Source organism: Neomonachus schauinslandi, chromosome 9 (assembly GCF_002201575.2).
Source record: "Neomonachus schauinslandi chromosome 9, ASM220157v2, whole genome shotgun sequence".
NCBI lineage: Eukaryota > Metazoa > Chordata > Mammalia > Carnivora > Phocidae > Neomonachus > Neomonachus schauinslandi.
The window spans coordinates 58384887-58849729 of NC_058411.1; the positions used below are offsets into that span (position 1 = coordinate 58384887).

General features: G+C 36.3%; 3 protein-coding genes and 1 non-coding gene across 4 annotated transcripts in view; 1 reads left to right on the forward strand and 3 right to left on the reverse strand.

Moving 5' to 3' along the window:
* The window catches only part of TTC6 (tetratricopeptide repeat domain 6), a 188555-nt gene extending 64188 nt beyond the window's left edge, over positions 1–124367 (reverse strand). Inside the window, 11 exon segments of the mRNA XM_044918209.1 lie at positions 2859–3229; positions 11013–11095; positions 13191–13278; positions 24311–24415; positions 37253–37319; positions 37321–37395; positions 51469–51663; positions 56622–56755; positions 64263–64472; positions 72506–72598; positions 123408–124367. Coding sequence (XP_044774144.1) covers positions 2859–3229; positions 11013–11095; positions 13191–13278; positions 24311–24415; positions 37253–37319; positions 37321–37395; positions 51469–51663; positions 56622–56755; positions 64263–64472; positions 72506–72598; positions 123408–124367 — 2381 coding nt within the window.
* A 24906-nt stretch (positions 124368–149273) lies between these two features.
* On the forward strand, positions 149274–154342 carry FOXA1 (forkhead box A1). Its single transcript, XM_021701459.2, has 2 exons — positions 149274–149414; positions 151746–154342. Exons 1-2 carry the CDS (start codon positions 149343–149345, stop codon positions 153087–153089), a joined length of 1416 nt encoding a protein of 471 aa, XP_021557134.1. The 5' UTR covers positions 149274–149342; the 3' UTR covers positions 153090–154342.
* Positions 154343–197270: 42928 nt separating this feature from the next.
* Positions 197271–433845, reverse strand: MIPOL1 (mirror-image polydactyly 1). Its single transcript, XM_021701365.1, has 11 exons — positions 433842–433845; positions 433124–433343; positions 431357–431492; positions 429456–429561; positions 411433–411562; positions 400348–400381; positions 399918–400088; positions 359075–359182; positions 290509–290603; positions 241899–242129; positions 197271–197723 (listed from the first exon to the last, which is right to left on the reverse strand). Exons 1-11 carry the CDS (start codon positions 433843–433845, stop codon positions 197657–197659), a joined length of 1302 nt encoding a protein of 433 aa, XP_021557040.1. The 3' UTR covers positions 197271–197656.
* Positions 433846–444885: 11040 nt separating this feature from the next.
* LOC123325813 lies at positions 444886–445043 on the reverse strand. The gene has a single exon (XR_006540659.1). It is a non-coding gene; the product is annotated as a small nucleolar RNA SNORA62/SNORA6 family (small nucleolar RNA).
* Between the last annotated feature and the right edge of the window lie 19800 nt (positions 445044–464843).

Genomic DNA, 464843 nt, shown 5'->3' on the forward strand with positions numbered 1-464843 from the left:
CAACTTCATAACTGCATAAACTATATACTGAAGAAGATAATAGTAGTAAGGATCAAGTGGAAATCTCTATAACTGCCCCATTCCATCCTATACCACCATCCACCAAGATAGTATATCAAAAGCAATACCAGACCATCAGGGAAATTACGGATTAACAGCACAAGGAAAATATGTCATCTCCTGCTTGTGGGGGAAATAAATTCTGCCTCTCTTGGGGGTGTAGCAGTGGCAAGATGGGCCAAGAAAATCAGAACTGAGACTACAGATTCACTTTCAGGAGCTAGTCAAGTTTGGAAGCTTTGATAGTGGAAGTCAGGACCATGGCCTGACTTATTCTAGAAAGGGAAGAAGGCAATGCATTCACAGAAATAGGAGAGCCAATAGCAAAAGGGCTGGCCTGGATCTCAGATCAAGTATGTTACTCAATCCTGGAAGGCAGAACATTTGCAGAGATCCGAGAGGCTAACAATTCATAGAAGTCCAGGTCAGAGAGAAGGCAATGAGTACAAGGGAGTCAAGGTGGGCCAGGAGCCATCAACAAACACAGCTTCCTGCCACATCAGTGAGCTGCTGAAGAAGGTCTCTGCTAGTCACTGACTGGCTGCTCCACCAATACTGGGATCAGAGACCAAAGCAGAGAGAAACTTCCAGAGAAATGGTGAAGCAACAAAGTTACTGCAGACACATGGCATCCTGCCATGACCTAGATGAGGGGCCAGGCAACAGGGATAACCTATAGTAAGGGGACTGACAGAAAATGCATGGGTCTGGGTTTAGCTCAAATAGACTTTGGCAGGAGTTACTTTCCACAGTCAAGCTTTGACTTGATATATGAGTACATACACAGTCTGTTTTTAACCATTTAAGGGAGCCAGCAAGAATGAGGATGATTAAACAAGCTTAAAGGTCAGATATAAAACGGTAAGAGGATAATTCTGTTTTAACCACAATAAGATTAGTGAAAAAAGATCTCAAACTATAGGAATAAAATTATTTCTTAAAGTTTCTCCATAAACTTGTTTTAAAAATAACAGTTTTTTCATAGCTACACTTTTACGCTAAATTAGATTAAGATTTTTTTAAAAAGAAGTTAGGGAAGCTGTACTAATATATTATCCTAGACAAATACTCCCGTGATTTGTTTTACTGCCTCCACCAAAAGGTGCATCCTATTACACCTGTTGGCAATATATACAAATATCAAATTCAGTTGTTAAAAGGCAAATAAATCTCTTTATAATCAAAGTGATAAAGAATCAAAATGAAGTAAAATACCACACAAAAATAGTGCTTCACCTGCTTATATCCTTTAGAGAGACAGAGTCACTTAGGTCATGGCCAAAATGGTGCAGTGTTTTATCCTCTCTAGGACAGTAAAGATTCATATGCCTTGAAATCAGCAAATATATCAAAAATGTATAAGCAAATTTCTGGTTCTTATCAAAAACATTTGCCAACTTAAGAAAAACCTATCTGAAGTCTTCTAAAGATGAGCTAACAAAAACAGCTCCACACTTTTGTTGCAGGGAAAACTCAAGCATAAGTAGCGTGTAGGGTACTCAGGACTTGAATGGCATCCTCCCCTAGGGTCGGTCTCTGTTCCATCATGCTTACATAGGTTGTTCCCAAGTCTTTTCAGGGACAATAAGTCACCACATACCAAAACATCATTAATTTAACCATTTTTCAGAACCAGCAAGTCTTTATAATAATGAAGTAAACAAAAACACTTACGACTCTCTTATCAACAGGAAAGTCTTTACTTTTCAAAAAGGCATAAATTTAATGAATTCTTTGTCATCTGAGGATATGTAGAGAAATAAAGCCCAGAGCTTTTTGCAAACTATTTTGCACAACCCTTCAGTTATAAGAAAGTTATACCCTGAACACTTAAATATGAGCATACCTGGAACTTCAGTTGCTGTCATCTTAGGTCCTTGCACGTTTTTTTAAGATTTATTTATTTACTTTAGAGAGATCAAGAAAACAGGGCAAGGGGCAAAGGGTGAGAGAGACTCTTAAGAGACTCTTAAGCTGGGGCGCCTGGGTGGCTCAGTCATTAAGCGTCTGCCTTCGGCTCAGGTCATGATCCCAGGGTTCTGGGATCAAGTCCCACATCGGGCTCCCTGCTCTGCGGGAAGCCTGCTTCTCCCTCTCCCACTCCCCCTGCTTGTGTTCCCTCTCTCGCTGTCTCTCTCTGTCAAATAAATAAACAAAATCTTAAAAAAAAAAAAAAAAAGAGAGAGACTCTTAAGCTAAGTGGTGAGCCCATCACTGGGCTCCATCTCACGCCCCTGAAATCATGACCTGAGCAGAAATCAAGAGCTGGACGCTCAAAAAACTGAGCCACTCAGGTGCCCCATGTCCTTACACATTTTTAAACATGCTAGATACTATTACTTCTAAGTAAGGAGAAAAATTATTTCTATATGTTGATCCCTGAATAAGGGCTCACACAACATAAAAAAACAGTTTGTCTATCTAGATTACTCAATTCATTAAGTCCAAATTTAAAAACAGTTAAATCTCAGCAATCTATTTCAACTTCTGAATGGGTGATATTTGCTTGGAGCAGAGGTTGTTTTTTTGTATTGAAAGATTTCATTTAACTATCAAATTGACTTAGTTTTACTTCATGTCCTTAAGTCAGCCCCAACTTTAAAATATAGTTTAAACCAGTCATATATTTATACTATTGAATACCCATATATTAAAAAGGAAGGGATTCTCCTTTAGCTAAGACTTTAACATATTTTCAATGCTGAATAAAATAATAACTTCAGTTAGTGAAATTATAAGATTAAGACCAAAACCACAATACATTTCGTGAACTATAACAATTATTGATTAAACAAGACCTTTTAAGAACTTTTGGAGACTTGGCTAATTCATCATACACGGCTGTAAGTTTATTGCGCTTCAATCTTTTCTTCAGTCTTATCTTCTTTTTCTTGGGATAAACAATATAACTAATGCCGGCTTTTTTAGATGCTTCAATGAGAGAGAGAGACAGATCTCTCAAACTCCTTTTCTCCTTCATGTTATCTAAGATGGTATCTATATTTTCTTTCTCAGAGGGTTCCTCAGTTTCATTTTGCTGAGTCATCCAATGCTCCAACTGCTTTGCTTTCTGAAATATCATGTCTTTTATATTGCTTTGCATGTCATCCTTAATCTTTATTGGAGCTGTGGCCTCCTCTTTCTTCAATTCAACTGCAGATTTTACTCTCTTATTAGCAAGGAAACAAAGATAGAAAAACTTAAAATCAAGCTAGTTGCTATATGTTTTAAACTAATTCAGTTATAATTATTATTAATGTAGTTTGAAAATTTTAAATTGTATTCTTAATGTTTTTCAAAGTCAGCTTATAAAGTTAATAGTAAGGTGGTTAAAGCAAAGTACAATAATTTGGTTATGTGACATCTTGTTAGCTACATAAAAATAACACTATAAGGTAGATATGCATTAACTGTGATTTTATATATTCTTAATTAAAAGACAATGCTTTTTACATATGCAAATAAAGTACATACTCTACTTCTATTCTTAATGAAAAAGAAATTGGTAGAATGGGTAAAAACTATTAAAATGCCTTATCCTATAAAACCAATTTGTGAGTCTATTTTCAAAAGCACTTTAACAACACTGAATTTCTATACAGTAGTATTCAAGTATCCTCTACAATAATTTAATTCAATATTTATAAGCTTAAGAACAGAATTCCAGCCTAATATTTTTATCTAATCATCAGAGAATCAACTTAACTTTTAATAATATAATATAATCAATATCATAATGTACTAATAATTATAAATAATTTGCAGTAACTATGCATTAGTACTTGAAATTCTAACAACTCATTATTAATAAAAGAGATTAGTTCCAATCCTTTGATATAACATTTCCAGCTTATTGAGCCATTGTCAATAAATTAAGTGCATTTAAGTTTGCTAATAAATAATCATTTGTTATACAAATGTTTTTCTTTATAGTGAAGTTAGGCTCAAATTCCAAACATAACAATTTCACACAAGCTAGTTGTATTCTTTAAGATGTACTAAAGTACAATAGAGATATTGACCCTCATAACTTATCATACTTCCCCCATCTCAAGAAACTATATGTAACTCATTATATAATTAAAAGAGAATAGGGTAATACATAGACTATAGAATATATGTATGTATAATATAGGTATATATCAAGAAATATAGGCACAGGGGCGCCTGGGTGGCTCAGGCGTTAAGCTTCTGCCTTCGGCTCAGGTCATGATCCCAGGGTCCTGGGATCCAGCCCCACATCGGGCTCCCTGCTCAGTGGGAGGCCTGCTTCTCCCTCTCCCACTCCCACTGCTTGTGTTCCCCCTCTCGCTGTGTTTCTCTCTGTCAAATAAATAAATAAAATCTTAAAAAAGAAGAAATATAGGCACATATGTATGTAGGTGTGAGATATATATATATAGAGAGAGAGAGTGCGCACTGAGGAAAACACGTGCCTGAAAAAAAAAGGCGTGATATATATATCTCAGGAAAACATGTGCCTGAAAAAAAAAGTAGAACATAAGATACTCATACTCCCCACTTGCTGACTAGATATGAATTACACAAAGAGGCCATATGCAGCTCTGTCGAACACTTGGGAAGGAATCACTGACAGAATCTATAATTACAAAGCAGAGCTGCCAGAACAGGCTTGGGGTTCTTTCCCACTTTTACTGCAATATTATTGACACATAACATATGTAAGTTTAAGGTATACGGTGTGATGATATGATACATGTATATATTGTGAAATGATTACTACAATAAGGTTAGTTAACACTTCCACCCCCTCACATAATTACCATTGTTTTTGTGTGGTGATAGCATTTAAGATCTATTCTCTTAAAACTTTCAAGTATATAGAGTATTGTTAGTTATAGTCACCATGCTGTACATTAGAACCCTAGAATTTATGTATCCTATAACTGGAAGTTTGTACCCTCTGACCAACATCTCAATCCTCTCCTCTCCATTGTAGCCCCACTGTCTACTCTATGTTTCTGTAAGTTCTGCTTTTTTAGATTCCTCATATAAATGAGAACAGACAGTATTTCTCTTTCTCTGTCATGTTGCATAATGTCCCAAAAGGAGTTACTTACAAAAGGTAAAATTTCCTTCTTTTTTATAGTTAATATTCCATTATTTATATATGTGTATATATGTATGTATATGTGTACACACACACACTGCAAGAAAAGAAAACTGCAGCCCAACATCCCTGATTAATACAAATGGAAAATACTCAAAAAAATACTAGCAAACTGAATTCAACAGCACATGAAAAGATCATACAACATGATCATGTGGGATTTATCCCTCAGATGCAAAGATGATTCAACATACACAAATCAATAAATGTGACATACCATATTAACAGAATGAAAGATAAAGACCATGTATGATTGTTTCAATAGACATAGATAAAGCATTTGACAAAATTCAACATTCTCTCATGATAAAAACTCTCAATAGATTTGGTATAGAAGGAACATACCTCAACATAATAAAGTCCATGTATGATAAACCCACAGCTAATATCATGATCAACAGTAAAAGACTGAAAACTTTCCTGCTAAGATCAGGAACAAGACAAGAATACTCACTCTTGCTCTTAGTACTGGAAGTCTTAGCCAAAACAATCTGGAAAACAGGCATCCAAATTAGAAAGAAAGTAGTAAAATTGTCTCTGACTATTTTATTTGCAGATGACATAATCTTATATAGACAAAACTCCAAAGGCTCCAGCGAAAAACTGTTAGAACTAATTAATGAATTCAGTAAACTTGTAGGTTACAAAATCAACATACAAAAGTCAATTGCATTTCTGTACACTAACAATGAATTATCTGAAAAAGAAATAAAGTAATTCCATTTATAATAGCATCAAAAATAATAAAATTAGTTAGGAATAAATTTATTCAAAGAGGTGAAGCATTTGTATACTGAAAATTAAAATACAATGATGAAAGAAACTGAAGAAGACACAAGTAAATGAAAGATATTTCATGCTCATAAATCAGAAAAATTAGTATTTTAAAATGTCCACATTACCAAAGCCATTAATAGATTCAATACAATCCCTACCAAAATTCCAATGTCACTTTTCACAGAAATAGCAAAAATAATCCTAAAATTCATATGGAACCACGAAAGACCCTAAATAATCAAAGCACTCCTGAGAAAGAAGAACAAAGATGGAGGCTTCACAATTCCAGAATTTGAACTTTATTACAAAACTACAGTAGTCAAAACTGTATGGTACTGGCATAAAAACAAACACATAGACAAATGGAACAGAATCAACAGTCCAGAAATATCCCATGCATATATGGTCAACTAATATTTGACAAAGAAGCCAAAATATTCAATGATGAAATGACCATCTCCAATAAATTATGTTGAGAAAACTAGATATTCATATGCAAAAGAATGAAATTTCCTATCTTACACTACTCACAAAAATTAAAGATTTAAATTTTAATTCTTAAAAAATAAAACTACTAGAAGTAAACATAAGGGGAAAAAAAGAAAACATAAGGAAAAGCTATTTCATATTGGCCTTAGTAATAACTTTTTTGGCTATGACACTTAAAGGACAAAAAATAAAAGCAAAAATAAACAAGTGGGACTACATCAAACTAAAAAGCTTCTGCACAGCAAAATAAACAATGAGCAAAATGAAAAAGCAACCTATAAAATGGGAAAAATATTTGCAAACCATCTATCTGATAAGGGGTTAATATCCAAGATATATAAGGAATTCTTATAACTCAATAGGAAAAAAAACCAAAAAATCCAATTAAAAAATGACCAGAGCAACTGAATAGGGATTTTTTTCCAAAGACATACAAATGGTCAATGGGTTCATAAAAAGATGCACCGGCTCTGCTCTCTGCTCTTGCTCTCCCTTGCTATCTCTTGCTATCTCTGTCTGTCTCTCTCTCAAATAAATAAAATTAAAAAAAAAAAAAAAACCCACGCAATGAGATATCACCTTAAACCTGTTAGGATGGCTATTATAGGGAGGGTTTCCCATCCAAGATGACAACATAGCAAGACCCTGAACTCACTTCCTCCACAGAACACACCAAATTATACCTCTTTTTTTTTTTTAAGATTTTATTTATTTACTTGACAGAGAGAGACACAGTGAGAGAGGGAACACAAGCAGAGGGAGTGGGAGAGGGAGACACAGGCTTCCCGCTCAGCAGGGAGCCTGATAATGGAGCTTAATCCCAGGACCCTGGGATCATGACCTGAGCTGAAGGCAGACGCTTAACAACTGAGCCACTCAGGTGCCCCCCCCAAATTATACCTTTTTACAGAACAATTTCTCCTGAAGAACTGAGGGCCATCTGAACAGCTTCTGAACAATCAAAGATAGAATGACAAAAAAAGAACAGCAAGAGAGATGGAGACATGGTAACAGAGGGAACCTCCACCCCTGGTCCTGCAAACAGCAGTGGGGAGGGATAGTACTGAGGAATTGGAAACAGATTCATCTATCCTTGGACACAGAAAAAAAGCCATGGTTTAAAAGAACCACTAGCATATAAAAGAGACAACACTGGAACTCTGCCAAATGGAGGAGGAGCGTTGGGAAGCTCTCCAGTCAGAGGAACTAGAGAACAACACAGTTTACATCCATCCTCCATCTTAAAAGCCTAGACAGGAGCAGGGTCTGGATACCATAACTGGTGGGTCCAGTCATCACAGTGAGCTTATTACCTCATAAGCCCAGAGTCCACAAGTCCACACCAGCCCCTGTGGTGCTGGGGCACAGAAAATAAACCAAGATTCTTGTTTGTTTCTTTTAGTTTTTTTTTTAATTTTTCATTAATTTTTTTAGTACTTTTTATTTGTCTTGTTTTGCTTTTATTTTTGTCCTTTTGGGGTTTTTTTCTTTTTTCTTCTTTTTTCCTTCTTTTCTCTTTTTCCTTTTTTCTTTTGTTATTTTATTATTATTTTCTTCTTTCTGTAAAAAGCGATGGTTTAAAAGAGCAACTGACATGTACAGCCACGGATCCAGCCAGCCAGCAAAAGCCACCAAGCACACACAGTCAACACAGGGGACACTGTACACAAGACCATTCCCTCAAATTTAGGAGAAGTAGCTGTTCCATCTAGTCCATAGAAACAAAGGCAGAAAGTCAAGCAATATGGGGAGACAGAGGAATATGCTCCAAAAGAAAGAACAAGAAAAAAACCTCAGAAAAAAATAAATAAATGAAACAGAGATAAGCAATATGCCTGATAAAGAATTTAAAGTAATGATCCTTAAGTATTCACTGGGCTGGACAAAAGAGTGGAAGAACTCAATGAAATATTCAATAAAGAGATAGAAAATATAAAAAAAGAACCAATTAGAGTTGAAGAATACAATAATGGAAATAAAAAACATCATAGAGGGAATCAACAGTAGATTAGAGGATGCAGAAGAATGTATCAGTGATCTGGAAGACAGGGTAATGGAAAGCATTCAAGATGAAAAGCAAAAAGAGAAAAGAATTTTCAAAAATGAGGATAGATTAAGAGATCTCTTGGACAACCTCAAGCAAACAAACATTCACATGATAGGGGTCCCAGAAGAAGAAGAAGAGAGAGAAAGGTGTAGAAAACTTATTTGAAGAAATAATAACTGAAAACTCCTCTAACCTAGGGAGGGAAATAGACATCCAAGTCCAAGAGGCACAGAGAGTTCCAAACAAGATGAACCCAAGGAAGTCCACACCACAGCACATAATAATTAAAATGTCAAAGATTAAAGATAAAAAGAGAATCTTAAAAGCAGCAAGACAGAAACAAAAAGTTACCAACAGGAGAAAACCTATATGGCTATCACCTGATTTTTCAGCAGAAACTTTGCAGGCCTGAAGAAAGTGGCATAATACATTCAAAGTGCTGAAAGGAAAAAACCTATAACCAAGAATACTCTACCCCCACAAAGTTATCATTCAGATTTAAAGGAAAGATAAAGAGTTTCCTAGACAAACGAAAGATAAAGGACTTTATCACCACTAAACCATCCTTGTGAGAAATGCTAAAGGGACTTCTTTAAATGGAACAGAAATGGCCAGAATTAGACATAGGAAAATTATGAATAAAAAGATGTAAAATATGGCAACGTATGCATAAAATGTGGAGGTGGGAGTAAAAAGGGAAAAGAAAGAAGTTATTTTTCTTTTTCTGTTTTTTGTTTGTTTTTCAGAATGTCCTTGAACTTAAAAGGCCATCAAATTTGTATAGACTGCTATTTACTTTGGGTGTTATATATGAACCTATAGGTAACCACAAACCCAAAACCTATGACAGATACACAAAAAATAAAGAGGTAGAATGGCTATTATAAAAAAGACAAGAGATATCCAGTGTTGGCAAAGCTATGGGGAAAAGGGAACCTTGTGCACTATTGATGGAAATGTAAATTGGTGCAGCCACTACAGAAAATAGTATGGAGTTTCAAAGAATTAAAAATAGAACTACCCTAGATCGAATCCCACTTCTGGGAATATACCCAAAGGAAATGAAATCAGGATTTTGAAGAGATATCTTCACTCCCTTATTCCTTACAGCATTAGTCACAATAGCTATAAGGCATAGAAACAACCTAAGTGCTCATCAATGGATGAATGGATAAAGAAAATGTCATATATATACATATATATATATACGTATATATATATGTATATATACATATGTATATACGTATATATATATGCACAATGGAATATTATTCAGCCATTTAAAAAAAAAGGAAATTCTGCCATTTGCAATAACATGGATGGACCCTGAGGACATCATGCTAAGTAAAATAAATAAGTTAAATAAGTCAGACAGTGAAAGACAATTACTACATGATCTCACTTATATGTGGCATTTTAACAACAACAACAACAACAATGCATAGATACAGAAAATAGATTGGTGGTTGCCAGAGGCAAGGAGTGGGTGATGGATGAAATGGGTAATAATAGTCAAAAGGTACAAAACTCAATTATAAAATAAGTAAGTCCTGGGGATATAATACACCATAGTGACTATACTTAAAATACTGTATTGTGTATTTGAAACTTGCCAAGAGAGTAGATCTTAAATATTCTCATCACAAGAAAAAAAAAATGTATAATTGTGTGTGGTGATGGATGTTAACTAGACTTATTGTGGTGATCATATTGCAATACGTACAAATACTGAATCATGTTTTACACTTGAAACTAATATAATGCTACATGTCACTTATAGGCCAATAAAGAATCTTAAGGATAGTGTGATTGTATAGGGATATAAAACAGAGGAATCAAAAGGCCGGTAAGAAAAGAGAATCTCAGAAATGACATAGGAAACAGGCTAACGTGAAGCAGGTTAAAAGCAAGTTACAAGCAAGTAACAAAGAATCAGGAAAGATTTGTAAGATTTCAGGGAGAAAACAAAAGCTGGAAGCTAGATGTCAATGCCATGGAGGTAAGAACCAGCTGTTCCAAAAAGCCTATGGATTATTGGTGCAGAGGAAAGTACATTGCATTTAGTAAGAGGGGGTGTGGGTCGAAGGTCTAGCTCTGCCATTTATTACTTTCTGACCTTTGCTTTTTCACACATGAAACAAAGATAATATCTGCTCGCCTTCCTTCTCTCGGAATGTTGTGAAGCTCAAGACCAGACTGGAATAGTGTCCATGAAAATGCTTTGAAATGTAGGTCAATATTATAATGACTTGACTTATAATATACCAGGTAAAGTCAAACTATGAACATGAGATACTCCCAAGAGCTGTTGAAAATCTTAAATTGGCACGACCAACCAATTTTACAGTAGCTACCAAATACACACTTGAATCCAAACTTTTAATCAGTTCTGAGTGAATCAACTGACTACATTATTTCAGGAAAGCAAACAAAATAAGCATCAATAGTGATTATTACTAAAAATAGAAACATTTCCTTTGAATAATAAAAACTAAAAAATTATCATACCTTTAATTGTGGAGATGATGTGCTGAAACATTTTTGGATATTTTCAAATGATGCAGATTTTCTTAGGAAAAAAAAACTGAAATAAATGATAAATATGCATTGACTATAGATACTATTTGGTAAAGTAAAATATCATATGACAATTGACTGATAGCTGCTTAGGTAAATTAATGAAATGCTTAGGTAAATTTAATGAAATGCTAATTAAAATACACATTCTTATTGGATGGATTTACTGAAAATCCATCAATTAATTTAGAAAACTGTATAATAATAGAAACTATCTTAAATTTTAAAATTCAACTTGATACAACAAACACTTAGCAAAGTGTTCTGGTTGGTGCAAGTGGCACATATGTATAAATGTGCCATAAATATCCCGACCCATGAGTCCCCTTAGCACAGAGGCTGCACAAGTGGGACCTGAAGCAGCTACTGTCCTCTGAACAGTCACCTCTAATTATAAGCAACCTCAACATTTTACTCCACCAGACCATACAAATACCATCACTTACGATGTGAGCTATTATACTGAAAGAGCAGGGAAATACTACTATACTAAATAGTGTAGAAAGTACAGAAAAAATTGATATGTTCCATATCCTCAACCAATATAATGGTGGAAACAGAAAGAAAAGAAGTAACTATAATCCAAAGCAGCTGTGGCACTGACTAAAGAGGGCACAAATGGACACAGTGTGAAGAGAACATAGGGTAGGGAGAGGTCAGTTCTCAATGGGATGGCACCTGGATAGACTGGTTGGAAGAGGTGACACAGGGCGGGCCTGTGAAAGGTAGCAACATTTCCGTAGACTGAGATAGAGCTGAGAGTATTCCAGGCCAATGGAACAGCCTAAACAAGCCCAGAGAAACGTCAAAATGCAGGGGGTTTTAGTCCCCAAGGACTTGGGTGCAGGTGGAGTACAGGGTATGTGGGGGCGACACAAAAGCAGAAGTATAATGGGAGATAAGATAGAAAGTATAGTTGAGGCCAGGTTATGAAGCTCAATGAAGCACTTTGACTTTATTTGGTAGGTGGAGTTACAGTTTGAGAAATGAGTGACATAAGTATGCCTGTGTTTTAAGAATACAGCAGGAGGCAGTAGGAGGATGGGTTGGAAGAAGCAGCTACTAAAAATGGGAATATGTGACAGGTAGGTGTAAGTAGTGCTACTACAATAGTCCAGAAAGTGTACATGGCATTCCAAACTAGAAAGGGACATTCATTGGTCCAGCTATTTTTTATGTGATGGCTACTACTCTAGGTGATATGGATAAAACAGTGATGAAGAATGCTGTGACCCCAGTCTGGTGAGGCATAAAAAGATCAAACACATATAAGGACAAATATTTAGTAAGTGCTATAAAGAAAAGAGAAAAAAAAGTGATCTGTATTAATTAGAAACATTATCCCCTCCAAAAAAAAAAAAGGTATTAAATTGTATGGGGGATAAAGGAGGAGGCATAGACATATCTTTAACTTAGTTAACTAACTAGAATAGGATTTAATTTGTCCCACTGCCCTAAGACTTTGTACTATGTGCCATTCAGCATCCCAAGATACCATCAAGGGGAGCAGAGGCCTGAAGGCACTAATGGGAGAAAAATAAAACTGTTTTTTATTTGTTCAGGACATCTATCAAACCAGTTATGTATACTTCCAACTTTTCTTCTTCCCTCAACTTCTCTCAATCACTATCTCTTTTCTCTCCAATTATGTTTATTATTTAATTAGCTTACTTGGATACACTACAATGATAACAAAGTCATGAGCCTGAGTCTAATCACTGTTTAGAGAATTTAGTTTTACTGTTTCATGGCCATAACCAATCCCCCCATTTGGCCCAAACATTCACAAACATGTTTCTTTAATCATTTAAGACCTAGGCAAGAAGTGATAAATGAGTGCAAGACCAGAAATTTTCAAAATTTTAGGAAAATCAGATATTCTGCTATTAATTAGTAAGTAACATCTTCTAAGTGTCACAAAGGCAACATATTTGAAAAAGAGGAAATGTGTCCTCAGCAAAGACACCAAAAGTGAATGTTCTGAGGCATTTCCCTGACTGAGGAAGCACCAAGAAATAATTTCCAGAACTACTAGAAATAATATATCTGAGCTATAGGCAGATAAAGCAACCAACCCACAATTTAGAATAAAAATTGTACATACCCTAGTACTTCTGCTATGCTGATTTAAAATAATGACACTTTCCTTGCTTTCAGCTGAAAATCTCTCAGTTAAAATTTTGCTTGCTTGAATACTCTGTAATAAAAAGATAACAGTTTTAAATTATACTTTAAAAAGCTTATGATCACTGTTAGTTCATAGTACACATTATTACCAAAAGAAAAATGTATAGAAAAGGTAGAAGTATAGACAACATTTACCAGACACATCAAAAGCCCAGCTATAGCCTTAGTATTTGACCCAAACCCACAATTTGGCTTCCGTGTTGACCGTTAGCCAAAGATACTTCTACCTTATTTCTGGCATCAGTAATCTTACAAGCAATCAATGATACTGTGATCTCATAGTTAGCATCGAATCGATTTAGTATACAAATATCAGAATTATGTATAAGACTTATTTGGATTTATTGTCAATATAGGACTATTCACTGTCAAATACAGGTAAGCATTCTAAATTTTTATTGGACTGAAATTCTCTTTAAATGCCTTATAATTCAAACTCCATCAATTAAGTTATATATGTGTATTTATTGTTGTAAGGATGAACTGCTGCAATCATTACAATTATTATTAAATGTGTTATTCTTCTATCTTATAATCAGTGATTTGGATATAGAAAAACAACTAGAAGATCTAAGTTTGACATCTTGGTGTATTTATGATGAATTAAATCATGCTGCTACTTTGCTTAAATGTTTAGGTCTCAAACAACTAAAATTTCAAATTCAAAAAATATTTATTCAATAGAAAATTAGCTTTTTTTAAAAGATTTTATTTATTTATTTGAGAGAGAGAGAATGAGAGACAGAGAGCATGAGAGGGAGGAGGGTCAGAGGGAGAAGCAGACTCCCCACTGAGCAGGGAGCCCGATGCGGGACTTGATCCCGGGACTCTAGGATCATGACCTGAGCCGAAGGCAGTCACTTAACCAACTGAGCCACCCAGGCGCCCTAGAAAATTAGCTTTTAAAAATACCATGAAATTATCACTGAGAATGGAACAGATATGGAAAAGGCTATGGGTAATTTAGGAATCACCAGCATTGATTTTTATTCATCTTCTATTGTATTTTTATAATGCAGCTATAGCATAGTGTAAGGTAAGAGAATTACTAAACATAGCAGAAGGATAATTGGTCACTGTTGCTCTTCAGAGATAAACTACGTGATACACAAGAGACTATGGAACTATTTTGTCATATGTTTACACAAAATATTCAAATATGACGGAATAGCAGCTATTGTATATTTAAGGAAATGCTTTTAACAATAACAAGGACAAAAGCCTTAATACTGTATTTTACAGATATCAAAACAGCAAAACTTGCTAGTTATCAATGGTTGCTTTTTTTTTTCTTTTCTTTTCTTTTTCCTTTTTTTTAGAGAGAGAGAGAGAGAGATGGGGAGGGGCAGAGAGAGAGGGAGAGAGAATCTCAAGCAGGCTTCATGCCCAGGGCAGAGCCCAACATGGGTCTCAATCTCACAACCCTGAGATCATGACCTGAGCTGAAATCAAGAGTCAAATGCTTAACCAACTGAGCCACCCAGGTGCCCCAATGGTTGCTTTTTAAAAAGAGAACATGGTTCATATGGAACCTTATATTGGAACCTGCCAAGATAGTGACCAAACTAATGTGTCTTGAGAGAACAACCATTGCTTATATGATATCTGATGTAAAAATCCTCCTGCTCTACTCCAGAGATATTGCTAAAACTGGTATGCACCCAATAAAAGCTGGGATGCAGATAGAAATGGAACCAGTTTTGCTACTTTAAAAGTCAATTATGACTCTGCTTCTAATTATGGCAGGCTAGGTAATTCTACTAAGGAAAACTAAGAAAGCTACTTATAATACAAAAACTGCAATCTTCAAAGCATCAAAAAGCCAACATGATGATGAAGAGATACTGAGCCAAAATCTAAGAAAAGGCAAGAACCTGGAAAAGTAAGCCCAGTATTCAAGATGCTTTTGTTCTCATGATGTTTGCCAAAGCAGCTGCAAGTCTGAGCTGCAGACTGACAACTTCTTGGGGCAACGGTGATAGAAATTGAAGCCCAAAACTTACCCGTGGCATGGAGACTGATTTATTTATATATATTTACATATATGTAATATACTGTATAGTATTATACATATACAAAATATGCAAGTATCCAAGGCTACAGGATGCTACACCATCAGATTAAGATGAATAGATGTAGGGGTGCCTGGCTGGCTTAGTCAGTAGACCATGTGACTCTTGATCTCAAGAGATCAAGTCCTGAGTTCAAGTCCCATGTTGGGTGTGGAGCCTGCTTTAAAAAAAAATTTTTTTTAAAACCTCTTAAAAAAAGAAAAAAAGAGTGAGGGGAAGTAAATCAGCCTTTGTGTAGACTTTCAGCCTCGGTTCCATCACAAGGGTGGTCAAAGAAACTCAAGCCTCAACCTTAGACTAAGACTGTTTCTGAGTACTAAAAAATTTGACAAAAAATTTCTCTGGAGAAAGAAACTGTCATTCTTGGTCTCAAAGGTTTCCTAAAAATAATGTTTTAAATACAATAATAAACATTTAAAGACAGACACATAAAGAAATAAAACACCAAAACAAAATAGATTTGGAGAAAAAAAAATAAATATTCTAAAAAGAAAAACACAAAAGCAAATTTAAAAATACAATAAACAAGTTTAACAGTATCTTAGACACAACTGAAGAAAGAATTTATAAACTTGAACTATAAGACAGATCAGAAGGGAAATTATCCAGAATCCATCATCAAGAGGAAAAAGGTAGCTAATACCTATGATTAAAATCCCAGAAAATGAAAGAGAATGAACAGAGGCAACATTTGAAAAGATAAAGATTAAAAATTCTCCATAGTTGATGAAAGACATCAAGTCACATATTCAAAAATCCCAATAATTCCAAAGCATCAATTTTAAAGAAATCTGCAGCTAGCCACATCATAATGAAAATAGGGAAGAAAAGAGAAAAACTTAAAAGTAGCCAGTTTGGGAGGAAGCAAGGAATCTGTTATCCTCAAAAAAATTCACATTTAAGACTTACTTCCCGGGCGCCTGGGTGGCTCAGTTGGTTAAGCGACTGCCTTCGGCTCAGGTCATGATCCTGGAGTCCCGGGATCGAGTCCCGCATCGGGCTCCCTGCTCAGCGGGGGGTCTGCTTCTCCCTCTGACCCTCCTCCCTCTCATGCTCTCTGTATCTCATTCTCTCTGTCTCAAATAAATAAATAAAAAAAAAAAAGACTTACTTCCCAATAGCAACAGTGGATGCTGGAGAATATTAGAACACCATTAGTGTGGGCTAAAAGAAAATATCTGCAATATACATCATACCCAGGTATAATCTCTCTCAAGAATGAGCTAATATAAAGACATTCAAAACAGAAAAACCAATATTTTCATTAATTGCAGACTTCCTACTTCCCTTAAAGCAAATTCTAAAGATATATTTCAGGCAAAGGGTAAAATGATTCCAGAGAAAGTTCTGAGATGCTAGGGGAAAAGAAAAAAAGAGAGGGATAAATATATGGGTAAAATATAAGAAATATTGTATAAAATGATAATGTTTTGAGGGTTTTAAAAGATAAAGATCTAAGAATATAACAAAGTAAAAACATATTAAGGCAAAAGGGGTAAATGGAATTGAAAGGTTTTAAAGTCATTGTATTTTCCTGGAAGAGTATAAAGATACTGATTAACACAAGATTTTGATAAGTTAAAGATGTCTATCCAGGGAAACCACCATAAGAATAAGAAATAGTATATAATCCAAAATAGGGTTAATAAAACACAATTTATCAAAATAGTTGAAAAAGTAAAAATAAAACCTCAATATATATCTAGACTACTGAATTTTTTTAAAAAAAGGAACAACAAAAAAGATAAATTTAAGAAAAGGAATAAAAGAAGAAAATGAAACAAAGGCAGAGTCAATAAAAAACAAATTATATGTCAGGATAAAACAAAAAATATCAGTTATCACAATATATATAAACATTTTAAATTTACCTTTAAAACACAGGGCATACAGACCTTTGTATCTACATACTATTTCCCATTCAAAGGAACCTTTGAACAAAGGATTCTTTGAACAAAGGTCTGATTCCAGTTAGGATGCATGAAAAGTGTCCTGGGCCATCTCTTTATGCCAGAAGTCCTTTTGGATCCTTTTTCTTCTAGTCATTGGGTATGAACAACCACCAGCACTGACTGACTTTTGGACCATCTTTCTAATGGGTTACTCTGTCATTACCAGTTGTAACCAGTCCTGGTTACAAACCAATCTGAGTCTTGCTACAGTTCTTACTTCTGTTCAGAAACTTCTTTCTACTTTCAATTCCCTATACTCACATTTTCTAAATACGAAGAGAGAAAAATACATGCCCCTACTTATAAACATAGAATTTGGAAAATATTGTACTCGCTACAGTATATTGAATAATATTACATATTACTCATATTACCCCCCAGCTGGGTCAATTCAGTTAGAAGCAGACGCTACCAGTGGAGGCGACAAAGAGAGGGAGCAGTAGGAAACCTTCAGACCATGATGCAGCTGACACCTGTGAAAGGCGAAGAGAGGAAGGAGCGAGCAGGAAGAGCTTCAGATCACAGAGCAGTTCTGAGATTCAGCCAGGCAGATGGAAAGTTCCTGAGCCAAAACTGCCTGTTGAAACAATCCCACATCAAGCAGGTATGGGTCACCTCTAGCAAACCTGTTGTGTTCAGTCACTGGCTAGAAGCAGCCCAGAGGAAAAATGGCCTTAGAGCAAATGCCATGATAGATCTACAGGACAACAGCTGGAGGCTGGCAGTCAAGCTTATGTCAACAGATTCTCTTGAAGGAGATATGAGCATCACATTTTCATGGATGCCATGCCTACTTATGCAAATTAATATTCACCAATCTTACACTAAGGCAATCTTTAATATACTTTATGTTATGAACCTTTTTTCTTTTAGCTCGTTACATATTTCCCCCCCCAAAAAAATATTATCTTCTTAAATAAATGAAAAGTTTAGATTACACTTAAGAAAAGGAAATGCAAATATACACAACAATCTTTCAAGATTTAAATTACACATATACTTTCATCAGAAATTCCAAATAGAAAAATACACATCTGTATACAAAGATATATGTGCAAGTGTGGTTTGTGGGAAGGTTTGTCTTTGTTTTGTTTTTTGTTTTTTATGATGCAGCCTCAGCTGAGATCCTAACTAAAACTACATGAGAGATCTTGAGCCAGAACTTCCTAGTTAGGCCAGAAACTGTGGATTCCAGATCCTCAGAAACTGTGTGAGATAATAATAGTTTGTTTTAAACTGCTAAATTTGGGGATAATTTGATCTGCAGCAATAAATATAATATACCCTTCTAAACTGGGTTAGTGACTTTTAGCACCAGGAAGAGGTAAGGAAAAGGGTAACAGAACAAATGGGGAGAAGGGGACTTCTTTTGATTGGGGACATAATTAGTACCTCTCTGAGTTCATAGGAGGGTCAAATGAAATAATACAAGTGAAGTGCCTGGCACAGTGTCTGGCTCATAGTAAATATGCAATAAATGAGAATCAACAGAAGTATGTTTTAAGCAAAAAACTCAAGATGCAGAATAATATAGATTACATGATTCCACACATGTAAAAATATTAATTTGCATATACTTGCATTACATAAATGAAAAAAATGTCCGAAAGGATACATACAATACATTTAATATTAGTAAACTTCAGAGAGAAGAGAACTGGGAAAGGATAGCATTCAAGGTGGGTAGTGCTCTTTATGCCATACACGGCTGTATCATTTGAATTTTTTCTACACTAAAGTATTCATATACTACTCATGCAAGTTCTTAAGTAATTTATTAGGCCTTGTTACTCAGAACAGCAAAAACAATAATATTGCTAAAGAAAATAATGGTGGTTTAACAAAAGACAGAATAGAAAGAAAATTTTTAAAAGATAGCACAAAATAATAATAATAATAATACCAATAAATGATATGCTACTTATATGGTTCATCTGAAACGAAACAAAAACAAAGAAAAACAACAAAGGATTAAAATGAAAATATTCCTGAACACAGACAGAAAAGAACAGAGGGCTAGCCATATTACAGTAGAATTCCAGCATTAAAAAAGCCAAAGTAGGTCACTTAAAATTGATAAGAAAAAGAATTCATAATAAAGGTAAAACATTGCTAAATTCATAATAAAGATAAAACAGCTTCTAATCACCTAAAGTAAAAACTACTGGTACCACGTGGAGAAATAAGTAAAACACAACCGCTGAAAAATCCCCAACAGTGTTTTTTATTTTTTATTCTTGTTTTTTTAAGTTTATTTATTTATATATTTATTTTAATAATCTCTACATCCAACATGGAGCTTGAACCCACAACCCGGAGATCAAGAGTCACATGCTCTTCCAACTGAGCCAGCCAGGCATCTCCCCCCAACACACATACACAGTGTTTTATAGATCAAATGAAAGAAATATGCCAGAAGAAGAATGGAATTATATGACAATATAACAGCTATATCTACTCTTAATTGAGCACTTATTATTCATTAGGCAATACGCTAGTCTCTCACTAAATTCTCAGAACACCTATTTTACATAAAAAACAAAACAATACAAAACTGAGGCTTCAAGAAACTAAGATACTAGTAAAGATTATCCAGAAAGTAAGTGGGATTCAAATCCAAGATGGATTGGAAAGCCTATGCTCTTGCTTAGTGCTGCCACAATGTAAAAATGGTTACAACTTATAATACCATTGAATTAATAGACAATATTGGAACATATAGAAAACCGGAAAGCAAATACCAATAGTACTTCCCAATAGGATGGGAAACTGGTATTCTAAAGAATATATTTTCTTATGTTAATAAGGATAAAGAATAAAATTAAAACAAAATAATGCCAAGTCAAAACAGTGTTTAAAAACACTTTCCCGGGCGCCTGGGTGGCTCAGATGGTTAAGCGTCTGCCTTCAGCTCAGGTCGTGATCCCAGCGTCCTGGGATCGAGTTCCGCATCGGGCTCCCTACTCCTTGGGAGCCTGCTTCTCCCTCTGCCTCTCTCTCTCTCTCTGTCTCTCATGAATAAATAAATAAATAAATAAATAAATAAATAAAAACACTTTCCCACACAAATCATGTCTCATAAAGATAATGAAAATGAATAATTAATAGAAATTATTTAGAAAATAAATGAACACACTATAAATAAAAATTTATGAAATAAGATCAAACTCTTACATAGAAGAAAATTCATGAAGTACTTATATTACTTAAAAATAAGAAAAATAAAGAAATACATTAAATTGTAAATCAATGCAAGAAACTAGAAAAATGCCCAATAGAAATGTCAACCTTCTATAGAAAGCAGGAAGCCAACAACCAAAAAATTTACAAAAAGAGAAGTAACAAAAATTCAGAGGGGCAAAAATTGAATTAATCCAGAAGTTTTTTTTGGTCAAAGATGGTAGGTTGAACTTACTTGTTTTTCTGGCTGACAGGCCATGATTTCTAATAGCTAGGGGATCCTACATTATAAACCTTGCTAAAAATAATTAAATATGGTTTTATACTGGGGTGAGCATAGTAATTTGACAATTAGAGACTAAAGCACTTGTAACTGAAAACAAGAGAAGACAAAAAATTTAACTTATTTCTAAAAATTATTTTGGGGGAAGAAAAAATTCTCAAAAATATGATTAGAAATAGGAAAGAAAATGATGCAACATTAGAAATGGAGATGAAGACTAGAGAGACTACAAACACCACATAAAATTTATACATTTCAATCAAATAGGTGGCTTTCTATAAGAATACACATTAACCATTGACTCAAGAAAAAATACTTAACATTGAACAACCCAAGTAAAAGGAACCCTCGTGCACTGTTAGTGGGAATGCCAACTGATGCAGCCACTATGGAAAACAAGTGTGGACAAAAAAATTAAAAATAGAGGGGTGCCTCACTGGTTCAGTCAGTATAGCAAGTAATTCTTGATCTGAGGGTGATGAGTTTGAGGCCCACAGTAGGCATAGGGATTATTTTTTTAAAAATTAAAAATAGAATTACCATATGATCCAGTAATTCCACTACTGGGTATTTACTCAAAGAATGTGAAACACTAATTCAAAAAGATATATGCTCTTCTATGTTTATTGCAGCATTATCCACAATAGCCAGTTTACAGAAACAGCCCAAGTGTCCATCGATAGATGAATGGATAAAGAAGAGGTGAGATGTATACATACACACACACACACACACACCACACACACACAATGGAATATTACTCAGCCATGAAAAAGAATGAAAGCTTGGCCATTTGCAACAATGTGGCTGGAGCTAGAGAGTATTATGCTAAGTGACATAAGTCAGTCAGAGAAAAACAAATACAATATGATTTCACTCATATGTGGAATTTAAGAAACAAAATGAACAAAGGAAAAAAAGAGAGCGACAAACCAAGAAACAGACTCTTAACTATAGAGAACAAACTGATGGTTACTGGGGACAGGGCGGGGGGCGGGGGGATGTGTGAAACAGGTGATGGGGATTAAAGAGTATACTTATCATGATGAGCACTGAGTAATTTATAGAATTGTTAAATCACTCTATGGTACGCTTGAAACCAATATGACACTGTATGTTAACTATACTGGAATTAAAATAAAAAATAAATGAAAACAAATAAAAAACACTGAAAGCCAATCTTTTTTTTTTCAATGAGTTAAGCATAAATTTATTCCAATATTCTTCTGAACATATGTTTGCAAACATTTACATCTTAATGAAGGAAGATATACTTGAAAGCATATTATACTCAGTGTAGTTTCAAAGAGCTAAGCACAGGACTCTTTTTTTTTTAAGTTTTTGTTTAAATTCCAGTTAGTTAACATACAGTGTAATATTATAGAAAAGAAAAAATTCTAATTGTCAAACAATTACCTTCCCAAAAAGTTCAAATGTTTCCACTGAGTTCTTCCGCATTTTCTAGATTATTTTTATGTTATATTAATTTCAGGGTATTTAAAAAAAATGAAATGCTACCCAATTAACTTTATGAAGCAAGAATAAACCTAATAGGAGAGTCCAACAAAAGAAAAAAAAAGATACTACATACATATTTCACCATGAATATATATTAAAAATAAAATATTGCCTAATATTTAAGCATAATACACCATGACCAAGTAATCTGAAAAACGTAAAGATGTTTCAACATTAACATTCAGAATCGGTCAAATATTAATGTGATTCCATCCCTGCCTTGGTTGCAAAGAAGCTAAGAGGTAAATTGATTATTCCACTTCAAGCAACAGCATATATGGACAGAAATTTTTAATTTAATTTTACCTCTGACTCGATTACACTATTACCCTTCTTATGTTCTCCCTATGATTTCTTCAACGTTTTGTTTTATTGCTTTCTTTTTTTTTTTTTTAAGATTTTATTTATTTATTTGACAGATAAAAACACAGCGAGAGAGGGAACACAAGCAGGGGGAGTGGGAGAGAGAGAGAAGCAGGCTTCCTGCCGAGCAGGGAGCCCGATGCAGGGCTGGATCCCAGGACCCCGGGATCACGACCTGAGCCGAAGGCAGACGCCTAACAACTGAGCCACCCAGGTGCTTCTGTTTTATTGTTCTCTGATAGGAGTTTTAGTAAGCTGCCTAAAATCCCATGCAAATAAAATAATCCTAAGTACCATTAAAAAATTATGCACAATAAAAAAAATTATGCATAATAATGTTCATCACAGAATTGTTTTAAGAGGAAAAAAACTAGGGCGCCTGGTGGCTCAGTTGGTTAAGAGACTGCCTTCGGCTCAGGTCATGATCCTGGAGTCCCTGGATCGAGTCCCGCATCGGGCTCCCTGCTCGGCAGGCAGTCTGCTTCTCCCTCTGACCCTCCCCCCTCTCATGTGCTCTCTCTCTCTCATTCTGTCTCAAATAAATAAATAAAGTCTTAAAAAAAAAAAAGAGGAAAAAAATTAAAAGGAAGAAGAAAGGGGAGGAAAGAGAAAAGGAGGAGGAAGAAAAAAAATTTTTTTTATTATGTTATATTAATCACCATACAACACATCATGAGTTTTTGATGTAGTGTTCCATGATTCATTGTTTGCGTATAACACCCAGTGCTCCATGCAGAACGTGCCCTCCTCAATACCCATCACCAGGCTAACCCATCCTCCCACCCCCCTCCCCTCTAGAACCCTCAGTTTGTTTTTCAGAGTCCATAGTCTCTCATGGTTCGTCTCCCCCTCCAATTTCCCCCCCTTCATTCTTCCCTTCCTGCTATCTTCTTCTTCTTTTTTTTTTTAACATGTAATGTATTATTTGTTTCAGAGATACAGATCTGTGATTCAACAGTCTTGCACACTTCACAGCGCTCACCATAGCACATACCCTCCCCAATGTCTATCACGCAGCTACCCCATCCCTCCCACCCCCCACCACTCCAGCAACCCTCAGTTTGTTTCCTGAGATTAAGAAAGGAAGAAAAATTTTTAACAATGAAAGAAAATGGACCAAAAAAGCGGACAGTAATTGTCTGCAGAAGAATAGTAAGTGAACTTGGTTTTCTTCTCTTGACTTTTCTAAGCTTTAAAATAATCAATATAACATAAAATGAGAGCAAACAGTCTTTAAGGGAAGAAGAAAAAAGAGCAATAACCGTATTGGGTGATGTTAAGCTTTTTTTAACATTAAATTAACTAAGAGTTCACTTTATTTTTTTAAAAAAAATAAGGCGGGCGCTTAACAACTAAGCCACCCAGGCTCCCCTAAAAGTTCACTTTAAAAGCAAATGAAAATGACATGAAGATCTTCTAAGCAACCTTAGTAGTTCTATACCTTGGAACCTCAGTCAAATAAAGTATTTTTTCAAAAAGAAAACAGAATAATCTTCTTGACTGGCTAAAGTAATATGGATAAGTGCAATGCTATAGTATCATCCAGTCATTCTCAGTTATGGCAATAGTTGTCTGGCAATTTACACAGCAACTGTCCAGTACAATTTAATGTCATTATCAATTATACAATTTAATTATTAAACAACAACAGAGAAAAGTCATTCTGTGTGTTACCTCATATTTTGGATATAGAGTTTCCTTCATAACAGATACTGGAACAGAGAATTTGGGTGGAGTTAGATTCCAAAACAGCTTTGTACATCCTGGATAAGCAGACACCTTTGAAAATAAAATAAAAAGCTATTAGAAACTAACAAATGATCTCTAGTGTAAAAACCCCAACTCCCATCAAAAGTGTTTCTAGTGGCCTAGATAGTGAGTTGATTGGTACCACAGCCCCTGAAAGTCTGGGAAAGACAAATTTTCATACCCATCAGATTAGCAGAAATGTAAAGTTGGCAATTCTAACTGATGCTGAGAATGTGGGGAAACTACTAGAACCACACTGGAGGCAAACTGGCCGTTTCTAGGAAAAGAAAAAATGTACATGCCTTATGACCCAGTAATTTCAATTCCAGCTATATATTTTAAGAAAATTCTTATACATTTCATGAAGAGATATGTACAAGGATGTTCATACAGCATATGAAATAGCAAAAAACAAAGCCCAATCCAAATGTCCATTAATAGAAAAACAGATGAATAAAATATGGCATAGTCATATAACTAATAGTATAAGGTTATTCAAGCCCAAAAATTATAAACCACAGATGGATCTTAGAAGCATACTATTGACAGTATAATAAGCAAATTTTAGAAAGATGCATACAAAATAGTGTCCCATATATAAATGTCTCTAGAACATGCAGAACTATAGTATTTATTGTTTAGTGTCACAAATACATCTATTAAAGTATAAAATCATGGACTAGAAAGACTGCAACTGTAACAGTAACTGCCCTTGAATGAGAAAGAAGAGAAATGGAATTAGAAAAAAGTACAAAAGGACTTCTTATTTTTTAAATTTCTTTTATTTTAAAAAATCTGAAACAAGTATGACAAAAAATTAGCATCAATTCTTGATAAAGTGTCCGCAGGTGTATGTTAGTTTGGTTTCTATAATTGTTTTTTCAAAATAAAACTTAATCAGGCATAGGTGACTTTTTAGGGAGGTGAAATTATTCTATATGATACTGGAATTGTGGCTCTATAACATTATGCGTTTGTCAAAACCTACTGAACTTTAGAGCACAAAGAGTGAATTTTTGTGTATGTAAATTTTAAAAAATCATTTAGGAAATCAAGAGGAATCCCAGGATGGAATGCAGAATATAACAAAACAATCTAACTGTATTATAAAAGTATGAAACCACCTCACTGAAGGGGGTTGGGGGAAGTTGCTGACCTTAGTAGCTTTGGAAATGAATATAGTCTACAGAAGTAAAGGCAAAAGAAATGGTACATAACACTGTACTTTAGTTGCTGAAGTTGTATACCACAGAAATATGGGTTAATAATTCTGATACTTCTACACTGGAATTGAACAGTTAAGTAAATGGATGGAAGATGGTAGAAGCCAGGGTTATCGCTGTTTGGGAGTTTAAAAGAAAAGCAAGAGAGGAGGTTAGAATGATCATGTGGTAATGGATTAGAGTTGAAGACATCATTATGAACTCATGTTTAGCTTAATTTAGACATAGATGATTACATATGGAAATATTTACAGGAGTTAGTATACCATACATATTTCCTTGCTGTGTCACCTGAGAAGGCCTGGAAGCAACAATGCCCTGGTACCAACAAGTACACTGAATGCCTAGATCTTGGTTTCTAATCACATTCTCCAATAAAGGCAACTAGGGTTTCTTATATAAATGGCTGATTCTATGGACTGGGGCAAGAAATATACAAGATGAGCCTGTTTTTAAAAAAAGATCCCACAGTAATGGGATATGTAGAAGGGACATAGGAGACAACCAAAGGAACTCTTAATAACCAAAGCTCAAAATATATTAACAAAATAATAATAATAATGAAGTATTATTGGAGTATAACTCAAAGTACAACATAAATATCCATGAGTCATACTGCTATAAATAATTGAATGAATAAATAAATAAGAAAAGACAAATTTGCACAAATACAGATTAATTTTTTTGTTATACTCTGCCCTCAAGAAGGTAGAGCACAACTCCACATTCCAAAGACTACAGGATGGAAACAGGGAAAAAGGGAAACTACACAATGAAGAAACTTGGCAAACACTACCTTAGATGATTAAGGTTAACATCAACAGTGATAACAATGTTGATAATATGTACCTTTGATATGATGTGATTAAAATGGCACTTTACCTTGGTTGTCTTAATTCCAAAATCACATCAGGCAAATCCCAATTGGAGGACATTCTACAAAATATCTGACCACTACCCCCTCAAAGTCTCAGAAACTGTCACAGCCAGGAGAAACCTAAGGCAACTAAATATGACAACTAAATATAATGTGGTATCCTGGATGGGATCCTGTAACAGAAAATGGACATTATACAAAAACTAAAGAAATCTGAATGAAGTATGGACCTTAGTTAATGATACTGTATAAATATTGGGTCATGGTACTGAAGGCTGTATTAATCTCCTAAGGCTGCCATAACAAATTACCACTGGGTGGTTTAAACTAACAAAAATGTATTCTCTCACTGCTCTGGAGACTAAAAGTCCAAAATCAAGTTGTAGGAAGGTCCATGCTCCTTTGAAGTTTCTGGGAAGAATCCTTCCTTGCTTCTTTCTAGCTTCAAGTGGTTGTCATCAGTCCTTGGCATTCCTTAGCTTGCAGCTGCATCATTCCAATCTCTGCCTCTGCTGTCACATGGTCTTCCTCCCTGTCTGTTTGAGTGGCATTTTCCTCTTATAAGGACCCTGTCCTATTGGATTTAGGGCCCACTCTAAATCCAGGATTCATCCCAAGACCCTGAATTATATCTGCAAAGACCCTATTTCCAAAAAAGGTAACATTCACAGGTACTGTGGGTTAGGACTTGAACATATCTCTTTGGGGCCACTATTCAATCCAATATTATCATATTAATAACAGAGGAAACAGGATATGTAATATATGGGAAACCTCTATACTACCTTTGTAACTTTTCTGTACTCTAAAACAATTCTACAAAATAAAGTTCAATAACAATAAATAATAATAAAGCAAACAATAAAAGACAAAATTATTTTTAAAAATAGTCAGAGGCATTCGGGTGCCTGGATGGCTCAGTCGGTTGAGTGTCCAACTCTTGATTTTGGCTCAGGTGGTGATCTCAGGGTCTTGGGATTGAGACCCATGTTGGGCTGTGCACTCAGTGGGGATTCTCCTGGAGATTCTCTCCCCCTACCCACTCCCCTTCCCCTGAACATGCATGCATGCGCTCTCTTTCTCTCTCAAATGAATGGATAAATCTTTTAAAAAAATAGTTGGAGACATAAAAATTAATCAGGCATTCATGACAAAATCTTCAAGAAAATGTGGTAAGATTTTAAAAATAATGGCTGCTTGAATGCATGGTATTATTGGTAATTATATTTCCATTGACTTTTAATAACACTTAATTGCACTATTCATTTTCCCCAAAAAGATTTTTCACTAGAAAAATGACCTCAAATAATTTTAAAGCATTAATTTGCAAGCATTACTATAGCATTAACTATGAAACCTTAAGAGTGACATCTCCTGGAGTATGGATGTTACAGACTTTTTAGAGTAATATACAAAGACCTAAACACAGTAAATAAAGATCCACAATTACAAGGTGACATTGAGTCTTGACCACTTTTATTTCTAGTCAGGTATACTTAAACCATTCCATACACTTGATCACATTTCCCAAGTACCAACAGAGTATTTAGCAAAAAGCAGATTTTGCAGTTGCCAGGTTAATTTGTCCACCATATGAATTCAAAATTAAGTTTCCATCTCACTTGTCCTCTGTTTTGCTGGGCACACTGTATCACTTTATGCTGTATAGACCTAGAGCCAGGAAGTCATTGCTAAAAGATGAATAAAATCTTCCAAAATCAGCTGACAACTCTTCTTCCAAAGATGACCTAGAAATTAAGAAAATCTCAGGCATTCAAATGATATGACACATACAATACAGTAATTCCTTCCATGTAGTAGATAGATGTCCAGCAGCGTAAGCCTCCAGAATAAAATGATTTCCCTAGAAGTAAGCAAGATACAACCCTCCAAGTGGGAAGAGAGGAAAATGTATCACTAAGCAAGCAGAAACTTTGCTATTAAGGAAAAGCACAGGTGCACCTTCAGGAGAGAATTTATCAAATTAAACTAGTGAAGAAACACTCATTGTGGTAAATTGACTTCCCCTGCAATTCTCAGAACTTTCTAAGAACTAGGAAAAATGGTTAGAAATTACAGGGTTGGTAGCTGCTAGTACTTAACAGGAAGATCGAGATTGCACATCAAATTGAATTACTATTAAGCAACAAGCTTGACTTAGTGTAATAACACCTGCACAACCCCTATGGTTACTATGTATATTACAAGCCAATACAATAACTCATGTTCACATTGAAGAGCCAAAATCAGAATATTCTGTTCACTAAGGGAGAGAGACATGCAAATTAGTTCCTAGGGGTAAATTAAGCTTCATATAAGTGAAACATAAGGATGAATGAGACTTTTCAAAATGTGGTCTGAGACTCTAAATAGCTCAAGACCTTTATAAGGGGCTTTTCAAGACCTTTTCAATACCTTTCCACAATTGAAAACTATTCACTCAATAATAGTTAGAGGCTATTTGCCTTTCCTCTGTGTTGAAATTTGCACTGATGGTAAAAAAAAAAAAAAAAAAAAAAAATTGAACAAAACTGATGGCACCTTAGCATGAATCAAGGCAGCCGCTCCTTAAAAGTGCCCACCAGAAAGCAGGAAAGATTGTTAATTTTATTACATCTCAACTTTTAAGCACACATCTTTTTTTAAGTACGCATCAATGCGACTAAATGAGAAGTACACATAAAGTGTTCCTGTGGCCACAGTGAAGTAGGATGGTGGTTTTGAGGAAAAACCCATGTGCTACTGTTAGAGTTGTGAACTGAACTAGCGACCATTTTCATTTGAGAGGACAAACATCAAACTGTTCATTCAGATAAATGAATATATGGCAAGCATTATCTTGAAAATGAATGAAGCAATCCTGTCATTTCAAATAAAACCTGGGAGTATTTGTGCCAATGAAAAAATTTAAGCTGTTAGCAAAAATGAGAAATTTGGAAAATGTGTGTCTCTCACCATGAGTCTGTCAGGTTCCCAGTGTGTAGGAGTGTTGACAACACCGACTCCATGTTTGGCTCTCCATCTTGTTCATGCCCACGCAAGGACCTCCCTCAGTACCACATGTTCCAGGTCCCATGGAGGCTAATGTATACTCTGACGGGAATATGGGAAGGCTTACTCTGATCTTCCCTAAAGCAGTGCACAAAAGGCTCCACTTCAGGTAACTAGTAGAGATGACTGGTGCACAGATGGCGTCACTTTAGAGAACTACTCTTTGACCTTCCCACCATGCCCCTCACTCTGTAAAAGTTAAGGATTAAGGTCCAGATTGGACAGAGAGTAGCTGCATAGTACCTGAGTCATTTGTGTGCCCAATCCCTCCTGTCAGCAAGTTATCCTGAATAAAACTGTGTGACTAGTATGGAGTTGTTTGCTTCGTTTTTCAGTCTCAAAGTGCCTTCTCAGTCTGGAGGATACTTTACTGTCCCTCCTCCACCTTCTAACACAATGCTAAAACCTTTTTCTGATAATATTAAAAATAAGATATTTTGATATTATATATATAGTAAAATGTTGATACATTTGAAGAGTTACATAACTCGATGAACAAATAACCGATGTACAATGTTACAAATCATAAATGGGTAAAAAATCCACTCAAAGTACAAAACAACAATAGATTTTTTTTGTTTTTTTAATTTAATTTAATTTTATTTTATTATGTTATGTTAGTCACCATACAATACATCATTAGTTCTTTTTTTTTTTAAAGATTTTATTTTATTTATTTGACAGAGAGAGAGAGACACAGACAGCTAGAGAGGGAACACAAGCAGGGGGAGTGGGAGAGGGAGAAGCAGGCTCCCGGCCGAGCAGAGAGCCTGATGTGGGGCTCAATCCCAGGACCCTGGGATCATGACCTGAGCCGAAGGCAGTCGCTTAACGACTGAGCCACCCAGGCGCCCCAATACATCATTAGTTCTTGATGTAGTGTTCCATGCTTCATTGTTTTCGTATAACACCCAGTGCTCCATGCAGTACGTGCCCTCCACCGGGCTAACCCAACCCCATCACTGTGCTAACCCATCCCCCCACTCCCTCCCCTCTAAAACCCTCAGTTTGTTTCTCAGAGTCCACAGTCTCTCATGGTTCATCTCCCTCTCCGATTTCTCTCTCTTCATTTTTCCCTTCCTTCTCCTAATGTCCTCCATGCCTTTCCTTATGTTCCACAAGTAAATGAAACCATATGATAATTGACTTTCTCTGCTTGACTTATTTCACTTAGCATAATCTCCTCCAGTCCCACCCATGTTGATGTAAGAGTTGGGTATTCATCCTTTCTGATGGCTGAGTAATATTCCATTATATATTTGGGACCACATCTTCTTTATCCATTCATCTGTTGAAGGGCTTCTCAGCTCTTTCCACAGTTTGGCTATTGCAGACATTGCTGCTATGAACATTGGGGTGCATATGGCCCTTCTTTTCACTACATTGGTGTCTTTGGGGTAAATACCCAGGAGTGCAATTGCTGGGTCATAGGGTAGCTCTATTTTTAATTTTTTGAGGCACCTCCACACTGTTTTCCAAAGTGGCTGTACCAATTTGCATTCCCATCAACAGTGTAAGAGGGTTCCCCTTTCTCCACAACCTCTCCAACATTATAATAGATTTTAATGTATCAAGGCATGAAAGTCATTGATGTGGCTTTAGCTGTGGGAATTATCACTTAATACATTCTCTTTTAGCTATACAAATTATCACTCAAGATTACCTTTATAACTAAGTTTAGTTGCTCTTTTTTTTTTGCTCTAATGATCACAATTTTTTATTAAACTTTTTTTATTTTGAGATAATTATAGATTCACATGCAGTTTTAAGAAATAGTAAGAGAGATCCCATCTATCCTCTACCCAGTTTCCCTCAAAGGTAACATCTTGCAAAACTATAGTACAATAACACAGTCAAAATACAAAACATTTTCATCACAAGGATCCCTCATGTTGTCCTTTTATAGACACACTCATCTGACCCCCCCCATCCTGAAACCCTAGAAACCACTAATCTGTCTTCCATTTCTATAATTTTGTTATTTCAAGAATGTTATATAAGGAAACCATAGAGTATGCAATCTTTTAAAATTGGCTTTTTCAGTGTAATTTTCTGAGGATTCATCCTTATAGTTGCACATATTAAGAGTTCCTTCCTTTTTATTGCTGAGTGGTAGGTGCATGTTCAGTTTTTTAAAAAGGTGGGGGGAGCACCTGGGTGGCTCAGTTGGTTAAGTGTCTGATTTTGGCTCAGGTCCTGGTCTCAGGGTCCTGGGATCGAGCCCTGTGTCCATTGGGCTCCACACTCAGTGGGGAGTATGCTTGTCCCTCCCCCCTGCTCGTGCTTGCTCTCTATCAAATAAATAAAATCTTAAAATATATATATATATATATTTAATCTCTTGAGACTTTCTTGTTAATGCACAGTTACTTTTAACTTTATTGTTTAGCTTCCAAATATTTGGAGATTTTTTGGTTATCTTTGTTACTGTTCTCTAATTTGATTCCATTATGGATTTGCTCTATCTTGGTATATATCTTATGGGAACTTGAAAAGAATGTGTGATCCTGCTTTCATTGGGTATAATGTTCTATAATTTCAACTAGATTCTATTGGTTAATGGAGTTTTTGAGATCTCCTATATCTCTTCTGATTTTCTAAGTGTTTTCATCAATTATCTGGAGAGGTGGTGACATCTCTAACTGTAATTGTGGAATTGCCTATTTCTCATTCCAGTTTTTGCTTCATATGGTTTGCAGGTCTGTTCTTTGGTGCACACACTTCTTAAGACTGCTATGTCTTCCTGGTAGATTGACACTTTTATGATAATATAATGCCCCTCTGATAATTTTCTTTGCTTGAAAGTCTGCTTTACCTGATATTAATGATATTAATATTAACTAATAATCTGCTTTTCTTTATGTTTGCATGATATACCTTTTTTTACCCCTTTGTTTTCAACCTCCTATATCATTATATTTGAAGTCAGTTACTTGGGTTATGTTTTTCAGTCTACTCTGCAATCTCCATCACTTAATTGATGTATCTAGACAATTTACATTTAACTTGGGGATTTAGTCTGCCATTTCATTTTTTGTTTTGTTTGTTCTCTCTGGTATCTTTTGTTTCTCTGTTTTCTTTTTCCTGCCTTCCTGTTACCTGGATATATTTTTAAATTCCACTTTTATTTATCTATGGTGTTTTTGAGTGTATCTCTTTATATAGCTTTTTAGTTTTTCTCTAGGAATTACATTATATAAACATAATTTATCAAAATCTACAAATGTCATCATTTTACCAGTTCAAGTGATATGAAACCTTACCTCCCTTTATATCCTTCCCCATTTATAATTATTTTAAACATTTCCTCTATTCTATATACAGTTAACAACATAATAATTTTTTACTTCAACTGACAAACATAATTTAGAATACTCAAAAGGTGAAGGAAACTAATGCTTTAATCATATTTTTGCTTTACACTTTTTTGTTCCTTCTAGATACTCCAAGATTTCTTCTTTTTATCATTTTCCGCCTATTTAGAGAACTTCCTCTAGTCATTCTTTTAGGTCAAATCTGCCAGCAACAAATTCTCTTTCCTTTTATCTGAAAACGTCTTGATTCCCCTTCATTCCCAAAGGATATTTTCTCTGGATATAGGACTGATTTCTGGCCTCCCTAGTTTCTGATGAGAAATCCACTGCCATTCAAATTGTTTTTCTCCTATAGATAACATGTTGTTTCTCTCTTGGTGCTTTCAAGGTTTTTTCTATGTCATTACTTCTCAGAAGTTTGACTATTATGTGGCTTAGTACAAATTCCTTAGATTTTTCCTGCTTGGGGTTTGCTCAGCTTCCTAAGTATGTTTGTCTTTTTCTAAATTTGGAAAGTTTTCAGCCATTATTTCTTCCTACACATTTTCAGCCACCACCACCTCTTCTTTTTCTTCTCCTTACAGGACTGCAATAACACAAATGCTAGATCTTTTTTTATATGCCCACAGGTCCCTAAGGACTTGTTCCCACAAGTCTGTAAAATTTTTTTAAATCTATTTCTCTTTGTTGTTCAGACTGGATAAATTCTATTCTTCTATCATCAAGTTCACTGATTCCTATCTCCTCCACTCTACTTTTGAGCCCGTCTACTAAGCTTTTTATTTCAGTTATTATATTTTTAATTCTAAATGTTTGTGTTTCTTCCTGATGTTTTCAATTTCTTTCCTAAGACTTTCTATTTCTTTTCTGTTTATTTTTGTTATTGAAGTAAAATTGACAATTAACATTATATTGGTTTCAAGTGTACAATATAATGATTTGATATTTGTATATGTTGCAAAATGATCACCACAATAAGTCTAGTCAATATTCATCACCATATATAGTTACAGAACTTCTTTTCTTCTGAAAAGAAACTTTTAAGACCTACTGTCTAAGCAACTTTCAAATATGCAATGCAATATTGTTAACTATAGTCTCCATGTTGTACATCTCCATGACCTTTTTATTTTATAACTAGAAGCTTGTACATTTTGACTCCCTTCACCCATATCTCCCACCTCCCCACCCCTCATCTCTGTCAACCACCACTCTGTTCTCATATCTATGACCTTGTTTTAGGGGTGGTGGGTTGTTTTTAGATTCTGCATATAAGTGAGATCATTTGCCTTTCTCTGTATGACTTACTTCACTTAGCATAATGCCTTCAAAGCCCATCCAAGTTGTCACAAATGGCAAGATTTCATTTTTATGGCTGGATAATATTGCTCCGTGCATGTGTGCATGCATACATGTATGTGTGTGTGTGTGTGTGTGCTGTCACATTTTCTTTATCCATTCATCCATCAATGGACATTTAAGATGTTTCCATATCTTGGCTATTACAAATAATGTTGCAATGAACATGACGGGGTTGCATGTATCTTTTCAAGTTAGTGTTTTCATTTTCTTTGGGCAAATATCCAGAAGTAGGATTGTTGAATCATGTGGTAATTCTATTTTTAATTTTTTAAGGAAACTGTTTTCCATAGTGGCTGTACCAATTTACATTCCCACCAACAGAGGACAAGGATTCCCTATTCTCCACATCCTCATCAACACTTGTTATTTCTTGTCTTTTTGATGATAGCCATTCTAACAGGTGTGAGGTGATATTTCATTGTGGTTTCATCTTGCATTTCCCTGATGATTAGTGATGTTGAGCATCCTTTCATGTAGCTGTTGGCCATCTGTATCTTTTCTGGGAAAATTCTACTTAGATCCTCCCATTTTTTAATTGGATTGTTTTTGGGGTTTTTGTTTTTGTTTCTGTTTTTTGCTATTGAGTTGTATAAGTTCTTTATATATTTTGGATATTAACGCCTTATCAGATAAATGATTTATAAATATTTTCTCCCATTTAGTAGGTTGCCTTTTCATTTTTTTTTAAGATTTCATTTATTCATTTGAGAGAGAGAAAGAAAGAAAGAGAGATAGCATGAGCAGGACCCTCGGATCGTGACCTGAGCCAAAGGCCCAGATGCTTAACTGACTGAGACACCCAGATGCCCCAGTTGCCTTTTCATTTTATTGATAGTTTCCTTTGCTGTGCAGAAGCTTTTTAGTTTGACATAATCCTACTTGTTCACTTTTGTTTCTGTTGCCCTTGCTTTTGGTGTTAAATCCAAGAAATCATTGTTGAGACCAATGTCAAGGAGTTTACCATCTGTTTTCTTCTAGGGGTTTTATGGTTTCAGGTTTTACACTCAGGTCTTTAATTCATTTTGAGTTAATTTTTATGTATGGTGTAAGATAGTGGTACAATTTCATTCTTGTCCATGTCACTGTCCAGTTTTCTTAACACCATTTATTGAAGAGACTGTCCTTTCCCAACTGTATATTCTTGGCTCCTTTGCCATCAGTTAATTGGCCATGTATGCATGGGTTTATTTCTAGGCTCTCTATTCTGCTCCATGGATCTATGTCTGTTTTTATGGTGATACCACACTGTTTTGATTACTAGAACTTTATAATATAGTTTGAAATCAGGGAGCATGATATCTCTAGCTTTGTTCTTTCTCAAGACTGCTTTGGCTATTCAGTATCTTTTGTGGCTCCACACATATTTCAGGATTGTTTGTTCTATTTATGTGAAAAATGCCATTGACTCTTGATCTTATTTAATGCTTCTGTTTTAGCTGACACCCCACTAGGCTTCCTCTGATACCATCGCAGTAGGGAAGGGGAGATGTGGTCATTACTACTACTTGAGGATAGAATTCCAAGATCCCCATGTGGTTGCAAATGACAATATGGAGGAGGAATCTCATTAACACTCTGTTAAGATGAAAGTCCCAGCTCCACATTCAGCCTTCTTTGATTCCACCCTGGCAGGGTGTAAGAGTGCCTCATTATTTTCTGGCAAGAGTAAAGTTTCAATTTCCCACTAAGCTTTTGATGGTGGGGGTGGGGCCACTTTTTTCTGTGGTATTTAGCTGGAATGGAGCAGTTACTGTCTAAAAATTTTTCTGTCTTGCTTGGCTGTCCCTTTCCTGGTTTTTTGGCTAAAGAGAGTAGGTTTTTGTTGCAGCTTTTTTTCCTTTGCCAATTTTTTGTTTCTAGGTTAACAGATTTCTCAGCACCAAGTCTAGTATATGTAGCAAAAAAGAAAACCCAAGGAACTAACTCACTGCCATGTCATTTCTTGGGTGCCAAAGTTTCTAGTTAATGTGCTTTGTTCTCCACTTTTCAAGAGTCTTTTATGTTTGTAAATCCAGCATTTTTAGTTGTACTTAGCAGGAAGAACAGGGAGGAGTAAAAGTACATTTTCTCCATCTTCCCCAGAAGTACAAGGCTTGCAACAACTTTCAAGAAACTACTACTTGTTAAGTTTTGGCATATTATCAAAAGAAAATACCATAATTACATTAAAAATATATTAAAATAATATTTTCCAACTACACAGCTGTGTGAGACCAGAATTTTCCTCACATATTTCAACCAAAACAACCTACCACAAAATTGAATCCAGAAGCAGACAGCTGTCTTCCAGTAAGCCACACATTAAAGTGATTGCAAAACATGTGAAACAACCCTAGTTTTCTCCTTAAATTTTTTGTTTTCAAAAATATAATTATTTTTCATAAAAACACATTTTATGTTAACATATTATTTTGTTACTGTTATTTTTAGTAAATAAACACTTAGCATTTTCTCAGTTTTAATTCCCAATATTTGTAAATGTCAATAGATATAACCGACACAGGGGCACCTGGGTGGCTCAGTTGGTTAAGTGTCTGCCTTCGGCTTGGGTCACGATCCCAGGGTCCTGGGATCGAGCTCCATGTCCAGCTCCCTGCTCAGCGGGGAGCCTGCTTCTCCCTCTCCCTCTACCCCTATCCCCCACTCATGCACGTGCTCTCTCTGTCTCTCGTTCTCTCTCAAATAAACAAATAAAATCTTTTTAAAAAAGATATAACCCACATAAATATATTTTTTAAAGATTTTATTTATTTATTTATTTGAGAGAGAGAGAGTGAGAGAGAGAGCGCAAGAGAGGGTAGGGTTAGAGGGAGAAGCAGACTCCCCGCCGAGCAGGGAGCCCGACGTGGGACTCGATCCCGGGACTCCGGGATCATGACCTGAGCCGAAGGCAGTCGCTTAACCAACTGAGCCACCCAGGCGCCCCACATAAATAATTATTGAGGTCCTCAGTGACTCCTAAGATTATAAAAAGGGTCCTGAAACCAAAAAGTTTGAGAACTGTAAGATAGAGAAAAGTAATATTTAAAGAAGTTCTTACTTCCTCTCCCAAGAGTTGTAGGTATGGTTTGTGAGCAAGCTGTCTAGGTCTTTGTGTCAAGTGAGGTAGTACCACCGGTGGTGGGGGGGAGGATGGGAACACATTCTTGATTGTGATCCACAACAGGAATTCCTTGCAGTATTCTATAGTATGATAAAAACAATACATTGGTTTTTCAGGTCACTGATGAGTCTCATTTCATATCTCTGCTGAAATAAACACGTTAACATTTGATATCTGTACTAGGCAGAAATTGTGCAGAAGTCAGATAATCAGAAATGGGAAATAATTCAAAATAATTTCTCTTTGGTTCTGTATACATTTTAGTAGTAACCTTTATGATGATTTTATTATATTGAAATAAGAAATTCACACTGTGAGGGGCGCCTGGGTGGCTCAGTCGTTAGGTGTCTGCCTTCAGCTCAGGTCATGGTCCCAGGGTCCTGGGATCGAGCCCCGCATGGGGCTCCCTGCTCAGCGGGAAGCCTGCTTCTCCCTCTCCCACTCTCCCTGCTTGTGTTCCCTCTCTCGCTGTGTCTCTCTCTGTCAAATAAATAAAATCTTTTAAAAAAAAAAAAAAGAAAAAGAAAAATTCACACTGTGGAAGCTTAATTACAAAAGAAGTAAAAAGGTCTCTACTTTCTGATCGCTGACCTGTTCCCCACTCCAAGCCCACAGGAAATGGTCTCATCTCTTAGAGTGAGATAAAGTGTCAGCCCAAGCAGAACTGCCTTCTCACAGTGAAGTTTTCTCTTCTTGAATCATATCTTGCCAGGATGAACCAAAAAACTATGGCATTAAGTCTTCCCCTCTAGGCTACACACTATATATATGTTAGGATATACATGAGATACAAAACTTATAAACAAAGGCCTTAATTAAGCCAAAGAGATGAGTTAAATGAAAATTTGAAGGCAAAATGTGTTATTTATGATTGACTTACAAACTGCTTTAAAATAACATTAATTGTGTATTAAATTGTGTATTAATTTTTACCAATTTTTGCACTTGCTATAAAAGAACTATAAAATGAGTACAAAATGGGCCTGCACCGACTATGGCTGTATCAATTTCCCGTGGAAGTATTTAGAGCCAATGGTCCCTCTTTTTGATATACCATTATATGAACAATCACTTTCTGAGCCATGAAATGTGAAGACTAAGAGTACACAAAGCACCCAACTGACCTTAGTTACTTAATAAGATGCTGAAACCCTCAGATCCTACCAGATCCTATCATACCTGCTCTTAAAGAAACAGGCCCACCCAAAGCTAGGCTTGTGGAGATAGGGCTTGCCAAAGTAGAGTCACGGAGAAAAGCCTCCTAGCTCAACTAGTCAAATATTTTAATTCAAAGAGAAGATAAAGTTCAACTGCCATTATGGTGAATATAGTAGACTGCCCCTCAACTCCCAAATTATCCTCCTTCTAATGTGCTTTCCTGAACTACTGAGGTAAAACTCTCCTGCAGCCAGTGTCCTAGATGTGATTTAGGATCCTCTAATCAGTTGCACTCACTTACAATTTGGAAGGCAGAAGGTTCCCATGTTTTTGTTGGCAAACAGTTACGGCAACATTGAGTTCTACTGTAGCAGTGTTTCAGTTAATAGTACTTTGTTTGTAGGTTGCCTTTCCTTTCTTGGTGGGCGGCGGCGGGGGGAGGGGGGAGGGGGGCGGCGGCAGTGAGCATATCAAACAGAAATACTGTGGTTCCAGAGTCAAAAGCTGGGACAGTAGAGGCCACTGGATCCCTGAATCACAATTAAGATGTTATGTTGCCAGTACTGGCTGGAAGATTTACCACCTTCCTGACTATACTAGAAGGAACAGCTCCCTTGGCAGCCAGTTAAGCGTGTTTTGTGAGTAATCTCTGGAAGCCCTTCCTGCTTAGAGCCCATTTTCCCAATCTTTCCATTGATTTTATAAGCATCAAATTCTCATTACTAACTCCCTTTTTGCTTAAAATAACTAAAAATATTTCTGTTTTCTTCAACTGAATCCTGACTGATACATATAGAAAAAACAAAGAACAGGGCAAAGTCTGTTGGTTGCAATAGTGAGCCAAGAGAGCACATACATCAAGATCAGTAAAGTATTTCTAAGATCAGGAAGGAGAGGTGTGAACTTAAGAAGCCATCTTGAGATACTGCTGTAATTTTATCTAGCTCTATACCAAAAACAAGGCAGTAAGAGTCATTCCCATCTTATTGTCTTTTTACATTCCAAATGTGCACTAAAGAAACAGACATTCTGGTTGACAGGAAGAGAAGTGAAAGAAGTCATTGGACATTTTAGAGTGCATAGCTGTGTTCTGGTAGACATGTACGGAGGACCTTAGTGAAAGACTATGCAAGATTAGCAACTGTTCTATATGACAAAGATGAATCATTTACTTTGACAATTTTCTCCAGACTTTCCCTACTTCCTTCTTTATTTCCAGAGAGAAGAACTTAATCCTTTCTAGAGTTCTCCCCCTTTGGAAAACACCATTTCAGATTGAAAATCTCTTCATAACCAACCCCTCCTTCACTCCCAGCAGTAATCACCGGTTCTGCTCCTTCTCCTTCCATGGTGTCTGTCCTGTCCATTGCATTTTCTCTCATCTGAGTCCTATGATATCATCTTTACTAGCCCCTTACCTTAGACTCTCCCTCCTCCAATCCATGCCATTTATCCTGCCAGAGGTGTCATCAGTCACCCCTTTTCCAAATACTTCAATGACTACACACACTGTATAAACTCAAGTTCCTGAGCCTCGCATGCAGGGTCCTCCACAGTCTGGGTACCACCTACTTGCCAATCCCACTTCCCTTCCCTAACTCCTGGCCGAACCTACATTCACTATGCAAAAGGTGCCTAAGGGGCCGAGATTACTAAGGGGCAGTAGGGAAGACAGGCAAACCAAATGACAATACAGTGTGGCTATAAAAAATGATGAAAAGAAGGCTTTCAGATCGCAACTCCCTCATGACACCTTTATAAATCCCCCTCTACCCCGTCAAAATTCATCTTTCTTTCCCTAGTTTTCCTGTTGCATTTGATCTGATCTTTCATTGTAGAATATACTACTTCTAATTCTGTGTATCTTTTTCACAGTAGACATAGACTGGTCTGAAGAAAAAGGGATTCTTACTCATTTTCTTTCTTCTGTGGAGGCAAATGTAGTAGGTACTGAATAAGTATTGTTGTATATGGCTCAGCAAGAAAAGTCTCACAGCCAAAGCCAGTCCCACACTCTGTCCTGGGGCACTGAGAATCACAGGTACTGTGGTGGCTCTCAAAGGGTGTTCCCTAACCAGCATCATTAACATCACATAGGAACATGCTAGGAAATGCAAATTCTTGGACCCCCATTATACTTAATGAATCAGAGTCTCAGGGTGGACCCGGTCATCTGTGTTTTAACCAGTCCTGCAGACGATTCTGATGTACACTTAAGTTTGAAAACCACTGATGTACTGCAATCTTTCCTAAAACAGCCTGATCATAAGAATATTCTGGGAGCTTGTCAAATCTATGGCTTCCCAGATTCCTCCTCTAGAGATTCTAATTCAGTGGGTTAGGGATAGAGCCTAGGAATTTATACACTTTATCATAGGCTCCAAGTGATCCTTATCGGGCGGCGGGGAGCCTAAAATTCACTGATACAGTGAGAAGAGCTAGCTTTTGGAATGAGGTTAAAAACCAGGATTTTCGCCCCACTTTGGCCACTCGGTGTTCTATGTGGGGTAGGTCACTTTTCCTTCCTAGGTCTGTTTCTTCCTCTATCTATAGCAACAGTGATCAGGTCTTTCAGTGTCTAATGCTTAGAAATAACATATGTGAGAGTTTGCACATAGTGCATGCTCAGTAAGTGGTTGATATTACAATTTTATTGCTATTATTGAGGGTATTGAATGAAGGAAACATGCCCACCTCTCTCAGAGTGAGTTAAACCTCTTTCCTTGTCTCCTATGGACTAGAGATATAAAATGTATTTCTTATTGTAGATTGCTATCAAAGAAGCTTGGAAAACATTTGCTCTAAGCTGTGAGTACTCTTTTAAAATCTCTGCATACTGGGGCACCTGGGTGGTTCAGTGGTTAAGTGTCTGCCTTCGGCTCAGGTCATGATCCCAGGGTCCTGGGATCGAGCCCCGCATCAAGCCCCACATCGAGCTCTGCATCGGGCTCCCTGCTCAGCGGGAAGCCTGCTTCTTCCTCTCCCACTCCCCTTGCTTGTGTTCTCTCTCTCTCTCTCTCTCTGTCAAATAAATAAAATCTTTAAAAAATAAAAATAAAAAAGTAAAATCTCTGCATACATACTCTATGAGCTACATAAAAGTGAACATGAGCTCCATCCTATGAAGCATAGAGAAAGGTTCTCCCTCCAGCACCCTTCTACCCTCCTTGGTACTCTAACAGAGAAGTCCCCCCACAGCATCTTTACTATCCCTTCCTTAGTGAATTTATCTTGCTCCTTGGGGTACAAAACCTGGAAGAGGCTTCACAGGATGGAGCTCACAGTTGCTTCTATACAACTCAAAGATGATGTGTACAGGGATATTTTAAGAATGCTCATGCACAAAGTTTTGCCAAAATAATACTTACATGCAATAGAATATTCTATTTGACACAATAGTTTTTTCAAGTGCTTGCAGCAAGCCACAAAGTTGATTTCACAGCCCCTTATTGGGTCACAATCTACAATTTAGTTAATAGTAACTTACAAAGAATGTTGTTTGCAAAGCAAACTCCTAGATCTAGAAAAAACTTTTAGAGTTTGTCTTCTTGAAGATTACAAATAATTTTCTTTAGTATAGTCTTCAAAATTTGTAGCAGAAGTAATGAACACTTGGAATACTTTTTAAAAATTCAGGGACTGTAGGCTTAATAAAATAATAAATCTAAAGAAGAATAAGAATAAAACTATATAGATTTTCTTTTATTACAAAATATGATTAAGGAAGTGGGGGATTTTATTTTTAATCATTGTAACTTCATTGTTACATGCAAACAGTGACATCTGGTGGAATGACATTGCTTTGCTTTAAAAAAATTTCAGCTTTCACATATTGAGTTATGAAATCAGATAAATGTCCAAATAATTCCTTTTTTTATACTTCCATATAAAATCAAAAATACACTAATCTAGTATCTCATGAAACATGATTTTTTATTTTTTATTATGATAGTGCATAATAAAATGACTTCTGTAATCCCAATCTGTATGTTTTAAAATATGCTTAAGGCTTACCTAGGTATAGGGTTATTTATTAAAAAATGGATATAATAGAAGTCTAATTGAGGTTACTATTGATTCTACTTCTAACTCTGCCACCAACTGTGATTTGGAGTGTGGAATTTACCTCATCCATAAATATGAGAAGGTTAGGCTAGGAGAAGGCTAAGATCCTTGTGCTTCTGTGACATACCCCCAGCTAGACCTCAGACAGGAATTAAGTCTTATGTGCTTTGTGTATCTTGGGTCATTCCCTGGATTATGTAGCAAGGAACAAGGCCAACTAAGGGATGGGGGTGGGGCCAGGATTAGACCTAACCATTGAGGAATGGAAGACAATGCAGGAAATGGGGCATAGTGGGGGAAAGTCAGTTCCAGATACCCACGTTGGAAGGAAACATAGAGCAGAAGATAGAACACAATATTCCAAACATAGTAGGACAGACCACAGGTGGTAGTGCACTAGAAGTGGCATCAGAAAGTTCTGGCTTCAGGGGCGCCTGGGTGGCTCAGTCGTTAAGCGTCTGCCTTCGGCTCGGGTCATGGTCCCAGGGTCCTGGGATCGAGCCCCGCATCGGGCTCCCTGCTCCGCGGGAAGCCTGCTTCTCCCTCTCCCACTCCCCCTGCTTGTGCTCCCTCTCTCGCTGTGTCTCTCTCTGTCAAATAAATAAATAAAATTTTTTAAAAAGTAGGGATTGAGTGTGACACTTTCTTATCATTGGAACAAGTTGTGGGGAATTTATGTGATCTTTTAATATATATAATTTAATATATATCATTCTCTCACTTGCTCAAGGACATTGCTCTAGGAAGTCTCCCCTCTCCTATACCAGCTTTTCCCTCTCTATTGGATTATTACCTACAAAAACATGCTTTTATTTCTCCCATCTAAAAAATAAATTCTGGGGTGCCTGGGTGGCTCAGTCGTTAAGCATCTGCCTTTGGCTCGGGTCATGATCCCAGGGTCCTGGGATGGAGCCCCGCATCCGGCTCCCTGCTCAGCGGGGAGTCTGCTGCTCCTTCTCCCTCTCCCCCTGCTTGTGTTCCCTCTCTCGCTGTGTCTCTCTCTGTCAAATAAATAAACTCTTTAAAAAAAAAAAAAAAGAAAGAAAGAAAGTTCTGGCTTCAGATAATGACATATTCTAGTGGGGAGCAACCAGTAATGGGGAAAACAAAACCAGGCAGTATTCAGTGGAATACTGCAATTTCAGTAATTAGGCAATTAATATCAGAGAGGTCTACCACAGTTAGCAAGGCCCCAGCCTTGGCCCAGTACTCAGAAATAAGATTTCAGTTGGCAAGAGGGAACAAGCAATGTAAGAACCTCCACCCTAATATAAGCAGAAGCCCTGCTTCCAATGCTGGGTCACAATGGATCAAATATAAAACAGCAGGGTTAAATAAAATAAGAATATCTCAAATTACTCAACTAGAGCTTCTCAGATTCTTTCTGGCTTATATCAAGACTGGTTCTGAAAACAAGATAAGAACAAGTATTCAAAATGAAGCATGAAAAGAAAAAGTGAGAGGGTCTTCACAAGTTCACAAAACAGTGGGATATAATGGAAACCACATTTAGAATCAGAGAATCTAGGTCTGAATCTTAGCTTACCAGCCCTATATACATGGACTAGTCACTGAATCTCTGAACTACATTTTCTTCATTTGGGAAATGGAATGGTTTTATCTGTTTATATAGAGTTGTTGTTAATACAAATAATAAAGGGGCGCCTGGGTGGCACAGTTGGTTAAGTAACCACCTCTTGATTTCGGCTCAGGTCATGATCTCAGGGTCCTGGGATGGAGCCCCATGTCAAGCTCCAAGCTAAGAGGGGAATCTGCTTGGGGACTCTCTCTCCCTCTCCCTCTGCCACTCCCTCCATTCACGTTCTCTCTCGCTCTCTCTCAAATAAATAAATCTTTTTAAAAATACCAAATTATACAATAAATGCATCTCAACACATTTTCTATTAGATAATTTTCTGTTTTCATATTCAAATATCACTACAACATTTAGAAGATTCAGATAAAATCTTTGAAATGCAAGCACACTTTATATAGTTCATTTGTAAACTATAAGTAGTAGAGATAGTAATCAAAATAATTACTCATGTGTCTGTATTTCAGTTTTAAAATAAAAATCGTCAAAGGAATATAAACTGCAAAAACAACATCTTTAATATCATTTTTGTAAGATGTATGTATATATATTATATGTGCATGCACAGAAAAAAAAAAAAGCCTAGAATTATCTTTATCATATAGAAAAACCAGTGGAAAAGGCTGGCCTCTAGTATAATAGTTAACAATCACAGAAAAAATATGTAGAGGCAAAATTCTCAGAACCTGGTGTAGCCCACCCCCCAACACCTTTCAGGATTCTGAATGACTAAATTAGTAATATAAAACTGCATCTTCTGGTACTCCTACTTAAGATCTAAACATAGTATTCTAATGCCTCCAAGATGAGCAGTCAAGAAATGCCAGGTAAATCTATCTGATGTTAACTTTGGGCAACCAGAAATGACCTATCTTCATTGAAAGTGAGTACACAGAAAAATCAAATATAAATTCTATGAAGAGAGTCTGAAATGTATAAGAAAGAAATATAGCATCCAAAAGTTATATGAAGAACATCCTTTTGAAAAAAATTTATTATAGACCTCAAAAAGTATTTTTTAAGATTTATTATTTGAGAGAGAGAAAGCATGTGAGCAGGGGGAGAGGCAGAGGGAGAGGGAGAGAAACAGACACCCCACTGAGGGGGGAGCCCAACTCAGGGCTCGATCCCACCACACAGAGATCATGACCTGAGCCAAACTCAAGAGTCACTGCTCAACCAACTGAGCCACTCGCTATCTCTCTTTCTCTCAGATAAATAGATAAAATCTTTAAATAAATAAATAAAATGGTAGTTAGAAGAAATTTTTAAAATTTATACCACAGAAAATGAAACAATTGATTTGGAACAAAGGTTTGAGAGATGAATGTAAGCAAAGTGATGATAAATGTAAAGGACAGATAATAAAGATCCAACATATGGCTAATTGATATCTCTGAAGAAAGTCATTAGATAAATAGAATGGAAATACTACTTAAAATAAAATAGAAAAGGTCCTAAACTGAAGAAGTGTATTTGCGTATTAAAAGGGCTTTTTGTGTATCAGGAAAAATTAATTAAAAAGCAATCCACTCCCAAACATGTGTTAGTGACATTATTTAAGGCAAAATTTAAAGTCCTAGAAGCATCTAGGAGGAGTAGAGAGGAAACAGATTACTTGCAAATAAAATAAAAACAGGCTGGCTTCAGATTTCTATCTCATAATGTTAGATATCAGATAATGATACAAACAAAAAAAACACATGGATAAATATTGGCTAATATGATAGATTATAGGAAAGAGAAAGAGAAAGAGAATATAAAGTAAGATGACAAGAATAATATCAAGTATATCTGATATAATAATAAATGAATAAGGAGTGATCCAACCTATTATAAGAAAAATTTTGATTGGCTTAAGAACTATTCTAGTCTATGCAATCTACAAGGGACACAACTAAAAAAGATTAAAAATAAAAGGGAAACATATACCATATAAAGCACACAAAAAATAGGACAGAGTTTCATTTTTTATGGAATTAGTATACAATCTATAATGAAAACAAAAGGACCACAGTTAACAGTTTCTTCCTTCCACACACACGCACAAATTTGTATATAATCATATATCTGTTTATATATTTAGTTCTACCTCCTTTCAGCACACAGAGCACTACCTTATTCTTAATCGAGGTTGCAGTGCATCTCATCATTGGATGTGCCATAAAAAAATCTTCCATTGATAAACACCCAAGTTGTTTCCAGTTTTTAACTATTATAAGGACAATGAACATCCTTCTGCATGTATCTTAGTAAATGATAGCATCAGCATATAGACAGTATTTAAAGCCATGGTCTTGGATAAGATCACCTTGGTAAGTAGGGGAGAAAAGAGGTCCCAGTATAAGTTTGGGCACTCCAATATTTTGAAGTCAAGAGATGAGGAGACACCAGCAAGGGAGACTTGAGAAGACATAGTCAGGGAGGCAGAAAGAGAACCATAAAACAGTATAGTCCCAAAGGTCAAGAGATTAAAGTGTTTTAAGGAAGAGTTAATGCAACTGTGCAAAATGCTACTAAAAAGTCAAGTTGAGGACTGTGTATCTTACAGCAAATCTGATCATGTCATTCTTCCTCAAAAAACTCTATCAATGGCTTCCCAATACACTGTGATTAAGAATCTCTCCCCCAAGGCTCCATATACATGCCCTCACACACACATATAGGGCATCTATGAAATCCTATTCGTGCCTCCACTCAGCCTCCATTGCACCACTGCTCCTCCTGTTCTCCAATGCTAGACTTCTTTCCAATTCTTAGATGAGCTCCAACTGTCCACAGCAGGGACTCTCAAACTTCAACAAGCATTCAAATCATCTGCATTTCTAAGAAGTTGCCAAGTGATGTTGATTCACTCTTCAGGTTGCAATGTAAGTTATCATTTCCTCAAACCTCCAAGATAATCAGGAAATCTCCCAAGTTTCCACAGCACCCTGCACATCTGCATATTAATTGTTACATTCCTGATAAGTAATTTACCACTGTTCTTTTCTGCTAATCTCTACATTCCCTGAGGGCAGGGATTATGTTAGCACATGCTTCCCTAGTGCCTAACTCTATGCCTGCCACACAGTAGGTACACTAAAAATATTTGCTGATCGATTTAAGTGATTATTCAGATCTGTTTTCCTTGACATGAAAAGATAATTACAACACAGTTTAAGAAATCAGGTTACAAAACATTAGGTACACAGCATTATCCCAGTTTTGTTCTATGCTATTTATTTGCATACAGAAAAGTCTGGAATCCGAACCATGAGAGACTATGGACTCTGAGAAACAAACTGAGGGTTCTAGAGGGCAGGGGGGTGGGGGGGATGGGTTAGCCTGGTGATGGGTATTAAAGAGGGCACGTACTGCATGGAGCACTGGGTGTTATTCGAAAACAATGAATCATGGAACACTACATCAAAAACTAATGATGTACTGTATGGGGACTAACATAACATAATAAAATTAAATTAAATTTGAAAAAGTCTGGAATCATATATTTAAGAATGTAAACAGTACTATCTCTGGATGGCAAGATTTTGAATAATTGAAGGGTTTTTTGCATTTTCTTGCATATTTGCTAAAGTACTGTTTTTATTATTATTTTGTAACAAAATAATAAATGAAATTAAACATTAAATTCTGACAATTAACTTTGGTTTTCCAACTGTTGCAGTTGCCACTGTTTTAATGTATAGAACTAACAGTCTGTCCACATTTTTTCAAAATGTGACTAAGATTTTCTCTTGTAATTTGAAGCCAAGTGGAGGGTTAGGTCTGGGATCTATAGCCTAAGTGCTGCTTACCATGAGGAAGCTGGCTATAAGGTGAACCTGACTTGAGAAGGTCAGCCAATGTTTGTAGGACAGCATTTTTAGCCAGCTCTCTCTTTATTGATGGTGGATCAACAAAATACACAAGCAATTTTACATAGACAAGTCAGTGAAATAGAACGTAAGTCCATAAATAGACTCAGTAACACACTGGAATTTAAGGTATGAGAAGTTGGCATTTCAAATTAGTAAGGAAAGAGGATTTATTGAATAAATGATATGAAATTGACTAGTCATTTGGGAAAAAATAATGCTTATTCTATCAAATTAATTACAGATGGATCAAGGAAAGCTATGATATTACTAGAAGAAAATATGAGAAAATACATTTAAATTTAAGTGTAGAAAAGCCCTTTCTAAGAATTATACCAAGACTAGGGCACACGGAAAATAATTGCTATAGTTTTGACTACATAAAAATTGAGACTTCTGGATAGCAAAAAATACCATAAACAAAACTAGAAAGCAAACAACAAATTAAAAGAAAATGTCTAATATCTACGACAAATAATTTAAATCTTTAATATAAAAAGATCATTTATAAATCAATAAGGAAGAAATGAATGATGACTCAACAGAATATAAATTGATAGTTCTCAAAAGGAGAAAAATAGCCAAAAGACATCTAAAAATGTGTTCACCTTCACTAGAAATGAATAAAAATATGATAATAAAAAGATATGTTTCTTCATCAGATTAGAAAAAAAATCAAGATTGACAATTAGCTGTCTGATAAGGGTGAAAGGAAATGAACAGCATCATAAATTGTTGAAAGCAGTATAAGTCCATATAATTTTTCTGGAGAGAAGTCTGGCAATATGCATCAAAAAGTTTAATAAATTTTTCCACGTTTGGAGTCTTCTTACATTGCAGCTTGGTTAAGTTAGTGAATAATATGAAAATATTTAAATGTTTACACATAACCTTGGGTGAAAAATCAAGTCTATAGAATGCAATACATGGTTTAAACACATGCACATACAAGAGATGTTAGAAGACTATTCACCCAACTGTTAACTTAATCTAAGGGTTTAAACACCTTTAATGATTTACCTTATTTTAAAACCCCAAATCTAAAATTCCATGCTAATTCTAACTAAGCAACTATAAACTTCTCTTTAGAATATAGAAACTTTAAAAGCAAAATTATAATCAATATGAAACATTTTTATAGTTCTCATCAAAACTGCTATCTAGCAAGATAAATGTAAGTTTGAACAATATATTGCTATTTTAAATAAACTTAAGTGTGTACCTATGCTCGTCCATTAAAATATCCCTGGTGTTTGCCACAAATAACAATTACTATATGCAGAATTAGGAAAGCATTAAAACTATATTACCACAAATATTGTTATGCTTTGTAGTTAACTGTTCATCTCACAGAAAAACCAAAAACCACCAAATGAAAGGGTATTCATTTTGTGTTTACAATTACCTTTCTTGAGAACACTTATTAGTGCAGAAAAAATCATACATTTCTCCAAACTTGTAGGCTCAGCAGACAGATATATTTTGAAAAGGTTAAGCTATGTTTAGAAAGGTAATCCTCAAGAGATGGATGCCAGAGAATTAAATATTCAGTACTTAAATTAACTTCTTATTTGGTACTTAGGAACAAATTGCCAAGAATTATCATCATCAAATAGAACATTTATTGACTCTGTTGGAAAAAGAACGATCTACTTGAAGAAAAAAAAAATTTAGAATTGGAAAGAAACCAGTATTTTTAACACTTTGCATGACTAATAGAAGCTATAACACCTCAAAATGTTGCTTAGCTTACAGTGCTAATGGAAATTACTCAAAATAGTAGTTTCATGATTACTAGATTATGTTTATGTCTTTATTTTCCACTCTCAGCTTTAACTTTTAAAAGATATTCCAAAGAATGTCATACAGAACTGTTACTTTCTACCAGAGAAGCAGGAAGTTTTGAAATTTCCAAAATTCTTCACATACAATTTGTTTCAAAAATTTCAAAACACGTGCTTGCTAAGTCAAAACTAAAAGACTTAGATGTATAAGCTTATGAATAGCAAATAAACCCTTGAAACATATCTTTGCCTAAATAGAAAATAAACATGAGAATGACCCTCTTATAGGAATTCAAATTGAATTTCATTGTGATTACTGAACTCAGGAAACTGGATGATTTTAAATCATGAAAGAATGCAGTAAAGTGTTACAATTTTTACTAAAAGTCAAGTTTGAGGAAATGAGCTCGGAATATACCATGAAAAGAGTGGGTAAGTTACCAATAATTCTGTGATAGTTCATGTAATTAAAAGTGGTCTTTTAAAATATTCTCATATTTTAATGAAATACTTAAAATACTTAAAATATTTCTATTTATATTTAATGTTTTCAATATTCTCAAATGTGTCATAGATGATTTTTCAGGATTCCTATGAGCTCTTCTGAAAGGCAAGAGACTTATGAATATGCATTTTCAATGGGCAGGTGATATTACCCCCAAAGGAGTGAAAGTTGGTGCCTGGGGAGGGGGATGATGAAAACTTACTCTTTCTATGTATATGGCATATATATCCACACACATATATATGTATACATATACATATATACATATACATATATACATATACATATATATGTATACATATATATGTGTGTGTAAATAGATATAGTACTATAAAGAGATGCAACGTATATCCAGGATATTAAAATTTAACGGGGAAAGGCAATTAGGAGGAAAAGTCTAAAAGCCTTCCTTAAAGGGATGGTAGTGAAGAAGAGTTTGAGAAAAACTATGTTAGACACATCTGGATTTTTATCATTATCCAAAGATGAGAACTTGAGCAAGCAACCTGATATTATGGAGTGTACGCTTCTTAAGGAATAAAATGGAAATTATGACTTCTTACAGTTGAAGATTTAAAAAGAAAACATGCAAAGCACACAACACAATGCTAAATAAATATGACCTCCATTCCCTTTTCTCCTCTTTTTTGAGGGTGCCATAAATTACATACTCTCCACAAAAGAATGCTCAGATGCCAAAGGAAAGTGAGACATGAAGAGAAATGGAAGAAACTCCAGAGGCAATGACTTTTGTACATGATCCCTGGACTCAAGTATGCCCAAAGGTGGTGTGAAATCTAAAAGACTGACTTTGAATCTCAAATCTGCAATTTTCTTAATTGTATAAGCCTAGCAACATGGCTTGATTTTTATGAGCCTCAATTTTCACATCTGTACTCCACAGAGTTGTTACAGAGAACAAATGAGCTAATGTATGGGACACCCTTTTGTAACTAGACACCACTAAACTAAAGTTACCTTATGATAGGCCATGGTTCACGCTGTTAATAGCAGGAAATGAAGACGGTGTCCTAGACTGTGTATGTACTGGGAAGGGATGAAAAAGGACAAAAACTGCTCCTCTCTAGTGTCTAAAAACACACTGAGTCTTCAAAATCTAAACCTCAAAGGCAGAATTTCTTTGACAGTTTAAATCTAGTTTAAAAGAAAATTACCAGTGGAACTCTTACCTGTCTCTTCGTTCTTCATCTGTAAAGTGATTATCTAAAAAAGAGGTTCCCAGTATTGCAAGCAAAGTATTATGACCTTTCTTGTCAGCTGTATGGTACACTCGAGAAGCCAAGTGCAAGTTAACAGGCAGCTCCTGGGCTGGGACAGTGGTGCACAGATCATGAAGGGTAGGAGAGGGGTAGTCTTGCAGAATTCTGCAACAGAGAAAAGAAAGTGGGCTTCTTTGATCATTTTCGGTCTTTTCAGTGTAAAATACATTGACATTGACAGTTTAATTTAGGCTCTAAAAGGGGTGTCTAAATGTATAAGATTTAAAACTATAATGCTGGTTTATAACAAATTTAATATCACCATTGACCAGATCTTCAAAGTTATACATCCAACTTTCTGCTGAAGATCTCAATCTATATGACTTACAGATACCTAAGAAACAACAGGTCTAAAAGCAAACTCATTGTCATCTCACCCCACACCTCTTCTCTCCTGATTTCGGTAACTCAGTTGGTGACATCATATCCAGCCATCATGCATTACGTCTTTGCTACTCTGCTCAAATGCTAATGTCCCTGAAGAAGTAGAACGATGTAGTGCATTATCCATTAACCAGCATCAATGGAACCCAGGTCTCTGAAGTTTATGCAGCATCTTCCTTCCCACTATGCTAGAACTTGCCTGTCTCCTGCCTTTCCAAAGTAGAAAAGAAGGCATGAAGAGCTTTCTTTTTTTTTTTTTTAAAGATTTTATTTATTTATTTGACAGAGAGAGAGACAGCGAGAGAGGGAACACAAGCAGGGGGAGTGGGAGAGGGAGAAGCAGGCTTCCCGCCGAGCAGGGAGCCTGATGTGGGGCTCGATCCCAGGACCCTGGGATCATGACCTGAGCTGAAGGCAGACGCTTACCAACTGAGCCACCCAGGTGCCCATGAAGAGCTTTCTTAATTACCATTGTCACTTGCCATCCAATCAACAAATACGTATCAAGCACCTATCATGTACCGCTAATACTATTCTGCGCTAGATGATTTATACACATTCTAACTCCCACAATGAACTTATTATATGGGAGCTATTATTATCCTTATTTTAGAGCAGGCTTATTTTGGAGAGGTCATAAAATTAGTAACTACTAGGATCTAATACAATGCTGCTGACTATAAGCCAATATTTTTTCCTATTACTGACTGTTAATGGCCCCTGAGGTGGAAGTGGCCCCTATCCAGTATGACTCCATCCCTTGGGGCACCTGAGCGGCTCAGTCGGTTAAGCATCTGCCTTTGTCTGCCTTCGGCTCAGGTCATGATCCCAGCGTCCTGGGATCAAGCCCCGCATTGGGTTCCCTGCTCGGCGGGGAACCTGCTTCTCCCTCTCCCTCTGCCTCTGACTGCCAATACCCCTGCTTGTGTGCTTGCTGCTCTCTCACTCTCTCTCTCTCTCTCGGTCATAATAAATAAATAAAATCTTTTTAAAAAATTTAAAAATAAATAAATAAAATTATACTCTTACATTAACCAAATGATGACCTTTTCATCAAATCAAATCAACTGACCTTTAGATCATGTTCTCTAGGACCCCCAAGACACAGCTGACAATATCGATGACCCTTCCTGAAATTGCTCTTTCTTTGTGAGCTTTTTTAAACCTGTGCTGTCCCAGCTCTCCATCTACCTCTCAAATTCATCATGATTTGATTTAGTCACTCGATTTTCTTTCTCCATCTTCCAAACAGGGGATGACTTCCGAGGTTGAACTCCCCTTTGTACATGGGTAAAGTAAGTTTCAGTGTTTCTATTTGCTCTTGTGCTGAGACCTCCCAAATTTCATCTCGGTAGCACTATCTCACCTAGATCTCTGGCCTGAAAGATACAAAACGCTGAGCCATCTTTGACTCCTCTTCCCTTCACTTGCACATCCTAAGAAAAACTGAGCCTCTCCGGTGCCCAGGGCTGCTGCTTCTCCCTCCTCACTTCCAACACACTTCAGTCCAGGTCCTCATCACTTCAGCTTGCATTCACAAGGGTCTGAGAGTTGGACTGAGCACTGCACACTCTGTCTCTTCCTCTCTTCAATTCCTCCTGCAAAATTCTATCGCATTGGTCTTAAAATTCTCCTTTGCCCGGCACAACACTTCTCTGTTGCTTGCTGCATTCATCTAACTTCCTCTCTCTAAGTTTCAAGGCTCTTAATATCTGGCTGTACTTCTAACACAGGGGTTAGGGTCAGACTGTCTCTGTTCAAATCCTGTTTAAAATTATCACTAGGTCATAAGCAAGTCAATTTATTTATACCTTGGCAAATTGGAAATAACAACATTAGCACATCCTGGATAAAGTTACTTTAAGAAAGAAAGGAGTTGAGAACAAACTGATGGTTGCCACAGGGGATGGGGTGGAGGGGTGGGCAAAGTAGGGGAAGGGGAGTGAGATATACAGACTTCCAATTATGGACTGAATAAGTCATGGGAATGAAAGGCACAGGAGAGGGAATATAGTCAGTAGTATTGTAATAGCGTTGTGTGGTGACAGATGGTAGCTACACTTGTGGTGAGCACAGCATAACATATAGAATTGTTGAATCACTAGGTTGTATACCTGAAACTAATGTAACATTGTATGTCACCTATACTTCAGTTCAAAGAAAAGAAAGAAAGGATTGAATGCATTTAAAATAGTGTCTCTCACATGGCAGATATTAGCTATTATTATCTGTCTCCAGGACAATTCATGGGGACAGCAATACCTGTCAGTTCCTTCAGTTATGGATCAAATGCTGCCTATCCTTTTGTCCATGTTTAAACATCCTTCAAACAATACCTCCAAGACAAACTTCTCTGCAAAATTTGCTGGGTTTTTTTTCTTTTTTACAAATATCTCTTTTCATACATCTCCTTCTTCTTGTGCCACCCCTTCTGACCCTTTATCTAATGGGTTAATGCTGATCTGTCCACCAACTGCTCCATGTATTCTAGATAGTAGCATAGTATAAAGAATTAGACTTTAGAGTTGGCTGGGCCTGGATCAGAATCTCAGTTCTAATACTTGCAAGCTGTATCACTGGCTTCTCTGAAGGTCTTCTATAAGATGAAAATAAAAATCCCTAACTATTAAAAAAAATCCCTAACCATTGCCTTTGTAAAATTGATAATAATAAACAGTCCCTGGCCTGTGGAAGTCTCAAGAAATGCTTGTTTTATTTTTATTTCTGTTGTCATTAATTTGTATTGGGCAGCACCTAACCCATCACTACGCACAATATGGACATTATTGAATCACTAATATGAGCAGCATAGGGCTCAACAAGAACAGGACTAAAATCTGTACACGTTTGAGTAGGGTGGGGATTGGGGGGAGGTAAAACCAAAGCATTTGGAAATGCCTGAGACAAAGAAACCTAACTAAAGGAGTGAAAATGGGTGTCCAGAAAGCGAGGGATCCTAAGAAAGTCTTAGGACTGGGGAAAAAAAAAGGGGGGGGGAGAGAAAAAGGTGAGCTCTGAAGTCAAGCTCATCTACATCATCACTGAGTCTAGAACAGTCCTGGCTAGTGGAATGTACTTGAGATTACATTACCAATTTTTTTTCCTTGAAAAAGCACCACAACCAATCTGAATTCCTATGCTCCCATCATACTCTAATAACAGATTTGCAAGTGAATCTCCCTAGGTCATTGAGCTAAATAACATTATATTTCCAAGAGATGGCTGAATTTCCAAGAAAACAATTTAATTTGGGAGCTAGTCACTGGTGAGAAAAGTGAGGTAAAAAAAAAAATTATTTAAAGAAAAAGGAGCAGTGACTAAAAGATTTTCAGAAACATTTTTCCAAAATTCTCTTTCATTATACAAATTTCTTAACTCTCAGGTTTTCATTCCTCTGCATCTTATTCTTACTTCTCTTTAATGGAAATTTCTCATTTCAATTTTAATGAATTAACACAGTACTATATATATCAAAAAGATCTACAAATATTTTTGGCATGCTCGACAAAGGCTGTATGTTTTTATAGCACACTCTCCTTCAACAGGACTATTTGTCATTCTTTGAAACACTAAGACATAAAAAAGAAAAGACTCTGACTCTGTGTGTGGCCACACTACTTTGCTTAATGCACTAAATGCAAGGTTTTTTAGGGAAAAAAAATCAAGAAGTTTCTGCTTCATTGATAATCTGACAGTAACTATTTATTGAAGGTAAAATACTTGTTGTCTGCTGTCACTATTTGTTTTAATACATAATCTTGCTAACTAAATGAGCTTAAAGCAATGCAGATAAGCAATGGCATGTACAGGGTCACTTAAATGCCAGTTCGACTCTTTCATAAACTTTGGAATTCTTTTCCCATGAGTCTATTCTCAGCTACTAAATTGTGAGTAATATCCATTTACAAAGTTTAGGCTGGCCATAAAAAGGTTGTCTTCCATGTCCAGCACACCTTTCAATGCCCTAAGCAACAACAAAAGCTAATAATTAAAGCTTCTTTAAGCCCCAATAAAGAGTCAAATGCAGAAGAATCTAGAATAAACCAACCCATAAAAACCTAGTGGTAAAATAAGGAGAAAACCAGTTTCAACAAGGTGATTGGCAAAAGATAAACCCCTAAATCTAAATTGCATTCACACATATTATTCAAAATTGTGGTTGTATCCCTGCATAAGAATCTCCATTAAAAATTGGGAGGAGGGGAAATAAAACATGAAATGACAGTAGAGAAAAATAAGGTCCCCTAAATTACCAAACTAATTGGCCTATGAACATTTTGTGTTGGGTTGAATTTTATTTTATTTCATCATAACAAAATTAACCAATATAGTAAGCAGTTAATCCAAATTAGTCATTACTGTGACCAAAAATATCAGATCTAACATTTAATTTTCCTTAGTCTCACAAAGAGCTATTTTTAATTCTAGTTATATCATTGTTATATCATTAAACTAAGTACATTGGCCAAAAAGGGTAACAGAAAGAAGTGTGAAGTAGAGAACATATATCCCAACCATAATATCTCACACCAACTCATCCTGTGGGAAAGTTTAACTTAGACCTCATATATATGAATTTCTAAAATATTTAATTTTCCTTTAAAAATGCATTTTCAGGTATCAATGCTATTAAATAACTTCTCTTCAGGCAGTAAAATTTGTAAACTTAAGGAAGTTACTTGTTTTTAGGTAGTTTTTGATCCCACTGGGGTTTTGGACACCTTCCTTGTCTCTGTTGTGGAATTTCTAATTTACTTTTTTGTGTTCGCTTAACTTCTTTTCCTCTGATTTGCAAAAATTCTGATGATTTCACCTTTAAGAAAATATAAAGTAGGCTGTTAATGAAAGTTGTAACATGAGAATTAGATCTTTCTCTCATATTTAATGGTCTATCTTATATTTAAACTCCTAATTTCTATGTATATTTTATAACAGAATATAAATCCTAAAGGTGAGTTGGTATTTTCCTCTAAATCCTTTTCTAAATTTTTACATATACACCTTCATAGCAATAAAAATATTAGTACCATATTTATCTATAATATTTTATTTATTGCCTGGGGCACCTGGGTAGCTCAGCAGTTAAAGCGTCTGCCTTTGGCTCAGATCATCATCTCCAGGTCCTGGGATCGAGCCCCAGAGCCCCATGTCTGGCTTCCTGCTCAGCAGGGAGTCTGCTTCTCCCTTTTCCTCTGCCCCTCCACCCCACACTCTCTCTCTCAAAGAAATAAATAAAATCTTTTAAAAATGTATTTTATTTATTGCCTTAAAACTATTAAAGAAGAAATATAAGATTTTTCCCTCCATAGATCTACTCTTCTTGTTTTTTTCCTAAGCTTTTATTTTTTTAAGCAATCTCTACACCCAAAGTGGGGCTCAAACATAAAACCCAAAGATCAAGAGTCACATGCTCCACCAACTGAGCCAGCCAGGTTCCCTTTGGTTGGTATTTTTAATAGAATTTGCCCTTAGTCTTGAAAGTTTGGCATGACTGGTGGTTGCAAGCACAAGCCAAAATGAATTTTAATGTTTCATATAACTGTTTTGAGGAATGTTTACCAATTTGTACTTCTTAGAGTTGTACTGTTTTCTATTTCTACTGCTTGGGAAAAATCAAATGCATTTCTGTCTCTTAAATAATTGCCTTTTAATCATTATAGGTATTAGGAGTATTGTTTTCCTAGATTTCCTAGAAAATCTGCAGAATTCATGGTAATAGGTCATCAAAATATTTTTTTCTTGGTGGGATGTTCTGCAATTTTTTTTTTTTTTGAGACTAGATTTAAGGAGGAAAGCAGGGAAGCTTTCCTTGGGGAAAGCAGAGAGATATGGTTGAATAAATAAAAGGAGGCCAGATAAAGGGAGGTTCTCGTAAATTAGGTAGAGGGTTTGGGCTGCCAGCAGCAGAAAGGAGAGAGCTATTGTGATTTCTTTGGTAAAGAAGTGATGATGAATAAGGAAAGTTCAGAGTACAGACCATTCTATCTCACCACCCAGTTAATGTTTGAATTTCCCCTACAGTTTCTCCACCAAGTGGTCATCCATCCTGGCTTGAACATGGTGGGGAACAGGGGAGTTGGACACATCCAAAAGCAGTCATTTTCTCTCTGAAACTCTCCCCGTTGTTTTTTGTTATAGAGCCTCACAACTTTCATCCACAAGTCTCAGTTCAAACCATCATACAGGGACAGTCTAGCTCCTTCCATCTGACTGACAATCAAATATTTGAATACAGCTGACTCTCCTGGGCCTGCTTTTCCCCCAGATAAACATCACCAGTCCCTTCAATTCTACCTTATGTGATGCTTCTGAGATACTGTGCTTTGTCATCTTGAATGCTCTCTTCCAAATGGTCTCCAATTTGTCAGTGTCACTCCTAGGATTGGAAACCCAGATCCGAACATGACATGTGAGGTGTATGTGATCAGGTCAACCAGGAGAAAGATTATCCTCTTTTATGGTATTCGTCAATCAGTGCAAACTATGACTGCACTTGTCTTCCTCTCACAAAACTAAATCATGGCCTAAAACTCTGAAGTCTTTCACATTTGCTCTGAGTCATGTCATCCCATATCTATGCACTTAGCTTGTGGATCCAAGGGCAGAATCATACACACATTTATCCCAATTAAATTTTATCTGAGGTCTGACCAACCAAATCTTACCATCACATTTGGATGTTATCTACAAATACAATCAGTAAATCTTCCATATTCTCATCCAAATTATTGGGAAATATGCTGAAATGGACACAGTCTTATCACAGTCCACTAGGGACTTTCATGACTAGCTGTGCATCCTTTACATAACTAATTACAAATCCATCTAGCAGTTCAAATGATTGCAGTCTTGTCTACAAAACTGTCATTGGGAGGCTTGCATAAATGGATTGCTGAAATCCAAAGGCTAATAACAATAACTAATGTTTAATGAGCTTTCTTGTAGGCCAACCTCTTCGCCATGATAGCCTTGCATTGAACTCCAGGTCTGACAGTTTTCTGATGCTCAGTCTAGTAAGTCTAAAAAAGAAATAAGATTGAGGGCGCCTGGGTGGCTCAGTCGTTAAGCGTCTGCCTTCGGCTCAGGTCATGATCCCAGGGTCCTGGGATCGAGCCCCGCATCGGGCTCCCTGCTCGGCGGGAAGCCTGCTTCTCCCTCTCCCACTCCCCCTGCTTGTGCTCTCTCTCTCGCTGTGTCTCTCTCTGTCAAATAAATAAATAAAATCTTTAAAAAAAAAAAAAGAAATAAGATTGGTCTTCTGTGGCTTATCCTTAGGAAACCCATCCTGGCTCCAAGTGATTACTGCTTCCTCTTATAAGCCATATATAAAGGGTTCTTCTAAAGTTCTTACAATTCTTTTAGTGATTCATTTAATCATTCCAGAGTTTTGTCCAAGATCAGTGCATACATTACAGAAACCATCGCCCTTATCCTTAAAAAAATAAATCTCAGATTTGCAGTTGCCCGTGCCCAGGCTTCTAGCTCCCCTCCCATTGTAGCATCTCCTCAAAGCTGCTGCAGGCAGGGGGGCAACAGGCTTCAACCTATCTATCTGAGCTGACAGGCTCAGATACCTAAGTTAACTCTTACCATCTTTTACCAATCTGGGGCCTCAAGTTTCTTTTATCACTTCTTTTTCCCTTCTTTCTAAATGAAAGATTATTCTCCTTGTCAGATTTAAGAGAAGCAAAGTACAAGTTTATCAGCTTCCTTTTCTCTTTGTCATATTTCTGTTTACTTAAAACCTCAATCTTTTTTCAAAATTAAATTAAGGCAACTCTGTCATCTGTTGTCATCACACTATTCATCCATAATGATGGGGTTATCCTTCCTTTTTTTCTCTCTTTGCTCTTAAACTAACATGAAAAAAAAAAACTTTTTTATTCTTAGCATGATTCACAGGTCTCAACCCATTCTGGATCTTAGGCTTTTGGATATAATTATTACAGCCACATGTCACTTTTATGTTTATCTATGGATGTGTATTTCTTCTTTCATCTTTGTATATTTTTAAAACTGTGAATGCAATAGATCACTCATAACTGTTTTTGTGAGAATCTGAGGGGATTAAGGGCATCCCGCATCTCTTAAACTTCCTTCCATTTAGAATCTCAAGACGTGTGGTATCTATATTTTTACAGACTTTTTAACCTTTTCCCTCCTAATATGTTCAACAATCCTCTCACAGGCCCTTGTGTCAGACATTTCTTCACGGTCACCATTACCTCATTTCTCTTTTTCATTTAATTTATCTAAGTCATGTTGGTCATGACTGAGAAGAGAGTCCCAATAACCTTTATTATACTAATGAGCTTCTAAGAAAGAGCCGAGATGCCCTTCAACAGATGAATGGATAAAGAAGATGTGGTCCATATATACAATGGAATATTACTCAGCCATCAGAAATGGTCAAAAAAGACTAATCAAGGGTGCCTGCGTGGCTCAGTTGGTTAAATGGCTGCCTTCAGCTCAGGTCTGATCCCAGGATCCTGGGATCGAGTCCCGTATCAGGCTCCCTGCTCATCGGGGAGCCTGCTTCTCCCTCCAACTGCTGCTCCCCCGCTTGTATTTTCTCTCTCTCTGTCAAATAAAGAAATAAAATCTTTAAAACAAAACAAAAAAAAGACTAATCAAATTCTCTGGTGTCTGCTGAATGAGACCTTCTGGCATATATCTGAGCAGTGGAAGTCCTGCACTACTCCTTTAACACACCCCTGTGCTAGTTCCATTTGCTATGTCAAAAGAGGTCTTCTTCATACAAATGGCTAACAGACACATAAAAAAATGTTCATCATCATTAGCCATCAGGGAAATTCAAATCAAAACCACATTGAGATATCATCTTACACCAGTTAGAATGGCAAAAATTGACAAGGCAAGAAACAACGAATGTTGGAGAGGATGTGGAGAAAGGGGAACCCTCTTACACTGTTGGTAGGAATACAAGTTGGTAAAGCCACTTTGGAAAACAGTGTGGAGATGCCTCAAAAAATTAAAAATAGAGCTACCCCATGACCCAGCAATTGCACTCCTGGGTATTTACCCCAAAGACACAGATGTAGTGAAAAGAAGGGCCATATGCACCCCAATGTTCATAGCAGCAATGTCCACAATAGCCAAACTGTGGAAAGAGACAAGATGCCCTTCAACAGATAAATGGATAAAGAAGATGTGGTCCATATATACAATGGAATATTACTCAGCCATCAGAAAGGATGAATACCCAACTTTTACATCAACATGGATGGGACTGGAGGAGATTATGCTAAGTGAAATAAGTCAAGCAGAGAAAGTCAATTATCATATGTTTCACTTATTTGTGGAATATAAGGAATAGCATGGAGGACATTAGGAGAAGGAAGGGAAAAATGAAGGTGGGGAAATCGGAGGGGGAGACGAACCATGACAGACTATGGACTCTGAGAAACAAACAGGGTTTTAGAGGGGAGTGGGTGGGGGGATGGGTTAGCCCAGTGATGGGTATTAAGGAGGGCACATACTGCATGGAGCATTGGGTGTTATACAAAAACAATGAATCATGGATCACTACATCAAAAACTAATGATGTATGGTGACTAACATAACATAATAAAATAAAATAAAAATTTTTTAAAAACCTAAAAAAAAAAAAGGAAAAGAAAAATTCTTGCTCTTTGCTGTCCAAATGCTCAGCATGTTAAACCTCACTTTGAATCAGTCTCTCAGACAGATAATGAGGTGGTAACAAAATACAGGACTGTAACAGAAATAGATTGAGTGAAAAAGAATTTCTCAGGATATGAGCTGAGATATGTATACAAAACCAGGCAGCAATCATTAATAAAACTCATTCTTTGGCCTCAAAAAAAAGAGGTCTTCTTGTACCCCCAGTCTGGCCTGCCTTGCTGGAGTACATTATTCCTCATTCCTGTGCCAGGGATGCTAGAGACTAATTTTATGGCCTCAAATGTCCAAAGTAAAGTTCATGGATTATAACTGATCTTGACATGTTAATGCAAATAAATACAAGACACTTGGTGGTATGAGTCACGGGACTATTGCCTTTCTATGGCATTTCTAATATGTCCCACACTATGCCAAAACAATAAACCATAAAGTCTCTTATGGTTTTCTTTTCTCCTCCTCTTGAAACACTTCTGGTTCTGGTTTAGAGCTCTCTTAATCCATTCTCCCAAGTCTTTCTTGTCCAACATTCCTTCTGGTTTTGTGAGGGACACTCTATCCCTAGTCATTTTTGTTTGTTCTTATACTTAACCAGATACCTGTTAATTGTTGTTATGAAAGAGCACTGTTGCAAAGGTTTGTAAAGAGTAAAGGTTCCAGAATTAGACCATCTCATTTCAAGTCCTTCCTTTACAACTTAACTAGATGTTTGTACTTGGACAAGTTATTTATCTTCTTTATGACAGTTTCTTCAAATACAGTCTTGTTAAGAAATCTATTTTTAGGAAAAAGTAGGATAATATATGCAAAACACTTAGCAAAGTGGTTGGCATGTGGTAAATAATAAATGCTAGTTACCTTAGGGAAGGGCTGCCTCTTTTTACTAAAAATAAATTTCTATAACTTCTTAATATTTAACGGCAGCCACAACAATCCAATGGAACTTTTCTAATGAGAGATTTGAATTCCTGCCAGGCCATCATTGTTAAATCACTGTCCAGAAATCCAGGTCATTTTTTTACACATTTAGTAGCTATTTGCCTCTCATGCCCACATTTTATTTCCAAAGTCCCAATGTTCAGATAGAAGTATGGGTGAAAACACTGTCTACGCTCACCAGCCTAACACTTTTTCATCAAGATGCCATGGTCTTTAAAGATACTGTTTAAGGGACACCTAGGTGGCTCAGTCGGTTAAGTGTCTGCTTTCAGTTCAGGTCATGATCTCAGGATCCTGGGACTGAGTCCCAAGTCGGGCTCCCTGCTCAGTGGGAGCCTGCTTCTCCCTCTCCTCCCCATTCATGCCCTCTCTTGCTATCTCTGTCTCTCTCTCTCTCTCTCAAATAAATGAAAAAAATCTTTTAAAAAAAGACACTTAAAAAAAAAAGGAAAGAAAGAAAAAGATGCTAAGGGCTCCACACCTAGAAGGTGTCAGGCTGAAACACAGGATTCACCTGGAGTAGTTAGCAAAGAGCGGGTTCACTTAGCCTTGGCAGGATTCATTTCATACCCCCAAGTGCATACTTTAGAAAGATAGCATGACTTCTGATGGGGTCCATAACCCATCACAAGATAAGTCCCTTCTCCTTCACAGCAGTCGTGGATTTTCTCTGGTCAATTATTATTTGTGCATCTTCCTTATTAACCATTATTCCCAATAGATCAATATGCTAGCATCATGCAAGATGAACTTAAGAAAGTAGGACTTGAGAAATGAAGAAAAGCCAGGAGGCTACTGCGTTAATCCAAACATAAGGTCACTAGGACCTAGACTAGGATGAAGGCAACTGGAAAAGAGAAGGAAAAAATTACAAGCAATAATGTTAGGAGGAATCTAGACCTTGGAGACTCATTGTGGGTGAAAGGCAAGGGAAGGGGAGGTCACAGATAAACCCAAGGTTTCAGAGTTGGGAGTTTTGGGTACAAGTTGAAGAATGGCCAGTTGACATGGGTGAAACATTTTAGCAGGAACATGGTCTTCGATGGGGAGAGGGGACCCAACAGGAGAGGGAAGGTTGTTTACCCAAGAAGTTGTATCCATTTGAATCAGTTAGAGAGAGGACCCGTGGTGATAATCAAGATAATATTTTGTGATTCAGGGAAAAGTGGCTTTTTTTTAATCCTAATAATGCACCATTTTAAATAAACTCATTAAAGTCAAAAGGTAACTCAAATTAAAGAAACGTACTAAGTGAATAGCAGTAAGGCAATACACAGATATGGTAAAAAATTATTTAAATTATACATATATAAAATGAATCTGAGAAACATTCTCACAATAGGAAAAGACTTAGGGTTAGAATAAACCTAAACAGGGCAAAGTTTTAAAATATACAAAATTCACCCAGTCCTGGTCCCTGGGTTACAGTTTCTGACTCCCTCAAGATGGTAATGTGAGGGCTCTTGGTCAATTTCTGAAAGCCCTGAGGTTCCTTCCCTCCTTGCAAATGTGTCTTCTCTCCCCAGAGTTGTAATCAGGGTTAAGACTAAAAGCCCTCAACACACAGATGTCCCCTTTTCGCAAATGAGCAATTTGCAAATAGAAGGCCCTTTTTCAGGGTGAACCCACCTCCATGCTGTGGCCCTTGCCTGGTCCATTTCTTCACACTTGCACATCCCCAACAATCGTAGCTCTTTCCAACACAAATAGTGCTTTACCTTTAAAGATGCCCGTTTGGCTGCTTTGGAATCACCTGTGGGCTGTTCGTCTTTCAAAGGTTTACTGGATTCATCTGCTGGTCGAACTTCCAGAGTTTCCTGAGATTTAAATACTGTGCTTTCTGCTTCGGAGACTCCCCACTCTAATACATCCTCTTGTTCAAGCTGGAAAATACTTGAGATAGCTTTGGGAAGTTCCTCAAGCACATTCTGTGGGAAAACACAGATGTACAAGAATGTTCTTCTTATTGGTCCTTCCAAAGTTTTAAGTCACACAATGTTTTTTCTAACCACAAAATGATGATTAAAATGCATGATTGAAATTAAGCAAAGGTAGTAAGTTTCCTCTGAAGACTTAGAAAGAGAAATTCAAATTGACTTAAGAACAATGTAAAGCCTAGCAAATTATTTTCTCTGGCTCGTGTCTCAGAAAATATAGCTCCCCCACAGTTACTATGCACCAACTCTAAGGAAATCATAAGACACCAATCTTACCCTGACTTCACCCCATACTCACATAGATCAAGGCCCACTGAAACATCTGACCTCTGAGGTTCTTTGGTCCTGAGAAATGGGATTTCTGCTAACCAGATGCTCTTCCAGAAGCCTGACTCCAAGTCCTCAAAGAAGAGCTGACCCAGAGGTCCCAAGAAGACCACCCAGATATCCCTGCTCCATAACAAGCCCTAATGAAAAACTCTCACAAAATATCACTCTTAAAACTATTGTGTTCCGGGCGCCTGGGTGGCTCAGTCGGTTAAGCGACTGCCTTCGGCTCAGGTCATGATCCCGGGGTCCTGGGATCGAGTCCCGCGTCGGGCTCCCCGCTCTGCAGGGAGCCTGCTTCTCCCTCTCCCACTCCCCCTGCTTGTGTTCCCTCTCTTGCTGTGTCTCTCTGTCAAATAAATAATAAAAATAAAATCTTTAAAAAAAAAAAAAAAACTATTGTGTTCCTTAAAAATGCCTCACTGACTTAATCTCACCAAGTCTTAGGTAAAGTATCTTTATAGCCATATTTGGATATTACCTAATTTTAAACCAAAACAATTTGGGATTATGGAGTACTGGCAGTTAAAGCTTCACTGCCTCAAATTAACAGATGATAAAACCATTCTGATTTATATAAAAATCTGAATTCTAGAGAATGACTTGAAAATGCAATTACATCACTTTGTTCTTTGATACATTCATTTGCGAATAAGTAAAATAAAGGGTAAAGATGTCATACAGCACCAAATACTATATATCTTTATTATGCAAAAAGGGATGGCTAAACCAAGAAATTTCCATTTGTAAAATGAAACTTTAAGCCAGAGCTCATATTTCTATAAAACTACTTATTGGATGGTGCTATGAAAAGAGTAAAAGCTTTGCAACTAGATGGGACACTATTCAAATCCTGGATCTGTCAATTAATGAAAGTATGATTTTGGTCAAGTTACTTACCCTTCTTAGCCTCATTCTCCTCATCAGTAAAAAGGGGGTTTAATAAAATCTTTTTCATAAAATAGCAGAATAGATATATTCGGGAAATATGTGTTTTGGGCCCTGTGCTTTCTATGGCAAGCTCATTCGTGACATGCTCCATAGATTTGGCCCTGTTAATCATTCCCTTCCTTTTTTTTTTTTAATTTTATTATGTTATGTTAATCACTATACATTACATCATTAGTTTTTGATGTAGTGTTCCATGATTCACTGTTTGCGTATAACACCCAGTGCTCCATGCAGAACGTGCCCTCTTTAATACCCATCACCAGACTAACCCATCCCCCCACGCCCTCCCCTCTAGAACCCTCAGTTTGTTTCTCAGAGTCCAGAGTCTCCCATGGTTCTTCTCCCCCTCCAGTTTTCTCCCACTTCATTTTTCCCTTCCTACTATCTTCTTATTTTTTTTTAACATAAAATGAATTATTTGTTTCAGAGGTACAGGTCTGTGATTCAACAGTCTTACACAATTCACAGTGCTCACCATAGCACATACCCTCCCCAATGTCTATCACCCAGTCACCCCATCCCTCCCACCCCCCCACTCCAGCAACCCTCAGTTTGTTTCCTGAGATTAAGAATTCCTCATATCAGTGAGGTCATATGATACATGTCTTTCTCTGATTGACTTATTTCACTCAGCACAATACCCTACAGCTCCATCCGTGTCATTGCCAATGGCAAGATGTCATTCCTTTTGTTGGCTGCATAATATTCCATTGTATATATATACCACATCTTCTTTGTCCATTCATCTGTCAATGGATATCTTGGCTCTTTCCACAGTTTGGCTATTGTGGACATTGCTGCTATAAACGTCAGGGTGCATGTACTCCTTCGGATCACTACATTTGTATCTTTGGGGTAAATACCCAGTAGTGTAATTGCTGGCTTGTAGGGTAGCTCTATTTTCAACTTTTTGAGGAACCTCCATACTGTTTTCCAGAGTGGCTGCACCAGCTTGTATTCCCACCAACAGTGTAAGAGGGTTCCCCTTTCTCCACATCCCCACCAACATCTGTCGTTTCCTGACTTGTTAATTTTAGCCATTCTGACTGGTGTGAGGTGATATCTCATTGAGCTTTTGATTTGGATTTCCCTGATGCCGAGTGATGTTGAGCACTTTTTCATGTGTCTGTTGGCCATTTGGATGTATTCTTTGGAAAAATGTCTGTTCATCTCTTCTGCCCATTTCTTGATTGGATCATTTGTTCTTTGGGTGTTGAGTTTGATAAGTTCTTTCTAGATTTTGGATACTAGCCCTTTATCTGATATGTCATTTGCAAATATCATCTCCCATTCTGTCAGTTGTCTTTTGGTTTTGTTGACTGTTTCTTTTGCTGTGCAAAAGCTTTTTATCTTGATGAAGTCCCAATAGTTCATTTTTGCCCTTGCTTCCCTTGCCTTTGGCGATGTTTCTAGGAAGAAGTTGCTGCAGCTGAGGTCGAAGAGGTTGCTGCCTGTGTTCCCCTTTAGGATTTTGATGGACTCCTGTCTCACATTTAGGTCTTTCAACCATTTTGAGTCTATTTTTGTGTGTGGTGTAAGGAAATGTTTGCAAATTCCTTTAGTTTTTGTTTGTCCTGGAAGCTTTTTATCTCTCCTTCTATTTTCAATGTCAGCCTAGCTGGATATAGTATTCTTGGCTGCATATTTTTCTCATTTAGTGCTCTGAATATATTCTGCCAGTCCTTTCTGGCCTGCCAGGTCTCTGTGGATAGGTCTGTTGCCAATCTAATGTTTCTACCATTTTAGGTTACAGATCTCTTCTCCTGAGCTGCTTTCAGGATTTTCTCTTTGTCTTTGAGACTCATAAGTTTTACTATTAGATGTCGGGGTGTTGACCTATTTTTATTGATTTTGAGGAGGGTTCTCTGTGCCTCCTGGATTTTGATTCCTGTTTCCTTCCCCAAATTGGGGAAGTTCTCTGCTATAATTTGCTCCAATATACCTTCTGCCCCTCTCTCTCTTTCTTCTTCTGGGATCCCAATTATTCTAATATTGTTTTGTCTTATGGTATCACTTATCTCTTGAATTCTGCCCTCGTGATCGAGTAGTTGTTTATCTCTCTTTTTCTCAGCCACTTTATTTTCCATCATTTGGTCTTCTATATCACTAATTCTCTCTTCTGCCTCATTTATCCTAGCAGTTAGAGCCTCCATTTTTTATTGCACCTCATTAATAGCCTTTTTGATTTCGACTTGGTTAGATTTTAGTTCTTTTATTTCTCCAGAAAGGGTTTCTCTAATATCTTCCATGCTTTTTTCAAGCCCAGCTAGTATCTTTATAATCGTCATTCTGAACTCTAGTTCCAACATCTTACTAATGGCCATATTGATTAGGTCCCTGGCAGTCGGTACTGCCTCTTGTTCTTTCTTGTTGAGGTGATTTTTTCCGTCTTGTCATTTTGTCTGAGGATAATAGATGAATGAGAGAATAAAATGCTAAAAGGGTAACAATGACCCCAGAAAAATATACACAAAACAAATCAGAAGAGACCTGAAACCAGGGGAAAAGAGAAAGAAAGAAAAAAAAAGAAAAAGATAAAAAAAAAAGAATATGATCAAATATGATCAGGCTGGTAAATAGATCAGTGCCACACATGAGATTTTGGGTGTATTTTGGTCTGTTAGAAGAAAGTGCCTCCAAAATTTTAAAGAAAGAAAAGCTTATATATGTACAAAAATAAGGGTAAGTACGATGAAGGGATGGAATATGACTGTAAAGATGAAAATTATAAAATATTTTATAAAAGGAATTGATAAGATAAGTTAGTTGAAAAAAGAAAGAAGAGAAATTTAAAAAAAGGGGGGGGGAGAGAATGTGATCAGGCAGGACACTAGAACAAAGCCATACACTAGAGATTTAGGGTATATTTTGGTCTGTTAGAAGAAACTGTATCCCAAATTTTAAAGAGAGAACAACTTTTATATATATATATATATACCAAAAATAAGGTTAACTACTATGAAGGGATAGAATATGACTCTAAAAATGAAAATAAAAAAGATTTTTTTGAAAAGGGATTGATAAGATGTTGGTTGAAAAAGGGAAAAAGAATAATTCAAAAAAAGAAAATCAAAAAAATTAACTTTGAAAGACTAAAGAATCAGGGGGGAAAAAAGCCATGAGTTCTATGTGCTGTATTCCCCTAGCACTGGAGTTCTGCCATTCTCATTGATCGGTAAACTTGGTCTTGGCTGGCTGTTCTTGCTGATCTTCTGGGGGAGGGGCCTGTTGCCGTGGTTTCGAAATGTCTTTGCCAGAGGCGGAATTGCCCCACCCTTGCGGGGGGCGGGCTAAGTAATCTGCTCGGGTTTGCTCTTGGGAGTTTTTGTTCCCTGCAGGCTTTCCATACAGCTTTGGAGGAGGAGAGTGAAAATGGTGGCCTCCCAGTCTCCACCCTGGAGAAGCAGAGAACTTGGGGCCCTACTCCTCAGTGCACCCCCAGAGAAAAGCAGTCAATCACTCCCATCTTCCTGATCTCTGGCCGCACTCTGTGCTCACCCGGCCTGTGACCGAGCATTTCTATCTCTGGCTCACCACCCCGTGTGGAGTCTCCAAACCCAGCAGATCCCTGCGGTGCGCTCCCGTGCTGCTCCTCCTGGGAGAGGAAGGGGAGTCTCCACAGATCTGCCGCTTGTTGGGTCCCTCCTGGAAGAGCAGTGGCCCGACTGTGCCATGGACCACGGTTTATGGCAACCCTGAGCTGAGAGCCCACTCCTTGGCCCTGTCTCTGCAGCTGGCTTCCCTGCTCTGGATATCTGGGAGCTCTACCACACTCAGACACCCCTGGTCTTTCTGTGACCCCGAGGGCCCTGAGACCACACTGTCCCAGCAAGGGTTCCACCCCCCACTTAGCCACTGGAGCAACGTCCCTCAGCTGAGCCAATTTCTAAAAGTTCTGATTTCGTGCTCCGCAGCTCTATCACTTGCCAGAAGCGGCTGATGGAGGCCCCCTCCCCTGCCGTCTATCTTCCCAAATATTGCCTCTGATTCACTTCTCCACACATCCTACCTTCCAGAAAGTGGTCGCTTTTCTGTTCAGAGAATTGCTGCTATTCTTTTCTTCGATCTCCTTTGAGTTCATAGGTGTTCAGAATGGTTTGATCCCTATCTAGCTGAATTCCTGGGACCAGATGAAATTTAGGTCTCCTATTCCTCTGCCGTCTTGCTCCTTCCCCTCCCTTTCTTTTCAATTGCCCTTCTTCTCCTGGCTTCAACACACACTCCCAGGGTTCTGGTTTGGGAGAGTGAACAGATGAAGGTACCACTCTCCAAAATAGAAAACGGAGGAAGAGGAGCTTGAGGAGAGGGCAATGACAATCCTGTAGCTGCAACTGACCCTTTTCAGGACTCTGCCCAGCCTTCCTTATGCCACCAAACCTTTACTGATCCTGCCATCACTCTGTGCCACGTCTCTCTTTCAGCATGCATCACACTGTATTGTAATTGTCTAAGTAATCATTATCATAATCATAATCATTGACATATATGAGCATTATCTCATTTAAGCTTAATCTTCACCACAACTCCATGAAGCAGGAACTGTTTGCAACCCCATTTTGTGGATGAAGAAACTCAGGCTCAAAAAGTTAAGAAACCTGCCCAAAGTCACACTGAGAGTAAGTAGCAGTGCTCTGTTTGAACCTAGACAACCTGAATCCAAACTGCACTCTCTTACCCTCTTTCTCCTACTTCCAATCAACTAACACTTCTCAAAGTGGGGTCCACAGACTCCTGACAATCTTTGAGACCCTTTTAGGGGATCTGCAATGTCAAAGCTATTTTCATAATACTACTAAGCCTTATTTGCCTTTTTCACTGTGTTGACCTTCGCACTGATGATGGAAAAGCAGCAGTGGGTAAAACAGTGAACCAATACTTTTCATATGATTAGAACATGAGATTACAAAAGTATGCAGGGGTTAAAGAGCCATTCAAAGAGCAAGGTAGACCAATGGACTTTACTATAATGATATACAGTAAGTTAATTTATCTTGTTTCAGATTCCTCATTGCAACTCATCTTTAAGAAACTACCACTTGCACAGTTTTGGTGTATTCATAAAGAATAGTATCCATAATTATGTTAAGAAGCTATTAAAATATTATTCCCTTTTTAACCTGTATGAGACCAGGCTTACATAATATATTTCAACCAAAAGAACATACACAACACATTGAATGAAGAAACAGATCTGAGACTCTAGCTCTCTATTAAACCAGGTATTATACAGATTTGCAAAAAAATGTTCTTGCTAAATTTTGGGGGGATACTATTTTTTTCTAAAACAATATATTATATGTTCATATGTAATTGGCTTATTATTTTAAATGAATGAATAAATATTTTATATTTCTCTCAGTTTTAATTTCTATTATGGTAAACATTGGTTGATACAATTCACATAAACAAAAACTCCTTTGAGTCCTTAAAATATTTTTCAAGAGTTTAAAGGCATCCTCCAGTAACTGGGTGATAGACATTAAGAAGAGCATGTGTTGTAATGAACACTGGGTATTATATAAGACTGATGAATCACAGAGCTGTACCTCTGAAACCAATAATACATTATATGTTAATTAATTGAATTTAAAATTTTTTTAAAAGAATATTTAAACTCTAAAAAAAAGTTTAAAGGCATCCTGAGACCAGAAAGTTTAAGTACTTTAAAATGTTAAAGTGTAGTGAATGGTTTTAAGTCAGATGGTATTAATGAAGAATTTCTATTTTTCTATACCTGATTAATCTTTTATTTTCAGTTTACTATACCTATTAGAAGCTTACATATCAGAGGTTTCGATATCTACCTGTAAATGGTGTTCCCTAGAGGAAGCTACCCCAGATGTCAGTTTTAAGTCCAAAGCATATGTGGGAAGGCTTCAAAATTGATGTATATACATATTAGCATCACACATGCGGGGGTCCTGAGGTAAGAGATGAGAATACAAAGCAGAAAAAGGCAAGGTCTCAACCCAGAAGCATTTCAAACTCTGGTAGTTCAACCAGTTGCAGAAACTCTAACATCATAAGATCCATGGCTTTTGTGAAAAGATTCCATATATTTTCTAACCATAACATATGATGATAAAAATGAAGTATAATCTGAATTTTTATATGTGTGGACTCATATTTCCAGGAACTAAAGGAGCTTGCTATTTAACAATATTTTACAAAGGAAATGATCATGGTGCAATGATTTGTTTTATGTAAATGTGGATTTCTATACACAGGGAGACATGTTCTATCCATAGCGAATATATTCCAGATTGCTCTGAATCCTATAAATACTTTGCCAATGATGGACAAAAAGGAAGCTTTATTTCTGAAACAAACTTCAGTCACCAACAGTCCATATTTCTCTACAAAATTTTCCCTCATCAATGCTATAAACAATTTTGCTAGCTAAATAAAAAATAAGGTGATGCTTTCTTACAAGCTAATAACCTTTAATTAACTCTCCAACTACCTTCTGAATCTAAATGCCTAGACCAGAGGAATTGTTAAAATCTTTCCCTTCAGAAATGAGTTTGAGGCCTTATCTCAGAAGGTCTATGATACGCAGCAATGGTGAGCGAAAACAACCAAGAGTCCCGATGTGATATTGGATTAGATGTTCTTACAGCTAAACACACTTCTAAAATAAATTAGGGGAGGTTTTGTTTTTTAAACTATCTAGATAAGCATTCAAGCAACAAGACACAGACCACTACTTCAATATAGGCAAGGAGGATTTTTATTAAAAACTTTACCATTTGAGGTTCCTCAAGATTTATCTGTAATCCTTGTTCTGCTTGCACTTGAGATGGCTTGTGACAGTACACTTTCCCCATTAAAGATATATCCTTGAAGAAGAAAAATAAAACAATTAAAATAATGCCAGTTTTTAAAATCATAGAGGTGTATTAGTCAATGCAGCAAAATTCCAGACATTTCAACAGTGAGGAATATATAAAAGAGAAATTTAAGCTAGGTAATATTATGTAGTAAATAGGAAGTATAAAACAAAAGATACAATAAAAATATTTTGTCCATTATTCCAATTTCATGGCTTTTTAAATTATTGATATCTATAGATATAACATCAGATTTAATAAGACAATTAGGTAAAGGTACAGATTCTGTAAAACACTGCCATTGAATGGCTGCACAGAAAGAGAAAATCAAAACTAAAATTTAATCTAACCCAAAGCAAGAAGGAATATGAATATACTTTAAATTTTAATGAGTATAACTGTTAATATCATTTTTATCATTACTAATGCTAATTGCTATGATAAAATCTAATTCAGCTGAAGTGGTAAGAAGATAGCACACCACAACATCTAACAACGAATAGAAATAAAGAGACCCAGCTCCTGCCCAAACTGTAAAGTCGCAGACCAGGTATCAACAGGCAAGTTATTTTGCTCCTCTTCACCTCAGTTTTATCATCTTTAAAATGGGGATTCAACTACATAACTTTTGATAGCCCCTTTCTCCTCTAGACTTTAATAACATCAATAGCAAGATATAAACATTCATTGTAGTTTAACACACTACTTTTTCTTTGCTTTATTGAAAAGATCCAACTGAGGCTGTTAGCTTCTACTTCAGCCTTTCTAACACAAATAACTATAAAATTGGGCAAAATATAAGAACAACTCTTTTTGGACTGGGCAACAAGCAGTGTACAACTATAATGACTATGATAACGGAAACCAAAAAAGGTTAAGAGGAAAATCAACCCAGATTTCTGCCCTTCACAATTCCCAGACCACAACACAAGGTGGGGGGAAACAACATAGAACCCAAGTATCTCACTAAGTTAAAGAAACAGATATTAGAGTGAGGGAAAGACAAAGAGGATAGAATCTGTAGGACATAGTATGGAGAGGAAGAAACAGCATAGAAAAAGAGCTCCAGAAATCTGCATCAGGTATTCAGTTATTGACTGAATACCAATCTGTTCATACAATAGTGAAACCCATGAGGGCAGACTGCTGGGGGCGGAGGAGACAATTACCAAAGAACTATAACCACAATTTCCAAAGCTCACACAAGGCTGGGAATCATCAGCTCTCCCACCAGACAGGCTGAATACATGGTACATTCATTATAAACTCAGAAGGGTCAGACATTAATAGTGGTACTAAATTAGCTCTAGAGTAAAGGCTTCTTAGGACTTTAACAACATTTTAAAATTATACTTGAAAATATCAAGCCAATCTTCAAGTAGTTTAACAGACTATTAGAACAAACTCCAACACTTTTTAAAGGAAGACAACAAAATCCCATATTCCACAACGTAAAATTCACAATGTTCAGCACTCAATCAAATTTTACTAGTCACATAGAGAAGCATAAATATGTAGCACATAACCAGGAGAAAAATCATTAGAAAAAAACCCAGAAATGATAGATATATTGGAATAAGCAGATAAGGATCTTGAAATTTCTAATATAAATATTAAAATGTTCAAAGATGTAAATATAATGAGGAGCAAATGGAAGATATAAAAACAGAATCAAATGGAATATCTAGATAAAACACATTATCTGAAATAAAAATTTCACTGAGTGGCATTAATAACAGAGTAGAATTATAGAAGAAAATATTTGTTAACTTGAAGACATAGCAATAGAAACAACATAAAATGAATCACAGAGAAAAATAAAAACTGAAATAAAATTAATACTCAGTCTAACATAATATTTTTTTTTAAAGATTTTATTTATTTATTTGAGAGAGAGAATGAAAGAAAGAGAGCACAAGAGGGGGGAGGGTCAGAGGGAGAAGCAGACTCCCCACCGAGCAGGGAGCCCGATGCGGGGCTCGATCCTGGGACTCCAGGATCATGACCTGAGCCGAAGGCAGTCGCTTAACCAACGAGCCACCCAGGCGCCCCTAACATAATATTTAATTAGAGTCCCAGAAAGGGCAGTGTGAAGGGAGCAGAAAATATTTCTACCAAAAAATGGCCAAATTTTTCCAAATTTGATGACAGTTATAAACCTGAGGCAAAAATTTCCATGAATTCTAAGCAGAAACACAGAAAGAACACCATGCCAAGCACATTATAATCAAATTAAGAAAACTAATAATAAAGAAAAAAATCTTATAAGCATCCAGAGAAACATTAACTACAAAGAAACTAATAATTCCTGGCAACTAATTACCACAAACTAACATTGCAGGCTTCCTATCAGAATTACGTAGGCCAGAAGACAATGAAGCAAAAATATTTAGAGTACCTATACTGAAAAATACTGTCCACATAAAATTCTATATCCAGCAAAAATATCTTTCAAAACTGATGGTGAAATACTTTTTCAGCAAAAAAAGGTGAAAAAAATCATTGCCATCAAACCTACATTACAAGAAATGTTAAAGGAAATTCTTTGAGTAGAAGCAAAATGATTTCAGATCAAAACTTGAATGCACACAATGGAAATAAGTAATAGAATTATTAAAAATGTGTGTAAATAAAAAAGATTTTCTCTTTTTAAAGATTTTTAAAAACAATGGATGGTTTAAATAAAATTAATAATGTATTGTTTTACAACATACATAGATATGAAGCATGCATTAATAATAGCACAATGATGGGAGAAAGGAAAAGAAATATATTTCTGTAAATTTTTTATATCATATGTGAAATGGCATATTATGTATAAGGATATAAGTTAAATATGCACAGTGTGAACTCCATAACACCCACTAAAACAATAAAGAGGTAAATAAGCTAATAGTACAAAATAGCATAAAATGCTTAAAAATATAATTAAAAGAAGGCAGGTAAAGAGGAGAAAAAAAACATAAACAAATGTAACAAATAGAAACCAAATAGCAAGATAGTAAATGTAAACCCAACCTTATCAATAATTACATGTGAATGGCACTCCAGTTAAAAGACACAGACTGTCACTGCAGAAAAAGACAAGATCTTGCAATACGATTGCTATAGGAAACCTACTTTAAGTATAAAGACACAAATAGGTTAAAAGTAAAAGGATGAAGGAAGTTATAACATACAAACATTAATCATAAGAAAACTGGAGTGGCTATATTAATATCAGAAAAGGCAGACTTCACTTCAAACAAGAAATACTAGCAAGATCATTTCATAATAATACAAGAGTCAAGTCTCTCAGAAGACATACAAGTATGCACTAATGACGATGCTTCAAAGGACATTTTTTTAAAAACTAACAAAACTGAAAAGAGAAATAGAAAATTTCATTATTATAGTTGGGAATTTCAAACCAAGACTATCTGGCTCCTGAAACTTAGCTTTTCATTAACATACTAACTAAGGACACCTGGGTGGCCCAGTCATTTAAGTGTCTGACTCTTGGTTTCAGCTGGGGTCATTATCTCAGGGTCCTGCGATTGAGCCCGGAATCAGGCTCCACACTCAGCATGGAGTCTGCTTGAGATTCTCTCTCATTCTCCCTATGCCCCTCCCACTTGTGTTTCCCCCACCCTCAAATAAATACAGAAATCTTTAAAAAATAAATAAAATAAATATACTAAATAACTAGAAATGTGAAATCCTGCAAAAAAAAATTCTTTACAACCTTTTAGGTTTATAAATATATCATTAAAGTATAAAAATCCAACAATAATGAACACCAAATTCAGGATATTGTTCACATCTGAGGAGGGAGAGATTGATTGGAAAGATGTACAAAGGGGAGCTCTACTTTACTTGTAATTTTCTATTTGTTTAAACAATCTGAAGTGAATATGACAAAAATATTAAATTTTGAAAAATCTGAGTGATGAGCACTTGTTCTATAATTGAAAATATTTCATAATAAAGAAATTTCTCAACACATTTCATGTAGGTAATGTAGCAATATCAAATATGGATAAAAAATATCTTAATAAAGAAACCTATAGTTTACCTTACTTGTGAACATAAATGCAAAAATCCCAATTAAAATATTTGCAAATGAAATTAATCAGCATATTTAGAAACAATAAATCTGGACCAAGGAAATTTTTTCCCAAAACTGCATGGATAATTCATTCCTAGTTCATAAAATTAACAGATTAACATGGAAATTCATATGATCAACTCAGTAACTGCTGAGGATAACCTTCAATAAAATTCAACACCTATATCTGAGTAAAGAGTAACTAGAAATAGAAAAAAACTTAACCCCAGGGGCGCCTGGGTGGCTCAGTTGGTTAAGCGTCTGCCTTCGGCTCAGGTCATGATCCCAGGGTCCTGGGATCGAGCCCCACATCGGGCTCCCTGCTCGGTGGGGACCCTGCTTCTCCTTCTCCCTCTGCCTGCCTCTCTGCCTATTTGTTCTCTCTCTCTCTGTCAAATAAATAAATAAAATCTTAAAATAAATAAATAAATAAATAAAATAAAAAATAAAAAACTTAACCCCACAGGAGATATTTGCAGATTCCTGCAAAATATATTTCATGATAAAACATTAGACAGATGAGGCCCAATGCAACATGAAAAGAAATAGTACATGTATAAATAACATAACAGAGAAGACCAAAATGTTACAATTAATAGATTATGTAACCATATATTTGGTGGAAAAAAGAAAATTAACTGAAAAAAACTAGCAGGCCAAAGCATATCCGATAAATTCAAAAAATAAAATTTCATACCAGCAATAACCAGTTAAGATTCCATTCTTAAAATAAAAACAAGCTACTAATATACAAAAAGAGTGAATCTCAAAAACATTATGCTAAGCAGGAAAAGCCAGGTTAAAATGGCATCAGAATAGCCAAAAATAGCATCTCCAAACCACCCAATAAAGTAAATATAAAGACAAAAATATATGAAAACCTAAAGTATTTGTCTAGTTAAAATCCAATGCCTGGGCTTTTTCAAGAATAGTTTCTTCTTTTCCATGGGCCATACTTCCTTGTTTATTTGTATGTCTCATAATTGATTGTTGAAAGACTTACAGCAACCCAGGGAGCACTTATTCAATGATTACTAATGAATGTAAGTAAGAACAGTGACTATTTTTAGTGTTTTAACTTGCCCTATTCCCATAATCTGCTATCCAGCTAAACAGTAGCCTTGAAAAATAAAGATAACAAAATAAATATTTTAGTAACTTTCAGCCATATGAATGTGTATTGGTTGTTTAGGGTCACTCTCAACCTATCAATAGTGATGTTATCAACTGGAAATGCCTGTGGGCAACCACCTGGGCCCACACTATTTGTGGTGGGCCCCCACAGACATTTCCCCAGCCACAGCAAATGTTGTGGCAGGACCAATCCTATAGTTCTTATTATGACTACAAAATGTACCTCAGCAACAACTGTCAGGGAACTTTGAAAAAACAAGGTTTATTACTTATGAATTCTAAAGGGTACATGGCATGCTCAAGAGCACACAGTGAGTTTGTGAGGAAAGAGAGAGAGAGGGAGAGCGAGCGAGTGCATGGACCTGGGGTACTGACTTTACTGGAGTTGAGGGTGGGATACCCAAGGTTTAGCAGTTTCACTCTTTATCAGTGAATTTAAAATATAAGTGTGGGAATTAAAGCACGGGAAGGAAAATGCAAGCAATCAGTCAAATGGTTATCTAGGCAACCAGAACTTTCCAAAAAAAAAGGAAATTCATGAGGAAGGTATCCTCGCTCTTTATTTACTTGTGTAGTTGGCAATGTGTTTATTCAAGATGGATGTCTTTGAAATGAATGCCTCAACAATCAAAAGCTTAATGTCAGGTACTTACATTACAATTAAAAAAAACCTAATTGTCAGGTGCCTATAGTACATTGATATGCACACCACAGGCTGTACACATGCTCAGAAAAGACTAGAAGCCCTAAGTTTTCACCTCTAACAACACTGAGGTTCTAGGCAAGCTGGAAGTTAGGACTAACGCGGGGTTGTAAATTGTCTGCCTGAGTAGTAAGATATGTCCCAACACACAAAAGAACCCCTCGGCAAAATCTGAGAGACACTGGTTCCAGGCATTCAAGAAAACCTATATTCAGTCATTACCTGACCACTAAGCTAACCAAGCAGAGACTTCAGTGGCCACACACAACAAAGAAAACAGACTTTACAAAATTAGTTCAAGAAAGTCACTAATTTTTTTAAATGACAACAATAAAAATAAGAACAACAAGAGAAAACAGCAATAATAACAAACCCTGGGGGAAAAGAAGGATCTTATTTCCACAATTATCACATTACATAATTTTAAATGTCCAGTTTAGGGGTACCTGAGTGGCTCAGTCAGTTAAGTGTCTGCTTTCAGCTCTGGTCATGATCCCAGGGTCCTGGGATTGAGCCCTACATTGGCCTCCCTGCTCAGCAAGGAGTCTGCCTCTCCCTCTCCTTCTGCCCCTCCCCCACCCAGGCTCATGCTCTCTCTCTCTCTCTCTCAAATAAATAAATAAAATCTTTTAATAAATAAATAAATAAATGTCCAGTTTATAACAACAACCAAAAATATATATATATGTGTGTATATATATATATATATATACATATATATATATATATATATATATATATATATATATATATATATGAGACATGCAGAAAAACAAAAAAACTAGATCCCTGGACTCCTGGATCATGACCTGAGCTGAAGGCAGTTGCTCAACCAACTGACTACCAAAACAGTGCCTTAAGAAATGTGAGAAAAACTAAAAAAACTTTGCCAAGATACAAAAATGGACTTGAATCAGAAATCTTGGATTTGGGACTAAGAAAAAAATCACAGAAAATTTTTAAAAGAAATACAATTACAGTAGTCCCTACTTATCCATAGGGGATATGATCCAAGATGCCTAAAACCATGGGTAGTACATACATATATATATAGTGTTTTTTCCTATACAGATATACCTATGATAAGGTTTAATTTATAAAGTAGGGACCATAAGAGATTACCAGCAATAACTAATAATAAAATAGAGCAATTATAACAATATACTGTAATAAAATTCATGTGTATATGGTCCCTGTCCCTGTCAAAATATCTTACTATACTGTACTACCCTTCTTGTGATGATATGAGATGATAAAATGTCTACGTGAAAAGGTGAAGTGAGGTGAACAACGTAGGCATTGCGACACAGCATTAGGCTACTATTGACCTTCTTTTTTTTTTTAAAGATTCTATTATTTATTTGAGAGAGAGTGAGAGAGAGCATGAGAGGGGAGAGGGTCAGAGGCAGAAGCAGGCTCTCCGCTGAGCTGGGATCCTGATGTGGGGCTCGATCCTGGGATTCCAGGATCATGACCTGAGCTGAAGGCAGTCGCTCAACCAGCTGAGCCACTAGGTGCCCTACTATTGACCTTCTGACAATATGTCTGAAGAAGGATCATCTGCTTCCAGACTGTGGTTGACTGTGGGTACCTGGAACTGCAGAAAACAGCCCCCAGGAAAAGGGGGAACCGCTGTTGTCTTTTGCCTAACATGTATGATAAGTTCTATCTCATCTCCCTGGGTCAGAAACGACATCAAGCAACATATTTGTCCATCTCTTATGTGGTCTGGCACAGTGTTGAGCAAATTTTTAAATACCTGAAAATTTACAAGGCCATGAGCAGTCCAACTTGACAATCTTGGATACATTTTTCATGTGTTTCACAGAGCAGTTTCTACCTCTGGTGTCTAACTTAGAATCCAGAATGTCAGAGCTGGAAAGAACTTGAAAAGATCAGTGAAGTCTGAAGGAAGCCCAAATTTCAGCCACTGAAACCAGAGCTCTGAGCCCCAAAGTGTGCTGAGTAGTATTCAAAACAAACAGAGTCCATGGCCTTTCCCCTAAACTGCTTCAAGCAGATGGACCCGCAACAGAAGCAGCAGGGTTCCTCTGGCCTGTTAGGCAGGCCCAGTATTTTTTTCAATCATCTTCAAAAGAAGAGAGGTGGGGAGAGCAACTTCCAGCCCTCCCCCGCCACTCTTCCTCATGCAATCCCGGTTCTTCCCCCAAAGGACATTGGCTGCAAAGACATGGACCAAAACAGTGTTTTTAACACTGTTTTTAACCCTTTCACGATTACATCAGCATTTATTCAAGGTGCCCTGCCTTTACTATGAAGTTCAAGTTTCAGAAAGAAGGAAAGAAAAGGCATTTTTATGGCCCTAAACAAATACTTGTCCACACAGGTTATTCTCTTGAGAAACTGCCCTGATTCGCATTGACTTTTTCTTGCTTCCCGCAGGCAAAACCCTGCCGGCATTGGCCTGTAGAATCCTGCTTACAGGCCCAAGAATGTGTCAGGGCTGCTTTGCAATCATTCTCAACCACATTTGACTTTTTTAAAAAACATTTTATATTATTGTTCTGGATGGCTGGACCCTGTATTCAGTAAACTGCCAATTCTAAAAAATATGATTAAAAAACCAGAATTTGAATGGCTGCCATATAAATTTAAATATCAAGATTGCTACAAACACTATAACTAAATATGTTGCTATCTTTTCCACAAAGTCCTAACAGAATATAGTCCATCCTTAAGCCTATTCAAAAAACAAAACAAAACAAAACAAAACCTACAAATATTTCCAGAATCACTGTGTTTCAAGTAGATTTCCACTTTTTATATCACTTTTCTGATAGGTGCCCTATGCCATAAAACTATACAGAAGTTTTAGAAAAAAATTATTGAAGCATTCATGAAAAGCTTGTTTAATCCAGGTCATTCAAGACAGATGCAATCAGAAAAATATTTCCAAAATATGATCAAGCCTGCAGGTCAAACAATGCACTATCCTTTACTCCTCGACATTCATACCAAGGAAGGCAACACATACCTGGGATTTTTTTTTTTTTTTCAGAAACCTATAGATAAATTTTAATGAATATGCCTGCTTCTAGGTTATGGTATCTACCATATCAGATATGACACTTCCTTTGAATTAAGCACTGACTATTTGGTGAATTAGTACCAGCTATGTGACCTCCATTGTGCTACAGTGCTTTAGGGCCAGGAATCCAAGAGAAATATGAGGGAAGGTTCTTTTCCTCAAGAAGTTTACAATCTAATTAGGAAAACTAAAACAATTGTTTTAATCCAAAGCAATGTATTCAAGCAAGCATAATTATTATGCACAGGATCCAAGTTCAACAGGGATTCATTCAGTTTATAAAGAGAGATGAGGTTAAGAGTATAAATACCAGAATATGCACCAGTTCCAATTATGCCATGAAAAATAAATTTGGGGAAGAGATGGATTGATGCTTGGGCTGGAGGCAGAGAAAGAGGGAAGGAAGAACAGTGGTTCTCATTTCATATCTTACTATAAGACCACCTGAATAATTATGTGCCTATGTCAATCGACTTTGGAAGTTCTTATACCTCTTTAGTTTATTTAGTTAACAGGAATTTGTAATACTAAAAATTCCAAGACACAATCTGAAGAAGGATGAAAACATTTTTCTTATCATTTCTCAAATGACACTAAATCTGAGAAACTATCAGTTTTTGCTATCCCTAAATCAAATAATAAGTTTAATTAATTTTCTTAAATGTCTTCTATTGTAAAATCATTCAAAAAATTTAAAACTCAACAAGTTAACATACAACTAACCTATCTTAATATTCAGCAAAAAAATTGTAGTAACATACATGCAGATCTTATTACAAAAAAGTTCTGGTAGCCAGTGTCCAAGATGGTCCCCAGTGATTTCCACCTCCTGTTATCCATGCCCCTGAGTAGTCCCCTCCCTCAGTGAATAGAGCTTACTTGTGTAATCAATAAGATATAGCAGAAATGATAGTATATGGCTATGTCATAAAAGATACTGCAACTTGCACCTTGCTCTCTCTTAGATCACTCACTCTAAGAGAAACCAACTGTTGTGTTAACACTCAAGCAGCAAATGAAGAGGCAACATGGTGAGAAATTGAGATCTGCTGCCAACTACCAGCACCAAATTGCCAGTCTTGTGATTGAGATCCTTCAGCCCCAGTCGAGTCTTCAAATAATGGCAGCCCCAACAAGATCTTGATGACAGCCCCATGAGGAACCTCAAGCCAGAATCACAGTTAAGCTGCTCCTGGATGCCTGACCCATAGAAACTATATGAAATAACAAATGTTTATTTTAAGCTGCTAAGGTTTGGGGTAATTTGTCACAAAGAAACAAATAACTGAAAGGGTTCTAAAGGTAAAACTCTAGCTCTTCAGGTATTTCATGACATTTCCTAGAGAACCTAAGATCTCTAGATCACATAACAATTACCATATTTTTAGGCAATTATGTGTTTTCTTCCTCATTACCTATTATTGCATAATTTTTGTTAGCTTTTTTGTTTAAGAAAATCCATTAAGACGTGAAGTATTTTGTGCTGGATTTTTAATCAAAACAAAAATATGTGCATTAGCAACATATACTTAATATACACTTCTTTGTCCCACATAATTATTCCACAAACATTATGAAATATTATCATCTAACATTTCATTACACATGTTAGCAACTTTAAAAGACATAAAGACATATGCCATTTCACTCACACCTGTCAAAATGGCTAAAATCAACAACACAAGAGAAAACAAGTGTTGGTGAGGATGTGAAGAAAAAGGAACACTTGTGCACTATTGGTGGGAATGCAAACTGGTGCAGCCACTCTGGAAAACAGTATGGAGAGTTCTCAAAAAGTTAAAAAGAGAACTATCCTATGATCCAGCAATCTCACTACTGGGTAAAGAATACAAAAACTAATTCAAAGGGATACATGCACCCCTATGTTTATGGCAGCATTATTTACAATAGCCAAGATATGGAAGCAACCCAAGTGTCCACCGATTGATGAATGGATAAAGAAGATGTGGTATATATATAATGGAATATTATTCAGCTATAAAAAAGAATGAAATCTTGCCATTTGCAATGTGGCTAGAGCTAGAGAGTATAATACTAAGTGAAATGAGTCAAAAAGAGACAAACACCATATGATTTCACTCATATGTGGAATTTAAGAAACAAAACAAAGGGAAAAACCAAGAGAGAGAGAAACCAAGAAACAGACTCTTAATTATAGAGAACAATCTGATGGTTACCAGAGGCAGGTGGGTGGGAGGATGGGTGAAATAGGTGATGGGGATTAAGGAGTGCACTTGTGATGAGCACAGATGATGTATGGAAGTGTTGAATCACTATATTGTACCCCTGAAACTAATATAACACTGTATGTTAACTAACTGGAATTAAAATTAAAACTTTAAAAAAAACACATCCCATGAACCGCTGCTACAGTAGTTGTAAAAATTACTGAATCACAGAGAAATAAAGAGCTTACTAGAAGCAGGTGCCATAAGCCCATACCAAGAAATGGTTCTTTGTCCTATTATGAAACAAAGCCAATGAAGGAAATTCTGTAAGTCCCCTAACACAAGTCTATAAATAATAACATCTAATCTATGTTTATATTTTAGGCAATATATACACATACACTTTCATTAGTTAAGATGAATAACTAATATCACCCACAAAAGAGCATTAATTGTCAGCCTTAAGTTATCCTTTCTCCACACTAAATTCCAGCTCCTCCAAAATTTTCTTGTATGGATCTGGGAGTAAAAATGATAAAGTTTCAGAAGAAATATATCCATAAGAAAAATATCCATAAGAATATTCTTGAACCCTACTAATCTCACACATGATTTAATAACAAATAAATACTTCAATAATAAAATTCAGGTCTCCAAGAGTAAGAATATTTTAATTTATATCATTCAACAAATATTTATTTAAGGAATAACTACTAAGTCCACGGAATTATGCAGGGTGATGTGAGGAATAAAAAGGAGTAACCTTGCCTCCAGGTTGTTTATGATCTGATAGGACAGATTCAGCATTCATTGATCTATCCTACTAAAAATAGAAAGACAAGTAAGACTTGATTCTGACCCCTTAAGTATTCATAGTCTGGACAAACATATATATTGGCGTGTACATAAATAACAATAATTCATGACATAAAAGACACAGTAATTAAATTTGCACCATGGAGTTAGAGTGAGAGGGCAGATTAAATAGATTTAAAATAGAAGGCAGTATTTCCATAAAATAGGCCTTAAGAGAAATGTAGTAGTTAAAATTTCCCAGTGGATGCAAAGGGATTTCATGTGGAGAAAGACTCCTTGGTCATATTTTCAAGTCCTTTCTCTTCCCCTGGGGTAGGCACACACATGCCATTTACTACGGATAGGTAAGATGAGGATGGAAGGTATCTTCGTATTTGTCCCTTCACTCCCTATGGCCAAGTCTACTTCCAAGGGGTGGTGGTGAACTCTATGTTTGTGCATACTTGCTTCTCTAATATAGCTGTACTGACAGCCAGATTCCAATTTAAAGGGGAAATCACTCTATTCATTTGGTTTATATGAAGTTGTGATAACTTGTACCACATTACCTATGTCCTTAATTTCCCTCCTCTCACTTTTTCAACCAATAAAATTCATCTCTGGGTGGAAGCAAAGAGCTTATCCAAGTCTTCAAGTGATTTGATCAATGTTCTCAGTTGGGAGCATCAGAAACAGACTCTTTTCATGTAGGTGGCATTGAAAGGCTGGCAAGACTCATAGAACCAGTGGGAGAGAAACCAAAGGAGTCACAGGATTAAGAAGCAGGAAGCATCATAATAATGTTATAGCAAGAATAGACTTGCCAGCCTTCCTCATGACACAGTGGCTCAGAATGAATCTTTACAATCCCTTTCTCAAGCAGACGTGGTATGTTCAGAAGTTTTTAAAAGTTCAGTGGATGTCTGGTGTGTCAAATCATACTAATGGCCTCAATTATTTACCTCTCACTCTATCCACACACTTTGCTATGTAACCTTTCAGTTTTCCCATCAGGAAGCAAAATATATTTTCCTATCTCTTGACTCTAAATTCATCTATGTGACTTGCTTTAGCCAATAAAATGAGGCAGAAGTAATGCCAATTCAGAATTTAGGGCTCAAGAGCTCTTGAATGTTGTTCTCTTGAGCTTCTATTGTCACTATAAGGAAGGTATGCCTGGGGGCACCTGTGTGGCTCAGTCAGTTGAGCATCTGACTCTTGGTTTTGGCACAAGTAATGATCCCATGGGTCCTGGGAACAAGCACCTCATCAGGCTCTGCGCTCAGTGGGGAATCTGCTTGAGATTCACTCCTTCTGTCCCTCCTCCCACTCATGTGCTCCCCCCACCAAATAAATAGATAAATCTTAAAAAAAAAAAAAGTATGGGGGTGCCTGGGTGGCTCAGTCGTTAAGCGTCTGCCTTCAGCTCAGGTCATGATCCCAGAGTCCTGGGATCGAGCCCCACATTGGGCTCCCCGCTCCGCGGGAAGCCTGCTTCTCCCTCTCCCACTCCCCCTGCTTGTGTTCCCTTTCTCAAGCTGTGTCTCTCTCTGTCAAATAAATAAATAAATAAAATCTTTAAAAAAATAAAAATAAAAAAGTATGTCTTGTCAAACCAATGGTTCCAGGATGAAAACACACATGGAAGTGCCTGGTCTATATGTGGGTTCCAGAGGGGAGACACATGAAACAGAGCTGTTCTACCTAAAGTCTCCAGCTGAGCCAAATACACATGAACAAGCCAAGTGAACCACAGACACATGTGCAAGCCCAGCCTTAATCAGCTGATTCCAGCCAATCCACAGATGTGAGAGCTATAATAATATTGTCTTAAGCCAGTGGATTTGGGGTTTTGTTTGTTATACAGCATTAGCTGACTGACACATCTGGTAAATGCCCATTAGATGGCAAGGGAAAAGTATCAAGCTAGTAAAGTCAAATCATGAAAAACCCTCTATGCTATCTATGTTTTGGAGTTAGACTTTATCCTGTGGTTAGTAAGGATTCAACCAAATTTTTAATGAGAAAATAACACATTACAAGTGTTTGGTGAATAAACTTTTGTGGAGGTAAGAACTGGAAGTTGTTCCTGAAGATGATGAAAGGATCCAAGTGAAAGTTGATGAGGGTTTAATTTAAGGTACAGTCAGTATAAATAAGGAGAAGGTTTAAAAGAATATTCCTTACTGGCATGCCTGAGTGGCTCAGTTGGTTAAGCATCTCTTGATTTTGGCTCAGGTCATCATCTCAGAGTCATGGGACTGAGCTCTGCATTGGGCTCCACACTTCCATTGGGCATGGAAGCTGCTTGGGATTCTCTCTCTCCCCCTGCCCCTGCTCATGCGGGCATTCTCTCTCTTTCTCTCTCTCAAAAAAAAAAAAAAAAAAAGAATATTCCTTATTAATTCTCATTCTCCATTCCTTAAGGCTATTATTACAGATCAAAGGAAAAGATTAATAAAAATAACCCTCAAGTTTTTGAAATATAAGTAGCCATATCTTGAGTCTAAATGGGATTCGGATATGTTTGGATGTGTCTGACAAAGTCTAATGGGATAGACTTCCCAAAATCTCATTTGCATAAACATGGAGAGTTACATGGGGAATGAAGAAAAAATCCCAAGGAATGAAAGAGCTAGGCATGATGCATGGAACCCCATTAGAAAGCCTTGGTCTTCTGAGACAGGTGATAATTCTGCCTCTCAGATTTGTCTCCTGGTCCAGCCCAGTGGGATTCATGTCTGATGCATAGTAGGTATGTGATGGGGGGTGGGGAGGGAACACCAGAAAATGAGGATGGATGCTATAAGTAAACAATGAAAGAATTAACTAACTTAACATATTCCACTAAGGAATGAAGAAGAGTCGTCCTCCCCCAACCCAGTCCTCTTGTCTTAACGAGGGCTGACTTATCCAGTAGACTCAGTGCCGGGGGGTGGGGGGGCTGGGAAGAGGGGCATGATATTTTAAGGACCTACAAAGATGTTTTCATTTTAATTCTTTTAAAATCAGAAGAAAAAATAAATGTAATAGTGATGAACATGTAATAATGAATTCAGCCTTTAATATTTTTTATGGCATAAGCATCCCCAAAGGCAAAAGTACGTAGGGCTTATAAAAGTCATAATGCAGCTCTGGTGCCACCACAGTGTAACTTTGGAACCCTGAGAGCCCTAAACTGTGGTGGAGATTACCAGGATGGGGGTTGGGTAACTGTCCTTCCCCCACCTACCCTCGCAGAAGACATGAGTAGTAAATCACAAGGCGAGAGGTGGACAGGGAATTTAGCAGATTGAGAGCAAAGGCGTTTGGGGTATCTTTTCTCAATTCCTCTTCCCTTCTCTCCTAAGGGAGTTTCTGCCCCAAAACAAGGCATCCCATGAGAAGTATGACAAGAGAGCCACCACCTGAGAGAAGGAAGCAATCTGCCCCGTAGCTTGAACAGGCACTCCACCTGCATTGCTTGAGAAAATGGCTGTGGGGTGATAGGCACTGGAGAATTCACACTATCAGAAATGCTCTTTAAATCAGTGGTTTTCAACTTTTTAAAAGCAGGATCCTTTTGTCAAACAAATTCATACTTGGAGCTTCAGCCTATAAAGTAGATCAATAGGAAATGTTGCAGTAAGGTAAGGGCTGATGGGAGGACCAGTGTCCTGCCCACTCATTCCTTCTCCCCCCTCCACAGGACCTCAGGATTCTCTGGAACACTAGAAATCACTTCTTGTACTAAGTTAATAATATAGATGGGCTCATCTAAGAACAAATTTACATTTGGAACTCATTTCATTTGTAAACTGCTTTGTAATCAGATGTTCATTTCGCTCCCACAGATTCAACTATTTACGTGGGGAAAGGGGAAAGAAAAAAAATAAATCTATTTAAACCAAGGCTCTGGCATGTCCATGAGATGACAAGCTTGACTCGCTGCTGCCTGGGTCAGTCTCAGTTGCTGGTGCAGCCTGGGAGTATGAGCATCTCACCTAGGGAAAATGATTCTGGTTTTAAGGTGTTGTACAGCCCCAAACATGAACCAGCCAGGTCATCTTGGGCTCAGTCTAGCTCCCCTGGGCTTGCTTGGAGATGATGTAGTTGCCTCACGTGGTCCCTTTGCCTTAGAGATGTTCAACGATAATTTTGACTGTTCATCATTTTCAGCTTATGTGCTGATTTGGGAACCTGGACCCCTCATAAGATAAAACTTCACATTAACTTCCATCACGGCAACTCTTTGATTTTCAGTAGTGCCACAAATGCCACCGTTTTCGCAAGCCTTTATCTATGTTAATACCATGAACGTCATGTCCGACGTAATTAGCATAAGTAATAAAGTAAAAATTTTTTGATTCGATAATATGAATACGAGAGGTAAGAATTTAGATTAACACTTGAAATCAACTTGTAAATCTTGGTAATAATCATCATATAATTTATATTTCAAAGAAAAACAAATTCTGCACCACACAATGATTTGTGAGACTAATACCTAAATTTCAGAGTGGAAACACAGATATATTCTCAAAAATTTCATGAGTTTCCACAATCATTTCATTTTACCTACATTTCAAAAGTGGAGATGAAATAAGAACTTTTCAAACATTTTCTTTATCCAGGGCTTTTATAAAAACAGAAAGCCAAGACTAACCAAACCAAAATTACCTCCACCAGAAGCTCCACCACCTCACCTCATTTCAAATAACAATGCCAATGTTCTCGAGAACAATGTTCTTGCTTTTATTCAAAAGAGGAAAATATGATCACATAAAATGACTGACACACTTTCACAACATGATATAAATCAAGAGTTGGCAAACAATGGCCTACCAACCAAATCTGGCCAGCTACTTGTTTTTGTTTGGCCCATGAACTAGGAATGGTTTTTACATTTTTCAATGTTTTTTTTCCTAAAAGGTCAAAAGAATATTTCATAATAAGTGAAAATTATATGAAATTCAAATTTCAACATTCATTATATCATTTTTAATTTCATCAATAAATACTTGTGGAAATCTGTCTTCTCTCATTATATAAATACCTATATACTATCCTTGATTTTGCCTCTTGGCTCACAAAGCTTAAACTATTTACTATCTAGTCCTTTACAGAAAAGTTTGGTAACCCCTGATGTAAATGACTGATAAGTAATAAGAAATCACAACTCTGTGGGAAAAATGCATTGCTAAAGAAGACCAAAGGAATGAATTTTTCACTCTGGAATTTCAGACAAAGCAAATACTGTTAAGAGTTGGTACATATCACAAAAAGAAATCAAACTATTTCCTTATGTAGAGTTACATGGGTTACACTGATTTTATCACCTCATTACATACCATATTGTCTGAAAAACAAGATAAAGTGGAATCTCCTCTCAAAATTAAGTTCATTGAAAGTTTAAGCCTAAGAATTCAGCAACCACTATACTTTATCCTTTCACTTCAATTTAGGATTTTTATTAATGAAAATAATATCTTACAAAATTAGTATCTGTGAAAAATCTACTTACTGACAAGTAATATATTATGTAATTTTCAATTCATGAAGCATACCAATGAACATTGTATTTTTCTTCATAAATTGCTCAAATCATTCATACTGGAATAGTTTCCCAAATACACTAGGCCTTTTTTTGCCTCAGCATCCTTACTTATGCTTGTCCTCCATCACGAATTCTCTGCCCAAATAACCCCCTGCAGTAGTTTTCTTTAGGTAGCACAGGTAGATAAGCAAGATATTTTGGAGTTTGTCAGGGGAAAGGAGAGGGGTCCTTTTTTTAATTAGATAGCTTCCAAACTTTCTAAATCTTTTGAAAACTATTTTTTTACTGAAATGTCTCTCTTTGAACATTCACTCAGAATTCATTGTCTCCACATTACTTGTATTTCTATTTATTATTTATGCCATTATATCCAACTGGAATGTGATTTTAGAATCAACCACCTAGTTCTTTACAGATTTCAAGAAGCTGGTTATCTTCTGGTGTTCCTCACCTCTGGAATGGTACTGTCAAGTGCAAATGCCAGATAGGAGGAGCCATCTTTGACACTTCTTCCCTCACCTCCCAAATCCAATTCATCACCAAATTGTTAAATTACTACCTAAATATTTCTGGAACCCCCACTGTAGCCTCTTAACTATTATAAACCACAACCAATCTAACCACCTCCCACTATAGCCATTGATTCCCCACAAAACAGTCAGGAAATCCTCTCAAATCAACTGTCATAGATACACACATATTCCGACATCCCTGACTAGTTCATTTAACCATAGTCCAAGCAATCATAGCCCTATGTGGCTTACAAAATTATATTAGAGTTTGAAGCCTGTACTCCCACCATAAGTGGATCATAAGTGTATAACGTGTACACAGTAGCTGCTCAAAGATATTTCATGATGGAATTAATGCTGCACAACATCTTATTATTCTTTGTATTCTCCAGGTTGCCAACTACTTTAAAGGAGTCCATTTTGGAAGTTGTACACTTAATTCTCTGATTTTTGGAATATCTTTTAGAATTGCCTTCAGAGACTATATACCATCCACGAGAGAAAAACAGTCTTTCTTCTTCATTGCTACACCTGAATTTTTGACCCAGAGTGGTTTTACTCCAAAGTGTTCACCCATTTGATTCAAAAGACATTGCTTGACATTTGGTTGCTTCAAAAAATTCAACCCACCCCTGAAGGCTAGATAGTTGACAAAAGATAAGCAAAAGAATGTACCATGGACGATGAATGCTAACAATTACTGAATGCTTGCAGTATGCCAGGTATTGGTGAATATTTTACAAATATTATTTCACTTAGTTCTCACAAAAAACCCATATGATAATGGCTATTATCATTCCAACTTCACAGATTAAAAAAAAAAACACATAAGCTGTACCAGACATTCAATGAACAATTAAAAGCTATTCTCCTCAGATTATTTCAAAAAATAGAAGAGAAAGGAAAGCTTTCAAATACACTCTATAAGGCCAATATTACCCTGATGCCAAAACCAAAGACACCACAAAAAAAGGAAAACTATAAGCCAATATCTCTGATGAACATAGAAACAAAAATCCTCAACAAAATATTAGCAGACTGAATTCAACAATACATTAAAAGGACCACTCATCACAATCAAGTGGGATTTATTCAAGGGATACAAGGATGATTCAACGTTCTCAAATCAATCAACACGATACAACACATTAACAAAATGAAGGATGAAAATCATATGATAACCTCAATAGATGCAGAAAAAAACACTTGACAAAATTCAGTATCCATTCATGATAAAAAATCACCAAAGTAGATTTAGAGAGAACATACCTCAACATAAGAGAGGTCATAAATGACAAACCCATAACTAACATCGGATGCAATGGTTAGAAACTGAGAGCTTATCCTCTAACATCAAGAACAAAGATGTCCACCTTTCCACTTTCATTAAACATAGTATTGGAAGTCCTAGCCACAGCAATCAGAGAAGAAAAAATAAAATATGTCCATATTGGTAAGGAAGAAGTAAAACTGTCACTGTTTGCAGATGACATGATACTATACATAGAAAACCCTAAAAACTCCACCAAAAAACTATTAGAAGTAGTAAATAAATTCAGTAAAGTTGCAAGATACAAAATTAATACACAGAAATTGGTTGGTTAGTATATACTAATAATGAAGCAGCAGAAAGAGAAGTTAAGAAAACAATTCCATTTACAATTGCTCCAAAAATAATAAAATACCCAGGAATAAACTTAACCAAGGAGTGAAAGACCTGTACTCTGAAAACACTGATGAAAAAACTGAAGACCACACAAACAAATGGAAAGACACTCCGTGCTCATGGATTGGAAGAATTAATATTTTTAAAATATCTATACTCCCTTAAAAGATCAGAATCTGGGAAGATCGTGGACTAGAAGGACCCTAGGCTCATCTCATCCCATGAATACAATTAGATAATTCGATGTAATAAATAGCAGGCCAGATGAAACAGAGGAACAAATGACCTAGAAGACAAAGGAATGGAAAGTAACCAACTGAGCAAATGAGAGAAAAAAATTTTATGTAAATTGAGAATAGTCTTAGGGAACTCATTGACTCCATCAAGCATAATAACATTTGCATTAGAGGGATCCCAGAAGAGGGAGAAAGGGGGGCAGAAAATTTATTTGAGGAAATAATAGCTGAAAACTTCCTTAATCTAGGGAAGAAAAACAGATATCCTGATCCAGAAGGCACAAAGATCCCCAAAAAAATCACCCTGAGGAGGTCCACAACAAGACACATAGTAATTAAAATGACAAAAAGTACTGATAAAGAACAAATTTTAAAAGGAAGAAGAGAAAAGAAGACAGTTACATACAAGAAAAACCCCATAAGGGTATCAGTGGATTTTTCAGCAGAAATTTTGCAGGCCAGCAGACAGTGGCATGATACATTCAAAATGCTGAAAGGGAAAAATCTGCAGCCGAGAATACTCAAGGCTATCGTCAGAATAGGATAGATAAAGAGTTTCTCAGACAAATAAAAACTAAAGGAGCTCATGACCACTAAACCAGCCCTACAAGAAATATTAAACTCTTTGAATGGAAAGACCATAAGTGAGAGTATAAGAGTAAAAAACACAAACGCAGTAAAAATAAGTATCTCTGTAAAAATCAGTCAAGGAATTCATAAAATAAAAGGATGCAAAATATGACACTCTTTGCCTAAAACATGGGAGTGGGGGAGAGGAGTAAAGGAAGGGTTCAAACTTAAGTGACCATCAACTTAATATAGACTGCTATATGCAGATGTCATATACAAACCCAATGGTCACCACAAATCAAAAACCAGTAATAGATATGCAAAGAATAAAGAGAAAAGAATCCAAGAATATCACTAAAGAAAGTCAACAAACCATGAAAGAGCAAGAGAAGAAAGGATCAGAAATAAACTACAAAACAACCACAAAACAAGTAACAAAATGCAATAAGTATATTTCTATCGATAATTACTTTGAATGTAAATGTACTATAATCCCAAAGCAATCTACAGATTTAATGCAATCCCTACAAAAATACCAACAGCATTTTTCATAGAACTAGAACAAGTAAACTAAAATTGGTATGGAACCACAAAAAAACCCAAATGGCCAAAGCAAATTTTGAGAAAGAAGAACAAAGCTGGAGGGATGTACTGATTTTAAGATAAACTACAAAGCTGGAGTAATCAAAACAGTATGGTACAGGCACAGAAAGAGACACATTGGAGCAGAATAGAGAGCCCAGAAATACACCCACACTTTTTAAAAAAATATTTTATTTATTTGACAGAGAGAGACACAGCGAGAGAGGGAACACAAGCAGGGGGAGTGGGAGAGGGAGAAGCAGGCCTCCCGTGGAGCAGGGAGCCCGACGCGGGGCTCGACGTGGGGCTCGATCCCAGGACCCTGGGGTCATGACCTGAGCCAAAGGCAGACGCTTAACAACTGAGCCACCCAGGTGCCCCTATATCCACACTTTCATGGTCAATTAATCTATGACAAAGAAGGCAAAAATATACAATGAGGAAAAGAGAGTCTCTTGAATAAATGGTGCTGGGAAAAATGGACAGCTGTACGGCTAACTACATGCAAAAGAATGGAACTGAGCCACTTAACACCATACATAATAATCAACTCAAAATGGATGAAAGACCTAAATGTGAGCCCTGAGACCATAAAAATCCTAGAAGAGAGCACAGGCAATAATCTCTCTGACATTAGCCATAGCAATATTTTTCTAGATGTGTCTCCTAAGGCAAGAGAAAACTAAAGCAAAAATAAACTATTGGGACTACATCATAATAAAAAGCTTTTGCACAGCAAAGGAAACGATCAACAAACAAATGGTGACCTACTGAATTGGAGAAGATATTTGCAAATGATATATCTGATAAGGGGTTAATATCCAAAATACATAAAGATACATACAGCTTAACACCCCCCCCCAAAAAAGAAAAAACAGCAACAAAGAAAATGGGCAGAAGACCTGAACAGATATTTCTGCAAAGACATACAGATGACCAACAGACATGAAAATATGGTCAACATCACTAATAATTAGGGAAAATGCAAATCAAAACCACAATGAGTTATCACCTTACACCTGTCAGGATGGCTAGAATAAAAAAGATAAGAAATAACAAGTGTTGATGAGGATGTAGAGGAAAAGGAACCATTGTGCACTATTGGTAGGAATGTAAATCAGTTCAAACACTGTGGAAAACAGTAGGGAGGTTTCTCAAAAAATTAAAAATAGAAAATATCATATGATCCAACAATTTCATTACTATTTACCCAAAGAAAATGAAAATACAAGTTTGAAAAGATACATGCACCCCTAGGTTTGTTGCAACATTATTTACAATAGCCAAGATATAGAAGCAACCTAAGTGTCCATCAATAGATGAATGGATAAGAAAGATGTGGTGTGTATATATACACACAATAGAATATTACACAGTCATAAAAAAAAAAAGAATGAGATCTTGCCATTGCAAGAACATAGATGGACCTAGAGGGTGTTATGCTATGTGAAATAAGTCGGACTAAAAAAGACAAATGAGTTCACTTATATGTGAAATCTAAAAAAACAAAACAAACAAAAAGCAGAAACAGACCCATAAATACAGGCAACAAACTGACAGTTGCCAGACGGGTGGGGGTGGGAGGACGGGCAAAATGGGTGACGAGGAGTAGGAGATAGAGGTTTCCAGTTATGGAATGAGTAAGTCACAGGAATAAAAGACACAGAATAGGGAATATAGTCAATAGTACTGTAATAATTTTGTGTGGTGATGGTTGGTAGCTATACTTACGAGGAGCATAGCATAAAAATAGACTTGTTGAATCACTATGTTGTAAACTGGAAACTAAAAAGGCAGCCTTCAGTTTTGGACTCCAAAGCAGAGCAATTTTGTAGTAAAGTCCCTTATAAATGCCCATAAATAAAATGTTTAATGGTGGTAGGATCTATTGGATTAATGTTTGTCTTTGCATTTCCCAGGAATCCATAGTCTTACTTCATTATCTTTTGTTGGTCCCTTTTCAAAGTATTTGGTGCCCTTCATGATGCTGAGTCATGCTGAGTAAGTCTGAGAAGAATTGTTAGAAAAAGAAAAACCTAGGACAGGGGTACCACATGCCTTCTTTATAGATATAGTAAATAGTTCAAGGGAAAGCAGGTTACTTCAAAAATTGACACAAAAGTAGTTCTGGAAGGAAAGATCAATCCTGGTTGGTTATTCATATTCTATAAATTCAAGATATCATGACTCATATAAATAGTATGGTAGCAAAGTAGCAATATAGAAATTAAAACAGGAGGTTTTATTTTAAAACTGCTGGAAATATCTTAAAATACAAAAAGCTAAAGTGAAAATAGAATTAATATGAGAAATTATCCATTCTATATTTAGATTTTTGTGTTTTCTAGTCTTTGCTCTTCTGGGTATCATTCAGGTTTTCTATTTAGATAAACATATTTCTCAGTTTATGTTTTATCACAAATTTTCATCTGTAACAGTATCAAAAGTCAAGGGTGGTGTTTGGCCATAATTCTTGTTTTTCCGACCTTTATGTCAAAACCTCTAGGCCTGCTACACTAGACAAGAAGTGGTTGACAGCTGGGGGGGCGGGGTGCAGTGGGTGGCAGTGGCAGTAACGGTAACACACACCCTAAAAGCAGCCCAAACAACTCATTCACAGTGTTCACAAACCCATCCACAGGATGAAACTGATCATATATGCAGTATTGATCCAAAAGTTATTTAAGGAACAAGTTGATAAATGAAAAAGTATAATCTCCAGATTAACATTAATAAATTACAGTCAAGTATACATCTAACATCATTCTCTGCGGATTAGAAAACAAAATTTTTCAATAACTCAAGTACCTGACTTACCCCTATTTCTGGGAGCACTATTATTCCAATTTAACTTTTGTCTAGGTACCAACCATCCTTTCAAAGAAAATTCTTATAGATCTTCTTCCAGACTAAAAAAAAACAGGAGAAAAACTATTTATCCCTGAGCTGCTTTACTCCCTGACAATTCTATCAGTTCCAACTTCATTTTCTTAAAATTATTTTCACTATCTTCTCAATAAAAAGAGGATTTCTAAAAAGTATCCGTAGAAAAAGTTATCTTAGACAAACTTTAACTATAAGAAGACATTGCTTTTAAATAAACATTTTTCTAACTGGGAACAAATATAGTAGAAGAAGTTTACTTTGGACATGATTTGATAGACCATAAGAACCTCAAAATATATTCTACAAGACAGTTATTTATTATTATATCTCACTATTATAATGCATATAGTTAAGTTGCCAGTATGTAAATGTGTGCATGTGTGTAAAAAAGTAATAAATATTGATAAACTGACACAAGAATGTCTTGTAAACATTTTACTATTTCATCAAAAACTCTCTATGAAATGTAACCACATTTTACAAAAATAAAAGCCCAGAAGCAAAACAAGTCATACTGTAGAACCTCAGAATGATTTAGGAGTTGGAGGCAACAATCTCCAAAAGTTAGGGTACAACTGAGGCTGAAAATGCCTCCCTAGATTCCCCTCCATGCAGCCAAATCTCTCTCCCACACCAGAGCAGAAGACAAAAAGGGCTGAAAGTAAAATATGTCGACAGGAATGTTTACTTCAAACACAAAGAAAGAAGCAAAAATTGAGAAAATTCTCCCAGAAGAAAGAGGAGACAATGAGGAGGAAAATAAGAGAGAAATATAAAAAATTAAAAGAATTACTCCAGAGGACCAACATTCAAATAATAGAAGTTCCAGAAGGAGAGAATTGAGAAATCAGAGGGGAAGATATTTTTTAAAAAATAATAAAAAGAAATTTCCCATCAATGACAGAAATGAATCACTGGAATTGAAAAGGCTACTGAGGGCTCACCACAAGTGAGTGATAAAAGAACCACATCATGTCATTGTGAAATTCCAGAAAACTTGGGGTAAAAAACTTTTAGAGAGAAGGTGGGGGAAAGGTGACTGAAAAGGAACAGAAATGAGAACATCATTGGATTTCTCACCTGCAACCACAGATGTTAGAAGATGAAACAATACTTCCAAAGTTCTGAGTAAAATGATTTCCAAACTGGCATCCTGTGACCAGCCAAACTATTATTTTAAGTGAAATTAAAATAATAAAATTTTCAGAGGTGAGATCTTAAAAAAAAAAAAGTACCTCCCACCTATCCTCTCTTGATAGTAAATCAAGAAAGGAAAATATGGGATGCAATCAATCTACAATGAAGGCAAGTGAGAAGGCCACAGCTAAGTAGTGGCCCAGAGGGCAATCAATCCTGGCTACACCAGGAAAGCAAAGAGCTCCAAAAGGAATGTCTCAATAAAAGAACATGAGGGGCGCCTGGCTGGCTCAGTTGGTAGAACATGTGACTCGATTTCAGGGTCATGAGTTCAAGCTCCACGTTGGGTGTTGGGCCTACTTTAAAAAAAAAAAAAAGAACATGAGAGATTATTTGATGTGTGTAAACATATTAAGAGGATATTTATGCTTGTATCAAAGAGTTTAAGGAATGGGGGGCCTGGGTGGCTCAGTCAGTTAACTGCCAGACTTTTGGTTTCAGCTCAGGTCCTGGTCTCAGTGTTGTACGATTGAGCTGGGCATCCAGCTCTGCGCTAGGCATGGGGCCTGCTTAAGATTCTCTCTCCCTTGGGGTGCTTGGGTAGCTCAGTGGGTTAAGCGTCCATCTGCCTTTGGCTCAGGTCATGATCCCCAGGTCCTAGGATCGAGCCCCACATTGGGCTCTCTGCTCAGCAGGGAGTCTGCTTCTCCCTCTCCCTCTGCCCTGCTCCTGCTGTCTCTCACACACACTCGTTCTCTAACAAATAAATTAAAAAATAAATAAATAAAAAGATTCTCTCCCCCTCTCCTTCTGACCCTCTACTTGCTCTCTCTTGCTTAAAAAAAAAAAAAAAAAAAAAAGAGCTTAGGAAAAAATTAGTAATGTATACATAGAAAACTAACTGAAAGAAAAAAAAAAAACCTTTGCAATCATTAACTCTAGCAAGAAGCAGTTATTGTATAAAGGAAATGTTACTCGTGATGTCTTCCTAGATATAATACTACAAATACCAAAAATTATGATTAAATATATTGAGAAGATACGAAACTGTATGTACCATGGGGTACAGGGGGTAAGTAGTAGTAAAAGCACTAAACTGTCATGTTCCATAAAGGAAATGATAAATGCTATCTAATATGAAGAAAAATTAGGGGGCATCTGGGTGGCTCAGTCAATTAAGCATCTGCCTTCAGCTTAGGTCATGATCCCAGGGTCCTGAGATCGAGTCCCGCATCAGTCTCCCTGCTCAGTGGGGAGCCTGCTTCTCCCTCTACCTGCTGCTACCCCTGCTCGTGCTCTCTCTCCCACTCTCTCTCTCAAATAAATAAAATCTTTTTAAATTTTATTTTATTATGTTATGTTAGTCGTCATACAATAGAGCATTAGTTTTTGATGTAGTGTTCCATGAATAAATAAAATCTTTAAAAAAAAAAAAGAAAAACTAGAAACAGAAGCATTTAATATGATTTAGAAATATAAAGATATATAGAAGGTGAAACAGGTAAAAAGTTAGGTAGTAATTTTCTATGGGGAGTTGGAACGGGAGGTATGGAAAGGTTTGCAAAGGAACTGCTGTTATAAGCCTAGTGGTGCTATATGACTTTCTAAACTATATTTATGTATCACTTTGACCAAAATTAAGTTAAAAATGAAACAAAACAGTAGCATTAAACCCATTTCTTCTCCCATCTTCAATTTTTCTCTCCCCTAGGTCTTTCCCCTCAGCACACAAATATCCTTTCAAAGAGAATCCTTATAAAACTTCTTCAAATATAGTCCAATTTCTTTTCTTTCCATCACAGCCAATATTACTACAAATTATTCCCTAAGCAGGTCCTCACCATCACTCCTCCATCTGCTGCAATGGAATAAGTTGAACCATATGAAAGGCTGATTTGGCCATTTTTTACCTATGAAAAGAGCATTTCATATGGTTCAACCTAGTGGTTTACTGTCATTGCCACCACAAATTCTGCAGTGTTTACAACTTGAGGCAGCTTGTCTGGGTTTAAAATTCTGACTCACTTTTTCTTTCCTTGAGTGTCTTAAGTGTTGTTTCCCTATTTTCTGGTGTTGTATGTTGGTGTCAAAAAATGATCTTTTTGATGCAAACCTGATTTTCATTCTTTCATCCATGACTTCTTTTTGTCAAGATCACCAAAGATTTTTTTTTAAGTAAAATAAAAAGTTTTGCCAAGGTACATCTCAATACACAGTGTGCATTTTCAATATGCAGATTTCAGAAAAGTCTTGGTGAATTCAGTATAAAAATTTTTTTGTTTCATTATTCTCTTCATTGGGAATAAATGCCAATTATTATATATAAAATGCCCTTTGACTTCTATATACCAATTATTTTTTTCTCATGTTTTATATCTCTTAGTTTTTGTTTCATTTTCTTTGCCTTTTTCACATTTCTCTTCTAAATCTTTCCTGTGTTCTCTGAAATCTCTATTGTCCCCTGTGGACCTTATAGATTAGGTTTTTTTTTAAAAAAAAAAATTTTTTTCTAGTTTCATCTCATTCTCATGTCATACCTTCCTGGCCGCCTAATTTCTGAGATCCTTCATTTCTGATTTATTTTTTCTTAAATGCAATTGCTCCCTTAGCAATTTTTTTCTAGTTCATTTTGAAACATTATGTTATAATTTTTATCTATGTTGTAGCAATACTTTTTTATCTGGTGAGTTTCTATTCTCTTTCCAAAAATTAAGCTATTATTTTTCATCCTTGTTTTTACAATGAAGGCAGGCAAATTACTTTTCCGTTACTCACATTTGGAGGAGATAAATTTTGTTCCTTGCCTAATAGCAGAGATTCTTATGGGAATCAGGGTGATGAGCCATGGTAACTGTCCAAGTTGCTCTCCCTTTGATGCTATGACAAAGGACTTTACAAAATGTCCTCTCTAGCCTAGCTGGTCTGGGAAGGCTTCTACCACAAGCTCTGTGTTTCTCACAACTTTTCACAACCCTTGCCTTCTAAGATGACATACTCATTGTATTTTATTTCTTTTAAGATTTTATTTATTTATTTGACAGAGAGAGAGAGTGAGAGAGCACAAGCAGGGGGAGAAGCAGAGGAAGAGGGAGAAGCAGGCTCCCCACTGAGCAGGGAGCCCAATCTGGGGCTCGATCCCAGGACCCTGGGATCATGACCTGAGCCGAAGGCAGACACTTAACCAACTGAGCCACCCAGGAGCCCCTGACATACTCATTTTAAAAAGCTGTTTTTATTGCTTACATTCTCCGAGACCTGTAACCTCTGTGTTCTCTTGTGCCACCTAATACTGCCACCATATCCCTTAATAAAATGATCATTGGGTCATCTTTATGTACCAAGAGGCTATGGTTCTTGTCTCTATTTTGCTGGAAAAGTTCAGCAAATACTTCCTTATACCACTTAGCTCTTCATTCCTTCAATCTCCTTATATTTATGATGTACCTGCCACGTATGAGGCATTAATAATACCCTGAGGGTGCAGAGCTAAACAAGATAAGAAAGGCTTTTTTTTTTTTCTGATGGAACTTACTTTTTCTTGGAGGAAGAAATAGAAAATAAACAAGAAAATATTAGTAGCGATGAACATTGAATACAGTCTCACATAAGCATTAGTCTATCAGTCTGAGCACATGTGTAGGCCTCTAGGAGATTGAGAGTGCCTGAGTGGAGAGAAGGGGTTCAAGGAGCAAGCTCTGGGGGAAGACCGATGTTTAAGAGTGAAGCAGAGAGGAGACGCCAGAGAGTAGGCCGAGAAGAGAGCATCCAGCCAGGATGATGGGAAGAAAAGCAGCAGAGTCTGATAACACCTTCAGAATCATGTGCTTTAAGAAGGGAAAAGTGTCCTGAGTCAAACGCTGTTGGGAGAGGTCAAGGAAGAGGAGCTTGGAGGAAGTCCCTGATGATTTTGGCAAGAACATTGTTGCGACAGTGGTGAGACAGAGCCTTGAGTAGGTAAGGGTTGTGGAGGAAATGTGAGGTGAAGAATTAGAGCAGTTCAACTGGTTCAGGAAGTTCTGTGACAAGAAGTAGTGAAATGAGGTAGAGTGCGGTAAGAAGTTCTCTTTATTTTGTAAATATAAAGGATAGTGATTCATGCTCCTATGTTAATAAAAAATGTAGTAGAAAAGAAGAAATTGTTGGGGCAGGAGAAAGTAGCAGGGATAATCAGGATCCAAATCTTTGAGAACTGAGGTTAAAGTTTGGAAGTTGTTGGGTGACCTTTGAAGGGAGCAGGACACACTATGGATTATGTTGTGAGGGAAGGCAGAGAGTTGGGGCACAGTTGAATGCAGACAGGCAGATTTTGACAAGTAGGCATTTCTACTTATTGACTATATTTTCTCTGGGATATGAGTATCAGTTATCAGTTAAAAGTGGCGTGGACTCTTAAAAAGGGGGGACAGGGTGCCTAGGAGTTCTGAGGAGAAAAGAGAAAATGTGAAATAATTGTTACAGAGAGGGAACGGAGGGGAGGAGAGGAATCTGGAAAAAATGTGTCACCTCAATTTTACAATGTAACAACTACATGAAGAAAATTTGTAAATATCACAATTAATCTATATGCAGAAAATTGTTCTCCATTTTCCAAAAAGTGATAAAACCAGGGCCCTATGGTTAGCCTTAAAGAACATATGTACTAAGTATTAGTACTTCCATGTACTAATACTGGTGAAAGAATTGCATCATTAGGTTTTAAAAGCTGTCCAACCAGTTCTCAAACTAGCACCCCATCCAACAGAAGTTTAATTAGGTTTGGAGTTTTGTTTAAACTGACAGCTGTGGTTCAAAAAGCCCCCAAGGTCAGGGTATAATTTGCATCTTAAATAATCAAATTGCCCAAAGGAATTCTGTGGTTCTGTGGTGGTTATTTTTTATTCTGATTTGCAACGAATCTAGTTAATAGCTCTCTTCTACGAATATGGTTCTTTCAAATGCAAAATATTTTTACATTATCTCTGAATCAATTAAAAAAAAAAAGCAGTTATTCTTCAACTGTTCACCTTGCAGAAATCCTGCAACCTTGCGGATCTAGCAGACCAGAAGCAGGATATAAGCAAAAAAGGCCTTAGAGCAGGCAAAAGAGATGTCAGCAAAGGCCCACACAGAGGAAGCTCACACAATGTCCCATAGGAAAGCTTTTGAGGCCCTCCCTCAGAGGCTATTTACTCTCACTTTACAAACAATATTACCAGGCTTATTTATCTAGTTTCGAAGCCTAGGGCAGAATAGAAATAAGATATTAGGAAGAGAGCTATGGGAGAGGGGCTACTTACAACACACTGAAATACTGACTGCAAAACAGAGACAGCTGTCAGCCTAATGGGAAGGAGGAAACAAAAATTATAAAAAGAAAACAAAAGAACTCAAAGCACAGCTGAATCTAAGGTGTAGGGCAAACACTTCACTCACCCAGTAAGACCCTGGACATCACTAGATCATAGGCTAGTGAAAGGAACTGACATCCAAAATGGTGTCCTTTGTCCTCAAGAAAAGGATTAACTTAGCACCTGAGCTAGGTAACTGGAAGGCAAGGAGAACAAATCACACCTGCTTTTACAAAAGGAAACAGTATAAAAGATTTTAGAAAGTGTTTCTTCTGAAAGAGTAAAAATTAAAAAGGGCATGTTTATCCTTAAGGTATTGAACACATAATTATTAAGAAAATGATTCATTGGCCAAGGGACCCTTAGATGGCAATTATAACGTATTTAAAAATCTAGGTGAAATAACTATTGAGTATTTACCCAAAGAAAATGAAAGCATTCATTTGAAAAGATATATGTATCCTATGTTTATTGCAGCATTATTGACAATAAGCCAAGATATGGAAGCAACCTAAGTGTCCACCAAAAGACAAACGGATAAGAAAGATGCGGTGTGTGTGTGTGCACGCGTGCATACACGTGCATGCGTGTGTGTGTGTGTACAATGGAATATTACACAGCAATTAAAAAAGATGATATCATGCCATTTGATACAACATGGATGGACCTAGATGGTATTATGTTAAGTGAAATAAGTCAGACTGAGAAAAACAAATACCATATGATTTCACTCATAAGTGGGATCAAAACAAAACAAAACAAAACAAAAACCATGAATAAACAAGCGCAGCCCTGGAAAAGAGAAATAGGTGGGCTTTGTTCTCTGATATGAGGCCTTCATCTTTCCCAGTTTTCTGCTAGGCTCCTTCCTTCTAAGCCACCACCAGTTAAGGAGAAGTCCCTAAGCAAAGTCACTTCCGTTCTTCTTATCTTGGTCTAAGAATTTCCAACAGAGCTCAAGAAATGCTATTTGCATAGAAAATAACACTTAAAGGGTCTTATTATCAGAAATAATTTTGGTATTAAGGAGGGCACATATTGCATGGAGCACTGGGTGTTATACGCAAACAATGAATCATGGAACATTACATCAAAAACTAATGATGTACTGTATGGTGACTAACATAACATAATAAAATAAAATAAAATATAAAAATAAACAAGCAAAAAGCAGAACCTGACCTATAAATATAGAGAACAAACTGATAGGTGCTGCAGGGAAGGAGAGACAGGGGTTGGGCAAAATGGGAGATACAGGCTTCTGGTTACAGAATAAGTCATGGAACAAAAGGCACAGCATAAAGAATATAGTCAGTGGTGTTGTATAGTGACCCAGGATACCTATACTCGTGGTGAACACAGCATAACGTATAAAGTTGTCAAATCACTATGTTGTATACCTAAAATTAATGTAACATTCTGTGTCAAATATACCCAAATTAAAAAAAAAATCTAGGTGAAATACATATTGGGTTATAGAACCTAAACTCCATATGTGTTTCAAATAACTGTTATACAACTTATAGCTTCAAAGAGCACAAGAATAGGGGCACCTGGGTGGCTCAGTCTGTTAAGTGTCTGACTCTTGGTTTTGGCTCAGGTTATGATCTCAGGGTGGCAGGATCAAGCCCTGCATCTGGCTTCTCACTCAGCTGGGAGTCTGCTTGTCTCTCTCTCTCTGTTCCTCCCCTGCTCATGCTCGCTCACTCTCTCTCTTAAATAAATAAATAAAATCTTTTTTAAAAAAGAACACAAAAGTAGTAGTTAGTGTATCTGGAGTTTGGTCTCTCTGCTCCACCACTAACTGTATGTGGCCTTGGCAAATCAGTTACTTCTCTGAGACTGTTTCCTCCTCTGTCAAACGAAGGGTCTGGAGAGATAGTTTTGAAGTATCCACCAATGTTTCCCTCCAACCCACACTCCCAATATTCTCCCTTAACTCAGCTTGGCCATTCTGGGCCCATGGACTCAGGTAAAAAGTGCCATCCCAGAACATAAAATGATAAAACAAGAGTCCTTTTCTGGCTTTCAGGTTTCAAAAGCCTGAGAATCTTTTGGAGCCAAAGAACACTGAACAATGACAACTGATCTGGTAAAAAATTAGATGAGTTTATTTGAGTAATATATCCTCACTCTGCAGCTAGAAATTAATTGAATTCCTGGGACAGAGAAAGCTGGTGGGGAGGTGATGAAAACATAGATGCTGCTGGGTCCCTGTGAGGTCTCATACCCAGCTCTCCATGGCTAAGCCACTAGAAAACAGGGGAAAGTGTTCTGAATGGAGAGAAAAAAAATTGGGGGGCCATTTCCCATGGAGAATCCAAGAAGCAGCAAGATCCCAGAGAAGACATGGCCATGTGGGAGTACTGAAGCAGATGGAGCATTATATAACCTTGCAGAGTTTACCAGGCCCCAGCAAGTCTTGAGAATAGCAAAATGACTTCTGTATGCCCAAGAGTGGCAAACACAGATGGGACAGCTGGGGAAACTGAAGGAGCCTCAGAGATGGGAACAAGAGGCAACTTAGCAGGGACCTGTGTGGACTGACAATGGAGGGGACACCTATCAAGCAAGTGGCATCTGTTGCCTGTCACCAGGAGTAGAAGTCCAGATACTTTTAACCCTGTTTTTTGGTATTAAAGACACCAGAAAACAATCAAGCAGTCAAGCTCTGGATGGAACAATGTCACATAAAGAAGACACAGAGCAAGGTCAGCTTCAGTAGTAGCCATCAGTCCATCCTGGCCAGCAAGTCCCTCTGACAGCCAGTGCAGGACCAGTGGCCTTCACACTCCCCTCCTGTGATGCAGAACTAAGGACCTCATCCCCTCCCTATAGGAGATAGATATAGTACAGGACTGGCCAGGTACCATATGACACACATACTAAGCAAAACAAAGATGCACACATTGAATCTGAAACAGGAAAACATATTTCCACAAAAGGCTACCAGCCCAGCACTAGCTGTTGGGACTCTTTACCTCTTGGTAAGGAAGTGTTCCAGGCCTAATGGGCCAAGTGGGGGTCAAAAGACTGCATGCACAAGACTTCCTTTCCCAACAAGACCTAAGTGGACCTCCAGATGGAAGTATGGATGCTTTAGCAGAGGTCAGCATGGCACATGAGCTTAAGGAACTCTGTAAATATCCCAGGGATGGAGAGGGGAATCCCCAAATTGCTTAAGACCAAATTTCCGTGGTCCTGATGGGATGGGAACTCCAAATAAAGACTAAATTGAGTTCTAGAGAAATAAACATATTTCTTGCACATCTGTGTTTGGAGATTAAGATTCATGCCTACTACACACTGAGACAAACTCCACAGCTATGAAATCAAAAGATTAAGCAAAGAATAAGAAGAAATAATCTATGAATGGCATCATGCCAATAAATGTGGGAAAACTTGGATAAAAAGAATTACTGTCTAGAAATACATGTCACAAAATTGACCTAGGGTTAAGGAGGGGATTGAAAGCCTGAAAAAAATTAATAATCATTAAAGAAACTGAGATAATTTTTTAAAATTTCTCTTTACCCAAGTAACCAGCCAAACAACATAACAGATGAAAATTACCAAACTTTCAAGGAACAAAAACAATTTTATACAAACTGTTTTTAGAGAACAGAAAAAGAAAGCATCCAATTTTAGTGGTTAGTAGAACCTTGATACCAAAAATGAACAAGCACCAAAAAAAATGGACAAACACATTACAAGAAAAAAATAGTACATACCAATCTCATGTATAGACACAAATGCAAAAACCCTAATAGAAATCCTCAGTGTATAAAAACATACTGTAACATAACCAAAAACATTTCTCCCAGATTGCAGAGACAGTTCAGATGGATCAACATTATGATCTGAAAAATAGATTTAAGAAGCAAAAGTATTCAACAAAATTCAACACTCATTCGTGACAAGAATTCTTAGCAAGCTGAGAAAGGAAGTGAACCTAATAAAGAAATCTATCAAAAAGCTATAATAAATGTCATACTTAGTGGTGAAATTAAGAACCAAGCCTTTGTTTTAAAGTCAGGAATAAAATAGGGATGCTCACTACCACCACTTTTATTCAACACAGATTTTATTAAACAAGAAATTCTACAGGCAAACTATTGGAACAGATAAGAGAGTTCCGAGAGATTATGGGATAAATGGTAAACACTGGTTAAAACCAATATGGTAATAAGCAATTTGAAAACGTAAATAGAAAAAAATCTCATTCACCAAAGCAATAAAATCTATAACATACGTACATGTGTGTAGTTAAATATTATAACTCTATGGTTAAACCTTACAAGTCCTCATCTTACTTGATTTAGCAGGATTTTACACAGTTATCACATCTTTCTAGAAATACTTTCTTCACATGGTTTCCAAATCACCATACACCTTCTCCTAGTTGTACTTCTACACCTAGCACTCCTTCCCTTTTTTTCATTCTCTCTTCCCTCTGCCTCTAAACAACGGTGTGCCCCCAGGCTCCTGGTCCTTAGATTTATTCTCCTTTCCAGATACACTCTTCCTCTTCATCATCTCTTTCAGTTTAATGAATTTTAAACACCGTCTGGTCACTGATGACTTGGAAGTCATCACCCCACAACCTGGCTTACCTATGGTCTTCACCTTCTCAGGAAAAAAAAAAACAACCCTATATTCTATATTAGCTACACCCACCAAAAACCATGGAGTCATTCTTGATTTCTTTCTCTTTCTCTCTCTCTCTACACACACACACACACACACTCTCTCTCTCTCTCTCTCTCTCTCTCTCTCTCAACCCATAAGCAACCTTCAAAATGTATGCGGAATCAGACTATTTCTCATCTCCTTATCACTATAGTTGACCCAAGCCACCATCATCTCTCACCTGGATTATCATAATAGGTGCCTAACTGGTCTTCCTTCCTTCCCCTAAAATCTATTGTCCACACAGAAGGTAGATGATAATTTTAAAACAAGATCAGATCATGTCATGCCTCTGCTCAAAACCCTCCAATGTCCTCCCACACCACTCAGGGTGAAATCCAAAGTTCTTAGCATGGCCACAAGACAACCTATCAGTGATTCTCAGCAGGGACAGTACTGCTCCCTAGGGAACATTTAGAAATTGCCTGGGGGAGGAGAGCAGCATTTTTGGTTGTTAGGATGGGAATGTGCTACTGGCATTTAGCGGGCAAAGAAGGACCAAGTGTGTATTAGACAGCCTGCACTTCTTGGGACAGTCCCACAAAGCAAAGAAACACCCCACATTAGCTTGAATGTCAAATGTCCTAAAAGGCTTTTATATGGGTAAAAGACATTTTACAAATGTCTGAGACCAGAATCTAACTCCATTCTATATATTTAAGCACAAAATACTCCCCCTCATTTAATCCACATTATATTTTCCAGGAATGCAACTACTGTGTAAACAGAGGGAAGACTATACTTTGTTTTCTTGGGAAATTCAATAGGAGTTACTTACTATCTTAAGATATCAGGTCAAGCAAGGCAACTGCACAAGCAGTTTATCCACCAAAACAACACACCTGTTTCATTCTGTGTTGGTAGCAGTTGCATGCAGAGATGAACAGAGGATATATGAAATCCATTCCATTAACTTTAGAACTAAACACAATAAAGCAGACACATGTGAAACACAGGAATAATGAATATTTAATTATAAAGGAAAAGTTTTAACTACAGGATTGCCAATCTGTATGATTTTTAAATATTTTAGCAAAATAATAAATTTGTCATGAAAATTACATATTAAAGTTATTTAGTTTTGTTTTGCTCTCAGACTGTTTACAGAGGTCTATTTCTCCATACCTTCTCAGATTACTCTTTTTTCTGTGGTCTCATAATCTATCAAAGGAGATGGCTTCCAAGGTCTTTTTAAGTTCCAGAGACTGAACGTATACTGACATATGTTGAGATTTCAACTTGGAAGATATGGGGGGAAGGGGTGCGGCTGATACTTTTTCACTTTGTTCCACGTTGAAACAGAGATTTATTTGGACACTACCCTTATAAAGAGGCTTAGCTCATTTTCTCCATTTTAGAAGTCCTTAATTGGTCTTAGCATGCATCCCTATTTCACTTGTCATTTCTCATTTTCTTTTACCATATACACAAAAATCTAATCTGCTATTATTTATCTCTACATGCATTCTAGTGCCACCTGCACTCTGTTTCCATTTTCCGGTCCTTCTTATACAATATAGCTGCTTATATTCCTACCAAGAGCACATTCATTATCGGTAGACAAAAGCAGCTAACAACTTCATTGTATCTTCCAGTGTAGTTGTTTATAATTATGATTCAATTACAAGTTACTCTCACTTTTCCTTTATGTTACAAATAAGGCATTATATCAATGTTTGACATTATGTGGGTCGGGAGATGATAATTATCTATGAATTTTATTGCAGGATAGCAAAAGGGGCAAAATACATGCAACGTATGTACAATAAGAAAGGAGCACTGAGTCTGATAGTATTGAGAACCACTGTCCTGGCTGACCTGGCTCTGGGCTACCTCTCTGACTTTATCTCCTACCATACCCCCATTCAAAGCCCCTCCACCTTGCTGTTCCTCAAGCTGCACAAGAACATTCCTGCCTTGGAGATTCGCAACGTTTCTTCCCTCTGCTTGGAATGATCTTTCCCTTTATAGGAATTGCACGGCTTGCCCCATTCTTTCAAGACCTCTGCTTAAATGTCACATTCTACGGTACATCCCTGACCATCTGATTTAAATACCTCTCCACACCATCACTGTCTATCTCTCCTATCCAGCATTATTCTTTTTTATGTCACTTATCGCCACCTGAGACATTACCAATTTGTTTATCCTCTGCCTCCTCTTCTAGAATGTAAACTCCAAGAAAGCAGGAACTTCATTTGTACATTGTTGTTTCCCCATATCTGGTACAGGCATCCAATAAAACTGAATGGAGAGACAAATGTCTTAATGGCCAAAGAGTGTGCTGATGTGAGCCTGGATCCAGCAGGTAGTTTCCAGGTCCCTCATTCCCTACTGAGACACTGCTGCCATGCTATTAAATTCTTGGGATATTTAACGTTCATTGAATATTTCATTTGAAGAAAGGTTCCCACAACTGAAAAGCATTGGAAAGCCACTGGCCTTTCAAATTAGCGTAGACTCAAAAACACAATAAGGTTGTGGGCTGTAGGGAAACAGATTGGTACTCACTACTGGCGGGAATGTAGGTGGTTCAAACTTACTGAAAGGCAATGTGAAAGTATATACTAAAAACCTTTAAAAAATGCAGTGTATTTAACATGTGTTGCTTTATTTAAGATCATTTTACTCTCACAATATTATAAGACAAATATAAACTCTAACTGCAGGGATGAGAAAACTCACACACCAGTAATTTTAAGAAACAAATAAATTACAAACCAAGAATCCCTGTCAAAGTCATCAAACCAATCCCAAGGCTTTCTCCACCATTTTTCATTGTCAGCCAACTCTCTTGTTGTATTACCTAACTGCTTAAAGCTAAAAATTGGGTCACAAATAAAAACTTTAAATTCTTAGCCCAGCACAATGCTAAACACTGCAGATGCTCAATTAAATTGCTGGAAAGGTAAAGTCTTCATAGAAGATGCATCATACATAGAGACTATGACAGAAACTGCCCCCAATACCTCTTTTACCCTCTTCCATAGTAATAGTATGTGAATCGTGGTACACAGCTGCCCAGAATAGTGACTTCATTTTTCATCCTTTTTTTGTAGCTAGATGTGGTCATGTGGCTATGTTCTGGCTATTAAAATATAAACAGAAGTGGCGAGCAAATTCAAGCACATGCTTTTCTTATTTTATTTACACCTTCCTGCTGACTGGAATGCAGATGCGATGGCCGCAGCAGCCACACTGGACCTTGAGATGACCTTGGTAATGAGGGTCACAGTCAATGAAGCAATAAGATGGCAGGTAGGATTCCTGACTCTGCAGAACATTATATCAGTCCTATATTACCTTTTACATGACATTTTACAAGGGAGAAATAAACTTCCATCTTATCTAAGTCACTTTTATTTGGGGTTTTCTGATTATCTGCACCCATTAGCTGCCCAGAATAAGTTCTATTAAGACTGCTACTTCCTCCCATTTCCTTGTTACTTGATATTTGGCTAAACTAATTTGGCATTGTACTGGTGACAGCCTATATGAATTATGCATGCTATTTAGCACTTTCAAAGATTCCACTGTAAATGGATATTTAATAAGCTTTCTCACTTAACCCTAAAGAGCAACAGAACAGTCATGCATAAAAAGCCATAATTTAGTGAACTGTTTAATAATCACTTTCCAAAGCAATAATTGATTGTCAAAGACTGTACATCTAGGCAGGTCTCAACAGCATTATGAAATCAGAACAATGAAAAGTGTCTCAGCTGTCTCAATCTTTCATTTCTTCAGAACCTTATTTCAAATGATTAAGAGATGAAGAGCTTGAGACTGGAGATGTTCTTGAGGGGAAATCTGGCTGAAATGATGAGGTCTAGCTTTATTATAATCTTCTCTTGTGTGCCTAATAAATTTGCAGTAAGCCAAGCAAAGAATAGGAATTTTATTTACTGCATTATCTGTGAGATCTACAGAGAAGATAGACTACCAACTTAAAAGGTGCAGAAGGGGTGGAGGGTGCAGGGGATTTTGCTTATTATCAAGACTGGTCAAATTTGATGACCAGTATGCCAATTAATACTTACCCACGTGATCATGGCAATCCTGCATCCTTACTTAGATAATATCCAAAGCACTGGCGCTTCATCCTAGCTTTTAAGGGAATTCCTGGTAAGGCCACTGACACACTTCATTCTCTCAAGTCAAGGGTTCTCAACAAGACCCCAGAGCACCACAGATAATAAAATTTCAAGTATGTAAAAAGTTCCCCAAAAGGATGGGGACTCCACCTATACCCACTGGGCTAAGAAGAGAAAGTGTTTGAGGGCATTTTTTTCACTTTGAGAATAGCTCAAAGATTTAAAAATAAAATAAATAAAATAAAATACAGCTAATAAGATGAAGTAGAAGTGGGTCAATCTGTTACTCTGCCTTTATTTGACGTGAGAGATGGCAGATAACGGAGATTTTATCTTTTGTTCATATTAACAACAACTTAAGTTGGCAGAATCAGTGGTACTTGGCTGACTGTAACTGGCTAATGTTATATAATCAACTACAAGTGTCGTCAATACCTGTAATTCATCCCACCTCTATCCTTTAATGTTCTGACTCAGTAAGAATCTTAGGTGTACATTCTGAGCCCCATCCCCCAGCCACCATCTCTATCATCACCACAGGGCTCTGTGAGCAGTAGATCCTTGCTTCTTGACCTAAATGTGCTGGGCTCAGAGGTCACCAGGGTGACCATCCCTGAACAGGAGAGTGTGATGGTCCTCCCACTAATGCAGTCAGCACAGAAATCTGAGAAGGGAGAAATCATGGTGAAAAAAGATTCTGGATACCTGTGGTCTAGGTCTTACGATAGTGAAGGAGAAAAGGAAGGGACCGATGGGGGGAAAGAGAGAAAGGAAGTGCCATCAACATGATGTAATAAGAATAAAAACAATTCTGGTCTGGCTGTCAGAAGAACTAAAAGGATCCAGTCTCAATCATGCTAATTAGCTATATGACCTTGCAACAGTCACTTGCTCTCAATTGGTCTCAGTTTTGTTATCTAAAATACATAGTTAATTAGGTTATCTTCCAGCCCCAGACACTATTTTACTGAAAAATGAGGGTAAGGAAACACTATGGAAAAGTTTATCACCAACACTCTAAAAGTTCTTTTCCATATAATAAAAACACAAAGTAAAACATGTCAAAGAAAATCTATTAAATGAGAATATATTATTTCCAGTTTCAATGCAATAAACTAAAAATTTAACCTTTTTCTACCGTGCTCATAAAAACTCATAAAGATAATAAATATGACAGGGGCGCCTGGGTGGCTCAATCATTAAGCGTCTGCCTTCGGCTCAGGTCATGATCCCAGGGTCCTGGGATCGAGCCCCACATTGGGCTCCCTGCTCCGCAGGAAGCCTGCTTCTCTCTCTCCCACTCCCCCGCTTGTATTCCTGCTCTCACTATCTCTCTCTCCATCAAATAAATAAATAAAATCTTTAAAAAAATATATTAAAAAAAAAGATAATAAATATGACAGATTTTGTCAAGCCATCCTTTTCCACTATGGTGGGATGAAGATTCGGTGCACTTTTTAGGGGACTAGGGAAACCAGATACGTATAAAGTAATATCCTCCCAAATGAAATATATATTCAGTACAACTAGATAATGTGCTACACAGTCTAGTAGGCTGCCTTGATTTGGGATGAGAGATGTTCAGACATGATTGTGGTTTGCTAGGTCTCAAGATTTTGATTTTAGGGTCAAAACTTTGAGGATCTACCCATCCTTAAAACCAAATGTTTACCTATTATGCTTTAAAACAAGGATTGTAAGGAACACAGCTGCCTAAGTTGAGGCTGTTTACAGCTATAGAATAATGGACTTAAATCACAACCAAATACTATACTTTTCAGTAATAAAAAAATAAATGACTTCCATGTATGATAAGTCAACATATAACCTAACTGGGATATTCAGTTGGTTCAATTTGCTGTCAAGGCAGCCATATTATTCTAAGCCCTGATATCAACGTTCAATTTCAAAAAAAACTGTTTAAAATTACATAAACTCTTCCCTCTCATTTTACCCAAAATAGATGAAAATCATGACTTGAAGATATCACAAGAATTACCTTTAAAGTGGACTAAAACTCTAAAATGTTAAGGTGGCAATTAGTGCTGGATTTTATATGTGTAGTTTATCAGAGCATGTCCACCTCACATCCTACTGAAAGAGAGTCTAAGCCCTTGAACCAGTCCTTAAAATTTTAAAGCATTAAAAAGGTCTACATTAGGAAATCAAAACATAAATGGAGTTATGTATTGAAATGACAATCCACAGAGGGGAAATATTTTTATCCCAAATATCCAAATAATTATACCTGAAATAGCAAGAAAAGGCAATTATTTTGCCAACATTTAAAACTTCTTCACTTTTCCTCACATGTCCTTAAACCCTGGTATATGTGAAAATGGATCACTTTCAAGATTCAAATGCATTTGTCCTATACAGTCTAAATTAAGGGACGTTATTATACAAACAGGCAAAAGAAAAAATTATTGCTGAGTGGCATCTGTGCTAAGAATCAGAAAATAACATCTGAATTCTACAATAAATTAGCATTTCATTTTTCAAGTAACTTGGTATTCAATCTTGAAAGAAAATCCTCATGGAAAATAAACTGCACTTATATCCAAAAATAATAAGCTTATTTTGAAGGTACAACTTCTAACTTGGTTCAAGATCATGACTACAATCAAACTGACTAAAGGAATAGGAATTTTCCTTCAAAAACTAATATAATATTTTCCATCTTCTAAAAATGAATGTAAATTAAATACATAAGCATTTGGTACTTATTGAAAGTACCCAAATGTTATCTGAGATTTTGAAACTTCACAGAAAAAAAGGTGTAAATCAAGAAACTTCTTAATCATTATTTCATTTGTACTAGCTTAAGCTGTTATGTCTATGAGGACAAAAAGTACTGCACAAAAGGAATGTGTAAGAGAAAAATGTAATAAATGTGTCTGTCATCTTAAATAGAAAAGATTTGTCCAAACTAGTCCCTCCCAATTGTATTATGTCATTCAAACAATACAAATTGCTTTTCTTGCCCCAGATCCTGGTAGGTTCCCTAATTTATACCTCCAATGAGCAAAAATTTATTCCTAGGATAGGGAAAGATGAAATTTGAAAAGCAAAGAGCCAAAGAAATGTTTAAATATTATGAAATAATAAGCAGCTCTTTAAAGGAACAACTAGAAGTTATACATATTGATATGTGTCACAGAGTATGTTGCAGAATAATGTATACCCTACATTCTTATTTTTGTAAAGAAAAAAACTTTGTGTGCATGTATGTATACACATTTGTACTAAAATATTAAAATAAGTGTAGAAGGATAAACAACAATAAGCACTGGTTACTATGGGGAGCTAAGGAGGGCTTAGAAGGGAATATATTGTTTCCTTGTGTTTCTTCTTATAATTTATAAAAAGAAACACACATTTTTATCAAGAATCTGATAACATTTTAAAGTTTTTATTTTGAGATCATTGTAGACTCATATTTACTGTTGCAAATAATACAGATATATCCTAAGTACTCTTTGTCTGCCTTGCCCCAATGGTAATATGTTGCAAAACTCTAATACAATATCATGACCAGAACACTTACACTGATACAGTCAAAATACACACATTTCCATCACCACAAGGATTTCTCATGCTGCCTTTCTCAAGCCACACACACTTTCCTCCCACCCTCCCCTACCACAAGCCTGTCCTTAACCCCTGACAACCACAAATCTATTCTCCATTCCTATAATTTTGTCCTTCTCAGAATGTTATATAAGTGGAATATTACAGTATCTAATGTTTACAGATTGTTTTTCTTTTGGGGGAGGGGGTGTTGTTTTTTGTTGATTTTTTGTTGGTTGGTTCGTTTGTTACCTCAGCATAATTTTCTGGAGATTCATCCAAGTTGTTACAGGTTATCAGTACTTCATTTCTTTTTATTGATGATTAATATACCCATTTACTCCATGAAAGACATCTGCTTTGTTCCTAGTTTTTGGTTACTAAATAATAAAATCTGCTACGAACATTCATCTCGGATTTTTTATTTGAATATAAGTTTTCGTTTCAGTGGATAAATACTGCTTTGATTGTGTCCCACAAATTTTGACATGTTGCATTTTTATTTTAACTTAGTTCGAGGTCTTTTTTTCCCCCTAAGACTTCCTTGTTGATCCATGGATTATTTAAAACTGTGTTGTTTAGTTTCCAAGTGTTTGGAGATTTTCCTATTACCATTCTGGTATTAATTTCTAGTTTTGTTCCATTACGGTCAGAGAAGACACTCTGTATGATGTCAGTTCTTTTAAATGTATTGAAGTTCATTTCTATGATCCAGATATGATCTTAGTATATGTTCCATGGACAGTTGACAAGAATGTGTATTCTGTTATAGTTGGGTGCAGTGTTTTATAAATATTGATTAGAATGGTATTGTTGAGTTCTTCTATATTCTTGGGGAATTTCTGTCTAGATTTTCTACCAATTGTTAAAAGAAGGATGTTGAAGTCTTCAACTATAATTGTAGATTTTGGGGCACCTGGGTGGCTCAGTTGTTAAGCATCTGCCTTCAGCTCGGGTCGTGGTCCCAGGGTCCTGGAATCAAGCCCCGCGTCGAGCCCTGCATCGGGCTCCCTGCTCAACGGGAAGCCTGCTTCTCCCTCTCCTGCTCCCCCTGCTTGTGTTCCCTCTCTCGCTGTGTCTCTCTCTGTCAAATAAATAAATAAAATCTTAAAAAAATAAAAATAAAAACAATTGTAGATTTTCCTATTTCTCCTTTCAGTTTTTATTTCACATATTTTTCAGCTCTATTATTTGGTGTGTACATATTTAGGATTGCTTTGTTTCCTTGGTGGATTGACCCTCTTACCGTATTGTAATCCCCTCTATGTCTCTGGTAATTTTTGTTGTTCTGAAGTCCACTTTATCTGAACTTAATATAGCCACTCCTGCTTTCTTTTAATTAATGTGTGTATGACATATTTTTCATCTTTTTTTTTTCAACCTGCCTATATCATTATATTGGAAGTAAGTTTCTTGTAGACAATATATAGTTGGGTTATGTATTTAATCACTTGCCAATCTCTTTCAATTGGTGTATTTAAACAATTTATATTTTATGTAGTTATTGATATGTTAGAATTTGAAGCTGTCACTTTATTTTTTTTTTCTGTTTTTTTTCTCTGTTTACCTGCCTTCCTATGAGTTAACAGTTTTTATAACTCTATTTTGACTTATCTATAGTGTTTTTTTAGTGAATCTGTATAGCTTTTTTAGTCACTGCTCTAAGCATTATATTATATATACATAACTTGCCACAGTCTACCGGTATTGTCATTTTCCAGTTAGAGTGAAGCATAGAAACGTTCTCTCCCTTGATATCTGTTTACCCTCACCTCTTTATAATTGTCTTAAATTAAATTAAATTTCCTCTACATACATTTAGAACCACATCAGGCAGTGTTATAATTTTAGCATCAGCCATCAGACACAATTTAGAAAGCTCAAGAGAAGGAAAATCTGTTGTATTTAGCCATAGTTTTTGTTTATTGTGTTATTCCTTCCTGGCGTCCTTTTTTTGAATAATTTCCTTTCTGTTTAGAGAATTTATTTTAGCCATTCTTTAAGGTAGGACTGCTATTAACAAATTCTCTGAGAAAGTCTTGATCTCCCCTTCAATTCCTGAAGAATAATTTCACTGGATACAGAATTCTGGGTATACAGTGCTTTTCTTTCAGCACTTGAAAAATACTGTACCTATTTCTTCTGGCTTTCATGGTTTCTAATGAGAAATCCATTGTCATTCAAGTTGTTTTCCTCCATAGGTAACACGCTGTTTCTCTCTTCACTACTTTAAAGGCTTCATTCTTTTCTTTAATTTTCAGAAGTTTGACTATTATATTTTGGTATGGATTCTTTTGGGTTTCTTTGGTTTGGGGTTCACTCAGCTTCCAGGATCTTGATGACACAAAGTTAGATCTTTTGTGATAGTCCCATAGGTCCCTCAGGTCGTGTGCATTTTTTTTTCTCAGTCTATTGTCTCTCTGTTGTTCTGATTGAGTAAGTTGTATTCCATCTTCAAATTCCATCTTCAAATTCACTGTTTCTTTCCTGTGTCCTCTCCATTCAGCTGTTTAGCCATCAACTGGGGTTTTGTTTCACTTATTGTATTTTCAGTTCTAAAAATTTCCTTTGATTGGGCACCTGGGTGGTTGAGTCAGTTGAGCATCTGACTCTTGGTTTCAGCTCAGGTCATGATCTTGGCGTTGTGGGATTGAGCCCTGCATTGGGCTCCATGCTCAGCACAGAGTCTGTTTGGGATTCTTTCCCTCTTCTTCTCCCTCTCCTTCTGCCCCTCCCCCTGCTTGCATTCACGTGCTCGTGTGCTCTCTTTCTCTCTTTCTCAAATAAATAAAATCTTTAAAAATTTCCTTTGGTTCCTCTTTATATCTTTGATTTTACTGAGACTTTCTATTTCTCTGCTCTTTCTATTTTTTCATTGTTTCAAGTGTGCTCATAATTGCTCACTGAAGCATTTTTTTGAGGGCCATTTTAAAATCTTTGTCAGATAATTCTAACATCTCTGCCATCTCAGTGCTAGCATCTATTAATTATCATTTTTTCTTTCAAGTCAAGATATTCCTGGTTCTTAGTATGACAAATGATTTTCTACTGAAACCTAGACATTTGGGTATTATGAGAGTCTGGATCTCATTTAAACTTCCTATTTTAGCTGGCTTCCTATCGCATTACTCTAACAGGGGTAGTTGGGGGATGGCATTACTGCCAGGTGGGGGTAGTAGTCCAGGTTCCAACTTGATCTCTGTTGACACCAGGGGTGGGGGCATCCTTGTTATTGCTGAGTGGGAGTAGGAGTTCTGGTCCCCACTAGGTGTCTACTGACACCATCCTAGTTGTAAGGGATAGGGGTATCTCATTACTGTTCCCCAAATGGCCTCCAGTGACACAGGGAAAGTGGAGAGGGCAACCTCTTTACTGCTGAGCATTATTGAAAGTCTTAACTTTCCACTGACCCCACCTCACTGGGGAGAAGGTTGGGGTAACTTGTTACAGCCTGGTGAGACTGACAGTCCCGGATCCCCATTCAGCAATGGCTGGTGGGTGTGGGGATGGGGTCATAGATTTTTTTTTTTTTTCTGCTGTTTCTGGCTTTAGTAGCACAGTTATTGTCTAAAAGTTTTGTCTTTCTAGTCTTCGCCTTTCTTGATCCCTTGGCTAAAGAGAGCCGGCTTTTGCTGGAGCGTTTTCTGTATCCATTGACATTCCTAGTTTGCCAGCTTCTTTATCTCAAGTCCAGAGGATATGAGGCAAAAAAGAAAGCCCAAAGAAGCATCACTATGTAATTCCTTGGAACCCAAAGTTCCTAGCCAGTCGGTCTTCTCCTCTCCACCTTTTGGAGTACTCTCATATTTGTCTTATATATAATGTTTTTAGTTGTATGGAAGAAATGGGGGAAAGTACATCTATTTCATCTTTCCTGAAGTGGAAGTAGGTATAAATTTCATGATATAACATTTGTGGGCTACATATTATTTGTTCATGAAAGATCTTGGAACATGAATTCTTTCTTACCTAGGTCATGTTAAAGTCATTTTTTCTTTAGAGCTTTGCGGCGAAAAGCAGCTACACATGAAAGGAGCAAGGATGGGATGGTTCCTTCATCCTCAATTAACATCTGGAAGGTAGTCTCTGAACTTTAGTCTCATATAATCAGAATGTATGTTGTGAGTAACTGATTCCTCGGTAAAGCAAACATAGGACCATATAACATTTCTATTCTTCCTGCCATGGTGTATTCATACTGTTTAGGCCAGTGATTCTCAATGAGTGGAGGGAGGGTGCCCTACTCTCCAGGGTCTCATTTAGCAACATATATATGTTCTGATTGTCATGACTTGGGCAGCAGGCGAGGAAGGGGAGCAAGAGGATTATGCTACTGGCAACCACAACCTATAATTCACAGATCAGCCACCCACAACAAAGAATTATTTAACCCAAAATGTAAATAGTGTTGAGGATGAGAAAACTTTGTTTAGATGTTTAACCTACATTTGACAGCTAAATTTAATCTTCAGGTATTCTGTGCAACTTTTGGCCTATTGTTTGTGAAATTCTGAATGTCAGGTCTGGAATGGCCTTGCCCAAGCTCTAAACAAAGACAACGCAGCCTGCCAAGATTGTCTTTACCTCCGGCTTTCCCTCTGAGGATTGCTGTGTGATTCCAAGGTAAAATATCTAAAGTGAAGAACCATATTCCTTGCTTATCCTGGAAAGGATGTTGTTTATATAAATTACAAATGTTTCAAACAAATGTCCTTATTCTAATCTTAGGAATTTTTAAAATCATAACTTAGACACCACTTTTACACCTGTATTTTTTATTACAATCTATCACCTACCCAGGCAGCCACAGCCATTTCTTACCCTAATAAAACTTTTGAAAGCACCTTCATTCAAAATAATGCAGAGCTCTGTCTTCTGGAACTGTTGGGGTGGAGAAAGGCAAAATTTAAAAAGGAAGAATGAAATCACCAAAGCACTAAAAATCATGAAAGCACTAAAAATCAATATAATGAAAAGCAGGGATGGACTAAGGCATTTGATACAGGCTAAGTCCTGTAACACAGCACTAGTGCCCCTGGCTCCTGACTCTACTGCTCCGGGCCCCTCCTCTACATTGAACAATTCAGGTGGCTGTAGCACCACAAACAGATACACAAAACAAATAAAATGCCAGAAAGAACAGAACTCACTGTCCTGGTATTCATTCCTCATTTGACACTCTTTCTTCTTATATTTTATTCTATTTGAACCCTTCAAAATGGATTTCAGAGCAAGGGCATTCCTCTCTTATGGCCCTTGCTCTGAAAAGGTAACTTTTCCCAACTGTGCAGGACTCTGAGCCAGTTTCTAATACAGGTGCCTCTTCGTGTCAAGTACCTTCACTATGTCACAGAGTTACTTCGTACAGGGGCAGGCACTGAGACCTGTGTTCTCTCTATTAAGGCTCGCCAGTGCACATCCCTAATGCCTTTTTGCTGTGAGACCCACACAAAAGCTAATTAGAAATCCCCATTTTGAAACTTCATCAAGATAAAAAGCTTCTGCACAACAAAGGAAACAGTCAACAAAACTAAGAGGAAACCCATGGAATGGGAGAAGATATTTGCAAATGCCATTGCAGATAAAGGGCTTGTATCCAAGATCTATAAAGACCTTCTCAAACTCAACACTCAAAAACAAATAATCCAGTCAAAAAATGGGCAGAAAACATGAACAGACACTTCTCCAAATAAGACATACAAATGGCTAACAGACACATGAAAAAATGCTCAAAATCACTAGCCATCAGGGAAATACAAATCAAAACCACAATGAGATACCACCTTACACCAGTTAGAATGGCAAAAATTAACAAGACAGCAAACAACAAATGTTGGCGAGGATGTGGAGAAAGCAGAACCTTCTTAAACTTTTGGTGGGAATGCAAGCTGGTACAGCCACTCTGGAAAACAGGATGGTGGTTCCTCGAGATGTTAAAAATAGAATTACCCTACGACCCAGCAGTACACTAAGGTATTTATCCCAAAGATACAGATGTAGTGAAAAAAGGGGCACATGCACCCCAATGTTCATAGCAGCAATGTCTGCAATAGCCAAATTGTGGAAAGAGCCGAGATACCCTTCAACAGATGAATGGATAAAGAAGATGTGGTCCATATATACAATGGAATATTACTCAGCCATCAGAAAGGATGAATACCCACCATTTGCATCGACTTGGATGGAACTGGAGGGGATTATGCTAAGTGAAATAAGTCAAGCAGAGAAAGACAATTATCATATGATCTCACTCATATGGGGAACATGGAGAATAGCATGGAGGACCATAGGGGAATGGAGGGAAAACTGAAGGGGGAGAAATCAGAGAGGGAGACAAACCATCAGAGACTATGGACTCCAGGAAACAAACTGAGGTTTTCAGAGAGGAGTGGGGTAACCGGGTGATAGGTATTAAAGAGGGCACATGTTATGATGAGCACTGGGTGTTATACGCAACTAATGAATTGTTGAACACTACATCAAAAACTAATGATGTACTACACAGTGACTAACTGAAGATAATAAAAAAAGAAAAGAAAAGAAATCCTCATTTTGAAACAGCCCTAAAGCAGCCACACTGACCTGTTGAGTAACTGTGAGGAGATGTGGGTCTTAACTGAAAACATTTGTCCTACTCTGCTAACCAACATTAGGTCAAAGATGACACTGGGGACTTTTGTCCTTACATGTTTTTGTTCCCTAATGGGCTTTATGATCACATTCCTTACAGCCTAGAGTGTATTTTGGGGCTGAAACTTTTTTAAAGACATAATGTGGCAGCAGGATTCTGTGTACTAACAAGAAGTTTGGTGCCGCAGCCAAGAACAGTAACAGAATCTTCTCTCTTACAGTCATCCTCATTGCCATTCTCAAAAAAACTACGTCTCTTTTTTCCTTTTTCCCTCCCCTTCCCTCCACTCTCCCCCCTTCCCTTCTCCTCCCCTCCTCCCTCTCTCTGTCTTTCTGTGGGACTCAGATTCCCTTGTTGCTATTTTTGCTTTGAATGTCCCTGCCACAGCAGTCTATGTAATGGACAAAATATCATAACCTATAACCCTATTTAGTTTTGCTCCCTCCTGGGGACATATCACAATCAAGAAATGGACAGTTCTGGCATATTTCCAGTCCAGTCTCTGGGGTGTGTCCACCTGGGGTAGAATCCCAGCTCTGCCATTCCTTAGTTTGGACACCGAGCCAATCCTTTAACATCACTAAAGCTAGGAAACATCCTATGTAAAGTGGGGGCTTTTATAGGTATCCATCTGATGAGGTTGTTGGGACAAAATGCACGCAAACTGTGTCTCATTTTGCTTGGCACACAAGAATCACTTATAATCTCTATAACTAGGAAGGCCTAGGAAGTAAATTTTTTTTAAATATTTTAAGAGAGGGGCGCCTGGGTGGCTCAATAAGTTAAGCGTCTGCCTTTGGCTCAGGTCATGATCCTGGGCTCCCTGCTCAGCGTGGAGCCTGCCTCTCCCTCTCCCTCTCCCTCCCTCTCCCCCTCTCTCTGCCCCTCCCTCCTCCCTGCCTCCTGCTTTCTCTCACCTCTCTGTCAAATAAATAAAATCTTAAAAATATATATATTTTAAGAGAGTGATTTTCACTAAAAATGACACAGAACTACAAATTCAACTTCTTAGTAGTAATATATTGATCTGCTTAGTATAAAAATGTACTGCTATTGTGAAGTTATAACAGAAAATGACTGAGTTTTCCATATAAAACATCTGTTCTGTTATTTCAATACTAGATAGTCACAAAGACTTTGTAACGAAAGGTTACCAGTGACGTCTTACTCAGGTCTACAACCAATGTGCTTTGAGCTAATTTTTGAGATAACCTCTCAATTTCTTTCACTGAAAGAGTAGACACTCCCCCTCGATGGAATATTCAAAAATTCGAATTCCAAATTCAAAGCACTTGAGTAACACCCCAGTGTTTTGTCTAGCTTGTCCAGCTGGTAACACTCCATATGCACTTAAATATGCTATGAATGTTTCCTAAAGTTGCATTTACCCAGGAGAAATACTAACTCTTCTTCTGGTTCACCTACTTCCATTTTAATGTCGTAGTTCTGGCCGAGGACACTCTGTATGAGCTCTTTGATAGTCTGGTCGGAGGCCAGCTGGGCCTCCGACTGCAGTGAGGCGATGATCTCCTCTATGGTTGTCGGGATCACTCGCACCCGCTGCGCGGCCTGCGGGGCGGCCTCCCGCGAGTCGCCCAGCCGGATGCTCCCCGGCTGGCTTTCGGAAAGTGATCCGCGCGCTTCCCGCCGCTGGCTGGCTGAGCCCGAGCTCACGGAGAGGGCGTGACTCCTGGCTCTCCGCCGGCCGCCCGCCTCCGCGTCGCCCGCCTCCGCGTCGCCCTCCTGGCTGGAAACGGAGCTGCCCTTCCTGGGTTTGGCCCGGCGGGCCTCTGCGAGCGCGGCCGTCTCCCGTTTCGCGTCGCGCTCCCGGCCGGGGTGCAGGACGGGCTTGGGGCCCGTGGGCCTCGGGCTCCTCCGGCCCAGGCGCGCCCCGGGCCTCTCCCTTGCCGCAGGGGGCGGCATCAGGACTAACGGTCTCGACGTGCCAGCCCTGGAGGCGATGACCGGCGGCTTTTTCTGGGGCTGGTACCGGAGGAACGCAGAGCTCCGCAAGTAGAAGTCGTGGGGGCGAAACGGCCGGGTCTTCCCGGGAGCGGCCGCCTCGCTCGGGGCCGGGGGCCACGCTGCGCCTCGGGGCGCCTGCTGCAGGAGGGCCGCAGCGGGGGTCGTAGGGCCTTTAGCTCGAGGGGACCCTGATGGCTTTTGGGGTCCATCGTAGGTGGCCCTGACCTTCTCCCCAGGAGGGGCAGGGCCGGGGGCCTGGAGGCCGCACACTGAGGCTTCATCCACAGCCGGCTTGGAGGCCAACTTCTGCTTGAATCGGAGAAGATCCTTTTTAGTTTCCTGTCTCATCTTCTCCAGCTCTTTAAAGATGTACGATTCTTCTTTGTATTTCAGTCCAAAATGCTTCGAAACTGCGGACATCTTGACTAATTTGTCCTGTGAAATAACGACAATATATTACATATCTGTAACAAAACTCATGTCAATAAATGCAAGTGCCAGCTCAAAAAAAGCCTCTTAGGGTGCTCCCAGAGGCACAAGTGGGTACTATTAGTTTTTATCATTTTAAATCCGACTATGGCCTTTTCACAGGAACCATGGAAAACCTTTAAAGCAGTAACCTTTTTACAGTGGGAATTTTTGAAACTCTTATTGGATTTAACATTTCTTTAGACTATAATGTAATGTCCCAATTCCAGACAAGAGAGACAGACATAGAGAATCTAAAGAAACCCTGCCATCAACTGTGACATGGATCTAGCCCACAGACAGATTTTTCAATTGCTCCAAGTTTTTCAAAGATACTAATTTGTAACAACAATTTTAAATTGAGAGATTTTCACATAAAATTCCAGATTAGCAGGTTCTCTGGGGAGAAAAAAAAAATGAAGGCTCTGGCAATGCAAAGGCCAAATCCTTATTCTTTGGGCAAGATGGCAGTTCCCTTTTCCTTCTCCAACTGGTCCTGGGTGTCTCCATCCCTTACCCAGCCCACTTCCCTCGATATGTCTCCTGAGCTAGAGCAGACTGTATGAAGGGAGAGAGGTGATCAACAACAAGGTAGGCTACAGCCAGATCATGAGGCCTTGAATGCCAAATATTTGTACTTTTTCTCTTGGCTACTGAAAACCATTCAAAAACTTTTAACAGAATATGGCTTGATAGGATCTGGTGCTTGGGGGATATTGAGTGGGACAAAAAATAAAGGCAAGGAGGCAAGTAAGAGTCTCCACAGCTTGAGCATAAGGCCTGGCCTTGGTAACGGAGCAGAGTGAAAACAGAGACATAACAAGGTAAAACTGATAGGATCTGGCCAATGAGAAGAAATAAATGGAAGCAATTAAAGATCGTTCATAAAATAGGAACTTTGAATCATCTTGATGAAGTCTTGGTCATAGCCAAGTACACAATAAAGCTTCTGCTATTCAGTGACTTGTACACTTAAAAATGGTTAAAATAGTAAATTTTATGTTATGTGTATTTATGACCATAATTTTAAAAAAAACTGGTATTCAGCAGGGACAGTTCATCTATGATCATTAAGTGGATTTTCAGATCCTGAGCGATCTGAGGTCATTAACAAAAGCCAGGCTAACAGGAAATATAAATGAGAAGGAAGGGCCCAATGACAGATTCTTTGGTAGGTGAGATTCATCTCTGGGAGGTGGGGTGAGCAGGAGCAACACAGAGGAAAATGGGGAGAAGAGTTCCACAGAAGCCAAGAAGAGAGGAATTTTAAGAAATAAAACAATGAAAATAAAAGCAGAGAATAATGAATTAGAAAAACTAATTTGTTTATTTTTAGGAAACCCAAGGCCAAGGTTCTTTGAAAAAAAATAATAAAGCAGAAACACCTCTGGAATATCATTATTATTTGCAAATATGATTATCTACCTAGAAGATCTAAACCAAAGAACTATTTAGAATTATAATCGATTTCTGCAAGGCATTTAAATTTTTTTTAATTTTATGCAAAAACCAATAACTTCCTTTATACCAAAAGATCCATTCAAAAACACAGTGATAAAATTCCATTTATAATTTTTTAAAAGAGTAAGTATCTAGCAATAAACATAATGAGAAATGTACCGAAACTGCATGAATAAATTTTTATAATTTTACTGAAGGACATAAAAGAAAGATGTGACTAAATAGTTAATCTCCCTTGGTGAAAAAAATCAAATATTTTAATTATATAAGGTCTTTCCAAAATACTGTATTGATTTAATGGCATCATAATCAAAATCCAAAAATTCTATTTTTGAACTCTGAAAAGTAATTCTGGACTCATTTGAAGTAATAAACAGGATAGATTAGGGCGCCTGGGTGGCTCAGTCGGTTAAGCGGCTGCCTTCGGCTCAGGTCACGATCCCAGAGTCCTGGGATCGAGTCCTGCATCAGGCTCCCTGCTCAGCGGAGAGCCTGCTTCTCCCTCTCCCTCTGCCTGCTGCTCACCCTGCTTGTGCTCTCTCTCTCTCTCTCACTATCTCTCTCTCTGTGTCAAATAAATAAAATCTTTAAAAAAATAAATAAATAAACAGGATAGATTAGGCAAAATTTTGAAAAAGGGAAATGAGGGAACACTTGTCTAACAAGATAATTAAAACTTACACAGATATAAGAATTAAAACGGACATACTACTGCTAGAATCATCATGTAGACTGAGCAAAAGAATTAAAAACACTATGAGTTATATTGTAAAGACAGCATTAAATTGGCAATAAGAATTATTCAGTAAGTTGTGCTGAGGCAATTGGTTGATTATTTGGGGGAGGGAGGGAATTATACCTCATTTTATGCCATATACCAAAATAAGATGGATTTAAGATTTAAATGTGGAAAAAATTTTATTTTACTTTGCATTTCTTTGCTTATCATCTTATCCACATTCTTGGTTGGACTTACATTAATTCATTAAAAAAATTACCTTCACAATTAGATTTATTTACATTTACCATGCAGTATGGTCAATATGAACAAAACATCTTATTTAGCCTCTAAGTAGAGTCATATTGCTTTTAATCTCTAATATCTGCTGGTGATTCTCAAACAGAAGACCCTGCTACATGGCAGAGCTCTCACCTGGGAACCAATAGGCTTTCTTTCTCTACCCATCTCCACCAATGCCTAGACCTTGAAGAGTTCAGTTCTATCCATAACCAGATTTCATATTAAAAAGTGAAAATAATATACGGTTTGCTCTTTTTTGCACCATAGTATATGAATATTACAAATGATTTCTAAAACCCTTAAGGAAGTTTCCCTTTTTAGAAAACATGCTGTATAATCATCCTCATAGGGTTTTGGCTATTATTGTTTGCACAGGTGGTAATATGCTCACACTGACACCATCTGCATTTCTTCCTACAAAAGGCTATGCTGGAAGAGAGCACAGAACAGAAGCACATTAATACCTGATGAGAATCTGCCTTGACTCTCCCAACTGCACTTCCCTTTTGTTTCTTAGTTCCTGCTTTGTATTCCCATCCCAACTTCTCTCAGGCTCTTGGTTTGCTATTGAGGTTTATCAAGTGTTCATTGTTTAACATTTCTCAGTACATTCCCTTGAGTTCTTCAAAGGAAAGTTGCTCTTCACATGTAAAAATAAACCAATAGGATATAGAACTTCTAACTTTGACAGGAACTTCTTTTGTGTTTTCAAGGTAGGTGGTATCTCAAAGCTAAATGGGTCAGTCCATCAAAGCTTGGTGCCTTTCTTCCCCCCACCCACCCCTCAACACTACAAAATATGTAAAATGACTTTTAAACATCCAATCTCATGGGAAAATAACATGTTCTCTTTTTTGGGTAGCAATTTATTAAAAGTAAGGGACTAGTTCTGGTTTGGAGATTCTCAAGGAAAAATAATGTAGCTGTCCCCAAAAGTTTTAAGGTGTCAAGCGTGCTGCTCACAATCCAGGTTAAGTTTACTTTACACTTTAAAATGGGACGGAACGTGCTTGAAATCTTTACAACCTGAGCAGTAATTTCACTCTCTGCTTCTTTCCCAATTATTGGAACTCTGAGCCTTTTTCTTTTTCCTCTCCCAGGAGGTTCAGTGCCTGAACAGTGAGGTAGTCAGAAAGGCCAAGAGCCAGCCTTCTTTCCTCTCCTACAAGGTGTGATCAGACATGAGAATCAAGTTCTCCGACCACAAATGGCTAGAAACCCAAAGAGAGCAAACTAGTGGATTCTCTAGATTCTGGGGCAGGTTGCTCTCTGATTCTTGCAGGCATGGCTATTCCTCCTATTGTAACAGAATATCCATATTCTGCTCTAGACTTCAACTAAGGTAGAAATGAACAGAGCAGACCACCAGATAATTTGGTTCTAAGCTACGTAGAACCACCTCACACAGGGAAAGGAATCCTTCATATGTTGGGCCTAGTTCATCAGATTATTATACTGAGAATCAAGCCAAAGTGCCAGCTGGTTATATGGAGGCCTTGATCTCTTCTATATATAGTCATGGGCACCTCAGTGGGAGGAGTGACACATTAAGGACAAGATTTAGGTTCTCTTGGGTCCATGGGCAAACATCATCTCAATTAACTTCCTAAATTTCACATCAACTTCAACTTCCAATGCACACAAAAGTTCCAAAAGAAACATCTAAGTCCAAGGAAAGTCTATCACATCTGGTAAAATCTTCACATTGCAAGAAAAAAATATTCTGCAAACAATTACTTGTTTTTGAAATAGTAGTGGTAGAAGTGAGATCCGTTTTTACACTGATCATAATTTATGAAAAAGTTTAATAGGTAGTATATAATCATTTTAACAACTTTGCTAAAAGAATAAGATAATGGTATTTTTTTCTATTTTTTGATACTTTCTATAATATTTGTTTTGCTGTCTTTAATCTTAATAATATCAATAATAGTAACTCACACTTATATTGTGCTGGTTAAAAATGATATAGAAAATAGAGAAAATCTGTTTTCAAACTCACAAAAAGCTCTTTTCTAAACTATTCAGAAGCCCATAGAAATTTCAAGACTCTAAAAACTTATTCTACTGTTAAAACCAGTACCTAGAATATGCCCATAGCCTTTGTGATATACATATATACATACAAACATAAATACATAACAGACAATGGAACAACAAAACATCTCCCTGCCTTTTTCTTGTCCCCATGTTCTTTCCTTCTTGAACTTCCTTTTTCTAATTTGCTTAGCCAAAATAGGAAAATAAAAGAGTTTTATATATTATTATCATCATGTTTTTGACATGTTAAATGTTGCATGCTTTCAATTTCAAAATAATTTGTTGGAGTTCCACATCTACACCTATAGAAAATCCCCCACTAACAACAGTTGATAAACTCTGGGAAAAATATAAAAAACAAATACCTGAGGATTCTTAGAAGTAAACAAAAGCAGGCAGATTGTGGAGGAGAGTAGACACTTGTGGAAACACTGGTCTGGAGGCGAGTTTCCAGGTTTATTGTAGCCTTTCCCTAAATGCTATCCATACTGTAGAATGGCCTAGTGCAGGTGACAAAAACTTTAATGGAAAGCCCTTCATTATTCTAGCCAGACAAATCAGAGAAAAGGCCCCTGGCAACAACCACCACTGAGGAGTGAGAAAAAGATCCTGAAGGAGAGAGAGTCAGAAAATGTAATCCCCTAATTCTGTATCTAAACCCCATACAAGTCTAGAATGACCCCTGAACTGTGCATATATAAGACAAACTCAAAGCAGCACAACGGCTTAAAGAGCTAAAGTGAGATTTAACTGAACTTAACTTCCAATCATAGAGAGTGAGATAGAGCTTACACTGAGTGTAACCTGGTGACTTGCCTGCCAAATGAAAAACATCAACATTCTTCAGAGGCATATAACAGAATCCAGAGTCCACACAACATAACACTAACAACATCCAGGATATAATAAGAAAAATAATTGCTCAGCATAAAAAGATCCAGGAAAATGTAACCCATTCTCAAGGGCAAACATAATGAACAAATGCCAGTCCAGAGATGACACAAAAGTTGAAACTATTAAACAAGGCCTTTAAGGCAACTATTATAACTATGTTCAGTGAAGTAAAGGGAGATACGCTAATGATGAATAAAAAGATAGAAAATCTTAGAATAGAAATAAAATTAAAGAAATAGAAATTTTATATCTGAAAAATACAATACTTTCAATAAAAATTGAACTAACAGAATGGAGAAGCCAGAGAACAGAGTCAGTGAATTGGAAGATAAATCAACAGAAATTATCCAATATTTAGAAGAGAAAGAAATGGGGCGCCTGGGTGGCTCAGATGGTTAAGCGTCTGCCTTCGGCTCAGGTCATGACCCCAGGGTCCTGGGATCGAGTCCCGCATCGGGCTCCCTGCTCAGCAGGAAGCCTGCTTCTCCCACTTGCCCTGCTTGTGTTCCTTCTCTGGCTTTGTCTCTCTCTGTCAAATAAATAAATAAAATCTTAAAAAAATAAAATAAAATAAAAATAAAATAAAATAAAAGAGAAAGAAAAAAGCCGGGGGGGGGGGAGGTGCAGGGAACACCGTCAGAGCCTTGTGAATCAGTACCACAAATTCCAACATATGGGTAAACAGTATCCTAAAAGAAGAGGGGAGAGTGGGGTGAAAAAATACTTAAATAAATAATGTCTGAAAACCTCTCAAATCTGAAGAAATACCTAAATCTATAGAATCATGAAACCCAGTACATTCCAAGCAGGATAAAACCAAAGAAAACCACATGTAAGCTACTGGAAATCAAAGACAAAGATAAAATACTGAGAGCAGACAAAGAAAAACAATATGTTATTTATGGGGAAGCAATTCGAATGACAAAAACTTCCCATTAAAAACCACTGAAACCAAAAGACAGTGAAACAAGATTTGTAATATGCTAAAAAAAAGCAAAGTACTGTCAACACAGAATTATATATCTAGCAAGCATATTCTTTAAAAAATGAAAACGATATGAAGACATATTCAGATACAAGAAAACTAAAAGAATTGCTCACCAGCAGACTAGAAAACTATAAGAAATAATAAAGAAATTTCTTCAGACTGATGGGAAATTATACAAGAGGAAAATCTGAATCTTCAGGAATGAATGAAGATTAGAAATGGTAAATATCCAGGTAAGTTTAAAAGACCATTTTTTAGTCTTTTTTTTTTTTTTTCAGTTGTATGAAAATCACATTGTCTTGTGGGGTGTTTGTATACTTAGATGCAACACATATCACAAGAACCAAAAAGACCGGGATGGGGTCAATAAGGTAACTATGGTTGTAAGGGTTCTGCATTTTATGTGAACTAGTTCGATATTAACTCCAGACTGTGAAATGTTAAGCATGTATATTATAATTCCTAGAGAAACAGTTTTTTAAAGCAATACAAAGAGGTGTAACCAAAAAATCAATAGTAAAATGGAATACAAAAAATATTAAATCTTAGAAAATATTTTAGACTAAATCATAATGAAAATACAACATATCAAAATGTGTGGGATGCAGCTAAATGCTTACAGCTTAAGTACAGCTTACATTTAAGTACAGCTTAAATGCTTAAATCAAAAAGAAGGTCTAAAATCAATAACCTAAGGTTCTACCTTAAGAATCTAGAAAAAGAGGAGTAAAGTATACCCAAGGTAAACAGAAGGATATAAGGACATAAATCAATCAAACAAAAAACAGAAATATAACTGAGAAAATTAAAAGCCAAGAGCTGGTTCTTTAATAACATCAACAAAATTCTTAAAACCTCTACCTAGACTGTTTAAGAATAAACAAGAGAGAATAAAATCACCAATATCAGGAATAAAAAACGCTTTTCACTACAGATCCTAAAGATATTAAAGGGTAATAAGAAAATATAACAAACAACTTTATAGCAACAAATCCAACAATTTAGATAAAATGGTCAAATCCCTGAAATTCTTAATTTACCAAAATTAACATAAGAAGCAGAAAATCCTAATAGTCCTATATTAAGTAAGATTATTCATTACCAAAAATCTTACCACAAAGACACTTCCAGGCACAGATGGTTCTCTCAAGCAGCCAAGAAAGAAATAACACCAAACTTACACAAATATTTTCAGAAAATATGGTAACATTTTCTGAGACTTACATAACCATAATACCAAACCTCACAAAGGTATTTTTTAAAAGGGAAATTATGTTACCAATATCCCTCAAGAATATAGATCCAGAAATCTTTAATAAAATATTAGTATATCAAATCCAAAAGTATATTTTTTAAAAGTATAATATATCCTGATCATATAGAGTTTATCCCAGGGTTGAAAAATTGATTTAACATTTGGAAAATCAACATAGTTCACAGTATGAACAGAAAATAGAAGAAAACATATGATCGTTTCAATGGATAGTGGAAAATCATTTGACGAAATCCAACACCCATTCATGATAATAATAAAGAAATAACTGTGCAAATATGCTTCATATGGAACATCAATCTGATTAAGAGAATTTACAAAAAAACTTACAGCTAACATTGTATTTTTGCTTTCCTGCTAAAATTGAAAACTAGGCAAAAGTGCCTCAACTCTTTTTTTTTAACACTGTTCATTGTAACATTGTTTATGAAAGCAAGTAGGTGGACACCTTTATATCCATTAACAAAATATTAAAAAGTGCCTCAACTCTTATCACATCTATTCAACATTGTTCTGGAGGTCCTAGCCATTGCAATATGGCGAGGAAAGGAAATAAAAGGGTTAGATTGGAAAAGAAAAAGTAAAACTGTTCCTATTTGCAGTGACATGATTTTTAGGTCAAAAATTCCAAGAAGGGGCGCCTGGGTGGCTCAGTCGTTAAGCGTCTGACTTCGGCTCAGGTCATGATCCCAGGGTCCTGGGATCAAGCCCCGCATCGGGCTCCCTGCTCGGCGGGAAGCCTGCTTCTCCCTCTCCCACTCCCCCTGCTTGTGTTCCCTCTCTCGCTGTGTCTCTCTGTCAAATAAATAAATAAAATCTTAAAAAAAAACAAAAAAACCCCAAAAATTCCAAGAAATCTACAAACAATCCCTAGATGCCTACAAGTGACTTATCAAGGCTATATGATACAAGTTAACATACAAAATCAACCGTATTTTAATATGCTAGTATCAAACAATTGGAAAATAATGCCCAAAAAGACATAAAATACTTGAGAATGAATCCAACAAAAGATGTCCAAAATCTCTACACTGAAAATTACAAAACATTGCTAAGAGAAATTAAAGACCTACATAAAATTCCAAACCATGTTTGTTAACTAGAAGACTCAACACTGTTAAGATGGCAATTCTCCCCAAATAGATTTATAGATTCCATGCAATCCCAATCAAAATTCCAGCAGGCTTTTTTTTTTTTTACAGAAATTACAAGCTGATTCTAAAATGTATACACAAATTCAAATAACTTAAAATCATTAAAATGATTTTTTTAAAAACTTGAGAACTTACATGATCCAATTTCAAAACTTACTATAAAGCTACAGTACAGTAATCAAGGCAAAGGTCCTGGCAAATCATTATGCTGAGTAAAGGAAGCCGGATACAAAACAGTATATATTGTATGCTTCCATTTTGTATAAAATTCTAGAATATGCAACTGATTCTGTGGTGTCACATAGCAAATCAGTAGTTGGTTGGGGGCAGTAGGAGCAGGTGAAAACAGGGGTGGATACCAAAGGGAGCAGAGGAATGAAAAGGTTCAGTTATCAGGATTTCAGATAAAAACTTGGGGGGAAAAAGGTTCAGTTATCTCGATTGCAGTAATTGTTTCAAAGGTGTACACATCTGTCAAAACTTACCAAATTGTACACCTGTACATTATATTGTAATACATTATACTAACTACTAATCTGTACGTTCTCTGCAGTTTATGGAATATAAATTATACCTTTATAAAGCTGTAAACAGGAAAAAAACAACTTGTTGAAATTTTATATTTGAATGTTGAATAATAAAAAGAACTATTGAACTCCTTTAAACTCTTGCAGTGGTAGTTCACAATAGTTTCACTGTGGATCTGTGGTCTTGGATGCTACAGAATCCTTGCCTTAAGCCTACAGTGTCCCACTGCCCACCAAAGAGTTTTTGGGCCACACTCAGAAAACAACTTCCTATTTCAAAATTAGACACACAGACCTCAGTGGGGGACATCACCTAATGGTGTGTAAGGCTTACCCAAAACAACCAGCCCTTGTCAAGGGATACCAGGAAAGGTCAGGCAGTTGGAAATTAAATTCCCTCCACTGTGACCTTTCTCCCTCGCCACATTCCCTCTGATTCCTTCCTGTCTTTCGCCTTCCTAACTCCTTTTTCTTTCCCCACAGATGGTCGTCACAATCTACCTATCTTTCCGTTCCGCCAGGTTTTCACTCTTCCCGAGGGCATCCCAGCCCCTACTCCAGCCCCAATCCCTCCTCCAACTCCAGCCCTATTTTCTACGCTGATTTTCTCAGAGATTAGTGTGGATTAAAGAGGCAGAACAGGAGGCGACGAGTGCGCCGCCCAAATATCGCAGCCTCTTCTTCCCACAGTCTCCCAGACGAAGTCACCAGCGCCCCAGTCCGCCTCTCACCCGCCTGTAGGGACGCCTCTGCTCCCATTCAGATGGCGAGAAGGTTGACAAAGCCGCGTCGCAGCGGTGTATCCAACCGGCCTTCTTGGGGCCGAGCGGCCGGGTGGGCTCGGACAGGCTCTACTGGAGGAAGAACGCGCTCCGTTGCTCGGCAACAAGCAGCGCGTCCCCCTCCCTCTTGCCCAGGCTCTGGCTCTTGTGGATCCCTCCGCGCTGTGGGTCCCAGCCCGCGCGTTTCTGCTTCGCGGAACTAGCTCCAAGAGCGCCCTTGGACCAGAAGCCAAAACCCAAGCTGAGCTGCCTCTGCTTTCTGCGCTGTGAACTTGCAGGTCCCAAAGAGCCTCCTGGCCTGGAGTCTCCTAGATCGGCCGTTTTTGCCCCCATTAAACCAACTGCTTACTTGGCACTCGTTTTTTATACATTTAAACAAATAATGCTGGAGGCATGAGATTCAGACTTCTGGAGAGTTCCTATTAAAATCCTTGATTCAGCATGTTCAGAGTTTTCTGATGTCCAAGATGAGAAAGGTTATAAGAAGCAATAATTGGCATTATCTATTCAAGTTGAATACACACATACTCTAGGACCCAGCAATTCCACTCCCGATAGAAATGCATGTAAACATGTATCAAGAAACATGTACACCAATATTCATAGCAGTTTCACTCATAATAGCTAAAAACTGGTAAATATCCAAACGTCCATCAAGCGTAGGGTGCATAAATTAATTGTGGTATATTCATAAAATACAATAAAGGATGTGAACAACCTTCATCTGTAGGAAACAACGTAGATGAATTTCTATGAGCTAATATGTCAAACATAAGGAGTACGCACTGTACGATTCCATTCATGGGTTTATTTTTAATTTTTTTATTTAAATTCAATTTAGTTAACATAGTTAACATAACTAACATAGAATTTAGTGATTCATCAGTTGCATATAACACCCAGGGCTCATTATATCAACTGGCCTCCTTAATGCCCATCACCCAGTTACCCCACACCCCACCCATATCCCCTCCAACAACCCTCAGTTTGTTTCCTGTGGTTAAGTGTCTCTTATAGTTTTCCTCCCTCTCTGTTTTTATCTTATTTTATTTTTCCTTCCCTCTCCCTATGTTCACCTGTTTTGTTCCTTAAATTCCACATATGAATGAAATCATCATATAAGGTTTAAAAACCAGGACAGCAAAAACTATAGTGCTTATGGATGCATGCTCAGCGGCTGTATTACAAAAAAAAAAAAAAGTAATAACCATAAGAGTCAAAATAGTAGTCATGTTGGGAGTGGAGAAGGTGATGGTGAGTGGGTAGACACTGCAAGGAGGAGTCCTGGGGTACTAGCACTGTTCTGCATTTTAACCTTGGTGATGGTTGTTTGAGTTTTCTCTTTGTCGTTAACCACTATTTTCTATTTTATTTCCCTGTGTTACATTTCACTATTATTAAAAAAAAAAAAAAAAAAACAAGAAGAAAAACATGCCATCATGTAAATGAAAGTGCTTTGCTCAGTGCCTGGCACTTAATGGCCCTCAAGTGTTTATTTTATATTGCTCTACTTTCTATCAATCTCTCCCTTTCCAAATACTCAGGCCACTAATAAATGAGATCAGGTAAGTGGCAGATCAAATCTTCTGGAAGTCCTCTCTGAGACTGATGCTTCCCAGGAATTCAAGATAAAAGAATGCTCTGCTGCACAATTCCCTGGTGCTGGGCCTTGAAGCAGCCCAACTGTGGAGATGGATGCACCCAGGCCTTCTCAGGCCTCCCTGAGGCAAGCTCCCAGTCTATAGACACAAAGCCAGGTAGGGATACCCAGTTTTGCCAACTGTGCCAGTTGCTTTGCTCCCTGGGATTCTGCAACCTCCTCTGTAAAATGGAGATAATAATCTTACCCCAAAGGTTTGTTGCTTTACTCCCCAACATAATGAGTTTAAAATGGTTGCTGAGTGTCCACAAGACGAGAAACATTCTACAGAGAAAGATCTGCTGCCCCTGAGGTTTCACTGCACCCACATCACATACCACTGCCTTGTGGGTACTCCTGGAGGGCAGCTTCACCCTAAGTGTGGAAGTAACTCCTTCAGACAATAAGTACATTACTTTCCTTTGCTAATTAAAATAATAAGCAAATAACCAAAGTGCTTAGTGTGAATTGTTCTTGGTATCATCCTAGATGCTGCATAAAAAGAACATATAGGCCATATTTCTAAAATAAAAAAAATTTTAAATTAATGTAGCCCTGAATCATGTCTATCATATGGTCAGGAAGCAATTTCAATGGTAAATAAACATTGTTCATTAATACTTTTATAATACAAAATGGTAACAAAGTATTCAGATATCCATACCATAGGATAATACAATCCATGAACTAGATACTATTAGCTTCATTTTATAGGTAAGTTACTGATGTTCAAAGAGATCAAAGATTTACTTTTGGTCCCTAGCTAGTAATCAATTCTGTGCTAGGAACTCTACTCTAGGTCTAAAAGAAGGATAGAAAGAGAGAGAGAAACAGAGAGAGAGGAAAGAGGAAGGAAGGAAGGAAGGAAGGAAGGAAGGAAGGAAGGAAGGAAGGAAGGAAGGAAGGAAGGAAGGAAGGGAGGGAGGGAAGGAAGGAAGGGAGGGAAGGAGGGAAGGAGGGAGGGAGGGAAGGAGGGAGGGAGGGAAGGAGAGAGAGAAAGCAGGGAAGGGGAGGGGAGAGAGAGGGAATGAGAGAAAGGAAAAAGGAAGAGCAGAAGGAATATTTCTTAGTGATCTAAAGGCATTTCAAATTCATTGTTGATACTGTAATAGCTCCGTATGAAAATGTTAATACTTTGGGTGCTATCTTATAGAAAAAGGCATTATACTCAAGAACAGCATAAAATTACTCAATCATTGAAACACTATGATTTCATCTAGTTTTGTCACTCTTAGACCACCACCTACCAGTCCTCTTGTCCTCTAGTTTTAGAGCCTCCTATTGGATTCACTGCATAGCAAGTAAAGGAAGACCCCAAAATTCAGCTTGCACACCTTCAAAGTATCCTCATAGAACGAATTCCAAACAAAGTTCTCCAAAGAGAATTCAAGCCCCTTCATAATTAGGACCTGTCCAAAGGTCTTTTTGGAAAATAAATAATTAAAATTATTTCTTGACTTCATATTATGCACCAAAATAAATTCCAACTGGATGCAAGATTTTGTTACACATAAGAGTAGCAGGTATAGATAAGACTTAGAAGCATTAAATCATAAAAGGCAGGAACTCTGATTAAAATATTGATGGATTTTTTAAAAAGTATCTATGTGTTGAAAAATAAGCAGAATCATAATGCAAATGAAAACCTGGTGGAAAACTCACAATATTTATGACAAACATAGGATCAATATTCTTTAGATGAGAAATGGACAAGTGCTCACAATTTTAAATTGGCTAAGGGAGGTGTGGAAAGGCAGTTCCCAAAAGAAGAAATATTTATGGCCAGTAGAATTATAAAAATGTTCAACTTCAGTAGTAATCTCAGAAATGCAAATTAAAATAATGGTATGCAACTTTTGCCAATCAAATTACAAGGTTAGTAATAGAGTGCCTGCATGGGACTGAAGGAATAGGATCACTCATAGATTTCTCTTGCCATTTTGCTAGATGTCATTTGCTAGATGCCCTTCATTCCTGCACCATGGCCCAGACGTTGGCCAAACCCAACTGGAAGCCCAAAGGCAAGGAAAACTGGACGATATGTGCAGAGAACAAAGGCAGAGAATAGAGTAGAAAGAAAGGGCTAGGGAGAAAAACAGAGAATAACCAGAAGAGTCTAGTACCCAAAGTTGCCTGTACTGCTTTAATCCACAGACACTAATGTACTGAAACAAGCTTCTCCTGCCTTAAGTTCCTCCCCTGGCATCACTGACACTCAACCTCCTCCTCACACCCTGCTCACCCTTCTTTCCCCTTGGTGATCTACTTAACATATGCTAGGCCTCCCTCCTGACCCTAAACTCTGACGTGATTCTAACATCTGAGCTTATGGAGTCCAGAAAGGGACCTGTGGGAAGCCAGCCATCACCCTTCCCTGGGGTGCCTCAGAAGTCTGGCGCTGGTCCTGATCTCAGGGTTTCTAAGGTAAGATAAAAATAGCAAGCACCGAGCAGAAAGAAAACTCTGTGAGTAAGACTATCCATTTGAAAAGAAAAGATACAAATAACACTAATAAGCCTGGTCCAAAGCAGGTGTACCTGGCTGAGAATTAGGGATTTATTTTTCTAGGACATAGTGGCTGGTATTTAGCATTCCAGTTACCCTTTACACTTCCAAAGGGCTTTGCTTAGGTGTTCTCCAAGTATGGTAATGCACGAGAGAGTTTGCTGAGTTTGAGGTCAAAACCATTCCTTTTCTAAGGGTAGGTATGTAAGACTGTTGGATGTGCTTTGTAGCCTAAACATTGAGCTTAGAGAACCAATGCCTGGTTTATGCTTAGAAAAACTAACAGCTCTCCCTAAGTAAGCTGTAAAAACAGAAGCTGCATTTAGCCAGAAATTGCTCACAGCCTGAGATTTCTGTGTACCAGCCCACTTCCCCTGAATGCACCTCCCCCAGTACCAACCCCCCAAAAATTAATCAGCTTTAAAGATGTGTTATTTTTCTGTTCTCTGATGAAGGAAATATTTTATTTTATCCACCTGGTTCTGATTACTAAATGAAGCGGAATTCAAAACTTATTAGAGCCTTGTACACAGGACCTTCTTAATCCATCCAAGCCCTGTCTGAAATGTGGGTTGTTGTTCATGTGAGCCCCAGGGATCCACCCTGAAACTCCAGTTCTTCTAAGCCACCTTAGCAGGAGGAATTAAGCAACTCATGAATCTTCACTTCAGCAAATGGATCTGTATCTGGCAAAAGTCTTTTGTGATTTGGTCTTTTCATATTCAATACTGTTTTTTTCTTAATGAAGACTTGGCACCCCACTAAGTTTTCTTGCATATGCAAGGTAATATTCAGAGTCTTTAATATGTGAAGGACCCATCATAAGCCCAGCATGTTTGTTTTATTTCAGATGGACTCCCAGGAAGTCCCTTTTTTTAAGGGCATTTATGTCAAATAGTTCTTAAAAATCGTGATGAAAGTTTCCTTGCTGTAATGTCATCTTGGGTTTTGAGTATTTTAGAAAATGTCCTAAGTGATACTCCTCCAAACGAGTCCTAAGTGGTTTCTTCTCACTATGTCCGTGAGAGGGGAAGTGGCAAAGGGGGTCCAAGGGAGAAAGAAGAAAACGTCTGGATGAATCAAGGGTCCTGCCTTCTCATCTCCATGCTCCCCAAGTTCAGATGCGGAGGGCGGAATAGCCTCCCAAAAGGCCACACTCATTCCCTTCATCTTTCCAACTGGGATGCCTGCTGGATCCAGCCCCCAGGTCTTGACCAAGGTTGCCATAGCCAGGGCGACGGTGCAAGTCTATCATATCGGAGACCCGGGAGAGTCACACACTAGCTTCTGAAGCCCGACCTCTGCCATCGCCGACTCCCTAGAAAGTGGCCCCCCAGGTCGAGGAGATTGGAAGGGGATTCTAAGCAGGGTCGCCATGGAAGATGAGACGTGGCCAGCGAACCACCAGGTGTTCAGTCTCCCCAAGGAAGCTCCTGTTCCTTGCCTGACTGTGTGGGGGGGGAAGGGGGACCACAAGGTCTAGGGAGCTGGGCTGGTGACCACCAGCAAAAGACCTGTAAGAGGGAGGGGCGAGCGTGCCTAGATCTCAGGGCCCCATTACTTGCCACTAAGTGTTCAGCATCCAGCACCACCCAGGCTCCCAGAGTTCTGCGAAGGCTCTTCGTATTTGTTACAATTCAGTACACTTACTCTGTACTCAAATGGTATGAGGTAGGTACTAATAAGCCCATTTACAGTTGAGAAAACAGAGGCTCAGAAAGAGCAAGTCTCCCGCACAGTACCTAATGAAATCCAGATCTCATTCCAAATCCCATGCTCTTAAGCACAAACACTATGGTCCCTGTCAACCGCACAAACAAGCAGGCTGGAGCTTATTTGGGTAATAAGAGAGACAGTCTCAGATACCCTTAGCCCTGCCCAGAGGAGTGAGCAGAACAAACACATTGCAGCCTCCTAGCCTAGGAGGCTTTGCCTGGGCTTGGGAATTGGAAGACACTCTCTGCTCTCTCCTACCAATTGTTGTCCTTGGGGATGCTGGGAAGTGAAAAGGGAAAAGGTTTTTGCCCAGAAGTTACCGTGAAACATAGAACACAAAACCAGAGCAAAGGGGAGGGAACTCTTCTTCCTAGGGCTTGTTCTCCCAGAGCCCCTCAGGGAGAGACGCTTTGCTGCTCCCAGAGCAGAGCCACCCCCTCACCCCCATCACCATAACAGTGCCCTTCCTACACCCGTACTGGTTTCTGCCCCCCTGGGGGAGGATTGGGGGGAGGAGGGTTTTTGGGGGGTCATCAGGCCTGACCTTGCTCCAGCCACTCCAGGCTCCCTTCCTAAAATTGACTTCTGCCGGAACCAAATCGAGTCCAAGCTCTTTTGGAAAAGGAGGGAACTGAGGCCCGAAGGATCTGCCCGGGGTTCCCCAGGAAACTTGAGATCTAATGGTTGGACCATGAATTTGTGACTGGATCACCGCCAAGCTCCTGACCACCTACTGCTACACACTTCAAGACCCGGTTGCCATCTCCTTATATCCTCTCTCATCTCTTAGGATGATGGTCTGGTGTACTCCCATTCCAGCACCTGCAGGAGTTTTGAAGCTTCTGCCCCAGTGTAAACTGACCTTCAACCTGCGCACTGTGCTTTATTTATTGAAACCACTTCTCTTGGCGGGGTGTAAGAGGAGGGTCATGAAGAGGTCAGAGGAGTCTAGAGATTCACAATAGAAGGTATTTTGGCAGGAGGAGGCCAGTGGGGTGAGGAGAGTGGGATCCATGCCACCAACTTCATCACTGAAAGCGTTGAAAGAAAAACCTACATTAGATCTGCTAAGTCTCCAAGGCGAGTGGGGCTCCACCCGACTTCCGAGACCCTTTCCCCTGCGGGCGGTGACCGGGGGGCAAGTGGGGGAGCGGCCAAGGGCAGAGAGCGTGGTCTGAAAGGAGTTTGGGGCCCAGATCCCGAGCAGCCTCCGAGCCGAGCCGTGGCTGAGCCCCACACCACCCAGTGCGGGTTGGGGGCAGGGGGACCGGACATCAAATTCACCGCTGCAGCTGCGATATCGCGCTGCCAGGTAGTTTCCCGAATGACAGCAGCCCAGAAAAGGCGGCAGACGGGCTTCGTCTCTCAAGGATCCCCACGCATGCTTTCCTGACAAATAAAACTGCGGGAGGAGAAGTTGACACGAGAGGTCTCCAGTTAATACCTTGCAACAACACGGCAGATTTTGAGAGGTTGGTCGGACCTTTAAGAAAATCATTACATCACCCAGGGAAAGCGTGTGGAATAAAACCCTTTGGATCCTAAAGACAGGGAGGCAATTAAGGTAAATGGCTGATGTTTTCGAGCGCGCTGCCACCGCCCAGGCCCGCTGAGCGCCTGGCACCTGGGAGGATCGTATCTGTGACTCTCGAGGCGCAAACCCGGACCAGCCCGTGGCCCGCTTCCCAGGCGCCCTCCAGCGCCAGGGTGGGAACGCCGCGCGCCACGTGCTTGCTAGCCCAGGCACACACCCCCGGTCTAACAGCTCTGCGGCAAGCCTTGTCCTTCTCACTGCGTGGGCTCGGCTTCATTTGCTTGCCAATTTAAACATATTATTCAAACACGGACGTTTCCTTTACAGCTCCTAGTGAAACATTCTGCTTGATGGAAAGTTGATGGGGTTCTTTAACTTTTAATCAATATCCGCTATTGAAAGGCTCTGCTGCTGCCTTTTCATAGCGAGGGAAAAGTGAAATGTTTGCCTTTGGTCACACATTGACCGCCCTAGATAGGCAAACGCGGGGGGTGGGGGTGGGTTGTGCTGCTTCTGCCTAAGTCCAGAAACCCATGAAGTGGGGGCATTCCAGCTTGATCGTGTCACCTGGACGATTTTGGTTAAAATCAAGCATCGCTGCCAGGATGGGAAGCCCAGTGGGCCTGGAAGCTCAGGGATTACAGGGCTCTGAGACCCTGGCCTTTCTGCCAGAAGCATCTGTCCATCCATTCATTCATTCCTGTGTCTGTTGGTCCATTCATTAAACAGCCGCCTGAGCTAAGACCAGTCCCTAGTGTCCTCTCACTTGGAGACTTTGGAGTCAAGTGGATAAGGTTTCTAGGCTCCAGCATCTTTTCCCACCTGACACCAGCCTGGCCAGCATTTGGATTGGAACAGTTAGTTTATTGATTGAGTCAACAAATCTTTATTGAAAGTCGACTATGCTCCAGGCTCTGCTCTGGCAGTGGGACTGTGGGCCCCACCCTCAAGATCTTCTAGTACAGTGCGGGAGACAAAAAAAAAAAGAAAAAAGAAAAAGAAAACGACACAAATGGAATATGTTGTTCAGAATGATACAACCCTGGTAGGAATGTAGATTAAGATGTGGACCTAATGAGAGAGCAGAGCTCAGTTGATTGGGGACGCCTGCAACGTCCTCAGCACAGACCCAGGGAAGCCGTGCTGGACACCACAGGTAACGCCCAATGTTGGCAGCTGCATTTCCTTACTTTGATCCATTTACAGTAGGGGACTATGACGACTGCCTTCAGAAAGTTGTCAAAGTTCCTGCAAATCTTGCTGGTATCCCAGCAAAAGGGAATGCTGCCAAGGAGACCTCTTCCTAGTGTTTCTGTTTAGAAGCAAACTCATTACAACGTGAGTTTTACTCTGTGACCCATAGGACCAGGAAAATCAAACAACTCCAAACAAATGCACTATTTTTAAAACAAAACTTTCCTCTGGTGTTAGCTCTGGAATAGCTGCTGGAAGTCCAGAAGCAGCCACTCACCAGTGTCTTCCAATCGAATTTTAATTTTAAAATAATGAATGTAACCTCCCTCTAGCCATGCCAACAAATTAGTCTTTTTGTCAGTCCAATGAACAGTTTTAAACTTGGCAGGAGGAGGGGGCGCATCAGGAAGACAATACAATGAAAAAAGCTTGGCTAAAATGCATTTTTTACCTCCCCCCCATATGTAGGATACAATTTATGTTATTGTTACAAAAGCATCTGTTAAATAAAACTATGTAAATTTGAGGGTAATCACATTTGAATAGCTAAAGTTAAACCACCAGGGCCAAGTGAGGGGCCGTGGGAAAGCTCCTGGCTCCCTGTGTGTGTGTGTGTGTGTGTGTGTGTGTGTGTGTGTGGTGGGGGGGGGTGGGGTGGGGGGAGATGGGTGGATTGGGGGGTGGAGTTCAGGGACTGAGAAGCTAAATACTCATTCACCGTTGGGGAATGATTTAGGTTTAAGATGGCAGCCTCCTGGAAGAGAGATGACATCTAGAGTTCTCTGAGGCTCTGGGTTTCCATTACTGACTCCCTATTAGCCCAGCTTCTGCCGGTGGAGTAGAGTCAAATTCTCAGGCTTTCAGGCTCCCAACTCTTGCACACCTGGGGCAGCAGGTGGGGGAAATGCCAGGATCTCAAAGCACCCGGCTAGTCTGTGGCACACAGTAGGGCCTCAATCACTCTAGTCCCTCTCTTCTCTCAGACCGAAAATTTGTTACGCTCCTCCCTAATTTTCCAACTCTTTATCTGGAGCGTCCATTTCCAGTCCCTCTTCTAGGACCCCAACCCTAACAGTTTTTAAGTAGCTAGAGGGAAGTGTGGAATATGTTGTTGAGAACGATACCACGCTGAGCAGATAGAGCACTGAAGCCCTGCACCAGGGTGAGGAGAGACTAGCTGGGACTAGGCACTTTCTCGAGCTGGCAGTGACCGCTGTGAATAAAGCAGTCGGTAACTCAGACAACACGGCTGCCTAGAGATGCGCCACTGTCTGGGGACCCACGCCTGGGCGGGGGTGCCACGTCTGCTACCCAGGCCTCGAGGAAGGGAGGTTCCTGTTCTCTGCGGGTACCAATGGGACACTTATTCCCTCCAAGGCTAGTGATTGCCCAAGAGGGCGGGTCGCCCTTCCCAATCTTTCTCATTTGAATACATGAAAATGCGAGTTGATTTTGGCAGGGCAATGCTAGCTCAGGGCCAGAGAAACGGTTTTGTCGCCCGCGGGCAAGGCTGGGTCCGGAGCAGCTCCGGCTCCGACATCCGGCTGCGGGACAGTCAGGCCCGCGCCCCAGGCCGCTCAGAAACCCTGCGGCGGCTCCAGGAGCGGTGAGGAAAAGGACAAACCCAGAGATTAAAAATTGGGATTAAAATATTTCATTAGAATTTTTCCGACATCCGGCTGCGGCCGGGATCCTGAGATTTCTCCGCCCGAAACTGCTGGACGAGGCCTGTTAGATGGTCCCAGGGCCAGGGCCTCTACCTACTGAGGCTCGGACGCCTTGTGAGTTGTGAATTTCTTGATTAATAACATAAAGATAGAAGGAAGGGCAGAGAAAGGAAGGTATGAGAAAACAACAACAAAGTAAAGGAAAAGAAGAGAGGCCGTGAAGGAACAGGAGCTCGGTGTTTCTCCTCTCCTGGCCCCCAAGTCTTAGGCTGCCGCGCCTCCCGCGTGGCGGGTGGGAGGCTGCAGGCAGGCGCTGGGGTCCGCCCTCTCGCGGCGCCCGGGCCCCTTCCCCGGCTCGGACACACACCTCGGTCAGCGCAGGCCAGTCATGCGCAAGTGCAAACAGTTGATTTCAGCGTCCCAGGCCTTCCTCAGTCCTTAACCGGCCCGGGTCCCGGTCCAGGTCCGCTTTGAACCACGTGAAAGACAACAAGTCTTAGTTTCATAGCATCACACCGGTTTAAGCTTCTTATCTGGGTGGCAGGTGGGGACCGGAGGAGGAGCTCGGGCCACCCTGCACCGAGGGTGGCTGGGCCCGCCACCGTCGAGACAGGGCCACAGCCCCCTGGAAGGCGGGAGGTCGGCGGAGATAGGGGACAGGCTAGGGAGAACCACAGAGGGAAGTCCTCGGGAGGCTCCCGAGGGCACCCCAGAGGCCCGCCGCCCCGGGTTCTGCTCTCTGCCCACCCCACAGTCCGTAAACGGGAAAGACCCCGGCGCCGCCACAGACAGCGGGCTGGGCCCAAGGCCTGAGGAGCGAGCTGTTTCTCGCCGTCGTCACCCTCTGCTTCTCCCTTGCCCCGGTGAAGATCTGCGGAAGGGGTCCCAGCCAGGTAATACTGGGAAAGGGAAGAGAAGGTGGCCTTGTTCGGCCGGCGAATCCGGTACCGCCCGCCGCCACAGCCAGACTGCGCCGGGAGTGGACCCCAAAGGCGGAGGAGGCGCAGCTTCCGGGAAGGGCGGAGCCGCTTCCTCCGCCCAAGGCCACCTGGACAACCCGCGCACCACCTTCTGACCGCTCCGGCTTCCTCCGCCGGAGGAGCCTGCCTCCCCTCTACCGGAGCCGCCCTGGGCTCGCGTAGACCCATCCTAGCCAGGAGAGTTTGGCCCAGGAAAGCAACGCCCCAGGAGACGCCACGTGGCTGCCCTAGTGGCCCCTAAGCCTCCCCGAGGACTGAACAGGTCCAGTTCCCCGGGAAGGCAGAGCACAGCCTTCTGAAAAACGTAGACAGGGCCTATTTGGGAGAAGAGGTTTGTAACCAACGGGTAAACTGCGGCAACCAGGCATGTCACCTGGCTACCCACTGGCCAGCGGCCCGGAGGCAGCAGCTTTGTTTCATTTATTTGCTTGTTTGTTGTTTATTTTCCAAATCAAAGACCCGGCACGACCATGACGATTCCCTTTTAAAACTCTGAGAAATGACTGGCTGGCATCTGAGTACCCTAGAACTTCACCTCCTAAATGTGTTAGGTGTCTTGGAACCTCGCCACTGAGATGAAGAGAGGCCGGGAGCTAACCGAGCTGCCCCCTCTCCTTCTTGGCCTCCGGCAGTCAGCTCCCTGAACTAAAATCTCAGGCAAGGGAGGTGTGCGGAGTTCCAGACTCCCCTGACGGCGCTCGCTAGAGGCGCGTGCGGAAGGGCTCTGCGCCCTCCCTTCCTCCCCACACACACCACGGGAGGTGCTGTGAGCCCAGTCATTCCCCGCGGGGCCGCGACCCAGGAACTCCCAAGCTGGATCAAGGCTCTAAAGTTGGCAGAGTCCACTCTTCACCACCAGTCTTGGGCTTTGAAGCAGCCTGGAAAAACTTTGCTTTAGACATCCCGCTATAGGCGTTTTTTTTATCCTTAAGTTGACTTTTTTTTTTTTAAATAGATGAGCTCTAGTAGGTTTAGGAAGTGGGCTAAAAATGAAAGAATATTTGATGTTTTAATTGACCCCCCCATAAAATGACAGCCCCCCCCCTTTAGGCACCGGCTTTTTGTGTACCATAAAAGCTATTCCTAAATTGTCACTACCCGTAGAAAATACCCTAGTCATGCTCGATGTTTCTGAAGAGCCAAGAGGGCGTTGGAGAATCACCGCGGGAAGGAACAAGGAAGCTCATTAGCACTGAAAGTCCCCCCGGATCAGGCCGAGGAAGCTAAGCATCCGTGTATTTTACAAATGGAACCAAGGTCCTGCTCCTGATGGGAACTTTGGACAAAAGAATGAGTTTCTGACGGTGGCTCTGAGAAATCTGTGCAGATCCACACATTTACAGATGCATTTACACAAACTGATGGGACTTGCAGTCACAGGGGCAGGCTGTAGTTGGGGAGGGCGCCTGCTCTGAGTTCCAGGTGGATTTAATTTCACTCTCATTCCATTCCTTGCAATGTGACATTCCCCCCCTTTTGTTAAAAAAAGGAATTGTAATTCAATGCTTTTATCTTTTTTTATTTCCTTAACTGCACATCTTCACCCTCTCGGGCTCCCCTGCTGATTTAAGAGATTTGTTTGGTTCAAGGATTTAACGTGATTCTGTTGCCAGATTTCAAGGAAGAAAGATTTAAAAGAACAAAGTACCGGGGGGGGGGGGGGGGGAGGTATCTGAAAGACAAGTTAAAACACATTTCTTAATATGAGATTAATAACATGCTTAAAACTTTGCCAAACAAGAATATTTTGCAGATTTTTAGTCATTTTTTAAAGATTTTATTTTGTTGTTACTTCAGGAAAACTAGTGGGTTCTACCTAGGGTAGGACACACACGTGGTCACCCACACACTTAGATACAGACATGGCCACACTCATTTAGAAGCTCACACACATTCATACTCTCAGAAATAAACTCACACCATCCCACAACCTATCACCAACTCAGTGCTTATCAATCACTTCAGTTGGTCCTTCTCCAATTAAAGTGATTGTGGGCAATCCACTACCCAGGGCCTCATAGGAGCCAAGAGGCTTTGCTTTGGGGGGAACTTCCCACCAATGTCCAGGACCCATTAGGAACCAAGCAAGCGCCTGGGGTGCTAGCCTGGCCCCTCCAGGTGGGAGATGGGACCAGGCACCGCTGCAGACCATCCCTGGCTTCAACCTGGCACTTCTCTAGCCGAGCAGATGCATTCCCGCGCCTGCGTTCATGCTCTCCCAGTTAACGCGCGCAGTTAGGGAGATGTCCCCTCCCCCTGACCTTTCCCTATCAGAAACCAGACGGTCGCCTCCAGCTCAGTCCCCGGGGCTGCGGAAGGGGGGCAGGAGGAGGAGCTGGGCAGAGGAGGACGGCCCGACTCGGGTGCGCCTGCCCTATCACACAGACATCTGTTCTCAGTCTCTTCCTCTTTATGATCGCTACAGATGACAAGGGAAGTAGAGCGGACCGAGGCGGGGGGGGGAAAAAAAGTTATGTCATAAAGATATAAAACGGTGCTGTGACTCACCTGCTCTTAGCCGCAGGTACGGGTTTCGTGGCAGCGTCTCCGCTCTGCTAGCCAGGAGCCCAAATAGGCCTAACGTCACTCGGCTAGGTTGACTCAGATGGCCGAGTTTCTAGTGAAGGGGCAAAATTGGGGCTTTCTCCTTTTTCAAGCCTGAAGTCCGGGGAGAGGGATGGTCTGTAGTCTCCAGTCTCCCCGGGTTGAACTTTGGGTCAGTAATCAGTACAAGTGGGGGCTGGAAGCGGGCAGAAGAGCAGGAGGGGCACGGGATGGGGCTGCAGCCGGCGGCCCCCAGAAGCCGGTGGGTCCCCCTGGGGAGGGACTCTGGGGTCATTTAGCTGGCCCGGCCCCCCGAGCCGGGGATCCAACGCCACCGCCCCCAGCCCTTCTCTGGCTGCGCGGTTCCTATCCAGAGCCCTCGTTAGCTTGCCCGGCCCCGCCTATTTTTCTTTTTTTCCTCCTCCAAAGGGTGTTACACCCCCCCCCCCATCCCATTTCCCTCTTCCCCCCGGCTCCGGGCTTAAACCAATTACTCTGCTTTGCAAACAAAGTGAGGGCCGGGTTTGAGGGAGGGGGCTCGGCGGGAGGGGGCGCAGGGGGCGCGCAGCGGCGGCGCTGCTGGGCGGGAGGCGCGGCGGCTGGACTGGCGGGCGGCCGCCTCGCAGGTGCACCTCGGGCTTTGTAGGTGCGAGCGTCTTTGTGAAGCGGACAAATGGGGAGAGGACGAGGAGGTGGGCACTCGAGCGACGTAAGATCCACATCAGCTCAACTGCACTCGTCTCTCAGAGGCCGCCCGCTCACTTCCCGCGGAGGCGCTCCCGGGCGCCGCGCTCCGCGGCCGCCGCCTGCCCCCGCCCGCCGCGCAGCCTCCGCCGCGCACGCCGCGCCCCGCAGAGCCTGGCTTCCTCCCCGCTAGGGTGGCGTTGGGCTGGCGCGGGCACTCGGGTGACTGCAGCTGCTCGGCTCCCCGCCCCCCGCCCTGCGCCGCGCGGCCGCCCGTCGCTTCGCACAGGGCTGGATGGTTGCATCGGGCAGGGTGGCTCCAGGATGTTAGGGACTGTGAAGATGGAAGGGCATGAGAGCAGCGACTGGAACAGCTACTACGCGGACACACAGGAGGTGAGAGGCGGGCAGCAGGCAGGACGCTCCCGGAACCGGTGCCGGGGGAGGCCCAGAGAGGCGGGCGCCCGGAAGGGTGGCGGGCTGGGGGCGCCTCCTCCCTGCCATCGTTGCGTGCCCACCCGAGGTGTTCCCGACAGGCCTTGGCCCGGCCTTGGAGCCGGATCCGCTGCGCCGCGGGGGAGGCTGGGTCCCGGCGCTCGGCGCTTGGAGCGGGCCAGAGGGTTTCAGGAAACTCTGGGCTTTGAAAGCACCCGCTCTGGAAAGCGTTTACCTCTTCTCTGCGGAGAGCGGGAGCCGGAACCAGGCCCGGAGTGCCGCGGGTTGGCGGGCGGGCGCCGGCAAGAGTTGGAGGTAACTCTAGGAAAGACAGAGTTCTCCAGCAGGGCGGCCTCTCCCTCCCACGGTTGAATTCGCAGATGTCTTCAGATGAAAGCGCGCTGCAGTTAAGTTGAGCGTCTTAATAATGAATCGATTCCGAAATTCTATAAAACTTCTTTAAAAGCCCTGTTTGGGGAGAAGTGTGCTCTTTCTACTCTAGAACCGCTGGGTGGCGCTGGTGCGAACTGACTTTTCCTCCAGCACCCCGAACTGAGAACCTGTTTCTCTTCATTGTCCCCTTCCTTGGTAGCACGTTCATGTGGTTTATTTTACAATGTGCACAAAGGGATTGTGAGGAAAACCAGGTACAGGCGGGACCACCACCTACTAAAAGTATTTCTCTGGAAACAGCTGGCAATTACCCCCCAAAAGTTCACCATTATTAAAAACGGTTATTGAAATCGCCTTCGATAATGTTGGGGAGAGGAAAAGAAAAAAAAAAAAAACGAAAGTAAAAAATAATTTAAGGCATGGACAGAAAAATATAGAATCAGGAAATATTTTGATGGTAATTTATTTAGATTTGTATATTTATATATTCATAAACTTAGCTTGAGTTTATTTGCATACCATAGCAGAGTGTGCCTAGTTAACTTTGTACACCTTTTATTTTTTCAAATGAAATTGTATCTGCTGATGAAAAAAATTCAAGGACATTATTTTTATTAAATTATCAGAGACGTTTTATATTTCTGTTTTTAACATTTATAGTGCATTCCCAAATTGCTATTGATAAGGGTTTCTCCTACTGATAATTTTAAAATGAGCTTAGAACTCTTCCTCGGGTTTAATTCAGATGCAGACATCTCGACCGCCTAGTTAATGAAGTTCCCTATAGAAAGAACTTCCTTATAGATTAAAGCTGAGAATTGGGAAATAGAATAGCGTTAAAAGAAAATAAGTAGACTTTGATTTTAGAAATTTAAAGGGGATTTTAAAGCCAAGCTTTGAAATAATCCACGGCAACATATCAGTATGGGAAAACAAAATAGATTATTTTGACAAATTTTGTCACCAAAATTTTCCAAATGTTATGGGGCTGGAAATAGGTAACGAAATTAGTGCAACTTTTTGAATGGTTTAAAGAGATGTACATGTAAAGTCAAGTGAAAGTTAAGTGTAGTGCATTGATATTATGCACTCCCTCCTGCCCCCTCTCCTCTTGTATCTATTTTTAAATTTTTCCAAAACTTATTTAACTTCTGAGTTTCTTTCCCTTTTAATATTACAGTTGCTACAAGTAGATGGAAAACACTCCCTCTAAACATAATAACAAAAAGTCACCATTTGGGGAAAACTGCTAAGGCGGTAAAGCCAGTTGTTGAGAAATGGATGGTCATATGGCCATGAATGATTAGTTCTATCAGGGAGAGTTTAATTAACAGCCACCCCACACAGCCCAGGCTACTATGTGGTCAGCCCAGCCTGGCCGGCTTAGGCGAGATAGGCACAGAGCTGGTGTTCTGTTGTCCACCCCCGGGGGGCTACGCCGCCGAACGCACCGCACCCCCTAAGGTGGGGTGAATTAGCAGAGTCAGAGAATAATTCTGTTTTCGGAGTTTAACTCCATTTAACCAAAAGGGCTTTGCTGAGGCCGGTCTGGGGTGGAGACTGGGATACCAACTGGCGTGGATGCAGAAGGCGATGGAGGGGCCCTAGAAGTCGGCCCCTGAGCCTGGCATGTAAGGCGATTACACATCTTCCTGGGGACATATTTTCTGTGAGCGCTGGTCTTTCATGCCTGCCGCGCTAAGATTTTTCGCCTGCTGCGCAAGACATTTCTTTGCTCTTTCTGGGGGAGGGCGCCTGACGGTTTGCCCCGGGTGGGGGGTCCTATGCTTTGCAGAAATGCTCTCTGCACGTCTCCGGGTTTGCCCCCGGCGCTAGGCCGCCGGCTCCCACTACTAACCCCGCCCTTCGGGGCCTCTTCCCTCCCTGTCTCCGCTCCAGGCCTACTCCTCGGTCCCCGTCAGCAACATGAACTCGGGCCTGGGCTCTATGAACTCCATGAACAGCTACATGACCATGAACACCATGACCACGAGCGGCAACATGACCCCAGCTTCGTTCAACATGTCCTACGCAAACCCGGGCCTAGGCGCCGGCCTGAGTCCGGGCGCCGTGGCTGGCATGCCGGGCGGCTCCGCGGGCGCCATGAACAGCATGACGGCGGCGGGCGTGACGGCCATGGGGACGACGCTGAGCCCGGGCGGCATGGGCGCCATGGGCGCGCAGCCCGCGGCCTCCATGAACGGCCTGGGCCCCTACGCGGCTGCCATGAACCCGTGCATGAGCCCCATGGCGTACGCGCCGTCCAACCTGGGCCGCAGCCGGGCGGGGGGCGGCGGCGACGCCAAGACTTTCAAGCGCAGCTACCCGCACGCTAAGCCGCCCTACTCCTACATCTCCCTTATCACCATGGCCATCCAGCAGGCGCCCAGCAAGATGCTCACGCTAAGCGAGATCTACCAGTGGATCATGGACCTCTTCCCTTATTACCGGCAGAATCAGCAACGGTGGCAGAACTCCATCCGGCACTCGCTCTCCTTCAACGACTGCTTCGTCAAAGTGGCGCGCTCCCCGGACAAGCCGGGCAAGGGCTCCTACTGGACGCTGCACCCGGACTCCGGCAACATGTTTGAGAACGGTTGTTACTTGCGCCGCCAGAAGCGCTTCAAGTGTGAGAAGCAGCCGGGGGCCGGGGGCGGAAGCGGGAGCGGGGGTGGCGGCGGCGCCAAGGGCGGTCCTGAGAGCCGCAAGGACCCCTCAAGCGCCGCCAACCCCACTGCCAACTCGCCCCTTCATCGGGGCGTGCACGGTAAGGCAGGCCAGCTAGAGGGCGCGCCGGCCCCCGGGCCGGCTGCCAGCCCCCAGACTCTGGACCACAGCGGGGCGACGGCGACAGGGGGCGCCTCGGAGTTGAAGACTCCATCCTCCTCGGCTGCGCCCCCGATCAGCTCTGGGCCCGGGGCACTGGTATCTGTGCCCCCCTCCCACCCGGCGCATGGCCTGGCCCCCCACGAGTCCCAGCTGCACCTGAAAGGGGACCCCCATTACTCTTTCAACCATCCCTTCTCCATCAACAACCTCATGTCCTCCTCGGAGCAGCAGCACAAGCTGGACTTCAAGGCGTATGAGCAGGCACTACAGTACTCGCCCTATGGCGCTGCGTTGCCCGCCAGCCTGCCCCTCGGCAGCGCCTCGGTGGCCACCAGGAGCCCCATCGAGCCCTCAGCCCTGGAGCCGGCCTACTACCAAGGTGTGTATTCCAGACCCGTCCTAAACACTTCCTAGCTCCCTGGGACTGGGGGTTTGTCTGGCATGGCCATGCTGGTAGCAAGAGAGAGAGAGACAGAGAGAGAGAGAGAGAGAGAGAGAGAGAGAGAGAGAAATCAACAGCAAACAAAAACCACACATACCAAGCCGACAACAGCATAATGAAATCCCAACTATTTTTATTTCATTTTGTGTGTGTGTGCACAATCTTTTCCCCAGTGCAAAGGACTGTTACTCTGTTATTGTATTCGAAATGCCTTGTGTATATTATTACAAAGAAAACCAGTCCCAAACCAACACAATTTTTTCCTGCAATGTTTAACAATCCACAAATGTATATATAAAATCCTCCTACTTCCTTATTCCTCTCCCTTTCTTCCCTCTTTCCCCTCCAGACACCGTTCTAGTCTGTGCAGGGTTTATTTAAAAAGAAAGAAAGAAATAAAGAAAGATGGTCAAACTTGTAAAATATTTGTTTGTGCTTCCCCCCACCCCCACCACCACCACCTGACCCTCCACAAGTTTACAGGTCTGTGGCAATACTCTTAACCATAAGAACTGAAAGGGTGAAGAAACAAGTAGACACTAGGGGCTATTAAAAGTATTTGAAGGACAATACTGCTGTTATGCAGCAAAACATAAATTGATTATAAACATCAGAGCCATTATTCAGCTTCCATTTCTGATACATTCAGATAGCTGATGTCTTAAAATGAAATACACATATATTATGTACGAACTTATTTATGCACATGCTCAAATATGTAGACATCCTCCATATATTTGCATAACATGTAGAAATAATAGGTGATATACATGGTACATTTTCAAGAGTTGCCTGACCAAGAAGTTACAAAGACACCCTCCTCCCTTGTCCTCTCCACTCACATATAGCCCTGAGAATCAATTCCTCAAGAATTGCCATCCTCAATAACTCTGCTCCTTGCTTTGCAGAGTACCATTGTCATGTCATTCTGAGGTCACATAACATGTACAAAATTAGCTTCTATGTATCTGTACCATTTAAATAATATTTTTTTTTTCCAGGAAAAAGGGAATATTACAATGTTGGAGGAGAGATAGGTTATAGGGAGTGGTATTTCAAAATTTGGTCCAAAATTCCAAAATCCAACTGATTGTGGCCATTTCAATTATTGCCATCGTGTGCTTGTTGAATTCAGTGTTAATGCACTTTTCACAGTTGGACATGGTGTTAGTATAGCCAGACGGGTTTCATTATTCTTCTTTGCTTTCTCAATGTTAATTTATTGCATGGTTTATTCTTTTTTTTTTTTTTCTTTATCGTTGAAATTGCTTTAAATGATGGTTAAAATTACAAATTAAAAATGTTAATTTTATCAATGTGATTGTAATTAAAATATTTTGATTTAAATAACGAAAATGATAAATTTTAAACTGTGGAATATGTTCTTGATCATTTGCAGTTAAGGACTTTAAATAAATCAAATGTGAACAAAAAAGTATATCTGTTATTTTCCTCAATTAAATCCAAAATAGGTATTCTGAAAATGATATTTTCCAAAGTCCGGCACTGAATATAAATAACAAAAAGGGAAAATGATCTAAAACAAAATTGTTTTGTTTGTTTATTATCTGAACATGAAGCTAGTAAAAAACAGTTAAAGAAATTCAATAAAAGTGGGTAGATAAATTGATTTAATATCCCAAGAATTGAGATTTTTAAGAGTATTTATTCTCAGTAATGTTTAATTTTTGACATGAGCTTAAGCCTCCTCTGTTTCCTTTGAGTCTGTCCACAATGAAATCAAATTCATTAATATAACTACATTTCCCCCTGCCCCAATGTCTAATATTCCTTTATCTGAGAAGTATTCTAGTGAGAATAAAATATCAGATGTGGCTGATAAAATTAAGTTGTCTACAACAGAGAATACTGAACTTTTTTTTTTTTCATTGAAAGAGAAACAAAACTTAACCATCATGGTAGCTCTGGAGAGGGCTGTGGGAGTCGAGTTAAATCTCTCCTGCAGGGGAAGATTTGTGCCACCAGGACATTTCGGTGTAGCTGCTATTTTGTATTTTGTGAAGATACTTTTAAAAAATACTGTTTCTAAAAATATCATTCCTGAGAACTTAAAGCTGATGATTTGTTTGCCTTCTAAGAAGCTTTTAAATGCAACTTCACACCCCTACAGTTGCTTGAGATCACAAAATCATTAATCTCCTTTGATAGTAGGCTCACTTTCCAGTCCACCTATTTCTTTGTAAGTCTCGTTCGGATTGACATCAACAATAACAACACCAGCCCAAGCAGAGGCTAGCCTGCCTGAGCCCTTGTGTATGAACTCCATCCTCGCCGGGGCTTGAACTTGGACAGCCTTTACTTTGATCGCCCCACTCCACAGTGCGGACAAGATAAAAAGAGCTGTGTGAGTCCCTTAATTATCGCGTAATTGCCTCCCCAGATGAGGGAAGGGGTGGCATGTAGCACTTGAGAAAAATCCAGAAATCCCATCCTCGCCCCCCCCCCCCGCCCCACTTCAGCTAGTGAAAGGAGGAGAGGGAAATAACTGGTTTGAATAATTTCAAAATCTAATTTGGAGGCCTTTCGGAAGGACATTAAAGTCCCAAAGAGAGGAAAAAGCTTTCAATCTCAATAGTTATTTATATGTATATGGCGGGTAAACAAACGCGTTGGCAAATTTGAATTCCAAATGTAACTTCAGGCCGTAAGTTTGGGCCGAGGAATTTTACCAGGCCCATCGAGTCTAAATCGTCTAACTTTCGTGCCTTCCCCTCGGTGATGTTCCCTTCCCTCTCTAACATACGAGCAGTATCAATGTCTTGCCTTCACCCACCAGGCTTAAGTTGGCCTCAGCTCTCGCTCTCTTACTTGGCAGAGACTTTTTCTGGGCTTGCGGGGGGCGAGGCGCCGCAGGCTGCTGGCAGAGGCCACTCTGGAAACCTGCCTGAGAAGTTAGCATGGGGGGTCGCGGGGAGCTGGTTTGGTGGGCTTCTCGCGCGCTTTCCTGCCGCGTCTGAGCAGTAAAGCACCTCCCGGCACCTTGCGCGCGTTCTGCCGCGTCTGGGCGACCCGCGCCCCGCGCGTTGGGAAGGGTGCGCGGATTGGGGCCGCGGCGGGCGGTTGCCGGGGAAGAGGGACAGAGCAGGACCGCAGGCATCTCGGGGTGACAAGTGCAGTTAGTTCTTTATTGTTTGGGCATTTTCCCCTCCTAGCGAATAAATCTTCTGTCGAGCCCGAGACCTAAAAGTCAACAAAGAAGGCCAGGCGTCGCTTTACCGCTCCTGCGGCCCCAACGGCCGCGTTGCCGCGGCTGCTCCCGCTGCGTAATCCCTTCCTCGGAAACCCGGACCCACAAACGCCAGAACGCCCGGGACTGGGGCGCCGCGCCCCGGGGCCAGGAGGAAAACATCTGTGGTTCCGAGGGAGTGCTGCGACGACCCTCCTCGAGCGCGCCGCCTTCCCTGACCCCCGCCCACCCCCGCCTTCGTCTCCGAATTTCTGTATTTCTTCACCTCGGACACTCGTTCCTGCCGACGAGGGCGGGAAGGAGATGCTGACCGCCGAGCCGCGGTCCACCGGGCTCGCTTGATGGAAGAATTTCCCTCGAGGTGGGGGAGGGGTCTCCGGATGGGGAGGGAGGGAGTGAGAAGAAAAAAACCTTCCTGCAGACCGTCTAGTGCAAAGCTTCCGAGGCTCTCCGCTCGAGGGACGACGCCACCACCGAGCACTTTGAGGAAAAAAAAAAAAGAAAAATCTTTTGGGAGGGAATACTGTCCTGGGGAAGAGAACTTCAAATGTTAACTTTCACCTTGTTCCGGGCCTGACACGTTTTTTTAAATTGATAAAAAGAGAAGACAACTAAACACAGCTAGGGGGAAAGCTCACCAGAAACTACACAACTTAGAAGTGTTCCCAAGTAGAAGGCAGCTCGGTCTGTTTTCTACATGATGGCTATTACAGTGTTTACGTCACAGATAAAATTTAATCTCCATTGTCCCTTCGTGAACTCCCTATAGCAGAATAAACTGGTGAGCATTATTAAGGGAGGAGGGATTAAACAAACAAAATCCTATTAATGTTCTTAACTTCTGTTTCATTTTCTGAAGCCTGGAATACTCGACTGATTTCACTGAAAGTGTAAAAAAACATTACTTTTCTCAGGAGTCTAACAGATTCGAATGAGCCATAGCAGAAAAGAATTCCTGGAGTGATAAAATTTAAAAATCTTGTTGTTTTAGCACTTTAAAAAATTGATCTCAATTCCATAAAAATGCTTATTAAGTTTCTTTGCAAAAATTTTCTGTGATCAATACAAATTCCTTTCAATGCAGACCAAAGTAGGAGACCTGTAGCCCAAATTAATTAACCTTTCCTCAAGATCAATTGGTTTTCTGTTGATTTAGCAGTAATATTGTAGAACATTTAGCTATAATGTATTTTAATGTGATACCTCGATATGTCAAGAGGAAACACTCATTGAAAAGATAAAATTGCTTAACTTAGGTGTTTCATAAATTTATAAAAATATTTTATTTTCAAAAATCAAATCTTAATTGCTTATTTGGATTATAGTAAAATGTGTTTTGCAACTAAATGGACTTAAGATAATGTCTAATTAGTTCAAGATAATTATGTGCAAAAGTTGATTATTTGTGAGCTACCTGGGGCTAAATAGGTCATTAAATTATGCTGAAATTTAGAAATAAGATTTTCTCAAACAAAATCGCTAACATCAATAGAAATTCATGAGAGTAAGAATGTAATAAAATGAAACAACTTGAAAGATTTTACAACCTTCCCATTTGGAAATAGAATCTGAAGAGATAAAAGGTTTTTGTTTTTGTTTTTGTTTTTAAAGCAGCTGTTTCTGCAAGTTTTATTTCCTACCACTGATCCTATTTGGTGTATCCAAATAACATTTAATAACAGATTACTTTCAATGTTCTGGGTTTTTTTCTTCCAAATAGTTACGTTTAAGACTATAATTGGTGTTTCTCTTTTAGCTCCCAGTCTAGCTCGGTTCACTGAACTTTGGACAGCTCAGACTGCAGCCCTCACCTTCCCACTGCCCCCTCCAGTCATCATTCTAGCAAGCAATGTGGAGCTGGAAAATACCCATCCATTTCAACTTTAACTTGTAAAAGGAATGCATTTTCCTACTATAAACATTTTTTAAAAATCTGACAAGGGGGAAATCCTCACTTGTTACCTTTCTTTTTTCTAACTTCCTCATTTCTCCAATTATGTCAGCTGTGACTACACAGTGTAAGAGCAACGCTCACGGTGAGCATAAACTCCCCCTCTGTAGCCCCAGAAAGTGAGAAGCATCCCTCCTTCTAGATGCCACCTCATGATATTTTGGGGTTCTCTATGTTCTAGTCAAGGTAGAGTATACAAGCAGAATATTCTCCCTCAAAATCTGGGGGAAAAAAAGTGCTTAAATGGAATAGGTGCTTGAGGACCTCGGAATTCAGGTGGGATGCTGGTCAAGTCACATCAAGATCAAGTTCAGAACGGCCAACACTAGGGCAGGCCTGACTCAGAGTTCTAAGTGTGATGTTTCCTTGGGTTGACTTTCTACTTCTTTCCTCAAGATTACATCAGGGGCTTTTTAAGAAAAATCCCTGAAACCCAGAAAAACAACCTGGAAATACAACCCCCCCCCCCAAAGCACTGCTTGGAAATAGGGAACAATGCATTCAATTGGAAATCTCTTTAGTTTCTTTCCTCGCTCTCCCATGAAATTTTAGTTACTCCTCTGCTTGTCTAATCATGTCCCAGGTCCGTTTTTTTTTTTTCCCCCTCTCACACCAAAGAGCTGTTATTTTAAAACATAAGCAATTTAATGAGAAGAATGTAAGGGTTTTGTGGTGGTTTGTTTCATTTATATATTTAATTTTAAGGACCCATTATGCACGAGGGAGGAAGGAGGCTCCCATCTAGCGCTACACTCCTAGACAGCTGATTGTCACTTGGTGTGTTTTTGGAACGTTCCCCTAGCTCTGGGTCCCACCTGGGAGCCTTGAGCTTCTTCACTCCCATAGCCCAGCTACAAACGCCTAACCCAACATCAGCTCCCCCCAGAGCGCCAACTCCCACCGCGTCTTTCACCGATTTTGCCTAAGTGGAGGCCGATTCTCGAGCTCGAACTGCAATGAGCCGTGTTGCAGTGCAGGGCACCGGCCAGGTTTCCTCACCTCTCCCTGGAGTCACACTGCCTTCTGCCGACACGCGCTTCCTTTTGTTATGCCTGGCTAATATATTAATGGGGCGGATAACCCGGATCCTTTGGTGGTTGGGGGGAGGGGGTTGGGTGAGTGGCGGGGGTTGGAGACCAGGAAGGGAACAGAACAGCTCTAGTTGCTGACCCTTGGGCCAAAGACTTCAGAGGAGGGAGGCCTGGGGTTGGGGGCGGGGGGGTGCGGGTAGGAAGAAACATCGTGGGATGCGTATCGAGGTGGGAAAAGTTCACGTTGAGGGCACGGAAAGTAAACTTAATTAAATGCGTGCAACAAGTTTTTGGAAAAGGTGATCTGATGCTAATGTTCTGTCCTGGGTTCAGAACTGCGAGGCGGGACGCGGCGCACGCTGGAGAAACTGCCCTGCTGGCCAAGCGGGCCGCGGGCGTGCTGCTGAGTGACTGCCTATCCTCCGCTTGTCCCCTCACCCCCGCCTGGAGCCGGGTCGCGCTGCGCGGGGGCGAGTCACAGGCGACACATCTCAACTGAGTGTGGTACGGATGCCCCTCTCGGAGGGGTACGCCTTCTCAGACTCATCAAGCTCTAGCTCAGCCAGCCACCTTAGTTGCTCGGTTCCAATGGTTTTAAAAATAAAGACTTCCAACCACGCTGGCTGGCTGCGCTCACGAGACCCCGGCCTTCCCCACCCTCACCTCTAAGGGGCTGGCCTCCCAGTCAGAGGTCTTAACTGATTAACCACAGACGATGGAACCCCCGCGTGGAGCCACGAAGTGGGCGCGAGAAACCGAGACCTCGGGGCCGGAGGCCTTGGGGCCCCGGGGGACGCAGCTACTGGGTGCGGGCCTTGTGTCTGGTCCCTGCCTCCCAGGCCGATCGCGCGGCGGAGCCCCCTCCCCGCCGGGCCTGCCGCCCCGCCCGCCAGACGGTGCCCGGGCGCCCCGAGACATATGCTGCCCGCAGGCCGCGCGGCCCGACGTGGTGCTCATTGCCGAGGCGGTTCTCAGCCCATCAAAAGCCCAGGCTTTCTTCAGCCGTATGGGCCGCGAGGTGAACAACAATGGCCCGGCCCCTTCACTTCAAAAGCGGCGATCAGGGGAAAGGCTCCCCCAGAGAATTTTTTTTTTCTCCACAGCCTTTCATTCCTAGTTTAAAAAAAAAAAAAAAGGCATCAGCAACTCCAAGGCCCGGGCGAGCCTAATGCCCTTTGATGGGGATTGAATTCATTATCTCCAATAACACAATTGTGCTTGGCCAACGAAAAGAGCAAAGCAGGGCTCTATCCCGCCCGAGGGGCCCGGCCGGGCGGGGCAGGAGGGCGAAGCGCGCTCCTGGGACCAGCTCCGAAGCGCGGTCTCCGCCAGCCTAGCCCAGGCTGCGGCTCCCCCCTGGGTGCCGGGGGCGCGGGGGGCGCGGGCCCGCCCAGAGGCTGCAGGACGGGTGGCGCCGCCCGCGGAGACAGCGCCGGGAGGGGGCGGGGCGGCTCTCTCGTTTGATTTATTTTTTGTGTCTCCCTTTGCAATCATTCCCCGAGGGCCGCCCCGAGGGCCGGGTGTTTACTCTCTTCGCTCCAGGACTCCAGTTGCGGAGCCTTCCCTGGCGCCCGGGGCGTGCGGCCCAGGAGGGCCGAGAAGCGCCCCTGGCTGAGCGCGAAGGGTCCCCAGCATCCCGGCCGCGCCACCCAACCCGGGTGCCCTCGGTTCGGAGCCAGCTTTGCTCGCACTCTAGCACCGATAAAGTGGGGCTCTCCCCACTTGCTTTCACGCCAGCCATCCGCGCGGATCGCACGCACAACGGCGCTCCAGGAGCCTGGGCCAGGATGGCCGCGGCACTACGTCCTGCATCCGGGCGCAGGGTCCGGGTGCCGGGAGTGCTGCGCCACCCACTTTGCTTCCGGCTGGGTGGACACTGTCCCGGACCGCGCGACCTGGACGTCGGCGCCTTCTCCAGGGTTCCACTGCCATTCTTGCCCTTTCAGCCACCTCTAGCCCTTGCTTCTCTGCTCTCCTGAGTGAACGGAGGTGAAAAAAAGACTAAAACAGGCAGTATCACGTGCCTTCACCCAGTGTGTGTGTGTGTGTGTGTGTGTGTGTGTGTGTGTGAGAGAGAGAGAGAGAGAGAGAGAGAGAGAGAGACAAGAGAGTAGAGAGACAGCGAGAGACAGTGGGAAATTCCCTAAGAATCATGATCCAAGAAGACCTCTATAGCTTATTGTCTAAAATACAGGTTTCAGTCATTTCATTACTAGGTATACTTCCTACACGACCCTATTGTTCCCCTCACCCATTACTGAGGAAATTATGTATTGCAGTTTTATTTCAGCCAGACAAAGAATGATAGACAATTTAAAGTTTTTTTGTTTTTGTTTTGCAACAACACTTATGGAATCTGCTATGGTAGGAACTGTGGATTAGGATTGGTGGTTCCTTGCCAATTAGTCATGACTGTCCCAATCTTCAAGTGACCAATTCTTCACCTTTTTCTTCAGAGCATTAGACACACACACACACACACACACACACACACACACACACACCAGAGTATACATGTGCTGGCTCTGATATATAGAGTGCACACATACAATTAAATATCTGATTTAAAGGAGCATCCATGAAAACTTGCCATCTACAAAACTGTCCCCAAAGCATGAAAGCAATAAAGTGATCGACTGATTTGGGTAAACCAAGAAAAGCATTTCAGATTTAAGATTTTCAGCTAGGCATTATTCTCATCAAGAAATATAGGAATTTATTTAATTCCCTTCATCATTAAATGGAGTAACCTTTACGAATTTGGCTCCTAAAACTCTGACCACTTCAATTTTTAGGCACTTGGGGGAGGGAGAGGAGGAAAAAAAATCCAGTGTGATAGGTAAGATTAATAAGAAGCCTTCAGTTCTTTCTTCCTTTTTCTTTTTGTCTTATAGAACAGCATCCTGAATATAACTCATGTAAAACATATATTTACTTTTATGAAATCTTTTTCATTTACATCAAAAAGGATGTAAAACACTTACCTTGAAGATATTCTGAGACTCTAACGAAGAAGTTCATGGGTAGTGCTATTCTTTAGATGAGTTATTAAGCTCCAAATACTTATTACAAGTTATCAAAGAATGAGTGCCTTCTCTTCTGGACCCTTACCCCACTTTTTATTAACCTATTAAAGAACAGGTTTAAATTTCGGTGACCAGTACATTTCAGGTTACTTTAGTCACCTTTTATAAAATCTCTTTGGTAACATCAATTGGAGGTTTAATCTTTGTCCTTAATTGTGACATGCTACTCCACATGTGGTAGATCGCTGTGCTTCCTTCACATGTTTAGAAATGTTGGGGAGAGAAAGGCATTTAAACAGGGTAAAGAGGGCAGTGGTTTAGATTTTACAGATTAACAGCTTGAATATGAATTTAACGTAACATGTATAAATAAGTTCTGTGTAGGTAGAGATGGCTGGGAATTAATTTTTATGATATTTTGAGTACTACAGAGTAACTACATTCCGGATGCAGTCTAAGAACCATTCTGTGAATAACGACATGTTCAAAACCACCACCAAAAAGCTTTAATTCTGACATTATCCACCAGACCACAGAAGCTACAGGATAGTCCTGTGGTTTATCACATAAACAATTTGTCTAGTGCCAGAGCACACATAAAGGATTATGTGACTTCAGGTAAGCAGGGCACCATAGGATGGATGAATTACTAAACAAAAGATACCATGATTTTCATGTGGATGTCTTTGGCTATGAAACAAAATTAGGAGGGAAGGAAATGTAAAACATTTCAGTAGAAATGAGAGTTCTATGTTATCTGAAGTGCGACCCGAAGTATACTTACCCTTGAGATTCACTGAATTATGGGGCCATAGAATATGGTGATAGAAAAGATTTGTTTATTATGTTTTCTAGTCCACTCACCTGCAAGATTATTCCCCTCAGAGTTTTCCCAGGCCAGGTCCAGAATAGATTTAAATGTCAAGAATTGAAGGACTCTCTTTTCTTTCTTATCGGCATAATGGAGAAGCATTTTATTCACAACACAAAACATTTGCCAATGGAGTATTTTCTCTGATATTTAGGTAAAATGCCTCTTTGAGGATACATTTTTATTAGGTCTTAAACCTGTTTCAGATACCTGAATGTCTATTAGTCAATCTATACACATTTACTTCCTTTAGTACCCCCCTAAGATTGATCCAAATTAAGTGCTCCAGGTGGGAAAACACTTTAACACATATAAGCCTTTGATTTTTTTTTTATTCTTAATACTGAGAAGGGGATAAGAAAGTTAAACCTCATTAATTCATTTAAATTATACCAGATAATTATCAACAGGAGACTTGGTCCATTTGTGAGATGCCAACCAATGCTAGGTCACGCAGACTCTTCACATTTTAAGTATGACTATGGTAAGAAGTCAAAGGATTTCAATTTCTTAAAACGTGGTAAATTCTTAAATTGTAAGAAAAGAACCTAGAAACTAACCTGGGGGGTGGTTCATTTAAAGGAAATACTGTTTATTATTCTAGAGTGTAGAGTATTTGTGAATTTGTGGCCCACAGATTTACATGTGGCCTATTAGGAATATATTATGCCAGAGTTTTATATAGTAAAGAGACTGAGGAAGTTCATTATATAACTTCTAAAGAGAAGTTAAATTTTTAAATTTCAATTTCAGGGATGCAGAGGCTAGTGCTTCAAAGTTATATTATGATTTGGAATCTCAGACTCAAAATTATTCAGGGTTCCCATGGCTCTGAAGGATTCACCCATTTTCTATACAGTGGCCACTAGGCCATGCTATACTGAGGATTAACACTCCAGATTGACCACACCTGTCTCTTAAGTTACAACATCTCTACCGAGTCAGGCAATTAGAAAGGAAATCCTTACAGAATCTGACAAATAATTCACTTTGGAAGTTTAATCACAGTAAAAGGAGACTGAGTTAAGTAGGGAGAACAAATGAGAAACAATCTCCAATGCATTCCACTCACCTATCTTATCTTATAAAACAGAATAGGTGAAAGGGAAAATTGGAATTGTAATCAAAATGCAAGTTGTAAGGGCTCTGATGACTCAAAGAGTAACATTTAGAAGTTGGGTAATAATATTATAGTCTAAAAATGCATTGAATACAAGATTGCAAATATATCAGGTTCTCCCAAGTTAGGTTGTGTGATGGGCAAGTTCCACCCAATTCTTGTTTCATATGGTACAACAAGTGACGACACTGGGTTTTATTTAAGTCTCTGTATAATAAGTACTACTTTTAAAATATTCAAGATCCTTAAGAGTGAGGTCTGCGATGTTTCAGGACATATTTCAAAGTCTTACATTCACTTACAGTTGTTACCGGATGAGACTGTTTGTGGAATAACCTGAGATCTTAATGAGCACAAATTAACAGAATAAAACATAGCCCTTTTTATTTCAGCCTTATCTTCAGCAACAGAAAGAGTGGTATAGTAGCCAGTGTTAAACCTGAAAAAAAAAATGTAGAACACAGTGAGATCCTTCTCAGCTACACTCAAGACCACTAAAAATGGATTTATCATGAAGGGTGACTAGCAGTGATTCCTATGCTGTGACCCCCTTCTCCCATTTTTTTTTTTAAATGTTTTCCACTCAGGGGGTAAACTCGTTTTCAAGAGAAATAAGAAAATAGGGATTGGCAGGGAAATGTATAAGGGATGAAATGATGAAAGGGAGTGAGGGAGAGATGCCATGGCAGAAAAAGTAGACGGTACTGGATCTTCCATGGACTCCCAGCCAAGGGACTGGGGCAGTGAGAGATGGGATGGAGGCAAATTAATGGCTGGCCAGAGCTAGACAGAGTGTGCTGGGGAAGGGCCAGGCGTGAAAAGATTTGGTGTTGTCATAGCAACGGGCTCAGCCCTGCTTCCCCTGAAGCCCATTCAGCTCTGAGCTGCCGGAACACGTTTTTAATTAAAGCGTATAAAAGTTGTTTTGTAAGGACTTCTCCTCATCCGATAGATTTCAAAATGGTTAATCAGGCTTCATCTCCTTTTGATGCTCACAAGAGCATGTGCTACGGCGTGCACAAAAACCGCCCCGGCGGCCGCGGGCTGAGTTATCTCTCAATCACACCTAATGCCGGGAAGTAGAGGGCCAGCTCCTTATTTCGATACACATACAGAGAATTCAGTGGAAAGTGGGGGTCCATTTTTGTGACTGCGAGTGGAAACGATCATTTTCTTCGCCCTAGATATTACGGAATTCAGCCTTCTGGACGGGTACTGTCTCTGGTTGACGTTCTCTCTAGCTTTTGAAAACAGCAAGATTTTTTTTCCTTTGGGAGATACAGTATTCAAAAGCCCCCCCAAAAGTTTTAAATTATTTGTGTCAAATAATATTTAATTTAGTATGGGTACCCCAAGAAAAAGGGTTGTTTGGACCACTCTTAATGTAAAAAGATGGCAACCACTCCCCCCTTTTGTTGCGAATAAAAGGGCTCTCTCTTCTAAATCCTCTGTAAATTCATAATATACAGCAACAGTTGCATTTTCTTCTTTAATAAAATGGGTGACTTAATAGAAAACAGTATCTTTTGTTGATTTACTAAACAACTTCTTAGCAGATGACTTGAACCTTCTCCAGGTTTTTGTATCTCCCTTTCTCCTTTGCTCATGATCTTAGTTTCTAATTTCACTGAAAAAGGAAAAGGGAAAAAAAGACGATTTTACCTGTCATCCATTCCCACATGTACCCTATATCCCAACTCAACATTACTATTTCGGTACCAATACATTCTCTGCTAGGACCAGGATGTGAAGGAGTCCTGCCTTCTCTCCAGGACAGACATATGTCCCAAAGTTCTTAGTCTCAGACCCCTCTCTGGTTTTACTGCTTTACTAGCATCTTCACTGTTGCTGTTTCCAATGCATCCTCTCCTCAGCTTCAAACATGTAATAGTCATCTCTATGTTAGGGGAAAACACTCCTTAAATTGATTTCACAAAATCTTCTAGTTAACATTCCCTTGCTCTCCTTTTTACTGCCAAACTTTTCCAATGATTTGTCTTTACCCACAGTGTCTCCTTCTCCATAGCCTTGCAACTTGATCTGTGGCCCTTTAAACTTCTATTTTGAAAAAAACCAAAACAACAAAAATCCCCCCAAAACTTCTCAGTGATACCTTGATTCAATGATGTTTTTACTCCATTTTTTCCGCTTGAGTTCCAAACAGCTCTAAATCCTCCTAGCAATGTTGACCACCCTCTCACCAACGATGAGCACCAGCCTATCCTTGCTCTCTACCTCCTCATGACTGCTTCTCTATCTCTATAACTATCTTTTCTATTCCAACTTTCACTGTTGTGGTCTGAGATACAAAACCAACCCCTCACATTTGGAAAATGGCTTGACACTTGCAGCTAGGCTATGGTATTTTTAGGAGTTGGCCTGGGATTCACAGGCCTAAGTGTTCTCCTGTCAAACATAAACTATTTTACTGAACACCAACATTAGACAAGGCTACTCTAACTGTAGAAAGGTGAGACAAAAAGACCCCTTTGTAATTTTGTCTAAGCACAGATGAAAATAAAGTCACTGCAAACCACAAAGATAGCAAACATTGCTCACACTTACTAATACTAGTAACTGTTGCTTCTTTATAAATTACAGCTTTAGTTTTGTTCTAGTCTTCCCTCTATCTAGATAAGATTTCTTAAGATACGCAATCATAGAATTACCCTTATATCCTGACAGTAACCAATTCAAAGTTCTACTTTCTTGAATCTTCCCACAAAGCATCTAACCTAAGCTCCAATCCTATAATAAGTTATTTCTAACACCCTCTTACTGAAATGCCACACAGTTCCCTATGGTGTGTGGTCTTATTTGTAAACAAGCAATAAAGCCAATTTGCTCAACCATAGGTATGTTCCTGACAGTCTTTGGCTACAGTACATTGATAGGCCTTTGTTCCTTTGTCTTATGGTTTGAGCTACCATGTATCAAGCTGAAAGTCCATCCCTGTCCTCCAACAAAATCTCCCATCTTATTTCTATGCCTGTCTGCAAGTTATTTCCATGAATATCCAATAATTTAAATTACAGCAACACATTTCTCTCAGTAACAAGGCACGCTTCCTGACTTCCATATTTTTCTTGTTTTCTTTGTTACTGAGGCTTGAAAAGTCATAGTCATCATTGACTCATCCCTCTTATGGCGCTACATCCAAAATTAGGTAATATGCCTTATTGATACCCCCATTACCCCAGTCTTCCCTTCTTTGACATCCCAAAAGTCACAATTTTAGACTATATTACTGTCCACTATTTGTTAAAATAGCCTCCGGAATCTTGTTGGCCAATTTTTGTTTGTATACTATTCCTAGCCTAATATTTCTGAGCAATAGCATTCAGTGAACAAAAATAAGTCCTAACCTCTTGAGGCCAGAGCTTTCACAGAAGTAAAATTAGGAATTACATATGAATAAATAGCACAGTTTTCTCCCCTTATAAAAGATAAATGTCATTGCTGCACACATGGAGTGGGGAAAGCAAGAATGCCTTGGTCATTACAGGATTTTGTTTCATATGTTGGGATCTATTTCGGAGATATCAAGAAAGTGAGGTACATGCAGAAGATTCTGGGTTAGAGGAGAACTGGACCACCTCCTGTGAAGGATGGTTTAGACTGGGGATGTTTGGCTACAGAATAAAACATTTCTGTTACATTGGAGGGTACTATACTTATTTCAAGCATATGTGAGAGAAATTAGAATTATTCATTGTGTGTCTTTGTAGAGAGTAGAATTAGGGCCAGGAGGCAGAAATTCAAGAAGATGATAGATTATCACTCAGTGTAAAGACATTTATAGCATAGATATACATAGAGTAGGTTACCTCAGAAAATAGTGAGCTTCTCAACATTAAACTCAAGTGTAGACTAGATAAGCACTCAGGTAAACATTTTCCTCAAATTTGTGCTTTATTTAGATGTGATCATTCAACTTTCAATATTAATAGATTTCTTTTGAACAAAATAAACTGTTTATTGCATGTATTCTATTTTTCCTTAAACAGTAAATATCCATTTATCTTATCTCACATATTTGCCCTTTCTAGTGCTCTCATTCTTCTCTATGTTACCATGATTCCATCTGTGATCATATCACTTTCCATTTGCCTAATAAACTCTGTTTAGAATTTCTTTTAGTGGAGCTCTGCTTATGATATTCTCTTATTTTTTTCTGGGCATTTGTTTCTAGGTTGTGGACTTTTTACTCTTAGCACTTTAAAGTTTTATTTTTCATTTATTTCATTTTGTTTTTTCATTTTATTCCCATTTCTAATCTCTTAGAAGTTAACGGTGACTCCTTGTTACTATTTTGATATTAGTAAATTAATACATCTCTTTATTCTCTTTTTTAAGTCTGATAATTCCAACATCTGGATCATCTCTGGGTCTGATTCTATTGACTATTTTATCTTTTCACATGGTCCTTTTTCTTTTTAAGACTTGTGTCTTGTTTTTTTTTTTCTGTTTTTTTTTTAATTAATGTGAAATATTATATATAAAAGAGCAATTGAAACTGAGGTAAATGTCCAAAATGGTAATACCTCTTCTTTCATCAGGCCATTAATGTGGGCATTTGAGCAAATTTAGTCAGCATTTGAGGTTAGCTGGGTCTTGTGGTTGCTATAGTTATCTTTAGTGTACCACAAATTTAAAATTTTTCCCGTGATGCGCTGGGTTGCCACTATCTTGTGTTCAGTGTGAGGCTTGGAGAGCTGGAGGTATTTTTTTTTTTTCTGTTTCTCTGCTCTACCCTCAGATTTTAGCAGGTTCTCTGTGTCTGCAGCATAGAGAGAGTCTGCTCCCATGTTTTTATTTCCCCAAGAAGTACATGGCTGTTACCTGCTACTAGATCCAAGGATCGTGGCAGGACAGGGGAGAATTTCTCAGCTCTCTGGCTCCCATCTCGGTCTTAGGCAGGCCCTGTGCATCTCCTTCAGTGGCAGGCAGCCTCCTATTCAGTGCAGGGTCTAGAGCACAGGCAAATTCCCTGGCCCTTCCTCTAAATTCCACCTTGTATTGGTGAGTGTTTTAGATGTGAGTTTGGGAAGATCACCTTGATATAGTGGAAGCTACAATTTATCTTTACTCCTATGCCATAGCTTTGAATCAGCCCAGGATCTGATTCAAAAGCTAAGTCTCTCCTCTTTGGTGAGACTTGCACTCCAATTTTTGTCTCCCCAACATCATGTGACTGGAAAATTCTCTTCTTAGTTCTTTATCTTTTTAGTAAATATTTTTTACTTGGTTTTTCTGTGAATTTGTACTTTGTCCAAGTTTTGTAGTTATTCTCAGTGAGTGAATCTGATTTTAGCAACTCTATTATAGTCAGAAGCAGAAGACTTTTCCTTATTATATTCTGAACCCTAGCCCCTAACCATCAAATCTTGGTAATTCTTGTATCTTTTAAACTATCTTGTATTCAAGCCTCAAATTCAATCTCTTACCCATATTTTGGGAACTGGTGTTATGGTAGCATTAATTTTTCTGTAAATTTTGGTTGATTAGTCAATAAAGATCATTTGGTTATATGTTGTAATTCTAGAAGAGTTGAATACCTTGGTACTATTTAATCCATTATATTTGTCTTACCTAAAGGGCTGAAAACCACAGATTAACATCATCATGAAGAGTAGAGCTTCACATTAATAATATAGATCAGTGTATGGGATTTGTATTGAATATTACACTATTTGGATTAGATAATACCCTTAACAGAGGACTCGCATAGGGAGGCAAGTTGGATAAATACAATTTGATTCAAATTAATTTAGTGATTGAACAATATATAGAAAATAAGTGTAGTGATACACAAATCTAAGTTAATAAAAAAATTCCCTTAAAAACAGATTTTAAGCTGGGTTCTAGAGAGCTGGAGTGATAGTAAACTATGCTGATGGGAGTAAAGAGGTAGAATGTTCTAGAAGTGAAGCACATTTTATTTTAATTTTTTTTTTTTTTTTTTTTTTTAAAGATTTTATTTATTTATCTGACAGAGAGAGACACAGCGAGAGAGGGAACACAAGCAGGGGGAGTGGGAGAGGGAGAAGCAGACCTCCCATGGAGCAGGGAGCCCGATGCGGGGCTCGATCCCAGAACGCCGGGATCATGACCTGGGCCGAAGGCAGACACTCAACGACTGAGCCACCCAGGTGCCCCTATTTTAATTTTTTTAAAGATTTATTTATTTGAGAGAGTGTATGTGTGAGTGCACATGGAGGGAGAAGGAGCAGAGGGAGAGGGAGAGAGGGAATCTTAAGCAGGATCCACACCCAGCACAGAGCCTGCCATGGGGCTCCGGCTCTCGACCCTGAGATCATGACCTGAGACAAAACCAAGAGTCCAATGCTTAACAGACTGAGTCACCCAGGTACCCCAGTGAAGCACATTTTAAACTAAAGATTGTTGGCAAATAGCAAGAAGATGTAAGATTAGGGAAGAAATGGAAGTGTGTTAGTATTAAACAGTTTTTATAATGTCTACTGAAAGAGGAAAGATTTGAAAAGACATATAATCTGAGTTGAAATTCACAGCTAACTATGTAGGATGGGTTGAAAGAAGGAAGTAACTGTAGTTGAGTGACACTTTAAAAAAATTTTTTTTAAAGATTTTATTTATTTGAGAGAGAATGAGATAGAGAGAGAGCATGAGAGGGGGGAGGGTCAGAGGGAGAAGCAGGCTCCCCGCTGAGCAGGGAGCCCGATGCGGAACTCGATCCCGGGACTCCAGGATCATGACCTGAGCCGAAGTCAGTTGCTTAACCAACTGAGCCACACAGGCGCCCCCCTTTTTAAAAAATTTTTAAAAAGATTTTATTTATTTGAGAGAGAGCAAGAGTAAGAGAGAGAGGGAGAGAGAGAAGCAAACTCCCCGCAGAGCAGAGAGCCCGACACGGGGCTCAATCCCAGGATTCTGAGATCATGACTTGAGCCTGAAGGTAGGCACTTAACCAACTAAACCACCCAGGCACCCTGAATGACCCTTTTAAGAAGGAAGTTGTAGTATGGTCACCAGCTAAGTGAGGTAGTCATGGAGGTAAAGTGGAAGGACTTGATTAATATTATAACTTCTGGAATCTTTCAATGGAATGTATGAAGCTGAAGATAGGGAAGAATTTAAGAGAACAAATACAAGGAAGCCAAATACCATTTTTTGAAAAATGCCATTTTAAGACAGTTAAACTGAGGAAGTGACAAATTGCATTCTTCCAGATAATGGTAGGAGAGAACTTCATGGCAGGGAGGATAAAAGATTTGGGTGCTAGCTTTGTTTAATTGAATTTCAGGGGATGGATCTCCATTTGAGGTTAATTTATGCATTAATGCAATCAACACATTTGTTATATAATTACTAGTGTAAAACATTGTAAGAGATACTTCTAGAGCTATATTAGATGATTCTTGATCTCAAAGAATTTATAGTCTGATAGGAGTGGTGAGATAAAATAGTGACTCAACTCTGGGCAAGAAGTAGAAAATGGTCATTTCGGTTTCTCGCACATAGTAGGTACTCAGAAAAGTTTTGTTGAATGAATGGCATGGAGATACACATATAAAAACTGAGGTTGAGAATATCAAGATCAAAAGAGGCTTTTATAGGAAATATGACAACTAAGTAAGACCATAAATGTCAGACAGGATTTAGACATGAGGTTGCAGGGAGGAGGCAATTCCAGGTGAAGGTAACAGTGTCAGGAAATGGAAGCCAGAAAGTTCAGGGTGTATAGAGGGGAAGGTGAAGTTGAAGCGTGAAAGAGTAGGGTACAGGCAGATAAAGCTGAGAAAGTGGCTGGAACAAAAGTCTGAGGTCCTTGAATGCTCTAAGAAATTTGGTTTATTCAGTAGGTAATGTTTAGCATTAGAAAGATAAGTGTAGATAATAAAATATTTGAATCACTTGAGGGTATATGGTTAGAGGTATAAAGAGAAATTATGAGAAAGGTGGAAGAGAGGGAGGAAAGAGAAAGTTTCATCCGGGTATACTTGGCAATCGAGACTACGAAGCTCCAGAATAGAAAGGAGGAATAGAAGAATTGAGGATCAAAGACACTCACAATGCAAAGGTGTAGATCTGACCCTCCTTCAAGTGCTAAAGCTCTTGCTGGAAGGGTTCATGTTACTGAGCTTGTACAAACAGAATGCAATTTATTCACTAACACGCAGGAAAAAAAATCCATTACTAGCAACAGCACTTAACTGTGCTGTGCAACTTTATAAAAATCTATTCAGAGCAGCAAGTAAGAATTAGAAAGCAATTTCCTGGGAAAAGTAGTCTACACTGTCTCCATTTCTACATTTTTCATTCACTTAATTGTCTGAAATTTGGATTTTTGTGTCTTATTAGAGTAGAAATTGCTCTCATTAAAGTCACCACGGACTCCTTAATTGCCAATCCCAATAGCACTTAACTCAAACACCATCTCCTCTGGGAAGCCTTCCTTAATCTCATCGGCAGGGCAAGATGCCCTTTCACCTGTTCTGCTAAAGCATTCTGAGCCTACCTCTGTTATGGTACCTAATTCTAATTGTTTTAGAGATTAGAGGTAAAAGATTTGGGTGCTAGCTTTGTTTCTCTAAGCTGTATTCTAATTATTTATAGCTACATCATTCCCTCTGGACCCTTGATTTCCATGAGGGCTGATTCAACTTTGTATCCTTACCACCCTGGTATGGTTTTGTCTGAATTATTGATAAATACAAATAATAAAACCCTCTCTAGTATCTCTTTCAATCCTCCCATCAAGATGTACTTTTAGAAAAATACTGAAGACTTCCACATATAATCTCCATTTCCTCTGGAGAACACTACTTTCACCTTCACTTGAACTGTAAGTTATCTGTTAGTCACTAAATGACTAATAGATTAATAGGCTTAGATGTTTTACAATCTCTCTCTTATTCCCTAACCCTTACCCATTGCCACAGTCTGTTATCCATACTTCTTGTGACTCTATCACAAAGTATTATTTTGAATTAGCTAAATATTTCAAGAGTCTCTATGCTCAGTATGTGTTAGTGCCGGGGTTTCAAAGATAAAAATAAGAATTAATTAAAAATAAATACCTTCCATGGGATTTACAGTATTTTTTAATATTTCTAATTTCATCGAACAAAGGCTTATCTAGTAATATCGCTTGTGGTCAATAAGGATGTTTCAATATTTTATTATTCTAACCTTTTTGTTACATCCTTACATCTTTGAAATTTGATATGTGAAGACCACCCTTGTCTACATTTTTATAAACACACACACACTTAACCTCTTTTACCCAGTTTTGCAAATGCTTTGGGATTTTACCAACATTACGTCATGTGGCAGTTTGGAATTATCTTTGGTTCTTTCTCTCCCTTTTACTCCTTCTTTTTTTTTTTTTTTCAAAGATTTTATTTATTTATTTGACACAAAGAGAGACAGCGAGAGCAGGAACACAAGCAGGAGGAGTGGGAGAGGGAGAAGCAGGCTTCCCCGCGGAGCAGGGAGCCCGATGCGGGGCTTGATCCCAGGACCCTGGGATCATGACCTGAGCTGAAGGCAGACGCTTAATGACTGAGCCACCCAGGCGCCCCTCCCTTTTACTCCTTTATTTCAGTTTTTGCTAAATTGCTTCTTCCCATATTACAAAGTCCACACTTTTAATTTTTTTCTTTGATTCTGGTTAACATCTGCCTTTTCAATCTTATACTTAATTATCATCACTTTTCCCATTATCTTGTTCATCGGTATTTTGACCATTTTACTGCTCTGAAAAATTCTCCTATGGCTATTTTATGGTTAGACCATGGATGAATGATATAACTATATAGGTATCTATATATGTCATGAAGATAGTCATCCAAAATCATCCTTGGAAAAATTGAGGGGGGGGCAGCATTTAGTAAGGTAACAGTGTATAGCCCTGTTACATTTTTAAAAAGTTTTATCAAATTAGCATCTAATGCAGTGCAAAGTCCAAGAGAAACAAGGAGTTGAGTCTGAGGGGTAAATTAAAATATTCCAACTGTCAATTCATTGTTCCATGTGAATTTGTAATTTCCATGAAAAATGATACGTATTATGAATTTAAATAACAGTATGTAAAAGTGTTGCGTGCTAAAGACTAAGCTTCAACGATTTGTTATATGAGGGTTGGTTGGGGTGGAACCCATAAACGTAGCTGGGGCTGAGGTGGAGAGCAACGATGCTCTGATTTGATATTACTTGTGATAAATGTCCTAATGTCCTAAATGTATTATATACATATTCCATATTTTTTTAAAGATTTTATTTATTTATTTGAGAGAGAGAGACAGAGATAGTGAGAGACAGCATGAGCCAGGAGGAGAGGGAGAAGCAGGCTCCTAGCTGAGCAGGGAGCCCAGCTCGGAACTGGATCCCAGGACCCTGGGATCATGACCTGAGTTAAAGGCAGACGCTTCACTGACTGATCCACCCAGGTGCCCCTATATTCCATATTTTTTTAAAAAGTACCCATCAAACTAATTTCAATATTATAGTTTAACTGAAATATGCTATGTGATAATGAAATACGTGACCAAGTCACAAATATGTGAATTTTTTGTTAAGAAATTTTCAATTTAATAATTCTGAAGATAGTTATTTTTTAAGACCATTTTTTTTTAAAGATTTTTGTTTTTTAAGTAATCTCTACACCCAACATGGGGCTCAAACTTACAACCCCTAGAGATCAAGACTTGCATGCTCTACTGACTGAGCGAGCAAGGCGCCTCATGAAGATAGTTGTTTTGAGCAGTGGAGTTGAGTATATGTCCGTTTGAAAAATTACGTTCTTCACTGGGTGTTGCATGCAACTGATGAATCACTAAATTCTACCTCTGAAACTAATAATACAGTATATGTTAATTAAATTTAAATAAAAAATTAAAAAATAAAAATTATGTTCTTTTAATAAATAAAAATCTAAGTTTATATTTAAATTTTAGTTTGTGATTTTTCCTTAATGTAACAAAAATCAACAAAGAAAATCATTTGGACAATTACAAGTTTGTTGGTAGATGCTATTAAAGAAACAAGCATTCATATAAGCAGTATTTTTTAAAATGTCAACTTAAATAATTTTTTTGGAAATGTTGGAAAATACTTTCCTTGATGTTTATAAACAAGTAGTCTGTTATGATGGGGACAGCAGCAATAAAACTTTTGCTTTTGCTTTTGCTTTTAAAAAGGAGCGTTGGGGCATCTGTGGATTTACATACAGTGAAAGCACTGCAAAGACTTTGCAAACAGACTGAAAGAAAACAAAGGTCTTGAATATTGGTCTTTCAAATATACCTCATCATCATTCCTAATGTGGACTTTTCTTTTTTTTTTTAAGATTTTATTTATTTATCTGAGAGAGAGAGACTGAGAGAGAGAGAGCATGAGAGGGGGGAGGGTCGGGAGGGTCAGAGGGAGAAACAGACTCCCTGCCGAGCAGGAAGCCCGATGCGGGACTCGATCCAGGGACTCCAGGATCATGACCTGAGCTGAAGGCAGTCGCTTAACCAACTGAGCCACCCAGGCGCCCTGTGGACTTTTCTTCTAATTACTTTTAACTTCTAATAAAGTATAAACTATGCATACATGACAATCCTAGTAAGAGAATCTTAGAGAAGATATTCAGGAAATAAGTCTTTTAGGAAATAAAATATTCTTTACAATATACCATTTGTTAAAACAACCTATGTGAGTATTAACTGGCTGTACATGTATTTAATTTCAAAGATCAGAATTAACATGTTACATAAAATCACCTATCCTTAAAAACAAAGCGTAATTTTGCCACAATTATTTTAATATATTTCTCTACTAAGATAAATTTTAAACTCAGGAAAGCAAGGTTTGGAACGGGAAGAGTTAAAAAACACGAAGCAACAGTAACCCCATTTAGATAAGGGATAGATGGGTGGAGCAAGGAAACAATACACTAAAGTGCTTTTCTTTCACAGATCTTGGTTCAAATTAAGGTTAAATTCCAAAGGAGGATGTGTTTTCCCCATATGGAGTCTTAAAGGACGTGCCTTTGTTTCCAACTTCCCAGAGAAGATATATGTTAACACAAACAAAGTATTTCATAATAAATTTAACTTTTATAGAGTGACTAATGCCCTGTGAAGATAAGGTAGACTCTCAGTCACCTGTGTTTTAATCCAAGCTGAAAAAATTATGCCAAGGGCACACTGACAAAAACTTGATTCCTTTGGAGAGGGTGGCAGTAACTTGGTGGGGAGCAGAAAGGGTCCTGATTTTAAAAGTCTCATTGGAATGACTCTCCTTTCCTCACTGTGAACACAGTTTAGCATTTATGTACTTTGGAAGGACAAAGAGGTGAGGTAAGCCTGCCAAAATCTGAACCTGTGTTTCTGGGAACCTGTTAGTAGGTCAACTGTTACAAATGTAAGCGAAACTGCAAAGGAGCAGCGGGTGCTAGAAGCTTGGCAGTTGGACTGCATATAGCTTTATTAAAGCCTGCATGCTCTTCCTTCCAGATCTCAAGGGAGGTGACATGAAGTTTAAAATGCCATAGAAGATCACTATTATTCAGTCAAATCAGATTTTGGTGGGGAGTAGAGGCAGGAGGTAGGACAGCATAGAAAGAGACAACTCTTTTCTGTTAGAAATATTTACAGTTAACGGAAAAGGCTATCTTTAAAAACGTACTTGTTAACAATCTTAGTTATATATATACTGCTTTTCTTTCCTTTTCCCTTTCTTTTATCTTTATATTATTCTTTGTTAACTAGAGACTGAATTCTTAAGTCCTTATTCTTGCAAAATGTCTCTGAATTTGTGCGTAGGTAATTCATTCATTGACCATATACAACCCTGTTCCATGTGCAAATTCTCTTAACTCCAAATGAAGATGTAAAAATTAGTCCTGTGGCATGTGAAGAGATTGCTTTTTACGAAAGGGAAACACAAATGAATTTGTCCCCATTGTATCAGACATGCTTGATTACACAGAACACAAGGTTTAAGTTATTTTTTATATTTATGAATTCATCCTTGATGAAAGGCTTACAAAATCTATTTAAAATTTAAATAAGATAGAATACCATTTTCCCTTCTTTCTTCACTCACTAAAAAAGGAGACACTGACATAGAAAAAAACTTGATTGTAAGTTGCTTTATGAGAACTTTTGCAACATGTCTTTACCTTATCAATCTGCAGGTCACTAGTATTGATTCTAGACAAAATTAATTTTCATCATTTATTCCAAGCAACTCATTTCTTGACCAATTTCCTTCTTGTGTGCTGAATTAAAAATAAACAAAAAATCAAAAGAACTCACCCCACTTTTTTCCTCTTCTTGTGTTAGCCAGTGGCTAAGAGAAGAAAACGTTTCTGACTCTAGACTGCTAAACAAGAGTGATAGGATGAGGTTTCTCTTTTCAGGATAAGTAATACCAAGTCCAAATTTCAGAAATCAATTAACTATTCAGAGAGGAACACCACAAGGGGGCAGGTGAATCCAGGCTAGGTCCTGGGTGAGAGGGTCTTAGTATTGGGAATACTGGTCAAAGGAGGGGAAAGATGAAAGGAAAATTAGAAACAACTCTAAAGATGGTATTTCTTCAAGAAAATAAGCACTTAGATCTGGACCATCCAAGTGAAATCCTATTTAGAATATATCCAAAGACATTAATTACAATATATCAAGGAAATAAGTGAAAGAGACCAAATCAATGTAGTAATACACTGAAAGTGATTCTTGTATTTACAAAGGCCAATAGCATGGTTTCATCAAGAAGAGAAACACTGTAGCTGAGAAGAAATCCAAAATTTACTACAGAGCAATTAGGGTATGCATTGAAAATAAATTACAACCAGATAGGCAAAGAATCAAACAATTAAAAAGATATATGAGAAGATACCTTGGCTTCAAAGTGATTTTAATAACCAACACTTTATGTAACAGAAACATAAACTTTGAATAATAGAGCTATAACATTTTCCCCCACACAAAAGTTGAGAAATTAATTTCAGGTACTTTAGAAAAAGATAAATGCTGCTTAAAAAGGTTATTTAGAGTCTGCTTTGATGCTCACTGGAAATTAAACTTAGGCTACCAATAGGAGGCAAAAATGGGTATTAAAAAATTAGTTCTTCTAAACAAGTATTTTAAAATTGACACCAGACATCCTCTGTGAGAATGTCAATGACAATGTCTTCAATGGCCAACATATATACATACTTATTATGCAAAGTAGCCAGGATTAATTCTATTTGGTAAAGCTGGAAATTATCACCGGCCTCCCTTTCAATTCTCACTAAGGAAACACATTTAATTATTTGACGTGGTACGATAGGATGTTATTTATCTTTTACAGATTAACGAAATTAAATGCAGAGACTATTATAGCATCATATGTAGTATAAAATAGTATAGTATAATAAAATAGTATAATATATAATAAAGAATGTTCATTTTGTCTCTTACTGGTAGTTTTTATTTAGTTTATAATAACAATTAGAATCTTTACAATGAGCGTTCAAGTGTCTTCTCTTAGTTATGATCAAACTAACTTTTTAGGACCCTACAACAATTTTCTATAGTAGTAATGTAGAGTCACTTCTAATATAAATCTATTGATTGAGGAGGTCATCTTCTAATAGATTTTAGGGCAAGCTAGGTTTTAGAACTTGGATCACCAAGTTGAGTGATCTTTCTGTTACACCATGATACATTTTGGCTTCATTATACCATAGGACTTAGTGTTACATAACACTAACCAGACATTTCAACCTATTTCTAAAGCAAAGCTCTGAACTCAAATGTAAATGCCCATTTCTATGTCATCTTAACAAAGTCTATTTTTCTCAAATTCACTCATTCTTCTCTTCATGTGTACATAAAATACACTCATGCACTAAGCTCATATGCACATACGTGTATATACACACATACATACATGATGCAATCCATCGGTGATATTTTAGGCTAGTTTTTCTCTTTTCAGCCTGTTAATTAGCTTTCTCTTCCTTGTCTTTCTTTATTCCAAGTAATCCAGAGTCCTCATAGCCTCTGTCACCTAAAAGACATGGAGGCAGCTCCTGCAATGCTTGAAATAATAATGCTTGGATTTGTCAATGTGAAAAGTTGGATGGCTTTTAAAAGCTGACCAGTCCAGGGCTATTTGCACATAGTAGACATTCGATAAATATTTGTTGATTTGATTTATTCTAGGGTAAAGAACTGGATAACAACTCTTTTTTTCTTCACTCATGTACTATGGTTAAGCCTGTGTACAAATGCATTTATGAGTAAATATTAATGGTCATGGTCACTAAAGATGTTTTAGAGAGAAAAAAAATCTAGGTCTTCAGGCTTTAAGGGATAGCAATGATTGGGAGTATGTGTAAGAAAATACTCTATGTAGTTATCAAATAATAGATGACAGACACCATAGAATGGGGGGTTCTAACGAATGAGAATTCTGATAAATTATTTGGAAGCAAAGTGGGTACCCCATAGCTTTTGTATTAACCACATGTTGAAGGCTTAAACTTTTGACTCCACATACTAAGGCAAAGGACCTCTTAATTAAAAAATTTCAGGATAATATTTTTATTATAAAATTAGTGAGCATATATAAGCCACCTAATATTTCCTTTGGATAGTCTTCCTTGTGATAGAATGTGTTTATGTCTTTTATTGACAGTTGAGAGGCCCTGGACATACAAAATGAAAATTACTCCTAAATTTCAAATAATGTATAACATATACTCCCATCACTTAGAATAGCATAACTGATTTATTTCCTTTTCTCGTCACTAACAGTAAAAACTGTTTCTGAGCTTACAACACGTTAAATTTTGGCTCAAGGCAAATTTACAACAGCAGAATTTATGATAAAATCTGTCAAAACATTAACCATGATGGCACAAGTTTCAGCTCTTAACAGAAACAGATAGGGAAGCAGGAGCTTAGGAATGGATACACATTTGTACTTGCAAATGCCTGCTTAAGCTCACATTATAAAAATTATTCAATTCCTTTGTTCTCATTTTACCCAAATGTGAAAGTTCCATAAGGTGACTATGTGTTTTAATTAATTGGCTCCAAAGAGATGGGAGGATCCTGGTACTAAAGATGTACTTCCAAGTAAAAAATTACTAACTTAGAGAACTTCAAATGTTCAAGATAAAAGCTAAGAATCTATAGTATTTTCCATTTCCTGTCTGATGAATTTCAAGAAAAATTAAGTCTTTAACATCGCTAGCTACTTTTAAGACAAAGATGATCCATCTAGCCACTTGCCAGCATTTGAGCACTATTCATTATGATTTTAACTTTTCAACATGGTAAACAATGTTGGTAGTTTTGGTTTACTGTTGCTTGATGAGTAAAGGAGCTGTATTTCCTAGAAAGTTACAAACAAAATACTGTTATTGAAAGTGAATCACTCTGCCAGCAATCAATTATAACCAAGATAGTTAACTTTGTGTGTAAGGTACATATTAAAAACAATTTCAGAGGACATACTTTCTTGAAAATGTAATTTGGTTAGACACAGCCAGGACAGATTTATGAGAAGAAAGTCTTCCTTAAGGAACTTAAAGATTTTTAGGGTGTTAATGTCATGGTCATACAAGTAAATGCAGTGAATATTCAATGCTCCAGTGTTTCAAAAAGCCTTGGATATAACTGACCTATTTATTGGAAAACGGTATGCATTTTTTAAGCTTTAGGATTTTCATTTAACAAGCTGCCTGATGAAAATTGGTGGAGAATAAAGTAGAGATAAAATAAAATTAGTAACTAAATATTAAATTTTTGAAGCTCATTTGAAAATGTTCATGCACAATTTATTTGTTCACACATAAAATATGGCTTAGGTATTGAAAGAATAATATATAACCAGAAGGTAAAATATCAAGAAAATTTATCAAAATAATCAGAATTCAGAAAATTTTACTTTTCGGGGCGCCTGGGTGGCTCAGTGATTAAGCATCTGCCTTCGGCTCAGGTCATGATCCCAGGGTCCTGGGATCGAGCCCCGCATCGGGCTCCCTGCTCAGCGGGAAGCCTGCTTCTCCCTCTCCCACTCCCCCTGCTTGTGTTCCCTCTCTCACTGTGTCTCTCTCTGTCAAATAAATAAATAAAATCTTTAAAAAAAAAAAAAGAAAATTTTACTTTTCAGAAATGAGGAATCACTGAATTTGAAATCATGATTTAAAGTAGACCATAGCAGACACAGCAAGTTTGGGGAAAAAAAAAAAAGTAGATCACAGCAATATCAGAAGGCATCCAAACACACCACATTGGTTTATACATTGCTTATCTTCTCTCCGACTGATTTTTGACACACTTGGTTCCAGAAAGCAATTTGATTATTACTGTTGTTCAATAAAGATTTAAATGGCCTATTTTGGGGTCTGGAAATTTTGTTTAAACTTTCCAAGACAATGAAACCTTGTCTTCACTTTATCAACTTTGAACTTTATAGCACCAACATTTAACAGCTACACAAGAAGTTCTGATTAACAAACGAAACCTAAATCAAAATCAAACAAACAACAATGACTGCAACTCTTCACTTTAAACTGATTATGGTTAAAAGTTAAAGTCTTCAGGTAATCACATTTCACCTGGTAATATGCCAGGTGCTAAATAATTTGACATGATAGTATATTTTAATACCACTATTTTAAGAAAGGATACTCAAATCTATTGTCATATATATATGTATATATATATATATATATACACATATATATATATATTTTTTAGAAAGACAGGTCACACAAATGTTTATAAAACAACAATATAGTTGGAAGATTTAGGTTTCATCATTATCAAGTTTTTACCTGTGCAAAGAAATATGAACAATGACCTCTAGAAGCTGCATTTTAATGGGAGATAGTACAGGAATACTGAAACAGGGGAAACCTAGTAAGTGCCCTAATAGAGATGAAGAAAGAACTATAAGGCATACAGAAGAGAGATTAGCTGTGGCTTGGTGGTGAGGTGGGGGTGGGGAATTAGGGAAAGCTTCATGTAGGGGGTGGCGCATAAGTATTCTTGAAGGATGAATTGGATTTAAACACATGAAGGTGGATTTGACTGAGTAGAGGATTAAAGACGGTAAATGAATTAAATAATGAAAATACAGGGTAGGAACTGAAATGGGAGAGTAAGCTTAGAGCATAGGTCAGAGGTATTAGTATGATAGAAAGTTACTTTTATTAATTTTCTTGCCATCCATATGAAAACAAAATAATGTGCCAGAATTTCCAGGTATGATTTGGGCAATTGGTGTGTTTTTTTTTTTTAATCCAATATAGAACCAGAAAACTTTCCTGAAATCTAAAAACCCAAAACACCCAAACAAAACAGTACCCATACACTTCATTCTTTGACTCTTGAAATAATAAAACCATTGTTTCTCTCACTGCAACTGAAAGACAATAATATCTCCAATATTTAAATTTTCAGTCTAAAATATAGCTCTATTTCTGGAATGAGTTGTTGCAATTTTATAACACCAGAAATAAAGTGATGATTTTGACAAGATTGAAGTTTTAATTGAGACTTCTGATTTCAAAAGGTTTTCTTCACTTCTATTTGACAAGTAAGATTACATATTCACTTACATGAAAGTATGTCATTATGTCGCCTAAATGAAAGTATTCAGGTACTCTTTATAATATGACCACAGTTTAAGAAAATAAGATGCAAAAAGCAAATCTAATTTTGTAATGTGAAAAGACTGTGATGTCAGACATCAGAAATCCGTGTATACATTCAAGTATAGAGTAATTCTTCAAAGTAATTCTTCAAACTCTGAGACATTTTATGTCATAGTATATATATCACTGTTCAAACTATATTTAAATTTTCTCATCCAGAATTATCTTCACAACTGGTTTAGGAGTTGGAGAAGAAATTCAGTCTCCTCTCTTGTAGTCACCTGTTTTTTGTTTCAAACGGTATGCTTAGAAGCAAAATGAAGCATAGAGATTTAGAATCAAACTTGACTTTAGCAAGCCAACGTGTACACAATCTATATGGGTCTGAGAAACATTCTTTGTGATGTTATCAGGAGGAGCTCCCTAGGCAACAACAGCTGTTGGCATGGAAGAAAAGGGCCACATGAGACAAAGTATACTTGACTGGTGCATTTGGCAGTACTCACCTTTGCAAATATTATGTAAGTCTGTTTCCTTTATTTTAGGCAAAGTTCCTAAGTTTTAAAACAGGCCTGCATTTTGAAGTTTTCCTAACAGCAGGTGTGATTTTTGAAATGAAAGTCACTCCTTAATTTAAACTTTCTTAGATGCACCTTGGTTTATTTCTTTATTTTTCACACATATTATGAAGGCTACTTTTGGGGCAACAGTTGGACTCGACAGGCCAGGGCAGCTTACTTCCTAAAGACACAGAAATCGTATGGTTTTAATTACAAAACCCGAAATGCTGATTGCTGCTCTTTTCTAAGTCTTGCTTTACATGGAGCCAGTGTTAAAAGTTCGTTAGCTAGAGCTTAGCAACACAATGGCCGAAGGAATGGAGTTACCACACAAGTGTTTAAATTCCATGCCGGATCCCTAGCTACAACGGAGAAGAAAGTTCAAACAACAAAAACAGAGTTGCAAGGTCTGAACTTGCATGTCACGGATACCTCTTACTCATCACCAGGCAGCTCTGATTCAGGGCAACCAGGCCCTCCCAAGCAACGTGGTTAATTGAATAAGGATTCTAAACCTTTTGGCTGCAGATAAACCAAAGTGGCACATGGCTCATAACTCAAAACATTTCATTTTAGGCAGCTGTTAGTTTTCTTGCCCAGGCTAATTTGGATTATTCAATCATTTTCTTTTCTTTAATGAAAGACTGCTTGTAGTTACTGGTGGGGACAAAGAGCTGCAATTATGGATCTTGGAAAGTAAATTTTTATCTACTCATTTTAATCATGTATACGAGTGATACTAAATTTGGAACTAAATTCAGAACATTTATTAGCAGTACAATTTTATCTGTGTGTGTGTGTGTGTGTACACATTTAATAACATTCAGCCCTGACTACTGTTTCTTGCTATGATGAACCTGGAACCTCTCTCAGTAAGCAACTAAAAATGCTGGATAGAAAAATAACAAATATCTTCTCAAAAGCTATCAATATATTTGCTAGTCGGTGAGGAATATTCAGAGGCCAAAACCTAAGGAAAACTGGGAACCTTCAATGGTAAGTAGAGTACAAAAGGCAGTTTTTACTTTGAAAGCATTTGCCCTAAGATGGGGTGAAGCTGAGCTTTGGTTTTCACGGACTTCTAGTGGAGCACGGGGTAGGGGACAAAGTCCAGGGGCCCATCCAAGGAAAAAATCTTGAACTCAGGCTATGAATGTAGAATAAAAAAGTATTTCCTCTATGAATTTTTTAGGATTCCACGTATGAGCAAGACCATACAAATTTGTCTTTCTCTGTCTGACTTATTTCACTTAGCATAATGCCCTCAAGTTTTATCCATGTTGTTGCAAATGGCAGGATTTCGTGGGTTTTTTTATGGCTGAATAATATCCTATTTTATATATATACTACAGCTTCTTTATCTATTCATCTGTTGATGGACACTTAGGTTGTTCCCATGTCTTAGCTATTATAAATAATGCTGCTAGAAACATGAAGGTGCAGATATCCTTTTGAGTTAGTGTTTTCACATCTTTTGGATGTATTTCCAGAAGTGGAGTTACTGGATCATATGGCAGTTCTATTTTTAATTTTTTGAGGATCTTCCATATTGTTTTCCATAGTGGCCGTACCAGTTTACAATCCCAACAATATGTAAGCGGGGGTTCCCTTTTTCTCCACAACCTCGCCAGAATTTATTTCTTATTTTTTGGATGATGACCATTCTAATAGGCATGAGGTGAGATTCTTTTGTAGTTTTGATTTGCATTTACCTAATGCCTAGGGATGTTGAGTATCTTTTCATATACCTGTTGGCCCTTCATATATCTTCTTTGGAAAAATGTTTATTTACATCTTTTGCCCACTTTCAATTGAATTATTTGTTTTTATGCTATTGAGTTATATTTCTTTATATATTTTGGATATTTATCCCTTATCTGATACATGGTTGCAAATATTTTTTCCCATTCTGCAGGTTGTCTTTTCACTTTGTCAATGGTTTCTTTTTCTGTGCAGATTTTTAGTTTGATATAATCCCACTTATTTATTTTTCATTTTGTTCCTTGTGTTTTGGGTGTCATATCCAAAAAAACCAGCGCCAAGACCCATGTCAGGGAGCTTTGTTCTTATGTTTTCTTCTATGAGTTTCATGCTTCAAGGTCTTCAATTTAAGCCTTTAATCGATTTCAGGTTAATCCTTGTGAGTGGTGCGAGATATGGGTCTTTCACTTTTTTACACATAGAATACCAGTTTTCCCAGCAGCATTATTGAAGAGACTGTCTTTTCTCGAGTATTCTTGGCTCCTTTATCAAATATTAGTTGACAAAATAAATTCTGTTCCATTGAGCTGTTTGTCTGTTTTTATGCTAGTACCATACTGTCTTGATGAGTATAGCTTTATAGTATAGCTTGAAATCAGGAAGTGTGATGCCTCCTACTTTGTTCTTCTCTCTCAGGATTGCTTTGGCTATCTGAGGTCTTTTGCAGTCCCATATAAATTTTAGAATTGTTTTCGACACTTCTGTAAAAAATGCCATTAGAACCTTGATAGGGATTGCATTGAGTCGATAGACTGCTTTTGGTAGTATGGACATTTAGCAGTATTAATTCTTCCAATCTATAAACATGGGAACTGCCATGAATTTTATAACCATAAGCTAGCCCTCAGGTGGGTTTTTTTTTTTTTTTTTTTTTTAAAAGTTTTTTTTTTTTTATTTGAGAGAGAGAGAATGAGAGAGAGCACATGAGAGGGGGGAGGGTCAGAGGGAGAAGCAGACTCCCTGCCGAGCAGGGAGCCCGATGCGGGACTCGATCCAGGGACTCCAGGATCATGACCTGAGCCGAAGGCAGTTGCTTAACCAACTGAGCCACCCAGGCGCCCCTCAGGTGGGTTTTTGACCCAGATTATCATCAATAAAATTGGCCCAATACAATTCAGATTGTTTTTAAAGTGCTCTGAGGCTGGTACATGCTCCCAGGGGATTAACAGAAGCAACCGTGAAGCCTCTACGGAGGCTCCCACCTTCAACCCAGGCCTTGAAAAGTTCCACAGAGGCTAATTCTAAGAAAGATAGGCTCACATTCATGAATCACCAAACATCCAGAGAAATAAGGTAGCATAAATGTACCTAGCTGAAATAACAGCAAAATTGGCACCGGAAATACTTGAGATATTAAAATTATCAGAAATTAAGTACAGAATACGCATGTTTAAAATGTATTAAGATAAAAAGGGATTGAAAATATGAGATAGGAACAAAAGACCATAAAAATGACCAACTGGATTTGGGAATGAAGAGAATATAACGTTCAGAAATGAGAAAAACATAACAACAGAAACGAAAGACTCACTGAAATTCTGCTTCCAGACAGAAGAGGGTAGTTTGTGGCAGACCAATGCTCCTGACAAAAACAAGAAAAGCTGGATAACTTACAAAAAGTTATTTGGTTAAGGTGTATCAGAGAGGGGTTAAAACAAAGAGGAAAGGGACTAAGATTCTAAAGAGAGAACAATAGAGAGGTAAACTGATGATCTGCAGCCGCTCTTCCCCTGGAGGCATTTGCTGGTTTTGGGTGAAGGTGAGAGAATGATAACCTGGGCTTTGTCCTAGCAGAAGACTGCTGCTGGGGACAGAGGAAACAGCTTTTGGCCATCTTGCAAGCCTGGAGTGATAGACCTGCGGAGCCAAAGGGCCTGAAACACACATGCAGATCCCCTTCAAAATACTTGGCAAATTCTGAGCTGTCCTAAGTGGACGTTAAAAAAGCTCAGAAGAGGGGTGCCTGGGTGGCTCAGTCGGTTAGGCATCTGACTCTCCATCCCAGCTCAGGTCATGATCTCAGGGTTGTGGGTTCATATCTTGCTTTGGGCTCCACGCTGGGCATGGAGCCTACTTAAACAAACAAACAACCCAAAAAACTCAGATGAGACCATCTAAACGGGCCCCAGTGAAACTATCACTTGCACCACTGAAAGCCTGACCGAACAATGCCATCGGAAGAGAGGCAAACCAGAGAAAACTGAGCCTTACTCAGGATATAACCCAGCTACAACTCAGCACAGTACCTGACTGCATTAAGGTGATTAGCTTCCACTCAATCTTCCCAATAGAGAAAAGGCTAATAAGCCCTCTCTGGAGGAAGACAAAATCATCCAGAGGGTCATGATGTTTTATAGTCAGTCAACAATTAATAGGCATGCCGAGAGAGGACCATGCATCTAGAAAGCAAAAAAAACAGATTATGGATGATTCAGATATTGGAGTTAGTAGACATGTGGACATAGCCTTTTAAGTAACTACGACTAGTATATTCAAGAAAGTAGAAGCAGAGGGAGAGACAATATATTTAGAAAGATGAGTATTTCACCAGAGAATTGCAATGTACCAAATCAATCAATCAATCAAAAGGAAACTATAGAATTGAAAAGTACAGAATCTGAAATTAAGACCTGAATAGATAGCTTTAATAGCAGTAAACAGGATTAATGAAATAAAAGACAATTTTGAAAATTCACAACTAAGGTACATAGAGGAAAAATAGGAAAATACAGAAGAGGGTGAAAGCAACATGTGGGAACATAGTGAATAAATATAAAATTGGAGTCTCAGAAGGAAGAGAAAAAGATATTCACCAAAGATTTCCTAAAGTTGAGAAAAGACATTGAGTTAGCGATTTAATAAGATGGTTGAAATCAAGCAAGAAATACACAAAGAAGGGCGCCTGGGTGGCTCAGTCGGTTAAGCGACTGCCTTCGGCTCAGGTCATGATTCCAGGGTCCTGGGATCAAGTCCCACATCGGGCTCCCTGCTCTGTGGGGAGCCTGCTTCTCCCTCTCCCCCTCCCCCTGCTTGTGTTCCCTCTCTCGCTGTGTCTCTCTCTGTCAAATAAATAAATAAAAAATTTAAAAAAAAAAAAAAAAAAAAAAAAAAAAAAAAAAAAAAAAAAAAAAAATAAAAAAAAAAAAAAAAAAAAAAAAAAAAAAAAAAAAAAAAAAAAAAAAGAAATACACAAAGAAGGCCACAGCCAGGCACAAAACTGTCAAAAACAAAGAAAAAGATAAAAATCTAAAAAAAAACCCCCAAAAACAGAGAAAACAGAGACTTTACTTTCAGGAAAAAAACATTAAGATTGACAGCTAATTTCTCAACAGGGAAGAGGGCAGCTAAACATTAAGAAGATGACATTTTAAAAGAGTTATAGGAAGATTTATAGTTTTGGCCATGATGGAGTAACTGGGACCACATTTAACCCCCCAATTAAAAAAACAACAACAAAACCCATCCCAAACCAACCACAACAACAGCAAACAATGGTGAAAATACATGGATCAATGTTTTTGGACTTTGGACAATTGGCAGCCCAGGACAGTGAGCCCTGAGAGAAGGGAAGTGAATGAAGTGAGCCCTACGACTGACAAAGCTTACCATCTGGAGAGGTTACAGAGCAGAGTGTAGGGAGGGGTAATGGAACAGAGCCTGGCAGCCTCCCTGAGTTGAGAACCCAGAGCTGAGATTGTGGGGGACGCCAAGGTGGTTAGGATTTGCAGGTCAGAGTACGGAAGAAGAGTCAGCCCACATGCAGTGGGGAGTGCCGCACAGGGAGAGTACGAGAAAGCAGTGGGCTCTGGAGAGCGGCAGTGCATTCCCTGACTCTTCCTCTGTGTACTGACCAGCACGTGTGACAGTCAACTACCAGGTGAGGGTAAGAACTACCAGAAAGGAGCAGGCAGGATAATAACCAAAACTCACACAAGGCTGTGATCAAAGAGAAACCTCATATTCCACAGGTAGTGCGTTCAGAGGGGTGTTGCCTAAACTGTGGGAAAAAAATCAGCCTGACATTAAAGGTACTCTGATCCTGCCTAATAAGCTTAAAAAAGCCTTATAAGGATCAAACTGTTTCCAAGTAGTGTCACTATATCCCTGAACATAGCTCAAAAAATTTTAAGGAAAAACAAAAAAACCCAACACTCAACAAGTTAAAATACACAATGACTGACATCCAAAAAAAGTCAGCAGGCATGCAAAGTAGGAAAATATAACTCATGATGAAAAAAAAAATCAATAGACAGGCCTGAAAATGGAATAGATAATAGAATTAACAACAGGAACATTAAAACAGTTCTTAAAACTATCTTTTCTATATTCCAGAAGATAACATAAGGCATAAATCAATTCAGGAGAGAGATAAGAGAAATTAAAAAGGCCCAACTTTAACTTTTAGAGATAAAAATACGCCTGCAAAGAATAAGGCTCTGGATGGAATTAAGAACACATTAGACACTGCAAAAGAAAAGATTAGTAAATTTGAAAATAAAGCAATAGAAACTATACAAAATAAAACACACAGAGGAAAAACAGCCTGAAAAAAAAATAAATGAAGCATGAAATAGCTGGAGGACAACTTAAAGTGGCCTAATATATATTGAATAGTAGGTCCAGAGGGAGAGGAAAAAGACTTGGGGGACAGAAAACTCTTAAAAATAATGGTTGAGGGACACCTGGGTGGCTCAGTTGGTTAAATGTCTGCCTTCAGCTCAGGTCATGATCCCAGGGTCCTGGGATGGAATCCTGCATCTGGCTCCTTGCTCAGTGGGGAACCTGTTTCTCCCCATTACCTGCCGCTCCCCCTGCTTGTGCCCTCTCTCTCTGTCAAATAAATAAAGGTTTTATTTTATAAGTAAATTTTTATAAATAAAAATATAAATAAAACCTTTATTTATTTGACAGAGAGAGAGGTAGCGAGAGAGGGAACACAAGCAGGGGGAGTGGGAGAGGGAGAAGCAGGCTTCCCGCTGAGCAGGGAGCCCGATGTGGGGCTCGATCCCAGGACCCTGGGATCACGACCTGAGCCGAAGGCAGACGCTTAACGACTGAGCCACCCAGGCAGCCCTAAATAAAATCTTTAAAAAAAATGGTTGAAATCTTTATAAAAATTCATCGATTCCAAACGCACAGTCCAAGAAATTCAACAAACCACGAGCACAGAAGCATGCAGAAATCTATACCATAACACATCCTAATCTAATTGGTTGAAACAAATGACAAAGGGAAAAATCTTTAAAGCAGCCAGAGGACATTATTATGTGGAGAACAAAAATGCAAATGACAGCAGGAACAAAGCAAGCCAGAGACAAAAAAGCAACATCTTGAAAATACTGAAAAAAAAAATTATCCTAAAATTCTATATTCAGCAAAAAACTTTTTTCACAAAATGAAGGCAAAGAAAAGAATCCAGACATTTTTCAGACATACAAAAGCTGGAAGAACTCATCACTCACAGCCTTGCATTAGTATACATGACAAATGCTTCAGGAAGAAGGAATATGATAGTGGGTGGAAAATTGGATCTACATAAAGAAGAGCCCCGGAAATGGTAGATATGTGGGTAAATATAAAATAATGTTCTTACTTTTTAAAATCTTCTTCAAAATTGGTGATTAAAGCAACAATAAGGGGCGCCTGGGTGGCTCAGGCGTTAAGTGTCTGCCTTTGGCTCAGGTCCTGATCCCAGGATCCTGGGATTGAGCCCCACATTGGGTTCCCTTCGGCAGGAGGCCTGCTCTCCCTCTTCCAACCCCCTGCTTGTGTTCCCTCTCTCTCTCTGTCAAATAAATAAATAAAATCTTAAAAAAAAATAAAGCAACAATAACAATGTTATTATTGTGTACATATGTAGAAGTGAAATGTATGATAACATCACAAAGACCATACATGGTGAGACAACAATTTTTGTAAACTGTGATGTGACAGTTTAGACATGAATAGTTTATAGAATCTCTGCCCCAAAGATTCTTTTTGTTGTTGTTGTTTGTTTGTTTGTTTGTTTTATTCTTATGTTAATCCCCATACATTACATCATTAGTTTTAGATGAAGTGTTCCATGATTCATTGTTTGTGCATAACACCCAGTGCTCCATGCAGAATGTGCCCTCCTCAATACCCACCACCAGGCTAACCCATCCTCCCACCCCCCTCCCCTCTAGAACCCTGTTTGTTTTTCAGAATCCATCATCTCTCATGGTTCGTCTACCCCTCCGATTTCCCCCGCTTCATTCTTCCCCTCCTGCTACCTTCTTCTTCTTTTTTTTTTTCTTAACATATATTGCATTATTTGTTTCAGAGGTACAGATCTGAGATTCAACAGTCTTGCACAATTCACAGCGCTTACCAGAGCACATACCCTTCCCAGTGTCTATCACCCAGTCACCCCATCCTTTCCACCCCACCCCCCACTCCAGCAACCCTCAGTTTGTTTCCTGAGATTAAGAATTCCTCATATCAGTGAGATCATATGATACATGTCTTTCTCTGTTTGACTTATTTCACTCAACATAATACCCTCCAGTTCCATCCACGTCGTTGCAAATGGCAAGATCTCATTCCTTTTGATGGCTGCATAATATTCCATTGTATATATATACCACATCTTCTTTATCCATTCATCTGTCGATGGACATCTTGGCTCTTTCCACAGTTTGGCTATTGTGGACATTGCTGCTATAAACATCGGGGTGCACGTACCCCTTCGGATCCCTACTTTTGTATCTTTGGGGTAAATACCCAGTAGTGCAATTGCTGGATCATATGGTAGCTCTATTTTCAACTTTTTGAGGAACCTCCATACAGTTTTCCAGAGTGGCTGCACCAGCTTGCATTCCCACCAACAGTGTAGGAGGGTTCCCCTTTCTCCGCATCCCCGCCAACATCTGTCGTTTCCTGACTTGTTAATTTTAGCCATTCTGACTGGTGTGAGGTGGTATCTCATTGAGGTTTTGATTTGGATTTCCCTGATGCCGAGCGATACTGAGCACTTTTTCCAGTGTCTGTTGGCCATTTGGATGTCTTCTTTGGAAAAATGTCTGTTCATGTCTTCTGCCCATTTCTTGATTGGATTCTTTGTTCTTTGGGTATTGAGTTTGATGAGTTCTTTATAGATTTTGGATACTAGCCCTTTATCTGATATGTCATTTGCAAATATCTTCTCCCCTTCTGTCGGTTGTCTTTTAGTTTTGTTGACTGTTTCCTTTGCTTTGCAAAAGCTTTTTATCTTGATGAAGTCCCAATAGTTCATTTTTGCCCTTGCCTCCCTTGCTGCCCCAAAGATTCTTACTGCCCACCCCACCCTCGTCCTCTTTTAGCCATGTACTTTAAGCTTTAAATTCGAAGTTCACTAAGTTCCCTGCAGGTATTATGTAGTGTATGTACGTTATTTACATTACTTTACCTTGATTGAATAATTAAACAGAATAGAAGCAGTGTTTTTAGATTTCACCTATTGGTTACAGCAAAATTTCACATACAAATTCCAAAATTAGTAGAGGTGCTTTGTAGTAGATTTCAATCAGTCTATTATTTTTCCATTAAGAGAACTAATCTCCCTTCCTAGGTTCTTTCTCTCTTTCTTCCTGTTTTTTTTTTAAGATTTTATTTATTTATTTGAGAGAGAGCACGAGCACAAGAAGGGGGGGAGGGGCAAAGGGAGAGGGAGAAGCAGACTCCTCCCTGAACACGGAGTCCAATGCAGGGCTCAATCCCAGGACCCCGGGATCATGACCTGAGCCAAAGGCAGACACTTAACCAACTGAACCACCCAGGTGCCCCCCCCCAGGTTCTTCCTAACCATCTTACCAAAAGTAATGTTTATCTTTAATATTTTATTGTTATAATTTTATTTTATATCTAAATAGTTTTTAAAGTTTCCTAAAGTACCTAAAAATTTGTTCCTATCAATTTTTATCTTTATTAAATTTGTTAAGGAAGTCAGACACAGTTTGATGGTGAATTTAATTGGTCTTCTTACTGCAGTATATTTTATAGGCATATCCAGTAAAGGATCTTCAGGATTGTACCACTATAAATCTGATTAAGATCAATGTATAAGAATTGCATTGAAATGTGTATGATTTGCAGTAGGGGATTTTATATGAATAAATATATATATATTTTAGATATTTGAGTTTGTGCATTAAAATGCATCTTTGTTAATAATCAGTCAAGAAACTGGTGGCTTCAAAAGTACTAGTGTACTCCAAAACTATACTTAGATAACAATAAAATTAATAAAAAATCTTAAAAATAAGATTTCTGCAAAGAAGTAGAAATGGTATAGAATATTTTAATGATTCTCAAAAATAAATACTCATCATTGTCCTCTTCTGTTTATGAAATCCTACATTAAAAATAATAACTCCAACCTCTATAAATTTAACTTAAAGTACATAATAAAAAAGAACAGAAAAAAACCTTCAAAAAAGGTTATTCTAGTAAAAGGATTACAAAAAGTTTGGTAACTTGAGAAGCTATTCTGGAACGTATGCTACTAGTTCAAATGTGCAAGCTCCAACTTAACAAATGTTTAAAATATTTGAGTTTTTAAAACAGTGCCAAAATAAACCACATCTTTTCTAGAGATGACATATTTAGCTAAGCATGAGCAATATAAATCTTTCAACCATTCCATGTATTTGTTTAAAAGCCTCAGGAACCACGTGCATTTCTAATAAAACATGTACAAAATACTGAAGTCACTGGAGCCTAACAGTGGACTTATAACTCAAATTTTTAAAAGGGAAAATGTATTTGTGTGTGTGTCAGTGTGTATACATCTAAGTATATAGATATATATATGTATATAGATATTAATAGGTCAATCGATAGGTTAGTTGTGAATAACAGTTACCAACAACAAAATAATGTCAGGAAAAACCTGGGTTCCATGCAAACCATATGTGAGAAGATAAAATGTGTAAGCCATGGTTATTTTATCATTATAATGACTCATTAATCATGAGTATTTGAAAATAGAAACTTAAAAAATATCTGTGATCTTTAAAAATACTACATATAAAAATGCTTTTCTATGCAACTATATCCAATATTAAAACTACAGATTTTTAATATTCTAACATTTTTGTGAAGTAAACTAATTCTATCAGTAAGTGACTGACAAGATTCTTCAGTTTATTTGAATAAGGATATATACAAAGGACCACCTTTCTCATTGAATAAGGAAAATATTTTATTACATAAAATATTTCAAATATTTTAAATAATTTTAACGTAATGGCTTAGTTATAAAGGTAGACTTAAAATTTCTCATAGATTAATAATTAACTAATAACTTTGCTATAACTCCTCATACCTTGCTTATAATCAATAACCTTGCTTATAACTTGCCTATAACCAGTTCTATCTCTAATAGTTGCTCTAGGAGGTAAAGTAAGCCTTGAAGTTCATACCACCATTTGATAAAACTACACTGTCAGGTTTCAGCGTCAGGCCAAATTAAAAATAGTACAAAGCAACTCAAGGTTATTTTTTACTAACAATGAATTGTCACTCCTAATGAATGAAGCCTAAGGCAAGGTATGCTGCTACTATAACACTATAGAGAGGTGATGTGATGCTATTTACCTGTGCAGTTCACATTATTGCACTTCACTGCAAGAAATGCATACCATCTCCATTGTTAGCAAATGTATATGTATGTGTAGAAGAGAAATGGCACAATAATAACAAAAATTGCAAGAGTTAAAATTTTCATTTTTTTTTTTCTTATAGAAAGGTTTAGAGAGGTATGGCTGTGTGGAGTTTAGTCGTAAGACCTCAGCTGTAAGTCCTAACAGGTCCTTGGCAAACTCCTAGACCCTAGGAGTCTATTTCCTCCTTTGTAAAATGTAATAATAATAACGATACTACTACAATTATCATCATCATTATTATGTGGTTGATATATATGTATATATAATTTACCATTATTGCTACTATATGGTTGTTGATAGGATCAAATAAAAATACAGATGTGAAAGGATTTTATAATAAATCAAGTGCTACACATGTTTGTATTATCTTTCTGCTTTTCTTCTGAACTTATTTTTACAACGGTAAGTGAATTCTCATGTTATCAAAGGAATTAGACTTGATAATATTTAAGGCAAACTCAAAGCAACATCTCTGGGCAGCATGGACTACTGAAATTGCATTATTACCGAATATGTGGAGAACTGATCTTCAGTGAGCTGGGCCATTCTTTCACAGACAAAAAAATGTAAAGACTGTTTGAAACATTGTTGGTGCACATTTTTAAGTGCCAGAAATCAATTGATAATATCTGGCTGTAATACTTAGCATCTGTAATTTTGTACAGGACTAATTTTCAAGGGGATGTGATGTTTTGGTAGTGATTATCTACATTCACAATAGTAAATATTAGAATTGTTTTATAAACTTAGCTTCATAATATCCAATTCTTTAAAAGTTCTGGATATTAATTACAGGAATTGGTTGCTCTAATCTGATCAGTTAGGGATAGGAAGAGATGTTTGGAAACTGCAAAATGTCTTTATGCTTAGAGTGTGTTTTATAAAACCCCAAGCAAAATAACTCAAGAAAGATTTGTCTCGTCTTCAGGACTAAACTGAAAATTCAAGTTTACTTGCGATTTATTTGAAGAAGATTCAGGAATGGACTATCTTGTGACAAGAACTGTTCCTCTTTACTTACCTGCATGACTTAAAAGGCACTGTTCCTTCGCAAAGGAGCTCAGAGAGAAGACTCCAGGCCTGACCAAATTATTTCAGATTTCTCTATTTATCTAGTCACTGGCCTATGAAAGGCTATAATTCTCTTTAGGGCTGTAGAGGAGATCCAGTTAGCTTATTCTAACCCCTGTTGTTCCTTATTTTCTAATTCTAATAGTTTAAAGAAAAATTAAAAGCAGGTAACATGAGTAAATTCTGAATTGGAACTCAATGGGATGGTTCTAACTGCCAGTTCATTTAATAAATTTAATGAGGAGGAAACTGAGTTTGTTAACATTATGATTCTTTCGTCACTCTGTGATAAAGCACCTTACATTTTTGTGCAGAGTAAAAAAAAAAAAAATCACACAATAATCTCCATTGGTGTATGAAAGAATGGTGCAATAAACTGTCCTGTTCTTGTCTCCAAAACAAGCAATGGTAGATAACCTAGCTCAATCTTAAAGATCAATTATAATACTGTATGGCCTTAGAAAAATTTTCAATTTCCTACAAAATTTTCACTAATTCAATCTCTACTTGCCTATTTCATCCTGTTCCAGGCATAGTCATCTTCTACTGGCCTCTCATCTATTCAATCTAAAAAAAAGAAGAAATTTTTCCTATAGCCAAATACATAAATCTTAGCTTTATTCATAATTTCATGTGATCAGAAGTGACTGCTATGCCAAAACTATTTCAAATTATCTTTTAAATAAAAGAAAAAAGTAGGTAACCAAACAAAATTGCCAGTTTTCTTTTTTCCATGTCCTTATATTTTTACATTATAATTTTATTGTATATTGGGTTCCCCTCCTCCACAACAAAAATTCAAGTGATAATACTTAACATGTTTGATGGCCTCTTGCCTTTTAAAGTCATGCTGGCACATGCTAATTTTCAAGCCAAAGGTGTCCCAGCCTATGAGACAGACTTGGCAATTTCTATAGCTTAAATAGAGTTCAGATAATTATTCAGTCACAACATTAAAAAGTGTTGACAATATGAATTTAAAAGTACACATGAACAATATCCTTTTTTTAAAATGAAAACAGTTTGTATTATTTGTAGTGAAATAAACATCATGCCTTGATTAATGTAATTTTAAAATATCAAACTCTTATTAGAGCAAAGTATATATTTAATTCTTGGTATTTAGATTTAATATTCTTTAATACTAACAAAGATTATGTGTATGCATTGGAGGAAGACTATACACTCTCACGTCTGAGCTTCTCTCATCAGTTAAGAAATAAATTGTATATTGAAAAATGCATGTATTTGAAGTTTTGACCTAACACAGTGGATTAGGTTTAGACAATATTTACTTTGCTGCATTTTGACTCAGAAAGGGCCATTTGTGAAGATATGACCTATAATGGTCTCTCGGTAAAAAGATTTATATTCAATACAGTGAGATATAAAATAGTTACAAAATAGGCTGCAACTTCATAGCTACTCATTGGTAAAAGTCTGTAGTTAATACATTTGGATAAATAAGTCAGCAGCAAAGTGGTTAAACATTTGTGATTTGATTTTATCTCAGCTTGGAATGTGGTTGGAGTGTCCCACTTCTAACAACTGTTTGCTAAGTTAAGGCTTTAGTGTTTACACAGTGTTGAATGAAGCAGCCTGGTCACCAGATGTGATTGCTTCCCCAGACTGCCGTTTTTTCAGTCAGATCACTGTCCTCATGGTCCCTGTTCCAACCTTCTTCCTCAGGACGTCCACCAGCCTTTCCAACCTAAGTTGGGGGAAGGAGGGCGGGAAGGGGGGGGGAAAGAATACAAAAAGTACAGTTATTGTCAGGAATGTTTTGGCTGAAAAAGAACAGTATTTGCCTGTGACCAAGCAGTGCTGGTAGTCATGTTAAGAGACAAAGCATTACTGTCAGCAAGACACACTGGTGCAGAGTGCCAAGTATCTGAGGTTAAAAAAACAGTAACAACACAAACTTTAACCCAGATCTTCAGATTATGTCAGCTTTAGATGCTACATGAAAAATATAACATACTCACTTCAGTACATTTACCTGCTTGCGTTAAGGCTGCGGATGAATCATTTACTATGTAATGAGAAGATGGTACATGAAATGCAGAGCAGTTTCAAATTGATTTTTACCTAAGAAGTACATATTTCAGTACAGAAATACCATCGCTCTTACACCTGTTACTTAGCTACATAAGTGACACACTGGTATGCTACACAATTCTGACACATGACATTTCTTCCTTCCCCCGAAAGTCAGCTGATGAAAATAATTAGGAATTAGCCAGCTGGAAAAAAACTTCACATTTTAGGGGCATGAAAATCATTTAAATATACACAAATGATTTGATCCTAATAAAAACCAGACTTTCTGTAGTACATTTTAAAAGAAGCTTCTATTCTGAGTAATATAAACAGGCTAGCAATGATTCTAGTTTCTAGTCAAAGACAAGTGATTTTTTTTTTAGTTGACTGAAAAAATTCACCAATTATACTGAAAATAAAGTCAAGAGTTCAGAAGTCCATTCTGTAGTGTTCTTAGGCTACTCTATGGGTGGGAGATGGCATTCATGCAGATCAGTGAGATTTTGCTTGACAAGAGATGATGGAATCAGACCATTGATTTTTTTCCTTTTATTTTTTTACTGAAAACATAAAACCTCAACAAAAAATCCCGTTTGATGTTACACACAGAGAAATCTTCCAGTTTTCATATACACAATCTTCCTCCTCAAAGACTGGTGAGCAACATAGTCTAGTCTGCTCCAGCTTGCCTCATTTATATGGATCCATGCATGAGGGTCCTTTGCAAATAAACACAGCACAGAGCTAGACACTAAAGGAATGAGGGTATTCTTAGTGTCATACACACTGGTTTACATGGCTAATCAGCTGCATGCAACTCTGAAAGCTAGATCAAGTTTATTGGATGATTCTGCATATACTGAGCTCTGTTAACAGAAAACAAGAGGATGAAACAAAATAATTCAGTGCATCAAAAATCTTTGCTTTGAGAAATGCTAGTATTTAGAATAAAGGCAAATCTTGCCTAAGTTTATTACTACAAATTTCTCAAATGTAAAAAATTATACAAAAGTATTATGTGTCCACTAAAACAGCTTCAGACTACTGAATGAGAAGATTCACTGGACAATTCACCGTGTTCACAGGCCAATCTGTATTAGTTGGATTTTCCCTAGTGATAAAAACTAGTGCTATCTTATACACTCTGAAATTGATGATTTATAGGATTACATAAATTCTTTAAGACAAAGTTTCACTAACCTAAACTTTGGAGGAGGGGCAAGAAAAATATCAGTATGAAAATTTAAATGTATTTTTAAAATATGATAGTAACCTCAATTAACTGTTAAAAAAGGACTCCCGATAGAAATATTGACAGGCCATTTAACAGCATTTTTTGGCATACATTGTAAAAAAGCCAGAAAATATTACTTTCAAGGTGGTTAGTTACATCCCTCCACCCTCATTTATACTACTATCAAAAAAATCTTCTTCATAATGTCAAAGTGAGCTGTACTCTGCAGAGTTACTATTATTACTATGAACTCAGAATCAGTGGAACCCCAAATTACTGGATGAATCGGTGTTGTGCCTCTTTTGACTTCTCCTTTACTAACAGGCTCATCTACTTCAGTTTCCTTTTTATACATTAGGACATACTTCCATTTAGAACTCATGTCTTGCTAAGGTAAGAGGTTAGAAGGAAATACTTAAATATCACGTCTTGCACTGTCTTTACTGTATTTCAACAATTACTAGATCAACCACATTCTCAGTTTATCCAGGTTGAATGATTTATGAAAATTTGATCTCAGAAGTGAAAAAAAATGTCAATTACTTAGCTCTGTAAAAGCTCACTGACTCCTGAAACACAATGAGGCACCTAGCCCTTCCTGTATGGAGTGGAATACACCTGCCAAACGTGGACGGTGCCAAGAGGAAGGTGGCTGTGTACGGCTGTTGAAGCAGCTTGCAGGATTCACCCACGGGCTATTCTTTACTGTCCAAGACAACAGCAGCCTTTAAAAAATTATGTAGCTTACTAAATTGGGTTCCAACTGCTTTACATGTTACTCAGTGATAGTTTCCCAAGGGCTTCATGAAATAGGAAACGGGTTAGAACTAGGATTAGGATTTCTCCATTTTCAATATGAAGAAACTGAAGCACAGACAGGTAAACACTTATACGAGGCCTGCGGTAAAACAGTGACGTATCTGGGCCTGGTTTTCTTGTTCGCAGTTCAAAGCTACTTCCACGAGGGCTTTCAGACCATAGGTTGATGGATTATTTAGCTTCATTAAAAATTTTCTCAAGTTCTTACTGAAGTCAAATTGGGAAAATAATTGTCGGTGTATTTCACCTGCTATTTTAGTAACACATTAGGAAAGTAAATTGATGACAGTGCACAGAATTAGAAAATAATAGTTACAAACTACTATTTGCTAGAGTACAATTTCTATATAAACTTGAAAAATATACTTAAAGCTATATTTTAGATAGAAAACTTATTTTCTCAATTAACGTTATTTTTATGTTTTCTATGTATTCAGATAATGTATATGTACTACAATGGAATACACACTTTTCCATCAGGTAGATGAACATAGTTATTTACCAATTTTCTTAATCAGTGTACTTTTATTTTTCACTCTTAATGAATATTGTGATATATTTTAAATGGTAATTCTTTTTCAAAAATTAACTTATTTCTTAATTAATTTAATTTTTTTAAAGAGAGAGATTGCATGAGTGGGGTGGAGGAGGGGCAGAGGGGGAGGGAGAGAGAGAATCTTAAGCAGGCTCTAGACCCAGTGTGGAGCCTGATATGGGACTTGATCTCCGGCCCCCTCCCCTGTGAGATGATGACCTGAGAGGAAATCAAGAGTGGGATGCTTAACTGAGCCACCCAGGTGCTCCAAATGGTTAAGTAATTCTTAATACTGATTATGTGCCAGGAACTATGAGAAGTAAATTATGCACACACTTAATTTTCAAAGATAACTCCATGGAGTAGACATCATTGGCTGACAAAACCAAAACATATAGATAGTAATTTGATCAGAGTCCCACTGCTAGTGAGTTTTGGAGCTAGGATGCAATATTAAGTCTAATTACCACCTCTTTGATCTCTCTGATGTGCTATACTACTTCCAACAGCACAACTTTTAAGGCTTATTTCTAAATTTTGGTGGGCTTGAATTACTCTTACTGAATATATATGTATATGTGTATATATATATATATATTTTTTCCAACAGAAAGAAGTGAAAACAGAACAAATTCCTCATCACCAACAGAATTGTACCAAAGTAAAAATCTCACTGTAGGTTCCATTTTTGAGAGTTAATTCTTCTATCAGTTAATGTGAGAGTGGAAATTCTTATTGGCTTGACAATTTTCACTCTGGAAAAATTATTCCTTCCTTATTTTAGGCAATGAGGTTATCCCATCAATTCCTTATTTTAGGCAATGAGGTTATCCCATCAAACATACTTGGCTTTAAAATTTTTTTGTTCAAGGAGAAAGAAACAGGGACATCCAAGAGAGATGTATAACAACCTCCATCCAGCAGAGGAGAGAGAAAAACCACTTGAAATGCTTCACTTAGGGTTTGCCATTAGTATCAAAGATCTTGCCTGCTTTCAACCATGGCAGCAGGGTGAGGAAAAGACTTTAAATGTAGATTTTTCTTTTAGGATTATGGCTGTTCTTCCTCTGCTGGTCTTTTTAATGTGGATTTATTTTATCACCTTTTTCTTTATGCTTTCCATACTTTCCTCAAAAACTGTTGTTTCCTTGATTCCAACTACATGCTTATTACTTCCAAATACACAGCCCCTATCCCAAAACTCCCTTCTGAGTTTTAGACTCAAATACCCAACTGCCTTCAAGACATCTCCTCTTGCTTACTGCACTGGCATATGACACTTAGCATATCTAAAACTAAATTAATTTTGCCTCCCATGCATGTTCAGTATTTATCTTGATTAATGTTGTCATTCATGAAGTTGAAAAATTTTAGAAAAACTTTGTCTTATTTATTTATTTATTTATTTATTTTTCCCATTTCAGCATGGACCTGTGAAAACCTTGTGATGAAACCACTAATGTAGACAGTGGGAAGCAATGAGTGGGTTTTAATTCATCTAGTAACACCATTTGCACTTTAGAAAGATTACACAGACAAGAATGTAGGGATGGGATGGAAGCAGATTAACCTATAGGTAGGAAGCCCAGATAGGTCCTGATTAAAACAATCCTAGTGAGCACAACACGTGAATGTATTTAAGGCCATATAACTGTACACTTAAAAATGGTTAAAATGGTAAAATTTTATGTTATGAAGATTTGCTGTAATAAAAAGAATATCCTAGTGAAACTTAAAGGCTTGAACTAGAACTGCAGCAGTGCAAATGGAAAGAAGGGGATAAGTTTGAAGAATGTCTAGGATACAGAATCCAAAGGACTTAGTGACTTTTGAGGGTAGGGTGGGGAGAGATGGGGTGGGCAAGGATTTCTCTTGGATGTCTGGTTTTGGTGACTGGGTGGATAGTGGTAACCAAGATAGTGTAGAGGAAGATTGGAAGAATTTGGTGTGTGTGTGTGTGTGTGTGTGTATGAGTTCAGCTTAGTACATATAAAGTTCAGGTGCTGGTGGGACATAAAAGTGGGAATGTTAAGTAGATACCTGGATGTAAGAGTCTGTGTTAAAGACAGAATTCTAGGTTTATGATACAGATTTCAGTTCAATCAATAAGCACTTGTTTGGTAACTCCTATGTACTAGGTATTGTTCTAGGCATTGATTATTCAAAAAACAGGACATGGTCCCTGCTTATAAGGAATAGTAAGGTGGAGAAGTAGATCTTTACATGGATAACTCAAACAAGTTACTGGTAAATGCTGTTAAGAAAAGGATAAACACAGATATTAAACAGAACCTAGTTTGGGTAGGGGAGGATAGGAAAGGCATATAAAATCTTCCTGATTTTGTCTGAGTTAAGTATTGAAGAATAAGAAGGAAATAGACATCTTAAGAAGGGCGGGAGTGGAGAGGGGGCAGGATGGGCATTCAAGACAGAGGAAATATCTGTGAAGGCACAGAGGTATGAAAACCATGATATGGGTCAAGTCCTACCGGGAGTATGTTTTCTTAGAATCATGAAGTAAGAGGTGGAGAATAGTAGGAAATGAGGCTGAAGAGGTGGGCCATGACTAGGTTGCTCTCGGTTGTAACTGAAGCCTTTGGAGTAGATGGAAATGCTTAGAAAGAGAAATAAAAAAGGAGAAGAGAGGTGGGAATAGGTAAGAAACCAAATGAAAACAAATATTTAAAGTAAAGAGACTGGCAAAAGAATTTGAGGAAATCGGGAAGTAAAAGATGAATCAAGAACAGATGCTGTTACAGAATCCAAAGAAGAGCATTTCAAGAAGGCAGTGACCAACAAGGTCAAGTACTTAAACAAGATCAAAGTGAAAAGTGCCCATTTGATTTGGCAATTGGGAAAAATGACAGCTTTTGGGGGCAGTTTTAATGGCATGATGGAAGTAGGAGGAAGCCTGGGAGGAATGTGAAAATTGAAGGCTAGGGGTGCCTGGGTGGCTCAGTGGGGTAGAGCCTCTGACTCTTGGTTTTGGCTCAGGTCATGATCTCAGGGTCATGGGATTGAGCCCTGCATCAGGCTTGTGCTCAGCATGGAGTCTGCTTGGGATTCTCTCCCTCTCCCTCCTTCTCCCCCTCCACCTAAAGAAATATTAGGTGAGATTGATGATCCAGCTACAGCTAGAGACTACAAATTTGTAGGAGATACTGATCATCATAGTAGTATGACTTTTGTTTTCCACATCAGGTCTATGCTTTGGGGATAATTCTGGGGAGGACATATAATAGAAGCAACTGAGAGCAGTTGTGCTCTTTCTCTTAAATAAATAAATACATAAAATCTTAAAAAATTGAAGGCTAAGTACATGCTGTTTTATAAGAGCTCAGCTAGAAAGTAAAGAGAATTATAGTTATAGGGGGATGTATGGCTGAGGACGTTCTTAAAGAAATGGATGGCGTGTGAATGTATTTGTGGACTATGGGAGATAAGACTAGAGGAAGACTCTTTAGAGGGAAGGGAAGAAGATGATACCTTTTTAAGTAGGGTCTCAGAAGATGGGATCATAAGCTTATGATCCCATGACTTATAGCATTATCTTAAAAATATGAATGGGGGCGCCTGGGTGGCTCAGTCGTTAAGCATCTGCCTTTGGCTCAGGTCACGATCCCAGGGTCCTGGGATCGAGCCCCGCATCGGGCTCCCTGCTCAGTGGGAAGCCTGCTTCTCCCTCTCCCTCTCCCTCTGCTTGTGTTCCCTCTCTCACTGTGTCTCTCTGTCAAATAAATAAATAAAATCTTAAAAAATATATGAAAGGACGTTTCTTGGAGACTAAGGGGAAAGAGGTGGGAAGAATACAGCTGTGGATACTTTAGGTACGGAGGAAGTTAACTGATAGAACTTATGTCTGCTAGATTCAACTTTCCCCATGGAGTAGGAGGCAAAGTTTTCTGCTGAAAACGTACAGTAAAGAAAAAAGCTAGAGGAAAATGCTGAAGTTTAATGTGACAAGAAAGGGAGGTGACTTGGAATATGTAAAAGAAATATTAGGTGAGATTGATGATCCGGCTACAGCTAGAGACTACAAATTTGTAGGAGATACTGATCATCATAGTAGTATGACTTTTGTTTTCCACATCAGGTCTATGCTTTGGGGATAAATTTGGGGAGGACATATAATAGAAGCAATTGAGAGTTTAGAGTATAAGACGACTGTGTCCTTGAGAGAAAGTGATTAAACTTAGAATTCAGACTGGGTAGAGAAGAAAGTGAGTCTGTAAGGGGTTGTTAGTTCAGAAAAAAAATGAAAGGAGCAAGGGACCAGATGTCTTGATTAGTGCTGAAGCTAAAAAGCAAGAGTAGTTGGAATAAGGCTGTGGTTATTGTGAAAGAGGCAATTGTGATCTTAGGATTTCAGATGTAGAAAGTTCTGCCAACATCCATTGTAGCTGAAGTGGATAAGAGGTAAAAGTCATTAGCATTCAAGAGACAAAAGAATAGGGCATATTACTGACATTGATATTGAAGTTTCTGAACATGAATTCAGAAGTTGGGGTAGAGAGGAAGGCACTGAATCAGATGCCTGAAATACATTTTAAGGGAATAGCACTGGGCAGATCAGTAGATATCACTGAAGAGGAGAGGTAGTGAGTGAGAAAGCTGGATGGTGTAAATCTTAAAGGAGGGAGGGTTTTTACATCAGTGCAGAAGGTCTGAAAGTAGCAAAGGGGAACCAGAAGAACCCTCCTTCCTCGTATTTGGGTAGGGGAAAAAGACTGGTGTCCAGTGGGCTGCTAGGAAACAAGGGTCCTTGGTAAATTCAAGTTTCAGGTAGGATGTGTGTGTGAAACATTCAGTGTGTAAGTTGTAGACAGATGCAAGGTAGTAACAATGGAAAGAAGGTTCCAGAAAGCAGACTGAAAAGAGCTGAGATCAGAGGAATAAAGGGAAGGAGAGAAAGATGGGGAGGGAGGAATCACTGAGCTAATGAGAGAGGGAATAGCTAAGAGATGGAGTGCACCCACTCTCCCGTTATAAATTGTAACTGATGAAGTAAGAAGTTCTTGCTCTGTTTTAGCCACAAAATGTAACCGAGGAATACAGACAAAGATACACTGATGCTAATAAAAATGGACATGTACACATATGGACATATACACATATATTTATGAATACATACAGACATGGCCATAGAAATATGGATCATCAATTTCACTTTTCTTCACAAAAGAACACATAAGAAATAAGTAAATATTATATGAGGAAAGAATGAAGTTGAGAAAAGAAAACTATTTACATCTGAAACACAATGAAGAGAGAGTTTGTAAGTGAAAAGGTGAGGGTAGGAGTCGATAGCAGAGTGGGTTGAAAAGTCATGGTGAAGAAGGTAGTAACAATGGGGAGTGGTAAGAATGGGGAATTGAATAAATAATTATATGGCCAAAAATCATTCCTTATTTTAACTGGAAACTGCCTCCTTGAATCTCCCACTCACCTACCTAGACCTACCCTTCAAATGGTTACCCTACTTGATTTCCATATGAGGTGTCGTCAAAATGTTGAGAGCTGTCATGTCTTTATGGTATTTTATTATTTATTTATTTACGGTATTTTTATTATTACACTTCCAGTCTTCAAAGGCTGGTACCTTAAAGTTAGCAGACTGCTCACTATTATTCACATTTTTTGTGCATGTTCTCTAGTGTGTCCAGTGTCTTTAAAAATATTGGCCCTGGGGCGCCTGGGTGGCCTGGTCGGTTGAATGTTCAACTCTTGATTTTGGCTTGGGTAGTGATCTCAGGGTCATGGGATCAAGTCCCACATCGGGCTCCACGCTCAGCAGGGAGTCTGCTCGAGATTCTCTCTCTCCCTCTGACCCCCTGCCCCCTCCCCCTGCGCTCTCTCATTCTCTCTAAAATAAATAAATAAATACAATCTTAAAAAAATATTTGCCCCTATATAATAATCCAGTTTAATCATTATAAAGGGAAGTGGGACTGATATCTTCCTTGATTTAGACTTTTACTTCTATTTTAATGCTGACATGTTTCACTATCAGCTTACACTAATACTCTAACACTAATACTAATATCACTAATACCTAGCCTGCTTAGCCTCCCAAGCCAAGCGAAGTCTCTCCTAGTTTGGACATATACAATTAATATATCTTTTTCATTTATTGCTGCACAAGAAACCACAGAAAACATGGTGGCTTAAAACAGCAGCTATTTTATTTAATTTTGTCAACTTGGGTTTGAAGCACCTGGGCAATTCTGCTAGCCTTTCCTGGCATCACTCATTCAGCTGCAGTCAGTTGGGGTGGGGTGGTCATGTGCCTGACAGGTGGTGCTGACTTCTGCTAGGGCTCTCTCTTTCTGTGGTATCTCATTCTCACCCAGATAAGCTCAGACTTATTCACCTAGGGAACACATCAGCAAAAGAGAAATACTGAAATCACTAAGGCCTCTTGAGGCCTTGTTTAGAAGTTGTACATCACTTGGTTTATTTTATTGGTTAAAGGGAGTCACAGGCCAGCCCAGATTCCCAGGGTGGGGGAATAAATTCCACCTTTTGACAGGAGCAGTTGCAAAAAATTCATGGCCATTTTTATTCCACAATACTGATATTAAAAAAGTGCAAGATTTTACATTTATCCATGTCAGATTTAATCTTGGTAAATTAATTAATTAATTTATTTATAGAGTTTATTTATTTGGCAGAGACAGACAGCACAAGCAGGGGGAGTGGCAGGCAGAGGGAGAGGGAGGAGACTCCCCGCTGAGCAGGGAGCCCGATGTGGGGCTCGATCCCAGGACCCTGGGATCAGACCTGAGGTGAAGGCAGACGCTTAATGGACTGAGCCACCCAGGCACCCCCATCTTGGTAAATTTAGTTAATTTTTCCAGCAATTTAACATCTTTTGTTATCTTGAGTTTATTACTTTTTATACTTATGATAAATTTACCTTTTATGTTTTTAACTTAGGTATTAAAAAATGTTGAACAAAAAAGTACTGAAACAAACTCTTAGAGACATCCCTACAGGGTCATAATATGTATTCCTATTCGATTAATTATGAATTATCCGAACTGTGCAGTCACTTCTTGATCTTGTCCACAAAGATATTTTGAGATAGTCTGTCAAATGACTGTTAAAATCAAGATATTTTAGAGTTCTTCCTCCTTACCTACCAGTTATAGAGGTTAATTCCTGAGATGCAGTTAGACTTGCAAAGACCCAGTATATGGTAACTGGGATCAGCCTGGCTGCCGAGGATAAGCTCTTAGTGGGTACATCAGTGAGTGACTTGGTGGGTCTGCAACTATGGTAACTGGACTGGCTGTAGGGTGCCATCCAAAAGCACTGTTAACTATTTCAATTAAGTACCTAAAGGGCTTAATTTGGGCTTTAACAGATACCCAAATAGGTCTACCTGATGATCTGTGGCATGGAAACAGAGTTTCTGGGCTGTGATGATATTTGGCAAATATGATGAGTTTGTAGGCCACTGCTTGCTTAAGCTGATATCATTCCTAGTATGGTCCACAGCATATAGCACTTACTCTATTTTTAAATTTAATTTTGAGGGTTGGTCTACCTGTGTTTCAACATTCAAGATATATTTACTGAAAAACTTCACTGAAAGGTCCATGAGTCATTCTTTATTAAAAGCAAATAATGAATTCCAAAATATTACCAACTTAACAACACTATGATGGTATTATGCATTTTGCCTTACCAAAAAAGACATCATTTTTTTTGAACAGGTTCACTATTATATAGATGTGGACCTAGAAACAGATATTATTTTTTATAAAATTTAAAGCCTAAGACATTTTTGTATTCTTGTTAGCAAACTCAGTGTTACTCTATAAATAAATAAATTAAATTGTGGTTAATTTGGAAATGGGCATAATTTATTTACCTGGAACAGGACATTATAACATTAATAGCTAAAATAAGATTTCAAATGTAATTATACTAGAGAAAATGAGGGAAAAATTGATACTGGCAGGAATGTAGAAAGCCAAAGTAATTATAACCAGGCCAATTTACTGAAGGAAAGAAGATATAGGACAATTATTTACTATTTAAATTCATATAAAATATTTTGAAAAGGACATCACAAGTATATCATTATAAGTAGATAATAAATAGGAATTCCAGATGAGCACCACTTTTAAGATTTTATTTATTTATTTATTTATTTGAGAGAGAGAGAGCGAGAGCACACAGAGGGAGCCTGACATGGGGCTTGATCCCAGGACCCTGGAATCATGACCTGAGCCAAAGGCAGATACTTAACCAACTGAGCCACCCAGCCACCCCAAGATATTAATTATAAAACAGATTTAAAAGATATTTGTCTTTTTCTTAGAAAATATTACTAATGCAAATGACTAGGGAAACTTTTAAAAGTCTTGACAAAAGATTGTGTTAAAAATCTTAGCCTTGGGGCCCCTGGGTAACTCAGTCAGTTGAGCGGCTGACTCTTGATTTGGGCTCAGGTCATGATCTCAGGGTTGTGGAACTTAGCCCACCTAGGGCTCTGCGCTCAGTGGGGAGTCTGCTTCCTTCTGGCTCCCTCTGCCCCTCCCCCCCAGTTGCCCCACACTCTCAACTAACTAATTAAATAAATAAATCTTTAAAGACAAAAATCTTAGCTTGGTTAACATGTCATTGATAAGTTTACATGGATATACTGTGACAATTAGAATCAAGCATTTGTCTCCCCTGTTAATCCTTATAAAATCTTTGAGATTAAGTAGAAACCAAAAAATGCATTTAAAAAGGCTCTCTTACTACTTACTTGATTCAGGTCTCTCCAATATTTTATGATTGTCATGAGATTTAAGAATTCCCATCAGTACTGAAATGTTGGTAAACTTACAGCCTACGTAGGCTAGAGCAGAGTACATGCCTCGGTTTTGTTTAAATACATTCAGTAAAAAGGCCTACATTCAGCAAAAGCTGTGCATTCTTGGCTCTAGTTTTGACCTAAAAATAACTTTCAAATCAGTAATGTAAATTGAGTATACATAGTTTTCACAACTTCCACTATTCCAAACACAAGATGATACTCAGGAAATAAACTTTACCAAATTATTATGGTTCTCAAAATGATTTGGGGTCATGTCTTCCCTACACCTCTAATAAAGCAGTCCAAGTAACATTTGTCTTGTTTGGGTCAGGCATGGGGCAGAACTGTAAAAGTGGCCAAGTTTGCCTTTATTTCTCAAAGAGCTATGCCTAAAATACTTTGATAATGATAATTATTAAAACAGAATTCCACCAGTAATAGAGAACTCTAGAGAGAGAGAAAACCACAACCAAAACCCAAAATTAAATCCAATGCTGAGCAGAAATTGACCCAATGGCACTTCTTTCACTTCCCATTAAGAATCCAGTCTTCTATGGGGCACCTTGGTGGCTCATGGGTTAAGCAGCTAACTCTTGATTTCGACTCAGGTCATGATCTCAGGGTCCTGGGATAGAGCTCCAGGTTGGGCTCTGCACTTAGCAGGGAGTCCACTTCAGGATTCTCTCTCTCCCTCTGCCTGCCCCCCCACTTGCTCTCTAAAAATTTTTTTTTTTTTAAGATTTTATTTATTTGCGAGAGAGAGAATGAGAGACAGAGAGCATGAGAGGGAGGAGGGTTAGAGGGAGAAGCAGACTCCCTGCTGAGCAGGGTGCCTGATGTGGGACTCGATACCGGGACTCCAGGATCATGACCTGAGCCAAAGGCACTCGCTTAACCAACTGAGCCACCCAGGCGCCCTCTCTCTCTCTCTCTAAAATAAATAAATAAATCTTTTTAAAGAAAAGGAATCCAGTCCTCTCACACCTCTCACATTCTCCTCCCTTTGACTCTTAATACTAGCCTTAAAAAAAAGTTTTTTGAGAACAATGTTATGTGATTGAAAAAAAAGGCTGTAAGAGTATCTGCATTTTATTATGAAACAAACCCAAATCTGTGAATTTCTGATACTGAAATTTTAGATATAAAATTATAGACAGTTATCAAAACAGATATATTTTGGGGATTGCATTATCTCTTTTTTTTTTAAAGATTTTATTTATTTATTTGAGAGAGAGAATGAGAGAGAGAGAGAGCTTGAGAGGGGTAGGGTCAGAGGGAGAAGCAGACTCCCCGCTGAGCAGGGAGCCCGATGCGGGACTCGATCCCGGGACTCCAGGATCATGACCTGAGCCGAAGGCAGTCGCTTAACCAACCGAGCCACCCAGGCGCCCCTGCATTATCTCTTATATGAAAACCAGGAATATGACTATTATCTCTGTCTACATATAAAATTGTCCCTGTTTGTTGTCAAGTGGTATTTTTGGCTGGATCTGCATAACTAAAAAAAAAAGAAAAGAAAAGAAAATGAAAACAAATTGGGTACATGCAGTCAACAATATTTAGTTTTAAAGCATCATTACTAACCATTTACTAATTAGCTTGTTGATTTCTTGCATAAATTTCAAGATAAATCTGATTCAATCATTTCCCCTAAACTATTTTCCTGTTTAAAAAATATTTCAAGTAACTAACAAAGGATACAAATAATATGGATAGAATAATTTAGATCCTCAGATATTTCATTATATAAAGCATTATCACTTAGACGATATCATTATCTTTAAAGAATATCATTCATTCATTCAGAAATTAAGCAGTAAACTTGGATTTATCTCTGAGATTAAAAAGAACATAAAAAAATCTTAGTACATGCACACTCAACTGTGCTTAGATTAGATATAGGATATTCCTTATTCAATGTCACTAGTATCTAAGGTAGACAAGATGCCGAAAAGTTACCTTTATTTTATTTTATTTTTAAAGATTTCATTTATTTTGAGAGAGAGAGAAAGAGAGAGCAGCGAGTGTGAGCAGAGGGAGGGGCAGAGGGAGAGAGAGACTCTCACGTAGACTCCACGCTGCACACAGAGCCCTATACGGGGCTCCAGCTCATGACCCTGAGATCATGACCTGAACTGAAATCAAGACTCAGATGCTTAACCGAATGAGCCACCCAGGTGTCCCATAACTCTATTTTAAATGTAGACTAACATTTGCTGTGTTCTATGTAACCTTGAATAATCAGGCTTGTCAATCAATCATAGTATCATTAGTATTAATTTAGAAGACTAGTAAAAAAAGTTAAACATATAACAAAATATATAAAACTGCATTCTTTACTTTTGTTTCACCCCATTTTAAAATTAGAACATGGAGAAAGAGTAGAGCTATATTTTTTTGTTATAGTATCTCTAAGGTAATTTTATTTCAAGTTTTGGATTTTAAAATAATAACTTTGGTATAATTTTACCCATGGCTTAATTAAGACTTTGTTAGTAAATTAGATGTCTAGATAGTCTGTTGGATTCCAATTAGTCTACGGCAGCACTAGTAGAGTGGATGATACTATTAGGAAAGTACTTATAGAAGATAATAGAATATTTCACTTAAGCACCTACCTTAACATCAGAACATGATTGAGATAATAGGATGAATTAAGATCAAGTGACAGTTTTATTGGACTCTTTCACTTTGTCTGTGAGAGGATATTCAAATCCTATGTAAGATTCCCAAGAAAACTCAATACCAGTAACAAGCCCATGAGGCTCCATGAGGGCAAGTAAAATGTGTATTTTGTTCATCATTGATACTTGGTAACTAGTAGAACAGGCTCTCAAAAATCAACAGGATATTATTTGTTTATGAATAGATATTATACACAATGTACACACACAGGGAGTAAGAAGTGATTTCATTTACAATCTCAACTCTAAAAAATGGATTGAAATTTTGATGATGACCCCTAAAAGTAGCTTTCAAGAATAAAAAAGCAAACTACTCCATATGGAGACTTATAGTAAATGTTTTATTCAGTCAAGGGCCCTTGCAGAAGAACATTAAATAATATAGCAGTTATCTGAATAGATTCCTCCCATTTTATTTTATATATATATTTTAAAGATTTTATTTATTTATTTGACAGAGGGAGAGAGAGAGGACAAGCAGGGGAAGTGGCAGAGGAAGAAGGAGAAGCAGGCTCCCCACTGAGGAGGGAGTTGGATGTGGGGCTTGGGATCACGACCTGAGCCAAAGGCAGATGCTTACTTAACTGACTGAGCCACCCAGGCACCCTGACTCCTCCCATTTTAAATGGAGGGAGTTTGGGAGCTTGGTGGGAAAGATCGTAAATGAAACTTCACCCTAAGTGAGAACTAAGTTAAGGTTATCCTTTCTGCTTCAGGAGGGATTTAGTTAATGTGATAACAACGAATTACTGATTCTGAAAACCAGTATTGTCACCTCTTCTTTTTGATTTCATAACTTGTAAGGAGACAAAAATGAAGCATGCAAAGGAATGAAGTTGCCGTGGATGTGGATTACTGATGCATCATTTTTTTTTTTAAGACTTTTATTTATTTATTTGGGAGAGAGAGAGCATGCACACGAGCAGGGGGGAGGGGCAGAGACAGAGGGAGCAGCAGATTCCCCACTGAGCAGGGAGCCTGACACGGGCTCAATCCCAGGACCCTGACATCACGACCTGAGCTGAAGGCAGACGCTTAACCGACTGAGCCACCCAGGTGCCCTTGCTGATGCATTTTCTATGAGAAAAGCATCAGAGTAAAAAATAAACAGACACATGGCAAAATATGGGATAAACAAATTGATAACAAGGTCAACCATTTTAATTATTTCATTAAAAACTCTTGATTTCTAAGAACTGAAGCAGGGTATGATAGTGGTATATTGAAAAAGGATGCAGATTTGTGGGAAGATTCCTCTTCCTTTTCTTATTCTGGCTTTTGTGTTCTGTTCCTGTTCCCCAGCTTCTGGGACAATCCATATGAACACTTGCTTAAGGTACATCTGAAAGTACATAGAAGTTCTTTATTTCTTTTAAATTGAAATGGACTGTCTGTTGGTGTATAATTGTCTAATTTAAAATATCAGTTTCACTATTTCAGAGTGCCTTCTGTTGAAAATTAAGAGTGATAAGTTGTTTCTTTCTAAGTGTTTTGAAAACTGCTCAATTATATTTCCTTAAAGTTTTTTTTCCTATGGAGAACTGATCCTTGGTTTCAAGATAAGGATACAGTAAATAGAAATTTGAGGTTTAATCTCATTCATGATATTATTAGGCTGCTAGGTAGTCATTGCTAATTTCTGGCAGCTTAAAAACTGTATGTTATCAGACTCATATATTTTATATAGAGTCCTAAATTCTTTAGATAAATAAATCAATCTTCCTAAAACATCAAAATTCAGCAAAGTACTATAACCATGAAAAGGCGATTTCTCTGAAAAGATTATGACATATAATAGTCATAGAATATACATTATTTAACTAAAATTGCCATCAGAACAACATATAAAAGGGAAAATGTTATAAAGATCAACACCACATATATAAACGAGGTTTATACTTTCATCTATCTTAAAAACAGTCTATTCCAAACATACACACACACACACACACATTTTGTATTTTATAGATAAGGAATTCTGGATGCACGGAAAGATGAGCATTTCTGACTGATTTTCATTTCTTTTTGATTTCTGATTTTTATATTCCACTTGTAAAAGTAATTTCCATTCTTTAATATCCATTCACTTCACAGTTAATACTTCTCAAGCACCATAGAAGACTTGAAATTAAATCACATACATCTTTCTTATATGTGTTAAAGTGTTAGTATTAGGGATTAATGGGCTTTATTCTCAGTATCAGGATTATTCATTGGTAGTATGTTAGTGACATAGGGATACATTAACTTTTTTGAGCTGACAGGACATTAGCAAACTGCTTCAGAGACTGAGTTACAATGATCTTAAATGTGAATTATATTTATGTTAATTTATTTACAGTAACTTATTCACCAGGATATTTTTCATATGATTTCCTTTAGACTTACAGTATTTGCACTGTTAACAATACACACAGACTTTTATAATCTAGAAACTACCATATATTTGGCAGCAAAGATAATAAGGCCTTGTATATTTATGATTCTGATTTACTAAGTACTAGAGAGCAATTTATTTTTTTAAGATTTTATTTATTTATTTGATAGAGAGAGAAAGCACGAGCAGGGGGAGAGGCAAAGGGAAAAGCATACTCAAAGGGAAAAGCATACTCCTTGCTGAGCAGGTAGCTGGATGCTGACTGGGCTCGATCCCAGGACCCTGGGATCACGACCTGAACTGAAGGCAGACGCCCAACTGACTGAGCCACCCAGGCACCCCATACGGAGCAATCTGTAAGGCCAATGAAAACTACTCTTTTCTTAATTGGTAGAGCAATTCTCATATGTGTGTGAAGAAAAGAGCCTCAAACCCACTTCCTGGTAAAATCCTACAAGTTTTTCAAATATTCTACAAAGCATGATACATGAATTATAATTTGTTGTTATTTTTCCCTAGATTAGCTTAGGTTTGGGCAATATGGTAGTGTTTACATCTTCTGGTATGTGTTTTGTTACCTAAATTTGGTAGAAATATTTCTTTGACGGGGTGCCTGGGTGGCTCAGTCGTTAAGTGCTTGCCTTCAGCTCAGGTCATGATCCCAGGGTCCTGGGATTGAGCCCCGCATTGGGCTCCCCGCTCCATGGGGCCTGCTTCTCTCCACCACTTGTGCTCTCTCAAATAGATAAATAAAATCTAAAAAAAAAATTTCTTTGAGTAAATAACCTAGATGATATGAATGAATAATTTTTGTAAATCTGTGCTAGTAGCCTATCCTCATTATGTGCATTTTGAAACAAAATAATTATAAAAATTCTTTCTATATGCTGCTCTCAGCTGCTTATATCTGGACTTTTAAATACTCGCCCACCAACCTGGTTCAGAGAATTCGGATATCACCAATGATATCACCTCACGAACTGATCTGCTGTCTGCCCAGCAGAGGAGTTACATATTGCCTTTTGAAGAATGACACCTCCAACCACAGCCTTGACATTTGGCCTATCTTTGAATGGCTTGAGATACAGCTCTTAAGAATAATCTTTATCATTCAGAATAACTTTGGACATTCTGACTTTTAGCACTAAACTCCACAAAAAGAGTTTAATTATGTGGGAAACAGGGTTATATAATCTAAATTGCTATCATTCCAAAGACAGTCTCATGGGTATTTCTATTATTCCCAGAGAAGAATCCTTGGAAGCCTTCCCTTCTTTTGCTTTTCAGTTTCTGGAAGCCAGTTTTGATGAGTTTTATATCTGCCATCTGACAGTACTGTTCTCAAACTCAACTTAATATTTTTTCTCATAAGTTTATAAGTTAGGGTTACATAGAAAGAAAATGAAATTAGTTCTTAGCATTGAACTAAAGACATTGTATTGATGGCACTGTTTCGTTTCTATCTCTTAGCCAGAAAAATCTTAAAATACCGACTACTTCTTTACCCTTCACATCTCTTTAGTCACCAAATCATAGTTTTTCTCTATAGTATTTCTGATATGAATCCCTTTCTTCCCTTCTCCCTGCTACCAACCTACACCAGCACACCAGTTGTCTGTTATTATTGTACTATATTATTATCACAGCTTCTTAGCTGGTACTTTTATTTCTAAAACCAGCCTGCTTCAATTAATCTTCCACAGTGCTAAGAGAGCCCGAAGTTCCTAAAACGCTATTTCTTTGCTGCTTTCAAAACTCTACATTGGTTTCTTACTCCCTATCACATGAAATCGAACTGCCTTTGCATCCTCGGGAAGGCTCTCAGTAATTCGGGTTATCTCGCCTGTCTGATATCCCACAGGGACCTCTGTTCTGCCAGCTGGCCCTCTGTACGATCTCCTCTCATAAAATATAGTTATATGCGTACCTTTGCTTCATTTATGCTGTTTCTCTCTTCTACACTCTCTTCTTTCCTCTCTGCTTATTCCTATCCTACTCATTCCAGAGGGCCAAGTTCAATTTCCTTGAGGCCTTCCTTTTCTCTATATTACCTGCACTGAACAATTAATTGGTTATTCACTACAATTCTCTTCTATGAAATGATTTTTAAAAAACAAGGTGAAATATATATATGAATATACTACTAGCATTATATACAGATACAAGATGTCATATTGTTTTGCACCCAACAATTCCACTTCCAGGAATTTGTGCCCTCTCTAAATTTTTAGCTAGAAGTATGTTTACTGCAGCAGTATTTGGAAACAACTAAATACACGTGCCCTAAACTTCCTATGGGCAGGAGCCTTACAGCATACCGTTTACACTGCCAAATTTAATAGAGTGCTAAGTATATGATACAATGTTTTTTTGTGTTTTTTTTTTTTTGGTGAGTTTTACAAAGTCTTTCCCTGTATCTTTTAATAACACTAACAGATGGAAATAAAATCCAAATTTGTTGCTCCTCCCCACACTTCTAAAATACCATATCTTTTCAAGAAGAGAGAATTTGTTTTTAATTCCATGTAGTATGTAGTCAGACCAAGAAACTTTTTATATTAAGGCTGACACTGAAATGGCTAGGAGGAAAGGTATTACCAGCTGTAAAGGAACAGTTGAAAGAGTTCATCTTACTCATAATTGTTACCTTTTTGCCAAAAAGTTTTCATAGGCGGCATGCTTCTAATGCTATGTACATACACCCAAAGTCTTAAATCATTCATATTAACCTGTCAAAAGTGCTGGTCCACTATTTTGACATGCTTACTGAGAACAGATGACTTACTATCCTCAAGGCAAGCTATTAACTCCTGTCTAAACTTTCTCAATCTGAACTACTGTAAGGCAGCTCTTTGATGGGATGCACACTCTGCTTTTTTCAGCTTCACATCATTCTGCTCTATTATGTGCCAACATCTTTGAAGGCTATAAAAAAGCCATATTTTAACAAGTATAGAAATTAAAAGAATTTTTTTCTTAGTCGTACCATAAGAAGTATATCCAAATTAAATTCCTGCTATCACTATATATCCTTATATGTACAGCTTTTACAATTTAGGTCATTCTTACCATAGAAAGTACTTATGGTAATGTATTTTATTATTAGAGGACAAGATGAAATATTACCAATCTACTATAAAACACTCAGCACATTGGGGCGCTGGGTGGCTCAGTTGGTTAAGCGACTGCCTTCGGCTCAGGTCATGATCCTGGAGTCCCTGGATTGAGTCCCGCGTCGGGCTCCCTGCTCGGCAGGGTGTTTGCTTCTCCCTCTGACCCTTCCCCCTCTCATGTGCTCTCTCTCAAAAAAATAAATAAAATCTTTAAAAAAAAAAAAACTCAGCACCATATTTCTCTCTTTTCCACGTACCTGTAGAGATTTAAAATCTGCAGTTCTTCAGTGGCACTTCTATAAATAGTATAATTGTTTTTCTAATTAATAGAAACCTTTTCTAGCAATTACTTTTTAACTCAGTAATTCCACTTCCAGGAATTTGTGTCCCCTGCAGTAACTGCAGATATATGCAAATATTTAGCTGCAAGAATGTTCACTGTAGCAGTACTTTAAATCAACTCAATAGTAACAATAATGAATTAGTTAAATAATTATGGTACAACCATACAATAGATTTAGAGCCATTTAGACCACTTAGTGAAAGATTATACATAAAGTTTAGACATAAAGTTATTCATCATATATTAAGTGAATTAAGTTATAAAATTGTATGTATTATATGAAAACATCTTGTAAAAATGCCAAGTTGCTTAGTGATATTTAATTTTTTTTCAAAAATTAATGTAAATTGTTTCAGTTATTTGAAAAAATATATATTATGATTAAAAAGCATTTTTAAATGTGTGGCCTATCAAAACAATATTAATTAAGATATCTCTTGGTAAACATGAACCCATGCACATAACTATTAAAGTGAACAAGGGGCATTTAAAAGAGAAAAATGTAACCTCTTTCTTTTTCTTCCCATTCTCATTTATTTTTTGCTGACCTCTCTCCAGGTGTGGGAATCCTATGAGACTGACAGAGAGCTTAAAAGTTATATGTGGCTGTAGATCAATGGAACAGAATAGAGAGCCCACAAATGGATCCTCAACTCTATGGTCAACTCATCTTTGACAAAGCAGGAAAGAACGTCCAATGGAAAAAAGACAGTCTCTTCAACAAACGGTGTTGGGAAAATTGGATAGCCACATGCAGAAGAATGAAACTGGACCATTTCCTTACACCAACACACAAAAATAGACTCAAAATGGTTGAAAGACCTCAATGTGAGACAGGAGTCCATCAAAATCCTAAAGGAGAACACAGGCAGCAACCTCTTCGACCTCAGCCGAAGAAACTTCTTCCTAGAAACATCGCCAAAGGCAAGGGAAGCAAGGGCAAAAATGAACTATTGGGATAAAAAGCTTTTGCACAGCAAAGGAAACAGTCAACAAAACCAAAAGACAACCGACAGAATGGGAGAAGATATTTGCAAATGACATATCAGATAAAGGGCTAGTATCCAAAATCTATAAAGAACCCATCAAACTCAACACCCAAAGAACAAAGAATCCAATCAAGAAATGGACAGAAGACATGAACAGACATTTTTCCAAAGAAGACATCTGAATGGCCAACAGACACATGAAAAAGTGCTCAATATCGCTTGGCATCAGGGAAATCCAAATCAAAACCTCAATGAGATACCACCTCACACCAGTCAGAATGGCTAAAATTAACAAGTCAGGAAACGACAGATGTTGGCGGGGATGTGGAGAAAGGGGAACCCTCCTACACTGTTGGTGGGAATGCAAGCTGGTGCAGCCACTCTGGAAAACAGTATGGAGGTTCCTCAAAAAGTTGAAAATAGAGCTACCATATGATCCAGCAATTGCACTACTGGGTATTTACCCCAAAGATACAAAAGTAGGGATCCGAAAGGGTACGTGCACCCCGATGTTTATAGCAGCAATGTCCACAATAGCCAAACTGTGGAAAGAGCCAAGATGTCCATCGACAGATGAATGGATAAAGAAGATGTGGTATATATATACAATGGAATATTATGCAGCCATCAAAAGGAATGAGAGCTTGCCATTTACAACGACGTGGATGGAACTGGAGGGTATTATGTTGAGCGAAATAAGTCAAACAGAGAAAGACATGTATCATATGACCTCACTGATATGAGGAATTCTTAATCTCAGGAAACAAACTGGGGGTTGCTGGAGTGGGGGGTGGGGGGGGAGGGATGGGGGGACTGGGTGATAGACACTGGGGAGGGTATGTGCTCTGGTAAGCGCTGTGAATTGTGCAAGACTGTTGAATCACAGATCTGTACCTCTGAAACAAATAATGCAATATATATTAAGAAAAAAAAAAAGAAGAAGAAGAAGGTAGCGGGAGGGGAAGAATGAAGGGGGGGAAATCGGAGGGGTAGACGAACCATGAGAGACGATGGACTCTGAAAAACAAACTGAGGGTTCTAGAGGGGAGGGGGGTAGGAGGATGGGTTAGCCTGGTAATGGGTATTGAGGAGGGCACATTCTGCATGGAACACTGGGTGTTATGCACAAACAATGAATCATGGAACACTACATCTAAAACTAATGATGTATGGGGATTAACATAAGAATAAAAAAAATAAAAATAAAAATAATGAAAAAAAAATAAAAAGTGGAGTGAATAAAAATGCCATCTACGACTCAACAGTAGATTGGCAAAGCAACTGTATAAACATTTAAAAGATCAGTAGTGACAGCTATGTTTTCAGACAATGTCATTTCCTTTTTTTTTTAGGTTGTTGTTAATAGGGAGAGGGCTCTGGGACTTTTAGATGTTGAGACCTGGTACACTACATCAAAACTAATGATGTATGGTGATTAACATAACATAATAAAATTTTTAAAATGTAAAAAAAAAAGTTGTATGTGGCTGTAAAGTATTTACATTCAGTATGTATACTATTCACAGTTTTTTGTTTTTTTTTTAAAGATTTTATTTACTTATTTGACAGAGAGAGACACAGCAAGAGAAAGAACACAAGCAGGGGAGTGGCAGACAGAGCGAGAAGCAGGCTTCCCGCTGAGTGGGGAGCCCCATGCGAGGCTCGATCCCAGGACCCTGGGATCATGACCTGAGCCGAAGGCAGACCCTTAACGACTGAGCCACCCAGGTGCCCCGATATACTATTCACAGTTTTATAATTTTATTTCTCATCTAGGAATTTCCCAGAAAAATAAATTAAGGGGATGTATGCTATACAAAGATTTATTCCGTTGTTTTTTAACATCACATATTAAGGCTGTATCATTTTGTTAAGTATTTACAATATTTAACAAGATGATTTGAATTGAAAAAGACAGATTTCCTTACACAGTCAAGGCTCTCTCAGGTACTTCCCTTTCATCTCCCACACCCTAATGAAGCCAATCCAGCATCTAAGTACTCAAGCCTCTCATTGTGTTTTGATCCTGTTTGTTCTATCCATGCAGGATATTTACTTTGGAAGGGGAGATTTATGGCTGAAGAACATGACTAAATAGCTTATTTGCAAAGATACACCAACCTGAATTAGTATTAAGGTATAAAAACCCACTGGACTACTAACTAATAAAAACAATCTTTTGTTAAAAGAAAAAAAAAAAGAACACAAAGGCATGGCTATAAATATTTCTAATGCTTTTTCTAGGCAGATAATCATAAATAATAATAACAAAAAACCTCAAATAAGCAACTCAAGGATGGCAAGCTGCCTTAGTTATCATACAATACCTCCAATATAACAAATCTGACACTGTAAAAGAAAAAAACCCCCACAACTTCTCTATTGAAAAAAAATAATGTAAGCAAAGTTTTAAATGAGGAAAGATGTTCACAGTACATTTAATAAGAAGCTGATATATTTACTATCCTAAGAGGTCTTAAAAATCAATAAACAATCCAATACAAAAATGGGAAAAAGTCATGAACAGGCAGTTCAAATAAGAAAAATATATTGTAAATAAAAATATATAAAGCTGCTTAATTTCATTTGTAATTAAAGCAGTGCGTATTGAAATGAGATGTAATATTTTATCTTTCAGATTGGAAGATTAAAAACCTTAATAATATTAAATAGTAGTAAAGCTTGGGGAAATAGCATTCTTATAAATTATTAGTTGTCAATATAACTTTTTAAAACAATTTAGCAATACTTACACTTAAAAAGGCACACTTTTTTGAAACTTACGTTTTTTTCATTTATAGAAATTTATCCTATCGATCTATTGAAAAACTACATACAAATATGTTTAAAGAAGGCTGCTCACTTGTAACATTGTTTGTAACAGCACATTAAAAAAACAAACAAACCCAAATAAGCCCAAATTCTTTTCTCACAGAATTTGCACTCTAGTCTGTAAAAGATGTAATAGAGCAATTTAAAGATTTAAATTATAATTTTATAATGTTTTGCATTGGCTAGAAATTAATAATTGGTGCTTATATTTTTGAAAGTCTGTAAGGAAGCTGATAATATTTTAGAGACTATAATTTCAAAGTTAATTTTTTCAGCACTATGAAAACATACACATTTGCCTTGACTTTTCTTTCCCACATCGGTATAAATCCTTATTCATGATAGGCAAAATGCTTTGCTTAAAACAGTGATCACATTCACAGAATTGTGAGGAAAAAAGTCTTTAGGGAGTAGGCCAAAACAGCTTGCATTTGGGCTCCAATGAAAACCTGATGATCTAAAAAATAATTTTAATTGTTTCTATAGTTTGTCTTCTCCTTTAGTGGCCCAGACCTCAAAAGCTAGCTGGAGCTTGTAATAAAAGGACATCTTTTCCAGATAAAACCACAAACCCCTCTTTCAAAAAATCTTTAATGTGTGTTCTTTTTACTTAACCCAACTAATAGGTGGTTATGTATCTCACTAAACATGGAACTTAGTTGACTTACGAAATTCCAGGAAAAAACTTTAACTACAGTGAAATAAAGTTTTGGAGAAAATGTTGAAATGTAAAAAGTTCCCACTTGTGACAAATTCCTGAAAATAAACTCAGCCTAGTCCATTAAGTTACTGCATCCACTGGTATTATAAAGCAGCATATATGCAACTACCCTGACCAGAGCTTTGGCATAAATATTAGCTTGGAGAGGCTCATATTCAATAAAATTATTAAAGTTCCTATTTTAAAGTAGTTCTCACTCTTTTGTGATTCTTCTGTCCCTAAAAATTAAACGACTTTTGATATGCCATAACCTCTTAGACATACTCTTTTAAAGCAGCCATTAGAAATATTCTCTACTTTTTTCCACTGATACTCACCACCACTGAGGAATAGTCAATATACCGTCATAGAGGAGTGGTGAGATCTTTCCCCTTAATTTCAGTGATTGGTATTAAAGGTATAACAATAATGTAAAATCTTCACCAGGCATCCTTTTTGTTAATTTATCAGGTCCAACTACCTTTTTATGGAAAAGGAGGCTATATTCATGTGAAATCCTTTAATGTGTAATTCCAAAATTCATAAAGCTCCTAAAAGCCAAAAGACTTTTATAAGTTTGCTGCAAACTCATGTAGCAGGAAAACCTGATCAAGGGTGACAATTCATATATTTCATTAAATTGTGCTTCTCTAGAACAATTGGTGTTACATAATAAAAGAGAAAATATATATCATTTTACCTTTATAAAATTTGAAAAATTCTAAACTCTGAAACACAACGTATAGCCCCAAGGGCTTTAAATGAAGGATGTGGATCTATTTAGGTTCTGTGTGTTATTTCTTTAGTCGGTGAATATTGTACATATGCCATTGCATATTTGATACTTCAAAATCATATTTTGGGGAAGAGGTTGAATCTTCAATTTTAGACCCTTTTCTACAGCATTTTCTTCTAACTGGTAATCAAGACTAGAAACATGGGGTGCCTGGGTGGCACAGTCAGTTAAGCGTCTGTCTTCAGCTCAGGTCATGATCTCAGGGTCCTGGGATGGAGTCCTGCATCAGGCTCCCTGCTCAGTGGGAAGTCTGCTTCTCCCTCTGCCTCTCCCCCTGCTTGTGCTCTCTCTCTCTCTCTGTCAAATAAATAAAATTAAAAAAAAAAAAAAGACTAGAAACATAACTCACAGAGTTAATGGAACATGCACGCTTTTTACTACTATAAAACCTTCCCTGACTGACCCAAGTTTTCCTAGTGCCCCTACAATATCATATATTTCTCCTATTATAATTATTGTTTACTTGTCAATATCCGTTCCCAGATTATAATAAACTCAGTGATGGCAGATGATGCTGCCTTTAATCTTATTTACCTGTGATATCCGCTGGGTAGATACCCAGTGTCTACCTCAATGCTTGATGAACAGCATATACTTGATTAAAATAATATTTGAATGGGAGAGCAGAAGAAATAGTTTCAAAAAATATTCTAAGTACCTTCAGATAATCCAAAGTACATAGAAAAGCGCAGGTACTACTCTCTTTCATTATTTAAAGCTCTGCAGGTACTACTCTCTTTCATTATTTAAAGCTCCTTTTAGTATGATTTTACCAAAATATTTTAATAGCTGTCCACTCACTGACATTTCTATTATGGTAATAATCACACTTTTTATTATTTCAGCTTATTTTTGGTAATCTTTCATGTTAATTATTACAAAGCCTTGTCATTTAAAAATAAGCTTCAGTGTTTAAATACTTATATTTGATAACTTAATTTTTTACTGAATTTCCATCGCTATTGAATTTTTTAAACTATGCTTAACATCAGTCATAGCATCAATATCAATAATAAATGGATTTGAAGTGTCAATACAATTGCTACACTTCAACATACATTCAAATAATATAGACTGGTTTTCTACATCTACCATAGCTGAGTGTTTCCCCCAACCCCTGGGCCATTATTTTATTTTTCTCATTTTTACTAGTAGGGCTGGCTTAAATCTTGACTCAGATTCTCTGTGTTCACCTTCATTTAAAAGAAGTAAAAATCTAATTCCTCCTTCCTTGTTTCTTACATTAGCTAGCTGCACTTAGAGTTTTAAACTTGAAATTTGTAAATAGGAAGCTATCCAGAACTAAGAGCACCACACACAGATCCAACTAACTGCCCTGTTCAAGATCTATTAGTTTCTGAATATGTATGATTTTTGTACTTAATTTTGGGTCAGACTTTGGTTTCCTTAGAAGTTTTGACCCTGCCATGACCTTTGGTTTCCTTAGATAGGCTCTTGTAGATTTTCAGAGGATTGTGATGGTATCCTAAGGTCAGACTGTGGTTGTTCATTTTCCCACAACTGTCACTGCTCATAAAGCAATATGATTAACTGAATGTCTTACAGACCACCAATTTTCAGCTACATTAGGCCCAATAAAAGTAACTTAACTTAAAAAAAACTTTGTTGAAGGCAACTTCTAACATGGCTCCCAATGATTCCTACCTCCTAGTATTCACACCGCTGTGTAATCGCCTCCCCATTGGTGTGGACTGGACCTACTGACTTGCTTCTAATGAACAGAATATGGCAAAAATGATGGGATATTACTTCTGTGGTTAGGTAACAAAAGGCTATGACTTCCATTCAGCTAACTCACTCTCTCTCGCTCCCTTGCTTGTTCTTTTGGATAAAGCCACCTGCTATGCTGTGAGATGCTATAATGGAGAGGCCCACATAACAAGGAACCAAAGGCCTTGACGTCTTGAGTGTGGGAGGAACTGAGGCCTTAGTCTAACAGCTTGTGAGAACTTAATCCTGACAACAGCCATGTGAATCATCTAGAAAGTAGATCTTTACCAGTCAGGCCTTGAGATGATGCAGGCTTGTGAGAGACTCAGAGTCAGAGGACCCAGTTAGGCTGCACTGAGATTCCTGACCCACAGAAACTGTGAGATAGTAATTATTTTAATGCACTACGTTTTAGGGTAATGTGTTACATAGCAATAGATAACTAAACTAATATAAATCTCAAAAGCAAAACATTTTTTGTTCTGAAACAAAATACAACATAAAATTATGGTTTCAAATTATATACCTGTCTGGTTAATATGTATCCATTATATCTTTTAATATGATGAAGTTCATTATTGGCAGGAAATACAAATAGCAAAGAAGATTTCTTGTACAAAATATTGACACATATGTACGAATGACAGAGTTTTAAAACCTAATCTAATTCTTGGCAAGATGGTTCGATGAAAACTTAGATAAAAATGATCTATACTACTGGAAGGAAAAATATACTAATTAGTGTTCTTGGATCATGCCCGGTATTGTAGACATCAAACACATCACAGGATGTTACCTGGCCTCATATAGCCTCAGGGTATGATTAGCATACAAGAGAACTGCAGGTTATCCTCTTTTCATTAGGATTTTTTATAATAAATATAACTAATATAAATCCCAAGTATTTTCCTAAATGGACTTATTCACAATTTGAAGGATTATCTGTTATAAGTGTAAGTCCTTTGAGAAAGTAAGATATCAATAAGGATACCTACTTGATGTCTCACATACGATTCAAACTTGTTAAAAATGTCTTTCCATTTCAACTCTGCTCTTAATAAATAGTATTTCCAACTATCAGGTTGCTCAAGACACAAATTTGGGAGTTCTCCTTGATACCCTGCATCCCATTCAAAAAGGCTACTGTCTGGATGCCACGCAGCTCTCAAGTCCCTCTTCTCTCTATCTCCAAGGACACTCCCCTGGTCCAAGCCACTACAATCTCTCCCCAGTGCCATTCCTTCTTAATGAGTCTCTCTACTTCCACTTTTGTCCCACTGCAATTTATCCCTCACAGAGCAGCCTTTAAATCTTTTAGAAATGCAAATGAGACTATGTCCCCTGATTAAAATCTATCAATGACTTCCACTGCTTGTAAGATAAAGTTTAAAGATGGAAACTAACGGAGAAAAACAACAAGGGTCCCAAGGTTCTTCAAGCTCTGACTGCATAGAACTCCATCCTCCTTTTATGTTCCAAGCTGCCCTCTGGCTGCAAAGATCTTCCTTCAGTGTATCAAATGTGCCAAGTTCTTTGCTTTGGCTTCTACATGGAAGCTTTTCCCCTGACCAATCCCCACTTATACTTCTGGTCCCAGCTTCTTCTCTTAACAGTGTCACTACGTGATACATGGTAGCCGTTTAAAAAATATTTGTTGAATGAAGACATGAATAAAATTGTTCAAGATCGTGCTATTGTAATTATAAATGGGAAAATATTTAAATGATGGCCTTTTATTCATTAGGAATATTCTCCTTCATCTTTTTTATTTAGAATGAAACATCAGCTTTGAGATCAGAAAAAAAAATCTATTTATATTTGGCATGGCTATTATAACTCATCTGTTTACTCCTCAACCAACGCAACTATAATGGCTTGTATTTAGGTTTTCACTTTATAATAACTAATTAGGACATCTACATCAATTAAACCAATAATAAATACAATCAGTCACTAGTAGTCAAAAGGGCTATTTCTGAAAGTAATAAAATCTTTCAGGAAAACAGTATCAAAGCTATGTTTTATGGAAGTACAATCTTAGACTTGATCAAATTTCACTGAGTAATGAAACATTACATTAAGCAGGAATTATTTTAAAATGAGCAAGATGACATGATTGCTAAAGTAAATTCTTCAATGCTTTCATCTTATTCTCTTTTAAACACATTTACCTAATCAATGTAGAGTTTGTAGTGTTTAAATTGTTACTTAAATGTTATTTAAAAGTTTTTAATGCGTTTTTGCTATCCATCATAATATGATACAGAAAATGTATGAAACCAATATAAAATTCAATTACTAAGGATAAAAATTTTATTAACAGGTCTCAGTTTCATTCCCTAAATAAGAAATATGATTCATATTTATTAATTTGTTCAAGGATACCACTAACATGTAGCTCCTCAGAATAATTAAAGTGTATTCCTAGGATATAAACATTTTTATTGTTTTACTATTCACTGGATTTATTATTAAAAAAATTATGAGCAACACTATGACCAATTTATACCACACAATAAATGTTGTATTCTACGAAAGACAAATGTTTTCAGAGTCAATATAATCACAGCATACTTTCTTGGACTCATGTGTTCATTTGCAGTTTGCTTATAATTGCTTCATGGAGATAGGAGTTTGTACATTACAAAAAGGCCTTATTGATTTATTAGTTACAGAATATACTACGCATACTCATAAACTGGAAAAGTTAGCTCTGGGGCTAGTATCATATAACAGCAAGTTATAGAATACTTCAGAGCAAAATTAGAGTGTTGGCATAGGAAAGATAAACGGTATAAGCTGGACCAGCAAAGACTAATATTAGCAAGTCTACTAACACAAGCAAATCAGGTCTTAGAGTTGTATACTTTGCTCATGATGAGAAAAACATTTACTTAATTTTTAAAAGTATACAGTTAATTATTCTATAATGAATTAAATTTCCTTTTTTTGAAAAATGTTCTATTTGAAGATATGTAAAGAAATCAGTAACATTTATTTAGTATGCTGCAATACACACTTTTTCCAGCAAGCAATTCTTTTCTTTCAATAATTTATATCCTAATTTAACTAATTCAGGTAATTTATTGGACTTTATATGTGTTGGGGGGTGGTTAACAAATAATGAAAGTATTTTAAAATACATTTTTTGAGAAAATAAATGTTTTTTAAGCAATATAAAGTGTGTTAAAATTGACAAGAGTAAAAAAGGTGTGCAAAACTATATAATGAAATTCTCTAAAGCATCACTTTTTCCTTTTGTAATTTAAAAATTCATAGGAGATCATGTAGTCAAAGGTGGTAATGTCTGTACTGAGTTCTATTTTTGAAGTCAAAATATAAAATCATTATTAAGCATTTTTGCCTTTTATGTTATTTTATTTTGCCTTTTAAAGTGGATTACTTTGATAACTTGTGAGCGCATATGAATGAGCAAGGTGGAGGTTAAGCAAAGATCAGCATAGCATGTTCATGACTTAATCCCTCAGTTGAGCATAGCTGGTCAACATGTTGTTTTGACTCTATTTTTTTTCCCTCAGTTGTAAATTGTTTAATTTCCACCTGTAATGGACCACTGAATACTTAGAGGAAGGAGAAAGTACACTGATGCTGAAACACAAATTAATGTGGGGCATAAATCTGTAAATTTACCTCAAGATTCTCTTCACCAGCTCTCTAAATTGTGTTCCTTTGATCAAACTACTCATATCACCTTATTTAGTAGGTGTTACTTAAAGAAAACAAAGTTAAGAACAAAAAATATTGGAATGATAATTAAACTTAATTAGTCTTATATGGAAAGATCAAAATATCTGTAATGTGTTATTTGTGGAAATATTCCAGCAAATGGATGCTTCTATTATTTCCTTTTAAAGGCAGAATGTTAAGAATTCCAAATATCATCTCACAAGCAGTTATTTAATATTACTAAATTTTAATCTACTTTTTAATATGCATTTTGTCCCTAAACCAAACAATACACCATAATAAAACTTAATAAATTATGCTCTTTCTCACATGGTTGAAGTAAGTCAAATACCATGTGGTGTTACATATTATGAATATTAAAGATTGTACTTAAATAAAATTATAAATCAATGCAAATTAACTTCTTTTTCTTATATCAACCAAAAGGGATGCTCACAATTCTACTTAGAGAATATGTACTACTACCAAAGGGATTCAAGAGTCAAGAAAGGCTGGGAAACACTGCTGTAACACTGCTGAGTTTTTTCATCATTTTAAACCCAGAAAAGTTTCAATTAATGATGGAGGAAGCGAGTCACTGATATTCATACTGCCAAGTGAAACGCAGCAAGCTAGAATAACTGGTTAGTTTTATTAAGGTATCTTATTAAGATGGCTTATTAAGCTACTCACTATTGTTTTCATAGGGCTTTAAGCTGATACTAAACTTTAAAATGTAGGATTCTTTCCTTCCTAACTTTCATAAAAGTCATATATAATTAGCACTGAATGAAATTTTCTAATGTCAACATTTCAAATTTTGATTAACAGGGAATACAAATCAACCTTATTCAAGTTTAATTCAAAAGACTGGCAACATCCTTTGGGAGACTAGTGGAGATAATATTCAATGCACCTTCAAACTTCAGACTAAGCCAAGGGCCTACAAAGTAAAAGTAATATTCAACTTACTAAGCTAGCATCGTCACAGTAATATTCTCTACCTGATTTATGTTTGATTCATAAAAACCATACATTCTCAAATGGAAATAAACATTTTGGGTCTAGAATGCAATCAGGACCACCCTACTGTTGATAGATATGACGACTGATCTACACAGATGATCAAAATAAAGACAAAGCAACAACTGACAGAAGTGGTGCGGGTAATGAACATGACATAGGAAACAGAAAGTCAGACAACGGTAGATACTCTGGATAGTATACAATGAAAAACCTGGTGAAATCCCATAAGGTGGAAGAACCACAGCTGTTCAGCTCTATTATAGTACTATCATTTCTGAATATGAAACACCAGTCAGTAGAAATCATACAAGCTAGGGTAACTTAGTAAGTTTTCATTATTATTTTTTGAATAACGGTAAACCAGGAGTGTTTTCTTTTTTCCTCCAGTAGTGTCTTTTTCACCTTTTATAGAGTATTCAGGGCTAGAACTGGGGTGAGATGAATGGAGCACTCAATTCAGGTGAAAAATTTAAGGGGGTACAAAAAAACCTCAGTAATCAAAATAAATAATAATGTCAATCAATATTTTTAAAAAATCAAAGTTAACACAAAAATTTCTTGATAAACAAAATATCAAAATTTAAATAAAGAAAGGATTAGTATCTACTCTAATACTGATAAAATTTGACCAAATTTGGTCAGTGGGAACCTTCCCATGCTGGCTTCTGTGTCCTTTCACACGACCCTGTTAGTCTTTGAGTACTTGCTTTCTGGTATGAAAAGATACTCTAGACTCACTGTACTTTCCCTTCTCCAGACCTAGGAGCTATCTCTTTCCCATCTACCTCCAAAGGCTAGTAATTCATTAGTTGTGGGTTTATCCTTCCTATCCCTTTTATGCCTATTTTTCACATAAAAGGTAGGATATTATAAGTACTTGATTTTTTTTTCAGTTAGGAATATGTCCTGAAATCACTCAATATCAGTTTATAGACCTTCCTTCTTTCTCTCTCTCTCTCTCTTTTTCACATTTGCATTGTATTCCACTATGTGAATATGTCATAGTTTATTCAACTACTCTCCTATTTGGATTGCTTCTGTTTGCTATTAAAAACAGTCGTGGGGGTGCCTGGGTGGCTCAGTCGGTTAAGCATCTGCCTTCGGCTCAGGTCATGATCCAGGGTCCTGGGATCAGGTCCCGCATTGGGCTCCCTGCTCAGTGGTGAGCCTGCTTCTCCCTCTCCTCCCAGCTCATCTCACTCGTGCTCTCTGTCGCTATCTTTGTCTCTCTCTCAAATAAATAAAACCTTTTAAAATAAATAAATAAAAACAATCCTGTAGGGGCGCTTGGATGGCTCAGTTGGTTGAGCCTCAACTATTGGTTTCAGCTCAGGTCACAATCTCAGGGTCCTGGAATCGAGCCCTGCATCTGGCTCCTCACTCAGCACGGAGTCTGCTTGAGATTTTCTCTCCTTCTCTCTCTGCCCCACCTGCTCATAGTGTCTCTCTCTCTCTCACTCAAGTAATTAAATAAATCTTTAAAAAACAAACAAAAAACCAATCCTGTAATTCCTATGTTGCTTCATATTCATGGAGGTATATATTCAGGATGGATTCCTAGAAGCAATTTTCCTTAGTCAAAGTGTAAGTGCATGTGTAATTTTGTTAGATATTACAAAATTCTCCTCCACAGGGGTTTTACCATTTTGCATTCTTACCAGTAATGTATGAGAATGCATAGAATCCTTTTTACTTCCAGTTTCCAAGATCTTTGTGAAGAATCTCTTTTTCCAAAGTTACGTGGTATTTATTTTATGTCTCTGAGGCTAAAATTTATTATTTTTCTCACTTACTATTTCTAGTTCCCAAAAGGTGATTATAATTTTTTATTTATGACATGTATTACAAGATACTCTTTAGTCAATGGCTTACATTTATAGAGCACATTATACTTTTCAAAATACTTCTATGCACATGCATCTTATTTGATCCTCACAGCCATGTTTTGAAGTATAGGGCAAGTATATCAGTTCTACCTTCCAGATGAGGACACTGAGAAGAAACACAATTTAATGACTTCTACATACTCAGTTAGTGACAATCAAGGGTCCTGTTAGTTCACTGATATCTCTACTAGATACTAAGTTCCCTCCCCTTTAACATTCAATTCTAGTACTTTATTATATATTGATGTCACTTATTAGATAAGAAGTAGTAGGCATACAGACTTACTAGTTATATTTACTTCACAAGTAGTAGAAATATGAAAGCTATTAATGAGTTATTGAAATTCGTATGCTAAGCTTATTTTGGATAGTAAAGCTTAATTTTGGGGGGGGTTTAGCTCAAGAATTTTACAAACTATAAAGTGCTAATCACGTCTAATAACGTAATTTATTCTGGAAAAATATACCATATTTTAATTCAAAGTAAGATTCAGTTACATAAGCAGTAACAAGTTAGAATACAGTGAATTAACTTTTCATATATAAACAATTATTAGGAATTTGTAAAATTGTAGAAAATCAAATACAAAGTAGCAAAAATGTACTTTCAAGACTGCATTAAAGTTCAAAGGCTTCCTTTGTACTAAACAATGTCTCTTAGCATTCTCTGAAAAGATAGGGAAAAAAGTTCTATTTCAAGTATAAAATATTTTGGCTTAAATTTTTAATTAGATTGATTCATCCTTGAAAATGATAATATATATATTTATCCTATCAAGTGAGCTTCAAGGAAAATTAAAGAATGACCTTAACAGACATTATAAATTGAGAATTCTCAAACAAAAGCAATGAAATCAGTAACTGAAATATAAACCCTGATTTTGGTCTCTTTTTCATAATGTAAACTCTTTTTCATGAAACACAATCTGTATGTTAAAGATGTCATTTATTTTTGAAGTTGAAAAATAACAAAAAGACTTTAGACCCACATATAAAAGGTACTCTTTTTATCCTTTTCTGAGACATTGACCTGTATACTCATTTAAAAATGAACACCACATCTTTACGTTATTAAATCTTTGTTTTGATCTATTAGTATTCACCAAAGTGCCATTTTATAAAACCTCACACTGAATAGACAAGGCTGGAGGTGACCATCTGCAGCTTTAGAGTCTGCGTTTGAATTGATGAAAAGAGCTTTGTGTTTTCATTGCCAAGTTTGATTCTTCCAGTCATTAGGCATTCCCCTCAGATCGCATCAATGAAGCCGTGCTCTCTTACACCCATGTGTTAAATTCTCTTCTCCTCATGGTTTCCTTTGCCAGCTCTACTCAAGAATGACTATTGGGTCTTAGCCACATTCTTCTCACAGCTGTGTTAAAAAAGAGCATCAGAAAGTCTTCCTAAAACCCATATGTGTATCTGGTCAGTTCTCTGTCTTAGGGTCACCTCACATTGTGGTGTGATTATACAGAGATTCATTCTTGTTCTTGAACTGTGCTACTCCCACCACTCTGGGAAAGATTAGGCCCTCCGGTCAGTAGTAGAGAACTTCTTGGAAGACTGATGTGAAATATACATAGCTCAGAAGGCAAATTAATTTAAGAAGAAGATGTTTCAAGATTTTACCATTGTGTAGCTTGTCAAATGGCAAACGGTAACATAAAGAGAAATAATATATGCTTTCATATGCTTTTAGGATACTGCTATATGCAGCAAAAGAAGAAGTCAAATGATGATGATGTCCCAAGGACTATTAGTTTGAATGGTATAAATGTCAAAAAATTAAAAAATTAAAATTATTAAGTTTAGTAAGTTCCAAAATACTGTTCACTATGTAATTTCTAGAGCCTTATTTTTCACTTTTAATCAGTCTTTATACAGAAACACCTGGCAAAGTAATCGATAGTAGTGGAACTCTTTTTTTCTTTATACTTAGGTTAAGAACTAAAGGAAAAAAAAACTATTTGTTGAGTTGCCTAAGAATATATAACAGTATGAAGAAGAAAAAGATCACTCCAGCTGCTACTACATACTATATTGTTATAGGATGATATTTTTCTTTTTAACTATAAATGATCAAGAATGAAGTTTATGTATGGACAATGTTTATGATTTTACTGCCAGCTAAAGCTACACTGAAATAAGCAAAAGATTCTTTCTTTCTTTCTTTTTTTTTAAATAGGCTTCACACCCACTGCAGAGCCCAACATGGCACCTGAATTCACGACCCTGAGATCAAGACCTGAGCTGAGATCAAGAGTCGGACTCTTAACTGACCGAGACACCCAGGTGTCCTGAAAGATTCTTTTATTCTGTATTTTTTGAGGGCTAAATGTGCACATGGGCAAATTCCTGACTTAGTGGGGAGAAATAATTAAAAGTGGAATGTTAGAATCCAAGTAAAATTGGTATCTCTACTTATTCTTGGGTAGAATTTAGTTTTTTTCTAATTACATTTTGGTAAAAAGCTGTACCTAGTAGGGAAGTATATATCAAATTTTAGATGAGTATACTGAGGAGTTATTAAAAGAAAACCGGACCTCGATTTATATAAAAATGTAGACCTTTCTATACTAATAGATAAATACATCATATATATTAAATTTTCTATGTGTTTAAGAACAGGGAAAGCAAAGGAGGAAGTTCTAAGTGAGCTGGCAAGTATAATGAGGCTAAGCAACATCCAAGCAGGAATAACGAAAATTTCTTAAAATCAAATTTTTACAATAGCTTCCTTTTCCCTTTATTACTACAAAAGTTTTCTAAAGTACACTGGTTGTTAGTGCTATTAAGTAAGAAAGTTAAAATCACTTTATATATCTTGTTTTTTATAATTTCTAAAACTATCCTCAGGTAAGATGGATGAATGAGTTCTATCTTGTTTTTTATAATTTCTAAAACTATCCTCAGGTAAGATGGATGAATGAGTTCTCCTGTCTTCACAGAAGTACCCGGGAGCTCTGTAGCCTGTCAAGGGTTAAACAGTAAGAAGGCCTTACCTGGAGCTAGGACAGAACCAAGGAAAAGGATGCTTGTCTGAGCATATGGCCACTCTAAGGAACTTACATTTCATATAAATGTGTGGAAATCACATTTGAATGTTTCTGGAGCATAAGAACTCATGTGTTTTTTTTTTAAACCTGTCAAGTTCTGGTTAAAAAGTATATATGATCATTATTAAGTGGATCCTATAATTCCCCTAAAATAACAGGGACATTATCTCTTTTAATTACTGTAATATTGGGATTAATGAAAAACAACAAAAATTCCTGCATTTTATTTGGTCTTAAACTGAAACAGCATGGATCTCTCCCATATTTTACTTTTTTGTTCTTTTTCTCTCATTCCTTTCCATTGTACTCATTTGAAACATGTTTTATCTATCTTAGTAGGCAGAAATTTATATTAGCCCAACTCTAGATCACCTATTTGAAGATAGGTTCTGAAGTGAAGAAGCAGATCAAATGTAAGCAGCTGTGTTGTAATTTAACTTTTTAGTCCCTACTTTCATGCTCTTTAGGATTCATTCCATAAAGTTAACTATACGAGGAAACTTATCAGAGAAAGTGCAGATTCTTAGGTTTAGACAATTTCTTTTCTTCTTTAGCCTGCATCCTTTACTTTCCACTTCATTAGAATTTCTCAAGTTTTGGGTTAGGCTTCAATTTCAATAATCCTACATTAATCCTTCCCTAGTAGAGAGGAATGCCATAGAAATTAACACTATGTTTCTTTTCTGTGTCAAAGTGAGCCATTCCCTAAAGATAAAGGTGTAAGCCCAACTCTCTAGTTTTTATAAAGAGATTAATATAATTCATATCTATCAAATGTGATAGGTATCTCTGTGTATATATACATATATTTACATATATATATAAATAATAAAAGTAGCTCTAAAGAAATCTTTATGTACTCAGTGGATGAGAAAGGTGATCCACTATACAAATATATAATGGAATTAAATTTTTTATAAAATACATACTTATTTGATAGTGAATAAGAAGACTTGTATTTCATAAGTTAAATATGTATTTAATTTAAAAACATGTGTTATGATTTACAAATCCAGAATATTAAATTCTTAAAAAGCGTATCATGTGCTCAAGAATAAAAATTAAGCATGTTAGATGCTGTACATCTTACAATGATTGCTTAGGAGTCATCTGAATCCATCTTCCACATATATATGACAATATCTAATTGGATCTAGATTTGGAAGGTGCCTTCCAGAGCTGATTGGGAAGTTTACTCATACATAAACTATCACAAATAAATTATTTGACTCATTATGTGTTGAGGTATGTATTATTATTTCACAGAGCTTTTAAATCTCAGACACAGAATAAATTTTGAAGAGCAATTTCCAGAAGTTTTAAATCCTCCCATTTATTAATAATGCTAATAAATAAAGATCAATTTTCAACTTTATATTAAATAATGATTTAAACATTATGCTGAGTTGAGAATTTATGAAACTTGTTCTTTGATTCAATCAACATTCATAAAGTGCTCAGACATGTGTACCATTGCCTTGCTACTTATAGTCCAACCAAGAATTTATTAAAAAAAAAAATCACAGGTAAAATTGGCAAGAAGCAGAATAATTTTAGTGAAAAGACAATATAACACCTTTCGTATTAAACTATGTAAGGATATTTTACCACAATTAGTTTTCATTATGGTTAAAATCAGATTCTGGAGCCAGCAACAAAACTAAAAAGTTTAGTGATGTCTTTTGATGAAAAGAAGGCAGGTTTTTTGTTTTTGTTTTTTCTAACCAAGAAACTGTGGAAATGTTCTGTTCCCCTTCCCAGCACTCAGAGTCATCTACCCTGTTTTATAATTCAACCTGAAAACAGATTAAGCAGCTGAGTTTGTGGAAAGTATGTTTGCTCTACGCTAAGAACCCTTGTGTGACACTATGGCGATTCCCCTGACACCTCGAAGGGAACTACAGACAGTCCTTACTCATCAGCAGAGAAACCAGGCTGAGAATTCACAATTTCTTTGTGACCTCAACTTCTTCATAGAAATCAGTATTTGATCAAGAGGCAGGAAAGACTTTTTGTTAGCTTACATGTCCTTCTTCTTTTTTTCTCAGGATGCTCAGGATGCCCTATATTTCAAAAGGAAATGTTTTATGCTGAACTTTGATATTTTAATTATGCAATTAGAAATTAGAACACATGTAAATTTTAAGTAACTTATTTTTTTTAAAGTATGAAAAGAAAGAAAGTTTTAGATAGTGATACATTCTTTCTTGAAAACATGTTTAAAAGTTTAGAATTTTTGTCCTATATCTTTTTGTCTGATCTACTTATTATATAGTTATGGTTTATGAGGGATTTGAATCATATCAGTGTAAATCTGGCCCACAGTAAAGATGATTATGTGACAAAAGTTACTTTACTGTAAAATCTGGAAGCTTCTGAGATCTTCTAACCTTATAAGCCTGGTTGTAAATACTTTTAAGTAATTATGTGTAGCTCAGGTATGTTAAGTATAGTCAAATATGTTTTTAAGATCCTTCAGAAAACTGTTGTTCTGGGCCACAAGAACCATATCTATAGACAGAAAGTTGGGAAATAAAATATAGCATAAAGAACAACAGAGTTTTAAATCTCTTGTGATGATAAAAATATCACTTAATGGATTTGTGTGTCAGTTTTCTCTTTAATAAACAAGGATTATGGATGGTCCTTGGCAGAATCATTAAGAGAAGTTTCTCTTATAAAGTTCCTAAGCTCTTAACCTGCTCTTTGGTTCCCTCTACTTCCACATAGCTCACCAAAACTAAGTGCATCCAGGGTCAGCCAAAAAGCAACCTAAAACCTAAATGGCAATGTGTTCTCCTTCCACAAACATACACATTTTTAAAAGAGAAGTACCTCAACCTTGCTTAACGCAAGGGAATGGATTTCCACTGGTGAAATTTTAGGCTTTATGACACCTGGGCCAAGAAGCAATTTTTGGACAATGAGGTCTGGCATTCTTTATACTTTCCCCTATCAGTGTTTCTGCCTATACATATTGGCTAGCTTATGGATGGTAATTCTGCACCACTTTCCTCTTCAGGAATACTCCTATATTTAAAACATTTTAAGAAATTCATTTGACTCTAAAATAAAATAAAGTAAAATAAAATAAAATATAAATTTAAAATTATTAGAAATAGTATATACTCTCTCTCCACTATTATTGAAGATTTCAGATCTTTTCAGTGTAATTAAACGTGATGGAAGCTGGTGCATAGGACAAGGGTGAAAAGCCCACTAGAAAGTCAGATACTATAGGAGTGGTGGTGCCAGTGAGGGAGGCAGGAAGGACTAGCCACAAAAGTCATACTTTTCTATGAAACTCTCCTACTAAAATTGGGTACTGGGTTGGGATAAAAATTTTTTATCTAGGGCCTAAAGTAGATGAGAGCACATTTGAAATTTTCCTGTATATTCCTGACCTGACCTGCTTTTACTTTATTCTGTCATCCCATTAACCTATTAAGTTGCTCTAGTTCATTTGTTCGTGTTTACAGAGTACCTACTTTACAGCAGGCATCTATGTGACTATTTGGAGGAGATGTGGATACAAAGATGAAGAGAACACCATCCATGTCTTGGAAATGCTCAGTGATGGGTAATTTTGCAGGGAGTGAAGTAGATAGGAAACAGATAAACAAAGCAAATGTAACACCTAGATGATTAAGACTTCTAATAAAGATAATGGACTAAGTGCTATGAAAAAAATAAAAAAATAAAGAAACATCACAGAGGTAATGTTAAGACTGGACTTTAAGGAGTAACAAATATTTGGCTAGGTACTAGAAGGGAGGAATATGCCTTAAGAAGAAGAAATAGCTTGTCTAGTAGAGATACTGTGGTTGGGGTCGTGGAGGAAATGATACCAGAAAACAGGAGAAGGCCAGAAAGGTGAAAGGCCTCATCTACCCTGCTAAGTCGTTTATGCTATAGTGTGTAGGGGATGAAGGGCCCCTGAAAGATTTTAAATAGGGAAGTAATATAACCTGATTTCAGTTGTAGAAAAATTAACTCTAGTGGCAGCGACACACTTGACACACTTGAGAGCTAGAGGCAGATAAACTAGTTTTATGATTATTTCAATAGTCTCCATGGAGGATGATGAGGGCCTGAAATAATGCAATTAACAAGGGAGGATGAAATAGAGGGAATCAGATGATAGGCAGTACAGAAAACAGAGACTGACAGCAAAGCGAATGTGAAAAGTAAGAAAGAGTGAGGGAATAAGGATGGTGCTGAAACTGCTGAAGACCATTACTGAGACAGGAGACACAGGAAAATGGTGAAGGCTTTATTTTCAGGGGAGGAATTTTTAACAAACATACTATGAAAACACAGAGAAGAGAGTGATATTTAACTTTCCGGAAAGTTGAAGAAGACTTTGTAGAGAAGAGATACTTGAACTAGTCTTGCTAGTTTGATGAGTATGATTATACTAATAATATAATTTATAACATGCTGATAATAAAATAACTGGCACTGAACTAGGTATCTTACATGGTATCCAGTTTATTACTCATATCAAACCTGCCTGTGAAAGCAGTAATACTGTCTGAATTTTTCAACTGAGGAACTTTTGCTTCCAGAGGTTAAGTAATTTGCCCCAAATCTCACAGGTAGTAAGTAGGAAAGCAGGGATTGAAATACACGTCTGTCTGACTTGACTACAAAGCCTGCCTCCATCCTCTCTGCTGCACTGAATCTCATAGGATGAGTAAGTTTTTCATGGGGGAAAAGGGTAAAAGGCTCCAACCAGAGGAACCCACATATGTAAAGGTATTTAGTCTTGAAAAGATAGAGCCCTTCTGAAGAATGGGATATTACAGTGTGGAGTGAAATGGCAAGAGAAGAAGGGACGATGCAACACGCATTGTTCTAAAGGCATTACATGTTTATCTCATCTAATTCTTACAACATTATGAGGTGGGAGTATTATTATCCATATGTTATTATCTGCATTTGCACAGTGTTTTAAAATAAAATAAAATGTACAAGTTCACATACCTATGCATTTTGAATCCAGATCCTGAGTTTTTAAACCACTATGCTATATTACTGAAGATATGGGAGCATCTTTACTTATTGTTTACCATGATCATATGTTAATTTTATAATAAAAATATAATTAAAAATGGGCCACTGATTAATAGTTAGGAAATTACTGGTAATCTTAAAAAGAACAATTTCAGTATAAAAGCTAGCCAGAGTGTACTGAATAGCACAGGAATAAATGGAATTGAAAAATTAGATACTGAATATAGATCAGTTATTCAAGAAATTTCATTGTGAAAGGAAAAGGGGAAATGTGTACCTTTTTAGTTCACATTGTAATTACTGCCTGGAATACTGACATATTTACAAAGGACCTTCAAAAATAATTGCTAATAACAGTAATTTCAGATGATATGGAGAATATAATACCATCTAACAAAGTCTTTTAAGTTGGTTTCCTGGAAGGTTTTCCTCTTAAATGCAATAAAATAGGTTGATGCCCACATTAACTGCAGTGAAGGTACACTGCCCAACTGAGGGCAATTAAAAATATAGCGGATTGAATATGAACAGGAAAGCCTCATCATATTTCATCTAGGGCTTATTGCTGGAAATCAGAATAAAAGATTCAACATTTAAATTTAACATTTAAATGACATAACTGTTTCACTTAAACTCTGTCCAATGATTGGTGTCATTCCATTAAAACCTTTTGATCTGTCCATGGTTAAATGTGAAGAATAAGACAATATTGTAGTTTTTCAAAAGGCTAAACTTATTCAACTTAAAGCATTACCTGAGATGATATTTCTACTTCAATACTGATATATTTCTGTACCAATACAAAGTTTTTTTTAGATTATTTTTTACAAAATAATAATAATAGTTGATGAGATCTAAAAAATAAAAGGTTGACAACGTTTCCAAAGATTTTATGGAAATTTAATTGGTCTCTGGGAAACACTGTTTTAGGGAATTTTAGTCATGTATATAAAATTAAAGAATTACATGTAAAGAAAACTTTGATATTTGTAATTATTTGTAGACTTTAAGCAAATACAGCTAACATATCCTGACTGTCAAAAGTTACTGATTTGTAATTTACAATGAAATGAGATCCACCTATGTATCTTAGTGTTTTTAGAATGTTAATGTACATTGTGAATAACTGGATATAGTTTCTGACTGAACATAAACCTAATCTTTAAACCTACAAAAAACAGAATACTTACCATAAATCATAAATTTCAAGGTACCTTGATTATGTAAAGATTTTAATATGCATAATTCCTAATCTGTTTTAAAATGGTTCTTAACTACAGATTTACCTGACCTTGGGCTACCATCCAAAACATAATTTCAGGGATATTGGGGAAATGGTTGAGATGATTTATTTTCAAATAAAAAGTAGTATGAAGTAAGAAACTTTGAAGTTAGCACTACTTCATACTGTGAGACTGAAAAAAATTAAGGAAAAAGGTATGTCTTAGGAATTGAAGGCAATTAAGTGTGTGAATGACAAAATGCTGTTAACAATACATAAAGATGGGATCAGTTAAAATGACAAGTTCCATTCCATTAAAGCTGCCTTAGGAAATTCTGCTACAGTGTTCAAGTCCGTTAAATTAACAAGTGACTTCTTTGTATGATATGTCCTATGTTAACATTTTGCTAGCTATTGTAAGGACTGATTGATTTTGTAGCTTTATTTAAAATATAACAATTATGCAAAGATCATCGAAAATAAACAAATGTAATTATACACCGTGAAAAGCTGTCCTGAATACTTCAGAAGAACAACACAAGAAAATTAATTCCACTGTAACTATTCTATGTGCCTAGAGGTCTCAGATTACAAAATCACAGATGATCTCAACTCAAGCAGGATTATTACGAAGCTAAATGAGTAAAGTTGATTACTTGACTGCCTCATTCCCTTGCCAATAACTTTACCTATTACCTATGAAAGGATTTTAATAGTATGGCCTCCAGGAACTAATGAAGATCAGTTATTAAATAAAAGTGGTTTGCCCTCAATAGTAACCATGATTCCCAAGTGAATGCCTTTTTGACCCCAACTATGGGTATGATAGGCAATCTAAAAAATAAAAAAGTTCATTTGGCTCAATCTACTTTTGTCTTAAACCATTAACAGCATGACTAATAGATAATCTATTATTTAGTTGCAAAAAAAGTGTTCTTGTTTTGTTTTTTTTCATGCTTTTGAAATCATGCAAGATCATTTTACTTACTTCTGCACTTTGTCATTGGCCGCTTGGGAGGCCTCCATGGCATGCTGAAGCTCTAATTCCATGTTTGCTCGATCTGTCAGAGCTTGCTGCAGTTGGGTAGACAGTTCCTCATTCTGTTGTTGAGTGATGGAAACAATGTTTTCTCTATTTTTTAAAGCTTCTTCATAAGTACTAAGGGTATGGTTAAACTGATCCTTCAGATTTTCTTCTTGGGATAAAGATTTGTGTAAACTGAGAAAAACATAAAAATAAATAATTGAAACATAAATATGTAGTCTTCCTGACCAATAATTTATTTAACAAAAATCTCCATAAGAAATAACCATTTCTAAAAATCAATTAAGACATACTTAAATGGGTAAATAAAAATAATTTTTATATCACAATATTATTCTTGATAATTATTCTACTTCTCTGCTTCTAGGCTGAAAGCTACCCAGACGAACGATTATTGATGTTACCAAAGCATACAAGAAGATGCTGCAAGATGTTAATATAATTACATCAGTATAAATATTACATTCAATTTTCTTTAAAAGGAATAGCGGAGAATTGGAAAATAAAGCATCTCTAGGTAAATAAAAGAATATAATAAGCTGACTGCAAAGAAGTGAGGAGTAAGAGAACGGGCATCCGTTTAGTAGATTCAGGGTTTCTTCAGCTGAGCGCTTAATGAGAATGAATAAGGGCTGTACGAATAACTGATCAGCCCATACACAGATATAAATGAAGTTAAAATCACTAGTCCGACTGCACAGAAATAATATGTATTCAGATCTTTTCTTTTTGTTAATGAATCTCATGCCAAATATATCCACTCATTAAGTCATACAGAGAAATAGCATATAAATTAAGACCAAATGAATGCAGAAGAAAATGCAGACAAATAGAACCCTAAAATGCTAAAGGTCAAATCTTTGATATGTCATTACACCTACCACCTGAGGTTATTTTGAAATGGCACCAAGCACCTCACTCAATTAAATAAAGACATTTTGAAAATATAAATATTTAATAAGGGAAATTTAAAATCCACACAGGAGATGTTCTTTTTTTATTAAATAAAATCATTTCAGTATATGCATACAAAAGAAATGTCAATGGGAGACTTGTAAGTAAAACAACCTAACTATATAATACAGATTAATGATGTGAAAGAAAGTAATATAATTCTGAAAGCTTCAAAAAGCTAGTCAGGGAACTTTAGCACTGGCCGAATATCTAGTCTGATACTTTATTTAAAACTGTTTAAACCAAAGTAATTATACATTTCTTCTTTTTGTTTAAGTAACCTATAGATCTCTCCAGTGTGCTCACTTTGTAGAAGGTGTCACACAGAAATAAGAAGGACATGAAACAGGGATAGTCAGCATACCAAAAGAAATCATTTCAAGATTCAAATTAGTTCTTAAGAAGAAAGACTGCTACTAAACTGTGGTCAATTGATTACTACATAAAAATAAGAATGGTGTTTAGTGCCATATTTGTAGAGTGCAAAGAAGTATCCTTCTTTATGGTTTTCATCTTGTTGTTTATCTAACCCTTCTTTCATTTTTAGTTCTTTCTACCAATCCATACGCCTAAAGGCTCCCATCTCCTGCCTATTTTCCTATTCTATGTTCTTTCACACTTTCTGATTCCTCTTATTCCATGTTCGTTTCCTTCAATCCACCCTCTTTGGCTACTTGAAAGATCCAAGAAAGAAAGAAATGAAAAACAAAACAAAAAACCTTTAAAAAGACAAGACTCTTTATGTTCTTTACACTTAAAAGGTTATTACTTACATTTTAATTGTTAATTACATTTTAAATTACACAGAGTGCACAAATCCAAAGTATTCAGCTTGACAAAATGTAAAGAAAACATGTAATAAATGCAGAAGATTCCCCTCTGTTCCCTTCCAGTTAATTCCCCTTTCCCAAAGTAATCACTTATTCAACCTCTATTAAGATTAGTATTGTCTGGGGGCGCCTGGGTGGCTCAGTCGGTAGGCGTCTGCCTTCGCTCAGGTCATGATCCCAGCATCCTGGGATCAAGCTCCGCATCGGGCTCTCCACTCTGCAGGAAGCTTGCTTCTCCCTCTCCCACTCCCCCTGCTTGTGTTTCTTCTCTCGCTGTGTCTCTCTTTGTCAAATAAGTAAATAAAATCTTTAAAAAAAAAGATCAGTATTGTCTGTTTTTGAACTTTTGGTCTGGCATATTTTACTTAAAGGCTTATGAGATTCGTCCTACTGTTGCAGGCAGTTCACTGTTTTTTATTGCTATCAAGTATTCTGTTATATAAATATACCACAATTTATTTAATCATTCCACTATTGTTGCTATTAATATTCTCGTACATTATCTTTTGATGGACCTAAGTACTCATTTCCCCCCCACCCCACTTTATTGAGATATAATTGACGTGAGTACTCCTTTCTGAAGTAAGAATTGCTCTATAGGGTGTATGTATGTTCAGATTAAGTAGATGCTGCACAGAGTTTCCCAAAGTGGTCCTACCAATTTACACTCTCACCAGCAATATATGGGAGTTGCAATCGCTCTACATTCTCCTTCAGAGTATTCTCCCTACTGGTAAACTATACCCATTCTAATAGAGGTGCAGTGCAATTTCATTCTCTTAATATTGCCTTTTGATGAATTTAAGTTCTTAATTTGAATGAAGTCCAATTAGTCATTGTTTTTTAATGGCACTGTTTTTTGTGTCCTATTTAAAAAATATCTTAGCCTTTATATTTTACCCTTATGTATATGGTCTCATTTAAAGTTCACAGTGGGCAGCTTCGTTTGGGAATTCTGCATTTGTCTACGATGTCCATAACACTATGCAGTATACTCTAGCCAATTAAATATGAAGAATCAATGATTCAGTTTTTAAAATATCATCTTTATTAAAACCATGGTATCCCAATTTAATTCTCTAATCATTCATCATTTCCTAGTCTTCGATCCTTTAATTTTTTTCAAATTTATATCTCATTTTTCTCTCAGTTGGACCTGTGACTGGGATCCTTAACTCTCAAGCTCAAAAGCTACTCATCATTCAAAATGCCTTGGAAACCTTTAAATCTCCACCAAGACTTTCTCAAACAGAAGCAGCAGCTGGAATGATGTTTTAAAACAATAAATCAGATAATGTCACTTAAAATCCTGCAGTGGCATCTCATTGCACTCAGAATAAGTCTCTAAAAATAATAACAACAAATTGCCTATTTTAACTCACTAAACCTCACAACAACCTATGAGAGAAGTCCTATCAATATTAGTTTTTTTACAGATGATGAAATTGAAGCAAAGAGAGGGAAGTAATTTAATTAATCTCACATATCTAACAGAACCAGAATCTCAACCCACAGTCTTCCTCCCTGAGCTGAAACGTGAAACACTCCTCCCAGGGGGCCATGAGCCATGGAGCCCTGTATCATCTGTTCTCTCTGCTTCCTCATCTTCGAGCCAGACATTGTTTCTCAAGTACATCAAGCTTTTTCCTGCTTGAGGCATTTGTTTGTAATGTCTTTCTCCCCTCTCCCTGACAAACTTCTACTTATTCATTTGGTCTCAGCATGAATACTGAGAAAAGTGTACTCAGATACACCTTTTATGACTCTTCAATCTAAATTTTGGCGTTCCTTCTTTGTTACTCTGTCTCAATGACCCTACTCTTTTTCTTCTTAGAACTTATAATAATTTGTAGTTTTTTTCAGTTTCATCTTGTGATCTATTTCCCAATTCCACCATATTAACACTCTATTTACAAAGAGCAATTTTTAAAAATGGGGATACACTCCTTAATAACTTCAATAAGTCAAAATGCTTATATTTCTAAGGACACTTTCTTATCAGAATAAAGATGAAGCAGAGGGGATAGATTCCTAGCATATACAAATCTATACCATTTATAGCTTATTTTTGTTTTAGTGCTGTTTTTTCCTTGATAGTGCTCTTCCCTAGGGCCACCTTGTTTAGCTTTCTTCATAGAGTCAAATCACATTTAACCTCTTTTCAAAGTTACTGATTTTCAGATGCATTTTTAGCATGGCAGCAGCATTACAATTCATTGGTCTTAAATGACGTTGTATTGGAAAATATTTGAAGTTATAGTAAGAATAAATGATAAAACAATAGCAGAAAAGAGTCATTAAATCACTCTCAGAAGGTTCAAAGCCTGTGGTTCACACAATATTGACAAAGAATGGTAATTATTTAGGTTTATCATGAAATTAATGAGGTAATATCATACGCAAGGTTCCATTCACTCTTACAGCTTTCAAATTATGTAATTCTTTTATTTTTGTTATTATAGAAAGTGAGACTTTGAAAATATTTTTACTTGGTAATCTTTCATATTATAATTCTAAATCCATATCAAATGAGACGGTACATTGTCTCTTATGCTGCTCACCACGTAGAGTCCAACCGCAGGCTGGGGTAGAAAATACCCTTTGATGGGCACTGTACTAGTAAGCAGCATGTAACAGATTTCCTTTCTGGAGTGGTTTCCGTCTTGGTATCAACTCCCTCAAGTCCATGGTCCTATTTTCCTAGTCCCTGACTCTCTGAACTGCCTCAGCTTAAACTTTCTTGGAATTATCAAGCTTATGACCCACTTTTATGTTTTGCTTGCAGATATTTATGTTCTCCTCAGCTTATCTGCTTTCCTGCTTGCTGAACTCTCTTTCTCTCAATTGTAATGTCATACATGGATTCAGCTTATTCCTGCAACTAGTACTTTTCCATTTATACCAAGTGTTGAAGCTACTTTCCCTGGCTTCCTCTTTTGTCTCCATGATCAAGTATTAACTTAAGTCCTTCATGAGTCACTTTACTCATCATCCTACAGTATGCACTTATTCTTCTGCTCATGCTTCATTTATTTACAGTAATTGCTCCATCAAGTGTTTTATATATGTTGCTTTAATTGGATAAATATGTTCAAATTAAAAATTTAGAGGTGAGGTACCACAGTATAAACCAACAGTTATTACCTAGGAGTAATTTTGTCCCTCAGGGGATATTTGCAACATCTGGAGACATTTCTGGTTGTCATAACTCGAGGAGGGGAGTACTACTAGCATTTAGTGAGTAGAGGCCAGAGATGCTGCTAAGCAACCTCCATTGCAGAGGACAGTCTAATGTGTCAAAAATGCCAAACTTGGTGTACATGCAAAGATTTTGGCTTTGGACTTTGAAGAAGTAGATTCAAATTTCAGTCCTGTCATTCACTCTGTATGACCTTAGGAAGATACTTTAACCCTCTGAGTACTAATTTCATCAACTCAAGAACAACGAGAAAAATCTCACGGAGTTCATGTGAGAACAAAACGAGGTGATCTAACTATGTGAAAATATTTAGCACAATATCTGGTAAAGAATGGGCTTTTGTCCATGTGTAATTCTTAAAAGAAATAATTTAGCTCTAATTAACTTTGTATGATATCTTATACAATACTCAGACATTTTATAAATACTTTGATGAAAAACAACTGCCTGTTTCTACAGGTTTTTCATGAATTGGGAGAAGTAAACTCGTTTTCCTAACCTTTATCATTTACTGATAACATTCTTAAATCATTCTGAAAAAAAAAAAGAGGCAGGTTTGGCTTGTTTTACTGAATTAAAATAAATAAAGACAAAGCAAGTATGAAAGGCAGAAGTATGTGCTACCTTGTCCTAAGTGTACATTTTCTGAGAGGATAGTGTCTGTATTTACTTCCTGGTTTACTGCATCAATTAATTTGATCTGAATTTCTGACCTGTGATTTGCCTTCTCTCTGAAGAACTTCTTTTAACATTTCCTGCAAGACAGGTGTACTGGTGACAAATTCCCTCAGTTTTTGTTTATCTGAGAAAGTCTTTATTTCTCCTTTACTTTTGAAGGATAACTTCATGGGATACAGAATTCTAGGTTGATGTCCCCAGTTTTAGTCTGACATTCAAGGAGCTCCAAAATTCTATTCTACTTTTCTTTTCAGACTTCATCCTACCCACTCTATCAAAATTTTTTATTCTAGCCAAATGGAACTATAAATTGTTCTTTGAAAATGCTGTCACACTTTTCACTTTGCAGTACTGCTCACATTGTTGCCTTCACTTGGAGTGCTCTTTTTCTTTCCATCCACACCCCCGATCACGTTTCAAGATTCAGACAAACTGCAACAACTGTCATGAAGTCACACTCCATACCTTCCCTGCCCAAGGGGACACTTCTTGCTCTAAGCTACCATACCCTTTCCATATCCCTTATATTATATTCCTCAGTTTCTACTATCCTTTGTAGTTATTGTATACTTGTTTTCTTTCTGACTAGATTCTAATACTATTGAAAGAAGGAGCCATATTTTATTTTTCTTTGTTTCCTTCTAGGGCCTAACTCAGTGGCTTTTCTACACGAGGCATACAAAAAGTTATTTATTGAACATTGTTGTTTAAATGCTATATTTGAACGAGTGGCCTCCAGTATTGTAAAAGGATCACATCAATTTTCTTTCCTTTCCTTTTCTCTTTATCTTAATGTACAGTCCCATATGGTCCATAGTTTACCTTTACCCACACTTCATTCCATTACATTTTTGGGGATATTTTAAAAATAAACTTTTTGTTTTGAGATCATTGTAGATGTCACATGCAGTTGGCAAGAAATACCACAGAAAAATCCCTGGTGTCCTTTACCTACTTTCCCACAATGGTAACATTTTATAAAATTATAGTATAAAAGCACCACCAAGATAGTGACATTGATATAGTCAAGGTAAAAAACAGTTACATCACTACAAGGATCCCTCATGTTTCCCCACCACTCCTTCCCCTCCTTAAACCCTAACCACTAATCTGTTTCCCATTTCTATAATGTTTCAAGAATGTTTTTTAAAAATATTTTATTTATTTATTTGACAGAGATAGAGAACACAGTAGGCAGAGTGGCAGGCAAAGTGAGGGGAGAAGCAGGCTCCCTGCTGAAGAAGGAGCCTGACACGGGGCTCGATCCCAGGACCCCGGGACCACGACCTGAGCTGAAGGCAGCCGCTTAACTGACTGAGCCACCCAGGCACCCCTCAAGAATGTTTTATAAATGGAAAGGCTGCTTTGGGGACTTTTTTCTTTCTTTCTTTCTTTTTTAAAGATTTTATTTATTCATTTGACAGAGAGAGACACAGTGAGAGAGGGAACACAAGCAGGGGGAGCGGAAGAGGGAGAAGCAGGCTTCCCGCTGAGCAGGGAGCCTGATGTGGGGCTTGATCCCAGGACTCTGGGATCATGACCTGAGCCGAAGGCAGACGCTTAAGGACTGAGCCACCCAGGTGCCCCAGGACTGTCTTTTTTCATTCAGCATAATTTCCTGGGGATTTATTTGTGGGGTTTTTTTTGTTTGTTTGTTTTTTAGGAAATGGTCCATTACTTCTAAGTTGTGCCATTTTTATGTGTGCAGAGCTGTTGACAGTAATCCTATTTTTATATCTGTAAAATCTACAGTGCTATCCTCTGTTTCATTCCTGATATTGGTAGAGTGTCTTTTCTCTGCTCTTATATGCTTCTTTCTGTTATCTTTATCATTTTTTCCTTCTGCTTGTTTTGCATTTATTTTTCTGTTCTCTTTCTAGATTCTTGAGGTAGGGGCTTAAATTGTTGATCTGATATATTTCCAATTTTCCTTAATGCATTTAGTGCTATAAATTTCCTCTCAGCCCTGCTTTAGCTGTGTCCCACAATTTTGGTGTGTTGTATTTTTATTTTCATTCACTTCCATGTATTTTAAAAAATTTCCCTTAAGAATTCTTCTTTGATTCTCAAGTGATTATTTAGAAATGTGTTATTTAGTTTTGAAGTGTTTGGAGATTTGCCTGTTGTCTTTCTGTTACTAATATTTGTTCTGATTCTACTGTGGTCAAAGAGTACGCACTGTATGATTTCAGTTCTTTGTAGTCAACTAAGGTTTATTTTATGACTTAGAATATGATCTATCTTGGTGTATGTTTTGTGGGCATTTACAAAAAAATATGTATCGTGCTGTTGTGTGGAATGTCTAAAACTGTTGATTAGATCCTGGTAGTTGATGGTCATGTTGAATTCTTCTGTATCCCTGGATTTTTCTCTGTTTCGTGAGAGGGAAGCATTGACACCTCCAAACTGTAATTGTGGATTTGTCAATTTCTCTTTTCAGTTCCATCAGTTTTTGCTTAATGTACTTTTAGTTCTCTTGTTTGGTATAAACACATTTAAGATTGCTATGTCTTTTTCTATAACTCAGTGCCCCTCTCTGATAAATGGTTTAGCTTTCAAGTCCACATAGAAGATGCTATAGTATAGCCATTCTTGCTTTTGCCTTTGATTTGTGTTTCATGCTTTATCTTCTGTTCTCTTATTTTAATGATTTTATTTGTTGTGAGTTTCTTGTAGCTAGCATAGAGGTGGGCCAAAATTTTTATTTTTATTATTATTTTATTTATTTATTAGAGAGGGGGAGGGAGAGAGGGGGAGAGGAAGGAGCAGAGGGAGGGCCACTGGCTTCTCTCTGCACTATTGGTTCTGTCTGCTCTTCTCTTGGCTTGAGAGCTGCTGGGCTGCACTACTTTCAGGTGTTTTGCCAGCCCTTCTGGTCAGATGGGGCTGGAAGACACTCCATAGTCAGTAGCACTATGTCTCAGCCTCCTTGCTTGGGCGGGAGGGGTAGGGGCTGCTCCAGGCTACTCTCAGTTTGGCTATGGATTAATCTCCCTGCCTTTGGTTTGGGTGATCAGCCCTGTCTGTTTGCTTCTCAGCTCAGGTGCTGTTGGGCTACACAGCTTCCAGAAGTTGTTGCTAGCCCTTCTGGCCAGAAGAGGGGCTGGAAGGCATCCTCTAAGTGGGTGGGGCTGTGACGCAGAATTCTGCCTGGGTGTGGGCAATCCGACTCTAGGGTTGGCATAAGTCCTCATTTGAGGATCTGAATCAGGCAGATCTGCAACCCACTGAGTTCTCTGGTCAGGGTGTGCCCCTGGCTTGGTTCTGTAGCTGAGCCAAGCCACTGGCTGGGATTATTGTTTGGGCACTGTGGATAGGAACTCAGTCTGCCAACATTTGTGTGCTGGCTGTTACAAACCCTTCCTCCCGTTTCTGTCACTCAGATTCCCAGTGGCTGTGCTCCAAGTCTCCCCTGTAATCCCTGTAGTGTGAGATCAGAGTAGGGGCTCCTATAAAGTGACCCACAATGCTGAGGGAGACTTGTTGTCTTCCCAGGTTTTCTTTTCCCACTGGAGGAATTGGTGGTTCAGGGGAGACCTCTCTGCATGGTGCTGTGCTAATCTGGGGAAGGGGCAATGCAGTCAATATGTAGCCACTTCTCCTAATCTTCTAATGCAGTCTGTCTTCTTGGTCTCTGAGGTGCAAGGGGGTGCTTCAGCCTCATCCCTGTGTTGTAAGATTCTTTTGGTGGTGTCTTATTCTTGAATAGATATTAGCCATTCTTCTTGTAAAGAAGAGTTAAGTAAGAAATGATCTATGCCACCATCTTAGTGATGTCACTTAATTAAATGTTTTTTAATAGATCTTTAGAGTTAGTGGCATGATTGTTACATTTCTTTTCTAGTCAATGAATTCAACAAATATTTAGTGGCCACCAGTTTGTATCATAAAATGTAGCATCCAAGGGTGTTTCAATAAATATCAATAAATATGTTGATCATACGTCAAGTAAAATTCTTGAAAATTTAAGTTCAGAATTAACTTAGTTTATAATAAAGAAATTATTTATCTCTGAAATAACTTTAATAAATTATTTTATCAAATGAAACCAACTGAGACAATAGAGGTAGCAAGTCAGTGGAATCACTTCACTGTCTGATTTACAAATTAAATCTTCTCAACCACATTCTTAACTGTACTGAATGCATTTCCCTATAACTGTATGTCATTCAGGATTAAGGCCTACTATACCAGAGCATAAGCTGATTTCCTCAAAAATAAGCAAGGGAAGTCAACTATTATTTGCTTGAAGGAGCCTTAGCAAATTAATTGATAGCTGGAAAATCCCAAAGTATCTGGAGATTCAATAACACACCTCTAAATAACACATGGGTCAAAGATGAAGTCTCCAGAGATTGTGAAAAATATTTTGAACTAAATGAAAGTGGAAATATAACTTATCAAAGTTTGTGGGACACAGCAAAAATAGTGCTTAAGAGGAAAACTGATAGGATTGAAAACATATATCAGAAAAGAAGAAGAATCTAAAATCAATAACACAAGCTTCTACCTTAGGAAATTAGACAAAGAGTAATGTAAACTTAAAGCAAGCAGAAGAAAAAAATACAGTTTAGAGTAGAAATGAATGAAACTGAAAACAGGAAATCAATAGAGAAAATCATCCAAATCAAAAGCTGATTCCTTGAGAACATCAATGTATTAGTTTCCCAGGGCTGCCATAACAAATCACCATGAATCGGTGGCTTAAAAAAAACAGAAATTTATTCCCATGTTCTGGAGACCAGAAGTTTGAAATTGAGGTGTCAGCAGGACCACACTCTTTCCGGAGCCTCTAGGGAAATTTCTTCCCTTGCCTGTTCCAGCTTCTGGCAGCTGTGAATATTCCTTTGCTTATGGCTGTATCACTCCAATCTCTTCACAAGGTTTTCTCCTCTGTGTGTCTCTCTCAAAACTCCCTCTGCCACTCTCTGATAAACAGACATGTGACTATATTTAGGACCATCTTGATAATCCAGGAAAGCTTCCCCTTTCAAGTTCCTTAACTTAATCACATCAAAAATTGTTAAGGTAACAATTCTTAAGACAAGAAAAGGAAATAAAAGGTATATAGATCAGGAAGTAAGAAATAAGACTGTATTTATTTAGAGATGACATGATTATCTATGTAAAAAAATCTCAAAGACTTAACAAAAACAAAACAAATAAAAAACCACGAAACTATTGGAACCAAAGAGAGAGGGTGTACAGTTACAGGTTAATATAAAGGCAATTGCTTTCCTACATATAGCAGCAGTGAACAATTTCAGTTTAAAATTAAAACACAATACCATCCCTCCCCCCCAGTGAAATATTTTAGGTATAAACCTAACAAAATATGTACAGGATCTATATGAGGAAAAGTCTGATGAAAGAAATCAAAGACAACCTAAATAAATGGACAAATATTCCATCTGCATGGATAAAAAGACTCAATATTGTTAAGATGTTAATTCTTGCCATTGATCTATAGATTCAATGAAATTCCAATCAAAATCCTAGCAAATTATTTTGTAGATATTGACAAACTGATGCTAAAGTTTATATGGAGAGACAAAAAATCCAGAACAGTCAAGTCAATATAGGAGAACAAAGTCAGAGGACTGACTCTACTCAACTGCAAGACTTACTATAAAGTTACAGCAATTAAGACAGCATTATATTGGTAAAAGAACAGACGAATAGATCAATAGAAGAGAACAGAGAACCCTGAAATAGATCCACACAAATAAAGTCAACTGATCTTTGACAAGGGAGCAAAAGGCAATTCAATGAAAAAGGGACAGCTTTTTTTTTCCCCCCCCAACAAATGGCAGTGGAACTGGATGTCCATCTGAGAAAAAAGTGAATCTAGACAGAGAATTTACACCTTTCACAGAAAATAACTAAAAATGGATCACAGGCTTAAGAGTAAAACACAAAACTATGTAACTTCTAGAAGATAACATAGAAGAAAATTGAGTTGACCTTGGATTTGGTAATGAGTTTTTAGATATAACACCAAAAACACGATCCATGGGCACGCCTGGGTGGCTCAATCGGTCTGCCTTCAGCTCAGGTCCTGGGATCGAGTCCCACATTGGGTTCCCCGCTGAGCGGGGAGCCTGCTTCTCCCTCTGCCTGCTACTCTGGCTGCTTGTGCTCTCTCTCTCTGACAAATAAATAAAATCTTTTTTTTTTTAAGATTTTATTTATTTGCGAGAGAGAGAATGAGAGAGAGAGAGCATGAGAGGGGGGAGGGTCAGAGGGAGAAGCAGACTCCAAGCTGAGCAGGGAGCCCGATGTGGGACTCGATCCCCGGACTCCAGGATCATGACCTGAGCCGAAGGCAGTCGCTTAACCAACTGAGCCACCCAGGCACCCCAAATAAATAAAATCTTAAAAAAAATAATAATAATAAATTAAAAAAAACCAAGATCCATGAAAAAAGTAATGTTAGACCTTATTAAAATAGTTAAAAACTTGAACACCCATGTGTACACAAAAATCTGCACATGAATGTTTACAGATTTATACATAATTTCCCAAACTGGAAGCAACCAAGACATTTTTCAATAGATGAATATATAAACTGTGGTACATCCATGCAATGGAATGTTATTTACTGATAAAAAAACGAGCTATTAAGCCATAAAAATAACCATGAGACTATGGACACTAAAAAACAAACTGAGGGTTCTAGAGGGGAGGGGGGTGGGGGGATGGGTTAGCCTGGTGATGGGTATTAAACAGGGCACGTACTGAATGGAGCACTGGGTGTTATACGCAAACAATGACTCATGGAACACTACATCAAAAACTAATGATGTAATGTATGGTGATTAACATAACATAATAAAATTTAAAAAAATATACGGAGGAACCTTAAATGTATATAATGTGGTGAGAGAAACCAGTCTGAAAGAAGCCAATCTGGAAGGCTATATGCTGTATGATTCCAACTATATGGCATTATAGAAAAGGCAAAAACTACAGAGACAGTAAAAAGATCGGTAGTTGCTAAGGGTCCAGAGGGAGGTGGACAGGGGTGAAAAGACAAAGCACTTGGGTTTTTATAAGTGCTGTGAAACTATTCTGTGTGATATTGTTACAGTAAATACATGACATTTTGCCTTTTTCAAAACCCATAGAACCTTACAACACAAAAAGTGAAACTTAATGTAAACTATGTAACTTTAGGTAATAATGCATTGATAAAGTGTCATTAATTGTAACAAATGTGCCACACCAATACAAGACATTAATACTGGGGAATCTGTGTGTGTAAGGAGGTATACGGGACCTCTACTATTCGCTCAATTTTATTGTAAATCTAAACTGTCCTAATAAATAAAAGTCTATTAATTACCCTCCTCCCCCCACAACCAACACACACACAATAGGAATGAAGAAAGGCTAAGATTGGTTCGGTAGGAATCAAAAGTGACATGAGATACAAAGAAACAAGGGCAAGCATATCCAGCAATGGTACAGTGCCCATATCAGACCTAATCATGCCTGAATTTGGCTATGTCTATAATAATTTATAAGTGATAAAATACCTCCACAGGAGGGCTTATCAGGTAGGGTAAACCTTACCTGTGATCAGGTATCATTATATTTATGTAGCTGCTAGATAACACCTGTTAAAAATGGCATAGAAGAAATCCCTGCACAATGTTGAAGGATGGATTCAATTATCTCTAGAGATAAGTGATCTTGCAATGCTGAGGCCTAGTTAAATGCCAGATATTACTTGTCATCCTAATTCTACTGAGATGGGGTATTCCATCTAAGAACAGTCAAAAAGGAAGAGTATTATCTACATAAGGATCAGTTCTGGAGAAAAAGATTTTTGAGGACCTCAGCACACACTCTGACTAGCCAGTTTCTTAGTAAATGGCTGAGAAGTTTGCTCAACTATTGAAAATTATGTCCCATACCATCTGTACAAATAAATGATTATACTAAAAATGTCAAAACAGCAAATAACCAACCATTCTTACATAGGATAAATATTTTTCAATTTTATTAACAATCCTAATTAACCCTCTTTTAAAAAGTTAACCAGGGCCTAGTAAGCATATAGTTTTATTTCACATTATATAATACAGCTTAGGAGATGGACTGATGTTGACATCTCAGATATAGATCTAAATAAACTCACTTCACAAGATTTATTGCAAATGCACACTGCTTGACACAGAGCTGGGGCTGAAGAGCTATTTGGTTAGCTGAAGTGCTGAATGCAGGGTTCTGGGAAGCAATGTGCTTTGTTTTACTGATGGAGGGCAGGGGGCGCACTGGGACGCCCCAGGTACTGCTTTCCTTCCTCACATAAATGAATGACTACTGGGTGCTGGGCACTTTGCTAGAACTACAGTGGGGACTAAACACACTTGTCACATTCTTATAAATACTGTAAAGGAAGGGATGTGACATTCGAGTTGAAATTTAGAGAAGAGTAGGTATTAATTAGGAGGGCAGAGGGAGAACTTCAGGGGCAGGGAAGAACACACACAAAGGCCTTAGAAGAGAAAGGATGGCTCAGGAGCCAGAGGAAGCCCAGTTCTGCCAGTGTTGATGTTCCAAGACCAGTGAAAAAGTGGTTGAGACCAGATCACATTGGGCCTTTTTGGTCTTTGTCCTGAGAAAAAAAGGAGAAGTTACTGAAGGATTTTAAAGAGAGGGCAAGAAGATCTGCCTTTTTAAAACACTGCTCTGGCTAGGGGGTGTTTTGTGTGTCTCTCTTACCTGATAGGACAAATAGCCTCTAACAGGTAAGACTCACCTTGCTCCTTGTCCGAGTGGGCCAGCTCTGGAATTTCAAGAAAACATGGAACTATACTAAGACTCAAATCTAGGATATACAATGAAGTTTTAAAACTCACCTTTTATTTACTTGGGCTGGATATACTACTTATGAAGATGTTTTGTTTTATTTTCTACTAAGAGAGAGAGCAAGACTGAGTGTGAGCAGGGGGAGGGGCAGAGGGAGAGGGAGAGAATCTTAAGCAAACTCCCTGCTGAGCGGGGAGCCCGACAGCAGGGCTCGATCTCAGACCCTGACATCATGTCAAAATCAAGAGTTGGGTGCTTAACCAACTGAGCCACCCAGGTGCCCCCTCTACTAAGAGATTCTAGCTCACTTAGTTCTAAAGATACTCAGTCTGGTCTAAAAGATGGGATTTCTCTTGGACCTAGTTAGGAATCATCTCATTTAGAATTAAATTATCTGTGCTTACTGTCTGCACCTTCTCAACTTCTATTCAAGGCTCGCAATCTTTGTCTACAACTGCTTCAACAATCTTGTTAAATGTAAAAGGTACTTTTCAACCTTTATCTTATTTGACTTATCTGAAGCCAATTCTTTCTGGAAATGCTTGCCATGAAAATACAGTTCTGGTGTTCTGCTTCAACAAAAGTATTTTTTGATGCTTCTCAATCTCCTTTGAGGGCTTCTTTTCCTCTACCCAACACTTAACTGTTGGTGTCTTCTCTTCCCGTCGACCCACTCTACTTGATTTCAACCCACTCCTATAGCTTCACATAATCGTCTACATAGTTCCTTTATAGCTTAGATTTCTATCTTGAGCACTAGATCTACATAAGCACCTAGTATAGACACCCTGACTTGACCATCCTACAAATATCTACAACTAGGTGTGTCTAAAACTGAACTCATAATCTCATGTTATGCCCTCTCCAAATCTTTCTAGCATCTTTCTACTTCTTTCTAGCCCCATTATCATTATCTTAATTAAGAGTGCCTGCTACTGTTTTCTTAAGTGGATTACTACAATAGACTTTTCACTTGGTTCCTTGCCATGAGTGAGTTTTCTAAAGCACAAATATGACTGTATCACTAACTGGATTAAATCTCTTCAATGACTCCTCACTGCTTGTAGCATAAAGTTCAAATTCCTTAAATATCATCCACAAAGCTCTTCATGGCTCTTTCCAGCTCATCTCTCTTATTCACACATTTCCCTCTCTACTGTAGCCAGGATGAATAACTTTCACATCCCCTAGAACACTGACCCTATTTTTACTTAACTAGCTCCCATTCATCCTTTAGATCTCAGCTTGGAGTGAGTTTCTCCAAGAAATCAGACTTGTCTAGATTAGGTGGTGCTCTCACTGCTCCCACAGTACTCTGACCTCTCAACTGGATACATGTTAAGCAATTGCTCTTGTTTCACCATTTGATCTCTAGTGCCTAGAAAAGGCTTTAATAAATATTTGTGGAGTTGATTAATTACTGGTTCCTTAGTCCTGCTTCATGTGGCTCTTCTTTCTTCTGTTGTAATGGTTGACTAGAACCTTTGTGATCGGTATATGCCCATGCATATAAGCTAGGGATATCTAGTACTGGTCTGTAGTTAACCAATGTGGCTTGCAGTTTGAGTGCTTTGTAACACTAAGAGTAATAAAAAGCCTAAGACTTAAAAAGGAAATGAAGGGAAGAAAGGCAAGCAAAAATAACTTCGATGAGTTATTCTATTCTGAAGGGGGATTTTAAACGGACTCTCATTAGCATAGCATCGTTGTGGATTTCAGCAGTTTTCCTGGAATCTAGGAACAAGTGCTACTGGAGGCCCCCTGGTGGCTGAGCGAACATTTGCTTATAGTGAAATAATCCTTGAAAGGAGTTATTCATTCAATAAGTATTTATTGAGCAACTATATCTGTATAGAGTCAAGCACACAGTAAATGCTTGGGGATACACCACTCACCAAACCAGACAAAATGTCTGAGCTTACTGAGGTTTTGCTCACCATTTTATCTTTAGTGCCCAGAATAAGTGCTTAATAAATATGTAAATAAATTAATTAATGTTTCTTAAGGCCTGCTTCTAGTCTGAACATTCTGTACTTCCTTACACATTGCCGGCCTTCCATCTGAACGTGGTGTTGCATGGCAGATCTGTAGATAAGGAAGAAGGAGGGCCGTGACACCATTCTCCTGGAGTAACCACTCCGTCTCCCGTATTTTCTTTTATTTCTCTTGATGTTAAAGTCATTTTACCACAATTTGGTGTCATCAACAATAAATGTTAGTTTGTGAAATGCAAAGCAGTTCTCTTTATAGTAACAGAGTTATGAGAAATAATCTTTTATCATAATTTTATTGATGATTTTGGCTACAGTTAATTCTAGGGAAATTTAGTCACACGTACCAGGATGATTCCTTAATTTTAGCAAATTATACATGAGCTTCTATATGCTTTACTGGAAAGGAAATCAATTTGTTATTTATTTTGTCATTTGTTTTAGCAGTTTTCTGTGCCATATGTGAAAATGGGAAACTTGAACAAAAGCAGCGCAAGCTTCTATCAGACCGCTTTATCTACATGTTTTAGGGATTATAAAGATAAAAGTAAGGCTGTCTCTTTAAGAGCTCAAGTACTCAGTGAAGCTTTCATTCAGCTTTCTTCAAAAGGGAATACCTGGTTTATCAGCAGTCTGATAACACTAAAACATGCCTTATATCACATATATAGGCATCAGAATTCTTTTTAAAAAATGTAGCTAATAATCAGGATGAATGTCATTTACTTTTGTTTTGGTCTCCAGGGAATATTGTTTACTTTGCTTTAAAATTTATGTGAGTCATTTTGGTTATATGCCTTTTTTTAATTAGCTGGAAGGAAGCAATCCCTGGGGAGACAGCGGAAATCAATTCTGATCCGATATTGATAGCTACCGTGCTGTAAACTGTGTGTCCTTTCTAATTAAATGTAAACACGTTCCGTTTTAAAGTCCAGGAGCAATGACAACAGTCACTAGGAAAGATTGCCTAAGTACCGCTCAACCCATTTGCCTAGCCTTTATTTCTTTCCTAGTTGTGCTTGTGCAATCATTGCTGGGGCGAATGCTGGTTGTAACTGACTTTTTTAGGTCATCTTCAGAGAAAAGATTGGACAAGAATGTAGAGTGCTCTGTAATACCTCAAGTTACTTATTAACTATGTCCTTCTGATAACTAATCAATGGCATTGCAGAGAGTCAAATTTGTTGCATTCAACTGTCCCCCCACCCCAAAGCCAAGTCTTGGTAAATATTTAATGGCAGTAAAGGTGTTTTGCTAGTTATCCAACTGATATGTTAAAGGACTCTTAAAAGCAACTTTATCTTGCCTTTCCTTCCATACATAATTTGCTCAGCAATATAGTGTGTAGGTGTAAAAGCATTTGGATTTCATTTCATTGAGTATCTTGCTTAGAAAAAGACCAAATGAGAATTAAGATTAAAAAATGCTCATTTTCATCAGTACTGTGTCACTTAACTGTAACAGGGAAAAACGAACCACCACCAAACTTCCCTCTCTGGTAAAATGCCAACTCAAAGCATTAAACAACCCGGCCCCTTTCATTTTACTAAACACTACACCAGACTTGTTCAAAACCTGTTGTACCGCTGCTGTCAAAGGGAAATGTCATAATGTTTCTGTTGTTACAGAGTTGCCACATGCTCTGTAAAAATCAGAAGACCTACGGATTTTTGCTTTTTACTTAACACAGTAAAGGTTAGGTTTTACATCTTTACACCTTTTTAATTATCTATTGAGTTTTAGGCCCCATTGTTTTACTTACCGTAACTCCTGCCTAGGCAGAAAACAATGCCAGCTTTATATTTTAAATAAGGAAAAAAATCTCTTCAGACTTAAGTTTTATTAGAATACTTGATAATTCCTAGCATCTTTCTAGAAATGAGGCTAATTTCTTTAAATTTACACTTACTTAAATTTCACTTATTTCAGGTAACACATTTCTGTTTTTATTCTGGCATGTATTTCAGTCTAGAAATTTAATACTAAGTACTGACTTATGAAGTATGAATTTTTATAGCCTAGCTGTAGAAGAGCACAAATTATTTTTCTAAGTATCAAATAAGAGCTGGTGACTTAAAGCACTGTACTGAATTAATGATCCTTCAAGATGCATTCTGTATCAAAAGGGTTAAAACTAAAAAAACCAAAAAAAAAAAAAAAAGAATAAAAATGTTATAGTTAGGTTTTCAGAATGGAAAAATATTAGAGATGTGCCAGACTTGAGGTGGAAACACTGGATTTTGCAATATTGGGATGATCTGTTTATTTTACTTTGTGGTGGTCTGAAAGGAATGCTTATGTATGTTTTGCCTGACATAGCTGGTGTATGGAAAAAGAAATAGTTCCCTACTGTCAGTGACATATGAAGTTAATTTTTAAGGTACTACTAATGGTCCAACTGGTATGAAGGCAAGGTTTCTAAATTTTTCCTAAAATCTTCTCTAAGAGTTAGTGAATAATATGGTATACGCTTTCAGAGACAAAGGTATCATGCTCCAACTTCAAAAGGAGTTTGATGTTGTAAACTGCTGATTTCAATATATCAAAGTTTGGAAGGCTGGCATAGAATACGTATGCTTTTAAATCAGTATTTCTGCTTTATGTCTTGACGACATGCCTATCTATACTGATTTTGAACTTTGATTTTTTTTTTGTATTTTTAAAGATTTTCATTTATTTATTTGACAGAGAAAGAAACAGTGAGAGAGGGAACACAAACAGGGGGAATGTGAGAGAGAGAAGCAGGCTTCCCACCAAGCAGGGAGCAGCCCCATATGGGGCTCGATCCCCAGGACCCTGGGATCATGACCTGAGCCAAAGGCACACACTTAACGACTGAGCCACCCAGGTGCCCCTGAACTTTGAAATGTTATGTGACATAGTATTTCCCTACTTCTCAAATTGTGGCCAGGGACCCAGGTCAGATTAGAACTAGGGACAGGTCAGCAGGTACATGCCTGGGGCCTCAATTTAAAATGGTCACAAAGGGACCCAGCAATTGCACTACTAGGTATTTACCCCATAGACACAGATGTAGTGAAAAGAAGGGGCACATGCACCCCAATGTTCATAGCAGCAATGTCCACAATAGCCAAACTGTGGAAGGAGCCATGATGTCCTTCAACAGATGAATGGATAAAGAAGATGTGGTTCATTTATACAATCGAATATTACTCAGCCATCAGAAAAGATGAATACCTACCATTTGCATTGACATGGATGGAACTGGAGGAGATCATGCTAAGTGAAATAAGTCAAGCAGAGAAAGACAATTACCATATGGTTTCACTCATATGTGGAACATAAGGAATAGCACGGAGGACCACAGGGGAAGGGAGGGAAAACTGAATGGGAAGAAATCAGAGAGGGAAACAAACCATGACTCTGGACTCCGGAAAACAAACTGAGGGTTTCAGAGGGGAGGGGGGTGGGAGGATGGAGTAACTGGGCGATGGGTATTAAGGAGGACATGTGTTGTGAGGAGCACTGGGTGTTATACACAACTAATGAATCATTGAACATGACATCAAAAACTAATTATGTACTATATATTGGCTAATGGAACTTAATAATAAAAAAAGCTTAAAAAAAAAAAAGGTCACAAAGGGTACGGTACCTGGGTGGCTCAGTCAGTTAAGCATGTGCCTTTGGCTCAGGTTATGATCTTGGGATCCTGGGGTCGAACCCCGTGTCCGGCTCCCTGCTCAGCGGGGAGTCTGCTTCTCCCTCTGCCCGTCCCCCCCCAACTTGTGCTCGCTCTGTTTCTCTCTCTCTCAAATAAATAAATAAAATCTTAAAAAAAGTGGTCACAAAAACCTCACTGGAATAAATTTAAAATATGGTGTTAGTTAACTCATGTGCACAGGTAACCAGTTACTCATGCAAATGGAAAGATGTAAATTGGATGTACTACTGCTGAAATAGATAGTACCTCAACTGGAAATTTAAAACATTTTTTTCCTGGCTCTGATACATAATTGCATATTATGATATGCAATGACAAACTGCATCACCTATATTTTACCAGCCAGCTAGCTTCTGAAACCAAATAATATGTGAGGTCATGCCAGAGGTGATTTAGTTCCAAACCATTTAATAGGTTTCTTCAGAAACTGTCTAATTTGGAAAATTAGAAAATTAGGAAAATAGCAGAAGAAGCTATTGGGAATGTACAATAGGGGCACCAAATTCAGATCCAGGGATGGTTGGGGGGTAAGGGAGCTTCTTGGAAGACATGATGTATAAGTTGAGTCTTGAAAAAGGAGTAGGAGTTGCTCAAACAAGGATAAATAAAGGGTGTTCCAGTAAAAGAAGGTCATGTGTATCAGCATGGAGGTCTGAGGAAAGCTTTGCTGAAAATATTTAACAAATTATGGGCTTGCAAATATGGCTAGTCCTAAACAGAGGCATTCAGATTTTGTAAAGTGGGGAAGGGAGAGATTATCTTAAGAGGGAAAGAGTGTGTTCTCCTACTTCCAAGTATTTTCTGACACAGAGAGAGAATAATTGGTGCTCTGATTGCTGGGAGGCCAGTGTGTGGAAACTCTTGGGTCTGGCTGAGGACATGCTCATTTTTACTGTCATCATTCACTCATTCAACAAATGTTTACAGAACACCTACTTTCTGCCAGATCATTCTAGGCACTAGAGATAGAGAACTGAATGAAATAGACCACGATCTGTATTCTTGTGGACCTTTGAGGAAATGAAGTTTATCCAGCTTTTGGCAAAGACCTACTGGCAGGTAAGGTCCCTTTCTGGAGACCTCACCTACAGCTCTAGTCCAAGATGCTCTATCGCTCACCTATTTTCCATTCTGTCCTCTGTATCAAGACCTCCAGATACCAATTCTTTGGTTTTCATAACTAATACTTTATTTCAAATTTTATATTTGCATGATCAGTCCTTTTTGGTATTATATATATCTCTGGAATAAATTTCCTGTCAACAAAGTTTATATTGCTATAATATATTCTCTTAAATAGTAAAGATAAATCTGAATATTATACAAATACCAAAAAGAATATTAGTTATAATTTTTAAGAACTAGTCAATTTTAAAAAACAATTCCTTAAAGGTAGCCTGCAAAGTGAGTTTTCATTAACCTATGTTTATTTTTCAAAAGATCTGATAGTCTTATGAGAAAAAAATATTAGGATGAACTGAAATATTCTGATATTAAGAAAAGGTCTGAAACATAAATACTAGATTTTGTAGTACTCCCAATATCTCTATCTACATTCTGGTGATCACTGCCTAGAAGAGGTTTACTTTTGGGAATGACAAATAGAACTACTAGATCTCTCTGAAGCAAGTAAAGCATCAAAACAAACAAACCAACCAATCCAAAAAAATAACAGCTAAAGGATATAGCAGGGAAATTTTTATTGTCCTTATAGCCCAATATTTAGCTAGCTTTGGACTGAAATAGTGGATTAGGGCAAGATGATACTGCTGCTGAGCTTACTGTAAGAAAGAACGTTAGGCTCCTTTCCAATAAGCACGACTGCATTTCCTTTATCTGAAATATTCATAGCTGCAACATGCTTGTTTTTCATCTAATAAGCTCCTATTATGGGTATGTATAGAACTTATCCATAAGACAAGTACAAACATGGTTCCAACTATAATTTGTTCTTCACGTGGGGAATATACTATGGGTAAATATCATTTACCTATATTTATTTAGGGTGAAGATTAAGCATTTCATCTTGCTTGCTACTCAAGAAGATATGTGCTAGTTGAAAAATAGTTTCAAGTAGGAAAAAATGTAAAAAAAAAAAAAAAGACTGATTTGGATGGGTAAGTAACTGAAAGATGGTCTTCAGCTTAATTATTTTATTCTGTTTGTCCCTGCTATGGGTATAATGAATTCACAAGTAGAAAGCTACCAATATTAATGTCATGTAGAGGAAACCTATACTTTCACCTACATAATATTAATGAGACAAGGCTTCTGCAATAATGTTGTCAGCATATAATGTTTTTGTTCCTTATTGAAATACGTTGCAAAATGCAATATAATAACAAATAATTTATTTCAATGAGAAAAATGACATATAAATGGGAAAAATCCAATTTGATAAACATGAATTGACCAAGATTGAGTTATTGAGATCATTGATATCACAATGAAATTAATTTAAAAAATTAATAACATGTGGTTTTCATAAGAGAATTTCTATAAGTGCATGAGTTTCAAAGGTATCTGTCTATACTATACCAAATGCACTAGCAGCCCTCGCATTGTAAACTGAACAAGATCATCTCTGCCCTTTAGAAATTCAGAGTGCTGTTGAGAAGACAGATAGTTATAGTACAGAGAGGAGGCTAATTTGGCTGGTCAATGGGAGGGAAGGGTGGCAGCAGGTTATTTAGAAGAGAACAATTCCTGAAAAAAAAGCACAGGACAGCATAAGCAAAAGCAGAGTCAGAAGAAAAACTAGCCTATGGTGTTTGGTGTGGATGAGGCCCCAAGTAAGTGAGGGAAAGGGCAACAGATGAAGGTGAAGAGGCAGTCCTGAGGCAGATCACGAAGAGCCTTAAAAACATGCCATTCTCTTGTGGAAATGGAGGACTATTACTGAAAGGTTTTAAGGAGGGAAATGGCAGTCAGGAGTGGAGAATGGATCTGAAGAGAACAAAACTGGGTGCAGAGGAGTTATTTAAGAGGCCACTTCAGTAGCTCAATTGAGAAAAAATGAGGATCTGAATAAGGCGTTGGTAATAACAATAGAAAAAAGGAAACAGATTCAAGAAATATTTAAGTGAAATAGATGGAATTTGTTGACTCGGGCATTCAGAAAAAAGGACAGCTGTTGTTTGCTTGTTTTTTTTTAATAACAAGCTGCTACCCTCAGTTTTAGACTAGTTGGGGTACCCATGAAATATCATCTGGAAATGTCCAGCAGATAGTTTTCATATATAAAATGAAACTAAAGAGAAAGGTCTGGGCTGCATATCTGCATTTGGGAGTCATTAGTATATAAGTGGGAGTTAAAATCAGAAGAATGAGTGTAGGCAGTCCAGGGAAAAGACTTATTGAATAATTATTATCATAAAAAATGAAGAAACTGCCAAGAGATAGTTACAATAATATCACAGTAAAACTTTTTTTCCCCTAGAGGAGATGTTGTCTTTTTTCTAATATTCTAAATGAAATAATGAATCAAAAATATTTATCAGCTGCCTCCCATGTGCTCAGTATTGAGAGAAATAAGAGAAATGTAAGACTTACTCCCCAGTTAACACTTGACAATATTTCTCACATGGATTTATATATAGATGCTTCTTCCACAGAGCTCTCATATTACAACACAGAACTCTCATATTTTCATCTGTTTTTATCTTACGACACTTCTGTTATCACTTGTCAGCAACAGAATTGTGAGTGGCGATTGAGAGATGAAAAAGTGTGGGGTTTGTGGTCAAAGGACCTGTGCTCTTCCATTTACTATCTGTATGACTTCGGGAAATTACTTAAATTTTAGATTCCTCAACTGTAAGAGAGATAATATTGCTTACTTCACACAGTTGTGATGAGGATCAACTTAGATTATCATTATGAAAGAACTCTGCCAAAAGTAAAGCTTTATGTAAGTATTAGCTAACACCTACTACTATTCCTTCTGGGGTAGATCATCTACACAATATGTGAAGTGAGAGGTGGGAGGCCCACATCAAGGCTGGGAAAGACAACTGGCTCCAGAGAAGGCCAAACGTGGGAAGCACCCAAAAGCCTATAATCGAGTAGGAATAAGGATCTGGAGCTATGAACACAGTTCGGGTCAGGAAGCACACAGATTCATAAAGAGAGGCAGCAAACAAAACATAAGGTTCCGTGGATCAGCAGATATTCACACTGAGGCAAGCGTATGACCTAGTGTGGAAATGTCTTCTGTTATTAAGTCTAGGTCATGGCTAACTAGATCTATTTTACAGATTCTGATAAACGGCTATTGAAAAACCTCTCTTGATTATAACAGAGTTTGATAGGCTCTCTTTAAAAATAACAGGATCCCTTCAGTCACACATACATGAAAAAGAAATCCGAGATTCTGGTCTCCGTGACATACCCAGATCTTGAATTTGGGGGAGAGGAAAAGAAAGTGATGATATTATTAATAGGAGTTTTCACCAATGAATAATTTTTACTAAATGGTGTGGATAATATCAATAATTAAGAGATAACACTGTATATTCAAAAAATACTGGATTTGGTTAGAACACAATTCTAATTCCATCCTTGCCATTAACACTCCATGTTACCTTTGCTAATCCTGTTTAACTATTTTAGGTCTGATTCCAAATTTGTAGATAATAAAAATGATGCCTATTGTTTTGTTGATTAGCCACTCATTTGGGCACTTCACATATATTATATCTAATCTGTACAATAACCCTGAAAGGTAGTTATCATTTCCATTTAAAATGAGAAAATGGAGGCTAGAGGTTAAATAATTTACCCAAGCAAATAAATGGTTGAGCCAGGATTCTAATCATAATATACCTTCTTCCAAAAATTATGTCATTTTTGTTTTATAAAGTATGATTTTCTCAGGACTTTTTTAGCCTTAAAATTTTGTAAGACCAATGTTTAACCAAGTACAATGAGTACAAGTACACATTCTAAATTCTGGTATAGAGTATATCAAAGATCAGTTATGGTATCCTAAGAAAACCACTAAGCATCCGTTAAAACCATTTTTATGAAGATAATAATTCATGCTATCAATAATCTCACAAGAGGTGGGAAATAAAAAGTGCTTATGACCTTGATATGGAAGAGACAAAGAATATGGATAACAATATTATAATTGCCTATCATATGACTAAGAAAGCTTTAGAAACTTTTTTTTCTCTTTTTCTTTATTTTTTTAAAGATTTTATTTATTTATTTATGAGAGAGAGAGAGAGAACAAGTAGGGGCGAGGGGCAGAGGCAGAGGGAGAAGCAGGCTCCCTGCTGAGCAAGGAGCCGGATGTGGGACTCGATCCCAGGACCCTGGGATCATGACCTGAGCCGAAGGCAGATGCTAAACTGACTGAGCCACCCAGGCGTCCCTAGAAACTTCTTAAAATTAAAACAAATAATAGTTCTAATGCTCTATGCTTGACTTAATAATAAAGATTATCAGATGGGAACTGAAGGAAATTTCTTCCATTGGTAAATAAAATGCATACACTAACATCATTCATTTTCCAATCCATTACTGCTGCTTCTGAATACCACTGCCTGGTTTCTGAAAGGCAATTCCTTAGAAGGCCGCTTAACCAAAAATACCTAAGGAATAAAGCTTAAGTGAGAAAGAATGAACATCCTGCTACTTGACATTAATCACATTAACTCAGAATACCTAACAGACAGCTAGGACATTACTCCTAGTTGGAAGACACTGGAATTAAAGCATAGGCCTTTAAAGTTAATGGGAATTACACAGCTGAAACACTGTACATCAACCTGATAATATGCCCCTAAGTTACTGTTCATGGATACTGCCATTCCTCTGTTTAATCAAGAGTTAAAGCATGCGCAGTAATTCCCTATTTTCACAATATTCTTTCTGACAATAAAGATAACAACTATGAGAACAGTTTTTAACTGGCTAAACCTGATGTACTGGTTTTGTTAATAAAAAATTCATGACAATTAATGAAATGGATCTATTAAGACAGTCCCCCAAAATAGTACAGCTGCCCCACCTACAAATGAACTTCTCATGACCTATTTATTCAGAAAGAACTGTAGTAACTTGCTCTAAAAACTGTTACATGCAAAAGGTTCAAATCCAAATCAAAGCATTACTCAGAAGCTGGCAAGATAATTCAAGTGAAGAATGCCTGATATGGCCACTTTTAATCACATTTTCATTTGCTGTTCATATTCATAAGACTATTTCTGTAATTCATGCTTTTCTAGTATATTAAATTTTAATAAATGCAAATCTACATTTAAAAATCATTTTAAGATATTAATAACAGTTGGCTGAGTTCCAGATTTCATACTTTGTTATTCCAATTGCATTGAAGAGACACTATTGAGTAGCCATATCTCTTTCTTTTCATCTCAAGTCCTCAGTGCTCAAGTGCTAGGCAAAGAGAATGGACAAAAGAACTTTAAGGTTCATAAGAATTTGTTTGATATGCTTTGACAAATACAACTCAGCAGAACATGTATTTTATACAGTTTTCTCCTTAAAAATAAGCTTTTGCTTTAACTAAGTTACGCTTTGATTCTTTTCTTTTAAAGATTTTATTTATTTATTTGAGAGAGAGAATGAGAGAGAGCACATGAGAGGGGGGAGGGTCAGAGGGAGAAGCAGACTCCCTGCCGAGCAGGGAGCCCGATGCGGGACTCGATCTAGGGACTCCAGGATCATGACCTGAGCCGAAGGCAGTCGCTTAACCAACTGAGCCACCCAGGCACCCTGATTTTTAAAATCTATTGGATGTAACTCTTTTTCATACATATGTACATATTCTAACATATACAAACACATTTTCTTTCATTAAACAAACCATACCTATTCAAGGGAGATAATTAACCCCATTTCCATAAGCAAAAATCAGAGTCTATACAGCAAAGCTCATTATTCAAAAATGAGAGACCTGAATAAAAAGGCAGGTGAATGTGTTACCTGTGATGAGGCTATGGAAAACTTATGATATACAATCTTCCCTAAACCAGAAAATCTCATCATATTGAAATCTTTGAGTAAGGAATTAAAAAAGTTATTAAAATAAAATCTCAAATATACACAAGCAGAAAAAAAAGTGCTCCTAAGACACTTGCTTATCAGGCTATCGCAATGACACTTCACAAATGTTAGTTGAGCACCTATATCATCTGTAAGACACTGGAGATAAGGTATGGAGATAAATAAGATACTGTCAAAAAGCTTAAGTTTAGTGGGAGGTGGCACAGGTGAACAAGTAAGAAGAACCGTTTACAAGTGTTGTGACAAAGTGCAGGGTACAATGGCAATGTGTACAAAGCAGCTAATATTACCCTGGAGAAGCAGTGTCAAGAACTCCACAGAAAATATCCATCTTGATGACTAATTATGTTGTGTAGAATTTAGAAATAAAAAATTTTAGAGTAGTTTGAGCAAGGAAACAAATCAGTATTCCTATTTAAAAGCTGTGATTTTTTAACTGAATTAATTTGGTAGATATAGTTGTAAATCCATTTGAATACATTTTACATATATGTGATTTGAATGTAAGTTTCTACAATATCTGAATTTATTAAGAAGCTTTGTACCCAATATGTAAAATGAATTCAAATGTCTATAGATAAAACCTGTATGCTTTGATTTATAAAGCAGTTGGATTATTGATGATATTTACTTTTGTTTTTTTTGCTTTTTCCATCATTATTATTATTATTTTTAAGAAAGCTCTACGCTCAATGTATGGCTTGAACTCACGACCAGAAGATCAAGAGTCACATGTTCTTGGGGAACCTGAGTGGCTCAGTCAGTTAAGCATCTGATTCTTGGTTTCAGCTCAGGTTATAATATCGGGGTTGTGAGATCAGCACAGAGAGCGCTTGACCCTCTCCCTCCGCCTCTACCCCTCCCTGTTCCCCTGCACACACACTCTCTCTCTAGTAAATAAATAAATAAAATCTTAAAAAGAAAAAGTTGCATGCTCTACCCGCTGAGGCAGCCAGGCGTCCCTATTACTATTTTTTGTTGTTGTTGTTGTTGTTAGGGGAAGAGAAGTTTATTCTGCCCTGTAAGCACCTCCATTATTTTTAAATAAAAGAATTTTCAAAGCAACAGAGTCCTTCTGTACTTGTAGAAATACTGTTAATTTAATAGTGTAGAGCATATGAATTATCTCTTTGAGTCGTAAGTCTATTCATGGAAACTAAAAGATACATATATTACAACATGCATTTACCTCCCATAACTTCTAGGATGACACAAAAATAAAAGCATCACAGTTTAAAAAGAAATAAACCCACAGAAGGGAAGAGAAGAGAGGTGGGAATGGAGGTGGTGATTACCCCCAATGAGAAGTTTTAATAATATTCCAGAAGATAGAAAGTGATAAGTGTATCAACAGATGAAACAGGCAGAGAAAGAAGCATCCCGGAATATACTACACAAGAACTCTATAGAGGAGAAGGTATTAGAGTTCTGGCCTAACAGGTAACTGGTATGAAGGAGGGCAGGAGTGAGAAATGGAGCCTTTAAACAGGAGGGTTAATTGAAAATCTCTATTTGAGACCTTTTCCCCGAGCACACAGGGCTGGCCCCTTGATGTTTACCAGTAAGTAAAGAGTCTGCCATCTTTAAAGAAATGTACTGAACTGCTTAAAAAAATGAATTCCCTGGAAGAAGCTAATTGGGATATGCACTGCCAAGTCAAATATTCCTTGTTTTGTCACTTGTAGAATTACTTATTCACTGGGTCAAAATTAAAGTGAATCCCACTAGTTAATGTTCCCTATTTACCCCATACAATATTATCCAGCACAATTCCTGTAGAGGGTAGATATAGACCATTACATAATAGCTAATGAAGCACATACCAGACATCCAGCTTTCTTTTTTTAACTATGAAAAGACATATGATGAGAACCACAGGACGAAAAAGAAAGAACATGGTAAATAACCAGAAAGCTTGATTCCTCCAAAGAAACAGTTTAGACAACAGAAATTAGGAAAAAAAAAATTAATACAGAGAGAAATGAGACACTGTTGATTATACAAGATCAGAATGCTATGAAAAAGGAACAAAAATGAGAGAAACATTTTTAGAGAATGTTTAATTGGCTAAATTAAAAGTTAATAGAAGAAGGACTTGACTGTGCAAGTGAATGTACCTAATGCCACTGAACCGCACACTTAAAAATGGTTAGGTTGGTAAATTTTGTTATACATTTGACCACAACTAAAAAAAAATGAATGTGTGGGCTTTTATGCAACTTGTTAAATGGGAAAATATTTTTAGCCAATAGCTATGGTGAAAACTTCGTATCTACAGACAACTTATTTTATTCTTGGAAATGGGAAGCTACTTAAAAGCAACAATAAGAAGGTAGACTTATACACACAAATGTTTCAAATATATTTGACCAAACCAACAACAACAAAAAACAAAATTTGAAATGAAGTTGAGAAAATTTTTAAACCATGTAATAGAAAGTTAAAAGATTTAGAAAATATAGAGAAAACTATGAAAGAATCAACTGGCAATTAGAAAACCAGAAAGAGACATCAGAAAGAAAGAAAATTAAAAGGAGGAGAGCAAACTAGCAAATAATCTTAAGGAGCATTTCTCCGATATGACGGACAAGAATCTTAGGATTGAAAGCATCTATAAGAACAGAGTGCAATAAATTAAAGAAGATCCACTCTCAGACCTCTCCCTCAGGAGACTTCAGAACACCGAGGTAAAAAAGTTTAATATCTCCCATGAGAAAAAGTCTACAAAGTAAGACTAACTTGAATCATTCTGGGAGCAGTTACTCCGGGAGCAGAAAAAGAGAAGAGTAATATCTTGAAAGTTTTAAAGAGATGTAATTTTTACATCTGAATTCTATATTCAGAAAACTCCTCTACCATCTACACTTTGTTCGGAAGTTACCTGTAGAGGGAACAAAGCAAGAAAGAAGACAGGGAATCCCGGAAATAGTGAAACCCACCCCCGTGGAGCAGTGGAGAGAAATCCTAGGATGACAGCTGTGCAGGACTCCAGAGAGTCACCAATAGGCCCATTAGAGCAGGAGAGACAGAGGGCTCTGGTGAAAAAGGGAAATACATGAAACAGAAAGTAAGGGTGACAAGATGGAAAAGCTGAAATAATAAAGCACAAGATCCAAGAAAAAGAAAGGTAATTAGAAATATCAGACAAGATAAAACAACTGTACAAGAAAGTCATGGCTCAAGTAAGAAAGAAAGACAAAATATGATATGATTTTAAGTACTTGATGGAGTAAAAAAAAAAAACCCTTTTGTCTCGATCCAAAAACATTCTTCTCCTTTGGCAGAGGGGTTGACAAATTCAATCCAAAGGAAAGGAACTGTAATTCTTGAATCCCACATGGCCAACACAGTCAATTTCAAATAGGAAAAATTTTAAATCTTAACAGTGGTCTGTACATAGAGTAAAGAATAATTTCATTATTAATTCCACTTAAGGACACATGGAAAAGGGGCGCCTGGGTGGCTCAGTTGGTTAAGTGACTGCCTTCGGCTCAGGTCATGATCCTGGAGTCCCGGGATCGAGTCCCACATCGGGCTCCCTGCTCGGCAGGGAGCCTGCTTCTCCCTCTGACCCTCCTCCCTCTCATGCTCTCTGTCTCTCATTCTCTCTGTCTCAAATAAATAAATAAAATCTTAAAAAAAAAAAAAAGGACACATGGAAAAAAGAAAACAGAATTCAAGTTCTTTACCTTCATTCAATGCTGAATACCTTTTAAGACAATTGGGATAATAGGAGTTCTTTACAGATCTATATATTTGCTATTTCAATGTTTTCTAGAAGCCTATATTTAGTCGGTGTTTATACTGATAAACATAATTATTTAAAATATAATCTGAGTGTATGTATGCCTTATTTATTTTGATAATTTTGTGAATTATCTCTGCCATTTTTTTTTAATTGGTAGCATTAGTTGCAGAAGCGATTGATACGGAGATGAAAAGAAAATGGAACAGAGCTATTGATTCTTACACATGACTTTGACATGGCCAAAATTTCAGCAACCTGTCTGATCAAGTACTGATGTATGCAATGTCAAAAATACTCCCTAGGTAATAGAAGGAAGAATGTAATCTTGTGCTACTCCCCTTGTTGGCATAAACCAGAAATTATTTTAAGGTAGTCTTTCAGAATGTCTGTGGAGTCATGTATGAGAAAATTTTGAAGAGTTATGTAAAGGTATAAACCTAGAATGTGTCTGTCATGGAATTGGAACAAGTATTAATGAATGCAAAAACTCTAAGTGATCTTCATGTGTATGGAAGAGTCAGCAGGATACTGATTTTGCAGTTTGAGAGCCCGTTGTTCTTTTAATATAATTAACAGTATATAGGAAGACTTTCAGTTTTCTAAGTTCCCTTTAGGAACATTTTTTCCCCTTGCACTCTCTTGCTTAACCCTACACCGCTGATTTTAAAAGGCGACAGCATAGCAAACAATATTAACTTCCTTGTAAAGATTGTAAGACTATTTAATATTTAAGGAATACAGTGAACTATTAAAATTTTGAAAGCTCCTAAAAAGAAAGAAAAAAAAAAACTTTGAAAGCTCCTAATGGTTTTGCTAGTTATTATTAATAAGTATTTATTGGCAAATATAACAATCTTTAAGAAAGTCAATATAGTTTAGTCAAATCAGAAGACTTCTTTTATATATTAGAACTTATTTATAATAACATCAATCAAAACAAAAATAATTTCCTACCAGTGACACTGTGGGCACATTGTAAATCAACTGTTACAATCCTAGAACTCAGATCACTTTCAAACGAAGCAGCATATGGGAGACACCTTGTTTCACATTCTTGTTGCAGAAAACATGCTGACTTTTGCAATGATACTTCTCCAGGCCTGTACTGGCCCACACTGGCTATTGAGGCTATTGCTAGAGTATGGCGACTATTCCTCTTCACAAGGAAGATTAGCAAGGACTGAAGAATTCTAAGAGAACATAACTGGGGCTTTTCTTCTGGTGAGTCATTGAAGTAGTATCACAAAACATAGCTTCTAAGAAGAGCATTTTGTTTTCTGGTGATCAAACTTGTTTTGTTTTTAACAAAACAGTTTGCAGCTATGTGATGAGGGAGGTATTCTAGAAAAGAGTCTATTCCTTTAAGAACTGTTTTATAGGGGCGCCTGAGTGGCTCAGCTGGTTAAGCGTCTGCCTTCAGCTCAGGTCACGATCCCGGGGTCCTGGGATCGAACCCTGCGTCGGGCTCCCTGCTTGGCTGAAAGCCTGCTTCACCCTCTCCCACTGCCCCTGCTTGTGTTCCCTCTCTCGCTCTCTCTGTCAAATAAATAAATAAAATCTTAAAAAAAAAAAAAAGAACTGTTTTATATAATCAGCCATTGGGAGTCCTGACTTTTGTTTCCAGTCTTGTTCTGCTGTGTCAATAGTCACCTTACCTCTTTAGTTCATCCACCAACATTAATCACTGTCTATCTGCCCGTACACTGAAGATAGGCACCAGTATCCTCTAACTTTGAGCAAAATAAAGTCACATTATATCTGTGTTAATAAAAAAAGAGAGCTCACTGGAATTAAATATTAGGATAAATGAATATGTCATGTTGACTCTAGCTGCCAGTGGCAGCCAAATGCAAATCAGCAGCATCAACAAATAGTATTGAATTATCCACAGACATATATAACTGTTCTGCCTCTTGTTACTCAACATGTTCGTGTTCTTGCAGTTTCTAATATATACAAATGCAGTGACATAAAGAAATATCTGTAGTACCATTATGCGTTTCAGTGCCAGGTGAGTGTATCTGGAAGCTATGACTGGAAAGCTACCCAGACGGACACACTGCAGACGAGGGAACTAGAATTTGTCTAATGAGGTTATATCTTACTGGAGTGAAACTAAGGAATTGGTATATAGCCTTCTGAAAGTGTGATAAGCATCTCTCATGGAGGCCAGAGCCAGAAACCAGAACTAGAATTTAATTATTTATTTATCATACAAAAAATTATTTAGCACCTACTACAAGCTGGACAGTATATTAGGTGCTGGAAAAAAGACTCAAATAAGATGAAGTCCCTGTTAATTTTTGTGAATGATGTGAGGTACGAGTTACAATTAATTTTTTACAAATAGCTACACCGTTTTTCTATTACTGCTTGTGGAACAGGTTTTACTTTTCCTTATGAACTGCCTTGTCTTTGTTGTTGAAAATAAACAGACCATATATGTGTGAAAGTCTTTTCTAATCCAACGATCTACATGGTCCTTTCACATTACTAGTGTCTTGATATTTGTGATTTTATGGACTATATCTTGAAATCAGGTAGTAATTTTCTTCCAACTGTTTCTTTTGTAAAGTTGCAATGACAATTCTAAATCAACTGCATCTTTATGTAAATTTTAGAATTAGCTTTTCAATGTATTATGTAATAAAAATTATATCACTCTTTATTATAGACATTGAAAAGCATGTTCATCCATGTTGCAGCATGTATCAGCATGTCATTCCTTTTTATGGTTGAATAACATTCCATTGTATGGATATATCATATTCTGTTTATCTATTCATTAGTTGATGGATATTTTGATTGTTTCCACTTTTTGGCTATTGTGAACAATTGTGTTATGAACATTAGTATACAAGTTTTTGTTTGAATACCTGTTTTGAATGGAATGGAATTGCTGGTTAATATGCTAATTTCCAAGGCTCTGTATCTGTAGGGAGTGCAGGATCAAACTTAAACGCATGCTAGCTTTCAAACTCCTGCAGCCTTGTCTCAATTCCATAATGTAACACATTATACTCATCACAACTTCCTCACTTTTGCTTACTCTGTTCTTCCAGACTAGAATGCTCTTCATCTTCCTCCTCTCTTTCTATCAGAATCCTATTTGTTCCTACTTCAATTCCCAAGCATTCCTAAAACGTTGTCTATTTCAGTCTATAATAATTTCTCCCTTCTGTGATTTTCTGTGGCAATGTCAAGTAATTTTATTTAACAGAATATATTTTTTTATGCTCATTTTGAGTATCTTTTCTTTCTACTGAATCACAATGTTTTTGAGGGTTGGCAACTGCATCTTATCCTGTTGCTTTAATCTCCATAGGAGACTGCACAGTACTTAGTATACAGTAGGCTCTTGATAAATTCATATTAAATTGAAAATGGCTATTTGGCTAACGATTACGTCTAATATGGTTAATGTTATGTTAGCGGTTGTGCTAGAGCAATGATAAAACAATACAATACTACAACATGCAAGTAAAAATAAATGATTGCGTGGATAAAATTACTTTCAGGCACAGTATTTACCTTCTGTAGTCTGACATATGATATAATGCTAGAGCTTAAAGGTTCTAAAAAAAATTCTGAGGTAGTCTATTTATAAATCCAGACATCGACTGCGGTTGTAATTTGTATAGTTTGGTTGAACACAGACAAAGACTGTTAAACTCCAAAGCAGGTCAGATTCTTTTACCGTTTTAACATGTCTTTAACGTGGTCTCGGAGGTGTATTCAATGTGACAAACATATCAAGCATATCGAAATCAGGAAAATAATGCTGAAGTACCAGTTTAACTCCAGCTAAACTCAGTATTTCTAAGAGAGGCAGAGCCGGGGGAAGCTGTCCAGTAGCTAAGTAAAAGGCCCAAGTATTAGATGGGTTGGGTAATACTTAACTTCTGTTACTGGCCCTGATGTGACCTAGGGTAAGTTCATGGTTCTGTGCTTCAGTTTCCTCATCTGGAAAAAGGGATAATACCTCACAAGGATGTTGAAGGGATTAAAGAAGATAAAGTATGTACTAAACTCCAAGATAAAAGAATTAGAAAAACAGCTTTAAAATTATATATTTATTATTTTCTGGGGTAGATTTTTTTATTTTTATTTATTTATTTTTTAAAGATTTCATTTATTTGAGAGAGAGAGAGAGATAGTGAGAGAGAGCACAAGCAGGGGGCGGGGAGAGGGAGAAGCAGACTCCCCACCGAGCAGGGAGCCCAACGCAGGGCTTGATCCCAGGACCCCGAGATCATGAGCTGAGCAGAAGGCAGACACCCAACTGATTGAGCCACCCAGGTGTCCCCGGGGTAGGTCTTATAGTAGAAAACATTAGGAGAAATGGTATATTTTGAATGTGAACTCTATAAAAATAATTTTAATAAGGTAGAATAAAAATGAAAAATTATTTTCTGATTCTCAATAGATTTCTGACCATTAAAATGTTCCTGTGTGAAGAAACAACTGAAAATAAACTGTTCATAAAAAAAGAGCCAAATCTAAGTTCAAGCACATCATTTTGACTAAGTATTTTCTTAAAGTATCCCACAACAAGAAACAAACAAGACCTCTAACTCAAGTGAAAACTTGTTCCTGAAGAAAAATCAAACAATTCCATATTGCAGTCACAATATTGTATTCTGAGCCAAAAATACTAAAAAAAAAAAAGGAAATGTATTAACAGAATTTCAAAGAAAAGTGAATGGTAACTCAATATAAACTCAGCACAGGGATTATAATAACAATGGTTCACATTTATTAAATACGTAAGCCTGTACCCAGCAACTGTACAAAGCATTTGGCATGCATTATTTCATTTGATTTTTCTCAAAAATAATCTGAGGCAGGTAATATTACAGTTCCAGTTTTACAGGTCAGGAAATTGAGGCTCAGCCAGGTTAATTACCTGTCAAAGGTCACTTAGAATGTATACCATCTGTCTTATTGTAATGTCAGCTCTGAATTAAAACACTGTATCGTAACAAAAAAAAAAAAGAACGCAAAATAAACATTTAACAAATAAAACAATAAAGATCCAATTAAATCAGATTTAGAAATAAATGAAATTTTCTTCATATGAATTATAACTCGTCTATTTGTCACCTTTTCATCATGGTACTAATTATAAACAAAAAGAAGTAGCTATTAAAAATCATGTCAGGACACAAAAGACTAATAATACTTGACTCCTTGGTTTCACTTTAGTTTTCAGGTGACAGAATAGAAAAACTAGATAAATGGTTATTTCAATTCTGAATCATATACAACAAAATAAAACAAATTAAAAAAAGTGAAATCAAACCAAACAAAATCAGAAAACTTACATAGCTCAGTTATGAGCCAATGGTATAGTTAGTGTGTTCAACTTTCTAGAACAAAATCTGAATTTTCATATTTTTTAATATAATTAAGGTTTCAGAAAATTTTCATTTTTTTTTTTAGACCAGTTGACCTAGCTTGATAGGACAACTAAACTTTCCATGGATTAATGTACATTAAAATATTTATCAGATCGGGCGCCTGGGTGGCTCAGTCGGTTAAGCGACTGCCTTCGGCTCAGGTCGTGATCCTGGAGTCCCGGGATCGAGTCCCGCATCGGGCTCCCTGCTCAGTGGAGAGTCTGCTTCTCCCTCTGACCCTCCTCCCTCTCATGCTCTCTGTCTCTCATTCTCTCTCTCGCAAATAAATAAAATCTTAAAAAAAAAAAAATATTTATCAGATCAATAATGTCTAATAAAACTAAACTAAAGAAAATCCCTAGGCCTTTGAATTTCTTGATTGTTTCATGTAGTAACAAATATTGTTTATTTCTGATCTAATCAGAAGCAGTTATTTGGGAAGCGACTGGAAGTATATTAATGAATACTAACAGTCATAAAATGAAACCCTTCCAAGCCCAAAGGAAACAAGATATACTGTACAATATTTAAAACTTAACAACTAAGCAGAAAACTATAATAATAAACTCAGGCGTTTCACAAATATCTTGGGTTTGTAATTATAAGAGCAGCAAAATACTTTTATATTGACCTGAGTTTATAAAACAATTTTTTTGTTTGGAATTACGGGAGAAACATTCAAGTAAGCCTATGTGGACCTTTGCAAACTTTTGGAACACCAATTTAAAGTTCAGAGAAAAACAAGTTTGTGATTTAAAGAGTGAAAACTCGAGCTACTTTGTATATAATCGAGACTGGAATATTTACACATTTAAATGCCTAACTGCAGGTAAACATTTGTCCTTTTGGGAGAGGCCCAGGTGGAGGGGACCCAGGGCAAAATGACAATGTGAAGTCACGGGTATCGGCCTGTACTGCCAGTGCTACACTCTTAAAAATACTGTGGGGTCATCATCATCCTCAGTTAATATTTACTAAGCTTTTTATGACAACAGTGGCATTAGAAATCAAGAGTAGCTCAAAGATCTCAGGTTATTACATCTTGTTCTATACATTAACAAATCGTTATTTATTGTTTTCATGGTTAATGAATCAGAATGTTTCTGAAGAAAGGTTTCCAATTATTAGCTATTATTTCCATCTGTCAAATATTTTAAACTAGTTTAGATTTAATAAAACTTCTAAAGTATTCTTTAAAGCATTAAGAGTATCCTTTAAAGAATTAATAACATATATATGTCATGTACAGAAAGGAAGGAGAAAAACATTTATAATTCAAATATGCTAAATTAAATCTAATTGTACTCAGTGAAGTCTCTTGAAATAGGAAGGAATTCTCTCCTTCCATTGTCATTTCTGGCCATAGCTAATGTTTTAAGGTTTATGATAATAAGGGAACTAGTGTAGCTAAAGCAAGAGTAGAAACATGTTAATAAACAAGGTTAGAGAGGCAGCCAGGGGCCAGTGCATTTGTAATATGTGTACAAATACTCCTTTTATAAATAAGATCACAACATACATCTGGGGTCACAAACTTATATGCCTATATGAATGAGGCAGATGATTTGAAATGCATGAAGTAGGCAGGATGGGAAATATGGTGAAATAGAGAGTGTGTGCTTTTTAGAGAAAGTAGTTTCTGCTTTGCCGCAGCTGATTGTTGAAATGCACAGGTGTGATGGTTAATTTTGTCAACTTGGCTAGGCTATGGTACCAGATATTTGTTCCAACATCAATCTAGAAGTTGCCATAAAGGCATTTTTTAGATATGATTACTATTTAGATCAGTAGACTTTGAGGAAAGCAGATTACTCTTCATAATATGGGTTGGGGGGTGGGAAGGCTCGTGCAGTCACTTGAAGGCTTTAAGAGAAAGAAAGAGCTCCCCTGAGGGAGAAGGAATTCTGCATCTTCGGACTCATGACAGCAACATCAACTCTTCCCTGGTTCTCCAGTCAGCTGGCTTACCTTGCATATTTTAGACTGGCCACCTTCTACAAATGCATGTGAATTCCTTAAAATTTATCTCTCTCCATGTACGTACACAGTTTCTCGGTTCTGTTGCTCTGGAGAGGCCTGACTAATACACACGCTATGATATAATCATAAGGATCCCATGTTGGCAGATCTTCCAGTTTTTATTTTGACAATTAACTTAACATTTTAAAATAATGTGTTGACCAAACAAAATATCCAAAGGAAAGATTCTTATTTTTTTACTATAAGAAACGATACTGGAATGAACATGATATATGATGTTGATATATGATAATAATATTGTTTCTTGAGTTTTTAATTCTAAATTTAAAAAAAAAGTAAAATTCAAACAAATATTTCTAATAACGTTTTTCAAATTTGAACACTGTTGGCCTGGGAAAAAATAAACTTTGTTGGCAGATGACATACTCTGTTACATGGAGACCCTGTTTTGTCCCACACCCTTGCAGATGACTAATCAAGATGTTGGTCTAGATCCATACTATTTCCAATCATTTTATTCATCATTGAATTCTTATTGTATTATGCATTGTGCACACACTACTATTCTGAAGAAATTTTCCATCTGAAGAAACTTTCAATCTAGTGTTAATTTCATTGTTTATTCATTTGTTTGACAAATATTTACTGAAGGCCTGGGTGTATATAAAGAATAGCAGCCCTGGTAGAGGAATTAAGAGAAATAGCCATACAACTATTATATAGGTAAGCATGAGGTACGTATTGTGAGAGAGCCATTGTGAAGAACTATGGTAGTTAATTTTTAGGTAAAATTAGATCATTTCTGGTTGAAAAAATAAGAAAAAGATTAATAGAATAATTGGTACTTAAATTGTGTTCCAAAGGCTCAATAAGAAGGTAATAGGCAGAGATGGAGTATTCCAGGAGGAATGGGGGACATATGCGAAAGCACTGGAGTGGGGAATTGTGGGGTGCGTCTAGGAAAAAGTGAATGGTTCATTTTGGGAGTGCAAATAATAGTCAATTCAGTACAACAAATATTTACTGGGTTCCTACTACGTGTGAGGCAGTGTAATGGCACCAGTGACCACTGACAGGAATGACACCAGCAGGCAAGAAGATGATGGGTGAAACAGTAATTCAGACATAGAGGTGGCAGAAATAACAAGGGTTCATGAATGTTAGGTTAAAGAGGTTGGAATTTATTGTACAGCTAATGTGGTATCATTAAATCATGTTAATGGCTCAGTGAGAGGTTGAAAATAATGTTTCAGGAATCTTAAGAGGAGTAAGGAATGGAGACAAGTAGATGAAGTAGGAAGAAAAGCCTGGCCAGGAGACTGTACAAGTCTGATCTAAGGTAGGAACTGTGGGAAATAAGAAGGCAAAAGTAACAGACACTGCCAAGAAAAGTGTAGCAGAATTCGGCCACTGATTACATTTGTGAAAAGGGACAAATGCAAGATCACCTATGCATGAGGCAACTGGCCCCTGTGGAGCTATAATAATGGTGATCCTGTGCCAAGATCAAGGGAAAAACTAGTTTTTTATCTAACAAAATCTAAAATTAAAATTTTCTTGAGCTAACAGAAATAATGTTAATAGATGGCAAACACCAGGAGAAAGCCCATTTTAACTGTGGGCCTTTTGCTAACCACAATGATTAAATGACAAAATATTTTGTTAAATGCTCTTAAAAGAGGAGGAAGGTCATTTGATTGAAAAACAAAGAACAGTAGGACTATACATGATGAATTTTAGTTTTGCTTTTTAACTTAGTGTTAGAATAAGGCCCAGCAAATAGTGAAAACTGACAATGCAAAAAATATCCTTCTGGATACAGTCATAGAAGCATAAACTATTTCAATAGAAATAGCCTTTTACTAATTTAATAGTTGTCTTACATCTGAATAAAGCAAAACTTTTAAAGTAATTTTATCAATAAACTATTAATTTATTTCCTTGCACAGTGCTTTACAGTTTTCAAAAAACATCTAAATATATTTTCTCATTGATCTTCACAGTAAGCAGGTCAGATATCTGTTTACAGGTGAAGTACCTGACATTCAGAAGTAACTTATTAAATGTCACATTCTATAATTTGAGAGAAGGAAGGAACCTTTAATAACCATATTCCAAATCACTGGACATACAGAAAATACAAACCTTAAGGTTTTTTGTTTTTCAAACTGTTTTAATTTTCCGTTTGTTTTGCATTCCACACCACCAACAAATATATATGTTGGTTTGAATAGTCAAGGTGAAGCCAACTGTACATTAAAAAGACCCTGAAAACAGGTGCGACTTAATAGTATAAGAAGACAGTTCTTTTTTTTTTTTAAGATTTTATTTTTAAGTAATCTCTACACCCAACATGGGGCTCGAACTCACAACCCTGAGATCAAGAGTTGCATGCTCTACTGACTGAGCCAGCCAGCCGCCTCAACAGTTCTTGATTCTAAAAATAAAAATAAACATCACTAAAAAAAATTTAATCTACCTCACATGAAAGGGTGGCAAATTTCACAAAATGTTAGAACTAACTACAAAAAGCCCCTAGTGTCAAAGTTAAAGAAACTGAAACATAGAAAGCTTGGGGCTTGCCTATGTTAAATAAAAAATCTGATTAATGGCAAAGATGGAAGAATTCAGGTCTTCTTTTGCTCTTTTTATTACTGCTTTAGCAGTATGGTACCATAACACAGCTTCATGGATAGTTAATTTTTTTTTTTAAGATTTTATTTATTTATTTGACAGAGAGAGACACAGTGAGAGAGGGAACACAAGCAGGGGGAGTGGGAGAGGGAGAAGCAGGCTTCCCGCCGAGCAGGGAGCCTGATGCGGGGCTCAATCCCAGGACCCTGGGATCATGACCTGAGCCGAAGGCAAATGGTTAATGACTGAGCCACACAGGCGCCCCACATGGATAGTTAATTCTTATTGAAAATACATATGTGACAAAATTTTTTATGTCATTGGGCAGTCCAATTAGCACAATTGATTAGAACACTGAACAAATGAGATCAGGATCAAGCGTTCAAGCCCTCTCATTGCACTGAGAAACATGCTGCTCCCTGGCTAGAGCCCGCATGCCATCGTCACTGCCAACTGTCTTATCAATGCATAGTTCTCACTGAGAGAACATAGGGTTCAAGGAGAACCTATCACCATACTAAAGAAACAAAACAAACCAAACACCAGATCTGAGTGACAGTCATGCTTTTGATTGCTAAGGATGGCATATACACAGAGAAAAAACGCAACTAAGAAGTAAAAGACTCATACTAAATAAAATTTAGAAAAGGAATGTAGGAAAAATTAAGAACTTCATTCTCTTTTTCAATATATTTTACAAGGGCTCTATATTATGGCCTCTACAACTTTGAAATGTGTATTACAAACCAGTAAGTAGGGCTCATGTTTAGTCCAGTTTTCACTATGTCAAACATGGAAGTATTCTATTAAGAAATGATTTCTATGATTAAGAAAATACTAGTATAATCATAGGAAACATACAACCTTAAAATATGGAGCATTCTATTCAATATTTTTGGTCTAAAATGTGAAATTTATCAGGTTCTGAAAGGCATCACAACTTCCCACATGGAATCACACAAATATAATACAAACTTAAAACATAAGCTGCTGTTATTTTAAATATTAAATCCTAGTTTACTGGCACCAAACAACAGGATCTAATTCTTATCTACACATTTGAATTTACACTTTTTTTAAGCAAGAGGAAATATAAGGAAGTACTATAAAATCAGCAAACACTGAAACTTAGGCATTCTCTCGATTAGAAAGAGGTTGTTATTATGCCTCCTGAACTTAGGAATGCAGCCCTACAGGTTTATAATAACAGGAAAAAATCATTACTAAATACAGATCTAACCCTTACAAGTTTAAGATCATTCCCTGATGAAGCTGTTTAGATTGAAACTAATGAAGCTGTTGCCAGTGAATTTAGCATTTAGCACAACAATGAGGAGGTACTAATACTTTACTAAAAACACTTTTGTAATAAGTGAAGTTTATTTTAAATCTTCCTATTGCTATTCCTCTCTTGTGATGCCTTCTGCTTTAATGTGAAAGAGCTGTCAGTTATAATGGTTAAGTTTAGTATCCCTACCCATCCACCTCATTGCCCCGTCCCCAACTCTGCCAAACATTTCTCTTGTTGAAAGGCCAACATTTCTCTTCTTAGTACTCAAAAATCTTCTAAAACTCAAAGGAAACAGACAGAATAGAGAAGCTCAGAAAAATATAGTTCCATGTTCCTTATTTCCATACAGGGAAATGAAATGCTTAGAGTAACAGTAGCTCTTAGTGCACATAACCCAGCAAAAGAAAATTATTCTTGGAAAAGAATTTAAAGAGAATAAGGTCATTATCACTAACTGGCAGAACTAAAGGCAAAGTAGAATGAAAGTCATCAGCATATTTTAATCTGTCCCTAAAACTACTAACTGATCATACATCTTCCCCAGCTTTGGCTGTAGCTGAGAGCCAGACTTATTCTTGAGATTTATTTATTCTTTTGTTGTATACTGACTTGCTCCTGACTCCAGCTTACTGTCCTATTCCTATTTTTTCTTAGCTTATTTTTTCTTAATTATTGGGGAATAACTTTGACATGGTAATACACACATATGTGTATATGTGTGTGTAAAATTGACTTGAATAACTGAAAATGTATTTTTTCTTAAACTTTGCTAAACAAAATTTATTATTTAGGAGTTCTTTACACACACACCCACACACACACATTACATAATTAGTACTGGTTTTCTTCACATAAAAATGGAACTTTTTCTTGTCCTCTATAACATAGGAAAGTGAGCAAAAAACTATTATCTCTATGAATACTAGTTGTGTTTTATGTATGGATCTGTAACCACCATCTATTCAAGTGAGTAAGAAATACTGTTTACTTTCATTTGAATCAATTAAATCAGAATGTGAGCTCCCATGAAATTACAGCTTTGTTCTTTTTGTAATTGCCTCTCCCTTCCCAGAGTCTAATATCCCAGGGATTTTACCCCTATTCTATTTTAAATAAATTTCTGCATATCCTCACAGTATGTTCTTTGTACATTTAAAAAAAATTGTGGTAAGATAACATAAAACTTACCATTTTAACCATTTTTAAGTGTACAATTCAGTGGCATGAAGTACATTCACAATGTTGTACAACCATTACCATTATCCATTTCCAGAACTTTTTCACCATCCGAAACAGAAACTCTGTACATATTAAACCCTAACTCCCCATTCTCTCCTCCCCCCCAGTCCCTGGCAATTCCCCATCCCTTCCTTCCCTCAGCCAGTGGTAACTCTACTCTGCTTTCTGTCTCTAGGAATTTGCCTATTCTAGATACCTCATAGAAGTGGAATCACATAATATTTATCTTTTCTCTCTGGCTTATTCTTCTTAGCATAATGCATTTATTCATGTTGTAGCATGTATCAGAATTTCATTTCTTTTTAGGGCTAAATAATATTCCACTGTATGTAGTTAACACATTTTTTAATTCATTTATCTGTTGATGGGCACTCGACTTGTTTTGTTTTCACCTTTTGGCTAATTTGAACAATACGGTACAGACCTTGGTGTGCAAGTATCTGTTTGAGTCCTTGCTTTCTATTCTTGTAGGGTATATACCTACGTGTGGAATTGCTGGATCATGTGGGAATTCCATGTCTAATTTTGAGGAACTGCCAAACTGCTTTCCACAGCAGATGCATCATTTTATATCCCCATCAACAACGCATGAAGGTTCTCTGTACCTCTCTGTTTTGACAGAAATGCGGAGTTCCTTAAAGGACCCAACTTTCCTCACAGACACACACATTCTCCTGTGCATCACACACCGTACAGGTTTCTTCCTTTGATACATATAGCTGTTTATTTCAACACGTAGCTTTTATCTATCTATTTTTAGGTCGTTTGCCGTTACGGCACAGACAGTATCCAAATGGGTATTCAATACTTGAGTTTCATAATTTTTTACTTCTTCATATCTAGTGACCCCCCTTCTCAATTTCGTCTACTTCTAAGGCAATGCTTTTAATATTGTCAATGCTCAGTCTGAGTGCTTCACCTCTGAGATCAAACAGCAACAGTCCACTTTCTGCCTACAACCTCTGATCCTTTCAGCTCTTGAATTTTCTTATTCCTGCCACCTTTGCCCTTTGATCTCAAGATTTAGGGTTTCTTAATTCCTCCTTTTTCTCTGGGTATATAGGTTCTTTCAGTTTTACTTCCTGCTCTATTTAGCTTAGACCATTACTCATCATTTCAACAAGTTTTTGGTAGTTTACTTTCAACCACGCTCCTCTCCATCATTTCGGTCCTGCAAACCTGTAATCCTGGATCATTTCAATCCTTTGCCTTCTGTGCTACTATACAAGGTAGCTGAACGTGTCAAGTTATGCAACTGTAAAAACTAGAACTCATCTGTAGCATCTATGCCCAGCTCGCTCTTTAGGACTGCTTGTCGTGGTCTTCTTGCCCTTATTCAGTTTTCTTTCCCCTTCCCTTTCAAAGCCTCCTGCCCTCTGCACTTTAGAAGCCCATACTGACCCTCACTTTACAGAAAAAAATGAAACTCTTAATTCTGAACTGAAACTTATTTCTATTCCACAGCTACTCTTATCTCTTTCAGTCCTGTCTGTGAGCACAAGGTGACCATCTTCCTGCTCAAGGCAAATGCTTTGGGAGATTCTAAATTCCATCTCTTCCTACTTCTGTAGGAATCCTGTTCCAACCATAACAATTCTATTAGCTCTTTCCAATTAGTCATAAGCAGGCTCAAATATCTGCCATTTTTCAAAAACCAAAACCAAAAGTCCTGAACCTATCCTCCTTTCTTCTCAACTATCATTAACATCTTCCTTATTCAAGTTTCTTCAAGGACTGCTCTATTGTCCAAATTACTATGCTTCTTGACCTCTAATCACTCTTCAATTCACAGAAAACTGGCTTCTGTATCTAATGCTTTATTAAAACTACCTCTGTGGAGGTTACTAATGACCACCTAATTTCAAATAGAAAGGACACTTTTTCTCCTTATCTTCCTTAACCATTTAGCAATAGATGACCTTTTTTTTTTTTAAAGATTTTATTTATTTATTTGAGACAGAGAGAATGAGATACAGAGAGCATGAGAGGGAGGAGGGTCAGAGGCAGAAGCAGGCTCCCTGCCGAGCAGGGAGCCCGATGCGGGACTCGATCCAGGGACTCCAGGATCATGACCTGAGCCGAAGGCAGTCGCTTAACCAACTGAGCCACCCAGGCGCCCAATAGATGACCTTTTTTAAAAAATTTTTTAAAATCTCCTTCTTTGGCTTCAGTGATATACATTTTGATTCTACTCCTACTTCACTGACTTTGTCATGTAAAAGTAAATTTATCTTAACGTTGGTTGAGCACTAACAATAAGCTAAATACTGTGCTAAGAACTGTACATACTTAAAACAACTGTATGAGGTAGGTGCTATAATTCTAATTTCACAAAAAGGAAATGGTCTTGGAGAGGTTCATTTATATAAGCCACAAAAGGCAGGGCTGTCTTAAGTGCAAATCCCAGTAGCTTTAGCATACTACCAGCCTTTTTTTTTTTTTTTTTTTTTTTAAGTAGCAGTGAGAGGGGTACATGTGAAGCATATCTTTGAGCCAACAATTGTTAACTCTTTATCTAGAAGAGATTGTTTAACTCTGTTATATTCATGTAGATTAAAAAAGTCTTTGGAAAACAAGTATTTTGGCTTTACAATTTTTAAAAATCTTTCAGTAATCTGCAATTCAGTAAAAAGAAGGAGCATTAAGAACTGACATCAAGGTTTGCTTTTTAAGAAAAAAAATGTCAGGTCATGTAAGGTTATCATATGCTTCTCAGAATTCCTGGATAATGTCACTTTATCAACAAGCATTTGCTGTCCTATCTCACAAGGATGGCAGGGGAAGGTTCCATGAAAACTCTCCCTTACCGATAGTGTGAAACTACTTCATACCGCACTGCAATATCCAAGGGCACAAACCACACAATATTCATAAGTCCTAGTAGCAGGTTTAATATATGCTCCTATTATTCTACCAAGAGGCCCTAATTTAATGCAGCTACTTGAAATGTGCTTGTAAAGCAGCATCCCTCAAACTTGAATACATGTGGGAATTTTTAGGGAACTTAAAACACTGACAGCCTAGTCCTACCTCAAGAGACTGATGTAATTGGCCTGGGAGGAGATGGGGATTAGAATTTTTAGAGGCTCCTCAGGTGCTTCTTATGCACAGCTACAGTTGAGAACCCACTGGTGTAAAGTATGAAGGAAAGATTGTCATATCCACTCTATAGTGACAAAAAAAAAAAGGGTGAGTGGCTGGGATGTCTTCATTAATCATCAGGTTTTTGTTTACCGACATGATCACATATAGACATTGCTTCTAACTGCAGACAAATGATCCCCAGTCAGTCATCAATCAAACATACTTAATATTTTATAACTGCATTAATTCGTAAGGCTACTATAACAATGTACCACAAACTGGGAGGCTTAAAACAGAAATTTACCTACAGGTCCAAAATCAAGGTGTCAGCTGGGTTATGCTCTCTTTGATGGCTACAGGTGAGAATCCTCCCAGGCCTCTTCTACATTTTAGTGTTTGCTGCCAACATTTGGCATTACTTGGCTTGTGGATGCCAGGCGCACAGTTGTCTTCTCCCTGTGTCTTTTTTTTTTTAAAGATTTTATTTATTTATTTATTTGAGAGAGAGAGTGAGAGAGAGAGAGAGCACAAGAGGGGGGAGCGGGAGAGGGAGAAGCAGACTCCCTGCCGAGCAGGGAGCCTGATGCGAGACTCGATCCAGGGACTCCAGGATCATGACCTGAGCCGAAGGCAGTCGCTTAACCAACTGAGCCACCCAGGCGCCCCTCCCTGTGTCTTTATATAGCCTTCCTCTATGTGTGTGTCTCTGTGTCCAAATTTCTCCTTGTTATAGAACATCAGTCATATTAGGTTAGAGCCCATGCTAATGACCTAATTTTACCTGGCTGCCTCTCTAAAGGCCTTATTTCCAAATACAGTCACATTCTGAGATTCTAGGGGTTAGGACTTCAATATATCTTTTTTGAGGGACACAATTCAACTCATACCAATAACCAACTACATATGCCAGTAACATTGTTCTAAAGCAGGCATTCTTAACTTGGGATGAAAAAAAAAATTCATCTTTATTTTTCACTCTGGTGTAAATACAGCATTTCTTACAGTTATGAACATAGCCTAAAACTACAGTAGTACTGTTTAGCAGTTCTTGAGAAATTGCACCCATAGGAACCACTGGTGTTTTCACATCACATTTCAGGGTTTGCAATTATCTCAAAAATACCATTTACAGTCATCACTACTTTGAAATTATAGTTAATAGACTTGCTGTTAGACATACTAATTTAATGTATTAATAATGATGTGTGAATATAGTAAAATATCATGACATGATACTTTCATAACTATTTCAGTAAAGCTGATTTTGATTTAATTGCATTTTTTGTACTTAACAACATTATTCTGAGAAGGGGAAAAATTAAAAGAAAATCTTTCAATAACCCACAGCCCAAGTTAGTGAATTCTTACACTTCAGACTTGAGGGTTTTTTAATCTTATTAAGTATCAGAGAACATACAGGACATTGTACATCACTTTTCAAACCTTTTATTATTTTTTTTTACCATGATCCATTGTGAAAATATATATATTTTACACATAACTCAATATACAATCTTAACTCTCTTTCACACAACACCAAACTGAAACCAAAGTATCATAAAACAATATTTACCTTTACTATAGGAGATGCACTCTGACATTTTTAAAAAATTTTTTTAAATTTTATTATGTTATGTTAATCACCATACATTACATCATTAGTTTTTGATGTAGTGTTCCATGACTCATTGCGTATAACACCCAGTGATATTTTCTATTCTATTTCTTTTCATTAAAAAATGCCAGTGTGACCTACTGAATTAATTTCACAATTACTCTTGGAGCATAATTAAATAAGTGTTAAAAATCCTTCAGTGGCATTCCTTTATAAAACTTCTCATATTATATTATAATTGGCGAAAGGCTGTTTTTACTGTTATTCATGTACTGTTTTAAATATATATATCATTTCAGAGGTGGCATTTAGATGAGCAAATAGTTCAATAGGGCCAGACCAACATTTATTTATGCCCAGGTTAAAAAGAATTTTACCTGTAGTAAACTCGAAGTGTTTGGATTTCTTCTTCTAGTTTTTTGTACTGTTGAACTGCAGTCTCTCTGGCTTGTTGCATAGCCAACAACTTTGCCTGCAAGTAATTAATATTTTAAGAAATTTAATATTAGTTTTGGTATGTTAGAATACAGTATTGCAGTATAAATAGGAGCCTTAAATTTGTGGTAGTTTTAAAATCTATCTGTATTTTCAGTAGTGTCTCATAATTTCTTACAAAATAATCAAATTATATGAGTAACAGACATATTGAAGACAAGAATATATTAAATTTACCAAGTTTGCTCATTACTCAACTTCAACCTTATTCATCTGTATCATCAGATATATGCCCTTCTGCAATGTTTAACTTTATACACAGAATTCAGAATGTGGAACATGGGTTCAGAGCAATATCTTGAGATAAGCACAATCGGTGTTTCACATACAAACTTAATGTGGCTCCACTGCCTGACCACACTAGATTTTCTTTTAACTTTATTAATAGTAAAACCCAGAAAATTCTAAATATGTTGTTAAGCCATCTTTGATATTTAATGTGAAAAAAATATACAAGACTATAACCTGATTCTTACAGATATGACTTAACCTTTTCAATTCCTTTTCTGCCAGACAAAAATCTCTGAAGGGAGTATGGCAACAGTCTTGAATGTTAAGAGGTATTTTATTCAAAGGATGTTATTGTTCCTCTCTGCCTGTAGTATTCAAACTTTAAAAGGGACTGTAGTCAGTTTTTCAACAGAGTTCAAACTTGTAGTTTTAAAAGAACTGCCAACTTCCAACCATCTTTCCCATTGGGTTTCAGGCGTAGCCAAAAAGTTTTCAATGAAACTTTTAAAATATGGTACCGGTAAAGTCAGATTTCAGTTTTGTTTATTCAAAATTTGATTTGCATGAAAAGACTGTCTTTCACTTTAAGTGGTGTTTGATATGTAACACAGAGCAAATTGTTATCAAACACCTCACAAACTACACTAATGGCAATAATTAAGAAGTGATTGAGTTTGGAGGCAGAAGTTCACTAATTTTGCTGAACTCAGATGATTTCACTGGGATTATTTTCTTGCATAAGAATAAAGTCATAAGACAAACTGTGAAATCCTGACCACAGGAAAATTAATTAGTGTAATGTAAGTGAGCACTGGACAATGCCACTTTTCTATTTGAATAATGTAGAATAATAAAAACAATGCAACAATTCAGGTCTTTGTATATAACTTTAGGAGCTAAGTTAAATAATTTGTTCTCTATCTGGGCTAGCAAACCTAACAGTTACTTGTTCATTAAATTTAAGATGTTTGAGTGCTTGCTTTAACATGTCACGTTCTAGAATTATAGATAAAACATTCTCAAAAATTATAAAAAAGCATTTAAAAATAGGTGGCTGGTTCTTTATGTCAAAAATTGACAGCTTTGCCAATTTTCAGTAAACTATAAAATGTGATTGAAATGGTTAATATGGAAGACACAGATACCCACTGTGACTAATGGTCAAAAAGAATCACACAAAAAAGAACATATCACATTCAACTTACAAATGTCAAACATCCTGTTACATGTATTTAAGGAATATCAAGTATTGGACAGGTAACAGAGAATTTGCTAAATAAATATGTGAGAATGCTAAGTACCTTAGATGATTATTTTTGATTTTTTTTTAACCTGGTACTTCTGCAAAAACGAACAAACAAAAACAAAACAAACAAACAAACAAACAAACAAAAACCCCCTCCCAAACCCAAAACAAAACGAACAATGTTCTGGTAGGAAAACGCCATAATGAAGATTTCTGCCTAAGAAATTTCTGCAATAAAAATGGGAACATGAGAATTTTACTTAAATTCCTGTGCTTCAGGTAATACTGACTTTCTCACTTCTCACATTTAATTGGCTATGAAGATCTGGTGTGGCTTCATAGCAACCCAAATGTCTAATCTTATGTCTAGGCCTTGCTGACTATGTTCAAAGCTATTATAAACTTCCTGGCTTTTCCTTTATCAGATATATGTTCATCTGGCCAGCATTTCTTTTTTGGGGAAATACCTTTACCCTCTGTCACAGTGATCCTGTTCAGTCCTGGTGGCTAGGATGAACTTCATTCCCTACCACTCAGGTAAATATAATCCAGGTTGTGCAAACACAGTACTCCATCCTACCAGCCCCAGAAGAAAACTGAATCCTGATGACATCATTTGTACTCCTGGATCCCCTCTGCCAGACAGTTTCAGATCCATTCCATCTCTTGGACTTCCTGAGTACATAAGTCTTTTTTTTTTAAGCTTAGGCTAGTTTGAGTTGGATCTATGTTATATGTAAGAAAACTAATTTAAATGTGCTGTTTACTTCTATTGCATTTCCTACTTTCACTACTAATATCATATAATTCCACCACATTACAAGTCAATAATAAATTTCATATAAAAAACATTAAGGAAATTAGTGAACAGATATTTTTTCCTGTTCCTCAGGCATATTTCCCATATTTCTGGCAATTACATGAAAAAAAAAAACCTGCATGTATTCATTTATCTGTGTACTCATAAAAACATATGCATTGGGGCGCCTGGGTGTCTCAGTCGGTTAAGTGCTGCCTTCGGCTCAGGCCATGATCCCAGGGTCCTGGGATCAAGCCCCGCATCGGGCTCCCTGCACAGTGTGAAGCCTGCTTCTCCCTCTCCCTCTGCCTTCTGCTCTGCCTATCTGTGCTCTCTCTCTCTGTCTCTGTCAAATAAATAAATAAAATCCAAATATATATATATGCATTAAAAAACTAACAAAATTTAAAAAGTATAAGAAAATACAGTGTAAAGTAAATCTTTCTTCCACCTCCAACCCTCAGTACAAATCCCTTCTCCTGAGATTAGCAGTCATCTGTCCAGAAATAGTCTATACGTGTATATATAAGCATATATGCAATGACATACACCTATTTACAATATTGATGACATTCTTTACACAGTGATAAACTTTGTCTTAAATTAAAAAAATATTTTGTTATCTTGCTTCCTATTTAAAAAAAAATCCTCTACCCCAACCCATATATCACACTTACTAGTTATACTCCCTCCTTCCCTTCCACCCCCAAAGTGAACACTTCCATGAATTTGGGCTTATCATTTTCAAGGACATTTTATACTTTTATTATATAATTATATACTTACAGATAATGTATATCTTCTTGCAGATTTTAAACTTTATATAAATGATACTTCACATATTTCACAGGCAACTGCTTTTTTGACATTGTACTTTTGACTTTTATTCATGTTGATATATGTTTATCTGATAACACTTATCTTCACATGTTGTAAAGATGTGCAATATACTGTGATTACAGATATATTTGGACTTATTTGTACATATTTTTCATGTTTCATATATCCTGTTTTCTTTGCTTCTCTTTTTTTGTCTCTCCTTCTTTTGGATTAAATTTTCTATAATACCCTTTTTACTGTAATGCTTAGAATCTATGTATTTATACTTTACCTTGAAATTTTTGATATACTTATATTTTTGAGCAAGGCCTTCAGTGAGTCAAGATTTCTATATACAGAGTTTTAATAAATGTTTTACACAACTATAACACTTTTTCTACTTATAGGTATATTTTTAGATAAAATATTGAAGTAAAACATGCATCATGTATCACATAAGTATACATGGATGTATTTTTTAAAGTCAAGTTTATTGAGTTATAACTTACAAAAAGTAAAAATTTACCCATCTATGATGTACAGTTGTATAAATTTTCACAAATTTATAGTCATGTAACAGCCATCACAATCAAGATACAGAATATTTCCATTCATCCACAATGTTCCCTTGTGCACCAATATAATCAATGTCTTCCCTTTACACCCAATCCCTGGCAACCACTTGTGATTTTTATTCCTATAGTTTGCCTTTTCTAGAATGACACACAAATGGAATCATGTAGTAGGCAGCCTTTTGAATTTGGCTTCTTTCACTTAATGCTTTTGGGATTCATTCATACTATTACATTTATCAATGGTTCATCCCTTTATGTCACTGAGTCGTATTCCATTGTAGGGATGTACCAAAATCTATATATCCATTCACCAGTTGATGGACATTTGGGTTGTTTCCAGTTTGGGGCAATTATTAATAAAGCTCCTATAAACATCAGCATATAGGTAATTTTGTGGAACAACGCCTTCATTTCTTTTAGATAAATACCAAGGAATGGAATGGGTCCTATGCTAAGTGTGTATAATGTGTTTATATATTTTATATAAAGTGATGGACTTTATACAGCTATATACACTATAAAGAAACTGCCAAACTTGCTGCTTAAATTGATGTAACTTGAAAGCATCTGTACTTAACTATAATGCCATTTGTTGAATGCCTACTATGGGTTGGGCATTGTATCAAGTGCTTGAAATCCTATAGCCTATCCCCACAATCAACCTATGAGAGAACTCCAATTATCCTTATTTTACAGGTGATAAAATTGAAGTTCATGAAAATTAAGCAACTTGCAAGACTATATAACATTCTCAGATATACATATGTAAGTATACGTAAACACTTAACATATATATGTTTACACACACACACATACACATATACGCTAGGTCAACATATATTCTTAAGAACAGATGACAGATGACAAAAAGTAATTACTTAGGAATTTGAAAAATAACCCACCAATGTGTGGGTTCACAAGCACTTGATTAATTTTCATATGTCTTAGCCACACTTGCAGGGAAAAGGACAAGCAGAGATGTACCAGATACTCTTGAGCATGCTGCCTTTTTATATATCACTCAAGCCTTTCCACATATAATTGCTCTTTTTGTTTTTTATTCTAATTCCACCAAACTTCACCTAAGTTTTCGGCATGAAGGAGTCTTGTCTGGGAGTCATGTGTGTATTTAGTCTTAGTAATGGTAATAACTGGGCATCACGCTGTATTTAGTCATTAGCTGGATCTTCTACTTCTTAAACTGTGCTGCTGGTTCATCTCTCCCTAATACTAGTAAGAATATAAACATTCTGCTGCTTACTCCACCAAAATTTACCTATTAAAAACATTTGTCTTCTTGACTAAAACATGGTCTCCTAAATCCACTAATTTTACTATTATAACAAAAAATATTTCTAAGCATATATAATCATATTTTAAAACTCTCTAAACAAATTTAAAACTCTCTAAACAAAACTAACAAATTTTATGAACTTATCACCAAATTTCATTGAATCTAAGATACTACTGATTTTAAAACACTATAATTTTATGCAGAAAAATCATGCCAATAATACTTCTAAGACATCATCTATTTTAACAAGCATACAGCAATGTTAAAATGTGAAATGAGTATTTTGTTTTATTTTCTTTATTTTTTTGAAGTAGGCTCCATGCCCAGTGTGGGGCTTGAACTCATGACCTTGAGATCAAGACCCTGAGATCAAGAGTTGGATGCTCTACTGACTGAGCCAGTCAGGTGCCCCAAAATGTGAAATGATTTTTAATCTAGTATATTTCCCCGCTCCAAAAAATAATTTCTCTTCTGAGCAATACCAAAATATCTTTTTCTGGCCTGTGGCATGTGTTTTAGATTTTTTCTCATCTCCTTACTCCACTCACACACAAAAACCATACCTTGTCTTTTTCTTGTGAGTAGTATTCTCTATTAAAAAAAGACAACTGCAACATTCTTGATCCTTTTTTTTTGTTTTCTATATAAGGAAAAATTTGAAGTTTTAATTGCAATCTTCAATGATGTACTCCATAATTTTATATGTCCTCCAGCTACCTTTCATACTTATTCCCAACATGTAAAAGGTATTGCTTAGAACACCTGGGAGGAGCAGCTGAACTAATTCCAGGTGAGGCAATGGAATCAAAACATCACTTGATAACAGTTATTGATAATAAGTAGAAGTTTACAGAACAATCAGTGTGCGTTTTATATCTTTAGTATCTTCTCCCTATACCTTTTTCCCCTTGTACCATTATCTTTTTTTGTTCATTTCCAGTTTTATTGAGATGTATTTGACAGATAACATCATATTAGTTTTAGGTGTACAACATAATGATTTTATGTATGTATATATTGTGAAATGATTACCACAATAAATTTAGTTACTATCCATCAGCTCAGATAGTTACACATTTTTTTCCTTGTGATGAGAACTTTTAAGATATACTCTCTTAGCATCTTTTAAATATATGATACAGTACTGTTAACTTTAGTTACTATGCTGTACGTTATATCCCCAGAACTTATTTACCTTAAGTGACTGAAAAAAAAGTTGGTTAACTAATGTTAGGTTAGTCTTATCATTGAAAGTCTCATTTTTAAACTATATTTTGAGCAATGCCATCTAAATAGGACAACCATTTGTATTGCTACCAAATTAGAAATGAACTACATTGTTTCCTTAGACTCTTATCTAGTACTTTAGAATGACAGACAAAACACTGCACTATCTACATCACTGAACACTATCTGTTATGGATATTGTGGAGAAACCATTTTTATCTTACTTCAAAATCTTGTTATGTTTTGTTTGAATGTGTTTTTAATAGTAATAGTCTGATATAATTAAGCCTTCCTTTGGTAACTCCAAGACCATTAATGGTAATCTGTTTTATCAGAGAACAGAGGCATTTGATCTTATGTGTGATATCTGCTAAATAAAGAAGCACACAGTACAAATTAAATCACAGAATCAAATAATTTTAGACCTGAAAAGGATCTTAGAGGTAATATAGTCCCCAACTTCATAGGTGAGGAAATTGTTGTTAATATATGTTTAAGGAAACATTTGGAAGTTGTCCAGGGTTTCATAATTGGTTAGAAGGAAAGCTGGAACTAGAATACAAATATCTAAAAACACTTATTCTACCATACAAGACCACATTTCAATATGGCATAATTTAATATGTATGTTAACTGTTTTAATAGAATTGTTTTATAGAGTAATTATAAACGTATAGACTGTGTTACACTATTGAACACATTTGTAAGGAATCTAATTAGTTATGTTCAAACAATAAGTCAAATTAGAAAACTGCTTAATGGGGCGCCTGGGTGGCTCAGTTGGTTAAGCGACTGCCTTCGGCTCAGGTCATGATACTGGAGTCCCTGGATCGAGTCCCACATCGGGCTCCCTGCTCGGCAGGGAGCCTGCTTCTCCCTCTGACCCTCCCCCCTCTCATGTGCTCTCTCTCTCTCTCATTCTGTCTCAAATAAATAAATAAAATCTTAAAAAAAAAGTATTAAAAAAAAAAGAAAAGAAAACTGCTTAATAATATGACTATAGCCATCCCAGTATTTGACTTTTTTCACCTCAGAAGCAGGTTATGAACCTAGGAGAGACGCATAACTAAACATCACGCAAAAGGATATCTAAAAAATTAAAAGTTACTATCAAAAGGATAAAAATGACTGTATTTCAATTACACCCACCCTTCATAGGAAAACTGGGATTGCTCACCACAGTATATTACCACAGTGTATTGCCCTTTAAAGACTATTCCTAAGAGGTAATATTTTGTCCTCACGAGATATCTTTCAGACCAAGGATGATCAGGTTCCAGACTCCAAAGCAGTCTTATATGCACTGTCTAGTGATCTATGGTCTGACATAATAAAGGGAAGAAAACAGTTTGTAATGGAAGCAGAAATCAAAATATTCATCGGCAGACAGTGATCCCTGAGCAGTGAACTGAGCCACAAAACAGAGAAGGGAGGTAGAGAGAAGTATTCCAGAAAGAGAGTGCAGCACAATGATTAAGAGCAAAGTTAGGTTTGGCTACCAGTAAGTAGTTCTATAACTCTGAATTAGGGCCTCTGAACCTCAATTTTTTCATTAGTAAAATGGGGGTGATAATACCTATTTCACATGACTATTATGCAGTGATAAAATGAGATAACTTACTATTTGATATAGCCATATCAAAGTGAACAAATACATAAGCTGTATAATAGACTCTATTGAATTTTGGATGTAAAATTATTGTGGAAATAATTGATGCCAACAAGAAATAGCACTGTACCAAGTAACAGGTCAATAAAGTGAGAAAGGACTGGGCTTAAAGTACCAGTTTGAGTCATGTGGTAGCGTAGAGTATGATCATTTTAGTCCAGGAAATAAATATTTTAGACTTGTGGGCCATATAGTCTCTCTTGCAACTACTCAGTTGTTGTTGCAGTGTGACAAGAACCATACATACTATATAAATGAATGGGTAAGGATTGTTCCAATAAAACTTTATTTACAGAGTCAGTTGGTTCAGAGGCCACAGTTTGCAGATTATAGATCTTGAGTGTCAGAGACTACCGGTTTACACAGAGCCCAGAATACGTGTTGGTCATATAAGCTTTTTGTTAATGTTGTCAGAACGTCAGATAATGTTGTCAGAAAAACTGAAAAATGGAAATGCCAACATTTCAATACATTTGATCTGTATAAAGTGAATAGTTTCTAAAGGCAATGAAGCAAAATATCTGAATCCACAGTTTTAGAACAGATTCTTCAGGGCATATAATGATAGAAAGGAAAAAAGGAATTAATAGTGGTTCATGGCAACTGTGTGCTTCCATGGTAACATTGCAGTGTGACTGCAGTGTGACAGGAAACCACCTTGTCAAGGAGGCATGATTTTACTTATTACATATGAAGCAAAGCAAACAAATAAAAAAAACCTTGTAGCTTTAAACTATATTTTACCTAATGTTAACATAGTTTCAAGAGCAATCTTTTTATTAGCTTTGGCATGGCATATCTTTTTTATATCCTTTTAATTTCAATCTCTTTTATATGCCTAGGTTTAGAAGTGACCATTGTAAACAGCATGTATTATTTTTTTCCAGTCTAACAATCTTCATCTTTTAACTTGAACATTTGATCCCTCCATATTTAATGTAATTACTGATAAATTTGGGCTTAAATATGTATTCCTATCATGCTCTTTTTATTCTGATACTTCTCTTTTTTCTTTTTGTATCACCTTTCCTTACTATCTTTTGGATTCTTTTATTAATATCATCCCATATCCCTCTCTTTACTTTGAATGTCATACCCTCCTTTACATTCTTTTAATGGTTATCTTAGGAACTACAAGAAAAATATTTGACTTATCAAAAACCAAATATTAATACTCCTGGACAATAATAGGTCCTAAAACCCTTTAACTCTATTTACTCTCCTCCCAGTTTGTTACTGTTTATTCTTAATGTATTCTAATTTATTTAAATTTAAACCTCAAAGAATATCAGTACTATATATTTTTTTGAGTCAGTGTGCATTTGTCACCTTTGTGTTTTATTCCTTCCTGGTTGGAAGGTTCCTTATGGAATCATGTTCCTTCTGTGTAAACAACTCTTAAAAGTTTAATATAAAGCTGCAAATGACTTAATCAATTTTAGTTGTCTGAAAATGTTTATTTCATATTCATTCTTTGAGGATATTCATTTGGGGTATATGATTTTAAATTAGCAGGTATTTTCTTTCAGCACATTGAAAGCATTATTCCAATGTCTCCTGACTTCAACTGCTCTGTTGAGAATCAAACTGTTGCTCATTTGAAAGTAATCTTTTTCCTTTAGCAGGCTACTTTCATAAATGTCTCTTTGATGTTAGTATTTTTCTATTTCATTATGATGTGATTAGGTGTGGATTTCCTTCTTATCTTGCTTTGGAAGAATATCTTTCATCAGCTTTAGAAAAAATCTCAGTCATTTTCTGTTCTAATAATGCTTTTCCAAGATTGTCTGTATTCTCTCCTTTTGGGAGCCCAATTAAATGTTTGTTGGACTACCTTACTCTGTATCTCTTAATATTGGTTTTATTGGGGCGCCGGGGTGGCTCAGTTGGTTGAGCATCTGCCTTTAGCTCAGGTCATGATCCTGGGGTCCTGGGATTGAGCCCCGCATCGGGCTCCTGCTCAGCTGGGAGTCTGCTTCGCATCCTCTGCCTCTGCACCTTCCCTCCACTCATGCTCGCTCACTCTCAAATAAATAAAATCTTCAAAAAATATATATTGGTTTTATGTACTGGTGTTGTACATTATGGGTGATTTTTCAGATACACTCCAATTCATATGTCTTCCGGCTCCCTAATTCTTTCTTCAGCTGTATATAATTTAATATTTATCTAGAGTGTTTTACTTCAAAAGTGTTTTTGTTTTGTTTTGTTTTGAACTTGTATGTGATTCTTTTCCAGATTTGCATGGTGTTTCCTAGAAAATGCTTTTGGTTTATTCATGGTTGTGATTCATACTCTATTTAAATATTCATTGAGGCATTTCAAACATAGCTATTCTATATTCTTTTTTTTTTTTTTAGATTTTATTTATTTTTCAAGAGAGAGAGAGAGAGACAGCAAGAGGGGGAACACAAGCAGGGGGAGTGGGAGATGGAGAAGCAGGCTTCCCGCGGAGCAGGGAGCCTGATGTGGGGCTCGATCCCAGGACCCTGGGATCATGACCTGAGCCGAAGGCAGACGCTTAACGACTGAGCCACCCAGGTGCCCTAGCTATTCTATATTCTTTAGATGAATTTGTTTGTTGTGCTTGTGTGTTCTTTTTTGGAAGTTTTATCTGTTGTGACTGTCATTAATGATGGTTTTCTTCCTCATGTGTTTAATTGATTTTTGGTTGTGAATTCATGTTTTCCTGATAATAATTTATTGGATCCTACTGGACTAAATTAGGGATGCCTTCCTTTGAGGACTTGTGCCTATTTCATCAGGAAGCCAGGAGAGATAACTCTAGATGAAGTTCAAGAAGCCTGGATTAATGCTGGAGTTTCTGACTCAGCTTCCTAGCCTTGCTGCTGGTCTAGGAATTGGGACCCCAGCTGAAGATGAGAGTACTTCTATAGATGTTTGCCCTTAGTGCAGCTGTAGACCATCTGTTTGCTTACTGTTGGAGAGGTGTTTGTCTCTGGTTCTACTCCCAATTTTTTTGTGAAGTAAAATTTTTGAAACATTTCCTTTATTTTCTGTGAGTCTAGCAATGTATGAAAATTAGAGTTTTTCCAGGACCTGCTAGATTAACAGCAAAAGTATCCCCAAACTTTTTGGACACAGTGAAGTAAGAACTTTATATTGAAATTTAACACATATTATACCATCAAAAATAGACCAACCTGTTTTTATAATTTAACATTTAGAATTCTCAAAGTATATTAACTGGATTTATTTATTTTCATAATATTCCTGACCTGCTTTTAAATAGAAATGATTTATGTTTCAGATTGCATTTGCAAGCCCTTCTCTGAAAACAACCTACTGTAGGGCTATCTAGTCTAAAACACAAATATATGAAAAGTGAGGTAAAATTTTGGATATAGTCATCCTAACAATATTTTTTTCTTTTAACATTGTTTTATGAAAATACTGGAGATGTAAAGTTTGTCTATATAAGAATTTTGATCACATGGCTAGGAGAAGTTAAGATGGCGGAGGAGCAGGGGAAAGAATTGCTGCAATTCTACAAATAGAAAAGCTACCACTTTTTGCAAGATAGGAGGTGTGGAGATGTGAATCTGGGGCGATATATTGGAAGATAAACCTTAGTGGGGAGGGAGCTCTTAAGCAGGCTACTGGAAAGTATTATAAAGCAGTGGAGCACAAAATTGGAACTTTTAGAAGTCTGCTACAGTTGGGGACGTCCCTGGCTTAAAGGTGCTCAGGTGGCAAACTGGGACAGAATTCTAGATGGGACAGCATGGTCTCAGGATCCCTAGGGTCACAAAAAGAATGGGGATGCCTGAGTGCAACAGAGTTCCCAAGTATCAGAGCAGAGAAGCAGGCTGAAAGCAGTGAGTCTAGGTGCCTAGACCCTGGCTTTCTGCTCAGTGTTACCATAAACTGTGAACCACTACATGGTCTGGTGAAAGGAAGGGGTCCAGCAAAAGGAAGAAGTGGGGGAAGAACCCCTCCCTCCCCAGGAGGAACAGCATGGGTCCATGCCACAGGGGTCTGTAAAGTTTGGAGACTGGAAACTGGTTCACATGCCTGAGATAAAAACACTTGGTCACAGGCTGGGTGAAAAGAGAGTTAAGATGGAAACCAGGGAGACAAGAGTGATTGACTGCTTTTCTGTGAGGGCTCACTGAAGAGAGGGGTGGGGGGTGGTGAGTAGGGTGTGTTTGTGTGTGTGTGTGTGTGTGTGTGTGTGTGAACTTTCAGCTCTGGGGCTAGAGATCGGGGCACTACCGTTTTCATCCCTCCCCCCCCACCCCATTGGTGCTGAAAGCTCTCAGGGAGCAAAACAGTACAATCTGGAGCTGCTTACACAGAGCTTCGCCCCCTGGCAAGGGGGGGATGCAGTTCCACCAGGGCAAGGAAACCTGAGAATCAGTGCAACAGGCCCCTCCCCCAGAAGACCAGCAGGAACAACCAGCTAACACCAGGTTTACAGTTCAGAGAGAACTGCAAAACTTCAGCTCTTGGGGAAAACAATATATAGCATTTGTGGGTTTTTGTGGGTTTTTTTTTTACTCTTTAGTCTTTCAGTTTTATTTTTTTTCCAGCTATTTTCTTATTCTATCAATTCCTTTTTAAATTATTTTAATTTTAATTTTTATATATATGCCATATATATATAATTTTTTTGTTTCCTTTCATTGTATTTTATTTTATTTTTGTATATATGTAAGTTTTTCATTCTTTCCTATTTGGGGATCTAGTTTCTTTTAACAAACAGACCAAAATACGCCCAGTATCTAGTTTATTGTTTTGTTCTGTGTTACTTCTTGTTTGATTTTTTTATTTTGTTTTGTTTGTTTTCTTCTGGTTTGTTTTGTTTGTAGTTTCCTCATGCTGTTGCTATTTTTGTCTTTTCTCTCACTTTCATCTGTTCTTTTCTGGACATAATGATGAGATGGAGAAACTCACCCCAAAAGAAAGAACAGGAAGAAGTACTCACTGCCGGGGATTTAGTCAATATGGATATAAGATGTCAGAACTAGAATTCAAAACAACGATTGTAAAGATACTAGCTGGGCTTGAAAAGAGCATATAAGACAGTAGAGAACCCCTTACTGTAGAAGTAAAATCTAATCAGGCCAAAATTAAAAATGCTATTACTGAGATGCAGTAAAAAATGGAGGGTTTAACTGCTAGGATAAAAGGGCAGAAGCAAAAGTCAGTGATATAGAAGACAAAATGATGGAGAATAAGGAAGCTGAGAAAAAGAGAGAAAAACACCTACTGGATCATGAGGGGAGAATTTGAGAATCAGCAATACCATAAAGTGAAATAATATTCGAATAATAGGGGTCCCAGAAGAGGAGGAGAGAGAGAGGGAGGGAGGCAGAAGGTTTATTTGAACAAATTATTCTGAGAACTTCCCTAATCTGGGGAAGGAAACAGACATTCAAGTCCAGGAGGCACGGAGAACCCCCCTCAAAATCAATAAAAATAGGTCAACACCTCGACATAAGGCTTGTAAATTTCAGAGATAAAGAGAAAATCCTGAAAGCAGTTCAGGACAAGAGGTCCTTAACCTACAAAGGTAGAAACATAAGGCTGACAGCAGACCTGTCCACAGAGACCTGGCAGGCCAGAAAGGACTGGCATGATATATTCAATGTGCTAAATGGGAAAAATATGCAGCCAAGAATACTTTATCCAGAAGGCATGGTTCAGGTCATGATCCCACGGTCCTGGGATTGAGCCCCACATCGGGCTCCCTGCTTGGGGCGGGGGGCGGGGGGTGGGGAGCTTGCTTCTCCCTCTCCCTCTGTGCTTTCTCTTTTTCAAATAAATAAATAATAAAAATCTTTAAATAAATAAAATATAAATAAATAATAAAAATAAATAAATATATAAATAAAAGTTAGTGTTAGAAGCAGAATTTGAACTCAGAACTCTTGACTACCAGTTTACTAAATAATCCTGAGTCTGTGCATTAACTACTTTGCCAACCTCTTCAACATTAAACTTGCCATTATATCCTATTGTGACGACTCTAGAGATGACACCGTTTACTCCCAATTCCTAGCTCTTTTTCCATTCACTGTCATTTACTAGGAAAACTTTGTATTTTTATTCTTAGTGTATGATAGCATTTACTTTTTAAGACATAAATAATTTAACATATTTCTATGGGACTATTTCTTTGTCTATTAACTCAGACTGTGGTGGCTTTATCTTTTCTGTTGAATGAACTCTATCTCAGAAGATATTACCTTGACCTAAGATTTGTTGCTAGTTAGATCAAGTTAGATGTCTGGTCTCCGAGACTTCCTGACCAAACCTCTGAAAGTCATTTATACTAATATATGTGAAACCACTGACCACCTCACTGGCTTCACTAATATTCTATGCATCATTCAATAAAATTTGCCTCTTTTAACATCTAGAGAACAGGTTCATCATGTAGTATTTATAGTCTTCAGAGAATACCTATGGATTTATTGAATTTCTGTCTACCACGCCACTCATTCCTGAGATCATTTCCTCAGGAAAAAATAATTACATGTAGGAAAAGACTTAAAGCATCAGCTGGAATGTGAGTTTCCCCAAAAAGTTCATTCTCCTTTCTCATGGCATGATACATTCCTTTCACTAAGCTTGCTTTCTCTTGTACTACCTAAGAACATGAGCACACAGAGAAAATTAAATTCTTATTTAAACTGAAGAAGCAAACATTTCCCAAAATGACAATATTCCCCTCTGTTACACTTGAGTCATAAACATTTCTCTACATGCCAGTTGCCCTCCTATTTAGTTAAAATTTTAGCCAGCAGTATTTTGTTTATTTGTTCAGGATCATGTATTTTTTTTTTTTTTACTATATCTATAATATACTTCATCACCTGAACACCTGCTGAACTAAACTTGTCTTGCCAGCAAAAAATTTTGAAATTATGCAATCTGCAATTCAGTCCATGGCAAGCACTTGGGTAGAATTTCTTCTATACCTTTCTTCTACTTCTATACCAACATACCTAACAACAATTAAAGAACTGCCTGCACAGAAATATTGCCAACTGAGAAGTAAGTGAAGCGGGATTAATCAAGTGAACTTGACTAACATTTTAGCTAAGAACTTTTCAGATATTCATATTAAATAAGTTCCATAATCATTATCTATCAAATTAATTTTGACATTAATTTAAAATTTTATGAATATATTAAAAGGAAAATCAGTACAATTATGTGGCCTTCAATTAATAAAAATAAATTTTTCATTCATCAAAACGTTTTAAAATATAGGCTATAAAGAAAATGTAAAAGACTATGAAAAGACCATGATAAATGGGAAAACGTTCCTGAAGAAAGGAACATATTTGGTAGGTTATATTTTAAATGGAAATTTTCAAAATAGGAGACAAAGAGATATTTAAACATGTAAACATCAATATATAACTAGGAAAAATTATAATTATAAAAACATAAATATAAAGCTTTATAACCAAGGCTATATGAAAGATATTTTTACTGAAATAGTTCATAACTAAATAAGAGTGCTAAAAGAAATCAAATAAAAGAAATGTTAATTTATAAATTTCCCATCTGTAAAACCATTTTACTCAGGTTTCTATGACTAATCCAGTAAATTTCCTATTCATTACAAAAATCAACAAGAAATAATTGAAGTCATCTGAATTAAAGGAAAATTTTTTAAAAACCAAAACACATTCTAAAGAAAAACAGACCAAGAAAGAGTTCATAAATAAAGGTTTTCTTAAATACTTTAAGTTGACTTACAGGCATTAAGAAAAGCAACTACATTTTTTAGTTTTCTTTCTTTTTTTTTTTTTCCAGTTTTTAGTTTTCAACCAAAGGAAGAAAGATTGCTAAGTCAAAGGAAGGACGGACTCCATTTGTGGTAATCAATATATGTATATAGTAATTTAAACAAAAATTCTATGTATGAATGTGGAATTATTTAGGAGTTGTGTCTAAGCATGTGAAAAGCATAAGAAAAGAGAATTCCCTGTTTCCTTTTGGATGCTGCAGACAACAGCAACACAGCCTAGGGCACACTGCTGAGGATTTTAACTGTTGTATGGAACTACTCAAAATGCTTTTGATCCATTTTATCTTGCAAGTTAGCAAAGAAATGTTGCAATAAGAAACACCAACAAAGATCTGAAAAAGTTAAGCTCTGGATTACCATATTGTGTTCTCCTGCCATTCAGCGCTTCATACAAAGGCAGTGGTGTTCAAAGTAAGAAAAAAAAAGTGGAGGGAGAGAGAAAAAAGAGAAACGGGTCTCAGAAAGCGCAAAGCACAAAGTAAATAATATTCTTCTATATCCCTTCTTTTTCACAGATTGGATGTTAAAAGAGTTGCAGCAATTAGGCTCTTGTTAATTACCAGCTGTTGAAACAGATGTGTTGACTATCCTTATTAGTCAACAGCTGGGTGAGGAGAACAATTGATGCTCCCTAAACCCAACAGCCAGCTGCTCTGCAGTAATTATCTCCAATTAATAATACAGGTGATAAAGGCAGAAAGCTCCTATCCCTCTGTTTCAGTATCTTTGGCAGTTTCAATAACTACGGCTTTATCATTACACAGTAATAGAGAATACATTTACTACAACAAGTAAGGTTGTATATTAGAGTTGCATTAACTCTATGGTAGTTTCCATTATGCAATTTCTGAAGAAGGAATCAGAGAAGTGCTAAAAGTAGAAGCAGACATTCTGTAGGCTTTTATTTATCATATTTCAAATGTCACTGCCAACTTACTTCTCTAGTACTAACAATAATAGCTAAGCACTTAAGTTCTTTGAAAAAGAGAAGCATAACTAAAATCTGTTCTTTTTGATTTCCAGGTGTCTTTGCTGATCATGTTTTATATTCAGTTCACTGAAGCAATATATTTCCTCTTGGTATGCCTAAATATCAGTGTCTTGTTCCCTAGCTTACATTTCCTAGGTGACTGCTAGAAGCAATTTTACCAAACCCAAAAAGAATTTATTTCATAGTAGTAAACATTATTTTATGTATACAAAGAGATCAGCAAAATAACAAGCAAGCAGGAAAACAAAAAATAAAACCGTATTTTATTTTAGACAGCATTGTATGATATACAATATTCAAGTTTCTAATTATGATGATGTTAAAAACAGAAATAGCACAATGGAGCATACTAAGAACAATAATTATGTGTATAAAAATTATTTTTACTATTTTCTATTGTTAAATGTTCATATTAAAATTTCACTTAAAAGAAATGTAAAACAAAGATTTAAACAATCCAGGCATCCATCTCTGTCCTACAAAAGCGGTATCTACAAGAATTTACATCCATATCTATTCACTAATTAGAGAACACTTAAAGACACTGCCTTTCTGAAAACAAGGATTAGAGCTGGATGAATACACCCCTTTCACAAACCTTCCTCATGTCTCTGTTGGGTCATCATAAGCAGCTTGTTCTTCCAGCATTAAATAGAAAAGCCTACCGATTATCAGTTCTGAACGCCTCAGTTAGGCATCAGGACAATTAATAGGGACAGAAACTTTAAACAACATGTAAATAAATCGTTTCACCAAAAGAGGTTGTAATAAAACAAAATAATTAACAAAAGCAAACTTTCTAAAGCAATATTATTTAGGTTGCCTCTTGGGCACTATGCTTTCCGATATGAAAAATCAGGAGCTGGAAAACTCTACCACATTCTATGAAATTATGTTTCCTAAAACAGGAATTTCAACATTTACATAATTACAAACAAGAGAGATAAGCACCATCAAAAAAATTTATCCATTTCTATGAAACCAACTTCCCATGAGAATTTGTAACATTTAAAATTCTATAATTTCTAAGGAATCTCCTGATATATAGAAGATAGCAAAATATGTAAATAGAGGAACAAACTATTAGCTTTTATGTTTGAAAATCTGTATTTGGCCATAGAATTTATTCTGTGGTTTCTCGATTCTAAGAGAAGACCTAATTTCTTAGCACAGCAGCAATCAAAGCAAATCTCTTCTACCCTTCTACCCTAACACTGGGACAGTCCTTCCCCTCAGCTCTACACAGGAATACTAGAAAACTGCACGAGGAATAGCAGCTGATCATGGTTCTCTTCAGTGTGCAAAGGGACAGGTTGTGGTTACCATCTAACAAGCCCATCACATGACTTTTGTTACCCATGAAGGGCAGCCATGGCTACTGCTGAAGCAGGGGGCTGTGCTCCCCTTACATCTTAGGTGACCTAAACCAGGAAGGCAGAAGTGAAACCTATTTTGAAGCCATGGCTCCTCAGCTCATTGCTGTTTAAAAATAAGCCAAGGGATTTATATCCTCTTTCCTCTGCAAAAAAAACTAACAGCAATACCTAGTGAACATCTGACTGTTGACACAATTCCTCAAAATATTGCCATTTTTTAAATTTAAAAATACCTAGGCATAAACCATAACAGTACTCAAGTATGCAGAGCTGCTTTCAACAGAGATCTCATTTTCACACCAATTTCAATACATTTAAATTTAAGAATTTTATTGTATAATTTAGTTACCTGGGATGAACACTTGCATTTTCTTATCCATAAGCTATGTTCTTACTGTTCAACATGTCTTTCCTATCTTGCTCACTGGCAGACTCAAACTTCCTCTCTGTGAAGTCTTTCACATCTTCCCCCAAAGACTGTTCTTTTCCTATGCTTTACTTAACGTTGTATATATATTTATTACAGCATTCATCTAATTATATCGGCATTTTTTGTATATTTATCTTCCCAGTAGATGGCAAATTTCTTTTCCTTTTTGTATTCCCAGCATGTAGTATATAAGCTTTTATTAAACATTTTCAATGAATATTAAAAAATAATAGACATCTTTCATATCCTACAAAGATATTATTTATTTAACCTAGGTTATCGATTCATGTATATATCCATGAATAGGAAAATCTATCCTTTTAATCAAAATAATCAACTTGGCTTTATTGATTCTCATATTCAAGACACTAATTCCAGTTTTACATCACCTCATAATTGATATACCTAATAAATAAAGGAAGAACTTTAAAAGCCAAAATAAGATTTTTTTAAAACCTCTATGTTCTTCACCTTGGAATAGTTTAAAAGTGTAGTTTCATGCCATATTTTGGATTTTTCTTGTTATATGTAACATATTTTGAGAATCCTTTCTCAACATATCACAATTAAAATTATCACTGCTTTACATTTATTTATAAATTTTTTTTTTTAAGATTTTATTTATTTTTTAGAGAGCGAGCGAGAGAGAAACAGCATGAGAGGGGAGAGGGTCAGAGGGAGAAGCAGGCTCCCCGCTGAGCCGGGAGCCCGATGTGGGACTCGATCCCAGGACCCTGGGACCATGACCTGAGCCGAAGGCAGACGCCTAACCATCTGAGCCACCCAGGCGCCCGACATTTATTTATAAATTTTTAAGGTATACTGGCTTCCACTGATTCTTATGTGCTGTCCTTCCCTCTTTTGAGTTGTGTTTTACTTTTTTTTTTTGGCTATAATAATTCAAGTAATTCCTCCAGAAAGTATAAATTGGTACTTTCTTAGCTTTACTTGTTAAAAAACAAACATTTTTGTTTTGCCCTCTTGTATAAATGATATTTTGGCTAGATAGAGGACCTTTATTCACTTTTTTAAAAAAAGATTTATTTACTTATTTGAGAGAGCATGCGTACGCACAGGGGAGGGGAGCGGCAGAGGCAGAGGAACAGAGAGAATCTCAAGCAGACTCACCACTGAGCGTGGGGCCCTACATGGAGCTCCACCTCACAACCCTGAGATCGTGACCTGAGGTGAAATCAAGAGTCATATTGAGACCCAGGGGGTATTTACGGGCCTTTTTAGTTGTATCACAGCAAAATGAATAAAAGCAGATGGTGAAAGGTGCTAGTTTTGAAGACAAAAAAAAAAAAAACCATGATACAAAAAGACTAGTTGACTCTCGGATCTGGAAGAGTCCTCCAGCCCCACCCCTCCTCACCCACCAGAGAAGTTCTCTCTACGGCCACCCCATCGTCTCATCCCAGCTTAAATACTCCCCAGGCTAGGCATCAGAGGTCTTCGTCAGTCCGTGCTGATGGTGGGTGGTGGTCATCACACAAAAGAAGGCGATACAAGACCACTGCAAAGTGAAATCGCGCATCTCGACCCCTAACGGGAGAGCAGTGTTTCAATCACCCTCAGAGCCACTGAGAAAAATAAGGCTGGGGGATGGCGGGGCAGGGGATCAATAAATAACTGGAGATGGGAAAATCAACAAGGATCACAACACAACAGCTCCGTCAGAAGTCAATGAGCTGGATAGAAAAAACTGAGAGAGGCCCATGGGAAACGGATGAAGTGCTATATTTTTACAAAATAAAACCTGTGTTAAGATCCCTCTGCAAAAAAAAAAAAAAAAAAAAAAATTTTTTTTTTTTTTTTTTTTTAAAATAGGTGGCTCATACTCTTCAGGAAGGGACAGAGGGAGGCTCTTAGGATCATATTCTCAGGGTAATATGCTTCTTTCCAAGGAAGTTCTGTCCCTGGCTTTTGCTATCTGGCTTCTCATAAAACACTACATCTGCTCTCACCAAACACATGCTGGTACCCACATATCCTAGACCCAGTATCTGGCTTTGGTTTTCTCTCATAGGCAACTGGTGGCTACTTTTAAGCTCAGGAAGAAGGCAAATAGTTATCCAGGGGTACTAGGTCTGGCTTGAGTTGGGGATACTACTGGGTTTGCGCCAGCCACAGTGGTAACTCATGTTCTTTCAGGAGCATACACCCACCTACCGTGATCTTTTTTGACTGTGCACAGCATCACTTCTGATTGATGTAGTCTGTGTTTCACAAGGATTTTAGCTGTAATGGTTCTGTACAAGATAACTGAGGTGACAGATGAGGGAAGTATGGTTCCTGCCTACCTGGGAATTCCCAACTCTGAGCGGGGAAATAGAGCTTTGCACTCTCTGGAACCTTCAAAATGAGGGGAGAAACAATCTACTACAACCACAGATGACTCCACGGCACAAACCATGGTCCGTACAGATGCCCTCTCCTCCGTTCAGTGGTTAAATATTTACTGAGCACCTACTATTTAGTGAGCGCACTATTTTACCAACTAAGCCACCCAGGTGCCCTTAGATATAGGATCTTTAAATGGCAGTATTTTCCCGTAAGATTTATAAACATAGTTGCACTGTACTACTTTCTGGTTTTGTAAGTGAGAAATTTAATGCCAGTATGATGCTCTTTCCTTTGCAAATAATCAATTTTATACTAGAAAAGTGTTTTCTCTTCACCATTAGATATTTTACCCAGATATGCCTATACAATTAACATATGTGTGTGTATGTATGTAATTTTAGAAATTTATTCTCCCCAGTCCTTGTTATGTATTTTCATTTTGATAACTTGAATTTTTCTTCAGTTCAAGTTAGTTTTTTCTATTATTTCTTTGAGTGTGGTTTCTCTTTCACCTACTCCTTTCACTTCTACAGTCACTCCTGTTTTCACATACTAGGTTTTCTCTATCATTTCACACCATTTCTTTGTATTTTTGCTTAGTGTTTCTTTGTTCTTCCAGATCACTAGATGTTTGTCCCTGATCATTGTTATTCAAATCACCTATTACATATTTTTAAAATGTTGGTCTATTTTGATCACCCTTTCAAAACATCTCTTTGACTCTCCATAAGAAGTCTTACTTCAATTTAAAAATTTTTCTATTTGCAATAAAACAGCCTCAATTGGGGCCAATTGTGTGGCAGAATGTGGTCTTTCAAAGCAACCAAATTCCTTGAGTTACACATGGACTCTCAAGCCATTCATCTCAGCTGGTATGGGTTCCCTTAGCACATTTAAAAATGCAATATTTGGAAAGTGGTGATAAGCAAGAATGAGTAGTACATAGTTGCTTCATTAGGTAGATTAGCATGTTTCTCTTAGGGCACATCATTAATTGGACAGAGATAGCTTCTTTTCAAGATAAGAGGATCTACTGGAGCTCAGGTAGTCAGTGCAAAAATGACCTTTATTTCATCACTTCTTTCCCTATTATTCATTCAAACTTTTAAAAGTTGTATTTGTTTTCCTTTTATACAAGTGGCAAAGAGTCCTCCTTTTAGATCATCATATTGACTCCACAGGGAGTTTGTATTGGTCCTGCAGTGTTCGCTGAAGTCTGTCCTGTCCTTACCAATGAGCTCCAGTCCCAGTATTTTCTACTACTAATCATATATCTACCTTAAGCACTTCATTCACGAAATATTCTAAGAGCCTCCAAATCAGTCTTTCCTATCTTCCTATGCTTGCCCTAATTAATTCCATTAAAACCTATGAGATTATTTTCCTCCCACTCTGTTATTATCAAGTCATACATTTTATCAGTCCGTCAGGAAAAAACAATCTTCAGAGCTTATATAATTTCTATTTTACCAAGTACAATCTCCTTTGTTTCACTTTCAACAGCCCCACTCTACTTTACAACATCAGAGTTGTCCACAGGGTGACCAACTATTTTGGGAAACTCCTCACTGGGATGTACAAATTTCCAGTCTGTGGCAATGGATGCAAAAGGTTGGGGGGAAAGTACAAATTCATATAACAGTCCAAAAATTGGGCTAAAAGCAACACTGGTTTTAATGTCTGATGGATACAGAACAGATTATTTGCCTCCTGAAGTTGCTGGTTTTCCCCTGGCCACTAATGTTAGCAACCATGATTTGTGCTTCACAATCATAGATTATCCATCACTGCATCACTCCTAGTACTGTAACTTAAGTTCAACATAAGAACACTGTCAATGTTAGAGTTCTCAGTTCATCTTTAACTTTGTGCACTAACGGCTGTGCTTTGTATCAACATAGTGCTAGTTTAATTTTTAGCATTGTACATATTATGAACATGTTTTCTAAGAGCTCAGATAATGAAAATGAGAATGATGACAATACCAATGCCAGCATGATCCACACATCACCAAAAATGAAGGCTAAATGGAAGGACACACACAACTGGATTAGGGAGATAAATAATCAAAACAGAGGATATTGCAAAATATGGAGAGAAGAATTTGGGGTTGCGAATGCTGGAGAAGGAGATATGAAAGCACATATGGAAACTGAATCTCACAATTCTCAATGAGATACGCAAGTAATTCCAAATCAGTCAAAAGTTTTTATTTTTAATTTTTTTGGTCTCCCAAATTATATCAACAGTAGCTGCTGAATTAGCGTGGGCTTACCACACAGAACACATATTACTGTATTGTTTCCCTGACTGTTCTATGAAACTGAGTAAAATTATATATCTTGTCTCATAGGTTGCAAATAAAATGTCTTATTGATAAAGAAAAAAGCAAATTTTTGGTAACAGATGTGCTGGTCCCTTATAGAGTAAAGCTGATTCTGTTAGCACTTAATAGCAATGTGCTTTCTATATATAGTATAACAATGTCAGCACTTAAAAACAATCTGCCTTTTATAGTATATCAAGTGATGTGCCAAATCACAGCAGCAAAAATCATTCCCTGTACCTTTTAGGTACTTTGATTTGAAAAATGGGGTTGCAAATCATCTTTTTGATTCCTATGAGAGTTTATATTGTAGAAAATATAGATTGTTGATATCTTGTCCAAATGTAAACTAGACTTTTCTCATTTATCTGGATATGGGGCAGACAGTATAAATGTAAATTTTGGTAGTTTCCATTCAATCTATAAACTTACCAAAAAGAAAAAAAGAAAAGATCTTACCTGCTCAATGTCCTACACACTTTATATACAGCACTTCTAGAAAGGGGTGTGATTTGCTTAGCAATGATATTGAGGCTTTTATAATGAAAGAGTTTGTTCACTTTTAAGTTTCTCAAAGCATGTAAAATTATTTAATGAGATTTTTTACTTCACAGAAGTGGAGGTATATAGCCCCTTTAGACATGTGGCTATGATGGCTACCACTGTTGCTGGCCATAGAAAAGATAATAAAATGTTAGCCTGTCATAAAATCATATTTTCAAAGTACAGGACAAAAAGAATGTCCTTCTTTACTTTGGAAACACATTGAGGATGAGAAATTTATGTGCCTTTGTCTAAAACTGTTTAATGATCTCTGAAAAAGCCATTCTAGGAAGAATGGACCCCCTGAATTGTTTGGTGTTATGTGCACATTATGACAAATATGTTTACAACCCCCCCCCCCCCGCAAAAAAAAATTGGTGGGGGAATAAGACTGCTTTAGAACTCAAAAAAAGTCACCAGAAAAAAGCAATGTATTTGTTTCCTAGGGTTGCTGGAACAAATTACCACAGCTTGGGTGGCTTAAAACAACAAGAATTTATTCTCTCATAGTTCTGGAAGCCAAAAATCCAAAATCAAGGTGTCAGCAGGGTTGGTTCCTTCTGGAGACTCTGAGAGAGAATCTGTTTCATGCCTTTCTCCTGGTTTCTGGTGGTTGCCAGCAATCTTTGGTTTTCTTTGGCTTATATACACATCACTCCAATCTCTGCCTCTGTCATGATATGGTTTTCTTTCTGGTGCTTTTGAGTCTGTGTCCAAATTGTCCTCTTTTATAAGGAAGGACACTAGTCACTGGATTAGGTTCTACCTTCATGCAGTATGACCTCATTGTAACTTCATTACATTTGCAAAGGTCTGATTTCCAAAAAAAGTCATGTTTGTAGATACCAGAGATTAGGACTTAAACATACTTTTCTAGGGGGACACAATTCTACCAACTACCAGCAGACAAGTTAAACAGGATTTTCTCAATTTCTTCAGTAAACTCTAAGTTATTTGGAATCCAATTTTGACTTCACAAGTTAAAATTACTTCTGTGTTCAACTGATGCTGAAAAAAATTTCTGGTAAGTTTCAACATCCATTCATGATAAAAACTCTAATGTTCTCATGATAAAGGGTATCTACAAAAAATTATATCTAACAACATACTTAAAGGTAAAAGACTTAATGCTTTCCCGCAAGATTGGGGACAAAGCAATTCTGTCTGCCTTCGTCATCTTATTCAGCACATCATCTTATTCACACAGCAAATGGAACAGCCTTGACCAGGGGGAGGGATATCATCTCCTCTGAGACATTAGGAAAGCAAATAACAAGGTTGAGAGATCATACTTACTAGACTCATTTTTCTTCTGTGAAGACGCAAGATCCTCTCAGAGAGAGGGAAAGAGCACTAAAATAAGAGCTCTAAAAGAACAGTGGAAGTTCGAAATTGCTGTTGTAGAGATTGTGCTACAAAAATCGCTAAGGGGAACTGAAGAAAAAACAGGTTAAAGACAAAGCCACAGTCATAGCAATCGGCTCAGTTGTGTATTTTTTATACCAGTTTAGGATTAAGAATGGAAAAGAAATTGTACTGTATATCCTTTGATGTCACCCCGATAACATGATGGTGATAAATTTGTGTTGGATTTATAATTCAGACAACATCTGAACCTTCTCTGTGCCACAATTTCCCAAATTGAGTTACAGGAGACTAGTAACAGTAGATGTTAACTTGCGCTAAGGGATCAAAAGGTCTCGTCATCTAGGTGTACCTGCTTTATTAAATCTCTTTTAGAGATGCACAAATAACATTAGAACATTAAAGACTTTTGAGAAATCCCACAAAGAAAAGAAACTTGTTTAACTTTGTTTAATAACTATGCAAACTTATTTTCAGGGGAAGACTGTTTCTCAACACACCTGTTAACAGTTTCTCACTATGGTATTCCTAGTTTTGGAAACTGCAAGCAAAATATCTTGTCACATTATCTTTGGCATATTTCATGCAATATATTCAAGTAAAAAATTCCAAGATTCCGAAAGTTTCCAAATATTTGCAAGTGAATCACCAGGTAGAAAAACATCCATAATTAACTTATACTTTTATGTAGATTTTTAATGTATAATTTTATTGTAATAACACAGACTAAGCACCAGGATATCCCAGACACCTAAAAAGTCATTGTTTTTTAAATTACAAATTAATGGAACAAAACCAACATCAAACTCCTTAAGTTATCATAATTATAGTCAATGTCTAACTATTACTACAGATTTTGGCGTAAATCAGGTACATCTTAATCCACTTCTGATTAATTTTATTATCTGTTGGTGTTATCTAAGAGATGAAGAAAACGAGACTGTAGATTTTTCTTTTGGCAAAGCATCCTTGGAGCAAAGAAAGGTAAATGAAGTCAGTAATCTGTATCTCTATTTTTTTTTTTTTTTGAAGAGAGGAGAAGGAGGAGAAGGAGAGAGAGAATCTTAAGCAGGCTCCACCATGGAGCCAACACATGGCTTGATTGCACAACCCTGATTGAGATCATGACCTGAACCGAAATCAAGAGTCTGATGCTTAACCAACTGAGCCACCCAGGTGCCTCTCTGTATCTCTATTTTACTGGAGAAATGGAGGTGAAACCTTAGTATGGTGAGGCCTATAGAGCTCAGGAAGAATTTTTTGCTATGTTCTTAGGTGATCTGGCATAAGCTTACCGTGGGCAGAGCTAAGGATATGTAACCTTATGTATTAAAGTGAGAGGATGAAAAATAGTCCTCCATATTGTCTCTATTTTCTCACTTTTTACTCATTCATTCATTTGATAAACTGGGGTTCGCTTCCAAACTATGCAAAGTGAAGGTGAAAACACCATTCAAATTGTTTATGTGTATGAATACATATCCTCATACATTTTCCCTATATTTCAGATATATCCTCCATTGACATTCCCCCCCTTTTAAAAAGATTTTATTTATTTATTTAACAGGGAGAGAGTGAGAGAGAGTGAGAAAGCACAAGTAGGGGGAGCTGCAGAGGGAGAGGGAGAAGCAGACTCCCCACCCATCAGGGAGCCCGATGCGGGGCTCGATCCCAGAATCCTGGGATTATGACCTGAGCCAAAGGCAGACACTTAACCGACTGAGCCACCCAGGCGCCCTTACACATCTCCCTTTAACTACCACTCCATTTCTCTAATACCTACACAGCAAAGTAAAATTTGTTTATACTATTTTTACTTTGTCACTACACATTTTCTCTTCAGCTTACTCTCCCAGTGTTTGTATCCATTGCTCCACTGAAAATGCTCTTATTGAGGTCACCATATAAATCTCCAGAGTCAAATCCGATGAAAATTTTTCTTCATTTTACTGAATAACTGCAGCAATGGAAAATGTTGACCACATCCTCCATCTAACTCAAAACTTTCCTTGATTTCTGAACTACTCCATTCTCCTGTTTTTCCTCCTACCTCTCCCTTGCTGATTTCTCTTCTCTCCTTGATCTCAAAATGTTGGAATGACACAGGGCTTCATCCTGCTCCTCTTCTCTATCTATATTCTTCTCTTAAATACTCTAATCTAGACCCATGGCTTATATGCCATATATATATATATATATATATATATATATATATATATATACATATGATACTAAAATTTATATACTCTTCCTTGGGCTCATCTCTGAGAACTCCAAAGTTCTTTACCTAACTGCTACCATGATATGTTCAAAAGGTATCTAAAGTTAAAACTAACATAGCCCAGTGAAAAGTTTGATCTATCTTATTTCTTCTCCTATTTCCAATCTCAATTATAGAACCACCATTTTCTCAGCCTAAAGCCAAAACATTCATTCTTGATTCTTCTCTTTAAGTCATTCTCTCAAACCCCTCAGTAAATACTATCACTATGATATCCAACCATACATGTCAACCTACAGATATTTGCAGCAGTTGATAAAAAAAATCTTGAACCCATCTACTTTTCTCCTCTCTCTACTTCTAGCAACCTAATCTAAGCCACTATCACTTCTTATCTAAACTAATATCATAGTCTCCTACTGGTTCTCCCTGTTTCTTTTCTAATCCTATTACAAATTATTCTATGTTGTAGCTCGAATGATCTTCTTAACCCTTAAATTATGCCTCTCATTTGCTATTAACCACTGTTTTACACTTATAAAATCTCAACGACCAATGCAGAGGACATTCTAAAAACATAACATAGCTCCATGTCTATTTTTAAAACATGGTGGCAAAATGCACATAAAATCTATCATCTTAACCATTTTAAAGTGTATAGTTCAATGGTATTAAATATATTCATAACATTGTGCAACCATCACCACCATCTATTTCCTGTTTACACTATGTAAAACTGACACTCTATACCCATTAAATACTAACTCCTTATTCTCCCCTACCTCCAAGCCCCTGGCAACCACCATTCTACTTTCTCTCTACAATTTTGACTACTCTAAGTATCTCATAGAGGTAGAATAATACATTATTTATCTTTTTGTAACGGGCTCATTTCACTTACTATAATATCCTCAAGCTTCATCCATGCTGTAGTAGGTGTCAGAATTTCCTTCTAGAGCTGAGCAATATTTAATTGTATGTATATACTACGTTTTACTTATCCATGGGCACTTGGGTTGCTTCCAGTTTTTAGCTATTGTGAATAATGCTGCTTGTGAACACGGGTGTAAAAATATCTCTGAGACTCTACTTTCAATTCTTTTAAGTATATACACAGAAGTGGAATTGCTGGATCATATGGTAATTCTACTTTTAATTTTTTAAGGAATGCTATACTGTTTTCCATAGCAGGTGCACCATTTTACATTCCCATTAACAGTGCACAAGGGGTCCCATTTCTCCACATCCTCACCAAATGGTTTGGGTTTTTTCTTTTTTCTTTTCTTTCTTTCTTTTTTTTTTTTTTTTCCGATAGGAGCCATCTCAGTGGGTGTGAAGTAATATATCATTGTAGTTTAGTTCTGACTTCCATTTCCCTAATGATTAGTGACACTCGGTATCTAATTCATATGTTTACTAGTATTTGTATATCTTCTTTGGAGAAATATCTGTTCAAGTCCTTTCTCTTTTTTTAACGTGGGTTGTCTTTTTTGCTGTTGAGACCTAGGAATTCTCTATATATTCTGCATATTAATCTCTTATTAGTCATAGATACATAATTTGTAAATACTTTCTCCCATTCCATGGGTTCCCTTTTTACTTTGTTGGTATTGTCTTTTGAGGCACTACACTTTTTAATTTTCATGAAGTCCAACTTAATTTTTTTTTAGTTGCCTGTGCTTTTAGAGTCATATCCAAGGGAAACCACAGCCGGATCCAATGTCATGAAGCTTCTTTTATGGGTTTTTTAAAGAGTTTTATGTTTTAGCTGTTATATTTAGATCTTTCATCTATTTTGAGTTAATTTTTATACATGGTGTTAAGTAAGGGTCCAACATCATTCTTTTGCATGTGGATATCCAGTTTTCCCAGTACCATTTGTTGAATAAACTGTACTATCACGATTGAATGTTCTTGGCAACACTGTCAAAAATCATTTGACTTTGTATGTGAGGGTTTATTTCTGGGCTCTCAATTCTATTCCACTGGTCAATGTCTCTCTTTATGTCAGTGATACACTAGTTTTGTAGTAAGTTATAAAATCAGAAATTGTGAGTCCTCTAGGTTTGTTCTTTTTGAAAATTGTTTTGGCTATTATTTGGAATCCCTTGAGATTCCATATGAATTTTGGGATGGGTTTTTCTATTTCTGCAAGAAATGTTACTGGGAATTTGATAGGAATTGCATTGAATCTGTAGATTGCTCTGGGTAGTATTGACATCTTAATGCTATTAAGACTTCCAATCCATGAATACAGGATGTGTTTCCATTTATATATGTCTTCTTTAATTTCTTTCAGCAATTTTTTGGTAGTTTTCATTTTGCCGGTGTTTCCTCTCCTTGGTTAATTTCTAAGTATTTTATTCTTTTTGATTTTTTTTGAATTGCTTTCATTAATTCCTTTTTGAGATTTTATTGTTAGTATATGGAAATGGAACTGATTTTTGCATATTGATTAGATCTGCGACTTTGTTGAATTTTTTTATTAGTTCTCACAGTTTTTTGTGGATTCTTTAGGATATCCTAATATAAGATCATATAATCTGCAAACAGAGATCATGCTTACCTTTTGGATCTAATTTTATATATCTTTTCTGACCCTCACCACCCACCTCTACCTCAGTGTGTTCCAGTTCTACTGGATTTCTTCCCATTTGCTCAACATATCATGTATACATATTTACCTATACATACCATGTATAAAGTGTTTACTTTATCTATCCCCCATCCCTGGAATGCTTTTACCATTGGTCCTTGTCTGCCAGGTTCATGCCTATCATTTGGTTGTTCTTATTCTAACTTCTTAAGAGTAGAACCTTAGAATATTTGCTTTTCACCTTTTTGCTTTTCTAATTTTTACATTTTAAGTATATCTCTTTATATGGACTGCTTTAGTGGCATTCTACAAATGTGTTAAGTCAAACCTGAATTATCATTTAGATCAAAATATTTTCTAATTTCCATCGTGATTTCTTCATTGACTCATGGGTTCTTTAGAAGTGTACTTTGCATTTTGTAAGAATTTGGGAATTTTTACCTTAATTATATCGTTGTCAGAAAATATGTTCTAAATTATTTTAGTTTATGTTCCTAGAAGAAAAAGATTTTTAAAAAAAAAAAATTTAGTTCCAGTGTAGTTAACATACAGTGTTATATTTGTTTCAGGTGTACAATATAGTGATTCAACAATTCTGTATGTTACTCAGTGCTAAACAAGATAAGTGTATGCTTAATCCCTCTCACCTATTTCAACCATCCCCCACTCTACCTCCGCTCTCGTAACCATATGTTAGTTCTCTATAGTTAAGAGTCTGTTTTTTTTGGTTTGTCTCTCTTTTTTTCCCCTTTGTACATCTGTTTGGTTTTCTTAAATTCCACATATTAGTGAAATCATATGGTATTTGTCTTTCTCTGACAGGCTTATTTCACCTAGTATTATACTCTCTAATTCTTTCCATGTTGTTCCAAATAACAAGATTTCATTCTTTTTAAAGCTGAATAATATTCCATTATATCTATACCACATCTACTTTATCCATTCATCTACCGATGAACACTTAGGTGACTTCCATAATTTGGCTATTGTAAATAATGCTGTAATAAACATAGGGATGCATGTATCCCTTTAAATTAGTATTTTTGTATCTTTTTGGGTAAATACCCAGTAGTGCAATTACTAGATCATAGCGTAGTTCTATTTACACTCTTTTGAGAAAACTTCATGCTATCTTCCACAGTGGTAATACCAGTTTACATTCCCACTAAAAGTGCAAGAGTGCCCCTATTTCTCCACATCCTTGTCAACATTTGTTTCTTGTGTTTTGATTTTAGCCATTCTGACCAGTGAGGTAATATTTCATTCTGGTTTTGATTTGTGTTTCCCTGATGATGAGAGATGTTGAACATCATTTCATGTGTCTGTTGGCTGTCTGTATGCCTTTTTTGAGATATGTCTTTCATGTCTTCTCCCTATATTTAATTGGATTATTTGTTTTTAGGGTGTTGAGGTGTATAAGTTCTTTATATATTTTGGATATTAACCATTTATTGGATAAGTCATTTACAAATATTTTCTCCCATTCAGTAGTTTGTCTTTTAGTTTTGTCGGTTGTTTCCTTTGCTGTGCAGAAGATTTTTATTTTGATGTGATCTCAATAGTTTATTATGTTTTTGTTTCTATTGCCTCAGGAGACATACCTAGAAAGATGTTGCTATGCCCATGTCAGAGAAATTGCTCCTGATGCTCTCTTCTAGGATTTTTATGGTATCAAGTCTCACATTGAGGTCCTTAATGCATTTTGAGTTTATTTTTGTGTATGGTATAAGAAAATGGTACAGTTCATTCTTTTGCATGTAGCTGTCCAGTTCTTCCAACACTATTTGTTGAAGAGACTGTCTTTTCCCAATTGCATATTCCTTCCTGCTTTGTCGAAGATTAATTAACCATATAATTGTGGGTTTATTTCTGGGTTTCCTAATTTGTTCCATTGCTTTATGTGTCTATTTTTGTGCCAGTACCATACTGTTTTGGTTACTACAGCTTTGTAATAGAACCTGAAGCCTGGAATTGTGATACCACCAGTTTTTATTTTTTTAAATTTAAGTTCAAGTTAGTTAACATATAGTGTATTATTAGTTTCAGGAGTAGAATTTAGTGATTCATCAGTTGCATATAACACCCAGTGCTCATTACATCAAGTGCTCTCCTTAATGCCCATCACCCAATTATCTCATCCCCCTTCCAACCTCCCCTCCAGCAACCCTCAGTTTCTTCCCTATAGTTAAGAGTCTCTATGGTTTGCCTCCATCTCTGTGTTTATCTTTTTTTATTTTTTTAAAATTTATTTCTTTAAAGATTTTATTTATTTATTTGAAGTGTGTGTGTGGCGGGGAGAGAGTGAGTGAGCAGGAGCAGAGAGAGAGGGAGAAGCAGGCTCCCTGCTCAGCAGAGAGCGCAAGGTGGGGCCCAATCCCAGGACCCCAGGATCATGACCTGAGCTGAAGGCAGACACCTAACTGACCGAGCCACCCAGGTGCCCCATCTTATTTTATTTCTCCTTCTCTTCTCCTATATTCATCTGTTTTGATTCTTAAATTCTACATGAGTGATATCGTATTGTACTTGTCTTTCTCTAAGTTTCTTTAGCATAATACAGTCTAGTTCCATTAACAATGGCAAGATTTCATCCTTTTAGATGGTGGAGTAATATTCCATATATTATATTATATATTATTCCATATATAAACTGCATTTTCTTCATCCATTCATCTGTTGATGGACATCTTGGCTCTTTCCATAGTTTGGCTATTTTGGACATTGTTGCTATAAACATGGTGTGCATATAACCCTTCAAATCACTATTTTTGTATCCTTTGGATAAATACCTAGTAATGCAATTCCTGGGTCAAAGGGCAGTTCTATTTTTAATTTTTTGAGGAAACTCCATACTGTTTTCCAGAGAGGCTACACAAGTTTGCATTCCCACCAACAATGTAAGAGGGTTTCCCTTTCTCTGCATCCTTGTCAACATCTTTTGTTTCCTGAGTAGTTATTTTTAGCCATTCTGACAGGTGTTAGGTGGTCTCTCATCATGCTTTTGATTTGTATTTCCCTGATGATGAGTAATGTTGAGCATCTTCTCATGTGTCAGTTAACCATCTGGATGTCATTTTGGAGAAATGTCTGTTCATGTCTTCTGCCCATTTCTTGACTGGATTTTTTGTTTTTTGGACGTTGAGTTGATAAGTTCCTTATAGATTTTGGATACTGGCCCTTTATCTGGTATGTCATTTGTGAATATCTTTTCCAATTCTGTAGGCTGCCTTTTAGTTTTGTTGATTATTTCCTTTGCTGTGGAAAAGCTTTTTATCTTGATGAAGTCCCAATAGTTCATTTTTGCTTTTGTTTCCCTTGTGCTTCCCTTGCCTTCGGAGACATGTCTAGCAAGAAATTGCTGTGGCCAAGGTCAAAGAGGTTGCTGCTTGTGTTCTCCTCTAGGATTTTGATGGTCTCCTGTCTCACATCTTTCATCCATTTTGAATTTATTTTTCTATATGGTGTATGAAAGTGGTCCAGTTTCATTCTTCTGCATGTGGCAGAATTTTCCCAACACTATTTGTTGAAGAGACCGTTTTTTTTCCACTGGATATTCTTTCCCGCTTTCTCAAAGGTTAGTTGACCATAGAGTTGAGGGTCTATTTCTGGGTTCTCTATTCTGTTCCACTGATCTATGTGTCTGTGTTTTTGCCAGTACCATGCTGTCTTGATGATTACAGCTTTGTAATATAGCTTGAAGTCTGGAATTGTGATGCCCCCAGCTTTGGTTTTCTTTTTCAACATTACTTTGGCTCTTCGGGGTCTTTTTTGGTTCCATACAAATTTCAGAATTGTTTTTTCCAGATCTGTGAAAAATACTGCTGTTATTTTGATAGGGATTGCATTAAATATGTAGATTGCTTTGGGTAGCACAGACATTTTAACCATATTTGTTTTTCCAATCCATGAGCATGGAATGTTTTTCCATTTCTTTGTGTCTTCCTCAGTTTGTTTCATAAGTGTTCTATTGTTTTCAGAGTACAGATGTTTTACCTCTTTCATTAGATTTATTCTTAGGCATCTTACGGTTTTTGGTGCAATTGTAAATGGGATTGATTCCTTGATTTCTCTTTCTGCTGCCTCATTGTTGGTGTATACAAATACAACAGACTTTTGAGCACAGATTTTATATCTTGCGACCTTGCTGAATTCTTTTATCAGTTCCAGCAATTTTTTGATGGAGTCCTTTGGGTTTTCTATATAGAGTAATATGTCATCTGCAAAGAGGGAAAGTTTGACTTCTTTGCCAATTTGGATGCCTTTTATTTCTTTTTATTGTCTGATTGCTGAGGCAAGGACTTCCAGTACTATGTTGAACAACAGTGGTGAGAATGGATATCCCTGTCGTGTTCCTGATCTTAGGGGAAAAGTTCTGTTTTTCCTCACTGAGGATGATATTAGCTGTGGGTCTTTTATATATGGCCATTATGATGTTGACGTATGTTCCCTCTATCCCTACTTTGTTGAGGGTTTTAATCAAGAAAGGATGCTGTATTTTGTCAAATGCTATTTCTGTATCTATTGAGAGGATCATACAGTTCTTGTCCTTTCTTTTATTAATGTGGTGTATCATGTTTATTGATTTGTGGATGTTGAACCACCCCTTCAGCTCAGGAATAAATCCCACTTGGTTGTGGTGAATAATCCCGTTAATGTACTCTTGGATCCAATTAGCTAGTATCTTGTTGAGAATTTTTCTATCCACGTTCATCAGGGATATTGGTCTGTAATTCTCCATTTTAGTGGGGTCTTTGTCTGGTTTGGGGATCAAGGTAATCCTCACAGAATGATTTTGGAAGTTTCTGTTCCATTTCTATTTTTTGTAACAGTTTCAGAAGAACGGGTATTAATTTTTCTTTAAATGTCTGGTAGAATTCCCCTGGGAAGCCATCTGGTCCTGGACTCTTGTTTGTTGGGAGGTTTTTGATTACTGATTCAATTTCTTTGCTGATTATGGGTCTGTTCAGATTTTCTATTTCTTCCTGTTTCAGTTTTGTTAGTTTATATGTTTCTAGGAATTTATCTGTTTCTTCCAGATTGCCTAATTTGTAGGCATATAATTGTTCATAATATGTTCTTATAATTGTATTTCTTCGGTGTTGGTTGTGATCTCTCCTCTTTCATTCATGATTTTATTTATTTGGGTCCTTTCTCTTTTCTTTTTGATAAGTCTGGCTAGGGGTTTATCAATCTTGTTAATTTTGTTCAAAGACCCAGCTCCTAGTTTCATTGATCTGTTCTACTATTTTTCTGCTTTCTCTATCATTGATCTCTGCTCTAATCTTTATTATTTCCCTTCTCCTACTGGATTTAGGCTTTATTTGCTGTTCTTTTTTCAGCTCCTTTAGATATAAGGTTGGGTTGTGTATTTGAGAATTTTCTTGCTTCTTGAGGAAGGCCTGTGTTGCTATTAACACCAGTTTTGTTTTGTTTTTTTCAGGATTGCTTTGGCTATTCTGGATCTTTTCTGGTTCCATACAAATTTTAGGACTGCTTGTTCTAATTCTGTGAAAAATGCTGTTGGTATTTTGATAGGGATTGCATTTAATTTGTAGATTGCTTTGAGTAGAATAGATATTTTAACAATACTTATTCTTCCAATCTATGAGCATGGATGTCTTTCCATTTGTGTCATCTTCAATTTCTTTCATGAATGGTTTATAATTTTCAGAGTACAGGTCTTGCACCTCTTTGGTTAAGTTTATTTCTAGGTATTTTTTTTTTTAAAGATTTTATTTATTTGACAGAGAGAGACACAGCGAGAGAGGGAACACAAGCAGGGGGAGTGGGAGAGGGAGAAGCAGGCTTCCCACGGAGCTGGGAGCCTGATGTGGGGCTCGATCCCAAGACCCTGGGATCATGACCTGAGCTGAAGGCAGATGCTTAACGACTGAGCCACCCAGGCGCCCCTATTTCTAGGTATTTTATTGTTTTTGGTGCAACTGTAAATGGGAGTGTTGTCTTAATTTCTGTCTGTTGCTTCATTATTAGGACATAGGAATTCAACAAATTTCTGTGCATTGACTTTGTATACTGCAACTTCACTGAATTTACTTAACAGTTCTAGTAGTTTTGGTGGGGTCTTTAGGGTTTTCTACATATATTATCATATTACCTGTAAATAGTGAGAGTTTTACTTCTTCCTTACCAATTTGGATGCTTTTTATTCCTTTCTCTTGCCTAACTGCTATGGCTAGGACTTCCAGTACAATGTTGATTAAAAGAACTGAGTAGATATTCTTGTCTTATTCCATAACTTAGGGGAAAAGATCTTAGTTTTCTGACACGAAGGATGATGTTAGCTGTGGGTTTTTCCATATAAGGTCTTCATTATGTTGAGGTATGTTCCCTTAGATCTACTTCGTTGAGGGTTTTTATCATGAATGGATGTTGGTACTTTGTGAAATCGTTTTTCTACATCTATTAAAATGATCATATGGTTTTTCCTTTCTTTTATTGAATGTGATGCATCACACTGATTGACTGCAAATATTGAACCCCTTGCATCCCAGGAATAATCCCACTTGATAGTAGTGAATGATGTTTTTACTGTTATTGTTGGATTTGGTTTTCTGATACTTTGCTGAGGTTTTTTCCTTTTATGTTAATCAGAGATACTGGCCTGTAGTTCTTTTTGTGGTGGTATTTATCTGGTTTTGGAATTAAGTTTGAGAAAACAGGTATTAACTCTTCTTCAAAAATGTGGTAGAATACACCTTTGAAGCTATCTGTTCTTGGACTTTTGTTTGTTAGGAGTTTTTGGTTACTGATTCAATTTCGTTGCAGGTAATCAGTCTATTCAAATTTTCTATTTCTTCCTGTTTCAGTTTTGATAGGTTATAAGTTTATAACCTATCAAAAGAAATTTATCCATTTCTTCAAGGTTGTCCAGTTTTTTGGCATATAAGTTTTAATATTCTCTCACAATCTTTTGTACCTTTGTGGTGTCAGTTAGTATTCTTCCTCTTTAATTTCTGATTTTGTTTATTTGAGTGCCCTCCCCCTCTCTCCCCCTTTATGATGAGTCTGGCTAGAGGTTTATCAATTTTGTTGATCTTTTCAAAGAACCAGCTCCTGGTTTCATTGATCTGTTCTATTGCTGTTGTTTTAGTTTCTATATCACTTATTTCTGCTCTGATCTTTATTATTTCCTTCCTTCTGCTGGTTTTGAGTTTTGTTTGACCTTCTTTTTCTAGCTCTTGTAGGTGTAAGGTTAGGTTGTTCACTTGAGATTTTTTTTTTTGCTTCTTGAAGTAGGCCTGTATTGCTATAAACTTCCCTCTTAGAACTGCTTTTGCTGCATCCCAAAGATTTTGTATTGTTGTGTTTTCATTTTCACTTATCTTCATGTATTTTTTTTATTTCCTCTTTGATTTCTTAGTTGACCCATTCAGTGTTTCATAGCATGTTATTTAACTTTCATGTATTTGTGTCCTTTCCAGATTTTTTCTCATGGTTGATTTCAGTTTCATTACATTGTGGTCAGAAAAGATGCATGGTATAACTTTGATCTTTTCACTATAGATTTATGTTTGTTATTAACTGCTTTACAAACTTGGGTGTTCCTGTAATTGGCACCTAATATTTACGATGGTTATGTCTTCTTGTTGGATTGTCCCCTTAATGATTATAGTGTTCTTGTTCGTCTCTTGTTACAGTCTTTGTTTTAAAGTCAACTTGCACAATAACTGTTTCTCCATTCTCTCTCAATCTGCAGGTGTCTTTAGGTCTGAAATGAGTCTCTTGTAGGCAACATATAGATGGGGCTTGTTTTTTTATTCATTCCATCACGCTATGTCTTTCTTTTGGAGCTTTTAGTCTATTTGCATTCAAAATAATTATTGATAGGTATGTATTTATTGCCATTTTGTTATTTTTGTGTTTGTTTTTGTGGATCTTCTCTTTTCCTTTCTTCCCTTGCTCTCTTCTCATAAGTTGGCTTTCTATAGTGATATACTTGGATTCCTTTCTCTTTATTTTTTGCACATCTATTTCTTTTTTCTTTTTAAGATTTTATTTATTAGAGAGTGAGTGAGCACACAAGCAGGGGGAGTGGGAGGAGAAGCAGGCTCCCCACTGAGCAGCGAGCCAGATGTGGGGCTTCATCCCAGGACCCTGGGATCATGACCTGAGCCGAAGGAAGATGTTTAACCTACTGCACAGATCCAGGCGCCCCATTACTGATTTTTGATTTGTTGTTATCACTAGGTTTGTATACAACATCTTCTGCATATAGCAGTCTACCTTAAGTTGATGGTCGCTTAAGTTCGAACCCTTTTTTACTTCTCTTCTTCCCACATTTTACGTATATGGAGTCATATTTTCTTTTATTTTGTGAGTCCCTTAGCTGATTTTTACAGAAATACTTTTTTTTTTTAAAGATTTTATTTATTTATTTATTTGAGAGAGAGAGAGAAACAGCACGAGAGGGGAGAGGGTCAAAGGGAGAAGCAGGCTCCCTGCTGAGCCGGGAGCCCGATGTGGGACTCGATCCCAGGACTCCAGGACCATGACCTGAGCCGAAGGCAGTCGCTTAACCAACTGAGCCACCCAGGCGCCCTTTACAGAAATACTTTAAAAAATATTTTTACAGAAATACTTATTTTTAATGATAGCCTTGCTGGATAGAGTGTTCTTGGCTGCAGATTTTTTCCTTTCAGCACTGTGAATATATCATGCCACTCTATTCTGGCCTACAAAGTTTCTGTTGAAAAATCTGCTGATAGCCTCATGGGGTTTCTCTTGTAAGTAACTGTTTTCTTTTCTCTTGCCGCTTTTAAAATTCTTTATCACTGCTTTTTGCCACTTTAATTACTATGTTTCTGGTGTGGACCTCCTTGATTTTGTTGGGAGATCTCTATGCCTCCTAGATTTGAATTTTTTTCCTTCACCAAATTTGGGAAGTTTGCAGCTATTATTTTTTCAAATAAATTTTCTGCCCCCTTTTCTCTCTCTTCTTATGGAATCCTTATAATGCTAATGTTATTATGCTTGATGGTGTCCCTGAGTTCTCTAAGTCTATTCTCATTGTGCATAATTTTTTTTCCTCCCACCTGCTCAGCTTGATTACTTTCCATTACTGTGTCCTCCAGGTCACTGATTCATTCTTCTGCTTCTTCTAGCCTGCTACTTATTCCACCTAGTGTATTTTTAATTTCAATTATTATGTTCTTTATCTCTGATTGGTTCCTTTTTATCTCTGTGTTAAGGGTCTCACTGATGTTCACTACTCTTTTCTAAAGCCCAGCGAGTATCTTTATGATCATCACTTTAAATTCTCTATCAGGCATATTATTTATCTCCATTTCACTTAGGTCTCTTGCCATGATTTTGTCCTGTTCTTTCATTTGGAACATATTTCTCTGTCTCTTCACTTTGCCTAACACTCTGTTTCTGTGCGTTAGGCAAGTCAGTTATGTCTCTTGCTCTTCAAAGTAGTGAGTGGGGTATGCACTTTTAAGAAGGTAGTGCTTGTACTCTTCCCCAGGGGATGTGCAGCTGCTGTGGAGACTGAGGCAGGTCAGGTCCACTCTGCAAAGTGTGTGCAGGCAGGAACTGTGGGTCTAACAAGATATGCGCATACTCCATGGGAGGTGACCAGTTGCTGCAGGGACCAAGGCACTGCAAAGCCCGCAGTTGGGAAACAAAGTATTGGTAAGGTTTGCGCTTGTCTTCTCGGGGGAGGAGACCTGCAGCAGCAGGTCTGAGGCAGGCCCACTGGAGCAAGCAGAGTGTGGTGTCAGCACATTAGGTAGTGAATGCTGGTGCTGAGCTGGTTCCTGCAGCTGGTGTGTATTTATGTTGGGGTGGGGGAGGAAATGGCACTCACCAGCTCCTTAGTTCCTGGAGAAGTTCCTCAGTGAACTCTGAGATTAGTGAATAACTCTCCCTCCTGTATGCCCCAGGCATTTTTCAAACTGTTGTCTCCATGCTGTATTTCCCAGGGCTGTTTGTTGTGCTGTCTCTTTAAGGGCAGGAATACAGCTTTCTTTCTTTCTTTTTTTTTAATTTTATTTATTTGACAGAGAGAGCACAAGCAGAGGGAGAGAGAGGGAGAAGCAGGCTCCCTGCAGAGCAAGGAGCCCGACGTGGGACTTGATCCCAGGACCCTGGGATCATGACCCAGGCCGTTTAACCAACTGAGCCACCCAGGCATCCCAGGAATACAGCTTTCTATGGCCCTCCAGACTTTCCCAGAACCCAACCCAATACTTTTTAAAGTTCCAGGCTTTAAATTCTTTTGGCTTAAGAACTCACGAAATTTGGCCACTCTGATTTTCAAAGCCAAATGCTATGGGAACTCATCTTCCTCCTGCAGGCTCCCCAGTATGACAGTCTGTTTCTCACCCCTCTCTGTGCCTGTGGCTCACTCCCTCCCTCCAGTAGCCAGACCAGAGGGGTTTAGCTTCTCACCATGTCTGACTTTCCTACGCTCTTTGATAAGGTCTTATCTTTACATTTAGTTGTGAAGTTTGTTCTGCCACTCTTTGGGCTATTTTCTGCATTATTTACACTGACATGAGTGTTATCTAGTTGTATTCATGGGACAAGGTGAGTGTAGAGTCCTCCTACTTCCCATCTTCCCCGAAAGTCTGTCTTCCTCAGCACAGAAATCCTTGAGAGTTTTGAGTTCAGCAGGTGCTGGGCGGCACCCTGTGGGTTCTCTAGCAAACTATTTTAGTTTTTTAAAAAGTTTATTGAAGCTTTCTTTATGGCCTAACATGTAATTTATGTTATGCATCTCTCTGTGCATCTTTCTCTCTCTCTCTCTGTGTTTGTTTGGGTGTGTGTGAATTAGGTTAACTGTAATGTCCATATCTTCTATATCCTTTCTGATTTTGATTTGTTTGTACTATCAATTACTGAGAAGGATGTGTTAAAATCTACCACATGATTATAAATTCACCTGTTTTTCCTTTCTGTTCCATCAATTTTCACTTTATATATTCTGGAGCTACTACTGGGTGCATAGAGATTTAATAGTTATATCTTCCTGATGTTTATTGGTATTAGATATCCTTTATTTCTAATAATGCTTCTTGACTTAAAGTCTACTTTGTTTGCTATGAATATAAATATCTCAGTTTCTTAAAGAAACATACTCAAATAGAGAGAACTAGCGGTTACAAGAGAAGCGGTAGATGGGAAGATGGGTGAAATAGGGGATTAAGAGTATACTTATTGTGATGAGCACTGAATAATGTATAGAATTGCTGAATCACCATATTGTACACCTGAAACTAATATAACAATATATGTTAACTATACTGTAATTAAAACATAAGGAAAAAATTAAATTATTTTTTAAACATCTGCATAGTGTCTCTTTTTTCATCCTTAACTTTCAACATTTTGTGCCATTATAATTTAAGATGTATTCTTGTAAGCAGTACATAGTTGGGTTTTGTTTTATTATACAATTTGACAATTTTTGCTTTTTAATTGGGAGATTTAGTTCTTCTGATTAAACAAATTATCATTAACTTTACAGTTATGTTTGCTATTTTAATCTTGGTATCTACCTGACCCATTTTTTTTTTTAAAGATTTTATTTATTTATTTGACAGAGAGAGACACAGCGAGAGAGGGAACACAAGCAGGGGGAGTAGAAGAGGGAGAAGCAGGCTTCCTGCAGAGCAGGGAGCCTGATGCGGGGCTCGATCCCAGGACCCTGGGATCATGACCTGAGCCGAAGGCAGACGCTTAATGACTGAGCCACCCAGGCGCCCGACACATGTTTTTTATGTTCCTTTTTCTCTGCTTTATTTTCCTCTTTCGTATTATCAATACATTCTATTATACCACTAACCCCCTCTATTAGTTCCTAACTATATATATTTTTAACATCCTTTTCATGATTTTCTTAGGAATTCTAACTTGTTTTCCTGACTTTTAACCAATATGAATAGTTAATTTTAGCACTTCTCCAGTAATATTTGAAGCATATTAAGTCCATTACACACTTCCAGGCTTTAGGGTGATTTTTTTGCCATGCATTTTAATTACACATACATTTTAATCTAGAAGACATTATCGATATTGTTTTGAGTAGGCTACATTAAGTCAAAATTTTAGTATTTGTCAATACATTTATCTTTCTGGTTGCTCTTCATTCCTTCCTACATTTCTGTGTTTATTATTACTTTCCCTTTGACTGAAGAACTACATTTACTATTTCTTTGCATGCACATATGCAAGTTACTAATTCTCTGTTTTTGTCTGCAATGTGTTTATGTAATTCCACATTGGCAATTCTTCCCCCAGAGGTTTAACAATGTCATTCTAACTCTCCTCCGGCTTCCATTGTTTCTATTGAAAATACAGCAATTAGTTTTATTGTTGTTCTGTGAAAAACCTTTTGTCCTCAGCCTGCTTTTAAGATTTTTCTCCTTATCTCTGATAAAAGTTTATCACTTTTATTATGTTGTGTTTATGTTAGGTTTTGTTTATTTATCCCGCTTGGAGTTCTTAAAACTTTCTGAATTTGTAGTTTGCAAGTCTTCCATCAGTTTTGGAAAAATCTTGGCTGTTATCTCTTCAATTATTGATTCTGTCCCATTGTCTTCCTCATCTCCTTCAAGGACTCCAATTTCACATGTATTGGACTATTTACATTCCACCTGTCTTCTCAGCTATGGTTTCTTTTTTTTGCCCTCCCAAATTCCTTTTTATTTGTGTTTCAATTTGAAAATTTACTGTCAACCTGTTATCTAGTTTACTAATCCTATCATCTACTGCTAAACCCACTTTAATAAGTTAGTAATTTTAGATGTTGTGTTCTTCTGTTTTGGGATTTCCATTTGATTCTTTATAATTATAGAGATTCTTTTTTTGTGGATGAAATGATTAATCTTCTTATCCATTTTCTTTTTCATGTCTACTGCCTTTTTGAATATTTTAACCGTAACTATTACAAAGTCCTTGCCATTCAACTCCAACATTTGGATTAACTTTGAGTTGGTTTATATAATGTGTGTTTTTCTTGGTTTTGGTTATGGGGGCTTATCTTTTTCTGTGCTTAATAATTTTCAACTGAATGCCTCCCATTATATGTAAAATAATGGTAGAGATGTCACATATTATTTATTCTGATGATTCAGGCTTGCCTATGCCACGCAGATGGAATAGGGCTAATCACTTCAACTTAAACAAGAACTGTGCAGTGTAGCTGCCAGTTTGTAGGCTCTGGTTCTCATAAAACAACTGTAAAGTTCATCCTGCTTTTCAGAAACTTTCTATTTATGTTTTTAATCTCCTAACCTGTGCAGTGTAATATTAGTTTCAGGTGTAGAATTTAGTGATTCATCCTTTACATACAACACCCAGTGCTCATCACAACAAGTGCTCTTTAATACGAATTACTCATTTAACCCATCCCCCACCCATCTCCCCTCCAGCAACCCTCAGTTTGTTCTCCATAGTTAAGAGTCTGTTTTATGGTTTGTCTCTTTTTTTAAACCCCTATGTTCATCCGAATGTTTCTTAAAATTCCACATATGAGTGAAATCATACAGTTTTTGTTTTTTTCTGACTGATTTATTACACTTAGTGGTAAAATAGTATTTCAAATATCTTTTGGAAAATCATCTGTACTAGTCCAGGTTCTCCAGAGAAGCAGAACCAATAGCGTGTAAGAAGTCCCACAATCTGCCATCTGCAAATTGGACACCCAGAAAAGCTGATGGTGTAGTTCACTCTGAGCCTAAAGGGCTGGGAACCAGGGGAGTCAATGCTGTAAGTCCCAGCCTGAGTCTGAAAGGCGTAAAACCTAGGGGAGCTAATAGTGTAAATCCCCGTCTGAGTAGGGGAGAAGACTGATATCTTGGCTCAAATAGTTAGGCAGAGAAGGAATAAATTCTCCCTTTCTGCCTTTTGTTCTATTCAGGATCTCAGTGGATTGGATGCTGCTGCCCCACATTAGGGAGGGCAATCTGCTTACTGAGCTCACAAATTCATATGTTAATCTCATCTGAAAACACTTGCACAGATGCATCCAGACATACTGTTTAGCCAAATATCTGGGTAGCATGTGATTTAATCAAACTGACACATAAAATTAAGCATCACACCATCTTTCTCCACTCACAAACTAACTTTAGGGACAGACCTAGATTGTCCTAAGGCAGTCAGTATATTGCATTCCTTTGGCCACATCAATTATTTCAGAAATAAGTGAATAAGCACATGACCCCAGGTTAACAAGGCCCAATTCTAGAATTTATCTTTTTGGTAATTTGTTTCTTCCTCTAGAATTCAATTGGGAAATATACAGGCTGAAACTTCTACCTCTATATAACTTGAAAATTAAGCCAATACATAGAAGAAAGCAAACAAAAACCCAGAGATAGAACAAAACCTTACAAGAGATGAACTACATACATACACCAGGATGAATCTCAAAATCATCATGCTGAAATAAGCCAGACATAGAATACATATTGTATGATTCTATTAATATAACATTCTAGAAAATACTAATAAATTTAGAGTGACAAAAAGCAGATTAGGGGTTACTGGGACCAGTGGTGGAGAGATGGATAGATTGGAAAAGAGAACAATTGTTTGGTTGGGATGAGTGAAATGCTCTTTATCTTCATTACTGTGTGGAAACATAACTATCAAAATGCAGTGGACTGTATACCTTTGATGGATGCGATTTACTGTATATAAATTATACCTCAATAAAGTTGACTGAAATAAAAGTTAACAAATAAATAAAAAGTAATCTCTGGAAGTTAGCCCTATCCTTGGTCTTTCAGTTATGTAAGTAATAAGTTTTACTTCTGCTTAAGCAATTTGGGGTATGGTTTTCTTTCCCTTGAAACAAGTAAACCTTACCTGATACAATTATGTTAGATTTACAAATTTTACTATGGTAAGCAAATGTATTAATACAGTTTTGAAAGACAGTCAATAATGGCTGAACAAAAAGACTTATAGGTGCTTAATGACTCACCTTTCCTTTAAATAAAAAACATGACTCTCCAATAATGCTAATTAACTCAATTTTATTTTTATTCCTTTCTAAGAGGAGAGTCCAACATTTCTTAAAGTATTACACTGCTTAGGAATTGTTACTTAATAATTTTCCTGATCACTGATTTAGTATTTTTTCTGTTCACACTTACTTATAATTGGACATAAAATAATATATAATTCTTCAAGTTACATTTTCATACATTTGCATAGTTACAAGCCATATCTTCCACTTTCTCTCTTCTTGGTTCAGTTATCTTAATTTCTATCTTAAGACTTAATTTTTAAAATATCTTTCGGATCTTAAAATTTCTGCATTTCCCCTTTAAAATTACATGGGAAAATATTAGTTTTAGAGAAATATAAATTTTATTTATTTATTTATTTATTTATTTATTTAAAGATTTTATTTATTTATTTGAAGAGAGAGACACAGCGAGAGAGGGAACACAAGCAGGGGGAGTGGCAGAGGGAGAAGCAGGCTTCCCGCCGAGCAGGGAGCCCAATGCGGGGCTCGATCCCAGGACCCTGGGATCACGACCTGAGCCGAAGGCAGACGCTTAACGACTGAGCCACCCAGGCGCCCCAAGAAATATAAATTTTAAAACACCCAATACTTTAGAACAAAATAAATACATTCCAAACACAAGACTGACAGTTCAAGATTCAAGAAACACAGTGTATATGTATTGAGAATCATGGCCTTAGAACTACGGAAGTTGAAAGTGTACTTGAGTCACATACACACATTAAATTTTGATTAAGGAATTAAAAATCTTTCATAACACACAATTATACATGAATTATGCTGAAACTTAGGTCACAGACATATACTACTATATAAGACAACTGCCCCCAGGACAAAATCAACACACCCAATAGAAATCCTGTATCAAGTTTCATGATGTAAGTTATGCAATTTGAGAATTTCTGGAAACAAATGTACTAACAACACTAAGAATATCTTTTCTCCCTTTTACTTCCTCATTAGTAGTCACAGAAAATGAAAATAGAAGGCTTTAAATAATTCTTTATCTCAGTAGTTTCATCTGACCAAAACTGTTTTTCTGATGTATGTTAAACTACATATAATATAGTATTATTATAAATCCTTGTATAAATATCTTAGTTATTTGTCATATAATTTGTGCCACTTAAAATAATTTTACTGCTTGGGGCGCTTGTGTAGTACAGCCAGTTAAGCGTTGGGACTCTTGGTTTCCACTCAGATCCCGTGATCTCAGGGTCATGAGAATGAGCCCTGTGTTGGCTCCCTGCTCCGTGCGGAGACTCCTTAAGACTCTCTCTCTTCCTCTGCCCCCCCCCACCCCATTCTCTCTCTCTCTCAAATAAATAAATCTTTAAAAAAATAATTTAACTGCTTTCCTATGTTTAAAACACTGTTTTTTCCTTCCTGTCCAGTTTAAAACACTGTTTTTTCCAGTCAACAAAACCAAAAGACAACCAACAGAATGGGAGAAGATATTTGCAAATGACATATCAGATAAAGGGCTAGTATCCAAAATCTAGAAAGAACTTATCAAACTCAACACCCAAAGAACAAATAATTCAATCAAGAAATGGGCAGAAGACATGAACAGACATTTTTCCAAAGAAGACATGCAAAAATGGCCAACAGACACATGAAAAAGTGCTCAACATCGCTCGGCATCAGAGAAATCCAAATCAAAACCTCAATGAAATACCACCTCACACCAGTCAGAATGGCTAAAATTAACAAGTCAGGAAATGACAGGTGGGGATGTGGAGAAAGGGGAACCCTCCTACACTGTTGGTGGGAATACAAGCTGGTGCAGCCACTCTGGAAAACAGTATGGAGGTTCCTCAAAAAGTTGAAAATAGAGCTACCATACGATCCAGCAATTGCAGTACTGGGTATTTACCCCAAAGATACAAATGTAGGGACCTGAAGGGGTACGTGCACCCAGATGTTTATAGCAGCAATGTCCACAATAGCCAAACTGTGGAAAGAGCCAAGATGTCCATTGACAGATGAATGGATAAAGAAGATGTGGTATATATATATATGGAATATTATACAGCCATCAAAAGGAATGAGATCTTGCCATTTGCAACGACGTGGATGGAACTGGAGGGTGTTATGCTGAGCGAAATTAGTCAATCAGAGAAAGACATGTATCATATGACCTCACTTATATGAGGAATTCTTAATCTCAGGAAACAAACTGAGGATTGCTGGAGTGGGGGGGTGGGAGGGATGGGGTGGCTGGGTGATAGACATTGGGGAGGGTATGTGCTATGGGGAGCGCTGTGAATTGTGCAAGACTGTTGAATCACAGATCTGTACCTCTGGAAAAAATAATGCAATATATGTTAAGAAAGAAAAAAAGAAGAAGAAGATAGCAGGAGGGGAAGAATGAAGGGGGGGAAATCGGAGGGGGAGACGAACCATGAGAGATGATGGACTCTAAAAAACAAACTGAGGGTTCCAGAGAGGAGGGTGGTGGCAGGATGGGTTAGCCTGGTGATGGGGATTAAAGAGGGCACGTTCTGCATGTAGTAGTACTAGGTGTTATGCACAAACAATGAATCATGGAACACTACATCAAAAACTATTGATGTAATGTATGGTGATTAACATAACAATAAAAAATTTTAAAAAAAGAAAAACGAAAACTACGGGAAAAAATAGAAAAAAAAACTAATGATGTAATGTATGGTGACTAACATAACATAGTAAAATAAAACTAAAAAAAATGATTCAGTTTTTGAGTTGAATATAATTTTTTACAGCTTTTATGCAATAATATTAGTTGACTTTATCTTTCAATAATACAATAGATATATAGTGAATTCTTTCTATCTAGAAAAATGAGATAATCATCAATTTTATTTCAAATCCACTGAGATGATGGTATTAAGACACTGACATGTGTAATCATTATATGATGTATATTGTTAAAATACTATGTATATTTAAAGCTGATAAAAATCAATTATTGGTTTTTTTTTAGATATTATTTATTTATTAGAGAGAGAACACGTGTACATGAGAGTGAGAGAGAGAGAGAGAGAGCAGGAGCAGGGGCAGGGGGAGAGAGAGAAGCAGACTTCCCGCTCAGCAGGAAGCCCAATGTGGGGGCTTGATCCCAGTACGCTGGGATCATGACCTGAGCCAAAGGCAGACCCTTATCCAACTGAGCCACCCGGGTGCCCCTCAATTACTGCTTTATAAAGTTACTCAATTCCTAACATGGTAATTTGTACTAAGCACTTAATATTTTGACTCAATGATTCTCTGTGATTTATCAGGTTAACAACTATCTAAACAACTACCTAAGGAATTAACACTTTCTAAAGAAAGTAAGACTTAGAATAGGTGTTTTTAACCTGGGCACATTGATGGGCTTGGGAGGGGAATAAACTCCTTGAAATTATATGCAAATTTCTGTGTATGTGTGTTTTCCTAGGGAGAACATTCAAAATTAGCACTGGCTTCTCCAAAGGACTTAACTACACAAATAGTTAATATAACTAGTTATATGGAGAAATAACACCAATCTCTTAACAAAAAATGAAATTATTCCTTTTACATATCAAACAGGCTTGACATTAACTATAATCTCATGGAAATGTCCTGCTACTATAATTAAGAATTTGTAAAAAAAAAAAAAAATGCATCACAGAATATATGACATTTGGCTTCTATCTACTGTAAGAAACAATAAGTGTGAAAACAAAAAAAAAATTGAAACAAATATGCAAAAAGTAAATTTTATTAAACTAAACTGCCATACCTAGGAATATCTCAATTCTGAGAATAAAGTTTATATAATGTGTAGGTGTCACTTGAATACTATGAAATAATAAGAAATATACTAAATGATTACTTCAAAATCACGTCTATATGGAAACACTGAGCATTAAGTAATGATAGGTAAGTTGAAATATCAACCTATATTGAAATCACTAAAGATATAACATAACCTAAAGAGGAAATCACATTTGTTGATTTACAAAAAGTGTTTCAAAAACTAAACCCTCTAAAGCAAAAAATATAAACAAAAATTGAGAAATACCTACTAGTGGATAATAAATTAACAAAATAATATAATAATTATGTTAGGCCAAATTCATTTCTCTCCAAAAAAGTATTTGAATTTTCATTTTTTCACTGGCTTCAAATTATGAATGAAAATACATTTGTACAAAGTTGAAAAACTTACCCGTTTTTCCCCAGCTTTTTCTAGTTAGTGAACAACAAGAAAAATCTATACAAATAAGTGCCTTTGTTACATTATAATCTATAGATTATATAAATCATGCACTATCTAATGCACACATGTGAGTACATAAAGAGATAAAATGTATAAGACAAGTAAATGCTTGCAATAGAAAAGTGAAGTACACGGTTTAGTTTTTCCATGTATTATAAAAAAAAAAAACAAACCCAGCCATCATGAAGGCCTGTGCCATTCTTAGGCCACTTTCAGGCAGATTCTGAAAAGCTGGAAAGTAAACACAGGTGTTTTAAAACTGGAGCTGCTGTCACGGACAACCACAAACACCCTCAACTCTGATGTTGCAACGCCTCTTTCCTGCCCTCTGTTTTTTAAAGCAATGTCCGAAAAGAAAATGCCAAATGTTTCACCTTTCAACACCTCAAAATAAGTAAGAGCTTATAGTATTGTTTCACAAATATCTAACAAATAGATATTTTTTTCACTACTTTTAAGTGTAACCAATTAAATATTAATTACACAAAATAGAAAACAGAATTTCTTAAAGAATTAGCACCACCTCCAACCTTACAACCCTTCTTCTACCATGTTTAATGGCAGTTTCTTTAGTTTCTGAGAGTAAAATCTTGTGTTTGACCACATTTAGATAGTTCATTCTATATATACGTTTCACAGAAAGTATCTGATCTGTTCCTCTAAGGTTTAACACCTAAATCAGAAATGAATAAGAATCTTTTTTTTTTAAGTAGTTAAATACCTTTGCTGACCATGCAAGAAAAGATTTAGACTTAGAAAAATTCAAAGCTTGAAAATATGTAATTCTCCCTTAGAAAACTGTGTCTTTTTTTTTTTTTTTAAAGATTTTATTTATTTGACAGAGAGAGACACAGCGAGAGAGGGAACACAAGCAGAGGGAGTCGGAGAGGGGCAAGCAGGCTTCCCTCTGAGCAGGGAGCCTGATGTGGGGCTAGATCCCAGGACTCTGGGATCATGACCTGAGCCGAAGGCAGACGCCTAACGACTGAGCCACCCCGGCGCCTCAGAAAACTGTGTCTTAATGGATACTTAAATAGGAGTAGAAATCATTTACAGAGAAAAACAAAAAGCAAAACGATTTCCAAAATGCTACAGACATGGTACTTATATTAAAAAATAGAATAAATTTTCTAATACTAAAATATCATTTAGTCCCTACAGTTGTATAATACAGTCCCCCAAAGCAAGGATAACATTCATTAACAATTGATGAGCTACTACTTAACTAGGGAATATAAAAACCAAAGTGAATGAATTATTTACATTTTATCATAAGCATCAAGAAACAGGTGCTGTTAAGAGAATGGCCAAGTACCTATGAGTTCCCAAATTAATCTTGGAGATTACTTTGGGAGGTTTAGTCCTATCCTCAGAATTCCACATATAAATCCTTTGTTCAGTTCATATAAGAACTGTTCCATAAAGTCATACTTGTGTATTTGACTATTCATAATAAAACACCAGGAGTTTATCATTGCTCTAAGTTTTTTATAAAGAGAAATGTCTGCCTTTAATAATAAGAAAGTGATAAAAATTAATGGGAGTAAAAATTAAGAGTAAATAACACTTTTTTAAAATCAGCATCTATACTTTTTCAAAAATTTCTTCAGATATTTTATAATGTTCTCTTGTATTATCTTTATTCAAAATGTAAAGAAACTAATATTAGAGCTGCATGACACTTGCTAATCAGAGGCAATCAACTGTAAATGACAGAAAAGCAAATAAATTTTTCCATCTTGTTCAGATCCACCCATGCACTGCTTCATCTCACATGTGAAGGACATTATATAGCATTAAGAGACAAAATAATAATGTTAAGTTGTGACATAAACCAACGAAGTAAGGAAATTTAGAATTAAGTTTGACAGTTCCTAACCGAGTCCACTGTACTTTGGTATTACCACACGTATATGATACCTACAGGCACAGAGGAGCTAGGAAAGGGCAGTGTGTCAGCCTTAGAAGTTAATTTCCTTGCTTTTGTTGGTTTATATTACCATCTAATATTACGTAAACAATCCGTTTCTAGGCAATTTATTTTTTTCTCTGCCATGATGAGCTGAGCTCATTTGGACACCAAATATCTTTCAACATATAAAAATCCAGTTTAACAGCAACAGCAACAAAAGCTCATAAAAGAATGTCATTTAAAAATAAAATTTACAAAAATATATGATATATGAGAGGGGAGGGGGTGGGGGATGGGTTAGCCTGGTGATGGGTATTAAATAAAGAGGGCACATACTGAATGGAGCACTGGGTGTTATACGCAAACAATGAATCATGGAATACTACATCAAAAACTAATGATGTAATGTATGGTGATTAACATAACATAATAAAAAATATATGATATATGATATTTGTTTAACTAGAAAGAACATTATTGCTCATATTTTATAATCTTTAAAATGTGAAGGTAATTAGCACAACAGAATTAATTAATAAACAAATTGCTTACCTCAGAATACTTAGGGTTTATTGGTAACTCTTATTTGGTCTTCCTAAAAATAAAATGATTACCTGAATACTTATGGATCTAGATAAAAACCATCATAAGTGACTAACACAAGTTGGATTCCAGGAATCAGAATATTAAGTGAATTTTTGGATAGGCATCTCAGAGTTCAAAGCTGATCACCATATAATGGGGCAAAAATATAGTGGACAAATGTACTTTTCGATCACTGTGATCATGAGTGAATTTCATTATCCTCTTATTCTAGTAAAAACAAATAGTCATTCTAGTATTTAAAATGAATAATCTATGTAATAAATTCAATTTTAAAAACTGGCATTCTTAGTAACGACAGCAATGCTTATATATCTTCAGTGTAATATGTACAAAAATGATTCTGAACTTAAAATATCAAGTATTAAAAGGAAGTGAAGACTTCACTAAATAATCACAAACTACATATAATAGTGGAAATAGGATATTGGATTATATTGTAAACACTTCCATGGAATATATAAAACCACAGTGTATGATTTTGTGAAATTAAAGAAGTAGAAATACAAGATAATATAAATGTCATTTGGATACAGTTATGATTGTGCAAGGTTCAAACTTAACATTTTCTAAAGAAAAGGTTACAAGTTATCAAAACTCCTAAAGCTGTACTCAGCGTTTTTTCAAGACTATGAAATATATTCTAAAATATATATTTAATATGACTGTGAGATAATAAAAATACTAGTGATATGCTTCTCGTATTGCATTTTAAATACTAAGCAATAAATTATAGAATCTTTTAAATGTGTCTATGAGTCACTAGGCAAGAGTGATTTTTCAAGATGCTTTTTTTTTTGTTTCCGTTAAAATTAAAATCCATGCTGTCTAATCCTTGGAGTCAATTTGTAATTAAGGGGATTTGATGAGAGACCAGGCACTGAATTAATGATAAAATTTAATATCTGTTTTAATGCATCAACATAACAGAAAAACTAACCAACACTGAACAACACAATAAAGTCATTCTGGTATAGAAGGCAAACTACAGCTATGTCAATTTGCAAATATTCATTTTCTTTAATAAAGTGTACATGCTCAAGTTCTACAGATGCATTACTAAAAACTATGTGTCTAGAAAAACACTCATGTCAAGTATGCTAGTAGAACAAGGATTTGCTTGGTACAGGAAACTACATTGTTTAATGTAGTTAATTTTACCCGAGAATTTTATGTAATCTGTAATGAAGTATTTAACTGCTTTCCATCATCATGGCTCAAATCAGAAACACTTTTACTTGGTAGCCAAAGTACATTAACTGTAATTGATAATCTAAAGTTTGTTTTTTAAATATAAATTTTTAGCCTGGAAAGAACATGTAATTTTAAAAAATCAATCAAAACAAATTTCATAGTATTTTAAATAACCATCTGGATTTTTGCACTATATTTTTCAAAGTTTTAGTATACTTCAATTCACAAGAGAATTTAACATATCCAAATTATTCCAAGTCACTATAAGGTACAAACTTGTGTAGAATCTGGCTACTGGAAACACTAAAAATGAAGAAGGACACTTTCATTTGGCCAGCATTCCTTATGTAGCTTCATCTAGCTTACCCCTAAAATACCAAGAAAGCACTTTAAAAAGACATAAAACTGAAAATGCCACCAAAATACTAACATCAAGTCAGTACTGAAATCAAGTAAAAAAATGAAACAGAACTAAAATCAAAAGCACAGTGGGTAGAAAACAAATATATCATTTTCAGAAACAAAAAATCCAAAGGCCTAAAAAGAAGATGGGGAAATATTTTGTACCTATTTTATTTCCAAACACCAAGTCTATCTATGTCAGCAAGTTTACAAATTCAGTGTAAGATTTTCCAATTCAGAACGCTTTGGGTTAGGCCCAGATTTATTATTTTGTTAACATTCTTTTGATGACTCTAATACATGCCTCTGTCGAGAACGGCTAACCTATACTCATTACCTAACAACCAGTCAAGTGGACCTTTATTGCTTTTAAAGCTACCCAGGGTATTGATTCCAACAATGTATCATGAATAACTTCTCTTCTATGTCTTGGCCCACTGTAATAGCAAAACTCAATAGGCCAGGAAAAAAGGGGAGGAGATATTGAGGTGAGAGCAGAAGGCAAAGCAGAAAGTAGGACTAAAGGTACTGTTCATGTGACACAGATAGGAAAGGCCAGGAGGAAATCCTGGGAGCACTGAGTTTCTTACATATTCCATTTCTTTTCAAATCAGTGCTTATTTTGATATTAAAGCAATTTCATCCTACCATCCAAATAACTCTCTGGTTTGGTGATAGACAAGAGGACTGTGGCCAAACTGAAGATAGGATGAGTAGATACTATCTGGACAAAGGAGGTAGGGCAATAGGTGATGTAGGGCATTTCAGTCAAAGGAAATGCCAGTTCCAAAGACAAGGAGATACAAAGATTTAAAAAGATTCCAAGATCTATCTAAAGCTAGCTCACATAAGGATAAATCTGCCTGGTGTGCTTAATATTCAGTCCCCTACTGAAAGTTTATGTCATCATTCAAGCATTCATTTTCATTTTTTTTTTGGCATATTACAAAATGTGTAAGACAGGAGAGCATGCAATGTAATTTTATATTTCTATAACTATGTATCAAATAAAATCTCACATTCCTAAAATAATATTATTAAATTCAAAATCAGAAAAACACTGGCATCCAATGTTAAGAGCAATTAAATGTAAGAATTCACAAATATTGCTTTTGTGGTTTGCCACTGATAATCTCCACTGATAATGGTACAGTTTCCCAAAGAAATTCAGTATTCCTTCTATGTAAGAGGTTATGGTTCACAGTTATTTCATCTGAACCTCATCAGTTTTTATTGTGTCTTGATGAACTTACACAGGCTTTGATGATTTGGCTATACCTGGTGCTGGAATCCACAGACCCACCCTTTGGCGTAACTGTGTCTTTCAGAGAGCTTGTAATGAATGCTGTCATGGCAATTCCCCATTTGGTATGCAAAGACTGTAAACCTGGTCTAGCTGCCCGTCTTGCGTGTTGTAAGGAAAGGAACTCTCTTAAGGAAAAATGTATTGTGTGAAAAACAAAGTCTGGCATGGGAACAGAATACTGTTAGGAAGCAGCGCAGAATTTCTCTCCACTTCCTTTACTCAGAGTTTTGTGTTTTTTAATACACTGACTCTGATTTTTCCAACTGGCTACTTCATAACTTCAGATTGCACATGGCCTATCGCAGGCTACCTAGCCCTAAGTCTACCTCAGGATCATTTGGCTCAGCATTCAAAACTGACTGGCCCGTTCCCTCTCAGTTTCCCAAGTCCAGTTTATTAAATTGTTATCTGACTTAGCAATCTTTTTGAACCAGGACATACAGGTTGCCTCTAGCTAGCTTTAGGTTAGACAGCCACATATCAGACTTCTTATACAAGGAGAATGACTGAGAAAATGTTTGCGATAATTTCCATTCTTTAAAATAAATCATCCTCAATGCTCCATTCACATTACATTCTAACCCTTGCACTTTTACTTCATAAATAAGCTCCTCAAAAAATAATTTATATTTTTTCCACTTTTAAACTTTCCATTTACTCAGCAGTTTACTAGATTCAAGACCACCACCATAACCACTGAACTGAAACTGCAATGACAAAGCTACCACTGTCCTCCTAATTGCCAAATCAAATGGACACTTTGATCTTATCTGATTTCTCTGTAGCATTTGACACTGTGAACCACTCCCTTCATGGAGTTTTATTCTATTCTGAATTCTGTCATAACACAATCTCTTGGTCATCTTCTTATCTATTTCTTCTCGGTCTCCTCTGTGAACCACTTATTTCTGTGTACCAAGAGTCAAATGTTGGAAATCACTATTGTTCCATTTATCTCACTTCTTCTAAATCTGACCTCTGAGTATTCCCATACACTTCAATAATTTGAACTACAACTTGTATAAGATCTGGTATAATTCTCTCTCTTCTCAAACTAATTTCCTGCCACTATATTTCTCACTATGTCACTTATGCACCAACTGACATATTGGTAAGTTACTCTACTTTTATTTAAAATACATTAATAACAATATAGAGAAGAAAAAAAAAAGGCCTGGAATCACTGGCTTCCAGTGGTACATAACAATTCCAATTCAATTCAAACTTGTCAAGACCATAGTTAAAAGTAGAAATTATGCCATTCATTAAGCTAGTAACATTAGTATCAAAACTGACACAGCCAGAACAATCTTTAAAAACAAAAAGTGGGAATTTAGAGTCCAGAACTAAACTCTCATATATATGGTCAAATGACTTTTGAGGAGGGTGTCAAGACAATCCAATAGGGAAAGAATCAGGTGTTTTTTTTTTTTTCTTTCAGCAAATGATACAGAGCCAACTGGATATCCACATGTAAAAGAAAGCATTTGAACCCTAACTTATATAAGATCTCCAAATTAACTCAAAATTGGTCATAGATGTAAATGTTAGAGCTCAAACTATAAAACCCCTAGAAGAAAACACAGATGTAAATCTTTGTGATTTTGAGTTAGGTGAAGCCTTCTTGGATCAGAACCAAAAGCACTAGCAACTAAAAGAAAGAAAGAGATAAACTGAATTTAATCAAAATTAAAAGCTTTTGTTTGTTAAAGAACACCATTAAAAAAGTGAAAAGACAACCCACAGAATGGGAAAACTATTTGCAAATCATATATCCGACAAGGGGCTTATATCCAAAATATATAAAGGAATCTTCTAACTCAACAATGAAAAGATGACAATCCAATTCAAAAATGGGCAAAAAATCTGATAGACATATCTCTAAAATCGGGTAGAAGACAAGGATATCCACTATTGTAATTCCTGTCAAGATTAATTTGGCAGGTCTAGAAACTGTGATGGGGCAAACGGGATATTATTAAAGTTCTCTTTATATATCTTAGCATTTATTTCACTGGCTATGGTGAGCATGTATAACTTAATTAACTTCCTATTTTGCAATAATGCAAGACCCACAAGAACTTGAAGAGGGTATAGAGTTCCTGCATAGCCTTCATTTAACTTCTCCCAGTGATAATATCATGTATGTACCATAGTATATTGTCAAAACCAGGAAATTGACATTGATACAATACTATTAACTCAGATATAGACCTTATATGGATTTCATCCGTTTTTACATCTTCCCTCCCAGCTTCCCTTCCTGGTATGTAATTCTATGAATTTTAATATTATAAAATCTGACTACAGAGTTGTTTCAACACTACGCTACAGAGAAACTCCCTGTTAGACTTTAATAGTCATACTCAAGCTCTTCCACCTAACTCCAAGAAACTACTGATCTGTTCTTCATCATAATGATTTTGTCACTTTGGGACTATTATATAATTGGGATCATATGGATTAACCCTTTGATATTGGCTTTTCTTATTCAACGTAATGAAAACCATCAAAGGTGCTGCATGTATCAGTAAGTTGTTCCTTTTTATTGATGAATCATAGTTGATTGTGTGGATGTTGATCCACTGACCTATTAAAGAATATCTACCCTCTTTCTAGTTTTGGCCAATTACAAATAAAGCTGCTATGAACATTTCTGTACATCATTTCTGTGAATATAAATTTTCATTTCTCTAGGGTAAGACTCAGGAGTGCAATAGCTGGGTTATGTGTTAAATATATTTCTTCTTCTTTTTTTAAAGATTTTTATTTATTTATTTGAGAGAGAGTGTGTGTGCACAAGTGGGGAGGAGGAGCAGAGGAAGAGGGAGAAGCAGACTCCCTGCTGAGCAGGGAGCCTGACACAGGGCTTGATCCCAGGACCTTGGATCATGATCTGAGCTGAAGGCAGATGCTTAACCAACTGAGCCACCCCTGTTAAATATATTTCTATAAGAAACTGGTAAACTGTTTCCCAAAGCAGCTGTATCATTTTACATTTCTACCAGTAGTGTAGGAGAGATTGCTTCTGCACATCTCATAAACATTTGTTATTTTGAGTACTTTTTTGTTGTTGTTTAGCCATTCTAATAGGTATGACATGGTATTTCATTTTGGTTTTAATGGATGTATACATTTTAAAAGGGAAATTCAATTTTTAGAAGTTTTGAAAATAATAAAATTAAAGAACAAGCTTTTTGGGTCTTTTGTCAAGTATTCTGCTTTGGTAACCCTGAAAGTGAGTCTAGGGATCTGAATGTAAATGTTCATCCTGTTATTCAAGTACTCTGCTTCTAGAAATCTATCTTGAAGAAATACCATACAGTCCTTAAAAATTTAACTCACATGTATACTTTCCCAGGAAACTATTAGAAAGTATGCTCCAACAAAGAAAAGAGTTAAGTCAAGAAGGAGAAAAATGAGATACAGGAAACAGGTGATCCAACATAGGAGAAACTAAAGGAAGCCACAGAATTACATTGAAGGTAGGTTCTAAGACCAGTAATGTCCTATAGGACAATCAGTTCAGATCCTTAAAAAAAAAAAAAAAGAGTAATAGTTCTAGGTCACCTGAAATATTTGAATGTATTAACAAGATATTTATATCTAGTAGAGAGTGTTTGGATGTATTAGTGATACACAGTATACAAACAAAGAAATCTAGACTATAATTCTGAGGAAAACAAAATATTGAAAAAGAAAGGAACTGTGAAAGGTGTGAAGGATGAAAATATTTCATCCTACTTGTAGGCTAACAAATTAGCCTGCCAGTTTCATGCATACTGGCAGAAGACAAGAATTCTGCATCCCAAAGAACTTTACTCAGACATGGCACAAACACCTAAACTTCATGTTTGTATTGCTGGTCTTTGCTCCCCAATCCCCATGGGGGCAATGTGGAAGGGAACAGTTGGATACTGCACACACAGTGGGACTGAATTACAGCTAAAGAAATCCAAACTCAGGGAAGCCAGATCTTTTATAATATACTACAAGCAAACTTACATGGCCTCTGCTTCAGAGGGGGAGACTTTGTTTTTATTATATTGGACAGTAAAGAAATCTGCCTTCTGCTACAGAGGGAGACACCATCTCTATCCTCCAAGACTGTTTGCTAAGCAAATATCCTCCAGAACATATTTCAGAACAAAGGTCAATTGTGCCTCTGCTTAGGAGGAACACAAAAAAACCCATGGGAGAATTGTCACCCAGTTAGAGGGTCACAACCAGCATTAGGTTTCAAAAAAAATTAAAGAGAATTTAAAATGTCTGAATACAAATATGTCAATAGAGTATGTATTATTTCCTTACGTTTTATTGTGGTTTAGTTTTATATTTGTATGTTGTATATTATCTGGGTCATGACATAAAATATAATTCTTGCTGAGATGTCTGAAGAATACTATATGGTCAGTTATGAATATTATAATAATGTAAATACTAAGCACTAATCTAACAGAAAGCTAAATCTTCATCTTCATAGGAGGGAGTCAATTAATAATAACAAAAAATGAAAAAAAACTATAAGCTTTTCACTTAGAAATATAGTATAGATACAGAATAAATGGCTGAAAGAGTTCAAAATGATTTTTTTCCTGTGGAGCAGAAATCAGGAGAGGTACGATGAGAGGCTGCCGTATTTTTTATTAGAACCCTTATAGAATCATTTGGCTTTTTTTTTTTAAGGAGGGGTAGAAGGGCAGAGGGAGGAGAGAGAGAATCTTAAGCAGGCTCCCTGCCCAGCACAGAGCCCAACATAGGGCTAGATCTCACAACTCTGAGATCATGACCTGAACTGAAATTAAGAATCAGACACTTAAGTGACTGAGCTACCCAGGTGCCCCCATAATCATCTGGCTTTTAAAACTATTTGTTTTACTAAAAATAAAAATCTGAAAAATAATCTAATTTTTATTTGCTAAATATGGTTAAATATTAAAATACACAAAATATTTAAAATATACAAAAATATTTTTCACAGTGGTGTTCATAAGAATGCAAAGCTACAAACAACCTAAATATTCAACATTAAGAGAAGAGTTAAAATTATGATGCATCTGTGCATTGCAAATTATGTAGTACATTAGCATTAGGTTGATATTTATAGAGTAAGTGTACTGGAAAATGCCTATGAAGTGTTAAGTAGGGAAAGCCAGATACTAAGTTGCATGTGTGGTATTAATTCACTTAAGAGATACTTATTCAGTGGCTACTATGTGTACTTGTAGGAGATCCAGTCAGAGCTGGTTTTCAGCTGTTATGCATAGGAACAGCCCTTTGTCCTGGTATAATTTTCAATCGTATTTCTTTTGTTCTAAAAAAAAAAGTCTTCGTTTAAAGATAAATTATATGGTCATCCTACCTAAGACCATACTAGCTTAAAATGGACAGCTCTTCCCTTAATGCAGAATGTATGTGGGCCTGAATTCATCATCTCATAAATATATATCTATGATATAACACCACAAATTTATAAAATCACATTTTCTAATTTAAATGACTCCAAATGTTTTTAAACTTCCTCGTTTTAAAGATATAAAATAATTTGACAAGATCATATAGTTTGTTCGTGGTACAGCAGACAAGAAAACAGGTGTCTGACACCTACACAAATGTTCTTTCTACTACCACACCATATGGAATAATGTGTCCTACTTTATAGATTGTCCAACATTTTCTCAATTGTACAATATATTTGCTCTCATTATCTTACAAATGTAGGAGCCAATGCTCAGATTTCCCCAATGCTATATAGCTAGTAAAGGGAGAAATTCAGGATTTTAAATTTAAGATCTATTACTGCAGTTATCCACTAGAAAATAATCTAAAACCATACTCCACAAACAGTAGAAAGGTGATATCTGGGCATGTCAAAGACAGTCCATTTACATGGCCAATATAAGCGAATGACTAATAACTCATCTCAATATATGACTTCATCATAAGAAATTATATTATTATTTACTATCAAATGTAATTAATAGTGCTTGCTATTTACTCATTCTCTTAAAAGAGCTTATCCTGCAGTGAACTCTAAATAGCAAAGGAAAAAAAAAATGCATAAACAAAAATCCATTCTATCGATATTTTTAAGCCAATAGTGAAAAACTAGAATTCCTGACACTGCATTGTTCAATTCATGAGTGAAGACACTTTAGCACAAGACAGAAATCTTTCTAGAGAGTTTTAATTGGGCCCAGTTAGTGACTATGAAGACATTATTCTGGAATAATTCCATATCCTCCATGTCTTGAACTTAGTAAATAATAAATATGTTGACTTCAACCAGGATAGATTAAAACTAATTTCTGATTTCAAATACTTAGTGATTACGTAATGAGTTCAACAATGTGCTAAATTCCAAGAGAACAGCAACCTGAAAAGGCTACGATCCCTTATGTTCAAGAAGTTTTTGATTTAGAGATGACACGTAAGCAATCAACTGATACTAGATACAGAATTAATTAAGTCATAACAGAAGTAAAGACCAGAGGAAATGAAAGAATATGACATATTTAGGAAGTAGTGGGGGATGGTTAGGGTTTATCAAGACTACAAAGAGAGAAATAGTAAAAAAAAAAAAAAAAAAGTAAAAGACAGAAGAAGGAAAATTAAAAAAAAAACAGGCTAAAATTGTAGTGTGGAGTCTTAAATTCTTAAGTCTTAAATTAGGAGGTTTGGATTATACTCTACACATAATAGAAAGCAACTGAAGTTTTTTATTTATCTGACCATTATTTCACTCTTACTCTTGACAGTTACTTTCTCTCTGCATATTTAAGGAATTATTCCCATTGTTGCTTTCAGGATATTTAAGAAATTATTCCATTATTACTATTGAGAAGTCAGTGAGTCTAAATGCTATTCCTTTGTTGAATATGGCTTTTCTAATGGCTGTTTTTAACAGCTTTAACTTCAATGTTCTGCAGTTTCTTCTACTTTGCCATACTTAGAATTCATTTGGTATCCCTCGATCTAAGGCTTTTGTCATTTGACAATTCTGGAAGATGCTCAGTCATGATTTCTTTGTATCTTGCCTTTTTCCTTTCCCTATATTATCGACTCTAGAATTCTAAATGATTTATTTTAGATCTTTTCACTCTATCTTTTGTGTCAACATCTATTTATATTTTTCATTTCTTCGTCTTTCTGGCTTCCATTTCCATACTTGGTTCAGATCTACCAGTTCACTAATAGTTTCTTACATTGTATGTAATCTGTTGTTAAACCTATGTGCTGTTTAATTTTAATTATTTTATTAATTTCTGTAAATTCAATCTCTTTAGTTTTCCCAAATTTACTTGATCATTTTGGTCATTTTCCTTGCTCTTATTTTCAAGCATCTATTTGTAAAGATATTACTTAAACACTTATATTCTGTGACTAATAATTAGAATACCTAAACTATTTGTTGTTGAAGTATATGATTCTGCTGCCTTATGTTTTCACTAACTTTCGTTAGAAGTGCTTTTTTCTCTTATGTGTTTTTTGATAGCTCTGGGTCTTTGAAATTTTATCTACAAGAAATATTAGAGGCTAACTGGAAAGTAATTTGCTTTGGTTTGTTGTCTATGGGCCCCTCCAGGGTAGGACTACTTCAATTAAATCCTCAGCTTTTAGAACTATACAAATAGCAAGAATTCAGGCAACCTGTGTGGTTCTAAACCTGCCTGCCTGAAAGCTGGACAAGGAAGATGAATTCTCAGCGATTTCACTCCCTCCACAGTCAAGAAAGTCAAATTCCTTTGTTACCTTATTTTGTAGGAAGGGCTCGACTCTTGTTCACCTAAACACTAATGGTGTGGCCATTATGATACCAGCTTCAAGAGAGGATATCTCATTACACTCTCTGGCTTAAACAGGCTCCAGGCTCTATCTCTTGTTTGTCTTGCCCTTGAAACCATTAAAATGGAAAATTCACCAAGGTTTGACAAATGCTCTCAGGGTGAAAGACAACTTCAGGCAATCACTTACTTCTCAAGTTCCCCTCCCCTGCCTCCCGCCCGCATTTCTACTTTGTTTTAGGCCTTTGTAAATTCCTTATCTTTCTGCCTTCTCTATAATGTTGTTGTAAAATAAACTTAAATTATAAATTTTAGCCATCCTTTTTCATTTCTTTTTTAAATCAGAAGGGTCATTCAGGATATCTCTATTTTCTCATACTGTTGAAAATGCAAGACAGTGAAAGTTTTTGAGTAGCAAAGTGTCACTTGTGTTTTAGAATGATTGCAAATGAAAGTGATGACTGGTTACAGAGGTGAGAAACTGAGGACAGAAGAGTTAGTTAGGAGGGTACAGTCATACTTCAGAAATATTATGGGTTTGCTTCTAGACCTCTGCAATAAAGCGAATATTGCAACAGAGCAACTCAAATGAATTTATTTCCCAGTGCATATAAAAGATGTTTACACTATACTATATTCTATTAACTGTGCAATAGCATCATGTCTAAAAAGACAAAATGTACATACCTTAATTAAAAAATACTTTATTTTTCATGGAACACTACATCAAAAACTAATGACATAATGTATGGTGATTAACATAATAAAAAATATTGTTAAAAAATGATAACCATCATCTGAGCTTTCAGTGAGTTGTAATCACTGATCACAAATCACCATAACAAAATTAACGCTAATGAAAAAATCTGAAATATTGCACAAGAGTTACCAAAACACAAAGTGAGCAAACACTGTTGAAAAAAAATGGCTCCAATAGACTTGCTTGGCATCCGGTTGCCACAAACCTTCAATTTGCAGAAAATGCATGATCTGTGAAGTGCGATAAAGTAAAGCACAATAAAATGAGGTATGTCTGTAATATTATTGTCTAGATCATGAACCTGACATAGGGTAGAGGTAAGATAATAAGAATAGGAGGGAAAATGGGCGAGAAATCACTGTTACAGAATTGACAATACTGGATGTCCCACTGCTTTATGGTGGATGACAGCTTAAAAAAAGAATATGAAAATTATGTCAACTATATTAGCCTACATGTCTAAGGAGCATGGTAGTATCATTGATTAATAGATATTAACTGATCAATTTGGAAGTAAATAATGGAAAACTATTAGGAGCAATTTAAAATATAGGGTATGTCTATCACCAGAAAAAGAAATCAGGGTATGGGTGCTTAATGTTCTCAAAGTAGCTCATAGGCTAAGGGGCTTAATTGATGTTAATGGCCAGTTTCTCTCGGGTGTTTTCCTCATGGCTATAAAATGGCTGCTGCACTTCCAGGCAGCAAGGAAGTGTTCAAGGTAATAAGAAAGAAAGGAATGGTGCCTGCTACATCCGTCCTATGTGAGGGAAACAAAAACTTTTCCAGAGACTCTCCAACTTCTCTCTCCCGTGCTGTAGAATTCGTCTTATGTCACACTGGCAAAAAGAAAGGCTAAGAAAGTGTTTAACTTCTCCTGCTTTTATAGTAAAGACAAACAAAGGAGAATATGATTGGGAATAAATGTTAAGTTATACAGTCAATAGTGTTAGTCTCAGGTCCTGACTTCTTTCCAGGGAGAAAAGGCTTAGGGAGTCAAATTAGTGATTTGTTTTCAAACTTGTTGAGGTTAAGGAAACATTAAGATATCTAAGTGGAAGGGCAGAAGAGGTAGTCATTAGGACATAAATAATAGGTGATATTGTAGGAATGGATGAAATTAGAACAAACAAGGCTACAATAAAAGAAACTCCCAATGCTGACAAGAAAGTGAAACAACAAAAACTCATTCATTACTGGAAGGAATGAAAAATGTCACAGCTACTTTGGAAGACAGTTTGGTAGTTTCTTACAAGAATATTCTTATCATACAATCCAGCAAACTGCAGTCCTTGGTATCTATCTAAATGAGTTGAAAAATATATGTCCAAAAAATTCTGCAAATGGATGTTCACAGCAACTTTATTCGTAACTGCCAAAATCTGGAAGCAACCAAGCACCTATTCAGTAGGTGAATAGATAAATAAACTGTGTACACCCAGAAAATGGAATAATAAACATTAAAACAAATGAGCTACACAGCCATCAAACGGTATGGTGAAAGTTTAAATGAATACATACTGTATGATTCCAACTATATGACATTCTGGAAAAGGCAAAACTATGGAAACAGTAAAAAGATTAATGGCTAGCAGGTATTAGGAGGAGAGAAAAATAAAGAGGTAGAACACAGAGGATTTTTAGAGTGAAACTCTTCTGTATGATACTACAATGGTAGATATGTCATGTGCATTTGTCAGAATGCATAGATTAATGTGAACTATGGACTGTGGGTTACACTGATATAGATTCGTGAACTGTAACAAATATACCACTCTGGTTGGGCACTGGGGGCCTGTACATGTGTGAAGGCAGGAGGTATGTGGGAACTCTGCACTCTCTGCTCAATTCTGCTGTGGTGAATCTACAACTGCTCTAAAAAAGTTTTTTTTTTTTTAAAGAATAATAAGGGACTAATCACATAACTTGGGAATAGGTAGAAAAGGAGGCACCAGCTAAAGAATAGCAATCAAAGAAAAAAAATGATGAGGATATAGCAATAGAGAACTATAGGAAAGTTTTCAAAAGGGCAGGGCCAACAAAATGGAAATGTATTCTAGTTACATTGACTGGGATACTGAGTAGGATAGAGAATAAGTTTCACAAGTTTAATCATCAGAGGTCAATTATAATCTAAGAATGAAGGGCTTTCAATGGAATTACAGTGGAGAAGCTCAACTGTAGAAAGTTAAAGATGTATGATAAAGACGATAAATAAAATGGAAGAGGGAAAAAAGGCAGTATATATGAAATTTCTTAAGTCTGATGTCTGCATATTTATGGTTAATGTAAACTCATTTAAAAACATTAAATGTCCCAAACTGCGTTCTTCAAGAAACCAATTTCTTAACATAAACAGGTAAAATTTATTTTTTTTTTTTATTTTTTTTATTTTTTTAAAGATTTTTTTTTTATTTATTTATTTGAGAGAGAGAGAATGAGAGACAGAGAGCATGAGAGGGAGGAGGGTCAGAGGGAGAAGCAGACTCCCCGCCGAGCAGGGAGCCTGATGCGGGACTCGATCCCGGGACTCCAGGATCATGACCTGAGCCGAAGGCAGTCGCTTAACCAACTGAGCCACCCAGGCGCCCTAAAATTTATTTTAAATGAGATGATAAGCTCTCTTTTTTTTTTTTAAGGTAACTCTCAAGGTATAGACTAGTATCAGTATAAATTTAGCCCTTCATCCTATAGGTACCACTGTGTTTTACTTGTTATTAGGGAAAACTGCAAACATTATAAAAGTAGGGGGAAAAATGCCATGCTAGCAAATTTAGCTAGTATAATTCCATGCTACTTCAAAAATAATGCTTATATGATCACCAAAAATCCGATTTTATGCTCTACCATAAAAAATAATTTAGGATTTCCAGGTTATTAGAATAAACAAAGACTTATTATTTGAACAGCACTGTAATATTAAAAAGTATTTCCTTGTATGATCATCATGTATTTGCCATAATTAATTGGAAAGTTCTATACAATGTATGATCATTAACTTGGATTTTTCCCAAACATATCTCTAGTACTGTTTCCTTTATGAATTTCAACATTACACAATTAAATAAAGCATTAATTTTTCAGCTCTTATCCTAGTCAAATTTACCTTTTACTGATTATCAATAATAGTACTATTTATGATAAAATACTAGAAGTATTATTGACTGACTGAAAGCTCCTAGAGACATTGACTCTTTTTAAAATTTCTTCCTAAAGCTTATTTAGATGCTAACTAAATATTGAATGAGTTAACAAAAAAATGATACTTGTAGGTGCACTGTAAAAGACAGGTATACTGCTGAGAAAGGAGACGAAAAGATGATTCATTAGATAGCTTGGTAATATACTTATTATTCATAACTTATATGGCAACTTGAAGACACAGTGTGCAGTAACCAAAACACCAAATAAAGAAAGAACATCATCCCTGGAAGGTAAGAATAATTTTTAAAAAATGATTCAGAATAAAGCAGATATAAATATATAATAAATTTAAGGTTTCTCGTGAGGAAGGATAGCATAAAATAACTAAAAAGTGATTCGAAGCCAGTCTTATACAAGACAGACATTTTTAAAAGAGTGAAAATGAACACTGGAGCTTTAAAAAGATTAAATTGATGAGTTTTTAAAAATTCTTCCTCCCATCCTTACTCTACAAAAAAGTTAAGTTGGTTAGTGAATGGATGAAGTTATGAAGGATTAAAAGACAACAGAAAAATCTGACACTTATGCAGAAAAAGGTGAGAAACTAGAAAAGATTTTAACATAGTATATTTGTCAGGAGTAAAAATGTAGCTTTGTTTATATATTGTTTTACATAGTCTATAGTTTATAGAGATTTCGATTTTATAGGGATTTTGTTTTGTTTGGTTTTGAACTTCCTGGTTTTTTTGGTCTACATGTAACCTTCTAATTTTAATAACCTCTTAGAAATGTGCATTTCTTTCTCTCCATAAATAGCAGGTGCCATTTAATTCAGTTTAACACAAATAGACAACAAAGAAAGCCAGAATAAGGACTGTGGTATTATTATGTACTTAACAAACTAGAATTTAATTCTAGGTCTGTTTTATATGGAAATAGCCATGTCACATATAGCACATGAAATCTGTCCCCTGATGCCGATAATAAATTGGCATATATAATGGAAGCTGCCTTTAAAACAAAGTTACTATCGATTTGCAAGTATACATTTGAAAAAATTATTATACTAAATTTTAATCATATGGCAAGTTACCCCAAGGAGGGGTAATTAAAAAGTGATCAAGAATCTACATTTCTTTTCTTTCCAATTTATTGTTCTAGTCTATAAATTTGAGAGAAAAGAAGAGAATGTGCATTAAACAATGACAACAAAGTTATCACAAATTCCTAACTATGCTCTGAAAATTTCAAAATGAAGCTCAACACATTTGTAGAAAAATCTGACTTCAACCAAACTTCACACTTTTTGGATAGATGAAACATTTTCCACTTCAAAATGTCACCATTTTTCTCAATTTTGGTAGATAATTCTGGTTTAGTGAGTTACACTGCTAATGCCATAATATTCTCCTGTAATTTGTAGCAAAAATGAATTTAAGACAACAAAGTACAATACAATATTCTTGATAGCACACTTTTTCTTACTACACAATCACAATTTTCTGTTTCCTGGGGATATGGTTTTCTTTTTATTTTTAACCAGTTAATGAGAAAGTAAGCACCTTGAGGGCAGGAACTAGTACTATGTCACAGGTGCTATGCTAGGAATTGAGACAAAGACAAAGAAGGAGAATGGAAAGTCCTAAGTACCATAAGAAAAAATATGTAAGTAGTAGATAGAATCAAAGTGACGTCCTTTTTCGTGATTATTGGATCTCTATTACAATGAAAAAGAACTTCTTGTCATGAAACATACACTTTACTTGTTTCAAGTTCCGGTAGACTATATTTTCTCTTTTCTTGTAATAAGTAACATTTTAAGAACTATTTCAATTCGCAAACATATTCACATACCCTTCAGGGAGTGCCAGTTCTGTGGGTTAATAATATCACAAGATTAGTGTAATAAATATTGATGTGACGAAAAGGCTCATGGTTTAATTTTTTTCCCTTTTAGTGTGCCACTTTTTACTAACTACAAAAGATAACAGTATACCATAAAATCAGAAACAGAATGAACACATACCCAAAGTATTAATATACCACCACGCAAAATTCAGAAAATACGTTGTTTTCATGTACACATACACGAAATAAAATAATACCGTAACAGAAGGGTGCTGTATCTGTGTTTAAAGAAGGGGTTGTCGGCAAACACCACAGCTCACTTCTGCTTAAATGTACACAACTGATATATGCAGCACAGAAAGCTGGCACCAAGGGCTTACAACCTTAATTTGCCTGTAAGAAGGAATGGAGATTTACCTTCAGAGCACGTTCTTGATTGTTTTCAGCAGTCAGATGTCTCATGTTGTTTGCTGAAGTCTGGTTCTGCTCTTTCAGATGATGAAGCTCCTGCTCTAGCCGTTTGCACTGCCACAGGGGAAGAATCCCATTAAGTAAAGGAGTTATAGCATTTTTTTTCCCCAAACAAGCCACATGAATTAATGTAAATAATACCACTGCATTCTCTAAAAGACAAGGTATCTTTTGCAACAAGAATAGTAAGTTAAAAGTAATGATGAATATGAAAATATGTTTATAGTAGTCTGGCAATTGAATTGCAATTGTTTGTCTTTTATTAACCTAAATATTACCATAAAATTAGAAAAATAACTTATTTTTTCATAAAATTAAGGTCAAACTACATTGAAAAATGTTTTCTTCACTGATCAAACAGTTTTTATTATATATCTTTCGGCTGAATAAAAGCATGCTTCTAAAAATCAAACGGGGTTCTATGTAAACCACAATATGATATTCTGTGATGAATTTTTATTAAGTTTTTAAAAATAACAATTATCATAAAATATACAGTAAGAGGTTTTTTAGATTTTTAGAAACATCTAAAGAAACAATTGTGTAAGGAAAAAAGTAGTAACTATAGAGTGCTACAAGGTTTGTAAACAACTAAGGAAACAAGTGTTTTTAATTTCTTTTTTGACTAAACCTTATTTTTAAGTAAAACAAGTGATAACAAACATATGAAATGATATTCTGACCTACTGGGAATATATGAAAATTTAAAAAAATAAATTATAAATAAAAGCATAAATGGGCATCTATTTTGAAAAAAATAACTGAAGTACCATGCCATTTGAATACAAAATCTTCATATAAATATATCAAACATTTTACACAATAATTGTACAGGATATAAAGTGATGTGTTGTCATTCAGGACCATATGAAGATATCTGGGGGATTAGCTAAAGGAATACAGTACTAAACCCATCTTCCAGGAAAAAGTTAAAAATCACTCCTTAAATTAGAATATTGAGAGCATGCAACTCTTGATCTTGGGGTCATGAGTTTGAGCCCTGTGTTGGATGTAGAGATTATTAAAAAAAATAAATAAACCTAAAAAATCAGCATATTTAAGTAACAACCAATAAATAAATACACATACTGATTCAAGACCTAGACAAAATTAATTCTAGATTATTTGACAAAAGACTAGTTGCCCTAATGAATTAAAAATCATTATTATGATACATTCCAGATACAGTCATAATCTAAATTGGCATCTGACATTGATTTCTTTTGCCTCTGACCTGTATAATATTCTTTAGCCTGTATCAGTATTTCTCCTGCTTGAGTAAGATACAAATCCACTTAAAAGAAAAAGTTTTACCAAACTGGTGATATTGACTTATATAATGATGTTTTACAAATATAACACTGAGTATACATGCCTCCTGCATATGTAATTATAAAACCAAAATACATTTATAAATGAAGTAAAATAATAATCACAAAATCAAGACTTTAAAATATTAATTTAACTTAGCAGATAAAGTTTTGCTGAAATTAAGTTCTGTAAATATAATACAGTACTGACTGATACAGTGGCAGATCATTTCAGGTTGCCATGTCTATTCCAACATGTGCTGTGTGATAACTTAATTCACTTATCACATTTTTAAAAATTATTTGACTGAAACCTTTCTGACATGACATCACCTGGCCTTTATTTGGAAGGGACACATGATTAAACATTAAATTCTATAGCTGTCCCTTTTTAGCTTGTAACAATTCAAGTATTTGGTCACAAATGCAACCAAAATACAAATGTTTTGTGAAGACACAAATCATGAGGCATGAAAATGAGTAAGACATAGCAGTGAGCATCACAATCTAGTAGAAGTATTCTTTATTATCCTCTACATTTTCAATTAATTTTAATACAAAATTATTACATATTAAGTACTTAAATGGAATGACTAAACATGACCTAGGATGTTACAAAGGTGGGGTAGATAATTTGGTTATGGGATAAAAGAATGTCTCACAGAGCAGATGACATCTGAGTTGGGTTTATTTGGGGAACATGATTTTATAAGCTGAAAGAGGAGAGAGGAAGAATACAGGAGAAAAGGTAGAAACATCAAGGGTCTATCTGGAGAAAGTGAGAAATCACGGTTACAAGTTGTCTGACCACCTATTTTTTGTGTTTCTAAGTAAATTAGAAATAACCCAAGGATAGAGACTTCTTTCCTACCTACATGATCCACAAAATACAAAATACTATAGCCAAACAGAGAAGTATGGCTTAAGAACAATAAAGCTATTTTTGAACCCGAGGGCATTTATCCACATTGCATACTTGGGCTCAGTTTTCATGGCCATGAAGTACAAGAGGGATAGAAAATAAGGCCCAGGGACCACTCAAACTAGCAAGTGTCCTAAAGGGCTATACTTTCAAGTGTTTAGTGATCCTTCCTACTTTCATGAATGAAAAGAAACAAGACAAATGCCAGAGAAAATGTATGTCCCTAAATCAAGAAATAATGTAATTTGTTCTATGGTTTTAGAGTTTCATTTTGAAGTAACACCATTAAAAGTAACACAATATCTTCCCTAATCATATTCTGCCAAATATTAATATCGTTAAAAGTTCTATTGAATAAATTGAAACCTAGCAGGTTTCTTACATTTTTATATTTAAAATTTTTTTATTTTTATCTTTTTAAAGATTTATTTATTTTATTTTACAGAGAGAGAGAGAGCACGCATGCGCACTTGAGTTGGGGGAGGGATGAAAGGAGAGGGAGACAAGCAGACTCCCTGCTGAGCGGAGAGCCAGGATGTGGCTTGATCCCCATGATCCCTGAGATCATGACCTGAGCCAAAATCAAGAGCTGGACGCTTAACCAACTGAGCCACCCAGGCGCCCCTTAAAAATTTTTTTAATACTCAAATTGAACTTAGGTAAATGCTATCTGTATACTGTTACAGAGTCCCTGAGAACTAGAATTCTCATCATATGAGACTAAAGATAAAGACAAAAGATAAAATAGGTTAAATAAAAAACCCTTTAGTTCAGAATTTGCATTGGAAGTGTCAGTACAAGGATACAAAGAGTTTTATCTTTAAAAAAATGTGAGTTTATATATTTCCTAGTTTTGCCCATTGAAATTTGGTAGAAATAACAGGAAACCCAGTAGCAATGAGTACTCCCAGCACCTACCCTGTGGGTCCAAGTACCACTTCTTACTAAAAATACAGGACTCCGTGGATATATGGCTGACTCCAGCTCTGGGACAAGAAATGTACAATACGATCCAATAACACGTGTGCTTAGCAGAAGTTTTGTATTAACTATCAGTACTGAGGAACTATCAAAGAGACTCAGAAAGGACTCAGAGACAACTTGAAAAGTCCCCCACCAGCTAAAGAGAAAAGAATATGATCAAATAAGGATAGTAACTGAAATATATTGTAACACACACTATATGTTTAAATTATTGAGTTTATAATGACAATAAAATTTTTAAAAAACTAATTCTATCACTATTGGGGAATACTAGGAAGCCAAGAATTCATCTACCCTTTCTTATATAAAGTTTACCACTAGGTAATCAAACAATAGATAAGAAAATCACTACAGAAGTATTCAAGCTAATAAAAAAAAAGGGAATGTTAGAATATCACAATTTTGAAATCATTACTATACTGAGATCATTAATATAGTACTGAACTGCTAGTAACATAGTTCTTTCACAAACCAACATGCATTCCCAGATAAAACACAAAACCACCTGCAGTCTTGGTAATAAAAATTAATCTAAATCTGATCAAGCCTATAGATCAAACTGCCATATGAATAGAATAGAGAGGAACATATTAAATGACACTAAAGAGATGCAATGAATGAACAAGGTAACTCTACAAGAAAAATTACTCATTTTGTTTAAAAAATAAATTCCAAGGGGGCATCAGGGTGGCTCAGTCAGTTAAGCGTATAGGTCTTGATCTCAGGATTGTGAGTTCAAGCCCCACATTGGGCTCCACACTGGGCGAGTAGCCTACCTAAAAAATTAAATAAAATTAAAAAATTTATGGATAAAAAGAGATAGAAGGGGAATCTATAAATTAAAAATAGTGTTAAGAATCAATTCAATCATCTGCACTGTGTAATTCTTCTTAAGTATAGATTCAAAATAAAGAGGAAAGTTACAATATTTATGAGATCACTGGAATTCGAAAAGTAGTCATGTTTCACAATGTTTTTTATTTGTTAATATTTTTGTTGTGATAATGAGATTATGTTTTAAGCAACAGTTGATATCTTCTAGAAAGACACAATAAAATTTATAGATAAAAAGGATATTATGTCTGGCAAATTTCCTTCAAAATAACGTGAGAAGGAATAAATGAGTGGGAGATAAAAATTAAAAAAGCTGGACAGTTGTAGCAGGGTACAAATATCTCAAGGGCTCAGAGATTCTATGGTTTCTAAGTTCACTGATAAGAAGGATTAAATTTTTCTCTATAAACAAGCCAAACAAATTCTATAATGTGAATGAACTAAACATATAAAACATAAAAATTGATGGCAAATTTTTATAAACTGAATTTGGCCCATATTTAATACAAGATCTGTTTTCAGCAGTATTTTCCTCTTACTTCTTATTGTAAACTCTGAAGAATTATACCAAGCAGACAATACATTGTTATGATTGTTTTAGTTTATGTGTACTTTTTTTAATTTATAAGGTATCTTTTTATTGTTATGTTAATCACCATACATTATATCATTAGTTGTTGATGTAGTGTTCCATGATTCATTGTTTGCGTATAACACCCAGTGCTCCATTCAGTATGTGCCCTCTTTAATACCCATCACTAGGCTAACCCATCCCCCTCCCCCCCTCCCCTCTAGAACCCTCAGTTTGTTTCTCAGAGTCCATAGTCTCCCATGGTTCGTCTCCCCCTCCAACTTCTCCCCCTTCATTTTTCCCTTCCTACTATCTTCTTTTTTTTTTTTAACATATAATGTATTATGTGTACTTTCTGAAAGATTACCATGACAAGTTTTTAACAAAAAGTTCTCTTATATAAGTTTTTAACAGCTGCTATTTCTCCTTCTGTGCAATCTGCTTTCAGTCACTGATCATTTTGATTGCATACAATCAAATGTCTTCCCCCTTGGATGCTACACAATTCTTTCCTTTGCAGACAAAAAATAATACCAGACTCTTCCAGTCAAAACAGAAACTACACTCTGGTGTCAATGTGAATTATGTACTTTGAACTGCAGATGTTTGGAAGCACTTAGGATTATATAAATAAGTTTTTATTCTTTTTCATTTAAAAGAATCTTTAAAAATCACTTCATTTTAGATTTAAAAACAATAACTAGAATGCTTTTCTCACATTGCAATAACTTGGAATAAAGAGTTTTCAAATTCAAAGGGTAACTTGTTTCTTCAAAGCCCTGGAAAAATACCAATAACTTGGTTTAAATGAATATTTATACAATACTCAGAGGTCTAAAAATACCAAAGATTAAAAAAGAAAAACAATAATTATGTGAACAAGTCTCTAAAACCACATGTACTGTAGGTGATGTGTGTATATACACACACATATAAAACATATAGAAAACATAATTATTCAGTAAATATTCATTGAGCACCCACTAGACAATATACCGGCACCCACCAGGCAACATGCCAGGCAATGACATGTTTCTACAGATTTATACACACACACACACATATAACTTAATTATATATATACATTTTAAAAACACCATAAGAAAGTAAATAACTAGGGATTTAATAACAAATACAGTAATTTATACTCATTTTTTTTTAAGTAAGCTCCACACCCAGCGTGGAGCCCAACACGGGGCCTGAACTCACTATCCTGAGATTGAGACCTGAGCTAAAATCAAGAGTCAGACACAACCCACTGAGACACCCAGGAGCCTCCATACTCATTTTAAACTACTGAATTATTCAAAAAAAGATTAAAGAAACATTTTAAATCACAAAGTAAAAGGATTAGTAAACATGACAATTATTTTCAAAGGTATCAACATGCATATAGGTATTTATTTAGCATGCTGTTATTAAAATATCATTTTTGTAATACTGTTTATTATATGAGTTTAAAAAGCTATTCATTTGAAAAAATCATGGTTTGCATCTCTATATCAGAATAAAGGTTAATACACATATACTACTGATAGTCAATCAATTCTTAGTGAAAATTAGTATGTGCCAGGCCCTGTTCTAAGCACTTTACATTGTGTTAATCAGCAAATCTTCATGTGGACCTATGAGTTAGATATTGTAATAATAGGATAGAATTAAGTAGAAGCAGAGAGTATTAATAACTTCTTCAAAGTCATGGAACTAATAAGGATTCAATTTCATGCAATGTAATTCAGTTTATCACAAAAATGTATAGAGTGCACACATATGTCCAATAGCAAAAGGAATGGAAAGAGGACTACAGGAAAAGTTAACAATGATGACATTTTAAAATTTGAACTTTGAACAATTAGAGATACAGATAATTTCTAAGGTAGTACATAGATCTGACATAAGAAAATATTCAACATAGATCAGAACGGAATATGGACTAGCTAGTACATAGAATCATTATCTTTTAACACAGTTCATTCATACCCAATGAGTGCATGTGTTTTCAGGTTGCATCTCAGAGCTAATAAATATTTCAGAGAGCTATTTCTAGAATACATCTCTGATTGATCACACTAACTCCTACCTACCCTATCTTGGTATCCTTTATTGGCTCTCCCTTTGCTTCCAGAAATAAAACCACGTTTTGGAAAATAACAGCAGCATTTCATGACCCAGACCCATTTCATACTTTCTCATTCCTCCCCAACTGCACACTTTGCTCTAATTTGGACATGCTAAATTCTCCATCTGCTTGGCACTGTCCCTCACATCCACTTATGATCCCAGGGCAAACCTAGCACCTGGTTCACTGAAGCTATCTAATGCATATTTATTAAGTAAATAATGTGAATTTCATTTAAAGAGATCTTATTTTTTCATATTAATTTCCTTTTAAAATTAAAGGCATATGCACTAAACAATATTTAGGCAATCAATATACCTACAAGTATAAATACAGTATAAAAATATCTGAAAAAGGGTGCCTGGGTGGCTCAGTTGGTTAAGCGACTGCCTTCGGCTCAGGTCATGATCCTGGAGTCCTGGGATTGAGTCCCACATCGGGCTCCCTGCTCAGCAGGGAGTCTGCTTCTCCCTCTGACCCTCCCCCCGTCATGCTCTCTCTATCTCAGTCTCTCTCTCAAATAAATAAATAAAATCTTTAAAAAAAAAATATCTGAAAAAATCTGAAAAAAGTATATGAGAATAAAAATAACTAATTTCCAAAATACAGAGATACAAAAAATAGCATTATTTATGTTTCCTAAGATGAAAAATTATAAATGTAAACAATGACTATTTAATGATATGCCTTTCAATTAACTCCCAATTAAGAAGCATGAAGTCAACACCTTTAAAAGTTTGGGATACAGCAGCAGTACGGTAATGCAAGAAGGGCCATAATAAGGAAAGAATAGTAGTAAGACACCAAGATTCTAGATAGTAAAAGAGGGCCCAAAAACCAGAGGAAAGAAGACATAGAAATAGAGAAAAAAAATGTATCAGAGCAAATGGAAGACTTTTACCATACCTCATAAGCCAAACCATTGTAGGGGTTTTATTTTAGGTGAAATTTATATGGAGTGAAATGCACAGATTTCGAGTGTATACTTCATTTAGTTCTTGACAAATTTTTAAATCTAGACAACTACCCTCTTTCAGCTAATCTGCATTAAGAGCCATAAACTAACATTGTTTGATTTGAAATACCATGAATTATTTCACCTATTCTTTAACTTCATAAAAAACAATGGAACTTTTAAGTCTGTAACCTTTTGTCTAACTTATTTCAATCAACTATATATTGGAAATTCATCTGTTTGTGTGCATAAATAGTTCATTCTTTTCATGCAAAACAGTATTCCATTTATGAATATACCATAATCTATTTTCCTGTTAATGACTGGAACTTGAGTTGTTTTCAGTATTTGGATATTATGAATGAGCTCCTACAAACATTCCTCTAAAAGTCTTACAATGTACATTTGTTTTCATTTTCCTTGGGTAAACATCTAGAAATGGAATTGCTATGTCACAGAGTGGATATTGTTTCACTGTACAAGAAACTGCCAAGCAGTTTTCAAAACAGGTTGTACCATCTTACATTAGCAGTGGATCAGAATTTTGGTTGCTGACATCCTCACCATTATTTGTTGTCAGTTTTTTAATTTCAGATGTCACAGTGCATGTGATGTAGTATCATATTTAAATTTGTGTTTTCCTATTTACAAATTATAATATTTCCATGTGTTCACTGGACATTTGTGAAGTTTCTCTTCCGGTCTTCTGCCCATTTTTGAGGGGGGGGGTGTTTATCTTCTTCTTATCTATTTGTGGGAATTATTTAAATATATTTAATATAAGTCCTCTGTCAGATACATGAATTGAAAATATTTTCTCCCAGGCTATGGTTTACCTTTCCATTTTCTTAAAAGTTTGCCTTTGAGGAGTATTAATTTTTAATTTTATTAAAGGCAGATTTATCAAATTTTTTCATTATGGTTAGAGCTCTTTCTGTCCTTTTTAAAATGCCTGGCTATCCCAATGTAATAAAGATATTTTTCCTCAGGTTTCTAACAATATCTCTCAAATTTTAGCTTTCTTGTTTGGGTCTACAATCCACCATGACTTTATTTTTGATTACAGCATGAAGGAAGAGTCCTTTTTATTCCATACTGATACCCAGCTGCTGCACCACTATTTGCTGACTTACCTCTCCTCACTGGACTGACCTGATGTCCTGGTCTAAAATCAATCAAGTGCCACAAGCAAAAAATGAAGTTAGACAACTTTCTAAAGACATATAGAAAAATTAACTTAAAATTGATCACAGAACTAAATGTAAAAGCCAAAACTATAAAAATCTTAGGAGAAAACATCTTAGAGTAAAAATTTATCTTAAGATAAAAAAAGTTAGTTGAAACTGTGTTAAGCATAACCTTCTAAGCCTTCAAGTGACATTAAATAAAAAATATAAAATGGACATCATCACAATAAAAAACTTTTTGCCCCATATATCATTAAGAAAGAGAAAAATTGGGGCACCTGGGTGGCTCAGTCATTAAGCGTCTGCTTTTGGCTCAGGTCATGATCCCAGGGTGCTGGGATCGAGCCCCACGTTGGGCTCCCTACTCCACGGGAAGCCTGCTTCTCCCTCTCCCACTCCCCCTGCTTGTGTTCCCTCTCTCGCTATGTCTCTCTCTGTCAAATAAATAAATAAAATCTTAAAAAAAAAGGTAAAAAATTTTACAAATGATATATATGTGTTAAAAAGCTTGTATGTATAATACATAAAGAACTTTACAACTCAATAACACAAAGAATAAACACATAACTAAACAATGGGCAAAGGATCAGAATACAAACATTTCTCTAAAGAACATATACAAATGGCTAATAAACATAAGAAAAGACAAGACATCATTAGCTATGAGGGAAATGCAAATCAAAACCACAATGACAGTGACTTCTGCAAGAGGGTTGACTAAGAAGCTCCAGGCCTGAATTCTCCAATGGAAAAAAAAAATAAACAATGTATGAACCAAAGCTTTGTGGGAATTCTGGAAACCAGTTAAGGATCAGCAACAACTAAATGAACTGGTGCCTCTCCACAAAAAGCCCAAGAAAAACTTGAGCCATCACACCACTCTGATTAGTGAAAGTCTCCTCCTGTACAGAGCCAGTCCACAAAGACTGGGGGACGTGGATATTTATTCAAATGCTCAATTTTCAGCAACAAAAACCAGAAGGCATACAAAGAAACAAGGAATCATGGCCTATTTGAAGGAACAAAATAAATCCTCAGAAACCAACCCTAAAGAAACACAGGCCTTAAACTTACTGGACAAAGACTTTAAATAACTATCTTAAGTATGCTCAATGAGATAGAGGAGAACATGAACAGAAAACTAAACAGTATCAGGACAGCAATATATGAACAAAATGAGGATACCAACAAATTAACACAATTACTAAAAAAAAGAAACAACTCAGACATTCTGGAGCTAAAAAACACATTATCTGAATTGAAAAATTCACTAAAAGGGTTCAACAGCACACTCAAACAGACAGAATAAAGAACCAGTGAACCTAAACAAAGTTGATTTGAAATTATTGTCTGAGGAGCAAAAAGAAAAAATAATTTAAAAAAGTGAATAGAGCCTAAGGGATTTATGGTCCTATCAAGTGGACTAATATAACATTATGGGATTCAAAGAAAGTGAAGAGGGAAAGAGTGGGGGCAGAGAGTTCACTTGAAAAATGGTTGAAAACTTCCCAAATTTGAGAAAATATAGGATGTAAAAATACAAGAAATTCAAAAAACTCCAAGTAGGGTAAATCTAGAAAGACCCACACTAAGATACATTATAATCAAGCCACTGAAAGTCAAAAACAAATTGAATCTTGGAAGCATCAAGAGAAAAAGAACTCTTCATGTACAAAGGATCCTTAATAAGATAACCAGCAGATTAGTCAGAAGAAACCTTGCAGGCCAGAGAGCAGCGGGATGATATATTTAAACCGGTGAATGGGAAAAACAAAACAAAACAAAACCCAATGCCCTGTCAAATAATAATTCCATATCTGGCAAAAATGTCTGTCAAAAATGAGGACAATGTTAAGACATTCTCACATAAACAAAACCAAGGGAGTTTATTAACATTAACCTGCCCTAACAAGAAATGCTAAAAGGAGTCCTTCAAGAGAAATAAAAGGACACTAGACTGTAAATAAAAAGCCAAATGAAATTATAAAGTTCTCTAGTAAAAGTAAATATATGGACAAGTATAAAAATCAGTATTAGTGTAACTTTGGTTTACAAACCTACTTTTTATTCTATTACAGAAGTTAAAGGCAAAAGCATAAAAATAATTATAAATCTATGTTAATGAGTACATGATATATAAAAATGTAATTTGTGACAACATAAAGTGGGGAGGCCGTAAAAGAGTATAATTTCTATGTGAATGAGGTTATCAATTTTAAAATAAATTGCTATAACTTTTAGGATATTTTATGTAACCCCATGGCAAACTACAAAGAAAATATCTACAGAATTATACACAAAAGGAAATAAGGGAATAAAAGCAAATCATTATAAAAATATCAACTAAGAACAAAAGGAGGCAATAAGGGAGGAAATGCAGGTTGAAGAAACTATAAGTCATCTAGAGAACAATGAACAAAATAGCAACAGTATGTCCTTCTCTATCAGTAATTACTTTAAATGTAACTGAAATAAATTCCTCAATCAAAGGACATACCTTGGCAGAATGGATAAAACAAAACAAAACAAAACAAAACAGGATACAACTATGTGTGGTCTGTGAGAGATTCACCTTACATCTAAGGACATACAAAGGCTTAAATTGAAGAGATAGAAAAAGATATTCCATGCAAATAGGAGCCAAAAAAGAGCAGAAGTGGCTATAACAACATCAGGCAAATAGACTTAAAGTCAAAAACTGCTACAAGGAGGGGCACTTTATAATGATAAAAGGGCCAATTCACCAATAAGATGTAACATATAAAGTTTTTACATATGCTGATTTCAAAACTCATACAAAGCTACAATAATCCAAAGAGTGTGGTACTGGCACAAAGGCAGACATGTAGACCACACTAGAAGAGAAAATCCAGGAATAAGCCATTGTATATATGATCAAATAATTTTTCATAAGGGTGTTAAGACCATTCAGTGGAGGAAAGGATAGTTTTTTCAAGAAATGGTATTGGGAAGACTGGATATCCACATGCAAAATAATGAAGTTGAACACTTACCTTATACCATATACAAAAATTAACTCAAAATGGATCAAATACCTAAATAAATGTAAGAGCTAAAATTACACAACTCTTAGACAAAAATATGAGGGAAAAGCTTCATGACATTAGGTTTGGCAATGATTTCCTGGATATGACACCAAAAGCACAGGTAACAAAAGACAAAATAGATAAATTGGACTAAATCAAAACTAAAAACTTTTGTGTATCAAAGAACACAACCAACAGACTGAAAAGACACTTCATGGACCAGATGAAAATATCAGTAAATCATATATTTAATAAGAGGTTAATATGTAGAATATATCAATGACTCCTATAATTCAAAAACAAAAAAATACATCTGATTAATAAATTTACAAAGGATATGAATAGACATTTCTCCAAAGATGACAAATGGTCAATAAACATACGTAAAGATGTTTCCCTTCAGTAATCACTACAAAAATTCCAAGCAAAACCACAATAAGATACTATCTCACATCCATTAGGATGGCCGAAAGAAAGAAAGAAAGAAAGAAAGAAAAGAGGAAAGAAAGAAAAAGGAAAGAAAAGAGAAAAAGAAAGAAAGAAAAGAAAGAGAAAGAAAGAAAGAAAAGAGCAGAGAAGAAAAGAAAAGAAAGAAAAACAGAAAACAAGTGTTGCTGAGGATGTGGAGAAACTGAGAGCCTTGCGCACTGTTCATGAGAATATAAAATGGTGCAGCCATTGTGGATAACAGGATTGCAGTTCCTCAAAAAAGGAAAAACAGAATTACCATATGATGTAGCAATTCCACTTCTGGGTATAAGCTCAAAAGAACTGAAAGCACAATCTCAAGATATATTTGTACACCCACGTTCCTAGCAGCATTTTTCAAAATAATCATAGGTAGAGGTAACCCAAGTGTCCATTGATGGATAAATAAACACAAGGTAGTATATATTACCAATGGAATATCATTCAGCCTTAAAATGGAAGGAAATTCTGACTCATTCTACAGTAATGAGGACATTACACTAATTGAAATAAGCCAGTAACAAAAAGACAAAACAGTAGCTCATCAAAATGTCACACATAAGAGTCACCATATGATCCAGAAATTCCACTGCCAGGTATACATCCAAAACAAAAGTAAACTCAAATGTCCATCAACTGACCAATGAATAAACAAAATGTAGTATATTCATATAATTATTATTTGGCAAAAGTATTGATCTAACAATAACAGTACTAATACATGTTACCACATGGATGAACTTTAAATACATTATGCAAAGTGAAAGAAGCTAGTCACAAAAACCACATATATTATGCCATTATATAAAATGTCAGACTAGGCAAATGTATTGGGACAGATAGCAGATTACTAGTTATGTAAGTCTGGGGGAGGAGTATTTTGGGGAGAATGAATAGGAGTGACTAATAGTGGGTACAAGGTTTCTTTTGGGATTGATTAAAATATTCTAAAATTGTGGGAATGCACACTTCTGTAAAAACAGTAGAAAGTACTGAATTGTACACTAAATGTGTGAATGGCATATGAATCTCAATAAAGCTATTAAAATGCAAAAAAATTTAAGTGATTATATATGAGTAGTTCTATTTCTGGGCTCTCTACACTGTCCCTCTAATTTGTATTGGCACAAGACTCAAGTCTTGATTATTTTAGTTTTTGAGTGAGTCTTGAAACCAGGTAGTATGAATGCTCCAAATTCCAATTTTACAAGACTGTTTTGAGTACTCTAGATCATTCATATTTCCATAATTTTTTAAAAGGACTTTTTAAAAAAAAAGCCTTATAACCTAGATGAAATGGACAAATCTTGAAAAACACAACTTTCTAAAACTTACACAAGAAATAGAAATATTGAATAACTGAGTAATTGTGGTAAATTGTGTTTCTCAGAAAATTTATCCATTTCATCTGTTATCAAATGCAGTACCATGAAATTCTCCATACTACCATTATCTTTTAATAAATGTAGAATCTGTACTTACACCCTTTCATTCATTCTTGATACTAATTTGGGCTTTCTTGTTCAGTTTTAAGTTTTTATTTAAATTCCAGTTGGTTAACATACAATGTAATATTAGCTTCAGCTGTACAATTTAGTGATTCAGTACTTAAACACAACACCTGGTGATCATCACAAGTGCACTCCTTTAAACCCATCACCTGTTTAATACCACCACTCACCTCCTCTCCAGAAACCCTCAGTTTGTTCTCTATTGGTAAGAGTCTGCTTCCTGGTTTGCCTCTCTCTCTCCCTTTCCCTATGCTCATTTGTTTTATTTCTTAAATTTCACATATGAGTGAAATCACATGGTATTTTCTTTCTCTGACTTACTTATTTCTTTGTTCAGTTTTACCAGGGCTTATACATTTGACTAATTTTCATAAAAAACCCATCTTTGGCTTACCCTTCTCTATTGTTTATTTATTTCTGCTCTTTATATTTTGTTCTTCTATTTATTTTGTGTTTAGTTTGCTCTCCTTTTTCATCCATAAGATGGAAATTTAAATAATTGATTGTGGATGTTTCTTCTCCCATATGTAGATTTAAAGTGATGTAAACTTCTCTGGAAGACTAAAGCTGCTTTAGCTATATCTCACAAAGTTTGATACGTATTATCTCATAATTTTAAATTTGTAGTATTTTTCTTATTTCCTTTTCTCTACTTACATTGACCTCTGGAGTATTTAAAAGGGCACTGTTTAATTTCCAAATATTTAAAGATATTCTAGACCTTATTCTTGTTAATTTGTTTCATTCCCTTGTGAACAGAAAATACACTCTTTATGATTTTAATCTTTTCAAATTTATCATGAAATATTTCAAGGTCCAGTCCAGCATATAGTCTTTTTTATTTTCCATATGATCTTGAGAAGAATGAGTATTCTACATGTTATTTTATTTATTTTTATTTATTTAAGATTTATTCATTCGTTTGAGAGGTTGAGAGAGCGAGCGAGCATATGAACATGCAGAGGGAGATGGAGAGAATCTCAAGCAGACTCCCCGCTGAGTGAGGAGCCTGGCATGGGGTTTAATCTCACAACCCTGAGATCATGACCTGAGACAAATGACTGAGATAAATGTAGGGATGCTACATTTGTTGATTGTTTTATAAATTTCAGGTAGATCAAAGTGAATGAAAAGTTAAGCCTTCCACAATCACAGAGAACAGTGTTGATACTTTCAATTGTGATTGCCAAATAGTGTATTTTTTCCTTTGTCAGTTTTTGCTTTTTGTATTTTGAAGATGCTATTATGTATACTTATATTTAGGTTTGTTATGTCTTCCTGATGAAATGTCCCTCTATCTCTGGTGATACTCTGACTTTAAGCCTACTTAATCTGATATTAATATAGCCACAGCACCTTTCTCATGCTATAGCTTATATATCTTTCCATCACTTTACTTCCATTTATCTGTGTTTTATTGTTTCAAGTATGTTTCTTACAAACTGTATAAAATTGTGTCCCATTTAAAATCTACCTTTAATTGGAGTACTTAGTTCATTTTCTTACAATTATTTGTGGTTGGATTTAGGTCTACAATCTTATTTGTTGTTTATCTTTTGTTGTTGTTCTCTTCCTCCTTTCCTACCTTCCTTGAGTTAACCAAATATACTTTAGTATTCCATTTTAATTCTTATATTGCTTTTTCAGATGACATTTTATATCTTCTTGTCGTTGCTCCAGAAATTAAATCATATATCCTCAATTTGTTATAGTCTTCTTAGAATTAATGTTTTACCACTTCATTTAAAATTTAAGAACTGGGCACCTGGATGGCTCAGTCGGTTAAGCGTCTGCCTTCGGCTCAGGTCATGATCCCAGGGTCCTGGGATCGAGTCCTGCATCGGGCTCCTTGCTCTGTGGGGAGCCTGCTTCTCCCTCTCCTCCCCACTTGTGCTCTCTCTATCTCTGTCTCTCTCTCTCAAATAAATAAATAAAATCTAAAAAAAAAAATAAAATTTAAGAACTAACCAACAGTGAAATTCCATTTGTTTTGCACTTTTTTGTCATATATTTTATATCTATTATGTTTTGAGCAATCTGTTGTATAAATAAGAGAAGATTTAAAAAGATAGCTTTACTATTTACCAAACTATTTCCCATTTTTGAGGTTCTTCATTCATTCCTTTAGATTAAATTTTCTATTGAATGTCATTTCCAGTGAATTGGAAAAATTCACTTTAGCACTGTATTTATGTAGTACACATCTACTAGAGTTCAATTGTCTCATCTTTCATTTATCTACAAAATAGTTTTACTACATATAATTTTTGAAGGGTATTTCACTATATATACACTTCTAGGTTGACAGTTTTCTGTTTTGTTTTTTTTTTATTACATTCCTTTAAAGTTTTTGGCTATTGTCTCCTCACTTTCATTATTTCCGGTAGGAAGTTAGCCATCATTCACAGGAATGTTCATGTATGTATCAGTCCCCATCCTCTTAGGTGCTTTCAAGATTTTCTCTTTACATTGGTTTTCATTAGTTTGACTTTGATGAGCTTAGGTGGAATTTTCTTTGTATTTATTCTTCCTGGTGTCCACTGAACTTCTTGATCTATAAGCTTTGTTGTTTTTAAAGATTTATTTATTTGAGAGAGAGTGAAAACACACTAGTGGGAGGGGAAAAGGGAGAGACAATCTCAGGCAGACTCTGTGCTGAGCACAGAGCCCAACGTCGGGCTGGATCCCATGACCCTGAGATCACGACCTGAGCCAAAACCAAGAGTCGAACACTCAACTGACTATGCCACTCAGGTGCCCCTATAAGCTTGTTTTTATAAAATTTGAAAAGCCTTCAGAAATTCTTTTTTCAAATATTTATTCTGCCTCACTTTTTCTCTTCTTTTGGGACTCCAGTTGCACACCTGATGCAGTCCCACAGACCATTAAGGTTATGTTGTTTTATTTTCACTTTTACTTCAGACTGGATAATTTCTATTGATTGGTCTTCAAGTTCACTAATCTTTTATTGTACAGTCTATAAACTGCTAAGTTTGTCCACTGAATTTTTCACTTCAGATGTTGCAATTTTTTACAATTAGGTTCTTTCTAGAGTTTGTTTCCTTGCTAATATTTCCCATCAGTTCACTCATCAGGATCATCTTGCCTTTCAGTCTTTGAAGAAGTATAAAATGGATACTTTAAAGTACTTCACAATTTCTACCATATTTAAGTGTCAAGATTTGCTTCTATTGACTACATTTTCTCTGGATTGTGGTCACATTTGCCTGCTTCTAGTATTTTTAGTTATATGCTAGACATTGTGGATAGTCCATGGTAAGACACCGAACATACAATAGTTACCTCTCATTTAATATCACCTGCAAATTTCAAGGGCTTCAAATAATAGACTTAAATTTCTTCTTTAGTGCAGCAAGACTACTGCTCTGCTTGAGCTCTACCTTCCTGAGTCAGAAAGAGTGACTGTAGGAATAATGCCAGGGGAACCATTGAGTTCACTCTGTGAATTCCTGTGCAGTCTGTTGTTCAGACATTTTTTCCAATTTTATAATTGTTTTTTTGAGGCATGGCAAGATTAGTAATAATGACTCTGTCCTGGCAGGAAGCTTCTATCATTTTACAAGACAACAAAAGCAATTTTTCCTATTGAGAGAATAGTTGCTGCAATACAGAAACTGAATGATAAGTTTCATTTGTTTCAAACTGACAATACCCAACGAAAATTTTTTTTTCCTTTCCAATTTCCTGTAACTTTCAATATATCTTTTCTAATATCTGTAAACTTAAACTTCTAGAACAGTTAATAGGAAATGAAATTATGTATGCAAATTCCTAAACACTTCCCAGCAGTGAAATTTTCCTCCAGGGCACGCCCAACATGTTAGTGATAATAATTACTAAATTATGAGTAAATTAAAAATAAATTAGTAATGGTGTTTAATTACATAGCATCTAACAACTAGAGACTGCTAAACATATCAAATGTAGTTACTTTGACAAAGTATAGAGTTATTAGAGACTGCTAATCTACCAAATGTAGTTAGTCTAACAAAGTAGAGAGTTATTAAATCACCATTTTCAGATTTTAATTAGAACACATTTAGAAATGATTTATAGGATATAAGATGGTAATAACAAAAGGAACTAAAAGAACTTTAAAAATTCAATGTTTCGCATTTTAAATGCTCCACTTTAGCCCTTTAAATGCAACTAACACTCCCTGAACACAAAATACAGGCAACACTAACATCACTTGTCCATTCAACCTACCCCTCTCTGATCTCTCTTTCCTAGCAACTCAGCTAATTCTCTGGCTACATATTATGGCACCTTGTTCTGGGAGTAAAAGAAGGGAAGGGTAGGAAGATAAATCCAAGGAAGTAATCTAAACAGGTTACCAAAAAAATGAAGTAGGGCCCCCAAATAAACACCATCAAAGTCCCTTGATTTCAGTAGTAGCCATTGTTCTGGAAAGAGGCAACCTTTTCACCATCTCCACATCTTCTCAGAATCTCAATCTGCTAGCATCTAACAAGAAGAAAATGGCAATCTAAACACCAAGATTATACCTCACATCTAATATATAACTTGTTCATTACAAATTATATGAATTCATAATTATACTCAATACATAAAAGTTGAATTAGAAATATGTTTGTATAAAATTTAAGAATACTTGGTACTTTCCAGATAATCAGGATGATCACCTAAAATCTTAAATAGATTTGAGATTATATAATTCTAGTAGTTTAATTAAAACTTCCAATTCATTAAGAATACTTCCTCTTCAATTTCAATAACAAAGTTTCTATAATTGTTCTAAATGTTTGCTTTGATATGAATTATATCAGAAAAGTATTGAATTTCTGTAGTTTAATATGAATAACTGGGAAGTAATTAAAATCTATAACAATATTTTATAACTAAAATAATTAATATAAAAAATAATTATAAAATTACCACATAAAAGAGGTCTGATTTAAGCTTATTTTCTTTAATCTCTTCATTGCTATAAAGACATTTATTTCCAAGATGATGACTTTACTTTTCTAGCTAATGCCACAGTTAGAATGTGGTATTTTGATCCTTTTTGTACAGTTATAACCTTGCAATGCTGAACTCTGTAGTTAGCTAATAGTCAGGAAAACAAATTTCAGTAAATAATACCATTGTAATGAGTTGCTTCTTAAGTAAACTTCAATGGATTTTCTCAAAATCCATAAACAAACAACAGTATAACCTAAATGTTAAGTTGGCAGTTATTGCACAAAAGGACAGAGATGCTTCTTATACTATTGTAAAACACAAAGCAGAGTTCAGGAAATAGTAGTCACTGGATGATGGCCATAGTTTATAACAGTTTATTAAGCTCTTTTTCAGTTATTGCATTCCTGGAATTACAGATGCCTCTTGGCTTGCAAACTTTGTTTGCTATTATAAATGTTGTAATCTCACTAGAGCTGTCAATTACTTAAGTCTTCATTCTTACTATTCTTGTATAAAATGCATTGCTCAAACATTTTAAAATCCTAACAGAAGCCACTCCAACTTCTAAGATTAAAACAGGAGAAAAACTAAAAAATTGTATGACAAATAAAAGTATCAAGAAGTTGAATTTTCTTTAAGAAATAAGACTTTAATTACCTTTGTAAATGTAAATACAATAACTAGTGTTCTCCATAGGAAACCAGTAAACACTTGTGGACTGATTTATTAAATACTGTAACAAAAGCTTTGGAAACTTGGGACAGCTCTCAGGACACTTTCTAGTTTTTCAATGAAGTCAATCATTTACACCTAATCCTTTCCTAAATTTATAAATGTTCTTGTAATTGTTTCAGTGATGTGTATATGCAAGGCCAGGAACAGCATCCAAATGCAGCGATTAACTTAAGAACAAGCTCAGTGAAAAATGGGCTACTATATTCAACTTACCAAAATCAATGAGACCTCTAATTTTCTGTTGGCTTAGCTCTCTCTCTTACCTACCTTCCTTGTACTTTTGAATCTGTGGCCTTTGGAGGTACTTTTTCATTACCAATATACTTCCATTACAATCTCAAACTTAATCCCTTTATTATCTCAGCTCAAAATAAAAATCACCCCACTTCCAGTGATGCGTCTCTCTGAACCCTCTGAGCGTACTCCTTCTTTCACATACTGTTACTTCAGAGGCAAGAAGTAACAGTATGGTTCCCAAATGTCATTTCCAACCCACTAATCCATTAAACAATTTTTCAATTTTTGAAGATTCTGTTATCCATTTAGAATGTGTGATCCAGGGGCCAGTAGTACTGGTCTGAAACTGATAGTGCCATGAAGGTAGTACTAAAATTCAGAGGAAGCAATTAAACATTTTATAGAAAATTCAGAGCAATTTCATGGCTGTTTAAACCCAATAACAAAAAAGGTTTGGTTGAATTTTGCATCTATTTACCTTTTCTTTTCAATTTTTTGGTAATTCATTTATATTATATGTTATGAAAGTAATATACATAACACATAGTAAAATATTTTTTAAAAAACTGGTCCTTCATCAGATAGTTTGAGAAGCACTGGTTCGGATGACTTGCTTCTCAGCTGTGATCTGACAACCAAGGTTACTTTCCCACATTTGAAAAGAAAGTATCTTCCCAATATTTTAGACAAAAGCAAGAGTCACCCATATAACACTCTTGCCTCACAAATTCTTGACTTGTTTGTTCTAATAATATCTATCTTTAAACAATACCCATAGCAGTATCTAGTTCTTAGTTCTCTTTAATCTTTAGCTTTGAAACTCTACTCTTGGATTACAAACTTCTATTTTCTACTTTCTTACTAAAACTGCTCTTTACTGTAATTACTGGAATAAACACTTTCTCTGGGTATAGATTTGCCTTCCCTGAATGCAATGGTTATACAAAAACCACCACCCATGGACTTACAGAATACCATATGTACCACCACAGTATTCCACACAGCATTGTTCTGATCAAGGAAATCATTTCACAGCAAATCAGCAAATGAAGTATGGCAATATGGGCCCATACTCATGGAATTCACTGATTTTACCATGTTCCTCAACATCTTGACACAGCTAGCTTGATAAAACAGGAATGGATCTTTAAAGACTTGGTTGTAATGTTAGATGGCAATATCTTGTGGAACTAGGGCAAAGTTCTCCATGACAACGTGCATGCTCTAAATCAGAGTATTATAAATAATGGCTTTTTCCTTCATAGCCAACATTCATGGGTCAGGGAATCAAGGGTAGAAATGGGTGTGGCCTCATTCACTATTATTCTTAATGACCCACTAGCAAAAATTTTGCTTCCTATCTCTGCAAACAGAGGTTCTGATAATCCAGGGGTCTTAGCTCCAAAGAGAGAAAAATTTCCACTTAGAGACATAACAAGAATCCATTAAATTGGAAGATGAAACTGCTACCTGGTTGCTTAGGGCTCCTCATGCCTCTGAATCAGTATGTAAGGAAAGGGGTTACTGTACTTGCTGGAGTAAGTGATACTGACCACCAAAGGGAAACTGGGTTGCTACTATACAATGAGGGTAAGGAAGAGTATATATGGAATACAGAGATCCCTTAGGGCATCTCTTGTATTTAGCTTATAATATTCATCTCTATCTAGTGAATATATCCTTAAAAGATGAGGGTGAAATAAAGATATATTCAGATAAATGAGAACTGAATTCAACAAAAGATGTGTATTAGTAGAGAAAAAAAAAAGAAAAAGGAAGAGGGAGGGAGAGAAAAGAGGAAAAGAAAGAAAATGCTAAAACATATTCGAGGTTTTTTTGTTTTGTTTTGTTTTGTTTTTCCCCTCTTCTGTCAGAAAGAAATAAATGAAATAAATGAAATGAAACAAATGAAATTTTAAGATTCTTACAATTTAACATAGTAATCTTAATCTTATTAGATAAAGAAATGGACAAATTCAAATGTCCATCACAGGAGAATGAATAAAAAGTAAAATATGCAATATTATACAATGGATATTACTTATCAACAAAAGGAACAAACCACTGATACAGAGAACAACATGGATGAATATCACAAATATAATGCTATCACTGTATAACTGCACTTGTATGAAGTTCTAGAATAAGCAGAATAAATCTGTGATTTAAAATGTCAGGAAAAAAATAAATAAAATGTCAGAAAAGTTGTTTTGGTGAAGCTGAAGCAGGGATGATTGGCAGGGAAGGGAAATAAATGAGGAGACCGTCTTGGATTATGGAAATGTTGTTATGTATTTGTCAAAACTCATCAAATTGCAGACTTAATATTTGTGTATTTTGTGTGTAGATTTTTATATAAAATCAAAGTTGTCAACAAATAAAAAGTAAACATTAACAGTGGAAAAATTCTCAATTTTCAATGATCACTAAACCAAAACAATACACTCATAAAAATCTATAATACACATATTTATAAATATACTTACTGAAAAAGTTTCCAGATAAATTACAATTTAAATGCATATTTTATGATATATTTTAACCTACTTAAAAGATCACTACAATTTTTTACAATAGGATAAATAATATTAATGATGAATTAATATATAACTATATAATTTTTTTCAAGGAATTATAATACTAAATACAACATAATACTAAAAGTAAAAGGCTATTAGTAACAATTAAAAGCATTTTCCCCTGAATTTTTCAAGATATCGACATTAAATATTTAAATTAATTCTGGGAAGCGGTTTGGGAATCTGATCTTTTGTGATCTCAGGGCTTAGTATTATGACAGATGAGTCAAGTAGCAATTAATCAAACAAACCTGTATGCAAATGTGCAAGCACAGTCACAGAGTCATTTTCAAAAGAAGAATGAAGGCCTGCTTTGATAGAGTACATTGACAATGCAAGTTTTATTTTAAAATGTCCAAAAATAAGCAAATAAATGAACAAATGAATGAATGAATAAATAAAGTGTCCTAACACTTCGGACTAAAAAGACAAGTACTTTGCTGTGAATGATATATTCAGATCTTTACATTCCTCCTGCAATCTGTGTGAGCACGGCAGATAAGCTATTTAGTTGCATGTACTTTTGTTTTTGAAGATAAAATTTAGCATAAATTTAAATCCATTACAATGTTAATCGAAAAAACTGTTAATGAAATTGGAGATGTACTAAAGAAACAAAACCACAGCAATTTTAATTTTTGTGCCCAAATGATAGTTCATGAAGCCATCAAGTAATTTTCTAAGGATGCTACTATAAAATTTCAGTTCCCTTTAAAAAGTCACATCTTTATTAATTTTTTAAAATTTATTTAGAGAGAGAGAGAGCATGAGCAGGAGGGGCAGAGGGAGAGGGAGAGAGAATCTCAAGCAGACTCCACATTGAGCCTGATGCAGGGCTTGATCTCACAACCCTGAGATCACAGCCTGAGGCGAAACCAAGAGTTGGATGTTTAACCAACTGCGCCACCCAAGTGCCCCTAAAAAGTCACATCTTTGGAATAAAGATGCTTCCAGGCCAAAAAGTTTATAATATAGGTTCCCCACTTAGGGACATCTACTAATTACCAAATGTTCCATAATGAGTTTATGGATTAAATTCATTACTTCTTGCAATCTTGCTACTAGAGAAACACTGCTTCTTCTGGGAAATCAGAATGGGTTTACTATTACATTAAGTTACAACCTACTGAAAAAAAAATGGTATTTTGTACTTAATATAGTTTACTATATTTTAAATAGTGTTAGTCATAATGCTGGTGAAAATTAACTTTTTGGGAAATAATTTCAGTTTTTGATATCTTAAGATGGCAAAACAATACAAGAACTTTAGGAGTAATATGCTGAAATGAATAATCATCATTCTAACCAAATGATCTGCAGGAATTAATACAAAGAAGAATAACAAAACTCCTAGACTACTTAAAGAAGAATGAAGAAAATCTTTAAAAAACCAAACCAGACAGTCCTTAAGAGCAAGGTACACAAGGGTGAGATACAAGCTTAGAAAAAGGTACATTTCTTACCTAGAAGAAGAGAACACACAAATAATTGTGACCACCTTAGATATACAGTATCCCAAACACATGACTTTCTAGAAAAAGTAAAACTAATTATTGATGTAAAAATATCAGATCAGTGATTGCTAGTAGGGGGTGGGAACATGAACTAAATAGAAAGAGCATGAAGGAACTTTCTGGGGGTGATAGTAATGTTCTATATCTTGATTGTGGTGGTAGTTACATAGCAGTATTCATTCATCAAAATTTAGAGAATGTACACTTAATGACTGTATATTTTGGTATAAGTTTTAAATCAGAAGGAAAAAACTGTAAAAATATTGAAATCTAGTTAATGTTTTTTTTAAAAAGATTTATCTTAGAGAGAGAGAGAGCACATGCATAGCTGGGGGGGGCAGAGGGAGGGAGAATGTCAAGCAGACTCCACGCTGAGTGCAGAGCCTGATATAGGGCTCAATCCCACAACCCTCAGATCATGACCTGAGCTGAAACCAAGAGCTGATTGCAGAACAGACTGAGCCACCCAGGTGCCCCTCTAGCTAATGATATTCTATGTTGAAGAATTTAGGGACCTTTGTACTTATGCCTGCTTCTACCTGAAATGCATCGAGTAAATGAGATAATCTGATAGAGGGAAGGATGGATAAATGCAGAAATAACGTAATAAATCAAGTTAAGGAAAATATTAATGATGGATTCCAGGCAGTGGGTAAATACATGTTTGTTGTAAAGTTATGACTTTCCAATATGTTAGAAATATTTCATAATAAAATGCTGGAGAAAAAAGGTTGAAAGTACAAATGAAAGAGGCTATAACACTAAGATACTTAAGTAGACTTTAAGGCAAGAAATATAACAAAGATAACAACGTGGATGGATTTAGGAGTGTATAATGCTAAGTGAAATAAGTCATTCAGAGAAAGACAAATACCATATGATTTCACTCATAGGTGGAATTCAAGAAACAAAAAAAATGAACAAAGGGAAAAAAAGAGACAGAGGGGGACAGATCAAGAAACAGACTCTTAACTACAGAGAAACTGATGGTTCCCAGAGGGGAAAGGGGTAAAGGGATGGAGGAAATAGGTGGTGGGGATTAAGGAGTGCACTTGTTGTGATGAGCACCAGATGTTGTATATAAGTATTGAATCACTAAATTATACACCTGAAACTAATATTACACTGTATGTTAACTATTCTGGAATTAAAATAAAAAAACTCAATAATAAAAAAAAAGATAACGGACATTTAATAATAATAGGAATAGGAAGATACTGTAATCCTAAAGATTTAAGTACTTAATATGGCTTCAAAATAAGTAGGACAAAAGTTGACAGAATTAAAGAGAGAAATTCATCATCATCACCGGATAGTTTATTTTATTTATTTTTAACGTCTTCTTTTTTTTTTTAAGTAGGCTGCACACCCAACATGGGGCTTGAACTCATGATCCCAAGATTAAAAGTCACATGCTCTACTGCCAGCCAGGTACCCCATCATTTGATAGTTTAAACATGTCCCTCAGAAACTGATACAACAAGCAACGATAAATCTATATAGAATTGAAATCCATGATTAATCTACTTTGCTTAAATAACCTACAGATAAAACACTACATTCAGCAACTGCAAAATACACATTATTTTAAATAGTACGTATCTAATAAACAGCCTATTTTGGGTCCTAAGGCAATTATCAAGTTTCTAAAGATTGAGATCATTTGGTTTGTTTTCCCACTACCACATAACTAAATTCCAACTCAATGACAGAAAGATAAACTCAAATTTCCTAATGTTTAAGTATTAAGCAACACATTTCTAAATGATTCATGGGTAAAGGAAGAAATCACAATTAGAAACTAAAAAAATATTTTGAGGTAAATAATGAGATACAACTTATCAAAAACTTGTATAATGCAGCCAAAGCAGTATATAAAGAAAAATTAATAGTTTTCATGAAAAGACCAATGGTCTGGAAGACTCCATATTGCTAAGATGAGAATCTTCCTTTAATTGATCTTTAGAATCCATGTAATTCCCATCAAAATAGTGGCAGACTTTTAATGGAAAAATCACAAGCTAAATAAAGAACACAGAATAAGGAAAAACTGAAGAACAACAAGACTGGATCCTTACACCATCAGAAATCAAGACTTACTATAATGCTACAGGAATTAAGACATAGTATAGTATTAGTGCAGGGATAGAAAACTGCACCAACAGAACAGAACAGAGTTCAGAAAGAAACCCACATGTATTTCCTGTAATTCACTGAGGACAGGAGGGCAGTAATATGATCTTCTTAATACATAATGTTGGGTCCAGTCAACTGGGTATCCATATGAAGAAAATGATGTACCTTGATCATATGAAAATTAAGTTGAAACAGATCAAAACCTAAATGTGAAAGCTAAAATAATCAAGCTCTGAGAAGAAAGCATCACAGAGCATGTTCATTACTGTGGGAATAGCAAGGGTTTCTTAAACAGAACACAAAATGCATTAAGCATAAGAAGAAAAAAATGATAAATTTGACTTCATTAAAATTAAGAACTTCTGTTATCAAAAGACACCAATAAGAGAATAAAAATGCAAGCCATAGACGACACAAGTATCTTGTATCCAGTTTATATAAATCAATAAGAAAAAACAGACAACAGAATTTAATACTAGGCAAAAGCCTAGTATTGAACAGACCCTTCACAAGGAAGGAAATAAAAATGGCCACTAAATATATGAAAAGGTTTCAACATCAGTAGTCATTAGAGAAATATAAATTAAAGCCTCAAAAGAGTAAGACTATATATCCAACAAAATGATAGAAATTAAAATGAATAAAGATAACCAAGCGTTGACTCTCACAACTCAAAGCAGCTCTCTTACACTGCTGGTATAAACTGGTATAACTTTGGAAAAATGTTTGGAATTACTAAAGCTAAACATATGATAGATATTCTCCTATGCATATGCCTATATATGTACCAAAAGGAATAAATGGTAACGTCCACCAAAAAAAAATACAAGAACATCCATAGTACTTCATCCATAATAGGTCAAAATTAGAAACAACCCATATTTCTATCAACTGTTGCATATGTAAATAAATCAGAGTATAATCATACAATGGAACATAACACTGTAATGAAAAAGAGAAACTATTGATAATTAGTACAGTACAGATCAACATACAGGCATAAATATCACTGGGTGAAGGAAGTCAGACACAAAAGAGTACATGGCACGATTCCTTTCATAAGAAGTTTAAAAACATGCAAAATGACCTATGGTGTTAGAAGAAACAACAGTGATTACTCTTGCCAAGAAATTCTGACAGAAAAGAGGTATGAAGGAATCTTTTGCAAAGTTGTAAATGTTCTTTTATATATATATAAAACAGAATATTATATTTCATGGTATTTGGTTTTTCAAATTGTTTTTTTCTTGTGATGACCACTTTCAAAATTTATTCTCTTAGGCGCAGAGAGAGACAGAGTGGGAAGGCAAAAGGTGTCTCCTCCACCGGAAGGGCGGGAGACCCAAGCAAACTCTGTGACAGCTCTTTGGCCGCCATGTCAGCAAGCAGGGCTGGAAATAGACCCAGCACCCAGCCATAGCCCTGCGTTCGCCTCTGAATCCTAGGTGCCTGTCCAGCTAAAACAAGAGCAGAGCAGAGCAGAGCAGAGTGTGTTCTCTGCAGGCAGACTCCCTTGAAGAAGACAGAAGGTGGCTGAACCAGCAAGCTTAGTTATTACCAAATTTACCAAACAGATAAATCAGCCTATCTCCCTAGAGATTTTATTTTTAAGTAATCTCTACACCCAACATAGGGCGTGAACTTACAACTTAATTATTACTGACTGAACTAGCCAGGAGTCCCTAAAGTGTTTTGAGTATAAAAATAATGCAACTTACAACTTCATGGAAAGACAAATAATCCAATTTAAAAATGGGCAAAGTATCTGAATAGACATTTCTCCAAAAAAGATATACAAGTGGCCAATAAACACATGGAAAGATGCTCATTAGCTATCAGGGAAATCCAAATCAAAACCACAATGAGATATCACTTCGTACCTTGAGATGAGGAAATTGGAACCCTTATACATTGCTGGTGGGAATGTAAAATGGTATGACAACTATGAAAAATGTGCATATGACCCAGCAATTCCACTTTTAGGTATATACTGAAGAGAACTGAAAACAGGCATCCAAAAAAGAAAGAAAAAGAAAAAAAGCCTTGTATAGGAATGTTAATACAGCAGTATTTATTCACAATAGTCAAAAAGTAGAAACAACTCAAATATCCATCAGCTGATGAATGGGTAAAATGTGGTATGTTGATACAATGGAATATTTTTTGGCAATAAACGAAGTATTGATAATATGTTACCACATGGATATGTCTTGAAAATATTATGCTAAACAAAAGAAGCGAATCCCAAAAGACCACATACTGTATGATTCCATTTATATGAAATATTTAGAATAGGCAAATCCACAGAAACAGAAGGTACATTTGTGGTTCAGTGGTTGCCTGGGGTTGGGAGAGAGGGAGCTGAAAGAATGTGCAGTGACTATTAATAGGTATGTGGGTATGAGAGAGTGGGGAGATCCTTTTTGGGGTGATGATGAAATATTCTAAAATCTACTGTGACAGAGTTGCACGACTTTGTGAATATACCAAAAACTGCTGAATTGTTTATTTTATTTTATTTTATTTTAGATTTTATTTATTTATCAGAGAGACAGAGGCAGGCAGAGGGAGAAGCAGGCCTCTTGCTGAGCAAGGAGCCCGATGTGGGACTCGATCCCAGGACTCTGGGATCATGACCTGAGCCGAAGGCAGACACTTAACTGACTGAGCCACCCAGGCGTCCTTGAATTGTACATTTTAAATGTGTAAACTGTATGGGATGTGAATTATATATCTCAATAAAGCTATGATTTTTAAAAACTCAAAAAAGTATTTATTCTCTTAGCAACTTTCAAATATGCAATACAGTATTAATAACTATACTCACCATGCTCTACATTTCATCCCCATGACTTCATTATTTTTTTTTTATTATTTACTTTAAGAGAGAGAGCATGAGCAGGGGGAGGAGCAAGGGAGAGGGAGAAAGAAAATCCCTAAGCAGACCCCCCACTGAGCTCTATCCCAGGACCCTGAGATCACAATCTGAGCCAAAATCAAGAGTTAGACAATTAACTGACTGAGCCACCCAGGTGCCCCTTCATTATTTTATAATTGGAAGTTTGTACTTTTGGCCCCCTCCACCCATTTCCCTCCCTCCATCTCCCACTTCTGACAAACACCATTCTATTTTCAATAGCTATTAAGCTTGGTTCATAAAAGTTTTTTTTTTTTAATTCCACGTCGAAGTGAGATCATATGATATTTGTCATTCTCTGACTTATTTCACTTAGTATAATGCCCTCAAGGTCCATCCATGTTGTTGCAAATGGTTAAGATTTCATTCTTTTTTTTAATGCTTGACTGTATTCCATTGTGTGTATGTACACACACACACAGACACACACACATTTTCTTTATCCATTCATCCATATGGACATTCATTTCCATATCTTAGTTACTGAAAATAATGCTGCAATGAACTTGGAGATGCACACTAATCTTTTTGAATTAGTGTTTTCATTTTCTTTGAATAAATACCCAGAAGTGGAACTGCTGGATCATCTGGTAGCTCTATTTTTAATTTTTTGAGGAACCTCCATACTGTTTTCCATAGAGGCTGCACCAATTTACATTCTCACCAATAGTGCACAATGGTTCCTTTTTCTCCATATCCTTGCCAACACTTGTTTCTTGTCTTTTGGAAAATAGCCATTCTAACAAGTGTGAAGTGATAGCTCATTGTATTTCATTTGTATTTCCCTGACATTTAGTGATGTTGAGCAACTTTTCATGTGTCTGTTGGCCATCTTCTTCTTCACAAGTTTTCTCTGGAGAAATGTCTATTTGGATCATCTCATTTTTTAACTGAATTGGGTTTTCTACTATTGAGTTCTATGAGTTCTTTACATATTTTGGTTATTAACCCTTTATCAGATATATGATTTGCAAATATCTTCTCCCATTCAGTAGGCTGCTTTTTCATTTTGTTGATGCTTTTCTTTGCTGTGCAGAAGCTTTTCAGTTTGATATAGTCCCACTTGTTTATTTCGCTTTTGTTGCCTTTGCTTTTGGAGTCAGATCTAAAAATTCATCGCCAAGGCCAATGTCAAGGACCTTACTGCCTGTATTTTCTTCTAGGAATTTTAACAGTTTCACAATGGTCTTACATTAAAGGCTTCAATCCATTTTGAGTTACTTTTTACGTATGGTATAAGACAGTAGTTCAGATTCATTCTTTACGATGTGGTTGCCCAGTTTTCCCTACATTATTTATTGAAGACACTGTCTTCTCTGCATTATATATTCTTGGCTCCTTTAATTGACCATATATGTGTTGGTGTATTTCTGGATTCTCTATTCTACTGAGATCAATCCATCATGATCTATGTGTCTATTTTTATGCCAATACTATACTGTTTTGATAAATTGTAACTTTGTAATATAGTTTGAAATCATGCACTACAAATGTTCTGTATCTTGATCTGAGTGCTGCTTTCACAGGTATATACATACATAAAAATTAATCAAATCTTTCACTTAAGATTTGTGCACACTCTCCATTAAAAATTTTTTTAAATACATGCTTTTTTTTTTTTTAGATTTTATTTATTTATTTGAGAGAGAGATAGCAAGAGAGAGCAAGCAGGGGGCAGGGAGAGGGAGAAGTAGACTCCCCACTGAGCAGGGAGCCCGACACAGGGCTTGATCCCAGGACCCTGAGATCATGACCTGAGCCGAAGGCAGACGCTTAATTGACTGAGCCACCCAGGCACCCCTAAAAATACATGCTTTTACTTCCATCATTTTCATATCTATTCCTCTCTGATTTTTCATGTTTAAACCCTCATTATCTCTTGCGTGAATTATTATAATAGATTCCCAACTGTCACCTCAGCCTTAGACTTAAACCTCAGGAGGTACACACTGCTTAGAGAATAAATTCTAAATTCCTTAGCATTTTATTTACTTAAAGCTCCCTTGAATGAAACCTCAAAAAACATTTCTAGGAACATTTTTTCTAAGAAGGTAATTTGAAAATATATACTATTTTAAAATGTTTATATTCTTTAATCTAGTATTTCCATTTCTAGGACTTTTCTCTAAGGAAATCAACATAGATATACATAAAAATTTAGCTACAAAAGTGTTCACAGTATCAAAAAGTAGAAAAAACAATAAACACCCACCCAAGAGCAGATGAGTTTGACAAATCTTAATATATCCACATTATAAAATTATAAGACTGACAAAATATAAAATCAAAGAGAAAAATTTGGTTATAAGTAGTATGTATAATATTGATTGAAAAAAGATAATCTCATATGATTATTTCTAGGAAATGAGGTTATGAACGAATTTTACCTTCTTGTCTGTCTATACTTTCCAAAGTTATCTATAGTTTGAAAAAGTTTGTAAAAATTTTATAGTAAGAACTAAGAAAAGTTATTGGAATAGATCAAATATAAATAAGATACCTTAGCAAAATCGACTGGAAAGAAAAAACATGCACAGGCAAATAATTATATGATAAGACAGGGAAGAAAATTAACAAACTGACAGGGGAAAAAATTAATAAAATTTTACAGTCACTATAATAAAGAATGTTAAACATGTTTCCTACTTTTCCTGAAAAGTAAAACCCTAAATGTTGATTTATTTTTTCAAGGATGAGCTTTTTGTCAAATTCCTAATAACTTAACAAATCTTTATTTTTCATCTATTATATGCTAGGCACCATGCCAATCATAAGGGATACAAAGTGAAGGCAATACTAACAACGGACAGGTTAAGAAATGAGACTATCCTTTCCTCTGTTAATGTGGAAAGTTAACTTTGATGCCTACATCATTGGCCAAGATTTTGGTTTTCCTCTTCAAGTGGATTTTAGTTTAAGCTACACTCCCTAATCTCAGTCTGCTTTTCACAGTGACTTCTGTTCATACAGAATATCAAGGGAGAAATTTATAACCAGGCCAGGAATGTTCTAATGTGGACTTCTGGACTATGTGATACAATAAAGAGAGAGAATTCTTTCTAAATTATTTATTCCTTTTCCTCAAATGTATTCCCTCTCTTTTACTGATTCTGGATCTATTTTGCTGTGTGTTAAAAATATCCAATGTTTAGTCCCCCACCCCCTTAAATCCATATAAAAATTACACAGAAAAATATCTGAAATATATTGACTCCACTAATTGCAATACCTTTAAAATCTTTACTTCAATCTTTTATTTCTTTTTCTCTTGACTACAACTCATTATAGCACTCCAAGATGAACAAAGAACTCCAATACATGGACTTAGCAGATTTTTGCAGTCCAGGATCCTGCCTTCTGTGACACTATGGTTTCCTCAGTACCTTTTACATCCCTCATCACTCCTCTTCCTCTTTATGTAAGGGACAGTCTATAGGCATCGCTGTTGACTTCCTGGTCCCTCACCCATTAAAACTCCAACCCTTATTAAAATATCAACAACACCACACTGCACTCAAGATCTGAACATTCCTAGAAGAAATCACACAATTTTCCTGACAAGTTTCACTTTAAATTCATTACCCTAATTCTCAAACGGGCATTCTGCTCTGCCTGGCATCCTACATTTCTCTAGTTATATTCATTCCCAAACAAACCAAGATAACTACTTCAAACTATCTCCTCTTTATAAAATCTTCAGCACCATCCATTGACTCATCACACTGAGAATCTAAATTAACTTAAGACACCCCATCCCCTAAACTTATCAACTTGCCAGCATGTGCATCCATCTGAGTTTTTTGTAATCCTCTGTTACAATGAAAGCAGTTTCCCTTTCCTAGCAAAAGACAACTCTTCCACTTATATTCTACATTCTATCGCCTCTCAATCTACTTATTTATTCCAGGACTTTCCTACTACAATGATTTTTTTTCTCTCCCTTAAAATCACCTTTTCTTTTTTTGTGGTTCATTTCCATCAACATACCAACTACATGCCCTAGAATCTCCCATTAAAAAAGAAAAAGCCTCCTATGAACTGTAAGCCCCCTCTCCATCTACTGCCTATTTCTCTAGCTCCATTACAGGGCTAAGTTGTGTGCATTCACTTGTCTTCACTTCCTCACTTTCCAGTCTCTCCTCCAACTACTCCAATGTGGCCTCTGTCCTGGTCAAAACACTTGTCAAAATCCTCAACATCTTCTTTGTGATTAAATCTACACGTAACCATTCCATCTTCACTTTGCTCAACCTCTCAAAACCATTCAAGGGAACTGACCACTCTCATCTTTAGCAAGCACTTTCTTGCCTTCTCTGGCACCATATTCCTTCAGTGTCCTACCTCATTCACCATCCTTTCCAGTCTCCTACAGGGGGCCCTTCTACTCTGGCCAACTGCTAAATGTTGGCACATCACAAAGCGTGGTCCTAGGCCCTGTTCTTTCTCAATGATCTTTCTTCTGTTTCATCTAGTCCAAGCTTTAATTACATACATGCTGATGGCTGTAATAGTCAAATGCCTGCTCAATATTTCCATGTGATTTTTTAGGAGTCATATCAAGTAGATCTCCTCCGAGACAATGTAATTCCCCTCCCAAAATATGCTGATCACCTCCCAAAAACTTGCCCATCACAATACATGGAGCAAATATCTATGGTCTTCAAGCCTTAATTCTTCCTGCTTCCTTTTGCCCAAAACCGATCTGCCTTCAAGTTCTATTCATGTACTATTGAAATATTTCCCACTGTCCACTTCTCTAAATCTACACTTGTTCATCTGAGCCACCATCAGTCTCATCTTTTGTGTGGACTACTGCAATAGCCTTTCTCTTTCAATATCTTCTGCATTTAGATACAACTGTACTCCTTACCACAGCCTACAAGACCGTACAGATTTGTCTGCTGCCTATCTCTTCTACCTCATCACTTGTTACTATCTTTCTTTGCTCATTGTACTTCAACACATTTAAATCTGGTATGTTCATATCAGTGTCTTATGCACACTAAGCTTGTTCTCTCTCTCAGGGCACTACTGATCTATTATTTTCTGATGGGACACTCTTTCCATGGTTCTTTGCATGGCTAGATCCTCTCCTCTTTCAAGTCTCAGTTCATGTTGACAAAGAGGCCCGCCTTGCTCACCCTATTTAAAGTAACAACCCCACTGCCAACTGCAGTCACTCTCCACTATCTTTTTATTTTTATCACATTACTACCTGAGAATATTTTATTCATTAGTTTGCTTACTACCTATATATTTCCATACTAAGATATAAGTCTCATATAAGAAAGAACCTTCTATTTGGAATTGCTGAGTTCCCAACTTTGGCACATAATATGTATGCAATAAAATGTAAATGAATGAATAATATTTCACTAAATTCTTTTAGTTCTGTGTACCCTGATTGATTTAAAATAGCTTCAGCTCATCAGTTCATTAATTCAACAAACATATATTAAGTGCCTACACTGTCCTAAGGATAAAACTGTGACAGAAACATATAAAGAAAAATAGTTTCTATCTTCATGCTAGTAGGGAAGACAGTGTAATGCAGTGTGACAAGTACTGTTAATAGGATACAAAGTGAAATATGGGCACAAAGAAGATATTTATTCTATTGCTTCATGTGAAAGACCTTTATGAAAGAGATACTTAAATTAGCCTTAAAGTAGTGGTCTACTTCAAATAGACGAGTGAGCAACAAGTGGAGAGAAAGCATGTTCCAGTGAGGGGAAATGTGCTTAATTGAAGGCAGAAAGAGTCATAAAACAACAGACCAATTATACTTTCTGTACATTGGTCGGCTGTCTTCCTAGAATTTTCTTCATTATATTACTGGACTGGATTCATGTCTTCATCTTATTTGGTTTATTTTTCATTCTGCTGGAGCTGTAGCTTAGTGCTTGGAATAGCTTACAGGCTACAGAGAACAAGGAACCCGCCTAGTGAAACATTAAGCTGAGTTTCTTTAATTACCCTGATGATTACCCCTTGGTCTTTCCATGCTTTTTGCATCTGTCAATTTTGGACCTGAAGAACTTCAGGATCTATATTTTTCATTATAACTAAATAATTTTAAAAAGTGTGCTAAGTGTATTATATTAAAGGAGGCACATAAATGTTTTAGAAATATTTTCAACAAAAAAAAACAAACAAAAGTGAGCAAATTAAAAGGGTTGTTATTGATTTTACATATTTGTAATGACTCATTTCCAAAAATAGTGGTGAGTTAAGATTCTCTACATGGTGTTCAAGTTATAGAAATTTATGATTACTAATTAAACCTTGATAGATCAACAAGGGGAAACTAACATCTAAAAGACAACAAAGAAAAGGAAGCCCAGGGAAAGGACAAAGGATGTTGAGATATTTAACCTGGGAAAGAGAAAATAGTGCTAGTATCTGCTTTTGCCTGCCTATGCTCTGACCCTGAAAGTTTTTACCTTGCAAGCTCCTTTTCACATAGTTCATAAACTAACTTTGATCAAGCCTGGCAATACAAAGTCTAATTCTTATCAGTAGGTGAGAATGAAGTGAGTTCAAGATCCATAAGCATATTATCCATTATGCCTGGAGTTGATTACAAACACCCATGTACATAGAGAATTTACCACTTTCTTCCTTTATTTGCTATACTCTAAGTCTTTATGACAAGTCCTCTGCTTTGGTGTTTTGAATATATTTTATCAATGCCCCTGGCCCATTTGGCCAAAGTCCATCTCCCCACCTCCATACCCATGCCTAATTTATTCAGTTCTCAGGATTGGGCCCCTCACCTACATACCAGGTACCAGCTGCAGTCCAATCAATGAAAATCTCTGCAATATTATCCTACCAACTACAAGTATCAATGAGGCCCAGCTTCCTGCTGCTAGGCCCCACCCATATCTATGCCTGCCCTTGGAAATCAAAACTAGCCTAAACTAGCCTAATTTAGCCAGGACCCCTAGGAATGGTGTTAACTGTTAATTTTATATGAAAACTTGACTAGGGTCCAGATATTTGATTAGCATTACTTCTGGGTGTGTCTGTGAGGATATTTCTGGATGAGATTAACATCTGAATCAGTGGACTGAACAAAACAGACTGCCCTCCCCAGTGTGAGTGGGCCTCCACATTCAATCCATTTGGAAGCCTGAACAGAATAAAAGGTTGAGTAAGGAAGAATTCCTTCTCTCTGATTGTCTTTAAACTGAGATATTGGTCTTTTCTTGCTTTCAGACTTGGACTTGGACTAGAACTTACATCATCAGTTCTCCTAGTTTCTCAGGCCTTCAGACTCAGACTGGTATTACACCATTGGTTCTCCTGGGTATCTAGCTTACTGACCGAAGATCTTGAGCTCCTCAGCCTCCATAATCACATGAGCCAGTTCTTTACAGTAAATCTGTTTATATATATCTTACTGGTTCTGTTTTCCTGGAGAACCCTAACTAATACAAATGATTATTTGAATTACTCTAGCTTGTAATAAGGTCAGGCCTCAAAGCTAATGAGTTGCCAATCCTGGCCAGTTCTATTCTTCTGTTGCTTATTGGTGTCTAGCCTGGATCCAATTGTGCCTTCAAGACTAGCTGTATGAATTAGGACATTATTGCTCATGTAGATATTCAAATATATTTGATGCAATATAGTTTATCAGTCAAATGTTCTGAGGCCAAAGTGAGTACCAAAAGCAAGACATGAAGAAGAAATGAATATTTAACCAACTGAGCCACCCAGGCGCCCCTTTTTTTTTTTTTAAAGATTTTATAAGAAATGAATATTTAACTAAATTGAAAATTAGTCATAGATAAGATTCCTCAATTTACTGGGTAGTTTAACTAGATAGCTTCTAGAGTGCTATGAAACTTAAGATCCCAGAAAAGTTAGTGAAGAAATGGAAGTTTCTAGCTTTATCCCATATTACCAAGTATTTCTGTAATTTAAATAAACTATATGAGCATTAATGAGTCAAAAATGGTAAGAAAGAATGAAAGACTGGTTGGTAACACAATTCTTTAATCAAACAAATGCTAATTATAACAATTTTAATTCATCCTATAAAAGATTTTAAGACACTCAGTTCTCAGCTTGACATAGAAAAGTTATGGGAGAAGAATTTGAGTAAGTAAGAGTATTAGGATTTATCAGAAAAAGATAAGATTTTAACAAGGCCAGTTCAAGTAAATAAATGATCTTAACTTGATTTGAAAAACAAAGTAAATTAGCAAATGTATAAAAATCAAGAAATTCTCACTGAATCCAAAGATTTCTAATAGCTACATAGAATGGGACTAAGCTAACCCTAGCAGTACACAGAAGATATAGTTTAATTAGAAAACATTTGATGCCAAATAGCAGCTCTAAAATTAAGGTCAAATTTCTATGAAATTCTTCCCCAAAACTCAAAATCTCAGCTTAATCATAAGAAAATCATCAGATAAACCCAAATTCAGAGACATTCCACAGAATATCTGGCTAATACCCTCAAAACTGTCAAGGTCTTAAAGCGGGGGGAGGGAAAGGAGTCCTAAGCTGTTACAGACTAGAGGAGACTGGAGAGACCTGACAACTAAATGCAATGTGGTATCCTGGATTGAATCTTGAAGAGGACTTTAATGGAAAACTGGTAAAAATCTGAATAATGTCTGGAGTCAGTAGTAATCTACCAATGAGGGTTTTTTAATTTTGACAAAATTACTACAGTCAGGAGCAATGGCAAAGGCAGGGCAAACCAAAACTGGGTCAAAGGTGTAGGGGGACTCCATACTATACTACCTTCCTGCAAATCTAAAACTGTGCCAAAATAAAGTTTATTTTAAAAAATTAAGGAAAAAGTTTCCATTCAGAACTATAAGACAGTAATTCAAGAGTCCATTTTTAGAATGATTATGACATAAAAATTAAAATGAATACTATTTAGGCAGAGAGTTTGAAAACTATGCAAATTAAAATAATTAAATAAACGACTCTTCATAAAACATAAGACATGCAATAGATAAATAATAAATATACTGCAATGATGGGTAATATATATTTATAAATAAAGACATGTTGGTAAATACTGCCAAATGTTGATTTCTTTATCTTTATGTATCATGAAAGGCAGCAGGCAAAGGATAGAGAGAAAGAAGGAATGGGTAGCAGTCAATATTTAATTACGCTCTATGTACTTATTTTTAGTTAATGTAAGAAAATAAATGATAAAAAAAATCAAATGTTTGAGTTCACACTGTAATTGCTTCCAAGCACTAAAAACTGTTTTGTCTATCTCTTCAACAATATATTGAATGACTCAAGATTGCATACTGTTGGTAGGACACAAAATGGTAAAAACAGTTGCTCATTTTAGAAGGACTTTTTCCAAATCTAACCTGAAGATAAATGTCAGTTCTCCACATCCAGATAGGATGAAATCATTTGTGGCAAAACAGTGCTCCAGCCAAAAACAAGAAAAGCCAGGTTAAATTTAAAAATCCAGTTTAAAGATGTCAGCAGGCTATGGCTGCAACAATGAGTTGAGTGGCTAAGATCCTGAAGAGGGTGGTATGCAGATCTGCAAGCATTTTTTCCCCCTGAGTTTTAAAGATTCCAGGCCTGGGCAAGGGGCTGGGAAGCCAGGCTTTGACTGCACAGAGGGCTCGTGTTGGAGGACAGAGAAATCATCGAAGCTTTTGGTAGCTGTGCAAAGCTGAAGTGACAAAACTGGAGATTTGAGACTTGTTTCTATCTCAAATCATTTGATAAATCCCAAACGTGTACAGGGCTTGAAATTAAAAAGCTAAGCCCTAAAACCTCTGAAAAGCATAATGGAGTTTTCCACTCCATAATGGAGTTTTCTTACAATGCTGAGGACATAAACGCCAGAGTACAAGCTTTGCCAGGAGTAGGGTCCTACTGAATATCAGCTCTGTGTGGGAAGCCTTACCAAAAGTACCAGGCTGAGCCACAAGTAGACCAAGACTTACCAAACTTCTATCTAGCCTCCACGGGAGACAGTAAAGCATTTTAGAGAGTGATAAAAATGAACTAATAGGAAACATTCTATGAAGTAGGAGAGAAAAGGGGCAATTGATTAGTGATAACCTTACGCAAGAAAATACAAGAACTAGTATAGAAATACGCTGTCCTTAAACAAGCGCATGAACTAGGTAAGAAATAAAATACAAAAGGCAGAGTATATGAGTACAAATGCACGTAGGCTGGTGGGTGAAATGGTGGGGAAAAGCGGAAGTTGCTTTTTATATTGGAGATGAGAGGTTGGATATCTAAGGAGCAAGAAGAGAGATAAAATAGTCCTTTACAGGGGAAAGTTGAATGGACTAACAAAAGGCCAGAAAAATGCCAGGCAACACCAAGGGCCTACCTGAAGACAATGGTCATGAATTTAAAGATTAAATGGCAAATCTGTGTGATATTCTTCTGCCATATAAAACTATGAAGGTGCAGATCAGGCAGAAACTTAAATATATAAGGCTTAGGTTTTGCTTGGTGAGTAGGACAAAGGGCCAAGAGAACTGAGGTTATATTATATGCAAATCGGTAATAATTATGTGAGCCCTGGAATCTAAGTGAGGTAAAGGGGGAAGTGGGAACAGGAGTGAATTGAGGGAATAGGAAAATAAATGGTACAATCAATAGAAATAGGTGCCGGTGGAGCTAAAATTTGCTACTCAAAGTTCTGGAGTTAAGTGAGCTGGAAAGATAGTAAGTGCTGGTCAGAAATAGGATATGACCATAGGGCAGATGGCAGAAGTAGAGCAGAACACATGATGATGAGAGAGAAATTCAAGAAGATGAGAGGCCAGAACAGTGAAAGAATCATCTGTACAGATATTTGAATCACCAAGAATTGTTTTTCATAATTCAAAACCACAAGTATGGGCTAAAGAAAGAGACAATGAAATGCATCCTAAGATCTTCAAGAAATGAGGGAAGCAACACTGGAGTGTGCACAGGACTGTAACGGGAATGCCTACTGGGTGGTACAATCTGATGCGTGAGCTTCAAAGCTAGAGGTGTTTGGAGAGGAAAAAAGACCAATGATGTGAAAACACTAATGCAGAACAAGCCTCTAAGCCCACTGGTATAACTGCTGTGGGAGGGAATCCAATCACTACTTGAGAGGACTGCAGTGGAAGCAGTATCCTCAGGGAGGTAATCAGGGTTCAGTTAGAGCAGGAAGGTGTAAGTAATGTTCAGAAAAGAATACACTAATAATTTGATTCATTTATCAATGTTTACTAAAAGGCACTGAATTAGGCACTGGGAATAAAACAGTAATAAAGACATAATCTCAGCCCTCACAAAACTGCGACTCAAGTAAGAAGTGTCATATAAAAGTGATTACTTTAAAGAATATAACTAAATTCTTTTTTTTTTTTTTTTTTTTTTTTTTTTTTTTAAAGATTTTTTATTTATTTATTTGAGAGAGAGAGAATGAGAGACAGAGAGCATGAGAGGGAGGAGGGTCAGAGGGAGAAGCAGACTCCCTGCCGAGCAGGGAGCCCGATGCGGGACTCGATCCTGGGACTCCAGGATCATGACCTGAGCCGAAGGCAGTCGCTTAACCAACTGAGCCACCCAGGCGCCCCTAAATTCTTTTTTTTTGAATATAACTAAATTTTTATAACAACCTAACAGTTTTATTAAGAAATGAGGATGCATGTATTTGAAGAATGGTCTAACAAAATTTGTGACTATTTTAATATATCTAATCATCGTGGTATTAATCATACGCTAAAAACTAATTTGAATTAAGACTATGTGGGAAAAAGTCATTTTTTAACGGTAAAGAAATGGGGGAAAATGCTTTTACAGATACATGCAGTTACCTGAGACAAAGCAGCATCCCGCTCTTCTATCACTGCATTCATTTCTTCTGCAGTTATTCTCTTTTTACATTCCTTGGTCTTGTAGATTCTATCCACAATTACAGCTCCATTCTTCTGAATAGCTATTCCTGTGTCTGCATTGTTTATTCTGTTCAGTAATTCCTGTAATGTCTACCAACACCATTATATGTTAGTCAGACATGAAGTTTTAATATATTTTATTTAATATAGGGTTTTAATTAATAGGCACATGTGAATTGTAAATTGACTGAGTGAAGTTATTGAATTTTCATATTGCAGCAAAGATGTACATTATTAGTGTGTCAATTCTTCTTTTTCCCACATCTTAGTTCTTGAAACCCACTCAATTGAACTTAAGCCTCTAAGATATAAGACTGACATCAAGAAATCTCCTCAGAGAATGGCTTACCATGTCATTTTCTTCAGGGTTAATATTTTCTAGCCTAGAAAAAAGGGACACAGAAAGCCTGATCAGTAGCATTTCCTTAGTGCAGCAAAATGAGTTCGCTTTTTAAATCTTTAGAACCTCAAGTAATTTCATTCGACTAGTCTTTAGAGTCAACCATGACACTGAACATATTAAAGTGCCACCTGCTCGACTCCATCTTTCAATAATGCTCCATATCTTCTGCACTGACTTCAGACTGTTAAGTTATTAATGTTTACTGCTATATATGACTACAAGGATCAATTGTTCATATGTGCTTAGATGAGGAAAGTTCCCTAGTGATAGAAGCACTACTTCTCATCATTATATTTATTCCTGGACTTTCAATTCTTACCAAAAACTGTATTTCCTCTGGTTTTTTGGACTTCATCACAAATAAAACAAGGCAAGTTATTTTATTGCAAAGTTTAACTATATTCCCTCAAAAGCAAAGACAAATAATGACCACTAAATTTGAACTGAAAATCTCCTGCTGCTATCTATTTGTTAAAACAAATACACCATATAGAAAGGCTGACCAAAACTGGACCACGTATTTAGATGACTAATGTTATTTTCTCTTTCATTACATATATAGAATTATTCAATTTAAAGACTAAGGAAGTAAATTAGTTCCTCTCATAAATGTATTTTATCTTGGAAGAGTCATTGTGCTTACTGAAATGTTTTTTGATGTTGGTGAATTGAACAAATGCAGGAAAGGTAAAGAAGTGCTAAATGACATATCTTAGAAAATGTCCATAATGTAATTTAGGCAACCATTAAATTGGGTAAATTAAATGAAAATCTGTAATGGGTATTAGTAAATTGATGTAGATTTTAGAAATGGCTCCATTATTTTGAAATTGTACTAAAATGTTTAGATATATAAGTTCCTGTTTTCTCATATTCTCTACCTGCCCCCCATTTCTGGGCTCCTACGATTTAATATTTACCACAAAAAGAAAAGGATACTTGAAAAAGATATATAGAAACTTAATAAATTTATTACAAAATTGTTCCAAACTCCACAGTTCAATGAAATTGGTACATTCATGAAGAGAAATTTAGAATATTGAATTTTTAACAGGGAAAAAATAAACATATATAAAAAACTTTTTTTTTTTAAAGAATTTATTTGAGAGAGAGCGTGAGAGAGAGCACAAGCAGGGGGAATGGCAAAGGGAGAGGGAGAAACAGGCTCCCCACTGAGCAGGGAGCCCAATGTGGCGGGGAGTGGGGTGGGGGACGCTTGATCCCAGGACCCTGGGATCATGACCTGAGCTGAAGGCAGCTGCTTAACAAATTGAACCACCCAGGTGCCCCTATCAAAAACTATTTCTACACATACTTAAATGGTATAAATTTACAGGGTGGCATAGCAATTTTGAATTATATATACTTAATATATCTCAAACTAGTAATGTCTACTTGGATTCACATTTCACATTTCTCCCAAAATAAATCAACAGTTTTCAAATATCCTGCTTCATAAAAGCTTGTTCTACAAAAACTCCGAGGATGATCATTTCTTTTTTAATCAATTAAAAAATATAGTGAAAAGTATAAGATAACAAAATTCTTACACTTATTGATGCTTATGTAAAAGTATTTGAGAAACAGCACTAGCATTTAAACATCAGTTACCGGTTGGCTAAATGTCATTTTTAAGGAAGCCATATGTAGTGAGAAATATTTACCTTAATGTTGTTCTTTTTAGATGAAATCAGACAAAGAGCTAATTTCAGCAGTTTCCAAAGAAGACTCAATTTAAACTCTTATAAATTTAATAATTAATTTATTAAACTCAGTAATTTAAAATGAAATACATAAAAGCTAAACATTCAGATTAGTAGATTATTGGAAACTCTTGCAAAAAAAAAAAAAACAAAGTTTAGATCTCAAGGTTATAAATCTCCTTCTTTTGTTCCAAAGAACTACATATATGATTAGGAAGAAAATAACAGTGTAGGGCGGATACCTAATTTGTACATTCAAAATGATCAACACAACAAAGAGTGTATGCAATTTCTATGTGATACCTATAAGCTTTTTTCAGGCATTGCAAGGTAAAGAAGATTATTACTTTAAGGAGAGAGAAATGAAGAGTCTGAATGTTTTAAATTAGTATCTTTCAAGAGGATAGGGTTAAGATAGTTGTATTTAGTCTAATATTAAAATTCTCTGCTACCAACTAAAATTTTTTAAAAATTAAAATAAAATTTTCTTATCAAAGGTTATACTAAATCCTTTCCATGTGGATTTAGCATTACAGATATAAATAATGTATATGATTGCCCTTAGAAGTACAAAATGTATAGTGATTTATCATTTTGCTGATGAGTGAATTTGAAACATGTTTTGGTAGGTGTGCCAGGTCTGACATGTAGGGCATGAGGTTTAAGTCAACCACTTAGCATTTATTTGGATCTTAATTTTGCTTTATTATTATCCTTTATGATTTTTTAAAAGATTTTATTTATTTATTTGACAGAGAGAGAGCACAAGCAGGGGGAGAGGGAGAGGGAGAAGCAGACTCCCTGCTGAGCAGAGAGCCGGATGCGGGACTCGATCCCACAACCCTGGGATCATGACCTGAGCTGAAGGCAGACGCTTAACAGACTGAGCCACCCAGGCGCCCCTATCCTTTATAATTGATCTCAATTTTGCTCTATGGTTATCCTTTGTAAGTACAGTGATAAATGGTCATTAAGAGAAAACTAAAACTTAAATGAAAATGAGCAAATAGTTAATCTGAGATTTGAAAAATTACATACAAACAAGTAACTTTCAATATAAACAAGAGTCTGGAAAGAGAAAAGGCTAATATTTATATTTCTCTATTTGTATTTCTTTAAAAGTTTCAGGAAGTACTTGTCATAGATATCAAAGCTTAACTACATCATAATTTAGTCTCAACTAGATTATTTACAGCAGAGATCAGCAAGCTTTCTGTAAAGAGTCATATAGTATTTTAGATTTTGCTGTATGTTCTCTGTTGCAGCTACTAAATGTTGCCTTTGGAGTACAAAAGCATCCAAAGATAATACGTAAATGAACAGGTGTGGCTGTGCTACAGTAAAACTTTATTCATAAAAACAATTGGAAGGATGGATGTGCACCATAGGTCTTTACTTTGCACATCCCTGATGTAGAGCACTGAAAAATGAGACCAGATCTTTGACATTAAAACACTCTAAGTGCTAACTGTGAGGTATTTTTCTGAGTTGGATCACTCAATAGCCAGTTAAAGACTAATCACCCAAAAAAGTGGATTTCAGAAAATAAAATACAGTCTTATAAGGTACATCACTTACTGTATTACTTAAGAAAACATAAAAATTAGACACGTAACCTACTTTTAGAAAAAAGAAGACAATTTGAAACAGTTTACCAGGCTTTCTATTTTCTACATAAAATGACTTGTTAGAGGTTTCAGGTTTACTAGCAGCATGTATAACACATAAGACTTTACTGGTTTAATAAAGACTTAAAGTAATAGTTGATGTTATATGAAATACAGCTGACAAACTATAAATTATATATCACTAATAGGAGATTTACAATTATACAAAAAGAATCTCAACCTTTTGGAAACTAAATTATGCCTATAACAGTCTAACCAGACATAGTCATGATAATTAGTAAGAATTTTGCTGAAGTAAATGTCCATGGGCTCAAGTTTCAATTGATTTCCTATACCATGCATATTCTGACTGACACCCCTGCACTCTAAGTGAAAAGACCCATGCATGAAATGTCACATTTCTTGATTTATCCCCAGATCAGTCAATATCATGTCTTTCCTTTCTCAACCTATAGTCATTCACCTTGTTCAATGGGAAGCAGCTAAACTTTGACCTCAAATGATAAAAGGAACTAGTGATCATCTAATCAAAAAACTCTGAATTGTTAATTTTTATTCTCTTTCATTTTTACACAGTGCCACCTTAATTTGTTAAAAAGAAAAACTGAAGAGACTGAATATCATGATCTCAAAAGTTGGAATATACATACACAAATGTGTCTATATAAGTAAGTAAATTTTAGTCATTTTAACTTGAATCCTTTTTACTTTTTTTCTAGTTTTGGATAAAAGTGAAAAAGAAAAAAGAATTGAAGATTTTCAAGGGGTAGGGGAAGGCAGAAGGTAAGACAAAACAGACATCACCAAAAGACAGAAGTAGATCAGAACTGGCAAAGATGAAAAGAAAATGACAGAAGGAATATGAAGATTATAGGAAGCAAGAAATAAGGAATTAAAAAGAGATGTGAAATAATGTGTATTATTTCAACCTGTAACTCCAAATATGCCTCCAAATATGCCTTTCAGTCAAGCAAAGCTCAATTATAAATTGGTTCTACCTTAATAAGGAATTCATCTAAAATGCACTGTTGAAAGTTCAGAACCTATAGATGTCAATTGAGTAGAAAGGAGCATCCACAGTAACATTTAAAACTATGCTGACATATTATTATTTTAAAGTTGTTGTTCTTCCCTCTTATGTATGATTTTTCCTGATCTCCCCAATCTGCACCGCTGGACTATAAAACTGTAGGAGTGGACTACAAACTGTTCCTAAGAACCAACAATTATTCATATCAGTTAATATTATTTTAAGTATTTATGTAGTTATTTAATGACTATCTTCTCAACTAAACTGGGGCCATAATGCTGTGTTCTGAGTAACCTGACACATAGAACATATTCAATAAATATTTATTGAATGGACTAAATAACTAAAAGAAAAGGCTTGGGATTGAGTGTTTTTCTTTTCTCCCTTTCCTATTTCTCCATTAATACTAATGCTACAAAGAACAAATGAAAAAGGGTCTGCCTCAAGGAACCCTAATTTTAATATATTGTAATAAAAACTGGAACAAATGTATGTGCAAATTAAAGTAGACAATGGAAGGTAAAAAAAAAAAAATAGAGGGAAAGATAGGCTCAATTTAGAGCCATCAATTAAAGAGAGAATGAACAAAACTAAGAGACCAAATTAGTAGAGGCTCTGAGGAAGAAGTTTTGATTTGGATATGTGGGCAGATGGCTATGCCACTGACTGGGACAAAGGATCAAGGGAGAATAAGGTTTTAAAATGAATTAAAAAATTCCATTTGGGATATGGTAAGCTTCAGTTGCCTATATAAGTCTGAGATAGATAAGTCCTACAATGTGTAATTGACTTTGACTCTTTGGGCAAGTAGTCAACCACTCTGTTTTCTCACCTATAAAGTACAAACATCATCTACCTCGAGGAGTAGTGACGTATAAAAAGCTGATTTGTTATCTTTGGGGTGTGATTTTGATTTCTGAAAAGAAACAAAATCTGTTTAGAAGCAAATTTTATGAATAAAATTGGTAATCAACCTAGGTAACAAAATTTACAGTCATGAATTACATGTAAATACAGCACTGTGCAGCAGCTGATAAACTAAATGTGATATTACTTGCAAATCCCCAAAGAAGAGTTGTAAAGTTATAATGAAAGTATTACTGAAATAAAAAAGGCATCTACTTTGAAAAGTTATGTTTAAAAATATTTGGCCAGGGGCGCCTGGGTGGCTCAGTCTATTAAGCATATGCTTTTGGCTCAGGTCCCGCCACTCCCCCTGCTTGTACTCTCTCTCTGTGTCAAATAAATAAAATCTTTATAAACAAATAAATAAATAAATAAATATTTGGCCCCAGCAAATGTTTTTGTAGATATAAACAAACTGATTTTAAAAGGCATATGGAAAAGGAAAGGTACCAGAATAGCCAAAACAATTCTGTAATAAAAGAGCAAAATTAGAAGGTTAACATTATTGGATTTCAGACACTATAAAGATTCAATAATCAATACTATGTGGTATTGGCAAAGGGACAGATGCACAGATCAATGGAACAGAAAATAAAGTCCAGAAATTAATCCACACTAATATAGTCAACTGAGTTTTGACAAAGGTGCCAAGTAAATTTAATAAATGATGGCCTTTTCAACAAGTGGTACTGGAATAAATAAATGTCCATATGCAAAAAAGAAAAAAACTGAACAACCCCACAAGCACTGCCTACCTTACACAAAAATTAACTCAAAATAAATCACAGATCTAAATGTCAAACATGAAATTTATAACTTCAGAAGAAAAGGATTTCAAAAAACCTGTGTGACCTTACATATGGCAATGAGTTTTAGATTCAATATCAAAGTACAATCCATGAAAGAAAAAAAAATCAATAAAGTCCATTTCATCAATATTTAAAACTTATGTTCTGCTAAACACACCATTAACAAAAAACATTCACTGCTGATGGGAATACAAAATGGTGTAGTACAGCCAACTCTGGAAGAGACTTCAGCAGTTTTCTCTAAAGTTAACATAGATTAAACATATGGCCCCAGGAATTTTGTTACTAGGTTTAGCCAACTGATTTGAAAGCATATGTCCACACAAAACCTGTATGCAAATGCTTATAGCAACTTTATTCAAATTCGCCAAAAATTAGAAAAAAGAAAAGAATCACCAGGAGGTGAGAGGACCCTAGGATAGTATGAAGACTATGAAGAAGAGCCTGACTATATTACAAACTGTATTACATAACTTCACTTAAGGAGGTAGAGGGAAAAAAGAAGAGCCATTCTAAGTAACTTTGGAAAGTGGTACTTTGGAAACTGTAACATTAAAGACTAAAGGAACTATACATGAACAGTGTACTCTAGTAGGTAAAGTTGTTTCTCATGGGGGTATCCGTTAATGATTCTGAAAGAGTTATAACGTATACTGGGGTAGAAGAAATAAGGAAATGATGGATGGTAGGGGATGGAAACCAGGTTTCTTACTGTTGGAGAGGAAATTACACATAAGAAAAAGGAGAAAGCCAGAATGAACGATGTGGCACTGGATTAGAATCAGAGAAATAAGTATGAATTCAGATTTAGCTTAATAAAGATACAGATAGATACATACATAAATAACTTCATATATGTGTATATATATCAGTTAGTATACATACATATATTTCCTAGCTCTTTCTGCGATTGGGCCTAAAAGTAGCCACACCAACTAACAATGAGCACACTCAGAATCCAGATCTTGGTTTCTAGTACCGTTGTCCAATAAAAGGAATCACGGCCCTTTGAGGAATGACTGATTCTATGGGTGAGGCACATCCTTATACATCCCTACACATCCCTACAAGACATGACCCAGGGGCATCCTGTGGTGCAGAAAGGTAAGAAAAGTGTTTAAAAATCAAAAGGATGGGGACATGTCAAAGGGATATGGAGGCCAACTGAAAGAGCTTCCAATGGCCAAGCTGGAACACTTCAAGCAACACAATAAATAACACAGTATTAGATTATAACCCAAAGTATTAAATGAGTATCAATGAGTCTATACTAACATAAACAAACAAACAAATAAATAAATGAGGGAGAGGAGACAAATCTCCTGTACTGAAGAATTAGAAATAATTTATGTAGATATTTTCCATGAGGGAAGTAGAGCTCAATTAACCTCTCAGCCCATACCCCTTATCCCCACTTCTGAGTATGGGCTGCACTTAAGTAACCTGCTTCAAAGAATATGAAAGGGGAATGTTGGTAAGTAACTTTACAGTGAAGAAACATGGTAAGCACTACCCTGGCTAGGTGACCAAGATTAACATCACTGGTGTTAAGTCATGTTGATACATAATGTTGAAATAATATGATGAGAATGGCACTTCAGTCCTGGACTCATTGTCCCCCCAAAACCAATACCTCAGTCTAACCATGAGAAAAATTTTAAAAAACAAAAAACAAAAACCCAAACTGAATAACATTCTATCAAATGCCTGACGAATACTCCTGAAAACTGTCAATGTCATCAAAAACAAAGGAAGTCTGAGAAAATATGACTAGAGTAGGCAAAGGAGACATAGCAACTAAATTAATATGGGATTCTGGATGGGATCTTGGAACATAAAAAGGACATGAGAAAAATTAGTGAAATCTAAAGAAAGTGTGGAGTTTAGTTAATAATTATATACCAATGTTGCTTTCTCCCCCATGACATATGTACCATAATAACGTAAGCCGTTAAGAAAAAGGAAAACTGGAAGGTGGTTATATGGAAATTCCCTGTACTACCTTTGCAAACTTTCTGTAAATCTAAAAGTATTCTAAAATAAGAAGTTTATTGGGGGGAGAAAGGAAGTCCAAGGAAAGACAGTGGAGTGAAATCTGAACACAGAAATCTGCCACGTGAGTGAAGATAAAAAATTAGTCAAACAGTAAAGGAAGTAGGACATTACATGGTAATTTTTAAAAGTAGGGTAGACATATGATGATTTGGGCCAGGTTCACCGAACTTTTCCTTTGACACATAAAAACAGGTATGGAGAAAAGAGAGTGAGCTCACCAAATCCTGAGAATTTTTCACTAAGACCACACAGCTTGGAAATAACCTGAGAGACTAATGAATTGTATAGATAGCCCAGAGAAAAGTAAAATCATTCCTGAACAGAAGAAGCCTGTATTACAGAAGAATCTTTACAAAGGAAGGAAGAAGCACCAGAGCAGGCCATTTTGCACCAATGGAACTACACCAATGGAACAAGTAAAAGCCCAAAAGTAATACTCCATGGAATCCGGATATACACAAGAACAGGTAGAGTGAGCCCATGGTCCACTGCAAGACACCAAACAATTGGAATTACTAATATAAAGAAAAGGCTTGAGATGATCACAGTGAATGCAGAGAAAAAGAGAGGGATTCAAATAATTATTAAACAGATAATACATAAAGACAAAAGTACCCTAATAATAACTAGAGTCTCTAAAACAGCCTAACAAATAGAATACAAAATTCACAAATCTAAAATTTCCATGAACTAAAACAAGAATCAAATAGTCCTTAGAGGGGCATGCTGTGGGTTCCAAATATGTTATTAAAGAAGAATCAAAACAAATACTATGATTAAGTTCTTCTAAGAACAAAGAATCCTTCAGGCAGAAAAAAACCAAAAACCAAAACAAGTCACATATAAGTAAGGGAAAAAAACCTGTAACCAGACTTCTTTTTAGCCAAACTCAATGTCAAAAAATAGAGTAACATTTTTATAATGTTTAGAATAAAAAAAAACTTAACTCAATAATTTTATTCATAAGCAATTTGAATATAAGAATAACACAAAGCCAGTTTGAAGCATGCTAAATCTGAGAATAAAGTATTTATTAGCCCTTCCTCAAAAAACTGAAAATGAAATTCAGTTACCCAGGGATTTCCCAAAATAAAGAAATCAGGTATAAAAATGCCCTGTATGAAAAAAGTTGCAGATAATGATTATTCAGTCCTTTTAAATATAAAATCAAAATTAAACAAGAGGGGGACATTTTGGCTATAGAATCTAATACAATTTTTACAAAGATTTTATAACTAGAATTAATAAAGAAAAAAAGGAGTTTAAAACTTACTTCATAGCTGAAAGTCAAATGATACTGTTTAACCAAAACACCGCAAATTTCAAAAAACTGAAAAGAATTGATGATTCCAAAACCTTAATGTTTTTCAGCCTCTTTTCTTAAATTTTGAAGGATCTTTGGGGAATTACTACATCTTACTGTATGAAGTAGACTTTGCATGAGGTTCAAAATTTTCTTTAGTTTCACTTCAATTGATTATTACTCCCAAATTCAAAAAACACACAGCACCAGCTATGAACCAGGTACTTTTCAATATTTATTAAATCATTTAGTCCTCGTAACAACTTATACAAAGTAGGTACTATTTACCCATTTTGTAGGCAAAAAACTGAATTCCAGAGACTGAGTAATTTGTACATTCAAATACAGATGTCTGGATCTGGATTCTGTGCTGTTAACCTCTACATTATATTGCCTCTCAAATAAAACAATATGTAGAGAATTATTTGATTTTTATCAAATTAATTCTATGTATACATCCACTCAGCCACCAACCATCAACCATCCATTCTTGTAGATAATAGTATTTAACTATATAAGCAAAGAAAATGTTTGGAATAATGTTTCTCTATTGATAAAGATAGTTATTTGGGAGTAGGCACTGGGGAATTCAGGTAAATTTTGTTTTTTTATTTCTATTATTCAATGAGTTTAACGCCTTATAATGAGCATCAGTCTTCAAAAAAAATGAAGCCATTAATCTAAACAAAAAACAAACCACATTACCTAATCACAACTTGAACACTGTCATGTTAATTATTTAATGACTTTTTGTCTCCCTAATGAACAATGTTTTAATTAGTACTTTACTGTAATCCCCCATGGAGCCTAGCACAATGTCGGGCAGAGCAAACACTCAATAAATATATTGATGGATCATCATAAAATATTACATTACTACACTGTACCTATCTTACAAGTAGTATATTTCTAGATGCTCTAGAGCCTTTACCTAAATCTGACTCCTTAGACTAGCATCATTTACATTATCAGGGAACTTGAAGAAAAACAGAATCTTCAGCTCCACTCCATACTTATTGAATGAGAATGAGCATTTTAAAAAGATTTCCCAAGTGATCACATTAAAATTGGAGAATTTCTAGAGCATTATTTATCTAAGTGTGGTCCATTATTTACCTATATCAGAATCACCTAGGTTGCTTGTTAAAAATGTAGATTCTCAGGCTCTACCCTATTTCAAGTGTCATTATATTTTATGCTACACCTAATAAAAGTAAAAAGTAGTGATGAATAGGAATGAGCATATTAAGCAGAGAGCAGTGAAAGAACCTACATGGTTTAAATAAATCAAGAAAGTGATACTAAAAGAGGGAAGAAAAGAGGCATCGCAAAGGAAGGTAGAGTAAGTATACCAACAGTAGGCTATGAAGAAGTAAAGAGAGTAATTGTACAGAGAGTGCTGTGTATTCCCCCTGACCCCTCCTTTTTTTGACTGTTATCCCTGACATGCAAACTACTACAGCATGACTGTGGGAATATGAAATTTACTGGTGAACCATATAACAATCAGTAACTTTTCTTAATATGTAACTACCACATAATGCATGCACTTTACAAATGCTCCAAAAGTCACATATAGTTTTAAATGTATACGTACACTTTTAGAGACATTTCCATATGCTCGGCTCGTGCAATTGCTTCATCTCTCTCCTCATTGGCTAACCGCAGTCGAGACATAATAGCTTCATCACGTTCCTTCTGTGCAAAATACACTTCTTCAACCAGAGCTACCAAAATATATAATCCATAATTAATTAGAGAAAATTTAAAAATGCATACTTTTAGCAAAAAGAAAAAGAAAAAGAATTTTGTTATTTTACTAAATTAAATTAGTATCAATTAATCCTTGAAAAAACATTTTTAAAAGCTACTACAAAATTGAAATACATTTCATACCCATAAAAACACAAATTAAAAGGTCAAATAATAACAAATACTGTGAGCTTGTGAAATAAAGGAAACTCTCACATACACTGCAGATAGGTGTATATATTTCTACAGTCATTGAGTAATTTGGCAATATTTATTACAGTTAAAGATTTGCCTATAACCTGGCAAATCTCCTATTTGGTATGCAGCCTAGAGAAATTCTTGCACATGTGCACAAGGAAACATGTATAAAAAAATGCTTACTGCAGCATTATATAACAGCAAAAACTTAGAAATAACCTAAATGTCCAATAACAGGAGCAAGAATTAAAAAATTACTAAACATTCAAAATGGAATACAATACAACATTTAAAATGAATTAGCTGGATACATTTCAAGAATAAAATTATGGCAAAAATTGCAAGGTCCAAGGCAAAACAACTCTACCTATCATTTATGGACAAACACAATTAGTAAAAATATTAAAACAAGCATGGCAATGAAAATCATCAACTTCAGGACAGTAGTTATGTCAGTAGCATAGTGGAAGAAAAGGAAAGAAATGGGATCAAGGAAAAAGCAAACGGGCAGAGGTGAGCTCTTTAGCACTGCACATCTCCAGAGAGCATCGTTTATATAGATCGTAATACAAATGGTCTCATCTAGATTTGTGCAGCACTACCTAGGGAGCTTTGATGTTATCTGAAATTGTCATTTCTCAAGCATAATTTCTACCTGAAATTTTATGTAACTTTTTTTTGGTAGCCTCATGTTGTATTTTATTTTTTTTTAAGTTTTTTTTATTATGTTATGTTAATCACCATACATTACATCATTAGTTTTTGATGTAGTGTTCCATGATTCATTGTTTGCATATAACACCCAGTGCTCCATTCAGTATGTGCCCTCTTTAATATCCATCACCAGGCTAACCCATCCCCCCACTCCCCTCCCCTCTAGAACCCTCAGTTTGTTTCACAGAGTCCATAGTCTCTCATGGTTCGTCTCCCCCTCCGATTTACCCCCCTTCATTTTTCCCTTCCTACTATCTTCTTCTTTTTTTTAACATATAACGTATTATTTGTTTCAGAGGTACAGGTCTGTGATTCAACAGTCTTACACAATTCTTATATAACTTTTAAAATATCACTGCAATGTTAGACAAAAAGGGGCTCAAATACCTAGATCACTGACCAAATTTTACTTACACTGTCAAACCACAAAATAAACTTAGGAAAGATGTTTGAAATGTTCTTTTAGTTTACAAAACATTGGGTTTTTGCTAACATTTGTCATAGATTAATGCATAGCTAATCAAGAGTTATTCTTGTATTATTTAAATTATAACTGGTTAAAAAGAAAAAAAACCCCAAGAGTAAATCATCTATATCTTTTCCATAGTAGAATACAAAATGGAACATGCAACGGCAAAGCTAAAGTCAAAACCATTTTCGGGGCACCTGGGTGGCTCAGTCAGTTAAGCGGCTGTCTTCGGCTCAGGTCATGATCCTGGGGTCCTGGGATCGAGCCCCACGTCCGGCTCCCTGCTCAGCAGAGAGCCTGCTTCTCCCTCTCCTTCTGCCTGCCACTCTGCCTACTTGTGCTCTCTCTCTATCTGTCGAATAAATAAATAAAATCTTTAAAAAAAATAAATAAGTAAAGTCAAAACCATTTTCAAGAAAGTGAGCCTAAGGGAAGAGAAATATATTCATTCATTTCTTCACTCATTCATTAATTTATTCTTGCATCAAATATTTATGAAATTCCTGTGGCAGTCACCCATCCAGTTTTAAGTAGTATGACTACCGTGTTCTTAAAAGTCCTTACCTTCCTGGAGATGTATACATTCTATTATAGAGAGACAGACAGCAGAGAGAAAGCAGGGCCAAAATTAAACAGGCAGAGAGACAGATAGAAGTAAAGGTTTTGAAAGAAAATAAGGGTGAGTGAGAGAAAAAAAGAATGATTTGGAACATGGGAAAAGAATAAACTAATTTAGGAAAGGTGGCCAGAAAAGGGCTTTTTAAATAAATGACATTTCAGCACATGTAAATAAAGGAAGAGAAGCCATATATATCTATATATTTGAAAGTAGACTAATAAGCAGAATAAAAAGTAATACAAAGGTCCTGAAAGTGTTAGAGGAACAGCAGTAAGGCCAATGTGTCTGAAGCAGTGATAAAGGGTGAGAGCTCTGGGAGATCACAATGGGCCTTGTGATCCATAGCAAGGATTTTAGGTATCATCTAACTATAATGGTAGCCTATAATGGTAGCCAATGGGAGTGTCCTGAGCAAGGAAAAGACAGCATCACATTTATATGGTGGAAGTCTGAAAAGGAATTCTGGTTTCTGAGTGAGAAATAGTCTGGAGGTGGGCATGCATAGAAGCAGAGACTAGTTAGGAGACTAGAGGAGTAATCTAAGCAAGAATTCACTTCAATAACCCATATAAATGGCCCATTCCTTGAAAGTAAAGCTACGCAGAAGTAAATATACATATATATGCCATCCTAGAGTTTAGATATTACATTAAAAGACTTCTAGAATAGAAACAATTTGATCAAATCTGTGCTTTAGAAGGAAACACCCACAAGTTGGCATATAGAGTGTATGTGGAAGATGCAGGGGTCAGCAGAAAGTTGCAGGTTGGATTGTGTGTGCCCCTTGACCCAATCGTAGATTACTGTAACAGTTCAGGTAAGAAATAATGAAATCCTGAACCAAAGTAAGGGCAATAAAATTAAAAAGAAAAAGAAAATGGATTCAATTCGTAACAAAAAGGGTAAAATAAGAGAACCCAAGAGCTAAGCATGTACTGAATAAATTTTAGAGAGGAGAAAAATAGGACAGGTGACCTCACTAAGCATCTCTCAATATATCAGCAGTATGATTTTCTTAAAACCTTAGGATAAACAGGTTACTCTTCTTGCTGCTGCTACATAGATTTCAAGGCAAAAAAAAAAAAAAACGGTCTCAGCCTGGCATTCAAGGAAAACTAGAGTCCAGTTCTAGCTTACCTTCCCAGCATCACCTATCACCATGTTCCCTCCCGGACAATGTTACATAAAATACAGGTTGCAAAACACGGTTTTTAACAGTTATGTATCACTTTAATGTATATTACAAAAATGTAACGGGTATATTAGGCCTATAATGTCTCCTAGTGTCATTTAATTTAATGTCTAATTAAATTTTAAATTTCTCTAAGTTACCAAAACACATTGTTGAGCCAGATGCCCCTACGAACGTAACTTTCTATTACTTCATTTATCTAAAGTTCAAAAACACAAAAGAATGACCTAGTTATTAAACTTAGGATAATGATTACCTTTTGGAAGGCGTACTGAAAGGGAGGATGAGGGACATTTCTGGGATAATTGGTGATATTTGGTTTCTTGATCTGGGTGCTGGTTACATAGTTTGTTCACACTTTCTGAGATTCATAAAACTGCACAGTTATTGGTGTACTTTTATGTTTAGATGTTAAAACTAAATAAGAAACACTACATTAAAAAATACATTTATCTAGTTAAAAAGTTGAGCTGATTTAAAGAAAAATATTAAGAGTAGAAAAAAGTTAGTATGTATGATAAAATTTCTGAAGGTACATGTTAAGATTAAATTTTAAGCAACAGAGACTTGTCCTTCTGGTCAAGATGGAGTAACAGGATTTGGATTTGTCCTTCCACTTAAATCAATTTTTTAAAAGATTTTATTTATTTATTTGACAGAGAGAGAGAGAAAAAGTGTGCACATGCACTCGGGGGTAGGGGCAGAGAGAGAGAGAAAAGCAGACTCCCTGCTGAGCAGGGAGCCCAATGCAGGGGCTTGATCCCAGAACTCTGGGATCATGACCTGAGCCAAACAAAAGCAGACGCTGCTTAACTGACTGAGCTACCCAGGTGCCCCAAAACAATTTTTAAAAATGGACAAAATATTTAGGATGACAGCTTTCAAGACTGTAAGGAAACAAACAACAGTGACCTGAGGAAACAAACAAATGAGTTGAGCCCTATGATTAGCCCAGCTTAATACACAGAATTTCCAGAATATGGCACAGGAAGGGAAGAATCAAGGAGGAACCCAGCTGATTCCACAATTTGGGAGGGCAGAGATATAATCTGGAGAAACCAAAGCAGCCGGAATTCACAAGAGAGACTATAAGAGAAAAAACAGCTGCAAAGAAAGAAAATTTTGGAGTTGTACAGAGGGTCTTCCTCAAAATGTCAGTTGAATACTGAGTGTACCTGTGAGTAAACTACTCCATACAGGGGAAAGAACCACCTGAAAGGATTAGAGGCAACAGTGCCCTGGGCTCCAGAAAACCAAAAATAATGCATGTTGTTCCCACCAGCCAGATCAGAAAACCTCAAGATTCGTGAGGTACTGCATAGAGTACTCAGAAGAGTCTTGCCTCAGCAGTGGGGATTAATCAACCCTAAACACTGCTCTGGTAACATCTAGCGTATCTTTAAAACATGACCCAAAAGGAGAGACCCGTTTCCAAAAAACCTAAGTACATCTGATTAGAAAGTTCAAAAATATTTTATAAGAATACAAAATAGCTTCCAAAATGGTAAAATTCATCATGGCATCCAATTGCCAGGCATGCAAACAAGCACCAAAATTAGGACCCATAATGACAAAAAATTAATCAACTGAAACGGACTAATATTTTTGTCAACCAACCAATACATAACCCTGTTTTATGTGTGTTTCTGTTTAAAGACACTTGTTTAACATATACTTTGATTTAATAACATTGAATCCATGGCTGAAGGCACTGTAACTCATGCCTGAACAAAACTTACCTAATACACATATTTTCTCCGTAACTCACAACATAGCCTTCTGGTACTCAGGGAACACTAGATTGTATTTCAGCACTACACTTGGGGGCTGTTTGAAACAGTGAAATCACTAATAAAAGGCACAAAAATGAAGTAAATCTAACACTAAATAAGCTACAGCTAGAACACTTATTTAGAGTATAAGAGTTGAAACAAGAAGGTGGTGTGGCCTTGAATGTGATTAATTTTTCTCTTCTTAGTTTGTTATTTTAGTAATTTTTATTAATTTTTTAAAAAATTTTATTTATTTTTTTGACAGAGAGAGACACAGCGAGAGAGGGAACACAAGCAGGGGAAGTGGGAGAGGGAGAAGCAGGCTCTCCGTGGAGCAGGGAGCCTGATGTGGGACTCGACCCCAGGACCCAGGGACCATGACCTGAGCTGAAGGCAGACGCTTAACGACTAAACCACCCAGGCACCCAATAATTTTTATTAATTTTTTAAAGGTAAAATAACCTTTCATTCCACAAGATGAATACAAAACCTAAAACTATAAATGTTCTGGCAGAAAACCTTCGTGAATTTAGGTAGGTGAAGCTTTCTTAACTATAGTACCGAAGTATATAACCCATTTTTAAAAATTGGTAAGTTGGACTTCAATTTAACTCAATTAAAAATCTCCACTCTTCAAAAGACACGGATAGAAAATTAAAAGAGAAGCCACAGATAGAAAAAGATAATTGCAAAGCATATATCTGATAAAAGACTTGCATCCTGAAAATAATTTTTAAAACTCTCAAACCTCAAAAATAAGAAAACAAAAAAACCCAATTAAAAATGGGCAAAAGCTGGGGCACCTGGGTGGCTCAGTCATTAAGCGTCTGCCTTCGGCTCAGGTCATGGTCCCAGGGTCCTGGGATGGAGCCCCACATCGGGCTCCCTGCTCGGCAGGAAGCCTGCTTCTCCCTCTCCCACTCCCCCTGCTTGTGTTCCCTCTGTCTCTGAGTCTCTCTCTGTCAAATAAATAAATAAAATCTTTAAAAAAAAAATGGGCAAAAGCCTTAGACACTTTATCAAAGCAGACATACTGATGATAAAGAAGCACAAGGAAAGGTGCTCAGCATCTTTAGTCATTAGAGAAATGCAAATTAAAACTACAAGATAACCATCACATACCTATCACAAAGGTTAGAATGAAAGCATGATTAAAGATGCTGGGAAGAAGGGAGAGCCACTGGAACCCTCATTCACTGCCTATGGGAATGCAGGATAGTGCAATCACAGTTGGTCAGTTTCTTAAAAAGTTAAACATACACCTACCATAAGACTCAGCTATTTCACTCACAGGTATTGATCCCAGACAAATTAAAGCATATGTCCATACAAAGACTTACACACAGATATTCATAGCATCTTTGTTTATAATAGCCCCAAACTAGAAACAAAAATTTCAATCAACAAATGAATGGATAAACAAACTCCATGACAAACTGTGCTAAACAACTGGATATCCACTTGCATAAAATCAAATGCTTTTAATCAACAGTTAGATAAGGTTAAGAAATTCTTGTTATGAACACAGCTTTTGGAAGAACCAGTACTTTCCAGCACAACTTTCATAGGTGTTTTGTTTTTTTTAAGGTAGTATCATTGGTGCTATTGGCTTTCTGTAGCTATACTATTCTGCCGCCATGTATCAATTCATTGTGCCATTTTGAAGGAAACTTCTGCCCATAATGTAGTACACAATAATGAGTTTTAATTCCCCCGATAATTGTATGCAGTTTCCTTCCAGGAAGGATATTCATAACAGCTTAGAGAAAGCGACATAGTGTATTAGGAAGAATATGGGCTTTGATTCAGATCCGAAGTGTCAACATACTAAAGTTACTACTTTACTAAACCTGTTTTTCCATATTTTTAAATTATTTTAGTCTCAGTTCAGGTGCATAAAATGTGTATGATACCACCATTTACGGTTGTTAGGGAAAAATTAAGTGAGATAATATATGAAAGCTCTTGGCCAAATAAGTAGATTCTCAACAAACATTGGTTCCACGCCACCACTACCATCTCCACTCTCAATCCACATGCCCAACGTGGCTTCATTTCTAGACATATTAAAAAGATGATTTTGATTAATTTGGATCATTTATATACATGTATGTATACCTAATATACACACACACATATACATATATACATATGTGTATATATTTTGTTGGCATTCAAAAATTATACATGGGAACTGAAAGAAAAATTATTTAGAACCCATTCTATATCGTATACTGTACACTATAATGACATAATAATTTGTAGCAAATATCACAATATTCTAAGATATTTTAAAAATTTTATATTATAAAACACTTCTGCTTCACTTCTACTCCTATGTTTGTTGCAGCATTATTTACGAAAACCAAGATGTGGAAGGAGCCCAAGTGTCCACTGATAGATGAATGGATAAGGAAGATGTGGTATATATACACAATGGACTGTTTTTCAGCCATAAAAAAGAATGAAATCTTGCCATTTGCGACAACACGGGTGGACCTAGAGGGTACTATTATGCTGAGTGAAACACATCAGACAGAGAAAAACAAATACCATATGATTTCACTTGTACATAGAATCTAAAGACAAAACAAAATTAGAAAAAAATAAACAAAAAACAGAAATGGTCCCATTAATATAGAGAATAAACCAGTGGGTGCCAAAGGGGGAGGAAATGGGGGAATGGGCAAAATGTGTGAAGGAGAGTGGGAGATACAGACTTCCAATTATGGAATGGAAAAGTCATAAGGATGAAAGGTATGGCATAGAGAACGTAGTCAATGGTATTTAATAGTGTTGTATGGTGACAGATGGTAGCTCTACTTGTGGTGAGCAAAGCATAACATGTAGAGTTGTTGAATCAGTATGCTGTCTTGAAACTAATGTAACAGGTATCAACTATATAGCAATGAAAAAAAATTTAAACACTTCTAAAAAAAACAAAAAACCAACCCACTTCTAATTTGTAGGTCAGATAGGATGGACAAAATGATGCTGCACAGTGATCCAAGTACAGATAAACATGTGTGTCATGTCCTGAAATATTCTGACATATCAAAAGATTAAAATACTAATTACTAAACTTTAAATGCCAACAGGCTTCCTATCACTTCCGTAAAGTGTGATGAGATGTTTATAAAGTGACTTTTAATGTAAGCTGTGTTCTACTTTATATACAATAACACTTTAATGAAAGAGGTAAGACTAGCAATGTTAAGGGCTTTAAGAGTTAAGTATGGATATCTCTATACTTAAACACTTTACACCAAGGGCTTATTTAGTCCTGTGTTAATCAAGAGAAAACATTTCTTTCCCCTCTATAATGCTATCAACTCTAAAGAGGTAAATAATGTGTATATTTAAAGGAGATTGCCTTCTGAGTATTCTAAGGTTAGGTTTTAAAGTAACATAAAACACACACACATAAAATCTGATTACACATTTTATAAATGCTAAGAAGTATTTCCAAAATTAACTTTTAAACATCTATTAAGTTACATGTGAAATTTGATTATGAAAAACCTGATTCTTTCTAGAATTCAGTACTTTCAAAGGATCAATATGCAACCCTCAAACATTTTTAGTAAAGAAAACTTAATTGTAAACACTGAGCTTTTCCAAGGTAGATGACTATTACAAAGTTCAGTAGAAAATCAATATAGCATTTTAGTTGGAATTTGCTCATTAAACACCCACAGCTCTAATGCAAATTATGATGGAATGAATAAAGCAAATACGCATGCTTCTTTCTTTTTATTAAATGTAAAATCTACTGTTAATTGCATCTCGTATGTCATACAAACTTTTCTCCTTAACTATTAAATAGAAGCTTTAACAAAAGTCATTAGAGATTCTCTTTCTTTGACTTGAATAAATTTCAATATTTGTTCAGTAAAGGTTCACAGCAGTTAAATTACATTAACAAATATTATTAGCTACTATGTAAGCCAACCAAGTAAAATACTTATATTGTAGGTAAAACAAATCATTGGGTGTTTACAATAATATTTGGATATCTCCATTTTTAAACATGGTTATCAAATATCCTATAATTCCTAGGCAAATTCGAGGAAGATTCTGAGAGGATCACCCCCCCCCCGCAACACCAAATACTCAAATTTGTTTAGTAAGCTAATTGTTTTCTAATATGGGCAAAAGTAAATATGAAGAAGCTGAACCATACTAAGTATGAGTTTATTGAGTCAAGACAGAGTACATATTTTCTTAGTAGAACCCAAGTCTATTTACAATCCCATATTCTACACTTCTCATACTACTTTTAAAATACAATAGAAGTGAGGCAGTGTATTGGGAAACATTCTAGTTTAAACACTGGATCATGATTCTCTAAATAACATAATTTGGAGGATAGACATTTACCAAGAAAAAGAATCCATTTGTTAACACCCTCAAGGTAGTTATAGAAATAGAAAAGGCTGAACTAAAGCAAAGGAAAAAGATATCATCAAGATTTGAAACATATAAAATAATCACTGATTACAATTCATGTTCCAAAATTCTAAGTAACAAATATAGATAACAGTTTTATGAAAGACAGGTCTTTTATTATATTTGAAAGAATTTCAGATTTTCTGGGTATCTACTGCTTTACCTGTTAAATGGATTCCTTGCAAATATGCTAGTGTTTTATGAAACCACCATATATTCCAGAACCATAAACATTACACTACCTCTTTTAATTTCCTTAGAAATTATAATTTCTCTCTTTGAATAAATCAGTTATTGGAAATTTAAACATAGATGGTAAATGTCCTACACCAATAGAAAATTAACCAACCTACTCCAAGTAGTTTGATGCCTCTATTTTTTCTTTTACAGACCAGACTATTTTTTCTAAAGCTGTATTTGAATGTTCAACATTTTATGTGATTATTTTGTAAATAACCTTTTCTGATTAAAATAATACAGGCTCATTGTAAAAATATAGAGACAGAAATATTTTACATAATCTTGTAACTTTCTGTGTATACTTAAACACAATATATTCCTATATTCTTCAGTATTCTTCAAAAATATGAAATACTACATGGGATTTTATCATTTGGACATGCCATATTTGAAGGAACTAAGATACTCCTAGTATTAGATTTTACACTGTTCTCATTTATTCACTATATAAATAATACTGTAATGAACATCTTTGTATGCAAATCTCTATGTATATACATAGCTAATTACTGAGGCAAATTCCTAGAAGTATGGTTACTGCATTAAGTATCAGCTTCTTAAGCTCTTAATACACACTTTCAAATTTTCCTCTGTAAAGCTGCTGGTACATATATACTTATCAACAGTATGGAAACTGTAAAAAATTAATTAGAAAAATATACAAATAGTAAGTTTTAGTAGCAAAACTATAAAATAAGAACTTTTTTTTTGCAAAACCCTGAATTATTATATACATGTACTTAGTACAGAAAACTCAGAGTATGTAAGAATATTTTCTAAGAATATCCTATTTACATTCAAACATTTAATATATGATATTAGAGCTAAAAATGTTATTGTGAGAGATAAGCTTATCCCAGAAGTATTAAAACCAGTATCAATTATTTTATGCACTCTTGAAATACAATTTTTAGAGGTACTCAACTTACTTTCTGCATAAAATATCTACTTTAAATTTTAATTAAATATCAATATGAAAATTCTATAAAATATAACTGCTATCTAAAATTTTTCCAAGATCATTTCTTCTTCAGAATTAACTAAACATATGGAAAAAGTCTTAAGAATCATTTTCTGAAAGTTTTTCTGTTATTCTAATTAGATGATATGCTCTCAACTGCTTGACACCAGGGTAAATTTCATAGTATACCAGACCTAATTAAATATTTCAATTGTTGGTTATTTTTATGCATAATGCTTTCTTTGTTTACTCAATGTTTGTTTTTTCCAAAAAAATTACAAACTTTCCTAGGGAAAGAGCTTACAAAATTGGCCATACTCTACCCTCAAGCATTATTTCACGTGGCGCTCATCATAATTAATCCTGATTTACACCCACAGGATTCTGCAGCCAAAGATGATAATATAATCAATATGCCACCCCATCAGTATTTCTAACTGCTATATTTCACAGAATTGGGCTTTTTGTTTTTATCTGAAACAACTGGTTATATTCTTGAAATCCTTTTTCCTTCCAAATTAAAAGATGATGTGGATATGAAAAAATCCATATAGGGATACCTGGGTGGCTCAGATGGGTAAGCATCTGCCTTCAGCTCAGGTCCTGGGATCAAGCCCCATGTTGGGCTCCCAGCTTAGCGGGGAGTCTCCTTCTCCATTTCCCTCTGCCTCTCCCCCTGCTTGTGCTCTCTCTGTCTCTGTCTCTCTCTCTCAAATGAATAAATAAAATCTTAAAAAAAAAAAAAGAAAAAATCTATCTATCTATCTATCTATCTATCTATCTATCTATCTATCTATATGTATTTCTCCATTATAATACTGTGAATACATTTCAGTGTTAGATTACAGGCTATCATATTTTAGTAATGCCCATTATATACACAGAAAAATAGTATTCTAACATATTATTTTTTAAAAGTAAGTATTACATTATCTTCCTCTGATATATAAAACTCACTCTTGTTCTTTTTTTTTTTTTTAAGATTTTTTATTTATTTGACAGAGAGAGACACAGCGAGAGAGGGAACACAAGCAGGGGGAGTGGGAGAGGGAGAAGCAGGCTTCTTGGGGCTCGATCCCAGGACTGGGGATCATGACCTGAGCCGAAGGCAGACGCTTAACGACTGAGCCACCCAGGCATCCCTCACTCTTGTTCTTAATCATTAGATGGTCAATATCATCTGAGATATGGTATACAGTAATAAATACTTTTTTTGAAAAGAGAACAATGTAAATGTTTTCTATGACACAACTTTTATTTTTCAATGTTAATTGGTTGTACTGTCTTAATGTATTTGCTATAATGGTTATATATCTATACTTTTAACATTTATATGTTAACCTAGAAAAACTTAAGTTGCAAGTTTCACGGATTCTATGTTCTGATGCTTTGGGCAATTACAATTAAACTCCTCTCCTTCCTACCAAAAACAAATGAACATTCTCTGTAATAAGAAGAGCTTGACAATATTTTTTTTAATTTATAAAATATCAGTCTAAATTTGGGCGCAGAGAAAAGAATCTATGTTTAAAGAGCTAAGCTGTAAAAAGCAGATTAAATGCTTGCAGAATCAGTACAGCAAGATAAGCAAATTATGTAGCCACTGAATTATATGTAAAATGTAACTAAGATAGATAGATGGATGGAGAGAGAGAGAGAGAGAGAGATTTATAAACACAAGACTTAGGAACTAAGGAGTTCTTTTGGCTAAAACCCAATATTGGCCTTATTTCAGTTTAATTGGAAGAGGATCTCAAATTCATCTTCTCCATGAGATATCAGGAACCTGGATTTCTCTTTGTACCAAAGGTTAATAAGAAATGTGTCTGCAAAAGTCAAACAGCATTAAATACCAAAAACTGATTATTATTCTACAGGAGTTGTTCTGTCATTCATAATCTCTCCATGCTCCAACCTTCCACAGCTAATCTTTAATGGATGACATGCAAGAAAGAAAAATAACTAACATATAAAGCAGAGATTCTAAAGTGAACATTTAAGAAATAGAAAAAATAAGGCTTTTAAAGAAATATATTTTAAATATAACAAAATAACATAAAAAACTAAATATTCTTATGTATAAAATTTAAACATAATGCCCACTGAGCTTATTTAGGAAAACTGAAAAGGTTTAATTGAACAAGTTGTTTTTAAACTTATAACTACATTACTGACCTAAGAGTAAATTAATGGTTGCAACAGGCCATACAATACTGTCACTGTCAAACTCAAAACAAATTTTGAAGTGTTTGTGGTTTAAACATTTTATTTAGATGAAAAGAAGTAGTAAAAAGTAGAGAGTCAACGTTTCTGCTGTGCTTCTCTAAAATATCCCCTAGTATTTAAAGATCATATATGTCAATGATTTTCAAATAATCTTATCTACATGTACAATTTAGTGAGTTAAAACACAGTAAAAAGTCCTAAGTAGCTCCAATGAGATTTTCCAGTGTTAACACATAGGGAATGACCTGGTCATTTCAGCTTTTGCTAAGTAAGTAAGACCTACTTACTATATATTTTCCCTTTATTTTCTTTTTTGTAAAGATTAAAAAAAAAAAATTTTCATATTTTCAAACTGTTTTACTTTAAGTAAGGTTAAATCTTAAAATCAAGGGAAATTGAAAACTGTGGAGATAAACGAAATAAAAATACTTGATAAATTATTTTTAAAAAAGAAATACGTATCAATCCTTTGAGAAACAAAACCATATATAAATAGTTATGGGATAGTTACTTAGTATTAGGTACACTTTGAGTATATCTCAAGGAGTCTTGAGAAAGCAAGATGATGACACCATCATCTTGAGTGCCTTCTATGGGTTAAGCATTTCATAAACATCATCTCACTTAAATGTCCCAGCAACCTATAAAATAAGTTTTAACCAAAGCTTAGTCAGGCTGTCACTTACACATGATAAGTGGTAAAAAGATTAGAACAAAGGTCTGAATCCAAAGTCTGAACATTTAATCACTACCTATTTCAACAGTGTATTATGAGTGAAAAGTGATTGCAGTCAAAAAGAAATGTCTGAAATCCCAAATCTATCTTATTTGCTGGCGTATACCCAGTGCCCAACACAATGCCTGGTACATAATGACCCTTCAATAAATATTTCTTGTTTGATTTTTAAAGAAATTAGCTTAGTTCCTATAAAGTGCCTAATAAAAATAGTAATGATGGTGATGTCAAAAAAGGGGAGGGTAAAAGGGTCAACCATTTGAGATTTTATCACAATAGAGGAAAAAACTGAGTTTCAAACTCTCATGAGATCACATCGGAGTGACAGTATTCACATTATGTAGAAGCCAACAAGGAAGTAAAGGAAAGAGGATAACACTATTTTAACAGTTTACATGAAGGTTTATTATCAGTATACATTAGATTAAAGCCCAAAGCTTTTGTATCCCATTTCTTTTATTTTGGATTAGCATTTAAGTAAAATGCATTTTTAATTAAAAGCCAGACAGAACAAAAATCTTTCCATGACTTCAGATATTATCAAAAATTTAAGAATTTTATAAAGATAGAAATAATCAATATTACTATTAGCTACAACTTACTGAGTACCAGTTATATATTAGGTGCTTTTATATATTATCTATAATCCTTAAAATTATCTGGTAAATTAGTTAATATTCACATCTTACATGGGAGAAAGTAAACCTGAAGAAGCTAATAAGTAACTTGCCCAAAGGCACACAGCTGGTATTAAGTATCAAAGCTGTGATTTGAACCTCGGTCAATCTGATTCCAAGGCTTCTGGTTTTCCCATTATTTCAATGTGCCTCACAGAGAACTTATGTGGTTTTGACTATACCAGATTATTTTTGTTTTTTTTAAGATTTCATTTATTTGTCAAAGAGAGAGAGAGAGCACAAGCAGGGGGAGCGGCAGGCAGAGGGAGAAGCAGGCTCCCCACCGAGCAGGGAGCCTGATGCAGGACTCAATCCCAGGACCCTGGGATCATGACCTGAGCCAAAGGCAGACGCTTAACTGACTAAGCCACCCAGGTCTCCCGACTACACCAGATTCTTATTCTTATATTCAATCAGGTGGGAAGAAATATATACATAAGTTACATAATACACATAAAGACAAAAACAAATGAGAAAAATCTGAAAGACAACAAAAATGGCGTAGGTAAAATGACAAGATTAGATCATAGCCATCATATAAATTTCATAAAACTTTGGTTTATGTGGTCTTTATATACCAAACCTATCACAGGAGTCATCCTAAGATTAGAAAGCAAGCAACTTTTTAAAAAAATCACATCTTTAGTGATTAGCAATACTAATCTCTAATCACAGTAGTACTAATACTAAATCTAATCCATACTCATTGCAGAAAACTTGAAAGGGCAGAAAACTTAATTGAAACATTAATACATCTATTAATAACTACCCAAATTTGCCTTTTGTTTCATATAATGTACATGTATAAATATATTTAACATATTATACTTAAATACAGTTTTCCCCTACTTTTCACTTAATGTTGTTGTGAAGATCTTCTCATATCACCAAATATTATTCGGAAATGGTTTTTAGTTATTGCATGATGTCGGACAGCATAAACGTATCTTAATTTATTTAACCATTCTGTTAGTGTTTAATTGATTTTAATTTTCTGGCTATCCTAACAAATACTGATATGAATTTTTTTTTTTTAAAGATTTTATTTATTTATTTGAGACAGAGAGAATGAGAGAGAGAGAGCACATGAGAGGGTGGAGGGTCAGAGGGAGAAGCAGGATCCCTGTCGAGCAGGGAGCCCGATGCGGGACTCGATCCCGTGACTCCAGGATCATGACCTGAGCCGGAGGCAGTCGCTTAACCAACTGAGCCACCCAGGTGCCCCTGATATGAATATTCTTACATATAAATCTTTGTATCATATATTGCAAGGAAATGGCTCCTATTTCCTTTGAGAACCTCATATTTTAATTAACATTTTATTTGAAAAATCTATAAACATACATTTTTGTATCTTATTTGCAATTTCCAATGGTTAGAGATTTTTTGCATGTATTTCTTCTAATGCTGGGATATCTTGATATTTTTAAACATTTATTTTCCGCTTAAGTACATCATAATACATAAATGTGTGTACATATTTATAATATACTTAACCAAGTACACTTTTTATTTTGAATATGAAAATAAGCAATGAAAGAAACAAACATCAATATTTATGTGGATTTTTTTTGTTCTCATTTTATGGATTATTATCCTTCCATATGATACTAAAGAAAATATTTTTCACATGTAATCATATTCCTATAATGTTCCTCTTTCTATTAAGGTACTGACATAGTTGTTTTTGTTACTATGTTTTGCTTTTTGACTACACTTACTACCAGTTGGGTAGAAAATAAGCTATTTAAGTTGCAAACCAATGGATTTCTTAAGCAATTCAGTTTTTTAAAAAAATTTTGACATATTACGATGATGATTCTAATGTCACAAGTAAAATATCTTTAATCTTTTTTAGTAGGACTGACACATTAAAAAGATACACATTGAAAATTTATACTTTAAATAACTTTAGAGGATTTTCATTTTTGTCATTTTTGTAACTAAATGGTTGGATGTATCTCTTTTAACTCGATTGCTTTGTTCCAGAGAAACTATATAGCACTGCTATTTTTATCAATTTAGGAGGCTACCAAAAAATACTAAACATTTTTCAAACATTTACTAAAATAATATTGTATCATTAATAAGAAATATTTGATTAACAATAATCGTAAGGCAATCAAATTCTTTCCAATTTATGCATGCATGATTCATACTATTTATTCAAAGGGAAGTCTTAAATATATACAAATAAGTAAATATTTGAAGTAGATGATTAGCTATATCATACAAAAGTTTTAAGAGTAGATAATACTGCTTAATGACTTTTCCCCTCCAAGACATAAATCATCTATGCAGACATATCAATTCATGCTTTTCATCAGTGCAATGTCCTAAATGGCCTAAATTTTGCCAAATTACTCCTGTAAGGCACATGAAGTCATATTATGATGCAAACTCCTTCAAACAAATGTACTTCTTTTAATACCTTCCTAGCAATTAGTATATACATATTTGATTATAAAAAACCAAGACACTTCCAAATTGTTCCAAATTTATATCTGAATTATTCATTTTAAATATACTGTTAATTTTCCTTAAAATATATTAGCGTCATATTTCTCCACTAAATAAGAAACAAAAAATTCATGGTAGTTTAACATTAACAGAAAAGCAACAATTTGTTATTTTAGCTGGAGTATTTATTTATGGTAATTTTGGTTTTATTTTCATAGTGATGTTTAGTTCTATTTCGCATAGACAGGCTATACCAGTGAATGTGTCCGACCTAAAATACCAGAATTCTTCCACATATGCAACCAGCCTAATGTAGCTCATAAAATATGATTATAACTTCAAACTAATCACAAAATACAATTTTTTCTTAAAATCATTCCAATTGATACAAAAACGTTAGAATAAGTAACCTTTAAAATGCCTCTGCATGTTAATTTCTATTATACTACGAGATTTCTATCCTTAACATAAAACAGTGTGAGGAAGAGAGTCACAGACTATTGAGAATCATCTGATCTTATCTGTAACATATCACAGATACATTAAAAAAATTTCTCCACGCAAAGACCTGTGAGTAAAGATAGACTCCAAAACATATTTAAGGCAGTCATTTATAATCTTAAACTCTGGCAACCTTTCATTTTAATCTTCCCAGTGAAAATATTATCTCCATCATCATCCACATCATCAGATGAAAATTTATTAATTGCCCAAAACAGATTTTTTAATCAAATGTAGGTTTCCATTGGCAATGAATATATGACTATCTTCACACAGAAGAGAAGTATTTCCTCTCAACGAGCTAAAACAATAAGTGGTATTTGAACTGCTGGTTGAAAGGTAGAGGCACTGGTAATCATTATTTCCCCTTGTTTGTTCAGGCCCTTCCAAGAAAACAAACAACCTTTTTGTGATTGGATTGACATGGTGTTAACAATGCATTTAATGCCCAAATCAGTATGAATACAGGTAAAGCTCTCACTAATACCAGTACCAGGATGTTAAAGCCACCTATTTTCTATGCAGCCAAAAAAAAAAGAGAGAGCCTCCCCTCCTTTGGCAAATAAGCTAGTATGCTAGTATTCACCAAGCCACATCATATAACAACCTTGTGTATGATTCTTAAGACCATATGTTAATACTCATCTACTATACCTGCTGTCTTTTCAGCAATGTGAGCTTCTGTTGCTTTCTCCTGGAGTTCCAGCTTAAGCTTTAGTTTTCTCTGTTCCTTATCTTCTTTATACAATTTTTCTTGAAGCTAAAACACATTGAAAAAAACACAGATTCTTATTTGAAATATTTCTTGCAGAAATATACTTAATCCCAAAGTAGAAATTATTTTTTCTAAGCCCTTCTATATTACATTTAACTGCCTAAATACGTAACACCAGGGGGTACCCCACAATATTTAAAATTTTAAGATATTTCATAAAGTAATAATTACCTATAATGATACAGAAATTATAAAAACATTCTGGAGTGGGGGGTGGGGTGGGAGGGATGGGGTGACTGGGTGATAGACACTGGGGAGGGTATGTGCTATGGTGAGCGCTGCGAATTGTGTGAGACTGTTGAATCACAGATCTGTACCTCTGAAACAAATAATGCAATATATGTTAAGAAAAAAAAAAAGAAGAAGAAGAAGAATGTAGCGGGAGGGGAAGAATGAAGCGGGGGAAATCGGAGGGGTAGACGAACCATGAGAGACGATGGACTCTGAAAAACAAACTGAGGGTTCTAGAGGGGAGGGGGGTGGGAGGATGGGTTAGCCTGGTGGTGGGTATTGAGGAGGGCACATTCTGCATGGAGCCCTGGGTGTTATGCATAAACAATGAATCATGGAACACTTCATCTAAAACTAATGATGTAATGTATGGGGATTAACATAAGAATAAAAAAATTAAAAAACAAAAAACAAAAAACATTTTGATATATACTTAATTTGTATGTGTGTATAAAGGCAAATGAAATTAAAGAAGGAATAACATAATTATTAAAAATAACTACTGCAAAAACCAATCTGATCTGTTCTTTTGTCTTAAAGCAAAAGACTTGGAAGGCACTATCCTAATAAAATAACGGACAGCACTGCTTTACAGCTTCTCTTAGTAATTCTAATATTTTGAAACAAAATTAATTAAGATAATAATCTTAATATGTGAAACAAATCTCTTTTGAGAATGCTATCCCATCATATTCCATTTAAATTGGCACTGGCACCTCATTTGTAACTGGCATGTAATAAATAATTGCTAAATGAGAATACAGAAAATATCTACTTTCATACAGAACCCCTCAAATGTTTTTTGTTTTTCGTTTTTTTAATTTCTCCCTTGGCTTCTGTCATTTGTGTTGTTTTCCGTCAGGCATGATCAACATTCCTAACAACATGCTTTGGTATGATTAGGTCAAAAAACTAGAATATTAAAATCAGAAAGGTATGTAGAGGTATGCAGAGGTTAAAAAAACAGAAGGCATAGAATATGAACATTATTCAATAACACTTAAAGCTCAAAGAAATGTAACTAGAAAGAGTCAGGAAAGATAAAACATGACATGACAAATTGGATTGGGCAAAATGCAGCAATATATAACAACACAAGGAATGTGACAATATTGCCAAGCCTTATGACTTTAAAGTTTAATTACATATATCATTGAGGTGAAATACAGGGCATCAATACTAATAAAAAAAGAAAAAAAAACTTAACACGAAATCAGTACATTGCATTTCTCACTTTCCATAATACTGAAGTAAACTTTTACTACAGTAAAACTTGAATCTTTTCTTTAGGTACCTACTCTGGGCATCATAGATTTATGAAAAAGGAAGTGATATCACAGGCCAGCCAGGGAGGAAATTAAAGAAATTGCTTTTTATAGCCAATGTCTCACCTCAGTCATACTCTGATGGTATGGTATGGCAACAACATAAAGCTATACCACTAAAGGATGAAAGTACAGCATGAAACTGAATTATGATGGGCAACAAAGCAAACTTAGGTCAACAGCTAAAGGCACACTGTACAATTATCAGACTTTCTATATTGTACCTTTTTATTGCTTGCTCTGAGAATATCCAATTCTTTTAGAAGAAATGCTATTTTCTTCTCTTTATCTAAATCTGAAGTAACTTGACAAGGGATCATACACTCACAATGCAAATGATTCTCTCTATGTTCCATAATGCTGCAATAAAAAAACCTGTTAAACAATATACACATATGATTTCTACTATACAGGATCTGTAAGTTTTACAGTGCAAATGAGGGAGACAAATTTAATTTTAACAAAGAACATGTAAAGCTACTTAATTTTAAATTTCTCTTTTTATACAGTGTTAAGAAAATACTATGGATCAAAAAGAATAAATACATCAATTTCACAGAGGTACTAATCTAACAACTAAGAGAGCTAAATCTGTGGAAAGCATTTAGTAACTTCTACAGAGATTCATGGTTCAGTACACTTAAAGAATTCAGGTTTTAAGGGTTGCGAATAATTCAATTTATACTTTTGGTCAGGAGTCTAGAAACTTATCTCACTTTCTGGAAAATGGGAACAACAATCATACTTTTTTCAATTTGGTTGACAGAATGTCATTTTTTCATTATTAAACTCAAAACAAATTAAAAATGAAAACCTAGTCCTGTGACATTTAATGGTAAATAAATTTTTTTTGACATTTTGTATGTTATTTGAGAACAGTATCCACTTGTTAGCAAGTAGTATAAAGAAGGGAAGGGAAAAGAGATGGACCATTTTTTGAAGGCATTACATTAAAGTTGTAAACATAGGTAAATCTTAGAGTTTCTAAGAAGTTAAGCAGTGAGGTCTGGGACAGTCAGTGCAGCTCTACCTACCATGTATTTCTTCTTTTGCAATGATATTAGATATTTCATACTGTGGCTTTAGCCCAATCTCTACTATTTATTTGTCCATGTGGTTATAAAATGTTTATCACTTCTTCATTCATCCCTACTCCTATTCCCCAAAAGTATATCCAAAATCTGCACTTTAGTAATGATGTAACTGTTTGCCCAAAAGTAGGAACACATTAATATATATCTACTACATTATGTTTAATGTTCATTAATATATCTACTGAATAATTTTTAAATAATTATTTTACTTATTTAGCTGTTCTTCGGCAAAACTGTTAAAATATACTATATTAAATAAGATTCTGTTTGGACTGAATATATAGTAATTGAAATTTTTGTAATTCTGAAGTATTTTCAAAATATATGACTAATTATCAAAGTACTTTAATCCCATAGAGGTAAAAGTCACAGGTGTCACAAAATCAAATCTCTTCCTGGGATAAGTAGGTAAGGTGAATGTTAAAAGCTGCAGAATGGAAAATAATAAGGAAGACAAATGGAAGAGAGTACAAGGCCTTTTCTAGAAGCATTCAAATTCATTTAAACAAAAAAGCATGCTAACAAAACCCAAAACACATCTTTGGGCTTATTTTGTCCTAGAGATGCCAGTTTTGGGCTCTGATGATTAATTTCCCATTTATATCACAGTAACAGTTATTTCCAGATCCAAAATGAAAGGACACAGAAAATAATATTCAACTTTGCCTTCATTTAAACTCACCTTGTGCTTTTTCACTTAGCAATCTACACACATTACGCCAATGTAAAGAAAACAGTAGAAAACTCTGGTAGATTGCCCAAATTCCAGTACGTTTATTATATGTCCAATTTAGCCCAAGCCAAAAAGAATGGGAGGGATGAATGGAGGAAGGAGGAAGGGAAGAAGAGAGAGTTCTCCCAATCTTGTTTTCTAAATTTAGGGCTGGCAGCACTCACTTGGATTTTTTAGTAGTACAGTCAGCTGTCTCATCACCTGGATAAGGAAAATTCCTTGATCTCTGCCCTGGCAGTTCTGTGTCCTCATGGGTGGCTTCATTAACTAATTCATTGGATTTCTGCTGCATGCCTTCCTTTGAATTCACAGTTGGCTGTTCATCTGGCTCTGTACTTTTATTTCTCCCTGTAGTCTCTTGTTCAAGATAACTATGGGCTATCTCTGTATTTAAAACAAAGCAAAAACAAATACGTGAAATACCATAGCCACATATTAAATCATTCAAATGAATATTTTTGTGGAAATAGGTGCTGTCATAGCTTTAAACATGTACTTACTAGTCTTACTCCTATTGTAATCGGCTAAGCATATACAGTATAGTTTTTCACTTCTGGTAGGTATTTAGGGCAATGGTTTACAACCTTGACTGCAGGTTGAAATAACCTGAGGCATTTCTGGAAATCCTTAGCCCAGAACACATCTTATACTAATTAAATCAAACTCTGTTGGAGCATCCAAATAGCTCCAGCATACAATCAAAGCTGAGAAACACTGATGTAGGGGCCTTATTTTCTAGATTTCTTTTCCAGATTTCAAAAAATAGGACGCAATAAGTTAATGATTATAGGGAAGTGATACTGCGCATGCAACTCTGGTATCAGACTGCCTGGGTCAGAATGCCAGCTTTGCCAAGTGCATAACTTTGGTCAAGTTACTTACCCATTCAAGACTAAGTTTCTTGTTTGTAAAAGGAGAACATAATAGCATTTTTACTTGAGTTATTTTGAGGTTTAACTGGGTTAATACATGCAAACTACTTGGCTTAGTGTTTGGCACATCAGTAAATGTTAGCTATTATTTTTATCACCATTATCATAATTTTAAAATTAACACAATATAAGCATTATTTTTAACCTCCGTTTTTATCAGATATATATTATGTATTAGAAAATCTATTTTGTAAAGCCTGGCTATCTCATAAGCTGTTACTTTAAGCTGTAACTAGTAAATAATAGCTATTTCAAAGGAATAGTATATCTGATGATATAGTGAAATTTTTGGAAGAAAATGACACACACACACAAGTACATAAAACAAACTCTTTTTTTAAAATATTTTATTTATTTGACAGAGAGAGACACAGAGAGAGAGGGAACACAAGCAGGGGGAGTGGGAGAGGGAGAAGCAGGCTTCCCGCGGAGCAGGGAGCCCGATGTGGGGCTCGATCCCAGGACCCTGAGATCATGACCTGAGCCGAAGGCAGACGCTTAACGGCTGAGCCACCCAGGCGCCCCAAAACAAACTCTTTTACCAGTAAATCAGACCAATAGGCACAAATACTGATTGTAACAAATACTTTATTATTTCCAGCATCAATAATGCTTAAACTTTAAAAAGCAGGTGAATCTCATCTGTTTGTTGATGATGCCTTTTCCAACCTGTCAAACTTAAAATCCTTTTAAGCAGAAAAGCAGAGGACAGTAGTTTCAGAATAAAAACAAAATAGGGGCACTTATAAATAAGCTATCTTTCACAAAGTATTCATTCCTTAAGGAGAAATTCTTTGCTTGTAGATATGCTGAAATTAGGTGTGACCAGTTATAAACTCCAAGTCCTGGACATTATCTTGTTGGTGCCTGAAGCTAAATCAGAAACTACTTGTTTTTAGTAAATTCCCCTCAACTTCACTTTGAGGAAACAAATAGGGAGAATGTGCTATCATAATTATATACTGTAAGCTATCTATGAAATTTCAACATTATATTGTTTTGATCTAAACTAACAATTCTAGGTATCTGAAGATTATTTGTTGGTTTTGACATTTCAAAATGCTTACATCATTTGCTTCAGAAGTTCATCATGCTACTTTTCTAGAAGAGGCTGGTATTAGTAGAATGGAACCCCCAAAATCTAAATTAGGGAATTTTATAAATGGACATTAAAGAATACCACTATATCGTCAATAAACTATGCTTTCTAACACTACCATGTAACTTTAAAAGTACAGTTGACCCTTGAACACATGGCTCTGAACAGCACAGTTCCACTTATCCACGAATTTTTTTCAATAAGTATAGTAGAGTATTGTAAATGTATTTTCTCTTATGATTTTCTTAGTAACATTTTCTTTCTCTAGCTTACTTTACTGTAAGAATGCAGTATATAATACATATAACATGCAAAATATTTGTTAATTGACTATATTATTGGTAAGACTTCTGGTCAACAGTAGGCTATTAAGTAGTTACGTTTTAGGGGAGTCAACCGTTTCATGTGAATTCTTTTTTTAAGATTTTATTTATGGGGCGCCTGGGTGGCTCAGTCGTTAAGCATCTGCCTTCGGCTCAGGTCATGATCCCAGAGTCCTGGGATCGAGCCCCGCATCAGGCTCCCTGCTCGGTGGGAAGCCTGCTTCTCCCTCTCCCACTCCCCCTGCTTGTGTTCCCTCTCTCGCTGTATCTCTGTCAAATAAATAAATAAAATCTTTAAAAAAAAAAAAAGATTTTATTTATTTATTTTTGAGAGAGAGAGAATGAGCACAAGTGGCAGAGGGAGAGGGAGAAGCAGGGAGTCCGATGAGGGACTTGATCCCAGGACCCTGAGATCATGACCTGAGCCGAAGGCAGACACTTAACTGACTGAGTCACCCAGGCACCCTATATGTGAATTTTTGACTGCATGGGGTTGATGCCCCTAACCAACAGATTGTTCAAGGATCAACCATAACTGAAATGAAAGAGAATTATAAGTAGTTACTGAAAGCAATATCAAAATAACAAAATTTGTCCCCAGGAAAGTATCAGGAAGTTACTATTAGGGCCTATACTATTCTCCAGTTTATGAGGTGCAAAGATTCCCCAAAAGGTAAAAAGATGAACCATGGAGCACTTGCAGCTATAAAAAGTCCCCAGTACTCCATGAAAACACAATACCAACTGCTTCAGAATCTTAAGTCTTGACTCTCTGATCTGTTTTGTACATTATGTACATCATTATGTATATTACCATTATCTTACCACTATGTACAACTTGTTCCATATTTTTACCTCCGTATTTCTGGGTCTAGTTCAGCATCTTTCTCCTCTCAGTTTTTTATTTCTAACCTCCTAGTGTTTGCTTTACTCCATCCCTGGTATCTATACTTGCTATCTGCTTACTTTATTTATAGCTCTCTTTCTTACTTCAGCTTACCGAATGCCAAATTTTATGATCTGCTGAACTCTTGGTAAATCAGCACCTTTTCACCCGGGACTGCCCTATCTTCACCAGACTCAGAGCAGATGTGTGCCCTTTCCAATAAAAGGATTCTTTGTGGATCCCTCCTGGATTATAGTAATTATAATCCCTTATAGTATTATTAAAATAAACTCAGTCCTAATGTACTTCTGGATTTGAATTCTAAATGTTTAATACTGTTGAAAAACCCCATACTGCGTGACTTGGCTCTGATTAATTCTAGATGTTTCTAATCTTGCTCTGTACTAAGAGCTTTTAGATTCCCAACTATAACTGCTTACCAAACATTTGGAGCCTCCTCTGCAAATCAGACTATCCATACTCTTCTATGGAGAATTTAATTTTACTTTAGGGTAACAAGGCTGATTTATAATATTTTCCTTTCGTCTATGTTTTTGACCAACTATTGTAGTAAATGTTGCTTAAATCCTCTCTCAATGCTTTTCTACTCTGCCATGTTGCATTATCCTATATCTGAATTCAACTTCTGTATAGAGAGTTTGAGCCCTCTAATTTATTTATTCATTAATACAATAATCCATGGAAAACCTCCAATGTGATATGCTGTATGAAAGTACTAGGGAAAACAAAGACAAGTGGGAAACAGACTCTCCCTTCAAGGACTCTATAGGACAGTGAGGAAGGCAAACTGGTCTAATGATTTGAATACAATGTAAAAGGACTATATTAGGACTACAGAGACCAAATAAAAAACATGTTAGACATACTGATGCTCAACTAGAAGACTCTGGAGAGATTTCACAAGCATTTGTTCCAATAAAAGACAAGTAGGGATGTGCAAAGCCATCAGTTACTAAAGGGTTCGAGTTAGATGATGTAAAGAAAAAGGTGACAGACTGTAAGAATAAAAAAACAGGAAAAAACACACATTGGTACAGAGAAGGAATAACTTTTGGAAAAACACAGACATTTCTTGTATGTCTTTCTTGAATTGATAAGACGTTATAGAAAGGGAGTAAAAATTTCTAAAATGAGTAATATATAGGACAAAGTCCAAGATGTGGTTCATCTGGGAATGGGTTAATGAAATAGATTGATGGTGAAGGTACTTGGAAAGGAAGAAATCAAGGAATTAGGGTACTAAAAGTGTCACCTATTAAGACACGGAAATCATTCAGAAAAATGGTAAGAAAAGAAAGGAGAAATGAGAATCAAGACTTCACTGACTGCATGAACATGCTGAAGACAGAGACAGGTAAAAGAGCTGACAGGAACTGACTGTAGGTAAGTCATTTCTTTTTATCCTTTTACTTTGAAATAATTTCAGCTTTATAAAAAAGTTGCAAAAACAGTACAAAGAATTCCTATATACTGGGTGAAGGCACCCAGATTCTCCAGATGTTAACATTTTACCGCATTTGCTTTATTATTCATTCTCTCCAAATCTACCTACCTACCTGCCTATCTACACATGTAATTTTTTTCGTAACATTTGAGAGTAACTTACAGGCATGATGTACTTTGACTTTCCAAGTCAAATTTTAAGATGATGCAGCTCTGTCATATTGCATTTTGCCAAGTTTTCTTTACTCTTTTCAAAGCCTGACTTAATTTCAGTTTTTTTTTTTTTTTAAAGATTTTATTTATTTATTTGACAGAGACAGAGACAGCGAGGCAGGAACACAAACAGGGGGAGTGGGAGAGGGAGAAGCAGGCTTCCCGCTGAGCAGGAAGCCCGATGTGGGACTCGATCCCAGGACTCGGGGATCATGACCTGAGCCGAAGGCAGCCACTGCTGCCACGACTGAGCCACCCAGGCGCCCCCTTAATTTCAGTTTCTGAGTTAGTACTGTCTCCAACCAAGAGAAGATGATAGCACTTAGTGACTCTAACTCAGTCGTCGGTTATTTTCCCTAAACTCCCCAGCCCAGAAGGTAGACCATTATGGGGACACCTCGGTGCCTCAGTCATTAAGCATCTGCCTGCGGTTCAGGTCATGATCCCAGGATGTTGGGATCGAGCCCCACATCGGGCTCCCTGCTCCGCGGGAAGCCTGCTCTTCCCTCTCCCACTCCCCCTGCTTGTGTTCCCTCTCTTGCTGTATCTCTCTCTGTCAAATAAATAAATAAAATCTTAGGGCACCTGGGTGGCTCAGTCGTTAAGCGTCTGCCTTCGGCTCAGGTCACGATCCCAGGGTCCTGGGATCGAGTCCCACATCGGGCTCCCTCCTCGGGGGGAAGCCTGCTTCTCCCTCTCCCCCTCCCACTGCTTGTGTTCCTGCTCTCGCTATCTCTGTCTCTGTCAAATAAATAAATAAAATCTTTAAAAAAATAAATAAATAAAATAAAATCTTAGGGAAAAAAAAGACCATTATGAAGTGATAATGGGGTGAAGCTACTAAAAGCTTCAGTTGAGTTGTTTGGATTGCCCCATCACCTGAAAAGGCATTGCATAAGGAAATTTAAGTTTATAAGGCAATACAATGCAACAAAAAGAGAAGTTATAGGTCTGTTTTGCACACTACTCAATTAGAAAGGTAACTGTTTAAAAGAAAAAACATATTCACGTCTGATTCAAACTCTTATCTCTAGGCAGATGAAACCTTAAAATTATTCTATTAATTCCTCTCTTTCACATGGTTTAAAATGGAAACTCCATAACCTTCTTTAGTAATCTGCCTCAGTGTTTAATCAATGTCCTTGTTAACTGTTCCATCATTATGATGAACAGAATACTATTTAAACATATTTCTCCATATGGACTTAGAGTCAATTATCAATTTCTTCATACTTCATAAGACTCTGAAGTCTTTCTTTTTTATTGTTATGTTAATCACCATACATTACATCATTAGTTTTTGATGTAGTGTTCCATGATTCATTGTTTGCGTATAACACCCAGTGCTCCATGCAGTACGTGCCCTCTTTAATACCCATCACCAGGCTCTTTATTTGCTCTTCTGTGAGCACACTGTATTACTAGACATGAGAATTTGACTACTTCAAACCAAATCTATTTCCCAATTTTTTCTATTAATATCTTGTGCTATCGCTACCGTACAAGCTTATCCTATGGCCATTTGAAAATGAAGTTATAGAGGATTACTACTGGATATTCTTCAAATTGCTATTGCTAGAGATAGTTTATTCATCTAGGCAAAATGGGTGGACTTTGTAAAGATTTGGGGGGAATCTTAATACATGTGCCTCAGCCATCCCCAACATATGTTTGAAGACCCTGTGTCACTTTAGTGACTTTTGTGCTGTTTCCAATGGACCATTTTCATGATCTAACAAATTCTCTTTACTCCTGGAGGTATCAGTATTGTCAACTATCTCAATACTAGCATTGCTATTAAATTTTCAATTCCTTAGCCTAGAAAATTAACAATATTATGCCATTTCCTACCCTAGGAAGGAAAGCTCTAGGATCCCGTTTGAGTTCAATTCTCCAGACAATTGTACATTAGTTAATATATAATACACTCAGTTAAACTGATGCTATTCAACAAATCATGACTCATGGCCAAAAATAACTGTTATTTCCCATCTACTACACATAAGTGAGGAGGTGGCTAGAATCAAATAGGGATTCTTAAAGGCTGGGAAATTCTGTTCTGTCTGGCTTTGTAAATAGTTTGTGACAACTGGTATCTGTGTAAACGGATTTGATGGTCCCCTGGGGGGGGTCAATACTGTTTACAGAGCTGTTTCTTCAGAGTGGTAGAGCTAGAATTGTCTCCAGGGATTCTCCCAGGGTTACTCAGAATAGCAACATGCCAACTACCTGAGAGCTCAGGGGCAGAAAAGAAAAAGGGCAATAGAAATACTGTAGGCAAGTACATTCAAATAAATGGATCCCTTGCACCTTCAGATGCAGGTGCTACTTCTGGGCATTTATATCTAAGATGAACAATAAAGGAGGCAATTTGTTAATGTGCTCTCTGATGCTTACTCACACAATTGGTCACCACTTCTTTAAACTCTTTTTTCGGAGGAGAAAGATGATTACTTATATTATAGCATGTGATTTTATAAATATAAAAAGAACAAAAATCTCATGTTTATCACTTCTTTCTTTTGTATATTGTCTGTTACCACATTATGTAACAACATCAAAATGATATGACATTTATTGCTACTAAATAAGACTGTAAACTTGATGTGATGATGTAATTACTACAGCAGTCCCATATTTTAAACAAAAGATGTCTTTTTTCAATGATTAAGGATTTCTCTAAGTAAACATTAGTTTCAATATAATCAGAACAACAGTTATCAGTTAGTGGCCCCAAATAATTTCTACTGATTCCTTAAGTAAGTTAAATGTAGGTTATCTGTGTGTGTGTACAAATACTATTTATTTCCTTTACTAAATAATGCTGTTTCCTTTTTTATGTGGGGAAGGGTTAGTTTTCCACATAGATGCATACATGGGCTTCCCCACCCCCTGCTAAACATAAAAGAAAAAGACATCAGAAACTTGTGCCATATCAGAGTGGTCTCACCTACTATGAGTGTGTACAAGAGAAAAGTTTAGACCTTCCAAGTAGAACACTGGTGTATCTAGATCTTCCAAGCAAAACCACAGTGCATGGGCTAAAGACAAACGGCAGGGTTTGAATTCTGGCTCCACCACATGGCTGTATGACCTTTAGCAAATTACTTAACCTCATTAATTTCCCAACCAATAAAAGTACATAATAACAGCACCTATCTCAAAAGATTGTTATGAGGATTAAATTATTTAAATTATATAATTTCTTGGAAAAGTGTTAGCAAAGAGTACACACTCAATAAATGTTAGCTACTATTATCTGCAAAATTCTGCTTGGCTAAAAGCAAAAGTTTCTTTTTTTTTTTAAGCAAAAGATTTTTAAATTAAAATATAAAAACAATCAATAAAATATAACTTAAAATTTCTTATTAAAATATCCAAAGACATGAATATAAAAATAAGTATCATGCTAGTTCATTCAGTGAGAAACATACAATAAAGAGAAAATATTTAATGAGGTTAAAACTTGTAGTTAACGTGTAATGGTTTAATAAAGCATATATCAGAACTTCGAAATTTAGGAATCCTGACACTAGGAAAAGATCCTGAAAGAAAATTCATTGCACAGAAAGAAAATTTAATAGTATATTTCTGTAGATTCAATCCCATAGCAAGAAAATAAGAAATTTAAATAGCCTGTTTCTACAACATAATTTAAGCATTCACTCTATTGGCACAATATTAGATATAATCAAGACTATAGTTAGTAGTGCACAGGCACTTATCCTACAGAGATTCTAATTTGGGAGTCACAAGAAATTAGGTAACTTAAAAATGCAAGCTTGTCTCACTTGGATACTGTATACTCTCTCAGTTTTTAATATATTTTGGCTTGAACAGCAATAAGAAGAAGAGGGGAAGAACTATAACTTTCATTTTCATTGGTTTACATACATATTTGCCCACATTTCAAGTGCTCACAGCCACACACAGATACAACATCTTGTGTAGTTCTATTAAAGGTGTATGTATATAATGAGAAGTCAAAAATATATTGGGGGCAGAGGCAGAATATAACTATCAGATATTGAAGTAAGATTTTACAAAAGTTTATAAAGTTGGAAAATCACGAAACCTGCCAGTATCACATAGTTTATTCATTTGCACATGAAGGTTCAACACTCAAAATAAACTACATCTTTTACATTCCTATACGTGGTTGCATATTTAGAATAACATATCAAAAAGAAGTGGTGAGGTTATTTCATCCGTGATTAAGACAGCTGATGACATTGCATATCATATTTCAAATTATCCACTGGCTAGACATGAAAATTATTTTACTGGAATTTTGTTATTTGTTTGATTATGAAAAAGCTATTTTAAGTGGTGGTACTACACCAGATTTTAAAGTGTTTGTTTGATCAAGTTTGAATAGTCAGGAGCACATCAATATTCCTTCTACTGGGGAAGAGATCATATTTCTGTGTAAGAACTAAGTTCTATTATAATGTTTCAGAGTCTAAATTTTAACATCCTTCACTGTATGAAGACCATGAACACAGTATAATAGTGTAATCTCCTAAAGCTAGGGCTACCTAATTAACTTATGAGCATATCACATAAAGCTGTGTAAAACTTGTATCATCCTATTTAAACCATTACAAATATTATCTAGGTTGAAATAATTGTGAAAACTGTCCTAAAATTTTATTAACTAACATGAGCGGTCTTTATTCCTTTTTGCCTCAATGATACGAATTATTTGGCTACCTACTATACATTTCTAACCTTTTCAGCCTTTCTCAATTTGTGTTGTAAAAATAATTTATATAAAGTAATTAAAAATATGAACGAACCAGGTTAAGTCTTAAATTTCCACAACTGCAAGTAAAACAGGTTTCATAATTATCTATTTTTTGTTTGTTAAGTATGAACACATACCGATCGTCCACGAATTCAACAATTTCATAAATCACTTATGGACGCTAACTTTTCTAATAACAAATATAAAGAGAAAAAAACAGATTTTCTTCATTTGTTCCTTTCATTTTATTTAAGAGCATTTTTAGATTTGAAAAACAAAATAGAAGAATCACCAGTCAGACACTAAGTGGAAATCACTGAAACACAATGTTAGTTCTAATGGATGGATGATTGTGTTTGGTCTTTTGAAACTTTGAAGTATAGGTAAGTCTTGATCACACAAATTAATAAATCCTAAAGCTGGAGTTAACAATAACCATTACACCCAAATTCTGCAGCTTAGCCCAGCCAATTTTTCAAAAGGTCAGGTTGTGAACTGGAGAAGATCAGGGAGGTCCACCGCATAGCTTTGTTGCCAGGCATCTCTCGTCTGGATTGTTGCAGGCATTTATTAGTATTCGTCAGCAGACTCAACAGAGCAAACAAGAAATTCAAGCACGAATAATAAAATGAAATGCTGCTATATAACCCTTTGTCATTCAGCAAATATGGGACTTTTTAGCTACATTGTTCCTAAACCTGGGTTACTACTTTAATTTTTCTCCACAGTGCTGACTGAATGAGTATGCATGTGTGTTAAATGCAGAGCTCCCCTAACAACTGCAGGACTGCCATTTAATCTGTTCGTAGATGGACCATTTCCTGTGGGAACCCTAGCTATGATTTCCAGATCCACCAAATAAATCTCAGATTAAGATTCCAAATGAAACCTGCCTTTGGCAGATAAAAAATGTCAAGATGGATATAAACAGTAAAATTATAAATTATCTAGGTGTTGCATGACAAACCAATGTTCAATTTTTTTTGTTGACATGTGCCCAGATATCAAAACTATATGAGACATTCATCAAATGTCACACTTTCATAATATTGGAGGCATCATTAAAACTGTTTGACTAAGGACCTCAAAGTGTTTAAGCAGTAGCTCAAAAGTATATTTGTGCAAAGTAGAAGAATAAATTTACATATCAGCAGCAGCTCATAAGGGATGGGTAAATATTCTGTTTATCTCTCATTGTAATTCAGGTTACTTTAAATACAAGGTTTTAGGAAATCATTATACTCTATATGGCATCATTACATAACTTTCTATGCAAATGATGTGTATTTTATTCATTTGTTTCTCCGCCCCCCCAAAAAAACACACACAAGCATAAAAGGAAAAGGTAGGGGACTCCCATTTCATCAATCAACCATGACTAGTACTACACTAGTGCCTCGTTCGTCAGTTATACTATCGTATCATCAGCCCCATAGTAGAGTTAACATTGGTAACTTTTTAAAAAAGCACTAAATACCTGAGGCAAAAAAAAAAAAAAAAGTCTGAGAAAAGTAAAAAAAAAAATTTTTAATGTTTTCATTTCAAATGACTTGGGGAAGGGGAAGAGACTTAAAAAAAAAAAAAAAAGGTAATAAAAGACCAATACAGTACATCTTAGAGAGCAAATAGCCTGTTAAAAATGCAGAGGAAGTCTCTAGTGCATTCTCAGGAGATCAAGTATTGGCTTTTTAATGAAAATTTTTGTTTCGTCTTTGGTCTTCTTACCTGGATTAATGCAGCCTTGTCCTGGTCTTAAACTCTATACTGGTTGACTATAATATATGGGCACTGAAGATTTCTAAAAGGAAACAATCAGATTTGCCCAACTGAAATCATTAACTTTAAATGCTTAAAAACGAATGTGTAAAAGGCTTCAGTGAGTCCAAATTTGCAACATCTGATTTTTTAACAAAAATTCAAAAACATCTCATCTTAAAATAGGAATTCTTTCCAATTATAAATTCTTTACACTTAATCTGTGGAAAGAATCCAGAATACTCTACACTCCATATTCCAAATGCTTATACACAAGCCTGAATCCTTAAAGATTACAGTATTTGTTCTATATTTCCTACCATATTTCCCCTAATACATGTTGTTGGTTCAAGAAAACTAATGCTAAATAAACCCCACCTATCCTAATCTGATCAACATTAACCTGAAAGTTCTGAATGGGGGGAGAAATAAAAAAGATACTAAAGAAAGAAATAAGGGTATACTGTGCTTAATTTTTTCTTTTTTATTATTTATATATATTTTTATACTTGTAGCAAGAATTACTATCAAACTCTACTCATTGGGCCAGAGACCCTTGTGGTGTTAGCGAAAGACTTGCCCCTCATGTAGCACACTACCTACCTATACTTGCCAGTTCCTCAGCCAGCCAGAGGCCTCAACTCCAAGCTCTAATAATGTGCATGTGCTTAATTTTGATTATATTTCTATACTAAAATTGTTCAAAATCAATAAACATTACTATGTTTTGGCTTATGTCAAATTACCCTAGGTACAGCCAGTGAAACTGCACTAAAAAAGAGAATTTAATTTTAATTAAAAAAAACTTAATTAGCAAAAACTAATATATTCAGTATCTATTCAACAAGTATAATTTTATCAACATCAACTGATCACTTTTAACTTCTCACCCACTAGCAGAATGCTGATTTTAAAGTACCAAAAAGTTTCCACAGGTGAAGACTAGACTCTCTCAAAAATTAAAAATGAAAGTTAAATAGGATTTTTAAAAATAATTACTTTTAATTTACATCTATCAGCACAATTTTATTCTTTGGCAAAGAATTATTGAATTTACTCCAAAGCTATAAATTAGAATATTTTTAATTTAGTCATTTAGACTACGAAATTTCAAAATTTTGTAGCCTGATTTTTTGTTTGCTTTTTCATATTCCCCAAGAAAAAACAAAAAACACAAAAGGCAAAAACAAAAGAAAAACTGCATCTGAAACTACTCCCCAAAAGATAATAATGTCCTAGATGTTAGGTTGTTTTGTACACACACATATATACATACACACACACACACACACACAGTTGGAGTATTTAGTGACCCCCCAATTTTTTATTCAATTACCAGATTTATTGATAACCAAACCTAGTGAGTAAATGGAGTCACATCAGTGCTACTCTACAAACAGTTAACCTGGACCGACTGTGTAAATGGCCATAATTTCAGTTTATACACCAATGTATATTGATTCAGATCTCCAAAATCAACAAAATGCCAATGCACACTCAGGATTTTATAATAATCACACTAAAGGTGAAAAATATAGCCACTATGGAGACCAAAATGGTTATCTTAAATATGATAAGACGAAATCCTATTTCTAAAAAAAATTAAAGATTCAATAATACTGTATTAAGATCTGTGTTGTAACTATGTGTTCTAGCAAGTGCTCTAGCATGAAAGGGCCATAACCAGAAATCGATGAGGATTTTTATCAAAGACCTCAGAATCTTAAGGATGGAGAATTTAAAATTTTTGAAAAATTCAGGTATTTTTTTCTATTTCAAAAAAACATATTCATATTTTCATGGCCACAAATAAATTTGATAGAACTTAAGACATAAAAGTAGAGTTGGATTTCCCTAAATCAAAGAAATAGTCACAAGTTGTACAAAGAGAGGATCATACCAATAGTACAGAAATAATGGGGGAGAATGAAACATTAAAAAAAAAGAAATTTACCATTTGTTGTGCTTATTCTTCTTAATAATTATCATTTTTATAAATGAAGGACCAAAGGTGTAGTGAGAATTCCACACGAAGAGTATAGCCTGAACTGATTTAAAACACTTGAATAAAAACAAAAAAACAAGGCCGAGACTTCTATTACCCCGCAAACTTTTTCCCTTATTCAGAATTTATACGTAGGTTCATCAACTGTAGCAAATGTTCCACTATGGTGGGGATGTTGATGGTGGGAAAGGTTGTGTGTGTGTGTGTGTTGTGAGGGGGAGGGGGTTAAGGAGTAGGGGGTATAGTGGGAACTCTGGACTTTCCTCTCAATTTTGTTGTGAACCTCAAACTTCTCTACAAAATAAAGTCTATTTAAAAATTACCAAAAAATAAAGGGGAAAAATACAATTTATGGCATAAATTCACAAATGTGAATTATTCATATCAGAAACAATGAATCTCAAAACACAGCTCATAAACTTTATAACCAGTTAGAAAACTTTAAGTTGCCCTTGTAAATTTATTTTTCATTCCATTCTGCAACTGAGGCCAACAGTAGTTAATGGAATCATTCACATCAAACTTAAAAATAAAGACACAAAGAATCCCATTTATTTTAATAAAGTTATTTAAAATAAGAGAAATTTATTTTTTTATGAAAGAGTATAGCCTCTATCATTCTTTTAAGAGTAGCCTTAGCATTTCCTCTGTAAATGAATCAATCCTTGTTGACTAGCTGCCAGTAGTGCTAAAACCACTCTCCCAAATATTCTAGATGGCCATGTGTGAGAAGCTACCACCACCCTACTAAGTTAGGTCCTATAGAGATAAATAGTAAATTTAATCAGACCCAGGACATGTTCTTTTTTAACCCTTATATGGCATATGGAAAATAAAAAATGCATTTTTAAATTCACACTTGCCAAAAGGAAACGAAAGGTACATTGTGCGGTGCCACTCGTCTGAAGATTTTTATTGCAATTGGGATTTCAATACAAAATTAGACTCTACCCTAAATAAATATTATTGATTTTATATTCTATTCTAACAAATATAAACATACCAAATACAAGCTATGCTACGTTGAAAAAATCAAGCTTCTAATGGTATTGTGAACATTATATTTGAAAAGAATATTTTATAAAACTAATAATAACCATTTCAAATACTGTTGTTTCTGTTTCTTAATAGTTCTGAAACTCTTTTATAGACCTACCTTTCACAGCTGGGTAGAAAAGAAATGACAACCAAAACCACCATTTATTTAGATCCTGTAAAATATGTTAACAATCTTTTCTTTCCTTTTTTTTTTTTTTTAAAGCATCTGTAAAAAACCATTATCACCACCATACTAGTGAGAAGAATTATTCTGGTATGTGAAATACAGATTATATAAACTCATCTCCTTTTCCAGGTGTTATAGTGGGCTTTACATACACAATCCCTAATCTCCAAAACAGTCCTAAAGGAATTATCTCCCTAGTCCATACATAAGACAACTCAGGCTTAAAATTATGCAATTTGTGCCCAAGGCCAGGTAGGTAGTAAGTGGAAGATTAAAAACCTGAAACCCAGGTCTAGCTAGCTCCAAAACCTATGTTCTTTCTACTTTAACATCGTATTGAAATTATTAAATGCACTGGTTCTCCAGTAAAATTCACCTTCTGCTATGAAACAAACAAAAACATATTGCAATACTTTTTAAGGAAAATATATCATTATTTAATAGAAAGCCACTTATTAAATATAATTCAAATCCTGTAATTTAGCAGGGAATGATTAATTATCTAGATTTCAAAATGCTCAATTTCAAGCAGTGTCTAATCATAATGCCTAGGAATCTCTTTTTTTCTACCAGCTATCTTGCTGGTAGAAATGGATGGCCATTCTATGCAACTCACCATTCATTTCCTTCCTCTCTGCTTTAAAAAGAAAGTTTTTGAAAATGACGTGAGATTCTACACTCATATTTTAGTCACAATGATCAGACATTTAAAAGCACGGTAGATGTTTTTCTATAGCATTTCTAAAGATGTCTCCCCTTATAAAATGCTTGCAAACCATGCAACAGTTTTAGATATAATTCAATTACAGAATAACAGATGGACAAAAGGTAAAAAGAATACATACTTTGTGAAAAGACAGAAAGACAGATGAACCAATAATAAAAGAGGCTGATGGTGGCACACAGGTTCCAAATGCCAAGCAAAAATAAACAGTATTCTGACTCAATAAGAAACTAACAAATCGCTGACGAGTTACCTTTCGCTGGGTTTTAGTTATTTATTTTGCTTAGCAGAAAAACCATCAGAATCATGGTTATAAAAGATAATTGTTAGTCTAATTCTAAAGTAAAGAAGACAGTTGTTTTTTACTTAAATTCAGTAAGTTAAGATTTTTAAAATATTTGCTAGCCTCCAGTAAACTATAATATGAAAGGACTTGAGGCACTTCTAGCAGTGGTTTTTCATTTCAAGTTTCAAATGAGTACAGATTTAGAATCATGTTCGCTTTGTAAGCTTAAAAGAAAATAGTTTAAAAACACATAAATCATATCTAAATTGAGATAATATATGTAAGTAAAAATAACTATGTATAAACTACATATTAAATACAATTCCCTAAAATAGTAAACCTAAAAATCATGTATCATAATCACTCGTAAAATTCAAAGGTTTTTGTCTGAAGCTTCTTCAAGCTATATGATTCTTACCATTTCTTGCCTTCATTTGGTAAGAAATATTTAAAATACATTAGACTTAATATTTAATTTGGGTAGGCACAGTAACCTTTTTTAACCTTTCTTAGGGAACACTGACCCCTAAAGGTTCTAAATTTAAATAAGTTTCACCATATTCTAAATTTAAATGGCATCCGGACGTCATTTTTCCCTATATTATTGTAGATATGTATACTTATGGCAGACATGTTTGTTTATAAATATGTATTTTCAGTGGACTGTTGTGCATTATAAATAAACAACTAAACCATGTGTCTGCTAGTTTAATAAAAATCACCAAAATTTAATAGAGATATCCCGAAATTTATCATACTATTCCAAAAAATTACAGAGACTTCTGATCCTCATGCCTTTTTTCTTACATAGTTAAGTAAATAAATAAGTAAATGCTTAAAAGGGCTCAACAACCAATCACATAACAACTCACTCTGGGGGGCTAACTTTACATACATCCTTTGATTATAACATTTCATTTCTTTTTTCTGAAAAAGCAGAAACAAGAAAAACCCTGACAAACAAAGTTTTCACAAAAGGGCAAAAAACATCATTTACTTCTTAAGAAACCAGAAGATGTTACCAATGCTCACTTGGCAACACATGTTCATTCACTCACATATTGCTTCCAACAACTTCAAATGTTCTCCACTTAGAGTAAAAACAACTCTTCAAGAAACCTGGACACATTTTGTAGATGCCCTCACCCGGCCTACCTATCAATCACAGCTTTACATTTTCTAAACTGTAAATAATGACAAAAACAAAACAAAAAGTAAATGGTTATGTCTGTTCACATTATATACCTCATCAACTCGGACTTCAAATATTTCAGCAATGTTTCTACAATAAAGCTAGGAAAGGAAGAGCCACTTTAGCACTCCTCATAATAAAATGTGTAAGGTGACACAAAGGCCTGTCTGTATAATACAAGTTCTTAGTTAGCTCCATTTCTTTAAAAAAATAAGTAAAATAATATGAATTAAAATAACTAATTACCCAAGCAGACTATGAATATGAGTTTAAGACAGAGCTTTGAAGCAATTTGTGTTTTAAGATAAATCCTGCAAACCTTGATGGCAAGACAATGACCATGTGAGATTTTAAACATATCAATTATATCACAAAACTCAAAAGATACATTTACCTATTTAATTTTATTTCTCAATAATGTTTCATTAACAGGCCCTTTATATAAAGGAATGTCTTATTCCTATTTCTGATGTAAAACAAAAAAAAGTCTCTAAAAATGCAAATTTTCTTAATGATGTTTCAGTCACGTCTATTGCAGTCTGTGCCTTCTGCAAACTATTTATGCATCTATGTCTTTAGCCCTAAAACCTTCCTTTCTGTAAGTGTCCTAGAGCTTCAGCAGCTCCCTTCCTTAACTTCTTTCCTGGTTATTCTATACTTATGAGAAGTATTTCCTCCATAGCCTGTAGCTTTAGGTATATTAAAAATAATTCCTTTGGTTCCGTAGAGATCCTTTTGTCTATAATTTGAACAACATGACTTCCACAGCAATGTGACCTCTGAATAGGGAACATAAATAACAGGGGCATCACTATTTACTTCCTCTTTTCTTATTATTCTACATAAATTGAGTAAAACTGCTTTGAGCCCTTGAAAAGAAGAATGTTGCTTGTTTATTTGCATAAATGAATAAAAACAGCTACAAAAAATTAGTTCCCAGCTTCACACCAGCACAAACTTGAATATAAAGAAAGCAGACGGAAATTAAGTGTCATAAAACCCATTCACTAAAACCATAAACTTTGAATTAAATACCTATAAACTACCTTACTCAGATATTACTTGCTATTACTTTGTATGTAATTCAATCAGTTACCTGTATTCTAAACTCATAACAAGCAGCCTAGAATCACAAATTAGAAGAGAAAGCTTGCTAATGGTAGGCAGAAACTGCAAAAAAAAATTTATAACAGTATGGAAATCAAAAACAAATGCAGAAATTGGAAAAAAAGTATACTCAGAAAGCAGAGCATCTTCCTATAATTCAAAAGAATGTGTAACTATTAACTTATTTAATAAAATGATGATAGAATAGTACCCCAAAATGGCCTTTAACCTTCTGAGAAAGGTAACCATGTGGTTGATATATGGTGGAAGAAGAACCCTGTTGGGGGAGGGGGAAATCAAAAAAGGGAGAGATGTGTGCAGTATTTCGGTAATAATCTAAAATTTAGAGGAACTAAAAACAATGTACACAGAGATTTAAGCCTTCGATTATATGCAACACTATATTCAGAATGATTAGTTTCCTAGGGATTCCAAATTTGCAACATTTTACTATAAGAGACCTCAAATTAAAACAACCTAACATTTTTTAAACCTCTCTTTTTATGGCTCTCTGTATCTTGCTCTATAGGGAGACAGAAGTGCCCTACCTGCCTGCCCTGCTTACCTACGTGTGTCTGTCTATCTATCTATCTATCCATTGCCTCTCTCTGCTTTTCAGGCCATCTCTCAGTCTGTCTTTTAAACTGTGTTTCCATCTCTGGCTGTTCTCTCCCTTTGCCCGTGCATCTTCTTTCTGTCTCTCTCCTTGCCTGGGATTCTGTCTTCATGTCTCTCTCTGTCTCTATCTGGGAGTGTCTTTCTCTGTCTCCTTCTGTACATCTCTGTGTGTCTCTGGCCCCCTCTGACTCCATCTCTCTGTGGGTGTCTCTTTCTGAGTGCATCTTTTGGTGTGCACCTGTCTCCACATATGTCTCTGTATCCGAATGTGTCTTGGTCTGTTTCTTTGAGTGCATCTGTCTCTCTCCATGTATATGTGTGTCTCTCTCTGTGTATATCTATCTTCTTTTACTGTGTCTTTTTTCCTGTGTGTGTATATGTATGTTTTTCCCTGTCTCTCTCACTGTATATCTCTGTCTCTTTCTACTGTGTTCTTTTACTCTGCTATCTTCCTCTGTGCATCTCCAGTGTGTGTGTATCCACATGTGTGTGTCTTTCCCTGTGTGTGTGCTTCCACGTGTGTGTCTGTGCCTCCCTCTATGACTTTCGTTTCTCCCTCCCTGTGTCCGTGTCTCTCTCTGTTTGTGTTTCTTTCTCTGAGTGTGGCCCTCTGTATGCATCTCTCTCCCAGTAATTCTCTCAATCTCCTCTCTCGATCACTTTGTGTGTGTGTGTGTGTTTCTTTCTCTTCCTGCATCTCTGTTTCCCCTTCTCTCTCAGTATCTCTTCCTCTGTGTGTTTCTCTTTCTCTGTGTGTCTTTCTTTGTGTCTCTTTGTGTGTGCCTCTTTCTTTGTATGTGTGCATGTGCGCTTGTCTGCCTCCATCTAATATATTGGTTAGAACAAACACACTTCATTCAGTGCCTTGAACTAGCACAACACCTGGGGTTTGGTATTAATACCTTGAAAGTCCTTACCTTTTGACCAGTCCTCCATTTATACTTCTGTTCTTGTTTGCTCTGGCAATGTCTCTGGTTTTTGCTCCAAGATTTGAAGCTAAAATAAAACCAACTCTAGATAAATAAACTTAAAACAATATATCAGAACACACCTAAACCTTACCTTTGTTTAACAGAGAATTTACAGGATAAATGGTTTTCTAAAACATCTATAATGGGACTTCTAACTGTATATTTCAACAGGTGAAATTAAATCTTTTTACTCAGAGAAAGATTCTTTCTTTCACACTTACATTTTAGTAAATACAGTTCAGGTTAAGCTTCTAGACATTCTCGCTACTTAGGTTAGAGAACTATTTATTTTATTCAACTTAAGTTTTTTCTAACTCCAACAATTTAAGAAAAATAAAATTTATATTCTATATGTCATAAACTTAATACCAAAAATTTCAAATTTATTGATTTGAATTTATAATGTGTATTTTCATATGAAACATTTTATTCTTGTAAAAATAATTTTAAAATACTATTCAAATTTTTTAAAAAACATAATGACTATTACTAACTTATGGAATTATTGATATTTGTCTTCCACTTGTTTTCATAATAAACATGACAAAACCTATGCAAGGGTTTTTTTTTTTTTTCTTGGTATGCTTTTTAAGGAGAATAAAATTTGATTTACTCACAGCTAGAACTCTGCGTTCTTTTAAAAAGTCCTCAAATAAAGCTGTAGTAAGCTTCTCCTTTTCCAATTTTCTCTAAATATGTTGATCTGGAGTTGGCAATCTTTTTCTAAGTTCCTCATTTACTTTTGGATTAGCTGAAAATATAGGAAGTTATTAATATCAAAGAAATATGTCCCAGTCAATGAAGCCATTTCCCTACATATTGCCCAAAAAGGTTAATAATAATTGCAGTCTTTTAATAAGAGATTCATATAGCAAGACATGTAGAAAATACAGTCTTTAATAACCTCTGGAGTATTTTAAAACATGTCTTACAGGCCTTAATGTGCTTAGTAATATACTATTTAAAACCATAATTTTATCCCTCTGCAATATACAGTCACTCTTCCTCATCATTTACCCAGCTAATGAATGCCAGCAATTAGTAAAATGTAATCCCATTGCACAATCATTTTAATGCTTTTAGCACTCAGAAAAGTAAACACCAAATTAATACTGCTCAAGCCATATCAGATCCTAGTTGGAAGCAAGCAATTATAGTTCAGCTCCTCAGGTGTAATTAAATGATTGAAATGATTTAGTTCCATAAATGCAAGTTAATTCATAAGCAAGCAACAAATATACTGGGAGTAATTACAAGAAACATTGACAGTCTAAGCAGGGCTAATTCTTTTAGGAGCCTGATACAGTAAAATGCTGCCCTCTCCTGGGCATGTAAGTGAATATCTCAGAGCCAAAAAACAAAACAAAAACCACTTCCCCAAAACCTAACTTTTAAAAAGTTACTAGAAAATATAATAACCAATATATCAATTTGATTTCATACCTTATACAGCAAAATTAACATATAGCTTATACTGTGATCATTTCTACACACCTGGTTATTAATGCTTTTTCTAATCAAACTCTGAATATGAGTCCCAAAACATACCAGGCAATATCTATTGTGTCTAATGAAACAAAATCACTCATATATAACACTGACAGGCTACAAGTGAAACTTCTAGTACCCGTCTGGACTGCCAGGCCAATGCCTATATTCTCTCATTGGTAAACCCTAAATGGACTGTTACAGATAACAAATCAACTATGCTGTTCATAATTATGAAAATTTTCATGAAAAATAATCTCTGAAAAATATGAAACAAAATACTGTGTTATTCTAATTATACATAATGGTCTAAAATTAATTGTTTTTAATGAATGTTAATAATAAAATAAAAACTAGAGCGCTGGTATAATGTCATTATAAGCACATTTGAGAACATAAAGAGTAACAGGTGGTACACAAAATAAAATGCATTCTGCTTTTACTTAACACCATTCCCAACTTTTTACTTCCTTAGGCTAAAATTCAGAACAAATTGACTCGTACACTACTCCGATGGACCCTAACAAAACTTCTTACACTAAACTTTAAGAAGGTTATTTATTATACATTTAAGTTATGCTATAATCAACAAATCTGTGTTAAGACATAAGTATTTGAATCACTAAATCCAATCAGAATCATCCTTTTGACTGTCTATAAAATTGAATATATTCTCAGATATTACCAACAGCACAACAAATGCTTAATTCTCCAATAAATTCAAACAATACCTGCAGAGGATAATGTTTAATACTACCGATATTTTTGTGGAGGGAGGAAGCATTATTGCTCTTCTAATATGCTTTCAAATCTATTAAAATAACCATATTCTAAATCACATCCTATCTAAACTATAAAAATAAAATAAACCAAAATATTAAAAAAGTCCTGCCACTAAGTCTAAAATGTACAGCACATTTGCTTTGCCCTTGATGTCACAGTCTTATTTTTCAATTCATATCTTGTACACTGTAAGTTAATTGCTTTTGGAAAGTACTTATTATTCATGTAAAAATTAATGTGCCAATGTGTTTAAATCCTCTTAAATGACCATTCATGCATCTTTCTTCTTTAAGTACCAATGAAATCTGTCAAAAGACATCAATGCAAAATGGTCTTAAAGAAAGTTCTAATAGAGATTTTTTTTTCTGCTAACACAAGATATTCATATTCACCAACTTTAGTTAAATTCCATTAATTTTTTAAGCTACTTTTAATAAATTCACCAAGTAAAATTTTTAGGCCCCATAGTCCGTCATTTGTGTTCCAGCTGACATTATGAATATTAATAACAGTGTTATCCTGATTAAATAGGATTCATATGAAATCCCTGTGAATCCTATAGCTCAGACATCTCATTTTTCCAACTCTTTATGAATTTGGATTCAGACATTAAACTGGAAAAATCTTAAAAAACAGATTTAATGGCACATTTGCATATTGTCAAGCAAAAATTAGATGTTCTAATGATTCAAATAATTACAACTTATATATCTACATGTCATAAAAGGAATAGAAGATTTCTGTAAAAATGCAACATATTTTATACTCCTATTCATTTTAGGACAAAAGATAAGACTAATAAAATACTAATTCCTTTCCTTACACTCACCTTAAAGATTTGGTATCAAGAACTTGTTTTAATTAAAAATTATATATTCATGTTAAAACTAGCTGGAGGATTTTACAGTAGACACCAGAAAAATTAGCCTCCTTAATCAAAATACTAACTTATTATACCACAGACAAAATATATGTTAATTGCTTTATCATTACTAATGTATACCAGGTTCAGGTAGCAAAATAAAATCAATTTCCAACTAAAGGTTGTTTATAAGTTTTGCTGGAAAAAATTACCAAGGTTAAAAAAAGATTAAAAAAAAATCTTTAATATAATAGAACATACCACATTAGCATCTGTTAAATTAAGATCTTCTCCATCTCAGATTTGTAACCTCATTCCTTCAAGTTGCTTTTAATTTTCAAAGGAAATGGTCTTATTACATAGAAAAAAGGAAAAATAAATAATAATTAAGGAAACCGCATACCCCCTTATCTCTCTAGGTACATGGGAATCTGAATGTATCGGCCAAAATTTCCTACCTTCACCCTATCAAAAAAAATGAAGATTGAAAAAATTTAAACAAACATCTCTATGATCTCAAATGTGACTTGACTCTTTGTTTACTCAGCAGTAAAACACCTCATGAAACAAAATGTGTTCTTTGACCAGTCTAAAATTTCTAATCTGCCTAAAAAATTTTAAGTGATTTTGACATTTCTCCTTTAAAATTAAAACAATGCCTTTTTGGGGCACCTGGGTGGCTCAGTCATTAAGTGTCTGCCTTCGGCTCAGGTCATGATCCAGGATCCTGGGATCGAGCCCAGCATTGGGCTCCCTGCTCTGCGGGAAGCCTGCTTTTCCCTCTCCCACTCCCCCTGCTTGTGTTCCCTCTCTCTGTGTGTCTCTGTCAAATAAATAAATAAAATCTTTAAAAAAATATATGCCTTTTTGATAGAGAGGCATTTTATTTAAAAATGGGATTCAACAATGTAACAATACCCAGGATTTTTAAAAACTTATTTTAAATAGGAGATGCCCTTCCTGCCTTCTTCCACAAAAGCCATATTATAGCAAACGTTTTTGACTGACTTCAGTTAATGGCATTTTTTTCATAACACATCTTTATAATCACAAATTTTTGTAAATTGAATCCAATAGTGTCAAACTAGGACTCGTTTGTAATACTGCCTCGTATCCAATAATAACTAAGAAACTCTGAATTTTCTATCTGCTAGTTGTGAAAGTAGAGATAATTTCTGCATTTCTGAGAGCCAAATATTTTATCACATAACTCAACATACACAATATATGCATATGTTCCACTACTGGATTTTCATCTTATTAGACAAAAGTCTCTCAAACATTCACAGTTCCCAGCACATTCTCTTCCAAAAAGAATTCCTTTCACTCACTGTGCCTCATGTCACAGCCCATTCCCTACCAAGCTCTAGACAACCCAAGTTCTTCAGAGCCAGAGAAAGCTAGAAGTTTAGGGAGAAAGGATAAGGGATAAAAGAGGTCCCATTCCATAGCTATCACAATGTAAAATACATACACTATTTAATCCCTCAGTTTTACTACGAAAAGTATTTAGAAAAATATGTAAAATATATTTTTATGTATAAAGACTCACTGAAGCCATATTTATTTGTAAGAGAAAATATGCTCTAGTCATATTGGATTTCTTTCTGTTTCTTGAAGTTACCAAGCTCATTCTTGCCTCATAGTTTTTATACTTACTAGTTCCTCTGCCTAGAATTCTCTTCTCTGGCTCTCTAAACTATTTTTCTCATCATTTAGTCTGTCCATCTTTCTTTATTTCATTTGCCTGGCCATCCTACCTAAAGTATAAACTCCTCTCTCATCATATGATCTATGCTATTGCCTTCATGAAACTAATTTGGTTAGGTTTTATTTCATCGTTTCTGATATATCTCAATCAACTATGTATATGTCAGTTACATGCAAGCAGAGCCCAGGATTTATTCCTTCATCTGCTTTCTTAGAAGGTGTTTGGCATACAGTTAAGTACGCAGTATATATTTGATGAACAGACATGTGGATGGATGGATGAATGGATGGATGGATGGATGGATGGATGGATGGATCAATGACTAGCAGAAAACAGACCTAACATAAATGTTCATCAACTGAAAACTGGTAATATAAAATGTGGTATAATCATAAAACAAATCTATAAAGTTTGTACCATATAAACGCATACATGTACTATGTGTGGAAGATTCTTTTAACAAGCATCTGTTAAGCACTTATATATTATGTGTCAGACATTATTCTAGGAGATAGATATAAAATGATGAATAAGACATATACATTTCCTACCCAAAATATGTCTTTAGCCAAAACAATGCAGGAACAAAACATAACTACAATAAAATAGAGAGAAATGTAAAATTATACTTACATATACATACATGCTTGAATAGGTGTAGCAAATACACAGGAAATTTTTACCAGTGGTTACTCTAAAAAAAGGACCTAAGAGTTGAGGTGGGGATATTGAGGAATGAGAGAAGGTAGTATTTTATTTCATTTTATATCTATCTGTATAATTTGATTTTTTAAACATGTGCATGTATTATTTTTAACTTAATATTTATTAATAACCTTTGAATTGAACCGGAAATTATTTGTTGAAACTATTTGTAACTATTACACCTGAGAGATCTAAAATGAATAAAGGACATAATTTTTATGACTCCCTTGAAACTTTGAAAAAATTATTGCCTAATTAATCTTTTATAATTATACTTCATTATGGTTGCTTACTTGCTTGCTTGGTTTAAGTAGAGTGAAAAGTTAAAATTAAACTAATATATGGTAGGAATTTTTTTTGAAAAGTTTAAAATAAATGAGTTTCCTAAGAGTTACACAAGTAGTGTTCAGGATTTTAAGGTTTAGAAGTTTATAATAAAAATAACTTTTTCTATATTATGACTATTGTATGTCTCACATAGTTCCCCTGTGTTATATGCTTTAGTAATCAAGAAATTACTATCAAAAAAGATAAATTACTCCTCATCACTGAAGGTCATAGAAGGACGTCAAATTAAGAAATAAATATTTGGTTTAAAATAAATGGCTCTCACATTTTCAAAACTTTGAGGGCAAAACAATGTACCACTTGGAACACTGTGATTGTTTTCAGTGCCAGTTACAAATGACACTTTGATAACAGAAATGGCATTGCATAGCCTACTGATAAATTTTTAAAAAGCAAAACTTTAAAACTAGTATTATTTTCAGAGAGCTAATCAGATATAGGATTTTCTAAAATATCCTGAAACGTTTTGCCCTAGGCTAAACTAAACTAAATCACTTAATCTACCACAGAACAGAATATAAAAACAAAGTCAGCTTATAGAATAGTTTCTCTAGGGAACAAACAGCCTGTTTTCGTAAGATTCATGTGGGTGCCAAGTTCTGATGCAATTATCTACTCCTTCACACAAAGGCTTGTATTTCCACACAACCAATTGAAGTTCTTGGCATATCAAAGGTAAAAAAGTGTAAGAGCAAGTTAAATCAATCTACAGTGACAACTGGTATGAGTAGCCACTTGAAATCAAATGAAGTAACAGCTATCAGAAAATGTCTTTCTAAAATAAAGTAAAAATAACCACATAAAGTCTTAATTAATTCATTAGGCATCATAATGATTACTAACAGATTTTATCAAAAAGCTATTTAATAATTCATACTAAGAGACATTAACAAATACAGGCACATACATGAAAATCAACATATTTCAATAACAACAGTCATACGTTGGTGTTTTGAACACTTAATAGCAATTCATACGTTGTATAACTAATAAATGTTTACACCATTCACTAAAATTAGAGTACCTAATCATTCTCAATGGACAGTGCTGCATGCAAACTATGCATTTTGCTTTTTTAAATTGGGAGGTTAAAGACGACTTCTAGGCTGCAAAATACAATTACACAAAATCTTTAAACAGTAAAATAAACATTAGGCTTACAGCTCTAATTTCTTTTTCAATATCTAGGAAGTCACAGATATCAGTCTCCTTTATCTGAAGAACTGCAAAAGCTCATGTAATTTCTTAAGAGTCATTCTTACTAAATGTTTTCACTAATGAAAAGTAAGTAGTAAGAATATGGTTCTAAAATAGATATTCCATAGTTAATAATAAAATAATAAAAATACAGTATGAAAAGAAAAATATAAGCCAAACTATATGCAGCAATTTCCTTCAAGAAACACTTTTGTTCTTCTTGCTTTTAAAATTATAATTTCCACCATAAATTATATGTAAGTATTGCACTATCTCTTTTCATCATACTATATAAAGAGTTTCTTAGAATCAGAAGTCCATGTTCACTAAAAATCTGTTTTAGAAAACACATTTTAAAAAAATTCCTAAATGGCAAATCAACTGAATTAAAAATATTACTTACAAAATTAATAGTAATACAATTGTACAGTGTTCTAAAGTATTAAATAAATTAAGCACTGTGATTTTAATTTTTTTTTTTAAAAGATTTTATTTATTTATTTGAGAGAGAGAGAGACAGCGAGAGAGGGAACACAAGCAGGGGGGAGAGGGAGAAGCAGGCTTCCCGCAGAGCAGGGAGCCCGATGCGGGGCTCGATCCCAGGACCCTGAGATCATGACCTGAGCCGAAGGCAGACGCTTAACGACTGAGCCACCCAGGTGCCCCTGATTTTAATTTTTTAAAGACATTTTTCAAAAAACACTGAAGATCTTTCACTTAAAAATATGACTTTTACTTCTTTCAAGAAAATTGCATCTCTACAATGTGTTGATTACTACAAAGTGGCTATATAAACAATTTGACATTTTATACTACCAATTGTGTAAGAAAACCTTTTAAAAACTGAGAAGAAAATGAAGAGAAACCAAAAACTGCCATAAATATTCAAAGTATTACAAAACAGCATCAAACATTATAAGCCTCCTAGTGGAAGTATGTAACACAAACTTGTACGTATCATCCTGGGGTGGGAGTAGGGGGGCAAGGGGAGCAGGATTCATGAGGCAGGCAGAATAAGATGAAACAAGATTAACTAACATGAACAATGAAGGACAATTGTTGAAGTTGCACAGTGCGTACATAGGAGTTCATTATTGTTTCTCTACTCTTGTACATTTAGTTTTCCATAATAAATAGTTTAAAACACACATTGTAATTTTTATAAAAGAGAATATACAGCATTTTTTACTTGCTGGCAAAAGCCATTAAATAATCTTTCGCAGGACCAGCAATGAGTGTTCCATTTTATATGAGTGTTATCAAAACCCCAACAATCTCATGCCTGATATATATACACACAATACATCATGCAACAAATACTGCACATTTTTCACAAATATATATACTCACACCCCACACAGATTCTATACTGCATTTTGCCTAGAGAAAAGCCTACAAATTTCACCTTAGCATGCAGGAACTGAAAAGAAAATATTATTGGCTAAGGGATATGTACTTTATTTATTAAAATGCTTTGGAATTACTCCCTGACCTTAAATTTAACAACTTCCTGAAGCTAAGACCTTATGTTTCCAATGACCTAGTGCATATGGGAAATAGGGTAGGTACACTCTGTCACCTTTAGCAAACATTTTCCTCATCAAGCTACTTACAGGCCATCTGCTATACCCTGAAGCAACATCCTAGTTAGCTACTGCTACTTACTGACTTGCAATGTAAGTAACCAAGTTTATCATTTGCTGGAGTCATAACTATATAAATTTGAAATCTTCTCTAATTTTACTTTACAAAATATTTATTTCTATTCCTGCGGATGTGTCCCATTTGTAGAACAGTCATATTTCTTTGTAAAGGCATAGTAATTTTAAAAAGAAGATGACTTACACAGAAGATTCATAAGCAGAAATACTGATAATGACTATAACACCATGTCTCAAAATTTCAACACTTGTCACCACTTAATAGGTGTTAAGTCAATACTTGAACCAACAAATTTAGGTAAATTTTATAACTCATCACAATGTTTAAAATAAAACTATTTTACTAAACAATAACTCTTCCTACCAGTGAAAGAAATAAATATATCTGTAATCGTTAAGGTGAAATGACAGCTAGTCACAGGTCAGGTCCAGTTTCTTTTTTGACCCTATATTTTGAGGAACTGCAAACCCAAATTCATTCTGATTGAAACAATTAAGCATTTGCTGGAATGCCTCCTGATATCTACCATTCCAAACTTTAAAATACTAAAACACTTTTATTTTATTTTTATTTTTAGAGAGATGGAGAGCGCAAGTGGCAGGGGGTGGATAGAGAGAGACTCTACCATTCCAAACTTTAAAATACTAAAACATTTTTATTTTATTTTTATTTTTAGAGAGATGGAGAGCACAAGTGACAGGGGGGTGGATAGAGAGAGAGAGACGTGGGGCTTGATCTCATGACCCTGAGATCATGGCAGGAGGAGAAATCAAGAGTCAGATGCTTAACCGACTGAGCCACCCAGGCACCCCATAACTAAGATATTTTTAAATAAATGTTAAACCACAGATAAGCTCAAAAGGAAGAAAGGTCAACATTCACATGTCAAAATCAAACCATAAGTAAGAGTGGGACTTGAAGCCAAGTAGTCCATGAAAATGTTAAGACCAAATTGGCTTAAAGGTTAAAGTTCAACTACATCGACTTTCCCCTTCCTTAAATAGCAATCAGATAATCTCCAACCACCTGCTCAATATCTTAGCCAGACACAAGGTACCTGCCAAAATAGGTGAAAAAGTTAACTACCCAAGATCAAAACCAAAAGCCTTCACCAGGGTGGGTAAGGAATCCAAATCTTCACTTTAAAAGCAAGCAACTAACATAACAACTTGACATCATATAGTCCAGCCAGAAATTTAAAAGGAAAAAAAAAAGTAGGTCATGAACTAGATTCCTTTACAAGATAAAATCTTTTGAAAATAAGCTCATAGCCATAAAAAAACTATAAGAAAATATGAAAGAATCTGTTGTAAGAGAAAATAATATAGACATACAAAAAAGAGAGGTGGGGATTCACACTTGAATTAGAGAAAACAAAGCAATCTGAAATCAATCTTCAAAATAGGTATAATTTTTAAAGTGCCAGATAGATAAAGCAAAACAACTATTAAAAACAAGCGGGCAGTTATTAAATAAGCATGGATATTAAAAAGGACGAAGTAGAAATCACAGAAATGAGAAATATGTTCACTGAAGTTGAAACAACAGATGAAGTGAATAGAAAACACTGGAAATGAAAATTAATGACTTGGTGGCAAAAGGGAAGAAACTCCCTAGAATGCAGCACAGAGTTATAGAGTTGGAAATATGAGAAAGAAGAATCGTGGAAGATAAAAAGCTCTAACATATGTTTAATTAGGGTTAGAGAAGGGGAGAACAGAAAAAAGAAAGGAGAAGCAAAATAATTATACTCTAAAAGAAAAATTGAATCAGAGCGACACAGTATCAATATTGCATAATTCCTATAGAGATGCATTCCCAACATCATATTTTGGCAATGATCTTTCATTTTCTTCAAATCCCTGAAATTATGGCACACCTACCTTGTTTTGTTAGCTACAAATCAGAGTGATACATATAATACCCTTCATAATATCAAGAAATGTTTAATAATGCTAAGACTGCTGATCCTTGTTCTCCCTTTTCCTCAACTTTTACATGAAGCCACAGGGAATCACCAATATAATTGCTTGTTAACATACAGCATGATATTATTTCTCCATTTTTTTATAGTCCAGCATTATTAGTTGCACATCTCTTGTTACCAACCTGATCAAAACTGTTTGCTAAAAATCAAAACAAATGGCAGAATGTAATGCCACATTTAAAGGCTGAGTGCATGTAGTACAGTCTGCAGTCTTAGTTCCTACTGGCCAAAAGCACACGATAACACTCAGAATACAGGACAAATATGGATTAGCAATGTTCTATAAAGTATTTCCTTTTTTTAAAGATTTTTATTTATTTATTTGAGGGAGAGAAAGCAAGAGACGGAGCACGAGGGGGAGGAGCAGAGCGAGAGGGAGAAGCAGACTCTCCTGCTGAGCAGGGAGCCCAATGCAGGGATCCCAACACCCTGGGATCATGACCTGAGCCAAAGGCAGATACTTAGCCAACTGAGCCACCCAGGCACCCCTGAAGTATTTCTTCATAGAAACAGAAATGAATAGAACTCAAAAAGCAAACATCACCTCACCCTACCTTTACATTCTTTCTCGGGAAGCTGGTAGAGAATGTGCTCCACCAAAACAAGGGAGTAAAACATGAAAGAAGCAGCCCCTGATTTTAGAAAACAGAGGTCCATCTCAGGAGAGAGATCAAAAGAATACATAAGGTCATGGTGAGGGAAACCACAGGATAACAGCTATACACCAGACATAGAAGGAAATCATTCAAAGTTGACAGCATTAAGAAAACTCCAGGCGTCTGAAGAGATTCAAATAAATGATAAGACAGTTTGGGATTCAATCAATAAAAACACACAAAAAATTAAGCAGCAAGATAAATACAATAGCTATGCAAGGGAGGGGGAAGGGAAAATAATCAAAATATACTACATGTATTAGTTATGATTAGCAGCTACATGACCATAATAATGGAAACACTATATATTTTTCTAAATAATTACAATATAACCATATTAGAAGCTTGAGAAAACAGAAAGTGAAGGTGTGTGTACCAGGGGCAGAAGTATCAGAAAGACCTTATAGGGGTTACTTGGATTGGCTCTCCCAACTTTCACTTTCTTTCCATTTGAAAGAGGTTTCCATTACATTTTGCTGTCCCTTTGCAGCTCATGGTCTGAATGCAAAAAAAGCTTTTATCAAGCAGATGTACTCCAGCAAGAAAGAAAGAAAGGAAGGAAAGGAAGAAGAAGAAAGGAGGAAGAAAGTAAGGTAGAGGTCATCTGTCTGCTTTCAGCATGTAAAGTCAGACAGACATGAATGTTTCCAGTGGCAGAGAGTCTGCGGTCTGATGTCTAGTATGAGCCCCTGGTACAGCTAGTTGTGGTGGCTGCAGCAGCAGCTCACTGACCTCGAGACTGCAACAGTAATATCAGGACCCTGAATCACCATTTAGAGATAGTCTCTGATTTCTGTTCCAGCACTTGGAATAATTTTCTAAGGTACAATTCCCTGTACTAAAAGCCCTTTCTGCTTGGAATACCTGGGTGTGTGTGTGTGTGTGTGTATTTGTTTCTGTCCTAAAGCCCTAAAGCCCCTTCTGCTTGGAATACCTGA

Coding starts and splice junctions, on each gene's coding strand:
- FOXA1 (XM_021701459.2), top strand. CDS start 149,343: ATGTTAGGGACTGTGAAGATGGAAGGGCATGAGAGCAGCGACTGGAAC. Junction 149,415..151,745: donor ACTACGCGGACACACAGGAG/GTGAGAGGCGGG, acceptor TCTCCGCTCCAG/GCCTACTCCTCGGTCCCCGT.
- MIPOL1 (XM_021701365.1), bottom strand. Junction 400,382..411,432: donor ATGGAAATGTCTCTAAAAGT/GTACGTATACAT, acceptor CCTTTTTTCTAG/GCTAGAAAATATTAACCCTG. Junction 400,089..400,347: donor ACCCTGAAGAAAATGACATG/GTAAGCCATTCT, acceptor TGGTGTTGGTAG/ACATTACAGGAATTACTGAA.